Source organism: Giraffa tippelskirchi, chromosome 1, assembly GCF_054371585.1.
Source record: "Giraffa tippelskirchi isolate mGirTip1 chromosome 1, T2T-mGirTip1v1.2.pri, whole genome shotgun sequence".
Lineage (NCBI taxonomy): Eukaryota > Metazoa > Chordata > Mammalia > Artiodactyla > Giraffidae > Giraffa > Giraffa tippelskirchi.
This window is the reverse complement of record NC_137275.1, coordinates 108346654-108841267: the sequence shown is the minus strand read 5'-3', so window position 1 is coordinate 108841267 and position 494614 is coordinate 108346654. Positions and strand designations below refer to the sequence as shown.

The following is a 494614-nucleotide window of genomic DNA, read 5'->3' as shown; positions in this document are numbered from 1 at the left end:
TGGGATGTAAATATGTGTTTATGCATTCATCAAACATTCATTATAACCTTGCTTTGCACCAAATTTGTCCAGGGAGTCAAGAGTACAAGAACCTCTGCCATCAGAGACTGTCAGTCCAGACGAGAAAACAGACATAACTACAGGCAATTTAAATGCTCCATACAGATAATTACACAATGTTAGAAGGTTGAGAGGGGGCACCTAATGTAACTTGGCTATTTAGAACAACAAATCTGTGGTTCTCTTAATCTACTCTCTCTACATCTCTTTATAAAAATCCTGACTCTCATCTAAGAAACTCACATTTTTAAATTACCTTCGAGAAGATACTTTGAATCATTTTGCTGAAAGACATTCTCGGATTGTCTCATAACTAAGAGCTGGGTAGTTTGGCTTTGGCCTAGAGCGGAGGTCAGCCAATGACTGTGGTCCACGCACCAAATACTTCTGCCACTTATCTTTGACCAAGGCTCAAGAATGATTCCTGTAGTGTATTTTTTTTTTTTTTTTTTTTTAGTGGTCGAAAGATAAGCAAAGGAAGTTTCCTGAACACAATGTAAAGAGGAATGGATGACCCTCTTTTCAGGGCAAAGACTAACATGAGAGAAGAGAAATACAAGCTCAGACACAAAATCTAAGGGTGGAAGACAATGCCAAAGCATTCAGTTATCCAGGTACATCACATTATAATGTAGTATTTTTCAATCAAAATTAACACCAAAACATCCATGATAAACAAAATATTTTTAATGCACAATTACTATTATTAATTCCTTTAACTAATGGCTCACCCTAACACTACTCTTGACCCGATCTTTCTTTAAAATTTTGATTTTTCATTCATCATGGGTTTCTTTTGTTTTTTGTTTTTTTTGCACTGGGTCTTCACGGCTGCCTGAGCTTTCTCTAGCTGCAGCAAGTGGGGCTGCTCTGTGTTCCAGCACGTGGGCTTCTCATTGCAGTGGCTTCTCGCTGCTGAGCACTGGGCCTGTGGGCTTCTGCAGTTTGGCTCATGCACTTAGTTGTCCCAGAGCATGTAGGATCCTCCTGGGCCAGGGAGCCAACCCGTGTCCCTGGCATTGGCAGGTGAATTCTTAGCCACTGTACCATCAGGAAGTCCCATCATGGGATTTTAAATTATTTTTGACTTTTAAAACTATTGCATTAAAATATCATTTATCTGGGGACTTCCCTTGTGGTCCAGTGGCTAAGATTCTATGCTCCCAAGGCAGGGGGCCTAGGTTCAACCCCTGGTCGGGGAACCAGATCCCACATGCCACAAGTAGGAATTCACGTGCTGCAACCAAGACCCAGTGCAAATAAATAAATAAAAATATTTTATAAAATAAAGTATGGTTTATCTGGATTACTAGGTTTTTTGGTGGCCTCTTGGGTTTTGCACCTAAGGCCAGTGTCACATTCCCTTTACCCTAGCTGCCTTCGTCCATTCTGGGTGCTGTAATAGAACACTGTAGGCTGGATGACTATAACAACAAACGTTTGTTTCTGTGCATTCCAGAGGCTGGGAAGTCCAAGATCAAGGCATGGGCAGGTGTGGAGTCTCCTGGGTGCCCACTTCCTGGTTCACAGGCTACCATCTGTTTGTAATGTCCTCACATGGTAGAGGGGGAAGGGGAGCTCTCCAGCATCTCTTTGGTAAATGGCACTAATCTCATTGATGGGGTGCTCCACCCTTCTGAAACCAGAAGGGGTTAGACTTCAACATATGAATTTTGAGGGTGCACAAAACAGTCTATAGCTCCAGTGTTGGCCTGCTGCAGAGTCACATTTGAAATTGCCCTAAGTATGAATGTACTTGTTCTGGGAAGGGAGAGAGCAGCCCTTAGCATTTGAAGGATATGACAGAGCTCTTTCAATTTAGGGAAAACTGAAGCCCACAACACTTATCATTTCTATAACAGAAAGGTAAAATCGTCCCAGGGTTAAAAAGTCCATATATTTGTGGTGGATGGGAAGACTGGGGCCTTCATTTGTTGCCTTTTAATGGGAACCCTGAGCACCCCTCTCTCAAGGTATGGACGAAGTGGAATGACTGTGCTGTGAAGCTCTGCGGGGGTAACTTCCGGAATGTGTGGGCGGAACCACCGCAGAGCCGCAAATGACAGACTGGGAAAATGCTCCACCGTACCTGGCGGAGCCAGGCAATGCCAGATTCAGTATGATTTCAGAAATTCATTAAAAATCCGGATCTCTGAAAGACTGGAGACAATGTTTTACAGCAAGCCCCGGCAATAGGAAACGTGAGTTTGGAGAAACGGCCAGGATGGAAGTGACCTTATTCAGGTCATTGAGTTTTGAATGCATGTCCCCCACATGCTGGGAACTAGGGATGCACATAGCAAGTCAAGGGCTCCCCTGGGGGTCCAGTGGTTGAGAATCCACCTGCCAACACAGGGAATACACGTTTGATCCCTAGTCCAAGAAGATCCCACATGCCACGGGGCAACTAAGCCTGTGCGCCCCAGCTACTGCAGTTCGTGCGCCTGGAGCCTGAGCGCCGCCGCAAGAGTAGCCTCCGCTCCCGCAGCTGGAGAAAGCCCGCGCAGCGGCGAAGGCCCAGCACAGCCAAAAATAATAAATAAATAAATTCTTTAAAATTTTTTTAAATAGTTTTTTTTTTTTAAAAAGTCAAATGGTGCTGAGTCCTACCATATGCTGGGGATGATGGTGACCAGCTAATATGTTCACAGGTATTTACTCCTCATAAGATCTCTATAGAAACCAATATTGTCTGTTTCACACTTGAAGAAATTGAGGCTCTGAGATGCTCAGTAACTGCCTCAAGGTCACCCAGCTACTGAGGAATCCGCCTGAGATTCAAACCCAGATGATAACGCTGCAGAGATGAGACTAACCTGAGATAAACAATGGCAGAAGAGTGATTTGAATGTGGGGGGGTCACCTCATTTCCTACTGGAAAAATCAGTCACTTTACCCATGTATTGGAAGAATATCCTTGCTATTAAATACAGGGGCATTCAGCTAGAATTAAGGTCCCTGAAACCGAAGCTCTTGGTTGGAAGGGCCATTAAAGAGTCTTGTTCAAACTTCCTTCCCTATATTATAGATGAAGAGTCTGGGGCATCCAGAAGGAATAGCTTGTTACAGTTGTAGAAAATTATTCATCTTCAGCCCTCCTGATAAACAAGGATTCGATAGCCAAGAATGTTTGGGGGAGGGGGGCAAGCTAAAAAAATGGGAAGACTAAAGAAGGAGAACCTGATCATTCAGAAAGAAACTTATTTATTACCAAGAGCTACAATTTTGCAAGAAGGATGAAGAAGGTCTTTCACTTAACTAAAGCGAAATTGTGCCCTAGATATTTGCATGCAGCTGTGTGTGCATTTCAGGTTAACATTTGCCCTCAAATCTTCCTCTAGTTTCCCCCGACAGCAAAATACCCTAAATGTACGGCTGAATAAGTCTCCTTCAAGGTCCCTTTTAGGGAGATTATGCCTTGCCTGTTAGGAGGAAATTTTCCTCATCTTGTTTGCAGTTACTTAGACCTTCCTGTAAATTTAGTACTTTCACACATAATGGGGCTAAGACATATGTAGCAAAAGAAGATTGCTTTTGCCTTTTCTCCCTTTTTTTTCCTCCCTAAATTCCACACGGAGAAAATCACACTCATAGAGCCTACATGGTCAGCAGGAAAAGCATCAGTGATTCCGCTAATATGTCTGCACGTGGGGGCACATTCATCTCACCCTGCGTCAGTTACAAAGGGCAAGAACTGAGCTCCCTTACAACCTGTGCCTTTAGGACAAAGCGCATGATGCTAACTATTGTGCTTTTGCTCAGAAGGACTGTTGGCCCCAAAGTCAGGGAAGGAACACTCCACCCAAATTCCTTTAGAGCAATGGCTGTCAGTAAAGGTAACACCATCTCCTGGAGGTGGGCATTTTGGAAATCTGGTGGGGGCACTTTTATTGTCATAATATCTAGGGGCGCTGCTAGCATTTAGTGAGTAGGTCAAGGATACTAGAAATTCTCTGAAACACTGGACAGTCCTGACCAAGAAAAGAAAAAAAAAAGGACATTTCATACCCACATGACTTTTGAAAGACTCCCACTGAATATTTGGGCTTCGGTGATGGCTCAGTGGTAAAGAATCCAGAATCCACCTGCCAATGCAGGAGATGTAGGATTGATCCCTGGGTCAGGAAGATCCCCTGGAGAAGGAAATGACAATCCATTCCAGTACTCTTGCTGGGCAATACCATGGACAGAGGAATCTGGTGCGCTACAGTCCAAAGGGTCACAAGGAGTTGGATACAACTTAGCAGCTAAACAACAACGACACTGAATATATAGAAATAATGTATGTGGGGGTAATTTTTAACAATAGTGAATTTTCCAGGAATGCAATTATCATATAAATCCAGGGCAGTGCTTTTCCTTAATTTTGTTAAGGAGGTATGTATTTTATTAAGAATTTTACTAAAAGTTATTTTCCAGTTGTTTATTTTGCTTATGTTATGGCTTATTGTGAAGTTAAAAATTAATCTCATGATGATGGTAGAAAAGGTAATCATCGATAAACCTAAATATCAACTTGTTTCTATTTTGCATGGCTTTCTCAGAACATAATACGGAACTACAAGATAATCTAGGTGCTATCAGTTGTAAATGAGGAGAGAAATAAGCAATGGTCAACCTGCTTCCTTTTTTCCTGGGAGAACAGAAAACAAAGTAGAGAAGTGAAAGATGGAAGAGAAGCCATGTAGACAGAGCATCTCAGGAAGAATAAAGCCCTGCCTTTCTGGGTGAGCGGGACTAGGTGCCCCACAGCACGTGGAATCTTAGGTCCCCGACCAGCGATCAAACCACATCCCCTGCCTTGGAAGGCAGATTCTTGGCCACTGGACCACCAGGGAAGTCCCAAGCAACGGCTCTTTAATAGGAGGCTGACTGGTATGTCATAGGATCGCAAAGAAGGACTCAGGAGGCAGGACGTTAAAACAAAAGCCAGAGGAAAATAAAGCCAAATGAATGGACCCTGAGTCCCTGTGAGGACATGGGCTTTTTCTCTTTGATGGGCAGCTATTGCTTAAGAGCTTAAAGATGACTCTACCTACTTCATAGTCAGGAAAGCAGACACATCTCTGAGAGATTAAAGGAGGAAGAACTGGGGAAAGGTTGGTGGGAAGTCAGGAAAACGTTGTTTTGACCACTTAATTGTTGCTCTATTTTTCCCCTTTTGCTTACTTTACCCAACAAAATTTCAACGCCAAAGTTTTTCAGTGAGTTTAGTCACCTCTTGTTATTTATTAGAATCAAGTTAAGTTACATATTAAGAGAATAGGAAGATAAAAGTAATAGCGAAAGAAAGTGAGTGTTGCTGGCTCAGTCCTGTCTGACTCCTTGTGACTCCATGGACTATATAGTCTGCCAGGCTCCTCTGTCCATGGGATTCTCCAGGCAAGAACACTGGAGTGGGTGGCCATATCCTTCTCCTGGCCATCTTCCTGACCCAGAGAAGGAACTCGAGTCTCCTGCATTGCAGGCAGGCTCTTTACCATCTGAGCTACCAGGGAAACCCAGAGAAAGAATGTGGGGTTTTTACAGGAAAATGTGGTTCTGTTTGGGGACCGATTCATCTTGATTATAGTTCTTTGGTGAGAAGTTAAATGCATTTGAGGAGGGAAAAGGAATATATATTTGAATAAGTATGTTGGATACAGGAGTTCAACAGAGTATTATTTCTACCTGTGGTCAACATGGGAAAGTGAAATCTCCACTCCCAGCCATCAGTGTTTTTAACCTTTCAAGGAAACTTCTTCCGTGGAAGGGAGTCATTATATATAATCAGATTTAATTATATTAAGTGGGATGAGATGTAACATCCTTGCCAATTATGCCAGCAAGTTGCTTGCCTAGCCTTTCTGAGTGTGTCAGCAAGAATTCCTCCAGCACCGGAGAAGATTCCTGTTTGAGGCCACTTCTCAGAAAAAGGAAGATATAATAGTCTTTCATGTTGAAGACTAATTGCACAAAGAATCTCCCTTAAACTTCTGTCAGTTGTCCTCCTTCCAGATTAGAGAAAAGCCAGGGAAATGACCCTCATGATGTTACATCTAAATTCCAGTGCTAGGAATACCTTCTTGGAATTCATTGGGAAACACTCTACCTAATGCAACAGCAACTAGAATAAGAATTTGAATTGCTCTGATTTCTCAAAAAACTCAGTTCACTTTTTCACTTTTTTAAGCAAATTCATGGGTGGGGTGGGAATGGATACTCTCTTTTGGAGTTAAACGTCATCATCAAGTAAAATCATAAGGAAGGTCACCTTCTATTTATCATTCTAGAATTCTAAGATTATTTACTATTGGGATTTCCCTGTTGGTGCAGTTGGTAAGAATCTGACTGCCAATGCAGAGGACACGTGTTCAATCCCTGGTCCAGGAAGATCCCACATGCCCCAGAGCAACTAAGCCTGGGAGCCACAGCTGCTGAGCCCGCGCTGTAGAGGCTGCGTCAGCTGGAGCCCACACGCCTGCAGCCTGTGCTCTGAAGCGAGAGGTGCCATCACAGCCACACCTGAGCCCTGCAATGAAGAGCCGTCCCCACTCCCCGCAAGCAGAGAAAGCCCACAGGGGAGCCAAAAATAAAGAGATAAAGTTATGTTTTTAAAAAACTGATTAAGTAAGATTATTTACTATGAAAGATTATTAAACTAAGATACGAGTAAATGGGAGATATCCTAGATGGATATTTCAAATATTCAGAATAAATAGATGACTGTGGGGAGACCACTCTGAAAAGAACAGATTCAGCATCACTAGGGTCCAGACAGAGTCTGAGTGCTCACTCAGCAGAGGGAGGGGTAGGCACCCAATGTGCACTGACAAAGCAGCTCTGTTAGACCTGCTCTAAGCCTTGGTCAGACAAAGGAGCTTGGGGCTGAGGCTGGGGTTAAGGCCACTGGGCCTGTCTTCATGGCGTTTACATTTTCTAACCCTTTCAATCTAAGATCTCACAATTCTGTATTTATAATGATAAGAAGCCTCGTCAAAAACAGCCTATAGTAGAGAGTTTTCTGGTGGCCCAGTGGTTAAGACTCCGCCTTCCAATTCAGGGAGCGTGAGTTTGATCCCCAGTCAGGGAACTAAGATCCCACATGAAAGAAAAAACATTATATAGCAAAATATAGCAAAGTAATAAAACTAAAAGGAGAATAACTATTAACTTTATTATTGAGAATCACTGTTAATAGCAATGAGCTTCCCATGTGGCCCAGTGGTAAAGAATCTGCCTGCCAATGTGAGAGATAAAGGAGACATGGATTGCATCCCTGGGTCGGGAAGGTCCCTGGAGAAGGAAATGGCAACTCACTGCAGTGTCCTTGCCTGGAGAATCCCACGGACAGAGGAGGCTGGCGGGCTACAGTCCACGGGTGCCGGGAGCCAGCTCACGAGATCCCACCCATGACAGAGTCATGAGGAGAAGACCTGATGAGCAGAGCAACTCAGGCCTCAGGGCATTCTCGGAAGGCTGCCTCAGTGCTCACCTTAAAGATGATATCTATCTTTCTAATAAACCTCTTCTTATTTTCTGCGGCTTAGGTAGAATGCCTTTCCTGATCTCTTCTCAAATAGATTAATCTGAAAACTTTACGGCCCCTGAACGGTAGTTCCCTGTAAGATTATCTAGGATATAGAGTATTTTAATTGACACTTCTCTTACTAGTATATTAGTTTGCTTGATAAAAATACCTGTGCCTTTGGAGCTAATGTGCACGACTGCTCCTTAACAATAAACAGCATTAAGAGCCTCCGCACAGAGAGCCCCAATGGGCACAGAGCCCTTCGTAGGAAAGGGCTTATTAGAAAACATAAGAAACATTGCTTTATGAAACTGTTACTTAGTCTATATTTACTTGCTATATTTTTGCTCTTAACATATTTAGCCTACATAATAAAAATATAATAGTTTAAGAATTATAAAAATAAAAGCTTAGCCTTAATACAAATAATAAGAATTGTTAATTCAGCTGGTGATTTTTGCTAAGAAATGACCTTTGCGCTACATTGTTTCAGCTTGCTGTTCTATGATTTTATGGGACCACATTCTTTTCTGTTAGGCTCAAGGCTAGGATAGATTACCGAAAACAGGTTTCACTTTGAAACTTTCTGTTGATGAATTCTTTCCTGCTGTGCCTGATACAAAAGTGTTCTGGCTGATCAACCCTTATCAATAGAGTCACAAGATGTTAGCAGGCCCCCAGGCCAGAAGATGATGTAAACAAAATGAAACTTTTTGTAACTAAGATACACAAACGGGGTCATAAGGGTCAGAACTGCTGACCCATTAAGCTGATTTGGTATGACTCTACATGTTACATTTGTTTCTATGTACCACTAAAAATATAAAAGCTGTCTTGAAAACAACAAAGTCAGGAGACACTTGGAGACTCTAAGATTCGCTGTGTCTTCTCATTTCGCATCGCTGACGCCATCCTTCCTGAAGGAACCCCTGGACCAGCTAGAGCAGAACTCTGGCAAGACCTCACCCATATATCTGCAAGAGAAGGCAGAGAATGGGGTATAGGTCAGGTCATGGAGGTCACTGCCAACCTCCACAGGACCCAGCAGGTAGAGGGGGTGGGTGACAGCCCAGGTAGGATGCAGCCAGGGAGATTCAGAGGTGAGAAGCAGGATAACACAAGTACAATACACTTTGGAGGACTTGTGCCATAAAAAACAGAGTCTGCAATAACTGGCGAAGAAAGTGGGATTGTGAAAAACTTTTCAGCACAGTAGAAGCTGTTTACAGATAAAGAAAATTTATTCACATACGAGAATATATTTCTATTTCTACCCATGGAACTTTTGCTGGTATTCAAATTTGCTCATAAATGTTATGAATACTTACACACACATATACGAATATACATATGTGTGTGTGTGTGTTTGTGTGTGTGTCTATGTGTAACCTCCTCTCTAGAAGCCATGTGCTGGGATGTTGAGAGCCAGGGCTTCTGCATTAGCTGGGTTCAAACTCTGGCACAGTTACTTAATGAAGCTGCTAATAATAGTTCACTTTCCCAGGTGTGTTTTGTGCTCCAGGTCTTCTCAGAGCTTTACCTGCCAAGTGATCCTCGAGAGACTCATCTAACACAGGTGCTGTTATGCCACCCATGTTGCTGTGCTGTGTGCTGTGCTATGTTGCTCAGTCATACCCAGCTCTTTGCGATCCCACTGCCGGCAGCCATGGGATTCTGCCCTCTGTCCACGGGATTCTCCAGGCAAGAATACTGAAGGGGGTTTCCACGGCGTCCCCCAGGGGATCTTCCTGACTCAAGGAAGGAATCCACGTCTCTTATGTCTCATCTTCATTGGCAGGTGGGTTCTTTACCACTTGCACCACCTGGGAAGCCCATATCGCCCATCTCACAGGTAGGAAAATTGAGGTGCAGAAAGCTTAAGTAAGGGCTTCCCAGGTGGTGCTCAGTGGTAAAGAACACGCCTGCCAAACCAGGAGATGCGGGTTCAATCCCTGGCTGGGGAAGATCCCCTGGAGGAGGAAATGGCAACCCACTCTAGTATTCTTGCCTGGGAAATTCCATGGACAGAGAAGCCTGGCGGGCTACAGTTCATGGGGTTGAAAAGAGTCGGACACAACTGAGTGACTAAACAACGACAAAGCTTGAGTAAATGGTCCTCAGCACAGAGCCCTGGAGGTAAAGCTGGCCCTGAGTGCTTGTGCAGTAGTGATCCTGCAGTTATGTTTGCCCTGCTCTTCCAGTAAAGCAATCCACAGCTGTTACAGAAGTTTTGAAATACTATTAGCAATAACAATAATACTTATTAGCAATATGCTTGTATATGACTACAAGGAAAACGTGCCTGCATCGAATTTTCCAGTCCAGTATGTATGAGTTCAACAGAAGCTTCAGTTGCAGTGGAGGCCCTCACCCACGAGTCATGAGTTTTGTTAAATTCCAGAGTGTCAAGTTCAGACAATGCAGTCCTGTGATAGTAAAATGCAATCGCAGTACGAACAACCTTTTCTTATTATTTGTTCAGTAAGTCATACTGTAGATAAGCAATCCAAATCACATTTCTTGCTTGGAATGTTTCTCTCAGGAATCCCTTTCTATAGGAAAAATCTGCTTTTCAAACGATTTTGCCTTTGAATCCACTGTACTCCAATAAACATGTTTTACAAAAGATCTTGCCCTTCCCAGCTTCTACCCCCAGGGGAGGGAGGCCTTCTCAGCCTGCAGACCCTCCCAGACTGAAAGCCCGGACTTGCTTCTGACTTCCTGCCTGTCTGCCTTCCTCACCGGCCATTCGCACCTGAGCAGCCATGCGTTTAATTCATGTTGTTGTTATTCGGTCCTCAGTCATGTGCGACTGTTTTTGACCCCACGGACTGTCATGCGCCAGGCTTCCCTGTCCATGGGATTTCCCAGGCAAGAATACTAGAGTGGGTTGCCATTTCCTCCTCCAGGGGATCTCCACCCAGGGATCAAACCCAAGTCTGTGCCTCCCGCCTTGGCAGGTGGGTTCTTTAATACTGAGCCTTGTTTTGTGTTCGTTGAGCTGAAATGCAGAATGCCTTGTCGCCCATTCTAGTCGTTAGCTCAGCTGCTGTTGTCAGACTGTTCTCAGGCCATTCTGGAAGCAAATCTGTGAGTAACAGCATCTCTGTGAAAATACTGCTGCTAATTTCCTCTCTCAATTGGACTGACAAAGGGTCTGCTCTTTCCTTCATAACATAACCTCGAATTATGTAGGATCATCACACTTAGGGGCTTCCCTGGTAACTCAGCTGGTAAAGAATCCACCTGCAGTGCAGGAGACCTGGGTTGGGAAGATCCCCTGGAGGAGGGCATGGCAACCCACTCCAGTATTCTTACCTGGAGAATCCCATGGACAGAGGAGTCTGGCGGGCGACAGTCCATGGGGCTGCAGAGAGTCAGACACGACTGAGGGACTAACACACAGCAGTCACACTTAGACGTGTTTACCCTCTAACTGTGTCTGTGTGATGGATACAGTTTTGGAGTTACATTCTGTTTCGCCACTTCCTGCCTTTCCATTCCTGGAAAAATTATTTAACTTCTCTAAGCCTCAGTATATTCATATGGAAACTGGTAGATTAAAATTTTCCATGAAGGTTGTGAAGCCTAAAAACAATATATTTAAAACCACCGAGCAGGATGTCTGGAGCCTCCAAGAAGAACGCAAGGACCTTTGCATGTCCAGGAGTATTCTTGTAAGAAGATTCACAGTGACTGTTCCATCAGACAACGCGCGCAAAGCTCCTGCTGTTTATCACCGACTAGGAAATTTTAATAGTGATAACTTCTCTCTGTGTAAAATAAAATGTAAATTCAGGTATGGAATGTGTGCTCGACATATTCTATTGCTGGTGATCTTCCTATGATTAACTTTTTTCAGAGTCAATAAATGTGGTAGAAATAGGAAAGTTGTCAGAAGGAAAGGAAAAGGACTATAATTTCCTTTGAGGCAAAAAGGAAGAGTGTTCCCAAGTAAAGGAGTCTATAATAAAGAAAATGCTACTGTACAAAATGATGGAGGAGGAGATGATAACCCAACCCACTATTCTTGCCTTGGAAATCCCGTGGACAGAGGGGCCTGGTGGGCTACAGTCCATGGAGTCACAGAAGAGTCAGACACGACTTAGTGACTGAGCACGCACACAAAACGGGGGAATCAGTTGATGACAAAACAGGACAAAAACAGCCAACAGTTTTGGTAGAAGAATCAGGGCGATGTATGTGGAAGAGACAGTGTTTTTCTGTGGATAAGAGCTTGAGTTACGGTGGCAGAGAGAGACCTGGTTTAGATACTGATCTGGGCAGGGTTTTGGTAATGCTCTGCAGTGAAATTTTTTCCACTCGAAGAGACATGTTGTAATACCATCTTCATGACGGGTGATTTATATCTGGCTAAATAGTAAATCAAAACAATTTGAGGCTTGCCAACGTCATTTCATTAAAGCTTGCTTTTGACAGTTTTACAGTCAAGCACACCTGTAAAATACTTACACCTGTAAAATACTTACAGGAAGGTGAATTTACCTTCTTGGTGTAATTAACCCACTTGAATTACTTTAATCCCTGAGGGTCCTCGAACTCCAAAATTCTGGAAAGGAATTTTCAAGGAGTGCATATGCTTCTTTCCTATAGAAATATAACTGCTTTTCTCTAATTCTTGCTTCCTGCTTGATTTCTGTTTAAATTTTCTATGTTTTGTAACTGACATAATGCATTATTTTGGTGGCTCTAAAGACAGTCATGTGTTTATACCAAGGGGGTGAATTCAGGTGTCATTCAATCAGAGCTGCTGAGAAGAAGGCTCAGTCGATAATTTAATTTTAATGTAAACTCAATAGTTTAACAAGCAACCCAGTCAGTAACTATCTCCCCTATGACTTGAGGACTTTTGCTTATTATGCAAAAGCCTGCCTTTTGCTGAAGGACACACACCCAGAATGGAGATTAAACAGGTGAACTTGACCTCATATATTGGCCTCTTTAATATCCAATTCTTCCCAGTTAGTCCATAAATCTTAAGGATATATATATATATATATATAACGGGATGTATAAATATATATCCTAAAGACTATAAATATGAAAATATAATCACATGATTATGTAAAACCATTTCTCATTTTCTGAGATAATTCATAAAACCTGGTATTTATCTCTGAAATAGATGATCAGAACACTTAAAATGAAAGTTTAGGTCTGCTGAAATCCAACTCTTTAATCTCTGATGTTCTTCTTTATCTACAGAAGCATGGCAAACCGTTGCATTTCTTTAAAAGCTTGTTATCATTGGTAACTTTTAGTAGTCTCTGACATGTAATGTAAATATTCTATGAATATATCTTTTGATAGATGGGCAGATAAATGTTAATATAAAACCATATGTACCACACAGAATATAGTTTTAATTACTTCCAAATAATTGTACTTGAATGAACAAAAAGGGAGAAATTTTCTATTCATCCAAGTACAATTATTTGAAAGTAATAATCGGGAGAAAACAACTTCTTTTACAAATTAAATCATTGACTGTCCTGGCCTAAATTACGTAACAACTTCTGTTTCTTTAGTAGAATGTAACTGCCTTACAATTAATAAGATGATGAAGGAAGTTTCAACTGCAAATAAGATCCTGAAATCTCAAGGTAAAATTAAGATTCATGAACCAACAGTGATGGAAAGTAGCTACATTTGAGGTCCCATTCAATATTTAATTTGAAAAACAATATAAGTAAATAAAAATTTCTAGGGATTAATACTTTGTAAATGGGTAAATAACATCATTTTTGCGCCAAAGTTTCACCAAATAATTGTTTTCTTTTCTTGCATAACATTTTTGCACTAAAAATAAAAGGCTTCTGGAAAGCATTTTTAATGATACAGATTTGTAGAAAATCCTCAACAAATGTATATAAAATTTCCAGGGCTGTGTGAAGTGGATATCTTTTCAAACGATGTACGTTTAAATAACTCAGCGTCTCTATAGGCTCTTCCAAAGTTCATGGACTATTAGAGCAATTGGATCAAAGTGACTCAGACAAGGAAAAAAATAAAATGACTAAACTAAGTCTTACATTTGTTTAAATTCAAAATAATTGTTAAAAAATAAACCGTATTTTCTGAACATACCATAGGTTTTAAATAAAAATTAGCAGTCAGGTTTACTTTTAGTTTCTTACAGAGAGACGTTAAGTATGGAGACAAAAAGAGCTTATTACACTTCAGTTAGAATTCTGAGTCAGGTAACTTTAGAAAGTAGGGATCACTGAATTGCCTCTAGAGAATAATACATTATTTCAAAATTAGCACGAATTTGATATTTAATAACACAAACTTGGTTTAATAGTGACATCGAACACCTACTCATTAAAACTTTAATGAAGATAAATTAAAACACCAGTATTTCTTGTTGAAAATGTCAAGAACCACAAATGAAATTTTGTACACGAGGTTCACATCTCGAAAAACTGTCAAGTTTTATGAAAATAGCCATTATACTCGCATAGTCTCCGCAAAACATTTTGATGATAGTGTTTAACTTCGGGGCAGATCAAAAGGTGTTTCGTGTGTGGTCAGTTGAATAGACTTGTTTCACGGTGTCCCTAGAAAGAACTGAAGTTCACAGTTCAATCCAATTTAAGTATGTCCACTCTCCGCTTTGGTTTCTCAAGCAAAAAAACACAGGGTCAGTTATGGACAAGCATTTATTAATATACTGAGCCACCAGTCACAGGCAGAATTAATGCACAAAACAAACAGAACCGGTAGCCTAACCCCTGGCTCTGTGTTGATTTAAGAAACATTAATTAGAGAACCTATGAAAGCAGTGTAATCTTTTGAGAAAGCTGGTGACTTGGGGAAAGTGGGTTGATTAACACATGGTTAATGATTTATTTTCTGCTTTGTTGTTTTTAACACTCAGACTTTTTCTGCTCCTCCAGCCTCTAGCTTCATGCTTCACGTGGCTAGGTTTCATATGCATCTATACCATTCACTTGGAGAAGGAAATGGCAACCCACTCCAGTATTCTTCCCTGGAAAATCCTGTGGATGGAGGAGCCTGGCAGGCTACGGTCAGTGGGGTTGCAAAGAGTTCCACACGACTGAGCGACTAACACACATACTATTCACTAAATATATTAAACTGTTATGTGTCTTATGTTAAAAAATAGTTTATTTACGAAAGAAATGATTACCCAACAGGGACGTTTTGGAGAAATCATATATGTGCACCATCATTGGTACACTTGGGCTTCCCTCATAGCTCGGTTGGTAAAGAACCTGCCTGCAATGCAGGAGACCCCGGTTTGATTCCTGGGTTGGGAAGATCTGCTGGAGAAGGGATAGGCTACCCAATCTGGTGTTCTTGGGCTTCCTTTGTGTCTCAGCTGGTAAAGAATCTGCCTGCAATGTGGGAGACCTGGGTTCGATCCCTGGAGAAGAGAAAGGCTACCCACTACAGTATTCCGGCCTGGAGAATTCCATGTATAATCCATGGGGTTGCAAAGAGTCACACACGACTGAGTGACTTTCATTTGTACACTTTTGTATGTATATACATTATCTTAGGATTTAGCCTTATTACATTTTGAGGAAACATTTTAAAAACAGCTTCAAAGTCCAATATATTTGTAAGCATAGGTTTCATACATTATTTCCCCCAAATCACAAATTAAATGTGTATTATAGCATTTTACTGCTACTTGGCACTTAGTGAACAATCCAGTGTTCATTTGTTGTTGCTGTGGGTCAGTCACCAAGTCCTGTCTGACTCTTCGAGACCCCATGGACTGCAGCATGCCAGGCTTCCCTGTCCCCTGCCATCTCCTGGAGTTTACCCAAGTTCATGTCCATTGCATTGGTGATGCCATCCAACCAACCATCTCATCCTCTGTTGCCCCCTTCTCCTTCTGCCTTCAATCTTTCCTAGCATCAGGATCTTTTCCAGTGAGTCGGCTCTTCCCATCAGGTGGCACACGTGTTGGAGCTTCAGTATCAGCATTTCCAATGAATATTCAGGCTTGATTTCCTTGAAGATTAACTAGTTTGATCTCCTTGCTGTCAAAGGGACTCTCAAGAGTCCTCTCCAGCACCGCAGTTCAAAAGCATCGATTCTTCAGTCCTTAGCCTTCTTTATGGTCCAACTCTCACATCTGTACATGACCACTGGAAAAACTACAGCTTTGACTAGTCGTACCTTTGTCGGCAAAGTGATGCCTTTGCTCTTTAACACACTGTCTAGGTTTGTTACAGCTTTCCTGCCAAGAAGCAATTGTCTTCTAATTTCTTGGCCGCAGTTACCATCAGCAGTGATTTTAGAACCTAGGAAGAGGAAATCTGTCCCTGTTCCCACCTTTCCCCCTTCTATTTGCCATGAAGTGATGGGACCAGATGCCATGATCTTATTTTTTTTAATAATGAGTTTTAAGCTGGCTCTTTCACTCTCCTCCACCCTCATCAAGAGGCTCTTTAGTTCGTCTTCACTTTCTGCCGTTAGAGTGGTATCATCCACATATCTGAGGTGGTTGATGTTTCTCCTGGCAGTCTTGATTCCAGCTTGTAACTCATCCAGCCTGGCATTTCATATGATGTACTTAACATCTAAGTTAAGTAAACAGGGTGACAATAAACATCTTTAGTATACTCCTTTCTCAATTCTGAACTAGTCACTTGTTCCATACAAGGTTCTAACTATTGTTTATTGACCTGCATACAGGTTTCTCAGGAGACAGGTAAGATGGTCTGGTATTCCCATCTCTTGAAGAATTTTCCACAGTTGGTTGTGATCCATGCAGTCAAAGGCTTTAGTGTAGTCAGTGAAGCAGAGGTAGATGTTTTTCTGGAATTCCCTTGCTGTCCCTTGATACCATAGTTTTCTTCTGCTGATCTGCATCATTGTAGCTATGGGGGTTGAGAAGATCAGGAATCAAAAATCCACAAATTCAGGTCTGAAAGCCTCAAATTCACTTTTTTTTTTTTTTTCCTGGTGGAAATTGCTTTACAACGTTTTGTTGGTTTTAGAACAATGCAAATCACTGATAATTATATATATGTATCCTCTCTCTCTCTTGAGCCTCCCTCCCAGCCCCACATCCCACCCTGCTAGGTCATCACAGAGCATGGAGCTGAGCTCCCTGTGCTACACAGCAGCTTCCCACGTGCTGTTTTACACACGGCAGTGTGTGTATGTCAGGGCTCCTCTCCCAATGGGTCCCACCCTCTCCTTCCTCCCCTGTATCGACAAGTCTGTTCTCTACGAGGTTCATCGGTGCCATTTTTCCAGATTCTCTATATATGCTGTCATATTCCTGGGTGGCTCAGAATCTGCCTGCCAGTGTAAGAGACACAAGCGTGATTCCTGGGTCAGGAAGATACCCTTGAGCAGGATATGGCAACCCACTCCAGTATTCCGGCTGGAGAAATCCCATGGACAGAGGAGCCTGGCAGGCTACATACAGACCATGGGGTCGCAAAGGGTCAGACACAACTGATTGACACACACATATACAATACTTCTTTTGACTTGCTTCACTCTGTATAACAAACTCTGTGTTCATCCACTTCACTATAACTGACTCAAATTCATTCCTTTTCATGACTGAGTAATATTCCATTGTATATATGTAACACATCTTCTTTATCCATTCAGCTGTTGATGGACATCTAGGTTGCTTCTATGTCCAGCATTATTGTAAATAATGCTGCAGTGAACATTGAGGTACATGTGTATTTTTGAATTGTGCTTTTCTCAGGGTATATGCCCAGGGATTGCTGGGTCATGTTGTCGATTTATTCCAATTTTTTTTTTTTTTTGTATTTTCTTTAAAGGATTACTTTATTAATTCTAAGTACATAACATAAAGTATACTAATTTTAAATGCACAATTTTTCAAAACATGTATACATCAGTAAAACTACCACTCATAGGAAGGTATTGAACATTTATTTTACAATGAATGCCATGTTATCTACCGCATAAATCATCTTAAATGTTACAACCTGTACTGTATGTCTTATAAATATGCTGTAGCTTGAGTTGTCTAATAAAAATATTGCTCCCTACTTGCATTTCTATGACTCTTTGTTTTCACTATCTTTATACTCTTTTATGGTTTGTTTTCTACAAATATGAGTATCCAGGGTTACAGAGCCATACTGTTCTTCATAGTGGCTCTATCAATTTACATTCCCACCAACAGTGCAAAAGGGCTCCCTTTTCTCCACATCCTCTCCAGCATTTATTGTTTGTAGATTTTTTTTGATGATGGCCATTCTAACCGAGGGCTTCCCTGATAGCTCAGTTGGTAAGAACCTGCCTGCAATGCAGAAGACCCCAGTTCGATTCCTGGATCGGGAAGATCCACTGGAGAAGGGACAGGCTACCCACTCCAGTATTCTTGGGCTTCCCTTGTGGCTCAGCTGGTAAAGAATCCGCCTGCAATGTAGGAGACCTGGGTTTGATCCCTGGGTTGGGAAGATCCCTTGGAGAAGGAAATGGCAACCCACTCCAGTATTCTTGCCTGGAGAATCCCATGGACAGAGAAACCTGGTGGGTTAGGGGTCCATGGGGTCGCAGTTGGACCTGACTGAGTGACTAAAACTTTGATTGTAACCATATGAAGTGATACCTCATACAGTTTTAATTGCTCTAATAATGAGTGATGTTGAGCATCTTTTCACGTGTTCATTGGTCATCTGTACGTCTTCCTTGGACAAATGTCTGTTTAGGTCTCCTGCCCAGTTTTTGGTTGGGTTTGTTTTTCCGATGTTGAGCTGCATGAGCTGCTGGTATATTTTGGAGATTAATCCTTTGTCAGTTGCTTCATTTGCAATTATTTTCTCTCATTCTGAGGGTTCCCTTTTCATCTTGTTTGTAGTTTCCCTTGCTGTGCAAAAGTTTTTAAGTTTTATTAGGCTCCATATGTTTATTTTTGTTTTTATTTCCATTACTCTGGGAGGTGGGTCATAGAGGATCTTACTGTGATGTATGTCACACAGCGTTCTACCTATGTTTCACTCTAAGAGTTTTATTGTTTCTGGTCTTACATTCAGATCTTTAATCCGTTTTGAGTTTATTTTTGTATATGGTGTTAGGAAGTGGTCTAATTTCATTCTTTTACATATAGCTGTCCAGTTTTCTCAGCACCACTTATCGAAGAGGCTGTCCTTTCTTCATTGTATATTCTTTCCTCCTTCGTCAAAGATAAGGTGCCAATATGTGCATGAGTTTATCTCTGGGCTTTCTACCTTCTTCCATTGATCTGTATGTGTTTTTGTGCCAGTACCATCCTGTTTCAATGACTGTAGCTTTGTAGTATATCTGAAGCCAGGAAGGTTGATCCCTCCAGCTCTGTTTTTCTTTCTTAAGATTGCTTTGGCTATTTGGGGTCTTTTGTGCTTCCAAACAAATTGTAAAATTATTTGTTCTAGGTCTGTGAAAAACAATGCCTTCGGTAATTTATAAGGATTGCATTGAATCTGTAGTTTGCTTTAGGTAGTTTAGTCATTTTCACAATATTTATTCTTCCAGTCCAGGAACATGGTATATCTTTCTATCTGTTTGTGTAGTCTTTGATTTCTTTCCTCAGTGTCTTACCATTTTCTGCATACAGGTCTTATGTGTCTTTAGGTAGGCTTATTCCTAGGTATTTTATTCTTTTTGTTGCAAACACATTTCTTACTCTTAAGAACTGTTTTTTTTTCAAGAGAAAAATTTCCTGTAGCCTCTATCTGATTTTGGATAATTTCTACTGCTGTTACATTTTCGACTTTTTATTTCATCTGGCTCTATAATTGTTATCTAGTATAATTTTTTATCTACACTGGTTGAGTCTACACAGCCATTTTACTTGGACAACATTTCTGGACATTCTCTCTCTCTCTCTCTCTGTTAAAAACTAACATCTATTTATTTATGTTTGGCTGTTCTGGGTCTTTGTTCCTGCATCGGCTTTTCTCTAAGGGTGGTGAGCAGGGTCTATTCTGAAGTTGTGGTGTGTGAGTTTCTCATTTCAGTGGCTTCTCTTGTTGTGGCTCCTGAGCACAGGCTTAGTAGTTGTGGCTCCAGGCTTAGTTGCTCTGAAGCATGTGGAATCCTTCCAGACCAGGGATTGAACCTGTGTCGCCTGCATTGGCAGGTGGATTCTTAACCACTGGACCACCAGGGAAGTCCCGGATGTTCTCTCTTTATGCATAAAATGTAATTAGTAAAAATCCTGTGAACATAATCTTCTAAGTATTAAAACTTTTCTTTCTTTAAAGAGATTTCCTTAGAGTATTAGTGCACAACTGGTCAAAAACATAAACATTTTTCAGATATATTGTATTATGATGAGATAAATAAATGATTTTTCTCAAATCCCTGTGGGTGAATGTTGCTGGTAGCTGGAATGGGAGAGTAATAGTAAACCAGCAAGCATTCCAGTGTTTTAAAAGAGGGTAAGCTTTGCAAAGCATATTCAGATCAGTATTGTGGTAGGAACAAGAGAAGTTTGTTTGTTTGTTTGTTTGTTTGTTTACAAGAACATAATTCACTTCTGTGAAGCTCTGAGTAATATGAACATTGTGAATGTCTCATTGAAACATTTACCAGTTTACAAGTTGACAAATTTGGTTCAGAAAGATTTTCTCTTCAATCATTATTATCATCATCTCAGTTTCTAATAAAAACACTGAAAAGCACAACCTCCCTAATGACTATTAATTTTGCTCTTCTTACTTTCTTAGATACATCGTGTTGTCAGAGTTAAAATCGAACATAACTGGGGAAACACGATGCTACAAATAGGAAAAGTGGGAAAGTTTTTACTCAAATTGTCACTTGGTATCAAAGACCTATATAATAACAATGCTTAATTTTCTTGGTTCTCTTTAAATCCCTTGAAAGTACTTGAAAATTGAACAGAAATCAGACGCTGTGGAAATACTAGATGTATTAGTAGCTAAATACAGTGTTTGAAAACAATTCAGTGTACAATTCAGACTTTTGCAGAATTTGAACAGCAGTGAACATCTGCAAGAATGTAATTAATCTTAACCCAACGAAGCTGGTTTTCCTAAATCCTAGGCATGACTCCCTGACTGCAGTGAGGGGTCCTTTGCCTTACTCTGACTGCACAGGTCACACTGTCTCAGTCTCCTGCTCTGTGAACGCTTTCTCTTCCCCACCTCCCTATTTGGAAATGTCCCCTGATTCGTATTAGGTCCTTTTCTGTTTCTGTGTAAACACTTGTCCTAATTTATCTCATTTAATTCCTGAACTTTGAAACCGTCTATCAACTTAGGAGTCCCAATTTTTGGATTGGCCCCGAGCTCCAAAATGTTTATTCAACACCCTCACTTGAATGTCTACAAAGAGAAAAACAAATATCATGTGTTAATGCATATATATGGAATCTGAAAAAATGGATATAGGTTATCTTATTTACAAAGCAGAAATATACATTCAGACATAGGGAACACATGAACAAATGTATAGACACCAAGGAGAGGGAGAGAGGATGAATTGAGAGAACGGGATTGACACACATGTATTATTGACACTATGTATGAAGTAGGTAACTGATGAGAAGGTACTGTATAGCTCAGGGACCTCTACTCAGTGCTCTGTGACCTCGTAAGAGTGTTAGTCATGCAATCGTGTCCGACTCTTTGCAACCCCATGGACTGTAGCCCCCCAGGCTCCTCTGTACATGGAATTCTACAGGCAAGCATACTCGAGTGGGTTGCCATTCCCTTCTCCAGGGATCTTCCCGACACAGGATTTAACCCAGGTCTCCCGCATTGCAGGCAGATTCTTTACTGTCAGAGCCACCAGGGAAGCCCATGGTGACCTAAAGGGGGAGGAAATTCAAAAAACAGGGGATATGTGTATACGTATAGCTGATTCATTTTGCTGTATAGCAAAAACTAGCACAACATTGTAAAGCAACTAGACGCCAAGAAAAATTTTTTTAATGTATCAAGAAGGACCAGACATTTTTATTCACCTCAATGCAGCCCACCCTCCCATGTGAGTCAAAGCCACCACATTCCTCCCACGACCCAACCAGCTGCTCAAACCAGGAATCTGGGTCTCACCCCTCAGAGCCTTTGTGTACCCTGAACCACCAGAAGGTCCTGTGACACTGCCTTGCGGTGTGTCCTGACCTGGGTCAGCGTCTCCTCTCACGCCAGCTAGTCCTCTGCTCCCTCGTCCTCACAGAGCAGCTTTGATGACCTGCTCTGCTCTGCAGTGTCCGGTCTGCAGGCTGAACCAGAGAGAGTTGGATCTGTCTCTCACCCCTCTAACATCCTTCACTGACAGACAGTTCAGATAAAACCCATCTTCTGCCCCAGTCTCGCCAGGCTGTGCTCAGGCCTTGGCCTTGCCCTGAGCCTTTCTGCCTGCTCACCTGCCTTTCCTTCCAGACCAAAGGCCGTCTCCTTGAGGGCTTGTGGACAGCAAACTCGGCTCCTGCTCAGAACCTTAACGTGACATGTAAACCTGCTCTTCATTTATGTGGACCCCTGTGCCCATATTTGGCAAGCGTGGCTCTTTCTTCTTATTGAGACCTCTGCTTGAACATTGCTTCCTTATAATATCTTAACCTGGCCAACCTGTTCTTTTTTTTTAATTTGATTTTTTAAAACTGAAGTAGTATAATAATGAGTACAATTCAGACAGTAAAGAATCCGCCTGCAATGCAAGATACCCAGGTTCGATCCCTGGGTTAGGAAGATCCCCTGGAGAAAGAAATGGCTACCCACTCCAGTCTTCTCGTCTGAAAAATCCCATGGAACAGTGGAGTCTGGCAGGCTATAGTCCATGGGATCCCAAAGAGTCAGCCACGACTGAATGACTAACACTTTCACTTTTCTGTGTTGATTCATAGTGTGCTAATTACTTCTGTACAGAAAAGTGATTGCTATATATACATATATATACACACACACATACATATACCTTTTATTTATATTCTTTTCCATTATGGCTTATCACAGGATAGTCAATGTAATTCCCTTTGCTGTACAGTAGGACTTTGTTGTTTACCCATCCTCTATATAAAGCTTGTGCTGTGCTGTGCTTAGTGGCTCCGTCGTGTCTGACTCTTTGTGACCACATGAATTGTAGCCCTCCAGGCTCCTCTGTCCATGGGGATTCTCCAGGTGAGAATGCTGGATTCGATTGCCATGCCCTCCTCCAGGGAATCTTCCCAACTCAGGGATCAAACCCGGGTCTCCTGCATTGCAAGCAGACTCTTTACCATCTGAGCCACAAGGGAAGCTCATATATAGTTATATATGATATATACAAAGCACCCAAAATAGTTTGAATGAATGAATCGGTTTTTCTAAGGATTTGGAACCGAGGGCAAGGCAGGCGGTCATGTTGGTGGGCCCCTGGACGTCCCCGTGTGGCCGTGCTCTCACCCTGTATGGCATATTCGGGTCACCTGTTAGTGTAACAACCAAAGTTACCAGTCACCCAAATTCATTTACTTTTCAGAAATATTCTTTTCCAAGACTTCAAAAATGTTATCACTGGTCATCCTAGCCAGCAATCCCTGAAACCTCCATCTTTGAAAACCTCAAGACTCTCTCCAAAGCAAAATAGGAAATGTTAGCTTTCCTGAATTGTGTTGCTTATCAATTATAACAATAGATTTTCCTTGTATAAGCCACATTTCTCCAACTCTAAATGTGACTGTCAATTTCATATATCGACAGAGTATTGCTCTTCAATCTAAAGCAATTTTTTGAGAGAATTCACATAGAATATACAATAGCTATCTATGTCATGCATAAATGAAAAAATATGATTTTAAAAATTATCTTTATCTCTGCACTTTGGACATAGACTGATATTCAAAAGCCCATTTAAGGCTGCCTCTAATTGGAAATTTGCATTCACCCTTTCCATTTTGTAGCAACAGAATTCATGAATTAAAATAACCTGTTTTAAATTATTTTTCAAATCAGAGACTCCAAACCTTACAAGAAATTTAGTTAAAACTCCAAGAAAAAAGTAACATACTACAAAATTATTTTCACCACTTTTAAAGTTAGATTCTAGTACATTAGTTATATATGTTAATTTGAAACAAAGTTCATATTTCTGGAATAGTAATTTTCATATATTTCAGAGAGATTAGAAGTCAGAGAATCATTCTCATTAAAGAAGGAGAAATGCTTATGATGGTAAATGGGTCTCATATGACATTAAAAGCAATGTGTATTGAAAAGAGGTATCAGGTGTTTCTGGAGGATATTTTCCTTTGGGTTTGTCAATACCATTTTAAAAATTGTTTTTTATTTATCTGACTGTGCTGGGTCTCGTTGCTGCACAGGCTTTTCTCGAGCTGTGCAGAGCGGGGGCTCCTCTCCGTTGCAGAGTGCAGACTTCGCTTTACAGGGGCTTCTCTTGTTGCAGCCCGGGCTCTGGAGCACAGGCTCAGTAGTTGGGGCACACGGGCTTAGTTGTTCTGGGGCAGGCGGGATCTTCCCGGACCAGGGACTGAACCCTCGTCTCCTGCATTGGCAGGCGAATTTATTTGTTTTGAAATGGAAACACAAGATGCGTCTGACTCCCATGTGAAGGCTGGAGCCGGTCCTAGGAAGGAGCATCAGTTCTCACGGAGCAGATGTGAACAAAGCAGAGCCATAACCATGACTTAACTTTTCTTGAAATCAGTAAATAAAGTTCATGTCATCATATAAAAATCCTTCCCTGGTGGCTCAAGCAGTCAAGAATCCACCTGCAGTGCAGGAGACATTGATTGGATTCCTGGGTCAGGAAGATCCCCTGGTGTAGGAAATGGCAACCCACTCCAGCATTCTTACCTGGGAAATCCCATGGACAAAGGAGCCTGGTGGGCTGCAGTCCATGGGGTTGCAGAGTCGGACACGACTGAGCGACTGAGCACACACACTAGTCTTACCCATTGAAATAGCAAATATAGTTTTTGCAAAATAATATTTCATTTTGATGTGTGACTGTGAAGTATTTAAGAAATAGACAAGCTGGAATTTACATATCCAGGCATGTATTGTTGTTTGCCTTGGGAGATTATTAATGATGGCAGTGATGCCCTTGTTTCAGTGATAAAAGTGAGTATTTTTCAGCACCAAATGTGCCAGCTTTGTTCTAAACACTTTAAATAGTTTTAATTTGTCCCTGTAAACAAGCCTATGAAGTAGGCTTTATTATTTCTCCATAATATAGTTGAGGTTGAATATATGGAAAATGAGATTCAGATGGTTGATGCTCTGTGGAGCATCCTTGTGTGAGGTTTTAGTGAAGATAAGGACCTGGAGCGGCAGGCAGGAGAGTCCAGGCAAACCATGGGCTTGCCATCGAGGCCCCCCACATGGGAGGATGCGACACCCACAGATGGGACCATCACCTGTGGATGTGTGTTGCTTTGGGAGACTTTGCTAGAAGCTTCCGGTGAGATCTGTCTCTGGTTATGCAGCCAAGCCAGGCTGACTCACCTGCACCAGCAGTTCCTGGTTGCTCTGGGAGTTGTCTGGGGTTAGTCTGAAACTGCTGCAGTGGGACACCCGCCCGCGATGCAGTAAGGAGTTTCATGATGCAGCCCCCACTTTGGGCTTCTTTTCCCTTCGGGTGTCTCAGGCCCATTTTCCAGACCGCATCAGAGGCCCACTGGCTCATCCCCAACAATGGGCAAAAGCCACTTCTGCTGTTGGCGATTTCCTCTGACGGTGAAAGGAACAGTGCTTACCTCTGCCCACAGCGGGCTTTTCTTTGACCTCTTCAGTTAGTGTAATGCCATCAGCATGTCAGCAGAGCACTGTTTTCTAGATGGAACACAGGCTGGTCATCTTGATCAGCGGTTCCCAACCTTTCTGGCATCAGAGACCAATTTTGTGGAAGACAATTCTTCCCCCAGCCGGCGATGAGGGGTGTTTTCAGGATGATTCAAGCTTTCCATTTACTGTGCACTTTATTTGTAATCTAACCCCACTACTGATGATGACAGGAGGTACTGAACCACAGCCTGGAGACTGGGGACCCCTCCTCTAGATGGTCAAGGACCGTCTACCATCCATGCCATGTGGCACCCTCTGATAAGTGTCACAGGAAAGGGACCCCTCAGTGACATCCTTTCAAGAGTCCACAGGGAAATGGAGGACCCGGGGGAACACCAGCCTCCTGAACATCCTCCTGATGAGGTCCCATAATACGCTTCCGCCCCCAACCCCCATGATGCTGTGAAAGTGCTGCACTCAATATGCCAGCAAATTTGGAAAACTCAGCAGTGGCCACAGGACCGGAAAACGTCAGTTTTCATTCCAATCCCAAAGAAAGGCAATGCCAAAGAATGCTCAAACTACTGCACAACTGCACTCATCTCACACGCTAGTAAATGCTCAAAATTCTCCAAGCCAGGCTCCAGTGATAGGTGAACCGTGAACTTCCAGATGTTCAAGCCGGTTTTAGAAAAGGCAGAGGAACCAGAGACCAAATTGCCGCTGGACCACTGAAAAAGCAAGAAGAGTTCCAAAAGACATCTATTTCTGCTTTATTGATTATGCCAAACCCTTTGACTGTGTGGATCACAATAAACTGTGGAAAAGTCACCAAGAGATGGGAATACCAGACCACCTGACCTGACTCTTGAGAAACCTGTATGCAGGTCAAGAAGGAACAGTTAGAACTGGACATGGAACAACAGACTGGCTCCAAATAGGAAAAGGAGTACGTCAAGGCTGGATGTTGTCACCCTGCTTATTTAACTTCTATGCAGAGTACATCATGAGAAACGCTGGGCTGGAGGAAGCACAAGCTGGAATTAAGATTTCCGGGAGAAATATCAATAACCTCACATATGCAGATGACACCACCCTTATGGCAGAAAAGTGAAGAGGATCTAAAAAGTCTTTTGATGAAAGTGAAAGAGGAGAGTGAAAAAGTAGACTTAAAGCTCATCAGTCAGAAAACTGAGATCATGGCATCTGGTCCCATCACTTCATGGCAAATAGGTAAGGAAAGAGTGGAAACAGTGTCAGACTTTATTTTTGGGGGCTCCAAAATCACTGCAGATGGTGATTGCAGCCATGAAATTAAAAGACACCTACTCCTTGGAAGGAAAGTTATGACCAACTTAGATGGCATATTTAAAAGCAGAGACATTACTGTGCTAACAAAGGTCCGTCTAGTCCAGGCTATGGTTTTTCGAGTAGTCATGTATGGATGTGCGAGTTGGACAGTGAAGAAAGCTGAGTGCCAAAGAATTGATGCTTTTGAACTGTGGTGTTGGAGAAGACTCTTGAGAGTCCCTTGGACTGCAAGAAGATCCATCCAGTCTATCCCAAAGGAGATCAGTCCTGGGTGTTCATTGGAAGGATTGATGTTGAAGCTCAAACTCCAATACTTTGGCTACCTCATGCGAAGAGTTGACTCATTGGAAAAGCCCCTGATGTTGGGAAGAATTGGGGGCAAGAGGAGAAGGGGACGACAGAGGATGAGATGGCTGGATGGCATCACCGACTCGATGGACATGGGTTTGGGTGGACTCCGGGAGTTGGTGATGGACAGGGAGGCCTGGCGTGCTGCAATTCATGGGGTTGCAAAGATTCGGACACGACTGAGCGACTGAACTGAAAAGAAGTCTTCACTAAGAGATAATCTTGTATCAACCTAGAGGGGTGGGATGGGAAGTGAGATGGAAGGGAGGTTCAAAAGGGAGGGTCTATATGTGTACCTGTGGCTGATTCATGTTGCGGTTTGACAGAAAAGAACAAAATTCTGTAAAGCAATTATCCTTCAATTAAGAAATAAACTCATTAAAAAAAAAAAATAGATGATCTCTCCTGGACTCCCAGCTTTTCCGCTGGTCCTGGGTCTGAGGACAGGAAACAGTGGTGGCAACAGTGTGGGGAACAGCTAACCCCTTCAGGGTCCAGACGGGTCTCACTTATACCTTTGCGCGAGTGGTTCAGCCAGGGGAGGTTTTAGGAAGCATGCACGGCGAAGTATTTTTATAAACAATGAGTGCGCTGTTTTAACCAACTAACCTGTGCCTTTTTAATGAGATTCTGTAAAGAATACTGATCCACTGCAGCCCCACAGGAGCTTGGTGACAACAAAGTGACTTAGTGCAAAATACAGCTGAACTCATTTAACAGCAGTTGGATAAACTGTGCACCCTCCCCTGATCTGTAACAACCACCCTCAGACAACAGAAGGCTAAAAGGCTAGAAATTATCCACATGGAACTGAACAGGGATCAATCTCAAATTCAAGTTAAAAGAAGCATTTATAAAAATCAGAAAACAACAAAGAACAGACGAAGGAAGTGACACCCCTGGGTTGACTATAGACTCCATGGAGAAAAACACCTGCCTCAAAGTCAGGGACCACGGCCAGGCCCTTCCCCCGGGCCTCCTCCTAAGGCAGGCCTCTGGGTCCCCAGCCTGGCCGCCCTCCCCCAGGATGGGAGCCCGCCCCACGGGTGCCCACGTGACTAGGACGGGCAGTACCGTGTCCTCACTTAACAAGAGGGCAAAGCAGGCCACAAAACGGGCGAGCCGTACACCCAGGTCACAAACCCCAGGGTGACGGTGCTGCTCTGCTGTGCCCGGCAGAAGGGTTCCTGGGCACTGCGCTGCCTGAACTGGAGCGCAGCTGCCCGAGTCCTGCGGAAAGCCCCAGGAGTGCTCGATTAGCAGGCTGGAAGCGAGAGAGGGACAAGGCAGGCCAGCCCTCGGGGCACTGGACTCCAACAACAGGGGCTCATCCAAGTGACCCGAGCGGAGAGGCACCGAGCTCCCTCCTGATGCTCCCTCCATCAGGGATGCCATGATGGACACGAGAGCCTCTGGAGGAAAGCGGGCTGGACGGCACCACAGCTAAGTGTCCAGGCTCTGATCAGACCAGTCCCCACCGCACTGCTGGGTGTGCAAGCCTGGGCATGGTGCCCAGCCTCTCTAAGCCTCAGTGTCCATGTCTGCTGAATGGGGATAACAGCAGCCTGGACCTCACCTGGGTGTCTGTGGGATTAGATGACAGGCTCGGAAAGCACTCTTCGGGGTGCCTGGTGCACAGAGTCTCCTGCACACTGCTACCCACCGTCATTAAATTGGTTTCCCCCAATTCTAACATCTATGGTTCTGATTCGGTCATTTCTTTTAAAAAACCACTAAGTGGAAATTCCATGGTGGTCCAGAGGTTAGGTCCAGAGGCACTTTCACTGCCCGGACACAAGTCTGATCCCTGGTTGGGAAACTAAGATCCCGTAAGCTGTGCAGCATGGCCAAAATAAATAAGTAAATAAAATTTTAAAAATAATAAATAATACTACGTCCATTATAAATAAGCATGAGATGATTAGAAGGCAAACAAGTGGGAGAAAGGCAAACTGTTACAATTTCCCCAAGGAATGACCCATTTGCAACAAAATCATCAGCATATTTTAAGTGGTGGGTGAGTTTCATCACTTCCATTAAAATGTCAAGTATTCACCGGTACATAACCACATAGCGTTCATTCATGTAAAACGATAAAGACTCTTTAATACTTCATCGAGAAACAAAGGCATGCTAAATTACTAAATAGTTTACCTTTCGACGATGCTTCCTTAAATCACTAGGCTGATAGATGCATGCAAAGAAATGAAGAGAAACCAGATTTATTGCGACTTTGAAGCTAAAAATCCAAGAATCCGTATAGGCAAAGACAGTAAAGCAAAAATGACAGCAAACATATAAGTGAGATGAAGATTTAGAGAACATGTAACTGGAAACAGAACATTTTCTTGGACCACAGAAGTTAAATAAGCTATTCAGGATTTACTAGAGAAACACTATACATTATTCCTCAGCAAGATACAATTCTATTCCAACATCATGATTTGTTAAAGCACAGCATTCTGTACAACGAAGGGCCTTAACAAAGGGCCTGAGTTTTCTATTCTCAGCCAAACTTCCCTATAACTTAGTTTCTCTTAATAAATAACATGTTATACTTCAAAATAGTAATTTAACAGATGAGGAAGTTACCATAATACCTTTTTTAACACTGAACAAATCTAACCACCTATTGGACGTTAATGTAATATCTTTACGTAGAATCTGATTTCAAACTTCTCAAAATAAATTCATTAAAGCAGGTACCCTGTGAAAATATATAAGAATGAAAGCTAGAATAATAGCAGGTGGAGTCTTTACATTTTATGAACCATAGAAGATACATTTTAAGAGAGTCTAGTAGAGACATTAACCGTGCAAAAGCTGATGAGATTTACAGTCTTAAGTACAAGCACCAACACAGAAAGGATATTGTGTCAAAAGTCCATTAATTCTACACTTAGAGGATCATTTCTTTATGTAAGCATAATCTCATTTAAGAATCACACATGTTACGTAGTGTACTATCCATCTACATTCTGCTTGTAACTGCATAGTGATACAATAATTCAAACTTCCTGCTGTGGGAGAAGAACATCATTTAATGAGACATGACGACAAAGCACAAACCCGACGAAAAGGGACACACGCTGTGGACCACAGCACTGCTATGACCAGAGCAAGTGGGAGGGCGAGGGAGGGGAGACGGATGGGTAAACTACAGCCTCCGGGTGGGGGGATGGGAGGCTGGGGTCTGGACTGACGACGACTAAGCAGACAACAGTATGAGACAGGAAATCAAAACCAATGATGAAAGCAGACACACCGTCAGAGAGCTCCAACAACAAGGAAAAAATATACAGAACTGTTCTTTTACAAATACTCGGAAAGAAATCAAGCATGAAACCACAGAGAAATTTCAAAGAATTTTAAATACCAACTAATTAGCCAGTGATGCAAATTATAAAAACAGTGTGTCAAGAGACCACAAAATGGACTAGTTACCACTTCATCTGCAGCTAAAATGATTCACCGATAATTTAATTATATGCTAACTAACAATGCAGCTACAATGAAATGGGTGGTAACAAAAAATAGTGATAGTACAAGTGCAGTTACAAAGCAGAGTGTTGCAGACATGATTTCATGGGGTAAACAGCAATGCACTCACAAAACCTAAGCTAAACACGCAAGAAAGCTGGAACATGTGCTTTAGAGCCGCACACTCTGTCACCAAAAGCCCTAGGTCGTCATCCCATTTTTAGACTCGGAAGAGCGAGGAAGCCCAACTTCTTCCCTGGGGCCCTGGGCTTTTAACCTGGTTTCACACGCAGAGCTGGCCTGAGCGTGCGGCCAGGTCCAGCAGCAAGCAGACCAGTTTAGCTTCTTGGTTTTGTTCCCACCGCATGCCCTGCACCCTGCAGCCAGGCATCCCCAATGGAAAACGTGCTGCACGGTTTTCACACACCATGAGACCTGCCTATGGTTACTTTCACGAAGCTGTCTGCTCCCTGAGAACAGAAAACTTCCCTGCAGCTGCTGTGCCCAGCACAGGCCAGGCCCAACGTTACAGAGGCAGGCTCTGGCTGAGTTCATGATGATGTGGCTAAGCCGGCGGTCCAAACATCAAGACTCACTTGTCGCTGTGTGATTACGGAATGATTAAAGACTAGCCAGTTTTAAAAATCTTACACCTCTGAGCGTAGCAAATGTATATCTGATTTTATTCTGGGTAAAAAGAGAAAAAAACAAAAAAGAAACAAATAAAACACAAAACCAGTGTGCTGGGGGAGGGACGCAGCAGGGAGGCCAGAGTCTTGATGTCCAGCTTGTCTACCTCTTGCTCCGGGCTGTGCAGCCTCCTTTGGGGCTTGGAGCGCCCACTGCTGGGCAGGCAGGAGTCGGCAAGCGAGGAGGTGGGACACAGGTTGAGGGAGCTCACAGATTCACGACGACGAAGGTTGCCTAAGCTCCCCCTGCACACTCTGCTCTCAATCTCCTCGACCCGCTGCTCCGTGTTCTCCTTCTCTTCTTGGATCAACCTAAAATAGAATAAAACTCTTCACCTGCCTTTGTCAGCAGAGGAACGTGTCTGGACAACAAATGTGGGCTTGCATTCTGTGTCACGATTAGCAAATTCCAGGAACAGTTGCTCAACTAACATCTCAGCAAAAAGGTAGGACTTTCCCTCTTTTCAACAGTCTCAAACTTAGAATAATTATCATTGAGTCTTACAAAGTGGCCCCTGATCGTTCACGTTTGATTTGACTGATTTACTCTAACATTCTGACGGGGCCTGGGTGGCGCCTCTCTCCCTGTGAGGAGATAACCTGAAGTTGACAACCTTCACCTTCCCCGCTCTCAGGGCAGAGATGCACGGCAGTGCCTCAAGTCTTTTCCACTGGGAATCGGGAACTCTGTATAATCAAACAGCAATTCACGAACAAGCTGGAGTTTCTAAACACAAGTCTCCAGACCAGATGAAGTGCTGAGTTGATTTTTTTTTTTTAAGGTTCTATACATACAAACGCATCACTTGATGCAGTTCTCCACCAGCTTTGTGTGAGTTTCTGGATTCATGTCAATGTGCTGCATTAACCTGTAATTCATGGTTACTGCTTTTCTCCCCTAATGTGTGGTGGATGATTTTATACAGCAGTTTAAATACTCGATTATGCAAATAAAATGATTTTCAAATTTAACTACAAGATTCTTACAGGTCGTAACCTCTCCAGTTTCACTTCTGCTTATACATACTGGAAGTTTTTCACCGTTGATAACAAGTTGATGGACAGCATTTGCCATTTACATCAAGTTAACTTGTGGCATAAGGAAAAATCACCTTTACCTGACAACGTGCTGTAAAAATAAAAATATTAATATATAACCGTTCCAGATTACCTGCGGGGACGGGGAAAGACAATCTTTCTGAGCTGTCTGTGCTCAAAGCCGGCCCACAGAGCAGTCTGTCTACGGCGTCAGAAGTGCAGGCGGCACCACCTGCGTTTGCTGGTTGGCCGTCACCCCCGCCTTTCCCCCGGGCCCCCCGTGCTCGGCCGACAGGAACGGGCACCTCGGCCTGGGCTGACGTGACAAGAACAATCTGAGCAGCGGCTCTGCCAGGTCCTGTGCAGGGTCACCGGCCTGCGACCAACTCTGAACGTGGACTCGGGACAGGAGGCATGGCTGTGCGGGTGTGGTACCAGGCAGATCTCGGGGCCCCCAGCCACCCGGCTGCACCCAGACCCAAGGCCCCCTGTTCACCACGAGGCCGGCCTTTGGATTCTAGCCCGTTTTGTAAATTGTTATAACTGCCAAGACGGTGTCTAAGGAAAACATCTTCAATATACTGATGAGATGAGAAAAACTCAAACACATGTCCTTGGACCACTGTCTTACTTACAACAAGCCAATCTTCACACTGTATTAACTTTAAAAGGAAAATGCAGATCTGAGTGGGAATTTGCCAACCCCAAAACCCCAGCTTTTCTGTTCTAGGTGGCTTTTCACCAGAACGTGGGCGGCTCCGAAGGACACACGAGGGCGAACCCTCAGTGCCGGAGGGTGCACGGGCCACAGGGGGACACCGCCTTGGCACCTCACCCACCTTGGGGCTCAGAGCTGAGAGGGGAACACCCCACAGCGCCTCCCCACAGAGTGCTGACAACACACTGTGGACCGAATGCCCTGGCTGACTGAGCTCTATAATCAAGGGCCATCTCGGAACTGAAAATTCTTGAAGCAGACCTGAAGTCAGTTTTCTTACTAGGGAACACTCAAGACTTGTCTAAGGAGAACAGCTCCTCAGAGAAACCAAGTTTCCAGGAAGCTGGGCTCGGGCGCACCCACCGGATCTCTTCGTTGATGCCGTCCAGCTGCTCCTGAAGCATCGCAGTCAGAGTCTCGGCATCGCCCTGCCCTCTGGGCGACAGCAGAGCGGCCGAGCTGCAGAGGATGGCCCTGTCGTCCTCGCCGTCAGACACGTCCACGTCACTCTCGAACGCCTGGGCCACGCTGGCCGGCACGCTGGCTTCCTTGGCGCGCTCGCAGTCCTGTTTCTTCGGGGTCTGCACCTGGGCACGAGAGGACCACGTCTCGTCAGTGACCACGATTTTACATGGGAGCCCTGACTTTGGATAAATGGGCCATGCTTATGAGACACTGTCATCTCTTAAGCGAGCAGTACTGAAGAAATGGGCAGGAGGAGAATCCAGTTCCTAGATGGCCTGGTGACATTCAGGTCTTAGCGTGGACGGAAGGCAATCCTATGAGGTTTTTCATAAGGGTGGGCTGATGGAGTCAGAGACAAAAACCGAAAATTAAAAAAAAATACATCCATGCTTCCTTCAGCCAGGCGGAAGGAAAAGAAAAAAAAAATCCTTCAGCTCCGCAGCAGCTGGGTCCACCTCAGCCGTCATCACTTGTACTAGTTCACCGAGGAGTACAGTCCTCACAGGTTCCCAGCCCTCCGTTTTCCAGGCTGGTCTGAACACCTCAGACAGGAGCGAGCAGGGGCAGCCAGGGGACCGGAAGGCCAGCCCCCCGCGGCTCTCCTCTCGGGGCACAGGCACTCGGGCTGTTCTGGGGGACGGCCCCTCACACCCCAGGGGTGGCTCTGTCATCAGAGATGCCCGGGAGAGTGCCTGCTGGGCCCCATCCTGCTCTTCCACTCTCACACCTCACACCCTTCTCTCTGCAAATCTCCCCCCTGCCCCACTCTCAACCCAGGTCCTGCCTTCTTTTCCCAGACATGACCTCAAAGCAACCAAGGGGCAGCCTTGAGGGGCTGGTTTGCCGGCTCCCTGTCCCCCGTTGCCTGTGCCCTCACCCTCTGTCTTCGTCACAATCCCTCCCCAGGGCTGGGCCACCCCCTTCGCTGGCTCCAGCACCTCCTGCCATCATTCCTGCTCCGCTCCAGCGAACCAGCTGCCTATGGGTTCACCCCCATCAGCCCGGTCAGCACATCCTCTCCCTTTTCTCACCTTAAAATCGCACAATGGGAACCAGCAGATTCCTCCTCCAGGGCTCCCTGCAGCACCCACTGCAGGTCTCTGAAAGCTCCCTGGGAGCGGCCTCTACTGTCCCCTGCCCCACCCGGTCTCCAGCTCTCTGCAAGCAGGTGGTGTGCCCCACCCCGCAGGGCAGTTCCCCGGGGGCGCCAAGGAACCCATGTTATCAAGCCCCCTCCCCTCCTTGCCCCCGCAGCATGTCTCTCCCTGGGCTCCAGGCCCCTCCCTCTCTGGGGTTATTCCTCAGTCCCTCGCGCCCCTTCTCAACCTTGGAATGTGGGGCACCCCACGGCTCTACTCTTGCACCCCATCTCTCTCCACCAGCACATGCCTGGTGACTTTACCATGCTCGTGCCTTTAAATGCCATCTGTATGCCCACGACCCTGAGTCCTCTCCCGGATCCAGGCCGGAACACTCAGCTGCTGACGGGCTCGTCCACTTGAACAGGGCTGAGGCCGGCTCTTAGCTCCCCACCCCAGTGCCCTCCTCACTTCAGGAAACAGGCTCCGGCCTCGAGCTGCTCAGGCCTGAGCCCGGGGTCCTCCCTGATGTGGCCCTCTCTCTCCGTTATCCCAGCTTGTTGACACGACCCTTGATCTATCTCCGAGTGGCTCCTTCTCTTCCTGCCTCTGGGGCTCTGTTCAAGGTCACCCTCCTGGTGTCACCTCGTTGGCCACCCTGTTCACACTCAATCGTCCCCCCTTCCTTGGACAACTCGGGCACTCTGGTCTCCTTTCCCTGCTCGTTACTGTCCAACGGGCTGCGCGGGCTTAAAAATGGATCCACAAATTCTTCCATCCTCCTCCCTTCAAGAGGCAGAGGGGGCAACTCCTGCTCAGCCCCTGAGCGAGGCAGGACTTTGCAGCTCACTCTCGCAAACACAAGTCAAGGTGTGCGGTTTCTGAGACCGGGGCGCGAAAGGCCCCGGGATACACCCCGCACTCTCGCTCTCAGAGGGTGTTCCGAGGAAAGCCAGGCCATGAAGAGGTCCACACGGCAGGGACCTGGGCCTGTCCCCACCAGCCAGGTGAGTCTGAAAGCCTGCCATCCAGCCCTGGGGGGCCTTCCCATGTTTGCGTCCTCAGGAGGCCCTGAACCAGGCCCACCTGCTGCAAAGCACAGAAACTGGACTGTGACCTGCTCACTGGGAAGTCACTAAGCTTTGCAGTGATTTGTTACATGGCAGTGGATAAAGAACGCACACCGTTTTTAATTCACTGCTGGAGTCCTAGTTCTGACGATGTCTGGCCCAAACTAGCTGCTCACTGAACATGGCAGCTCAAAACACAGACATGTATGAAAAAATACATGCCATAAATGAGGCGAAAATACAAAGGTACTTAAACTTCCAATGAGAATTCTTCTCACTATAAAATGATGGGTATGTGTATCCATTTACTCGCAGGATGATTTCAATCAAAACGGTGCTAATTAGTACTGTGCTGGGCCTCACAGTAGGCCACAAGTTATCAAAATTGGTTCTTTTAAGAAAAAAAAGCATGCCTTAAAAGGAAACTCGTAGCCAGAAAAAGGAAAATGGGAAGACATAAAGCGATCTATCAACGCTTTGTTCCAAAACCATTTCAGGACCACAGTGTGAGGGGGCAGGTGCCTTACAACGTGGGAGTCACATGAAAAGGTGTTTACCTTCCTTCCTCAGGAATTCACCACTATAAAAGTCAGACACAGTTCAGTAAAAGCCGTTACCTGTCGATGCATAGAATCCTTATCTGCGATTTCATTTTCAAGTTTATCATTGAGGTCGTCGTGCACAGAGGTGGCTTCGCGCTGGGCGGCAAGGTAGCATCTCTCAAGGGTAGTGATTCGCACCTCCGCGTCCGTGTTCTGGACCATGGCCTACACCGGGCATTGCAGAGTAGAAAAGGTAAGTCATTATCATGGAACATTCCGATACACGTACGCGTAAAAAAGTTGGACTAAATCCTAAGTTTCAACTCAAAAATAAAGTTAGCGTCCTCAAAATTAAAGTCCTAGACACGGCAGTTTCCTCGGACGTGAGCAAAAACGTGCCTACTTAAAATGTCACATTTGCCACGATTGGCACCCATATGTCTGTATTAACGTTCTGTCTGGCCACTCGGTTTCCCAAGCTTCTCTTCAACATAATAAACCCAAACAGCAAAGAGTATACTAAACTACCCTGTTATTGCATGAATTCCAGGAGGAATGGTATCTGGCATGAAGTCACGACCTCTGTCTGCTACACCACACAGGCGGACTGGATCCACAAGAGGGAGGGACCTTCAACAGATCCAACAGGGACCTCTGAGGCTCGTTTCCTCGGGTAAAAGTCGGAAAACTCTCATGCAATTTCCTCAGAATTCAAGTAATAGTAATGAGTGGAAACAGAAGTCAAAGTTTAACACAACTGGAAGCAGCCTTCTCAAGCCTAATTCTTCTAAAGCAGACTTACACCACATGTATGAAAGGGTCAAACCAGGACCAGAACTTGCTGCTGGTGCAACTCCCGTCCGCCAGGTCAAAATCCACTGCAGGTCCCTCCGTAGTCGACTACTAAGTAACCAATGTGGGCAAAGGCCTGACATTAAAAGTGAAAGGTCTCAAGGCCGCTTTTCCCAGAATTCTCTACATATTGAACTCTGCCACCTAATCTCCTCCTGTTGCCAAAGAATAGTGGGAAAAGGTTATACAAGCGTGCAAATATTCTGTTTTGAGTTCTCACCTTGAGCTCTCACAGAGAATTACTCACACCAAGCTACTAAACAAGGACACCTGCTGTAGCACATGTCGGAGGGGTTCTGTCTGAGACGGTCTCACGGGGCAGGGGTGGGGCAGGGTGGGCGCTGTCTGTCTGCCTACAAAGGAGAGGTGAGGCTCACAGGAGGAGGCCCGAACCCTCAGCACTCTTCTCTTTTCACAATGACCGTTAGGCAGTTTCTCATCAATCATGACAGCCGCAGACACGACCACCAGAAACATCATGACTCTACATGGTCACACAGCACGGGCCTGAGGCTCTGAGGGTGAGCAAACGCCACTCGACCTGTCTGACCGCCGGTATCAATGTCACACATCCCTTCAAGGAGCAGAACCTCAGAAAACTAGAGAAGACGGCCAGGCAAGCTGCCTCAGCTGGGCCCACACAGCGGGCTCCCATCTCTCCGAGAGAACGGGCTCCACAGACGTCACCAGACTCGCCTGAGTGAACCCGAAGGAAATTTCAGCATCATCAGGTATACATTCGACAGGCAGGTGGGGGAGATGAACTGGGAGACTGGGGTTGACGTATGTACACTACTGAGACTATGCGTAAAGTCAACAACGAGTAAGGACCTACTGTACAGCACAGGGCAGTCTACTCAGGGCTCTGTGGTAAAGTAAATGGGTAGGAAATCTAAAAAGAGGGATATATGTAGACACACACACACACACACACACATATATATATATATATATATATAAATATATATATAAATATAAATATATATATATATATATATATATGACGGATTCACTTTGCTGTACAGCAGACATTGACACAGCAGTGTAAAGCAACTGCTAACTGCTAAGTCGCTTCAGTCATGTCCGACTCTGTGCGACCCCACAGACGGTAGCCCACCAGGCTCCCCTGTCCCTGGGATTCTCCAGGCAAGAATACTGGAGTGGGTTGCCATTTCCTTCTCCAGTGTATCAAAGGGAAAAGTGAAAGTGAAGTCGCTCAGTTGTGTCCGACTCTTAGCCACCCCATGGACTGTAGCCTACCAGGCTCCTCCATCCATGGGATTTTCCAGGGAAGCGTACTGGAGTGGGGTACCACTGCCTTCTCCAATACAAAGTAAAGCAACTAGACTCCAATAAATGAATGAATGGATGAATGAATTTTTCAAAGAGGAACACACTGGGCACCCTAGAACTTGTAGAAATGAGGAGTCCACACCCAGGGTGAGCACAGCGCTAGGGATGCCCTCATGTTGCTCCACTGCCAATGGACCGCCTGGACCAGGCCTCTTCTACCGCAGAGATCTCGACGCAGAGGCGGGGAGGCCGCCAGTCGCGGTCTCGCCAGCGCTCTGCTCCTACTCACGCAGCCATCCCAAAGCTCAGATCACCGGGAGAACAAGGGACCCACATTCCACCTCAGGACAACAGACACGTCCGCTGTCACTCACTGCGCGGACATCCCGCTGTAGCTGTCTTTTCGCTTCCTCGGACGTGAGGAGCTCCTTCCTGGCCGTGTCCAGGTCCTCCTCCAGCTCTCTCACGTAGGCAGAGAGGTTTGCCAGGCACTCCTTCAACTGGCTCTGCTCACCTGACTGCCTCTCGATGACTTCCTGGAGCTCGATCACCTTAGCCAGGTCTTCCTCGTGGCTTGGGGAGCCGTCGGAGGATCTCTAAGGGAGAAAGGAAGCCTTAGACAGCCTTGTTTTGGGAGGCAGGGAACACAGCATTTCCGGGCAATCGGTGAGGTCAAAACTTTCTTCTGCACTCTGGGAGCTCACACGACCCTCACAGCCACTCAGATCTACATGGTGCATTGCTGACAGGTCCCAACAGCCCCGCACAGACTGGACGGTAAGGCGAGAACCAGACAGAGAGCGAGACCGAGGACTTGCCTTTCCATCAAGCACCCCGTCCGTTAGTAGCTTTCCCCAGTTATTCTGCTCTTTAAGAATCATCTGCTAAACGTGAAGTCCACCGGACTTTAGGAAGCATCACTACGAACAAAGCTAGTGGAGCTGATGGAATTCCCGTTCAGCTATCTCAAATCCTGAAAGATGATGCTGTGAAAGTGCTATATTCAATATGCCAGCAAATATGGAAAACTCAGCGGTGGCCACAGGACTGGAAATGGTCAGTTTTCATCCCAATCCCAAAGAAAGGCAATGCCAAAGAATGCTCAAACTACCGCACAATTGCACTCATCTCACGTGCTAGTAAAGTAATGCTTAAAATTCTCTAAGCCAGGCTTCAGCGATACGTGAACCGTGAACTTCCAGATGTTCAAGCTGATTTTAGAAAAGGCAGAGGAACCAGAGATCAAATTGCCAATATCTGCTGGATCATCGAAAAAGCAAGAGAGTTCCAGAAAAACATCAATTTCTGCTTTATGGACTATGCCAAACAAAGCCTTTGACTGTGTGGATCACAATCACCTGTGGAAAATTCTGAAAGAGATGGGAATACCAGACCATCTGACCTGTCTCTTGGGAAACCTGTACGCAGGTCAGGAAGCAACAGTTAGAACTGGACATGGAACAACAGACTGGTTCCAAATAGGAAAAGGAGGACGTCAAGTCTGTGTCCTTGTCACCCTGCTTATTTAACTTATATGCCGAGTACATCATGAGAAACGCTGGGCTGGAAGAAACACAAGCTGGAATCGAGACTGCCGGGAGAAACATCAATAACCTCAGATATGCAGATGACACCACCCTTACGGCAGAAAGTGGAAAAGAACTAAAGAGCCTCTTGATGAAAGTGAAAGAGGAGAGTGAAAAAGTTGGCTTAAAGCTCAACGTTCAGAAAACTAAGATCATGGCATCCGGTCCCATCACTTCATGGGAAATAGATGGGGAAACTGTGGAAACAGTGTCAGACTTTATGTTTTTGGGCCCCAAAATCACTGCTGATCGTGATTGTAGCCATGAAATTGAAAGACGCTTACTCCTTGGAAGGAAGGTTATGGCCAACTTAGATGGCATATTTAAAGGCAGAGACACTACTTTGCCAACAAAAGTCCGTCTAGTCAAGGCTATGGTTTTTCCAGTGGTCATGTATGGATGTGAGAGTCGGACGGTGAAGAAAGCTGAGTGCCGCAGAATTGATGCCTTTGAACTGTGGTGTGGGAGAAGACTCTTGAGAGCCCCTTGAACTGCAAGGAGAGCCAATCAGTTCATCGTAAAGGAGATCTGTCTTGGGTGTTCATTGGAAGGACTGATGTTGAAGCTGAAACTCCAATACTCTGGCCACCTGATGCAAAGAGCTGACTCATTGGAAAAAACCCTGATGCTGGGAAAGATGGAGGATGAGATCAATCGATGGCAATCATCGACTCGATGGACATGGGTTTGGGTGAACTCTGGGAGTTTGTGATGGACAGGGAGGCCTGGTGTGCTGTGACTCATGGGGTCGCAAAGAGTCAGACACGACTGAGTGACTGAACTGAACTGAAAGAAGTAAGTAAAGACAGCAAAACTCCACTTCGAAAAACTCAACTCTAAACTGAAAACAGAATATAAAAAGAAAATTCACGGTGATGCTATCCATCCCGAATACAACCAGGTGATTAGAGTCAGAATTTGTCTTCTACTGGACAAATGGGTACTTAAGAGATTCTGTAGCTCTGAACCACAAGTCTAGTTTACTAGTCATTAAAATAACCCAGGTGGGCAGGTCCTCAATCAGAAAGATAAATAACCTCTGATGTCCACCACTACAGCCTTCATACTTTTTTAAAATGAAAGGATGCAAATTACAAACCCTTAACTGAAATTACACGATGACTGATCAAACTTACCCCGTTACATGTGGCACCTAATCCTTCTTCTAACAAACTCCACCTTTCGCGTGCTACTCATAATCGCTCTCTCAACTCAAATAAAAGGGGCCGAGTCACTGTGTGTTGATGTGTGCATATACCTTAGTGCACTTCTTATTGTATACTCACCCTAATACATGGCTACTGTAATAGAATACCTTTAATGTCTCTCATTGATCTTAACGTTAAGAAAATCTCCTTCTTAACAGCTTTAAATTCTAAGTTTGAGACAACAAAACGTTATCCTAAATTAATTCTATTACCCAGTTTTTAAATGCAAATTGATATACAGAATATAATCAATCTTGAGTCATTTATGCCAACTAATACTTTTTAACTGCGGGCTTCCCAAGTGGCTCAGTGGTAAAGAATTTGCCTGCCAATGAAGAGGGCAGGTTCAATCCCTGGGTCAAGAAGATCCACTGGAGTAGAAGATGGCCACCCAGTCCAGTATTCTAGCCTGAGAAGTCCCATGAAGAGAGGAGCGCGGTGGGCTACAGTCCACAGGGTCGTAAAGACTCGGACATGACTGAGCATGTATGCAGGCAACGCTTTTTAACCATATAAAACTCTGTCTTCTTACAGAAAGAATCTATTTACAAAAATTCAAGAAGCTCAAAAGTCAACTAGTTACATAAATACGTGCAGCATCCACCTAACAAGGCAGCAAGTGTACAAATTCAAGACGGCCAGGTGGCTGGTACCTTCTCGTCCAGGGCCTTGTGGTGCTCGAACAGCGATTTCAGCGCCCTGAGCACCTCCACCTCACTGGTCATGCCGGCTGGGGACTGCGCCTGTTGCTCATCCGCCGTCATCCGGAGGGACGGCATGTACTGGGAAACCAGGCGCTCCAGACGCTCCAGCAGCAGCTGCAGGGCGGGGCCAAAAGAGCACCTTCAACCTCATGCTTGAATTCAGGGCCGATAACTCCTCTCAGCCTCATGCTAAAGCCGAAACCATGCTAAGGCAAGTCGGAATCCTGCCAGTTCAGCCTAAAGTTAGAGTGGACTTCCACAGTGGCCCAGTAGTTAAGACTCCACACTTCTGCAGGGGACATAGGTTTTAATCCCTGGTCAGGGAACTAAGATCCCACACAAAGTGGAGCATGGACAAAAATGTAAGTTAAGAGAACTCCCCCCTCAAATGTACTAAAATTACATTAGCTCTCATCATAAATTTGAAGCAAGGTATGAGAACCCCAAAGTGATCCACCTCGGTCTGCTCAGAGGGAAGATGTGAAAAATAACTTGAAAACAGACAGAGTTTAAAGACAGCAACACGGAGCCCGGTGGTGACCCCCGCAAGGCAAATGTCAACCCGTGACAATCCCCCTACTGACCCCGGTGTTGTTCCTTTCGGCTTTCAGCTCAGCGATTTCTTCTTCTCTTTCAAGAAGCTGCTGCCTGCATGCATTTAGTCCTTTGGTAAGCGTAGCAAAATCCTAGAAAACAGTGAAATGAGTAAGTAACTAAATGCAAACACAAATTAAAAAGAGAGCAAGATGCTGAAGACTGACCCTGCCAAGTCTTTCCAAGATCCACACAAAGGATCTCCTTGCCCCTCCAGAGAAGAGGGGTCTGCTGACCCCAAGACCACACAGACCACCACAACTCAGACCGGCCTGCAGCCTCCACCTCGACCTGACAGGCACGTGGCAGGGGAGAACCCGGAATCCAAGCCTGCCTTCTCAAGACCCAGGGACGTCTGAGAAACTTTCCTAAACATAAATCCAACAACAAAGTGCATAAAGAGATTCTTAAACAACACACAGACAAGTGACCTAGAATCACTGGGGAGAGTGAAGAAAAAAGGAAAGGTCTACAAGGCCACCAGGCTTTGGAGTGTTCCCCTGGGAAAAAGGCTGATGGCACCCCAGGGCCATCCGTTAGCCTGACTCCACTGAAGTCACCCAGTCATTCAGTAAACAGTGCCCAACACTTGCAAGAGGCATGTAGTAGACATGTGAAGCTATGAGGGTGTATGTTATACACGTAAGCAGTAGGTACCCGTCATTAAGATACTGGACACACTGTCCTGTGCTTTGTAAGATGAGAGACGTTAAGAGGCTTAGCATTTCTGCTTCAAGGACGGACTCTCTAGCTCGATCCACATGCCCCAGAGACTCATCCAGCCAGTGTTTCCCTTCTTGTGGGGCCTCCGCCCATCCTCCAAGCAGCACCTGCACAACCTCTTACAAGGTAAACCTGCTGGGGTCGATCCTGCCCACTAAGGCCGAAATGCCCTGGCCGGCAGGGCCCACAACCGTGCTAACAAGAAACACGACCCCAGTGCTTCACCGCGTGAGGGCCGATCCGACGAGCCCAGCCTCCATCTGCTCTCACCTCAAGCAGCTCTGCATCCAGGACTTGGGCCGCGTCCAAATTCTTCCTCGTCTTGGCCTTTGCCTTGGGGTAGCAGCACTGAAAAAGCGCCCAGACGCGGGCCTTTCTGCGACCCATCCTCACGGATGGGGGCAGCCCCCCACTCGGGGGCAACTGCTGGTTCACTACCAGATACCTGAGCACCGGAGCTATCACCACCACTATTCACACTACGACCATGGCTATTCACACCATGAACATCACTCTCACACACCCCACTCTCACACCCCACTCTCACACCCTCCTCTCACACCCCGCTCTCACACACACTACTCTCACACACACAGCTCTCACACTATGACCACCGCTCTCACACTATGTCCACCAGCACCGGTGTCTCAAGAAGAAATGGCACGAAGGCTCTGCCTCCAGCACGTCTCCCAGGAGCCCGGAACCCGGAACCCACTCAGTCACAAGGGGCTCCGTGGTAACAGGGGGGCTGGGCTCAGGCCCACCATCAAGGGCGCCGAGAAGGGGGAGGGGCTGCCAAAAAGACGGCAGGTGAGTGTGGGGTGCGGGAGAAGGAAGGCCGTGCCCACAGCTCAGGCCCACCGTCAAACATGACCCTGCAAGGTACTGGTTCACAGTTGAACCGAACAGTATGAACTGCTTCAGAAACCACCACCACTAGGAATGAGCATGTCTTCTAAGTGGACTTCTGCCCCTCCACCCCCTAAACAAGCCTCCAGTGAGGCTAGTGAAAGGGCACCCCTGAACTCAAGGGCGTCCCCAGAACCCACCCAGCTGAGGAGGACTCACCACACTAGCTGCCCCTCACTCTCACCCTGAGCTCGGTCCTCCCTGACTGACTCTCTCAATCGAGCTCAGCAAGGGCTTGACCAACCTCGCTCCAGGCACTTAACATGAACCCACAGTGGGTACAGGGGTTCACTCAACCTGTTGCGAACTCGCTCTCTTAACTTCAACCCTGGGCGGCCAGACAACTCTGCCCCGTGGGGGCTGCACGGTGGAGGTTCAGGGGTGTCCCTGCCTCGAGCCCCGACAGCCAGCGCCTCCCAGACCCCCCTAGGTGCTGCCCCTCCCTCCGCCCCCGAGTCCCCCACCCCCTCTCCCGGCTCCACTCCCACCCTCGCGGCTCTCCACTCACTGGGGCACAGGCCACACTGCTCCTGGCTCAGCCGGGACCTCTGCTGTCACTTGAGGACCTCAGTCCTGAGGGTGCTTGGGGTTCTATATCCACCCATCTCAGCCATTACAGACTCCGGGAGAGACACAGGACAGTTTGGGGTCCCGCCCGCAGTTCACCCGGAACACATTCTGTTTTTTTGGCTTTATCTACTGGAGTTTTCTGAGATGTCTTTTGAAAACCTCAACTGTTGCTTTCAGAAAGACTGTAAAATCACTGTACTCAAATTTAAGAATAAAATCTTCATTTTCAACCTTAACGTGAAACTGGAGGGAAGACTAAAAGCAGTCATTTTTTTCAAACTGAAAAAGTAAACTCGCATGTGACCACGTCACAGAATACACGTCACCGAACCCCTTCCCCCTCAGCCTTCACCTCCACCACCAGCCGGTCATCACGAGGCCTGCCCTGGGCCAGCAGGGGCAGAGGAAGAGGGGAGACCGGCAGGGGCAGAGGAAGAGGGGAGACCGGCAGGGGCTGAGGAAGAGGGGAGACCGGCTGCTCTGCCCCCAGGCCGAGTGGGCTGCTTGCTCTACCTCCTTCCCAAGTTCAAGTGGCACTGAAACAGCCCGGCAACCTGGGGATTCTGATCAGAAACACAACCGTGGGTACTAAGCAAGGACTCCTGGTTCATGTTTTCCCTGGTATCAAATAAAGATGATCAGTAGAATTACTGTGACTTTTACATGTGGCTTCAGATGAGAGAAGGCACCCAGGGCTTCCCCACTTCCAGTTACAGACACAAGCAGCCTGTAGGTCAGCCTGCCAAAAGCTAGAAAAGCTAAATACATTTGAAAAGAGGTCCTTAGGCAGCCACAATCCAAGATTTCAAACAAAAGGGAAGCCCAGGGAGGGAGCCAGAGGCTGAGAGGGCTGCTCCTTCCCTTGGGGCATTTGAACAAAGCTGACTCTGGGAAGAAAAGGCAGGCAAAAAGTCAAGCAGAGGGGACTGGCTAACACAGCTCTGGATGGTTCCTTGGGCTGGGAAGACAAAAATTCAAGCACAGGCCTGACAACTCAGTCCGGATGTTAGAGACCAAGCTCCCCAAGAAAAGGGAGGCACAGAAAACGGACCCAACACTCTGCCCAAACCGGCTGAGCGCTGAGTATCAATCACCTCGTGGCGCTCAGGAGACAGACGGTGGGCTTCAGGACCTGCCGAGAAGGAGGGGCCCTGGGAGGGACCCCAGGCTTGCAGACGGAGACGCTGGAGGGCTCCTCCCTGGGGTTGGGGGGGAAAGTGGGTGAAGGCTGCTGAGACTGAGCTTACAAGGAGCCCCCAGTCAAGTCACTCAGGCCCGAGTGAACAGACAGCTCTGTCCCCACTGGAGGTCTGCGTCAGAGGAAACTCTGGAGAAGACAGCATCACTCAGAACCTCTAGGGTTTTCCATACATCATGTCCAACATGCAACCAAAAAAGCAAAAAGGGGTGTAACCACAAACAGGACCAAGAGAAAAAGAACTGAAACAGCTCCACAGGTGTCAGATGTATATCAGCATATCAGAGGTACGCTAGAGGTATCAGATGCAAACTTCACCTGCTCAAAAAGATACTTGACAAAAGGAAAAATTTCTGAGAATCACAACCGATTCTAGAACTTTACAATAACAGTGACTCAATTTAAAAACTCAGTCTCTGGGCTTAACATCAAATTGGACGTAGCTGAAGACAGGATCAGTGAACTGAAGAATGGATCGGTTAAAAATACATATATAAGAGGGCGGAAAGTATAGAATATACTGAAGGAGCCCGTTGTTAAACTACGTTGTTAAAATCTATAAAGGGGGCCCCTCACAGTGGGGAAAAGACAGAAAGGGGAATAAGAAATGTCTACAGGGGTTGAAACTAAAGAGCCTCTTAATGAAAGTGAAAGAGGAGAGTGAAAAAGCTGGCATAACACTCAACATTCAAAAAAGGAAGATCACGGCATCCGGCCCCATCACTTCATGGCAAATAAATGGGGAAACAATGGAAACAGCGACAGACTTTATTTTCTTGGGCTCCAAAATTAAGGCAGATGGTGAAATTAAAAGACGCTTGCTCCTTGGAAGGAAAGCTATGACAACCCTAGACAGCATATTAAAAAGCAGAGACGTTACTTTGCCGACAAAGGTTCATTTAGTCAAAGCTATGTTTTTTCAGGTAGTCATGTATGGACTTGAGAGTTGGCCCATGAAGAAGGCTGAACGCCGAAGAATCGATGCTTCTGAACTGTGGTGTTGGAGAAGACTCTTGACAGCCCCGTGGACTGCAAGGAGATGCAACCAGTCAATCCTAAAGCAAATCGGTCCTGAATATTCACTGGAAAGACTGATGTTGAAGCTCCAATACTTTGGCCACCTGATGCGAAGAACTGACTCATTGGAAAAGAACCTGATGCTGGGGAAGACTGAAGGCAGGAGGAGATGGAGACGACAGAGGATGAGATGGTTGGACGACATCACTGACTCGATGGACATGAGCTTGAGCAAGCTCCGGGAGTGGTGATGGACAGAGAAGCCTGGCATGCTGCAGCCCATGGGGTCACAACGGGTCAGACACTGAGCGACTGAACTGACGGACAGGGACAGTGGCAAGAGTTGGATCAAGAATCAGACCATTGACTCAAAAATGCAAACCGCACATTGGTTTCAGCAGCTCTGCGGGTGCCTAAGGCAAGAAGAAAATGTTCAAGCGCTCAGAGGCTTTTAATGGCACAGCAAGACTGAGAGCTGACTTCAAGAACAAGGAAGTCAGAAGATGATGGACTGGCATCTGTAAAATGCTGAAAAACAAATAACCACCAACCTGGAATTCTATACCCAACAAAAACACGTTTCGAAAGTGAAAGCAAAATAAAGACTTTTAGGGCAAATGGAAATGAGACAACTCATCAGCCACAGACGTGAACTAAAAAAACATGAAGGCAGTTCTTTGGGAAAAGGAAAAGTAGTCTCTGACGGAAACAGACAAAACAAGTAAAGACCAACAATGAGGTAACTCTGAGGGTAAATATTAACTCTACAAAACAATGATGATCATGCCAAAAATGTATCTAAAATTTTCAAGTATAACAGTGACAAGGAGGAAACAATCGTGTCAGGGAGGCAGTAAAAGTACTAAGTTAGACTTAAATGTGAAACACACGCTGTATCTGCCAATGTACGCCCAACAACCTGACAGAGGAGTACAGAACTAGAGAAACACTTCATACTTCTAAAAGAAGGCAAGAGAAAAAGAACACAGAATAGGTGGGACAAACAGTAACATGGTATCTACACACTGAAATATCAAAATAATAAATAGAGCAAATACTCTCATTAACAGGTACAGTGTCAAACTGATTATAATTAAACCTATACACTATTCACAGAGGTACATGTTAAGATAGAAGATCTTTTAGACAGGTGAAAGTAAAAGATACCCAGGCAAACAAGGACAGAAAACTCATGTGGCAATATCACTGTCAAACAGTGCCTAAATTAAGAAGCATTACTAGCGATAAAAAGGAGCATCTCATACTGATACAAGTTCAGTCTAGCAAGAAGATGAGGATTCTAAATTTGAATGTACCTAATAACATAACCTCAAAATATCAATCCATAAAAACTGACAGAAATAGAAAAGGAGTAACAGCCAAGTTCATCATCGCAGTGGGAGACGTTAAAGACACGTCTCTCCTGGAACTGGGCTCCCTGGTGCGGAGTCACCTGCAGCCACGAAGTACCTGAAATGCGGCTGGCTCGACAATGAGACGCGCTGCAAGCATGAAACACACACTGGATTTTCAAGACTCAGCATGAAAAACAGAATGTGAAATATTTCACTAGGCTTTATCATGTTGATCACACACTGAAATGATAATATTTTGGGTGTGTTAAATAAAATATATTACAGGTAATTTCACCGACTTCTACTTTATTCAGCATGGCTACCGGAATCTGAATTATACGAGTGACAAGCCTGCTCTAACTGATACATACGGAACACTGCACTCCCACTGACCCATATTATTTTCAAGAGCCCAAGGAACATAGAACAAAATGAATATATATTGGGCCATTAGGAAAGCTCAAATTATTTCCAAGGACTGAAATAATTCAGGGTATACTTACGGATTGCAATGGGCTGACGGTTTATGTGCCCTCAAGCTTCACCTCGCACGTGGTGATGATACTAGAAGGCAGGGACTCTGGGAGGGGTCAGGTCAGGAGGGAATGGGCTCCCGTGCTGCGAGGACAGAGAGAAGAAGCAGGCAGCCTAGGAGCCAGGAAACAGGCCTCACCAGATGTGGCACCTGCGGGTGATCTTAGGACTTCCCAGCCTCCGGGACTATAAGAAACAACTTTCTGTTGTTTACCAGCTAGTCTATGGTATTTATAACAGTAGCGCAAAATGACTAAGACGGGGCTCTTCATGGAATTAAGTGAGAAATCAAAAAAGGGTCACTAGAAAAACCTCCCCAAACACTGGGAAGTTCAATGACATGCTTCTTGAAGAATTTCTTCAATAAAATTTTAAAAACCACATGAAGATTAGGAAAAACTTTTACATAAAAGATAGTGAAAATCGGGCTTATTCAAACTTGTGGCACGCAGCGAACTGTGTTTAGAGGGTAACTTAAAGCCCGAAACACATATACTGGAAAAGAAGGAAGGCTAAAAATCAACTAAGCCTCTAGCCCAAGAAACCAGAAAAAGAGCAAAGCAAACGAAACACAAGGCAGATGGGGAAAAAAGGAGCAGAAAATAAGGCAACAGAAAGCAAATATGAACATTTTTAAAAACAAAGCCAAAAGTTGGCTCTTTGAAAGGACCGATACAACTCATAAACCCCTAGAGACACTGATTAAGAAAAAGAGACAAAGCACAAATCACCAGTATCAAGGATTTTTGAAAGGGGAGACAACACATCTTGCAGATAGGAAACATACTATAAACCACAGTTCACTTACTAATTGGAGAATCTGCTGGCCTCAATAAATTCCTAGCAGGGGGAATATGCTTTACTTAAATAGACCCAAGAAGACATACAAAATCAGAACATTTTATTTGCATGAAAAAAATTAAATCTGAAATTAAAAGCCTCCCCACAATGAAACCAACTGGTTTTGCCAATCAATTCTTTCCAAAATCTAGGGAAGAAAACAGTAATCTCACAGGAACTCTCGGGGTAAACAAGGAACACTCTGCAACCTTGTTTTAGAAGACTAGCATAACCTTGATACTAAAACCAACAAGGAAGAAGTACAAGAAAGCAAAATTACAGACTCTGAGTATAGATGGAATAATCCTAAATAAAACCCCAACAAATAAAGTCCAACCAAAGGAGAATACATCGAGATCAGGTTGGGGTCGTTTTAGAATCACAAAATTTTTTAAAAGTTAAATCGCCACATTAAAGAAAAATCACCTGTTTCAAAACCTGCAGAAAATAAACTTAACAAAATTTAATGTAATAATCTTAGTTCATGACTAAGAAAAAACTCTTGGTCAACTAACAGAGAAGAATTTATATATTTTGATAAAAATGTCTCCAAAAAAGCTAATATCATATGTGATGGTGAAATACTGAAAGCTTTTCCTCTGATTATGGAAAAGAGACACGGATACTTATTCTCACTACTTCTGTTCACCACTGTACTCTGTACTGGAGATCCCAGTCCGAAAAATAAGGCAAGAAAAAGAAAAGGGTTATCACAGTTGCAAAGGGGAAAGAAAGCACTTATTTGAAGACATAATTATGTATACATAAAAAAATACAATTAGAATTATTTGAAATAAATGGAATTAGGAAGTGAATATAGAAAAGTCAGTTCTATCTCTATCTATGAGGAATTTATAATGCCACTGAAAATATCAAGATATCTAACTAAACATGTGCAAGACATACAGCAAACTATAAACTTCTAAGATAAATTAAAGAAGATCTAAAAAAATGGAGAGCTATATATATTGTGTTCATGGATTCTAGAACAACATTAAAGAGACAAACACACACACACACACACACACACAGATTTAACTGTGTGAGGCGATGCGTATGTTGGGCAATCATTCCATGAGGCCTATGGGCATCAAGTCATCACAAGGTAGACTTGAAATACACACAAACTGTATCTGTCAAGGACTCCTTAGTGAAGCTGGGGGTCTAAAATCAGGGCCTGGCACCTGGTAGCTGGCAGGTGTGGGAATCCGGGTTCACATGCAGGCTGTACACACTCTTAATCACAGGTGAGACCTGAAGCAACCCAGCAAGTCTCTGTTTTTCTTTTTCTGTTTTTCTCTGTTCCCCTTGCCATTTGTGTTTAACAGATTCCCAGGATCGAGTGAGCAGCGCCAAGGCAGCAATCATGTTTCCCCATCTAAGGCGGGAGCATGTAACAACAACAGACTTCCCAACCGCCCGGAGATAAGTGGGGTGTCCCATCACAACAAAAAGCAAAGAAACAAGACATTCCCCGAGACAGAGCTGCCCGACGGCAGTGGAGACTATGGTCCACCAGACTTCCCAAGGGGACCCCCAGGGGCTTGGAGCCCACGCTGGGCCCCTCAGCTTGAGGCCACACTCGCCTTTCCACCATCCTGGGGGTCCTGGCAGAAGAAAGCCAGGCCACAGAAGGGGGATGGTGTGGCCGGCCCGTGGGACTCAGGGCAGGACCGACTTGGGTCTGTGCTGGGCTCCACGTCCAGTCACCACCCTTGGAGTGTACAAAGTTCTTGGGATCATTGTAGGTTTTTGGCAAAAACCAATGGAGCCAAAGTCACTTAGGATGGTTTTTAAGGAAAAAACCTCACTGAGGATTCACTTGGTGCCAGCCTCGGCCCCTAGCGAGATGCAGACTCCTGGTCATCCATGGCTGTGCCCGCAGCCCACCAGGGCAAGGGGAGGCTCCCGGACACCGGCTGCCACGTGGGGTTCTTCCCCCACTTTGAGTGAAGGGCTGCACCCCCTGGATGGACCCGGCTCACCCCTCCACCTCTGATGCTGAGACCCCGAGCCTCCCACGACCAGAGGTTCCAGCCTCTCCCAGGGCCTCCGTGTCACTGCACAGGCCTTGTCCATGCGGCCCCAGCAGGCAGGGTGAGTCCTGTGTGGAGCCTCCCAGCTCGTTGGCCTCGTTCCCCACATCAGGGCCGTGCAAGAGCACCGCGTGTCCACTGAACGAGTGGATGAGGACCCCTAATGATGGTGATGATGACAAGGAGGAGGAGGTGAAGGGGGCTGAGACCCAAGTGGCAGTCCCTGATTCAGGCATCTCATCTGTGCATATTCATTCCTTTAACCTTATGACAAGATCGTGGCGGGGGGCGGGGGGGCAGGGGTCGCGGGTCCTGCCACTGTTTTCACCTTGGAGCCAGCAAGTTCACTCTCGGTGTCCAGGGGCGGCTGCAGCCACTGGCCACACACTGGACAGCTTTAACACAAATTCATTCTCCCCCAGTTCTGGAGTTAGAAACCTGTGACCAAGGTGTGGGCAGGGCTGAGCTCCCTCCAGAGGCTCCAGGGGAGTCCCCCTGGCCTGCTCCAGCCCTTGGGGAACCCCAGGCCTCCCTGGGCTTGTGGCCACATCACCCCGACCTCTGCATACATCTGCACAAACCTTCTCCCCTAGGTGGCTCTGTGCTTCAGATCACCCCCTCTTCTCTTCCAAGGACACCCTTCATTGGATTTAGGATCCACATGCATCCCGGGTGATCTGGTACAGAGGTCAGTAACTTACTTCCATCTGCCGAGACCTTTCATCGGAATAAGGTCACCTTTACCGGCTGCAGAAGGATGGACAGCTTTCGGGGCCACCATTCAGCCCACCATACCTGTCAGGACACACACAGAGACCCTGGGGTCACTCTGCCGACACCTCAGGACACACACAGAGACCCTGGGGTCACTCTGCCGACACCTCAGGACACACACAGAGACCCTGGGGTCACTCTGCCGACACCTCAGGACACACACAGAGACCCTGGGGTCACTCTGCCGACACCTCAGGACACACACATACAGACCCTGGGGTCACTCTGCCGACACCTCAGGACACACACATACAGACCCTGGGGTCACTCTGCCGACACCTCAGGACACACACAGAGACCCTGGGGTCACTCTGCCGACACCTCAGGACACACACATACAGACCCTGGGGTCACTCTGCCGACACCTCAGGACACACACAGAGACCCTGGGGTCACTCTGCCGACACCTCAGGACACACACAGAGACCCTGGGGTCACTCTGCCGACACCTCAGGACACACACACAGACCCTGGGGTCACTCTGCCGACACCTCAGGACACACACACAGACCCTGGGGTCACTCTGCCGACACCTCAGGACACACACACAGACCCTGGGGTCACTCTGCCGACACCTCAGGACACACACACAGACCCTGGGGTCACTCTGCCGACACCTCAGGACACACACAGAGACCCTGGGGTCACTCTGCCGACACCTCAGGACACACACATACAGACCCTGGGGTCACTCTGCTGACCCCCAGGCTGCTCTCCCAGGAGACGCATCTCCAGGCTGTAGTCTAGCTGGTGGCGTCTTCTGTTCAGTAGAAATGTGCCGCAGACCACTCTTCCACTGAAATCTTAGCCGGATGCTTTTGCATCTCTAGCTTAGTTTGCTTTCTGAGTATAAAAGACCATGGTTTTAAAAGCCTCAAGTCATTGAGCCCGATCTCCTTGTCTGAATGGAATTGAATGTTTCACTAATAAAACAACTGGATGGAAAATGCAGTGTGCAGACCCCACAGTCAAGAAGATATTGTCTGTAAGGGGGTTTCACATTTCCAGGGAACTCCGACAACATTGTTCTGCATGTGGTTTAAAACGGAAACAAACTATTGAAACTCAAGAGATGCATTAGCAGAGAGAAACAAAGAAAAAGCTTCTTACCAGGTTCAGCTGTGGATCGAGGTTCTGTTCCCCACATGAGAAAAAAAGACATCAAAACAGAGCATTCGAGTCAGTTTCCGTTCATACGAAACCTGCCCATCCTTTCCTGTGGCCTTGTCTAGGACATGTCTGCAGAAACACTGGAGATAAGCCCCATCGCAAAAGAGAGAGGGACGGTAGATCAATTTACATTCCCATAAATAAACTAAGACTCCCTTAACAGCTCACACTAGCAAGGTTTTCAATTGCAGTTCATAGAAGGCTCAGAGCCTCCTAGGATGACTGGCCCAACTTTGAATTCAAATGTGGATGTGTGATTTTTGCGGAAGAAGAAAACAAAACTTCAGTCAGGGCTTGTGAGGGCCCATAGCCAGCAGGATGGCTTTCATGTGCTGGAGCCCATGTCCCCTCACTCTGAGACCACAAATCTACACACCTCACACCACTGTCCATAAACAGATAAACAACCAGGTTTCCTGTACAGCACAGGGTCCTCTACTCCATACTCTGTAGTGACCTGTATGGAGCAAGACTCCAAAAAAGGATGGATTCATGTATGCTGTGCTTAGTCACTCAGTCGTGTCCGACTCTTTGCGACCCCATGGACTGTAGCCTGCCAGGCTCCTCTGTCCTTGGGATTCTCCAGGCAAGTGTACTGGAGTGGGTAGCCTACCCCTTCTCCAGGGGATCTTCCCAACCCAGGAATCAAACTGAGGTCTGCTGCATGGCAGGCAAATTCTTTGCCACCTGAGCCACCAGGGAAGCTTGGATGCATGTAGATGTATAGCTAAATCACTTTGCTGTACACTTGAAACTAACTCAATATTGTTAATAAAAATAAAAATTAAAAAATATCTAGAGGGTTGGGATGGGGTGGGAAGTTCAAGAGGGAGGAAGAAAAAAATAGTTAAAAATAATAAAATGCCAAAAAAAAAAGGAAACAAAGAAGAAATCCATGCATCTTAGTGACTGAACCCTTCCTGGTTCTCCTGGGCAGAGACAGGGCCTGGTCAGCCCCGGGGTGGTGCTGTGGGCAGCACTGTGAGGGGGCCCCTCTCCTTACTTTTCTGCAAGATCCAGAAGTCCGGTGAGTCCTGGATCTCGCTGCCTTGCCGGAACCAGCAGACCTACAGCGGGGGCGTGCCGCGCACACGGCACTCCAGCATGACCACCTGGCCCTCAGACGCACGGATGTTCTGCAGCTCCTGAAACACCGGGACACACCCATCAGGTCTGGGCTCACACAGCCACACGACACGGTCTCATGACACAGAGGAACACTTCCTAAGCTCAGAGGAGCACTTACGGGGTGGGCACCGTGCACACGAACCCCTCCTCAGGTCAGGAGAGCACTGGATCCCAGGTGATGAAGTGAGGGAGGTCCCGGGGCCCGCCCTGCAGTGCACGGGCTCCATTACCCATGGAACGTCTCAGTGTCGGCATGACCTGTCTTTATCAACACCAGGATGCGCTGGTGCAATCCACCCCTGTTCCATCTGGGGGTAGAGTCCTAGGGGACCAGACAGGAGGGGAAGGAGATGCCACTTGTCCACCAGAGGAGCCCGCCAGGCTCCTCTGTCCATGGGATTCTCCAGACAAGAATACTGGAGTGGGTCGCCACGCTCTTCTCCAGGGGATCTCCCCGACCCAGAGGCTGAACCTGGGTCTCCCATCTGTGCCCCAAGCTCCGACCTTCCCCCAGGACCTTCATGTGTCCACCAGCGTCCTGGGGCAGCTGCACCAGAAGGAGGGCTGGCATTTCCTCATCTGCAGGTTCTTTTGTTTTTTTTTAATAATTAAATTTATTTTTAATTGAAGGATAATTGCTTTACAATATTGTGTTGGTTTCTGCCAAATATCAACAAGAGTCATCCACAAGCATAGATATGCCCCCTCTCTCTTAAACCTCCCTCCCACCCCGCTAGGTTGTCACAGAGCACTGGTTTGCGTTCCCTGAGTCACACAGCAAATCTCCAACTGGCCATCTCTTTTACCTATGGTCGTGTATATGTGTCTACACTACTCTCTCCATTCATCTGACCCTCTCCTCTCTCCCAGCCCCCCTCCCCGGGTCCACAAGTCTGTTCTCTATGTCCGTGTCTCCACTGCTGCCCCACAGATAGGTGCACCAGTACCTCTTTCCAGATCCCATTCACCTGCAGGGTCTGAGCGAAATAAAACGGGAGCACTTCCCCCACCTGACCTTCCTCGCCTCCTCCCCCTGACCAGCACTGTCACCCTGGTGCTCCAGCCACTCTAGCTCCAGACCAATCAACTCTGACAGCCCAACAGACCAGAAAGGAGTGTGGCTTCATAGATGCAAAGAGCTGAAACTTGTCAAGCGGCTACTCAAAACCAAAGGAATGACTGACCCTTCCAGGTGCCTCCCTTGCCTTCTTCCCCTGGCAACAGGCCCACTGAAACTTTCTACTATCTATGTATGTGCCTACAGGGTATCGCATCCAATAAAGGACAAGTACGGCTCTTGAAGTAAGTCAGATGCAATAATTGATTATGCATAGAACCAAAGCAAACAAATTCACATTAGGCAGGATGCTTTTTTTTTTTTCTGTTTCCATTTTTGCTTTTTACATTTTTCTCAAAAGACGGCCAAAGGTGTGCTGGGGAAAAACAGATCCTGTAACAACTGGCCTGCAGTGCATGTGCTCTGGCCCTGTGAAACCTTGGAAGTCCACAATGTGGGCAGAAGCAGGAAAGTCTAATGTACCTGCTGAGAATTTTGGTGCCAAAGGCCTTTTTTGATAAATGAAAAGGTGAATATTATTACCTACTTCTGAGTCCATTCTCTCTTCATTCTTACTTGTAAATGTAGAAAAGTCTCTGGTTTTAAATTGACTTCCACTTTCTGATTAGTCCAGAGGGCAGTATTTCGCAGATCAGCAGGGAAGATGTTGCCCTCGGGGTCCAGCTAGTGAGGATGGAGTCATCGATGTCCCCGGTGTGTTCAGGGAGCATTCACAGCGCGTTACAGACGCTGCACTAATACTCTCCACGTGTGAGCTTCCAGACACCCAGGGGCCTCTGGTTTGCTCCTAGGACTGCGCATACTCTTCACACTGGAGAGTCACAAAGGTAGGACCTGGGTAGAAACCAAGCACGTCACACACACAGGTCTCCGTAGTTTTCCAAGGTCTGCCACGTGGCTCCTCCTGAGTGAGCTTCTCCTGAGCAAAGCCACGTTCGCACGGCTGACCTTGGGAGGCTGGTCTGTGGCCCTGGGGGTTTGAGGTCCACAGGAGGGCATCTCCTGCTCTCAGGTCCACCTGGTACCAAGACTCCCTGCAAGGTCCACGGCTCCAGGGAGAAACGCCACACGGGGTGGCCGCTCTCCGGGCCCCGAGTGTGTCCCTGGGACCCGTGAGCTGCTGTCCCCACCAGGTTGGTGGCCCCGGCTTCAGCCCCAGGGAACCCCACCAGGGGCGTGGGGGGACACGGATGGAGGTGCCCAAGGACTGGCAGAGCCCAGGCCCTGAAGGACGGGGCAGGGCAGGGAGGGACAGCGCCCCCAGGGGAAGGGTGCTGCAGGCACCAGCGAGGAGGAAGAGGCCGGCACAGCAGGCGAGGACAGTCACTCTACTGTTTGCGACTTACGAACTCAAGCTTTAGAAAAATGTGGAATCCTGGTTTCCTTTTCTATCAGGCTCAGAGCATGCCTCATGGCTCCCTTTGGGTTGAAGGGGACAGTGTGCTGGGGTCTCTGCCCCAGGAGCTGGACTGCACTGTGCGGACACGGATGGGCTGTGGCTGGCCCGAAGGAGTTTCGCAGCCCTGAGGGAGACAGGAGTGTCTCAGGTCTCTCTCCGCTGGGTACCCCAGGACGGTGTGACACCTCAGCCCGGAGGTGCGTGGGGCCCTGGCTCCAAAACCAACAGCGTTCCGACAACAACTCAGCAGCTCCCACAGACTTCACGGATGGGGCTGCTTGTCAACAGCTCCTGCGCTCCATGCAATAGTCACGCCGGCCGCTCTGTGAACGACTCCTGCTCTGAGCACGGATAGATGCCCCGTGGGCTGTTATCCCGACATCGCTGTTCATAGGCAGGACGTGACTTCTTCCTTCTTTGGGTATTTTATCCTGGGTAGGGGGAGGTGGACCCTCACTGTTGTTGTCAACAGCCCTCATTCATTGACTGTGTCCTCCGTAAACACTCTGTAGGAAGAGGTCTTTAACCAAGCTGGCTGCAGGCTGGCTTAGGAGGAAGCATCACTCCCTGGATGAAGACAGACAGAGGCTCTTCGCGGCTGCCTTGTGGAAGATTCACAGATTTCAGAGAATGGACTACAGAAGCCACTGTCACATTCGTCCTGTTACTTGGGGTTGATCCTGTGAGATGGGTGAGGCCGGGGCCCACCTCTGAAGAACCCACCCTGCCCAGGGACCCTCGGGTTGCTGGGGCATCTTGTGGGCGCTCTCGGGGCCTCGTCCTGCTGTTTGGCCAGGTTTGAGCCAGCCCTGCCCTCCTGGCGCTCTGGTCTAGGGAGTCCTGACATCTCACATCCTAACACCATCTCAGCCTGCCCCTGCAGGAGGACCCCAGCTGCTCTCAGCCACTTTTGAAACCACAAAAGGTTCAGAATCAGCCTGCCAAGCTCAACAACAAACAGAGATAAAAACGAGGATCTGTTGCAATTTGAGGAATACTACACTCAACTTAGCTGGGCTGGGGGCATGACTTCCGACAGTACGCTGGTACACAGGCATGGGGCACCTCTTCAACTGTGCCTTTTAAATATCTTTCCATCAAAAAATGATACACGTGAACTTACGTTCAAAACAGAAATAGACTCACACACTCAGAAAACAAATTCTACCATTAGCAAAGGGGAAAGGGGGGGATAAATTAGGAGACGGGACTGACGTGTACACATTATAGTCTATATACAGTAGATAACCAACAAGATCCTACTGTATTACACAGGGAACTCTACTCAATGTATTTTAAAACTCGATAAGGAAAAAGAATCTGAAAAAAACTACATCTATAACTGAATCACTTTGCTGTACACCTGAAACTAACACAACACTATAAATCAACTCAACTCCAATTAGAACATTTACAATTTTCTCGGAAAGAGGTGGGGAGGAGACAGAGGAGAAACACCCCACGGGACCATTTCTGAGCTGAGCTGATCAGCTGACCAATGTCATCATGCCTGGTGATGCAAAACACCCCCTGAGACAAACTGAAAATCTGTCAGTTGGTTTTGAAACCATCTACAAACCTTGCTGCTTTCCCAGGTTCCCATCCATCATTCTGTCTCCTCCCATGCACTGTTTGGTGTTCCCAGTCTGTTCTGAGCTCTATCAGGCCCACCTTTCGCAGACCTTTATATGATCATGGTCACACAGCAGCTGTGCACCGAGTATCTGTTTAGCCCCACAGGTAACCTTGAGATGAACCCGTTCATCACTCGTTTTCATGTTTAAAGACTATACATGAAGCCACAGGAGAATGGAATCAAAGGCCCAGAGCAAACTCAGAGGATGAGACATGCAGCTGCCTGACCTTGGTGAAGACAGGCGGGAGGCAGGCGGCAGCAGGTCCATCCGGCCGGCAGAGGAACAAGGTGGGGCTGGGGGCCTGGAGGGCAGAGGCACGTGGGTCAGACTCGGAACACGCAAACCACGGAAACATGGACCCACGTGGGTGACAGCATGGCCACTGACAGGGCTAAGCATTCATCGCACACCTACCAGTGCTTACATAGCAAACACGAAACAAGTCCACTGGTGCACAGAATGGTTTCTGTAAAGTCCACTCTGCTTTGGGGGTTGACAGGGAGTTTCTACTATACATGCCACCTCTGAATGACTTCTACTGCTTGGCTCTTTCCTAGTGTCTCATCTCAGATGTGCTTTCTCGATGGTTTGCATACCCAACATACCACAGAGTAAGTAAGAGCTAGTCGCTCAGTCGTGTCCACCTCTTTTGCGACCCCATGGACTGTAGCCCGCCAGGCTCCTCTGTCCATGGAATTCTCCAGGCAAGAATACTGGAGTGGGTTGCCATTCCCTTCTCCAGGGGATCTTCTCCAACACAGAGATCGAACCCGGGTCTCCCTGCACTGCAGGCGGATTCGTTACCACTGAGCCACCAGGGGAGCCCTGTCATTTCTAAAACACCCATGGGCGCTCAGTGGCTGGAGGGCACACTTATGACTCAAGAATGTGCTCATGTTGCAAGAGGCTTGGGTTTACAGATGTCCACCACAGCACCAAGGCAAAGTATCACATCTCATTTAGAGACATCTAGATTCTAATTTTTTACTTAAAAAAAGCTTCAGGTTTCCTGTGTTTGCAAAGTGAATTCACTACAATGACCCAGTTGTGGATACTGTTGTTCTTGGATAAAGCAGTTTTACAATGAAACGAAAGCAGGATGAAAATGCACAGTGACGTGAAGGAATCTGAATATTCCCATATTATCTGTTAAGCTCGCAGAGGATAGGTGGACTTCTGAGCTCTATCGGGTGGACTTTGTGGATAAGGGGGACTTTTCTCCTTTTCTGCTTTCTTTTAAATGAGCTAACGAATTTGGCTACGTGGAAGATGGCACATATGTGAGGGAGAATCAAGCAGTAACAGCCAACACAGATACCACTTTATCAGAGTATTAGCTGTGAGAAAAAGGAATTCTCAAAGGAAATGCAGATGTTGATTCATCAGTGGTGTGTCTCGGATTAAAAATTATTTTTAGTGCATTAAAAGGAAGAACTTAACTTATCATTTTCTTTCCTCCCAGTTGTGTGTCCACTGAGGAGATATTTCAGGGGAGGACTAACTGGGGTCTTTATGCTAAAGAGTCTGACTCCTCTCGGACTGTGGATAGGGCTCACCTGCTCAACAGGGACTGACAGAGGCTGGATCACAGCTGTGGTCACTCTTGTCTTTGGAGATGATGATCCAGTGGTCAAGGACATAGAAGTGGTTTTCTTCTGAGCTCTGCAAAGTAAGGAGTGAAGTCTTGGGTCAGAATTTCTTAAGCAGGAATTATTCTTTGAAATACTGCCACAGAACAGGCCAGTTTCTTTATGTTTGCTCAATCTGCTTCAACTGGAACTGCTTCAGAAATGGGGACCCACAACCTACAGTTAGAACAGTGGTGCTCAGTATATATTCAGAGGGGCCCACAGACAGCAGCAAAATAAACACACAGATGAAAGTACTAACTATGTATCTCAGCTCTTATTAGAAAGCAGAAAGTATTGAACTGGAAAATCCTAAGACAAAAGATAATACTTAGAAAAGCCCAGTCTGGAGCAGTAAGCAGATATGTTTAGGAAATGTTTAGGAACAGGCTTCGATATTTAATTCAAAGTTCTGGTGGTTGCTTTTCAGTCCAGCAACTGCTCTTTATTCCAGTTTCCCATTGTGTAAAGTTGAGCATGTCTTGGACTGTGGTCTTTTCTTAGTGCATAAAAGTTAAGAGCTGTTTCTAGGTCCAATTTTGCTAAGTCACAGGCTGTGTAATCTCAAGCGAGTCATGGAACTTCACTAAACTTGAGATCCTTGTCGGAATGCACAGGTAGCAGAGTATGTGATCTTATTAAGAGCCCTTTAACACATATGCTCAGTTAGCACTCAGTCATGTCTCTTTGCCACCCCATGGACCGCAGTCTACCAGGTTCCTCTGCCCATAGGATTCTCCAGGCAAGAATACTGGAGTGGGTTACCATGCCCCCCTACAGGGGATCTCCCCAACCCAGGGATCAAACCCATGTCTCCTGCATTGGCAGGCACATTCTTTACCACTCAGCCACCAGGGAAGCCCCCTTTAACATGAATGCTCAGTGATAATTTGAGGCTGAATGGCTATGATTGTTATGTATATACTAGTAAATCAAACAAATTTCTTAGCACAGTCTCAATATTCATGGAGTTTTCTACAAACTCTTGGTAGATTTTATCTTTGCAAAATAATTAAGATCCTAACATATTACTAATAATCCCTATGTCTTTGTAGGGACAATGACATTTTGAGATTTTCATGACATGATCTAACTGGAGATACACTTGATCCAAATGGAAACCCATTTCTAGCCTAATTAGATATTTTCTAATTTATGTGACAAGTTGTTTGTCATTTACATTTTAGTACTGATGTCAGTCATTTTCTCTCATTGTGACTGCTCCTTCTACATATTTATAAGCAGTCAGTTGGCACTGGAACAAACATTGTGGATGGTTAGATTTGGGGACACTGAGGATGAAATGCGGATTTCAAAGTTCAAAAGTCAAAGACTCTGTTCCAGGCTCAAGCATCTGATCTCTCACTGACATCAGCTGACCTCTTCCTTCAGCGCACAACACCAGCGGCGTCACTGAGCACAAGTCTGCTGACATTTTCTACTTAAACGGACGGAATCATACACACTTACTGTGGCATGGCTCCAGGCTTCAATTTGCAAGCTAAACTTTCACTGTCAGAATCTGTTGAACTGGCACCTGAGTGAAAAAAAAAAACACAACAAAGATGTAGGTGGTATCTATATCTGCTTCCATTAGCATATTGGGCACCTACTGACCTGGGGAGTTCATCTTTCAGTGTCCTATCTTTTTGCCTTTTCATGCTGTTGATGGGGTTCTCAAGGCAAGAATACTGAAGTGGTTTGCCATGCCCTTCTCCAGTGGACCACATTCTGTCAGACCTCTCCACCATGACCCATCCGTCTTGGGTGGCCCCACACGGCATGGCTTAGTTTCATTGAGAGAGACAAGGCTGTGGTCCGTGTGATCAGATTAGTTAGTTTTCTGTAATTTTAGTTTCAGTGTCTGCCCTCTGATGCCCTCTCGCAACACTTACCATCTTACTTGGGTTTCTCTTACCTTGGGCCTAGGGTAATTCCTCTCGCGGCCGACGCCGGCCCCCAGTCCCCGGCCCAGCCTAGCCCCTGTCGGCCGCCGCCCCCGGCCCCCGGCCCGGCCTAGCCCCTGTCGGCCACCGACCCCGGCCCCCGGCCCGGCCTAGCCCCCTGTCGGCCGCCGCCCCCGGCCCCCGGCCCGGCCTAGTCCCTGTTGGCCACCTCCCCTGGCCACCGGCCCCCAGCACGGCCTAGCCCCTGTCGGCCACCGACCCCGGCCCCCGGCCCGGCCTAGCCCCCTGTCGGCCGCCACCCCCGGCCCGCGGCCAGGCCTAGGCCCTGTCGGCCGCCGCCCCCGGGCAGGCCTAGTCCCTGTCGGCCACCTCCCCTGGCCACCGGCGCCCAGCCCGGCCTAGCCCGTCGGCCACCGCCCCCGGCCCCCGGCCCGGCCTAGCCCACTGTCGGCCGCCGCCCCCGGCCCGCGGCCAGGCCTAGGCCCTGTCAGCCGCCGCCCTCGGCCCCCGGACCGGCCTAGCCCCTGTCGGCCACCGACCCCGGTCCCAGGCCCCCGGCCCGGCCTAGCCCCCTGTCGGCCGCCGCCCCAGGCCCCCGGCCCGGCCTAGTCCCTGTCGGCCACCTCCCCTGGCCACCGGACCCCAGCCCGGCCTAGCCCCCTGTCGGCCGCCGCCCCCGGCCCGCGGCCAGGCCTAGGCCCTGTCGGCCGCCGCCCCCGGCCCCCGGCCCGGCCTAGCCCCTGTCGGCCACCGACCCCGGCCCCCGGACCCCGGCCCGGCCTAGCCCCCTGTCAGCCGCCGCCCCAGGCCCCCGGCCCGGCCTAGGCCCTGTCGACCGCCGCCCCCGGCCCTCGGCCCGGCCTAGTCCCTGTCGGCCACCTCCCCTGGCCACCGGACCCCAGCCCGGCCTAGCCCCTGTCGGCCACCGACCCCGGCCCCCGGCCCGGCCTAGCCCCCTGTCGGCCGCCGCCCCAGGCCCCCGGCCCGGCCTAGGCCCTGTTGGCCACCGCCCCCGGCCCCCGGCCCCCGGCCCGGCCTAGTCCCTGTCGGCCGCCTCCCCTGGCCACCGGACCCCAGCCCGGCCTAGCCCCTGTCGGCCACCGACCCCGGCCCCCGGCCCGGCCTAGTCCCTGTCGGCCGCCTCCCCTGGCCACCGGACCCCAGCCCGGCCTAGCCCCTGTCGGCCACTGACCCCGGCCCCCGGCCCGGCCTAGCCCCATGTCGGCCGCCGCCCCAGGCCCCCGGCCCGGCCTAGGCCCTGTCGGCCGCCGCCCCAGGCCCCCGGCCCGGCCTAGCCCCTGTCGGCCACCTCCCCCGGCCCCCGGCCCCCGGCCCGGCCTAGCCCCCTGTCGGCCGCCGCCCCAGGCCCCCGGCCCGGCCTAGCCCCTGTCGGCCACCTCCCCCGGCCCCCGGCCCCCGGCCCGGCCTAGCCCCCTGTTGGCCGCCGCCCCAGGCCCCCGGCCCGGCCTAGCCCCCTGTCGGCCGCCGCCCCAGGCCCCCGGCCCGGCCTAGGCCCTGTCGGCCGCCGCCCCCGGCCCCCGGCCCCCGGCCTCCGGCCCCCGGCCCCCGGCCCCGCCTAGCCCCTGTCGGCCGCCGCCCCGGTCCCCGGCCCGGCCTAGCCCCTGTCGGCCGCCGCCCCCGGCCCCCGGCCCCCGGCCCCTGGCCTCCGGCTCCCGGCCCCCGGCCCCGCCTAGCCCGTCGGCCGCTGCCCCCGGTCCCCGGCCCGGCCTAGACCCTGTCGGCCGCCGCCCCCGGCCCCCGGCCCCCGGCCCCCGGCCCCCGGCCCCGCCTAGACCCTTGTCGGCCGCCGCCCCCGGCCCCCGGCCCGGCCTAGCCCCTGTCGGCCGCCGCCCCCGGCCCCCGGCCCCCGGCCCCTGGCCTCCGGCTCCCGGCCCCCGGCCCCGCCTAGCCCGTCGGCCGCTGCCCCCGGTCCCCGGCCCGGCCTAGACCCTGTCGGCCGCCGCCCCCGGCCCCCGGCCCCCGGCCCCCGGCCCCCGGCCCCCGGCCCCGCCTAGACCCTTGTCGGCCGCCGCCCCCGGCCCCCGGCCCGGCCTAGCCCCTGTCGGCCGCCGCCCCCGGCCCCCGGCCCCTGGCCTCCGACTCCCGGCCCCCGGCCCCGCCTAGCCCCTGTCGGCCGCTGCCCCCGGCCCCCGGCCCGGCCTAGACCCTTGTCGGCCGCCGCCCCCGTTCCCCGGCCGGGCCTAGCCCCCTGTCGGCCGCCGCCCTTGGCCCGCGGCCGGGCCTAGGCCCTGTCGGACGCAGCACCTGGCCCCCGGCCGGGACTAGCCCCTGTCGGCCGTCTCCCCTGGCCACCGGCCCACGGCCCCGCCTCGCCCTAGTCAGCCGCCGCCCCCGGTCCCCGGCCCGGCCTAGCCCCCTGCCCGGCCTAGCTCCTCTCGGCCACGCTTCTGCGCCGAGGCGTCACAGCCGCCTCGCTTCTGCGTGCTTCTACTACCCAAGTTAAATATTCCAGAGAGTTCCAGAAAAACATCTATTTCTGCTTTATTGACTATGCCAAAGCCTTTGACTGTGTGGATCACAATCAACGGTGGAAAATTCTGAAAGAGATGGCAATGCCAGACCATCTGACCTGCCTCCTGAGAAATCTGTATGCAGGTCAGGAAGCAACAGTTAGAACTGGACATGGAACAACAGACTGGTTCCAAATAGGGAAAGGAGTACGTCAAGGCTGTATATTGTCACCCTGCTCATTTAACTTATATGCAGAGTACACCATGAGAAACGCTGGGCTGGAGGAAGCACAAGCGGGAATCAAGATTGCCGGGAGAAATATCAATAACCTCAGATATGCAGATGACATCCCCCTTATGGCAGAAAGAAAAGAAGAACTAAAGAGCCTCTTGAAAGTGAATGAGGAGAGTGAAAAAGTTGGCTTAAAACTCAACATTCAGAAAAGTAAGATCATGGCATCCGGTCCCATCACTTCATGGCAAATAGATGGGCAACAGTGAGAACAGTGGCTGGCTTTATTTTTCTGGGCTCCAAAATCACGGCAGATGATGACTGCAGCCATGAAATTAAAAGACGCTTACTGCTTGGAAGAAAAGTTATGACCAACCTTGACAGCTTATTAAAAAGCAGAGATATCACTTTGCCAACAAAGGCCCGTCTCATCAAGGCTGTGGTTTTTCCAGTAGTCATGTATGGATGTGAGAGTTGGACGATAAAGAAAGCTGAGTGCTGAAGAATTGATGCATTTGAACTGTGGTGTTGGAGAAGACTCTCAAGAGTCCCTTGGACTGCAAGGAGATCCAATGAGTCAATCCTAAAGGAAATCAGTCCTGAATAGTTATTGGAAGGACTGATGCTGATGCTGAAACTCCAATGCTTTGGCCACCTGATGTGAAGAACTGACTCATTTGAAAAACCCTGATGCTGGGAAAGATTGAAGGCAGGAGAAGGGGACGACAGAGGATGAGATGGTTAGATGGTATCACTGACTCAATGGACATGAGTTTGAGTAGACTCTGGGAGTTGGTGATGGATAGGGAAGCCTGGCGTGCAGCAGTCCACGGAGTCACAAAGAGCTGGACACAGCTGAGCAACTCAACCTCAGCCTCTTGCCTCTCTCCCCTCCCCCAACGCTGCTCTAACCATGGAGAAGTCTAGGGCACAGGACCCCCTCCCCGACCCCAGAGCCAACGGAGGAGGAAGGACAGGCGGGAACACTCCCTGCCCCGGCCCCGCTGACCTGCCGGAAGTCGGCCGGGACTCCGCGCGCCCCCTGGCCCCGCGCGTCCACCACCCCGGCCCCGCACGACCCGCGCTCCGCGCCGCCCGCACTAACCGGCCTCGCCGCAGACACCTCCTGCCCGGAAACAGCTCGTCTCGGGCCTCAGGACTCAGTCCTGCTCGGCTCGCAGCGCCGGCCTCAGAATTCGGTCTCGTTGGCGGAGCGCCAGGGACGGAGAGCGCGCAACCGGCGGCCAGGAGCCGGGGCGAGGGCGGCGGAAAGACTTCTCCGTTCAGTCGGCCTGTGGCGGAGGGGGCCTGAGCTTCGGGTTCACGGAGGGGAGCGGAAGGGTGTGTCCTCGGGCGGCTGGGGAGGGGGAGGGGTGTGTCTTGGGGGCTGAGGAGGGTGTACCCTGGGGCTGGGGAGGGGTGTGTCCTGGGACTGCGGAGAGGGGAGGGGGTGTGTCCCGGGTTTGCAGCTGAGGGGCAGGAGGTGTCTCACTGGGGGTGCTGGGGAGGGGGAAGGGGTGTGTCCTGGCGGGGTGGGGGGTGTTGCTGGGAGGAGAAGGGCTGTGCCTGGGTCTGGTGGGGGAAGGAGGTGTGGTATATCCTAGGGTTATGGAAGTCAACAAAACGGATGACAATTTCTGCCCCATGGCATCGATATCTTGGGGGAGGCGCATAAAGCAGACAATAAACATATAAGTTATATGTTGTGTTAGAATATAATAAGAGTAATTGAAAACATAGAGCTAGATAATGGAGACTGGAAATGGCAGGTGGGGACTTAGATTTTAGATGGAGTGGTCAGAGGTGGCCTTGTGGAGAACGTGACATTTAAGCAGAGTTAACGGTGGTGAGGGGGTGAGCGCTGGGATTCTCTGGGGAGGCTAAGGGAATGGCTTGTACAAAGGCCTTGAGGTGGGAGGCTGACCCGCATGATTGAGGTACAGGGAAAAGCCATGCGACTGGAGAAAAGCAAGGTGGACTGTCAAAGGAGGGGAGGGAAATCAGGGGGCCACAGTCAGCCGTCAGAGGGTCTCAGGCAGAGGAGAGGTGTGATACGGATCGCTCTCATGTGTCACATCTCATGGCATTGTCCTGGACAGATGCCACACAACTGAAGCAGGACCCGAACGATAGACCCTGTGCTTCCAGTATTTGGCTATTAAAGCGTTGCAAGCTTCCACATGCGACATTCTACCTGCTGTGTCTAAGGTATTCATCACGGCAAGTGAGATCACTGGGCTGTACATTCCTAATTCTGGTGGACACAGCCCTGTTGCCTCTCAAAGGGCTTCGCCAGCCCAGATGCCCACCAGCAATGCTGACCACTGCCTGTTCACCACGGCCTTGCCTGCAGACCACTTCGGCAAACGTCCGAGTGTCCACTAGTCTGATGGGTGAAGAGTGACGTCTCAAGCAGATTCATAGGGACTTCCCTGGGCGTCCAGTGGCTAGGACTCTGTGCTCCCAATGCAGGGGGCCCAGGTTCAATCCCTGATCAGGGGACTAGATCGCACAGGCCGCAACTAAGATGCTAAAGATTCCACTTGCCTCAACAAAGACCCTGTGTGCCACAGCTAAGACTTAGCACAGCCAATAAATAAACACAGAAAAATTAAAAAGGCATACTCACAGATCTTAAAATCAAACTTTACAGTGACCAAAGGGGAAGCGTGGGGGGAAGTAATAAATTGAGAGATTGTGGTTGACATATACACACTACTATATATAAAATAGGGAACTCATGAGAGCCTACTGGATAGCACAGGAAACTCGGCTCAATATTCTGTAATGACTTCCATGGGAAAAGAATCTAGTGTATAGGTATAACTGATTCAGTTTGCTCTACAGCATAAAGTAACACAACATTGTACATCAACAATAATAAATATTAAACATAATAAAAATTAAACAATTAAAAAAAAGGACAATTCTGACTGCCTTTCTGTGATATTCAAGTAGCTAGTTGGCTACCTGTGTCAGGATACATTTAACAGGAGGCTTCCTGTGTGCTGTTTTCAGTCTTGCATGAATTCTATGTTCTTTGGCACCCCACTCCAGTACTCTTGCCTGGAAAATCCCATGGACGGAGGAGCCTGGTGGGCTGCAGTCCATGGGGTCGCTAAGAGTCGGACACGACTGAGCGACTTCACTTTCACTTTTCCCTTTCATGCAATGGAGAAGGAAATGGCAACCCACTCCAGTGTTCTTGCCTGGAGAATCCCAGGGACGGGGGGGCCTGGTGGGCTGCCGTCTGTGGGGTCGCACAGAGTCGGACACGGCTGAAGTGACTTAGCAGCAGCAGCAGCAGCATGAGAGTTCAATAATTTTTCTGGACACAAGGTCCACATAAAATTCAGTCTCATCTGTTTCATTAAGGAATTATTCTGTTAAGACCAAAATAAAAATAATATAACTTGAAATATTGATAGAAAGACAAATATGAATAATTGGAACCAAATAAAGTTTCTTGTAATTGGCAAAAACTATACAAATGTTTACTAAATCTTTCAGGAAAGAAAAACACAAAAATAATTCAACAGATATGTCCTGTTAGTGACTTCTCTAAATTGATTGCTAAGTTTACAGTTATTTTAATTGATATTTGAATAACATTTTTTGAGATCCATGTGAAAATATTTTGAAATACTTCTAGAAAACAAATGAGCCAGGATTGCTATGAACTTTGAAACACGGAGAAAAATTCAGAGAGGTGTATTGTGGATAATATCCCAACAGAATAACAACAAAAATCACATTATAATAATTATGTATGATGATAGCAAAATCAATATGTATATATAACTGAAAAACCTTATTTGTTGTTCTTCAGTTGCTTAGTTGTCTCTGATTCTTTGCCACCCTATGGAGGGCTGCACACCAGGCTTCACTGTCCATGACCATCTCCTGGGGCTTGCTCAAACCCATGTCCATCGAATCGGTGATGTCATCCAACCATCTCATCCTCTGTCATCCCCTTCTCCTCCTGCTTTCAATCTTTCCCAGTATCAGGATATTTTCCAATGAGTCTGCTCTTCACATCAGGTGGCCAAAGTATTGGAGCTTCCGCATCAACACTTCCAATGAATATTCAGGACTGATTTCCTTTAGGATGGACTGGATTGATCTCCTTCCAGTCCAAGGGACTCTCAAGAGTCTTCTCCAACACCACAGCTCAAAAGCATCAATTCTTCAGTGCTCAGCCTTCTTCATAGTCCAACTCTCACATCCATACATGACGACTGGAAAAATCCATACTTTGACGAGATGAACCTCTGCTGACAAAGTCATGTCTCTGCTTTTTCACATGCTGTCTAGGTTTGTCATAGCTTGTCTTCCAAGGAGCAAAAGTCTTTGAATTTCATGGCTGCAGTCACCATCCGCAGTGATTTTGGAACCCAAGAAAGTAAAGTCTGTCACTGTTTCCACTGTTTCCCCATCTATTTGCCATGAAGTGATGGGACCAGATGACATGATCTTAGTTTTTTGAATGTTGAGTTTTAAGCCAGCTTTTTCACTCTCCTCTTTCATCTTCATCAAGAGGCTCTTTAGTTCCTCTTCCATTTTCACCCTAAGGGTGGTATCATCTGCATATCTGCCGTTTTTGATATTTCTCCCAGCAGTCTTGATTTCAGCTTGTGCTTCATGTGCCCTGACATTGTGCGTGATGTACTATGTCTAAAGGAAATCAGTTCTGAATGTTCATTGGAAGGACTGATGCTGAAGCTGAAGCTCCAATACTTTGGCCACCGGATGCGAAGAGACGACTTATTGGAAAAGATCCTGATGCTGGGAAAGATTAAAGGCAGGTGGAGAAGGGGTCGCAAAGAGTCAGACACGACTGAGGACTGAACTGAACTCTGCATATAAGTTAAATAAGCAGGGTGACAATATTCAGCTTTGATGTACTCCTTTCCCAATTTGGAACCAGTCTGTTCTATGTCCATTTCTAACTGTTGCTTCTTGACCTGCATTCAGGTTTCTCAGGAGGCAGGTAAAGAGATCTGGTATTCTCATCTCTTTCAGAATTTTCCACAGTTTGTTGTGATCCACACAGGCAAAGGCTTTAGCATAGTCAATGAAGCAGAAATAGATGTTTTTCTGGAACTCTCTTGCTTTTCTATGATCCAGTGGATGTTGGCAATTTGATCTCTGGTTCCTCCGCCTTTTCTAAATCCAGCTGGAATATCTGGGAGTTCTAGGGTCACTATGTGAAGCCTAGCTTGAAGGATTTTGAGTATAACCTTGTTAGCACGTGAAATAAGTGCAATTGTGTGGTAGTCTGAACACTCTTTGGCATCGACCTTCTTTGGGATTGGAATGAAAACTGACCTTTTCCAGTCCTGTGGCCACTGCTGGGTTTCCAAATTTGCTGGCATATTGAGTACAACACTTTCACAGCATCATCTTTTAGGATTTGAAATAGCTCAGCTGGAATTCCAACACCTCCGCTAGCTTTGTTCCTAGTAATGCTTCATAAGGCCCAACGTCGATATTTTAGGAATCAGTGAACTAAAACAGACTGGAATGCGTGAATTTCATTCAGATAATGATCATTTTACTACTGTGGACAAGAATCCCTTAGAAGAAATGGAGTAGCCTTCACAGTCATCAAATGAGTCCAAAATGCAGTACTTGGGTGCAATCTCAAAAACTACAGAATGATCTCTGTTCGTTTCCAAGGTAAACAATTCAATATCACAGTAATCCAAGTCTATGCCCAAACACTAATGCCAAAGAGGCTGAAGTCTATGAAGACCTACAAGACCTTCTAGAACGAACACCAAAAAAAAAAAAAAAAAAAATGATGTCCTTTTCATCATAGGGGACTAGAATGCCAAAGTAGGAAGTCAAGAGATACTTGCAGTAACAGGCAAGTTTGGCCTTGGAGTACAGAATGAAACTAACAGAGTTTTGCCAAGAGAACACACCGGTCACGGCAATCACCCTCTTCCAACAACACTAGAGACAACCCTACACATGGACATCACCAGATGGTCAATATCAAAAAACCTTCTACCTATTATTAAAACTACATTTATTTTGGATCACGCAGTCAACAGACTCCTCTAAAAGCATCTCATGTCCCTCGGGTCCAGGACTTAACCCGGGAGCCTGGGCACCCTGCTGCTCAGTGCCACTTCACTGCATGCCACCTTTTTGTCACCAGTCTGAAATTCCAGTCTTTGGAGAAGAGTCTCTGCCTTCCCACCTCCACTCTGCAGCTGCCAGACCATCTCTCTGACGTGAATAGACACCCTGCCCCACACTGGGTCTCCAGAGATACACTCACCCACCTTGATCCAATCCTCACCCTCACTCACTGCCTGTTTCCACACCCGACTCATTACCTTCCTATGATCCCCACACTTCCACGATGGCTTTAAACCCCCAAAATATGATCTGCTTAACATCCTAGCGCTTCAACTCGCTTTTCTCCACATCTCCATAATTCGTCAGAGAAAAACTGTACCACACACAACTCAACAGGCCAGGATGCCCTTGCAAAAGGAGAGAGACTGCCCCCAGCTCCTCTGGGATAAAGGCAGGCGAGGTCTGAGCCCTGGGCTGAGCTAGTGAGTAGTTCAGAGGACACAGGGTGGGGGCCCGGTCACGCCATGAGGACTCCCGAGTCTGCCTACTGGCACTGAGGGTTCTGCCTGCCACAGAGCCCGGGGCCAGCAACTGTCTCACTCAGTGACTGTGGCTGAAAGGGGCGGATTCTAAGCCCTTGAGGAAGGCATTTCTAGCCATCCAGCAAGTGGTTGGGAGAAGATTTACATCTCAAATGAGTAAAGAAAGAATTTACAACCACAAGTTTTCCAAAGTAAATGCTCTCAGAAAAAAGAAAAGATGGAAGGCTTATGATAAGGAGAAGTTTATCTAAATACTGGTCAAGCTGAGGGGCTGCTGAGGTCTTCCTGGTCACTACTGTGACTGCATGTATGCATGCTAAACTGCCCAGTGTCCGACTCTTTGCGACTCCATGAACTATAGCCTGCCAGGCTCCTCTGTCCATGGGATTCTCCAGGCAAGAAAACTGGAGTGCGTTACCATTTCCTTCTCTAGAAGATCTTTCTAACCTGGGGATTGAACCTGCGTCTTTTTTGTCTCCTGCACTGGCAGGTGGTTCTTTATGACCACAATCTCCCCGCAGCGATTGTACATCCAGGCATTTTACCAGGTTGATGGGTTGGTGGAGGAGGAAGGGCAGGCCTCAGAGCCTAGGAGCAGAGCCCCTGTTAAAAGCAGGGGCCGGATTCCCTCCTCTCACAGCTCCCTCCCTCAAGACTCTTCCTTCTCTGGAGAGTCTGCACTGAGTAAGGGGCAGATGGGCCCCTGAGTAGAGCAGCTGGAGTTTGTCAGGTGGATTCAACGGGAGCTGTGTCTTCCCTGATACTCCAAGGACGGAGTCAGTGGCAGGAGCCGAGCTCTGCGGGAGTGAGAGAGAGGATGAGCACACCTGTCCCTCCTGAGGGCGGGGAGACGAGGCCCCGCCCCACCAGGCACCAGTGTGCAAGCGGCTCCTCAGGGGTCTCAGAGGGAGGGGGCGCCATCCTATAAGTTGTTGTTGTTCAGTCGCTCAGTCACGTTTGACTCTTTGCGACCCCATGGACTACAGCAGGCCAGGCTTCCTTGTCCTTCACCAACTCCTGGAGCTTGCTCAACCTCATGTCCATCGAGTTGCTGATGCCATCCAACCATCGCATCCTCTGTCGTCCCCTTCTCCTCCTGCTTTCAATCTTTCCCAGCATCAGGGTCTTTTTCAATATGTTGACTCTTTGCATCAGGTGGCCAAAGTATTGGAGCTTCAGCTTCAGCATCAGCCCTTCCAATGAATATTCAAGGTTGATTTCCTTTAGGATTGACTAGTTTGATCTCCATGCTGTCCAAGGGACTCTTGAGAGTCTTCTCCAGCACCACAGTTCAAAAGCATCAATTCTTCAGTACTCAGCCTTCTTTATGGTCCAGCTCTCACATCATAATAAATGTTGTCAAACCTCCCACAATCTTCTGTGCTAGAATCCATCTTGGCTAAAAGATGAGCATGTATATGGGGAGGGCGCTGGGACAGGTCACATGTGGGGAAAGAGGCGAGATACCTGGCCAGAGTGGAACACAGCCCTGGAAGAAGTGTCCCACATTAGTGATTTAAATCCCGTCTCTGGCACACTCCTCACTAGGGACGTTGCCTGCTGTCTTCTCTGGGTCTGTGTGTCCGCTTTGCTCCTGCTCTACATGAACTGCTTCTTTGTTCCCTTTGCGTGAACTGTGCTGCCAATAACTTCTGTGCCTGCTTCACTCCATTTCTGCAGGGAATTCTTTCTCCAAAACAGAGAGGGACCCTGGTGGTCTCACCTGCTGTCAGCAGGACCAGAGCAGTGACTTTCCTCTCAACGCACATTGTAAATCATTCAGAGCCGTGTGGTGAGAAGGACATGGGGTCTGTTCAAACTGGATCCGTGTGGAGTTCAGGGAAGCCTTTTGCTGGTGGGGTAGGAGGGGGATGGAAGAAAGGCCACATTCTCTCCTCCCCTCTATTTGTATTGAATCTTTTAAAAGAAAAGTCTGTAGCAGCAGGAGAGGGGGAGACGGAAGGCACCTCGGCCACGGCAGGGGTACCCTGAAACTTCCACTCACGTTGGGCCTTCTCCCTCCACTGGGAGCACCAGGGGACGAGCTGGCCCACTGGCCTTGGCCCCTGCACCGTGGGCTCTCCCTACCTGCAGTGTGGCACCCACAGCACTCACTCACTCTCCAACACAACTCTCTTCCAGGCTGTGACAAGGACCTGCTGATCGACATCCTGACCCAGCGCTGCAACGCCCAGAGGCTGCTCATCGCTGAGGCTTACCTGGGTGCCTTCGGCCGGGTGAGTCCCCCCAACCCCTCCCGTTTCCAGGCAAACTTCTGAGACACCTCCGCACAGGGTCTGGGCTCTCCAGTCTCTGATCACAAAGGTGTCCGACTTCACTGAACATTCGAGACAGTTCCTCTACCTCAAACGTGTTGCACAGGATGTGGGAAAGAGACACATCAGAAGTGCCGGCACGTGATGTGTGACCCCACCAGCCCTTTCTTAGAAATCATTCAGCTTCATAAAGTACAAGCTCTCACAGCCCAACACTACCAGCTGGTCCAATTAGGCACTGCCTGGGAACACCCCGTGTTCAGCTCCAGGGAAGGCACATAGAGCTAATGATCCAGGCCCAGAAATAAGATCTTTTCCTGCAGTTCTCCTGAGGTCCTCACCCGCATCTCTATCCAAGTGGCTTCCCCACTAGCTTTTCCTCCCAAAGCTGCAGTTAGAGACCATTAGAAAAGAATGGTGCTCAAAAATAATTTCAGGCAATAGAACCGTCTAGAGTACTTTATGGAATCATGCACTGGTTTCAAAGCAGGTGCCATTAAGGATTTCTCTCCTCTTTTGTGCACTTAAACCACAGATTAAGAATGAAAACTCTTCAGTCCAAAAGGACCTGGAATAGCAATTACTTTTTGTCACCTGACCATTATCGATGAAATACCACCATAACTCTTTCTCTGTAAGACTAGTTCTTAAAGATTTACTCCATCTCCAAACCTCAGGCTCTGAACAATCACAGTACACAAAACAAAGGTGTTCTCTGCTTTGGAATGAATGACATCCAGAAGGCCACCACTGCTCATGAAATTAGCTGAATTAAACTGTAGTAGGAAACCAGTTGTTGTTTTTCTTCCAGGTAAAACTGCTCCTTTTCTTATGTTCCTGTGACACCCGGAGTAGTTTTCCTTTGAAAGAGAACATAAAAGCTACACAAGCAGCACTGTGTACAATAGCCAGGACATGGAAGCAACCTAGATGTCCATCAGCAGACGAACAGATAAGGAAGCTGTGCTACACATACACAATGGAATATTACTCAGCCATTAAAAAGAATGCCTTTGATCAGTTCTATTGAGATGGATGAAACTGGAGCCCATTATACAGAGTGAAGTGAGCCACAAAGAGAAACACCAATACAGTATACTAATGCATATATATGGAATTTGAAAGATGGTAACGATAACCCTATATGCAAGACAGAATAAGAGACACAGATGCATAGAACAGTCTTATGGACTCTGAGGGAGAAGGTGAGGGTGGGACGTTCTGAGAGAATAGCATTGAAACATGTATATTATCATATGTGAAACAGAACACCATTCCAGGTTCAATGCATGAGACAAATGCTCAGGGCTGGGGCAATGGGATGACCCAGAGGGATGGGATGGGGAGGGAGGTGGGAAGGGGGTTCAGGATGGGGAACACATGTAAACCCATGGCTGATTCATGTCAATGTATGGCAAAAACCACTACAATATTGTAAAGTAATTAGCCCCCAACTAAAATAAATAAATTTATTAAAAAAAAAAAAAGCTATACAAGTTGCAGCATCAGTCACCCAATATTGCTGCAATATGCATACTGCCGTAAGAGAGGTCATTTTCAGTAAGTTCATATCCCAAAAGTTTACATACATCTGTGCCTTTCATAGATGAGGTTAACTTGGGTAAAAGCAATACTTTATCACTTTCTACAAAATGGCCCTAAAACAGACCAAGAAAAAAACTAAGAAACGAGGTGTTTGCACCTTCTCAGACACCGGATCCTCCAGGGAAGAGGCCTTACCACACGCCCAAGGTCTCAGAGTGGTCAGACCCCCTGTGCTAGCGCCCCAGGCATCCAGAGAGCTTGAGGACCCTCAGAGGAGCCTAGTGGGGCCCCTCGGCTCTCAGATCCCATCAGGTCAGTTAGTCAGTCTCCTAGTCACTTTTACTGCCACGGGTCCCTGGCTCACACGGTTCTGATTTGGGCATCGCCACGTGGTATCCAGATGGATGTGGAAATGGTGCCCCCCCCCCAAGCTGCTGCCCCAGGACCTTACCCTGGCTATCCCTAAACTGAAGGCAGGAGGAGTCCAAACCTAAAACTCTACTGTCCCGCTTTAATACCAGAGCATTAATCTCGATCCCCCCGCAAAATACCCATCTGTGCACCGAATTCAATCCATCCTCCCACCCCTCTCACCAAGTCCACAGCATCTGCACTCTGACCCTCAAGCTGGGCTGGCCACCTCCCGCTCTGCCCACTGCATCAAGAGGAGGCCCTGCAGGTCTGCAAACTGAGCGGCCAGGGCTCCGTGCACTCTCCCCGGGACCTACACACTCAGGCCACCCCAGACACACACCCCCGAGACTGCTACACCACATCCTCTGCTGCCGGCACACAGGCCTGGCTCTCTGCCCCTCCCTCCGCGCCAGGTGTGCGGACTGACCTTACCTCCCGCCCCTCAGCCTTCACCTCCTGGAGTCAGGGACCGGGTCCAGCCAGGGTCTGATACAGAACAGGAACTGCATTCACAGAAGTCCACTCTGCCTGTAAATAAAAAGGAGGGAAAAAAATCCCATTAGGGTACACTTAACAGGGAAAAAAAAAACACCGACAAACTGTCTAAATTTCCCTTTTCCTTCATTTCTTCCTCTGGCTGCCCCCCAGTCAGCTTGCTGGACCTTGGGGATGGCTTCCTGACCCCCACTGCTCACGTTCAGAATGACTTCTTCCACCTGGACAAGGCCAGCTTTCCCTTCCTGTGGGAGAGCTGATAGATTTCCTGTATGCTAACCATTGATTTTTATGAACATGAATAAGAAAGATGAGAGGAAATTACTCTCTTAGCTGCTGAATAAGGTACAGTTCTGGGCACATTCCACAAATACTTCTTACTATTTGATACTTTACGTTAGACGAGCTGCTGACACTAGTCCCGAGACACACGAGAGGAGCCTTGGAACACCGCTGACACACTGGTCAGCGTAAGGGATGCGGTCACTCCAGACCTTGACCCAGAGCAGTTCTCCCCAGTGCAGTGGAACCTGGGACCCAAGATGCCCCTGGGCTGGGGAGGTCTGTCCCAGCTGAAGGGCTGGGCAATCTGACAGTGGTTCCTAGAGGAGGCAAATTCACCTGAAGTAATATTCTGGAATACAAACTGGCGCAGCCACTATGCAGAGCAGTATGGAGATTCCTTAAACAAACAGTTATCATATGATCCAGTAATCCCACTCCTGGGCATACATCTGGAGAAAACTCTAATTTGAAAAGCTACATGCATCCCAGTGTCCATAGCAGCATACAATAGACAAGACGTGACTTTTATATCTAAGACAACCTAAATGTCCAATGGCAGAAGGATGGATAAAGAAGATGTGATATGTACATATGTACAATGGAATATTGCTCAGCCATAAAAAAAATGAAATAAAGCCATTTGGAGCAACATGGATGGACTTAGAGATATTATCATACCAAAAGAAGTAACAGAGAAAGAGAAATACCATATGATATCACTTAAACATAGAATCCTTAAAAGTAATCCAGATGAATCTACATAGAAAACAGAAACAGACTCACAGACATAGAAAACAAACATATGGTATCAAAGGGGAAAGGTGCGGGGGATAAATTAGGAGTCTGGGATTAACAGATAGATCCCACTGTAAATAAAACCGATAAACAACACCGGTTTACTGTATAGCACAGGGAACTCTATTGAATATCTTGCAGCAACCTATAACGGATCACCCTGCTTTATACCTGAAACTAATACAACATTGTAAATCAACTACATGTCAATATAAGTAAATACGTTTTTTAAACATTTACTTACCACTGCACAGTGACAAAGCAGTTTGCACAAGTGTTTTTCTAATGTAACATAAAATTTCCCGAGGGTTTACACGATGACTATTGGGGTGGGCAGAGTTAAGACAACTTCTAAGTCACACTTGGTACAGGTCTACAACATGGCTTCAAGAGCAAGTATTTTTTTTACAACAGCAGGAAAAGTGATAGAAGTTAAAAACATATTCCAACAAGCAGAGTGCTGGCCATCCTGTGTCTTGCCCTGAGCGCACACAGTTAGGTAAAGGTGAAAGGAAGAAAGAAAAGGGAACCACCATGTCACTTTTAGTTGAAGTGGAGCTGTCGGAGCTGCTGCGACACGGCCCACCTGCAGCTCCAACAGATCCACTTGAAGGGCATCCACTCATCAGCCTAGTTTAGGCCCAGGCTGTGAGGCCCAAGGAGTCCCTTTGGGGCGAGTCTTTGGCAAACAGGAAAGAGCAGCAGGCAGGCTGCGGAAAGGCACCCTGCGAAGACTGCATCTGCAAAGCTGTGTCTGTCCCTCCGGAGAGCATTTAAAACACTGACTAGACAACGCAGGTGAAGGCTCCGCTCTGAACTTGAGAAGTTTGGCTACTTCAACATGTTACTCAATATCTGTTTTCCCTAATGAAAGGACTGTCTTCTGATGTCCTGAAAAACAAGCCACCACTACAGCGAGCTTCCCAGGTGGTGCTAGAGGCAAAGAACCCGCCTGCCAATGCAGCAGACTTCAGAGATGCGGGTTCAATCCCTGGGTCAGGAAGATCCCCTGGAGAAGGAAAGGGCAACCCCCTCCAGTATTCTTGCCTGGGAAATGCCAAGGACAAGGAAGCCTGGCGGGCTACAGTCCATAGGTCACAAAGAGTCAGACAGGACTGAAGCAACACACACACACGCACGCGTATCATGTTAGAATGAACTAGTGCTCTGGAAAAAAGATCAAGCCGGGCGAGAAAAAGTACTGGGGCCGGGGCATACTGTCAACGGTGATGAGAGCAGGCTCTATGAAGTAGGCAGCCAGCACAGACAGCAAAAGAACATGCAGGTAACAGGACCAAGTCAGGTCCCCACAGTACCCAGTGTGGGCTGGGCGCCTTAGCCCCTGTCACATGGACAAGCCACACCTTATGGCTTCCCTGAGTTCTAACAGCAGGACCTGGGGGATTTGTCTAGGTACACACTTCCTTGCTGTAGCTCTGTTACCTCCTTTGAGCCCCGCTTTTGTCCTCTAGAAAAAGGACATTGATTGCTACCTTAGCAGGTTGCTACCTTAATCCTGTGAAGACTAATTAGGGGAACCCTACAATGAGTAGCTTGCCTTAAGACATATCAATGACTAGCTGGCCTTAAGAGATGCTGGGCTTCCCTGATAGATCAGCTGGTAAAGAACCCTCCTGCCATGCAGGAGACCCCGGTTTGATTTCTGGGTCGCGAATCCTGATCCGCTGCAGAAGGGACAGGCTACCCACTCCAGTCTTCTCGGGCTTCTCTTGTGGCTCAGCTGGTAAAGAATCTGCCTGCAATGCGGGAGACCTGGGTTCAATCCTTGGACTGGGAAGATCCCCTGGGGAAGGGAAAGGCTACCCACTCCAGCAGTCTGGCCTGGAGAATTCCATGGACTGTAGAGCCCATAGGGTCGCAAGAGTCGGACACGACTGAGGAACTTCACTTCACTTTCAAGAGATATGACCTGAATCCAGATTAAACTGGAGGCTCCCAGTGTCCTCTGGCATTTCTTCCCTGAAGCCAGCCAAAACCCACACACGTGCATTTCCAGGGTCTCCACTTAGCCAGCTGGACAGAAAACCCAGCATGGTGCAAACAAGCTGACAGACAAGCAGGAGAGGACTCACCGGCAGACGGCTTCGCTCAGGTCTCAGGTGGATCTCCGGGACCACAGCAGGAACCGGCGCTCTCAGCCCCTGGGCTCAGCAGCGCCCTCATTCTCAGGCGGGCGGCTCTGCCCTGACGGGCGCGGGAAAGCCACCAACTTCCCCAGGCTGACCTCACGCCGCTTCCACCGCTGTAGCCTGACCTCACCCGGCCACACCCCTTTTGGCGGAACTTCCTCTTCCTCCCTTGATTCCAGCCTGAGGTCCGGCCCTGGGCCCCGATTGGTCACAGCCCCATCCCTGAGCCAATCACGGTGGCCAGGGAGGATGGAGCACACCGATTGGCCAGGTCCAGGTCATGGGATCATATTCCAGGTCCCGTGACCATACTCCAGGTCACGTGTGAGCTGCTCACCCTGTGTCAGCGGTGGAGAGAGTGCGGTACCCCAAGAGCAGGGCTGAGAGTCCAGTCACTGTGTCCGTGTGCTCAGGGTCCTGGGACCTGCCTGCGCGTCCTCTCTACACACTGCTTTGTCCTCTGCAGACAGAAGATTCACGATAAACCTCTTCGCTTCGCAAGCGCTGTTGCACGCATCCACATTCAAGGGAGCAAGGCCTCCGGTTTGAAGGTAAGTTTGGAGATCCTCTCTTAACCTCCGGGCTTGTTTCTTGTATCCTGTTAGAATAATTTATTCAGTCTGAAAACCCCCAGGAGGACCACCACATGCTGCTTTGCGTATTCAGGATTCTTAGCTGTTCTGAGTAGAGGGCATGGCCCAGGGGCCTCCCAAAGGCAATGAATTTTGTCCAAGGAAGCACCTGAGAGGCTGAATCTGAGTCACTTTGCTGTACACCTTAGACAAACAAATTATGGTAAATCAGCAATACCTCAATTTAAAGAAAAGATATTTCCTCATCAAAAATTGTTCGAATTTTGTCAAGTTTTTCTTTCAATTGTTGGTTCTTAGTATGCAGTCTAATTGGTTTGGTGGTGTTTTGTGAGGTAGGGATCCAACTTACCTTCTCCTATGGATACAATATTGTCCCAATGGGACGATTCCTTTGTCCTTTCTCCTGGAAATGTCCTTTCTGCGTTTACATATTAAGAAGCTTTTTTCAAAATGCCAAGTATCGAGAACTTCAGGTCTTTGGTAATTTGTACCCCAGAGGCTTGTTTCCACTTCTGTGTCTTCTCTTCGCATTTTACCATTGCCCGTTTGTCGTATACACAAGTGCCCTCAGAGGGCTCTCTGAAGTGAACCGTGTGTGTTTCTGTGAGGACAGAGGATGTGAGCACAGAGGAGAGGCTGAGTCCATAGTGACCATGTGACCATGCTCAGCAAGCCCAATATTAAGTCTGGCTGAGACTTTCTCAGGCAAGGTCTGTGTTTCTTCCTCTTGGTGTCTGGATATGCAAAACGATGTTGGTGGATTGGGACGTGGGTCCCTGGGTCCAGCAGTGTAGAGATATACCCATGGCCTGCTTTTCCATGATACTTTCCTCCTGCGGGCTCCGCTGAGCTGGTGTGGAGAGATTTCTGATAAAGGCTTGAGAGGTAGTCAATCCTTCTGCTTTTCATGCCCTGCCTCGTCCATACTTCTGTCATTTTTTTTAATGTAGCTAATTTTCAATGGTGTTAGCCCTTGTTTCATTCTGACACTCAGGCACCTGTGGTTTAACAGACCTCCAAGTCCCGGGAGCTCTTTGCCTGGTGGAGACATGGAGCACTCAGGGAGCAGTACCACATCACCCTGGAGCCTGGACCAGAGAGAAGGTTCTTGCCAGGAAGGCTCCATCCCTTCTGTGGGGGGTTCGGAGTTATCACTTCCGATTGTGCATCCCCCGGGCCCTCGGTGCAGGCCCCACTCTGAGATCTGGAAAGGAGGTGGCTTCCCTCCCTGACACAGAACTAGTCTTTTCTGTCCTCGTCCTTGTCGCGTCCCATCTGGCTCCCAGGCTCTACCCTTGAGCCTCACGCACAGGATCAGGAGAGCCCAGTTCTAGAGGAGTGTCATACAAGGAGAGTCTCCTGGAGACACTCCATCCCTGGGCCTAAATAAGCACTTCTTCGGAGTTTCACAGCCCTGGGTGTAGATCCTGGGTTTGTGTCCATTTTACAGTTGAATATGTTGAGCCTCAGATCATTGTGTGATTTGCCCTGGGTCACTGTGCGGGTCAGCGGGTGAGCTGAGATTTGAACCCAGACTGTATGTCTTGGAGGCCGTGACGATACAGGTGTTTCCGCTCCTCGGTTAAATTTATTTCAAGTTTTTTTTTTTTTTTTGATGCATTTGTATATGGGACTTTTCTGTTTTCTTATGCTTCCTATCCTGCTATATTGCTGAGTTTATTAGTTGTAATACTTCTTACTTGGTGGCGTTTTTAGGGTTTCATATAAATCCTGTCATAATCAAATAGTGACAGTGTAACTTCATCTGTTCCAATGGGGATGCCGTTTATTTCCTTTTCTGGCCTAGTTCCTCTGGGTAGGACACTTCCGCCACTATGTTGAACAAGATTGGTGAGAACAGGCATCCTTGTACTATTCCTGATCTTTTAGGAAAATCTTTCAGCTCTTTATCACTGAGTTGGATGTTAGCTGTGGGTTTGTCTTAACGTGCCCTTTAGGATGTTCCATGGATAACCACTGTATTGAGAGATGGTATCAGAATTGATGTTACACTTTGTTGAAAGCTTTTTCTGCAATTATTGAGAAGATCACATGATTTTAGTCTTCATTTTGCTCATATTGTGTATCACAGTAATTGATGTACAGACAATAAATCATGCTTGCAGGCCCAGAATAAATCCATTTGATCCTAGTGTATGATTCTTTTAATGTATGCTTCAGTTTGGCTTGGTAATATTTTTTTGAGGATTTTTACATCCAGGTACACCAGGGTCAGGGTTCTCTAGTGGTTCATATGGTAAAGAATCTGCCTGCAATGTGGGAGGCCTGGGTTTGACCCCTGGGTCAGGAGGATCCTCTCGAGAAAGGAATGGCTACCGCACTCCAGTATTCTTGCCTGGGAAATTCTGTGGACAGGGACCTGGTGGGTTGTAGTCCATGGGTCACAAATAACTGGACATGACTGAGTGGCTCACACTTACAAGAGTGCTTCTTGACATTTTTAATATCTACATTGAAGATTTTATCTCAGTCAAAAATTGCAGTCAAAGGCAAACATGTCAAAAGTCCAAGAGTCCTTAGAATTAAATGACAATAAGACATAACAGATGAAAGCAAGAAGGACTCCACATATTTACTTTTCATAAGAATTTTAGCTCTTCAGAGGAATTCTCATTAAGCTGAATTAAAATGCAAGCTTTAGTTTAAAATCTTAACCTTTTTCGGTATTATGTTTCTATTTTGAGACTGAAAGTTCATTATTTATGTACGAGATATTAAGCAATGCTATGTAGCTATTAAAATCATATTTTCAAAAACTCTAATGACATTTACAAGCACTTATACTGGAAAAATAGCTAGGAATAGAAGATGATCCCGTATAGCTTTAAATGAAAGTACATATGTGTTGAATGATAGTTTTCAGATTGTATTTATTGATTTTTATTTGGAGAATAACTGCTTTACAATGTTTGGTTGGTTTTCCTCATGCAACACCACGAATAAGTATATTACCACTCTTTGGTTAGACTGCCTCCCAGTTCCTGGCCTCCCACCCTCTAGGTCGTCCCAGAGCACCATGCTGGGCTCCCTATGTTATCCAGCAACTTCCCATTAGCTAGCTATTTTGCATATGGTAGTGGCTATGTTTCATTGCTACTCTCTCCATTTGTCCCACTCTCTCCTTCGCCAGCTGAGTTCACAAGTCCTTCCTCTACATCTGTGTATTTATTTCTGCCCTTCAAATATTCACCAGTACCATTTTACAAGATCGCATGCGTATGCATTAATATACTACATTTGTTTTTCTCTTTCCGACTGACGTCACTCTGTATCCCAGTTTCTAGGTTCATCCACCTCAGTTCAACGGATTCGTATTTGTTCCTTTTCATGGCTGAGTCGTGTTCCATTGCATGTATGTCCCACAACTTCTTTTTCCATTGTTCTCTTGAGAGACATTAGGTTGCTTCCATGCCCTGCCTATGTTAAATAGTGCTGCAATGGACATTGGGTACGAATGTCTTTTTAGAGTTATGGTTTTCTCAGGGTGTATGGCCAGTAGGGGATTGTTGTGTCATATTGTAGTTTTAGTCCTACTTTTTAAGGAAACCTATGTTCCTTCTCCATAGTGGCTGTATCCATTTACATGCCTACTAACATTGCAAGAGGGTTCCCTTTCTTCCATGTCCTGTCCAGCGATTATTATGTGTAGAATTGTTGATGATGGCCATTGTGACTGGTGTGAGGTGATACCTCATGTAGTTTTGATTAGCATTTCCTGAATAATGAGCGATGTGGAGCATCTTTTCATGTGTTTGGTGGCCTTCTTCCTGTCTTCTTTGGAGAAATTTGTTCAGGTCTTCTGCTCATTTTTCAATTGGTTGCTTTTTTTCCAGTATTAGTCTCGATCATCTACTTGTGTACTTTGTAGATAATCCTTTCCCAGGATTCCATAACGTACATAATTCCTCAGAACATACCTTAGTCTTTTTGGACGGAAGAACATCAAGTGCCTTCTTTGGTGTGTATGTATGTACATGGCATGGGTTTATTTTCATTGTGCAGATCTTGCCCTTATTCCATTAGATTTATCCCTGAGGAGTTCATAGGTTTTGATGACATTATAATCAAGGGTATTCTTTAAAATGTCAATTTCTGGTCTCGTTTAGTATGCTGAAGTACGGAGCATTTTTATATGTTGACCTTGTATCCTGCAACGTTGCTGAACTCACTTTCATGCTTGTACCTCTTTTGTTGATTCATTTTCCACGTTAATCATCAGGTCGTCAGCAAGTACAGTTATATTGTTTTTTCAGTTCATATGATTTCGATTTCTTTTTTCTTGTCTTGTTACAGTGGCTAGGAGTTCCAGTACAGAGTTGAATAAAAGCCAAGAGAGCAGACATCCTTGCTTTGTTCCTGATCTTCAGGAGAAACACCATATGATGTCAGCTCTACATTTTTTGTAGATGCCGTTTATGAGGTTGGGGCAGTTTTCTTCCATTCCTAGATTGCTAAGATTTCCATATATAAATGATAAATATTGTCAGATGCCTTTTCTCTCTCTTTTGAGGTGAGACTGTGGTTTTTATTTTCAGTCCATTGATATGGTGAATTTCACTGATTTCTTCAAATGTTGGCCCAAACTTATGTTCTTGGGATAAACCCTACTTGTCATGATACCTTGTACTTTTAATTGATTACTGATTTCCTGATGTGTCATTAAGGAATTTTGCATCTGTGTCTCTGAGGGATATTGATATTCTTGTAATATGTTTGTCTGGTTTGGGTATCAAGAGAATTCTGGCCTCAGAATGAGTTAGGTGTTTCTTTCTTCACTATTTTGGAATAGTTTGTGTATAACCAGGATTTTCTTCATAACTGTTTGTTAGGATTCACTACTAAGGCCATTTAGGATAGAGATTTTGTGCCTGTGGGTGTATGGGTGGGTAAGATTTCTAACTACGGATTTGAGTTTCAATAGATTGAGGTTATCTGTTTCTTACTGAGTGGCTTTCATAGGTTGTGTCTTTCAACAAAGTAGGGTATTTTATCTAAGTTGCCTGAAGTTGTTCACAGTTTACCCTTTCCTTTCAGTGTCTATAGGATCTGTACTGATGTTCCCTCTTTGATTCTTGATATTGGTAGTTTATGTCTTCTCTTTTTTCTTCGTCACTCGGCTTAGTCAGTTTTATTGATAGTTTGAAGAACCTGATTTTAGTTTTTTCATTTCATTTTGTTTCTCTGGTCTCTGTTTCATTGATTTTTACTCTTTCATTTTGTTCTTTCTGCTTGCTGTGGATTTCATTTGTTCTTTTATAAGTTGTTTAAGATAGAGTCTTAGAGTATCGATTCAGAATCTTTATTCATTTGTGTAAGTATTTAATCCTATCAGTTTCCCTCCAGGTAGTGATCTAGCCATGTCCCGTAGCTTTTTAATATATTGTATATTCACTTTTATTCACTTCAACATATTTCCTGTTTCATTTGTGATTTCTTCTTTGACACATGAATTCTTTAGAAATATGCTACTTTGCTGATGTTTGGGAGACTCCTGGATATCAGGGGTTTTTTAATTTCTAATTTAAATCTGTTGAGATCAGAAAACATGCTTTGTATGATTTGAGTCACTTTAAGTATGCTGAGATTTGTCTGTCTTTTGAAGAATGTCCCGTATCCCCTTGAGAAGAGTTTTATCGTGCTTCTTGTTGGATAGAGTGTTCTATCAAATGTCAGTTAGATCAAGTTGGTTGATAGTGCTGTTTAAGAGGGTTCTCTGGTAGCTCAGATGGTACAGAACCTGCCTGGAATGCGGGAGACCTGGGTTTGATCCTTGGGTTGAGAATATCCCCGGGAGGAGGGCTTGGCAACCCACTCCAGTACTCTTGCCTGGAGAATTGTTTAAAGGCTTCAACATCCTTACTGACCTTGGTTGGTTGTCTGTTTTGGCTTCCTTGTTCAATCAGTTATTGAGTCACGGAGAGGAAGACTGAGGTTCCTGACTGTAATCGTGGGTGTGTCTATTTCTTCTTTCAGTCTATTTCGTTGTTGGTTTCCTTATCTCTTCTTTTTAAAGCTATTTTTTAATACACTTAACTGACTTTGAAATTAGCAGATGTGTTGCTAAAGAAATTTAGAACACAAAGCATTGAAACTAAAATTCAAGCTAGCCAGAGATATTTTTAGTGAGTCGAGTTAGGTCGATCCTTCAAACTTGTTCATGAGTCGTGCTCATTCTTTGTTGACATATTATGATGTATGAAAGCTATTTCAGAGAAGTAATGTGTAGTCATGACAATTTTATCATGGTTTGGTAGATAGGTTAAATTTATTGCCACAGATGAGTCATAGACTTTTAATGGTATAATTTCTTTGTATAAAATTTTGCCAGCAAATTTAAAAGGTAGCAAAGAAAAGATCAAGTAATTTTGAAGTTATGCTCAATACTGTTGTCTTTGGCTTAGCCTTTGAGATTATGTAATTGTTTAAAAATCCATTTTCAAGATGATGTAAATGGCCCTTGTGACTGCTTCCGTGGGTTTTTTTCCTCAATTGCTGCTGCTGCTGCTAAGTCGCTTCAGTCGTGTCCGACTCTGTGCGACCCCATAGACGGCAGGCCACCAGGCCCCCACGTCCCTGGGATTCTCCAGGCAAGAACACTGGAGTGGGTTGCCATTTCCTTCTCCAATGCATGCAAGTGAAAAGTGAAAGTGAAGTCACTCAGTTGTGTCCTACTCTTCACGACCCCATGGACTGTAGCCTACCAGGCTCCTCCGTCCATGGGATTTTCCAGGCAAGAGTACTGGAGTGGGTTGCCATTGCCTCCTCCATTTTTTCCTCAATTAACCATCCTTAATTACTGAATGCAGACCCGCGCGTACAGGAACGTGAAACATGAGTGGATCGGCAACAAGTGGCTGCCCAGTCTCGGCCTCCCGCACAACCGTAGCTATTTCGTGGAGTGCCTTGTGCACGTGCGGATGCTGGACCACTTGACCAAGAAAGCCCTTCGTGGGCAACTGAAAATGGTTGATAGTTTTCACAGGTCAGTCGGTGCAAGAAGTTCTCACAAGCCTGCTGAGAGATGTTTGCCTGCGGCCAGGTCTAAATTTTTTTTTTCTCTTGGAAACAGAAACAGTTTCCAGTGTGGAATTGTGTGCCTGCAAAGGTTGAACTATGACCAAAAAGAACTGGAAAGGAAAAGAGAAGAAAGCCAGCATGACCTGAAAGGCTAGTACAGTCCTATTTCTTGCTTCCCAGTGTATAAGCAGCCTCAGTAATTTCCTATTTGAAAGAAAACTTCAGGAAATGCTTTCCTTGGAGAAAACACACCTCGCATCATGACAGAGGAGGGAGGGATGGAAAGGACTGTTTTTGAGGTCGTCCTCTGTGGCCAGAGAACTTGTGCTCCGTCCTTGGGCTCACGTCGGTGAGCTCAGTCGTGTCTGACTTGTTGCGACCCCGTGAACTGTAGCCTACCAGGATCCTCCGTCCATGGGATTTTTTAGGCAAGAGTACTGGAGTGGGTTGCCATTTCCTTGTCCAGAGGATCTTCCCGACCTAGGGATTGAACCCAGGTCTCCTGCATTGCAGGCAGATTCTTTACCATCTGAGCCACCAAAGGTGCTGAGTACTCTGCAGATTGTAGATGCCACTGATTAATTCACAGAAATTCCTTGCTTAGGACTTTGCAGATGAAGTTACTGCTTAAAGATTACTTTTGTCATTTAAAAAAAGCAAAGTTAATATCTGATTTGAATGTGATGACTGTTTTAATTAATTTCCATTTATATGCACTATCAATTAATTCAATTAAAACATTGGGCTTTTAAAAAATTGAGTATCTTATACTGAAGTGAGTTTCTCTTTGTGCACGTGCTAACAAACTTCATGCATCTATCTGTGCGTCATGAATTGTTTTTTTTTCCCCTCCCTTCCTTTCTGCCTTCCTCATCTTTCTTTTTTGTAAAGTGTAGTTGATTTACAATGTTACATTAGTTTCAAGTGTGTAACAGTGATTCAGAATTTTTTCTTTTTCTTTTTTTTTTTTTACTGGCTGTGCTGAGTCTTTGCTGCTGCACAGGCTTTTCCCTTGCTGCGGCAGGCGGGGATACTCTCTAGCGGTGGTTCCTCAGCTTCTCACTGCAGTGGCTTCTCTTGCTGTGGCTCCCGGGCTCTAGAGCACTGGCTCAATGGTTGTGGGGCATGGACTTGGTTGCTTCTTGGCATGTGGGATCTTCCTGGATCACGGATTGAACCCGTGTCTCCTGCATCAGCAGGTGATTCTGTGTCACTGAGCAACCAGGGAAGCCCTGATTCAGCAGTTTTACAGATTACACTCCATTTAAAGCTATTACAAAATAATGACTATATTTCCCTGTGCTGTACAATATATCTCTGTTGCTTAGCTATGTCATACATAGTCGCTTGTATGTCTTAATCCCATACCCCAATTTTGTCCCTCCCCAATTGTCCCTGAGATAAAGTTGTGAGATATATACATATACAGTGGACTATTACTCAGCCATAAAAGGAGAAAACTCTGCTATACACAACAATGCGATCGACCTAGAGAGTCTTCTGTTCAGTGAAATAAGCCAGGGAAAGACAAATACTCTCTGCTGTCACTGACATATGGGATTTTTAAAGTGAAATAAACAAACATACCAATCACAGTTATAGACAAATGTCCTAGCAGCTCCCTGCCTCTCTTCATCCCGCTTCCCTTCCCGACTCTTTCCTTTGCTTTCCTCCCCGCTTCCTTCTGTGCTCTTCCTTCCCTTTCTCTCTCTGCTTTTCCTTTTTCTCCTCCTCTCTCTCCTTTCCATGCTCACTCTCCTTTCTCCCTCCACCCCATGCCTTTCAGTGACCATGTTGAGCCAAGGGGGTGTTGTTGTTGTTTTTCAGTCACTAAGTTGTGCCCAACTCTTTGTGACCTCATGGACTGCAGCTGTCAGGATGCTCTGTCCTCCACTATCTTCTGGAATTTGCTCAGATTTATGTCCATTGAGTCAGTGATGCCATCTAACCATCCCATCCTCTGCTACCCCCTTCTCTTGTGGCCTTCAATCTTTCCCAGCATCAGGGTTTTTTCCAGTGAGTTGGCTCTTCCCATCAGGTGGCCAAGGGGTAAATTAAGCTTATTTCTTTCTTTAGCACATTCACTGGAGTAACACATAGAACAGGCTCAGCATCACTAAGTTGGTCTGTTTCCTGAGCTGACTATCGTATTAACAGATCCCTACCAGAAAATGTGCTGTGTCCAGGAATCACTCAACTTTTTAACTTTCTAATCGCAAAGTGAATTCTTCCTTTTATATCTTAGAGGTCGGAGAAAATTACATCTTTGGGCTACTTTCCTTTTTCCAATTCACCTGCTTTCACATTTTAAGTATTTGATTTTACAGTTTTAAGCAAATCATGGGGCCGTGTGTGTGTGTTCATAATCTGAAATACATCACAACTTATCTTTGTTTCATGAAATGCCAGTTGAACACCAGATACTGTCATTTGGTCAATTTGTGATATATACAAGCTGTGCTTGTATCTATTTGCATTCATCAGGACAAGTATTTAAACTAAATTGGTGTGCTAGTTCAATATGACTAAGTTCCGTCAATTTTATCAGTTGATTACCTCATTTAGTGGGTGTTTACATTTTTCTAAATAACTAACCTCAACATTTAAAACTAGCCTTGTCATTGGGAATCCAAAATTAATTTAATTTCTAACAAGAGCATGAGAAAGGGTGCAATTAGGATACTTGATAAAGTAAGTTTTAAATCAAAAAGATCAAATTTAAAACATAGAATGATAATCTGACAAACTGGGTTTAATAATTACTGTGAATTTTGACCCAATACAGATGTAAATATCGTGAAATATCTACACTTACACATGTCCACATCAATAAGGTTTATTGGCAGAAGTCTTTTGCAAGGTAATTTGATAATACATATTATAATAACTAGAGAAATGTGTATAAACTTCATGACTACCACAGGGAAGTAAACATTCCATCTTAAAAAACTGGGAAAATATCTGGGCATGAATACGTCCCTTATGGTGTTACCTATAATAGTAATATATTAAAATCAACATAAACATCCAGCAATAGGAAAATGACCAAATAAATAAGAGTATCATGAAATTGATAGAATTTTGTATAGCCATTAAAGAAGTAAAAATCATGGAGGCTCTGTAGGAACATAGAACATTCCATACTAAAATGTTATATGCTGTCTGTGCTATCATTTAATTTATGTGAGAACCACAGAACTAGAACTATTTATCCAATGTGTGCTTAGGGAGAATATGTCAGACTCTGTGCTAAAAACAACAGGCAGAAGCTGGCATGTAAAACCTTTGAGTATTTAATAAGTGTTTATGTGTAGTTTGTTTAATGCAGTGCTTGCTGTGTTAGTTTGCTGGGGCAACAATATCGAAGCCCTAGAGACACCTACTGCCTCACACTTCTGGAAGCCAGAAGTCCACAACCAAGGTTCAGGCAGAGCTGACCCCTCCTGAGGGTCAGGATGGCATCTCCCCCACGCCTCGCCCGTCAGTGCTGGTGGTTTGGCGATAATCACGGGCGCGCCTGGGCTGCGGGAAGCACCACCCCCATCTCTGCCTTCGCCTTTATATGGTGTTCTCCCCGTGTGCTGGTCCGTCTCCGGATTTTTGCTTTTTTAAGGATACCACTCACAATGGATTGGGCCCACCCAAGCTTAGTGGTGAAGAAGTGCCTGCCAATGCAGGAGACTTAGGGTCAATCCCTGGGTCAGGAAGATCCCCTGGAGAGGAAAATGGCAACCCACTCCAGTATTCTTGCCTGGGAAATCCCATGGACAGAAGAGCCTGGTGCGCTACAGTTCATGGAGTTGCAAAGAGTTGGACATGACTAAGCAACTAAACAACAACGTGTGTGTGTGCTTGCTAAGTCACTTCAGTCATGTCTGACTCTGTGCAACCCTATGGACTAAAGCCCGCCAGGCTCCTCTGTCCATGGGATTCTCCAGGCAAGCATACTGGAGTGGGTTGCCATGCCCTCTTTCAGGGGAGCTTCTCGACCCAAGGATCAAACCCATGACTCTTATGTCTCCTACATTGCAGGCAGGTTTTTATCACTTTAATAGTAGGACTCAGTACCCCCTGGGGAACCCTAGCAACAACAATGACCTCTAATTAAATCCATCCCCTCGGTAAAGATGCGCTCTCTAAATAAGGTCAGCCTCTGAGGCGCTGGCGGTTAAGCACTCCAGTAAATGAATTTATTGTGGATGGGGGTGAATTCAACCCATTACATTTAGGATACTATAACGTTTTAATAAATATTGGCTAATATTGTTATTATTCTTGCCAATAGTATTAAGAGCAGTAGTCAGAATATCATGAGATTGTGTGTTGTGAAACCAATCGCATTAACAAAATAGGATGAAAACCGTTGATTTTCTAGGGTGATAAGTTTCTAAGTAATCAGGAATTTTTTGTTTCCTTCTTCTGTTTTTCTCACCCTTATTTTAAAATTTTTATCATGCCTATCCTTCTCTAGATTTCGCACTATTTAAAAAGGGGGGAAATCTAAAACATCTCTTAAATATTAATATAAGCAGTTGCCATTCAACCATAAATACAAATTCCCAGGCTTTCCTCTCTTTCCCATCTTCAAACAGTGTCTTTTTCGTCTCCAATAGAAACACACCTGTGAAAAGTCCAGCTCCCTGATGGAGGAAGACAGAGGCTCTTTTCTTTCATTCTGTCTTTAACTATTACTTGAAACAGCAGCCTTCTCAGCTGCCTTCGTGTCCATTCCGAGGACTCTCTTTACTTTCCGGCCACACCGTGCGGCATGTAGGAGCTCAGCTCACCAACCAAGGGTCGAACCCTTGCCCCCTGCACTGGAGGCGCGGTGTCTTAACCACTGGACCTCCAGGAAAGTCCCAGTTCTTAGAATGTTACTTCACCATCTCTGCTTTTCCTGGCAGGAAAAACAAGGCATAATGTTTAAATTTCTCTCATCTCTGCTGGTGACTGTGTAGTGATTACAACGTACGTGTTACTGCCTGTGGACTGTTTGTAGGAAAAAGGCCCTCAGGCCAGGTGACAAAATCTTTGCCTGTTTTAAAGTTATTCTTTTCTGTCATGATCTTTTTAAATATTTGTTTTCCTCCAGGTATCTGGTCTGTTGGATTTCTGTCTTCCTTGTGTGTCACCATCCTTGAGTTAGGACCCAGTGTTTTGTTTTCAGGAAACAAAATCTTGGATTGTGTAGCTTTCAGATTAAGAAGAAATGAATGATAAAGGTAACCATCATTTTGGAGTATTGATGGGCCACTTTTAAAAATATATATATATAACTCATAGATTATTCAGCTAAAATTTTTATAACTTATTTTATTTTATTTGACCATGCTGGTCTCCGTTGCTATGCGGGCTTTTCTTGTTGCAGAGAGAGGGCGCTCCCCTCTGACTGCAGAGCCGGGCCCTGGGCTCGCCGCTCAGTGTTCGGGCCCCAGGGTCCAGAGCACAGGCTCAGTACCGTGGTGTACGGACTGTTGCTCCAGACGTATGGGATCTTCCTGGACCAGTGATCGAACCCGAGTCTCCCGCACTGGCAGGCAGATTCTTTACCCCTGAGACATCTGGGAAGCCCCCAGGAAAGAAATTTTAAATTAAAAATGTATTGTTTTCACCTCATAAGATACAAACTGTCTTATTAAAATAGTAAGACTCAGTATTAACACGAGGGTGAGGCAGAAGCCACAGTCCCTGGGACCGTAGTCATGAGCCCTTCTGTCTGGCCCTGCTCCTGATATCTCAGGGTCCCTACAGTTTTAGAAAGACATTTCATGTGCAAGAAAACAGAGGATCCGTTAAATGAATTATTATTCATCCAAATGATGGGATGCCTGATGATCATTAAACACTGCGTTAAGGACAATATTTCATGGAAAATGTTCACGATATATCAAGTGAAAGAGTAAGCTAATAAATATAATACAGATTCGATTTTCTGCAATAATGATTAAAAAGTGTGGAAGTGTATACATCAAACTTAAACCATCATTGTTTCTAGGCAATGGCACGATGGAAAAAGCTTTGTGATTTTAGCATTTTATAGTTTCTTTAGATGAACATGCACTGATTATGAAATTGGGTGGACTGAAGTTGGGGTCTGTTATAATGTTGAGGGGTGAGGTAAAGCCATTATATAAAGAATCTTGAATATATAACACACTGGAGTATTAACACCCATTCATTTGTTTAATCACTTAACCATTAATTCATTTAACAAATACTTTCTACCCTTTTACTCTATGATAATCACTGAGGAAGGGCTTCCCAGGTGGCTCAGTGGTAAAGAATTCTCCTGCCAATGCAGAATCCCCTGGGTCAGGAAGATCCCCTGGAGTAGGAAATGGTAACCGTCTCCAGTATTCTTGCCTGGAGAATGCCATGGACACGGAGCCTGGCGGACTACAGTCCATGGGGTCTCCTATGAGTCGGACAGGGCTTAGCGAATACACAACAACAAAAAGTCATGGTGGAGGCCACCACGGATATACAACAGTGAGCAAAACAAACTCTCCCTGCCCTTAAGGAGCTTAGTGGGGAAAAGGAGAAGTAATAAGAATCACCCAAGTACATGTATAATTATATCCATGATAAGTGCAGTGAAGGAAAGGAATAGTGCTATGAGGGTCCATGGCAGGAATGCAATATCCATATTAAATTTTTAAATTATTATCTAATCAAAATATATAGTGCCTCCTTGTGTGTGTGTGTGTGTGTGTGTGTGTGTGCGCGCGCGCGCTGTGTATTGTACGTTGTCACCAGCAGCAGCATCTCAAGTGAATACTCCAAAACTAGGAAAAGGAAATTCTAGCGAAAACATCTAGAAATACCAAAAGAGTCTGAAAATTCTTCAAAAGTAATATTGAAAAAAAAATACTGAACCTTTGCATGATGAATCCTGGATAATTGCCTGAAGCTCTTAGTGGTGGACCCCTGAAGATTTAGTTTTCCACCATGCTCTTATCATGCATGCATTTTCCCTCAGAAGCTGAAAGATAAATCTGACAAGCTCTGGATAAACACTGGCTAAGACTCTACACTTGCTGGTATGGGAAGGCGACATGACTTAGTCCCTGTTATCATCAGGTCTCCTATTAGGCAGCCTCGGCAAGGAGTCTGGATAGATCAACGTGTCAGGCTGCGTGCTTGGTGATGATTCAGACTGGGGTTGAGTTGAAGTCGCCACTCAAACAACTGGGAATGTACAGCCGTGCACAATTCCATTTAAACTGCAGGAAAAGTGAGAAGAGGGATAGGGTTTTGAACCCTGGCCCCGGTGGCATTGTGGTCAAGAATCCACCTGGCAATGCGAGCGACACAAGGGACCCGGGTTTGATCCCTGGGTCAGGAAGATCCCCTGGAGGAAGAAATGGCAGCCTGCTCTACTATTCTTGCCTGGAGAATCCCATGGACAGAGGAGCCTCATAGGCTATAATCCATAGGTTCTCAAAGAGAAGGACACAACTGAAGTGACTTAGCACAACAAGAAAATCTTACTTGTCACTAACCCAATTGTTTTGCATTTTTACTGATTTGTTCTTTATACACTCTAGCTTTTCTAACTTTCTATATTGCTTTTACAGTGAAAAATAAGACTTCATTATATTTTGCTATATGATATGTAAAACATAAGGTCCTAAGATACTGGAAGGAAATGTGCAAAATATAACCACAATTATCTTGGAGTGATGGGGCTTTATGCAATTCAACTGCGAGGGCCCTCTGAATTCTACTTCTGCATTTTAGGAATTTATTATAAGGACAAATAAATATGCTTTTTTAAAAAGAGTTAATTGCCACCTGGACAACAAAGTGGTGCAACACTGTAAACATCTAAAGTGAAACAGCAGATAAACCTCCACAGGTCCTAGAGTCAGTAGACTCTTCACCTTCCATGGGACCTTCACTAAGTCACTGACCTGTTCCAAACCTCTTCTGTAAAACTGGAACAGTAATGCACCTACCTCACAGGAAATTAAAATAGGAAAATACTGTTTTCTGGATGACTAAACTGAAGATGTAACTGCCTACATAAAAATGAAAGTTCTTTGGAAAAAATCTACAAGTTTATGATAACACAATTTAACAGTGTTTTGCTACTGACACAATCAGTTCAATCTTCAGTGAATTAAAGTTTGAGAAACCTTGAGGGAAATTATAAAGAATTAAAATTCTAAAATAATCGGCAGCAGCTCTGATGAGACAATGGATGTCCAGCCTGCCTTTTGTTGATGTTTATCTGCATTTTACATAGATCAACATTCTATCAAGGTAGAGGTTCTATTGCGTGTGTTCACTGAGACAAAGCCTCCTATTGCTTTACTCTAGTTCAAAGATGCAAATACACTTTTGGGATTTTGATTCTGAAAATTATCCTATCTGTTTCTACACCATTTTGACATCAATGTAATTGTTGATTTTCCACCACAAGGAGTATAAAAGGAAAGAGTGGCCTAGAGGCAGCAATGTATTTTAGATCAAGGGTGGCTATGAATCCCATTTTCTCACACTGGTCCACGGAGTGAAATACTTCATTGTGTACTGGTGGGACAGAATGAAGCACACTGCTTTGAAACTTTTATCTTTAACTGGTTTTTACTATAGTATTTTCTTTCTTTTCAATTTAGAAAGATAATAAGAGAAAGAATTACAGGGGAAACTATGTTTCTATCTCAGTGTTTTGGACAAAGCAATATATTGAATCTTTGACATTTTTAGAAACCACCCACATGATTTAAAAAAAAAAGTTTGCTTCTTCTTGAGGCTCATTTAAAGAAACTTCAAATACAAGGAAATACATGACAATTATCTTTTGATTCCTGCAATTCAGTGGGACTCATTTAATGTTAGAATGCCAGTAAAAATTTTTGCTGCCCAGCAGAAACACAGAATCCAGATCAGATGGTCCTGATTACCTGTAACACTGACAATAGATGTAAGAACAGGCACTGTATTTTGGAGCATATTGCTCTTATTGTGAAGCTTTGGACAACTTTTTTTTTAACTTTCTATGTTGTACTGGGGCATAGCCGATTAACAACGTTGTGATACTTTCAGGTAAACAGTCAGGGGACTCAGCCATCCATATACACGTATCCATGGGCTTTGCCAATGGCTCAGTTGTAAAGACTCTACCTGCAATGTAGGAGACAAAGGAGACATGGGTTCAATCCCTGGGTGGGGAAGACCCCCTGGAGGAGGAAATGGCAACCCACTCCAGTATTCTTGCCTGAAAAAATCCCATGGACAGAGGAGCCTGGTGGGCTACAGTCCAAAGGGTGGCATTGAGTCGGACACGACTGAGCAGGTTCTCCCCCAAACTCCCCTTCCATCCAGGCTGCCACATAACATCGAGCAGAGTTCCCTGTGCCATACAGTAGGACCTTGTTGGTTATCATTTTAAATATAGCAGTGTGTACATGTCTATCCCAAGCTCCTTAACTATCCCTTCCCTCCATCCTGCCCCCTGGCAACCATAAGTTTGTTCTCTTAAGTCTGTGAGTCTAGGACAACGTTTAAGTTCCTCGATAATCTTCTTTCTGAAAGAGATTCAAACTCCCTTGATCTAAGTTCAGATTTCACCCTGGGGCCACTGGTTGCTGGCTGAGGATGGCCAGCAGCAGATGCAAGGGAGAGACATAGCGCAAAGGCGAAGGCGGGCTGGGGCTGGGTGCAGAGGAAGAGAGACACAGGTAAGTGATCAGTGCACAACAAGGCACGTTTGTTCATACATCAGATTTGTGTTATTGAGGGAGTACTGCTTCTTAGTACTTCTTCTTAGAAGAAAACTACCACTATTAGTCAGGATCCAATCAGGAAAACAGGGTCCACGCCATGTGGTTCAATAGGAGGAATTTAATATAGGAGCCTGTCACAAAGGTCATGAAATCTGGGGCCACCATGACTTTCTGCCCAGAGTGTCTTTACCATCAGGCTGTTTCTTTCACTTAGGGAAGAATTAAGTAAAAACAGATATTTTCCGGTCGTTTCTTTCTTAGGAGTATTATTTTCCCCACTCATTCTTTAAAATATGTTTTAACAGTTATACTAAAACCCTTTCCTTATTTGCTTTTCCTCATATGCAAATCAGACTCTGAAAAATACCTTCAAAAATGCAAAAATCAACAATGCAGATCATAGAAATAAAAAATGCAAAAAAAAAAAAAAATCTTGAAAATACCAATCACTCTACACCCAGAGATAATAATTTCAAATTTTTAGTTGAAAATTTTATAGAAAAATCTTACAGTATTATACAGTCTTGTTACTAGCTTTTATCCTCCAATGAACATTTATTTATTTTTTTCTACCTCATTGAATATTCTTCAGAAACTTTCTTTTTGGTGTATTCAATATATATCAAGTCTAAATTTCTTTACCATTTTCCTACTGTTGGACATTGAGTTTATTTCCAACCATGTAATTTTAAATAAAGCTAAAATATAATATTCTTATAAGTAGGCTTTTTTTTTTTTTGCCTCTTTGATTATTTCCAAAACTAAGAGAAGTCCTACCCTTTTTTTGTCTCTTCTTAATTTGTGAGAGGGGGGAAAAAGTCAGGTCTAATTATGACTTAAATATGAGTAGTGCTTAATGACATGGTTTCTTAGAAGTTAAAGAAAATTATAACTTTAAAATACAATTATATATAAAAAATAACCAATTCCAGAAACCTCTAAAGTTTTCATGCACTTTAGTCCCCTCAATGTTCTCTTCATGTTCTCTCTATTTTCCTCTTAATGAACATAATTTTCTACAGTGTCATCCTTCAAGAAAAAGGATCAGATTCTCTTATATAGATTTTCTACTTTATTCAGTTACTGTAATTGGAGGCAATATTATTTTCTACTATTTCAATAAACTGTCCTTCAGCTGAATAACAGGCTTGGATATATATCTTTATACTTAATATTGTTTCTATGGGAAAATGTATTCAGAGATTCAAATACATATTTAAAAATAAACTTTAACAACACAATTTGCTTACAGGTAAAGGACATTCAGTATTTCAAAAAGTAAACCATATTTGGTTAACCTTGTTCCATTATTCACATATTACCAAATACCATTGTACTTTGATATATAGTTCATCAGGTCAAATATGAAAAACTTTTCTAAGAAATGTGTGTGTGCGCATTAAATATTAGATATGGTAGATTCTTTGAAGGATTTAGGCACTGGAATTACTAGCTGACCCTTAAGTTATGTTGATTTCCAGAAGGAGACTATAAACTGTGTCAATGAAGATTCTGAGCAAATTTTGCACAATAGCATAGTCATCACTGTTGTTATTGTCTTGCTTTATTTTCTTTTCATAACATTTCTCATTCGGTTTATAATATATTTAGATGTTTTTATTTTAAATTCCATCCTTCATTAGAGTATTAGCACCACGAGAGCAGGTCATTTCTTTCCTTCTCTGCTTTATTTACTGTCTTGTATATAGTAGGTACGCAATAAATGCCTTATTTGAATGAATGACTATTGTGTGAATAAAATGTGATGATTGTTTCAGATCTGATACAACAGAAATAACATATAAAATATTGAAAATTTTGTAAATAAGCCCAATTTAAAAAATTGCAAGTGTCATATTTTTATTATCATACAAAGTATTTGTGAGCTGTTTTGTTTTATAGATATATTCATTTGTGTCATATTTTAGATTACATATATAAATGATATCTTGAAATACTGAGTGTGTCAAATCTTGAGCTGTGTCTGTACAGAAAAGAAGTGTGAATCTCAAAGCCTACATTACAAAACATGTATCTTTTTCTTTCCAAGTAAATTAAAAAGTTTTGTCTTAAAAAAATGTGAAATAGACCTAACTCTTTAAACCAAGCAGCATTGCTGATGATTTTAGAATGTGGTTGCCCTGACCTTCATGGAAAGTCACAAATATTTTCTTCATTTAATACAGACTTCATTTGCTTTACTCTTAATAAGTAAGTTAAACGTCCCACACCATAAAAATTACCCTTAGACAAAGGGTACTTTGTCTTCTGAAAGTAAGAATTCTGAAAGAATTCTCAACAATTCAAAGATAAACATTAGTCTTTTTGGAGAGGCAAGGCTACAAAGAAATAATAAGATGACCAGCGTCAAATTTAGTCTGGCTTTTTTCCCCCAGCAACTCTTAGGCATTTGTCATGGTGTTTAACAGAAGTTCCCAAAGTTAAATGAGGGAATGGAATTAGAATAGATTTAAAAAAAATGTTTATTAAGATCCACAACTGTATTCACTATTGGTAAGTGGAACTTCAAAGCAGAGTAATGAATTTAAATACATAATAACAGAAAAAATCTTTTTAAAATTTATAGAAGGAACAAGTTAGGTTGGAAAGAATTATTACCATCAATCAGTCTTAGAATTGAAGCCTTTACTTTATGCATGCCTGAGAGGTAAACTGGTTAATATATCTATGGCCTGCACATTTCCACTATATCTCTTTTCTCTCTCTTTCCCACTCTACCCTTCATTTTTCAGACCCTTTCCACCTCTCCCAACCCAGTCAGCCCACACATTCATGCACATGCACAAGTCTGTCTTTGGTATGAAGCTAACATCTTAGGTTTATAATGACCTCATTAGAAAAGTTAAAACAATAGTGCCTATTACCACATAAATGCGTGCAAATGATTAAAAAAATAATTCCTTTTTCTTGTTCTAAATTACATAGACTGTAATGAAAGCAATTACTGTTGCCATTTCCTGCGTTATCAGAATGTTCATATCACTGCAGAAGTAAGAAAAGTTTTTCTATTTAGTTTGGCCTCTGCAATCACAACAAAAGGTATTTATATAAAAGGCCAGAAAACCGTCAAGAAATTGTACTCAATAATCCCAATGCTATCAAATCTATCCTAAGAAAATATTCTAAAATTCTGAAAATTATGAATACAAATATTGCTGCAAGCAACAAAATGAATTCAAGGTAAATTAAGCAAGTAGGAGAATTTGTTGAAAAGATAAGTCATAAATTTAATGACACATTTGTAAAACAGCTTCAGGAACAGATAGGAGCTAAAACAGAATTCCTAGAATTTCTTATCATTGTGCTACCACTGGAATTAGTTAGCTCCAACTACATTTTCCTTCTTGATTTTTACATGCTTAAGATTCAAAAAGTAAAGAAAAAAGAGGACTAACTAAAATCAGAAATGAAAGGGAGATATTACAACTGATACCACAGAAATATGAAGGATCATAGAGACTACTATAAACAATTACATGCCAACAAATTGGACAACCTAGAAGAAAGGAAAGAATTTCTAAAAACATACAACCTATCAAGACTGAATCATGGTGGAAGAGAAAATCTAAACAGACCAATTAACTGGTAATGAAACTGAATCAGTAATTAAAAATCTCCCAGCAAACAAAAGTTAAAAACTTCACTGATGAATTTTACCAAACATTCAAAAGAGAATTAAACCAATCCCTCTCAAACTCTTCAAAAATAGAAGAGGAGAAAACTCTTTTAAACTCATTTAAAGAGGTCAGCATTACCTGATACCAACATCAGACAGGATACCAAAGGAAAGAAAATTATAGGCCAATATTATTGATGGATGTAGATGCAAAAATCCTCAACAAAATATTATCAAACTGATTTCAACAACACATTTTAAGGATCATACAACATGATCAAGTAGGATTTTTTCCAGGGGTGTAAGTATCATTCAATATCTGCAATGAAGTCAATGTGATACAACACATTAAAACAAAATGAATGATAAAAATTATGATTATCTCAACCGAAACAAAAAAAAAGCATTTGACAAAAGTCAACATCCATGTACAAAAAAATCTCTAAATAAAATGAGAATAGAGGGACTGTGCCTCAACATAATAAAGGCTGTACATGACAAACCCACAGCTAACATCATACTCAATGGTGAAAAGCTGAAAGTCTTTCCTCTAAGATGAGAAACAAGACAAAGATGTTCACTGTCACCAGTTATTTTCAACACAGTATTGGAAATCCTACACAGAGTAATTAGGTGAGAAAAAGAAATAAAAGACATCCAAATTGGAAAGGAAGAAGTAAACCTGTCACTTGCAGATGACAAGATATTATGCCATTAAAAACTGTTAGAGCTAATAAACAAAATCAGTAAAGTTGCAAGATATAAAATCAATATGCAAAAATTTGGTGTGTTCCTATACACAAATAAACTAACATAAAGAGAAATAAAGAAAACAATCTCATTTATAGTTATATCAAAAAGAATAAAATTCTCAGGAATAAATTTAACCAAGAAGGTGAAAAGCTTACATATTGAAAACTAGGGAATTCCCTGGCGGTCAAGTGGTTAAGACTCAGCACTTTCAATTTGGGGGCCTGTGTTTGATTGAAATAGATGAAAACAACAGAATGGGAAAGACTAGAGATCTCTTCAAGAAAATTAGAAATACCAAGGGAACTTTTCATGCAAAGATGGGCACAATAAAGGACAGAAATGATATGGACCTAACAGAAGCAGAAGACATTAAGAAGATGTGGCAAGAATACACGGAAGAACAATACAAAAAAGATCTTCATGACCCAGATAACCATGATGGTGTGATCACTCACCTAGAGCCAGACATCCTAGAATGCGAAGTCAGGTGGGCCTTGGGAAGCATCACTATGAACAAAGCTAGTGGAGGTGATGGAATTCCACAGAAAGTTATAAGACACTGATGAAAGAAATCAAAGATGACATAAACAAATGGAGAGATATTCCATGTTTCTGGGTAGGAAGAATCAATATTGTGAAAATGACCATACTACCAAATGCAATCTACAGATTCAATGCGATCCCTATCAAATTACCAATGGCTTTTTCACAGAACTAGAACAAAAAATTTCACAATTCATATGGAAACACAAAAGACCCCGAATAGCCAAAGCAGTTGAGAAAGAAGAATGGACCTGGAGGAATCAACCTTCCTGACTTCAGATGATACTACAAAGCTACAGCCATCAGGACAGTGTGGTACTGGCACAAAACAGAAATATAGACCAATGGAACAAGATAGAAAGCCCAGAAATAAACCCATGCACCTATGGGTACCTTATTTTTGACAAAGGAGGCAAGAATATACAATGGGGCAAAGACAGCCTATTCAATAAATGGTGCTGGGAAAACTGGACAGTTACATATAAAAGAATGAAATTAGAACACTTCCTAACACCACACACAAAGCTAAACTCAAAATGGATTCAAGACCTAAATGTAAGACCAGAAACTATAAAACTCTTAGAGGAAAACAGGCAGAACACTCAATGACACAAATCAAAGCAAGACGCTCTATGACCCACCTCCTACAGTAATGGAAATAAAAACAAAAGTAAACAAATGGGACCTGATTAAACTGAAAAGCTTTTGCACAGCAAAGGAAACTAAAAACAAGGTGAAAAGACAACTCTCAGAACGGGAGAAAATAATAGCAAATGAAACAACCTGAAAAGGATTAATTTCCAAAATATACAAGCAGCTCATATAACTCAATACCAGAAAAACAACCAACCCAATCCAAAAGTGGGAAAAAGACCTTGACAGACTTTTCTTCAAAGGAGACAGATGGCTAACAAACACATGAAAAGATGCTCAACATCACTCATTATTAGAAAAATGAAAATCAAAACTACAATGAGATATCACCTCACACTGGTCAGAATGACCATCATCAAAAAGTCTACAAACAATAAATGCTGGAGAAGGTGTGGAGAAAAGGGAACACTCTTACACTGTTGGTGGGAATGTAAATTGATATAGCCTCTGTGGAAGACAGTATGGTGATTCCATAAAATCTAGGAATAAAAGCAACATAGCCAGTGCAGTGCAGTTGCTCAGTCGTGTCTGACTCTTTGCAATTCCATGGACTGTAGCCTACCAGGCTCCTCCATCCATGGAATTTTCCAGGCAAGAGTACTGGCGTGGGTTGCCATTTCCTTCTCCAGGGGATCTTCCCAACCTGGGGATTGAACCCAGGTCTCCCAATTGCAGGCAGATGCTTTACCATCTGAGCTACCAGAGAAGCCCTATAAGCAACATATGACCCAGCAATCCCACTCCTAGGCATATAACCTAAGGAAACTAAAATTGAAAAGACACAGGTATCCCACTGTTCATTGCAGCACTGTTTACAATAGCTAGAACATGGAAGCAACTTAGGTATCCATCAACAGATGAATGGAGAAAGAAATTGTGGTATATATATACAATGAAATACTACTCAGCCATAAAAAGGAACACATTTGAGTCAGTTCTAATGAGGTGGATGAACCTAGAGCCTATTATACAGAGTAAAGTAAGTCAGAAAGAGAAAGATAGATATCGTATACTAGCACATATATATGGAATCTAGAAAAATGGTACTGAAGAATTTATTTGCAGGGCAGCAATGGAGAAACAGACACAGAGAATAGACTTATAGACATGGGGAGAGGGGAGGAGAGGGTGAGATGAATGGAGAGAGTAACATGGAAACTTACATTACCATATGTAAAATAGATAGCCAACGGGAATTTGCTGTTTGCCTCAGAAAACCCCAACAGCAGCCCTGTATCAACCCAGAGGGATGGGATTGGGAGGAAGATGGTAGGGAGGTTCAAAAGGGAGGGGATATATGTATACCTATGGCTGATCCATGTTGAGGTTTGACAGAAAACAACAAAATTCTGTAAAGCAATTATCCTTCAATTAAAAAATAAATTAATTAAAAAAAAAAGCTGAAGGCATCGTGCTCCCTGATTTCAAACTGCAATATAAAGCATTATAAAACAAAACATGGTACTGGGAAAAAAACAGATACATAGATCAGTGGGACAAGACAGAGGTCGCAGAAACAGACCAACACACAGGGGCCATTGATTTATGATAAAGGACCAAGAATATATAATGAAGAAAGGGCAGTCTCTACAACAAATGTTGTTGGGAAAATTGGACAGCCAAATACTAAAGAATGAAACTGGATTACTATCTTATACTACACACAAAAATTAACTCAAAATGGATTGAGGATTTGAACATAAGACCTGAAGCCATAACATTTCTAGAAGAAAATATAAGTGCTAAGCTCCTTGATATAGGTCTTGGCTACAATTTTTTTAATGACACCTAAAGCAAAAGTGACAAAAGCAAAAATAAATAAATAGAACAACATGGTACTAAAAAGCTTCTACACAGTAAATGAAACCATAAACAAAATGAATAGGCAACCTATGGACTGAGGGAAAATATTTCCAAATCACCTGATAAAGAATTAATATTCAGGAAATGTAAAGAGCTCACACAACTCAATAACAAAAACAAAAACAATGTGATTAAATAATGGACAGAATATCTAAAGAGAGATTTTGCCAAAGAAGACATACAGATGGCTAACAGGTGCAAGAAAAGATATTCAACATCCTCAATCATCAGGGAAGTGCAAATCAAAACCACAGTAGGATATCTCCTCACATCTCCTAGAATGACTGTTATCAAAAGACAAGAAATAACAAGTGTTGGCAAGGATGTGGAGCAAAGGGAACCCTTCTGAACTGTCAGTGGGAATGCCAATTGGTGCAGTCGTTTTGAAAAACAGTATGGAGTTTTCTCAAAAACTAAAAATATAACTACCATACCGTTCAGCAGTTCCACCTCTAGGTATTATCAGAAGAAAATGAAAGTACTAATTCAGAAAGATACACAACTCCATGTTCAATGTCACATTATTTACAGCACCAAGATATGGGAACAACCTAACTGTACACTGATGGATGAATGGGTAAAGAAGATGCAGTGTATATATACAAACAAATATGTGTGTCAAGTATGTCGAGATTGCTTAACAAATTTAAAAATGAAAAAAAAACTTGCCATTTTCAAAACATGGATGGACCTTTAGGGCATTATGCTAAGTGAAATAAGTCAGAGACAAATATTCTACGATCTCTTTTATATGTGGAATCTAAAAAATAAACGTAACAGTTCATAGATATAGAGAACAAATTGGTGATTGTCAGAAGTGGGGGTGGGTGCGGAAAGAATAGGTGTTAGAGGTCAAAAGGTAAAAAAAAAATAAAAAAGAATGACTTGTGAAATAGCCAATAGATTCTTATTATCTTATTCTTAAAATTTCCTATTTCTATCAACAGAAGCATCATTAATTCAAACCTGCTGGAGGCATTTAGACATAGTGAAAACATCTGATTTACAGTCTAATTCTCCACAACATACTTTTATAACTAAAGTACAAGATTGGGTAGAGGATTATAGAAGATCCACTGCTTCATTAATAGATTAAGCTGCTCTGTGACTACAAGATAAAATGTTTATTCTTTCAGCAAACGATTATTGAATACTTACTGTGGCCAGCTTCAGAGGTAACTGCCAACATATAACTGTTTGTACAGAGGTGGTTACTGCACAGTTGCACTCATCTCACATGCTAGCAAAATAATGCTCAAAATTCTCCAAGCTAGCCATCAATAGTACGTGAACTGAGAATTTCCAGATGTTCAAGCTGGATTTAGAAAAGGCAGAGGAACCAGAGATCAAATTGCCAACATCCGCTGGATCATCAAAAAAGCAAGAGAGTTCCAGAAAAAACATCTACTTCTGCTTCATTGACTATGCTAACCTTTGACTGTATGGATCACAACAAACTGTGGAAAATTCTTAGAGAGATGGGAATACCAGACCACCTCACCTATCTCCTTAGAAATCTGCATGCAGGTCAAGAAGCAACAGTTAGAACCGGATATGGAACAATGGACTGGTTCCAAATTGGAAAAGGAGTACATCAAGGTCGTATATTGTCACCCTGCTTATTATACTTATATGCAGAGTACATCATGCAAAATGCCAGCTGAATGAAGTACAAGTTAGAATCAAGATTGCTGGGAGAAATACCAATAACCTCAGATAGGCAGATGCTACCACCCTTATGGCAGAAAGAGAAGAGGAACTAAAGAGCCTCTTGATGAAGGAGAGTGAAAAGGTGGCTTAAAACTCAACATTCAAAAAACGAAGATCATGGCATCCGGTCTCATCCCTTCATGGCAAATAGATGGGAAACAATGGAAACAGTGACAGACTTCATTTTCTTGGGCTCCAAAATCACTGCAGATGGTGACTGCAGTCATGAAATAAAAGACTCTTGATCCTTGGAAGAAAAGCTATGTCAAACTTAGACAGCATATTAAAAAGCAGAGACATTACTTTACTGACCAAGGTCTGTCTAGTCAAAGCTATGGTTTTTCCAGTAGTCATGTATGGATGTGAGTTTGACCATAAAGAAGGCTGAGCGCCAAACAATTGATGCTTTGAAATGTGGTGCTGGAGAAGACTCTTGAGAGTCCCTTGGACTTCAAGGAGATCAAACCAGTCAATCCTAAAGGAAATCAATCCTGAATATTCATTGGAAGGACTGATGCTTAAGTTGAAAGTCCAATACTTTGGCCACCTGATGTGAAGAGCTGACTTATTAGAAAAGACCCTGATGCTGGGTAAGACTGAAGGCAGGAGGAGAAGGGGTCGACAGAGGATGAGATGGTTGGATGGCATCACTGACTCAATGGACATGAGTTTGAGCAGGCTCCAGGAGATGGTGAAGGAAGGCATGCTGCAGTCCATGGGGTTGCAAAGAGTTGGACACGACTGAGTGCTGAACAACATAGAGGTGGTTGTAAAGATAAATATTTTATAATGCTCTTTGGAGCCAGGTTTATATGTTTAGTTTCTAAAGTATTTTCTTTTGTAAAAAATATGTTCAGTTCAGTTCAGTTGCTCATTCGTGACCTGGCATGGACGGCAGCATGCCAGGCATCCCTGTCCATCACCAACTCCTGGAGTGTACTCAAACTCATTACCCAAAGAAAGGCAATGCCAAGGAATGCCAAAAAGTGTGTAATATCAATGTAAATTTAATTTCAGTGTATGAATTATGATGTTACTGTTGTCTAAATTAGTAAAATCTCACTATGTTCTCAAAAGTGTTAATGAGGTTATTCTTGGTACACACATACCTTGTTTCATTGCACTTTGCTTTATTGTTTCAAAGATACTGTGGCATAGTCAGACAAAACTATAATTCAAAAAGATAGCAGGGTTATTCATAGTAGCCAAAACATGAAAGCAACCAAAATGCCCAATGACAGATGAATGGATAAAGAAGATGTGGTACATACATACAACTACTCAGCCATAAAAAGGAAGAAAATAATGCTATTTGCAACAACATGGATTCAACTAGAGATTATCATACTAAGTGAAGTAAGCCAGAAAGAGAAAGACAAATACCATATGATATCACTTATAAGTGGAACCTAAAATATGGCACAAATTAACCTGGCTACAAAACAGAAACAGACTCACAAGCATAGAGATCAGACTTGTGGTTGTCAAGGGAGAGGAGAAAGATGGTCTGGGAATTTGGGGTTGACAGATGCAAACTATTACATTTAGAATGGCTAAACAACAAGGTCCTACGGTATAGCACAGGGAACTATATCTAATCTCCTGGGATAATCCATAATGGAAAAGAATGTTTTAGAAAGAGAACGTAGGCCATTTCGTGGACGTCCGGTGTGCGAGCGCATCTGGGAACGCCGGGCGGGAGGGGACCGGGAAGACCTCTGTGGATTTGAACCTCCGCATCTCTAACCTAAGATCTCGAAAAGCATCGTGATTCCTATCCACTGGACTGTAAATTTTATGTCGATAATCTTGGAAACAATGGCAACAAGACTGAATTGGAAGGAGCTTTTGGCTATTAGGGACCACTCCGAAGTGTGTAGGTTGCTAGAAACCGTCCTGGCTTTGCTTTTGTTCCGTCCGAAGATCCCCGAGATGCAGCTGATGCTGTCCGAGAGCTAGACGGGAGAGAACATCGTGTGGCTGCCGAGTAAGAGGGGACTATCCAATGATGAAAAGGGAAGTCGAAATCGCCGCCCACCTCCTTCTTGGGGTCGTCGCCCTTGAGATGGTTATCGGAGGAGGAGTCCTCCACTTCCACGCAGATCTCCAAGACGGAGAAGCTTCTCCCGCCGCCGGAGCAGGTCCCTTTCTAGAGATTGGAGAAGAGAGAGATCACTGTCCCCGGGAGACAAATCACAAGCCATCCTGATCTTTCTCTAGGTCTCATAGCAGATCTAGGTCAAATGAAAGGAAATGGAAGATCAGTTTGCAAGAGGAGTGGTGTACAGGAAATAACTTCGTTTGACAGGAGTATGTACAGAAAATTCAAGTTCTGTTTGAGACTTCATAAGCTTGGTGCATTTTTAAAATGTTTTAGCTGTTCACATTTGTTTGTCTGTTGGAACAGTGACACACAAAGGTGTAATTCTCTGTGGTTTGAAATGGATCATATGAGGCATGTAATATCAAGAATTGTTACTTTACAATGTTCCCTTAAACAAAATTTAATTTGCTTTGAATTTTAGTCTTGCATAGGCTGATAATAAACCTCTAACTCCTGCCCAGGTAAAGTCAATGTTTAACATTATGGAAACAAAAACTGGCAAAAATTGGAAGATTTTTTTCAACATAGCTGGGATATGATATGTAGCTGTAGTTAAGCAGTTTTTAAAAGCTGCTGTGAACTCAAAAGCCAGCTGGAAAAATTAAAGCTGCACCCTTAAACTAGATTAGAGGTTTAAAAATTCCACTACTCTTCACATTGGACAAAAGGTTGTCCAGTTGGTGTAGAATCTAAGAAGTTTCAAGGAAGTTAGTTTACCTTTTCTTTAGGTTGTAAGTTCCTTCTGTGATTGCTTTATAAGAATACACAGCTCTTTGTAACATTCTTTATTCGGAAATTTGAGACTACTCAAGATACCAAATATCCTGCCAGTTTAAGGGTACATTGTACAGCTGAACTGAGTTACTGTGTAAGATTCTTTTTTCATGCTGTCATTTGTAATATGTTTTGTAAGAATCCTTGGGATTAAAGTTTTGGTTACAAAAAAAAAGAAAAAGAGAGAATGTATATATGTGTAAAACGGAGTCACTCTGCTGAATTTTGTACAATGTTGCAAATCAACTATGTGTCAATAAAAAAGGGGGGAAAAGATAAGGTGGTTCCACTGTGAACCTGTAAGATTAACAGAGAAGAAAAGTCTGGCAATACCAAGAATGTCAAGCACATAGGAAAACAAACTCTCAAGTATAGCTGGTGGTAGTATAACTTTGTATAATCATTTTGGAGAGCATCTGGCAATGTTTAGTATAATTAAAGATGCACATATACTACTTCCCAGAAATTTCACTTCTAGATATATACTCTGAAGAAATTATCACCAATGGGTACAAGGAGACATGTTCAGGATGTATACAAGATTATTTTCTGTAATAGCAAAAAAAATGGTACTAAATGTAGAAGGAATGAATGATATATGTGTATATATGTGTGTATAATAAAATATATATCATCTTTAAACACAAATAGAACACTAAAAAATAAATCAAAGGATTTCCCTAATGATCCAGTGATTAAGAATCTGCCTTCCAATGCAGGAGACACAGGTTTGATCCCTGGTCCGAGAATTAAGAGCCCACATACTTCAAGGCAACTAAGTCTGACTGCTGGAACTAGAGAGAAGCTTGCACCCCAATGAAAAGTCCTGCATGCCACAACTAAGACCTGATGCAGATAAATAAATAAATGTTAAAAATAAAATAAAAGCTAGAAATGATTAAGTGTAGTATGAAGGCACGTAGAAAGCCAAGATAGGCCAAAAGTGAGGCCTCTTGCAATGACCAGTTAGCCAAGCTGTGAATGCAAAGGAAAAGTTCTTGAAGGAAATTAATCACGTGTGGGTTTTTTTTCCCCCCTTCACTCTGTTAAAGAGGTATATGGGCATGTGTCTGTGATACGCTACTTCAGTCGTGTCTGACTCTTTACAACCCTATAGACCGTAGCCCGCCAGGCTCTTCTGTCCATTGGATTCTCCAGGCAAGAATGCTGGAGTGGGTTTACTATGTCCTCCTCCAGAGGATCTTCCTGACCCAAGAATGAAACCTGCGTCTTATGTCTCCTGTGTTGGCAGGTGGGTTCTTTACCACTAGCGCCACCTGGGAAGCCCAATGTGGTGCATTACATTGATTGATTATTAATTGATTTTCGTATGTTGAACTATTCTTACATTCTAGGAATAAATCCCACTTGGTCATCGTGTTTAATATTTATCATATGCTGCTGAATTCTATTTGCTCGTATCTTGTTGAGGATTTCTGCATCAATGCTCATAAAGGATATTGATCTGTAGTTTCCTGTCTTGCTGGTCTTTGGCTTTGGTAATTCTGACCTCACAGATTGAGTCAGAAAGTGTTCCATCCCCTTCAGTTTTTTGGAAGAGTTTGAGAAGGAGTGGTGTTAGTTCATCTTTAAATGTTTGGCAGTGAAGCCATGGTCCAGGGCTTGCCTTGTCAGATTTTTTATTACTGATTCAATCTCATTACTAGTTAGTTCTTAGGTTTCAACCTTGGTAGCTTTTGTGTTTCTAGGAGTTTATCCATTTCATCTAAGTCATCTAATTTGTTGGTATATAATTGTTCATAGTACTCTCATAATGCTTTTTATTTCTATATAATTGTTAATACTGATCCCATTTTTATTTATATTGGTTATGAATTTTCTGTGTCTTTTTTTCCTTTGTCAACCTAGCTTAAGATTTGTCAATTTGTTCTTTTTGAAGATCCACCTTTTGGCTTTGTTTGTTTTCTCTATTGTTTTTCTGGCCTCTATTTTATCTCTGCTCTTATATTTATTATTTTCCTTCTTTTACGGTTTCTTTAGTGTGCCAACCTTATCTCCAATTTAAATCCTTTACAATAGTTTCTGGTTTTGTGGCTTGGGATACTCTTCACCAGTATTTCCCGACTCCCCCTTTATTTTCTTTAGGACTCAGTTCCTCTGGACACCTTCACTGACCTTCCAATCTAAAGCAGCCTATAGCTGTTTTCTATCACAGCATCATGTGTTCTTCACAGCCCTTATCACTCTATGATATTTTCGTTTTTGTTTTTTTGTCTGCCCCCCACCACACATGCTTGCACATGCGTGTATGCATATGTGCATGCATGTGCATGCACATTCCTTAGAATATAAACTCTATAAGAACAGACATTTTCATTGTCTTGTTTAACCACTGCATCCGCGTGGCCTAGAATAGTCTCTGGCCCAACAGTAAAAAATGTTCAGTAAGTATTATTGACTGCTCTAATGTCTTGCGAAGGCTATCAAGTGATTGGTTAAAAAACTTCTTACCTCTTGCTCCTAGAAGATTACTGAAAGACAAGAAATTTATAAAGTAGTTTTAAATTTTAAGATGGCCATAACCTAAATCATTGCTGTCTAATATACTTTATTAACACAGTTGGTTTAACATAGTTATTAGGTAAATAACCATGTTTTACATGCTATTTTTATAATATATCAGCATCTACTTACTTATGTATTATTTCTTACTCTATTTGTTTTTTGAGGTTAAAGTTTTGGGGGGGATATAAATTGTACACTACTCATATCAGGTGGTCAGTTCAGTTCAGTTCAGTCGAGTCCGACTCTTTGCCACCCCATGAGCCACAGCACGCCAGGCCTCCCTGTCCATCACCAACTCCCAGAGTCTACCCAAACCCATGTCCATTGAGTTGGTGATGCCATCCAACCATCTCATCCTCTGTCATCCCCTTCTTCTCCTGCCCTCAATCCTTCCCAGCATCAGGGTCTTTTCCAATGAGTCAACTCTTCACATCAGGTGGCCAAAGGATTGGAGTTTCAGCTTCAACATCAGTCCTTCCAATGAACACCCAGGACTGATCTCCCCCAGGATGGACTGGTTGGATCTCCTTGCAGTCCAAGGGATTCTCAAGAGTCTTCTCCAACACCACAGTTCAAAAGCATCAATTTTTCGGCACTCAGCTTTCTTTAGAGTCCAACTCTCACATCCATACATGACCACTGGAAAAACCATGGCCTTGACTAGACAGACCTTTGTTGGCAAAGTAATGTCTCTGTTTTTTAATATGCTATCTAGGTTGGTCATAACTTTCTTCCCAAGGAGTAAGCATCTTTTAATTTCATGGCTGCAATCACCATCTGCAGTGATTTTGGAGCCCAGAAAAATAAAGTCTGATACTGTTTCCACTGTTTCCCCATCTATTTGCCACAAAGTGATGGGACTGGATGCCATGATCTTAGTTTCCTGAATGTTGAGCTTTAAGCCAACTTTTTCACTCTCCTCTTTCACTTTCATCAAGAGGCTCTTTAGTTCTTCTTCACTTTCTGCCATCAGGGTGGTGTCATCTACATATCTGAGGTTATTGATATTTCTCCCGGCAATCTTGATTCCAGCTTGTGCTTCCTCCAGCCCAGCATTTCTCATGATGTACTCTGCAGATAAGTTAAATAAGCAGGGTGACAATATACAGCCTTGACATACTCCTTTTCCTATTTGGAACCAGTATGTTGTTCCATGTCCAGTTCTAACTGTCGCTTCCTGACCTGCATACAGGTTTCTCAAGAGGCAGGTCAGGTGGTCTGGTATTCCCATCTCTTTAAGAATTTTCCACAGTTGATTGTGATGCACACAGTCAAAGGCTTTGGCATAGTCAAAAAGCAGAAACAGATGTTTTTCTGGAACTCTCTTGCTTTTTTAATGATCCAGCGGATATTGGCAATTTGATCTCTGGTTCCTCTGCCTTTTCTAAGAGAACCTTGACTATCTGGAAGTTCACGGTTCACGTATTGCTGAGGCCTGGCTTGGATAATTTTAAGCATTACTTTACTAGTGTGTGAGATGAGTGCAATTGTGCGGCAGTTTGAGCATTCTTTGGCATTGCCTTTCTTTGGGATTGGACGTGGCACTAAACTGGAAGTCTTAGTTTCTAGCTTCATCTTTGCTACTATATAATATGTATAGCTTTGGGAAGAAGGGCTTCCCTGCTGGCTCAGCTGGTGGTAAAGAATCCACCTGCAATGTGGGAGACCTGGGTTCGATCCCTGGGTTGGGAAGATCCTCTGGAGAAGGGAAGGGCTACCCTCTCCAGTATTCGGGCCTGGAGAATTGCATGGGCTGTATAGCCCATGGGGCCACAAAGAGTCGGACACACCTGAGCAACTTTCACTTTGTAAAGAATTGTTTCACTTGTTTGTACCTCAGTTTTTTCATTTTCAAAATAAGGGGATTAAATTAGATAAACTGATAAAGTCCCTTCCAACAATCAAATCTATAATTCCATAATTTAGAGTTCAATTTTACTAGTTTAACATGTTTATAATTGTTGGATGTTCATAACATATTTTTCTTTACTTTTTAAAATGTTAAGTTCTTTAATATTACTTAAGTTATAAAATTGTAACCCTCTGTTTGAGCATGGAGATTCCTTTACAGATTTCCACTTTATTTTTCTTAGGAAAAGATATATCTTTTTTTTGTTTCTACAGTATATTTTTATTTATTTTAATTAATTTAAAAATTTTGGCTGTGCTGGGACTTTGTTGCAGAAAAAGCTCTAGGGCTTTCTCTAGCTGCAGCTCTTGGGCTCAGTTGCCCAATGACGTGTGGGATCCTAGTTCCCTGACCAGGGATGGAACTGTGTCCCGTGCGTTGGAAGCTGAATGTCTAACCACTGGACCACCAGGGAAGTCCCTAAGTTATTTTTAATTGGAGGATAATTGCTTTACAATGTTGTGTTGGTTTCTGCCATACAACAAAGTGAATCAGCTGTAAGTATACACGTATCTTCTCCCTCATGAGCCTGCCTTTCATCCCACTTCATCCCACCCCTCCAGGTCATCACAGAGGAATTTCCACTTTATAGAGGGGTTTCTAGAACTGAACTACGTGAAGCTGTCCCTACTCTAGGCAAGATGAGTAGCTGGCTGTCAATAAATTTTGTTGAATTTTTAAGTTGAGTCTGCTAAAGGAAAAGGAAAGATAATATAGCAATGATTGACTTCTAAGAAAAATATTATACTCCAAAAGTATGTAACACTTTACATCAAGGAATTTGATTTAAAAATAACAACTACAATTATAAATTAAAATACATAATAATTTAATGAGAAGATGAAATGCTTTCAGACACTATGGTATCTATAAAATAAATTTCATCTAACTTGGCAATTGGATTTAAACATAAGAGACATGAATCTTGATATAAAAAGTAACATCAAAAGGACAATGTTGATTTCTTCTCGTAAACTTTAGGATTTTGAACATAAACAACCATCATATGTTAGAGGAAACAGACCTTAGAAGTTGAGGTAAGTTTACTTTTCCAATTTCCTGGCCCACTCCTGGACTGTCACAATTTTCCTCTTTCTCTCTCTCTCTCTCTCTCACACACACACACACACACATATGTAATATTTTGGATATATTTAAGGTAAAAATTTTAGGAAGTGTAGCAGGTAACTGTTGTTGTTTAATCGCTGGTTATGTCTGACTCTTTGTGATCCCATGGGCTATATAGCTTGCCTGGTTCTTCTGCCCATGAGATTTTCCAGGCAAGAATACTGGAGTGGGTTGCCATTCCCTTCTCCAGGGGATCTTCCCGACCTAGGGATCAAACCTGTGTCTCCTGCACTGGCAGGTGGATAGTTTACCACTGAGCCACCAGGGAAGCCCAGGAAATTGTTAGCAGGCTAAAATACACATTTCATGTCTTCAGAGATTCAAAATGGGAGGACTAGCTGAAAATATCCAATAGAAAGTCCTGCTCATTAAGAAAATAGTGAGTTGTGACTCTGTGAGGTAAAAAGCTTTGATTTACTTCACCTAAGGACACTTACATGATTATAAATGTGTTCTGTGAATGTAGCTAGTCAATTTGATTTGTTACCATTTCTCTACAGGACTCAAGATAACATAAAGGGAGTCTCTCAAGAGGATTAGAGACTTCAGTACTGGCCAGCCACTTGGTATCTTGTTAATTATCTTTTTTCTCTTCTCTGTATTTAGATCATTTAATTAATTTAGAATCCCCATTGAAACTCTAGCACCTCCTCCACCATGAACCATTTATGGAAAGACTTCCTCCATACAATCCATTTTGCACGATATAATGAAAGGGCTGAGCAGAAGGGATTTGTTAAGCATAATTTACATCTACTGCATAGTCAACCTTAATTATTTAGTGACTGATTGTCCTTTTAGGGGATTATGCAAGCATTTTGTTTCTACTATGTCTCACTGCTGCTAACTATTTAGCCATTTCACTAATCAGCATGTCTATTAAGAGCAGTTTGGGGCTAGAGTAAAGCAGAAGATCACACTGTGATCCATCATTTTGCCATTTCTTAGAAGATTTAGTAAAATCTTTAATGATGTGGGGAACCGAAGCTTGTGTGTAAATCAGTGGAATTTAATGTTTTCATTATCCATTTATTCTTTGCCTCCTGAGGACAATTAAAAGTTTGCTGTATGCATTTTGAAAATCTTAAGAATAAGAACATGTATCTTACTTTGTTCAGGATGCTATAATAAAATACTACAGACTGGGTGGCTTATAAACAGCAGAAATTTATTACAGTTCTGGAGGCTAGAAGTCCAAGATCAGCGTGACAACTCTCTCTGACTGCAGAACTCACTGTATCCTGCTGTAGCACAAGGGGCTGGGAGCTCAGTGAGATTTCTTTTTTATGGAAAAAACTCGAACGAATTTCTTGGCCAACTCGATATAAACACACTTATTCTGTCCAGGAGGGCTCCATTTTCACAACCTCACCAACCCCGAAAGACCCCCCCCTACTAATAACATCACCTTTGAGGGTTAGGGTTTCAGTATATAAATGATTGAAGATAAACTTTCAGCCCACAGCAACAAGGCTATTGTTGTTGTTGTTCAGTTGCCAAGTCCTGTCTGAATATCTGTGACCCCACAGACTGTAGACCGCCAGGCTCCTCTGTCAATGGGATTTTCCAGGCAAGAATACTGGAGTGGACTGCCAATCCCTTCTCCAGGGGATCTTCCTGACCCAGGGACCAAACCTGTGACTCTTGCCACATCTGCATTGACAGGTGGATTCTTTACCCATGAGCCACCGGGGAAGCTCCAGCAACATGATTATACATATTTAAATTTTTAATGGGTATTGCTATATCATCCTATAAGAAAGTTTCTTCTGTTGTTACTCCCCGTGAATGGTGCATAAGCGTGGCTTCCCTCTCTAAACTTTTCCAAACAACACTACATCTTTTTCCCAAAAGGATGGGTGAATTTACCTTTAACTGTTAAATCTTTCAGGTAGTTTATTTTTCAAATAAGCTTACATAAATCCACAAGACATTTTCATTTAAATGGATAAAACCCATAGTAGAGAAGTTTGAGGGGTAAAGGTTAGAGGGAGAAAATTTTTAAATGCAGCAAATTATTTTTAATAATACAAAATGTTTCCCTTGAAATGCATTGTTACATTAAAATTTCCTTTTGGGAGTTGAAAAATCAAGTGGAGAACTATATTTTTTAACAAATATTTCATGTTAATATGTAAAAAGATAAAAATGTTAGTCGCTCACTTGTGTTCCCTCTTTGTGACCCCATGGACTGTGGCCTGCCAGGCTCCTGTCCATGGAATTCTTCAGGCACGAGTAGTGCAGTGGGTTGCCATTTCCTTCTTCAGGGGATCTTCCTGATCCAGAGAGCCTCCCACATTACAGGCAGATTCCTCACTGTTTAAGCCACCAGGGAAACCCCAATATTAATATATAAGCTTACATAAGTTACATTGTTATTTCAGTATAAAATGCCACTAGTAGATAATATAGGGGAAATAATGGAAACAGTGACTTTAATTTTGAGGGCTTCAAAATCACTGCATACGGTGACTGCAGCCATGAAATTAAAAGATGCTTGCTCCTTGGAAGAAAAGTTATGACCAACCTAGACAGCATATTAAAAAGCAGAGACATTACTTTGCCAACAAAAGTCCATCTAGTCAAAAGCTTTGGTTTTTCCAGTAGTCATGTATGGATGTGAGAGTTGGACTATAAAGAAAGCTGAGTGCTGAAGAATTGATGCTTTTGAACTGTGGTGTTGGAGAAGGTGCTTGAGAGTCCCTTGCACTGCAAGGAGATCCAACCAGTCCATCCTAAAGGAAATCAGTCCTGAATATTCATTGGAAGGACTGGTGCTGAAGCTGAAGGTCCAATACTTTGGCCACCTGATGCAAAGAACTGACTCATTGGAAAAGACCCTGATGCTGGGAAAGATTGAAGGCAGGAGGAGAAGGGGATGACAGAGGATAAGATGGTTGGGTGGCGTCACCAACTCAATGGACATGAGTTTGAGCAAGCTCCAGGATTTGGTGATGGACAGGGAGGTCTGGCGTGCTGCAGTCCGTGGGGTTGCAAAGAGTCGGACACAACTGAGCGACTGAACTGAAATGAATATAGCAGTATTATAAACTAGAAAATTAGATAAGGATTATAAACTGGAAAATTAGATAAGGGTTACATGCTACATTATAAATGAAAGGAGTATATAAAAATTTACCCATTTTCGGGAACCCCCTTACACTGTTGGTGGGAATGCAAACTAGTACAGCCACTATGGAGAACAGTGTGGAGATTCCTTAAAAAACTGGGAATAGAACTGCCATATGACCCAGCAATCCCACCGCTGGGCATACACACTGAGGAAACCAGAATTGAAAGGGACGCGTGTACCCCAATGTTCATCGCAGCACTGTTTACAATAGCCAGGACATGGAAGCAACCTAGATGTCCATCAGCAGACGAATGGATAAGGAAGCTGTGGTACATATACACAATGGAGTATTACTCAGCTATTAAAAAGAATACATTTGAATCAGTTCTACTGAGATGGATAAAACTGGAGCCCATTATACAGAGTGAAGTAAGCCAGAAAAAAAACCACCAATACAGTATACTAATGCATATATACGGAATTTGAAAGATGGTAATGATAACCCTATATTCGAGACAGAATAAGAGACACAGATGCATAGAACAGTCTTATGGACTCTGAGGGAGAAGGTGAGGGTGGGATGTTCTGGGAGAATAGCATTGAAACATGTATATTATCATATGTGAAACAGAACACCATTCCAGGTTCGATGCATGAGACAAATGCCCAGGGCTGGGGCAATGGGATGACCCAGAGGGATGGGATGGGGAGGGAGGTGGGAGGGGGGTTCAGGATGGGGAACACATGTAAACCCATGGCTGATTCATGTCAATGTAGAGCAAAAACCACTACAATAATGTAAAGTAATTAGCCCCCAACTAAAATAAATAAATTTATTTTTTTAAAAAATTACCCATTTTCAAACTAACAGTAGCATTTTCCTTTGACATTTAGACACTTTTTCTCTGAATCATTTCCTAATTATAACTATTTACAATAGACAATATTTGGAAATGGTCAAAATCTTCAACAATGTAATTGAATACTGTGAAGCCATTAAAATGGACATTTCAAAAAAATATAATGTCATGGAAAAGATTCTACAATGATATAGTGAGTGGAGGAGTCAGAGAACAAAACTGAAAATACAATGTGACTTCAATTTAGTATTTCCATTCTCCACTGGAAAGAGAGAGCGTGAGAGTGACAGTGAGAAAGAAGAACGGGAAATGCACAGTAAGAGCATTGAAAGGAAATCAATCAGCAAAATGTTGACAAAATTATCTCTGGGTGATGCCATAGAAGAATTTAATTTTCTAAGTTTTTCTTTATTTTTGAGCTTTTATAGCAATAATAACTTTTGTTAACAAAATTTCCTCCTTATTTTGTGTATTTCTTTTTTAGCATCTATACTATCAGCAGGTACTGCAGCAATGATCATGTTAACTCTTCCACAAAACTAGGATTTCTTGGGGAAGAGAGCCTTGTTTATTTATCTTTATGCTCTCAGCACATAGAGCTTAACAAATGTTTGTTAAATTTTAAAGCTTGAGATAATGAGAAAATAAAAAACAATAAAAACAATAAAAACCTCACAATATAACTAACACTCAACTCTTAGGGCTTTGGACCATCCCTTGTGGCTCAGACGGTAAAGAATCTGCCTGCAACGAGACCTGGGTTTGATCCCTGGGTTGGGAAGATCCCCTGGAGGAGGGCGTGGCCACCCACTCCAGTATTCTTGCCTGTAGAATCCCATGGACAGAGGAGCCTGGTGGGCTAGTCTATGGGGTTGCAAAGAGTCAGACATGACTGAACAACTAAGCACAGCACAGCACATCAGGGCTTCCCAGGTGGTTCAGTGGTAACGAATTCACCTGCGGTGCAGGAGATGAAGGTTCGATTCCTGAGCCTGGAAGATCCCCTGGAGAAGGAAATGGCAACCAACTTCAGTATTCTTGCCTGGAAAATCCCATGGACAGAGGAGCCTTGTGGGCTATAATCTATGGGGTCGCAAGAGTCAGGCATGACTAAGCCACTAAAGAAACAAAAAAATCAGAGTACTCCTCCTCTAGTCCAAGTGCTAACATCTGTCACACTGTTCTATCATCTTTCTATCTATATCATTGCTCATGTCATATGTCACCCTTACAGAATAAAAATACTCTTCCACACAAACATAATACCATTATCACAATCAAGAAATTTAATACTATGTAGTAATATTATATTCAAATTTCCCCAGTTGTCTGAATAACGTTTATAGCTTTTTGTTTGTTTAATTCAAGACCCAAACAAGGATCAAGCATTGCATTTAGGTGATAGGTTACCCTAGCCTCTTTTACTCTAGGTAAAAAAAGGTGTTGTTTCTTTTTTTTAACCTAAAAGTGGGTTCTGGGTTTTTTTCTTTGACTTTCATGACCACCATTTTTAAGCATCTAGCCCAGGTGTTTTGTAGAATGTCCACAATTTCAGTTTGTCTGACTGCTTCCTCACAATTAGAAGCAGTTGAAATATTTTTGACAAAAATACTAAAAAGATGATATAATGTCTTTCTTAAATGCATCACATTTGGAGGTACATAATATCCACTTGTCCCATTATATTTATGCTATTTTTAACATAAGTTTTAAAAGTTTTGTAATTCCTTCCAACTGCCATCATGGCTGTATCCCACAGATTTAGATAAGTAAATTCCTTTCATTCAATTCTAAATATCAACTTCCACTATAAATTCTTTAACCCATAAATTACATAGATATGTGTTTTGACATTCCAAACAAAATTTCCTCATTGTTTTTACTATTTTTTTAGACTTCATATTTTGAAATAATTGAAATTACTGGAAATTTACCTGAAAGTTTCAGAAATGTACACAAAGCTCCTGCATATCCAGTTTTTGAGCACATCCTTACTGGTATATCAAAATATTTCAGATTTGTACTTTCCTAATCCTGAAGTGGAGGTAGACAATATTCTAAGATTCTTGGTCCCTTTTATGTGTGTGTGTCAGTCAGTTAGTTGTGTCCGACTCTTTGTGGCCCAATGGACTGTAGCCCATGGGGCTCCTTTGTCCATGGAATTTTCCAGCCAAGAATACTGGAGTGGGTTGTCATTTTCTTCTCCAGGGGATCTCGCCAACACAGGGATTGAACCCATGTCTCCTACATCTCCTGCATTGGCAGGCAGATTGTTTATCATTAGTGCCATCTGGGAAGCGCTGGTACCTTTTATAAGGTGCGTGTTTGGGTGATCAGTCACTTCAGTCATGTGGACTATAGCCCACCAGCCTACTCTGTCCATGGGATTCTCCAGGCAAGGATACTGGATACAAGGTAATGGAATTTAAAAACAGGATCTGTGCAGTACATGCTTTCTTTTTGTGTGTTTTTAAATGACTATAATGAGGCATCATGAGATGGAGATGAGTGCATGAATTTGTAAGTCAAAGCGCAAGGTTCCTGCTTTGACCAGCCAAGCTGCCAGCTTTGTAACCTAGGGGCATTATCCTCCCTGATATTTGGTTTCCTCATCTTTAAAAAAGTTACTTAAAAAAATAGTAACAACAAAAACAATAATGATAACAAAGAAGGGAAGGGTAATGATATGTGATTATAGTAATCTGATGGGTATTATTCTAAGTTCTTATATAAATACTTAATTTTCACAACAATATTGTTATTATGCCCATTTTACAGATGAAATAAATGAAGATCATAATAAAATATTTGTATCATTCGAATAAAATGAAGTATGCAGATGTGATATGGATTCAAATTGTTTGAGTCCACTTATATGTGAATTTTTTTCAACAGTTAATACTACAGTATTACACTATCTAAGGCTGGTTGAATGAGGGGATGTGGGACCTCAGATTCAGCGGAATAGCAAGCATATTTGGAGAGTCAAGTATAAAATACACACAGATTTTGGACTTAACCTCCTAGTTGTTCAAGGGTCAATTGTATATGTATACATATAATCACTCAATTATTTATTGATTCAATCAGTGAGTATCTATTAAGTATTTACTAAGTACCATATGCAATTTTTATGCTAAGTATAAAATAAAACAATGTATACATGTTAAAGTTTATCATTATATATGCATATCTGCATGTTTATAGCTCCACAGAAAGTTTATTTGAAAGTACCATACAACAAAAATATAATGTAAGTCACATATGTAATTTAAAATTTCCTAGTAGCTGTGGTAAAATGGCTTTATTAAAGGTGAAATAAATTTTAATTATATATTTTATTTTACATAGTATATCCAAGATATTGTCATTCTAACATGTAAATGTAAAACAATTATTAATGATATATTTTGCACTTTTTTAGTCTTCAAAATCCATCACAAATTTTATACTTAGCACATCTCAGTTAGAACAAGTCACAGCTTAAGTTCACAACAATCACGAGTTAGTGGCATCTGTTGGATATTTCAGGTCTAGAATGATATACAAAAAACTGACTGGGAGATGGAAGAGGGAGAGGAATTTACCTTTTATTATATATCCTTTCATACTTTAGATTCTTGTATGCTGTGTACTTGTTGCCTAATCAAAGAAATTTGAAAAAATATATTAATACATTAAAAGCATCATGTTTCTATCTGTGCATGTGTGTGCATTCTTGTCTGTCAGTGGTTTTCAATTGCGGGTGATTCCTCGTCCCCCTCAGGAGACATATGGAAACTTTTGGAGATATTTTGGGTAGGTGGGTGGGGACCACTGGCATCCAGTGAGTAGATGTGAGGAGTGCAGTTATAGATCCTACAATGTATGTTACAGCACCCACCCCCCCAATAAGAATTATATGACCCAAAGTATCAACAGTGCTGAGGTTGAAAAACTCTTCTATGTTATGTGCTTCAAAAAGTAAAAATTTCAGTGTCTACTTGTTACCAGGCATTATCAAGACCTGGATATACAAAGAAGGTTTACACACAGCGCCTGCACTTCAATGGCTCACAGTCTAGTGAGGGAGGGAGACAATAGGCAAATTATTGCAGAAATGTGATAAATTTGAGAACAGAGTAGAAAGAAGGTATTAAGAAAGAATTAAAATATCTGTAAACATATTCATTAACTAGAAAGCCACTTGTTAGAAGCATCAATTTGAATAGAATAATTGAAATTGAGGGCTTCCCAGGTGGTGCTAGTAGTCAAGATCCTGCCTGCCAATGCAGGAGATTTAAGAGACCTGGGTTCCATCCCTGGGTTGGGAAGATCCCCTGGAGAGGGTCATGGCAACCCACTCCAATATTCTTGCCTGGAGGATCCCACGTATAGGGGAGCCTGATGGCCTCAGTCCATGGGGTTGCAAAGAGTCGGACACAGCTGAAGCAATTCAGCCCCTACACAAGCAGTTGAAATTGAAACATCAATTTCAGAAGTTATTTTCTACCAAATCCTCAGGTTGAGAGTGTAGCACTTTATTCAAAGGCTTTAGTGTGCCTCTGTACCACTCTAATGTCAATAAAAGATGTCTGGGAAGAACCCTTAATTTGGTTATAACATCTGTTACTCTATTTCTGTGCTGAGTATTACATTTTGGAACTTTAAAAGGACTCTGATATATCTTAAGAAGAATGTGTAAGTCATGACTAATTGTTGTTGCTGTCTGAAAGAGACTGCTATATTTTATAAGAACGACAGTCCAAAGGATTATTGTGTTTTGCATATTTCTTCCCAAGAATGTCTCCACTTTTCTGAGAGGCTCCCAAGTTCAACCGTATTTCATTACCTATCAAAAAAATGAGACAAAAACTCAGACTGTGAATTCCACTGGCTTTGTTTAGGTTTTCTTAAACCTTAATGCTCTCGTATTTTTGCTTTGGTTTAGTTTTTCACAAGTGAGCTCACAAAAGTGTTGTACACATCTGTTTGCAGGTTGAAAAAAATCTTGTGTCCTTCTCACTGCCTGCAAACTGCCAATACAAGGGGCAGCACAGGGCAGTAGTGATGGGCAAGTGCTCTGGCATCTGGTAAGACCTAGGTTTGAGTCCTGGTTTCACCTCCTAAGCTGCAGCACAGCTTACTTAACTTCACTAAACTTCTGTATCCTCATGTAAAATGTCTGTCATTCAACAAGATCAAATAAGATAGCATATTAAATTCACTATCATTGCTAGGAATGAAGTAATGGGAGCTGTTATTATCCGAATGGCACGAAACGAAAAGCAGCCTTTTAAGCTACAAGTCAGAATAGAGCTCATGGGTTTTTCTCCACCAGAAATTATTTATGTTTTCATAGTCATTATGTTTCCAAAAAATAAGTGATTCCCCACCTTTTTATTTGAACCTTAATTAGAGAAATCTGAGTACTGCTCTGGGCTGAATTGGTTCACATTTGCATTCACTATTCATTTCTTGCTACCTTTCACCACTGTGCTGTTAGAACACTGTACTAGCTCCTGTTTTTTTATGTCTATGCTTCTTTCCAGCTAAGTTCACGTTGTGTATTTAAAACTCAACTGTCTTGGAAAATTCCCCCTTGGATCCTCATTATCACACTAACTAAACCTCACTAAATAGTAACCTGTATCTGTTTAGCAACGAGCCCATCTTCAATAGCTTGAAAAAATATAGTGCCATTCCACAGACTTCACATCTATATGCAGAGACAAGAGGCTTCTTCTTGACTTGTAATTTCAACAGACCAAGTGATTGTAATGTTACTGTGGTAAAAAATGCAGCTGCATTTTTTCATGCTTTCTAGAAAAGTTGAGATGCCATCTTACAATCACACCACACATAGTTTATTATTCAAACCTCAAAGAGGTTTGAATTTTTCATTTTCAATCTTCAATTTTTTCATTCAAAAAGCTGAAATTACACATTTCATTTCATTTGTGTGAAAAGTTATACTTGAATCAATTAATTTTATACAAAATCTTCTATTTCTCTTTGTCAAAATACCCACTGAATGCCTAATTAAAAGATGCAATAGCTTTCTTCATCTTTTAATATATTGATATTTTACACTACCCTTTTTCATGATAGCAAAAAGTTAATGACCTAATTAAAGATTAGAGGAGGTTATAATAACAAAGAATATAGGTAATTTCATTGTTTTTCTTATGGTTGATATTAATAGAGAAGAGCATAAATAAAAGGTACACTAACAATCTAGTAGCCTAATGACTTGAGACAGACAATTAGGCTCCAATCCATCAAGGAAGATGAGCAGACCTCCAGGGTGAGTAGGTTTTTTGTAGAGAGGGAGAGCCTGGACTCTGTCCTTCTCTTTGCCACACAAGCGAAGATGAGAAACAGATCCAAGCTTCTTTGAACATTTTTCCTCCTGTTTTTCCCTCTATTCTATTCCTGAAGGGAATATTTTTGAGGTGGTATGTCCATTATACACATAACAGATTCCAAAAGAGGGATCTTTTTTTTTTTTTTTTTTTTTAATGGTAGAGCAGGTAAGGGAATGAGGAAAACACAAACGGGGCAGGGAGAGAGCAACTGCATGCAGATTGAGTAAGCCGTGGAGAGAAACTATCACTGAAACGGGTGTGGGAAGAGACAAAGAGAGCCTTCCGGGGGGGAAAATGGCTGAAAAGCTGAGAGAACAATCGGGAATGTAGACGTTTAGAAATCACCATAGGAAATCTAAAGCCTCAAGTGGATCATTTTACTTTTTTGCCCCCAAAACGGTGCTCAAGTCGCTTTTTCATTCAGTTCTCGAGAGCTGGGAGAAGTCCTTGGCCACAGACCCAGCAGAATGTGAGCTGCTCAACAAGCTCCTCATCAGAAGCACCAGTCTCAACCTGTTGACTCTCCTTCACCTCTTACCTGGTCTAGAATTTTAACCTCTCCTCTCATTCCTGTGGGTGACACACCGAAGTGGATGGTTATCTTAAAAAGCTATTATAATTAAGACTCCTGGAGGTGGAGAAGAGGCCCTGAGGGTTCTTTTAGTCCAGCACAAAGGAATGTATCAAATCAATGGCTGGCAAACACTCAGGATCTGATACTGTCCATAACCCTGGAGAAAGGCATGGCAACCTACTCAGTATTCTTGCCTGGAGAATCCCATGGACAGAGGTGCCTGGTGGGCTACAGTCCATGGGGTCACAAAGAGTCAGACACTACTGAAGTGATTTAGGGGGCGCACACCGTCCATAAGGCAGTGTTTGTGATAGGAGACTTGCAGAGAGAGGAGAGCCTGCAGTCTTAAGGCTGTATTCCCAAAGCCACCTTCTGGGTATGAAGGTATGAACAGCTGGAAAGTGCCAGATCTAGGAAAGCAGGTCCTGGAATCCCACTCAGGAGGTACACTGCTACAGACGGTGCTCAAAATGAAGAATATGGGAAAGCAAGAAGTACCAAATTTATTTATTTATTTTTATCTATTGCATATAGGGTTTAACTTGGTTTGATATCAGTTAACAACCATTCTGGAATGGGTCTGGGTTGGACTCCTCACTGTCTGGAGCAGGCTGGTATGAAAAGGGGGGGATTACACTAGAATGTATTGTCTCGAAGAGGCTGGTGGCACTCTTGAGAATACTGAGCAATATTTTGGGGCTAATGCCTGAGCTCCAGATGGCCCAGTGATAAAGAATCATCTGCCGATGCAGGAGACGCAAGATATACAGATTCAATCCCTGGGTTGGGGAGATGCCCTGGGGTGGAAATGGCAACCCACTCCAGTATTCTTGCTTGGAAAATCCCATGGACATAGGAGCCTGGGTGGCTACATCCATGGCATTGCAAAGAGTCGAACATGGCTAAGGGACTAAGCATGCGCACGAACACACACACACACACACACACACACACACACACTCACTCACTTATTCACCAAAATGTCTCTCAGAACTGAATGAGGTCAAAACTGATTGATTCTAACCTAAATCCAGGTTAATCATTCAGAGGAGTGGACTAGCCACTGAAACTTAGGGCAGAGTCGTGAGGAATTCTATTAATAACAAGTAGCCTCGTACTTTTAAAATGAGGACTGCTGTTTTAAACGACATTGTGGACTAGAGTTGTCTCGAAGGATATTTATAGGAGAAATAAACGGACCTTGATTAATTGGTGAGATTAAATAGGTGGCTCCAAATAGGAAAAGGAGTACGTCAAGGCTGTATATTGTCACCCTGCTTATTTAACTTATATGCAGAGTACATCATGAGAAACACTGGGCTGGAAGAAACACAAGCTGGAATCAAGATTGCCGGGAGAAATATCAATTAACCTCAGATATACGGATGACACCACCCTTATGGCAGAAAGGGAAGAAGAACTAAAGAGCCTCTTGATGAAAGTGAAAGAGGAGAGTGAAAAAGTTGGCTTAAAGCTCAACGTTCAGAAAACTAAGATCATGGCATGTGGTCCCATCACTTCATGGGAAATAGATGGGGAAACAGTGGAAACAGTGGCAGACTTTTTTGGGGGGGCTCCAAAATCACTGCTGATGGTGATTGCAGCCATGAAATTAAAAGACGCTTACTCCTTGGAAGGAAGGTTATGGCCAACCTTGATAGCATATTTAAAAGCAGAGACATTACTTTGCCAACAAAAGTCTGTCTAGTCAAGGCTATGGTTTTTCCAGTGGTCATGTATGGATGTGAGAGTTGGACGGTGAAGAAAGCTGAGCACCGCAGAATTGATGCTTTTGAACTGTGGTGTTGGAGAAGACTCTTGAGAGTCCCTTGGACTGCAAGGAGATCCAATCAATCCATCCTAAAGGAGATCAGTCCTGGGTGTTCATTGGAAGGACTGATGTTGAAGCTGAAACTCCAATACTTTGGCCACCTCATGCGAAGAGTTGACTCATTGGAAAAGACCGTAATGCTGGGTAGGATTGGGGGCAGGAGGAGAAGGGGACGACAGAGGATGAGATGGTTGGATGGCATCACCGACTCGATGGACATAGGTTTGGGTAGACTCTGGGAGTTGGTGATGGACAGAGGCCTGGTGTGCTGCACTTCATGGGGTCGCAAAGAGTCAGACACGACTGAGCGACTGAACTGAACTGAACTGAAGTAGATGGAGAAGAGGATGAAGACAGTCATTGATTCATTCACTTATTTCTTCAAGAAATTATTCATGAAGCCTCTATGGGAACTGTGCTACACACCAGGGATTTTGTGGAGAGCAGAAGTGACAGGTTCCTGCCCTAATGGCGCTTACCTTCCTGAGTGTGGAGTCAGACAACAAACACGGTTAAAGACAAAGATCACTTCAGACAGCAGTAGGTGCTGTCAAGGAAGGAGAACAGTTCAATGGGATGGCGAGTGACCTGGGGGAAGGGTGATGATGAGTTTTTAGCTAGAGGGTGCAGATTTGGAGACTACCTGGAAAGGTGGTATCTGATTGAGACCCAAGAGTTGAAGTGTGGCTCTGTGAAGACCCAGAGAAGGGCATTCTTTGAAGAGGGAGTAGCAAGTATGAGAGGCCTGAAATATCAGTGAACTTGATACAGTGGGGGAAGAAATCAGCAACAACAAAAGCAATGAAAAGGAATGTGGCCAAAGAAAGTAAACAAAGCACAAAAAGTCCAAGACAAAGTTCGCAGGCTAGGCCACATGGAGTTTCTTTAACTGTAAAGAGAATTTAAAGGGAAGATTAAAGTAGAAGCTAATTCTGATCCAGAGAAGATTCAGGAAGATCAGACAGAATCCATTAAAACAGCGTTTTTGAGGATGTAGAGAAAAGAGGGCAACCCTGCGTGTAGCGCCCCTATAATAGTGAAGACAAGAGCTAAAACCTGGGTGATACTCAATGTCAGCAAGCTTTGGTTTACAAACATGTGCTCCAGAAAGAAAGGTAAAAAAAAACCCTTGCTGTGGCTACAGCAGTAGGTAAGGAACCCCAGGGATCAACCCAGACTACAGTGTTACAGTCACCACAGCTGGTATTCTAATTCAAGAGGAAGAGGGAAATGACTACCACTGATACCTTCATTAAACAAGAACAACAAACTTACATAGATAAAATTTAATGGCCTAAATATCTTAGATTTTTAATAAAGTAAAAAAAGTTAAAATTCCTGTGTGAGAACCCAAAAGAGTATCAGTGCATAATTTAGTCCTTAGAGGTAATATCTTACTTGTTTTATGTTTCAAAGGCTTACCAACACTTTAATTTGGTCTGAACTCCTTTGTCTACCAATTTAAAAGGCAAAGGAAGTTCAGTTCTTTCCCAAAGAAGCTGAGGTTTTAATTAACGACACATTATTTACCAGATTTCAGAGCCACAAATGCACACTGGGTAAGGGTTTTGGTTTTTTTTTGAAAGGTTAGCATGTTCTCAAGGATGTGTAGCAGCCTTCCCTGACTGTTCTGTTTTAGTCTGGATTGTAAAACTGCATCTTGACTCAACATGCTTTGGTAGGAAAAAACTGTTAGTTCTTCAATAATATTGAACAAAGGATGAGGTTAGAAAAAGGGGGAAAAAACAAAACAGAAAACGTACCATCTGTTCAGTGGTCATGAAGTAGCCAGCACAGCATTTTTCTTATTCCTGCACAACATCACTCTGAGGTGGTGCTGACACCTCCAGATGCAACTCGAAGAGAAACTAGCAAAGATCTGAGTTGTTAAACGGCTGGGGAGAATTTGATATAACGCCCTATGGTTGACAGTCTGTGTGCTATCCACCAGGCTACACAGCATCCCCTTATTTAGAGATTTGTAACAGAGATGATAAAAGTTTGTTTACTGACATTAAGAAAAATTAATAAATGCAACTGAATGATCACGTTAATTGTAATACCACCCTTTTCTGATGGAAAAGTCACCTATTAAAAATTGGCTAAGGATACAGGTACCTTGGCAAAAGGAAAACAGGGCAGCAGAGCATGAGATGGTTAGATAGCATCACTGACTCAATGAACATGAACTTGAACAAATGCTGGGGGACAGTGGAGGACAGGGGAGCCTGGTATGCTGCAGTCCATGGGGGTCAAAAAGTCAGACACAACTTAGCAACTGAACAACAACACAGGTACCTTTGGGCTTCCCTGATGGCTAAGTGGAAAAGAATCTGCTTGCCAGTGCAGGAGATGGAGGTTTGATCCCTTGGTAGGAAAGACCCGGAAAGGAGAAAATGGCAACCCACTCCAGTATTCTTGCCTAGACAAGCCCATGATGGAGGAGTCCATGGGGCTCACAAAAGAGTCAGGCACAACTTAGCGACTAAATAACAACAACAGATACCTCTCATGGAGTCGCTATGATGCAGAAGGCCTGGAGAAAGGAGGGAGAAGGTAAGAACAGCCTGCATGGGAGCCTAGGAAGATTATCCACCAGAGTTTGAGGAAAGGGAATTCTTTCAATTTCTTTCAGTCAGTTAGTTCAGTCACTCAGCTGTGTCTGACTCTTTGCCACCCCATGGACGCACCCCATGGACACCACGGCATGCAACATGCCAGGCCTCTCTGTCCATCACCAACACCTGGAGCTTGCTCAAACTTATGTCCACTGAGTCAGTGATCCCATCCAACCATCTCGTCCTCTGTCGTCCCTGTCTCCTCCTGCCTTCAATCTTTCCCAGCAACAGAGTCTTTTCAAATGAGTCCGTTCTTCACATCAGGTGACCAAAATATTGGAGTTTCAGCTTCAGCATCAGTCCTTCCAATGAATACTAAGGACTGATTTCCTTTAGGATGGACTGGTTGGATCTCCTTACAGTCCAGGGGACTCTCAAGAGTCTTCTCCAACACCATAGTTCAAAGGCATCAATTCTTTGGTGCTCAGCTTTCTTTAGAGTCCAACTCTCACATCCATACATGACTACTGGAAAAACCATAGCTTTGATGAGAAGGACATTTGTTGGTAAAGTAATGTCTCTGCTTTTTAATACGCTCTCTAGGTTGGACAAAGCTTTTCTTCCAAGAAGAAAGCGTCTTTTTATTTCATGGCTGCAGTCACCATCTGCAGTGATTTTGGAGCCCCCCAAAATAAAATCTCTCACTGTTTCCATTGTTTCCCCATCTATGTGCCATGAAGTGATGGGCCTGGATGCCATGAACTTAGTTTTCTGAATGTTGAGTTTTAAGCCAAAGTTTTCACTCTCCTTTTCACTTTCATCAAGAGGTTCTTTAGTTCTTCACTTTCTACCACAAGGGTGGTATCGTCTGTGTATCTGAGGTTGTTGATACTTATCCTGGCAATCTTGATTCCAGCTTGTGCTTCATCCAGCCCAGCATTTCTCATGATGTACTCTGCATATAAGTTAAATAAGCAGGGTGACGAAATACAGCCTTGACATACTCCTTTCCCAATTTGGAACCAGTCTGTTGTCCCACGTCAATTCTAACTGTTGCTTCCTGACCTGCATACAGATTTCTCAGGAGGCAGGTAAGATGTTCTGGTATTCCCATCTCTTGTAGAATTTTCCACAGTTTGCTGTGTTCCACACAACCAAAGGCTTTGATGTAGTCAATAAAGCAGAAGTAGATGTTTTTCTGGAACTCTCTTGCTTTTTCCGTATCCAGTGGATGTTGGCGATTTGATCTCTGGTTCCTCTGCCTTTTCTAAATCCAGTTTGAACATCTGGAAGTTCATGGTTCGTGTACTGTTGAAGCCTGGCTTGGAGAATTTTGAGCATTACTTTGCTAGCATGTGAGATGAGTGCAATTATGTGGTAGTTTGAACATTCTTTGGCATTGCCTTTCTTTGGGATTGGAAAAAAAACTGACATTTTCCAGTCCTGTGGCCACTGCTGAGTTTTCCAAGTTTGTTGGCATATTGAGTGCAGCACTTTCACAGCATCATCTTTTAGGATTTGAAATAGCTCAACTGGAATTCTATCACCTCCACCAGCTTTGTTCGTAGTGATGCTTCCTAAGGCCCACTTGACTTCGCATTCCAGGATGTCTGGCTCTAGGTGAGTGATCACACCCTAGTGGTTATCTGGGTCATGTGTATAATTTTATGTGTAATTCTTCTGTGTATTGTTGCCACCTCTTCTTAATATTTTCTGCTTCTGTTAGGTCCATACCATTTCTGTCCTTTATTGTGCCCATCTTTGCATGAAATTTTCCCTTGGTATCCCTAATTTTCTTGAAGAGATCTCTAGTCTTTCCCATCTATTGTTTTCCTCTATTTCTTTGCATTGATCACTGAGGAAGGCTTTCTTATCTCTTCTTACTACTCTTTGGAACTCTGCATTCAAATGAGTATATATTTCCCTTTTCTCCTTTGCCTTTAGCTTCTCTTCTTTTCACAGCTATTTGTAAGGCCTCCTCAGACAACCATTTTGCCTTTTTCCATTTCTTTTCCTTGGGGATGGTCTTGATCCCTGCCTCCTGTATAATGTTATGAACCTCTGTCCATAGTTCTTTAGGCACTCGACCAGATCTAATCTCTTGAATCTGTTTCTCACTTCCACTGTATAATCATAAGGCATTTGATTTAGGTCATACCTGAATGGCCCAGCGGTTTTCCCTACTTTCTTCATTTTACGTCTGAATTTTGCAATAAGGGGTTCATGATCTGAGCCACAGTCAGCTTCCAGTCTTGTTTTTGCTGACTGTATAGAGCTTCTCCTTCTTCAGCTGCAAAAGAATATAATCCATCTGATTTCGGTCTTGACCATGTGGTGATGTCCACGTGTAGAGTCTTCTCTTGTGTTGTTGGAAGAGGGTGCTTGCTATGACCAGTGCATTCTCTTGGCAAAAGTCTATTAGCCTTTGCCCTTCTTCAATTTGTACTCCAAGGCCAAATTTGCCTGTTACTCCAGGTATCTCTTGACTTCCTACTTTTGTATTCCAGTCCCCTATAATGATAAGGACATCTCTTTTGGGTGTTAGCTCTAGAAGGTCTTGTAAGTCTTCATAGAACCGTTCAACTTCGGCTTCTTCAGCGTTACTGGTCGGGGCATAGACTTAGATTACTGTGATATTGAATGGTTTGCCTTGGAAACGAACAGAAATCATTCTGTCGTTTTTGAGATTGCATCCAAGTACTGCATTTCGGACTCTTGTTGACTATGAGGGCTACTCCATTTCTTCTAAGGGATTCTTGTCCACAGTAGTAGATATAACGGTTATCTGAGTTAAATTCACCCATTCCAGTCCATTTTAGTTTGCTGATTCCTAAAATGCTGATGTTCACTCTTGCCATCTCCTGTTTGACCACCTCCAATTTACCTTGATTCATGAACCTAACATTCCAGGTTCTTACGCAATATTGTTCTTTACAGCATCGGACCTTGCTTCCATCACCAGTCACATCCACAACTGGGTGGTGTTGTTGTTTTGGCTCCATCTCTTCATTCTTTCTGGAGTTATTTCTCCACTGACCTCCAGTAGCATATTGGGCACCTACCAACCTGGAGAGTTCATCTTTCAGTGTCCTATCTTTTTGCCTTTTCATACCGTTCATGGGGTTCTCAAGGCAAGAATACTGAAGTGGTTTGCCATTCCCTTCTCCAATGGACCAGATTTTGTCAGAACTCTCCACCATGACCCATCCATCTTGAATGGCCCTACCCGGCAAGGCTCATAGTTTCATTGAATTAGACAAGGCTGTGGTCCGTGAGGTCAGATTGGTTAGTTTTCTTTGATTGTGGTTTTCATTCTGTCTGCCCTCTGATGGTTAAGGATAAGAGGCTTATAGAAGCTTCCTGATGGGAGAGACTGACTGAGGCAGAAACTGGGTCTTGTTTTGATGGGCGGGACCATGTTCAGTAAATCTTTAATCCAATATTCTGTTGATGGGTGGGGCTGTGTTCCCTCCCTCTTGTTTGACTTGAGGCCAAACTATGGTGGAGGTAATGAAGATATTGGTGACCTCCTGCAAAAAGTCCCCTGCAAGCACTGCTTCAGTCAGTGCCCCTGACCCTGCAGCAGGCCACTGCTGACCCATATCTCTGCCAGAGACTCCTGGACACTCACAGGCAAGTCTGGGTCAGTCTCCTGTGGGGTCACTGCTCCTTTCTTCTGGGTCTTGGTGCATACAAGTTTCTGTTTGTGCCCTCCAAGAGCCTGTGTCCCCAGTCCTGTGTAAGTTCTAGTAGTTCTATGGTGGGATTAATGGTGACCTCCTTCATGAGGGCTTATGCCATACCCAGGTCTGCTGCATCCAGAGCCCCTGCCCCTGCGGCAGGCCACTGCTGACCTGTACCTTTGCAGGAGACACTCAAACACTCATAGGCAGGTCTGACTCAGTCTCTGTGGGGTCTCCTGGTGCACACAAGGTTTTGTTTGAGCCCTCCGGGCGTCTCTGGTAGGTATGGCATTTGATTCTAAATGCAATTTCGCCTTTCCTATTGTCTTGTTGGTGCTTCTCCTTTGCCCTTGGATGTGGGGTATCTTTTTTTGGCGGGATCCAACATTCTCCTGTCGACAGTTGTTCAGCAGCGAGGTGTAAGTTTGGAGTTCTCACAGGAGAAGATGAGCGCACGTTCTTCTACTCCGCCACCTTTCAGAAACCAATTCCTTTGGCCTGTTATTATACTAGTCAAGAAATCACGCAGAAGCCTAGGGTGAGCTCCTTAAAATTTCCAGAAACCAGCAATCTGTTTTGTCTTTCTTTACAGCAAAATAAATAGAGAAGTGTAGGAGTTCTTTCAGGTAACATTTAGGTTTATGGATCAGTATTTTTGCTTGGAAGAAGACTACTGTGCTTGCTCTTAAGCATTGACCACTTGAAACCAGAGTGCCTAATGTTAACCTGGCTCCTGGGCAGGCTGAGTCTAACTGTTAGTGAACCCGTGACTTCTGTAAACCACGTCCAAACTTCCTTCTTACCTCGATCTCAGAAGACAGTCTGATGGCCTGATCTGGGGCCAAAGTCAACAAAGTAGTACAGAAAAGCCCTGTTCTTTTTCATTGCACCTCCCCTGATCCTAAGATGTCCTATTCTGTACTTATTTTTTAATACCAATAATTTTGGCAATAATATTAATAGCCATCATTTATCCAGAACCTACTGTATGCCAGGTATTATGTTGTTATTGCATTAATTTAATCATCACCAAGGAGTGTCCTTGAAGTAAGTATTAGTGTTGTCAGTCACTCAGTCATGTCCAACTCTTTGTGACCCCATGGACCATAACCCACCAGGCTCCTCCGTCCATGGAATTTTCCAGGCAAGAATACTGGAGTGCGTTGCCATTTTCTTCTCCAGGGGATCTTCCCAACCCAGTGATCGAACCTGAGTCTCCTGCATAGGTAGGCGGATTCTTTACCACTGAGCCACCAGGGAAGCCCTGTTTTTAAAGTAAGCAACCATAAAAATTCTCAACTCCTACGGAATCACTTAGATTTAGGAATAGTCAAGTTTATAGAATAAGAGTTTATCTTTGAAATACAGATATTCCTCGACTGCCAACAGAGATTCCTCGACTTACCATGGGGTTATATCCCGATAAATGTAAGTTGAATATATTGTGTGTTGAAAATGCATTGAATACACCTAACCTACTGAACATCAGAGCTTCGCCTCATTCACCTTAAACATGGTCAGAACAGTTACATTAGCCCACAGTTGGGCAAAACCATCTACACAAAGTTTAATTTATAATAAAGTGTTGACTAGCTCATGTATATGAATATTGTACTGAAAGTCAAAAACAGAATGGCTATGTGGAGACAGAATGGTTATTAACGTATGTTGGTTGTTTACTGTCGTGATCGTGAAGGCAGCTGCTCCTACTAAGTATCATGAGATTATACCATGTAACGCTAGCCTGAAAAAAAGATCAAGCTTCAAAATCTGAAGTATGATTTCTACTGAATGCATATCGCACTACCATTAAGTTAAAAAATCATTAAGTTGAATCACTATAAGTCAGGGACCATCTACAGCAGCATCGTTAATACCATATCTTTCTTCTTTAAATACAGCAATGTTATTAATAACATTTCTTTTTTAACTTTATAACTTCCTGAAATATTGGATCCATTTACTTGTTTTTCCTGAACATTGTATATGTTCATTTTTGCTGATTTATATAGAACAACTTCTTTTTCATTCAGTATCATTCTTAAGATTGTTTAATATCCTGCAACTTCATGAGACCTGTGGACTAGAGTGAAGTTTATAAAAACTGAAATCGCAGCATTCTCCAGTATTTGCAAAATAGGAGGAGGGATACAGTGTGGTTGTGTGAGTTCCATGATTGATTTTGCACTTGTATGATGGGCTTCCCTGGTGGCTCAGATGGTAAAGAATCTGCCTACAATGTGGGAGACCTAGGTTCGATCCCTGGGTTGGAAAGATCCCCTGGAGGAGGGCATGGCAACTGACTCCAGTATTCTTCCTGGAGAATCCCCATGGACAGAGGAGCCTGGCGGGCTACAGTCCATGGAGTTGCAAAGAGTCGGACACAACTGAGCAACAAAGCACATGATTTACTCTGATCACCAAAAACATTTAAAAAAATTGTCATTGCTTCAAATTCATCTCCAGATGCTTAAAAATTATTTGGTCACAGTCCCTCTAGAATTGCTAATCCAATCTATCATCTAAGGGCATGAAAAAGAAAATATAATGGGAAGATACATATTTGTAGCAAAATAAAATGTTCTAAATAAAGTCAGTTTCTTTGTTTTTATTAACATTTTCCATAAAAACTCTTTTAACTTGCAGGGAAAAAACTCTGCATTTCACTGCCTTCTGTGCATTTAACTGTAGGCAACCATCTCACAAAGGTAAACAACTAACCATCAAGAGAACTAGATAAGAGACTAGGGTCAGTGAAAATATTTATTGAGAAGCTTATACTAAGTAACGAGGATCCAGAAATGAATAAGATCCAGTACCTCACTCAGTAGCTTATATAAGCCCAGCACAAATCCATCCAACAACTTGAGAAAAATTCATTATGAAAAATAATGTATTTTTAAGTGCTCACTTGGATACCACTAAATGTGCCCTCTGTGCTTTCTTTGTAAATCTTTATCAAAAATATTTTGAAAATAAAAGAATATAGAAAATTATGAAGTATAAAATCAGAACTTTCAAACACTATTATGTATCACAATCAAGAACCAAAATTATGTCATTATTTATATTCTTAAAACTAATGCTATTGCTCAGATTTTTGTGTTGATTTCCAGCGTTGGAGCATTTTAAAACTCTTCAAGAGATTGATTTCTTAACAGATTTCTTCTTTCTGCCTTCATTATTTTATGCCCTGTTGAGCTAGTTAAGTTCCAAAGGTTAATATTATTCAAAGTTATTGTTGAGTCTCTGAAATAATTTACCTAAAACATTTCTGAAGACAAACAGTCCACAAGACATAAGCATTACATTAATAGCTGTTCTTTTACAGAACAAAACCTTGTTAGTTAACATTTCTTATTTCAGGTTCCTAGATGGAACCCAGAAACATCCATGAAGTTGCCTTTGCTCGGGCCCAGGAGTCAGCTCCAACACAACTGATACTGTGTGCCTAGTATTGTTTTTCTTGTTGACTGACTGACTGTATTTCATTTTCCTAATGACCATGGGATAGCAAAGAACATTTCGTCATATGTAGAGACTTTTAACACTGGATAGAGGTTTTCTAAGCCTTCTAAAAATAAAGACTAGTCTAGAGTAGCGTCATATTTTTAATGCCCCGAGTTTATTACACAACTCAGTTATAAATACTGCCAATGAATCTCTGTTTCAAAACTGTTATCTTTCAGTCTCCAAATGAGGGCAAACTGTACTTCACAATGTAACTGTTTTATGGAAGGGGGAGAAAAGAAATTCTTTCTGATTTCAGCTCCACGAGCATATTTTGTCTCTAGTTCTTATAGCAGTGTTATGCAAGAGTGTGAGCCTTTTTAATGCTTTGGGGTTTTTGGTTTGAGGGTGTGTAGGAAGGCAACAGCAATGTGTGAAGCTTAAATTTCTTGGACAAGAAACTTCACTGTATTACAAAATTCTGGGAGTTGTGGCGAATACAATTTAACTGAGAAGTTTTGTGATCTCCTCATCAAATTGTTATTGCTGTTGTTGATCAGTCACTAAGTTGTGTTTGCCTCTTTGCAACTCCATGGACTGTAGCCCACCAGGCCCCTCTGTCCATGGATTTCCCAGGCAAGAATACTGGAGTGGATTGTTATTTTCTTCTCCAGGGGAGCTTCCCAACCCAGGGATCAAATCTGTTGTGGTCTCCTGCTTGGCAGGCATAGTCTTCACCACTGAGGCAACTGAGAAGTGCTCTCATCAAATTAAACCAGGGTTTTTTTCGTTTCATGTTTCTTTTTCTTTATCAGTATCTTAGGGACAGCCTTACATGTGGTACAATTGCAGGAGGCTTCCTCCTTATCCAAATTCCTGCTCTCCTGGGACTCAGTTCAGGGGATGCCTGAAAGCCCATAATCCTTTGTCCATTCCATGCATTCTTTTGTCCCTGTTACAATGTTAATATCTCCACACTGGTTGATACATTAAGTCTTATCAGGCAGCTGGTACACTTTGGGAGTCTTTTACTAGGAGTTTGGAGCCCTGAATTCATTGATAAAATCTTTTGGTTTTTTTCCCCTTGCAGACAGATAAAAAACAAGACTGAGTTAGCTTATAATGTAGAGTGGAAGATGTAATTCTAGGGATATTAAGACACCTTTGCTTACAGCTGACCCTATGTTTCACTGAAGTGATTGTTTAATTGACAATGCACTTCCAAGATATTTAGCATTGGGAAAATTCATGTAGTCACACAGCAAGTAAGTATCTGTCTAAATTCCCTGTCTGGGACTTCTCTGGTGGTCCAGTGGTTAGGAATCTGCCTTGCAATGCAGGGTACACGGGTTCGAACCCTGGTTGGGTAATGAAGATCTTACATGCTGCAGGACCACCCGGCCTGTGGGCACAACTAGACAGTCCAGGCTCTGCAACAATCTGGCACAATGTAACAAAGATCCCGTCTGTGTGCCGCACCTAGGATGTGATGCAGCCAAATAAATAAGTACTTTATAAATTCCAAAATATATATATAAATTTCCTGCATAGAACAGTTTTGCAGAATGCAACTATAGTAGCCAGTCTCAAAGAGTGCCCCCCTGCAGTCCCCACCCCCTGGAACTCACATCCCTCCTGCACCGTAGCACAGTTAGTTTACTCTGTGAGCAATAGGATATGGCAGAATTGACAGTGTATCAGTTGTAAGATTAGGTCATAAGAATCTTCGTGATTTCTGTCTCGGTCACGCTCTTGCTCTTTTGGATCACTGGCCCCGGTGGAAGCCAATGCCTTATTGTGAATGGCCTGATGAGAATTCCATGTGCTGAGGAACTAAGCCCTTCAGCCAACAGCCTGTGAGTGATCTGGGAAGCAATTTCTCTAGTGCAGCCAGGCCTTCAGATAACTGCAGTCCCATCACCAATTGGACTGCAGCTTCGTAAGACGTCTTAAGCCGGAAACACCCAGTTCGGCCACTCGCAAGTTCGTGACTCCCAGAAACTCTGTGAGATAATAAATGCTTATTGTTTTAAACCACTAAATTGTGGGACAAAACACTATCATGTCACTGTAGACATTTATCATGTGTCTCCAGAATCCATAGGCTAAAATATCTGTGAAATATCATAATTTAGCATGAAGCTGCTGCCAGATAAAAAAGTATAAACCAGGTATAGTAAACTCAAATGCTTACAAAGTCCAGGCAGGTAGGACCCATGGTGAATTGAGGACCGTTCCCTAAGTCTAAGGATGGAAATAGCCATAGACATTTGTCACTGTGTGGGAACTAGGGTTGTGATAGTGCCAGAGCTCTTGATTTTTTCAACTTGTAGTATACATTAGCTGATCTCTTCCCAAGTTCCCACATAATTAGTCCAAGCTAATCACAGCTCAGTCTATCCTTTCAGTCAATGATTGTTGCAGCAACAGGTGTGCATGCATGCTCAGTTGTGTCTGACTCTATGTGACCACATGGACTGCAGCCTTCCTGCCACCTCTGTCCATGGGATTCTCCAGGCAAGAATACTGGAGTGGGTTGCCATTTCCTTCTCCAGGGGATCTTCCTGACCCAGGGATCAAACTCGTGCCTCCTGCATCTCTTGCACTGGCAGGTGGATTCTTTACCACTGAGCCACCAGGGAAGCCACAGGTGCAGGCATGTGGCCCAGGAATGGCCTACAAAGTGTCAGGGGAAATCCTTGGAAGCCTCTGGGGAAAGATTATTTTGCTCCTGAAAAGGGGCACAGAAAGAACAAATCTCTTTTCTTCTTCTGGACATGACCTCTATCTAGATGTAATGTTTTGTTCCTTGTTGGCAGTCTGAAGATGAAGCCAACACTCAGATAGCCAAACAGAGAGATAAAGAGCCTGCCACCTCAAAGGTGTGGTTAGGCACCGAAACAATCAACCTGGATTGCTTGGTACTTCCTACTGAATGGGATCATATAATCCTTGAAAATACCTGACTTTAAGCCAATTTGAGTTGAAGTGTCTTTTACTTGCAGTCAAAAGCTTTCTAACATGCACACATACAAGGCTGGTAATCCATAATTTCATGGATGAGCTACTGATTTTAAATAATACATAAAGTTCAATTATTAAAATAACATTTCACTAAACAAAATATATCTAGATGGCATGTCCATTTTGGTGGTGGCTAGTTTGTGGTCTCTGTTGTAGACACTACACTATCATATTATAAAAAAGCATTAAAAGCTCATTTGCATTTTATTTGAGGATCTCATTTGCTCACTGTTCATTGGGTGACATTTTTAAAAACTTGACTTAAAATTTTTAGAGCAGTTTTAGGTTTACAGCAAAACTGAGGGGGAAGGTACACAGATTTTCATATATCCTCTTCATCACTCATGCATAGCTTCCTCCATTATCAACATCCCCCACCAGAGTGACATATTTGCTACAACTGATGAACCTACACTGATACATGATAATCGTCCGAAGTCCATGGTTTATATTACAGTTTACTCTTGGTGGTATACATTCCATGTGTTTGGACAAATGTATAATGACGTGGATGCATTATTATAGTACCGTATGAAGTATTTTTGCTGCTCTAAAAATTCTCCATGCTCTGCCTGTTCATTGCTGCCCCAACACCTCAACCACTAGCAGCCACTAATCTTTTTACTGTCTCAACAGTTTTGTCTTTTCCAGAATGTCAAATAGTTGAACTCGTATAGTATATAGTCTTTTCAGATTGGCTTCTTTCACTTAGTAATATGCTTTTAAGATCCTTCCACATCTTTCATGCTGAGTAATTCTTTTCAGTGCCGAATAATACTCCATCGCCTATTGGCTTCATGTAAGGACCAATCACTATAGAATGCATAATTCTTTGCATTGGGGATTTTACAATGAAAACAAGTCTGGAACAATGTGATTGTGACTGTAGAAATTCTGTGTGTACGGCATGCCAGGCTAACCCATATTTCAACAGCAGAATTTGATTAGGGAAGATTTCATAGTTTGAACAGGGTTTTAATGGCTATGGGGAATTCTGTCAGACAGACAAAAGTTTAAGAGTAAACTCAAAACAAACAAACAAACAAAAAAGAGTAAACTCAAATACAAGAGTGACTGTGTTTATTGTGTAACAACCACATATTATGCAGCTATGGAAAAGTTAATGTAATCATAGTGTGGTATGTGGAATAAGAGTGACCTTTTTCCATTGAAATCTGCAATGGGTAAATAATATCTGAGGTATTGTTTTTAATTCTATGAGTTGCCATTTACTGCCATATTTGTCCTGATAATTGTCTTTACATACTTAAATGATAGTCATGTGCTCACTGTCCAGACCTTAATATACTGTTTCTAATTCTTGCAGCTTCGTAAAATAGAGTTATCTCCATATTACAAACAGGGAAACTCTATTTCCGAAGAGGTTAGCAGTGATTGATGGATGAGTGGGGAGCCAGGACCCTTAAATCCTATCTCCACTCCCACCCTCTCCCATCCTCAGGCAATGAGTTCCCCGGAGGACGTTTATGCATAGGATACAAGCCGGGCAAATGCAGACTTTTACAATTAGCTGAGGCTTTGATCCCAAACCCCAAAGTAGTTTCCTAGTAGTAGTGGAAGTGTTGGTCACTTAGTCGTATCCAACTCTTCATGACTTCAACTCTTTGTGGCTCCTCTGTCCATGGAATTATCCACGCAGGAATACTGGAGTGGGTTGCCATTCCCTTCTCCAGGAGATCTTCCTGACCCAGAGATAGAACCCAGGTACCCTGCATTGCAGGCAGATTGTTTACCATCTGAGCCACCAGGTAGGCAAACAACTAAACAGCTAAACTGCTTCTCTCCCTCTCTTTCAACCTCAACCCAGGTCCAAATCTCAACTTTATGGTCCCTAAGATTCCAGTGATGAAGTAGGGAAAACAGTAAGCAAAAGGAGGGAAAATAGGACATTGAACATTTATTCTTACACAGACTCATACCTCCCACAATAATACTATTAAGGGAGTCCAGTAATGCGAATCAATTGCCGTTCTTGGATCTGCACACTCCAAATGGGGAGATCTCTTTCTTGAACGTGAAAGAAGTTGGGGAGAAAAGATTCTTTAATACCACTGCCCCCCCCGGAGGCCAGGAAACTAATAAATTTAATAGGGATTTGAACCCAGGTCTGCTGGACTCTAAATCAGTAGGAGTATAACCAGCATCATAGCTGGATAAAGTAGGTTTCCACCTGGAGGCAACTTGTGGCTTAGTAGATGGGAAGATTTTCCTAACAATTTGGATTTTCTAGAGACAGAGTGAGCTAGCTTCCAAGTAGAAATTTCCCCCACCCATAGTTTTTAAAAAATACCTGGAAGTCTACTTGTTAGGAAATTCTAGAAAGGTTTCCTGCATTTGACAGAGTTGGGGCTCTAAGTCCTTTTCAACACGGAGATTCTGTGCTTCCCAGATCACCGGCAAACAGTTCTAGCCAGGTTTTTCTTTCTATCTGTTTACTCCTTTTACAAGTGACCACAGCTCACTTGCAACTGAGAGATTTGAAAACTACTCATTATCCTCAGGCAGACGGCTCAGGAAAAGAGTTTTAACTCAAAATATCTAGTGATGGGTTGACCAGAAAGTTCATTCGGGTTTGTCCGGAGTGCCTTGGCTTTCAGGGACCAAACCTGTGGGGATGAGGAGACAGAAAACCCATCAGACAGGACTAGTGTTCAGGGGAGTGAAGCTAGGGTGGCTGCATATTTGTCTTCCATCTTAGAGGGGAGATGCTGGGGGGCAGCAAGGGACAGGGGCGTGGTAGGGAGGGGATTTTCTGCTTTGTGGAGGCAGGTTTTCACAGAGTGACTTACTCTGAGGAGTTAAAACTCAAAGGCAGTTACTGAGGCTAATCTACCGCATTATAGTTGGCACTTTCTGAGTGCTCTGCTCATCAGTTTATAGGCATTATCTCAGTTACCTCCCCCCATCAGATCTATCTTGGAAACATGATTACTATCCCTTTTTTGAAGATGCTGAGCCTTTGACTTAGGAAACTAAGGGAACTTGCTTAAGATATTTCAAGGCCAAAATAACATTTTTTCTTTTGGGGGGGCGCAGGGGTAAAGAAACCTCCTGCCAATGTAGGAGATGCTGGTTTGACCCCTGGTTCGGGAAGATCTCCTGGAGAGAGAAATGGCAACCCACTCCAGTATTCTTGCCTGGGAAATCCTATGGACAGAGGAGCCTGGCAGGCTACAGTCCATAGGGTCACAAAAGAGTCAGACATGACTTAGCAACAAAACAACAATGAAAATCTATATATTTACATCTATATTCTTCATATACCCTATGTATAATTTGAGTAAGCCTGAAAATGAACCTACAGAATTAATTTCCAGGTAGGGATTACACCAAGGTTAGATGAACTTTCTAAAATAAATGGAAACAAAAAAGTATTCTGTTTTATAAAATTCTATTTAAAACAATAAGGAAAATAGAGATCAAATGCCTCTTAAAAGCATTATGAATACAATGAGTCAAGCAGAGCCCCTTTGGCCAAACCACTGTGCCATTCATTTAGCAATTCATTACTTGTTTTCTGGACCTTTCTTTTATTTTCCAGAACTTTTAACTAAATACTATATGTTCTTTTGTTGTATCCACCCCCCCTTGACCAAAGGCCTGATAATGTCTTATAATTTTAAATCTTCCACAGTCCCTAGACATGGACTTATGTTATTGATATTATTTAATATATTTTTGCTTTTATGTGAAAGAACAATGCCCAGTGTTTCTTTTTTAACAATATTTTTGCACTTGGAATTGTTCAAGTAAATACTGCATTTTGCTTTTCCAAATACAGGCAGTACCCAAACTGTACATGGAACTTATCCAAGTTATTTGGTGTATTGGCTTTAGAACTCTGTATATTCAGTCCATTATGTAGGTAAAGCATAATGATCCCCTAAACGACCATAAAACCAAATGTCCCTATATAACACAGTTGCCACAGTAAAGTGCAGGTATGCACATGTATTCAATACTCGCGCCCGGCTCCACCCCCAAGGCTGCACCTCCTCCCTGCTGTGAGGTGGGCAGGGAGACACCCCTCTTCACTTCCCTTTTTAGGTTTTTGGCTGGGAGGCTGGGGATAGTTGAGCTCTTGAGCCTTTGTCACCCAGGTTGCTTGATGGAACTGGAGGTTACAGAGGTGACAAGAGAGACTGGGGGACCTCATGGGGCTTTTGAAGGGTTGTGCTGGGAAATGCCTGCCAAGTGTCATCTGTTTCATTCTGTTCCTTCTCCTGGCTCCTTTAGCGCTGCTGAAGGGATTGGAAAGCAGAGAAAGCATCCACAGTGGGCTTCTTGCAGCTGTAACACGATGGAGCTGCCGCCCCCTTTCCTTTGGCTTTGCTGTGTGTGACCGGGTGAGGAGCGGCTGAGGAGCGGTGGCTAGGTGGTGGTTCTCCGGGGTGGAGGGAGGCTTCTCCCCCAGCCCCCAACACAGGCAGTGTAATGTGACAGAGGCAGGAGGGAGAAACGCAAATCAGGGAAGGGGAATCCATTCCATCGGATGGGGAATTGGAAATCCTAAACATCTGCATGTTGGTAGCAGCCAGGAGGAATGAAGGAAGAGAGGGAAGGAAGAGATTAGCAGGAGGGCGGAGTAATACATAAAGAGCAGGTCTGTTTAAGTCATACTTTCCCTGTAAAATAGAGGACAAAACCCAAATCGAGGCCCTTGACTTCACAGTCCAATTACAGACGTGCTGTTTTATCATCTCGGAAAGGGTACGCTTTAAAATGGAGGCGATTACATCCAGATGTGGAATTTTCTGTGGATAACTCCACTTCGTATGAATCAGCTTCATAACTTGTTAACTGTTAAGTAGACCTTGGAAAATTGTCAGTTCCTCTTAGGTGTAAAACGGGCTGGAGAAGAGGCCACACCAGGGTCCCTATTCTTGGGAGCTCAGTTCCAACCATCTTCTCTTCTACTCACTTCTTTCTTGTTATTTTCCTCTCTCCAAGGTGCATAGGTACACTGGGACCAGGTCTGCCTCCAGACTCTCAGCAAGTGTGAAAGCCCTGGGTGTAGGAGCCATGCAGAGAAAGGAGAGAAGCAGGGCTAAGCGGGCCGATCAGAATCCCAGGGCGAGCCTTTCTTGGACCATCATGTGAGTGGCAGAAGGTGGAGACTCAGTTTTGAAGAAAAGGGGTGATTCCTTTTAGAACTGTCACCTATAATAGACAAAGAATCTATGATTTGTCGGAATCTACTTTGGCCACCTCATGCGAAGTGTTGACTCATTGGAAAAGACCCTGATGCTGGGAAGGATTGGGGGCAGGAGGAGAAGGGGACGACAGAGGATGAGATGGCTGGATGGCATCACTGACTCGATGGACATGAGTTTGGGTAAACTCTGGGAGTTGGTGATGGACAGGGAGGCCTGGCGTGCTGCGGTTCATGGGGTTGCAAAGAGTCGGACACGACTGAGCGACTGAACTGACTAAACTGTGATTCTTCCCTGATGGTCCAGTGGCTCAGACTCCGTGCTCCCACTGTAGGGGCCTGGGTTCAATCCCTGGTCAGGGAACTAGAGCCCATGTGCTACAACCAAGACCCAGCACAGACAAATAAATAAAAATAAAGAAGTAATTAAAAAAATAAAGTGTACAAATCAATGGTTAAGTAAAAAAAAAAAAGAAAAAATCTGTGATTGGTGAATTCTGCTGACCTCTACTAAAATAAGTAAATCAACTTCCCCCAAATATGTATTTTAACTTTACTCTTCTTCGCCAAGTACAGTTTTAACTATGCTTTTGGAATCAGAAAAGTGTAAGTTTAAAAAAAATGAAACAGTGGGTAAAAGCATCTGGAGCAAAAACATCTTGAATAAAGATTTAATAAACACATTCCTGGATGCCTAATATTGTTCATTTGTCCACTTCTCTAAGTAAAAATCAGATATTTCATTAACAGGGGTGAAAAATTAAGAAAACAGTAATATGATTCAGAATGGTTAAATTAAGATTATTTGAGTTGGGGGTAGGAAATTAATTCAGTTTCTAACTGAAACTAGGTTTTAACAATAAACATTTAATGTTCAAGTTTTCTTCAGAGGAGTGTACGATGGGATTCCCAGGTGGCTCCGCACTAAAGAATCTGCCTGCGATGCACGAGACTCCGGTTGGATCCCTGGGTCAGGAAGATCCCCTGCAGAAGAAAACGGCAACCCACTCCAGGGTTCTAGCCTGAGAAAACCCATGGGCAGAGGAGCCTGGTGGGCTACAAAAGAGTCATGGGGTCATAAAAGAGTAGCGACTAAACAACAGTATACTGTGGGGCAGCCGGTCTCCCCTACACTTCAACACGATTATGCCAGGATGTAAAACATTACCTTTTTTATTGGCCTTCCTTGTTTCTTGTTTAACTTCCGTGGCATAGTCAGGAACAACTGAAGGGGGAAATCCCTAAAACATCCAGCTTCAGGGATTTTTAAAAAGATTCTAAACCAACTTTTTTTTTTTTCTGGCCGGGGAAGTGGGGCAGTGCAAATCGGGGGAGCTGTTGAAAAGGCTTTCCTAAGGTCGAGCCAACAGCTATAGAGTTGCCGGTGGACAGAGTCCACTGTGGAGAGGCAAATGAGTAGGCTTAACTCAAGTCCCATGCTCGGCCAAAACGAGGCAGGTGTTAGAGGGATGGGCTTTTTGGATAGGATGGAGACCCGGACGGATGAAGTCGTCTCTGGCTAGAAAGGAAATTTGGTATTAAGAGGGCTTCACTGAATCCCAATAATAACCAAACAACTGGTGTTGTTCAGGGCACCGGGTGGAGAGTGGGTGGCAGGAAGTAGAAAGGCTCGACCTGCTTTCCCTGGGTCGGTTCAGGAATTTAATTTCAGCAAATGTTTATTGGAGCCTAATAAGTGTGGCCCGCGGTTTTAAGTTTTAAGCACTGGGAGATAAAGGAAACGAAATGTGGTCTTGTCCTTGAGGAGCTCACAGCTCAGGAAAATGGCTTCGGCATTCCAAGTGGGCTTTGATAGCTTTTACCCCGGGACTTCAAGGGACTAAACCCATCCACACTTATAAATATTTCAAAACATAGGAAATGAAGCGCGGCAAAGGGGTGGAGGAGAGGTGGGCTGCAGGGGCTGGTGGCAGGTTTGGCAGCCGCCAGACGGAAAGGCTGTGGTGGTGTCGGCTGCTGGCAAAGAGCAGCCAAGACCGTCCCCCGCGTGGGCACCCTCGGACTTGGCTCAGGCACCCCGAGGCCGCCGGGGTGCCAGCGAGCTGATCTGGCCCGGCCCGGCGCGCTGACAGCGGGAGCCCGGCAAGGACAGCGCGGAGCCCGGCTCCGGGGCGAGACCGCGCGCCTGTGCCCGCCGCCAGAGGGCAGAGTCCCCGGGTCGGCGCCTTCTCTCGGCCGGTCCTCTCTACGAGCCAGGGCTCCGCGGAGCGCACGCCTTCCCCGCCCGGGACCGCTCCCGAGCGCAGCGAGCAGGGGCGCGGCAGCGGGCCCCGCGGCGGGAGGCGGTCCGCGCGCGGGAGGGCGGGAGGGGGCTGGAGCGGGGGTTCCGGGGACGCGCAGCGCCTCCCCCGCCTCCCCTTCAGAAACGGCGGAGCCGGGGAGCATGGAACAGACGCCGCGGCTCCGGCACCATGAAGCTCCCCCACTTCGCGGTGGCTCTGATTCTCGGGGCGCTCCCCGGCGTGGTCAGCTTTGATTCGGTCCTCGGTTATCCGCTCCACCACCGCTATCACCATGCGCCCTCTCGGGGTCCCCAGGACCCTTATTACCTTGCCACTCAGCGGCGGCCACAGAAGACGCCCCCGCCGCCCCCTCTCCCGCGCGTCCTGCACCCCCCTCCGGCGCTCCGCGCTTCGCGCGCGCACGGCCTCCGCATGACCCGGCCGCCTCCCGGGGACTGCCCCGCCGGGGCGCCCGGGGCCAACGTGACAGACTCCGGCGCCCCTTGTCTGCGCTGGGCAGACGTGCCACCGTTCCTCGCGCGGTCGCCCCCGGCGGGCTGGGCGCAACTGCGAGGGCAGCGCCACAACTTTTGCCGGAGTCCGGACGGCGCGGGCAGACCCTGGTGCTTCTACGGGGACGCCCGCGGCAAGGTGGACTGGGGCTACTGCGACTGCAGCCGGGGTGAGTGGCCGCGGAGCGGCGGCGACCGGGGCCCGGCGGGGAGCCCGCCTGGGTGGGCGAGCGCGTTAGGTGCTCCTGGAGGAGAAAGTGAGAGCGGGTGGGGTTGCGGGTTTGCCTCGCTCTGTGTGAAGGTGGACGGCCACGGACTTACCGTCCAAGTACCTTGGCACCGTGACTGTGAACTAGCGAGGCGCGCTTTGTGTGCGGTTACCTGGGGTGACAGTCTCAATGGAGGGTGGTGCACTCTCGGGGCTCCTGGGTGACGGCTTGTCTCCGGGCTGCGGGCTTGTCTCCAGCCACTGTGATGTGTGTGGGGGGAGGGGAAGGGGATGTGTGCGCGCGCGCTTGGCGTGGATGTGTGTTTTCTGCATCAGCTTTGCCTTGAGAATGGTGCCGTATTTACGTAGAAGTGGCAAAGTAAAAGAGAAGATAGTTTCTAATTACCTGTTTTGGAAAGGGAAATATTAAATCTAATATGACAATCAATTACCACACCCCCCCCGCTCAATTTCTGCCCGCAGTTGACATGTATTTGAAAAGGTTTTTGCAAACTTTCTGGGCCCAAATGTGACTTGTCAAATGATGTTCATGTTCTGGGGCACAGCGTGGTAAATATCAGTGAGTGGAGAAGAAAGAAAGGCAAAAGATAGGAATAGTAACTATTCTAGGGAAGAAGCAACTTGATATAGTCAAGTGCTGTTTTCAAGAATGCCAGTATTCAACTGTATATGTTATTTGTGGAAAACCGGAATTAGTTGGTAAAGAGATAAAGTTGGTAAGATGTTTCACATTAATTAATGTGAAAGATCACATTAGTAGATTTAATGTAAGTGAATCATCTGCCTTTGAACAGTGCTTTGTTTTGAGTTGGTGGCGTTTTGTTTACCATTAGGGCTTTTTTTTTTTTTCTTTAATAGTTGTGGAAAAAAACCCTAAAGTTCTTCAAAGTTTAGATTTTCCTTAAAAAAAATTTTTGGCAGCTCTCCATCCAAGCTTTGTGGCAGGGGCTTTGTTAATTGTGATTCTGAGATATATTGTACTTTGTACCTTTTGGTGATTTGGAGGTTAAACTTTCACAGGGCCATTCTTTCCCTTCATAAAATTTTATTTATATGTACCTTCAGTTGCATTAGTGCTTTGAGTTAAAGGGAAGTGATAGGAAGGTTAAGATCCATTATCCTTCATCCTAGAGAATGAAGTCATCGCTACACTTGTTACACAGACAGAATGCCAATGTGGCTATAAAAAATTTGAGGTGATATCAGGCAGACAGCCCTAGTGCTGTTTCACTCTTTATTTGTAGTAAAAGCTCATGGTTAGCAAACACTGACACTTTTTTCATTTTTCTATTATTATATTTCATATTTCCTATTGTGTATACATATATATATAAATAAGTAGAATTCAAAGTTAAAACACTGTAGTGATCTATTGTTCTCGGTTTAACACATAATTTTTTAAATTTTACATTCGGAATGAGGAGAATAGCTTGGCGGTTCATTCTCCCCACCCTCTTGTGTTGAAAAGAAAATTAAACCTAACATCAGTACAGACTCTTTGGGATAGATACCTTTATGCTGATAGCTAATTCTCACTAGACAAAACTCTAAGCACTGCATAATAGTGTGTACTTCCTGAAATAAAGTGCCTGACTGAACACAAGAGAAGCAAAAGAAACCCCCCAAGATGGGAGATAAATACACTCCCCCCCCCCACCCAAAAAAAAAAAAAAAGAACCAGGAAAACAGTCTGCTGGCTCTGTAATGATTTAATTACTTTCCAGGCTCAGTCTGTCATTCACTCCTCACTTTCTGACGGGGCATAGTCATGCCTTAAAATGACTGACATGTTCTGAAACTATGGCTGTCCTGGTTCTACATTCGGTTAGGAGTGTAAACAAAGCTATCATGGTGTGGTGAAAAGAATATGGAATTGTGCTCTGGAGAGCACTGGTGTCCACTTTGGCTCAGCCAGTAGCTATACAGTGTTGAGTAGGACTCTTAACCCCCAAGCTTTGATTTCCTTATCTGGAAGAAGGCAGTTTGGGGATAGATGTATTCAAAGGACTTTCCTAGCACTGAGCACGTACCAGAACAGCCCAGCCTGATAGTTAACAGGTAGGATTTATTGAGGATTCATTCTGTGTTGGATGCTGAGCTAAGCATTTTATATATTAGTTTTCTCATTTAATTCTTTTTTTTTTTTCTGAAATATCAGTTTTACTGTAACCCAGGAACTGATAAGGATTGTCTTACATGTTCTAGGTGGTCTCCCCATCTGGCACAGTGAGAAAACCCACTTTGTGTCTATACCATGTTTCTTTTCCTCACAGAATATTTAATTTAAAAATGCGAAGTCTTCATGGAATTGATTCTGTTGGTTCCTACCAAGAGGAAGTGTGGTCTTCCTTGAGGCCCTAGGTTTACATTTGACTCTAGAAGTAACCTAGAACTGGAGATATCAATGGGAGATGCTCCCATTTAGTGATTCCATCATCCTCTGCTGCTGCTGCTGCTGCTAAGTCTCTTCAGTCATGTCCGACTCTGTGCGACCCCATAGACTGCAGCCCACCAGGCTCTGCCGTCCTTGGGATTCTCCAGGCAAGAATACTGGAGTGGGTTGCCATTTCCTTCTCCAGTGTCTCATTTAATTCTTATAGGAACATTATAAGATAGTGCACATTTCACTCCATAGCTCATTTTCCTCTTTAATTATATAAACATGTAGAAAGTCTGTGTGCTCAATTGCTCAATTGTGTCCAACTCTTTTTGACCTCATGGACTGTAGCCTGCCAGGCTCCTCAGTCAGTGGGATTCTCCAGGCAAGAATACTGACTGGAGGTGGTTGCCATTTCCTCCTCCAGGGGATCTTCCCCACCCAGGGAACGAACTCGAACTCGAATTTCCTGTGTCCCCTGCATTGCTGGTGGATTCTTTACCACTGAGCCACCTGGGAAGCCTGTAGAAAAGCCTAATGATTCTATTTTTGTAGCTTGAAGACTAGTTTAAAAGGAAAGAGAAAGGAAGCTATGTTTGGCCCAATGCATGTGATTTCCAGTCTCTTATGGCTTGAAAATATCCAGGGTTTTCGTTCTCTTTCTTTTTTAAACAAAAAATAGCTTGAACAAAAGGAAAGAAGATTAATTGTAACGGAATCCCTCCTTTGAAAAATATACTGGAGGCTAGATTTTCATGTACCTGGCTGCGTGGAGACAAATGAGGAAGCTGGTGTCTCCAAGGTGGAAAGTTGATTGAAACCTAGTTGAAGGGGTGGCAGGGGGATCTCAGGTGAGTGGGGCAGGGCGTGGACACTCCAATGGCTCAAATGTCTCAGAACAAGGAAGATTATGCCTGGGCCCTGGGTGTGTGAAACTTGCAAATCAGTGATAAAAGAATCGTTGGGGGATTGGAATACCCTGAATCAGCCTGGAGAGTTAGTTCTTACAATAAGCATTAGAATCATGGCACGGGGGTGGTGGTTGGGGGGGCTTATTAAAATACAGATACCTGGGCTCTAGCCTTGAGACCCTGTTTAAGTAATCTCCGGAATCTGGCTGAGGAATGTGCATTTCTAATGAGCAGTCAAGGTCATTTGGAAACTGAAAACTCATTGCCACAGTCAGGGAAAACCAGGGGAGGGCATCAGAACCCACCTAAGCTGTGTAGCGGTGGGTGGTCACGTCAGCTGAATCTGCCATTCTGTGACTTAATCCTACTAGATTTAGGTGACACTAGTGGTAAAGAACCCTCCTGCCAATGCAGGAGACATAAGAGATGCAGGTTCAATCCCTGGGTTGGATCCCTGGGTCAGGATGCCCTTGGAGGAGGGCATGGCAACCCACTCCAGTATCCTTGCCTGGAGAATCCCATGGACAGCGGAGCCTGGCGGGCTACAGGCAGTAGGATCGCAAGGAGAAACAACTTAGCATGCATGCACATACGGCAGGCCTATGGTAACTTTTTGTGTGGTTTTAGAAAATGGTACCACACTTGTTATTTGACCAGTGTGGGGTAATACCAACTTAGCTCACCAGAATATGATTTATTAACTGAATGTGAGCCAGGTTAGTTTTGACATTTCTACAGGAAGAATTAACAGGTGACTGATGACCTCCAGGAATGTGCTCAGTCGCTCAGTTGGATCTGTCTCTCGGTGACCCCGTGGACTGTAGCCCACCAGGCTCCTCTGTCCATGGAATTTTTCAGGCCCGAATACTTGGAGCGGGTTGCCATTTCCGCCTCCAAGGAATCGTCTAGATCGAACCCCCATCTCTTGTGTCTTCTGCATTGGCTGCTGCTGCTGCTGCTGAGTCGCTTCAATTGTGTCCGACTCTGTGCGATCCCATAGACGGCAGCCCACCAGGCTCCCCCATCCCTGGGACTCTCCGGGCAAGAACACTGGAGTGGGTTGCCATTTCCTTCTGCAGTGCTTGAAAGTCAGAGTCTTTACCACTGTGCTACCTGGGGAGCCCCAGTAATTTACGACTTCCTGACTGGAAAGGGAAATCCCTTCTCTAGTCTCAGGTTGGCCCCTCAGGTGGGGCAACTTGCTTGCACTGTGCTGGGAACTCCTCTTTGTTACAAGCAGCTGAGTGGAACTCAACCTTAAGTGACTGATAGGTAAAATAGATAGAAGAATCAATAGTGCTCTAATAACTGAGATTTTACCAGAAAGAATGATTCATAGATCTGACTTTTTGTCATGTCCTGCTAATCTGTTCACCCAAATCTGATTCAAATAGAGATAGTGGTCTTGTGGGATAAATGCTGCTGTTTACAGGCTGTATTCTTTGAAGTCCATCTGGTGTTTGAAGTGAAGGTTAATTAAAAAGTTGGCTGAAAGCTGTCCCTTTTTAAATTTTTTTAATGCTGCATCTTGATTCTATGTAGCAGATGCTAAAATCATTTATTAGCAACAACAGATTTGATACATTTCCTGGCTGGATTTTAGATATTGAGCTCAATCTCCTTTTCAGGCTAAGGCAGATATAAAATACTTTTGATTTGGAGGCATTATCAGACTCTTCAGTAATGTGAAAAAAATTTTAAGAAGAAAATTAGATGTTCAGTTACTATTGCCTTTTATGAGTGATTATCCTGGACACACACTGTACACAGACACACATACACACACTCTCTTACTGCATATATATTTATTAAATATATATATTTATTCATATATAAATATGGATATATTTATGAAGCATATATACTTATATATTTATATTTATGCAGTGTGTGTGTGTGTGTGTGTGTGTGAAGGTAACCTTTGTAAAAGTAATTGGTTTTTTAACTGTGAAGGCAAACCTAAGTGCGCAGCAATAATGTATTATTCAGAGATCCCTTTATTTGATGTATACTGTGCAGGTCCTAAGGGCTTCCCAGGTGGCACTAATGGTAAAGAACCCACCTGCCAGTGCAGGAGACATAAGAGACGTGGGTTCAATCCCTGGGTCGGGAAGATCCTCTGAGGAGGGCATGGCAACCCACTCCAGTATTCTTGCCTGGAGAATCCCATGGGTAGAGGAACATGGCAGGCTACAGTCCATAGGGTCTCAAAGAGTCAGTGTGTGGTGCAGCTCCTAAGTGATAATTGTGAAGATTGTCTATAGAAGATGGAAAAATGCTCATGATAAGGTTGAAGGGAAAAGATTGGAACAAAATGTATATATGTTTTTACTAACTGAAAATAAAGATGGCTGTGAAGTTTGGGAAGGAAAACAGGTGATGATTATGAACTTGGATATGAATGTGGCTTGGATCAGTTCACGCAATTTTGATGGCAAAGAATAGAAAACCTAATTCAAAATGACTGAATAAATAAGGAGGTTTGTTGTTCATATTACAAGAAGTCGGGCTCCAACATAGTACATCTCTATCTCTCTGCTACTCTCTTGATTCTATTATTTTCAAAGTGTGGTTTTATCCTTAGACTGATGGTTATTCCAGATTTTATATTGAGATAGAATAACTTGAAGAAGCAAGATAGGGTATCCTCTTTATGTATGTCCCATTGAAAGAGCAAGGAGACCTTCCCAGAACTTCTGCACAGATTCCCTCCTGTGTTTCATTGCTCAGACCTTCCTGGCACTCTCTGGGAAGGAAAATGCAGTTACCATGCTTTGCCTGTATTAGTCAGGATTGACCTCTGAACACGTGGGGCCTCGCCTGGCAGGGAGAAGCAGGTAGTTATTCAAGAGAACCAACAGAGTCTGTCAAAAAATGTGACTGAGGTTTGTCCTCTTGGGCTGCACACCACAAACTTGCAAGCCCTGGTGCCTGCCCAGCCTCCTACGTCCATGGTTTAATGGATGCGGGGGCCTTACATGTCTGCAGCCAGCTCCTGAAGCAGCATCTCACCAGGTGTGGCAGGCGGTGAGCAGGACATGGCAGTAGTCTTTGCTGTGTGTGTGTGTGTGTGTGTGTGTGTGTGTGTGTGTGTAGGGAGTGTGAGGTAGGAGGAATAGAGGTGAGAGCTGGGGCTGGGAGGTGGAGAGGGAGGTTACCAGTTATAGAGGAAATTGACTTGTCAGGTTGGCTCACTGGTTACCAGGGAAACCAGCAGAGGAGCACACCTCTCACCACCCCTTTGATAAGCTGTCATAGTGGAGATGCTCTGTTCTAAGAATTCACACAGTCCCTAGCTGGAGTTGGGGCAGGTATGTAGGAGTTGACTGATTAGGCTCTATGATTAAGAGGGAAGGTCAGTCACCTGAGTAGGGTGTAACGCAGGGACTGATGGAACAGAGGGATGTACTGAGAGCAAGGGGACGGCCATCTGGGATGGCCTGACCATACAATCCTTATACAGGTATCCCCCACTTTTTGAAAGTTTGCTTTATGCCGCTTCACTTTTAAGAAAGACCTACATCAGTACTTGTTTTCGCTAACCAAAGGAAATCCAATTTTCACTTTTATGAAAAATGGTGAAAATTTACAAGTGCTCTCAGTGTTTGTTTTGCTGGGAGCCGTTATAAACTCAGGGCGATAGCGGAGGACAGAGGAGCCTGGCCTGCTGCAGTCCCTGTTGTAGCAGAGCTGAACACGACTTAGCAACTGAACATTATAGCGGCGGCGCACACCCCCCTCAGCAGCGAGAGTGCTGCCCCCAAGCGCCTTCTCCAGGAACTGCACTCAGTATATCAGCATCCGGCTGCCGCCAGTCTTTGAGCTGTGTCTGGGAGCATCTGCACTTTTCCTGTTTATTTTGTGCATTTCTTAGCAAGATGTTTCCTAAGATTAGTTGCTTCTTTTTTGTTTGTTGTTGTTGTAAGGTGTAGGTGTTGTTTTTTGACAAGTTGTGTCTGACTCTTGCAGCCCCATGGACTGTAGCCCGCTAGGCTCCTCTGTCCATGGAATTTTCCAGGCAAGAATACTGAAGTAGGTTGCCATTTCCTTCTCCAGGGGCTCATCCCGACCCAGGGATCGAACCCGTGCCTCCTGCATTGGCAGGCGAATTCTTCACTGCTTAGCCACCAGAGAAGCCCAGGAACAGAACTTACAAAGATGAATAAGAAATCACCTAAGTCCTCTGGTTAAGGATGCCCACTCTCTGGTTGAAATGTCAAAATAATACTAGGCATTTTTTATTACCTTTCCTGTGATATGTACGCTGGGAGACAGATAAACTTACTATTAAGTGTAGTTTAATTTCATCACTTAGAGTTGTACAATAAAATGTTAATACCCACACTATGTGTTTATGTGTGGACTTAGCTACTGAACAGTATAAACACAATTTGTAAAATTTTCTGCTAAAGTTATTTAAATGCATATATTGTCTTATTCTTTTGCATTATATTGTATAATGTTTTAAATGCATGAATAATTGGTGGTGGTGGTGTTCAGTCACTCAGTCGTATCCGGCTCTTTGCGACCCCCTGGACTGCAGCACTCCAGGCTTCCCTGTCCCTCACCATCTCCCGGATGGGCTTATAGATTTATGTAAGCCCAATGTAAATGGGTAGAATTGCTTATTCAAAAGATATGCTTTCATTTTGAACCTGACAAGTTCATATTTTTCTCAGTATGAAAGGTATCTACATAAATAATAAATGAACAATTAATATGAATTATAGATGAGGACTAATGGGGGTGAGTATAGTTCAGTTGGATATTTAAGGGGATGCTTCCTATGTTAAAAGATGATTTCATTTTGACATGGCATGATTTGAGTAAAATCTATTATTTCACAATGCTAAAGTGATTTCAGTTATGGGTAAGTGTAATCATTGACAAAATAGAATTCAGTTCAGTTCAGTCGCTCAGTCGTGTCCGACTCTTTGCGACCCCATGAATCGCAGCACGCCAGGCCTCTCTGTCCATCACCAACTCCTGGAGTTTACCCAAACCCATGTCCATCGAGTCAGTGATGCCATCCGACCATCTCATCCTCTGTTGTCCCCTTCTCCTCCCGCCCCCAATCCTTCCCAGCATTAGGGTCTTTTCCAGTGAGTCAACTCTTCGCATGAGGTGGCCAAAGTATTGGAGTTTCAGCTTCAACATCAGTCCTTCCAATGAACACCCAGGATTGATCTCCTTTAGGATGGAGTGATTAGATCTCCTTGCAGTCCAAGGGACTCTCAAGAGTCTTCTCCAACACCACAGTTCAAAAGCATCAGTTCTTTGGCGCTCAGCTTTCTTCACCATCCAACTCTCACATCCATACATGACCACTGGAAAAACCATAGCCTTGACTAGACGGACCTTTGTTGGCAAAGTAATGTCTCTGCTTTTAAATATGCTATCAAGGTTGGCCATAACCTTCCTTCCAAGGAGTAAGCGTCTTTTAATTTCATGGCTGCAATCACCATCAGCAGTGATTTTGGAGCCCAAAAAAATAAAGTCTGACACTGTTTCCACTGTTTCCCCAATCTATTTGCCATGAAGTGATGGAACCAGATGCCATGATCTTAGTTTTCTGAACATTGAGCTTTAAGCCAACTTTTTCACTCTCCTCTTTCACTTTCATCAAGAGGCTCTTTAGTTCTTCTTCCCTTTCTGCCATAAGGGTGGTGTCATCTACATATCTGAGGTTATTGATATTCTCCCGGCAAAATAGAATACCTGAATACTATCAAATAAGCTGTAGGGAAAAAAACAAAACATAAAAATTAATGTAGCCTCCCCAACTGTACTTGAAAAATTCAACTAACTAATCCTCTATTCAGTTGTTTTTAGGCAATGTGATTATTTGGTGTATGTTTTATAATTAAGACAGAAAATGATCACTTAATATATTTTTCCAATTTTGCCTTTAGTAGAAGGCATAAGATTATATTTAATTCATTGTCAAATATGTGTACTAAATTGTCCAATATGTAATGGACTTTTGTTCTGTTTTTTTAATAGTTCATAAACTGAAATTTCTACATCACTTTCAGCTTTAAGTATACTTTTTGTCAAAGATCTGAATAATAGCTTGATGTCACCAGCATGAATTTCTGGTTCCACCAGAACAATAGAGCTGACTAAAATTAAGTATTTTGTGCCTCTGTGAAGTTCAGTAATGGATGAGAAAGGATTCGGGCGATAACATTAATTTTCTATTCCTCATTTATCAAACTGTGATTTTTACAAGATTTCAGAAATATTTATTTTTAATTCTGTTCAGAATACTGGGATGGATCTTTGTTTTTGCTGTTTTTTCTGTCACATGAGTGAGTGCTATTGTATAAGTATATTTTAAGGAGTTAACTAAATAGGCATACCTTTTCATTTCACTAATTTTGAAATGAGCTGGATTTAGAGAACAAAGATAACTGACATGTTTGGTTCCTTTCCTGATATTTCTTTTAGGTCTTCTTGAAGTATGGATGGTTTTGCCAGCTGTCCATGGAGAGATAATACCAGAATGGGTCTATTAGTTTGCTAGAGCTGCTGTAATGAGTACACAGACTGAGTGGCTTAAATAAAGAAACTTGTTATTTCACAGTTCTGGGGACTGGAAGTCCAAGATCAGTGTCAGCAGAGCCATACTTCCTCTCAAGACAGTAGGAAAGGATCTGGTCCAGGGCTCTCTCCTAGCTTCTGATAGTTCCTTGGCTTGTGGAAATGTAACTGCAACCTCCGGATGGCATTCTCCCTATGGGTGTCTGTCCAAATCTCTCCTTTTTATGAGATCATAGTCATACTGGATTGGAGCCCACCCTAATGATCTCATTTATCTTGATCCTCTGCAAAGACCCTATTTCCAAATAAATTCACACATTCATAGGCACCGGAGGTCAATGCTTAAGCATATTTTGGGGGGAAAAGAATTCAGCCCATCACCATCTTTCAACGATAACCCTGTATGCGAGACAGAATAAGAGACACAGATGCATAGAACAATTTTATGGACTCTGAGGGAGAAGGTGAGGGTGGGACGTTCTGGGAGAATAGCATTGAAACATGTATATTATCATATGTGAAACAGAACACCATTCCATGTTCGATGCATGAGACAAGGGCTCGGGGCCGGGGCAATGGGATGACCCGGAGGGATGGGATGGGGAGGGAGGTGGGTGGGGGGTCCAGGAGGGGGAACACATGTGAACCCATGGCTGATTCATGTCAATGTATGGCAAGGACTATTACAATATTGTAAAGTAATTGGCCCCCAACTAAAATAAATAAATTTATTAAAAAAAAAAAAAAAAGAATTCAGCCCACTGCAATAGCCTTGAGAACCGATGAAACTTGTGAAGAGAATTTTAATCTAGTTAACTCTCTTTCTCTAGATTACCTTGTATTGAGTGAGACTGATAACATGGCAGAAGAGAACCCCTCTGGAATGTCTCTTTGTTTTAGGAATCCCTATTTTTTTTTTTTTTGTAGCTAAGTTATCCATAAAGCAAATTTCTGTAACAAAAATCTTTTATGTTCCTTTTCCTTTATAAAAACTGGAGATGTGTTTACATAATAAAAAATAGTAGTAAACTAAAATGACAGTGATTTCAACATCTTTTAAAAATGTACTCATTTTTAATTGGAGGATAATTGCTTTACAATATTGTGTTGGTTTCTGCCATATGTCAACATGAATCAGCCAGAGGTATATGTATGTCCCCTTCTTTTTGAACCTCCTTCCCACCTCCCACTCCATCCTACCCCAAGTTCAACATTTTTGGCAGAGAATTAAGGTAGTAGAATTCTGACCATTGTTGTGTATTGGCACATTTTGCCTTTAAGTAGTTGTTTATACCAACAGGCTGGTACGACTGACAGTTTTCTTTGTTTTTTTGCAATAATTCTTTTCATGAACTCTAGGGGCTCCTCTCCATGACATGCCATCATGCATAGCTTTATAGTTCCAGACTTTTTTCTATTACTGGTTTAGTCTGTAAATTAGTAATGACTACTATAGTTGATCTAAAACCTCTGTCTGAGACTTCAAATTTTAGATTATTGTTATTAACACTTTTTAAAAAATAGGAATATTTAGAATAGAATATTTTTCCATCAAATTGGCACATGAGAGACTTTAAGACCATGCAACCCTGGATTCACTGAGGTGTTGCTGAGAGACATGAGCTGAGACTACGAGGAACATCGCAAAGTGCTGGGCAGAAGTAGGAAAGTATGAACCAAGGAAGACAGATCAATTTTTGGTAATAAGAGGCTGTGACAACGGAGCAATATTTACCAAAGAATCTGGTCTAGAATTTGTCTGAAGAATTTTATTGTTAGTAAGATAGTAATAAAAATGAGTTTACCAGGCTCTGGCCTTTGTGGATTGCTTTATTGTTTTATCCTCTCTCTCTCTGGTTTTTTTTTTTTTTATTTCCTCTTGTAATTGCGTATCTATAAATTTGTGCAAATGTATAGTCCTAGAAATTTGTACAGTCCTAGAAATTTGTACAGCCCATGGGACAAATCAGCCTCCACTGGAGGATTAGCCTCAAATATAGATCACCAGAAAGCCACTTCTCTTGTGTTCTGTAGTATAGAGAAACTCTTAAGACTGTCTTATGGATCTGCCTGGCTAGTGTATCCCCATGTAATGTTTGGTAGATTTGTTGTAGTATTTCACCATCCTGGTGAATGCCAACATGGCAGAATGCATAAAGTGGTACCTGAACTATTGAAAAGTGCTTATTGCATCCCAAGTCTTTGCTCAGGTTTGGAGGCAAGGGACTGGTAGCAAGGGAGGGAATCTGGGAGGCAGTTTGTCATGGCTCTGCAACTGCTCAGTTGGTTGGCTCCGTAGCTTCCTCATCCATAAATTAAGGGAAACCAATTACAGTTCTACCGTCTTAAGCATTCTAAGAGAGCTAAGTGAAGCAAGAACGAAGTAAAACCAAAACCAAACAAAAACTACCTCCTGTCTCAAATGTATGTAGTATGAATTGTGTGTTCATGCTTTTCTTATCTTAGGCATATTATCGTGCTGATATTTTTTTTTTAAAGTTCTTTCAAAAAATTATTAGAAGTGTAAACCTCATAGAATTACATACCAGTAAGAAATACTCACTGAGTTCAAGGTAGATGATTACTCAGATATTTTGGAAATTTTTATGGCGTAAGGAAAGGATAAACTATGTGGAGGGGCACTGCTAGGCAGGTGTGTGTTTTGGGGATGTTGGTGTTGAGAATGGATTCTTCCAGAGAATTCGCTAGTCATTGACATGCAAACTGCCTTTCCAGAATTGCAAATATTTGTATCCATTTGTTAAAGGAAAATTGGATGAGCACTCCACATTTCTTGCCATATAACAAATACAGATAAACAAATCCAGGTTTTCACAGCATGTTTGGTGCATGTGAGAAATGATGGTAGAACTGATAATTGACCTGGAAATTATTCCCAGTGCTATCATTTTTGTTATAATGATGTTATGGTAACAATTACATATTATGCAGAGTTTTCTCCTCCTCATTTGTAGATAGGTGCCTTAATCATTTAGATAATATGCCTGCATCATTTCTTCTTTGAAAGCTTTTTAGTGATTTGGGCAATATTTTACATTTTATTGTGATTATTTAACATGCATGAGTAGAGTTCCAGTTTGTTTTCATTACTAGAACTTCTGTCCAACCCTTTGACATGAAGAATTTGATGGCGGTGGTATTTGTGGTGGTGGTGAATTAATAAACAGATAATAGATTAAACGGTTTCTCTGGTGGCTCAGCTGGTAAAGAATCCGCCTGCAATGTGGGAGACCTGAGTTCGCTCCCTGGGTTGAGATGATCCCCCTGGAGAAGGAGACGGCTACCCACTCCAGTATTCTGGCCTGGATAATTCCATGGACTGTATAGTCATGGGGCCACAAAGAGTTGGACACGACTGAGTGACTTTCACTTTCGGATTAAACATCATTTCAAATAACATGTGTTTGAGGTGAACAAATGAATTCTTTGATTTGAAAAAAATCAAAAGACATTTTTACTGTGCATGATATTAGTATTATGTGGGTCTCTATAGAAGACATTTTGTGATTATAAGAAATCATTAAAGTTCAGTTAAACTCTTTGGACATATTTCTTTAAAAATATTCTACAGCTCACACTTTTTGTTGTAGAAAGGGGGACCTCTTCTAAGGCCCAAGAGTAGGCTCTTGTCTGACAGTGAGAAAGGAATTATCTGAGGAGGCACATGTGCTGACAAAGCAAGAGATTTTATTGGTAAAGGGGCGCCTGGGTGGAGAGCAGTACTGTAAGGAAACCCAGGAGAATTGCTCTGCCCCATGGCTCACAGTCTTGGGACCTATGGTGATGAGATTAGTTTCCGGGTTGTCTCTGGCCAGTCATTCTGACTCAGGTCCTTCCTGTTGGTCCAGGCATTGCTCAGTCAAGATGGATTCCAGCGAGGAGGATTCTGGGAAGTTGGTAGGACATAGGGATTGGTGTCTCCTTTGGAGCTTTCCCAAATTCTTCTGGTTGGTGGTGGCTTGTTAGTTTCATGTTCTTTACCAGGACCTCCTGTCATAAAATAAATCATGAGATGGTTACTGTGGTGCCTGGCCAGGGTGAGCGGTTTCAGTTGGTGTTTCCCCCTAACATTTTCACTGAGCTAGACAGGGCTTCCTCTTGCTTGGTCTGAATTAAAGAAAGTTAGAATATATATGAATCAGTTTTAGATTATCTGCCATATGAATGATGCACGCTCACCTTCTCTCCTGAGTAATCAGGATTTGGCAGTGCAACTTTGTCTCCATTTGTTCTTGCCTCTTGTTTAAATTAAATGACACTTTGTATTTATCATGAGAGATAGGATATGTGTTTCTTAAATAGTTATATTTTTAAAGGATGATTGGGTGGAAAATAATAGTGATAGATGACTAGGCTAATGCAAATGAAATGAATGGATGATTTAGAATCTATTATTTTTGAAAAATAATTATAAAGCCATAGATTACTTTGAAATATGTAAAATGTGCCAGAAATTTTTAATAAAATTTAATTTCTTAACTTCTTTTACCTATGAAACAAAGGTCATCTTAAGTGACTTTTCACAGACTTTTATGAAATTTTTAAGTTGTCTGAGTTTGCTTCTACCTCTGCACATGTCTCAACTGCAGCCTCAGGACCGACTCTAAGAATAAATGCCAGTGAGAAGAGAAATGTAGTCCTTTGATGCACACTTAAAAAAAACTTGAAATATATTTGATATACGCTATTATGTTGGTTTCAGATGTACTGCATAGTGATTGCAATTTGCATATGTTATGAAATAATCACCACAGTAAGCCTAGTAACCACTTTGATCCACAGTTAAGGGATAAGACTTAAAATAGTATCTTCCCAGGGATGCTCTAATTTAAATTTTGACTCTTTTAAGACTGAGAAGAATGACTCAAATTATGGACTGTGGAGCAGCTGAGTGGGGATGATATGTAAAGAGAAGTGAAGTTCAAGGGCCATTCAGTTACACCACACCAGTCTCCCTAGGGGCAGTTTCCCTAAGACTAACATTAGACAGTATTTCTGACACTTAACACCTTTCTGAAATTTTAGACATTGTCTTTAGACTTCTCACAACTACTGGTAGAGGCTAAAAGGGGAAAAACATTTTATTCTTCTTTAGTGGAAGAACAGATAGAAGGAAGATACAACAGCCAATAACAGGTAACTTATAAACAGCATTGTATTTGTTTCTGTTTTTCTTTTTTTAAAATCTGTGATGTCTCGTGAAGATGGAAAGTGATACATAAGTGATAAGAACTTCCTATGTGATGTAATCAAACATGTGGGATGCAGTATCTGCCATTAGTCACAGTCTTCCACTTTTTCCCTTTGGACTTCTGTTTGCCTGGATAAAGAAAGAAAGTATCCTTAGCATTGACATCAGGATGTTAATTTAAAAAAAAGTGCCTGCTAAATCCTCTTTTAAAGATAGAAGGACTTGCTGTGAACAGTGAAAGCCTGGCTCTCTCAGCATGTTACCCGAGGACTCGTTCAGTATGTTCAGTGTGTTCAAACGGTTATGTTCTATTCAAGGATCTGGGGATTCTTTTCCATTTAGGGTCAGTCCGGCTTCGTGGTGGCAAAAGCGCCTTTGAAGGCACAGTAGGAGTGTATGAGAATGGAGCCTGGGGCGTCGTTTGTAGCAGCCACTGGGACGACGCTGATGCTTCAGCTGTTTGTCACCAGCTGCAGCTGGGGTGAGTTTGTTCATCCTTGACCGAATCTGTCTGCTGATACCTGAAGGGAGTGCTGGCCTCCCGCTGTTACCTTGGAGAGGTTACCTCCTCCTTCTCCTTCTCTCACGTTCCTCACTCACTTCTCTCAGGAGACTTTTAAAGAAAGGGTCCCCAATGGAAGGAGTGAGTTCCTTTACATACAAATGCATTTCACTTGTTACTACCCCTGCTGACTAGGAAATGCCTGCCAGAGACGCTCAGAGGGCTCAAACAAACCAAGTGCACACCAGGACCCAGGGACCCCACAGAGACTGAGGCAGAACTATGTTTGAGCCTCACTTGTGGAGGTGAGGGTCAGCAGTGGCCTGCCGCTGGGGCAGGGGCTCTGGGTGTAGCAGACCTGGCTATGGCATAAGCCCTTTTGGAGGAGGTCGGCATTAACCCCACCATAGAGCTGCCAGAACTTACACAGGACTGGGAAATAGACTCTGGGAGGGCACAAACAGAACCTTGTGTGCACCAGGACCCAGGAGAAAGGAGCAGTGACCTCACAAGAGACTGACCCAGACTTGCCGGGGAGTGTCCAGGAGTCTCCAGCGGAGGCATGGGTCGGTGGTGGCCTGCTGCAGGGCTGGGGGCACTGAGTGTAGCAGTGCATGCACGGGACCTTTTGAAGGTCACCATTATCTTCATTACCTCCACGATAGTTTGGCCTCAGGTAAACAGCAAGGAGGGAACACAGCCCCGCCCATCAACAGAAAATTGGATTAAAGATTTACTGAGCATGGCCCCGCCCATCAGAACAAGACCCAGTTTCCCCCTCAGTCAGTCTCTCCCATCAGGAAGCTTCCATAACCTCTTATCCTTCTCCATCAGAGGGCAGACAGACTGAAAACCACAATCACAGAAAACTAACCAATCTGATCACATGGACCACAGTCTTGTCTAATTCATTGAAACTATGAGTCATGCCGTGTAGGGCCACTCAAGACAGATAGGTCATGGTGGAGAGTTCTGACAAAACGTGGTCCACTGGAGAAGGGAGTGGCAAACCACTTCAGTATTTTTGCCTTGAGAACCCCATGAACAATATGAAAAGGCAAAAAATATGACACTGAAAGATGAACTCCCCAGGTGCTCAATATACTACTGGAGATCAGTGGGGAAATAACTCCAGAGAGAATGAAGAGATGGAGCCAAAGCAACAACACCACCCAGTTGTGGATGTGACTGGTGATGGAAGTAAAGTCTGATGCTGTAAAGAGCAATATTGCAAAGGAACCTGGAATGTTAGGTCCATGAATCAAGGCACATTTTAAGTGTTCAAACAGGAGATGGCAAGAGTGAACGTCGACATTCTAGGAATCAGCGAACTAAAATGGACTGGAATGGGTGAATTTAACTCAGATGACCATTATATCTACTACTGTGGACAAGAATCCCTTAGAAGAAACGGAGTAGCCCTCATAGTCAACAAAAGAGTCCAAAATGCAGTACTTGGATGCAATCTCAAAAACGACAGAATGATCTCTGTTCATTTCCAAGGCAAACCATTCAATATCACAGTAATCCAAGTCTATGCCCTGACCAGTAATGCTGAAGAAGCTGAAGTTGAACGATTCTCTGAAGCCCTACAAGACCTTTTAGAGCTAACACCCAAAGAAGATGTCCTTTTCATTATAGGGGACTGGAATGCAAAAGTAGGGAGTCGAGAAATACCTGGAGTAACAGGCAAATTTGACCTTGGAGTACAGAATGAAGCAGGCCAAAGGCTAATAGACTTGTGCCAAGAGAATGCACTGGTCATAGCAAACACCCTCTTCCAACAACATGAGAGAAGACTACACATGGACATCACCAGATGGTCAACACTGAAATCAGATTGATTATATTCTCTGCAGCCAAAGATGGAGAAGCTCTATACAGTCAACAAAAACAAAACCGGCAGCTGACTATGGCTCAGACCATGAACTCCTTATTGCCAGAGTCAGACTTAAATTGAAGAAAGTAGGGAAAACCACTAGACCATTCAGGTATGACCTAAATCAAATCCTGTACGATTATACACTGGAAGTGAGAAATAGATTGAAGGGATTAGATCTGTAGACAGAGTGCCTGAAGAACTGTGGATGGAGGTTCGTGACATTGTACAGGAGGCAGTGATCAAGACCATCCACAAGGAAAAGAAATGTAAAAAGGCAAAATGGTTATCTGAGGAGGCCTTACAAGTAGCTGTGAATAGAAGAGAAGCAAAAGGCAAAGGAGAAAAGGAAAGATATACCCATTTGAATGCAGAGTTTCAAAGAATAGCAAGAGCGACAAGAAAGCCTTTCTCAGTGAACAGTGCAAAGAAATAAGGAGAATAGAATGGGAAAGCCTAGAGATCTCTTCAAGAAAATTAGAGATACCAAGGGAACATTTCATGCAAAGATGGGCTCAATAAAGGACATAAATGGTATGGATCTAACAGAAGCAGAAGATGTTAAGAAGACATGGCAAGAATACACTGAAGAACTATACAAAAAAGATCTTCATGACCCAGATAATCACGATGGTGTGATCACTCACCTAGAGCCAGACATCCTGGAATGCAAAGTCAAGTGGGCCTTAGGAAGCATCACTACGAACAAAGTTAGTGGAGGTGATGGAATTCCAGTTGAGCTATTTCAAATCCTGAAAGATGATGCTGTGAAATTGCTGCATTCAATATGCCAGCAAATTTGAAAATCTCAGCAGTGGCCACAAGACTGGAAAAGGTTAGTTTTTATTCCACTCCCAAAGAAAGGCAATGCCAATGAATGCTCAAAGTACCGCACAGTTGCACTCATCTCACATGCTAGTAAAGTAATGCTCAAAATTCTCCAAGCCACGCTTCAACCGTGAACTTCCAGATGTTCAGGCTGGATTTAACAAAGGCAGCAGAACCAGAGATCAAATTGCCAACATCCATTGGATCATCGAAAAAGCAAGAGAGTTCCGGAAAAACATCTGCTTTATTGATTATGCCAAAGCCATCGACTGTGAGGATCACAATCAACTGTGGAAAACTCTGAAAGAGATGGAAATACCAGACCACCTGACCTGCCTCTTGAGAAACCTGTATGCAGATCAGGAAGCAACAGTTAGAACTGGACCTGGAACAACAGACTGGTTCCAAATATGGAAAGGCGTACATCAAGGCTGTATATTGTCACCTCTGCTTATATGCAGAGTACATCATGAGAAATGCTAGGCTGGATCACGCACAAGCTGGAATCAAGATTGCCGGGAGAAATATCAGTAACCTCAGATACGCAGATGACACGACCCTTATGGCAGAAAGTGAAGAACTAAAGAGCCTCTTAATGAAAGTGAAAGAGGAAAGCGAAAAAGCTGTTTTAAAACTCAACATTCAGAAAACTAAGATCATGGCATCTGGTCCCATCACTTCATGGCAAATAGATGGGGAAACAGTGGAAACAGTGGCTGACTTCATTTTTTCGGTCTCCAAAATCACTGCAGATGGCGACTGCAGCCATGAAATTAAAAGATGCTTCCTCTTTGGAAGAAAACTTATGACCAATATAGACAGCATGTTAAAAAGCAGAGACATTACTTTGCCAACAAAGGTCTGTCTCATCAAAGCTGTGGTTTTTCCAGTAGTCATGTATGGATGTAGAGTTGGATTCTAAAGAAAGCTGAATGCCAAAGAATTGATGCTTTTGAACTATGGTGTTGGAGAAGACTCTTGGGAGTCCCTTGGACTGCAAGGAGATCCAACCAGTCCTACCTAAAGAAAATCAGTCCTGAATATTCATTGGAAGGACTGATGCTGAAGCTGAAACTCCAGTACTTTGGCCACCTGATGTGAAGAACTGACTCATTTGAAAAGACTCTGATGCTGGGAAAGATTGAAGGCAGGAGGAGAAGGGGACAACAGAGGATGAGAAGGTTGGTTGGATGGCATCACCGACTCAATGGACATGAGTTTGAGTAAACTCTGGGAGTTGGCGATGCACAGGGAGGCCTGGCGTGCTGTGGTTCGTGGGTTCGCAAAGAGTTTGACAGAACTGAGCAACTGAACTGAACTGAATTGACTAGGAAATGGGCAGAAGCTGAATGGTCCAAAAATAAAAGCATCTTTTGGTCTTTGATCTAACAAATGGATTCTTCAGTGCCAGGAAACAAAGAATTGGGTCCTAAGAGTTTTATTTTCCCAGTAGCCTCTACAGCCTGTGGTTGCTGTCATTCGCTTTTACCTTGAGCCAGCCACAGATTCCCCTGTTGTATGTGTGTGTGTAGGAGGTGAAGTTCATTTGTAGTTTCATCCCATGCTGAGTAAGGTGTGATATCCTGGGACATAGGTTTCTGCACTGAGGAGATTCTGTAAGAGATGGCAATTTCCCTCAGCCCAGCAGCACCTGTCATCCTGAGAAGTTGCTGGCCGTTCCTACCACCCTCAGTTCCGTTCAGTTCAGTCACTCAGTCGTGTCCGACTCTTTGCTACTCCATGGACTGCAGCACACTAGGCCTCCCTATCCATCCCCAAATCCCGGAGTTACTCAAACTCATGTCCATTGAGTCAGTGATGCCATCCAACCATCTCATCCTCTCTCACCCTCTTCTCCTCATGCTTTCAGCCTGACCCTAGGCACTCTCCTTAAAATGGACTGGTGTACACTGACTCCCACCATGCCCAGTACCTTTATGCTTTGTCTCAAGGGGTTTCCCAGGAGCAGAAGTTTCCATTTTGGAATTAATGGTTTTTTTTTGTTGTTGTTATTGTTCTGCTTTTCTGTATCATTTATTTTTTCCAAGTATACATGCCCTATATTTTTCTTGACCTTTATCACCAAGGATCTTTAAAAAGCTTGGAAAATATCTTGTTATGAAAAAAATAAAGGTTAAAAGGCCTGAAAGAAAAGCTTTCTATTTGCAAATATTTTAGATTAATAATCAATGAGTGGTAATATCTAATGTGATGACACAAATGAAAAGGTTAGTCAAGTGCAGTCAAATCAGTAAGAATTTTAATTTGCCCGTTTCCTGTCTTCTCACTCGGAAGGTGGGAAATTAGTATTTAGTACAGGCGAACCTTGCAGGCTTAAGTTTTATTCAGACTTTTGATTCTATTAGAGTAGCAAATAGGGTTAATGTAATACTTAATTGATGCTTTCCAACTGTGGTGTTGGAGAATACTCTTGAGAGTCCCTTATACTCAAGGAGATCAAACCAGGCAATCCTAAAGGAAATCAACCCTGAATATTCATTGGAAGGACTGATGCTGAAGCTGAAGCTCCAGTACTTTGGCTACCTGATGTGAAGAGCTGACTGATTGGAAAAGACCCTGATTCTGGGAAAGATGGAAGGCAGAAGGAGAAGGGGATAATGAGATGGTTGGATGGCATCACCGACTCAATGGACATGAATTTGAGCAAGCTACTGGAGATGGTGAAGGAAAGGGAAGCCTGGTGTGCTGCAGTCCTTAAGGTCTCAAAGAATTGGACACGACTGAGCGACTGAACAACAACAACAATACTTAATTAGGCTTCCTTGGTGGCTTATCGGTAAAGAATCCACCTGCCAGTGCAAGAGATGCAAGTTCTATCTCTAGGTCAGGAAGAGCCCCTAGAGAAGGAAGTGGCAACCTGCTCCGGTTGTCTTGCTGGGAAATCCCATGGACAGAGGAACCTGGCGGGCTACAGTAAATGGGATTGCAAAGAGTCAGACACAACTTAGCAACTAAACAACGATTAGTTAAGTTAGTTAACTAAACAATTAGTTAAGTTCAGCTACAACTCACTAATTTTTTACAATGAGGGTTGAAATAAATCAGGATAAAAGCAAGAGGAGAGAGCCTACAAAGAGTTATGGTGTTAGCATGTTAATTACTGATTTTATCCCCAGTGGTTTGTTTGGCAAACAGTCCTTGGCTGGTTGGGCAAGTCACAAAGAATGTTGGCTTGATGCTTTTTCTTTGACAGCCTGAAGGTGTAACAATTTGTAGGTTGATGTCAGTGTCTTCCTTCATGGACCTTTCTACCTGTGCTTTTATTATCCCTGAAAAGCAGGGAAGAATGAAATTTTCTATGAGACTGACATAAGAAAACAAAAATGGTACAAATGAACTTATTTACAAAATAGAAATAGAATTACAGATGTAGAAAACAATCTTATGATTACTAAGGGGGGACAGTAGGGAGGGATAAATTGGGAGATTGGGATTGATATATACACACTACTATATATAAAATAAATAATTAATAAGTACCTATTTTATAGCACAGGGAACTCTACTCAGTGCTCTGTGATGACCTATATGGGAAAATAATCTAAAAAAGAATGGATATATGTATATGCATAGCTGATTCACTTTTTTGTACAGCAGAAAGAATGGATATGTGTATATGCATAACTGATTCACTTTTTTGTACAGCAGATACAACACTGTAAATCAACTATATGCCAATAAAATTTTCTAAAAAATTTTAAAACAAAACAAGCTCTGTAGCGGAGATGTGAATTACAGAGATCCTCTTGATTGATAAGGGACTTCCCTGGTGGCTCAGAGGTTAAAGCGTCTGCCTCCAATGCGGGAGACCTGGGTTCGATCCCTGGGTCGGGAAGATCCCCTGGAGAAGGAAATGGCAAACCACTCCAGTATTCTTGCCTGGAGAATCCCATGGACGAAGGAGCCTGGTAGGCTAGAGTCCACGGGGTCGCAAAGAGTCGGACACGACTGAGCGACTTCCCTCCCTTGATTGATAAAAGAATGTAAACTATCTTTATGCAAACATAAACTTCAGATAAGCTGATCTGATTCCTTCTGTCATCTCTTAGTAGTCCATTAATAAAAAAGAATTTCAAATAAGAGCAGAGCAACCTGGCTTTATTGCTGTCAAGACAGATTCATATTTTAGATACACCCCAAATATTTATTGTTGGGTTAATGGAAGCTGTAGCATGGAGACAGTTCTAGAGATCATCATGTTATTCAGATAAGCATTTAATCTTTTAAAAATTTAATTTAAGCTTTGTACATATTAGAGGTTAAAAGTATGTAGACTAGATGAGTTTTCTCAATTGATTTCAAAAGTTCATTAGCAAATACTATTATATATATATAAATTTTTTAAAAATGGGAATGGATTGCCTCTCTTGATATTACCTTGCTTAGATGTGGCAATAATAATTGTTTTGAAAATGACAGCCTAAAATATTGGAATAGGAAAGAATCTTCAAGCATCCAGACTTCTTTCATGTATCAGAAGGAAGGACTTAGAGACGTGTTAGAGTAATTTGCAGCTGAGTGCAGACTAGAATCCAAGTCCCACTAGATCACATGACAGACACACTTCTTCCATATAACCATCCAGACTCCTGTTTTATGTCTGTAGTATTTGCCCATTTTCTTCTAAAATCAGCTGTAGATAAAGGCACATGCCTAGCATTATTCAAGGTTAATTAGAAAGATTGCCATAGATAATCACCCTGTTCTGATCTAATATTTTGATTTCCTTGAAATTTACATAATCCATTATGTTTGTCTTTTTCTTCCACATCCACCTTTTTTGACTTTTTCAATTTTTTTAAAACCCTTGTGCTTTGATAAAAGTTAGCCTACATTTGATAAACCTAACCTTGAGCATTGTACTTCCAGAGGAAAAGGAGTCGCAAAACAAACCCCGTTTTCTGAACTGGGCCTTATTCCCGTTTATTGGAGCAATGTCCGTTGCAGAGGAGATGAAGAAAATATACTGCTTTGTGAAAAAGACATCTGGCAGGGCAGGGCATGTTCTGAGAAGATGGCAGCTGCTGACCTGTGTAGCTTTTCCCATGGTGAAAAAAAAAAATTTTTATTCCCTTGCTTTACTTTTATTCTGTTTTCAGCATTCCAGATGAAAAACATGTCTTAGTTGAATGTTTTCCTAAGCGTTGAAATACAGACCTGAGTCTGAATCATCATAGTCTATCAACAATCTAATTAGTCTTCAAAGGAATTCATGTAACAGTCGGATTTCCATTTGAACTCAGTTGTTTTTTTTTTTTTTAATTAAAAATTTTTTTGATTGCACCGAGTCTTGACTGCTGTGCACGGGCTCTCTCTAGTTGCAGTAAGTGGGGGCTACTCTCTAGTTGCAGTGCACGGGCTTCTCATTGATTGAGGTGGCTTTTCTTGCTGTGGAGCACAGGCTCTAGATCATGCAGGCTTTAGTAGATGTGATGCTTGCACCTAACTGCCCCCTAGCATGTGGGATCTTCCTAGACCAGGGTTTGAACTGGTGTCCCCTGCATTGCAAGGCAAACTCTTAACCACTGGACCGCCTGAGAAGCCCTGACCTCACTTCACATATTTTCTGTTTTAATATAATTTGTTTATAGGATTATTATATACTGTATATGAAACACTTATTTGGGTAATGAAAAATTGTGATGGAATCAAGTTAAAAGTCATCTTGAAACCAAATATAAAATACAGAAACTATAATAAAATGTTTTCACTTTATAAAATAGAATAGAATCATAGTTATTAGCATTATTCTTTGAAGATAGCACATTCCATAAAACAAATCGCTACCTTGGATAAGGGCTCCTATGCATGATGTCCTAGGCATTCAGTTCAGTTCAGTCGCTCAGTCGTGTCTGACTGTTCGCGATCCAATGGACCGCAGCATGCCAGGTTTCCCTGTCCATCACCAACTCCCGGAGTTTACTCAAACTCATCTCCACTGACTCAGTGATGCCATCCAACCATCTCATCCTCTGTTGTCCCCTTCTCGTCCTGCCTTCAGTCTTTCCCAGCATCAGGGTCTTTTCAAATGAGTCAGCTCTTCTCATCAGGTGGCCAAAGGATTGGACCTTCAGCTTCAACATCAGTCCTTCCAATGAACACCCAGGACTGATCTCCTTTAGGAAGGACTGGTTGGATCTCCTTGCAGCCCAAGGGACTCTCAAGAGTCTTCTCCAACACCACAGTTCAAAAGCATCAATTCTTCGGCGCTCAGCTTTCTTTATAGTCCAACTCTCATATCCATACATGACTACTGGATAAACCTTAGCCTTGACGAGATGGACCTTTGTTGGCAAAGTAATGTCGCTATTTTTTAATATGCTGCCTGGGTTGGTCATAACTTTCCTTCCAAGGAGGAAGCATCTTTTAATTTTATGACTGCAGTCACCATCTGCAGCATTGGTGATTAGTATGTGGTTTTGGTATACAGATGTGTGTATGATCATGTGAACGGAAGCAGCGGGAGAAGCTCCCTTTGCTAGTTATTTTTCCTTGTTTGGGATATTCTTTCTAGGCTTTTAGTTTCACAATTGTGGGTGGGTTTTCTGGGGTCCGTGATTGTTTTAACGTGTGACCACAACCTGTGGCTATCACACCTTTTTGGATTTTCTTGGCGATAGTAGCGTGATCAGATGTCCCAGGTCTTAGAATGCCAGCAGACAGCCGAGGGCAATGGTTTCTGATTGAGTACAAGTATCAGGGAAGGAATTGACACACTCCCTCTGCAAAACATAGGAAGATCCAAGCTAGGGTCATTCCTGTGAACTGACTGGAAGAACCAATGGAAATGGTGCAAGATATCACACAAGTGTGTGCTTGGAGAGCTACAGTCCTTTTGTGGATGCAAGGTGCATTCTAAGTCTTTATGTCTTGTAAGTTTTTCCTTTTCTTCCTTTGCCTCTCCACCTCTTGGTAATCCTACTTGTGGCAAACACATGTTTACACATTGCTACATCAGGGATGCTGTGCATCGGGCTCAACAGTGCACTGCTTTTTGTAGACATTGCTTGTATTCTGTGTTCAACTGAACTGATAAAGTATGTTAACATTTTTCAAGTAGTGAAGTAAGTAAATTTTTGAAAACAATCCTTTTTTTTTTTCAGGGTTTCATAGTACTTTATTTTATTTTTAATTTGATTTACGGTGTTGTGCCAGTCTCTGGTGTACAGCAAAATGACTCAGTTATACACACATACAGTTTGTAGTACTCTAAAAGCCTGCATTTAATTCTAACAACAATGGGAAGTCAGTATATTTTTTTCAGGCTCTCTGTCTACTCTTTTTTTAAAAAAGCTCTCCATTCTCTATAATCTATCCACTTGTTTATGCTCTGGCTGCAAAGATAAATTTAAGGTTGATGTAAGCATATATAAAATATCGAAGGTTGAGATAAATTAGAAGTGAGAATGAAAAAATATGCTTTTATGGTAAATTAAATGAGAATATGAAAACAAATAGCTCAAATCAGCAAACACTGAGTCTATCTTAAGGCACAGCAGCAGACCTTTAACATTAATACTTTCTTTTAGTTTGGAATTTACATTTAGCATCTTGGCATTTAGTACTTTTCCAACACTTACAAAGTAGAAGATCGTATCTTTGTATTGGACATAGGAAATATCAGTATAAATGAAAATGTCTGGGAGTTTTATTTATCCATAAGTTAAATACGAGTCAACTACTTCACTGAAATTTCTTTCAAGTGATTTTTTTTTTGTGCGTGTATTTATTGGGAAGATGTGAGATGGTGACTAAATTTTGTCTTTGAGCTTCTCTATATTTTCACAAATACTTATACAACCAGTGTAAAAACTACATTTAAAAATAAAGCACAACGTTTAAAAAAATGTAAGGTAATTATGCCATAATGTTTCTAGGTTGTAGATAATTTTAAATTTCCTTTTAAATTTTTTTTTTTTTTTCTGTTTTCTCCAAGCTTACTATGGAGGTGGGGAGAGGAGAAGCAGAGAAGGATATAATAGTTTAAGAAATTTATGCTGTTTCTATTGGTTTGTTTCTATATTTTCCAAGCTTCTTAAAAGAAAAACATAGTAACATGTAAATTTAGGTTTCTTGTCATAATTCAGCAGTCATTAATTATAAGAAGCTGCTATATACTGTTGAGAACAGTTATGTTTATTAAACCTACCTTTATCCTTTTCCAAATTACAAGTGCTAGTTGACTTATGTAAGAAAACTGTGTTACAAATATCAGAGTATGAGTATATGTACATGTTTGCTAATCTAAATCCCTTCTCTGGTGTGATATTTGAATATAAATATGAATGTCCAAGTACCATTTATTGATAGCTGCTTATACTGTGGAGGAATTAGAAGCATATTTCATGTGGATAAATGATGAGTATTTGGCAAAAGATAACACTAAATTTCCTAATAGGGACCCAGCCTGTTCTGAACCTTTGACCATCTCACATTCTTTATTCCAGAAAAATTAGAGGGCCGTTCTGTTTCCCAAACACATACAGCTTTGTGTTTCTATGCTTGTGTTCATTCGGTTCATTTTGTCTGAAGTGCACATCCCCCATGTAGAACTTATGAAGTCCCATCCATCATCTTGGCCCTCTCAGCTACAGCTCCTTTAGAAGAGATTCCCTAATTTCCTCCGGGGGTGGGCGAGCACCTTTTGCATCTGAACCCCTGCAGGGCCTTCTCAATGGTCTCCCATCTGTACTCATGTTGTCCATATCCCGAGGCAATATACTTCTTAAGGGTAGCATTTGTGCAGTGCCTCTCTGCCTAACAGCTGTTTAAGAAACAGAATTGAAGGAGTGGATATCAATAGTTATTTTTCGTTGTTTGGGATATTCTTTCTAGGCTTTTAGTCATCGTTTGCCAATCCAGTCAGTCAACAAATATTTATTACATGCCTTCTACATAGCTGGGTATCTGAAGTACTTGAGTGAAAGGGAAAGGCGTTCCCTGTGTCCTCAATTCTAGACTAAGAAAAAGAGAGAAAAATTAAAAAACTGATGAAGCTAGATAAGGGCATTGTAGACTATAATAAGGAATTTGCATGGGGAAGCCTCTGGTATTCTTCACAGAGAATGAATTGATTCATACACAAATGATGAACTGATTCATACACAAATGAATCTTCAATATTGTTTTTTGAAGGTACTGGCTGTGATGTCCACCAGCTTCTTATAATGTGATAATGTTAACTTTGACTTGATCTCTACAAATGTAGAAATATTTCTATGCTGAAAGCAAGTATGTCATAGATATAAGTGCCATTCTTAATAATTACATGTTGGTAATTCTCAAGTTACTGTAAATAAAAAATCAATGCTATCCCCCACAATACCATAAAAATCAAATGGATTTCCAATAACTGCAGTTTTGAGTGTGTCTTTTCTGGTTTCTGAGGTCCTCGGGAAAAAGTGAATTTAGACTGCTTCCTCTTGACAGCTATTTGTATGAATGTAATTCAAGTTGGAGGATTTTAATCAGTTGAGATTATCATAAAATATATTAGACATGCGTGGGTATGTCCATATTGCTGAAGTGGCTTATTAAATATAACTTTATGATTGAGAATGGCAAAGAAATAGAATATACCTGATCTTCTATAGCTCAGTATGAATGTGTAGGTTTAATTTGTTGTTAATTTCATATCGCAGGCCCTGCGTTCCCCATCCTGCGCCTTGCTGGGGGGAGCAGTGTGCGTGAGGGCCGAGTGGAGGTCTACCATGCCGGTCAGTGGGGGACAGTCTGTGACGACCAGTGGGATGATGCAGATGCAGAAGTGGTCTGCAGGCAGCTGGGTCTGAGGTTGGTTCTTCTTCTTTTGTTTTGCTTACATTTCTAAGTTTATTACTTCCATACCCAAAGATAGGTGTGTTTAAATTGCACATTTCTTTGAACAAGTAGAAAAAGCCACCTTTTTGATCATTGTATTCGGCGGTAGTCTCCTTGAAGAGAATGTCTATGTACCTATAGATCTAACCTGTTTGTATCTGAATTCAACTGATTTTGTATCCTTAAGAACCTTAAGCCTTTTACCACTTTTTATCGGGAGCCTTTATAGGACTCCCAGGTAGTAACTAGCACGGTCAACTGCAGTAACTTACCAAAGTCATATGATGAAACTAGTTGTGAGGCTTTAACTGAAGTTCAACTTCTTTCCCCCAAATATCGTCTAAACTTTTGCCCTTTGCTCCTTATTTGTTAGGTATGTGCTTAGAACAAAGAATGTTTATTAATGTTCAAAGGAAATAATTCCTATGCAGGATATGGCAATGAAGCTTGTGGAATAAAGACAGAAAACCAATATTATATGTTGCTTTAGTTATGGTTACTTTGGAATAGTATGGTATAATTGTGTATCCTCTGATCCTTGTCTTTAGTGATTTTGAACATTGGTATAGCAGGCCTAAAAGTTTCTCTGAAATTATACTGGCAGATCTTCTGAAGTTGATATTTTACTTTAAATTGGAAAAAAATTATTTAGCATGTTGTGGCAGGTAGGGGTGGGTTGATGTGGAGACCTCTCAAAATTAAGTCTTCTCAGTTCTTGTTTCACTTTGTCCAGTTAAGCATAGTCTTTGACACTGGAGCATGATTTTTGAACCTTGAACCGTAATTTTTTTGCAATTGTTTTTGCAACTGACCCCTCCCCTCCCACTTTTTCAAAACTGTAGGTTAATATTAAAGTATTTTAAAACAAAATAAAGGTGTTTCAACATTTTACCTCTAAATACTTCAGTGTATACTTCACCTTTTAAAAATAAGAACATTGTCCTACATAGCCAAATTATCATCACAACTAATGTCAGTGGTAATCATTCTTACATTGTTTAATATCCTGTAATATTCAGATTTCCATAGGTGTTCCCACCATGTCCTTGACGGATGGTTTCTCTGTAGCAGAATTTAGCCCAGGGCCTTGTGGTGCATCTGGACGTTATACCCCCAAAGTCTTTTAATCCAGAACAGTTTCTTGTTTTTCCTAACACTGACTTGTTGCAGAGACCAAAGACCACACCAGTTGGTTTGTAGAATATCCTCCCTTCTGAATTTGTCTCATTCTGGTTCTTGTAACTTCTGAAATGGGAGGCTAGATCCAAAAGTTTGATTAGATAAACATCACTCAAGTATTTGCTTCCCAGGTGGCGCTACTGGTAAAGAACCCACTTGCTAATGCAGGATACTCAAGAGACCTGGGTTCGATCCCTGGGTTGGGAAGATCCCCTGGAGGAGGAAATGATAACCCACTCCAGTATTCTTGCCTGGAGAATTCCATAGACAGTGGAGCCTGGCGGGCTATAGTCTGTGGGGTCTCAAAGAGTTGAATACCACTGAGCAACTAACACTTTCACTTTCATAGTTTTAAAAGTGAGTCTAAAAATTCATGTTGTAATGTAGAGTTCTTTCTTGAGAGCCAAGATTTTTTTTTTTTTTTCACTTACATAAACAGTTCTCAAACAAAGACTGTGTTGACAAACAATAGTCTACTGCATGGAAAGAATGTAGAGATAGAATCACAAGGAAGACTGTATTAATGTTGAACATATGTATGGGTTGAGTAAAGTGTTTACATCTTTCTCAAGCATTTGCTCGCTGCCATCTTTTGTATGAGGAGATTTGTGTTTGGAGAAGTGATGAAAAGGAAAAATATCTTCAAATATTCAAGACAGCAAAGATCTTCCACAAGCCTGTGTAATAACCAACAATCTAGCTTGGTGGAGATTTTTTTTTTATTATTAAGTACCCTAGGATCTGAGCTGATGCTGTTCTTTTGCTTTGTTTTTCTTTACTTTGATTTTCTACTTCTCTCATAACCTTGCAGTACAGCAGTATTCTGCAAGTGCTCTTCCCCTAGAATTTGTTTTGCTCACTTAAAGGCACAGTACTTTCAGATGCAATAATTTTTAATGTTGCATGTTTCATCTCAGTGGTACTTGCTTTGTTGAATTCCCAAAGGGAAACTATATCATGCCTCCCTGGAGTGCTGGTTACAATTTCTTTGTGAGATGCTGTCTTTGTTGACCCTCATCTTTTAATGGTGGCTGTAGATTTTGGTAGCTGGCAAGCGTCCTAAAACACAAAAGGAATAACTGTACTTAAGATATTTAAATTTGATTAATCCAGAACTCAGAGAAACATGAGGATTAGGAAAGGAAGAAGCCAAGTGTTAGAAAATTGAACTTGAGAATGCATACATATGCAGTGAAGTTTCAGATAGAGACATTTTAATTGGAGTTCCTTTTGTGCACTTAACATTAAAGCATTTCCTATGTCTTTCAGAACTCTTAAAAGCATAGCTGCTCATGGAACTGTGACATCATATTTTATTTTGTGGATATGCCATAATTTACATAAGAATTTTAAATTTTTGAGCGCTTTTTTCTTCTTAGGTTTTTTTTTTGGCTATAAAATTATCTTAAAGAAAGAACCATATTATTCCGTGGTCAAAATAAAAATTCTTCTCATGCTCTTTTTAAATATTTATTTGTTCTCTTATTTTATTGTTTATTAATTTTTAAAATACTTTATAAACATTATTAGTATGTCCAATTATTGAGCAGAAAGGAGGCCTTATTTAACAGATGAGAAAGTTAGGCTCTCTGAGATTACTCAAAGTCCCCAAATTATACTGTGAATGAAGACTGGAATCTTGAGATTTGTGGCTCCCAAGGTAGGATTTTTCATTTCATGTTACACTGTTTGCAAAATAGGCAGGTATTAATAAGAATAAATATGAATACAAGCTGAAAGAAATAGGGAAGTCAAGGGAGAAAAGTTTATTGTAGGAGGAAATTGATGATGAGCATGTTTTAGACAGACTATATATTAATGTGCCACAGACACATCACTGAAAATGCCCCAAGAGACTGAAAGAAAGTAAAGTGTTTCAGAGTCTGCTCTAAAGCCAGACAAATTTTACTATCTAATGCTGGGCAAATTGTTTAACTTCTGCAACTCAGTTTCCTCATCTGTAAACAGTGGGTAATAACATCATGGGGTTGTAGGGAGGATTGAAAAAGTTAATACATTTGAAGCTGTTAGACCAGTGTCTGGGATACAGTAATCATTCAGTATACTTCAAAATATCATTATTGGAGATAGAGGGGATTGTTTTCCAGAAAGAAATATGGACTATTGACCAGTAAAAATGAGTTTTTCATCCAAATGTTATGTGTCACAAAATGATATTTGCTGTCAAAGAACCAATCTTTTATAACCTAGCAAGTAATTCTTTTTACACAATAGAATTGCCTAACTCCATTCTGTGTCTAGTCAAAGTAGTAGCTAAATCCAGGGATTGAGTTAGTCAGGTGGTATTTTTTATTTGCTCTTTTTCTATGAAAAACAGACAAATTTTATATGAATACAATCAGATTAGCTAAATAGGTTTAGGAATGTTTTGGATACGGATCAGACATAGGATCAGTTCGGTGTCTATTGGGGATTGCTGCTGTGTAGGTCAAACAGCTTTGCATAAAATAACCTAATAAATCGATGCATTATATCAGAAAACCCCTATTCCACAAATTTATTCTGTGGTCAGATGGTGAGAAAGTAGTAAAACTGGGACTGTTACTACAAATGAACTGCCAGGGCTGATGTGGACATACTTTTCATAATGGAAGGGAAGAGAACACACAACTTTATCAAATTTACATAGTACTTATTAGCCTTTAACAAACCATGAGTCTCATGTTGCTTTCCCTGGTATTAGACAATGTCTTAAACGGCAGAGTCATCCATTTCTTTGGTATTCCCCTGAAAGCTAATACAGTCCAGGACACCAGGAAATAGGCTGAAGGACTGTGTGAATTTATAAATATCATCTTAATTTTTAATGAACTCCAAAATTAGCTGGGAAACCTAGTTTGCTTTACATCATGATTTCTTCGTGTTTTTTTTGTTTTGTTTGGTTCTTGAATTTATTGCATTAATTTTTCTGATTAGTTTATTTTAATTAAACATTTTTGTGATCATTAAAATAATGGTTGTAAACAATGGAAAATATGGAGATGCATAAGGAAGAAAATAAAACACCCAAATGATGTTTTAAGGCTGCATTATAACATAGGTGATTTTCCCCAGAGTCACTATCCGGGGCTTCTGATCTCCCATCTAGTGTTCTCCCTTAAGGAAGGAACACAGTTTAGAGGCTGTTAATCAGGGCTTTTGCTTTTTCCTAGAACCTCTACCACATCTTTGACATATTTGAAATGCAAAGTATTTCAGTTACTCTGTCCAGCCTGTCTCAAGTCACTCCCAAGTAATGAGTATTTTAGGTTTGTTATTTTTTTCTTGGGAATAGAAAGCCTTTAGTTTTTAATCTTTTAGCCTAGATTTTTAGTGCAAAGGATTTTAAGGATATGTAAAAATGCATTCTAACTGTTTTAATTTGATCACTGTAAGTTGAGCATCTTACAATATGCTCAGTGGCCATGGGTATTTCTTCTTCTGTACATAGCTTGTTTGTCTCCATTACCCTATTTTTGATGTTGGTCGTTTTTTCTTTTATTATGATAATAATAAATTATGATTATTTACTTCTAGGAATTTTTTTTATTTGATTGCTGTTATATTTTACAAATATATCTTTCACCTTCTTTGCCTTTTGATCTGGTTGTGGTGTATTTTGCCATACAATAGTTCAAATTTATGTGTTTGGTTTATTTATTACATAGTTCAAATTTATAAGTTTAACTTTTTTTAGTCTTTGTTTTCTGATTTCTTGGTTTTTCATCTTGCTCAGGAAATTCCCTTATTACCAAGGTTATAAGAACTATGTTATTATTATTTCATTGCATTGTATTAACTTTTTAGTCATCTTGTCTTCCTCTTTCCCTCCTTCCTCCCTTTCTTTCCTTCTTTCTATTTAAATTTTGAAACCATCTGGAGTTTATTTTTTGTTTCTGAGTTTGGGATCAAATTTTATTTTCTCTCATATTGGTCCCTGGTTTTATTTTAGCACCTAGTCTTGCCTCAAGGAATTATACTCACTGAAATTTTCTTTGACAGGTCTTTTTCTTTTCTAGCAATTGTCACAGGGCAGAGACCCAAGAGACGGTCAATCTGCCTTTCTCTAAAACTCTGCTCCTATCTGGCTTCCCCATGGCCTGCATTAGTCATCCTGTCTCTTCTGCTTCTACTCTCCAGCTTTCAGTGTTCTCTAAATCAGTTTCCATATTTGCTTTCATTAATCTCTTTCCTCTCGAGCAAGGGTCAGCAAACATTTTCCGTAAAGGGACAGATAGTGAATATTTTAGACTTTCCAATTACTCCACTGAGCTTTTGTGTAGTGCAAAAGCAGCCACAGACAATAACTTGGGAATGAGTGTGGCTTTGTTCTGATAAAACCTTATTTCTGGATAGTAAAATTTGAATTACATATATCAAAATTGCATTCCTGTTTTGGTTTTAAATTCTCAAGATAGTTATAATGTAAGGAGAAAAAGGCAACTTAAATAATGGGGAATAGATGCAGTATCGTTGAAAAGCAAACTAAAAATATAAATTCTCTAGTCTAAGAATTAAATGGCTGAAAAAGGCTGAAGATACAATTTCTGAAGTCATTTATCATTTTGACAGGCAATCATGATCTTCTTCATTGAAATCTGGGGTTCTAGAGAATATGGTGTCACTTTGAATTGTGAGAGAAGTAAATTTAGTCAAATAAATTTGAGTGAAGAGATGTTTGACCATGAGTAACAGAGAACTGAAAATAACCATGGCTTAAACAAGACATGAGAAATGCCAGGCTGGATGAGTTACAAGCTGGAATCAAAACAGTCAGGAGAAACATCAACAACCTCAGATATGCTGATAATACCACTCTAATGGCAGAAAGCAAAGAGGAATTAAAGAGCCTCTTGATGAGGGCAAAGGAGGAGGGTGAAAGAGCTGGCTTAAAACTAAATATTAAAAAAGCTAAGATGATGGCATCCAGCCCCATTCCTTCATGGCAAAGAGAGGGGGAAAAGGTGGAAGCAGTGGCAGATCTCTTCTTCTTGGGCTCCAAAATCACTGTGGACGGTGACTGCAGCCATGAAATCAGTAGATATTTGCTTCTTGGCAGGGAAGCTGTGACAAACCTAGACCATGTGTTAAAAAGCAGAGACATTACTCTGCCGACAAAGGTCCGTATCGTCAAGGATATGGTCTTGCCAGTGGTCATGTCCGGTTGTGAGAACTGGACTGTAAAGAAGGCGGAGCACCGAAGAATTGATGCCTTCAAACTGTGGTGCTGGAGAAGACTCCTAAAAGTCACTTGGACAGCAAGGAGATCAAACCAGTCAATCTTAAGGGAAATCGACACTGAATATTTGTTGGCAGGACTGATGCTGCAGCTGAAACTCCAGTCTTTTGGTCATCTGATGTGAACAGCTGACTCACTGGAAAAATCCCTGATGCTGGTAAAGATTGAGGGCAGAAGGAGAAGAGGTCATCAGAGGATGAGATGGCTGTCCAGCATCATTGATGCAATGGACATGAACCTGGGCACACTTTGGGAGATGGTGAGGGACAAGGAGGCCTGGTGTGCTGCAGTCCATGGGGTTGCAAAGGGTCAGACGTGACCGCGTGGCTGAACAACAACAACAAAGACAAGAGTCTATTTCTCTCTCTGGAGACCGGAGATAGTTAATTCAAGGTTGGTACGGTGGTTCCACAGTCATCAGGGCCCCAGACTCTAGCTTGTAGCTCTTTCATTCTTAGTTTGGTACTTTATGGACCAAGATAGATACAGTGGAGTGAATTGATACGGAAAATTATAAATTAATCATAAGTTTACCTTTGCCAGAGGCAAAAGAAGAAACAGGTCAGACTAACCTTCAATCTGACTTATGTTCTTATGTTTGTTCAGTGGCATTGCCAAAGCGTGGAAACAGGCGTATTTTGGGGAAGGGTCTGGCCCAGTAATGTTGGATGAAGTACGCTGCACTGGGAATGAGCTTTCTATTGAGCAGTGTCCAAAGAGTTCCTGGGGAGAGCATAACTGTGACCATGAAGAAGATGCTGGAGTGTCCTGTACCCCTCTAACAGGTAGGAACTTCACCCTGTCAACCTAGCCACTCTTGCCTTCGCCCGTATTTGGGCTTAACTTCCCTTCTCAATTTAGCTGATATTACTAAATGAACTTACAAATAAATCCCCCAAATAAGACATAAAAAGAATATACACTGTATATTATAATGCTATCTCTTTATTTATAGATATTTCTGAATTTTTCAGTTGAAAGCTACACAATCCTATAAAGTAATTAAGAATATATGATCTTGTTGCAATATATAGTACCTAGTAGTCAGAATCAGTGTACAATGCTACATTTAGGATGTTAGATTTTATAATTATACATTTAGTCCATTCATTTATTAGCCTGTCTTGACTCTCAGAATGTGTTTATAGCTGGTAAAACTATTTTGATGGGATTGTTGATTAAAGCACACTATTAAAGAACCAGGTTAACCTTTGCTGTGCTGAATATTCAGACTGTTCCAAATCACAGCATGCTTGTCAAGCTATGTCTTGTGTTGCAAGAAGGACATGTCTGAGTGCAAATGAGTGTATGTGTATGTACTTAAATGTTTGAGGGGAAGAAGAGAGAAATGGATGGGCAAGAGAAGTTGGGTCAACACAAATCTGTTGTTTCTATAGCAAAAAGAGCTTGAAGAAAAAAATTAAGGCTTTAATATTTCTTTAAAAAAGTCAAATGAAATACTTCTGACAGACTGTGAAATGCTGAAGGTCTACTTTTTTATTTACATAGCTCTGTATACACTGTTGTTTTATTAGAATAACCCATTTATACACAAAACAAATAGAAAATTTATACCAGATTGTAAGCCAGAGCACTTCATCTTCTTGAGCCTCCATTTCCTCCTCTTTCAAATGAGGATAGTCTTGTACTGTTGCTGGGATGGTCAAATGAGGTAACAGGTGTAACAATGCTTTGCAAACAGTGAAATTTTACATTAATAATGATTCTGTTGCTAGGAGACCTTAATTTACTTTGAATGATCCCAGAGATTCATGAAAAGTATGACTTTCTCCCAAGATTATTTATATATTTCATTTGGGAAGAGGGACAGTGTTTGGATTATTTTGGATGGAAATGGCCTCTTATACTTTTTGGGGAATGAATTTATTATATTGTGTATCTGCTTAGAAGCTTTTTACAGGATTTTCTGGGAATTAAGTATTCATTTAATTTCAGAAGACTGAAATTTAGATTTGTATTATCGATAAAAGAACACAGGCAAAACATGCACCCTAGTTTTTATTCCCTTCTCCAGGGGATCTTCCCAACTCAGGAATTGAACCTGGGTCTCCTGCATTGCAGGTGGATTCTTTACCATCTGAGCCACCAGGAAATCCTTTATGAATGCCTAAGGAATAGTAATAAATATTTTGACATGATAGATCACTCTTTAACCAGAGTAGCTTTTTCTGTCTTCATATTTCAGTATTTTTTCATTCACAGTTAAATTTTTCAGCTATTTCCAAGTTACTGTGTTTTTATACTTTTTAAATTAAAGTGACAAATATTGCTCATACTTTTAAGGAGATTAAAACCATAAGAAATTTCCCAAGTATTATTTAATCTGAAGAAATCTAAATAGTTACTTTGGAATTATATCAGAGTATATTTTTCTAGTTAGACACAAGAGTAGAAATAAAAGGGAAGTAGTTTGTTAGGACCGATATGTGTTATGACTTTGTTCAAGAACAATCCCGTTAATGATCTCAGATCACTGAGCACAGTTCTATGCTTGTGTGCTTAGTTGCTTCAGCTGTGAATGACTCTTTGCCACCCCATGGACCGTAGTCCTCCAGGCTCTTCGGTTCATGGGAAGAATCCTGGAGTGGGGTGCCATTTTCTTCTCCAGGGTATCTTCCCGATCCAGGGATTGAACTCAGGTCTCCAGCATTGCAGACAGGCTCTTTACTGTCCGAGCTACCAAGGACAATTCTAATAGGAGTTTAAAAAAAGGCCTCGAGAGAGATCTGGGTAGGATGATATTTCTCATGAAATTACAATGTTGCTCTGCCTTTTTCTGATCATTATTTGCTCAGTCTCCGTGTCTTCTTCTTGTCGCAGATGGCGTCATCAGACTTGCAGGTGGTAAAGGCAGCCATGAGCGTCGCCTGGAAGTGTATTACAGGGGACAGTGGGGGACTGTCTGTAATGATGGCTGGACTGATCTTAATACCTATGTGGTTTGCTGACAGCTGGGATTTAAGTAAGATCTATTGATATGAGATAGCTAAATGCCAAGCTATATTTTTAAAAGTCTTATTTTGTCACCCTTGCTTGTAATGTCTATAATACTAACAGTATATATTCTCAATTATTATCTACCTGTCTATTCTACCTACCTTCCTACCCCTCTTATCTACCTATCTATATATGGAAGTTCAGCAATTAAAAAACAATAACATTTCTTTGATGATAAATAACCATATCTTGCTATTTATCTCATTTGCCTTTCCTGCCATGACCCCTCTTCTTGAATAACTGGTTGGAGCCATGGATGACTTCTAAGTCCCGTTTTGTCTATTTAAGTAAGACTGTATGCTGTGAATGATCAGTTTTATTCTGATGCATTGCTACTATTGGATGTTGTTAGTGATAACATCACTGTATTTAAAATTTCAGAGAAGTCCAATGTCAAATTCTTTGGTATTACATTATTTCCTTTCTCATAATGTGATGATAATTATCACTTTTATTTGAGAAAAACAGCTTTCTTGTCATGAGATGACCTTTTGAACTCACCCTTGACCTCATTCTCTTAAAAACTGAGTATCACACTTTGAGCAATATATTTCATGTCACACACATAATGCATTCCAGAGTAAAGACCTAAGTTGCTTGAAGTAATTGCAAATGATGCCTTTGAGCTAATATCTGAATGAAGCCCATGGATGCCCATTCTTTCTTATTTTCCATATTGCTATGTCATACTTGAAGTAATTGTCTCTTGTTTAAAAGAAATAAGCAAAATTATATTATTTCAGCTTGAGATAGAATTAATTGCAAATATTTATTAAAACTTAAAATATGCTTTCATTCAAGCTATGTTTAAACATATATTTTTAAAGTTGTAAAAGTAATATAAAATTTTAGCGATTTGGAAAAAAGAGAAAATAAAAAACTACTCCTAATTTTTCCATTATTAAAACTTGTGTATAACTTTGTAGCAGCTCTAGTAGTAGATATATAATTTTACTATTCACTTTTTTACTTTATATTACTGTAGTCATAGTTTTAATAACATAACTGATGATGTTCATACTATAATTTACTTAATATATCAATTAGTTTAAATTTTCCTGTTGTAAATAATGACATCACAAAGGTATAGATGTATGCGATTGACAAATATTTTGAATTTTCATGGGCAGTGCAGTTAATTATAATTATGAGGTCAAGGGCTATGACATGCTAGCCAAATAAATATTGATATTTAATTAATAAGAATTACTTTAAAATGCCGTTTCATCCAAGTAAATCTCTGTTAGTCTGAGAACTGTATCCCATTTTCACAAGTTTAGAAAAATTCAAAAATATTATTGTTTACTGTTCTCATATTTTTCCTTATTAGTGAAAACAACTGAATAAATGCTGATTTTTTCTCCATTTTTTATTTTATTTTATTGTTTCACAGATACATTCAGTTTTTCTTGCATATACAGAGTATCAGAACTTAATGGTTCTGAAAGTGTTCTCAATATTTGTTAAAATTCTAAATGATTACGTTAGAAGGTAGAATAGGCACCTGCTACATTTACATTTTAGTTTACAGAGGAATTTCTGAAAGAGAATGCACTTTTGGAATGAAAAAGACGGTGAACTCTGGGTTTCTTCATACAAACGAAATCCCAAAGTAAAATGACCTCTTGCTGTCTCTTACATAATCGATATGAATGGATGTAATCCGATTGCTGCATTTTGTGGAAACCTGGTGTAAGTTGAGCGTGATAGCAGTATGGAATTTAGGATAATTACTTTTTTAGCTAAGAATCGATAAGTCAGCAAAATAGAAGTCTTAGAATGACATTGAAAGTTGCATTGTTTTAATTAATTGAAATGTTTATCATGTTAAATAAATTTAATAAGTAAGTGCATAGGAAAAGATTAGGAAAATTCATTTTTCAGAGAGAAAGATCTCTTCATACTCTTAGTACAGAAATAATAAATTGGGATGGAAGTGACTAACATAAAATTTATGAGTTAGAGTTTAATTATTTATATAGACCAATTGAAAGACACTTCAGATATCTTTTAGCCCAGGGATTTCTGGAGGCTTGTTTGGATTTTACAGAACAAAAGAACTAAACTGGGGAGAAGATGAACGAAGGTAGAGATTGACTTATTTGCTAATTTTTGACTTTGTGGATCTTTCCTATTTCTACAGTGTGTATATATATATATATATATATATTATAATATACTTCGGGTTTTTCAGTAAGGCAGTGTTACAAATAAAGTCAGTTGAAACACAAATATAATTCATGAAAGTTTAAAAAATCAGATTATGTAACCTTATAAAAAGGTAGAAACACTGTTATTACTCTGATTTTGATGGGTTAAAATCCACGTTTCATCATGGATGGGAATGATGCTTGAGAAATCATTGAACCAATACATACATTTTGTTTTTATTTTTTGTTTACTTGTTTTCTTTGACTGTGCCATGTAGCTTTCAATATCTTAGTTCCACTACCAGGAATTGAACCTGCAACCCTTGGCAGTGAGTGTGGAATCCTAACCACTGAACCTCCAGGAAATTCCTCACATGGTTTATTTTGGAAGACAGGATAGGAAAGGGTCTTAGAGAACTAATGAAATCACATGCACTCAGAAGGCTTTCAGAGGCTGACGCAAGTGTTTTCACTTCCTGGTGCACTGTGTTATTTCCACGGTCAGGAATTTGACATTTATCTGTCTGCATTCTCTCTGGATGGTGGCTTAAATTGTAGACAAAACACAAGAATGGTTGGGGGAATAGGATTAATTATCCACTCGTTACCCATTCAGTCAATCAAACATTGTTAAGATCATCAAAATATGTGATGTAGTGAACACTACTGTTAGAAGTGAGTTCTCAGGATAGGAGAAAGAACAAGTACTTACCCTCTGAAGTCATGATGCTTAATGAAGTTGCTTGTTTTATGTTTTGTGGTTCCTTGAAACAAGAGACAGCAGTTCTGTGCATGATGTTTATTTTATTGCCACAGATATGGCAAACAAGCCTCTGCAAACCACTTTGAAGAGAGCACGGGACCCATATGGTTGGAAGGTGTCAGTTGCTCAGGAAAGGAAGCCAGTTTCCTTCAGTGTTCGCGGAGACCCTGGGGAGGTCATGACTGCAGCCATTGGGAAGATGTTGGCATCTCCTGCTACCCTGGCGGGAATGGATTCAGATTCTCCCTGGGTGAGGTCCTGCCACAGCTCTTGAGTATTCATAATCCAGTAGCCACTGCACATCTAGCCACTGGTCCGGAATGTGAGAGGCTTCTAATCTCTGGCTTTTCAAAAAGTCTATTTCCCCAAATGCTCTAATTTTTAATAATTTGATTTCATATAAAAATAGTCTTTTGAGTCTTTCCACCAATGTCACAAAATTTTACTCCTAGTTTTTCTCTACCTATGAGCCCACGTTTCTCATGTATCTGAAAGATGGAAGAAAGAAACTGCAGTGTCCATTCCCCAACTGATTTCGTCACCTATTCTGCCTCTCATTTACCTAGACTTCTAATGAACTATTTGAGAAAGGGTTGAAAATAAACCAGAACAAAACAATAGGTCTCTTTCCCACCCTCCATGATTCATTTGTCTTTAGTCCTGAGGCCTTGTCAATCATTGCTTGCCAGCCAGCCATTGCTGTGTCCTAACCTAGATCTTTCAAGTTTCTCACTGGATTCCAAGGTGGATTCATTGGAGTAAACAGCCCACTTATCTTTCTAAGATATCTTGTTACTAAAAACCCATTAGCATCACTTATTATCCCCTCATTCCAAATTTCTTCAGACTTATAGTCAGATAAAAGGTACTTAGCTCATCTAACAGTCTAAAATATTCGTGTGTAGTCTTAATCACTCAGTCGTGTCCAACTTGTTTGATGGCATGGACTGTAGCCTGCCAGGCTCCTCTGTCTCTGGGATTTCCCAGGCAAGAATACTGGAGTGGGTTTCCATTTCCTTTTCCAGGGGATCTTCCCGACCCAGTGGTCCAACCTGGGTCTCCTGCATTGCAGGCAGATTCTTTACCATTTGAGCTACAAGGAAGACCTTAAATATTGTTAGATAAAGGTCCTTTTGTGAGCAGAGAGGAACTACTATATATCCTTGACAGACTTAACATCTGATGAGGAGGCCAGAATAAATATGAATGAAAAGTGTAGAGGGAGATATTCAGAAGACTTGCCAGGACTCTACCATAGCTCTGTTTGTATCTATACATGTATTTTTTGGTACATAAATGTTGAAATAACAACTGGTGGTCCTTAAGTCTCACCTCAGGCTTGAGTCAGCCCCTTTTATATCCTCCTGTTTTGAGACTCTGAAGCTGGAATCTTCATATTATAAAATAATGGGATGTGTTGAATCCCACAGTATTAACTATTCTCTGGTGGCACAGTGGTTAAAGAATCTGCCTGCCAATGCAGGAGACGTGGGCTTGATCCCTGGGTTGGGAAGATCCCCTGGAGAAGGAAATGGCAACCCACTCCAGTATTCTTGCCTGGAAAAGTCCACAGATAGAGGAGCCTGGTGGACTACAATCCACGGGGTCACAAAAAGTGGGACATGACTGAGCATGCAGTTAAGCACACATACTTTAATTTGTCAAAGTGTATGTTGATTCCTCATTGTACTCTGACCTGTGAGATCATAGTGACGTACTCCACTAATCTAGCACTGATGATACCAGGTAGAAATACAGCATTTTACCCTGTCCCTCATAGGTCATAGTTTAAATTGTTTCTGTTTGGTCTCCTTCCTTGCTACTTTCTTCCTATAAAGGATTTATGATCCTCCTAGGATTATGTGATGAATGATTGCATGTGGTTGGGAGAGATAGAGCCTGTTTGCTAGAAATGGAACCTCTTAGCCCCAGATAGCAGGTATTTGGATCATGGAGTGATCTATTCAGGCATATTCCATCAGTACTCCATGTGATGAAGTGTTATAAATACTATGCATGTGTTCTCAGCCACTTAAGTTGTGTCTGACTTTTTGCAACCCTTTGGACTATAGCCCGACAGGCTTCTCTGTCCATGGGACTCTCCAAGCAAGAATACTGGAGTGGGTTGCCATGTCCTCCTCCAGGGGATCTTCCCAACCCAGGGATGGATCACCCCCCAACCCCCCGCCCTGTCTCTTTTCTCTCCTGCATTGGCAGGTGGGTTCTTTATTACTAGTGCCACCTGGGAAGCATACCAAATACCACAATCTCAGTTCTCTGAAGACCTGTGTGGTTAAATATACACATACAGTTAGGAAAACTAATCCTTTCAATTTCCTAAAAATTTTTAATTTTCTAGGATTATATTGATAGATATATTTTTAAAAAATTTAAAAGTTGAGGGTGATAATTATTAATAAAATATGAGATTATTATTATGAATTCTTTGGTACTAATTTTGGTAATATATTAACTACTTATTTGTCCAAAGAACATTATATCTGAGCCAAATTATTCTTTTGCAGTAGAATCAGATTACCATTTATTCATCCAAAGAGATCATTACTTATCCACTTATCAAAAAGGACTGCATAATTAAAAGAGAAGTTTAGGGAAAGAGACCATGTAATGGTGCAGTTTAAAAACAATTGAGTTTTTTCACTTCTTTGGCGCTATGATAAGAGCTGTTAGACTACTAAGAGTATTCAACTATTTGAAGGCAACTCATTGACCTTAACTTTAATTGTGAATGAAACTTTTCTCAAAATTAGTAGTAGTTCAGTAGACACTTCCTAATTTTAGGTGTGTGGTAGATGGAATGCTCAAAAACAATATTCTAGGTCAGTAAAGGTGATTTAGTACAAGTGTAGTTAATGCCTATGTTAGTTGGGGGAAATTTGTAGGATGGTAAATATGTAGATTTCTTATTTTAATACTGCATTCTTTTTTAAAAATTTAAATAAATTTATTAATTACTGAATTTTCCACATCCTATCTCAAACTTACTTGCCCTGATTGCCCTAAGACTACTCTCCACCAATACTGCATTAATTCTAAAGTTCAGAGTATTAAATCTTAACAGAGATATCTTTCACACCTTCATTGTCTCTCAATTTTACGGTATAAAGTTCAACTTTTACTTTTATGCTAGATTTTATCGTTCTTTTAGGAAAAATATTATTTCTTAAAAATAATGTATTAAATCAGTTTTAGAGGAAAATTGAAATAAAGAAAACTCTGTTGTAATCAGAGTTTGAGATATATAATGAAAGGTACTATATACTCTGTTTAGTTTTCCCAAGCATTTTAAGATTTTAGAAATAAATCATGTATGTTATTATTGCTATAACAAAAAGAACTTAGTGAGGTGGTATTAATAGAATGGCTTCTGTCATTCAGTTTCTCTTCAAGCATCGAAAATCCAATGATTTAATAAAATGAATGGCTAAAATTAGGTTCAGAAATATTGTATATATTATTTTTACAAAATATGCAACTTAGGCTTTAAAACTACTTTATCATTTTTATTTTTATGGAATGTGAAAAACTGCCTATAAAACAACTAGGATGAAATGTGGAGATCGAATTCCATGTGTATATGATTTCTTAATTTTCTTAATTTCTTAATTTTACACTAAAAAGTGTAAAAATCAAAAACTTGAAGAATTTCATCTCTTTAAATTTTTTCATTGAAAATCACTTTTCCCCTTGCTCCTCTTGCAAAGAATCCCTAAATTTCAGATATAATAATAAAAAATGTAAAGTTTTAAATATATTGCATTTTGTAACATGCCTATTACAAAAATTTTTAGCTAATGTAAACAACACATAGAGAAGGTTGTTAATTTTGACTTTGCTGTATTGATTCCACTATGATGCCTGTTACATGAAGTGGGTATGATCAGAGATTAGAGAGCCAGCAACTCTGGGGCAACAAAGAAGAATTCGAGGAATCAAAGTTGGATGTGTCTATCTTGCCAACTGTGTTTTCTTTCAGTTAAAAAATGTCATCTAGTGATTACATACATGGGGTTGAACACATATTGAGTGATACTTGGTTTGTTAGCTGCTTACTTCACCTCCTTAGGTTCTGATAATTTCACCATGTTGGGTGGTATTCTTTGAGTCCTTATCAATCTTAGAGGCGCAAGCTGGAGACCCTTCTAGTAACTAGATAATGTAAAGAAGGTGTATTAGTTTGCATGGACTACTGTAACAAATCACACACTGGGTGGCTTAAACAACAGGTATTTATTGTCTCACACTTCTGGAATCTGGAAGTCCAAAATCAAGGTGTGCACACTGGTTGGGTACTTCTGAGGACTGGGAGAGAAAGATCTGTTCCAGGCCTCTCTCTTCAGCTTGTAGGTGGCTGTTTTCTCCCTCTGTCTCTTCACAACATCTTCCTTCTGTGAGTCTCTGTGTACAGATTGGATTAGAACCCATTCTAATGGCTTCACAACTCAGCCCCAGGCAGTATGCAAGCCATAATGAGGGCTTTTAATTAAACGAAACCATATTTATTGGTGTCAATAGAGATGTGTGAAAAACTCTACAGATCATTTCTTTTGCATAATTCAGATAAACCCCCAGTTTGCTAGAGATCAGTATCTCAACTTTTACATCTTTAATGATTTTTATGACTTAAGCCCTTCCTTGGGAATCAAGAATAAATAGGAAGCCTGAGATGGAAATTGTCCTTATTAGTTGCTTGCGTTTTTTTTTTTTTTTCTTCTCTTCCATCATTCAAGTTACTCATGCATCCTAAAGTATATCTAAAAATTCTTCTTAAAAATCCTAGCTTTGGAATGTAATCAGTGCAGATCCTGGCCGTATGATAATTTTCAGTATTTGGCCACCTTGGACAATTTGAGCAGTTAAATATATATAGAAACAAATTATAATCATTGAATAAAACAGAAAGCCATGAATACATGCCAATATAAATAAACAGATGGATAAAATAATGCAGAATAGGATAGGTACTCTTATGGTTACAAATTATCTCCTGATATAACACCTATTACAAAAATGGAAAAATAGTAAGTTTAGAATGGTCAGTAGCATTTTAATCAACTTATCAAAGGTAAACACTATCAGTAATAGAACAAAGGAAAACATGTGCATCTGATAGGATGGGCATATAATGAGAACACAACACTATTTCTGAAATACTTCAGCCAATGATGCATTAACTTTAAACTAACAGGAACACCCCAAATTAACAGATGTTCTATGAAATAACTGATTTATAGTTCTGTAACTGTCAAGGTATGAAATACAAAGAAAAAATGAGGAACTGTTCCGAATTGAAGGAAAATGCAAAGACACAACTAATAAATGTTACATGTCAAACTCACTGGAATCCCTTGGCCAACTGAAGAAGCTTGAATGAGGACAACTATCAGATCTGCTAATTTCCAGACTTTGTTTTCAGGAAATATAGTCATAATATAATCTGAAAATAATAATGTTTTCCTCTTATCAAATCTTTCATGTCTTATTCACTAGTTGGAACTTTCATTAACTTTTTTCCCTTAAATATTCATGAAATAGAAGATATTCTTGTACCATTTATGACTTTAAAAGACCATCTCTGATGTTTAACTGTGAAAAACATCAGAGTATGTATGCTGTTTGTGGCATACTGAGAATATACTTTTCCATTTCTAGATTAATATTTTTCTATCATAAAAAGAGACCAACTGTTTCTCTGTCTCTATTAAGATTAATGCATGATTTCTCGGCTTTGGGCTATGTGATGTGATTAGGTATATTAACATATTTCCGTATAGTAAATAATTTATACACCCTGGAATAAATTTTCACTTGGCTGCAGGTAATTAATAGTTAAACATCTGCTGAATTAGATTTAATAATATTTACTTTCAATATTTCACCTGTATGTGAGAAACGTATCTATTTTTTTCATTATGCTTTTCATTCAATGTTTTAGTATGCGAGGATGCTAACAAAATAGCATAACATTACATGGTTTTCTATGCATGTTAGAACATGTTAAAAACAACTGACATATCACAGATTAATTTTAAAATCATTATTTTATAATTTTATTTTTAATAATCCTTTTCTTTACATGCCCTAGATTAAGGTTACAGTAAGTACAGTAAAGGGCTGGAAAAGAACAGAAAAGATCAGTTTTCATTTCAATCCCAAAGAAAGGCAATGCCAAAGAGTGCTCAAACTACTGCACAATTGCACTCATCTCACACGCTAGCAAAATAATGCTCAAAATTCTCCAAGGCAGGCTTCAGCAATTCGTGAACCATGAACTTCCAGATGTTCAAGCTGGTTTTGGAAAAGGCAGAGGAACCAGAGATCAAATTGCCAACATCTGCTGGATCATTGAAAAAGCAAGAGAGTTTCAGAAAAACATCTACTTCTGCTTTATTGACTATGCCAAAGCTTTTGACTGTGTGGATCAGAATCAACTGTGGAAAATTCTGAAAGAGATGGGAATACCAGACCACCTGACCTGCCTCTTGAGAAACCTGTATGCAGGTCAGGAAGCAACAGTTAGAACTGGACATGGAACAACAGACTGGTTCCAAATAGGAAAAGGAGTACGTCAAGGCTGTATATTGTCACTCTGCTTGTTTAACTTATATGCAGAGTACATCATGAGAAACGCTGCACTGGAGGAAGCACAAGCTGGAATCAAGATTGCTGGGAGAAATATCCATAAGCTCAGATATTTAGATGACACCACCCTTATGGCAGAATGTGAAGAGAACCTAAAAAGCCTCTTGAGGAAAGTGAGAGAGGAGAGTGAAAAAGTTGGCTTAAAGCTCAACATTCAGAAAACTAAGATCATAGCATCTGGCCCCATCACTTAATGGGAAATAGATGGGGAAACGGTGGAAACAGTGTCATACTTTATTTTTCTGGGCTCCAAAATCACTGCAGATGGTGACTGCAGCCACGAAATTAAAAGACACTTACTCCTTGGAAGGAAAGTTATGATCAACCTAGATAGCATATTGAAAAGCAGAGACATTACTTTGCCAACAAAGGTCCGTCTAGTCAAGGCTATGGTTCTTCCAGTAGTCACGTATGGATGTGAGAGTTGGACTGTGAAGAAAGCTGAGCGCCGAAGAATTGATGCTTTTGAACTGTGGTGTTGGAGGAGACCCTTGAGAGTCCCTTGGATTGCAAGAGATCCAACTAGTCCATCCTAAAGGAGATCAGTCCTGGGTGTTCATTGGAAGGACTGATGTTGAAGCTGAAGTTCCAATACTTTGGCCACCTGATGCGAAGAGTTGACTCATTGGAAGAGACCCTGATGCTGGGAAGGATTGAGGGCAGGAGGAGAAGGGGACGACAGAGGATGAGATGGCTGGATGGAATCACTGACTCGATGGATATGAGTTTGAGTGGACTCCGGGGGCTGGTGATGGACAGGGAGGTCTGGCGTGCTGCGATTCATGGGGTCGCAAAGAGTCTGACATGACAGAGCGACTGAACTCAACTGAACTGAAAGGGCTGTATGACTTTGAAGCTGAATAGTCCCTGTCACAATGACTCAACACTACCCTTGTAGCACAAAAGCAGCCACTGACAATTTAAAAGTCAATGAGCATAGCTATGTTTCAATAAAATGTTATTCACCAAAACAGGTAGTGGGCTAAAAGTGACCTATGGACTAGAGTTTGCCAACGTGTGCTTTATTTTAGATATTCTTTTTTAAAAATCTTCAATGAAATTTAAAACTTAAAAAAATTCCTTGTTTATTCTTTAGTATTTAAAGCATATAGAGACATTTATTTTCTTCTGAGTGCAACTTTGAAAATCTCTCATAAATGTTGATATATAATATTCTTACCACTGACCTTTTTATACATTATATAATTTACATTTATATTTTCTTTTGGTCTAAGAACCAGTTAGGAAGATTACCAGTTTAATTTTTACCTGTCAAAAAATGAAAAGGACTTTGAAAATAGGGATATGTATAAGAATAAGTAAAGGAACACAATTAAGTGGCATTTTAGTACTGATAATGGCACATTGTATTCAATGCAAGTGTGAAAGGCTCAGATTTTAACCCACTGGTTTGTGTTACCAGAACTAGAGCTATTTGGAAAGAATTATAGTACATAGATTATTAACCACAAGAGAAAAGTACTAAATGATGTCACTTTGATGGCCATAGTATGTCTTTAGATTAAGAAGTTCTCTGAAAACAAATTAAAAAAAAAAAAAAAAAACTTCTACAGAAAGAGAGTCATAACACAGTCCTGTGAAATTTGGGAGATGGTCAAGTTATTGAGTATTATTCATTTTGTTTTATTATTTCCCTCTTGTATTATGGTCAGACAATATTTTCTCTTAAATGACTGCATTTTGCAATACACTGATGCTTACATTATAGCTGAAAATGCAACCAAATTTTTCTAGTGTTTTATAAGAGATGAGGGAAAGAATCCTACTCTGAAGGGCATTGGCTTACTTACTAGCTTATTTGTAGATTACTGATATCCCCAGGACTGTAAAAATACTCACTCTATTAGTATTGGGTTCCTTTTCACTTTTCTTGTGTGTGTGTGTGTGTGTGCGCGCGCGCACGTGCATGCTTAGTCACTCAATAGTATCTGACTCTTCACAACCCCATGGACTGTATCCCACTGGGCTTCCCTGTCCATGAGATTCTCCAGGCAAGAATATTAGAGTTGGTAGCCATTCCCTTCTCCAGGGGATCTTCCTGACCGAGGGATTGAAACTGGGTCTTCTGCAGACAGACACTTTACCATCTGAACCACCAGGGAAGCTCTTTCAACTTCTCTTAGATTTCCACAGATGTGTATTTTGATTATTTTATGTATTTTTATGTTGGTTATTTTAATGCAAGGAATAACGGTATTTATATTTTCTTGGACGATTGTGTCCATCAATAATGCAGTAGTATTGGTACATTTAATATGTTGGGCATTTATTTCTACCTGTTTGGCATTAATATTATGATTCCTTTATTTAAATGAGTTTGCATCTCTTTGTTCATTCTTTGCTTTCAACTTCTGTGAATACTTTTTTTGCAACAGTGTATACTTCTATTTTTCTTTTCCATGGTGTAGTCACATAATCTTTTCTGTTAGTAAGAAGCACTGATGTGAATTTTTCCTTATTATTAAATGTATTTGGTTATTCGAATCACTTTGGCCACCTCATGTGAAGAGTTGACTCATTGGAAAAGACCCTAATGCTGGGAAGGATTGGGGGCAGGAGGAGAAGGGGACAACAGAGGATGAGATGGTTGGATGGCATCACCGACTCGATGGACATGGGTTTGGGTAAACTCCGGGAGTTGGTGATAGACAGGGAGGCCTGGCATGCTGCAATTCATGGAGTCGCAAAGAGTTGGACACGACTGAGCGACTGAACTGATCTGAATCAGGATCTGAGAGGGAGAGAGAGAGACACTAGCATTCATATAACCATGTTACTTTGAAGTTAATTGATAATCTCTTTTACGCCATAAAATCACACAGATTTTATGGACTAATTTTTTAATGTCTGAATGGAATTTTTAGTCTGAATGGCTAATTGCCAATGAGTCAAATTTATATATTGTGTTATTTTTAGCATCTTTTCTGGGTAGATAATCAGTAACAGGGCTGAGGGTGGCCTAAAAGCACTGGATATGACTAAGCCCAAAAGCTTCACTGTTCTGGACTCCTGTAGACTCCATCAAATGTACACATGCTTCTATTATCAAGAGCATGCAAAGGGTTGAGAGAGTTAATCAGATCTGTGATGGAAAGCAAATGCTTTTCTTGATGACATACTTTAAAAATACAAATCATCAAGACCCCAGGAGACACTAGGATAAAAAAAAAAAGAAAGAAATCCTTTTTTCCCCTCATTCGAATAAAACTAAAAGGAAGCTACTGGCTTCTTCTCATGATACATATTTTCACTTACTCAGTTACTTTCCATAACAATGATCCAGACTCAGCCATCCTTTGGGGACTGTCCTTCTGATTGAAAATTCACAAAGCAGTCGCCAAGAAGGTTAGTTGTTACAAGTTTTATGGATAAGAACTGAGACTGTCTCTGGTTGTAAACTCTATGGACATATCATTGATTTAGTGGCTCTATTCTCAAATTCTGTAGTAGCTGAATTATGGGGACTGAAGTCGTTCTGCCTCTGTCAGACCATATACCTCTAACCTTTCTGAACATGAAGATGTCTAGTTCCCACATTACAATCTCAAGAGACTGTGTTTTTTTTCCTAAGTGTGTACCTAATTCTTATAGGAGCTCAAAAAATAAGAAATATATATATATATATATATATATGTGCTTCCCTTGTGGCTCAGCTGGTAAAGAATCCGCCTGCAATGCGGGAAACCTGGGTTTGATCCCTGGGTTGGGAAGATCCCCTGGAGAAGGGAAATGCTACCCATTCCAGTATTCTGGCCTGGAGAATTCCATGGAGAGTCCATGGGGTCGCAAAGAGTCGGACACAATATGAGCAGAAAGAGAATAATTCATACTTACCGCCACAACTCAAAATAGAGAAAATCGGAAGGTTGTAGATTTACTATATTCTTTTACGACTTTCTGCTATCAGGCTATTTCTATCAAAAACAAAAACCCAGATGCATAAGCTGAATGTCACTAAGGCACACTCTCACAAGGTACTATAGCACGGAAGAGCTATGGAATTTTTGAAGAGAGAGGCTTTCAACAAAGGAATTGCATTGAGGGAGGCAACAAACTATAAAGTCCTGTTTTCCCTTTTGGAAAGTTCATTGTAGTGAACTCTTCCTCCTTCGTGTTAGGAAGAGGAAATCAAAAGGAAGATTCCTAGACACTAACACTACAATCCTACTGCCATCATTAGCTTTCCCAGTCAGTCTGGGGGTGGGGGTGGGGGGTGATGATCCACAAGTCCAAGATATGTTATATATAATAAACAGTAATGCAACAGCAGTATCAAATCTTTCCTCAGGCAATTAAACTTTATGCCAAGCTAATTCAATTTTGTTGCTGTTTTATTAACTCCTATGGAAAAAAATCTGCTTTCTCTGGTAAATCACAAGTTTCACAACACATTTCTTAATACAAGCTCCTTGTTCTGCTATTTTGATATATTAAATATCCACCAACGAATTTCTAGGGTCATAAATCTACAGTGATAAAATTAATCCTACTGCTGAAGACAAATAAATATTTTATTGCAGTTTTATGAGCTTTTGTTTCCTCTTCACTTGCAAGTAGATGTTGTTTAGTGGTATGAAGATATTTTGCTCCCATAAAATGTATTGGAAACAATACAGTAGCAGTAGAATTCAGATCTATAAAACTGTTGTGAACCCTAAGACTGAGAACTCAAGCACATCTCGACCCCCAAAATTATAAAGACTAATTTGTCAACAGAAAATACCCAATCACTATATTCAACTCAATTTATATCCTGAGGTCTTTTGCATTTCCAGTTGTAGACACCAATTCTATTTGTGACACTGTTTGTGTGTGAGCAAAAAATTTGAGTTGCAGGAGGGAAGAAAGAGCAACAAACCAAATTCCTAAATGTAGTTCTTTCAATTCTCCAGAGGGCACAAACCTTGGAGGTTACCAGGAATTGCAAAAGTTTGGACAGGGGAAAGAAAGTTCAGGTATAAAGAGGCTCTGTGATGTATATAGAAAGTTTAATTTAGTCCACTTAAACCAGAAAACCTTTCATAAAAAATAGAAATTTAGTATGTAAAGATCAAGTAGCAGAGGATGGATGTAAGTTTGAGCAAACTCCGGGAGATAGGAAAGGACAGGGAAGCCTGGTGTGCTGTAGTCCATGGGGTCACAAAGATTCAGACACAACTCAAGTGACTGGACAACAACAAAAAAGATCTAGTAGTATATTCCCTTCCCTACCATACGCAAGAAAAGGAAACTGAAGTTTAGAGATGGGAGATTACCTACCCTGAAAACATTTTATGCTAGAAAATGGAGTCATTTTCTAAAACCAGACCTGAATTATCTCTCAGTCCCTTAAATTAGGTGTCATCCCTATCATAACACATTAACTGCTAAACATACACACACACACAAATTGCAAATTTGAATCAGGCTAAAGTCCACAGGAGTGTTATCCAAGAAGTATTCCAACTTAATCTGTTCTTCATACACCCTGGCCTTCAGTCATTTCTACAAAGGTCTGTTCAGGGTGTTGCTTACTGCTTTCTGGGTCCACACCATTTCACTCCAGACACATTCTCTTCTTGAACTAATTCCCATCCCCTCAGGCTCAAATTCTATGGGCAGAGAGGCCTAATTAGTAAGTAGAGACAGGACTACTCATAAGCACTTTTATCTCTGACAGGAAGTAAAGTGCATATGCTAACTTCACTTACACTTTGGCAAATTACAACGAATACCAAAGTAATCTGCAAAGAACTCACCAAGCAGATGAGAGGTATGAGTATAATAATAAATAGGAGGAAAAAGTGAATAGAGGAGGGAACTTCCACTCACAGCCAGGACAAAATAACAGGGACCCCATTAACCCTTCCTACTTAAAACACACAAAAAAGAAACAACGGTTTTTAAGACAATGAAGGCAATGGAGGAAAAGTGATCCTTCATGATGAGAAACAAACAAAATGAAACCCATCATAGACCTAACTTATCAACTTGAGAAAACGTCAAAGTTGTAATGCAGGCAGGGAGAATCCGAGTGGAGCCCAGGATAGTCTGAGTTGAGAAGATGGAGTTAAGAGCCTAGGGAGAAGATGACTAGAGTTTCCAAGATAAAGTATCGGAGTCCCACAGGAACAGCATTCTTTAATATAAGCCCTTAATAAAAAGCCTAATTTTAATCAACCAAACACATCGTCATCCCAATCAACAGTGTTTTCTAGCCTATTTTTCAGTTAGTATGCTATACAGGTGGTAAAGAATCTGTCTGCCAATGGAGGACCAAAGAGACTTGGGTTCGATCCCTGGGTCAGCAAGATACCCTGTAATAGGAAATGGTGCCCCACTCCAGCATTCTTACCTGGGAAACTCGATGGGCAGAGGAGCCTGGTGGGCTACAGTCCATGGGGTTGCAAAGAGTCAGACACGACTGAGCAAATAAGCACACATGGCTATATAGCTATTTTGGCCAATGAGATGTAAGAAAATATTGTATGAGAAACTTGATAGAAAAGGAATCCCTTTTACCTACTGATAGAAAGCAAGTGTGACAGCTCAAGTTTGAGCAGTCTTATTGGACAATAAAGAAAAGCTATAGGCATCTGGGCCTTTGTGTCTTTTGTCCACACAGCTAATTCCTAGTCCTGTTTGGGTCTCTGTCATTAGTCCACACAGATTACGAAGGTTATATAACTTAATTTCATATACATGGTTCATTCATGTCTGACAGCTCTCTTCTTTCAACACTTCCTTGATTTGAAGTCTTGGACATAGGGAGATTATTCTGTCACTCATACAACATAATGGTAGGTTATGGGAATTTTGAAGGAGAGGAAGAAGGCTGAGATAAAAACAGAGCTTCTTTATACTTGGAACCTGCTATCTGTGTAGGATCAACCTGGGCATGGAGCAAAAACCTGTTTGGGATTTTCTGCCTCTCCATTCTACCTCTCCAGGAGTCAGTCCATGAAGATAGCACAGGGATTCTCTCTATGGGATCCACCACTGTTGAATTATTCTCTATCTGTCCTTTTTCATAAGGTGGGGAGCAGAAAAGTTTTGTTCTGACTACAGTACTCCGCAAAATAATTTGTCTACGCTTCAAATCCTTCCTATCTCATTAAGGATCCAGATTTTTGAAAAACAAGTCAGGAAAAGGCAACCCCTCAATCAGTATCCGGAGAAGGCAATGGCACCCCACTCCAGTACTCTTGCCTGGAAAGTCCCATGGACGGAGGAGCCTGGTAGGCTGCAGTCCATGGGGTCGCGAAGAGTCGGACACGACTGAGCGACTTCACTTTCACTTTTCCCTTTCATGCACTGGAGAAGGAAATGGCAACCCACTCCAGTGTTCTTGCCTGGAGAATCCCAGGGACGGCAGAGCCTGGTGGGCTGCCGTCTATGGGGTAGCACAGAGTCGGACACTACTGAAGCGACTTAGCAGTAGCAGCAACAATCAGTATCTATTGTTAAATCCATTCCTTGACTCACTGACCAGTGACAGGGCTGAATGACTAAATTAAAAGAAAAAAGTTGGGCCCTTCAGGAAAGACTAACCAGTAAAAATATTATTCTAACATACCAGATTTAATGATCCTCAAAATTTTCTCCTGGCTTTCGACCCGATGGGTGTTCTGATCTGGGGAAATAATGATTAACAATTTTGGTAGCTTTCTCATTTTATTACTTTTTAGAAAACATTCCCATTTGTTTCCTAGTAAAAACTACTTATAATGAATTCTTTGCCTCTTTTAGAGGGAAAATTTGCCCTTATTGCTTGGGTGGTGCTGACTTTCAGACACATTAAAAAAAATGTGGCATGAAACAATCAAGTAGAACTCACATAAAAAACAGAGAATGACAATGTTCAGCTGAAGTCTATGCAAACAGGGCGAAACCACAACATTCTATAAATGCAAAAAAGATGAACATGGCGTGTCAGAGACTTAGGGCACTCTGGACTCTTCATACAGGAATGGAAACTCCGAAAAGAGCTAAGAGAAAACAGGTTTTAGGAATCATAATTTTAAAAGAAACCATATGAAAGTAAGTAACTCACTTCTTTATTCTTCTTTCTCTTCTAAATTATATTTGGTTTTTACAGAAGAAAGGAACCAACTGAGCTTTTACTAGCAGCCACCCTTACCATTCCACAGACCCCCTCCTCCAAATAAAAACACCATGTGATTTGCCGAGTAATTCTAAAGCAATAGCAGGATAATACTGTGAAATGTTAATTGACATTTTTGGTCCAAGTTTCCTTGTGCTCACTGCCCTTTCTACTCCTAACAGTTGGACAGAGGTGATAGCTTTCCATTTCCCTTGCCCTTAAGGGTAGGCAGGAATAAACAGCAACATTCTGTTTTGGTTATTGAAAACTTATTGAAAAGACAATTTATTGAAAGTAAAAACACTTGTGATTTATAACAGTTTTGACTTTTGAAAGAGAAAGGCATTGTAAAATGATTTAAAATTTAAGATACAGAGCTTGTAGATTTAACACATAGCTTTTATTTTAATACCAAACAAACATAGTGTGGAGGATACAGGCAGATGACATAAGAGTTGACTTCCTATCAAAGACCCAAAAGATAGATAGAAACATTTCCAATACTCAAGCAATGAGCTAGGAGAAGACTAGAAAATAGGACTAGAAATAAAAAGTCTCTATTCTCTTCCTATGCCCACAGTTACTCCTTGACAATACTGTGGCTGAAACCTCAATTAAGGATGGAAATAAGGAAGCAGAAAAGGCTTTCATGTCTCAGTTTACAATTAGAACTCCCAACATGAAGTGACCACAATAGGTTATAAAGGATGATGTATATTCTGTCACAATACAATTTTTTGAGAAGTTACCAGAGATGGGAAAAGTATTTAGATATACAGATGTTATAAACAGTGAAACATCCCAGAAAAGTCAAGTCAGAAGCACTTCTAGAATAGTGATGTGAGGAACTCTGTGGATCCTCTTCCTAACAAAAAACTAATGATCGAAGTATGGAAAACAATTTAAAGATCTCTGGAAGTCATCCTAAGGTCATATAATAAATGGAGAAACACTTATTCAAGAAAATCTACTAACTTTTAGAAGAATAGAGTCAGTGCCATTTGAACTATGACTTGCCCCCTTCCCTCCCCAGGTAAAGTGACAGGCATGTGAAGTTAAGAAGATGGAATAAGTCTTTCATGACAGTCCAAGCCTAGGGTTATGGTATCTGTCAAAGAGGAGCAGATGACCTGTTTCTCACCCTTTCCTCTCCCAGCTTCATGTGCCAAAAGCTCTATTTCAGGCAAAAATGACAGAGAAGTTAGAGGCCCTCTTCCTCTACCTAGGCCTTGTCATAGGACCAAAGTTCTATATCAGGCATGACAGGCTGAGAATACTGGACCTTAAGCATCCTTGTCTTAGTTCACGAGTATAGCTAAGGTTCCATGTTAGGAGAAGAAAGCCAAGAAGACACAGAGTATCCTTGCCTAGAACTCTGCTCATAGAACATGAGTGTCTCTGCAAGAGAAATAGGGTGCTGTCCTCACCTTAAACTCTGAAGCAGTAGCAGATACATTCTGCCTGGGAAGAAGAGGAAGGCTAAAAGAACAAAGCACTCCATACATCTCCTTAAGAGGACTCATCTTATATGGAACGGAGTGTGGGGAAGTTCAAGCCTAAGGACACTGGAATCAACAGTGGTCATTTTGGTGATGAGTAAATTAGTTGGGGGCTTACAGCTCTGTAACAGCAATAAGAGAAAAGACAGAACAGCTAGAAGGTTAGTAGAAATAACTAAGGAAAGAAGCAGCAAAGAAGAGCCCTCCTGGGGGTGGAGGAAGCCTTAAAGTGTGGCCTCAAAGACAACTCCTAGAAACTGGAATCAGATTGTTTCTGTTCAAGCAGAATCAGATCAGACTTCAGAGTAATTTATTTACCAGGGCGTTGTCAAAACAATAGAGCAATCAGCTAGAAATTAGCATAGGCTAACTGCAGCATCCGATACCAATGCAGATGATATTTCATCTGCAACTAAAGCAGTACCTTAAAAAGGAGTTCACAGAAAGAGATAGTCAAAGAGGACAGAGATAAAATCATTTTAACCCAGTGGGGTAGGAGGAGTCATACTCAAGCCTGAACTCTCTGAGCGCAACATCAAGGGTTGCACATTTGGGGAAAAACTAATTTCACTCAACTAAAGCAAGCAACTAACTAGAAAATAAATGCAAACAAACAAGTAGACTAGCAAACAATGATAGTCTTAGAAATAGGGTGTTAGTATCAGAGCTGCTATAATATATTATCAAATATCCAGTTTGGAACCAAAAAAATAACCATGAGAAAGGCAAATAAATAAGAAAGCATATTTTTAGGATTTAAAAGAACAGGCAAAAGAAACTGCATTTTAGAGAGTCCAAATGTTGTACTTTGAGGACAGAAACTTTAAAGTAGCTATTACAAATACATTCAAAGAACTAAAGGAAGTCATACTTACAGAATTAAAGGAAGATATGATGATAATGTCTCACGTATTATAAAAGATCAATGAAAAATAGAAATTATAAATTGAACCAAAAGGAAATTCTGGAGTTTAAAAAGCCCAATAACCAAACAAAAATTTTGCTTCAGGGGTCAACAGGAAATGGGAGTTAGGAGAAGAATAAACCAGTAAACACGAAGACAGTTGGATAGAAATCATAGAATCTGAGAGCAGAAAAAAAGTAAGAATGAGGAACAATGAAAAGAGCCTTGGAGAAATGTAGGACACTATTGAGCATACTAATGTACAATTGCTTCTCATGACTCATGGATTCTGCATTTGTAAATCTGACTACTTGCAAAATGTGTTTGTAACCCCCCAAATGGATACTCAGGGCAAGTTCACAGTCATTTACAAACTTATATAAAGTAATGAATCATCTGAATCACCCAATACATGTTCTAAGCTGAGGTCAAATCAGGCAACACATTGCCCTGTCACGTCAGCTCTCACACGTAACAAGTTTCTTTTCTGACACATATTTAGTGTCAAGTTTTTCATGTTTTTATGCTTTTTGTTGGTGATTTTGCTATTTTAAATGGCCTCAAGTGTAATGAAGTGCTGTCTACAGGCACAAGAAGGCTGTGATGTGCTTTTTAGGAAAAAACGTGTGTTAGATAAGCTTCATTCAAGCATGACTTGCAGTGCTGCTCACCATGAGTTCAATGTTAACAAATTAACAATACTTTACATTCAGGAAAAAGAAGAGGGCATCTGTTTTGTATGTGACACTGCTCCATAAAGTGCTAAGATAATATCCATAGTACATGATGAAGCTACAGAAAGGTAGAGTTTTATGGGTAAACTTTTCAGATACACTTGTAGATTTGTGAGTTGATGAACAATTAAAAAAAAAAATGTAGTGTACAGATTGCTTTGAGGCTGAATTCCAAAGAATTTTATGGTCAAACAGTTAATGAAAACATGACCAATTCCTTAAAAAGTCTTCTAAAAAATAGAAGAGGATAGAATACTTCTCAACTCATTCTATTATTTCAATTTACCCTGATGCCAAAACTGGACAAATACAAGAAATACCCATATATAATTTGAGATAATGTGGGTGTGGGATTTGATCTGTTCCCAAAAATGAGGACTATTTCTGGCTTAGAAGTGAACCATAGTTCTGATGATAATAATTCATATTAGTATATATCTGTGTTGTAGTGCTCAATTGTGTAATCTTCAGTCTTAAATGTTGTTTCATGGCTGCAATTCCATCAAACAATATTTATATAATAAATTATCTCCCCCGCATAGAGAAGAAAATCTTAAACAGCTGCAGTGATTATTATCAGAAACTTTATATGCAACCATAACATCAAACGGTGTTGCTGTTGTTCAGCCGCTAAAGCGTGTCCGACTCTTTGTGACCTAAAGGACCGCAGTATAGTATGCCAGGCTTCCCTGTTCTTCACTATCTCCCAGTTTACTCAAACTCATGTCCATTGAATCGGTGATGCCATTCAACTGTCTCATCCTCTGTGGCCTCCTACTCCTCCTGTACTCAATCTTTCCCAGCATCAAGGTCTTTTCCAATGAGTTGGCTAGCTCAAACAGTGATGCATATGTAAATTTATCATGTGATCAGATGATAATAGTCTTCTTCAGCCAAAGCTGACAAATCACAAAAACGAAGGACTGAAACCTGATACCAAAATAATTTTCTCTTCCTGTGTTAAACAACACAGAGACTGAGCATACTTCCTCTGACTATGTTAAACAATACTGAGAACAAGCAAAGTAAAATCGGGTTTTTGCTCCAGGGAATACTCACTTCTGGAAGATAAGACTGAGCAAATGAGAGCAGCTTACTTATGGAGACTAAGCTTACTTGTCATACCTTACTTCAAAACCCTCACTTCTCTGTACATGCCAATCCAAATCAGTTATGTCATGAACTCTGCCCGGTCCCAGCTAGTTTCCCTTCTTGCAAGATTCACCTGAAAATTACTCTTTAAAATTCTAAAATCATGCAAATATTCCCCACCTCCCCAGTTTTCCCCTTCAGAGATGTTACCAAGAGTGTGACAGTTATAGTTTATTTTCCCTTATTGCAATATGTCAAATAAATTTAGCTTTACTGAATTCAGGATTTTCTGTTGGTCTTTTGGGGCAGTTGTCACACCCCTTAAGATTTTTGTATCCTATTGGACAGTGAGTTTTTAAAGACAGGCTCTTATACTCTACTCTCCATGTATATGTCAGAAAGTACCCCCCAAAATAATGACTGCATTCACCAGGCAGTTAGAGAAACCTATGAAACTGAAACACTGCCTTTTATTTTACCAATAGCTTTAGTGGAGGAACAAATGCATTATAGTATCATGCTTTGCTGCTAAGTCACTTCAGTCGTGTCCGACTCTGTGTGACCCTATAGACGGCAGCCCACCACGCTCCGCCGTCCCTGGGATTCTCCAGGCAAGAATACTGGAGTGGGTTGCCGTTTCCTTCTCCAGTGCATGAAAGGGAAAAGTGAAAGTGAAGTCGCTCAGTCGTCCAACTCTTAGCGACCCCATGGACCTTAGCCTACCAGGCTCCTCCATCCATGGGATTTTCCAGGCAAGAGTACTGGAGTGGGGTGCCATTGCCTTCTCCGGTATCATGCTTTAGAGACTAACAATAATAATATTTTGTTTCATTGCTTTCTAATTAACGTGGAAATTATCTAAAACGGAAAAATGAAACTCTGAGGATCATATCAGCCTAGAGAAGCAGTAAAATTTGCTGTTTTATAAAGACGGCATTTTACAGAGAAAAACAGAGGAACATGTAGAAGGGCTTTAACTAAATCATTCATAATATGATAAGTAATCTATTCCTAAGATAGATTTAAAGGTATTTGACAGTATGGGAATGTACTTATTTATTCAATAAATATGTTTTAATAACTACTATAGGCTGAGTCAAGTTTTTAGAATTGGTGCATAATGGTTAATAAAGCGAATGTTCTCCAAATACATGGGACTTGTATTCTAGTTGTAAGAAGGCAAATCTTTCAGAAGTTAACACATACATAAATATAGAATTACCAATTGTGGTAAGTACTATGAAGTGTAGTGAAAGAGACTAAAAACAGACGCAATGGGTACAAGGAGATTAAGTAGACTTCGCAGAAGACCAGGCATAAGATTAAATTGGAATGTACTGATATTTTTCTCTACCTTGACCTCAAGGATTAGGCTAAAGCTCCCAGCAAGTTAGAAATGTACAATTTTCCCAAGATAGAGGAGGAAAAACAAAAGTGAAATTTCAATTATCTTACATAATGGGAATAATAGATGACAGGAATGAGATATGTTTCATCAATCTTAAATAAAACAACACACTAGATTTGAGGAGGAAGGATTGAGATCATGTAAAACTCAGCACTCCATGCAGCCGCAAACAGTTGGACAAAACTTAGCACATGACACACAGGACACACAACTCAGCGCTAGAAATTCTATTTCCACACAGCATTTCCAAAACCTTTAGACAAAGTTATTCTGAAAGAAGTTGGAATTGGGACTTGTTATGAAACCCTAAAGAAACCAAAGTTACTGACAGGATACAGCATTCTAACTTACTTACTGAACTATGCATTTTCAGTAAATACACATCACATTGCTTACCTAGAATGTACAGGACATAACCTGTTCTATATTAATGCATTTGGGTGTCTAAACTCCTAAAGAACATACAAATGGGATAAAAATCACTTAAGCATGAAACATACATATTTACCCAATCATAATTTAGTACTAAATAAAGAGTTTAAATTGTTTCTAAATGAAGTCTTATATGCATACTAAATGGCAGGTACTTCATAAGATTTTCAGTAAATTTCACAATTCAGTAATTCTATTTACAGAAGAGAAAACTAAAGCTCACAGAAACTAAATAAATTACCAAAGGTCCACCACAAAGAAATTGTGTAAATGGGTTTTTAAAACAGGTTTCCACACTTTCTTTTCTTGTACACTTGTTCTTCCAAAGTGACCCTGAACTTATTATTTGTCAACAATTTTTAGGTATGTTCCAATAAAATGTTAGAAGTAGGAGAAACTAAGATCCAACCTATTACACCTTTAGTCAGATATAAAGCCTACGAAAACATATGAGTTTTCACTATCACATCAGTGAAAATAAAGTTTAAGAACACATTGTTTTGATTTGTAAATCTAGGGCATAGAGGTAGTTTCATACATTGTGGATAGATGTGTGAATACATGAAATATCTAAGGATGTAAAACTGGCAAAATCTATCAAAATTACAAATACACAAATGCTTCATTCCAATAATTCTAAATTTATTGTTATTATTATTATTTTTTTTTTTTGGCAGCCACTCAGCATGTAGGATCTTAGCTCCCTGACCAGGGATCAAACTTGTACCCCCTGCGTTGGAAGCATGGAGTTTTAACCACTGAACTGCCAGGGTATTCCCTCAATAATTCTAAATTTGAGTTTGACATGCCTCTGTCCTTCTGGTAAAGAAACCCTCTGGTGACGGTCTGCCCAACTCTCACAATCCTGCACAGTATTTTCACCAGTTTCTCAACCACTGGCTCATTTCTCTTCTGAATACACTGATTACCCGGAACCATACTCTTAATAGTCGTGACCTTGATTATTGCTTGGAATCCCTGTCTACCCTGCCCAGTTCACTTGATGAGACTCCCTTATGTATAAACATTCACCTGAATGAAGTCTGCATTCATCACAACCTTTCTACAATTAGCATTAGCAACTGGTTACCACTGCTCCTCAACAGTCAAATTTACAATCCTCCCACCATCTCCGTTTTCCCAGTGCTGTTGGGAGGTCATAGCATACTCGCCAACTCAGCCTGTCCAATATATAATACCTTTAAAAATTAATTGTATTACACCCCATTGTGCATAGCACTAAACCACCAAGGACAAGGAAAGGGAATTTTTGAAACACTTTTCAGAAACTGTCCTCGGCTAGCAACTTCAACATATTCTACCTGATTCAATCTTCATTGCAGACCTTTAGTGTAGATATTATTTTCTTCATTTTCTCTTGAGTAAACCAAGACCTAGAGAAAGTACCTTTCTTCAGGTCATGTATTTAAGACTGAGCTGTGATTATAGCCAGCTCTCTTGACTTTCAATCTAGTACCATTTTTAATTAAACTGCTTGGCCTTTAAACCACCTCCCTTTTAATCAGAAAGGGATATTCAATCAGAAGTCTATTTCCATTTCAGCAGCTTCAATGAATCTAGAAGAATTAATGGTTTTTTTTTCCATATGCCATTTTTTTTTATTTCTCAGGTACTGTATAAATTCATTGTCAAATGGCTTTAACATCCTTTAAATATTCCTTCATATTTTGTTACACTGGCCCTTTTTGTTTGTTTTTGTTATCTACCATATACAATCTAGATCAAAGTCATAACATGATACTTTCTTCATTTATGGAAACTTGTAGACTATTTTTCCTTGTAAATCAGCTATATGCTATGTCTTTTCTAGGTGTGAAACATACACAATCTCTATTTTGGCAGCACGTGACTTATGAAGCCTTACAAATGGAACGTGCCATCTGTTTGATATCTAAGGATTTCAAGCTATGTTTGTCATAAAATATATTTAATCTGAATTGATAATTACATATGTTTGATCAATTTTAATTTTCATGAGTTTAGAGGCTATCTCTGAATGTGACTTTGCTCTTCATCTTTTTTTTTAATTTAAATTGCTATTGGCTCTTAATTCCAATTGGTATGGACTACTTCATCAAGTATATGTACCTGATTTGAGGCACTTTAAAATGCCCCATCTCTGCTTTAAATTTTCTCATTAGCTGGGAAGGAAGGATTGGCGGCAGGAGGAGAAGGGGACGATAGAGGATGAGATGGTTGGATGGCATCACAGACTCGATGGACATGGGTTTGGATAGACTCCGGGAGTTGGTGATGGACCGGGAGGCCTGGCGTGCTGTGTTTCATGGGGTCGCAAAGAGTCAGACATGGCTGAGTGACTGAACTGAACTGAACGCTGTGTGTTCTTGCCACCTCTTCTTAATATCTTCTGTTTCTGTTAGATCCATACTATTTCTGTACTATATTGATCCCATCTTTGCATGAAATGTTCCCTTGGTATCTCTAATTTTTTGAATAGATCTCTAGTCTTTCCCATTATATTATTTTCCTCTATTTCTTTGCACTGATCTCTGAGGATGGTTTTCTTATCTCTCTTTGCTATTCTTTGGAGCTCTGCATTCAAATGGGTATATCTTTCCTTTTCTCTTTTGTTTGTTGCTTCTCTTCTTTTCATAGCTATTTGTAAGGCCTCCTCAGACAGCCATTTTGCTTTTTTTGCATTTCTTTTTCTTGGGGATGGTCTTGATCCCTGTTTCCTGTATAATGTCACGAGCTTTCATCCATAGTTCATCAGGCATTCTGTATATCAGATCTAGTCCCTTAAATCTATTTCTCATTTCCACTGTGTAATCATAAGAGATTTGATTTAGGTCATACCTGAATGATCTAGTGGTTTTCCCTACTTTCTTCACTTTAAGTCTGAATTTGGCAATAAGGAGTTCATGATCTCCTCATGAGCCACAGTAGAATATATGCATACACACACACACACACACACACACACACATATAATCAAATCACTTTGCTGTGCATCTGAACACTAACACTGCATTGCAAATTAACTAATTTTCAATAAAAGAAAATTTAAAAAAATGTTTAAAAAACTAACGAATCTTAGTAAGATAGATTTCTTTTTGGGGGGAAAACAAAGTCCCTTTTCGATTTATTTTTTTCATAAGTGAAACAATTACCAGTGTTTGTATTCATAAATGTCAGGTGGCTAAGGTAAACTTTCAGAAAGTGGGGGACACCCACAATGTTTTTGTAAAGTCATTCTACATTATTAATAAGAAAGTAAGTGTTATTCACTCAGTCATGTCCCAGTCTTTGCAACCCCATGGAGTGTAGTCCACCCGGCTCCTTTGTCCTTGGGAATATTAGAGTGGGTAGTCATTGTCTTCTCCAGGGGATCTTCCTGGCCCATGGATTGAACCCGTGTCTCCCGAATTTCAGGCAGATTCTTTACTATCTGAGCCAGGTGGGCCATAAAGAAGGCTGAGCATGAAAGAATTGATGCTTTCAGTTTTCGGTGCTGGATAACACTCTCAAGTTCCCCTTGGACAGCAAGGAGAACAAACAAGTCAATGCTAAAAGAAATCAACCCTGAATATTCATTGGAAGCACTGATGCTGCAGCTGAAGCTCCAGTACTTTTGCCACTTGATGTGAAGAGTCAGTTCATTGGAAAAGACCTTGATGCTGGGGAAGATTAAGGATAGGAAGAAAAGGGTGTGACAGAGAATAAGATGGTTGGATGGCATGGTCAGCTCAATGGAGATGAGTTTGATCAAACTCCAGGAGACAGTGAAGGTCAGGGAAGCCCTACATACTGCAATCCATGGTGTCACAGAGTCGGACATGACTTAGTGACTGAGCAACTACAACTCTTTTAATACTGTTCACGGGGTTCTCAAGCAAGAATACTGAAGTTCTTTGCTATCCCTTCTCCAGTGGACCACGTTTTGTCAGAACTCTCCACCATGACCTGCCCATCTTTGGTAGCCCTGCATGGCATGGCTCATAGCTTCACTGAGTTGCACAAGGCTGTGATCCATATGATCATTTTGGTTAACTTTCTGTGATTGTGGTTTTTGTTCTGGAGGCTGTGAAATTACAGTTTTTATTTCTTCTGTCTGACCTTGGATGGATGATCATAAGAGGATTATTCAGGCTTCCTTATGGGAGGGACTGGCTGTGGGGAAACTGGATATTGCTCTGTTGGGCAGGACCATACTCAGTCTTTAAACTAACTGACTGCTTGTGAATGGGGTCGAAGCTCCAATACTTTGGCCACCTGGTGTGAAAAGCCAACTCATTGGAAAAGACCCTGACACTGGGAAAGATTGAAGCCAAGGGGAGAAAGGGGCAGAGGAGGATGAGGTGGTTAGACAGCATCACTGACTCAGTGAGTTTGAGCAAACTCCAGGAGATAGTGAAGGACAGGAAGGCCTGGCTTGCTGCAGTCCATGGGGTCACAAAGAGTCAGATACTAGTTAGTGACTGAATAAAAACAACAGCAAATCTTTTTATAGTTTCAAACTGTTTCTTTTCAGTTGAGTCAAAAGAAGTATTGCATATCTTTTTTACAATAGCATAGTTCTCAGGCAGAGCACTAAATAAGCTTCAGTCAACACTTCCACACAAATAACCAACCAAGACCTACTGTACAGCAAAGGGAACACTGGTCACTGTAAGGTAACAACCTAAATTGATAAAGAATCTGAACAAATAATAGATACATGTATATGTATAATTGAATCACTTTGCTGTACACCTGGAACTATCACAATATTATTGATCAACTGTTCTTCAAAATGGGCTACCCAGGTGGCTCAGTGTAAAGAATCTGCCTGTCAATGTGGGAGATACAGTTTTGATCGCTGAGTTGAGAAGATCCCCTGGAGCAGGAAATGGCAACTCGCTCCAGTATTCTTGCCTGGAGAATCCCAAAGACAGAGGAACCTGCTGGGCTACAGTCCATGGGGTTGCAAAGAGACAAACATGATTGTGGAACTGAGCATAATAGCAGTAGGATTTCCTGGTATAACTCCAGGAATCCACTTTTGAATAATTCTTTACACAAAAACCTTCACTGATTTAGAGCTAACTACACTCTCTCCTTTTTATGCTACTCTAGGGTTTGAGGAGCTAGACTAGACAAGTGTAGGGGTTCTAAAGCAATCTCTCTAACCAGAACCATAGCTATTTAAGTAGAGGCTGGATGACCACTCAATGGATCATTCTGAACGGATTTCAAACTTTTATGAGCTGTAGGAGTGATGATTTTGCCCATACATGCTAATTCTCTGATCTGACTCTGCTTTTCATACCCGAGTTGAAAGACAAGTTCAAGATATTTTAATGATGACACTTCAGCAAAATCCTTATCACACAGAGTTCTTTAGATAGTTTAAAATCTGCATTCAGGCTTTTACATCTGCTATCACAAATATTATTATAGCACTATAATATTGGAGTGTCCTTTCAAACTAGGTTTGGTCATGGGGTTTCAGTTTTATTAAACTCTTTTTTTTCATAACACATGTTGCTCACAGTGACACATTCTCTGGAGCCAATGAGAATTATGTACAAATTATTTTCTTCTTATTAATGCAATTATATTTGAAAATTGTAAGTATTTTTCTACATAAGAATATTTCTGAGTTTAATTGATTTAAATATATTTACAAAATAATTTCATACATCGATGTTTCTGTTCATGGATGTTTGTAATGGGCTTACAGTTGGTGATATCAAACATTTCATTCTGCTTTAGTTATAAAACAATAATTTTTTTTTCTTTATTTTTTTTTAATAAATTTATTTATTTTAGTTGGGGGCTAATTACTTTACAATATTGTAGTGGTTTTTGCCATACATTGACATGAATCAGCCATGGGTTTACATATGTTCCCCATCCTAAACCCCCCTCCCACCTCCCTCCCCATCCCATCCCTCTGGGTCATCCCATTGCACCAGCCCTGAGCATTTGTCTCATGCATCGAACCTGGAGTGGTGTTCTGTTTCACATATGATAACATACATGTTTCAAAACTATTGTCCCAGAACGTCCCACCCTCACCTTCTCCCTCAGAGTCCATAAGACTGTTCTATGCATCTGTGTCTCTTATTCTGTCTCGCATATAGGGTTATCGTTACCATCTTTCAAATTCCATATATATGCATTAGTATACTGTATTGGTGTTTTTCTTTCTTGCTTACTTAACAATAATTTAATATAAGGATTCTGATCCAGGATTTAGTGCTCTGGTTTCTAAATTCCCCTTGGCAAATGGCATTCTTATTCTTTGTCTTATATTTCTTTGCTATGAATTGTAAATATCATTGCTTATTTCTCTATACCATATGGATTTATAAATTAAATTTAAATGAGTGAAATAGATGCTTTAATCATCTTTAAATATAATTGAATAAGGGAACTATTTTCATTAATATCTTGTTAATCTAATTCCAGAATTGTCAAAAAAACAACTATTTTGAGAAGTACTGGTGTGAAAACTTCACCTGGTGTGAAGTTCCAGTAGTACAATAGGATTCATAATTATCAATTAGTGTACGTCTGAAAACAATATTTAAAAATTATGATTTGCATAAGCGTAGATCAATCAATACAAATTATTATAATAAAAATTAAAAATCAGATGATTTTCTACCTGAATGCTTATTTTATATAATATTAAATATTAAGGCTTCATAATAAACTCAACTGTTTTCCAATACCAAATTTCACAAGTGGTCAACTTTTTATTTTCTCTAGTCTTAGTGTTTTGTCTACATAGAGACTTTATGTAGAAGTTAAAAATTAAAGATAAGAGACATACAAGTTCTCTACTGTTCAGTTAACTTATATGAAATAATTGGGTTATTGGCAAGATCTACTAATGATGATGCAATACCTCTGAGGTCCTGTTAGTCGTAGCTGAGAAACTTTATATAATTCACCTGTATACAGGACATGTGGTAGTACTTTTAAGGCTATCCAAAGGCACCATTTTTAAGTCAACAAAGATACTTATTGTAGTTGAGCTAGTTGGAATTTTGAAATCTTACTATTTTGCTTCTTTCTTGGTGTACTAACAACTGCTTGGGGCCCTGGCCATGAACCTATGTCAGGCAAGTTCATAGGTAAGTTCCCCCCCCCCCCACAAGAAATCTCATAATTAGAGACTCTCAGGTTTAAATTAACCTTAAAATCATATAATCACCACTCATCCACAATGATATGACATTTAAATTGCTTTTTCAGCTTACAAAACATCAAGAAAGATAGACTCAAATAATACTATCAATTTATAAGTAAAAATATTTTGAGTCCTTATTTCTTATGACATATTTACATTAGAATAATAATAAAGTTAGCATTAAATTAGAATAATTATGCAATTCAAATTTGCATCAAAATTTTTCTCCATTTATGTTACAACTCACATATGTTTCAATGACACTGCACAAGTTTTAAAAACATCTTTTAAAAACTACATATTACTCAAAGAGACACATTATGTTTTAATTATCCATTTCTCCACTGTTGAACATTCTATTTCATTCTCAAGTTTCCCATAGCTCTGAAAAATTGTGTAGAATATAACTGTAAATAACAATTTTTCTCTGTTAAAAAATATTTTCCATTAGCGTGTCTTCCTAGAAAGAGTATTGTTGAACAAATTAAAAGTGAAAAATTTATTTCTTCATCATTATTTCTAAACCTTATTAATAAGATCTAACTCTTACTTCTTGACAACTTTTTTTGCTCTGTTGTGGGGTCTCACTTTAGAATAAGGAAATAAAATGAGGCCATTGCACTTTGTTTCCACTCAGGTATAAAATCTTCATCTTGGAGAACTAAAACATGAAGATATTCATCCACTTGTTTTTGGAAAACAATATATTTTTCACAGAATATATTTCATTACATTTATGTTTTCTCTTGTCTTTTCTTTGCAAAATTTCTGGCAAGTTTCCCATCCCATTAGTCATCCAGTAGCCTGTAACCAGGAAGGATGGATGACTGATCCTATAGTAAGATGGGAGGAGGCATAGGAATCATATAGCAGAAACATAAAGGAGTGAGAAGGTTATGCATATCATGGATGTATGAACTGCTGCTATTTGGTACTGAAATGTCAGATAGTAAGTGTAATTAGCAGGGAAACACCTCGTGACATTGTGTGGAAAAATATATGTTTATATACACAGTTTTGGTCCAAGAAATATTTATTGAACGTGTGAGCTTATAATAGGTACTCCCTGATATCTCAGTTGGTAAAGAATCTGCCTGGAATGCAGGAGACCACGGTTGGATTCCTGGGTCAGGAAGGTCCGCTGGAGAAGAGATATGTTACCCACTCCAGTATTCTTGGGCTTCCCTTGTGGCTCAGATGGTAAAGAATCCACCTGCAATGCAGGAGACCTGGGTTCAATCCCAGGGTTGGGAAGATTCCCTGGAAAAGGGAAAGGCTACCCACTCCAGTATTCTGGCCTAGCGAATTCAATGAACTGTATAGTCCATGGGGTCGCAAAGAGTCGGACATCACTGAGCAACTTTCACTTTCACTTTTTTTTTCCACTTCTTAAGTAAATACTTTATATGTTTGTGTTAGTCTCTGTATACAACGATATATGTGTAGTTCTTTATCTATCTTACCTAGCAATCTATTATTTCTTTCTCTTCCATACTTATTATTCCATATTATTTTTTTTAGAACTTTGAAAATAAGGATTTCCTTTGCTTGAAAGATCCTTGTGTACTGAACACCCATGCAAGAGCTTCTATACCCAAGTCTATAAAAGCTGTAAATGTACTGAAAATGACTATATTAAATCATATCGTAATAGAATTTTGAAAAAATAGAAGTATCAAATAATGAACACACTATCTTAAAAATAAATTAATCCAGAAAATACTATTTCCTATAGGCAATTAAAAATATTCATATTAACATGATACAGTGTATCAGAAACTAAATTTTAGGAGTTCACCTTCCTTTCAAATGTTTATTTCTGTTTCTCATCAGTTCAGTTCAGTTCAGTTGCTCAATCGTGTCTGACTTTTTGCAACCTCATGAACTGCGGCACACAGGGCCTCCTTGTCCATCACCAACTCCCGGAATTTCCCCAAACTCATGTCCATTGAGTCGGTGATGCCGTCCAACCAACTCATCCTCTGTCGTCCCCTTCTACTCCTGTCCTCAATTTTTCCCATCATCAGGGTCTTTTCAAATGAGTCAGCTCTTCACATCAGGTGGCCAAAGTATTGGAGCTTCAGCTTCAGCATCAGTCGTTCCAATGAACACCCAGGACTGATTTCCTTCAGGATGGACTGGTTGGATCTCCTTGCAGTCCAAGGGACTCTCAAGAGTCTTCTCCAACACCACAGGTCAAAAGCATCAATTCTTCGGCACTCAGCTTTCTTTGTAGTCCAGTTCTCACATCCATATATGACTACTGGAAAAAACATAGCCTTGACTAGATGGACCTTTGTTGGCAAAGTAATGTCTCTGCTTTTTAATATACTGTCTAGGTTGGTCATAACTTTCCTTCCAAGGCGTAAGCATCTTTTAATTTCATGGCTTCAGTCACAATCTGCAGTGATTTTGGAGCCCCCCAAAATAAAGTCAGCCACTGTTTCCACTGTTTCCCCATCTATTTGCCATGAAGTGATGGAACCGGATGCCATGATCTTAGCTTTCTGAATGTTGAGCTTTAAGCCAACTTTTTCACTCTTCAGCAGGAAAAAAAAAAAGAGCACTTGAAATCCTTCTAGGTTTATGGTCAGGGGACGCAGTCATGATTTACCTATCCATGTTAGTCTATCAGTCGTGTCCCACTCTTTGCAATCCCATGACTATAGACTGCCAAGCTCTTCTGTCCATGGAATTCTCCAGGCAAGAATGCTAGAGGGGTTGCCATTTTCTCCTCTAGGGGATCCTCCTGACCCAGGGATTGAACCCAGTTCTTCTGCATTTCATGCAGATTCTTTACCAGCTGAGCCACCAAGGAAGCCCTATTTGCACATGGTGAATGGAAATTTATCAAACATTTGCTCATCACCTAATAGGTTTCAGGCACTGAAGCCATAGTGGCAGATTCTATGGTAAGAGCCCCAAGTGGTGCTAGTGATAAAGAACCCGCCTGCCAATTCAGGACACATAAGAGATGTGGGTTCAGTCCCTGGGTTGGGAAGATCTCCTGGAGAAGGGCATGTCAACTCACTCTAGTATTCTTGTCTGGAGAATCCCATGGACAGAGGAGCCTGGCAAGCTATAGTCCATACAGTCACAAAGAGTTAGACACGACTGAAGTGACTTAGTATGCAGGCACCCATGCTAAGAGTGGAAACAGAGCTGAAAAACTTTAGTGTTCTGGATGGTTCCAATTGTAGTGTGTCATCAGTGCAATACATATTTCCTTATATTCAATGCTTGTGATAGATACTTGTCGATGTTATATTTCTTTCCACAGTTAGAGCTGAGGGTTCAAATGTAAATTCACATGGAATAGAAAATAACTCCTACCTGTGTGTAGCAATTCTCAACTTACAAGATACATCTGAAAATTATAGTTTGTAAGCTGATGGACAGAGCGAAGGGCTCATGAGGCACTGAGATGACTTTGCAGAATCACTTTGAGCTGAACTAAGAGAAGAATCCAGCTCTTACGTAGACAGAACACTGATTTCTCAATAAATTACACACCAGACATTGCTCTAAAGGTGTTTAACAGGTGACAGGTGCTAGGGGTCTGTAGAAATGGAAATCATCTTGGAAAAATTTTAAAAAGGCTTGAAACAAGAACTGAGACAAAAGTGACAAGGAGATGGTTCATAGTAAAATAATCATTCTTCCTTTGTTGTAAGAAATTCAGATCAAATTTCTTTCATGGTTAATCAGTATCGTTTTTTGGGGGTTTTTTTGTGTGTTTTTTTTTTTTTTTTTTTTTTTACTTATTTGTAGATAATTCAGGACGTAGGAAGGTATTACTTCCTAAATGGATGTCCTCACACCTCCCAACAACGTGACTGAATTTGTTCTCTTGGGACTCACACAGAATCCACACTTGCAGAAAATTCTCTTCATTGTCTTTTTGCTCATTTTCCTGTTTACTGTGTTGGCCAACCTGCTCATTGTCATCACCATCTCTCTCAGCCCCATGCTTTCTGTTCCCATGTACTTCTTTCTCACTCACTTGTCCTTCTTAGATGGCATCTTCACCTCTGTCACCACCTCCAAACTGATCACTGACCTGCTGTACCAGAGGAGAACCATCTCCTGGAGTGGCTGCCTGATTCAGATCTTTCTGGAACACACAGTGGGAGGTTCAGAGATCATCCTTCTCATTTCCATGTCCTATGACCGCTACGTGGCCATCTGCAAGCCTCTGAGCTACACGACCATCATGCGACAGGGGCTCTGCCAGCTCCTGGTGGTGGTGGCCTGGATTGAGGGGGTCCTACATGCCACCGTGCAGATTATTTTCTTTGTCAACTCGACCTTCTGTGGTCCTGACATCATTGATCACTTCATGTGTAATTTCTTCTCACTGCTGGAACTCGCCTGCAGTGACACCTACAAGCTTGGCATCATGGTGGCAGGTAACACTGCAGAAATGTGTTTAGTTTTTTTTTTATCATGCTCTTCATCTCCTACACAGTTATCCTGCACTCTCTGAAATCCCATGGCTCTGAAGCATGACACAAAGCCCTCTCTACACGTGGCTCCCATTTCACAGTAGTGGTGCCTTTTTTGGTCCCTGTATATTCACCTATATGCGTCCTGTGGTCACCTACCCTGTGGACAAATTCGTGGCTATGTTCTTTGCAATCCTCACTCCCATGTGAAATCCTATCATTTACACAGTGAGAAACACAGAGGTGAAAAATGTCATGAGGAGTTTGTTGAAGAGGAGAGTGACTTAGGCTGTTCATGGTGCCAAGAAAGCGATTGTTTATATGCATTCAGAGGGCTATACCTGTTGTAAAGTGTGAAATAAAAGTAAGAAATTTTGTAGATCATTTAAAAAGAGAGAGAGAGAGATCCAGGAACTAATACTTGTCGGGTTTTTTTTTTTTTTTTTTAATTTTGGCTAGGCATTATTGTAGGCATACTGATATTTTAATGTACACTGCCAAGGTTTCAGTATTCATAGGTTCAGAATAGGCAATGAAAAGAACATTAAATCCACAGTTTGATAATTGTAGAGTAAGAAGTTTTTCTCCAGAGTCTTACTGCTGCTTTTTCAGATTTCTCATATATGTTACTTTGATGAAATTGGCTTTTCCATAGGATTTTAATCTCATTTTTTTTTCCATTTTTACTTACCCTATGGTAAAGCAAACATTGGATAGAAATATTGGGTAAATACATAGTGAAGAGGGAGTTGAATGAGGGAATAATAGCTAATTTTTCCCTGTACTATGGATTTATCAAAAGCAAAATGAGTGTCACTGACAAAAGGAGGAAAGAATATTTTACAATCTATCTCTGATTCTCTTTTTAATAGAGAAGATAGAGCACAAACTTTGAAATTACTCTTAATTTGCTCTCTTTTTCTTAAATATCACTATGGATCACATTTTTTATTGAATATAAAGAAAACATTTTCATTTTTTATACCAAGACTTGAGGAACCATTTGAAACAAGAGTACACATCTCTTTCAAGTATCAACTGAAAAGCATATGGTCAATTTCCAAAGCTGTTGCTCTGTAGATCTGATTCATATAAGTACATTATGTGAACCCTTTATTATCTACCAGGCACACTCACTTCAGTTGATTTATCCTCAAACAAAACTGGTAGTTTCATTATCTTTGTTCCTAATTTACAGGGAAGCAAATTGAAGCCAAGACAGTTTTACTGATTTGCTTGCCTCACATCACACATGCTTCTCCCATAAAGTATGTCCAGGACCTATAACTCTAGAATGAAGTTCCCTTACAAACTTTCAACCTAGGGCTTCTAACTCAGTTTCTTTCAAATGCTTTGTCTGTGGTATGTGTTTTCATGTAGATAAGAAAATTATCTGTGATCTTAATGATTTACCTCTTTTGTGAAGATGGTGTTAATGTGTTGTAGCTTTGTCTCACATTTTATGATATACTTCGGCAGTACAAGTTTATTCATTTTTTGAAAGTTCAAGTTATACTACTTCACTTTTACAAAGAAACATTAGTATGGTAATGGTAATCTAAAATGGAAAAGAATCTCAAATAGACTATATATATATATATATATGCATGATACAGGGTGCTCGGGGCTGGTGCACCGGGATGACCCGGAGGGATGGGATGGGGAGAGAGGTGGAAGGGGGGTTCTGGAAGGGGAAAACATGTACACCCATGGTGGATTCATGTCAATGTATGGCAAAACAAATACAATATTGTAAAGTTAAAAAATAGAAAATAAACTAATCTAAAACAAAAGAAAAAAAGAATATATATATATTATACATATATATATAGATATATATATTTGTAAATAAATCACCTTGCTGTGCACTTGAAACTTACCCAACATTGCAAACTAACTGTGCTTCAATAAAAAAAAGAAATATTTAAAACCTCCTCAACATTTGTATGATTGTGGAGTCTTGTGTTGGCTTTTGTAAAAACAAAAATCCCATTTTTTTTAATTGGTAAAATCAAGTATTGATGTTGTTCTTCATAAAAACCAAATGCTTAAAGTTAACTTCAGAAAGCTGGGAATACCGGTAATGCTCCTCTATATACATGGCAAATACCAGGTCATCCTACATTATTAATAACTGTAAATCTAAGCTTCTCTGACTACAACACAGAAACCCATGTTACTTATCACAGATGTCACTTTCTTAGACTCAATGATGAAGTGGAGCTATTTATTCCATAATTTGAACATAGAGTAATGCTTGAACATGGTACTGGGACGATGGTGTTTAGTAAATTGTGCATAATTATCTCAAATTCATAGGAAACAGCAATTTTTCTCACAATGTCTAGGCCTGGAAAATGATAGAATCAGCATTTAATCTATTAAAATTGTCGTTTGAAATTTCTGGTGAGAATTAAACCTTTCAACAAATCAAGACTAAATGATATATGGTTTATTCTGATGAGAAGGTAAGAGGAAATGAGAGTAATCCAAGGGCAGTGAATAGAAAAGTCTTAAGTAAATGTTGTTTCTACTCTAAGACCAAAGGGAAGATTTGAAGACAGAAAATAAGACCAATGATTGTGTTTTAGGGGGCTATATCAGAGGCTCAATGGAGGAATGAGAAAATTAATGCTGCATGAACTATAAATTTCCAACAGAAAACTTGGAAGGTATCAGAACTGAAGAAGGATGTGTAGGCTGTATGGAATCTCAGTGGGTGAAGTATTGCAGGTTGTAAGTTTAGAGATTTCTTTTCTCTCATTCCCAATAATCTCTTCTGAGGAGCAACTACCATGTGACTTCTTTTGATTCATTAATATATATATAAATATATATATAAATATATATATATCAGGCATAGTTACATTTCTCCTAAAAAGTTAATGAGATAGAATGTCTGGATCTGGTGTATAAGGATATTTTGTTTTAACATGAAATTTTCATTTGGTGAAAATTTTAGGCATTAAGAGACTGAAGTGAGTTCACTAGTGTTGAAAGCCAACGTGAGACATACATTTTGACAGGTTCTTTTCAAACTTTAACTCTCTTATCGTAGGGACAGGTATTAGTTGATCGAGTTTCACTCCATTGTATGCAAGAGGGAAATGAAACTCAATAAAGTAAAAAAGAATATGAAGTCTGTTAGAGTTGGATTTCTATATTCATCTCACTTCACAGAACTCCTCCTGTCATGACGTGAAAACATCAAAACAATGATCTGACCACTGGCCACATTGTGAAGATTGTCACGGAGGCATTCAGTTCAGTTCAGTTCAGTCGCTCAGTCGTGTCCGACTCTTTGCGACCCCATGAACTGCAGCACGCCAGGCCTCTCTGTCCATCACCAACTCCAGGAGTCTACCCAAACCCATGTCCATCGAGTCGGTTATGCCATCCAACCATCTCATCCTCTGTCGTCCCCTTCTCCCCCTGCCCCCAATCCTACCCAGCATTAGGGTCTTTTCCAATGAGTCAACTCTTCACATGAGGTGGCCAAAGTATTGGAGTTTCAGCTGCAACATCAGTCTTTCCAATGAACACCCAGGACTGATCTCCTTTAGGATGGATTGATTGGATCTCCTTGCAGTCCAAGGGACTCTCAAGAGTCTTCTCCAACACCACAGTTCAAAAGCATCAATTCTGCGGCGCTCCGCTTTCCTCACCATCCAACTCTCACATCCATACATGACCACTGGAAAATCCATAGCCTTGACTAGATGGACTTTTGTTGGCAAAGTAATGTCTCTGCTTTTAAATATGCTATCTAGGTTGGCAATAACCTTCCTTCCAAGGAGTAAGCATCTTTTAATTTCATGGCTGCAATCACCATCAGCAGTGATTTTGGAGCCCCCCAAAATCAAGTCTGACACTGTTTCCACTGTTTCCCCATCTATTTCCCATGAAGTGATGGGACTAGATGCCAGGATCTTAGTTTTCTGAACATTGAGCTTTAAGCCAACTTTTTCACTCTCCTCTTTCACTTTCATCAAGAGGCTCTTTAGTTCTTCTTCCCTTTCTGCCATAAGGGTGGTGTCATCTGCATATCTGAGGTTATTGATATTTCTCTCGGCAATCTTGATTCCAGCTTGTGTTTCTTCCAGCCCAGCGTTTCTCATGATGTACTCTGCATATAAGTTAAATCAGCAGAGTGACAATATACAGCCTTGACGTACTCCTTTTCCTATTTGGAACCAGTTTGGTGTTTCATGTCCAGTTCTAACTGTTGCTTCCTGACCTGCATACAGGTTTCTCAAGAGACAGGTCAGATGGTCTGGTATTCCCATCTCTTTCAGAATTTTCCACAGTTTATTGTGATCCACACAGTCAAAGGCTTTGGCATAGTCAATAAAGCAGAAATAGGTGTTTTTCTGGAACTCTCTTGCTTTTTCGATGATCCAGCGGATATTGGCAATTTGATCTCTGGTTCCTCTGCCTTTTCTAAAACCAGCTTGAACATCTGGAAGTTCATGGTTCACGTATTGCTGAAGCCTGGCTTGGAGAATTTTGAGCACTCCTTTACTAGCATGTGAGATGAGTGCAATTGTGCAGTAGTTTGAGCATCCTTTGGCATTGCCTTTCTTTGGGATTGGAACAAAAACTGACCTTTTCCAGTCCTGTGGTCACTGCTGAGTTTTCCCAATTTGCTGGCATATTGAGTGTAGCACTTTCACAGCATCATCTTTCAGGATTTGAAATAGCTCAACTGGAATTCCATCACCTCCACTAGCTTTGTTCGTAGTGATACTTTCTAAGGCCCACTTGACTTCACATTCCAGGATGTCTGGCTCTAGGTGAGTGATCACACCATCGTGATTATCTGGGTTGTGAAGATCTTACATCACTTTATTTCACTCTTAGAATAATTTTTAGTGTTGGGGTTACTTGTATAAAAAATATAGTCATTTTTATGACTCTAAAAGTATTTGCTAAAACATTTCCCAATTAGATAATATGAATGAAGCTGTTTCATTGCAATTTAGAAGACACCGTTTTTTTAAAAACCTGACTTAGAAATCTGTTTTATTCTTATGATAGATCCTTCAGTGCACTTTGTATGTATAAACACTATTAAAAAAATAAAGTTTACATCAATATTCCACATCTTCCTTTTGAACTATACATTACAAAGCAATTCATAGTAACTGTCTTATTTGACTCTCACAGGTCAACAGCTTGAACAAATGGTACTCTATTTTATCGGAGAGGACTCAGAAGCTTCTGGTTTCTTCAGTGACACATGACTATAAATCTGTAGCTTCTAGATTTTTATATTGGAAACTGAACAATTATTATATTATTTTAATTAACTTTTCATTTTGGAATAATTTTGGATTAATAGAAAAGTTGCCAAGATAATACGGAGCTTCTGTCTACTCCTCAATTATTTCCCCTAATAAATATCATTTAACATTACTAATAGTATATTTGTCAAGACTGTGGAATGAACATTGATTATATTACTCTTAAAGAAGCACAAGATTTTAATCACGTTTCACTAACTTTTCCACTTCTATCACTTTTCTGTTCTAGGGGTCAATCCAGGACAACACAGTATGTTTAATTACCTTTTAAATACTTTCTAATCATAAACCTTGTGATCATAAACTCTGAGGACACTGTCCTCTCTATTGCCTAAGTTTTAACAGGAATTTTGGAAATTCCTTTTATCTAAAAAAAAGAGCATTTTGATTTGTTCGTATTTAATGAGCATTTGATTCTAAAATAGTATTTCTTAGAAACTTCTCAGATTAGGGAAGTACAGAGCCTGAGAATTACTTGTTAGATTAATACAGAGCCTTGCTCTTTCTCTCCACTGTTTGTATTATTTGATTTCCTTTGTACAGTGACACTACCTGTAAAAGAAGTGGACAGCTGAGGATTTGGGCTTCCTAGGTGATGCTAATGGTAAAGAATCTGCCTGCAAATCCAGGAGATAGAAGGGATGAAAGTTTGATCCCTGGGTCGGCAAGATCCCTTGGAGAAGGGCACAACAATCCATTCCAAAATTCTTGCCTGGAGAATCCCATGGACAGAGGGGCCTGGCAGGTTACAGTCCATAAGGCCACAAAAAGTTGGACACAACTGAAGCAACTTAGCACCCACACACGCACACATGAGGGTCTGAAGACTATAAAATTGTATTCAGGGATTATTAAAGACTTAAAATTGTTGCAAATTTAAATGATACCTTATCTCCATTGTGGTAACCAATAAAACTATTTTATATTTGTGAATATGTAAAAGGATGAGTAAAGATATTTGTAAGCCTAGATCATGGTAAAGCAGAAATTAGGAGTTAAAGGATTGTCATTTCTGCTCTGCGTCAAAGGCTCTGGAAGCTTTTTCTCACTGATGGCAATTTTCTCCAGTGCATCTAACTGCATTAATGGTTTTATGAATATCAATATTGCCTTATCTGATTCTTCTAAGAATCTTATCAATAGGTATTGTTATTATACATCATTACAGAATAGAATCTGAGCTCTTGAGAATTTTAAGTAACTTTTCTCACCACATAATATAACTTAGTACAAGAGCTTGGATTTGAACCTAGGTCTCTATGAATCTGGACCTGGTGTCTTTATTTCATTTCAGTGTCTCTGCATATATTGATAGTTTTTACTCTTTAATATATAGTCATTAACTGATCCAATGATCTTATAAGGTTTTTCTCATGCTCTTGTTTGCTTGATGACATACCTGAATATGGAGTTCAGAGTACAGACGCTGTTTAGGAATGCCTAGTACCCTGGAAACAATTTGTTTTAAAGTAAGTAAAAAGACGTGTTGTATATACGTCTGTATATTTGCTAGTTTTATTCATATTTTCAATCATTTTTGTTAGCTGTCAGTGTCATTCATAAAAATCAACTCATTTTTAATTCTTTCAGAAAGCCCAATTATTCTTTTACTTCCCTATATAACAAGCATAGATAGTATGTGTATGTACACACACACACACACACACACACACACACTCACTTGCCACTTGACTCATGAATTTCTCATATATACAGGGAAGGACACAATCATATTTCCCTGGTTGTTTATCAGTAAAGAATCCACCTGCCAATGCAGGAGATACGGGTTCAATCCCTGCATAGGGAAGATCCCCTGGAGAAGGAAATGACAACCCACTCCGAGGTTCTTGTCTGGGAAATCCTATGAACAGAGGAGCCTGACAGGCTACAGTCCATGGGATCACAAAGAGTCAGACATAACTGAACAACTAAACAGCAACAAAGGACAGTCATTCTTCAAAGCTGTGTCTTGCTATAAGAAATGAAGTCAAAAGTTGGAGTAATATCTGGATGAGTAATGGAAAAGCTTTATGTGGGTAACCTGTTTGCTTTTTTAAGTGAGAGAAGAGTCACTAAAATCAGTAAGAGCATTTTATCATAAGCAGCAATTTCACATTTTCCAATTTGACCCTCATTATAATCGTATGAAATGGGTAGGGATGTTATATGTGAATATCCCTACACTACAGTAAGTCATACTGTAAGTAAGTCAACAGACACACACTTGTGAGTACTGCTTGATCTGATTGAGTCACCTTGAATAAATACTTAGCAATTAATAAAGCCTCAGGCTCTGGCTATAGTCAGCATTCTGTTTCTATTCCTTACCTCTGTGGTTACTGTCAGTTTGTATCTGTAAATAATCTGGTCATTACCTTCTGATTCTACATCACTGGCTCTGTGTCATTCATCAAGAAGCATCAGTCAAACATGAACAGAGGAATCAGGTTATAACCTCTACAGTGAATGGAGACTCGAGAGAAGCCCCTCCTGCTCTTGCTAGAAAAATTTTTGCTTCTTTCCCTATAGAGTCAGTCACTTCCATGCTGAAGTCAAAGTTTCTGGGTTAAAACTCCAGAGCCAGTATCTGTTATTTCTTTAATTTTATCTGTTTAAGCATGGGCTTCCTACCAGTAAAACTGGGTAATAAGATCTAACGTGGACTGTTTCCTAGCCACTTAACTCTGAACAACTGCTTCCTTACATTATTTAACTTAGTCATCATAACAGTACATATTAGTAGGTATTACTTATTTTTGTCAGCTTCTATTCTTGTTTTCGGAGAAGGCAGTGGCACCCCACTTCAGTACTCTTGCCTGGAAAATCCCAAGGACAGAGGAGCCTGGTAGGCTGCAGTCCATGGGGTCGCGAAGAGTCGGACACGACTGAGCGACTTCACTTTCACTTTTCACTTTCGTGCATTGGAGAAGGAAATGGCAACCCACTTCAGTATTCTTGCCTGGAGAATCCCAGGGACGGGGGAGTCTGGTGGGCTGCCATCTATGGGGTCGCACAGAGTTGGACATGACTGAAGCGACTTAGCAGCAGCAGCCGCAGCCGCAGCAGCATTCTTGTTTTAAAATAATGAGTGAAAAGAAAGCCAACTTAACACACGCATATTTATTATGTATTGGTCTACAGCAAGGTGATATTTCTTTTTTTTTTTTTTCTGAATAATGAATTTGTTGACTTTAAAGTCTCATTTTTTTTTTTAGACTTTAAGGAAATAATTTGGAGTATAGCCATGATCCAAGCACTACTCCAGTTTTGTCTAATTTTTCCTTCTACCTAGAGATAAGGAAGTCACCTGATCATGGATGGCATGCAACTTCCCCTTCTCCCATCCATGCACATGGCAGGCATGACCAATAAACTGCTCTTTTCCTTTCCTCAGATCATGGATGTAGCTTCAGAACTCTTCTCACAGTTCACTCCAGGAAACCACTACTATTAACATATGACCAGAGTTAGCAGTTGATATAATAACGATTTCTTATCCCCACCCCAGATGGATCCCTACCCTTCTCCTACATTGAAGCTCTGTCTTAAAACATTTAACAATTTATCTAAACTTCAATTCTTCCTGATATCCTCCTACCACCTTCAACACATTTCTAGCTTTGTGTTCTCAATGAAAAAGCAAGCACAAGAACATAAGTCAATTTTTCACATGGATGCACCAATTTGTTGATGACTATGATGACTCCCAAAACCGGTCTGACATTTGTCTTTTTCTCTAACTAGATTCTACATGCTCACTGTGGTACCTTTCACCTTTTCCTTGGAAATTATGCAAAACCAAAGCTTCGTAACTGAGTTTGTCCTCCTGGGGCTTTCACAGAATCCAACCATGCAGAAAATAATATTTGTTGTTTTTTTGTTCATTTACAGTGCAACTGTCGGGGACAACTTGCTAATTGTGATGACCATCAGTAGCAGCCCAGCACTCTGTGGCTCCCCCATGTACTTCTTCCTGGCTTTTCTGTCCTTCCTGGATGCATGCTTCTCCTCTGTCATTGTCCCAAAGATGATTGTGGACTCTCTCCTTTGGAGGAAAACCACTTCTTTCGAAGGCTTCATGACCCAGCTCTTTGCTGAACACTTCTTTGCTGGGGTGGAGGTGATTGTCCTCAGCGCCATGCCTATGACCGCTATGTGGCTATCTGCAAACCCTTGCACTATTCTTCTATCATGAACCGTAGACTCTGTGTCCTTCTGATGGCGGTAGTCTGGACAGGGGTCTTCCTGCATTCCATGATACAGATTTTCTTCACTTTCCAGCTGCTCTTCTGTGGCCCCAACGTCATCGATCACTTCATGTGTGACTTGTACCCACTGCTGGAGCTTGCCTGCGCTGACACTCACATCTTTGGCCTTTTGGTAGTCACCAACAGTGGGTTTTTTGGCATCTTAATCTTCTCCTTGTTGCTTGTCTCCTATGGGGTCATCCTGCTGTCTCTGAGAATACATAGCTCTGAAGGGCAGAAGAAAGCCCTCTCCAACTGAGGATCTCACATTGCTGTTGTGGTTTTGTTCTTTATCCCGTGCATATTTATGTATGTATGACCTTCATATTCTTTACCCTTTGACAAAATGGTAGCCATATTTTACACCATCCTAACTCCCTTGATAAACCCTTTGATTTACACTTTCAGGAATCTTTATTCACTTCTTTAAGTGAAAAGTGCCATGAGGAAAGTGTGGAATAGGATAATGGTAGTTTCTAATGAAAAATAAAACATTTAAAGTTGAGTAAAAAATTCAAATTATCTAATCAGACAAAAATCTTATATGGATGAACATTGTTTGACCGGGTGTAAAGTAATGCAATATTATAAAAAATAGCATAAGTTCCAGGAAATAATTTAGTTTTCATTCTTAGATCACTTATGAACTCTGATTTGGCAATTCAATAGCCTCAAATGAAAATTAAGAAGACTTGAATTTTACGCTCACTTAGAATTTAGAAGTCAAAAAAGAATGAAAAAATTATTCTCACTTATTGCTGCTGCTGCTGCTGCTGCTGTTAAGTCACATCAGTCGTGTCCGACTCTGTGCAACCCCATAGACGGCAGCACACCAGGTTCCCCTGTCCCCGAGATTCTCCAGGCAAAAACACTGGAGTGGGGTGCCATTTCCTTCTCCACTCACTTCTTGCAACTCATTTGATATTTTGGAAAATATTTCTGGAGGGAAGAAAAAATTGTCTTAGAGATTAGATTTTGCATACATAAATATGTATGTGTGTGTGTGTGTGTGTGTGTGTGTGTGTGTGTGTATGTGTGTATATATATATATATATCAATGAAGATTTTGTCCAACCTAATGTATCTGCTAAACCACTAGACAATTCAAGCATGACCTAAATCAAATATCTTATGATTATACAGTTGAAGTGAGAAATAGATTTAATGGCCTAGATCTCATAGACAGAGTGCCTGATGAACTATCAATGGAGGTTCACAACATTGTACAGGAGACAGGAATCAAGACCATCCCCAAGAAAAAGAAATGCAAAAAAGCAAAATGGCTGTCTGAAGAGGCCTTACAAATAGCTTTGAAAATAAGGGAAGCAAAAAGCAAAGGAGAAAATGAACGATATACCCATTTAAATGCAGAGTTCCAAACAATAGCATGGAGAGATAAGAAAGCCTTCTTCAGTGATCAGTGCAAAGAAATAGAGGAAAACGATAGAATGGGAAAGACTAGAGATCTCTTCAAGAAAATTAGAGATACCAAGGGAACATTTCATGCAAAGATGGGCTCAATAAAGGACAGAAATTGTATGGACCTAACAGAAGCAGAAGATATTAAGAAGAGGTGGCAAGAATACACAGAAGACCTGTACAAAAAAGATCTTCATGACCCAAATAATTATAATGGTGTGATCACTCACCTAGAGCCAGACATCCTAGAATCTGAAGTCAAGTGGGCCTTAGGAACCATCACTACGAACAAAGCTAGGGGAGGTGATGGAATTCCAGTTGAGCTGTTTCAAATCCTGAAAGATGATGCTGTGAAAGTGCTGCACTCAATATGCCAGAACCAGCCCCGAGAGCCCGGTATCATGCATTGAACCTGGACTGGAGATTCATTTCCCATATGCTAATTTACATACTTCAATGCCATTCTCCCATATCACCCCGCCCTCACTCTCTCCCATAGAGTCCATAATACTGTTCTATTTGTCTGTGTCTCTTTTGATGTCTCGCATACAGGGTTATCTTTACCAGTTAACTAAATACCACATATATGTGTTAGTATACTGTATTGGTGTTTTTCTTTCTGGCTTACTTCACTCTGTATAATAGGCTCCAGTTTCATCCATCTCATTAGAACTGATTCAAATGTATTCTTTTTAATGGCTGAATAATATTCCATTGTGTATATGTACCACAGCTTCCTTATCCATTCATCTGCTGATGGGCATCTAGGCTGCTTCCATGTCCCGGCTATTATAAACAGTGCTGCAATGAACACTGGGGTACACGTGTCTCTTTCAATTCTAGTTTCCTCAGTGTGTATGCCCAGCAGTGGGATTGTTGGGTCATATGGCAGTTCTATTTCCAGTTTTTTGAGGACGACCCGGAGGGATGGGATGGGGAGGGATGTGGGAGGTGGGTTCTGGAAGGGAAAAACATGTACACCCATGGTGGATTCATGACAATGTATAGCAAAACAAATACAATATTGTAAAGTTAAAAAATATTAAAAAAAAATATATATATATATAATAATAAAATGTGAAAAAAAATGCCAGCAAATTTGCAAAACTCAGCAGTGGCCACAGGACTGGAAAAGGTCAGTTTTCATTTCAATTCCAAGAAAGGCAATGCCAAAAATGTTCAAACTACCGCATAATTGCACTCATCTCACACGCTAGTAAATAATGCTTAAAATTCTCCAAGCCAGGCTTCAGCAATACGTGAACCATGAACTTCCAGATGTTCAAGCTGGTTTCAGAAAAGGCGGATGAACCAGAGATCAAATTGCCAACATCCGATGGATCATTGAAAAAGCAAGAGAGTTCCAAAAGAATATCTGCTTCTGCTTTATTGACTATGCCAAAGCCTTTGATTGTGTGGATCACAATAAACTGTGGAAAATCCTGAAAGAGATGGGAACACCAGACCACCTGACCTGCCTCTTGAGAAACCTGTATGCAAGTCAGGAAGCAACAGTTAGAACAGGACATGGAACAACAGACTGGTTCCAAACAGGAAAAGGAGGACGTCAAGGCTGTATACTGTCACTCTGCTTATTTAACTTATATTCAGAGTACATCATGAGAAATGCTGGGCTGCAGGAAGCACAAGCTGGAATCAAGATTGCCAGGAGAAATATCAATAACCTCAGGTATACAGATGACACCATCCTTATGGCAGAAAATGAAGAACTAAAGAGCCTCTTGATGAAAGTGAGAGAGGAGAGTGAAAAAGTTGGCTTAAAGCTCAACATTCAGAAAACTAAGATCATGGCATCCGATCCCATCACTTCATGGGAAATAGATGGGGAAACAGTGGAAACAGTGTCAGACTTATTTTTCTGGGCTCCAAAATCACTGCAGAAGGTGATTGCAGCCATGAAATTAAAAGACGCTTACTCTCTGGAAGGAAAGTTATGACCAAACGAATATCACCAATGACCAATATGACCAAACCAGAATATGACCAAACCAGACAGCATATCAAAAAGCAGAGACATTACTTTGTCTGCAAAGGTCTGTCTAGTCAAGGCTATGGTTTTTCCAGTAGTCATGTATGGATGTGAGAGTTGGACTCTAAAGAAAGCTGAGCGCCAAAGAGATAGATGATGCTTTTGAAGTGTGATGTTGGAGAAGACTTTCGAGAGTCCCTTGGACTGCAAGGAGATCTAACCAGTCCATCCTAAAGGAGATCGGTCCTGGGTGTTCACTGGTAGGCCGATGTTGAAGCTGAAACTCCAATACTTTGGTCACCTGATGTGAAGAGCTGACTCATTTGAAAAGACCTTGATGTTGGGAAGGATTGAGGGCAAGAGAAGAATGGGACGATAGAGGATGAGATGGTTGGATGGCATCACCGACTCAATGGACATGTGTTTGGGGGAACTCATAAGTTGGTGGTGGACAGGGAGGCCTGGCGTGCTGTGGTTCGTGGGGCCGCAAAGAGTCAGACACGACTGATCATCTGAACTGAATTGAATGTATCTGCTGTACAACTGAAAATTACAAAACATTGTAAATCAACTCTATTTAAAACATAAATAAATAAACAATAGAAAGAAAAACATTCACATATTAATATTTCAGATTTGTCAAAGAACTGTAATTATTGCTGACTTTAGCTCTTTGATAGTGATGATAAATATAATTCACAGTTTGAAAGTGAAAGTGATGTCTCTCGGTCATGTCCACTCTTTTGTGACCTCATGGACTGTAGCCTACCTGGCTCCTCTGTCCATGGGATTTTCCAGGCAAGGGTACTGCAGTGGCTTGCCATTTCCTTCTCCAGAGGATCTTCCAGACCCAGGGATCGAACCCTGCTCTCCCACATTTCAGGCAGGTGCTTTACCATCTGAGCCACCAGGGAAACCAGTTCACACTTTGATATAACACAAATAAGAGTAGCTAACCACACATATTTCATCTATGGGCTTTCAACTGCCTTCAAAGACTTCCAGGCCTCTAGAAGAGATGGACTTAAGGAAAGTTTATGGGGAAGAGAATAGAATTGCCTCATATCAAGTCATATGAGTTGAAGTTTAACCAATTGTCCCCAAGGCTTGATTTTGCCCTTGGACTGTTTGAGCTAGGTAGCTTGTTGCATATCACTTGGGACTGGTTTCGAAGAAATAGTTTCCTTGGAGCTCCTGAGGCTTAAAGCCTACCTTAAGCATTTGCAAACTTTTGTGTGAATTTCTATAAATATCAAGTACAGTAAAAATAAAACAGTTAGCCTCATGATTTTTCAAAAAAAAAAAAAAAGAGAGAGATACAGTGGGAAGGAAGCTGGCTGCAGAGGCATTTATTTCTCAGACTGTAAGAAAATTTACTCCAATTAAGTTTCCAAGAGCCGAATTAAGAAATTCACTCCATTTTCAGAGCATTCTCTCTGCTCCAATACAGACGTTGCTGTTCTGTCTGACCCAGTGTTTCCAGGAAGGAGCTGTCTGAATTATAGCTACATGAAGAGTTCCCTTCTCCATAAACTCTTTATATCCCATCATCACTTGTGATAGAAGGCAATGATAAATCTCATTGAAGTATCATTTGTGTGTTTTATTCAAGCTTCACACAATTCACCTTCTAAGTAAATGAAAGTTGAAGATATGAAAAATACACTCTGTTGGAAGTCATCTGTTTGGTTGTAAGAAAAGAGGCAATTTTCTCAATCTGTCTGAAATATTTTCTTCTGTGCTGTGCTTAGTCTCTCAGTCATGTCTGACTCTTTGTGACCCCATGGACTGTAGCCTGCCAGGCTCCTCTGTCCATGAGATTCTCCAGGCAACAATACTGGAGAGGGTTGCACTCTTCCAAGATATCTTCCCAATCCAGGGATTGCACCCAGGTCTCCTGTATTGCAGGCGGATTCTTTACCATCTGAGCCCTAAACACTGATCTAAGTTTCTGTCTTGGGGAGCTCCTGGTCCAAAGTCTATGGTCAGTGCTGATGCTTCTGGGACAGAGTATTAAATCGGGCTCCACTTTCTACACACCTGGGTTTTCAAGATCCTTGACAATCCTTGTTTTAACACACAACAACAATCTCTCTTTAATGGGGGTAAGTGATGGCGTGGTTGTTCAGGAAGAAAGAAGCTGAACTGTGGGATGAAATCTTAGATAAAACTACTTTCTCTAAGATGTTTGCTCTCCTTCCCACTCTATCTCTTTCTATATCCCATCTCCGACTATTCTTCCCCTGGTACCTGATCACTCCTCTCTCCTGTTCTGACTACACTAGTCTGCTTCTTTCCTCCTCTTCACTATTATCCAGTTAGATCTTTATTTATTTATTTTTTACTTTAATATTAGCCTCAGCATGCAGTTTAATGCACTTGATTTTGGAGTCAGGACAGAAATTTAAGAGATCAATTGCTATCCTTCTCTCATGACTCATGATTTCTCTTTTCTAAGATGCAATCCATGTGATGATTAGAATTTGGTATTTTATATGAGATGTAGGGTGAATGCTGAGAGAGAGGCTACATAGTAACATCCCTTTCTAGTTCTAGCCTCAGTGTCTTAATTAAAACACTCTGTATCACAGGTCATGCTTTGTAACTAGAAATGGATGAATCACATGGTCAGTCCAGTTACCTTGCAAAAAAATGTGTATGTCACATGAAATTGCACAAGCAAAAATTGTTTGAATGATAAGATTATGGAAAAATAATAATATTTAATATTGAATTGCCTTATTCAATCATACATACATACATACGTTATATATATGGAACATAGGAGATAGAGGCAGGTGATTATTTAACTTAGGAAGAATGGAAAAATTTTGGCACCAAATATATTTGAATCAGTTAACAATTCAGTAGGTAAAAGTAAAATGTAAGGCTCAAGGAAGGAAAAAGACCTTCTACCACCATGATGCCCTCCCAAATCAAAGAGGCAGGGTGGTCCAGAAAAGTTTGGAGATAATGGCTGAATTCAATAATAAAATTCTTAGGTAGTATTGATTTAAACTAATGCATACATCCTGTCAATGATGCTTTCCTGTTTTTATGTCCCTAAACCTTCTCTTTGCTTACTTAAAATAAAATAGAATTAGTTGAACTGGATGTCATGGTTGTCTGTTACCTACCCAAAATTTGTCTCTTAAAATGTTTGAAATTTAATGAGAGTGTAGTTTTTAATGATGGGAGCATTTATTTTTTTCCTGAAGCAATGCATGTTCCCTTTTTAAAAATATTTAATCACTCTTCAATCTTAACTCCTCCTCTTCTCACAGCAAAGGGCTCCCCTTCTTTTGTTTTTATCCCCTACTGGAAACCTAATGTATTAAAATTAAATAATAATTGATTTCCTTTTTTTTTAATAATCAGCAGAGAAAATTGCAACTTCCAATCAGAGTTTGTAATTATTGTGATATTTCTAATTTCTCAGAGTGAACTAATATTATTTTAGCTCAACTGCAAGGAAAATCTAATTGTATTTAGATGCGTAACTTTACTAGAGTTAAATAGCTTGATTTACTGATATTGATATATTTATCTTACTTAGGGAAACCCTTTACAAACTTTTTGAATATTTAATTTTCAGAGAACTTTGTTGGAAATTGCAGTTTAACTCAATTAAAGCCATAATTTCACTTATTTCCCATGTTTAAACCTTTAACGACCAATCAGCTTATTTTCTAGGATCTTTCTGATATGGAGTTAAAATTTACTTAGCATTATCACAGAGTTGTGTGTAGTTTTTCAATGATTAAGAATCTTACATAGAGAAATGTTATCCCTCCAACGTGGTTGTGAGGAGGTTGAGGACATCTTTTCATGCTCTATAAGTTGACTCCAGATATGAGTAGGTTCTCAGTACACATTTGATGACTGAGTTGATGGTGTTATTGAATCACTAAAGAATTGATGATTAATCAGAAAGAGGAAGTGTACGTCAAAATTCATGTTAAAATGTGTTTCATTTGACATTAAATTTTAAAAACATGATTGACTAAAACGGAAACAGGAGTGTAAAATTGATAGAGTTTATTGTATAATGTTGAAAAAAAAAGAGCTCAAAATTTAAAGATATCAAAAATTAAACAAATATAACATACAAAATTCAAAACAAATGAAATATAATAAATTAAAATATACAAAAATGTTATACTCTATTACTAATCAAAATATATATTCATAATTTTAATTCTGTTAACTAAACAAGTATAATAATGCCTGAAGTTAATTTTTTATTTGCAATTTGTGCCATATTGTTATAGTTTTAGAAACAATGGGAAATGACCTAATTTGTGCATAAAAATATTTCACATATATGTGTGAGTATATACATACATATATATCTATATATAGGTAGATGTAGGTATATAGATATATATCTGAAAACCCAGCAGAATGTGTAAGGAACTAACTTTTACTTCTGGTTTATGGGCTCCCCTGGTGTCTAAGATTGTAAAGAATCTGCCTGCAGTGCAGGAGACATGGGTTTGATCCCTGGGTCTTAAAGATACCCTGGCAAAGGGAATGACAGCCCATTTGCCTGGAGAATCCCATGGACAGAGGAGCCCGGTTGGGTTCATGGGGTCACAAAGAGTCTGGCAGGACTGAGTGACTAACACCACCCTTGGACTGGTTAAGTATGAATTTCTGAAGGGCGCTTTTCTTACCCTGTAATACATTGCAAGCTTTGGAAATTTTATTATGCAGATACACCCATACCATAATTAATTTTCTAATAAATATTGAAGCAACCAAACTGAAAGATTATTTGAGAATAATGTCAATAATTATGGGCTTCCCTGGTGGCTCAGTGGTAGAACATGCTTGTAATGCAGGAGATGTGGGCTCGATTCCTGGGTCAGAAAGATCCCCCGGAGAAGGAAATGGCCAATCATTCCAGTATTCTTGCCTAGAAAATCCCATGGACAGAGGTGCCTGGTGGGCTACAGTCCATGTGACTTAAAATAGTGATATTTATATTAACAATTCCCTGGGCATATATTTGATTAAACTATTAAAATAAGCACAAGCTATATGAGAAGCGTTTATTAAAAATATTTTAATTAAGATGAAAATTTGGAAAAACAAAAAATAAATGGTGGAATTTGTATTTTCAGATTTTGATAGGTTAATTTTGGGCTCCCCTGGTGGCTCAGTTGGTAGAGTCTGTCTGCAATGAAGTAGACCTGGATTTGATCCCTGGGTTGGGAAGATCCCCTGGAGGAAGGAATGGCAACACACTCCAGTATTCTTGCCTGGAGAATACTATGGACAGAGGAGCCTGGTGGAGTCCATGGTGTCACAAAGAGTCAAACATGACTGAGTGACTAACATCATGTTTATTTTTAATTGCTAAGTAGATAATTACACTACAAATACAGTGTAGCTAACATAGAAAAGGCTTTTAAATTAAAAAAGGAAATTCAGAAAATATAATACGATGATTGAAATTATATAGGTATAGTATATAAGGAAAAAGTAAAGGAGAGCAAGGAGATGCATTTTATGTTGAGTTTCTGAAATACATTTTTAAACTTACATTTTAAAGAGATACAAATTGAAAGAATGCAATCTTCTAGATGATAGTGGTAGGAGAATCAGATATGAAGGAAGATAGTACACAGGTTACAGAAACATAGAAAGTGAAATAATAGGCTGAGTCCACAGAATGTGAAATTTACTAGCATGCATCTGACATATGTAATGGTTTATATCAAATATATAGCAATTTTCCAAAATACTGCTAGCCTCATTGATTGGCTCAAATATCTCATGTGCCCTAACTGGCAATGAAGGTAAAGTTATAGCTGCAATGAATCTAAAGACGGAAAAATAAGCTTTTTTCTTAAGTATAACCCAACAAAGATACTGAAGAGACCAGGAATAATGGCTACAAACTGTTGTTCAAATCAAGAAATGTATTCACTCAGGAGATAATCTCCAAATATATTATTTTTAAATTATATAAGGATATTATTGTCAGTAATTGATGTGCATACACATCATATGAACATATATGTATCATATGCATATGCATATCCTTAATAATGTATCTGTCAGATTCTCTGTCATATAAAGAAAGAGTGTCAAGGCATTAAAATGATCTGACCAAGATCATAAAGCAAATTCACTAGTTTTCAGACCATGGCAGAGTGCACAATCACTTGAGCGCTTTCCCCCCACACACACACACATAAAATTTGGCAACCCAGCTGCTGTCTATGGGGTCGCACAGAAGCGGACACAACTGAAGCGACTTGGCAGCAGCAGCAGCAACAAGAAGACCTTGAATCAATGCCAATGTTTAAAGCATGCCAACATTAAAAAAAAAAAATTCCTGAGTGAGTATAGTGTATGAAAACTTTGAGAAACACTAAGTTATATGTTTGACGAAATTAGAACTCTAAAACTTGCAATTCTGCATCCAAATGCACCACAATTGCCAAGCCACCATTTCTCCAACTTTTCTTTAGAAGATGAACCACTTTTCAGCTGTGTCTGTTCTATATTTATCATAACCATAGAGGTGAACAGCAGTGTGAACGAATTCATTCTACTCAGAATGAATGTGTTCATTCAACACAGAATCTACTAAAGGAGAAAGTAGTATCTGTTATCTTCCTATTTCTATACTTTGGAACTCTGTTGGCAAACTTCCTAATTGTGATGACCATACGATATAGCCAGACACTTCAGAGCCCCATGTACTTCTTCCTTTTCTACTTATCCTTTGCTGATGCCTGTTTTTCAACAACCATTGCCCCTAGGTTGATTATAGATTCTGTATCTGAGAAGAAAGCCATCTCCTTCAACTAGTGCATGACCCAGATCTTTGCATTTCACTTCTTTGGGTGCATGGAGATCTTGGTACTTGTCCTCATGTCTTTCGATTGCTATGTGGCCATTTGCAAGCCCCTGCGGTACACATCCATCACGAGCCAATGTGTCTGTGGCACACTGGTAAAACTGGCCTGGTTAGGGGCCTGTATCCATTCTTCAGCACAGATTCTCTTGACTTTGGAATTACCCTTCCGTGGCCCCAATGTTATTGATCACTATTTCTGTGATATGTAACCGTTGTTGAAACTTGCCTGTGTGGATACTTATGTCATCAACCTACTCACAGTGTTTAACAGTGGGACCATATGCATGGTGAGTTTCCTGTTGCTGCTGATCTCATATGTTTTCATCTTAGGTTGTCTGAGTAACTGTAGCACAGAAGGAAGAAGGAAGGCCCTTTCCACATGCACCTCCCACATTATCGTTATTGGCTTATTCTTTGTACCGTGTATATACATATATGCTCGCCCTCTAACTGTATTTCCAGTGGACAAGACGGTGGCTCTGTTTTACAGTATTGTAACAACCTTGCTCAACCCTCTGATTTACACTCTGAGGAATGCAGAAGCCAAACAGGCCATGAGAAATTTATGGTGCAACAAAGTCTAACTTGAGACGGCAAAGAGTGGAAGATGCCAAATGCTAATTCTGCCCGAGTTTAAGTATAATTGGATTGATGGAAAAGAGAAAATGTTCTCATTCTATTATGGACAGTATAGATGTGTTCCAGTGGGGCATTTAGGGGAACAGGCAGAATGAGCACCCAGCAAAATCTGTATTGTTTTAACCAACGCCTCAGAAAGAGAACCTGAAGTTCCATCATCTTTGTGGGGACACAAGCCCATTCCTCGTGTCTGCTGTCTGCTTTGATGTTTCTGGTTGTGAGCCACATCCTGTTCTTTCTATAGGTTTATCTTCTGGTTTTGTACATTATTGTTTTTGTTTTTTTTTCTTACCCATGTTTAATAGTTTGTCCCTGATTTCTATCATCCATTTTGTTGGTAAACCAGCTCTGGAACTACTGGATCTGTATCATATACTTTCTGGCTCAAGAGTCAATAGCATAATATCACACCCAGAAACCTATGATCCCCAAGGAGCATAAATATCAACTAGTTAAGCCTCTATTTGGTGCTTGTTTCCCCTCTATAATACTCTTAAAAATTAGCTTTTCCTTTGCCTATGTACAGGGAAATAATGCCTTACTTCCTATTCAAATCAGATAATTCTAGTTATAACAAAGATATTCACTGCATTGATAGATAATTTCTCTCTATATACATTAATATGTTTTGTTCATCATGTTGATTATTATTTTCATATTTCTTAGTTTTTTTATACATATCTTTTTTTTTTTTATTTTAAGTTCATGGACACTTCCCTAATCTTTGGTTACTTCTGAATGGATGACCATTTTATAAAGCTGTTAGTTAAATTATAAAAATTAACATCTCAAGGATGAGGTCATACATATGAAAAAGGCAATAATTGACAAATAAAATAGAACTAATGCCATGATGTGGGTGTGTGCGCTCAGTCGCTCAGTCCTGTCGGACTGTTTTGAGACCCCGTGGACTGCACCCTGCCAGGCTCTTCTGTCCATGTGATTCTCCAGGGAAGAATACTGGAGTGAGTTGCCATTTCCTTATCCAGGAGGTGTTCCTGACCCAGTGATGAAACTTGCATTTCTTGCATCTCCTGTAATGGCAGGTAGATTCTGTGTCACCTGGGAAGCTCATATTTTTCATGCATCTCACTAAATTTGCATTTTATTTGAGTACTGTTAACTAATGAGTATCAACAGTAGGAGCCAGTCCACAAGGGAACAGACATTGAGTCTACCTCTGAGAATAAATATAATTAAGACTATTTTGCTACTGTTGAAACGCCAATACTTTGGCCACCTGATGTGAAGAACTGACTCATTGGAAAAGACCCTGATGCTGGGAAAGATTGAAGGCAGGAGAAGAAGGGGATGACAGAGGATGAGATGGTTGGATGGCATCACCGACTCGATGGGCACGAGTTTGAGTCCGCCCCCGCGCCCCCGCCCCCGCGCCCCTCCGCCCCTCGGCCCCCGCGCCCCCGCCCCTCCGCCCCCGCGCCCCTCCGCCCCCGCGCCCCTCCGCCCCCCTCCGCCCCCCTCCGCGCCCCTCCGCCCCCCTCCGCCCCCCTCCGCCCCCCTCCGCGCCCCTCCGCGCCCCTCCGCCCCTCCGCGCCCCTCCGCGCGCCCCCGCCCCTCCGCGCCCCCCCGCCCCCCCGGCCCCCCGCCCCTACGACCCTCCGCCCCCGCCCCTACGACCCTCCGCCCCCGCCGGCCCCGCCGCCCCCGCCGCCCCGCCGCGACGCGCCCCGCCCCTCTGCGACGCGCCCCGCCCCGCCCCGCCCCGCCCGGCCCCGCCCCGCCCCGCCCGGCCCCGCCCCGCCCCGCCCCGCCGTCTCGACCCCCCACGTCCGCACGGCCCACCTCGTTTTTTCCTGGGAGGAGCGCGCTGATGTCTGTGGCCTCGGCGGCTCCAGGAGGCGAGACGGCGGACGCGTAGAGCCGGGCGGGCGCCGCGTCTGGCCTTTTGCTGAGGCCGCCGCCTCCGGCTGTCAATCCCGCCGGCCTGGCCCCGCCCCGCCCAACGGCGGAGCGTCGCGGGGCGTATGGCCGAGGTGGCTGCCGGGACGGACCCAAGATGGCCGCGCGCCTGTGTTCCGTTCCTGCCGTCGGCCCCGAGCCTGATTCATTGCCGCGCTGCTGAGCGGAGCCGCAAGCCAGCTCGAGGGCTCCGGGCGCTGTCCCCGCGGGGCCGCAGGCCGCCATGGCGACCCTGGAAAAGCTGATGAAGGCCTTCGAGTCCCTTAAGTCCTTCCAGCAGCAGCCGCCGCCGCCGCCGCCGCTTCAGCCGCCTCAGCCCCCGCAGCCGCCGCCGCAGGCGCAGCCGCCGCCTCAGCCGCCGCCGCCTCAGCCGCCGCCGCCGCCGCCGCTATGCCCGGCCGTGGCCGAGGAGCCGCTGCACCGACCGTGAGTACTGACCCGCCGCAGCTCGGCCCCAGCCCTCCCCGGCCTTCGCCAGCTTCCCGCGGAGGCACGGAGGCGGCCCCGGCCCTCTGCCCTCCCGGCTGCCCAGTTTGGGGAGGAACCGGGGTTGCGTTGTGAGCAGGACTCGGCCGAGCCGAGGCCGCGTCCAGCCCCCACTCTTCTGCTCTGAGGGGAGCAGGGCCGCGCGGGCGCTGGCCGCTCCCCGAGGAGCCGGGAATTGGGAGCCCGAGTGATGCAGGGACAGTGGTGACCTCATGCCCGGGGACGTCGGGCTGGAGGGCGGGGGAGCGCGCGCGTTCCAATGGGGAGCCTCTGGCGGGGCCCCCTTTAAACAGGCTGGGAGTCAGTCGGGCCTGTCTTCCCGTAGCCTCAGGGCTTTTCGTTTAGTTCGGGGGTCGCAGCAGAAGACTGAAGTGTTGGAAAGAGACCGGCTTGTCTCAGTTCAAGGCGGTCTGCAGGCCCCTTAAATGAGCGGTGGTCGCCCCGTAAGTGTGAACTTAGCCTAGATGGTTGTTATTAACACACAAGAAACAATAAAACGGCCTTCCATAGTGGGACGAGTGGACTGAAGTTTATTACTTGTCTGCAGTTGGAAATAAATCACATCTTGCTGAGGGAGAGGTTAATCGTCGGGGCGAGTGATGTCCATTTCACGGGCATCGCAGTCACGCTGGCCAGAACCTGGATGGGTGTCTGCGGACAGTCTCCTGTGGCAGACATCCTGGTACTGTTCGGAAGTAGGGGGTCTCGGTTGCTTGTGCTAGGGAACTTTTCGAAACAGAAGAAGAGAGACCATTTGATGTCACCTTCTTACAGAGCCCAAGTACTTTTCCTTGAAGTCTTGGGTGTTCCGCAGAGGTCAGGGCGTGCTCTGCTACAGTTCAGGCCTTTCTTTCATGTGCGGGCGTTCTGTTTCTCATCTGGATTTGTACAAGACGGCATTTAATGAGGACAGTTTTTGGGAAGCAGCCCCTTTAAGAAGTTCACCTTAATGTTAAGATGGATTCATTTTCAGGAATGTTTTCATCTTTGTTTCTGATACGATTCCTTGCTGTGTCCTGAGGTTTCATCAGGAAATGAGTATTTGGGGAGTCATTTTGGCTTATCTGTTAAAATGTAGCAGGAAATTGCTTTTTCTGCTAAAAGGTGAAAAACTTGTTTGGATACTTTGAGAAAAAAAGAATCTTTTTTTAACAACTTGACATTTCTCCGCGGCAAATAACTTGTAACCATGACCCATTCCAGACTTAGCATAGTGCTTCTCCGTGGAGGTAGAAGTCAGAGAAGTTCACGCATCTCAGCGTCTCTTGGATCTTGTGTACAAACAGGAAGCACCAGGCAGGCTCTGGGTGGGAAGGAACGTCTTACTGCCGTCCCTGTCTGTTGTCCAGCACTTGGTCTGTCATCTTTGCATAAACAATACATTGCTGCTGCTACTGCTAAGTCGCTTCAGTCGTGTCCGACTCTGTGCGACCCCAGAGACGGCCGCCCACCAGGCTCCCCCGTCCCTGGGACTCTCCAGGCAAGAGTACTGGAGTGGGTTGCCATTTCCCTCTCCAAGGCATGAAAGTGAAAAGTGAAAGGGAAGTCGCTCAGTCGTGTCCGACTCCTAGCGACCCCATGGACTGCAGCCCACCAGGCTCCTCCGTCCATGGGATTTTCCAGGCATGAGGACTGGAGTGGGTTGCCATTGCCTTCTCCAATACAATACATTAACATGATACAAACGCCAAAATTGCAGACAAGTAATTAAAATGTCTCTCTCCCCTTCCTTTCTCCTGAGTACCTAACTCCGTTCCCAGAGGCAGGCACTGTTACACTTCTTCCTTGTGTATCCTACCTGGTATAACTTGTGTATATATATGGATAGACTTTAAATTTTTTAAAAACAAAAATACTTCAGAATAGCAGCTTTGAAAGGTTCTTTAGCATGCTCTGAACTCAATTGCATTTGGCTTAATTATAGTTATAAAATGCATAAATATATTTTTATGTACTTTGCTGTTGAGAAAGCAGATACTCATTGATTTTGAGTAACAAACTCCCTGCCTACAAATTTGGATCTTAGCATTTCTGTTCATACACTTCAGCTGAAAAAGCCCTTCCCCACAAGATTGGCCAAAAGCAATGAGAAAGTAACTGTTCTGTTGTTATGGTTCTTGCTGTCTATGGAACTATAGTGGCACCAGCTGAGCGTGGACTCTGATTAAGGACCTGAGTGCCTACTATGGGCTCAGTGTATGGTATGCAGGGCTTCCGCGTGGTGCTGGCTACAGTCTCTAGAAGGCTGGCGTGCAGGGGAGTACCAGAGCTTGGCAGGGTCCTCACTGCAATTATGAGGCAGTTGGCATTGGCCTTTGGCACTTTCTCACTTTCCTTCGTATCCCCTCCTAGTTTTTCCCTGACTTTAAGTATTTGCTGAACGAACATCGAACGAGTGCCAGCCAGTATCCTAAATAGGTGCAGCGCTATGGCCTTGAACAGATAAAGCTCTGCCCTCGTGAAGCTTACGTTTTAGTGAGGGACATAGACTGTAAACAGGGTACATAGGTAAAATACACAGTATGTTAGATAGCGATAAATGGAGGAGGAATAACAGCAAACAGGGACGAGTAAAGACCAGGCCCAGGGAGCAGGTCCGGACTTTGCAGAGAGGACTAGCGAGGTGGTAGGTGTGGCCTGTTGAATTCCGGAGAGGAGACTCTCAGTGGGAGCGGAGGTCCCAGAGGTAGAGGAGTGCCTCGCCGCATCAGTAATCCCTTCCAGGTGGATTAAAGACAGTGGCACTTACTCTAAGTGAGGTGGGAAGTCATTGGAGGGTTTGCTCAGAGGAGTGGAAGGATTTGAGTTCTGTTTTAAAATGAATACTGGCTGAGAACTGAGTTGACGGACAGCCTGGGCAGCAGCAGGAAGCCAGTTAGGAAGTTAGTGAAGTGATCAGGTGCGAGATGATGGTGAATTCTGTCAGGCTGTTGGCAGTGGCAAGGTGGGAAATGGCTGAATTTTGAAGGTAAACCCAACAGGACTTGTTCTTCTCTGCTGAGTATAATTTAGCCGTAGTGGGTATTATCGTTTAGGGTTACGTTCAACTGCAAATAGCAGAAACTCTTCTGCAGTAAGTTAAACAGATAAGAATGTGAGGAAGTTCCACAATGACTGGGGGTGCCCAGCTTTGTTTTTTGTACTTAACTTGTAAGTCCCTGTCCTCCTTCTTTCCCATTTTTTAAGTTGAGTTATTGTCTTTTTGTTGGAGTGTAACAGTTCTTCATAATATTCTTGATGCTAGACCCTTATCAGATAGGTGATTTGTGAAATGATACTCCCTCTCTTGGGTTGTCTCTTCACTTTTTTTTCCGTGCACTGCCTGGCTGTGGGGTCTCAGTTCCCTGACCAGGGACAGAACCCAGGCCCTCGATGGTGCAAGAGTGGAGTCCAACCACTGGACCACCAGGGGAGTCCCCTCCACACAGTCTTTTTTTAAAAATGTTTTTAAGATGGATTTATTTTTGGCTGTGGGGAGTCTTTGTTGCTGCACCCAGGCTTTCCTCCAGTTGCAGTGAGTGGGGACGACTCTTCCTTGCGGTGTGTGGGCTTTAGTCGTTGTGGTCCACGGGCTTAGTTGCTCCGAGGCACGTGGGATCTTCCCAAACCAGGGATTGAACTGGTGTCCTTTGCGTTACAAGGCGAATTTTTAACCACTGGACCTCCAGGGAAGGGCCCCCCGCCTGCCCCCCTCTGCCCCATACAATCTGGATTTCTGTTAATTTTGTATCACAATTTCAAGTGAAATGTGAGTCCTCCAACTTGATTCCTTTTCAAGATAGTTTTGGCTACTCTGGGCCCCTTGCGTTTCCATTTAAACTATAAGAACAGATGGTCTGTTTCAGTGAGGAAGCCAGCCGGGATTCTCTGATGGGGATTGCATTGAATCTGTGGATCAACTCGGAGAGTATTGGCGTCTCATCCACATGAAGTCTTCTGGTTCTTGAACACTGACCCACTCTTTATGCGCATGGTCAGACAGTGTTCCAGGCTTTGTGAGCACATCTCTAGCTGCCGTTCAGCTCTGCCATGTGGATTAGAGCAGCCGGAAGCTCCAGCTAGATGAACAAGTGTGCCTCTGTTCCAATAAGATTTTGTTAGTGATGTGAAACTTTGAATTTTGTGTGTAACTTTCCCATGTCACAAAATACTATTCTTTGATGTTTTATTTTGTGTTTTGGTTAACCATTTAAAAATGTAAGAACACTTCTTAGACTGTCTAGGACAGGCAGGCTCTGGTTTGCCTCCCACCCCGGATTAGATATGCTGAGACCACTTTGGGGAAGCAGTTTTTCTTAACTAGCTTAAAAAATTATAAAAATTACGCACATACATTGTAACAGCATCTTCAGCTAGCACAGAAGATGACAAGCAAGACTTCCTCCCTGGCTGTCCTAGCCTTATTCTCTAAAAATAACAATTAAGTTTCTTTTGTTTTCTCTGACGTTTGAGTGCACGTGCAAGTCTTTTTTTTTTTTTTTTTGCTCACACTATATTTTTTCACTTAGCACTATATCTCAAAGATGTTATTTCATAGCAGTGCATGTAATTCTTACTGGTTGGCTATGTAATGCTGTAGAATTTCTTTGTAAAAGAGGACTCACAGAGGTGTAAAGGCAGAGGTCTTTCCAGTGCTGTCCACATTCAGAGGCCCCACCCCATTACCTCTGGTCCCAGCAAGTGAGCCCGCCACTCAGTAAACCACAGACAAGACTTGCCGCGGATCCTTGCTGCTCAGTGTGGTTTCAGGGCCAGCAGTTTGGTATCACTTGGGAGCGTATAAGAAGTACAGAATCTCTGCCCGACCTTAGACCTACGGAGTCAAGAGTCTGCATTTTAACAAGGTTTGTGAGCAATTTGCGTGCACATAAATCTTGAGAAGCTCCGCTGTAGATGATCAGGCCGTATCTTTCTGATGTTATAGTATAATATGAAATATAATTAATCCAATAATGCCATCTGCATTTGGGAGGGAAGACTTAAGGCGCTCACGGTGCAGCTGTAGCTGAGGCGGTATCGTCTCCCTGTCCTAGGCTGTGGGGCGTTTGTGTGGCTGTAAAGTAGGTTGTAACACTGCCAAAGGAGCTGTGGTGGCATTAAGAGCCCCGGCCACTGGGAGCGGGGACTTCAGTGGGGACTGGACGAGATGACCCGGAAGGACTCCTTTCAGCCAGGTGCCTCTCACGTGCCAGGGCCTGTTCTGGGCCCTTGGGTTACAGGTGAACAAGGGCTGGTGATCAATCCTCTGGAGAAAAACGAAACCGAATTCGGGGGAGCGGTGCTGTGGGGCGTGGTTGAGGGTGTGAAGTGCACTGAGAAGGTGCCTCTGAAGCGGAGGGAGGGAGCGGGCCGCGTGGGTGTCTGAAGGCGGGGCCGTGAGGAGACCGGGAAGGGAGGTGAGGGGCAGCCCCGGACGGCCTCGTACCCCAGTCTGAGGACTTCGGATATTCCCCTGCCCAGATGCACACTTGTGTCGTCAAACAAGTGATGCAATTTATGCCGCTCAGCCAGCGCCAGATGCTGGTGCGAAAGAAACTGGGTCACTTCATCGTCGCTGGTGGGACTTCGGAAGGGGAGAGCTACTCTGGAAAACAGCTCACGGCAGTTTCTTACAGAACTGAACTTTTGACTACTCTATGATCTGGCTGTAGCACTCCTGGGGGTTTATCCCAGAGAAGTGAAAACGTATGTTTACATAAATCTGTGCACAAGTGTTTGTGGCAGCTTTATCATAGTAGCTCCAAACTAGAATCCACTTAGGTGTCTTTCAACAGGGGATTGATTAGACTACTGAGCAGTAGAAAAAGGAACAGGCTCAGGCTCCTGATAACACACGCAACAGCTAAGGCAAATGTTAAGGAGATTGTGCTAGTGAAAACAGCCAATCCCCAAAGGTGACACACTGTTTGAGAAGTGAAGTGAAAGGCACTCAGTCGTGTCTGACTCTTTGCGACCCCATGGACTAGACAGTCCCTGGAATTCTCCAGACCAGAATACTGGAGTGGGTAGCCTTTCCCTTCTCCAGGGGATCTTCCCAACCCAGGGATCGAACGCAGGTCTCCCCCACTGCAGGTGGAGTCTTTACCAGCTGAGCCACCAGGGAAGCCCTACATACTGTCTGATTCTACTTATATAACATCTTTGAAATGACACAGTTGTAGGAGCGGAGAATAAATGAGTGGTTGCCAGGGTTAGGGGCAGGGTGGAGGGTGAGGGAGTGGGTGTGGTTCTGAAGGGCAGCTGAGGGATCCCCATGGTGATGGGAGTGTCCCCTCTCGTGACTGGTGGCAGATACACAAAGCATATACATCTGAGAAATTGTGTGGAGCCACATAGAGGCACACAGACGAGTAAGCCTGGAAATCTGAAGATCAGTGTCACTATTCTGTAGCACTGTTCTGGTGTGATTGTTTTGTAAAATGTTCCCCTTGGGGAAAACTGGGGAAACTGTACCCTGAATTTTGTATATTTCTTATGGTAGCACATGAATCTGCAATTGCCTCATTAGAAACTTGAACAATAGAGGCCACCCTGGTGGACAAGGGAGTAGGAGTGAAAGAGGCTATTGAAGTAATGGAAGCAGATTGGAAGTAATCAGGTCAGCTGAGGGGCTGTTATGGGACTCAAAGCTGGAGCTGGGGTGGCTGGTGCCCGCGGGGTGGTCCCCTCAGGAGGGAGGGCTGCTGGGACTGCAGCCAGATTTTTAAGAGACATTAAGGTTATGATTTACATATCATAAGATCCACCGTTTCAAAGTGTACAATTTAGTGGTTTTTAGTACGATCATAAGGTTCTGCAACCATCACTCCTATCTAATTTCTGGGACATTGCATCACTCACAAAGAAAGCCCCTCTCTGCAGCAGTCCGTCCCCGTCCCCTCTGCCTCCCCCCAGCCCCTGGCAACCCCTGATCTGTTTCTGTCTCTGTGGAGCTGGCAGTTCTGGATGTTTCTTATGAACGGAATCATTCACATGGGGCCTTTGTGTCAGATTTTATTCACTTAGCGTAACAGATTGGAGTTTGAACTGCACTTTCTTCTATAGTATTCAGTTAAATCACCAGTAAGAAAGGCATTAATAGCTTTTTTCTATGCTATAGACTGGTAGCGGGGAACTATTAGGTCTTGCTTTCCCTAGCCAAACGACTTTTTTTTTGGCCACACCGCACAGCCTGAGGAATCTTAGTTCCCCGACTAGGGACTGAACCCGGGCCCTTGCCGTTTGTGAAAACGCCGAATGCTAACCACTGGGCTACCAGAGAATCCCCTCAACCAGTACTTTTATTTTAAAATTATGTCTGAAACATAATTCCAAAGTGACTTAGGTGTTGTATTCCTTCTTTGAAAAAAGAGGATCTTTCCAAAGGAGTTCTAATCTTCTAGGAACACTCTCACATTAGTCTAGTACTTGGCTAAAGTTAAAGAGCCACTGATGAGGAACCAGAAGACCTGGCTCTCTGCCTGGCCCTTTACTGCCGTGCTCCTGCACCGGGCCGCCTCTGGACCTCAGTTGTGCCTCCTGTGTGGGGCGTGTAGGCCCTGACTCGGGGTGTGTGTATGAAAGGACCCGTGAGCATGAACAGCAAGACAAGTGCAGGGTGAGTGGTGTCTTCAGTCCCTGAGGGGGTCCAGGTCTTCTCTTGCACACCCTCAACCCGGAATCAAATTTTTCATGCTTCATCTTAAAATAACCTAATTCTAAAAATGTGAATTTAGATGAGAGGGCTTCAATTCCTGTTTTCAGAATTCTTTCTTCAATGATCAGTTTGATTGTTCTGTGCTATACCAGGGCTTCCCTGGTAGCTCAGGCGGTAAAGAATCTGCCTGTAATGTGGGAGACCCAGGTTCGATCCCTGAGTTGGGAAGATCCCCTGGAGAAGGGAATGGGAACCCACTCGAGTATTCTTGCCTGGAGAATTCCCATGGACGGAGGAGCCTGGCTGACCACAGTCCATGGGGTCGCAGAGAGTTAGATACGACTGAGTGACTAACATTGTCACTTACTACGATGTAGAGACCTTGATTTTCATAGGTCCCTCCTTACAGATGACAACCACAATGGTGTGGTCATTCACCTAAAGTTAGACATCCTGGAGTGTGAAGTCAAGTGGGCCTTGGGAGGCATTACTACAAACAAAGCTAGTGGAGGTGATGGAATTCCAGCTGAGCTATTTCAAATCCTAAATGATGATGCTGTTAAAGTGCTGCACTCAGTATGCCAGCAAATTTGGAAAACTCAGCAGTGGCCACAGGATTGGAAAAGGTCGGTTTTCATTCCAATCCCAAAGAAAGGCAATGCCAGAGAATGTTCAACCTACCGTACAATTGCGCTCATTTCACATGACAGCAAAGCAATGCTCAAAATCCTTCAAGCTGGGCTTCAGCAGTACATAACTGAGAACTTCCAGGTGTACAAGATGGATTTAGAAAAGGCAGAGGAAGCAGAGATCAAATTGTCAACATTCATTGGATCATAGAAAAAGCAAGGGAATTCCAAAAACAAATCTGCTTCGTTGGCTACACTAAAGCCTTTGATTGTGTGGATCACAACAAACTGTGGAAAATCCTTGAAGAGATAGGAATACCAGACCACCTTACCTGCCTCCTGAGAAATCTGTGTGCAGGTCAAGAAGCAACAGTTAGAACTGGACATGTAACAACGGACTGGTTTAAAATTGGGAAGGGAGTACGTCAAGGCTGTATATTGTCACTCTGCTTATTTAACCTATATGCAGAGTACATCATGCGAAATGCTGGGCTGGATGAATCACAAACTGGAATCAAGATTGTCAGGAGAAATAACAATAACCTCAGATATGCAGATTGATACCACCCTAAGGGCTTCCCTGGTGTCTCAGCTGGTTAAGAATCCGCCTGCAATGCGGGAGACCTGGGTTCCATCCCTGGGTTGGGAAGATCCCCTGGAGAAGGGAAAGGCTACCCACTCCAGTATTCTGGCCTGGAGAATTCCATGGACTATATAGTCCATGGGGTCATAAAAAGTCGGACACGAGTGAGCGACTTTCACTCACCACCCTAATGGCAGAAAGTGAAGAGGAACTAAAGACCCTTGATGAAAGTGAAAGAGGAGAGTGACAAAGCTGGCTTAAAACTCAACATTCAGAAAACTAAGATCATGGCATCTGGTCCCGTCACTTTTTGGCAAATAGATGGGGAAACAATGGAAACAGTGACAGACTTTATTTTCCTGGGCTCCAAAATCACTGCAGATGGTGACTGCAGCCACAAAGTTAAACGATGTTTGTTCCTTGGAAGAAAAGCTATGAAAAACCTAGACAGTGTATTAAAAAGCAGAGACATTACTTTGCTGACAAACGTCCATCCAGTCAAAGCTGTGGTTTTTCCAGTAGTTGTACGGATGTGAGAGCTGGACCATAAAGAAGGCTGAGAGTGGAAGAATTGATGCTTTTGAACTGTGGTGTTGGCGAAGACTCTTGAGAGTCCCTTGGACTGCAAGGAGATCCCACCAGTCCATCCTAAAGGAAATCAGTCCTGAATATTCATTGGGAAGGACTGATGCTGAAGCTGAGGCTCCAATCCTTTGGCCACCTGAGTTGAAGAACTGACTCATTGGAAAAGACCCTGATGCTGGGAAAGATTGAAGGCAGGAGAAGAAGGGGATGACAGAGGATGAGATGGTTGGATGGCATCACCGACTCGATGGGCACGAGTTTGAGCAAGCTCTTGGAGTGGTTGATGGACAGGGAAGCCTGGCGTGCTGAAGTCCATGGGGTCACAAAGAGTCGGACAGGACTGAGTGACTGCACTGACTGATTTCCCTATAGATCTGAAAGCTGGACTGTAAACTGTGGCAGATGAACTCATATGATGCCACTTTGAGATGTTTTGCATGAGCATGTCTCTTTGGGAATCTCAGCACTCATGGACCTTCAGTCTCTGACAGTCAAAGTGTGGAAGATTTGATTATATTCTCTTCTGTAACACCTTTTTATGGTTAAAGATGGGAACTGATCTTATGGCTGTGATCATTTCTAAGAATCTTTGCAAGCCTGCCTGTTTTCTGTCTCTCAATTATTCTTCATCTGGATATATTCATAGCTTATCCCCTCAATACTTTTGATTTATTGTTAAAATGTATCTTCTCAATAATGACTTTTCAGACTGCTTCATAAAATTGCAACACCCACCCAGTAACCTTCCGTATCTCCTGATCCTCCATCTCTGCTTAATTTTCCTCCTTAGCACTTATCATTCTCTAACCTGTCATACAGTTTATTCATTTTATTTTCTGGTATATATACTACAATATACTTTTATGATGGTAGGAATTTGTGTCTTAAAAATACCATTACATCTCCAGTGCCTAGAATAGCACCTAGCATAGTGTAAATGGTCAAGTACCTGTTGAGCTAATAAATAAATAATTGTATAAACATATATAAACCACCAGAGAGAGAGTGGCATGGAATGGATTGTCTGTCTTACTTCATAAGGAACCATATTATAATACCAACTAATAAAGAACAGAAGGAAAAATAAAGAATATAATTATGAAGAGAAGACACACAGAAAGCCATACTCTGGTCCTTTGACTAGAAGAACAAAATTAATAATCTCCTATCACGTGGTGGTATTTACATGGGTGTGTATATTTGTCATAAGTTATTTACCGTATGTTTAAAATGGTGCCGTCTATTGTATGTAAATCATACTGTAAGAAGTTCATTTAAATACAAAAATATATAAAAACATTTTTCTTTCCATTTTTCTCTTCTCCCTTCCTTTATCTAGTGACTAATTTCAAAATGCTATAGGAATTATAGAAATTTTAATTATTAGCTTTCATTGTCATTATATTTCACTAGTATCATCAGGATTTATATAATAATTAATATATCTAACAGTAATAGTTTCTAGAACATGAAACCAGGAGAAGTCAAGAAACTTGCTTAAAGCCACAGAAACACAAGTCATGAAGCTAGAATTCTATTACATCACATCTATTTGAACCTTTACCTACACTCAGAGCTTCTTCTGTCATTAGGAAAGATTTGACTTAAAGGACAGAGTCTTTGGTAACTTTTCATAGTCTATACCTCCACGTGACTTTGAACATGTGATTTTTCCTTGGAGTAGGGTACATGAGTGTAGCTCCTGGTCACTGAAATGTTAGATGTCCCATTAGGACAGAGTAGGAGGAGAAGAGGGCTCTGTGGGCAGAATATTCCATTTGACAATCTTGTCTGGGATGAATTAGCCTCATGGTTTGCTGTGATTCTGGATTAACTGAACTAAATAGCTCATTTAGCAAATCCTTCAGGGTTGGGTGGGAAGGGTGAGGACATTTTTCCTTCAGATCCTCGGCAAAGAACTTTTTATGAAGTCCCTATAAATATCTGTTGGAGGAAGAGAAAATGTTTAATTTGCATGCTCTGCCAGGGGATGATTTGGGGTAATGGGTATGGCTATTTAGAGAGAGTTTTATCACAGAAGAGTGAGAATATGTCTTATTTATTCTAGAAATTTCTAAGAGCAGAGTAAGAAACTTTCTGCCAGTATTACACATCCTTTTGAAGAGTCTAACTCAGGCCTTCTAGGAAGGGTTGGTATCTATGGAGTATCTTCTCTCCCCATAGGCCCTCTCCCCATAGCAAGGGGGCCGTTGCTGTTCCCGTGGGGACACGGTTTCCTGTGGCGGTGCTGGGTTTCCACTCACCTGGCTGCTTTGGGAAAACAGGCTCTGGAATCAGGTGGAGATGTGGCTTGTGGCCCAGAACTGGGGACTTCTCCTGGGGGCCACCCACGTGCCGCCCCTCGGCTTGCTCAGGGCCCCCCTCCAGGTGCTGAGGCTCTGGAGCCCCGGGCCCGCCCACGCAGCCGGCCTCGGTCAAGGGGGGGGACACCCTTGGGTCAAGCGGTCATGCGGGTGAGGGACCTCTGGGGCCAAAGCTGCTGCTCGCTATACCAGCCACGGCCTCTCGCGACAGCAGGCGCAGACCAGGCAGGTTCTGACCAGCCGTGCCAGCCCCAAGCCCCTCGGTTCTTCTCGGGCTGCGCAGTGACCCTCCAGGGATGTGCTCGACTCGGGGACCCCACCTGGGCTCCACCTGAGAGTGCCCTGGCTCCGCCTGAGGCGCACCACTCCCCGCTCCCTTCTCTGCAGGGCTGTCCCGTGAGCTCTCCCTCCGCCCGGGACGCTGAGTGGGCAGGCTCCCCCGCGGGGTCTCAGGCTCCGAGCCCGTGGCCGGCCCGCCCTTCCACCCGCGGGCGTCACTCGGGGGCTCCTCTCCTAGTGGATCGTTCGCCAGCTAGCCGGAGGCTCACTGCCGCCACGCCGCGCGCCGCCGCGCCCCGCGCCGCCGCGCCCCGCCCCGCCGCGCCGCGCGCCGCCGCGCCGCGCCCCGCCGCGCCCCGCCCCGCCGCGCCGCGCGCCGCCGCGCCGCGCCCCGCCCCGCCGCGCCGCGCCGCGCCCCGCCGCGCCGCGCCGCGCCCCGCCCCGCCCCGCCCCGCCCCGCCCCGCCCCGCCCCGCACCTCCGCCCCGCCCCGCCCCTCCGCCCCGCCCCGCCCCTCCGCCCCGCCCCGCCCCGCCCCTTCTCGCCCCGCCCCGCCTCGCCGTCGCGACCCCTCACGTCCGCACGGCCCACCTCGTTTTTTCCTGGGAGGAGCGCGCTGATGTCTGTGGCCTCGGCGGCTCCAGGAGGCGAGACGGCGGACGCGTAGAGCCGGGCGGGCGCCGCTTCTGGCCTTTTGCGGAGGCCACCGCCTCCGGCTGTCAATCCCGCCGGCCTGGCCCCGCCCCGCCCAACGGCGGAGCGTCGCGGGGCGTTTGGCCGAGGTGGCTGCCGGGACGGACCCAAGATGGCCGGGCGCCTGTGTTCCGTTCCTGCCGTCGGCCCCGAGCCTGATTCATTGCCGCGCTGCTGAGCAGAGCCGCAAGCCAGCTCGAGGGCTCCGGGCGCTGTCCCCGCGGGGCCGCAGGCCGCCATGGCGACCCTGGAAAAGCTGATGAAGGCCTTCGAGTCCCTTAAGTCCTTCCAGCAGCAGCAGCAGCCGCCGCCGCCGCTTCAGCCGCCTCAGCCCCCGCAGCCGCCGCCGCAGGCGCAGCCGCCGCCTCAGCCGCCGCCGCCTCAGCCGCCGCCGCCGCCGCCGCTATGCCCGGCCGTGGCCGAGGAGCCGCTGCACCGACCGTGAGTACTGACCCGCCGCAGCTCGGCCCCAGCCCTCCCCGGCCTTCGCCAGCCTCCCGCGGAGGCACGGAGGCGGCCCCGGCCCTCTGCCCTCCCGGCTGCCCAGTTTGGGGAGGAACCGGGGTTGCGTTATGAGCAGGACTCGGCCGAGCCGAGGCCGCGTCCAGCCCCCACTCTTCTGCTCTGAGGGGAGCAGGGCCGCGCGGGCGCTGGCCGCTCCCCGAGGAGCCGGGAATTGGGAGCCCGAGTGATGCAGGGACAGTGGTGACCTCATGCCCGGGGACGTCGGGCTGGAGGGCGGGGGAGCGCGCGCGTTCCAATGGGGAGCCTCTGGCGGGGCCCCCTTTAAACAGGCTGGGAGTCAGTCGGGCCTGTCTTCCCGTAGCCTCAGGGCTTTTCGTTTAGTTCGGGGGTCGCAGCAGAAGACTGAAGTGTTGGAAAGAGACCGGCTTGTCTCAGTTCAAGGCGGTCTGCAGGCCCCTTAAATGAGCGGTGGTCGCCCCGTAAGTGTGAACTTAGCCTAGATGGTTGTTATTAACACACAAGAAACAATAAAACGGCCTTCCATAGTGGGACGAGTGGACTGAAGTTTATTACTTGTCTGCAGTTGGAAATAAATCACATCTTGCTGAGGGAGAGGTTAATCGTCGGGGCGAGTGATGTCCATTTCACGGGCATCGCAGTCACGCTGGCCAGAACCTGGATGGGTGTCTGCGGACAGTCTCCTGTGGCAGACACATTTCACATGATAGCAAAGTAATGCTCAAAATCCTTCAAGCTGGGCTTCAGCAGTACATAACTGAGAACTTCCAGGTGTACAAGATGGATTTAGAAAAGGCAGAGGAAGCAGAGATCAAATTGTCAACATTCATTGGATCATAGAAAAAGCAAGGGAATTCCAAAAACAAATCTGCTTCGTTGGCTACACTAAAGCCTTTGATTGTGTGGATCACAACAAACTGTGGAAAATCCTTGAAGAGATAGGAATACCAGACCACCTTACCTGCCTCCTGAGAAATCTGTGTGCAGGTCAAGAAGCAACAGTTAGAACTGGACATGTAACAACGGACTGGCTTAAAATTGGGAAGGGAGTACGTCAAGGCTGTATATTGTCACTCTGCTTCTTTAACTTATATGCAGAGTGCATCATGAGAAACGCTGGGCTGGAAGAAGCACAAGCTGAAATCAAGATTGCTGGGAGAAATATCAATAACTTCAGATATGCAGATGACACCACCCTTATGGCAGAAAGTGAAGAAGAACTAAAGAGCCTCTTGATGAAAGTGAAAGAGGAGAGTGAAAAAGTTGGCTTAAAGCTCAACATTGAGAAAACTAAGATCATGGCATCTACTCCTATCACTTCATGGGAAATAGATGGGGAAACAGTGTCAGACTTGATTTTTGGGGGCTCCAAAATCACTGCAGATGGTGATTGCAGCCGTGAAGTTAAAAGACGCTTACTCCTTGGAAGGAAGGTTATGACCAACCTAGATAGCATATTTAAAAGCAGAGGCATTACTTTGTCAACAAAGGTTCATCTAGTCAAGGCTGTGGTTTTTCCACTGGTCATGTACGGATGTGAGAGTTGTATGGTGAAGAAAGCTGAGTGCCGAAGAATTGATGCTTTTGAACTGTGGTGTTGGAGAAGACTCTTGAGAGTCCCTTGGACTGCAAGAAGATTCAACCAGTCCAACCTTAAAGAGGTCAGTCCTGGGTGTTCATTGGAAGGACTGATGTTGAAGCTGAAACTCCAATACTTTGGCCACCTCATGCGAAGAGTTGACTCATTGGAAAAGACCCTGATGCTGGGAAGGATTAGGGGCAGGAGGAGAAGGGGACGACAGAGGATGCGATGGCTGGATGGCATCACCCACTCGATGGACATGGGTTTGGGTAGACTCTGGGAGTTGGTGATGGACGGGGAGGCCTTGCGTGCTGAGATGCATGGGGTCGCAAAGAGTCGGACACGACTGAGCGACTGAGCTGAACTGAACTGATTCTTCAGTGTGATAAAAGCGGAGATTTTGTCATAATTATTTAGGTAGCAATCAGGTAGTTTGTTTTTATGCTCCTCACTCAAAATAGGTGCGTGCATGCGTACTCAGTCGTGTCCAACTCTTCGTGACCCCATGGACTGTGTAGCCTGCCAGGCTCCTCTGTCCATGGAGTTATCCAGGCAAGAATCCTGGAGTGGTTGCCATTTCCTTCTCCAGGGGATCTTCTCTCCCCAGAGATGAAACCACAGCTGTTGCTTCTCCTGCGTTAACAGGCGGATTCTTTACCACTAGCGCCACCTAGTCATTATTGTTTGAATTTTAATATAAGATCAGTCACCACTGAAGACCATCCATCTACCTGAAGAATTTTATGATTTTAGAGCTACCTATTGAGTGCAGAAAAGAGTAAAATTTAATCAGGGCAGATGTTTTCCCCCTCAAATCGGTGTGGATTGCTGGGAAGTGACTTTGGATGAGTTAGAAGAGAGATCTGAAACATGCGCTTTCTTCGTAGCTGACCGTGATGGGACGTGTACTCACCCTTTCTGGCAGTAAAGCTGTGACAGTCAGGGTCACAGACGGGCCGTCACTGACGTCTTGGTCACACCTGAGGGCTGCAGCTGGGACTCCACAAGCTGCTTGAGCTCAGTCGCGTGGGACTGCTCTTCAGGGTCTCTCTTTTTTTAAGCTCTGCTGTTTCTACTTCTCTTTCCATCTCTTGGTTTTAGAAACTCAAGGTTAACATAATTATCATTTATCTTCCGAAACCTGTTGGTAAGATTGACTCAAGACTTTTGAGTCAGTTTTACTGTGTATTTAACCTACTCCTTTGGTCTTCCCTTGTGGCTCAGCCAGTAGACTCTGCCTGCAGTGCGGGAGACCTGGGTTTGATCCCTGGGTTGGGCAGATCCCCAGGAGAAGGGAAAGGGTACCCACTCCAGTATTCTGGCCTGGAGAATTCCATGGACTAAGTCCATGGGGTTGCAAAGAGTCAGACACGACTGAGTGACTTTCATTTTCTTTCACTTTCAACCTACTCTTGTACGGCAAGCACTTGCCCACTCCTTTGTTGTCTGTGAAACACCTGTCCAGTGTAGGTGCTGGGCTGAGTGCCCGTGAGAGGCACGCGCTTGTTCTCAGTGAGTCTGTCATCCCTGGAGAGGTAACCGTGGGAAGCGTTCCTTCCAGAGTGTGGTGCTGGCTCATGGCAGGGCCTGGGGCAGGAGCCCTGGGGGAATAGGGCAGGCTTCCCCGATGGCTCAGCAGTGAAGAATCTGCCTGCAATGCAAGAGAGGGAGATACAGGTTTGATCCCTGGGTCAGGAAGTTCCCCTGGAGACGGGATGGCTGTCCGCTCCAGTATTCTTGTCTGGAAAACCCCGTGGGCAAAGGAACCTGGTGAGCTACAGTCCATGGGGTGGTAAAGAGTCGGACACCACACACACACACACACACATATCTTTCTCTCTATCCACACACACACACACACACACACACACACACACATCTTTCTCTCTATCCCCACAGGGAGCTCAGAGGAGGAGCTAGACCCAAGCAGACAACACAGGAGTGTACTTTTATTTTGATGGGTGAAATTGGTATTCGGTCTTTGCTTTTTTGCTTGTCTCATAAATTTTGCTCAAATTCTAGCATGGGGCCGCGGGTGCAGCACATGTGAGTCTTAAGGAAATCAGGCAGCAGGTTCAGAAAGTGGTATCATTTTTTGTTACCTGTATTCTTGTGGCCTAGTCCACATGCGAGGAGAGAGACACAGTTCTTTTTAAAGCTTATATTTGTATTGATCACTTTTCTGTTGTGACCATCTTAGATAGTGAGGTGCACTCAATTTAGTGTTTGTCAGCTTTTTCTGATGGCCATCCCCCCAGGAGTTGTTTTAGACCCTAGGGTAAGAGGCTGCCCACAGAGGGGTCATTGCCAGTCGAGCTGGGAGACCGGGTGTGTGAATGCAGCTCATTTAAGGCCTTTGTGGGTTTTCACTTTGGAAGGGAGCCATACAGAAGAGAGTTCGTTTGCCTCCTAACTTGTTGGGAGAGGTCAGTGTTCTTTAATTTTCTTGATGACTTAAGGTCTTCAACTAGGTGAGCTGCTGTAATCGAGACTTTAATGTGGTGGCTCAAAGAAGAGAGCATTTAAACTCTCATAGTACTTTCTTTTTCAAACTGAGGTCTGATGTACACATACATACACACACACACACACACACACACATATCTATATAGTTGCTGTTGTTCACTCCCTCAGTCATGTCTGACTCATTGCAACCCCATGGACTGCAGCACCCCGGGCTTCCCTGTCCTTCACAATCTCCCAGAGTTTGTTTGCTCAAACTCATGTCCATTGAGTCAGTGGTGCAATCCAACCATCTCATCCTCTGTCACCCCCTTCTCCTCCTGCCTTCAATCTTTCTCAGCATCAGGGTCTTTTCTTAAGAGTCGGCTCTTCACATCATGTGGCCAAAGTATTGGAGCTTCAGCATCAGTTCAGTTCAGTTGCTCAGTTGTATCCCACCCTTTGCAACCCCATGGACTGCAGCATGCCAGGCCTCCCTGTCCATCACCAACTCGCAGTTTACTCGGACTCATGTCCATTGAGTATGTGATGCCATCCAAACATCTCAGCCTCTGTTGTCCCCTTCTCCTCCTGCCGTCAGCCTTCCCCAGTCTTTCCTGAGTCTCTCCCTTCAGGAAGCTTCCATAAGCCTCTTATCCTTCTCCATCAGAGGGCAGACAGAATGAAAACCACAGTCACAGAAGACTAACCAGTCTGATCCCATGGACCAGAGCCGTGTCTAACTCAGTGAGCTATGCGTCGTGCTGTGTAGGGCCACCCAGGACAGACGGGTCATGGTGGAGAGCTCTGACAAAACGTGGTCCTCTGGAGAAGGGAAGGGCAAACCACTTCAGTGTTCTTGCCTTGAGAACCCATGAACAGTATGAAAAGGCAGCTTTAGCGTCGGTCCTTCCAATGAATATTCAGAGTTGATTTCCTTTAGGATTGACTGGTTGGATCTCCTTGAGGTCCAAGGGACTCTCAAGAGTCTTTTCCAGCACCACAGCTGAGAAGCATCAGTTCTTTGGCGCTCATCCTTCTTCACAGTCCAACTCTCACATCCATACCTGCCTACTGGAAAAACCATAGCCTTGACTAGATGGACGGACCTTTGTCAGGAAAGTAATGTCTCTGCTTTTTAATACGCTGTCTAGGTTTTTCATAGCTTTTCTTCCAAGGAGCAAGCGTCTTTTAATTTCATGGCTGCAGTCACCATCTGCAGTGATTTTGGAGCCCAAGAAAATAAAGTCTGTCACTGTTTCCACTGGTTTCCCATCTATTTGCCATGAAGTGATGGGACCGGATGCCGTGATCTTAGTTTTTTGAAAGTTGAGTTTTAAGCCAGCTTTTCACTCTCCTCTTTAACCTTCATCACGAGGCTCTTTAGTTCCTCTTCACTTTCTGCCATTAGGTTGGTGTCACCTACATATCTGAGGTTATTTATATTTTTCCTGGCAATCTTGATTCCAGTTTGTGCTTCATCCAGCCTGGCATTTCGGATGATGTACTCTACATAGACGTTAAATAACCAGGGTGACAATATATAGTCTTGACGTACTCCTTTCCCAGTTTGGAATCCAGTTCACTCATCGGTACCTTTTTTAGTGTACTCCTCCCCTGCCAGGACCCTGTAAATTTCAGACCACTTTACATTCCCTTAAAGGTAAAGACTGTGGCATAAATTGAATCATCCCTGTGTACCTTGAAGCAGATGCATTGAGATTCATCCTTGTGTGTGTCAGTCGTTTGCTTCTTTCACTGCCAAGCAGTATTCCGTTACTCCGTGGCAGCTGTTTATCCATCCACTGAGACATTTGGATTGTTTCCATCCCAGCACTTTTGAAGTGAGTGACTCAGGTGGGCGGGAGGTGAAAGGCCTCTGCCTCCTCCTGCCACTCAGGACCCAGGCTCCTTCCATCCTGTCACCCTGCAGCCTTTTTGTTGTCTTTGTCTGTACGTTCAGAAACTGGGTGTTAGAAGTGTCTGTTCCAGTTGGGGGAAGCTAAAAGGAGGGGGTGGTGCCCTGGGCAAGCCACAGGCAGAAGCTCCACTCGCTGCTGTGTTCCCGTTTCATCTGTGTGAACAGTCACTTGTGTGTGCCTGGCTGCAGGGAAGCCGGGCTGTGGGACTTGTCAGCAGGAAGCTCGTGTCTGAGAAGGGAAGCACGGTGTTTTGGTGGGTGCCTAGCAGCCCACAGCACAGCTCATCAGCGAGTCTCTTTTAGGAAGGAGACCAGTGGGGGACATGGTCACCTGTCCATGTGGTGAGAGACTTACTGGCTGCTGACTGGGAGCCCCTCTCTGCACACCATGGACTTGGCCTCTCATCCAGGCCTGTCTTTCCTTCTCCTGGGCCCTGACTTTCCGCTCGGGAGACTCTTCCTTGTCCATGTTCTTCCCTGGCCACGTCTGAACTGCCTTTTGAGGGTGTGTCTTTCTTGGTTTGCACAATTGGAAGAGTCTGTTCCTTCACGTGTAGTTTTTTGGAGCCTGCAGTTGCTGCTGCTGCTACTGCTGCTAAGTCGCTTCAGTCGTGTCTGACTCTGTGCGACCCCATAGACGGCAGCCCACCAGGCTCCGCCGTCCCTGGGATTCTCCAGGCAAGAATACTGGAGTGGGTTGCCATTTCCTTCTCTAGTGCGTGAACGTGAAGTCGCTCAGTCGTGTCTGACTCTTAGCGACCCCATGGACTGGAGCCTACCAGGCTCCTCCGTCCATGGGATTTTCCAAGCAAGAGTACTGGAGTGGGGTGCCGTTGCCTTCTCCGGCCTGCAGTTGCATTAGGGATTAAACGGAGGTGTTGGTCAATTAGTATTTTAATCTCTTTGGTACTCTTTATAGAATTGCCTCAAAAACGTAGGAGTCTTCTGGTCTCACTGTTGCTAGTTAGTACCATGTCCTGGTAGCTGTCAGACACTCGGATCCTTTTTTGGATGTAATCATCAAGCCTGATTTCTTTTTCGCTTCCTCTTTGGATCATCCCTGTCTTCTGTATTTCTCCGGTGCCTGCTTAAGAGACCTCTGAAGTCATAGGTTTGGGTGAGAAGCAGGCACCTTTTATCTCATCTTCTTGGCCAGTCTGTCTCCTTTTTAAAATTTTGACTGAACAGTCTCACTAGGAGGCTTTTGAGAAAGGCTCTGGGCAGGGTACTTGTTTGTAGCCATTCAGAGATATAGGAGCACTTAGCCATTGTGTTAATACATTCTCTCATACTTCATCGTGTGAGGCCTGTGTGGGGCTGACTCGTCCGTCCGTGTGGTTTTGCGAGGGGGCTGCTGTGTAGAGTAGGTGTTATACTATTGCGCTGAATTGAAGCTCCCTCTGTCCACGTGATCCTGGGCCAGCCCTGTTGGCGCTGCAGTTTCTTCTCTCTGCAGCAGAGAAGGCAGGCGTGTTAGTGACGCCCCCTGAGTTTTCTGTGGAGCCCAGTCCTGGAGGGAACCCGGGGTTCGGCCCACCCCACCTCTCTGACCTCAGAGCACCCTGCCCCCGCACGGTTTTACTCCTTGGAGTCAAAGAAGCTGTGTTGAATGAATGAATGAATGCCACGTAGAAATAGATGGAGTGGACAACACTAACTTCCTTTACTCTTTTTTTCCCCCTTTTAGAAAGAAAGAACTCTCAGCCACCAAGACCGTGTGAATCATTGTCTGACAATACGTGAAAACATAGTGGCACGGTCTCTCAGGTAACTGCACTTTGAACTTTCTAGTGAAAATAGAACACTTCTGTGTTTTCATCCTTAATGGGCTAGAATGTTCTTCGTCGCCCCAGTTGTTTTGAAACCTTGACGGGACCCCTCCCCCTTCTGGCGGTGGATATGGAGGATTTCCAGACACCGTAATGAGTAATGCTTCCTTCTTGTAATCTTACACCGTGTCGTTGTAACCATTTGGATAACTGAACAGCATGTTTGTATTTTACTTATTGCGGTGTGGGAACAAGAGCCTGCCCGATTACTGGGATCTCGTGGTTGCTTTTCTTCTGCGCTCTGCCCTGTCCGCCCTGTGGGGGTGCTCCCTGCTCATCACAGCTTTGGGATGGTGGGATCATGGGCGTTAACCGGAGGCCCACCTCCCTGGCTCAGGCTTTCCTGTGGGGTGAGCAGGCAGCACCTTCTTGTATCGCTTTTTTGCTGATTCTCCTCCTTCTCCTTGCTTTTTACTGTCTGTCTCTCTTTCTGAGTACTGTTCCTTGTATCTGTGGGTGGTAGTTATTTTAAGCCTGTCTCTAAATGAGTGAGTAGGAAACAGATGTGCTTATGGTTTCTGAACTCCGTTACTCGGATGGGACGTGTGAAATACTTCTCTTGGAGTAAGTACTTTCTCTTGGAGTAAATCATCCATGTTCTTCTCCTGTTGGGAAGGGCTCTTTGTAATCTATTAGAAAAACCTCTAAGAATAATCACCTTGGTTTTCGTACTGACAGAAATTTGGTGATTCATTTATTTTTAGTGGCACATTGCCACTTGTATTTTATACTTGCCACTTGTATTTTATGCTTTCAAAGTGATTTCATGTAGGCTATTTCATTTTAGTTGAACTCAATGCCATTTTGAAAGACAGTGTATGATTACTGTTCTCATCTAATTTGTAGAAATATTGTGGGAAGAAATGAAGTGACAAGTGAGAATATGTGCTGAAAATAAGAATACAAAAATTCTAAGTTAGCATGCTATTGTAGACAACAGTACTAAGTAAAAGTAGGGGAGAAGGTTTGAATTCTGTCTCCGCTCCGAATAAGCCATGCAGCTTCGGACGAGGCCAACTTCTTGGAGTCCCTGTGGCCTCGTCTTTGATGTGTAAACTCAGTGTACAGAGCTCTTGTGGGAGGAGCGACACCCGTGGGACGCTGTTGAGAGCTGCGTGAAAGTGCTCATGAGCTCCTGAGAGGCAGAAATCCATCCTGTGGTGGCGCACGTTGTCCTGCAAGCCGCCATGACTCTTATGTGAATGGACGTTAGATGCCTGGCAGACCCCCGGGGCCTGCTGCTTCCTTCGCACAGCTGTGCTCATCAGCCTTCCAGCATCCAGGTCTCAGGAAGAACACCTCACATCGAAAGCTTATGGACCCAGAAAATAGACCTTTTCCATTCTGAGTGCTTCATGCCTTACGCTTACTTTGTTTCTTAATAATTCCCAGTGGACTTGATGGACTGTTGGCTTAGATTCACACCTGTGTGTGGGGGCGTGTGTGTGTGTGAGTGAGTGTGTGTTCAATTGCTCAGTCATGTTTGACTCTTTGCAGCCCCATGGACTGCGGCCCACCGGGCTCTTCTTATCCATGTAATTTTTCAGGCAGGAATACTGGAGTAGATGCCATTTCCCTCCTCCAGTGGGTCTTCCCCACCCAGGAATTGAACCTGCATCTCTTGTGTCTTCTGCATTCAGGCAGATTCTTGACCACTAGCGCCACCTGGGAAGTACGTTGAGATATGTTAAGACTGGTTTGTGGTTCACTTTGCCATCGTAAATCGTGGTAATCGCTGTTAATAGTTTCTCCATTCCTGTGTCTGTTCTGTTTTTATGGAGTAATGCTAATGGTCTTTGCGGTGCTTGTGCTACGTAGGATCAGATGAATGGGATATTTTTTGGAGGCAGAGAGGTTGTCTTTGGTCGCATCAGATCAAAGAACGTGTTTGTTTTAAGATGTTCTCCATACTTTTCAGAAATGTCGGGTTGTAGAGCTGCAGTGGATCTTTTATACACAGGTAATGATTTAGGAAGTCTTCGTGGCTGGCGTTTCCTGTGGTCTCTCCTCTAATGTACCTGATCTCTGGTACGTTCTTCAGCTTCTGTCAGGTACTGATGTTATCTCTCGGGGCTTATTTCAGGCAGCTTCTCGAGTCCTTGAGGTGTGTTGTGACTCAGCCTACTTCAGCTCTCAATTTGGTGGTCTGTCCTGCTTCCTACATACGCACGAACATCAGAATCACCCGGAAAATTTGTTAGAAATACAGAAACGAAGATAACCTCACTGCCCTCTTTCCCCAGCACTCGGATGTTTTCTGTCCAGTGGAGGGTGAGGATTCATTTTTAACTTGTTTCCTTTTGGGAGGACCTCGACACCCTCGTCTAAGCAAGTGGCCTTGATGAGGTGATTGGGTAAAAATAAGTGTACAGGAATCTATAGATTTCCCATTCCCATATATTAGCTTAAATCTGTTAGAAAATATAATGCTTCAAGATCCAATTCATAGTAGCACCAACATATAATATTTGAAGAAATTGACAAGAGATATGCAGAAACTATGGAAGGACTGTATGGACTTCCCTGAAAGGGACAGATGACTACTGCTTTTTCAACGTGGGAACAGTTCCTTATCATAAAGTTAAACTTTCTCTAAATTAATCCATAAATTTAAAATGAGCTTGATCAGAATTCTAGTAGAGATATTTTTGAACTTGTTCATCTGCAAGAATAAATACATCAGTTTTAACAAACAAAATCTGAAACCATCAGTAATTGGTGAGACCTGGTGTTCATGACATTAAAATAGCTCTTAGACATTAAAGAAGGTACAGAATAGGAAGTGGGAAAGTGTATGTGCGTATGTGCAGATACGAATTTCCGATAAAGGTAACATCTTGTATTAGTGTGGAAATGATGGATTATTGAACCAGTTGAGTATTTAGGGGAATATTCTTCATATTGCAGGCAAACGTAAATGCCAGATTAATTACCTAAATGTAAGAGAGTGAAATCATTACTACAAAAAGGACATTTAATCTTAGTCTGTGGAATGCTTACAATATAAAGGAAAAAAGTGTTTTATCTAGAATATAGTTCAGTATGTCAAAATCTACTTTAAACTGAAACTTAAATGCAACTTGGGGAAAGTATTGATGGTATATGTATCAAAGGTTTACTAGCTTCTTTAGAGAGAAATTGTAAACCATTAAGAAAAAGGCTGTCTTTCTAATAGGAAAACAGGCAAAACTATGAATGGGCAGTTTGGAAAAGAAGAAATGTAACTGAGCCAGTAGACGTAATAGCTAACACTTATTTCATGCTTCCTGTGGAGAAATGTTCAGATTTACTAGTAATCACTGGAATGAGACGAAAACAAAAATCAGAACGTTTCTTTTTTACCTGTCAACTTTACAGACATTAAACAATCCTCAGGATTTTGTCAGAGATGATGCAACTTTTTTAAAAGGCAACTTGGGGAATTTCACGGTCCAGGGGCTAAGACTTTGTGCTGCCGATGCAGGGGGCCCAGGTTCGATTCCTGGTCAGGGAACTAGATCCCGTGTGCGGCAACTAAGACCCGGCGCAGCCAAATAAATAAATATTTAAAAAAATGAAAGGCAGTTTGGCCTGTTTGATTTGGCCATGTCGCTTCAGGAGTTTATCCTTAGGAAAGTGTCCGGTGATCCTGGTGCAATGCTAGTCATCCCGTTAAAGAATGAAAAATAATCTTGATGACTTACCTACAGGGGAATTGAACTTGATACATTTATGGAAAGGAATATTAGTTAACTTTATTAAAGATGATTTCTACATCTGTGACTAGGTGATATAATAATAATATGATAAAGATTAAATTAGAAAATTATGAAGGATTTTTGCTTCTGACTCAGATGGTTAGATAGCATCACCGACTCAACGGACATGAGTTTGAGCAAACTCTGGGAGACAGTGGAGGACAGGGGAGCCTGGCGTGCTGCAGTCCATGGGGGTCACAGAGTCAGACATGACTGAGCGACTGAACAACAAGATAAGTGACAAGGACAGGGTTTGCCTTCCTGCCCAAAGCAGTTGATAATGGATACAGTGCATTCACTGTGGTTTTCAAGGCATCAGGTATTAGGCATCTCTGGAAAAATGGAAAGCTAATGCTATGAGCCTCAGGATTTCCCCAGATGACTGCCTGGAGGGGGTTTTCCAGTGAGGACGGGAGGAGGGGAAACCCGGGAGAGCCCATGGTTGCTGAGGCAGAGTTGATGGCCTCAGGAGGCAGGGTGGCTGGGACCATGGGGGGAAGATCAGAGAGGGACAAGCTGCACAGAGAGACCTGGAGACCCGTGAGGGCTCTCAGGTCTCAGCTGAGTCTTGCTGCAGACAGTGGCCTGGAGCTGCGGGTAGAGTCACCTGAAGGGGCTGGAGGGAGCAGGTGCTGAAACTCCAAGTGCGGGAAGAGCTCCTGCTCTCACCAGCCAGAGGGGGAACCTCATCCTTCTGGCGCTTTGGGTCAGCTGCTCAGAAGGGTTTGCCTTCACAGCAGGGGTGACTCACTTCAGCCCTAGATGAGATGCTGTTCTGATCCTGCCTGCAGGCGGAGCCCAGGGCGGCCCTAGTCCTTCAGAATAACACAGTTGCATTCCAGGGCAAACTTCAAGAACGTCGGAATTCAGAAGTGTATAGCGCCCAACAAGATAGAAGGTATAAGGTCTGGCATCTGATCCGAAATGGTCAGGAATGCCAAGAAGCAAGAAAACATGAGCAACGGTGAGGAAAATAACTGAAGCTGACCCAAACAATATTTAACCCAGAAGAAGGCAGGGAAGAGGGCCAATAAAGAGCATATGGACCAAATAGGGAAGTCGCAGTACAGTGGCAGATTCAAACCTAGTTTTAGGGACTTTTCTGGTGGTCTGGTGATTAAGAACCCGCCTTCTAATGCAGGGGACATGGGTTCAATCCCTGGTCAAGAAGCTGGGATCCCACATGTTGCAGGACAGCTGAGCCCGAGTGCCACAGTGAAGAGCCTGGGCGTTGCAGCTGAGAGCCGTTGAGGCCAAAAAATAAAAAATAAACCTAGTTGTATCAATAATGACATGAAATGCAAAAGATTTTTCAGATCAAACGAGAAGCAAGACCCAGTCTCTGCTGCCTAGAAGAAATACATTTTAAATATAAAGATTCATATAGGTTAACAGTAAGACAATGGAAAGAGGTTCACCATGTTGGCCCTGAACAGATGGAAGCTGATATTACCATCAAGTGGAAGTGAAAGTCACTCAGTTGTGTCTGACTCTTTGTGGCCCCATGGACTATACAGTCCATGGGATTCTCCAGGCCAGAATATTGGAGTGGGTAGCCTTTCCCTTCTCCAGGGGATCTTCCCAACGCAGGGATCAAACCTAGGTCTCCCACATTGCAGGTGGATTCTTTACCAGCTGAGCCACCAGGGGAGCCCTGTTATCATCGAAGTGGGTCTCTAATCCAAGGCCATGACCTGGAATAGGATCATCATTTCATAACAACAGTAAAGGCATCAGTTCATCAAGTGGGCGTGACAGCCCTAAATGTGTATGTACTGAAGTCCGGAGCTTCAGAAACACACGAAGCAAAACCTGATGGAATTGCAAGGAGAAATAGACAAACCCACAGTTACAGGCAGATGTCAGTGGCCTCTCAGAAATTCTTAAAATCTGGATCTCGAAAACTGAAAACACTGTCCCACCGTGTCCTGATCGACATTTACAGAAGCTCCATGCAGGAGAGCAGAAGACCCCTTTCGAGTGCCCACAGGACACGTGCCAAGGAAGACTGGCAGGGCCATAAGCAGGTCTGTGGACGTAAATCAGTAACGTCACACAAAGCATGCTCTCCGACCTCAGTGTAGGTGTCTGGGACTCTTCTGTTGAAAGGCGGTCTTGAAAAGCCCCCACTATGTGGAAAACAAATAGCACATTTCCACATGATCCATGGGTCAAAGAGGAAGTCAAAAGGGAAATTTGAAAATATTTTGAATTGAGTGAAAATAAAAAGGAAGGATTAAAAAACTTGTAATATGCTGCTATAGCATTTTAAAGGGGCATTTATGGCATTAAACGTCTATTTTATAAAAGAAGAAAGGTCTCAGACCTTCAGTAACCTCAGTATACCTTAGAAAACTAAAAAGCAAATGAGACCCAAATTTAGCAGAAGGATGGCCATACTAAAAATAACAAAAGTCAGTAAAATTCAAAACAGAAGTGTATAGAAAAGTCAATAAAACGAAAAGTGTGTTCTTTGAGAATGTCAGTAAGAGTAATAAGACTGATCAGGAAAAAGTGAAGTCACAAATTTCTAATGTCTGGAAAAGGGAAATGGTGTCAGTGTAGGTTGTACAGATAGTAAAAGGATAACAAGGAAATACGAACTTGATGCCAGTAAATTCAACCACTTAGATGATGGGCACGTTTCTTTTTCGAAAAGCACTGTTTATTCTGTTTGGCGGTGCTGGGTCTTCGTTGCTGCCCACAGGCTTTCTGTAGTTGCGGCCAGCGGGGGCTGCTCTCCGTTGCGATCGGTAGGCCTCGCATTGCAGTGGCTTCTCTTGCTGTGGAGCACAGGCTGTAGGCCCACGGGCTTCAGTGGTTTCGGCTGTCAGGCTCTAGAGCACAGGCTCAACGTCTGTGGGGTACGGGTTTAGTTGCTCCGTGGCACGTGAGGTCTTTGTGGACCAGGGATCAAACCCATGTCCGCTGCACTGGCAGACGGATTCCTGTCCGCTGTAGCATCAGGCAAGTGCGATGGACAAGTTTCTTGAAAGACCAACTTGTAAAGCTCTCTCAAGCAGAAATAGATAGCCTGACTAGCCCTGTGTCTCGTTGTTGTTGTGTTTTTGGGGCGTGCTGTGCAGCTCGCAGAATGTGTTCCCCCGCCAGGGGTCGAACCTGGGGCCACAGCAGCAAGAGCTCAAGAGTGCTAACCACTAGGCACCAGGGACTCCCTAAGTCCTCTATCTATTTTATTAAATTAAAATTTAAAAACAGTATTTGATTTAGTTATTGGAGAGCTTCTTAAAAGCATGGTTAGAAGTAGTATGTAAACCTACTTTTTGTCTTTTTTAAAAATTGAGAGAGAATGGGCCCACAACACTGGTGGTTTGATTCCCTTGTATAATGCACTGCGGCAACCTGGTGTTAGCCAGCACCTCTGTCGTATCATTGTTATTCCTTTTTGTGTGTTGAGAGCACTAAAGAGCTAGTCTCTTAGCAACTTTGAAGTTTAAAATGCAGTATTGCTAGCAATAGACTGCAATCACTAGGCTGTGCTTCCGAGTTCCAGGTTATCTGCTAATTACAAGTCAGCCTGCTTTTTCAGCTGTGAATTGTATGGAATCTCTACACACGTATTTCTGTCTCCCCCCCCCCCCCCTCTCTCTTTTAAAGGTTTATCTAATTACTTCTTTTGGGCTGTGCTGGGTCTTCGCTCCTTCTCGGGCTTCCTCTAGTTGCAGCAGGCGGGGGGTGCTGTGATCGCGGTGTGCGGGCTCAGTATTGTGCCCGGACTTAGCTGTCCCCACAGCACGTGGGAGCCTGCCAGTCTTCGCAGACCAGGGAGCGAGCCCGTGTCCCACCACTGGACCACCACGGAAGCCCCCAAATGAAATAGTTCTGATGAAAATTTTGTGTCTGAATTCAGATGTGCTGTAAAAAAGATTGTTCTATAGCACAGTAATTTCTTCATGTTGATTACATGTTGAAGTAATATTTTGGATACATTGGGTTAAATGAAATATATTATTAAGATGAATTTTACCTGTAAGGTAAATGTAACGTCCTTTTTCTCTTCCAGAATCCCACACAGGATACCAGAAACCTAACTGCGTTTCATCGTCGTGTGTTCTCTTGGCTGTGACAGTCTCTCTTCTCTTTTCATTTAGAAATTCTCCAGAATTCCAGAAACTTCTGGGCATCGCTATGGAACTTTTTCTGCTGTGCAGTGATGACGCGGAGTCAGATGTCAGGATGGTGGCTGACGAATGCCTCAACAAAGTCATAAAAGTAAGAACCCTCTGGACGGTGTTCTCTGAGATGCGATCACTGTAGCTAAGGGAAGAAGCCGTGACTTGGTGTTCTTTTGTTTTGAGTAGCCAAGTCCTTTAGGTCGTCTGCACTTTTTTAATCGAATAGTGTGTGGTTTGGAGGGACTCTAGTGTCTGCCAGGGTACTGGCTGTACCTGCCCAGTCAGAGGGAACAGGTTTCCCCTCATGCCTGCGCGGGGCGTAGGTCAGGGATGGGCGCTGGCAGTGGCCTCTGGGGGCTCTTGGACCGAGTGTCACTCTGTCGAGAAACCAAGACGCCCCGAGAAGGCAAGGGGACGGGCGGTGGAATCCGCCGTTGATGTCTTCGTCTCCCGAGTCCTGGGTCAGGCAGGACTGTTCACAGGTAAGGACGTGCCTTCTCTGGTAGCTTGGCTGGAGTTCTGGCTGGAGTTGGTGTGACGTGACTGGGGAGATAGGAGTTCCCAGAAAAGGTTGGTGAAGCCAGAGCCACCTGGGTGGGAGGTGAGGTGAGGAGCGCGGGGGACACAGGTCCTCTTTGCTCAGGCTTTCCCAGTGCAGAGTTTGTACCCAAGATCAGTGTAGCTTTAATCCACTTTTCCCTTTTCCTGTTTTCTGCTGCCATTGAAGATGAAGTTCTTTCATAATTGTTACTATCTTGGAAAACTGCCTTTGTTTTTCGCATTCTGCCCTTCTCCTTGTTTGTATCCCCAGCCATCCTGGGGTTTCAGCTGACAGTGTGCTCCTGCCTTCAGATAATGTACAGTCTCAGACGGGGAGCATGTTTGTTCAGAAATGCCTGAACGCATGGTGTAAGTTCTGAGTTCTGGGAGATGTTGGCAGCTCATCATTGCAGTCTGGAGGTGGAGGTGATTTCTGTGTGGGGAGGCAGAGCAGGCTCCCCGGAGGTGGTGGCAGTTAGGTGAATGAGAAGATTTAGGACCTTCTCTTTTTTTGGCTCACTGTGTGGCATGTGGGATCTGGGTTTCCCCCACCAGGGATCGAACCCGGGCCCCACTGCAGTGGAAGCAAGGAGTGCTCTAGGGACGTCCCTTAGGACCTTCTTAACGCTTGCAGACTCACGGAGGAGGGGGACTCTACCAGAGAACGGGAGATGTTGAGGATCAGTTCAAGGGGTTTGCACTTTATTTGGTAGAGAATGAAGAAAGGGAAGAGCTCTCGAGGATTTGTAACCTGGTAGTTGAAGTAGCCTGGTGGTGCCTTGTAGCTTGCCTTGGACAGAAGAGAGACTTTGTGCCCAGAATCCATGAGGGAGGCTAAGTGTCCAGGGAAGAGAGGCGGGGCCCTGAGCCAGGAGGAGGTGCTGGGGTGCCAGTGAGGAGCAGAGGTTGGGCTGTCACGGACTGGACGTGGCGGCTGTGTGTCCACCCCGGTGTGGAGGTGGAGGCGGGAGCAGGGAGGGCTCAGGTGGCGCATTAGCATCGCCTGTGGCTGTGAGCGCCCATTCAGTGCTATTTCTCGGCTTTGAAGTTTACTTTTCTCCTGTAATAAAATACATTTGACATTAGTTTATAAAACATTTATGAAGTGAAACAAAACTTGGATATGCCTTCTAGTTTTACTGGCCAAGCCGTGTTTTACTATATACTTGTCCGTTTTGATGTGCTTGTTTGAGGGACTGTAGTCCAAACTGAAATAGTAGAATTAGAATTTTAAAATATCCTAGGCATGATTCAGAACCTCCCAGAATGTGACCCTGGTTTGATTTTCAAGCTCGCTGAGCCTCTGTGGGTTTGCTAAGACCAGCTTGGTTTATAGCTGTCACATGCTTATATCACAGGAAAGGAAGACGTCTTTTCTGTGGAGGCTTGGTTATATCTTCTCTCTCTTCTTGTGGACAAGCCATTGGCAGTACCGTTCGGAGGAGAGGGTTCTCACGGCTGAGAGCGGGGCCCAGAGATCTTTCCGTCTTGGGAAGCCATCTCCAGCGTGGACTTTGTGTCCTTGCTGGTGGTTGCCATCAGCCATTATTCCTGGGTTGAAGTTGCCCGTGTGGCCATTTCGGTTTGACTTGTAGTCGAGCAACAGGGTCAGGGCTCTGAGGAGCCTGTGGTTCCAGCAGGTTCGTGTGTCGCTGGGGCCCTGAGGTGGGGAGCACGTGTGCCTCACGGGCGGACCAGACCTTTGGGAAGGGTGCGGCTTCTGCGTGGAGCGGCGTGTTCCCATGCCGGAATCAGGGCTCTGCCCTTGGGTGTCCACCTCCTGTCCCACTTGCTCTGCAGACTCCAGGGAATTGCTGATGTTGGATCATCATTAAAAACGATGGTTAAAGAATGTGCTTTAATGACTAAAAATGATTAAAGTATGTACTTTAATTGAATATAAGAGCTTTAGAGTGAATTTGAACTATCTACCATTTAATTTTGATATTATGTAGTGTTTGATTGTAATGAATATTCTTTTCCTTCCTTTTTTAAATATTATGGTGAATGACCTGTATCTAGTTGGTAACTTCCTGCATACATATACTTCTTTCTTAATGAACAGGTTTTCAGTTTAGTTGCTATTATATTCTCCTTTGCATCAACATTGAAGTTTTAGTTGTCCTTTATTTAGATTTCTTTAGAACTGCTTCGTGGTTGTTGTTCAGTCGCTCAGTCGTGTCCAACTCTTTGCGGCCCCGTGGACTGCAGCACGCCAGGCTTCCCTGTCCTTCATCACTCTTAGAACTGCTAGTAAGTAGAATGTATCTTCTCTGAACAAATCTCTTGTGTTTTGTTGTAGGCTTTGATGGATTCCAATCTTCCGAGGTTGCAGCTAGAACTCTATAAGGAAGTGAAAAAGGTGGGTTTTTATTTTTCCTTATTGAAACAAGTCTATTGATCCACTGTATTGAGTAATGTATGAAATTTTCTTTTATTTGATAAGTAAAAATGTTAGAAGGAAACAAATGCTGTTGGATGAAGTAGACTCTATTGTTGTACTTCTTTTCAGAATGTTGTTCTTCATTATTTATTGGATGAGATGGGAATTAAAATGGGAGTTTTTTAAAAAATTCTTTATAATTTCGTCCCATTAAACCTTAAAATTTCAAAAGTAGTTGCACACTTAAATGGCCTTTTCTCTAAAATTAGAAATTAGTGAAAAGAGCTCTTTTGTTTATCTGAAGTCCTGTTGATGACCGGTGTCTGTGACTCCTCCGGGTAACACACCGCTCCTTCACTCCCTCAGAACGGCGCTCCTCGGAGCCTGCGCGCTGCCCTGTGGAGGTTTGCCGAGCTGGCTCACCTGGTTCGGCCTCAGAAATGCAGGTGAAGTGGGTGCTGTGGGTCGTCACTGTTGCTGTTATTTTGGTCGGGAGGCCAGCTCCTGTGGACTCTTTCTGTCTCAGCTCAAAAGTCGTTTGTCTGAAGGTCTCCCCTCCCCCCCATCTGAAGCCAGCCACCTCCTCCCGTCCCACTGCAGTCCGTGCCGTCCGCTTCCTCTCCCTCACAGCAGCCGTGGCTCAGAAACGCTCTCACACACCTGTTCGCTTTCTGCCCCCCCCCGCCCCCCAAGGCACGTGCGTCCCAGGACAGGGGGCGTCCCTGTCGGCCTGCTGTAGCCCAGCACCGCGGACGGTGTCTGCCCGGGGGCTTGCCAAGGAGATGCTTGTCAGGTGGTCAAAGACTGCGTGCCACCTCGCTGTTGCTCACCGTAGGGATTATAGAAAACGCTGTCTGTCTGTTACATGGGTTAAAAGTACGAAGTGTGAGGAAAGTTTTGACTGATTGAAACGGTTGTATCTTTTTACTTTATTTTAATTGGAGGATAATTTCCTTATGGTGTGGTGGTGGTTTTTGCCATGAATCACCCATGGGTGCACGTGTGTCCCCCATCCTGAAGCCCCCTCCCGCCTCCCTCCCCACCCCATCCCTTGGGTTGTCCCAGAGCACCGGCTTTGAGTGCCCCGCTTCATGCATCGAACTTGCACTGGTCATCTCTTTTACATATGGTGATAGACATGTTTCCGTGCTGTTCTCTCAAATCATCCTGTCACCAGGATTTTCCAGGCAAGAGTACTGGAGTGGGTTGCCGTTGCCTCCTCCATTTTTTCCCCAATTAACCATCCTTAATTATTGAATGCAGACCCTTGCATACAGGAACGTGAAACATGAGTGGATCGGCAACAAGTGGCTGCCCAGTCTGGGCCTCCCGCAGAACTGTAGCTGTTTCATGGAGTGCCTTGTGCACGCGCGGATGCTGGACCACTTGACCAAGAAAGCCCTTCGTGGGCAACTGAAAATGGTTGATAGTTTTCACAGGTCAGTCGGTGCAAGAAGTTCTCACTAGCCTGCTGAGAGATGTTTGCCTGCGGCCAGGTCTAAATTTTTTCTTTTTCTCTTGGAAACAGAAACAGTTTGCAGTGTGGAATTGTGTGCCTGCGAAGGTTGAACTATGACCGAAAAGGACTGGAAAGGAAAAGAGAAGAACGCCAGAATGACCTGAAAGGCTAGTACAGTCCTATTTCTTGCTTCCCAGTGTATAAGCAGCCTCAGTGATTTCCTATTTGAAAGAAAACTTCAGGAAATGCTTTCCTTGGAGAAAACACACCTCGCATCATGACAGAGGAGGGAGGGATGGAAAGGACTGTTTTTGAGGTCGTCCTCTGTGGCCAGAGAACCTGTGCTCTGTCCTGGGGCTCACATGCGTGAGCTCAGCCGTGTCCGACTCTTTGCGACCCCATGAACTGTAGCCTACCAGGATCCTCCGTCCATGGGATTTTTTAGGCAAGAGTACTGGAGTGGGTTGCCATTTCCTTCTCCAGGGGATCTTCCCGACCCAGGGATCGAACCCGGGTCTCCCGCCTGGTAGGCAGATGCTTTACCGCCTGAGCCACCAGGGAAGTTCCAAACACCCATGAAAAACACTAATTCTTTCATTGAAACAGCAACAAACAGCAAAACCTTATCTTTGGTCTCTAGGAGAAGAAGAAAAAAACCGCTGCACCTCCACCAAGGACAGTGAGTGTCAATGCACACCTGGCACTTTCCGTGGAGAAGATGCAGCTGAATTCTGTCAGAAATGCAGCACCGGGTGAGACACAGGAGCCTAGGGGGCTTCCAACCCACAGGAGACCCCAGTTTCCTTGTACCCATGTCTCTCTTCTGCTTCCGTGAAGCCCCTCCCACCTCTCAGAGCTCCCCTGTGCCTGTGGGGTCTCCTGAGCCTGCAGCAGCGCTCCCCACCACCCCCGTTTGTCCTGCACGGCTTTCCCAGTGGCCCCTTCCCACGTCTCCTCAGGAGGGGCCTAGAAAGACCGAAGTGCTGACAGCAGACAGAAGTCATCATGAGGCCACGTGTGTGCTCCTTCAAGGTTCCTATAAAACCGGAGCCAACTCGACAGGCCTCACACCCAGCCCTTGCTCGCCAGTAGCACCTGAATCTTTCCTACTGGGGGGCTCGGTGGCCAGTAGTAATTCACTGTCCTCTGACGCTCCAGTGTTGGCTGAGATTGGTAGGAAGAGTCAACAGGTGGATGAAAGGGCCTGGTATTTAAGTTTGACTGGAAGATGAGTCAGAATTGTGCCCATACCCTTCTGACCCTTGACCTGGATGAGGCCCCCCTCACAGAGCTCTTGAAGAACAGCTCTGAACACTCAGCAGGAGCCTGGGGGCCACAATACACAATCCTGGATCCTTCTCCTGCCCAGTGAGGGGGAGTGAGGGGACCCTGCCCTGCAGACAGCAGGAGCCTGTCCCCCCTCCAGTCTTGTCAGGGGACCCAGGACAGGAGGCTACCCCCTCTTTCTCCTCATCCAGCTAGCTGTCCCTGATGAGTCCCCCTGTATCTGTACCCAGGTGCCCTGATGGGAAGGTCATGGTCATGGACTGTACGCCCTGGAGCAACATGAAGTGTGTGGACCAAGAATCAAGTACCCTGGCCCATGGGGAGGTCCTGGTTCCTGGAGAGCGAGCAGCCATGAGCCAGAGACTACCCATCACTCCCTCTCCCTCCTCATGCACTTCACTGGTGATGAAAATGGTAACTGGACTTGGAGTCACCACTGTCCTCATCCTAATCGGATGTGCTGTATGCTGGTACTTTAAAGGTGAGGTTCTAGAAGGGAGGGAGGAGGTGCTGGCTCCCTCCTCCATCTCCCCAATCCTCCTGTTCCTCCTGGTTTGTCTCTGATCTTGTTACCCAGGAAACTCCTCCTCCTCCCACCTCACCAGGTCCTACCAAACCATGATCACATCGGTCCCCCCAACTCAGCTGACGGTCCCCTCTTCCCCCTGGCCGAGTCTGGTGGGAGGAGGCAGGAGAAGAAGGTGGTTCAGGAGCGCTGCACAGAGATTTTCCACGGTTTCATTTTATTTCCTTTTCTCCCTTCTCTTCTCCTCCCTGAGGGTTGTCCAGACTCGGAATGTCCCGCTTGCCGTCACAGGCCCGGGACTCTGTTCAGTGTCTGAGCCCCCAGCCTGCACCCTGTCCCTAGGGAGGGAGGTGTGGCAAGAGGGCTGTCCCCACCACTCAGCGGATGTCTCTTCTCTTGTAGGTCGCTTGAGTGAGTGTTGCCACAAGGTGAGTCGGTTTCTCCAGCATCTGGCGGCATCAGACCCTCAGTCACTGCTTTCCCCCCACAACAAAGCCCAGGGTGGACACGGTCCCTGGTTTGTCCTCTACTGTTGTCCCTGACTCTCTCAGCTGGCCTGGGGGCTCTAGGCTGAATGTAGGAGGGAGACGGGCCTGTTGAGAGCTGTCCTAAGGCCGGTTGGCAGCGCTGGCCCTGTCCTTACTGTTTGAGACACCCTCACTCTGTAACCCTGGACCCGGAGGCATGGGGGGTGTCAGGCAGGGGTGCTCAGATCCCCTTAGCATCACACCAGAGTCTGGGTGCCATCAGCAGAGCCCAGATGTGATGAGTCTGTGCCCACTTGGAGGGCAAAGCATAGGAGTAGGTGGGAAGGCAGAACCCACTGTGTCCCCCCAGATACTGTAGGGGTTTGTGGGTTTGTGACTCCTGGGTCAGCGCCTTGCTTTCTCAAGGCCCTTTTCTGGTGCTTATGTGTCCCCCAAGAGGGTCTGGGACTCTGGACCATGCCCACAACAATACGCTGACCAATGGAGATTCACTTTCTCTTCTGGTCCCTTGGCAGGAAAAGCTGACAGAAGACAACGCCCAGTCCCAAGATGAAGCAAGCAGTCTGTCTGTTGGTGAGTGTGGGGCTCTGGCCCTTCTGCTTGCTCGGACTGTGGTAGAGACAGGGAGAGGCCATGCTGGTCAGGTCTCCTCTCCTCTGGGGAGGTGGTGATGGAGGGAGACCAGGGCATGGAGGGAAGGGAGCCCCACTCCCTGCTCTGGAGAGAGACCAGGGCATGGAGGGGAAGGGAGCCCAAGCCCTGTTCTGGTCCACTGGCAGCTCTGATGCTGTTGATCCTCTGTCTTGTTCTCACCACATCCGTGGTCTAGAACAGGGCAGCCGAAGGGTGATCACTCCTCCCATGGCTGACCGAGTGATGGAGTCAGAGCTACCTAATATTTGTCTGTGTGATTGTTACTCACTTTTAAGCCATTCCTCATCATAGTAGGAATTTCACATTTATTTCAAAAGTATGATTAAGTTGAATCTACTTGAAGTAAAATTTCTTTGTCAACATATAGAAGTATTTTCACTGTGTATATGTGTGTGTATGGGGCATGGCAACCCACTCCAGTATTCTTGCCTGGAGAATCCCCATGGACAGAGGAGCCCAGCAGGCTACAGTCCACGGGGTTGCAAAGAATCAGATATGACTGAGTGACTGAAGACATATATATAATATATATGTACACACACACACACACACACACACACACACACACACACACACACACACACACACACACACACACACACACACACACACACACAGAGTTTGGGGTCCTATCACTTCAATAGCTTTGAGGTTTTTGAGTATTACCTTAATTTATAAATTAATCTAGGAGGAATTGAGATCTTTCAGGTGTTCTATATTTTTCTTATGAAAAGATTTAGCATTTTAAGAGTTTTATAATCCCTCAACTCCATGTGTGTTTTTCTTTGGTCAATTTCTCATTTCTTGTTGAGGCTGTATCTTTGTATTACAGTGTTCTGTAACCTTATGAGTTTATCCAACTCATAATTCATTATAGAATTTATTGCCTGTTATAATTTTTAACATTCATCCATCCATACATTCACATTTAGGTATTAGTGTTGAACCATTCGAGTTTGATAAGAATACAACCATATATCCAATAACGACTCTTTTGTCCACTCCCTTCAAAGATCCTGCATTGGTTTTGTTTTGCTTATGGCTGCATCTGCCAGAATTTCAGAACAATGTTTACTAGGCTCAGTTGTGTAATCTTGGATCCTCGATGAAGACCAAGGCTGCTCTCCATTGTGTTTTACAGAAACCAGCAGCCCCTGAAGGATCTCAGAGGAGAAGATGGCTGCTGGTTCCAACAGACGCCACTGAAAGTGAGTGTTTTTCTCCTGGGCAGTGGAGATCAGGAGTGGGATCAGGAGTGGAGGGATGAGCGACAGAATTAGTGTCCTAATTTCTGTCTCCATAGCTGTTAGGGCAACTCAGAGAGGGGACGGCTTGTCCCTGGACCATCAGGACTCGAATTCCCTCCCTGCCCCCCCCTCTTTTTCCCACCCTGCACCCCTCTGTCCTCTACCAGTGGCCCCTAACACCTCCCTGTCCTTCCCTCCTCCACCATCCTCTCTCGTCCCTGGTTGCTCAGGGCCAGGTTGACCCACCCTGAGACATCTGAGAGGTTGTGCTGCCTAGCAGGGCACCCACTGGCCCAGGGAGGCTGTGGAGCACCTGTCCATGCATGCTCAGTGGCTTGAATCATGTCCAACTCTTTGCAACCCCATGGCCTGAGGAGCCTGCCAGGCTCCTCAGTCCGTGGGAATCTCCAGGCAAGAATACTGGAGTGGGTTACCATGCCCTCCTCTAGGGATCATTCCAACCCAGGGATCGAACCCACATCTCTTACATCTCCTGCACTAGCAGAGCCCCAACTGCCCCAGGCTGACCTCACGCCGCTCCCACTGCTGTAGCCTGACTGGCTGGTGGTGGAGGAGAAGGCTGAGGAGGAAGGGGTTCGGTGACGTGTATTCTGTGACGTGGTCACGTGCGGGTTTGCTTTTTCAGTTTGAAAACATGACTGCTTTTAGTCTTCCCTCCAGTTTCACGTTAAGGTTGAAAATGAAGATTTTATTCTTAAACTTGAGCACAGTGATTTTACAGTCTTTTTGAAAGCAACAGTTGAGGTTTTCAAAAGACATCTCAGAAAACTCCAGTAGGTAAAGCCGAAAAAACAGAATGTGTTCAGGGTGAACTGCGGGCGGCACCCCAAACTGTCCTGTGTCTCTCCCAGAGTCTGTAATTGCTGAGATGGGTGGATATAGGACCCCAAGCACCCTCGGGACTGAGGTCTTCAAGTGACAGCAGAGGTCCCGGCTGAGCCAGGAGCCGTGTGGCCTGTGTGGCCTGTGCCCCGGTGAGTGGGGAGCCGCGAGGGTGGGAGTGGAGCCGGGAGAGGGGGTGGGGGACTCGGGGTCGGAGGAAGGGGCAGCACCTGGCGGGGTCTGGGAGGCGCTGGCTGTTGGGGCTCGAGGCAGGGACACCCCTGAACCTCCACCGTGCAGCCCTCACAGGGCAGAGTTGTCTGACCGCCCAGGGTCGAAGTTAAGAGAGCGAGTTCGCAGCAGGTTGAGTGAACCCCTGTACCCACTGTGGGTTCATTTTAAGTGCCTGGAGCGAGGTTGGCCCAGCCCTTGCTGAGCTCGATTGAGAGAGTCAGTCAGGGAGGACCGAGCTCAGGGTGAGAGTGAGGGGCAGCTAGTGTGGTGAGTCCTCCTCACCTGGGTGGGTTCTGGGGACGCCCTTGAGTTCAGGGGTGCCCTTTCACTAGCCTCCCTGGAGGCTTGTTTAGTGGGTGGAGGGGGAGAAGTCCACTTAGAAGATACGCTTATTCCTAGTGGTGGTGGTTTCTGAAGCAGTTCATCCTGTTGGGTTCGACTGTGAACCAGTACCTTGCAGGGTCATGTTTGACGGTGGGCCTGAGCTGTGGGCACGGCCTTCCTTCTCCCACACCCCACACTCACCTGCCGTCTTTCTGGCAGCCCCTCCCCCTTCTCTGCGCCCTTGATGGTGGGCCTGAGCCCAGCCCCCCTGTTACCATGGAGCCCCTTGTGACTGAGTGGGTTCCGGGTTCCGGGCTCCTGGGAGACGTGCTGGAGGCAGAGCCTTCGTGCCATTTCTTCTTGAGACACCGGTGCTGGTGGACATAGTGTGAGAGCGGTGGTCATAGTGTGAGAGCTGTGTGTGTGAGAGTAGTGTGTGTGAGAGTGGGGTGGTCGTAGTGTGAATAGCGGTGGTCATTGTGTGAGATCGGTGGTGATAGCTCGGGTGCTGAGGCATCTGATTGTGAATCAGCAGTTGCCCCCTAGTGGGGGGCTGCCCCCATCCGCGAGGATGGGTCGCAGAAAGACCCGCCTTTGGGGGCTTTTCCAGTGCTGCAAGCCCAAGGCAAAGGCCAAGAGGAGGAAGAACTTGGCCTCGGCCCAAGTCCTGGAAGCAGAGTGGCCTGAGGTGAGAGCAGCCGGGGTCTGGGCCCATTAGATTGGCCCTCAGCCGGCAAAGCGTTGGCTTTGTGTTTCATTTTGTTAGCACGGTTGTGGGCCTTGCCGGCCAGGGCGTTTGGCCTTAGTGGGCAGGACGGACCCCAGCAGGTGGACCTTGTAAGAGGTTGTGCAGGTGCTGCGTGGAGGATGGGCGGGGGCCCCACAAGAAGGGCAACACTGGCTGGAGGAGTCACTGGGGCACGTGGACTGAGCTATAGAGTCAGTCCTTGAAGCAGAAAGGCGAAGCCCCTTATTATCGCCCCTCTTCCAAAGAAGGGATATACTGGCTGGAGGAGTCTCTGGGGCCTGTGGATCGAGCTAGAGAGTCAGTCCTTGAAGCAGAAATGCTAAGCCCCTTAACGTCTCCCATCTTAACAGAGCACAGGCCAGTGGGTCCAGTATTTTAATGACTGGTACCTACTGCTTTACGTGTATAACGTACACCCTCATAGCTTCACATGTCTACTACATGCCTCTCACAAGAGTTGGGCACTGTTCTGGGTGCTGAATACTCAGTATGTAGTAGGGGATACGTAGCCCAGGATTTTTGTATTTCTGCAAAGAAAAACAGAAGAATGAAAGGCTCCGTGTGGTTTAGTTTGAGGGAGTTCACCACGTGGATGGCCCCATGTGCACGCAAATGGTGGTAAAATACATATAACGTGAATTTAACATTTTAACCAGTTTATTGAATGACTGTGTGACTTCAGTGGAGTCAGGCTAACGGATGGCCTTGGGGTGCCATCAGCCTTTTTCCCAGAGGAACACTCCAAAGCCTGGTGGCCTTGTAGACCTTACCTTTGTTCTTCGCTCTGCCCAGTGGTTCTAGGTCACTTGTCTGGGTGTCATTTAAGAATCTCTTTATCCACTTTGTTGTTAGGATTTCTGTTTAGGAAAGTTTCTCAGACGTCCCTGGGTCTTGAGAAGGCAGGCTTGGATTCCGGGTTCTCCCCTGCCGCGTGCCTGCCAGGTCGAGGTGGAGGCTGCAGGCCGGTCTGAGTTGTGGTGGTCTGTGTGGTCTGTGGGTCAGGGGGACCCCCTCTTCTCTGGAGGGACAAGGAGATCCTTTGTGTGGAGCCTAGAGAGACTTGACAGGGTCAGTCTTCAGCAGCTCGCTCTCTTTTTAATTTGTGTTTGCATGTAGTTACTTACTCATTTCACTGTCTTCTAGGAGTTTATAGAACTTACGAAAGAACTAAAGGTATGCAGGGAGCAGCTTCTTGAACGAGAAGAAGAAATTGCTGAGCTGAAAGCGGAAAGGAGCAACACCAGGGTCAGTAGGGGGATTCTCACGTGTTGCCCTTTGCCCCGTGGGGGTCACCACTGGGCTCTCTGTTGCTGTCTTTAAACTCGGTCTGGTTTTCAAGTCATTTTTCACATCTTCCCACTGAGCAGACCAAGGTGGATCAGTTCGGGGTTCTCATACCTTGCTTCAAATTTATGATGAGAGCTAATGTAATTTTAGTACATTTGAGGGGAGAGTTCTCTTAACTTACATTTTTGTCCATGCTCCACTTTGTGTGGGATCTTAGTTCCCCGACCAGGGATTAAAACCTATGTCCCCTGCTGAAGTGCGGAGTCTTAACTACCGGGCCACTGGGGAAGTCCACTCTAACTTGAGACTGAACTGGCGGGATTCCGACTTGCCTTAGCGTGGTTTCAGCTTTAGCGTGTGGCTGAGAGGAGTTATTGGGCCTGAGTTCAAGAATGAGGTTGACGGCGCTCCTTTGGCCCTGCCCTGCAGCTGCTGCTGGAGCGCCTGGAGCGCCTGGTTTCCCGGTACGTGCCATCCCTCCGCACGTCCCCAGCCGGCATGACCAGCGAGGTGGAGGTGCTCAGGGCACTGAAGTCACTCTTCGAGCACCACAAGGCCCTGGGCGAGAAGGTACCAGCCACCCGGCCGTCCTGAATTTGTACACTTGCTGCCTTGTTAGGTGGATGATGCACGTATTTATGTAACTAGTTGACTTTTGAGCTTCTTGAATTTTTGTAAATACATTTTTTCTGTACGAAGTCAGAGTTTTATATGGTTAAAAAGTGTTGCCTGCGTACGTGCTCAGTCATGTCCAAGTCCTTGCGACCCTGTGGACTGTAGCCCACCACACTCCTGACTCCTGAGGTCCTGACTTCATGCCAGATACCTTTCCTCCTGGAATTCTTGCAATAACAGGGTAGTTTAGTATACTTTTTGTTTGCTGTTGGGGTTTATTATATAGAAAAGAAGCTTGATAAACCGAGTGGCCAGACAGAACGTTAAGACAGATGGGTGCCAGTCGTGGCAAATGTGACATTTGAAGTAGGCACGTTTTTGCTCACGTCCGAGGAAACTGCCGTGTCTAGGACTTTAATTTTGAGGACGCTAACTTTATTTTTGAGTTGAAACTTAGGATTTAGTCCAACTTTTTTACGCGTACGTGTATCGGAATGTTCCATGATAATGACTTACCTTTTCTACTCTGCAATGCCCGGTGTAGGCCATGGTCCAGAACACGGACGTGGAGGTGCGAATCACTACCCTTGAGAGATGCTACCTTGCCGCCCAGCGCGAAGCCACCTCTGTGCACGACGACCTCAATGATAAACTTGAAAATGAAATCGCAGATAAGGATTCTATGCATCGACAGGTAACGGCTTTTACTGAACTGTGTCTGACTTTTATAGTGGTGAATTCCTGAGGAAGGAAGGTAAACACCTTTTCATGTGACTCCCACGTTGTAAGGCACCTGCCCCCTCACACTGTGGTCCTGAAATGGTTTTGGAACAAAGCGTTGATAGATCGCTTTATGTCTTCCCATTTTCCTTTTTCTGGCTACGAGTTTCCTTTTAAGGCATGCTTTTTTTTCTTAAAAGAACCAATTTTGATAACTTGTGGCCTACTGTGAGGCCCAGCACAGTACTAATTAGCACCGTTTTGATTGAAATCATCCTGCGAGTAAATGGATACACATACCCATCATTTTATAGTGAGAAGAATTCTCATTGGAAGTTTAAGTACCTTTGTATTTTCGCCTCATTTATGGCATGTAATTTTTCATACATGTCTGTGTTTTGAGCTGCCATGTTCAGTGAGCAGCTAGTTTGGGCCAGACATCGTCAGAACTAGGACTCCAGCAGTGAATTAAAAACCGTGTGCGTTCTTTATCCACTGCCATGTAACAAATCACTGCAAAGCTTAGTGACTTCCCAGTGAGCAGGTCACAGTCCAGTTTCTGTGCTTTGCAGCAGGTGGGCCTGGTTCAGGGCCTCCTGAGGACGCAAACATGGGAAGGCCCCCCAGGGCTGGATGGCAGGCTTTCAGACTCACCTGGCTGGTGGGGACAGGCCCAGGTCCCTGCCGTGTGGACCTCTTCATGGCCTGGCTTTCCTCAGAACACCCTCTGAGAGCGAGAGCGCGGGATGTAGCCCGGGGCCTTTCGCGCCCCGGTCTCGGAAGCCGCACACCTTCAGTTCTGTTTGCGAGAGTGAGCTGCGAAGTCCTGCCTCGCTCAGGGGCTGAGCAGGAGTTGCCCCCTCTGCCTCTTGAAGGGAGGAGGATGGAAGAATTTGTGGACCCGTTTTTAAACCCACGCAGCCTGTCGGACAGTAATGAGCAGGGGAAGGAGACCAGAGTGCCCGAGTTGTCTAAGAGGAGGGGGGACGATCGTGTGTGAACAGGGTGGCCAGCGAGGTGACACCAGGAGGGTGACCTGGAACAGAGACCCGGAGGCCGGAAGAGAAGTAGCCACTCGGAGATAGATCAAGGGTCGTGTCAACAAGCGGAGATAAGGGAGAGAGAGGGCCGCATCAGGGAGGACCCCGGGCTCAGGCCTGAGCAGCTCGAGGCCAGAGCCTGTTTCCTGAGCTGAGGAGGGCTGTCAGGGCAGGGAGCTAAGAGACGGGCCTCAGCCCTGTTGAGGTGGATGAGCCCATGGGGTGTCCAGGGGACCTGTGAGGTCAGCAGCTGAGTGTTCCGGCCTGGATCCAGGAGAGGCCTCACTCAGCTCAAGGTGGACTTGGGTCGTGGGCATACAGATGGTGTTTAAAGGCACAGACAAGGTAAAGTCACCAGGCAGGTGCCCGTGGAGAGATAGGGGGTGCAAGGGTAGAGCTGTGGGGTGCCTCGCATTCCAAGGTTGAGAAGGGGCGCAAGGGACTGACTAGTAACCCCAGGGAGGGCGGGGCCTGGTGCCCAGGGAGAGACATGCTTGGGGTTGGGGGAGGGCAAGGAGAGGAGGGGGCTTGGTAACATGGGTTCCTCAGAGCTCCCTGGGAGCTGCCCTGCGAGCGGGGCACACCGCCTGCTTGCAGAGAGCTGGAGACTGGGCGGGGAGGGGGACAGTAGAGGCCTCTCCCAGGGAGCTCTCAGAGACCCTCAGTGGGCGCTGCAGGGAGCCCTGGAGGAGGAATCTGCTGGTTCCCTTTGTGCAATTTTAAGGTGAGAGAAGGGAGAGGACGTGCTGGCTGAGCTGATGGGGGTGAAGCCATATGCAGCTGGTTCGCTGGAGAGGAGCAGGAATGATGGCAGGTGGTCCTGGAGCCAGTGCAGGGGGTGGCCCAGCCCTGGGGAGGGGTCGTGACGAAGACAGGGGCGAGGGCGCTGGCCACGGGGGACAGGGAGCCAGCAAGCCAGCACCTCGAGGCTGCCCCTCGGCTGCTTTGAGGTCACGTCTGGGAAAGAAGGCAGGACCTGGGTGAGAGTGGGCCGGGGGGAGATGTGCCAGAGAGAAGGGTGTGAGGTGTGAGAGCTGGAGGGCGGCTCGGAGCCCAGCAGGCCCTCTCCCGCACGTCTCTGGTGACAGAGCCGCCTTGCGGTGTGAGGGGCCGTCCCCCAGAACAGCCCGCGGGCCTGCGCCCCGGGAGGAGCCCCGCGGGGGGCTGGCCCTCCCAGCCCTGCTGGCCCTGCTTGCGCCTGTCTGTGCGTGTTCAGACCAGCCTGGAAAACGGAGGGCTGGGGACCTGCGAGGATGGCGCTCCTCGGTGAGTAACACAAGTGGTGACCGCTGAGGTGGACCCAGAGGCTGCGGAGCTGAAGGATTTCTTTTTCTTATTTTCCTTCAGCCTGGCTGATGGAGGCACAGATGTATTGTTGTAATTTTCGGACTTTGTCTCTGACTCCATCGGCCCACCCTTGTGAATAACCTCATAGGATTGCCTCCCATCCACGCTAAGACCTGAATGTCACCAGGCCATCTAGGAAGTGGATTCTCCTCCTGCCTGTTTCTTCAGTACTGCTCGCTTAAGAGATGGCAGTGTCTCATAAGCATGGCCCGTTTATCCACAGTTGGGGCTTCCATGTAAACTTGTGTTCAGTTCCTGATAGACTTGAGCTGCCCTGAATGTCGCTGACGAGACGTGGTCCTCTCGTGCCCAGGTGCAGACCCTGAAGGAAAAGGACTGGGAGCGCGCGCAGCAAGCCAGCGTGCCGGCCAACGTGGCCCAGGCGTTCGAGAGTGACGCAGACTTGTCTGACGGCGGGGGCGACAGGGCCACCCTCTTCAGCTCGGCCGCTCTGCTGTCGCCCAGCGGGCAGGGCGATGCCGAGACTCTGACTGTGATGCTTCAGGAGCAGCTGGACACCATCAACGAAGAGATCCGGTGGGTGAGCCCGAGCCGAGCTCCCCAGAAACTCGGCTTCTCTGAGGAGCTGTCTTCTCCTTAGAGAAGGCTGAGTGTTCCATAGTAAGGAAACTGACTTCAAGTCTGCTTCAAGAATTTTCAGTTCTGAGATTGCCCTTGATTATAGAGCTCAGTCAGCCAGGGCTGTGGGGGGCGTTGTGGGGTGTCCCCCCACCAGCTCTGAGCCCCAAGGTGGGTGAGGTGCCGTGACAGTGTCCCCTGCGGCCCGTGCACCCTCCAGCACTGAAGGTTCGCCCTCGTGTGTCCCTCGGAGCCTCCCACATTCTGGTGAAAAGCCACCTGAAACAGAAAAGCTGGGGTTTTGGGGTGGCAAATTCCCCCTCAGATCTGCATTTTCCTTTTGAACTTAATACAGTGTGAAGATTGGCTTGTTGTACGACAGTGGTCCAAGGACATGTGTTTGAGTTCTTCTCAACTCATCAGTGTCTGTGAGATGTTTTCTGTAGACACCGTCTGGGCTGTTATAACAGTTTACAAACGGGATAGAATCCAAAGGCCCGCCTCATGGCGAGCAGGGGCCTTGGGTCTGGGTGCGGCCAGGTGGCTGGGGGCCCCGAGGCCAGCCTGGTGCCGCACCCGCACAGCTCTGCCTCCTGTCCCTTGTCCACGTTCAGAGTGGCCACAGGCCGGTGACCCTGCACAGGACCTGGCAGAGCTGCTGCTCAGACTGTTCTTGTCACGTCAGCCCAGGCCGAGGTGCCCGTTCCTGTCAGCCGAGTGCGGGGGGCCCGGGGGAAAGGCAGGGGTGAAGGGCACAACCAGCAAACGCAGGTGGTGCCGCCTGCACGTTTGACGCTGAGACAGACTGCTTTGTGGGCCGTGTTTGAGCACAGACAGCTCAGAAAGATTGTCTTTCCCCCTCCCCCAGGAAATACGGAACGGTTACATATTAATATGTTTATTTTTACAGCATGTTGTCAGGTAAAAGTGATTTTTCCTTAGGTAACATGTTGACTTGAGGTAAATGGTAAATTCTTTCCATCAACTTGTTATCAACAGTGAAAAACTTTCAGGGTGTATAAGGAGAAGTGAAACTGGAGAGGTGACGACCTGCGAGAATCTTGTATTTTATTTTGAAAATCATGTTATATGCATAATCGAATATTTAAACTGCTATATAACATCATCCGCGAGACATTAGGGGAGAAGAGCAGTAACTGTGAATTCTAGGTTAATGCAGCACATTGACATGAGTCCAGAAACTCACACAAAGCTGGTGGAGAACTTCATCAAGTGATGCATTTGTACATAGACAACCTAAAAAATAAAAAAATCAATTCAGCACTTCATCTGGTCTAGAGACTTGTGTTTAGAAACTCCAGCTTGTTCGTGGCTCACTGTTTTGATTGTACAGAGTTCCTGATTCCCAGCGGAATAGACTTGAGGCACTGCCGTGCATCTCTGCCCTGAGAGCAGGGAAGGTAAAGGTTGTCAACTTCAGGTTATCTCCTCACAGGGAGAGAGGCGCCACCCAGGCCCCGTCAGAATGTTAGAGTAAACCAGTCAAATCAAACGAGAATGATCAGGGGCCACTTTGTAAGACTCAAGGATAAGTTATTCTAAGTTTGAGAATATTGAAAAGAGGGAAAGTTGAACCTTTTTGCTGAGATGTTAATTGAGCAACTGTTCCTGGAATATGCTAATCGTGACACAGAATGCAAGCCCACATTTGTTGTCCAGACACGTTCCTCTGCTGACAAAGGCAGGTGACGGGTTTTATTCTATTTTAGGTTGATCGAAGAAGAGAAGGAGAACACGGAGCAGCGGGCCGAGGATACTGAGAGCAGGGTGGGCAAGGGGAGCTTAGGCAACCTTCGTTGTTGTAAATCCTCGAGCTCCCTCAACCTGTGTCCCGCCTCCTCGCTCGCCAGCTCCTGCCCGCCCAGCAGTGGGCGCGCCAAGCCCCCAAGGAGGCGGCACAGCTCGGCGCGGAAAGTAGACCAGCGGGACATCAAGACTCTGGTATGTGTCTGCCTCCTCCCTGCCACGTCCCTCCCCCAGCACACTGGCTTTCTTTTTTGTTTGTTTGTTTTTTGTTTTTTCTGTTTTTACCCAGAAGAAACTCAGGTACATTTGCTACGCTTAGAGGTCTAAGATTTTTAAAAACTGCCTAGTCTTTAATCATTCCATACTCGCACAGCAACAAATTAGTCTTGATATTTGGACCACCGGCTTAGCACGTCATCATGAACTCAGCCAGGGCCTGCCTCTGTAACGTTGGGCCCGGCCTGTGCTGGACACAGCAGGTGCAGGGAAGTTGCTGTTGTCACCGAGTAGACAGCCTTGTGAAAGTAACCATAGGCAGCTCTCCTGGCGTGTGAGACCCACGCAGCACATTTTTCATTGGGGATACCTGGCTGCAGGCTGCAGGCCATGCGGTGGGAACAAAACCAAGAATCTAAACTGGTCTGCTTGCTGCTGGACCTGGCTGCACGCTCAGGCCAGCTCTGGGTGTGAAACCAGGTTAAAAGCCTGGTGCCCCAGGGCCCCAGGGAAGAAGTTGGGCTTCCTCACTCTTCTGAGTCTAAAAATGGGATGACGACCTAGGGCTTTTGGTGACAGAGTGTGCAGCTCTGAAGCGCATGTTCCTGCTTTCTTCCATGTTTAGCTTAGGTTTCCTGAGCGCATTGCTGTTTACCCTGTGAAATCATGTCTACAACACTCTGCTTTGTAACTGCACTTGTATTATCACTTTTTTTGTTACCACCCATTTCATGTTAGCTGCATTGTTAGTCAGCATATAATTAAATTAACTGTGAATCATTTTAGCAGCATGTGAAGTGATAACTGGTCTATTTTGTGGTCTTTTGACACATTGGTTTTATAATATGCATCACTGGCCAATTAGTTGATAGTGTGTATTCTTTGACGATTTCTCTGTGGTTTCATGCTTGATTTCTTTCCGAGTATTTGTAAAAGAACAGTTCTGTATATTTTTTCTTGTTGCTGGAGTTCTCTGACGGTGTGTCTGCTTTCATCGTTGGTTTTGATTTCCTGTCTCATCCTGTTGTCTGCTTCGTTGTCATCAATCCAGACCCCAGCTTCCCACAACCGCACCCCCCCGAGGCTGTAGTTTACCCATCCATCTCCCCTCCCCCGTCCTCCCACTTGCTCTGGTCATAGCAGTCTGGGGTCCACAGCGTGTGTCCCCTTAGTCGGGTTTCTGCTTTGTCTTCATGTCTCATTAAATGGTGTTTTTCCCCCATAGCACTAAGTTTGAATTATTGTTATCACTGTGCAGTTACAAGCATAATGTAGATGGATGATACACTACAGAACCTGTGTAATTCATAACTGAGATTATGCTTACCTGAAGAAATGATCCTCTTATGTGTAGAATTAATGGACTTTTGACACAACATCCTTTCTGTGTTGGTGCTTGTATTTGAGACTGTAAATCTCATCAGCTTTTGCATGCTTAATGTCTCTACGAGACTCTTTTACAAAGTATCTTCTATGGTTCATAAAATGTGAAGACTCCACCTGCTGTTACGCTAGCTTTCATTCTTACATATTTTCATAGGGTACCTGCTTTAATGAATTTATTTTCAGAAGTTTGAAATCAAATTCTAGGTAACGATTTTACATTAATGTCCAACAGGTGGTTAGATCTGTTCAGTGTTAAAATAGGTATTACGGCAACTTCCTCGTCAGTTAAATTACTATTTTAAAGTATAACATGTTTTTTTTATTAAGAGAAACTAACTTATAGAGAGGTTTGGCTGAGAACAGACAACTGTTAAGGCCCTTTGTTGTACACAGTGCTGTGCTTTAACAAATCATGATGTTGTAATAGAATTGTATCTTCCTGAGGAATAATGTATAGTGTTTCTCTAGTAAATCTTGAATAGCTTATTTAACTAATGTGGTCCAACAAATTGTTCTGTTTCCAGTTACATGTTCTCTAAATCTACATCTCACTTATATGTTTGCCGTCATTTTTGCTTTACTGTCTTTGCCTATATTGATTCTTGAATTTTTAGCTTCAAAGTCGCAATAAATCTGGTTTCTCTTCATTTCTTTGCATGCATCTATCAGTCTAGTGAGTTAAGGAAGCATCGTCGAAAGGTAAACTATTTAGTAATTTAGCATGCCTTTGTTTCTCTGTGAAGTATTAGAGTCCTTATCGTGTTAGTGAATGAACACTATGTGGTTACGTACTGGTGGATGATTGACATTTTAATAGAAGTAATGAAACTCGCCCACCACTTAAAATATGCTGATGATGCAATCAATCCATCCTAAAGGAGATCAATCCTGGGTGTTCATTGGAAGGACTGATTTTGAAGCTGAAACTCCAGTACTTTGGCCACCTCACGCGAAGAGTTGACTCATTGGAAAAGACCCTAATGCTGGGTAGGATTGGGGGCAGGAGGAGAAGGGGACAATAGAGGATGAGATGGCTGGATGGCATCACTGACTCGATGGACATGGGTTTGGGTGGACTCCGGGAGTTAGTGATGGACAGGGAGGCCTGGCGTGCTACAATTCATGGGGTCGCAAAGAGTCAGACACGACTGAGCGACTGAACGGAACGGAACTGAACTGAACTGAACTGAACTGATGGTTCTGTTGGAAATAGGTCATTGGTTGGGACAATTGTAACAGTTTGCCTTTCTCCCACTTGTTTGCCTTCTAATCATCTCATGCTTATTTATAATAGACATAGTAGTATTTATTATTTTTAAAATTTTCTTTACTTATTTTTTTGGCCATACTGCACAGCTAATGGGATGTTAGTTCCCCAACCAGGGATCAGACCGGTGTGAAAGTGAAAGTGCCAAGTCCTCACCTCTGGACCACCATGGAATTTCCACGTAGTGTTTTCTTAAAAGAAATGACTGAATCAGAGCCATAGATATTAGATTTGGGGGAAGCCAATTTAATGACGGTGGGTAGCAGTGTGCAGGAGACTCTGTGTGCCAGGCACCGTGTCCAGTGCTTTCTGAGCCCGTCATCTAATCCCGCAGACACCCAGGTGAGGTCCAGGCTGCTGTTATCCCCATTCAGCAGATATGGACACTGAGGCTTAGAGAGGCCGGGCACCGTGCCCAGGCTCGCATACCCAGCGGTGCGGTGCAGACTGGTCTGATCAGAGCCTGGACACTTAACCGTGGTGCCGTCCATCCCGCTTTCCTCCAGAGGCCCTCCTGTCCATCACAGCAACCCTGATGGAGGGAGCCTCAGGAGGGAGCTCGCTGCCTCTCCCCTCGGGTCACTTGGATGAGCCCCTGTTGTTGGAGTCCAGTGGCCTGAGGGCTGGCCTTCCTTGTCCCTCTCCTGCTCCCAGCCCGCTGATGGAGCACTCCTGGGGCCTTCCCACAGGACTTGGGCAGCCGCGCTCCGGTTCAGGCAGCTCAGTGCCCAGGAACCCTTCTGCCGGGCACAGCAGAGTAGCTCCGTCACCCTGAGGTTGGTGACCTGGGTGTGCCGCTTGCCCGCTTTGTGGCCTGCTTTGCCCTCCTGTTAAATGAGGACACGGTACTGCCCATCCGACTCACGTGGGCACCCGTGGGGCGGGCTCCCATCCTGGCGGAGGGTGCCAGGCTGGGGACCCAGAGGCCTTTCTCAGGACAAGGCCCGGGGGAAGGGCCTGGCCGTGGTCCCTGACTTTGAGGCAGGTGTTTGTCTGCATTCAGTCCTAGTCAGCCCAGGTGTGTCACTTCCCTGCTCTGTTCTTTGTTGTTTTCTGATTTTTATAAATGCTTCTTTTAACTTGAATTTGAGATTGATCCCTCTTCAGTTCCATGTGGATAATTTCTAGCTTTTGTAGCCTTCTGTTGTCTGAGGGTGGTTGTTAGAGATCAGGGGAGAGTGCACAGTTTATCCAGCTGCTGTTAAACGAGTTCAGCTGTATTTTGCAGTAAGTCACTTTGTTGTCACCAAGCTCCTGTGGAGCTGCAGTGGATCAGTATTCTTTACAGAATCCCATTACAAAGCCACAGGTTAGTTGGTTAAAACGACGCACTCATTGTTTATAAAAATACTTTCCATGCATGCTTCCTAAAACCTCCCCTGGCTGAACCACACGCCCACATGTATAAGTGAGACCTGTCTGGACCCTGAAGGGGTTTATCTGTTCCCCACACTGTTGCCACCACTGTTTCCTGTCCTCAGACCCAGGACCAGCGGAAAAGCTGGGCGTCCAGGAGAGATCTTTTTTTTTTTTTTCAATTAGCTTATTTTTTAATTGAAGGATAATTGCTTTACAGAATTTTGTTCTTGTCTGTCAAATCGCAGGAAAAATCAGGCATAGGTACACATATATCCCCTCCCTTTTGAACCTCCCTCCCATCTCCCTCCCCTCGAGATTGATAGAAGAGTATCTCTTAGTGAAGACTTCAGTTGAGTTCAGTCGCTCAGTCGTGTCCGAATCTTTGCAACCCCATGAATCGCAGCACGCCAGGCCTCCCTGTCCGTCACCAGCTCCCGGAGTCCACCCAAACCCATGTCCATCGAGTCAGTGATGCCATCCAGCCATCTCATCCTCTGTCGTCCCCTTCTCCTCCTGCCCTCAATCCTTCCCAGCATTAGGGTCTTTTCCAATGAGTCAGCTCTTCGCATGAGGTGGCCAAAGTGTTGGAGTTTCAGCTTCAACATCAGTCCTTCCAATGAACACCCAGGATTGATCCCCTTTAGGATGGACTGTTCGGATCTCCTTGCACTCCAAGGGACTCTCAAGAGTCTTCTCCCACACCACAGTTCAAAGGCATCAGTTCTGTGGCGCTCAGCTTTCTTCACCGTCCGACTCTCACATCCATACACGACCACTGGAAAAACCATAGCCTTGACTAGACGGACTTTTGTTGGCAAAGTAGTGTCTCTGCTTTTAAATATGCCATCTAAGTTGGCCAAAACCTTCCTTCCAAGGCGTAAGCGTCTTTCAGTTTCGTGGCTGCAGTCACCATCAGCAGTGATTTTGGAGCCCCCAAACATAAAGTCTGACACTGTTTCCACAGTTTCCCCATCTATTTCCCATGAGGTGATGGGACCTGATGCCATGATCTTAGTTTTCTGAACGTTGAGCTTTAAGCCAACTTTTTCACTCTCCTCTTTCACTTTCATCAAGAGGCTCTTTAGTTCTTTTCCACTTTCTGCCGTAAGGGTGGTGTCATCTGCATATCTGAGGTTATTGATGTTTCTCCCGGCAGTCTCGATTCCAGCTTGTGTTTCTTCCAGCCCAGCGTCTCTCATGATGTACCCTGCGTCTAAGTTAAATAAGCAGGGTGACAAGGACACACAGCCTTGACGTCCTCCTTTTCCTATTTGGAACCAGTCTGTTGTTCCATGTCCAGTTCTAACTGTTGCTTCCTGACCTGCGTACAGGTTTCCCAAGAGACAGGTCAGATGGTCTGGTATTCCCATCTCTCTCAGAATTTTCCACAGTTGATTGTGATCCACACAGTCAAAGGCTTTGTTTGGCATAGTCCATAAAGCAGAAATCGATGTTTTTCGGGAACTCTCTTGCTTTTTCGATGATCCAGCAGATATTGGCAATTTGATCTCTGGTTCCTCTGCCTTTTCTAAAATCAGCTTGAACATCTGGAAGTTCACGGTTCACCTATCGCTGAAGCCTGGCTTAGAGAATTTTAAGCATTACTTTACTAGCACGTGAGATGAGTGCCATTGTGCGGTAGTTTGAGCATTCTTTGGCATTGCCTTTCTTTGGGATTGGGATGAAAACTGACCATTTCCAGTCCTGTGGCCACCGCTGAGTTTTCCATATTTGCTGGCATATTGAATATAGCACTTTCACAGCATCATCTTTCAGGATTTGAGATAGCTCAGCTGGAATTCCATCAGCTCCACTAGCTTTGTTCGTAGTGATGCTTCCTAAAGTCCGGTGGACTTCACGTTTAGCAGATGATTCTTAAAGAGCAGAATAACTGGGGAAAGCTACTAACGGACGGGGTGCTTGATGTAAATCCCGAGCAAGTAAACATGCCAAGCACCAATGGAAAGGCAAGTCCTCGGTCTCGCTCTCTGTCTGGTTCTCGCCTTACCATCCAGTCTGTGCGGGGCTGTTGGGACCTGTCAGCAATGCACCATGTAGATCTGAGTGGCCGTGAGGGTCGTGTGAGCTCCCAGAGTGCAGAAGAAAGTTTTGACCTCACCGATTGCCCGGAAATGCTGTGTTCCCTCCCTCCCAAAACAAGGCTGTCTGTCTAAGGCTTCCTTTCCCCCTTAGAGATCCTCCGACGGCTCCCCAAGCCACGAGGAAGACCTGGCTAAGGTGATCGAGCTCCAGGAGGTCATCGAGAGGCAGTCAGGGGAGCAGAGCCAGTCGAAGGAGTGCCTGGCAAACCTCTCTGCCTACGTGAGAGAGCCGGAGGAGGACCCGGACACGGCCAGGAAGGAGCTCCTCGCGTCCGAGGAAGCGAACAGACAACCACAGCGGGATGTCCGCGAAGTGAGTGACAGCGGACGTGTCTGTTGTCCTGAGGTGGAATGTGGGTCCCTTGTTCTCCGGCTGATCTGAGCTTTGGGATGGCTGCGTGAGTAGGAGCACAGAGCGCTGGCGAGACCGCGACTGGCGGCCTCCCCGCCTCTGCGTCGAGATCTCTGGGGTAGAAGAGGCCTGGTCCAGGCGGTCCATTGGCAGTGGAGCAACACGAGGGCATCCCTAGCGCTGTGCTCACCCTGGGTGTGGACTCCTCATTTCTACAAGTTCTAGGGTGCCCAGTGTGTTCCTCTTTGAAAAATTCATTCATCCATTCATTCATTTATTGGAGTCTAGTTGCTTTCCTTTTTCTTGGAGAAGGCAATGGTACCCCACTCCAGTACTCTTGCCTGGAAAATCCCATGGATGGAGGAGCCTGGTAGGCTACAGTCCATGGGGTCGCTAAGAGTCGGACACAACTGAGCGACTTCACTTTCACTTTTCCCTTTGATACACTGGAGAAGGAAATGGCAACCCACTCCAGTATTCTTGCCTGGAGAATCCCAGGGACAGGGGAGCCTGGTGGGCTACCGTCTGTGGGGTCGCACAGAGTCGGACACGACCGAAGCGACTTAGCAGTTAGCAGTTGCTTTACACTGCTGTGTCAATGTCTGCTGTACAGCAAAGTGAATCCGTCATATATATATATATATTTATATTTATATTTATATTTATATATATATATATATATATATATATATATATATATATATATATACACGTGTGTGTGTGTCTACATATATCCCTCTTTTTAGATTTCCTACCCATTTACTTCACCACAGAGCCCTGAGTAGACTGCCCTGTGCTGTAGAGTAGGTCCTTACTCGTTGTTGACTTTACGCATAGTCTCAGTAGTGTACATACGTCAACCCCAGTCTCCCAGTTCATCCCCCCCACCTGCCTGTCGAATGTATACCTGATGATGCTGAAATTTCCTTCGGGTTCACTCAGGCGAGTCTGGTGACGTCTGTGGAGCCCGTTCTCTCGGAGAGATGGGAGCCCGCTGTGTGGCCCCTGCTGAGGCAGCTTGCCTGGCCGTCTTCTCTAGTTTTCTGAGGTTCTGCTCCTTGAGGGGATGTGTGACATTGATACCGGCGGTCAGACAGGTCGAGTGGCGTTTGCTCACCCTCAGAGCCTCAGGCCCGTGCTGTGTAACCATGTAGAGTCATGATGTTTCTGGTGGTCGTGTCTGCGGCTGTCATGATTGATGAGAAACTGCCTAACGGTCATTGTGAAAAGAGAAGAGTGCTGAGGGTTCGGGCCTCCTCCTGTGAGCCTCACCTCTCCTTTGTAGGCAGGCAGACAGCGCCCACCCTGCCCCACCCCTCCCCCGTGAGACCGTCTCAGACAGAACCCCTCCGACATGTGCTACAGCAGGTGTCCTTGTTTAGTAGCTTGGTGTGAGTAATTCTCTGTGAGAGCTCAAGGTGAGAACTCAAAACAGAATATTTGCACGCTTGTATAACCTTTTCCCACTACTCTTTGGCAACAGGAGGAGATTAGGTGGCAGAGTTCAATATGTAGAGAATTCTGGGAAAAGCGGCCTTGAGACCTTTCACTTTTAATGTCAGGCCTTTGCCCACATTGGTTACTTAGTAGTCGACTACGGAGGGACCTGCAGTGGATTTTGACCTGGCGGACGGGAGTTGCACCAGCAGCAAGTTCTGGTCCTGGTTTGACCCTTTCATACATGTGGTGTAAGTCTGCTTTAGAAGAATTAGGCTTGAGAAGGCTGCTTCCAGTTGTGTTAAACTTTGACTTCTGTTTCCACTCATTACTATTACTTGAATTCTGAGGAAATTGCATGAGAGTTTTCCGACTTTTACCCGAGGAAACGAGCCTCAGAGGTCCCTGTTGGATCTGTCGAAGGTCCCTCCCTCTTGTGGATCCAGTCCGCCTGTGTGGTGTAGCAGACAGAGGTCGTGACTTCATGCCAGATACCATTCCTCCTGGAATTCATGCAATAACAGGGTAGTTTAGTATACTCTTTGCTGTTTGGGTTGATTATGTTGAAGAGAAGCTTGGGAAACCGAGTGGCCAGACAGAACGTTAATACAGACATATGGGTGCCAATCGTGGCAAATGTGACATTTTAAGTAGGCACGTTTTTGCTCACGTCCGAGGAAACTGCCGTGTCTAGGACTTTAATTTTGAGGACGCTAACTTTATTTTTGAGTTGAAACTTAGGATTTAGTCCAACTTTTTCACGCGTACGTGTATCGGAATGTTCCATGATAATGACTTACCTTTTCTACTCTGCAATGCCCGGTGTAGGCCATGGTCCAGAACACGGACGTGGAGGTGCGAATCACTACCCTTGAGAGATGCTACCTTGCCGCCCAGCGCGAAGCCACCTCTGTGCACGACGACCTCAATGATAAACTTGAAAATGAAATCGCAGATAAGGATTCTATGCATCGACAGGTAACGGCTTTTACTGAACTGTGTCTGACTTTTATAGTGGTGAATTCCTGAGGAAGGAAGGTAAACACCTTTTCATGTGACTCCCACGTTGTAAGGCACCTGCCCCCTCACACTGTGGTCCTGAAATGGTTTTGGAACAAAGCGTTGATAGATCGCTTTATGTCTTCCCATTTTCCTTTTTCTGGCTACGAGTTTCCTTTTAAGGCATGCTTTTTTTTCTTAAAAGAACCAATTTTGATAACTTGTGGCCTACTGTGAGGCCCAGCACAGTACTAATTAGCACCGTTTTGATTGAAATCATCCTGCGAGTAAATGGATACACATACCCATCATTTTATAGTGAGAAGAATTCTCATTGGAAGTTTAAGTACCTTTGTATTTTCGCCTCATTTATGGCATGTAATTTTTCATACATGTCTGTGTTTTGAGCTGCCATGTTCAGTGAGCAGCTAGTTTGGGCCAGACATCGTCAGAACTAGGACTCCAGCAGTGAATTAAAAACCGTGTGCGTTCTTTATCCACTGCCATGTAACAAATCACTGCAAAGCTTAGTGACTTCCCAGTGAGCAGGTCACAGTCCAGTTTCTGTGCTTTGCAGCAGGTGGGCCTGGTTCAGGGCCTCCTGAGGACGCAAACATGGGAAGGCCCCCCAGGGCTGGATGGCAGGCTTTCAGACTCACCTGGCTGGTGGGGACAGGCCCAGGTCCCTGCCGTGTGGACCTCTTCATGGCCTGGCTTTCCTCAGAACACCCTCTGAGAGCGAGAGCGCGGGATGTAGCCCGGGGCCTTTCGCGCCCCGGTCTCGGAAGCCGCACACCTTCAGTTCTGTTTGCGAGAGTGAGCTGCGAAGTCCTGCCTCGCTCAGGGGCTGAGCAGGAGTTGCCCCCTCTGCCTCTTGAAGGGAGGAGGATGGAAGAATTTGTGGACCCGTTTTTAAACCCACGCAGCCTGTCGGACAGTAATGAGCAGGGGAAGGAGACCAGAGTGCCCGAGTTGTCTAAGAGGAGGGGGGACGATCGTGTGTGAACAGGGTGGCCAGCGAGGTGACACCAGGAGGGTGACCTGGAACAGAGACCCGGAGGCCGGAAGAGAAGTAGCCACTCGGAGATAGATCAAGGGTCGTGTCAACAAGCGGAGATAAGGGAGAGAGAGGGCCGCATCAGGGAGGACCCCGGGCTCAGGCCTGAGCAGCTCGAGGCCAGAGCCTGTTTCCTGAGCTGAGGAGGGCTGTCAGGGCAGGGAGCTAAGAGACGGGCCTCAGCCCTGTTGAGGTGGATGAGCCCATGGGGTGTCCAGGGGACCTGTGAGGTCAGCAGCTGAGTGTTCCGGCCTGGATCCAGGAGAGGCCTCACTCAGCTCAAGGTGGACTTGGGTCGTGGGCATACAGATGGTGTTTAAAGGCACAGACAAGGTAAAGTCACCAGGCAGGTGCCCGTGGAGAGATAGGGGGTGCAAGGGTAGAGCTGTGGGGTGCCTCGCATTCCAAGGTTGAGAAGGGGCGCAAGGGACTGACTAGTAACCCCAGGGAGGGCGGGGCCTGGTGCCCAGGGAGAGACATGCTTGGGGTGGGGGGAGGGCAAGGAGAGGAGGGGGCTTGGTAACATGGGTTCCTCAGAGCTCCCTGGGAGCTGCCCTGCGAGCGGGGCACACCGCCTGCTTGCAGAGAGCTGGAGACTGGGCGGGGAGGGGGACAGTAGAGGCCTCTCCCAGGGAGCTCTCAGAGACCCTCAGTGGGCGCTGCAGGGAGCCCTGGAGGAGGAATCTGCTGGTTCCCTTTGTGCGATTTTAAGGTGAGAGAAGGGAGAGGACGTGCTGGCTGAGCTGATGGGGGTGAAGCCATATGCAGCTGGTTCGCTGGAGAGGAGCAGGAATGATGGCAGGTGGTCCTGGAGCCAGTGCAGGGGGTGGCCCAGCCCTGGGGAGGGGTCGTGACGAAGACAGGGGCGAGGGCGCTGGCCACGGGGGACAGGGAGCCAGCAAGCCAGCACCTCGAGGCTGCCCCTCGGCTGCTTTGAGGTCACGTCTGGGAAAGAAGGCAGGACCTGGGTGAGAGTGGGCCGGGGGGAGATGTGCCAGAGAGAAGGGTGTGAGGTGTGAGAGCTGGAGGGCGGCTCGGAGCCCAGCAGGCCCTCTCCCGCACGTCTCTGGTGACAGAGCCGCCTTGCGGTGTGAGGGGCCGTCCCCCAGAACAGCCCGCGGGCCTGCGCCCCGGGAGGAGCCCCGCGGGGGGCTGGCCCTCCCAGCCCTGCTGGCCCTGCTTGCGCCTGTCTGTGCGTGTTCAGACCAGCCTGGAAAACGGAGGGCTGGGGACCTGCGAGGATGGCGCTCCTCGGTGAGTAACACAAGTGGTGACCGCTGAGGTGGACCCAGAGGCTGCGGAGCTGAAGGATTTCTTTTTCTTATTTTCCTTCAGCCTGGCTGATGGAGGCACAGATGTATTGTTGTAATTTTCGGACTTTGTCTCTGACTCCATCGGCCCACCCTTGTGAATAACCTCATAGGATTGCCTCCCATCCACGCTAAGACCTGAATGTCACCAGGCCATCTAGGAAGTGGATTCTCCTCCTGCCTGTTTCTTCAGTACTGCTCGCTTAAGAGATGGCAGTGTCTCATAAGCATGGCCCGTTTATCCACAGTTGGGGCTTCCATGTAAACTTGTGTTCAGTTCCTGATAGACTTGAGCTGCCCTGAATGTCGCTGACGAGACGTGGTCCTCTCGTGCCCAGGTGCAGACCCTGAAGGAAAAGGACTGGGAGCGCGCGCAGCAAGCCAGCGTGCCGGCCAACGTGGCCCAGGCGTTCGAGAGTGACGCAGACTTGTCTGACGGCGGGGGCGACAGGGCCACCCTCTTCAGCTCGGCCGCTCTGCTGTCGCCCAGCGGGCAGGGCGATGCCGAGACTCTGACTGTGATGCTTCAGGAGCAGCTGGACACCATCAACGAAGAGATCCGGTGGGTGAGCCCGAGCCGAGCTCCCCAGAAACTCGGCTTCTCTGAGGAGCTGTCTTCTCCTTAGAGAAGGCTGAGTGTTCCATAGTAAGGAAACTGACTTCAAGTCTGCTTCAAGAATTTTCAGTTCTGAGATTGCCCTTGATTATAGAGCTCAGTCAGCCAGGGCTGTGGGGGGCGTTGTGGGGTGTCCCCCCACCAGCTCTGAGCCCCAAGGTGGGTGAGGTGCCGTGACAGTGTCCCCTGCGGCCCGTGCACCCTCCAGCACTGAAGGTTCGCCCTCGTGTGTCCCTCGGAGCCTCCCACATTCTGGTGAAAAGCCACCTGAAACAGAAAAGCTGGGGTTTTGGGGTGGCAAATTCCCCCTCAGATCTGCATTTTCCTTTTGAACTTAATACAGTGTGAAGATTGGCTTGTTGTACGACAGTGGTCCAAGGACATGTGTTTGAGTTCTTCTCAACTCATCAGTGTCTGTGAGATGTTTTCTGTAGACACCGTCTGGGCTGTTATAACAGTTTACAAACGGGATAGAATCCAAAGGCCCGCCTCATGGCGAGCAGGGGCCTTGGGTCTGGGTGCGGCCAGGTGGCTGGGGGCCCCGAGGCCAGCCTGGTGCCGCACCCGCACAGCTCTGCCTCCTGTCCCTTGTCCACGTTCAGAGTGGCCACAGGCCGGTGACCCTGCACAGGACCTGGCAGAGCTGCTGCTCAGACTGTTCTTGTCACGTCAGCCCAGGCCGAGGTGCCCGTTCCTGTCAGCCGAGTGCGGGGGGCCCGGGGGAAAGGCAGGGGTGAAGGGCACAACCAGCAAACGCAGGTGGTGCCGCCTGCACGTTTGACGCTGAGACAGACTGCTTTGTGGGCCGTGTTTGAGCACAGACAGCTCAGAAAGATTGTCTTTCCCCCTCCCCCAGGAAATACGGAACGGTTACATATTAATATGTTTATTTTTACAGCATGTTGTCAGGTAAAAGTGATTTTTCCTTAGGTAACATGTTGACTTGAGGTAAATGGTAAATTCTTTCCATCAACTTGTTATCAACAGTGAAAAACTTTCAGGGTGTATAAGGAGAAGTGAAACTGGAGAGGTGACGACCTGCGAGAATCTTGTATTTTATTTTGAAAATCATGTTATATGCATAATCGAATATTTAAACTGCTATATAACATCATCCGCGAGACATTAGGGGAGAAGAGCAGTAACTGTGAATTCTAGGTTAATGCAGCACATTGACATGAGTCCAGAAACTCACACAAAGCTGGTGGAGAACTTCATCAAGTGATGCATTTGTACATAGACAACCTAAAAAATAAAAAAATCAATTCAGCACTTCATCTGGTCTAGAGACTTGTGTTTAGAAACTCCAGCTTGTTCGTGGCTCACTGTTTTGATTGTACAGAGTTCCTGATTCCCAGCGGAATAGACTTGAGGCACTGCCGTGCATCTCTGCCCTGAGAGCAGGGAAGGTAAAGGTTGTCAACTTCAGGTTATCTCCTCACAGGGAGAGAGGCGCCACCCAGGCCCCGTCAGAATGTTAGAGTAAACCAGTCAAATCAAACGAGAATGATCAGGGGCCACTTTGTAAGACTCAAGGATAAGTTATTCTAAGTTTGAGAATATTGAAAAGAGGGAAAGTTGAACCTTTTTGCTGAGATGTTAATTGAGCAACTGTTCCTGGAATATGCTAATCGTGACACAGAATGCAAGCCCACATTTGTTGTCCAGACACGTTCCTCTGCTGACAAAGGCAGGTGACGGGTTTTATTCTATTTTAGGTTGATCGAAGAAGAGAAGGAGAACACGGAGCAGCGGGCCGAGGATACTGAGAGCAGGGTGGGCAAGGGGAGCTTAGGCAACCTTCGTTGTTGTAAATCCTCGAGCTCCCTCAACCTGTGTCCCGCCTCCTCGCTCGCCAGCTCCTGCCCGCCCAGCAGTGGGCGCGCCAAGCCCCCAAGGAGGCGGCACAGCTCGGCGCGGAAAGTAGACCAGCGGGACATCAAGACTCTGGTATGTGTCTGCCTCCTCCCTGCCACGTCCCTCCCCCAGCACACTGGCTTTCTTTTTTGTTTGTTTGTTTTTTGTTTTTTCTGTTTTTACCCAGAAGAAACTCAGGTACATTTGCTACGCTTAGAGGTCTAAGATTTTTAAAAACTGCCTAGTCTTTAATCATTCCATACTCGCACAGCAACAAATTAGTCTTGATATTTGGACCACCGGCTTAGCACGTCATCATGAACTCAGCCAGGGCCTGCCTCTGTAACGTTGGGCCCGGCCTGTGCTGGACACAGCAGGTGCAGGGAAGTTGCTGTTGTCACCGAGTAGACAGCCTTGTGAAAGTAACCATAGGCAGCTCTCCTGGCGTGTGAGACCCACGCAGCACATTTTTCATTGGGGATACCTGGCTGCAGGCTGCAGGCCATGCGGTGGGAACAAAACCAAGAATCTAAACTGGTCTGCTTGCTGCTGGACCTGGCTGCACGCTCAGGCCAGCTCTGGGTGTGAAACCAGGTTAAAAGCCTGGTGCCCCAGGGCCCCAGGGAAGAAGTTGGGCTTCCTCACTCTTCTGAGTCTAAAAATGGGATGACGACCTAGGGCTTTTGGTGACAGAGTGTGCAGCTCTGAAGCGCATGTTCCTGCTTTCTTCCATGTTTAGCTTAGGTTTCCTGAGCGCATTGCTGTTTACCCTGTGAAATCATGTCTACAACACTCTGCTTTGTAACTGCACTTGTATTATCACTTTTTTTGTTACCACCCATTTCATGTTAGCTGCATTGTTAGTCAGCATATAATTAAATTAACTGTGAATCATTTTAGCAGCATGTGAAGTGATAACTGGTCTATTTTGTGGTCTTTTGACACATTGGTTTTATAATATGCATCACTGGCCAATTAGTTGATAGTGTGTATTCTTTGACGATTTCTCTGTGGTTTCATGCTTGATTTCTTTCCGAGTATTTGTAAAAGAACAGTTCTGTATATTTTTTCTTGTTGCTGGAGTTCTCTGACGGTGTGTCTGCTTTCATCGTTGGTTTTGATTTCCTGTCTCATCCTGTTGTCTGCTTCGTTGTCATCAATCCAGACCCCAGCTTCCCACAACCGCACCCCCCCGAGGCTGTAGTTTACCCATCCATCTCCCCTCCCCCGTCCTCCCACTTGCTCTGGTCATAGCAGTCTGGGGTCCACAGCGTGTGTCCCCTTAGTCGGGTTTCTGCTTTGTCTTCATGTCTCATTAAATGGTGTTTTTCCCCCATAGCACTAAGTTTGAATTATTGTTATCACTGTGCAGTTACAAGCATAATGTAGATGGATGATACACTACAGAACCTGTGTAATTCATAACTGAGATTATGCTTACCTGAAGAAATGATCCTCTTATGTGTAGAATTAATGGACTTTTGACACAACATCCTTTCTGTGTTGGTGCTTGTATTTGAGACTGTAAATCTCATCAGCTTTTGCATGCTTAATGTCTCTACGAGACTCTTTTACAAAGTATCTTCTATGGTTCATAAAATGTGAAGACTCCACCTGCTGTTACGCTAGCTTTCATTCTTACATATTTTCATAGGGTACCTGCTTTAATGAATTTATTTTCAGAAGTTTGGAATCAAATTCTAGGTAACGATTTTACATTAATGTCCAACAGGTGGTTAGATCTGTTCAGTGTTAAAATAGGTATTACGGCAACTTCCTCGTCAGTTAAATTACTATTTTAAAGTATAACATGTTTTTTTTATTAAGAGAAACTAACTTATAGAGAGGTTTGGCTGAGAACAGACAACTGTTAAGGCCCTTTGTTGTACACAGTGCTGTGCTTTAACAAATCATGATGTTGTAATAGAATTGTATCTTCCTGAGGAATAATGTATAGTGTTTCTCTAGTAAATCTTGAATAGCTTATTTAACTAATGTGGTCCAACAAATTGTTCTGTTTCCAGTTACATGTTCTCTAAATCTACATCTCACTTATATGTTTGCCGTCATTTTTGCTTTACTGTCTTTGCCTATATTGATTCTTGAATTTTTAGCTTCAAAGTCGCAATAAATCTGGTTTCTCTTCATTTCTTTGCATGCATCTATCAGTCTAGTGAGTTAAGGAAGCATCGTCGAAAGGTAAACTATTTAGTAATTTAGCATGCCTTTGTTTCTCTGTGAAGTATTAGAGTCCTTATCGTGTTAGTGAATGAACACTATGTGGTTACGTACTGGTGGATGATTGACATTTTAATAGAAGTAATGAAACTCGCCCACCACTTAAAATATGCTGATGATGCAATCAATCCATCCTAAAGGAGATCAATCCTGGGTGTTCATTGGAAGGACTGATTTTGAAGCTGAAACTCCAGTACTTTGGCCACCTCACGCGAAGAGTTGACTCATTGGAAAAGACCCTAATGCTGGGTAGGATTGGGGGCAGGAGGAGAAGGGGACAATAGAGGATGAGATGGCTGGATGGCATCACTGACTCGATGGACATGGGTTTGGGTGGACTCCGGGAGTTAGTGATGGACAGGGAGGCCTGGCGTGCTACAATTCATGGGGTCGCAAAGAGTCAGACACGACTGAGCGACTGAACGGAACGGAACTGAACTGAACTGAACTGAACTGATGGTTCTGTTGGAAATAGGTCATTGGTTGGGACAATTGTAACAGTTTGCCTTTCTCCCACTTGTTTGCCTTCTAATCATCTCATGCTTATTTATAATAGACATAGTAGTATTTATTATTTTTAAAATTTTCTTTACTTATTTTTTTGGCCATACTGCACAGCTAATGGGATGTTAGTTCCCCAACCAGGGATCAGACCGGTGTGAAAGTGAAAGTGCCAAGTCCTCACCTCTGGACCACCATGGAATTTCCACGTAGTGTTTTCTTAAAAGAAATGACTGAATCAGAGCCATAGATATTAGATTTGGGGGAAGCCAATTTAATGACGGTGGGTAGCAGTGTGCAGGAGACTCTGTGTGCCAGGCACCGTGTCCAGTGCTTTCTGAGCCCGTCATCTAATCCCGCAGACACCCAGGTGAGGTCCAGGCTGCTGTTATCCCCATTCAGCAGATATGGACACTGAGGCTTAGAGAGGCCGGGCACCGTGCCCAGGCTCGCATACCCAGCGGTGCGGTGCAGACTGGTCTGATCAGAGCCTGGACACTTAACCGTGGTGCCGTCCATCCCGCTTTCCTCCAGAGGCCCTCCTGTCCATCACAGCAACCCTGATGGAGGGAGCCTCAGGAGGGAGCTCGCTGCCTCTCCCCTCGGGTCACTTGGATGAGCCCCTGTTGTTGGAGTCCAGTGGCCCGAGGGCTGGCCTTCCTTGTCCCTCTCCTGCTCCCAGCCCGCTGATGGAGCACTCCTGGGGCCTTCCCACAGGACTTGGGCAGCCGCGCTCCGGTTCAGGCAGCTCAGTGCCCAGGAACCCTTCTGCCGGGCACAGCAGAGTAGCTCCGTCACCCTGAGGTTGGTGACCTGGGTGTGCCGCTTGCCCGCTTTGTGGCCTGCTTTGCCCTCCTGTTAAATGAGGACACGGTACTGCCCATCCGACTCACGTGGGCACCCGTGGGGCGGGCTCCCATCCTGGCGGAGGGTGCCAGGCTGGGGACCCAGAGGCCTTTCTCAGGACAAGGCCCGGGGGAAGGGCCTGGCCGTGGTCCCTGACTTTGAGGCAGGTGTTTGTCTGCATTCAGTCCTAGTCAGCCCAGGTGTGTCACTTCCCTGCTCTGTTCTTTGTTGTTTTCTGATTTTTATAAATGCTTCTTTTAACTTGAATTTGAGATTGATCCCTCTTCAGTTCCATGTGGATAATTTCTAGCTTTTGTAGCCTTCTGTTGTCTGAGGGTAGTTGTTAGAGATCAGGGGAGAGTGCACAGTTTATCCAGCTGCTGTTAAACGAGTTCAGCTGTATTTTGCAGTAAGTCACTTTGTTGTCACCAAGCTCCTGTGGAGCTGCAGTGGATCAGTATTCTTTACAGAATCCCATTACAAAGCCACAGGTTAGTTGGTTAAAACGACGCACTCATTGTTTATAAAAATACTTTCCATGCATGCTTCCTAAAACCTCCCCTGGCTGAACCACACGCCCACATGTATAAGTGAGACCTGTCTGGACCCTGAAGGGGTTTATCTGTTCCCCACACTGTTGCCACCACTGTTTCCTGTCCTCAGACCCAGGACCAGCGGAAAAGCTGGGCGTCCAGGAGAGATCTTTTTTTTTTTTTTCAATTAGCTTATTTTTTAATTGAAGGATAATTGCTTTACAGAATTTTGTTCTTGTCTGTCAAATCGCAGGAAAAATCAGGCATAGGTACACATATATCCCCTCCCTTTTGAACCTCCCTCCCATCTCCCTCCCCTCGAGATTGATAGAAGAGTATCTCTTAGTGAAGACTTCAGTTGAGTTCAGTCGCTCAGTCGTGTCCGAATCTTTGCAACCCCATGAATCGCAGCACGCCAGGCCTCCCTGTCCGTCACCAGCTCCCGGAGTCCACCCAAACCCATGTCCATCGAGTCAGTGATGCCATCCAGCCATCTCATCCTCTGTCGTCCCCTTCTCCTCCTGCCCTCAATCCTTCCCAGCATTAGGGTCTTTTCCAATGAGTCAGCTCTTCGCATGAGGTGGCCAAAGTGTTGGAGTTTCAGCTTCAACATCAGTCCTTCCAATGAACACCCAGGATTGATCCCCTTTAGGATGGACTGTTCGGATCTCCTTGCACTCCAAGGGACTCTCAAGAGTCTTCTCCCACACCACAGTTCAAAGGCATCAGTTCTGTGGCGCTCAGCTTTCTTCACCGTCCGACTCTCACATCCATACACGACCACTGGAAAAACCATAGCCTTGACTAGACGGACTTTTGTTGGCAAAGTAGTGTCTCTGCTTTTAAATATGCCATCTAAGTTGGCCAAAACCTTCCTTCCAAGGCGTAAGCGTCTTTCAGTTTCGTGGCTGCAGTCACCATCAGCAGTGATTTTGGAGCCCCCAAACATAAAGTCTGACACTGTTTCCACAGTTTCCCCATCTATTTCCCATGAGGTGATGGGACCTGATGCCATGATCTTAGTTTTCTGAACGTTGAGCTTTAAGCCAACTTTTTCACTCTCCTCTTTCACTTTCATCAAGAGGCTCTTTAGTTCTTTTCCACTTTCTGCCGTAAGGGTGGTGTCATCTGCATATCTGAGGTTATTGATGTTTCTCCCGGCAGTCTCGATTCCAGCTTGTGTTTCTTCCAGCCCAGCGTCTCTCATGATGTACCCTGCGTCTAAGTTAAATAAGCAGGGTGACAAGGACACACAGCCTTGACGTCCTCCTTTTCCTATTTGGAACCAGTCTGTTGTTCCATGTCCAGTTCTAACTGTTGCTTCCTGACCTGCGTACAGGTTTCCCAAGAGACAGGTCAGATGGTCTGGTATTCCCATCTCTCTCAGAATTTTCCACAGTTGATTGTGATCCACACAGTCAAAGGCTTTGTTTGGCATAGTCCATAAAGCAGAAATCGATGTTTTTCGGGAACTCTCTTGCTTTTTCGATGATCCAGCAGATATTGGCAATTTGATCTCTGGTTCCTCTGCCTTTTCTAAAATCAGCTTGAACATCTGGAAGTTCACGGTTCACCTATCGCTGAAGCCTGGCTTAGAGAATTTTAAGCATTACTTTACTAGCACGTGAGATGAGTGCCATTGTGCGGTAGTTTGAGCATTCTTTGGCATTGCCTTTCTTTGGGATTGGGATGAAAACTGACCATTTCCAGTCCTGTGGCCACCGCTGAGTTTTCCATATTTGCTGGCATATTGAATATAGCACTTTCACAGCATCATCTTTCAGGATTTGAGATAGCTCAGCTGGAATTCCATCAGCTCCACTAGCTTTGTTCGTAGTGATGCTTCCTAAAGTCCGGTGGACTTCACGTTTAGCAGATGATTCTTAAAGAGCAGAATAACTGGGGAAAGCTACTAACGGACGGGGTGCTTGATGTAAATCCCGAGCAAGTAAACATGCCAAGCACCAATGGAAAGGCAAGTCCTCGGTCTCGCTCTCTGTCTGGTTCTCGCCTTACCATCCAGTCTGTGCGGGGCTGTTGGGACCTGTCAGCAATGCACCATGTAGATCTGAGTGGCCGTGAGGGTCGTGTGAGCTCCCAGAGTGCAGAAGAAAGTTTTGACCTCACCGATTGCCCGGAAATGCTGTGTTCCCTCCCTCCCAAAACAAGGCTGTCTGTCTAAGGCTTCCTTTCCCCCTTAGAGATCCTCCGACGGCTCCCCAAGCCACGAGGAAGACCTGGCTAAGGTGATCGAGCTCCAGGAGGTCATCGAGAGGCAGTCAGGGGAGCAGAGCCAGTCGAAGGAGTGCCTGGCAAACCTCTCTGCCTACGTGAGAGAGCCGGAGGAGGACCCGGACACGGCCAGGAAGGAGCTCCTCGCGTCCGAGGAAGCGAACAGACAACCACAGCGGGATGTCCGCGAAGTGAGTGACAGCGGACGTGTCTGTTGTCCTGAGGTGGAATGTGGGTCCCTTGTTCTCCGGCTGATCTGAGCTTTGGGATGGCTGCGTGAGTAGGAGCACAGAGCGCTGGCGAGACCGCGACTGGCGGCCTCCCCGCCTCTGCGTCGAGATCTCTGGGGTAGAAGAGGCCTGGTCCAGGCGGTCCATTGGCAGTGGAGCAACACGAGGGCATCCCTAGCGCTGTGCTCACCCTGGGTGTGGACTCCTCATTTCTACAAGTTCTAGGGTGCCCAGTGTGTTCCTCTTTGAAAAATTCATTCATCCATTCATTCATTTATTGGAGTCTAGTTGCTTTCCTTTTTCTTGGAGAAGGCAATGGTACCCCACTCCAGTACTCTTGCCTGGAAAATCCCATGGATGGAGGAGCCTGGTAGGCTACAGTCCATGGGGTCGCTAAGAGTCGGACACAACTGAGCGACTTCACTTTCACTTTTCCCTTTGATACACTGGAGAAGGAAATGGCAACCCACTCCAGTATTCTTGCCTGGAGAATCCCAGGGACAGGGGAGCCTGGTGGGCTACCGTCTGTGGGGTCGCACAGAGTCGGACACGACCGAAGCGACTTAGCAGTTAGCAGTTGCTTTACACTGCTGTGTCAATGTCTGCTGTACAGCAAAGTGAATCCGTCATATATATATATATATTTATATTTATATTTATATTTATATTTATATATATATATATATATATATATATATATATATATATATACGTGTGTGTGTGTCTACATATATCCCTCTTTTTAGATTTCCTACCCATTTACTTCACCACAGAGCCCTGAGTAGACTGCCCTGTGCTGTAGAGTAGGTCCTTACTCGTTGTTGACTTTACGCATAGTCTCAGTAGTGTACATACGTCAACCCCAGTCTCCCAGTTCATCCCCCCCACCTGCCTGTCGAATGTATACCTGATGATGCTGAAATTTCCTTCGGGTTCACTCAGGCGAGTCTGGTGACGTCTGTGGAGCCCGTTCTCTCGGAGAGATGGGAGCCCGCTGTGTGGCCCCTGCTGAGGCAGCTTGCCTGGCCGTCTTCTCTAGTTTTCTGAGGTTCTGCTCCTTGAGGGGATGTGTGACATTGATACCGGCGGTCAGACAGGTCGAGTGGCGTTTGCTCACCCTCAGAGCCTCAGGCCCGTGCTGTGTAACCATGTAGAGTCATGATGTTTCTGGTGGTCGTGTCTGCGGCTGTCATGATTGATGAGAAACTGCCTAACGGTCATTGTGAAAAGAGAAGAGTGCTGAGGGTTCGGGCCTCCTCCTGTGAGCCTCACCTCTCCTTTGTAGGCAGGCAGACAGCGCCCACCCTGCCCCACCCCTCCCCCGTGAGACCGTCTCAGACAGAACCCCTCCGACATGTGCTACAGCAGGTGTCCTTGTTTAGTAGCTTGGTGTGAGTAATTCTCTGTGAGAGCTCAAGGTGAGAACTCAAAACAGAATATTTGCACGCTTGTATAACCTTTTCCCACTACTCTTTGGCAACAGGAGGAGATTAGGTGGCAGAGTTCAATATGTAGAGAATTCTGGGAAAAGCGGCCTTGAGACCTTTCACTTTTAATGTCAGGCCTTTGCCCACATTGGTTACTTAGTAGTCGACTACGGAGGGACCTGCAGTGGATTTTGACCTGGCGGACGGGAGTTGCACCAGCAGCAAGTTCTGGTCCTGGTTTGACCCTTTCATACATGTGGTGTAAGTCTGCTTTAGAAGAATTAGGCTTGAGAAGGCTGCTTCCAGTTGTGTTAAACTTTGACTTCTGTTTCCACTCATTACTATTACTTGAATTCTGAGGAAATTGCATGAGAGTTTTCCGACTTTTACCCGAGGAAACGAGCCTCAGAGGTCCCTGTTGGATCTGTCGAAGGTCCCTCCCTCTTGTGGATCCAGTCCGCCTGTGTGGTGTAGCAGACAGAGGTCGTGACTTCATGCCAGATACCATTCCTCCTGGAATTCATGCAATAACAGGGTAGTTTAGTATACTCTTTGCTGTTTGGGTTGATTATGTTGAAGAGAAGCTTGGGAAACCGAGTGGCCAGACAGAACGTTAATACAGACATATGGGTGCCAATCGTGGCAAATGTGACATTTTAAGTAGGCACGTTTTTGCTCACGTCCGAGGAAACTGCCGTGTCTAGGACTTTAATTTTGAGGACGCTAACTTTATTTTTGAGTTGAAACTTAGGATTTAGTCCAACTTTTTCACGCGTACGTGTATCGGAATGTTCCATGATAATGACTTACCTTTTCTACTCTGCAATGCCCGGTGTAGGCCATGGTCCAGAACACGGACGTGGAGGTGCGAATCACTACCCTTGAGAGATGCTACCTTGCCGCCCAGCGCGAAGCCACCTCTGTGCACGACGACCTCAATGATAAACTTGAAAATGAAATCGCAGATAAGGATTCTATGCATCGACAGGTAACGGCTTTTACTGAACTGTGTCTGACTTTTATAGTGGTGAATTCCTGAGGAAGGAAGGTAAACACCTTTTCATGTGACTCCCACGTTGTAAGGCACCTGCCCCCTCACACTGTGGTCCTGAAATGGTTTTGGAACAAAGCGTTGATAGATCGCTTTATGTCTTCCCATTTTCCTTTTTCTGGCTACGAGTTTCCTTTTAAGGCATGCTTTTTTTTCTTAAAAGAACCAATTTTGATAACTTGTGGCCTACTGTGAGGCCCAGCACAGTACTAATTAGCACCGTTTTGATTGAAATCATCCTGCGAGTAAATGGATACACATACCCATCATTTTATAGTGAGAAGAATTCTTATTGGAAGTTTAAGTACCTTTGTATTTTCGCCTCATTTATGGCATGTAATTTTTCATACATGTCTGTGTTTTGAGCTGCCATGTTCAGTGAGCAGCTAGTTTGGGCCAGACATCGTCAGAACTAGGACTCCAGCAGTGAATTAAAAACCGTGTGCGTTCTTTATCCACTGCCATGTAACAAATCACTGCAAAGCTTAGTGACTTCCCAGTGAGCAGGTCACAGTCCAGTTTCTGTGCTTTGCAGCAGGTGGGCCTGGTTCAGGGCCTCCTGAGGACGCAAACATGGGAAGGCCCCCCAGGGCTGGATGGCAGGCTTTCAGACTCACCTGGCTGGTGGGGACAGGCCCAGGTCCCTGCCGTGTGGACCTCTTCATGGCCTGGCTTTCCTCAGAACACCCTCTGAGAGCGAGAGCGCGGGATGTAGCCCGGGGCCTTTCGCGCCCCGGTCTCGGAAGCCGCACACCTTCAGTTCTGTTTGCGAGAGTGAGCTGCGAAGTCCTGCCTCGCTCAGGGGCTGAGCAGGAGTTGCCCCCTCTGCCTCTTGAAGGGAGGAGGATGGAAGAATTTGTGGACCCGTTTTTAAACCCACGCAGCCTGTCGGACAGTAATGAGCAGGGGAAGGAGACCAGAGTGCCCGAGTTGTCTAAGAGGAGGGGGGACGATCGTGTGTGAACAGGGTGGCCAGCGAGGTGACACCAGGAGGGTGACCTGGAACAGAGACCCGGAGGCCGGAAGAGAAGTAGCCACTCGGAGATAGATCAAGGGTCGTGTCAACAAGCGGAGATAAGGGAGAGAGAGGGCCGCATCAGGGAGGACCCCGGGCTCAGGCCTGAGCAGCTCGAGGCCAGAGCCTGTTTCCTGAGCTGAGGAGGGCTGTCAGGGCAGGGAGCTAAGAGACGGGCCTCAGCCCTGTTGAGGTGGATGAGCCCATGGGGTGTCCAGGGGACCTGTGAGGTCAGCAGCTGAGTGTTCCGGCCTGGATCCAGGAGAGGCCTCACTCAGCTCAAGGTGGACTTGGGTCGTGGGCATACAGATGGTGTTTAAAGGCACAGACAAGGTAAAGTCACCAGGCAGGTGCCCGTGGAGAGATAGGGGGTGCAAGGGTAGAGCTGTGGGGTGCCTCGCATTCCAAGGTTGAGAAGGGGCGCAAGGGACTGACTAGTAACCCCAGGGAGGGCGGGGCCTGGTGCCCAGGGAGAGACATGCTTGGGGTGGGGGGAGGGCAAGGAGAGGAGGGGGCTTGGTAACATGGGTTCCTCAGAGCTCCCTGGGAGCTGCCCTGCGAGCGGGGCACACCGCCTGCTTGCAGAGAGCTGGAGACTGGGCGGGGAGGGGGACAGTAGAGGCCTCTCCCAGGGAGCTCTCAGAGACCCTCAGTGGGCGCTGCAGGGAGCCCTGGAGGAGGAATCTGCTGGTTCCCTTTGTGCGATTTTAAGGTGAGAGAAGGGAGAGGACGTGCTGGCTGAGCTGATGGGGGTGAAGCCATATGCAGCTGGTTCGCTGGAGAGGAGCAGGAATGATGGCAGGTGGTCCTGGAGCCAGTGCAGGGGGTGGCCCAGCCCTGGGGAGGGGTCGTGACGAAGACAGGGGCGAGGGCGCTGGCCACGGGGGACAGGGAGCCAGCAAGCCAGCACCTCGAGGCTGCCCCTCGGCTGCTTTGAGGTCACGTCTGGGAAAGAAGGCAGGACCTGGGTGAGAGTGGGCCGGGGGGAGATGTGCCAGAGAGAAGGGTGTGAGGTGTGAGAGCTGGAGGGCGGCTCGGAGCCCAGCAGGCCCTCTCCCGCACGTCTCTGGTGACAGAGCCGCCTTGCGGTGTGAGGGGCCGTCCCCCAGAACAGCCCGCGGGCCTGCGCCCCGGGAGGAGCCCCGCGGGGGGCTGGCCCTCCCAGCCCTGCTGGCCCTGCTTGCGCCTGTCTGTGCGTGTTCAGACCAGCCTGGAAAACGGAGGGCTGGGGACCTGCGAGGATGGCGCTCCTCGGTGAGTAACACAAGTGGTGACCGCTGAGGTGGACCCAGAGGCTGCGGAGCTGAAGGATTTCTTTTTCTTATTTTCCTTCAGCCTGGCTGATGGAGGCACAGATGTATTGTTGTAATTTTCGGACTTTGTCTCTGACTCCATCGGCCCACCCTTGTGAATAACCTCATAGGATTGCCTCCCATCCACGCTAAGACCTGAATGTCACCAGGCCATCTAGGAAGTGGATTCTCCTCCTGCCTGTTTCTTCAGTACTGCTCGCTTAAGAGATGGCAGTGTCTCATAAGCATGGCCCGTTTATCCACAGTTGGGGCTTCCATGTAAACTTGTGTTCAGTTCCTGATAGACTTGAGCTGCCCTGAATGTCGCTGACGAGACGTGGTCCTCTCGTGCCCAGGTGCAGACCCTGAAGGAAAAGGACTGGGAGCGCGCGCAGCAAGCCAGCGTGCCGGCCAACGTGGCCCAGGCGTTCGAGAGTGACGCAGACTTGTCTGACGGCGGGGGCGACAGGGCCACCCTCTTCAGCTCGGCCGCTCTGCTGTCGCCCAGCGGGCAGGGCGATGCCGAGACTCTGACTGTGATGCTTCAGGAGCAGCTGGACACCATCAACGAAGAGATCCGGTGGGTGAGCCCGAGCCGAGCTCCCCAGAAACTCGGCTTCTCTGAGGAGCTGTCTTCTCCTTAGAGAAGGCTGAGTGTTCCATAGTAAGGAAACTGACTTCAAGTCTGCTTCAAGAATTTTCAGTTCTGAGATTGCCCTTGATTATAGAGCTCAGTCAGCCAGGGCTGTGGGGGGCGTTGTGGGGTGTCCCCCCACCAGCTCTGAGCCCCAAGGTGGGTGAGGTGCCGTGACAGTGTCCCCTGCGGCCCGTGCACCCTCCAGCACTGAAGGTTCGCCCTCGTGTGTCCCTCGGAGCCTCCCACATTCTGGTGAAAAGCCACCTGAAACAGAAAAGCTGGGGTTTTGGGGTGGCAAATTCCCCCTCAGATCTGCATTTTCCTTTTGAACTTAATACAGTGTGAAGATTGGCTTGTTGTACGACAGTGGTCCAAGGACATGTGTTTGAGTTCTTCTCAACTCATCAGTGTCTGTGAGATGTTTTCTGTAGACACCGTCTGGGCTGTTATAACAGTTTACAAACGGGATAGAATCCAAAGGCCCGCCTCATGGCGAGCAGGGGCCTTGGGTCTGGGTGCGGCCAGGTGGCTGGGGGCCCCGAGGCCAGCCTGGTGCCGCACCCGCACAGCTCTGCCTCCTGTCCCTTGTCCACGTTCAGAGTGGCCACAGGCCGGTGACCCTGCACAGGACCTGGCAGAGCTGCTGCTCAGACTGTTCTTGTCACGTCAGCCCAGGCCGAGGTGCCCGTTCCTGTCAGCCGAGTGCGGGGGGCCCGGGGGAAAGGCAGGGGTGAAGGGCACAACCAGCAAACACAGGTGGTGCCGCCTGCACGTTTGACGCTGAGACAGACTGCTTTGTGGGCCGTGTTTGAGCACAGACAGCTCAGAAAGATTGTCTTTCCCCCTCCCCCAGGAAATACGGAACGGTTACATATTAATATGTTTATTTTTACAGCATGTTGTCAGGTAAAAGTGATTTTTCCTTAGGTAACATGTTGACTTGAGGTAAATGGTAAATTCTTTCCATCAACTTGTTATCAACAGTGAAAAACTTTCAGGGTGTATAAGGAGAAGTGAAACTGGAGAGGTGACGACCTGCGAGAATCTTGTATTTTATTTTGAAAATCATGTTATATGCATAATCGAATATTTAAACTGCTATATAACATCATCCGCGAGACATTAGGGGAGAAGAGCAGTAACTGTGAATTCTAGGTTAATGCAGCACATTGACATGAGTCCAGAAACTCACACAAAGCTGGTGGAGAACTTCATCAAGTGATGCATTTGTACATAGACAACCTAAAAAATAAAAAAATCAATTCAGCACTTCATCTGGTCTAGAGACTTGTGTTTAGAAACTCCAGCTTGTTCGTGGCTCACTGTTTTGATTGTACAGAGTTCCTGATTCCCAGCGGAATAGACTTGAGGCACTGCCGTGCATCTCTGCCCTGAGAGCAGGGAAGGTAAAGGTTGTCAACTTCAGGTTATCTCCTCACAGGGAGAGAGGCGCCACCCAGGCCCCGTCAGAATGTTAGAGTAAACCAGTCAAATCAAACGAGAATGATCAGGGGCCACTTTGTAAGACTCAAGGATAAGTTATTCTAAGTTTGAGAATATTGAAAAGAGGGAAAGTTGAACCTTTTTGCTGAGATGTTAATTGAGCAACTGTTCCTGGAATATGCTAATCGTGACACAGAATGCAAGCCCACATTTGTTGTCCAGACACGTTCCTCTGCTGACAAAGGCAGGTGACGGGTTTTATTCTATTTTAGGTTGATCGAAGAAGAGAAGGAGAACACGGAGCAGCGGGCCGAGGATACTGAGAGCAGGGTGGGCAAGGGGAGCTTAGGCAACCTTCGTTGTTGTAAATCCTCGAGCTCCCTCAACCTGTGTCCCGCCTCCTCGCTCGCCAGCTCCTGCCCGCCCAGCAGTGGGCGCGCCAAGCCCCCAAGGAGGCGGCACAGCTCGGCGCGGAAAGTAGACCAGCGGGACATCAAGACTCTGGTATGTGTCTGCCTCCTCCCTGCCACGTCCCTCCCCCAGCACACTGGCTTTCTTTTTTGTTTGTTTGTTTTTTGTTTTTTCTGTTTTTACCCAGAAGAAACTCAGGTACATTTGCTACGCTTAGAGGTCTAAGATTTTTAAAAACTGCCTAGTCTTTAATCATTCCATACTCGCACAGCAACAAATTAGTCTTGATATTTGGACCACCGGCTTAGCACGTCATCATGAACTCAGCCAGGGCCTGCCTCTGTAACGTTGGGCCCGGCCTGTGCTGGACACAGCAGGTGCAGGGAAGTTGCTGTTGTCACCGAGTAGACAGCCTTGTGAAAGTAACCATAGGCAGCTCTCCTGGCGTGTGAGACCCACGCAGCACATTTTTCATTGGGGATACCTGGCTGCAGGCTGCAGGCCATGCGGTGGGAACAAAACCAAGAATCTAAACTGGTCTGCTTGCTGCTGGACCTGGCTGCACGCTCAGGCCAGCTCTGGGTGTGAAACCAGGTTAAAAGCCTGGTGCCCCAGGGCCCCAGGGAAGAAGTTGGGCTTCCTCACTCTTCTGAGTCTAAAAATGGGATGACGACCTAGGGCTTTTGGTGACAGAGTGTGCAGCTCTGAAGCGCATGTTCCTGCTTTCTTCCATGTTTAGCTTAGGTTTCCTGAGCGCATTGCTGTTTACCCTGTGAAATCATGTCTACAACACTCTGCTTTGTAACTGCACTTGTATTATCACTTTTTTTGTTACCACCCATTTCATGTTAGCTGCATTGTTAGTCAGCATATAATTAAATTAACTGTGAATCATTTTAGCAGCATGTGAAGTGATAACTGGTCTATTTTGTGGTCTTTTGACACATTGGTTTTATAATATGCATCACTGGCCAATTAGTTGATAGTGTGTATTCTTTGACGATTTCTCTGTGGTTTCATGCTTGATTTCTTTCCGAGTATTTGTAAAAGAACAGTTCTGTATATTTTTTCTTGTTGCTGGAGTTCTCTGACGGTGTGTCTGCTTTCATCGTTGGTTTTGATTTCCTGTCTCATCCTGTTGTCTGCTTCGTTGTCATCAATCCAGACCCCAGCTTCCCACAACCGCACCCCCCCGAGGCTGTAGTTTACCCATCCATCTCCCCTCCCCCGTCCTCCCACTTGCTCTGGTCATAGCAGTCTGGGGTCCACAGCGTGTGTCCCCTTAGTCGGGTTTCTGCTTTGTCTTCATGTCTCATTAAATGGTGTTTTTCCCCCATAGCACTAAGTTTGAATTATTGTTATCACTGTGCAGTTACAAGCATAATGTAGATGGATGATACACTACAGAACCTGTGTAATTCATAACTGAGATTATGCTTACCTGAAGAAATGATCCTCTTATGTGTAGAATTAATGGACTTTTGACACAACATCCTTTCTGTGTTGGTGCTTGTATTTGAGACTGTAAATCTCATCAGCTTTTGCATGCTTAATGTCTCTACGAGACTCTTTTACAAAGTATCTTCTATGGTTCATAAAATGTGAAGACTCCACCTGCTGTTACGCTAGCTTTCATTCTTACATATTTTCATAGGGTACCTGCTTTAATGAATTTATTTTCAGAAGTTTGGAATCAAATTCTAGGTAACGATTTTACATTAATGTCCAACAGGTGGTTAGATCTGTTCAGTGTTAAAATAGGTATTACGGCAACTTCCTCGTCAGTTAAATTACTATTTTAAAGTATAACATGTTTTTTTTATTAAGAGAAACTAACTTATAGAGAGGTTTGGCTGAGAACAGACAACTGTTAAGGCCCTTTGTTGTACACAGTGCTGTGCTTTAACAAATCATGATGTTGTAATAGAATTGTATCTTCCTGAGGAATAATGTATAGTGTTTCTCTAGTAAATCTTGAATAGCTTATTTAACTAATGTGGTCCAACAAATTGTTCTGTTTCCAGTTACATGTTCTCTAAATCTACATCTCACTTATATGTTTGCCGTCATTTTTGCTTTACTGTCTTTGCCTATATTGATTCTTGAATTTTTAGCTTCAAAGTCGCAATAAATCTGGTTTCTCTTCATTTCTTTGCATGCATCTATCAGTCTAGTGAGTTAAGGAAGCATCGTCGAAAGGTAAACTATTTAGTAATTTAGCATGCCTTTGTTTCTCTGTGAAGTATTAGAGTCCTTATCGTGTTAGTGAATGAACACTATGTGGTTACGTACTGGTGGATGATTGACATTTTAATAGAAGTAATGAAACTCGCCCACCACTTAAAATATGCTGATGATGCAATCAATCCATCCTAAAGGAGATCAATCCTGGGTGTTCATTGGAAGGACTGATTTTGAAGCTGAAACTCCAGTACTTTGGCCACCTCACGCGAAGAGTTGACTCATTGGAAAAGACCCTAATGCTGGGTAGGATTGGGGGCAGGAGGAGAAGGGGACAATAGAGGATGAGATGGCTGGATGGCATCACTGACTCGATGGACATGGGTTTGGGTGGACTCCGGGAGTTAGTGATGGACAGGGAGGCCTGGCGTGCTACAATTCATGGGGTCGCAAAGAGTCAGACACGACTGAGCGACTGAACGGAACGGAACTGAACTGAACTGAACTGAACTGATGGTTCTGTTGGAAATAGGTCATTGGTTGGGACAATTGTAACAGTTTGCCTTTCTCCCACTTGTTTGCCTTCTAATCATCTCATGCTTATTTATAATAGACATAGTAGTATTTATTATTTTTAAAATTTTCTTTACTTATTTTTTTGGCCATACTGCACAGCTAATGGGATGTTAGTTCCCCAACCAGGGATCAGACCGGTGTGAAAGTGAAAGTGCCAAGTCCTCACCTCTGGACCACCATGGAATTTCCACGTAGTGTTTTCTTAAAAGAAATGACTGAATCAGAGCCATAGATATTAGATTTGGGGGAAGCCAATTTAATGACGGTGGGTAGCAGTGTGCAGGAGACTCTGTGTGCCAGGCACCGTGTCCAGTGCTTTCTGAGCCCGTCATCTAATCCCGCAGACACCCAGGTGAGGTCCAGGCTGCTGTTATCCCCATTCAGCAGATATGGACACTGAGGCTTAGAGAGGCCGGGCACCGTGCCCAGGCTCGCATACCCAGCGGTGCGGTGCAGACTGGTCTGATCAGAGCCTGGACACTTAACCGTGGTGCCGTCCATCCCGCTTTCCTCCAGAGGCCCTCCTGTCCATCACAGCAACCCTGATGGAGGGAGCCTCAGGAGGGAGCTCGCTGCCTCTCCCCTCGGGTCACTTGGATGAGCCCCTGTTGTTGGAGTCCAGTGGCCCGAGGGCTGGCCTTCCTTGTCCCTCTCCTGCTCCCAGCCCGCTGATGGAGCACTCCTGGGGCCTTCCCACAGGACTTGGGCAGCCGCGCTCCGGTTCAGGCAGCTCAGTGCCCAGGAACCCTTCTGCCGGGCACAGCAGAGTAGCTCCGTCACCCTGAGGTTGGTGACCTGGGTGTGCCGCTTGCCCGCTTTGTGGCCTGCTTTGCCCTCCTGTTAAATGAGGACACGGTACTGCCCATCCGACTCACGTGGGCACCCGTGGGGCGGGCTCCCATCCTGGCGGAGGGTGCCAGGCTGGGGACCCAGAGGCCTTTCTCAGGACAAGGCCCGGGGGAAGGGCCTGGCCGTGGTCCCTGACTTTGAGGCAGGTGTTTGTCTGCATTCAGTCCTAGTCAGCCCAGGTGTGTCACTTCCCTGCTCTGTTCTTTGTTGTTTTCTGATTTTTATAAATGCTTCTTTTAACTTGAATTTGAGATTGATCCCTCTTCAGTTCCATGTGGATAATTTCTAGCTTTTGTAGCCTTCTGTTGTCTGAGGGTGGTTGTTAGAGATCAGGGGAGAGTGCACAGTTTATCCAGCTGCTGTTAAACGAGTTCAGCTGTATTTTGCAGTAAGTCACTTTGTTGTCACCAAGCTCCTGTGGAGCTGCAGTGGATCAGTATTCTTTACAGAATCCCATTACAAAGCCACAGGTTAGTTGGTTAAAACGACGCACTCATTGTTTATAAAAATACTTTCCATGCATGCTTCCTAAAACCTCCCCTGGCTGAACCACACGCCCACATGTATAAGTGAGACCTGTCTGGACCCTGAAGGGGTTTATCTGTTCCCCACACTGTTGCCACCACTGTTTCCTGTCCTCAGACCCAGGACCAGCGGAAAAGCTGGGCGTCCAGGAGAGATCTTTTTTTTTTTTTTTAATTAGCTTATTTTTTAATTGAAGGATAATTGCTTTACAGAATTTTGTTCTTGTCTGTCAAATCGCAGGAAAAATCAGGCATAGGTACACATATATCCCCTCCCTTTTGAACCTCCCTCCCATCTCCCTCCCCTCGAGATTGATAGAAGAGTATCTCTTAGTGAAGACTTCAGTTGAGTTCAGTCGCTCAGTCGTGTCCGAATCTTTGCAACCCCATGAATCGCAGCACGCCAGGCCTCCCTGTCCGTCACCAGCTCCCGGAGTCCACCCAAACCCATGTCCATCGAGTCAGTGATGCCATCCAGCCATCTCATCCTCTGTCGTCCCCTTCTCCTCCTGCCCTCAATCCTTCCCAGCATTAGGGTCTTTTCCAATGAGTCAGCTCTTCGCATGAGGTGGCCAAAGTGTTGGAGTTTCAGCTTCAACATCAGTCCTTCCAATGAACACCCAGGATTGATCCCCTTTAGGATGGACTGTTCGGATCTCCTTGCACTCCAAGGGACTCTCAAGAGTCTTCTCCCACACCACAGTTCAAAGGCATCAGTTCTGTGGCGCTCAGCTTTCTTCACCGTCCGACTCTCACATCCATACACGACCACTGGAAAAACCATAGCCTTGACTAGACGGACTTTTGTTGGCAAAGTAGTGTCTCTGCTTTTAAATATGCCATCTAAGTTGGCCAAAACCTTCCTTCCAAGGCGTAAGCGTCTTTCAGTTTCGTGGCTGCAGTCACCATCAGCAGTGATTTTGGAGCCCCCAAACATAAAGTCTGACACTGTTTCCACAGTTTCCCCATCTATTTCCCATGAGGTGATGGGACCTGATGCCATGATCTTAGTTTTCTGAACGTTGAGCTTTAAGCCAACTTTTTCACTCTCCTCTTTCACTTTCATCAAGAGGCTCTTTAGTTCTTTTCCACTTTCTGCCGTAAGGGTGGTGTCATCTGCATATCTGAGGTTATTGATGTTTCTCCCGGCAGTCTCGATTCCAGCTTGTGTTTCTTCCAGCCCAGCGTCTCTCATGATGTACCCTGCGTCTAAGTTAAATAAGCAGGGTGACAAGGACACACAGCCTTGACGTCCTCGTTTTCCTATTTGGAACCAGTCTGTTGTTCCATGTCCAGTTCTAACTGTTGCTTCCTGACCTGCGTACAGGTTTCCCAAGAGACAGGTCAGATGGTCTGGTATTCCCATCTCTCTCAGAATTTTCCACAGTTGATTGTGATCCACACAGTCAAAGGCTTTGTTTGGCATAGTCCATAAAGCAGAAATCGATGTTTTTCGGGAACTCTCTTGCTTTTTCGATGATCCAGCAGATATTGGCAATTTGATCTCTGGTTCCTCTGCCTTTTCTAAAATCAGCTTGAACATCTGGAAGTTCACGGTTCACCTATCGCTGAAGCCTGGCTTAGAGAATTTTAAGCATTACTTTACTAGCACGTGAGATGAGTGCCATTGTGCGGTAGTTTGAGCATTCTTTGGCATTGCCTTTCTTTGGGATTGGGATGAAAACTGACCATTTCCAGTCCTGTGGCCACCGCTGAGTTTTCCATATTTGCTGGCATATTGAATATAGCACTTTCACAGCATCATCTTTCAGGATTTGAGATAGCTCAGCTGGAATTCCATCAGCTCCACTAGCTTTGTTCGTAGTGATGCTTCCTAAAGTCCGGTGGACTTCACGTTTAGCAGATGATTCTTAAAGAGCAGAATAACTGGGGAAAGCTACTAACGGACGGGGTGCTTGATGTAAATCCCGAGCAAGTAAACATGCCAAGCACCAATGGAAAGGCAAGTCCTCGGTCTCGCTCTCTGTCTGGTTCTCGCCTTACCATCCAGTCTGTGCGGGGCTGTTGGGACCTGTCAGCAATGCACCATGTAGATCTGAGTGGCCGTGAGGGTCGTGTGAGCTCCCAGAGTGCAGAAGAAAGTTTTGACCTCACCGATTGCCCGGAAATGCTGTGTTCCCTCCCTCCCAAAACAAGGCTGTCTGTCTAAGGCTTCCTTTCCCCCTTAGAGATCCTCCGACGGCTCCCCAAGCCACGAGGAAGACCTGGCTAAGGTGATCGAGCTCCAGGAGGTCATCGAGAGGCAGTCAGGGGAGCAGAGCCAGTCGAAGGAGTGCCTGGCAAACCTCTCTGCCTACGTGAGAGAGCCGGAGGAGGACCCGGACACGGCCAGGAAGGAGCTCCTCGCGTCCGAGGAAGCGAACAGACAACCACAGCGGGATGTCCGCGAAGTGAGTGACAGCGGACGTGTCTGTTGTCCTGAGGTGGAATGTGGGTCCCTTGTTCTCCGGCTGATCTGAGCTTTGGGATGGCTGCGTGAGTAGGAGCACAGAGCGCTGGCGAGACCGCGACTGGCGGCCTCCCCGCCTCTGCGTCGAGATCTCTGGGGTAGAAGAGGCCTGGTCCAGGCGGTCCATTGGCAGTGGAGCAACACGAGGGCATCCCTAGCGCTGTGCTCACCCTGGGTGTGGACTCCTCATTTCTACAAGTTCTAGGGTGCCCAGTGTGTTCCTCTTTGAAAAATTCATTCATCCATTCATTCATTTATTGGAGTCTAGTTGCTTTCCTTTTTCTTGGAGAAGGCAATGGTACCCCACTCCAGTACTCTTGCCTGGAAAATCCCATGGATGGAGGAGCCTGGTAGGCTACAGTCCATGGGGTCGCTAAGAGTCGGACACAACTGAGCGACTTCACTTTCACTTTTCCCTTTGATACACTGGAGAAGGAAATGGCAACCCACTCCAGTATTCTTGCCTGGAGAATCCCAGGGACAGGGGAGCCTGGTGGGCTACCGTCTGTGGGGTCGCACAGAGTCGGACACGACCGAAGCGACTTAGCAGTTAGCAGTTGCTTTACACTGCTGTGTCAATGTCTGCTGTACAGCAAAGTGAATCCGTCATATATATATATATTTATATTTATATTTATATTTATATATATATATATATATACGTGTGTGTGTGTCTACATATATCCCTCTTTTTAGATTTCCTACCCATTTACTTCACCACAGAGCCCTGAGTAGACTGCCCTGTGCTGTAGAGTAGGTCCTTACTCGTTGTTGAGTTTACGCATAGTCTCAGTAGTGTACATACGTCAACCCCAGTCTCCCAGTTCATCCCCCCCACCTGCCTGTCGAATGTATACCTGATGATGCTGAAATTTCCTTCGGGTTCACTCAGGCGAGTCTGGTGACGTCTGTGGAGCCCGTTCTCTCGGAGAGATGGGAGCCCGCTGTGTGGCCCCTGCTGAGGCAGCTTGCCTGGCCGTCTTCTCTAGTTTTCTGAGGTTCTGCTCCTTGAGGGGATGTGTGACATTGATACCGGCGGTCAGACAGGTCGAGTGGCGTTTGCTCACCCTCAGAGCCTCAGGCCCGTGCTGTGTAACCATGTAGAGTCATGATGTTTCTGGTGGTCGTGTCTGCGGCTGTCATGATTGATGAGAAACTGCCTAACGGTCATTGTGAAAAGAGAAGAGTGCTGAGGGTTCGGGCCTCCTCCTGTGAGCCTCACCTCTCCTTTGTAGGCAGGCAGACAGCGCCCACCCTGCCCCACCCCTCCCCCGTGAGACCGTCTCAGACAGAACCCCTCCGACATGTGCTACAGCAGGTGTCCTTGTTTAGTAGCTTGGTGTGAGTAATTCTCTGAGAGCTCAAGGTGAGAACTCAAAACAGAATATTTGCACGCTTGTATAACCTTTTCCCACTACTCTTTGGCAACAGGAGGAGATTAGGTGGCAGAGTTCAATATGTAGAGAATTCTGGGAAAAGCGGCCTTGAGACCTTTCACTTTTAATGTCAGGCCTTTGCCCACATTGGTTACTTAGTAGTCGACTACGGAGGGACCTGCAGTGGATTTTGACCTGGCGGACGGGAGTTGCACCAGCAGCAAGTTCTGGTCCTGGTTTGACCCTTTCATACATGTGGTGTAAGTCTGCTTTAGAAGAATTAGGCTTGAGAAGGCTGCTTCCAGTTGTGTTAAACTTTGACTTCTGTTTCCACTCATTACTATTACTTGAATTCTGAGGAAATTGCATGAGAGTTTTCCGACTTTTACCCGAGGAAACGAGCCTCAGAGGTCCCTGTTGGATCTGTCGAAGGTCCCTCCCTCTTGTGGATCCAGTCCGCCTGTGTGGTGTAGCAGACAGAGGTCGTGACTTCATGCCAGATACCATTCCTCCTGGAATTCATGCAATAACAGGGTAGTTTAGTATACTCTTTGCTGTTTGGGTTGATTATGTTGAAGAGAAGCTTGGGAAACCGAGTGGCCAGACAGAACGTTAATACAGACATATGGGTGCCAATCGTGGCAAATGTGACATTTTAAGTAGGCACGTTTTTGCTCACGTCCGAGGAAACTGCCGTGTCTAGGACTTTAATTTTGAGGACGCTAACTTTATTTTTGAGTTGAAACTTAGGATTTAGTCCAACTTTTTTACGCGTACGTGTATCGGAATGTTCCATGATAATGACTTACCTTTTCTACTCTGCAATGCCCGGTGTAGGCCATGGTCCAGAACACGGACGTGGAGGTGCGAATCACTACCCTTGAGAGATGCTACCTTGCCGCCCAGCGCGAAGCCACCTCTGTGCACGACGACCTCAATGATAAACTTGAAAATGAAATCGCAGATAAGGATTCTATGCATCGACAGGTAACGGCTTTTACTGAACTGTGTCTGACTTTTATAGTGGTGAATTCCTGAGGAAGGAAGGTAAACACCTTTTCATGTGACTCCCACGTTGTAAGGCACCTGCCCCCTCACACTGTGGTCCTGAAATGGTTTTGGAACAAAGCGTTGATAGATCGCTTTATGTCTTCCCATTTTCCTTTTTCTGGCTACGAGTTTCCTTTTAAGGCATGCTTTTTTTTCTTAAAAGAACCAATTTTGATAACTTGTGGCCTACTGTGAGGCCCAGCACAGTACTAATTAGCACCGTTTTGATTGAAATCATCCTGCGAGTAAATGGATACACATACCCATCATTTTATAGTGAGAAGAATTCTCATTGGAAGTTTAAGTACCTTTGTATTTTCGCCTCATTTATGGCATGTAATTTTTCATACATGTCTGTGTTTTGAGCTGCCATGTTCAGTGAGCAGCTAGTTTGGGCCAGACATCGTCAGAACTAGGACTCCAGCAGTGAATTAAAAACCGTGTGCGTTCTTTATCCACTGCCATGTAACAAATCACTGCAAAGCTTAGTGACTTCCCAGTGAGCAGGTCACAGTCCAGTTTCTGTGCTTTGCAGCAGGTGGGCCTGGTTCAGGGCCTCCTGAGGACGCAAACATGGGAAGGCCCCCCAGGGCTGGATGGCAGGCTTTCAGACTCACCTGGCTGGTGGGGACAGGCCCAGGTCCCTGCCGTGTGGACCTCTTCATGGCCTGGCTTTCCTCAGAACACCCTCTGAGAGCGAGAGCGCGGGATGTAGCCCGGGGCCTTTCGCGCCCCGGTCTCGGAAGCCGCACACCTTCAGTTCTGTTTGCGAGAGTGAGCTGCGAAGTCCTGCCTCGCTCAGGGGCTGAGCAGGAGTTGCCCCCTCTGCCTCTTGAAGGGAGGAGGATGGAAGAATTTGTGGACCCGTTTTTAAACCCACGCAGCCTGTCGGACAGTAATGAGCAGGGGAAGGAGACCAGAGTGCCCGAGTTGTCTAAGAGGAGGGGGGACGATCGTGTGTGAACAGGGTGGCCAGCGAGGTGACACCAGGAGGGTGACCTGGAACAGAGACCCGGAGGCCGGAAGAGAAGTAGCCACTCGGAGATAGATCAAGGGTCGTGTCAACAAGCGGAGATAAGGGAGAGAGAGGGCCGCATCAGGGAGGACCCCGGGCTCAGGCCTGAGCAGCTCGAGGCCAGAGCCTGTTTCCTGAGCTGAGGAGGGCTGTCAGGGCAGGGAGCTAAGAGACGGGCCTCAGCCCTGTTGAGGTGGATGAGCCCATGGGGTGTCCAGGGGACCTGTGAGGTCAGCAGCTGAGTGTTCCGGCCTGGATCCAGGAGAGGCCTCACTCAGCTCAAGGTGGACTTGGGTCGTGGGCATACAGATGGTGTTTAAAGGCACAGACAAGGTAAAGTCACCAGGCAGGTGCCCGTGGAGAGATAGGGGGTGCAAGGGTAGAGCTGTGGGGTGCCTCGCATTCCAAGGTTGAGAAGGGGCGCAAGGGACTGACTAGTAACCCCAGGGAGGGCGGGGCCTGGTGCCCAGGGAGAGACATGCTTGGGGTGGGGGGAGGGCAAGGAGAGGAGGGGGCTTGGTAACATGGGTTCCTCAGAGCTCCCTGGGAGCTGCCCTGCGAGCGGGGCACACCGCCTGCTTGCAGAGAGCTGGAGACTGGGCGGGGAGGGGGACAGTAGAGGCCTCTCCCAGGGAGCTCTCAGAGACCCTCAGTGGGCGCTGCAGGGAGCCCTGGAGGAGGAATCTGCTGGTTCCCTTTGTGCGATTTTAAGGTGAGAGAAGGGAGAGGACGTGCTGGCTGAGCTGATGGGGGTGAAGCCATATGCAGCTGGTTCGCTGGAGAGGAGCAGGAATGATGGCAGGTGGTCCTGGAGCCAGTGCAGGGGGTGGCCCAGCCCTGGGGAGGGGTCGTGACGAAGACAGGGGCGAGGGCGCTGGCCACGGGGGACAGGGAGCCAGCAAGCCAGCACCTCGAGGCTGCCCCTCGGCTGCTTTGAGGTCACGTCTGGGAAAGAAGGCAGGACCTGGGTGAGAGTGGGCCGGGGGGAGATGTGCCAGAGAGAAGGGTGTGAGGTGTGAGAGCTGGAGGGCGGCTCGGAGCCCAGCAGGCCCTCTCCCGCACGTCTCTGGTGACAGAGCCGCCTTGCGGTGTGAGGGGCCGTCCCCCAGAACAGCCCGCGGGCCTGCGCCCCGGGAGGAGCCCCGCGGGGGGCTGGCCCTCCCAGCCCTGCTGGCCCTGCTTGCGCCTGTCTGTGCGTGTTCAGACCAGCCTGGAAAACGGAGGGCTGGGGACCTGCGAGGATGGCGCTCCTCGGTGAGTAACACAAGTGGTGACCGCTGAGGTGGACCCAGAGGCTGCGGAGCTGAAGGATTTCTTTTTCTTATTTTCCTTCAGCCTGGCTGATGGAGGCACAGATGTATTGTTGTAATTTTCGGACTTTGTCTCTGACTCCATCGGCCCACCCTTGTGAATAACCTCATAGGATTGCCTCCCATCCACGCTAAGACCTGAATGTCACCAGGCCATCTAGGAAGTGGATTCTCCTCCTGCCTGTTTCTTCAGTACTGCTCGCTTAAGAGATGGCAGTGTCTCATAAGCATGGCCCGTTTATCCACAGTTGGGGCTTCCATGTAAACTTGTGTTCAGTTCCTGATAGACTTGAGCTGCCCTGAATGTCGCTGACGAGACGTGGTCCTCTCGTGCCCAGGTGCAGACCCTGAAGGAAAAGGACTGGGAGCGCGCGCAGCAAGCCAGCGTGCCGGCCAACGTGGCCCAGGCGTTCGAGAGTGACGCAGACTTGTCTGACGGCGGGGGCGACAGGGCCACCCTCTTCAGCTCGGCCGCTCTGCTGTCGCCCAGCGGGCAGGGCGATGCCGAGACTCTGACTGTGATGCTTCAGGAGCAGCTGGACACCATCAACGAAGAGATCCGGTGGGTGAGCCCGAGCCGAGCTCCCCAGAAACTCGGCTTCTCTGAGGAGCTGTCTTCTCCTTAGAGAAGGCTGAGTGTTCCATAGTAAGGAAACTGACTTCAAGTCTGCTTCAAGAATTTTCAGTTCTGAGATTGCCCTTGATTATAGAGCTCAGTCAGCCAGGGCTGTGGGGGGCGTTGTGGGGTGTCCCCCCACCAGCTCTGAGCCCCAAGGTGGGTGAGGTGCCGTGACAGTGTCCCCTGCGGCCCGTGCACCCTCCAGCACTGAAGGTTCGCCCTCGTGTGTCCCTCGGAGCCTCCCACATTCTGGTGAAAAGCCACCTGAAACAGAAAAGCTGGGGTTTTGGGGTGGCAAATTCCCCCTCAGATCTGCATTTTCCTTTTGAACTTAATACAGTGTGAAGATTGGCTTGTTGTACGACAGTGGTCCAAGGACATGTGTTTGAGTTCTTCTCAACTCATCAGTGTCTGTGAGATGTTTTCTGTAGACACCGTCTGGGCTGTTATAACAGTTTACAAACGGGATAGAATCCAAAGGCCCGCCTCATGGCGAGCAGGGGCCTTGGGTCTGGGTGCGGCCAGGTGGCTGGGGGCCCCGAGGCCAGCCTGGTGCCGCACCCGCACAGCTCTGCCTCCTGTCCCTTGTCCACGTTCAGAGTGGCCACAGGCCGGTGACCCTGCACAGGACCTGGCAGAGCTGCTGCTCAGACTGTTCTTGTCACGTCAGCCCAGGCCGAGGTGCCCGTTCCTGTCAGCCGAGTGCGGGGGGCCCGGGGGAAAGGCAGGGGTGAAGGGCACAACCAGCAAACGCAGGTGGTGCCGCCTGCACGTTTGACGCTGAGACAGACTGCTTTGTGGGCCGTGTTTGAGCACAGACAGCTCAGAAAGATTGTCTTTCCCCCTCCCCCAGGAAATACGGAACGGTTACATATTAATATGTTTATTTTTACAGCATGTTGTCAGGTAAAAGTGATTTTTCCTTAGGTAACATGTTGACTTGAGGTAAATGGTAAATTCTTTCCATCAACTTGTTATCAACAGTGAAAAACTTTCAGGGTGTATAAGGAGAAGTGAAACTGGAGAGGTGACGACCTGCGAGAATCTTGTATTTTATTTTGAAAATCATGTTATATGCATAATCGAATATTTAAACTGCTATATAACATCATCCGCGAGACATTAGGGGAGAAGAGCAGTAACTGTGAATTCTAGGTTAATGCAGCACATTGACATGAGTCCAGAAACTCACACAAAGCTGGTGGAGAACTTCATCAAGTGATGCATTTGTACATAGACAACCTAAAAAATAAAAAAATCAATTCAGCACTTCATCTGGTCTAGAGACTTGTGTTTAGAAACTCCAGCTTGTTCGTGGCTCACTGTTTTGATTGTACAGAGTTCCTGATTCCCAGCGGAATAGACTTGAGGCACTGCCGTGCATCTCTGCCCTGAGAGCAGGGAAGGTAAAGGTTGTCAACTTCAGGTTATCTCCTCACAGGGAGAGAGGCGCCACCCAGGCCCCGTCAGAATGTTAGAGTAAACCAGTCAAATCAAACGAGAATGATCAGGGGCCACTTTGTAAGACTCAAGGATAAGTTATTCTAAGTTTGAGAATATTGAAAAGAGGGAAAGTTGAACCTTTTTGCTGAGATGTTAATTGAGCAACTGTTCCTGGAATATGCTAATCGTGACACAGAATGCAAGCCCACATTTGTTGTCCAGACACGTTCCTCTGCTGACAAAGGCAGGTGACGGGTTTTATTCTATTTTAGGTTGATCGAAGAAGAGAAGGAGAACACGGAGCAGCGGGCCGAGGATACTGAGAGCAGGGTGGGCAAGGGGAGCTTAGGCAACCTTCGTTGTTGTAAATCCTCGAGCTCCCTCAACCTGTGTCCCGCCTCCTCGCTCGCCAGCTCCTGCCCGCCCAGCAGTGGGCGCGCCAAGCCCCCAAGGAGGCGGCACAGCTCGGCGCGGAAAGTAGACCAGCGGGACATCAAGACTCTGGTATGTGTCTGCCTCCTCCCTGCCACGTCCCTCCCCCAGCACACTGGCTTTCTTTTTTGTTTGTTTGTTTTTTGTTTTTTCTGTTTTTACCCAGAAGAAACTCAGGTACATTTGCTACGCTTAGAGGTCTAAGATTTTTAAAAACTGCCTAGTCTTTAATCATTCCATACTCGCACAGCAACAAATTAGTCTTGATATTTGGACCACCGGCTTAGCACGTCATCATGAACTCAGCCAGGGCCTGCCTCTGTAACGTTGGGCCCGGCCTGTGCTGGACACAGCAGGTGCAGGGAAGTTGCTGTTGTCACCGAGTAGACAGCCTTGTGAAAGTAACCATAGGCAGCTCTCCTGGCGTGTGAGACCCACGCAGCACATTTTTCATTGGGGATACCTGGCTGCAGGCTGCAGGCCATGCGGTGGGAACAAAACCAAGAATCTAAACTGGTCTGCTTGCTGCTGGACCTGGCTGCACGCTCAGGCCAGCTCTGGGTGTGAAACCAGGTTAAAAGCCTGGTGCCCCAGGGCCCCAGGGAAGAAGTTGGGCTTCCTCACTCTTCTGAGTCTAAAAATGGGATGACGACCTAGGGCTTTTGGTGACAGAGTGTGCAGCTCTGAAGCGCATGTTCCTGCTTTCTTCCATGTTTAGCTTAGGTTTCCTGAGCGCATTGCTGTTTACCCTGTGAAATCATGTCTACAACACTCTGCTTTGTAACTGCACTTGTATTATCACTTTTTTTGTTACCACCCATTTCATGTTAGCTGCATTGTTAGTCAGCATATAATTAAATTAACTGTGAATCATTTTAGCAGCATGTGAAGTGATAACTGGTCTATTTTGTGGTCTTTTGACACATTGGTTTTATAATATGCATCACTGGCCAATTAGTTGATAGTGTGTATTCTTTGACGATTTCTCTGTGGTTTCATGCTTGATTTCTTTCCGAGTATTTGTAAAAGAACAGTTCTGTATATTTTTTCTTGTTGCTGGAGTTCTCTGACGGTGTGTCTGCTTTCATCGTTGGTTTTGATTTCCTGTCTCATCCTGTTGTCTGCTTCGTTGTCATCAATCCAGACCCCAGCTTCCCACAACCGCACCCCCCCGAGGCTGTAGTTTACCCATCCATCTCCCCTCCCCCGTCCTCCCACTTGCTCTGGTCATAGCAGTCTGGGGTCCACAGCGTGTGTCCCCTTAGTCGGGTTTCTGCTTTGTCTTCATGTCTCATTAAATGGTGTTTTTCCCCCATAGCACTAAGTTTGAATTATTGTTATCACTGTGCAGTTACAAGCATAATGTAGATGGATGATACACTACAGAACCTGTGTAATTCATAACTGAGATTATGCTTACCTGAAGAAATGATCCTCTTATGTGTAGAATTAATGGACTTTTGACACAACATCCTTTCTGTGTTGGTGCTTGTATTTGAGACTGTAAATCTCATCAGCTTTTGCATGCTTAATGTCTCTACGAGACTCTTTTACAAAGTATCTTCTATGGTTCATAAAATGTGAAGACTCCACCTGCTGTTACGCTAGCTTTCATTCTTACATATTTTCATAGGGTACCTGCTTTAATGAATTTATTTTCAGAAGTTTGAAATCAAATTCTAGGTAACGATTTTACATTAATGTCCAACAGGTGGTTAGATCTGTTCAGTGTTAAAATAGGTATTACGGCAACTTCCTCGTCAGTTAAATTACTATTTTAAAGTATAACATGTTTTTTTTATTAAGAGAAACTAACTTATAGAGAGGTTTGGCTGAGAACAGACAACTGTTAAGGCCCTTTGTTGTACACAGTGCTGTGCTTTAACAAATCATGATGTTGTAATAGAATTGTATCTTCCTGAGGAATAATGTATAGTGTTTCTCTAGTAAATCTTGAATAGCTTATTTAACTAATGTGGTCCAACAAATTGTTCTGTTTCCAGTTACATGTTCTCTAAATCTACATCTCACTTATATGTTTGCCGTCATTTTTGCTTTACTGTCTTTGCCTATATTGATTCTTGAATTTTTAGCTTCAAAGTCGCAATAAATCTGGTTTCTCTTCATTTCTTTGCATGCATCTATCAGTCTAGTGAGTTAAGGAAGCATCGTCGAAAGGTAAACTATTTAGTAATTTAGCATGCCTTTGTTTCTCTGTGAAGTATTAGAGTCCTTATCGTGTTAGTGAATGAACACTATGTGGTTACGTACTGGTGGATGATTGACATTTTAATAGAAGTAATGAAACTCGCCCACCACTTAAAATATGCTGATGATGCAATCAATCCATCCTAAAGGAGATCAATCCTGGGTGTTCATTGGAAGGACTGATTTTGAAGCTGAAACTCCAGTACTTTGGCCACCTCACGCGAAGAGTTGACTCATTGGAAAAGACCCTAATGCTGGGTAGGATTGGGGGCAGGAGGAGAAGGGGACAATAGAGGATGAGATGGCTGGATGGCATCACTGACTCGATGGACATGGGTTTGGGTGGACTCCGGGAGTTAGTGATGGACAGGGAGGCCTGGCGTGCTACAATTCATGGGGTCGCAAAGAGTCAGACACGACTGAGCGACTGAACGGAACGGAACTGAACTGAACTGAACTGAACTGATGGTTCTGTTGGAAATAGGTCATTGGTTGGGACAATTGTAACAGTTTGCCTTTCTCCCACTTGTTTGCCTTCTAATCATCTCATGCTTATTTATAATAGACATAGTAGTATTTATTATTTTTAAAATTTTCTTTACTTATTTTTTTGGCCATACTGCACAGCTAATGGGATGTTAGTTCCCCAACCAGGGATCAGACCGGTGTGAAAGTGAAAGTGCCAAGTCCTCACCTCTGGACCACCATGGAATTTCCACGTAGTGTTTTCTTAAAAGAAATGACTGAATCAGAGCCATAGATATTAGATTTGGGGGAAGCCAATTTAATGACGGTGGGTAGCAGTGTGCAGGAGACTCTGTGTGCCAGGCACCGTGTCCAGTGCTTTCTGAGCCCGTCATCTAATCCCGCAGACACCCAGGTGAGGTCCAGGCTGCTGTTATCCCCATTCAGCAGATATGGACACTGAGGCTTAGAGAGGCCGGGCACCGTGCCCAGGCTCGCATACCCAGCGGTGCGGTGCAGACTGGTCTGATCAGAGCCTGGACACTTAACCGTGGTGCCGTCCATCCCGCTTTCCTCCAGAGGCCCTCCTGTCCATCACAGCAACCCTGATGGAGGGAGCCTCAGGAGGGAGCTCGCTGCCTCTCCCCTCGGGTCACTTGGATGAGCCCCTGTTGTTGGAGTCCAGTGGCCCGAGGGCTGGCCTTCCTTGTCCCTCTCCTGCTCCCAGCCCGCTGATGGAGCACTCCTGGGGCCTTCCCACAGGACTTGGGCAGCCGCGCTCCGGTTCAGGCAGCTCAGTGCCCAGGAACCCTTCTGCCGGGCACAGCAGAGTAGCTCCGTCACCCTGAGGTTGGTGACCTGGGTGTGCCGCTTGCCCGCTTTGTGGCCTGCTTTGCCCTCCTGTTAAATGAGGACACGGTACTGCCCATCCGACTCACGTGGGCACCCGTGGGGCGGGCTCCCATCCTGGCGGAGGGTGCCAGGCTGGGGACCCAGAGGCCTTTCTCAGGACAAGGCCCGGGGGAAGGGCCTGGCCGTGGTCCCTGACTTTGAGGCAGGTGTTTGTCTGCATTCAGTCCTAGTCAGCCCAGGTGTGTCACTTCCCTGCTCTGTTCTTTGTTGTTTTCTGATTTTTATAAATGCTTCTTTTAACTTGAATTTGAGATTGATCCCTCTTCAGTTCCATGTGGATAATTTCTAGCTTTTGTAGCCTTCTGTTGTCTGAGGGTAGTTGTTAGAGATCAGGGGAGAGTGCACAGTTTATCCAGCTGCTGTTAAACGAGTTCAGCTGTATTTTGCAGTAAGTCACTTTGTTGTCACCAAGCTCCTGTGGAGCTGCAGTGGATCAGTATTCTTTACAGAATCCCATTACAAAGCCACAGGTTAGTTGGTTAAAACGACGCACTCATTGTTTATAAAAATACTTTCCATGCATGCTTCCTAAAACCTCCCCTGGCTGAACCACACGCCCACATGTATAAGTGAGACCTGTCTGGACCCTGAAGGGGTTTATCTGTTCCCCACACTGTTGCCACCACTGTTTCCTGTCCTCAGACCCAGGACCAGCGGAAAAGCTGGGCGTCCAGGAGAGATCTTTTTTTTTTTTTTCAATTAGCTTATTTTTTAATTGAAGGATAATTGCTTTACAGAATTTTGTTCTTGTCTGTCAAATCGCAGGAAAAATCAGGCATAGGTACACATATATCCCCTCCCTTTCGAACCTCCCTCCCATCTCCCTCCCCTCGAGATTGATAGAAGAGTATCTCTTAGTGAAGACTTCAGTTGAGTTCAGTCGCTCAGTCGTGTCCGAATCTTTGCAACCCCATGAATCGCAGCACGCCAGGCCTCCCTGTCCGTCACCAGCTCCCGGAGTCCACCCAAACCCATGTCCATCGAGTCAGTGATGCCATCCAGCCATCTCATCCTCTGTCGTCCCCTTCTCCTCCTGCCCTCAATCCTTCCCAGCATTAGGGTCTTTTCCAATGAGTCAGCTCTTCGCATGAGGTGGCCAAAGTGTTGGAGTTTCAGCTTCAACATCAGTCCTTCCAATGAACACCCAGGATTGATCCCCTTTAGGATGGACTGTTCGGATCTCCTTGCACTCCAAGGGACTCTCAAGAGTCTTCTCCCACACCACAGTTCAAAGGCATCAGTTCTGTGGCGCTCAGCTTTCTTCACCGTCCGACTCTCACATCCATACACGACCACTGGAAAAACCATAGCCTTGACTAGACGGACTTTTGTTGGCAAAGTAGTGTCTCTGCTTTTAAATATGCCATCTAAGTTGGCCAAAACCTTCCTTCCAAGGCGTAAGCGTCTTTCAGTTTCGTGGCTGCAGTCACCATCAGCAGTGATTTTGGAGCCCCCAAACATAAAGTCTGACACTGTTTCCACAGTTTCCCCATCTATTTCCCATGAGGTGATGGGACCTGATGCCATGATCTTAGTTTTCTGAACGTTGAGCTTTAAGCCAACTTTTTCACTCTCCTCTTTCACTTTCATCAAGAGGCTCTTTAGTTCTTTTCCACTTTCTGCCGTAAGGGTGGTGTCATCTGCATATCTGAGGTTATTGATGTTTCTCCCGGCAGTCTCGATTCCAGCTTGTGTTTCTTCCAGCCCAGCGTCTCTCATGATGTACCCTGCGTCTAAGTTAAATAAGCAGGGTGACAAGGACACACAGCCTTGACGTCCTCGTTTTCCTATTTGGAACCAGTCTGTTGTTCCATGTCCAGTTCTAACTGTTGCTTCCTGACCTGCGTACAGGTTTCCCAAGAGACAGGTCAGATGGTCTGGTATTCCCATCTCTCTCAGAATTTTCCACAGTTGATTGTGATCCACACAGTCAAAGGCTTTGTTTGGCATAGTCCATAAAGCAGAAATCGATGTTTTTCGGGAACTCTCTTGCTTTTTCGATGATCCAGCAGATATTGGCAATTTGATCTCTGGTTCCTCTGCCTTTTCTAAAATCAGCTTGAACATCTGGAAGTTCACGGTTCACCTATCGCTGAAGCCTGGCTTAGAGAATTTTAAGCATTACTTTACTAGCACGTGAGATGAGTGCCATTGTGCGGTAGTTTGAGCATTCTTTGGCATTGCCTTTCTTTGGGATTGGGATGAAAACTGACCATTTCCAGTCCTGTGGCCACCGCTGAGTTTTCCATATTTGCTGGCATATTGAATATAGCACTTTCACAGCATCATCTTTCAGGATTTGAGATAGCTCAGCTGGAATTCCATCAGCTCCACTAGCTTTGTTCGTAGTGATGCTTCCTAAAGTCCGGTGGACTTCACGTTTAGCAGATGATTCTTAAAGAGCAGAATAACTGGGGAAAGCTACTAACGGACGGGGTGCTTGATGTAAATCCCGAGCAAGTAAACATGCCAAGCACCAATGGAAAGGCAAGTCCTCGGTCTCGCTCTCTGTCTGGTTCTCGCCTTACCATCCAGTCTGTGCGGGGCTGTTGGGACCTGTCAGCAATGCACCATGTAGATCTGAGTGGCCGTGAGGGTCGTGTGAGCTCCCAGAGTGCAGAAGAAAGTTTTGACCTCACCGATTGCCCGGAAATGCTGTGTTCCCTCCCTCCCAAAACAAGGCTGTCTGTCTAAGGCTTCCTTTCCCCCTTAGAGATCCTCCGACGGCTCCCCAAGCCACGAGGAAGACCTGGCTAAGGTGATCGAGCTCCAGGAGGTCATCGAGAGGCAGTCAGGGGAGCAGAGCCAGTCGAAGGAGTGCCTGGCAAACCTCTCTGCCTACGTGAGAGAGCCGGAGGAGGACCCGGACACGGCCAGGAAGGAGCTCCTCGCGTCCGAGGAAGCGAACAGACAACCACAGCGGGATGTCCGCGAAGTGAGTGACAGCGGACGTGTCTGTTGTCCTGAGGTGGAATGTGGGTCCCTTGTTCTCCGGCTGATCTGAGCTTTGGGATGGCTGCGTGAGTAGGAGCACAGAGCGCTGGCGAGACCGCGACTGGCGGCCTCCCCGCCTCTGCGTCGAGATCTCTGGGGTAGAAGAGGCCTGGTCCAGGCGGTCCATTGGCAGTGGAGCAACACGAGGGCATCCCTAGCGCTGTGCTCACCCTGGGTGTGGACTCCTCATTTCTACAAGTTCTAGGGTGCCCAGTGTGTTCCTCTTTGAAAAATTCATTCATCCATTCATTCATTTATTGGAGTCTAGTTGCTTTCCTTTTTCTTGGAGAAGGCAATGGTACCCCACTCCAGTACTCTTGCCTGGAAAATCCCATGGATGGAGGAGCCTGGTAGGCTACAGTCCATGGGGTCGCTAAGAGTCGGACACAACTGAGCGACTTCACTTTCACTTTTCCCTTTGATACACTGGAGAAGGAAATGGCAACCCACTCCAGTATTCTTGCCTGGAGAATCCCAGGGACAGGGGAGCCTGGTGGGCTACCGTCTGTGGGGTCGCACAGAGTCGGACACGACCGAAGCGACTTAGCAGTTAGCAGTTGCTTTACACTGCTGTGTCAATGTCTGCTGTACAGCAAAGTGAATCCGTCATATATATATATATATTTATATTTATATTTATATTTATATTTATATATATATATATATATATATATATATATATATATATACGTGTGTGTGTGTCTACATATATCCCTCTTTTTAGATTTCCTACCCATTTACTTCACCACAGAGCCCTGAGTAGACTGCCCTGTGCTGTAGAGTAGGTCCTTACTCGTTGTTGACTTTACGCATAGTCTCAGTAGTGTACATACGTCAACCCCAGTCTCCCAGTTCATCCCCCCCACCTGCCTGTCGAATGTATACCTGATGATGCTGAAATTTCCTTCGGGTTCACTCAGGCGAGTCTGGTGACGTCTGTGGAGCCCGTTCTCTCGGAGAGATGGGAGCCCGCTGTGTGGCCCCTGCTGAGGCAGCTTGCCTGGCCGTCTTCTCTAGTTTTCTGAGGTTCTGCTCCTTGAGGGGATGTGTGACATTGATACCGGCGGTCAGACAGGTCGAGTGGCGTTTGCTCACCCTCAGAGCCTCAGGCCCGTGCTGTGTAACCATGTAGAGTCATGATGTTTCTGGTGGTCGTGTCTGCGGCTGTCATGATTGATGAGAAACTGCCTAACGGTCATTGTGAAAAGAGAAGAGTGCTGAGGGTTCGGGCCTCCTCCTGTGAGCCTCACCTCTCCTTTGTAGGCAGGCAGACAGCGCCCACCCTGCCCCACCCCTCCCCCGTGAGACCGTCTCAGACAGAACCCCTCCGACATGTGCTACAGCAGGTGTCCTTGTTTAGTAGCTTGGTGTGAGTAATTCTCTGTGAGAGCTCAAGGTGAGAACTCAAAACAGAATATTTGCACGCTTGTATAACCTTTTCCCACTACTCTTTGGCAACAGGAGGAGATTAGGTGGCAGAGTTCAATATGTAGAGAATTCTGGGAAAAGCGGCCTTGAGACCTTTCACTTTTAATGTCAGGCCTTTGCCCACATTGGTTACTTAGTAGTCGACTACGGAGGGACCTGCAGTGGATTTTGACCTGGCGGACGGGAGTTGCACCAGCAGCAAGTTCTGGTCCTGGTTTGACCCTTTCATACATGTGGTGTAAGTCTGCTTTAGAAGAATTAGGCTTGAGAAGGCTGCTTCCAGTTGTGTTAAACTTTGACTTCTGTTTCCACTCATTACTATTACTTGAATTCTGAGGAAATTGCATGAGAGTTTTCCGACTTTTACCCGAGGAAACGAGCCTCAGAGGTCCCTGTTGGATCTGTCGAAGGTCCCTCCCTCTTGTGGATCCAGTCCGCCTGTGTGGTGTAGCAGACAGAGGTCGTGACTTCATGCCAGATACCATTCCTCCTGGAATTCATGCAATAACAGGGTAGTTTAGTATACTCTTTGCTGTTTGGGTTGATTATGTTGAAGAGAAGCTTGGGAAACCGAGTGGCCAGACAGAACGTTAATACAGACATATGGGTGCCAATCGTGGCAAATGTGACATTTTAAGTAGGCACGTTTTTGCTCACGTCCGAGGAAACTGCCGTGTCTAGGACTTTAATTTTGAGGACGCTAACTTTATTTTTGAGTTGAAACTTAGGATTTAGTCCAACTTTTTCACGCGTACGTGTATCGGAATGTTCCATGATAATGACTTACCTTTTCTACTCTGCAATGCCCGGTGTAGGCCATGGTCCAGAACACGGACGTGGAGGTGCGAATCACTACCCTTGAGAGATGCTACCTTGCCGCCCAGCGCGAAGCCACCTCTGTGCACGACGACCTCAATGATAAACTTGAAAATGAAATCGCAGATAAGGATTCTATGCATCGACAGGTAACGGCTTTTACTGAACTGTGTCTGACTTTTATAGTGGTGAATTCCTGAGGAAGGAAGGTAAACACCTTTTCATGTGACTCCCACGTTGTAAGGCACCTGCCCCCTCACACTGTGGTCCTGAAATGGTTTTGGAACAAAGCGTTGATAGATCGCTTTATGTCTTCCCATTTTCCTTTTTCTGGCTACGAGTTTCCTTTTAAGGCATGCTTTTTTTTCTTAAAAGAACCAATTTTGATAACTTGTGGCCTACTGTGAGGCCCAGCACAGTACTAATTAGCACCGTTTTGATTGAAATCATCCTGCGAGTAAATGGATACACATACCCATCATTTTATAGTGAGAAGAATTCTCATTGGAAGTTTAAGTACCTTTGTATTTTCGCCTCATTTATGGCATGTAATTTTTCATACATGTCTGTGTTTTGAGCTGCCATGTTCAGTGAGCAGCTAGTTTGGGCCAGACATCGTCAGAACTAGGACTCCAGCAGTGAATTAAAAACCGTGTGCGTTCTTTATCCACTGCCATGTAACAAATCACTGCAAAGCTTAGTGACTTCCCAGTGAGCAGGTCACAGTCCAGTTTCTGTGCTTTGCAGCAGGTGGGCCTGGTTCAGGGCCTCCTGAGGACGCAAACATGGGAAGGCCCCCCAGGGCTGGATGGCAGGCTTTCAGACTCACCTGGCTGGTGGGGACAGGCCCAGGTCCCTGCCGTGTGGACCTCTTCATGGCCTGGCTTTCCTCAGAACACCCTCTGAGAGCGAGAGCGCGGGATGTAGCCCGGGGCCTTTCGCGCCCCGGTCTCGGAAGCCGCACACCTTCAGTTCTGTTTGCGAGAGTGAGCTGCGAAGTCCTGCCTCGCTCAGGGGCTGAGCAGGAGTTGCCCCCTCTGCCTCTTGAAGGGAGGAGGATGGAAGAATTTGTGGACCCGTTTTTAAACCCACGCAGCCTGTCGGACAGTAATGAGCAGGGGAAGGAGACCAGAGTGCCCGAGTTGTCTAAGAGGAGGGGGGACGATCGTGTGTGAACAGGGTGGCCAGCGAGGTGACACCAGGAGGGTGACCTGGAACAGAGACCCGGAGGCCGGAAGAGAAGTAGCCACTCGGAGATAGATCAAGGGTCGTGTCAACAAGCGGAGATAAGGGAGAGAGAGGGCCGCATCAGGGAGGACCCCGGGCTCAGGCCTGAGCAGCTCGAGGCCAGAGCCTGTTTCCTGAGCTGAGGAGGGCTGTCAGGGCAGGGAGCTAAGAGACGGGCCTCAGCCCTGTTGAGGTGGATGAGCCCATGGGGTGTCCAGGGGACCTGTGAGGTCAGCAGCTGAGTGTTCCGGCCTGGATCCAGGAGAGGCCTCACTCAGCTCAAGGTGGACTTGGGTCGTGGGCATACAGATGGTGTTTAAAGGCACAGACAAGGTAAAGTCACCAGGCAGGTGCCCGTGGAGAGATAGGGGGTGCAAGGGTAGAGCTGTGGGGTGCCTCGCATTCCAAGGTTGAGAAGGGGCGCAAGGGACTGACTAGTAACCCCAGGGAGGGCGGGGCCTGGTGCCCAGGGAGAGACATGCTTGGGGTGGGGGGAGGGCAAGGAGAGGAGGGGGCTTGGTAACATGGGTTCCTCAGAGCTCCCTGGGAGCTGCCCTGCGAGCGGGGCACACCGCCTGCTTGCAGAGAGCTGGAGACTGGGCGGGGAGGGGGACAGTAGAGGCCTCTCCCAGGGAGCTCTCAGAGACCCTCAGTGGGCGCTGCAGGGAGCCCTGGAGGAGGAATCTGCTGGTTCCCTTTGTGCGATTTTAAGGTGAGAGAAGGGAGAGGACGTGCTGGCTGAGCTGATGGGGGTGAAGCCATATGCAGCTGGTTCGCTGGAGAGGAGCAGGAATGATGGCAGGTGGTCCTGGAGCCAGTGCAGGGGGTGGCCCAGCCCTGGGGAGGGGTCGTGACGAAGACAGGGGCGAGGGCGCTGGCCACGGGGGACAGGGAGCCAGCAAGCCAGCACCTCGAGGCTGCCCCTCGGCTGCTTTGAGGTCACGTCTGGGAAAGAAGGCAGGACCTGGGTGAGAGTGGGCCGGGGGGAGATGTGCCAGAGAGAAGGGTGTGAGGTGTGAGAGCTGGAGGGCGGCTCGGAGCCCAGCAGGCCCTCTCCCGCACGTCTCTGGTGACAGAGCCGCCTTGCGGTGTGAGGGGCCGTCCCCCAGAACAGCCCGCGGGCCTGCGCCCCGGGAGGAGCCCCGCGGGGGGCTGGCCCTCCCAGCCCTGCTGGCCCTGCTTGCGCCTGTCTGTGCGTGTTCAGACCAGCCTGGAAAACGGAGGGCTGGGGACCTGCGAGGATGGCGCTCCTCGGTGAGTAACACAAGTGGTGACCGCTGAGGTGGACCCAGAGGCTGCGGAGCTGAAGGATTTCTTTTTCTTATTTTCCTTCAGCCTGGCTGATGGAGGCACAGATGTATTGTTGTAATTTTCGGACTTTGTCTCTGACTCCATCGGCCCACCCTTGTGAATAACCTCATAGGATTGCCTCCCATCCACGCTAAGACCTGAATGTCACCAGGCCATCTAGGAAGTGGATTCTCCTCCTGCCTGTTTCTTCAGTACTGCTCGCTTAAGAGATGGCAGTGTCTCATAAGCATGGCCCGTTTATCCACAGTTGGGGCTTCCATGTAAACTTGTGTTCAGTTCCTGATAGACTTGAGCTGCCCTGAATGTCGCTGACGAGACGTGGTCCTCTCGTGCCCAGGTGCAGACCCTGAAGGAAAAGGACTGGGAGCGCGCGCAGCAAGCCAGCGTGCCGGCCAACGTGGCCCAGGCGTTCGAGAGTGACGCAGACTTGTCTGACGGCGGGGGCGACAGGGCCACCCTCTTCAGCTCGGCCGCTCTGCTGTCGCCCAGCGGGCAGGGCGATGCCGAGACTCTGACTGTGATGCTTCAGGAGCAGCTGGACACCATCAACGAAGAGATCCGGTGGGTGAGCCCGAGCCGAGCTCCCCAGAAACTCGGCTTCTCTGAGGAGCTGTCTTCTCCTTAGAGAAGGCTGAGTGTTCCATAGTAAGGAAACTGACTTCAAGTCTGCTTCAAGAATTTTCAGTTCTGAGATTGCCCTTGATTATAGAGCTCAGTCAGCCAGGGCTGTGGGGGGCGTTGTGGGGTGTCCCCCCACCAGCTCTGAGCCCCAAGGTGGGTGAGGTGCCGTGACAGTGTCCCCTGCGGCCCGTGCACCCTCCAGCACTGAAGGTTCGCCCTCGTGTGTCCCTCGGAGCCTCCCACATTCTGGTGAAAAGCCACCTGAAACAGAAAAGCTGGGGTTTTGGGGTGGCAAATTCCCCCTCAGATCTGCATTTTCCTTTTGAACTTAATACAGTGTGAAGATTGGCTTGTTGTACGACAGTGGTCCAAGGACATGTGTTTGAGTTCTTCTCAACTCATCAGTGTCTGTGAGATGTTTTCTGTAGACACCGTCTGGGCTGTTATAACAGTTTACAAACGGGATAGAATCCAAAGGCCCGCCTCATGGCGAGCAGGGGCCTTGGGTCTGGGTGCGGCCAGGTGGCTGGGGGCCCCGAGGCCAGCCTGGTGCCGCACCCGCACAGCTCTGCCTCCTGTCCCTTGTCCACGTTCAGAGTGGCCACAGGCCGGTGACCCTGCACAGGACCTGGCAGAGCTGCTGCTCAGACTGTTCTTGTCACGTCAGCCCAGGCCGAGGTGCCCGTTCCTGTCAGCCGAGTGCGGGGGGCCCGGGGGAAAGGCAGGGGTGAAGGGCACAACCAGCAAACGCAGGTGGTGCCGCCTGCACGTTTGACGCTGAGACAGACTGCTTTGTGGGCCGTGTTTGAGCACAGACAGCTCAGAAAGATTGTCTTTCCCCCTCCCCCAGGAAATACGGAACGGTTACATATTAATATGTTTATTTTTACAGCATGTTGTCAGGTAAAAGTGATTTTTCCTTAGGTAACATGTTGACTTGAGGTAAATGGTAAATTCTTTCCATCAACTTGTTATCAACAGTGAAAAACTTTCAGGGTGTATAAGGAGAAGTGAAACTGGAGAGGTGACGACCTGCGAGAATCTTGTATTTTATTTTGAAAATCATGTTATATGCATAATCGAATATTTAAACTGCTATATAACATCATCCGCGAGACATTAGGGGAGAAGAGCAGTAACTGTGAATTCTAGGTTAATGCAGCACATTGACATGAGTCCAGAAACTCACACAAAGCTGGTGGAGAACTTCATCAAGTGATGCATTTGTACATAGACAACCTAAAAAATAAAAAAATCAATTCAGCACTTCATCTGGTCTAGAGACTTGTGTTTAGAAACTCCAGCTTGTTCGTGGCTCACTGTTTTGATTGTACAGAGTTCCTGATTCCCAGCGGAATAGACTTGAGGCACTGCCGTGCATCTCTGCCCTGAGAGCAGGGAAGGTAAAGGTTGTCAACTTCAGGTTATCTCCTCACAGGGAGAGAGGCGCCACCCAGGCCCCGTCAGAATGTTAGAGTAAACCAGTCAAATCAAACGAGAATGATCAGGGGCCACTTTGTAAGACTCAAGGATAAGTTATTCTAAGTTTGAGAATATTGAAAAGAGGGAAAGTTGAACCTTTTTGCTGAGATGTTAATTGAGCAACTGTTCCTGGAATATGCTAATCGTGACACAGAATGCAAGCCCACATTTGTTGTCCAGACACGTTCCTCTGCTGACAAAGGCAGGTGACGGGTTTTATTCTATTTTAGGTTGATCGAAGAAGAGAAGGAGAACACGGAGCAGCGGGCCGAGGATACTGAGAGCAGGGTGGGCAAGGGGAGCTTAGGCAACCTTCGTTGTTGTAAATCCTCGAGCTCCCTCAACCTGTGTCCCGCCTCCTCGCTCGCCAGCTCCTGCCCGCCCAGCAGTGGGCGCGCCAAGCCCCCAAGGAGGCGGCACAGCTCGGCGCGGAAAGTAGACCAGCGGGACATCAAGACTCTGGTATGTGTCTGCCTCCTCCCTGCCACGTCCCTCCCCCAGCACACTGGCTTTCTTTTTTGTTTGTTTGTTTTTTGTTTTTTCTGTTTTTACCCAGAAGAAACTCAGGTACATTTGCTACGCTTAGAGGTCTAAGATTTTTAAAAACTGCCTAGTCTTTAATCATTCCATACTCGCACAGCAACAAATTAGTCTTGATATTTGGACCACCGGCTTAGCACGTCATCATGAACTCAGCCAGGGCCTGCCTCTGTAACGTTGGGCCCGGCCTGTGCTGGACACAGCAGGTGCAGGGAAGTTGCTGTTGTCACCGAGTAGACAGCCTTGTGAAAGTAACCATAGGCAGCTCTCCTGGCGTGTGAGACCCACGCAGCACATTTTTCATTGGGGATACCTGGCTGCAGGCTGCAGGCCATGCGGTGGGAACAAAACCAAGAATCTAAACTGGTCTGCTTGCTGCTGGACCTGGCTGCACGCTCAGGCCAGCTCTGGGTGTGAAACCAGGTTAAAAGCCTGGTGCCCCAGGGCCCCAGGGAAGAAGTTGGGCTTCCTCACTCTTCTGAGTCTAAAAATGGGATGACGACCTAGGGCTTTTGGTGACAGAGTGTGCAGCTCTGAAGCGCATGTTCCTGCTTTCTTCCATGTTTAGCTTAGGTTTCCTGAGCGCATTGCTGTTTACCCTGTGAAATCATGTCTACAACACTCTGCTTTGTAACTGCACTTGTATTATCACTTTTTTTGTTACCACCCATTTCATGTTAGCTGCATTGTTAGTCAGCATATAATTAAATTAACTGTGAATCATTTTAGCAGCATGTGAAGTGATAACTGGTCTATTTTGTGGTCTTTTGACACATTGGTTTTATAATATGCATCACTGGCCAATTAGTTGATAGTGTGTATTCTTTGACGATTTCTCTGTGGTTTCATGCTTGATTTCTTTCCGAGTATTTGTAAAAGAACAGTTCTGTATATTTTTTCTTGTTGCTGGAGTTCTCTGACGGTGTGTCTGCTTTCATCGTTGGTTTTGATTTCCTGTCTCATCCTGTTGTCTGCTTCGTTGTCATCAATCCAGACCCCAGCTTCCCACAACCGCACCCCCCCGAGGCTGTAGTTTACCCATCCATCTCCCCTCCCCCGTCCTCCCACTTGCTCTGGTCATAGCAGTCTGGGGTCCACAGCGTGTGTCCCCTTAGTCGGGTTTCTGCTTTGTCTTCATGTCTCATTAAATGGTGTTTTTCCCCCATAGCACTAAGTTTGAATTATTGTTATCACTGTGCAGTTACAAGCATAATGTAGATGGATGATACACTACAGAACCTGTGTAATTCATAACTGAGATTATGCTTACCTGAAGAAATGATCCTCTTATGTGTAGAATTAATGGACTTTTGACACAACATCCTTTCTGTGTTGGTGCTTGTATTTGAGACTGTAAATCTCATCAGCTTTTGCATGCTTAATGTCTCTACGAGACTCTTTTACAAAGTATCTTCTATGGTTCATAAAATGTGAAGACTCCACCTGCTGTTACGCTAGCTTTCATTCTTACATATTTTCATAGGGTACCTGCTTTAATGAATTTATTTTCAGAAGTTTGGAATCAAATTCTAGGTAACGATTTTACATTAATGTCCAACAGGTGGTTAGATCTGTTCAGTGTTAAAATAGGTATTACGGCAACTTCCTCGTCAGTTAAATTACTATTTTAAAGTATAACATGTTTTTTTTATTAAGAGAAACTAACTTATAGAGAGGTTTGGCTGAGAACAGACAACTGTTAAGGCCCTTTGTTGTACACAGTGCTGTGCTTTAACAAATCATGATGTTGTAATAGAATTGTATCTTCCTGAGGAATAATGTATAGTGTTTCTCTAGTAAATCTTGAATAGCTTATTTAACTAATGTGGTCCAACAAATTGTTCTGTTTCCAGTTACATGTTCTCTAAATCTACATCTCACTTATATGTTTGCCGTCATTTTTGCTTTACTGTCTTTGCCTATATTGATTCTTGAATTTTTAGCTTCAAAGTCGCAATAAATCTGGTTTCTCTTCATTTCTTTGCATGCATCTATCAGTCTAGTGAGTTAAGGAAGCATCGTCGAAAGGTAAACTATTTAGTAATTTAGCATGCCTTTGTTTCTCTGTGAAGTATTAGAGTCCTTATCGTGTTAGTGAATGAACACTATGTGGTTACGTACTGGTGGATGATTGACATTTTAATAGAAGTAATGAAACTCGCCCACCACTTAAAATATGCTGATGATGCAATCAATCCATCCTAAAGGAGATCAATCCTGGGTGTTCATTGGAAGGACTGATTTTGAAGCTGAAACTCCAGTACTTTGGCCACCTCACGCGAAGAGTTGACTCATTGGAAAAGACCCTAATGCTGGGTAGGATTGGGGGCAGGAGGAGAAGGGGACAATAGAGGATGAGATGGCTGGATGGCATCACTGACTCGATGGACATGGGTTTGGGTGGACTCCGGGAGTTAGTGATGGACAGGGAGGCCTGGCGTGCTACAATTCATGGGGTCGCAAAGAGTCAGACACGACTGAGCGACTGAACGGAACGGAACTGAACTGAACTGAACTGAACTGATGGTTCTGTTGGAAATAGGTCATTGGTTGGGACAATTGTAACAGTTTGCCTTTCTCCCACTTGTTTGCCTTCTAATCATCTCATGCTTATTTATAATAGACATAGTAGTATTTATTATTTTTAAAATTTTCTTTACTTATTTTTTTGGCCATACTGCACAGCTAATGGGATGTTAGTTCCCCAACCAGGGATCAGACCGGTGTGAAAGTGAAAGTGCCAAGTCCTCACCTCTGGACCACCATGGAATTTCCACGTAGTGTTTTCTTAAAAGAAATGACTGAATCAGAGCCATAGATATTAGATTTGGGGGAAGCCAATTTAATGACGGTGGGTAGCAGTGTGCAGGAGACTCTGTGTGCCAGGCACCGTGTCCAGTGCTTTCTGAGCCCGTCATCTAATCCCGCAGACACCCAGGTGAGGTCCAGGCTGCTGTTATCCCCATTCAGCAGATATGGACACTGAGGCTTAGAGAGGCCGGGCACCGTGCCCAGGCTCGCATACCCAGCGGTGCGGTGCAGACTGGTCTGATCAGAGCCTGGACACTTAACCGTGGTGCCGTCCATCCCGCTTTCCTCCAGAGGCCCTCCTGTCCATCACAGCAACCCTGATGGAGGGAGCCTCAGGAGGGAGCTCGCTGCCTCTCCCCTCGGGTCACTTGGATGAGCCCCTGTTGTTGGAGTCCAGTGGCCCGAGGGCTGGCCTTCCTTGTCCCTCTCCTGCTCCCAGCCCGCTGATGGAGCACTCCTGGGGCCTTCCCACAGGACTTGGGCAGCCGCGCTCCGGTTCAGGCAGCTCAGTGCCCAGGAACCCTTCTGCCGGGCACAGCAGAGTAGCTCCGTCACCCTGAGGTTGGTGACCTGGGTGTGCCGCTTGCCCGCTTTGTGGCCTGCTTTGCCCTCCTGTTAAATGAGGACACGGTACTGCCCATCCGACTCACGTGGGCACCCGTGGGGCGGGCTCCCATCCTGGCGGAGGGTGCCAGGCTGGGGACCCAGAGGCCTTTCTCAGGACAAGGCCCGGGGGAAGGGCCTGGCCGTGGTCCCTGACTTTGAGGCAGGTGTTTGTCTGCATTCAGTCCTAGTCAGCCCAGGTGTGTCACTTCCCTGCTCTGTTCTTTGTTGTTTTCTGATTTTTATAAATGCTTCTTTTAACTTGAATTTGAGATTGATCCCTCTTCAGTTCCATGTGGATAATTTCTAGCTTTTGTAGCCTTCTGTTGTCTGAGGGTGGTTGTTAGAGATCAGGGGAGAGTGCACAGTTTATCCAGCTGCTGTTAAACGAGTTCAGCTGTATTTTGCAGTAAGTCACTTTGTTGTCACCAAGCTCCTGTGGAGCTGCAGTGGATCAGTATTCTTTACAGAATCCCATTACAAAGCCACAGGTTAGTTGGTTAAAACGACGCACTCATTGTTTATAAAAATACTTTCCATGCATGCTTCCTAAAACCTCCCCTGGCTGAACCACACGCCCACATGTATAAGTGAGACCTGTCTGGACCCTGAAGGGGTTTATCTGTTCCCCACACTGTTGCCACCACTGTTTCCTGTCCTCAGACCCAGGACCAGCGGAAAAGCTGGGCGTCCAGGAGAGATCTTTTTTTTTTTTTTAATTAGCTTATTTTTTAATTGAAGGATAATTGCTTTACAGAATTTTGTTCTTGTCTGTCAAATCGCAGGAAAAATCAGGCATAGGTACACATATATCCCCTCCCTTTTGAACCTCCCTCCCATCTCCCTCCCCTCGAGATTGATAGAAGAGTATCTCTTAGTGAAGACTTCAGTTGAGTTCAGTCGCTCAGTCGTGTCCGAATCTTTGCAACCCCATGAATCGCAGCACGCCAGGCCTCCCTGTCCGTCACCAGCTCCCGGAGTCCACCCAAACCCATGTCCATCGAGTCAGTGATGCCATCCAGCCATCTCATCCTCTGTCGTCCCCTTCTCCTCCTGCCCTCAATCCTTCCCAGCATTAGGGTCTTTTCCAATGAGTCAGCTCTTCGCATGAGGTGGCCAAAGTGTTGGAGTTTCAGCTTCAACATCAGTCCTTCCAATGAACACCCAGGATTGATCCCCTTTAGGATGGACTGTTCGGATCTCCTTGCACTCCAAGGGACTCTCAAGAGTCTTCTCCCACACCACAGTTCAAAGGCATCAGTTCTGTGGCGCTCAGCTTTCTTCACCGTCCGACTCTCACATCCATACACGACCACTGGAAAAACCATAGCCTTGACTAGACGGACTTTTGTTGGCAAAGTAGTGTCTCTGCTTTTAAATATGCCATCTAAGTTGGCCAAAACCTTCCTTCCAAGGCGTAAGCGTCTTTCAGTTTCGTGGCTGCAGTCACCATCAGCAGTGATTTTGGAGCCCCCAAACATAAAGTCTGACACTGTTTCCACAGTTTCCCCATCTATTTCCCATGAGGTGATGGGACCTGATGCCATGATCTTAGTTTTCTGAACGTTGAGCTTTAAGCCAACTTTTTCACTCTCCTCTTTCACTTTCATCAAGAGGCTCTTTAGTTCTTTTCCACTTTCTGCCGTAAGGGTGGTGTCATCTGCATATCTGAGGTTATTGATGTTTCTCCCGGCAGTCTCGATTCCAGCTTGTGTTTCTTCCAGCCCAGCGTCTCTCATGATGTACCCTGCGTCTAAGTTAAATAAGCAGGGTGACAAGGACACACAGCCTTGACGTCCTCGTTTTCCTATTTGGAACCAGTCTGTTGTTCCATGTCCAGTTCTAACTGTTGCTTCCTGACCTGCGTACAGGTTTCCCAAGAGACAGGTCAGATGGTCTGGTATTCCCATCTCTCTCAGAATTTTCCACAGTTGATTGTGATCCACACAGTCAAAGGCTTTGTTTGGCATAGTCCATAAAGCAGAAATCGATGTTTTTCGGGAACTCTCTTGCTTTTTCGATGATCCAGCAGATATTGGCAATTTGATCTCTGGTTCCTCTGCCTTTTCTAAAATCAGCTTGAACATCTGGAAGTTCACGGTTCACCTATCGCTGAAGCCTGGCTTAGAGAATTTTAAGCATTACTTTACTAGCACGTGAGATGAGTGCCATTGTGCGGTAGTTTGAGCATTCTTTGGCATTGCCTTTCTTTGGGATTGGGATGAAAACTGACCATTTCCAGTCCTGTGGCCACCGCTGAGTTTTCCATATTTGCTGGCATATTGAATATAGCACTTTCACAGCATCATCTTTCAGGATTTGAGATAGCTCAGCTGGAATTCCATCAGCTCCACTAGCTTTGTTCGTAGTGATGCTTCCTAAAGTCCGGTGGACTTCACGTTTAGCAGATGATTCTTAAAGAGCAGAATAACTGGGGAAAGCTACTAACGGACGGGGTGCTTGATGTAAATCCCGAGCAAGTAAACATGCCAAGCACCAATGGAAAGGCAAGTCCTCGGTCTCGCTCTCTGTCTGGTTCTCGCCTTACCATCCAGTCTGTGCGGGGCTGTTGGGACCTGTCAGCAATGCACCATGTAGATCTGAGTGGCCGTGAGGGTCGTGTGAGCTCCCAGAGTGCAGAAGAAAGTTTTGACCTCACCGATTGCCCGGAAATGCTGTGTTCCCTCCCTCCCAAAACAAGGCTGTCTGTCTAAGGCTTCCTTTCCCCCTTAGAGATCCTCCGACGGCTCCCCAAGCCACGAGGAAGACCTGGCTAAGGTGATCGAGCTCCAGGAGGTCATCGAGAGGCAGTCAGGGGAGCAGAGCCAGTCGAAGGAGTGCCTGGCAAACCTCTCTGCCTACGTGAGAGAGCCGGAGGAGGACCCGGACACGGCCAGGAAGGAGCTCCTCGCGTCCGAGGAAGCGAACAGACAACCACAGCGGGATGTCCGCGAAGTGAGTGACAGCGGACGTGTCTGTTGTCCTGAGGTGGAATGTGGGTCCCTTGTTCTCCGGCTGATCTGAGCTTTGGGATGGCTGCGTGAGTAGGAGCACAGAGCGCTGGCGAGACCGCGACTGGCGGCCTCCCCGCCTCTGCGTCGAGATCTCTGGGGTAGAAGAGGCCTGGTCCAGGCGGTCCATTGGCAGTGGAGCAACACGAGGGCATCCCTAGCGCTGTGCTCACCCTGGGTGTGGACTCCTCATTTCTACAAGTTCTAGGGTGCCCAGTGTGTTCCTCTTTGAAAAATTCATTCATCCATTCATTCATTTATTGGAGTCTAGTTGCTTTCCTTTTTCTTGGAGAAGGCAATGGTACCCCACTCCAGTACTCTTGCCTGGAAAATCCCATGGATGGAGGAGCCTGGTAGGCTACAGTCCATGGGGTCGCTAAGAGTCGGACACAACTGAGCGACTTCACTTTCACTTTTCCCTTTGATACACTGGAGAAGGAAATGGCAACCCACTCCAGTATTCTTGCCTGGAGAATCCCAGGGACAGGGGAGCCTGGTGGGCTACCGTCTGTGGGGTCGCACAGAGTCGGACACGACCGAAGCGACTTAGCAGTTAGCAGTTGCTTTACACTGCTGTGTCAATGTCTGCTGTACAGCAAAGTGAATCCGTCATATATATATATATTTATATTTATATTTATATTTATATTTATATATATATATATATATATACGTGTGTGTGTGTCTACATATATCCCTCTTTTTAGATTTCCTACCCATTTACTTCACCACAGAGCCCTGAGTAGACTGCCCTGTGCTGTAGAGTAGGTCCTTACTCGTTGTTGAGTTTACGCATAGTCTCAGTAGTGTACATACGTCAACCCCAGTCTCCCAGTTCATCCCCCCCACCTGCCTGTCGAATGTATACCTGATGATGCTGAAATTTCCTTCGGGTTCACTCAGGCGAGTCTGGTGACGTCTGTGGAGCCCGTTCTCTCGGAGAGATGGGAGCCCGCTGTGTGGCCCCTGCTGAGGCAGCTTGCCTGGCCGTCTTCTCTAGTTTTCTGAGGTTCTGCTCCTTGAGGGGATGTGTGACATTGATACCGGCGGTCAGACAGGTCGAGTGGCGTTTGCTCACCCTCAGAGCCTCAGGCCCGTGCTGTGTAACCATGTAGAGTCATGATGTTTCTGGTGGTCGTGTCTGCGGCTGTCATGATTGATGAGAAACTGCCTAACGGTCATTGTGAAAAGAGAAGAGTGCTGAGGGTTCGGGCCTCCTCCTGTGAGCCTCACCTCTCCTTTGTAGGCAGGCAGACAGCGCCCACCCTGCCCCACCCCTCCCCCGTGAGACCGTCTCAGACAGAACCCCTCCGACATGTGCTACAGCAGGTGTCCTTGTTTAGTAGCTTGGTGTGAGTAATTCTCTGAGAGCTCAAGGTGAGAACTCAAAACAGAATATTTGCACGCTTGTATAACCTTTTCCCACTACTCTTTGGCAACAGGAGGAGATTAGGTGGCAGAGTTCAATATGTAGAGAATTCTGGGAAAAGCGGCCTTGAGACCTTTCACTTTTAATGTCAGGCCTTTGCCCACATTGGTTACTTAGTAGTCGACTACGGAGGGACCTGCAGTGGATTTTGACCTGGCGGACGGGAGTTGCACCAGCAGCAAGTTCTGGTCCTGGTTTGACCCTTTCATACATGTGGTGTAAGTCTGCTTTAGAAGAATTAGGCTTGAGAAGGCTGCTTCCAGTTGTGTTAAACTTTGACTTCTGTTTCCACTCATTACTATTACTTGAATTCTGAGGAAATTGCATGAGAGTTTTCCGACTTTTACCCGAGGAAACGAGCCTCAGAGGTCCCTGTTGGATCTGTCGAAGGTCCCTCCCTCTTGTGGATCCAGTCCGCCTGTGTGGTGTAGCAGACAGAGGTCGTGACTTCATGCCAGATACCATTCCTCCTGGAATTCATGCAATAACAGGGTAGTTTAGTATACTCTTTGCTGTTTGGGTTGATTATGTTGAAGAGAAGCTTGGGAAACCGAGTGGCCAGACAGAACGTTAATACAGACATATGGGTGCCAATCGTGGCAAATGTGACATTTTAAGTAGGCACGTTTTTGCTCACGTCCGAGGAAACTGCCGTGTCTAGGACTTTAATTTTGAGGACGCTAACTTTATTTTTGAGTTGAAACTTAGGATTTAGTCCAACTTTTTTACGCGTACGTGTATCGGAATGTTCCATGATAATGACTTACCTTTTCTACTCTGCAATGCCCGGTGTAGGCCATGGTCCAGAACACGGACGTGGAGGTGCGAATCACTACCCTTGAGAGATGCTACCTTGCCGCCCAGCGCGAAGCCACCTCTGTGCACGACGACCTCAATGATAAACTTGAAAATGAAATCGCAGATAAGGATTCTATGCATCGACAGGTAACGGCTTTTACTGAACTGTGTCTGACTTTTATAGTGGTGAATTCCTGAGGAAGGAAGGTAAACACCTTTTCATGTGACTCCCACGTTGTAAGGCACCTGCCCCCTCACACTGTGGTCCTGAAATGGTTTTGGAACAAAGCGTTGATAGATCGCTTTATGTCTTCCCATTTTCCTTTTTCTGGCTACGAGTTTCCTTTTAAGGCATGCTTTTTTTTCTTAAAAGAACCAATTTTGATAACTTGTGGCCTACTGTGAGGCCCAGCACAGTACTAATTAGCACCGTTTTGATTGAAATCATCCTGCGAGTAAATGGATACACATACCCATCATTTTATAGTGAGAAGAATTCTCATTGGAAGTTTAAGTACCTTTGTATTTTCGCCTCATTTATGGCATGTAATTTTTCATACATGTCTGTGTTTTGAGCTGCCATGTTCAGTGAGCAGCTAGTTTGGGCCAGACATCGTCAGAACTAGGACTCCAGCAGTGAATTAAAAACCGTGTGCGTTCTTTATCCACTGCCATGTAACAAATCACTGCAAAGCTTAGTGACTTCCCAGTGAGCAGGTCACAGTCCAGTTTCTGTGCTTTGCAGCAGGTGGGCCTGGTTCAGGGCCTCCTGAGGACGCAAACATGGGAAGGCCCCCCAGGGCTGGATGGCAGGCTTTCAGACTCACCTGGCTGGTGGGGACAGGCCCAGGTCCCTGCCGTGTGGACCTCTTCATGGCCTGGCTTTCCTCAGAACACCCTCTGAGAGCGAGAGCGCGGGATGTAGCCCGGGGCCTTTCGCGCCCCGGTCTCGGAAGCCGCACACCTTCAGTTCTGTTTGCGAGAGTGAGCTGCGAAGTCCTGCCTCGCTCAGGGGCTGAGCAGGAGTTGCCCCCTCTGCCTCTTGAAGGGAGGAGGATGGAAGAATTTGTGGACCCGTTTTTAAACCCACGCAGCCTGTCGGACAGTAATGAGCAGGGGAAGGAGACCAGAGTGCCCGAGTTGTCTAAGAGGAGGGGGGACGATCGTGTGTGAACAGGGTGGCCAGCGAGGTGACACCAGGAGGGTGACCTGGAACAGAGACCCGGAGGCCGGAAGAGAAGTAGCCACTCGGAGATAGATCAAGGGTCGTGTCAACAAGCGGAGATAAGGGAGAGAGAGGGCCGCATCAGGGAGGACCCCGGGCTCAGGCCTGAGCAGCTCGAGGCCAGAGCCTGTTTCCTGAGCTGAGGAGGGCTGTCAGGGCAGGGAGCTAAGAGACGGGCCTCAGCCCTGTTGAGGTGGATGAGCCCATGGGGTGTCCAGGGGACCTGTGAGGTCAGCAGCTGAGTGTTCCGGCCTGGATCCAGGAGAGGCCTCACTCAGCTCAAGGTGGACTTGGGTCGTGGGCATACAGATGGTGTTTAAAGGCACAGACAAGGTAAAGTCACCAGGCAGGTGCCCGTGGAGAGATAGGGGGTGCAAGGGTAGAGCTGTGGGGTGCCTCGCATTCCAAGGTTGAGAAGGGGCGCAAGGGACTGACTAGTAACCCCAGGGAGGGCGGGGCCTGGTGCCCAGGGAGAGACATGCTTGGGGTGGGGGGAGGGCAAGGAGAGGAGGGGGCTTGGTAACATGGGTTCCTCAGAGCTCCCTGGGAGCTGCCCTGCGAGCGGGGCACACCGCCTGCTTGCAGAGAGCTGGAGACTGGGCGGGGAGGGGGACAGTAGAGGCCTCTCCCAGGGAGCTCTCAGAGACCCTCAGTGGGCGCTGCAGGGAGCCCTGGAGGAGGAATCTGCTGGTTCCCTTTGTGCGATTTTAAGGTGAGAGAAGGGAGAGGACGTGCTGGCTGAGCTGATGGGGGTGAAGCCATATGCAGCTGGTTCGCTGGAGAGGAGCAGGAATGATGGCAGGTGGTCCTGGAGCCAGTGCAGGGGGTGGCCCAGCCCTGGGGAGGGGTCGTGACGAAGACAGGGGCGAGGGCGCTGGCCACGGGGGACAGGGAGCCAGCAAGCCAGCACCTCGAGGCTGCCCCTCGGCTGCTTTGAGGTCACGTCTGGGAAAGAAGGCAGGACCTGGGTGAGAGTGGGCCGGGGGGAGATGTGCCAGAGAGAAGGGTGTGAGGTGTGAGAGCTGGAGGGCGGCTCGGAGCCCAGCAGGCCCTCTCCCGCACGTCTCTGGTGACAGAGCCGCCTTGCGGTGTGAGGGGCCGTCCCCCAGAACAGCCCGCGGGCCTGCGCCCCGGGAGGAGCCCCGCGGGGGGCTGGCCCTCCCAGCCCTGCTGGCCCTGCTTGCGCCTGTCTGTGCGTGTTCAGACCAGCCTGGAAAACGGAGGGCTGGGGACCTGCGAGGATGGCGCTCCTCGGTGAGTAACACAAGTGGTGACCGCTGAGGTGGACCCAGAGGCTGCGGAGCTGAAGGATTTCTTTTTCTTATTTTCCTTCAGCCTGGCTGATGGAGGCACAGATGTATTGTTGTAATTTTCGGACTTTGTCTCTGACTCCATCGGCCCACCCTTGTGAATAACCTCATAGGATTGCCTCCCATCCACGCTAAGACCTGAATGTCACCAGGCCATCTAGGAAGTGGATTCTCCTCCTGCCTGTTTCTTCAGTACTGCTCGCTTAAGAGATGGCAGTGTCTCATAAGCATGGCCCGTTTATCCACAGTTGGGGCTTCCATGTAAACTTGTGTTCAGTTCCTGATAGACTTGAGCTGCCCTGAATGTCGCTGACGAGACGTGGTCCTCTCGTGCCCAGGTGCAGACCCTGAAGGAAAAGGACTGGGAGCGCGCGCAGCAAGCCAGCGTGCCGGCCAACGTGGCCCAGGCGTTCGAGAGTGACGCAGACTTGTCTGACGGCGGGGGCGACAGGGCCACCCTCTTCAGCTCGGCCGCTCTGCTGTCGCCCAGCGGGCAGGGCGATGCCGAGACTCTGACTGTGATGCTTCAGGAGCAGCTGGACACCATCAACGAAGAGATCCGGTGGGTGAGCCCGAGCCGAGCTCCCCAGAAACTCGGCTTCTCTGAGGAGCTGTCTTCTCCTTAGAGAAGGCTGAGTGTTCCATAGTAAGGAAACTGACTTCAAGTCTGCTTCAAGAATTTTCAGTTCTGAGATTGCCCTTGATTATAGAGCTCAGTCAGCCAGGGCTGTGGGGGGCGTTGTGGGGTGTCCCCCCACCAGCTCTGAGCCCCAAGGTGGGTGAGGTGCCGTGACAGTGTCCCCTGCGGCCCGTGCACCCTCCAGCACTGAAGGTTCGCCCTCGTGTGTCCCTCGGAGCCTCCCACATTCTGGTGAAAAGCCACCTGAAACAGAAAAGCTGGGGTTTTGGGGTGGCAAATTCCCCCTCAGATCTGCATTTTCCTTTTGAACTTAATACAGTGTGAAGATTGGCTTGTTGTACGACAGTGGTCCAAGGACATGTGTTTGAGTTCTTCTCAACTCATCAGTGTCTGTGAGATGTTTTCTGTAGACACCGTCTGGGCTGTTATAACAGTTTACAAACGGGATAGAATCCAAAGGCCCGCCTCATGGCGAGCAGGGGCCTTGGGTCTGGGTGCGGCCAGGTGGCTGGGGGCCCCGAGGCCAGCCTGGTGCCGCACCCGCACAGCTCTGCCTCCTGTCCCTTGTCCACGTTCAGAGTGGCCACAGGCCGGTGACCCTGCACAGGACCTGGCAGAGCTGCTGCTCAGACTGTTCTTGTCACGTCAGCCCAGGCCGAGGTGCCCGTTCCTGTCAGCCGAGTGCGGGGGGCCCGGGGGAAAGGCAGGGGTGAAGGGCACAACCAGCAAACGCAGGTGGTGCCGCCTGCACGTTTGACGCTGAGACAGACTGCTTTGTGGGCCGTGTTTGAGCACAGACAGCTCAGAAAGATTGTCTTTCCCCCTCCCCCAGGAAATACGGAACGGTTACATATTAATATGTTTATTTTTACAGCATGTTGTCAGGTAAAAGTGATTTTTCCTTAGGTAACATGTTGACTTGAGGTAAATGGTAAATTCTTTCCATCAACTTGTTATCAACAGTGAAAAACTTTCAGGGTGTATAAGGAGAAGTGAAACTGGAGAGGTGACGACCTGCGAGAATCTTGTATTTTATTTTGAAAATCATGTTATATGCATAATCGAATATTTAAACTGCTATATAACATCATCCGCGAGACATTAGGGGAGAAGAGCAGTAACTGTGAATTCTAGGTTAATGCAGCACATTGACATGAGTCCAGAAACTCACACAAAGCTGGTGGAGAACTTCATCAAGTGATGCATTTGTACATAGACAACCTAAAAAATAAAAAAATCAATTCAGCACTTCATCTGGTCTAGAGACTTGTGTTTAGAAACTCCAGCTTGTTCGTGGCTCACTGTTTTGATTGTACAGAGTTCCTGATTCCCAGCGGAATAGACTTGAGGCACTGCCGTGCATCTCTGCCCTGAGAGCAGGGAAGGTAAAGGTTGTCAACTTCAGGTTATCTCCTCACAGGGAGAGAGGCGCCACCCAGGCCCCGTCAGAATGTTAGAGTAAACCAGTCAAATCAAACGAGAATGATCAGGGGCCACTTTGTAAGACTCAAGGATAAGTTATTCTAAGTTTGAGAATATTGAAAAGAGGGAAAGTTGAACCTTTTTGCTGAGATGTTAATTGAGCAACTGTTCCTGGAATATGCTAATCGTGACACAGAATGCAAGCCCACATTTGTTGTCCAGACACGTTCCTCTGCTGACAAAGGCAGGTGACGGGTTTTATTCTATTTTAGGTTGATCGAAGAAGAGAAGGAGAACACGGAGCAGCGGGCCGAGGATACTGAGAGCAGGGTGGGCAAGGGGAGCTTAGGCAACCTTCGTTGTTGTAAATCCTCGAGCTCCCTCAACCTGTGTCCCGCCTCCTCGCTCGCCAGCTCCTGCCCGCCCAGCAGTGGGCGCGCCAAGCCCCCAAGGAGGCGGCACAGCTCGGCGCGGAAAGTAGACCAGCGGGACATCAAGACTCTGGTATGTGTCTGCCTCCTCCCTGCCACGTCCCTCCCCCAGCACACTGGCTTTCTTTTTTGTTTGTTTGTTTTTTGTTTTTTCTGTTTTTACCCAGAAGAAACTCAGGTACATTTGCTACGCTTAGAGGTCTAAGATTTTTAAAAACTGCCTAGTCTTTAATCATTCCATACTCGCACAGCAACAAATTAGTCTTGATATTTGGACCACCGGCTTAGCACGTCATCATGAACTCAGCCAGGGCCTGCCTCTGTAACGTTGGGCCCGGCCTGTGCTGGACACAGCAGGTGCAGGGAAGTTGCTGTTGTCACCGAGTAGACAGCCTTGTGAAAGTAACCATAGGCAGCTCTCCTGGCGTGTGAGACCCACGCAGCACATTTTTCATTGGGGATACCTGGCTGCAGGCTGCAGGCCATGCGGTGGGAACAAAACCAAGAATCTAAACTGGTCTGCTTGCTGCTGGACCTGGCTGCACGCTCAGGCCAGCTCTGGGTGTGAAACCAGGTTAAAAGCCTGGTGCCCCAGGGCCCCAGGGAAGAAGTTGGGCTTCCTCACTCTTCTGAGTCTAAAAATGGGATGACGACCTAGGGCTTTTGGTGACAGAGTGTGCAGCTCTGAAGCGCATGTTCCTGCTTTCTTCCATGTTTAGCTTAGGTTTCCTGAGCGCATTGCTGTTTACCCTGTGAAATCATGTCTACAACACTCTGCTTTGTAACTGCACTTGTATTATCACTTTTTTTGTTACCACCCATTTCATGTTAGCTGCATTGTTAGTCAGCATATAATTAAATTAACTGTGAATCATTTTAGCAGCATGTGAAGTGATAACTGGTCTATTTTGTGGTCTTTTGACACATTGGTTTTATAATATGCATCACTGGCCAATTAGTTGATAGTGTGTATTCTTTGACGATTTCTCTGTGGTTTCATGCTTGATTTCTTTCCGAGTATTTGTAAAAGAACAGTTCTGTATATTTTTTCTTGTTGCTGGAGTTCTCTGACGGTGTGTCTGCTTTCATCGTTGGTTTTGATTTCCTGTCTCATCCTGTTGTCTGCTTCGTTGTCATCAATCCAGACCCCAGCTTCCCACAACCGCACCCCCCCGAGGCTGTAGTTTACCCATCCATCTCCCCTCCCCCGTCCTCCCACTTGCTCTGGTCATAGCAGTCTGGGGTCCACAGCGTGTGTCCCCTTAGTCGGGTTTCTGCTTTGTCTTCATGTCTCATTAAATGGTGTTTTTCCCCCATAGCACTAAGTTTGAATTATTGTTATCACTGTGCAGTTACAAGCATAATGTAGATGGATGATACACTACAGAACCTGTGTAATTCATAACTGAGATTATGCTTACCTGAAGAAATGATCCTCTTATGTGTAGAATTAATGGACTTTTGACACAACATCCTTTCTGTGTTGGTGCTTGTATTTGAGACTGTAAATCTCATCAGCTTTTGCATGCTTAATGTCTCTACGAGACTCTTTTACAAAGTATCTTCTATGGTTCATAAAATGTGAAGACTCCACCTGCTGTTACGCTAGCTTTCATTCTTACATATTTTCATAGGGTACCTGCTTTAATGAATTTATTTTCAGAAGTTTGGAATCAAATTCTAGGTAACGATTTTACATTAATGTCCAACAGGTGGTTAGATCTGTTCAGTGTTAAAATAGGTATTACGGCAACTTCCTCGTCAGTTAAATTACTATTTTAAAGTATAACATGTTTTTTTTATTAAGAGAAACTAACTTATAGAGAGGTTTGGCTGAGAACAGACAACTGTTAAGGCCCTTTGTTGTACACAGTGCTGTGCTTTAACAAATCATGATGTTGTAATAGAATTGTATCTTCCTGAGGAATAATGTATAGTGTTTCTCTAGTAAATCTTGAATAGCTTATTTAACTAATGTGGTCCAACAAATTGTTCTGTTTCCAGTTACATGTTCTCTAAATCTACATCTCACTTATATGTTTGCCGTCATTTTTGCTTTACTGTCTTTGCCTATATTGATTCTTGAATTTTTAGCTTCAAAGTCGCAATAAATCTGGTTTCTCTTCATTTCTTTGCATGCATCTATCAGTCTAGTGAGTTAAGGAAGCATCGTCGAAAGGTAAACTATTTAGTAATTTAGCATGCCTTTGTTTCTCTGTGAAGTATTAGAGTCCTTATCGTGTTAGTGAATGAACACTATGTGGTTACGTACTGGTGGATGATTGACATTTTAATAGAAGTAATGAAACTCGCCCACCACTTAAAATATGCTGATGATGCAATCAATCCATCCTAAAGGAGATCAATCCTGGGTGTTCATTGGAAGGACTGATTTTGAAGCTGAAACTCCAGTACTTTGGCCACCTCACGCGAAGAGTTGACTCATTGGAAAAGACCCTAATGCTGGGTAGGATTGGGGGCAGGAGGAGAAGGGGACAATAGAGGATGAGATGGCTGGATGGCATCACTGACTCGATGGACATGGGTTTGGGTGGACTCCGGGAGTTAGTGATGGACAGGGAGGCCTGGCGTGCTACAATTCATGGGGTCGCAAAGAGTCAGACACGACTGAGCGACTGAACGGAACGGAACTGAACTGAACTGAACTGAACTGATGGTTCTGTTGGAAATAGGTCATTGGTTGGGACAATTGTAACAGTTTGCCTTTCTCCCACTTGTTTGCCTTCTAATCATCTCATGCTTATTTATAATAGACATAGTAGTATTTATTATTTTTAAAATTTTCTTTACTTATTTTTTTGGCCATACTGCACAGCTAATGGGATGTTAGTTCCCCAACCAGGGATCAGACCGGTGTGAAAGTGAAAGTGCCAAGTCCTCACCTCTGGACCACCATGGAATTTCCACGTAGTGTTTTCTTAAAAGAAATGACTGAATCAGAGCCATAGATATTAGATTTGGGGGAAGCCAATTTAATGACGGTGGGTAGCAGTGTGCAGGAGACTCTGTGTGCCAGGCACCGTGTCCAGTGCTTTCTGAGCCCGTCATCTAATCCCGCAGACACCCAGGTGAGGTCCAGGCTGCTGTTATCCCCATTCAGCAGATATGGACACTGAGGCTTAGAGAGGCCGGGCACCGTGCCCAGGCTCGCATACCCAGCGGTGCGGTGCAGACTGGTCTGATCAGAGCCTGGACACTTAACCGTGGTGCCGTCCATCCCGCTTTCCTCCAGAGGCCCTCCTGTCCATCACAGCAACCCTGATGGAGGGAGCCTCAGGAGGGAGCTCGCTGCCTCTCCCCTCGGGTCACTTGGATGAGCCCCTGTTGTTGGAGTCCAGTGGCCCGAGGGCTGGCCTTCCTTGTCCCTCTCCTGCTCCCAGCCCGCTGATGGAGCACTCCTGGGGCCTTCCCACAGGACTTGGGCAGCCGCGCTCCGGTTCAGGCAGCTCAGTGCCCAGGAACCCTTCTGCCGGGCACAGCAGAGTAGCTCCGTCACCCTGAGGTTGGTGACCTGGGTGTGCCGCTTGCCCGCTTTGTGGCCTGCTTTGCCCTCCTGTTAAATGAGGACACGGTACTGCCCATCCGACTCACGTGGGCACCCGTGGGGCGGGCTCCCATCCTGGCGGAGGGTGCCAGGCTGGGGACCCAGAGGCCTTTCTCAGGACAAGGCCCGGGGGAAGGGCCTGGCCGTGGTCCCTGACTTTGAGGCAGGTGTTTGTCTGCATTCAGTCCTAGTCAGCCCAGGTGTGTCACTTCCCTGCTCTGTTCTTTGTTGTTTTCTGATTTTTATAAATGCTTCTTTTAACTTGAATTTGAGATTGATCCCTCTTCAGTTCCATGTGGATAATTTCTAGCTTTTGTAGCCTTCTGTTGTCTGAGGGTGGTTGTTAGAGATCAGGGGAGAGTGCACAGTTTATCCAGCTGCTGTTAAACGAGTTCAGCTGTATTTTGCAGTAAGTCACTTTGTTGTCACCAAGCTCCTGTGGAGCTGCAGTGGATCAGTATTCTTTACAGAATCCCATTACAAAGCCACAGGTTAGTTGGTTAAAACGACGCACTCATTGTTTATAAAAATACTTTCCATGCATGCTTCCTAAAACCTCCCCTGGCTGAACCACACGCCCACATGTATAAGTGAGACCTGTCTGGACCCTGAAGGGGTTTATCTGTTCCCCACACTGTTGCCACCACTGTTTCCTGTCCTCAGACCCAGGACCAGCGGAAAAGCTGGGCGTCCAGGAGAGATCTTTTTTTTTTTTTTCAATTAGCTTATTTTTTAATTGAAGGATAATTGCTTTACAGAATTTTGTTCTTGTCTGTCAAATCGCAGGAAAAATCAGGCATAGGTACACATATATCCCCTCCCTTTTGAACCTCCCTCCCATCTCCCTCCCCTCGAGATTGATAGAAGAGTATCTCTTAGTGAAGACTTCAGTTGAGTTCAGTCGCTCAGTCGTGTCCGAATCTTTGCAACCCCATGAATCGCAGCACGCCAGGCCTCCCTGTCCGTCACCAGCTCCCGGAGTCCACCCAAACCCATGTCCATCGAGTCAGTGATGCCATCCAGCCATCTCATCCTCTGTCGTCCCCTTCTCCTCCTGCCCTCAATCCTTCCCAGCATTAGGGTCTTTTCCAATGAGTCAGCTCTTCGCATGAGGTGGCCAAAGTGTTGGAGTTTCAGCTTCAACATCAGTCCTTCCAATGAACACCCAGGATTGATCCCCTTTAGGATGGACTGTTCGGATCTCCTTGCACTCCAAGGGACTCTCAAGAGTCTTCTCCCACACCACAGTTCAAAGGCATCAGTTCTGTGGCGCTCAGCTTTCTTCACCGTCCGACTCTCACATCCATACACGACCACTGGAAAAACCATAGCCTTGACTAGACGGACTTTTGTTGGCAAAGTAGTGTCTCTGCTTTTAAATATGCCATCTAAGTTGGCCAAAACCTTCCTTCCAAGGCGTAAGCGTCTTTCAGTTTCGTGGCTGCAGTCACCATCAGCAGTGATTTTGGAGCCCCCAAACATAAAGTCTGACACTGTTTCCACAGTTTCCCCATCTATTTCCCATGAGGTGATGGGACCTGATGCCATGATCTTAGTTTTCTGAACGTTGAGCTTTAAGCCAACTTTTTCACTCTCCTCTTTCACTTTCATCAAGAGGCTCTTTAGTTCTTTTCCACTTTCTGCCGTAAGGGTGGTGTCATCTGCATATCTGAGGTTATTGATGTTTCTCCCGGCAGTCTCGATTCCAGCTTGTGTTTCTTCCAGCCCAGCGTCTCTCATGATGTACCCTGCGTCTAAGTTAAATAAGCAGGGTGACAAGGACACACAGCCTTGACGTCCTCGTTTTCCTATTTGGAACCAGTCTGTTGTTCCATGTCCAGTTCTAACTGTTGCTTCCTGACCTGCGTACAGGTTTCCCAAGAGACAGGTCAGATGGTCTGGTATTCCCATCTCTCTCAGAATTTTCCACAGTTGATTGTGATCCACACAGTCAAAGGCTTTGTTTGGCATAGTCCATAAAGCAGAAATCGATGTTTTTCGGGAACTCTCTTGCTTTTTCGATGATCCAGCAGATATTGGCAATTTGATCTCTGGTTCCTCTGCCTTTTCTAAAATCAGCTTGAACATCTGGAAGTTCACGGTTCACCTATCGCTGAAGCCTGGCTTAGAGAATTTTAAGCATTACTTTACTAGCACGTGAGATGAGTGCCATTGTGCGGTAGTTTGAGCATTCTTTGGCATTGCCTTTCTTTGGGATTGGGATGAAAACTGACCATTTCCAGTCCTGTGGCCACCGCTGAGTTTTCCATATTTGCTGGCATATTGAATATAGCACTTTCACAGCATCATCTTTCAGGATTTGAGATAGCTCAGCTGGAATTCCATCAGCTCCACTAGCTTTGTTCGTAGTGATGCTTCCTAAAGTCCGGTGGACTTCACGTTTAGCAGATGATTCTTAAAGAGCAGAATAACTGGGGAAAGCTACTAACGGACGGGGTGCTTGATGTAAATCCCGAGCAAGTAAACATGCCAAGCACCAATGGAAAGGCAAGTCCTCGGTCTCGCTCTCTGTCTGGTTCTCGCCTTACCATCCAGTCTGTGCGGGGCTGTTGGGACCTGTCAGCAATGCACCATGTAGATCTGAGTGGCCGTGAGGGTCGTGTGAGCTCCCAGAGTGCAGAAGAAAGTTTTGACCTCACCGATTGCCCGGAAATGCTGTGTTCCCTCCCTCCCAAAACAAGGCTGTCTGTCTAAGGCTTCCTTTCCCCCTTAGAGATCCTCCGACGGCTCCCCAAGCCACGAGGAAGACCTGGCTAAGGTGATCGAGCTCCAGGAGGTCATCGAGAGGCAGTCAGGGGAGCAGAGCCAGTCGAAGGAGTGCCTGGCAAACCTCTCTGCCTACGTGAGAGAGCCGGAGGAGGACCCGGACACGGCCAGGAAGGAGCTCCTCGCGTCCGAGGAAGCGAACAGACAACCACAGCGGGATGTCCGCGAAGTGAGTGACAGCGGACGTGTCTGTTGTCCTGAGGTGGAATGTGGGTCCCTTGTTCTCCGGCTGATCTGAGCTTTGGGATGGCTGCGTGAGTAGGAGCACAGAGCGCTGGCGAGACCGCGACTGGCGGCCTCCCCGCCTCTGCGTCGAGATCTCTGGGGTAGAAGAGGCCTGGTCCAGGCGGTCCATTGGCAGTGGAGCAACACGAGGGCATCCCTAGCGCTGTGCTCACCCTGGGTGTGGACTCCTCATTTCTACAAGTTCTAGGGTGCCCAGTGTGTTCCTCTTTGAAAAATTCATTCATCCATTCATTCATTTATTGGAGTCTAGTTGCTTTCCTTTTTCTTGGAGAAGGCAATGGTACCCCACTCCAGTACTCTTGCCTGGAAAATCCCATGGATGGAGGAGCCTGGTAGGCTACAGTCCATGGGGTCGCTAAGAGTCGGACACAACTGAGCGACTTCACTTTCACTTTTCCCTTTGATACACTGGAGAAGGAAATGGCAACCCACTCCAGTATTCTTGCCTGGAGAATCCCAGGGACAGGGGAGCCTGGTGGGCTACCGTCTGTGGGGTCGCACAGAGTCGGACACGACCGAAGCGACTTAGCAGTTAGCAGTTGCTTTACACTGCTGTGTCAATGTCTGCTGTACAGCAAAGTGAATCCGTCATATATATATATATATTTATATTTATATTTATATTTATATTTATATTTATATATATATATATATATATATATATATATATATATATATATACGTGTGTGTGTGTCTACATATATCCCTCTTTTTAGATTTCCTACCCATTTACTTCACCACAGAGCCCTGAGTAGACTGCCCTGTGCTGTAGAGTAGGTCCTTACTCGTTGTTGACTTTACGCATAGTCTCAGTAGTGTACATACGTCAACCCCAGTCTCCCAGTTCATCCCCCCCACCTGCCTGTCGAATGTATACCTGATGATGCTGAAATTTCCTTCGGGTTCACTCAGGCGAGTCTGGTGACGTCTGTGGAGCCCGTTCTCTCGGAGAGATGGGAGCCCGCTGTGTGGCCCCTGCTGAGGCAGCTTGCCTGGCCGTCTTCTCTAGTTTTCTGAGGTTCTGCTCCTTGAGGGGATGTGTGACATTGATACCGGCGGTCAGACAGGTCGAGTGGCGTTTGCTCACCCTCAGAGCCTCAGGCCCGTGCTGTGTAACCATGTAGAGTCATGATGTTTCTGGTGGTCGTGTCTGCGGCTGTCATGATTGATGAGAAACTGCCTAACGGTCATTGTGAAAAGAGAAGAGTGCTGAGGGTTCGGGCCTCCTCCTGTGAGCCTCACCTCTCCTTTGTAGGCAGGCAGACAGCGCCCACCCTGCCCCACCCCTCCCCCGTGAGACCGTCTCAGACAGAACCCCTCCGACATGTGCTACAGCAGGTGTCCTTGTTTAGTAGCTTGGTGTGAGTAATTCTCTGTGAGAGCTCAAGGTGAGAACTCAAAACAGAATATTTGCACGCTTGTATAACCTTTTCCCACTACTCTTTGGCAACAGGAGGAGATTAGGTGGCAGAGTTCAATATGTAGAGAATTCTGGGAAAAGCGGCCTTGAGACCTTTCACTTTTAATGTCAGGCCTTTGCCCACATTGGTTACTTAGTAGTCGACTACGGAGGGACCTGCAGTGGATTTTGACCTGGCGGACGGGAGTTGCACCAGCAGCAAGTTCTGGTCCTGGTTTGACCCTTTCATACATGTGGTGTAAGTCTGCTTTAGAAGAATTAGGCTTGAGAAGGCTGCTTCCAGTTGTGTTAAACTTTGACTTCTGTTTCCACTCATTACTATTACTTGAATTCTGAGGAAATTGCATGAGAGTTTTCCGACTTTTACCCGAGGAAACGAGCCTCAGAGGTCCCTGTTGGATCTGTCGAAGGTCCCTCCCTCTTGTGGATCCAGTCCGCCTGTGTGGTGTAGCAGACAGAGGTCGTGACTTCATGCCAGATACCATTCCTCCTGGAATTCATGCAATAACAGGGTAGTTTAGTATACTCTTTGCTGTTTGGGTTGATTATGTTGAAGAGAAGCTTGGGAAACCGAGTGGCCAGACAGAACGTTAATACAGACATATGGGTGCCAATCGTGGCAAATGTGACATTTTAAGTAGGCACGTTTTTGCTCACGTCCGAGGAAACTGCCGTGTCTAGGACTTTAATTTTGAGGACGCTAACTTTATTTTTGAGTTGAAACTTAGGATTTAGTCCAACTTTTTCACGCGTACGTGTATCGGAATGTTCCATGATAATGACTTACCTTTTCTACTCTGCAATGCCCGGTGTAGGCCATGGTCCAGAACACGGACGTGGAGGTGCGAATCACTACCCTTGAGAGATGCTACCTTGCCGCCCAGCGCGAAGCCACCTCTGTGCACGACGACCTCAATGATAAACTTGAAAATGAAATCGCAGATAAGGATTCTATGCATCGACAGGTAACGGCTTTTACTGAACTGTGTCTGACTTTTATAGTGGTGAATTCCTGAGGAAGGAAGGTAAACACCTTTTCATGTGACTCCCACGTTGTAAGGCACCTGCCCCCTCACACTGTGGTCCTGAAATGGTTTTGGAACAAAGCGTTGATAGATCGCTTTATGTCTTCCCATTTTCCTTTTTCTGGCTACGAGTTTCCTTTTAAGGCATGCTTTTTTTTCTTAAAAGAACCAATTTTGATAACTTGTGGCCTACTGTGAGGCCCAGCACAGTACTAATTAGCACCGTTTTGATTGAAATCATCCTGCGAGTAAATGGATACACATACCCATCATTTTATAGTGAGAAGAATTCTCATTGGAAGTTTAAGTACCTTTGTATTTTCGCCTCATTTATGGCATGTAATTTTTCATACATGTCTGTGTTTTGAGCTGCCATGTTCAGTGAGCAGCTAGTTTGGGCCAGACATCGTCAGAACTAGGACTCCAGCAGTGAATTAAAAACCGTGTGCGTTCTTTATCCACTGCCATGTAACAAATCACTGCAAAGCTTAGTGACTTCCCAGTGAGCAGGTCACAGTCCAGTTTCTGTGCTTTGCAGCAGGTGGGCCTGGTTCAGGGCCTCCTGAGGACGCAAACATGGGAAGGCCCCCCAGGGCTGGATGGCAGGCTTTCAGACTCACCTGGCTGGTGGGGACAGGCCCAGGTCCCTGCCGTGTGGACCTCTTCATGGCCTGGCTTTCCTCAGAACACCCTCTGAGAGCGAGAGCGCGGGATGTAGCCCGGGGCCTTTCGCGCCCCGGTCTCGGAAGCCGCACACCTTCAGTTCTGTTTGCGAGAGTGAGCTGCGAAGTCCTGCCTCGCTCAGGGGCTGAGCAGGAGTTGCCCCCTCTGCCTCTTGAAGGGAGGAGGATGGAAGAATTTGTGGACCCGTTTTTAAACCCACGCAGCCTGTCGGACAGTAATGAGCAGGGGAAGGAGACCAGAGTGCCCGAGTTGTCTAAGAGGAGGGGGGACGATCGTGTGTGAACAGGGTGGCCAGCGAGGTGACACCAGGAGGGTGACCTGGAACAGAGACCCGGAGGCCGGAAGAGAAGTAGCCACTCGGAGATAGATCAAGGGTCGTGTCAACAAGCGGAGATAAGGGAGAGAGAGGGCCGCATCAGGGAGGACCCCGGGCTCAGGCCTGAGCAGCTCGAGGCCAGAGCCTGTTTCCTGAGCTGAGGAGGGCTGTCAGGGCAGGGAGCTAAGAGACGGGCCTCAGCCCTGTTGAGGTGGATGAGCCCATGGGGTGTCCAGGGGACCTGTGAGGTCAGCAGCTGAGTGTTCCGGCCTGGATCCAGGAGAGGCCTCACTCAGCTCAAGGTGGACTTGGGTCGTGGGCATACAGATGGTGTTTAAAGGCACAGACAAGGTAAAGTCACCAGGCAGGTGCCCGTGGAGAGATAGGGGGTGCAAGGGTAGAGCTGTGGGGTGCCTCGCATTCCAAGGTTGAGAAGGGGCGCAAGGGACTGACTAGTAACCCCAGGGAGGGCGGGGCCTGGTGCCCAGGGAGAGACATGCTTGGGGTGGGGGGAGGGCAAGGAGAGGAGGGGGCTTGGTAACATGGGTTCCTCAGAGCTCCCTGGGAGCTGCCCTGCGAGCGGGGCACACCGCCTGCTTGCAGAGAGCTGGAGACTGGGCGGGGAGGGGGACAGTAGAGGCCTCTCCCAGGGAGCTCTCAGAGACCCTCAGTGGGCGCTGCAGGGAGCCCTGGAGGAGGAATCTGCTGGTTCCCTTTGTGCGATTTTAAGGTGAGAGAAGGGAGAGGACGTGCTGGCTGAGCTGATGGGGGTGAAGCCATATGCAGCTGGTTCGCTGGAGAGGAGCAGGAATGATGGCAGGTGGTCCTGGAGCCAGTGCAGGGGGTGGCCCAGCCCTGGGGAGGGGTCGTGACGAAGACAGGGGCGAGGGCGCTGGCCACGGGGGACAGGGAGCCAGCAAGCCAGCACCTCGAGGCTGCCCCTCGGCTGCTTTGAGGTCACGTCTGGGAAAGAAGGCAGGACCTGGGTGAGAGTGGGCCGGGGGGAGATGTGCCAGAGAGAAGGGTGTGAGGTGTGAGAGCTGGAGGGCGGCTCGGAGCCCAGCAGGCCCTCTCCCGCACGTCTCTGGTGACAGAGCCGCCTTGCGGTGTGAGGGGCCGTCCCCCAGAACAGCCCGCGGGCCTGCGCCCCGGGAGGAGCCCCGCGGGGGGCTGGCCCTCCCAGCCCTGCTGGCCCTGCTTGCGCCTGTCTGTGCGTGTTCAGACCAGCCTGGAAAACGGAGGGCTGGGGACCTGCGAGGATGGCGCTCCTCGGTGAGTAACACAAGTGGTGACCGCTGAGGTGGACCCAGAGGCTGCGGAGCTGAAGGATTTCTTTTTCTTATTTTCCTTCAGCCTGGCTGATGGAGGCACAGATGTATTGTTGTAATTTTCGGACTTTGTCTCTGACTCCATCGGCCCACCCTTGTGAATAACCTCATAGGATTGCCTCCCATCCACGCTAAGACCTGAATGTCACCAGGCCATCTAGGAAGTGGATTCTCCTCCTGCCTGTTTCTTCAGTACTGCTCGCTTAAGAGATGGCAGTGTCTCATAAGCATGGCCCGTTTATCCACAGTTGGGGCTTCCATGTAAACTTGTGTTCAGTTCCTGATAGACTTGAGCTGCCCTGAATGTCGCTGACGAGACGTGGTCCTCTCGTGCCCAGGTGCAGACCCTGAAGGAAAAGGACTGGGAGCGCGCGCAGCAAGCCAGCGTGCCGGCCAACGTGGCCCAGGCGTTCGAGAGTGACGCAGACTTGTCTGACGGCGGGGGCGACAGGGCCACCCTCTTCAGCTCGGCCGCTCTGCTGTCGCCCAGCGGGCAGGGCGATGCCGAGACTCTGACTGTGATGCTTCAGGAGCAGCTGGACACCATCAACGAAGAGATCCGGTGGGTGAGCCCGAGCCGAGCTCCCCAGAAACTCGGCTTCTCTGAGGAGCTGTCTTCTCCTTAGAGAAGGCTGAGTGTTCCATAGTAAGGAAACTGACTTCAAGTCTGCTTCAAGAATTTTCAGTTCTGAGATTGCCCTTGATTATAGAGCTCAGTCAGCCAGGGCTGTGGGGGGCGTTGTGGGGTGTCCCCCCACCAGCTCTGAGCCCCAAGGTGGGTGAGGTGCCGTGACAGTGTCCCCTGCGGCCCGTGCACCCTCCAGCACTGAAGGTTCGCCCTCGTGTGTCCCTCGGAGCCTCCCACATTCTGGTGAAAAGCCACCTGAAACAGAAAAGCTGGGGTTTTGGGGTGGCAAATTCCCCCTCAGATCTGCATTTTCCTTTTGAACTTAATACAGTGTGAAGATTGGCTTGTTGTACGACAGTGGTCCAAGGACATGTGTTTGAGTTCTTCTCAACTCATCAGTGTCTGTGAGATGTTTTCTGTAGACACCGTCTGGGCTGTTATAACAGTTTACAAACGGGATAGAATCCAAAGGCCCGCCTCATGGCGAGCAGGGGCCTTGGGTCTGGGTGCGGCCAGGTGGCTGGGGGCCCCGAGGCCAGCCTGGTGCCGCACCCGCACAGCTCTGCCTCCTGTCCCTTGTCCACGTTCAGAGTGGCCACAGGCCGGTGACCCTGCACAGGACCTGGCAGAGCTGCTGCTCAGACTGTTCTTGTCACGTCAGCCCAGGCCGAGGTGCCCGTTCCTGTCAGCCGAGTGCGGGGGGCCCGGGGGAAAGGCAGGGGTGAAGGGCACAACCAGCAAACGCAGGTGGTGCCGCCTGCACGTTTGACGCTGAGACAGACTGCTTTGTGGGCCGTGTTTGAGCACAGACAGCTCAGAAAGATTGTCTTTCCCCCTCCCCCAGGAAATACGGAACGGTTACATATTAATATGTTTATTTTTACAGCATGTTGTCAGGTAAAAGTGATTTTTCCTTAGGTAACATGTTGACTTGAGGTAAATGGTAAATTCTTTCCATCAACTTGTTATCAACAGTGAAAAACTTTCAGGGTGTATAAGGAGAAGTGAAACTGGAGAGGTGACGACCTGCGAGAATCTTGTATTTTATTTTGAAAATCATGTTATATGCATAATCGAATATTTAAACTGCTATATAACATCATCCGCGAGACATTAGGGGAGAAGAGCAGTAACTGTGAATTCTAGGTTAATGCAGCACATTGACATGAGTCCAGAAACTCACACAAAGCTGGTGGAGAACTTCATCAAGTGATGCATTTGTACATAGACAACCTAAAAAATAAAAAAATCAATTCAGCACTTCATCTGGTCTAGAGACTTGTGTTTAGAAACTCCAGCTTGTTCGTGGCTCACTGTTTTGATTGTACAGAGTTCCTGATTCCCAGCGGAATAGACTTGAGGCACTGCCGTGCATCTCTGCCCTGAGAGCAGGGAAGGTAAAGGTTGTCAACTTCAGGTTATCTCCTCACAGGGAGAGAGGCGCCACCCAGGCCCCGTCAGAATGTTAGAGTAAACCAGTCAAATCAAACGAGAATGATCAGGGGCCACTTTGTAAGACTCAAGGATAAGTTATTCTAAGTTTGAGAATATTGAAAAGAGGGAAAGTTGAACCTTTTTGCTGAGATGTTAATTGAGCAACTGTTCCTGGAATATGCTAATCGTGACACAGAATGCAAGCCCACATTTGTTGTCCAGACACGTTCCTCTGCTGACAAAGGCAGGTGACGGGTTTTATTCTATTTTAGGTTGATCGAAGAAGAGAAGGAGAACACGGAGCAGCGGGCCGAGGATACTGAGAGCAGGGTGGGCAAGGGGAGCTTAGGCAACCTTCGTTGTTGTAAATCCTCGAGCTCCCTCAACCTGTGTCCCGCCTCCTCGCTCGCCAGCTCCTGCCCGCCCAGCAGTGGGCGCGCCAAGCCCCCAAGGAGGCGGCACAGCTCGGCGCGGAAAGTAGACCAGCGGGACATCAAGACTCTGGTATGTGTCTGCCTCCTCCCTGCCACGTCCCTCCCCCAGCACACTGGCTTTCTTTTTTGTTTGTTTGTTTTTTGTTTTTTCTGTTTTTACCCAGAAGAAACTCAGGTACATTTGCTACGCTTAGAGGTCTAAGATTTTTAAAAACTGCCTAGTCTTTAATCATTCCATACTCGCACAGCAACAAATTAGTCTTGATATTTGGACCACCGGCTTAGCACGTCATCATGAACTCAGCCAGGGCCTGCCTCTGTAACGTTGGGCCCGGCCTGTGCTGGACACAGCAGGTGCAGGGAAGTTGCTGTTGTCACCGAGTAGACAGCCTTGTGAAAGTAACCATAGGCAGCTCTCCTGGCGTGTGAGACCCACGCAGCACATTTTTCATTGGGGATACCTGGCTGCAGGCTGCAGGCCATGCGGTGGGAACAAAACCAAGAATCTAAACTGGTCTGCTTGCTGCTGGACCTGGCTGCACGCTCAGGCCAGCTCTGGGTGTGAAACCAGGTTAAAAGCCTGGTGCCCCAGGGCCCCAGGGAAGAAGTTGGGCTTCCTCACTCTTCTGAGTCTAAAAATGGGATGACGACCTAGGGCTTTTGGTGACAGAGTGTGCAGCTCTGAAGCGCATGTTCCTGCTTTCTTCCATGTTTAGCTTAGGTTTCCTGAGCGCATTGCTGTTTACCCTGTGAAATCATGTCTACAACACTCTGCTTTGTAACTGCACTTGTATTATCACTTTTTTTGTTACCACCCATTTCATGTTAGCTGCATTGTTAGTCAGCATATAATTAAATTAACTGTGAATCATTTTAGCAGCATGTGAAGTGATAACTGGTCTATTTTGTGGTCTTTTGACACATTGGTTTTATAATATGCATCACTGGCCAATTAGTTGATAGTGTGTATTCTTTGACGATTTCTCTGTGGTTTCATGCTTGATTTCTTTCCGAGTATTTGTAAAAGAACAGTTCTGTATATTTTTTCTTGTTGCTGGAGTTCTCTGACGGTGTGTCTGCTTTCATCGTTGGTTTTGATTTCCTGTCTCATCCTGTTGTCTGCTTCGTTGTCATCAATCCAGACCCCAGCTTCCCACAACCGCACCCCCCCGAGGCTGTAGTTTACCCATCCATCTCCCCTCCCCCGTCCTCCCACTTGCTCTGGTCATAGCAGTCTGGGGTCCACAGCGTGTGTCCCCTTAGTCGGGTTTCTGCTTTGTCTTCATGTCTCATTAAATGGTGTTTTTCCCCCATAGCACTAAGTTTGAATTATTGTTATCACTGTGCAGTTACAAGCATAATGTAGATGGATGATACACTACAGAACCTGTGTAATTCATAACTGAGATTATGCTTACCTGAAGAAATGATCCTCTTATGTGTAGAATTAATGGACTTTTGACACAACATCCTTTCTGTGTTGGTGCTTGTATTTGAGACTGTAAATCTCATCAGCTTTTGCATGCTTAATGTCTCTACGAGACTCTTTTACAAAGTATCTTCTATGGTTCATAAAATGTGAAGACTCCACCTGCTGTTACGCTAGCTTTCATTCTTACATATTTTCATAGGGTACCTGCTTTAATGAATTTATTTTCAGAAGTTTGGAATCAAATTCTAGGTAACGATTTTACATTAATGTCCAACAGGTGGTTAGATCTGTTCAGTGTTAAAATAGGTATTACGGCAACTTCCTCGTCAGTTAAATTACTATTTTAAAGTATAACATGTTTTTTTTATTAAGAGAAACTAACTTATAGAGAGGTTTGGCTGAGAACAGACAACTGTTAAGGCCCTTTGTTGTACACAGTGCTGTGCTTTAACAAATCATGATGTTGTAATAGAATTGTATCTTCCTGAGGAATAATGTATAGTGTTTCTCTAGTAAATCTTGAATAGCTTATTTAACTAATGTGGTCCAACAAATTGTTCTGTTTCCAGTTACATGTTCTCTAAATCTACATCTCACTTATATGTTTGCCGTCATTTTTGCTTTACTGTCTTTGCCTATATTGATTCTTGAATTTTTAGCTTCAAAGTCGCAATAAATCTGGTTTCTCTTCATTTCTTTGCATGCATCTATCAGTCTAGTGAGTTAAGGAAGCATCGTCGAAAGGTAAACTATTTAGTAATTTAGCATGCCTTTGTTTCTCTGTGAAGTATTAGAGTCCTTATCGTGTTAGTGAATGAACACTATGTGGTTACGTACTGGTGGATGATTGACATTTTAATAGAAGTAATGAAACTCGCCCACCACTTAAAATATGCTGATGATGCAATCAATCCATCCTAAAGGAGATCAATCCTGGGTGTTCATTGGAAGGACTGATTTTGAAGCTGAAACTCCAGTACTTTGGCCACCTCACGCGAAGAGTTGACTCATTGGAAAAGACCCTAATGCTGGGTAGGATTGGGGGCAGGAGGAGAAGGGGACAATAGAGGATGAGATGGCTGGATGGCATCACTGACTCGATGGACATGGGTTTGGGTGGACTCCGGGAGTTAGTGATGGACAGGGAGGCCTGGCGTGCTACAATTCATGGGGTCGCAAAGAGTCAGACACGACTGAGCGACTGAACGGAACGGAACTGAACTGAACTGAACTGAACTGATGGTTCTGTTGGAAATAGGTCATTGGTTGGGACAATTGTAACAGTTTGCCTTTCTCCCACTTGTTTGCCTTCTAATCATCTCATGCTTATTTATAATAGACATAGTAGTATTTATTATTTTTAAAATTTTCTTTACTTATTTTTTTGGCCATACTGCACAGCTAATGGGATGTTAGTTCCCCAACCAGGGATCAGACCGGTGTGAAAGTGAAAGTGCCAAGTCCTCACCTCTGGACCACCATGGAATTTCCACGTAGTGTTTTCTTAAAAGAAATGACTGAATCAGAGCCATAGATATTAGATTTGGGGGAAGCCAATTTAATGACGGTGGGTAGCAGTGTGCAGGAGACTCTGTGTGCCAGGCACCGTGTCCAGTGCTTTCTGAGCCCGTCATCTAATCCCGCAGACACCCAGGTGAGGTCCAGGCTGCTGTTATCCCCATTCAGCAGATATGGACACTGAGGCTTAGAGAGGCCGGGCACCGTGCCCAGGCTCGCATACCCAGCGGTGCGGTGCAGACTGGTCTGATCAGAGCCTGGACACTTAACCGTGGTGCCGTCCATCCCGCTTTCCTCCAGAGGCCCTCCTGTCCATCACAGCAACCCTGATGGAGGGAGCCTCAGGAGGGAGCTCGCTGCCTCTCCCCTCGGGTCACTTGGATGAGCCCCTGTTGTTGGAGTCCAGTGGCCCGAGGGCTGGCCTTCCTTGTCCCTCTCCTGCTCCCAGCCCGCTGATGGAGCACTCCTGGGGCCTTCCCACAGGACTTGGGCAGCCGCGCTCCGGTTCAGGCAGCTCAGTGCCCAGGAACCCTTCTGCCGGGCACAGCAGAGTAGCTCCGTCACCCTGAGGTTGGTGACCTGGGTGTGCCGCTTGCCCGCTTTGTGGCCTGCTTTGCCCTCCTGTTAAATGAGGACACGGTACTGCCCATCCGACTCACGTGGGCACCCGTGGGGCGGGCTCCCATCCTGGCGGAGGGTGCCAGGCTGGGGACCCAGAGGCCTTTCTCAGGACAAGGCCCGGGGGAAGGGCCTGGCCGTGGTCCCTGACTTTGAGGCAGGTGTTTGTCTGCATTCAGTCCTAGTCAGCCCAGGTGTGTCACTTCCCTGCTCTGTTCTTTGTTGTTTTCTGATTTTTATAAATGCTTCTTTTAACTTGAATTTGAGATTGATCCCTCTTCAGTTCCATGTGGATAATTTCTAGCTTTTGTAGCCTTCTGTTGTCTGAGGGTGGTTGTTAGAGATCAGGGGAGAGTGCACAGTTTATCCAGCTGCTGTTAAACGAGTTCAGCTGTATTTTGCAGTAAGTCACTTTGTTGTCACCAAGCTCCTGTGGAGCTGCAGTGGATCAGTATTCTTTACAGAATCCCATTACAAAGCCACAGGTTAGTTGGTTAAAACGACGCACTCATTGTTTATAAAAATACTTTCCATGCATGCTTCCTAAAACCTCCCCTGGCTGAACCACACGCCCACATGTATAAGTGAGACCTGTCTGGACCCTGAAGGGGTTTATCTGTTCCCCACACTGTTGCCACCACTGTTTCCTGTCCTCAGACCCAGGACCAGCGGAAAAGCTGGGCGTCCAGGAGAGATCTTTTTTTTTTTTTTTAATTAGCTTATTTTTTAATTGAAGGATAATTGCTTTACAGAATTTTGTTCTTGTCTGTCAAATCGCAGGAAAAATCAGGCATAGGTACACATATATCCCCTCCCTTTTGAACCTCCCTCCCATCTCCCTCCCCTCGAGATTGATAGAAGAGTATCTCTTAGTGAAGACTTCAGTTGAGTTCAGTCGCTCAGTCGTGTCCGAATCTTTGCAACCCCATGAATCGCAGCACGCCAGGCCTCCCTGTCCGTCACCAGCTCCCGGAGTCCACCCAAACCCATGTCCATCGAGTCAGTGATGCCATCCAGCCATCTCATCCTCTGTCGTCCCCTTCTCCTCCTGCCCTCAATCCTTCCCAGCATTAGGGTCTTTTCCAATGAGTCAGCTCTTCGCATGAGGTGGCCAAAGTGTTGGAGTTTCAGCTTCAACATCAGTCCTTCCAATGAACACCCAGGATTGATCCCCTTTAGGATGGACTGTTCGGATCTCCTTGCACTCCAAGGGACTCTCAAGAGTCTTCTCCCACACCACAGTTCAAAGGCATCAGTTCTGTGGCGCTCAGCTTTCTTCACCGTCCGACTCTCACATCCATACACGACCACTGGAAAAACCATAGCCTTGACTAGACGGACTTTTGTTGGCAAAGTAGTGTCTCTGCTTTTAAATATGCCATCTAAGTTGGCCAAAACCTTCCTTCCAAGGCGTAAGCGTCTTTCAGTTTCGTGGCTGCAGTCACCATCAGCAGTGATTTTGGAGCCCCCAAACATAAAGTCTGACACTGTTTCCACAGTTTCCCCATCTATTTCCCATGAGGTGATGGGACCTGATGCCATGATCTTAGTTTTCTGAACGTTGAGCTTTAAGCCAACTTTTTCACTCTCCTCTTTCACTTTCATCAAGAGGCTCTTTAGTTCTTTTCCACTTTCTGCCGTAAGGGTGGTGTCATCTGCATATCTGAGGTTATTGATGTTTCTCCCGGCAGTCTCGATTCCAGCTTGTGTTTCTTCCAGCCCAGCGTCTCTCATGATGTACCCTGCGTCTAAGTTAAATAAGCAGGGTGACAAGGACACACAGCCTTGACGTCCTCGTTTTCCTATTTGGAACCAGTCTGTTGTTCCATGTCCAGTTCTAACTGTTGCTTCCTGACCTGCGTACAGGTTTCCCAAGAGACAGGTCAGATGGTCTGGTATTCCCATCTCTCTCAGAATTTTCCACAGTTGATTGTGATCCACACAGTCAAAGGCTTTGTTTGGCATAGTCCATAAAGCAGAAATCGATGTTTTTCGGGAACTCTCTTGCTTTTTCGATGATCCAGCAGATATTGGCAATTTGATCTCTGGTTCCTCTGCCTTTTCTAAAATCAGCTTGAACATCTGGAAGTTCACGGTTCACCTATCGCTGAAGCCTGGCTTAGAGAATTTTAAGCATTACTTTACTAGCACGTGAGATGAGTGCCATTGTGCGGTAGTTTGAGCATTCTTTGGCATTGCCTTTCTTTGGGATTGGGATGAAAACTGACCATTTCCAGTCCTGTGGCCACCGCTGAGTTTTCCATATTTGCTGGCATATTGAATATAGCACTTTCACAGCATCATCTTTCAGGATTTGAGATAGCTCAGCTGGAATTCCATCAGCTCCACTAGCTTTGTTCGTAGTGATGCTTCCTAAAGTCCGGTGGACTTCACGTTTAGCAGATGATTCTTAAAGAGCAGAATAACTGGGGAAAGCTACTAACGGACGGGGTGCTTGATGTAAATCCCGAGCAAGTAAACATGCCAAGCACCAATGGAAAGGCAAGTCCTCGGTCTCGCTCTCTGTCTGGTTCTCGCCTTACCATCCAGTCTGTGCGGGGCTGTTGGGACCTGTCAGCAATGCACCATGTAGATCTGAGTGGCCGTGAGGGTCGTGTGAGCTCCCAGAGTGCAGAAGAAAGTTTTGACCTCACCGATTGCCCGGAAATGCTGTGTTCCCTCCCTCCCAAAACAAGGCTGTCTGTCTAAGGCTTCCTTTCCCCCTTAGAGATCCTCCGACGGCTCCCCAAGCCACGAGGAAGACCTGGCTAAGGTGATCGAGCTCCAGGAGGTCATCGAGAGGCAGTCAGGGGAGCAGAGCCAGTCGAAGGAGTGCCTGGCAAACCTCTCTGCCTACGTGAGAGAGCCGGAGGAGGACCCGGACACGGCCAGGAAGGAGCTCCTCGCGTCCGAGGAAGCGAACAGACAACCACAGCGGGATGTCCGCGAAGTGAGTGACAGCGGACGTGTCTGTTGTCCTGAGGTGGAATGTGGGTCCCTTGTTCTCCGGCTGATCTGAGCTTTGGGATGGCTGCGTGAGTAGGAGCACAGAGCGCTGGCGAGACCGCGACTGGCGGCCTCCCCGCCTCTGCGTCGAGATCTCTGGGGTAGAAGAGGCCTGGTCCAGGCGGTCCATTGGCAGTGGAGCAACACGAGGGCATCCCTAGCGCTGTGCTCACCCTGGGTGTGGACTCCTCATTTCTACAAGTTCTAGGGTGCCCAGTGTGTTCCTCTTTGAAAAATTCATTCATCCATTCATTCATTTATTGGAGTCTAGTTGCTTTCCTTTTTCTTGGAGAAGGCAATGGTACCCCACTCCAGTACTCTTGCCTGGAAAATCCCATGGATGGAGGAGCCTGGTAGGCTACAGTCCATGGGGTCGCTAAGAGTCGGACACAACTGAGCGACTTCACTTTCACTTTTCCCTTTGATACACTGGAGAAGGAAATGGCAACCCACTCCAGTATTCTTGCCTGGAGAATCCCAGGGACAGGGGAGCCTGGTGGGCTACCGTCTGTGGGGTCGCACAGAGTCGGACACGACCGAAGCGACTTAGCAGTTAGCAGTTGCTTTACACTGCTGTGTCAATGTCTGCTGTACAGCAAAGTGAATCCGTCATATATATATATATATTTATATTTATATTTATATTTATATTTATATTTATATATATATATATATATATATATATATATATATATATATACGTGTGTGTGTGTCTACATATATCCCTCTTTTTAGATTTCCTACCCATTTACTTCACCACAGAGCCCTGAGTAGACTGCCCTGTGCTGTAGAGTAGGTCCTTACTCGTTGTTGACTTTACGCATAGTCTCAGTAGTGTACATACGTCAACCCCAGTCTCCCAGTTCATCCCCCCCACCTGCCTGTCGAATGTATACCTGATGATGCTGAAATTTCCTTCGGGTTCACTCAGGCGAGTCTGGTGACGTCTGTGGAGCCCGTTCTCTCGGAGAGATGGGAGCCCGCTGTGTGGCCCCTGCTGAGGCAGCTTGCCTGGCCGTCTTCTCTAGTTTTCTGAGGTTCTGCTCCTTGAGGGGATGTGTGACATTGATACCGGCGGTCAGACAGGTCGAGTGGCGTTTGCTCACCCTCAGAGCCTCAGGCCCGTGCTGTGTAACCATGTAGAGTCATGATGTTTCTGGTGGTCGTGTCTGCGGCTGTCATGATTGATGAGAAACTGCCTAACGGTCATTGTGAAAAGAGAAGAGTGCTGAGGGTTCGGGCCTCCTCCTGTGAGCCTCACCTCTCCTTTGTAGGCAGGCAGACAGCGCCCACCCTGCCCCACCCCTCCCCCGTGAGACCGTCTCAGACAGAACCCCTCCGACATGTGCTACAGCAGGTGTCCTTGTTTAGTAGCTTGGTGTGAGTAATTCTCTGTGAGAGCTCAAGGTGAGAACTCAAAACAGAATATTTGCACGCTTGTATAACCTTTTCCCACTACTCTTTGGCAACAGGAGGAGATTAGGTGGCAGAGTTCAATATGTAGAGAATTCTGGGAAAAGCGGCCTTGAGACCTTTCACTTTTAATGTCAGGCCTTTGCCCACATTGGTTACTTAGTAGTCGACTACGGAGGGACCTGCAGTGGATTTTGACCTGGCGGACGGGAGTTGCACCAGCAGCAAGTTCTGGTCCTGGTTTGACCCTTTCATACATGTGGTGTAAGTCTGCTTTAGAAGAATTAGGCTTGAGAAGGCTGCTTCCAGTTGTGTTAAACTTTGACTTCTGTTTCCACTCATTACTATTACTTGAATTCTGAGGAAATTGCATGAGAGTTTTCCGACTTTTACCCGAGGAAACGAGCCTCAGAGGTCCCTGTTGGATCTGTCGAAGGTCCCTCCCTCTTGTGGATCCAGTCCGCCTGTGTGGTGTAGCAGACAGAGGTCGTGACTTCATGCCAGATACCATTCCTCCTGGAATTCATGCAATAACAGGGTAGTTTAGTATACTCTTTGCTGTTTGGGTTGATTATGTTGAAGAGAAGCTTGGGAAACCGAGTGGCCAGACAGAACGTTAATACAGACATATGGGTGCCAATCGTGGCAAATGTGACATTTTAAGTAGGCACGTTTTTGCTCACGTCCGAGGAAACTGCCGTGTCTAGGACTTTAATTTTGAGGACGCTAACTTTATTTTTGAGTTGAAACTTAGGATTTAGTCCAACTTTTTCACGCGTACGTGTATCGGAATGTTCCATGATAATGACTTACCTTTTCTACTCTGCAATGCCCGGTGTAGGCCATGGTCCAGAACACGGACGTGGAGGTGCGAATCACTACCCTTGAGAGATGCTACCTTGCCGCCCAGCGCGAAGCCACCTCTGTGCACGACGACCTCAATGATAAACTTGAAAATGAAATCGCAGATAAGGATTCTATGCATCGACAGGTAACGGCTTTTACTGAACTGTGTCTGACTTTTATAGTGGTGAATTCCTGAGGAAGGAAGGTAAACACCTTTTCATGTGACTCCCACGTTGTAAGGCACCTGCCCCCTCACACTGTGGTCCTGAAATGGTTTTGGAACAAAGCGTTGATAGATCGCTTTATGTCTTCCCATTTTCCTTTTTCTGGCTACGAGTTTCCTTTTAAGGCATGCTTTTTTTTCTTAAAAGAACCAATTTTGATAACTTGTGGCCTACTGTGAGGCCCAGCACAGTACTAATTAGCACCGTTTTGATTGAAATCATCCTGCGAGTAAATGGATACACATACCCATCATTTTATAGTGAGAAGAATTCTCATTGGAAGTTTAAGTACCTTTGTATTTTCGCCTCATTTATGGCATGTAATTTTTCATACATGTCTGTGTTTTGAGCTGCCATGTTCAGTGAGCAGCTAGTTTGGGCCAGACATCGTCAGAACTAGGACTCCAGCAGTGAATTAAAAACCGTGTGCGTTCTTTATCCACTGCCATGTAACAAATCACTGCAAAGCTTAGTGACTTCCCAGTGAGCAGGTCACAGTCCAGTTTCTGTGCTTTGCAGCAGGTGGGCCTGGTTCAGGGCCTCCTGAGGACGCAAACATGGGAAGGCCCCCCAGGGCTGGATGGCAGGCTTTCAGACTCACCTGGCTGGTGGGGACAGGCCCAGGTCCCTGCCGTGTGGACCTCTTCATGGCCTGGCTTTCCTCAGAACACCCTCTGAGAGCGAGAGCGCGGGATGTAGCCCGGGGCCTTTCGCGCCCCGGTCTCGGAAGCCGCACACCTTCAGTTCTGTTTGCGAGAGTGAGCTGCGAAGTCCTGCCTCGCTCAGGGGCTGAGCAGGAGTTGCCCCCTCTGCCTCTTGAAGGGAGGAGGATGGAAGAATTTGTGGACCCGTTTTTAAACCCACGCAGCCTGTCGGACAGTAATGAGCAGGGGAAGGAGACCAGAGTGCCCGAGTTGTCTAAGAGGAGGGGGGACGATCGTGTGTGAACAGGGTGGCCAGCGAGGTGACACCAGGAGGGTGACCTGGAACAGAGACCCGGAGGCCGGAAGAGAAGTAGCCACTCGGAGATAGATCAAGGGTCGTGTCAACAAGCGGAGATAAGGGAGAGAGAGGGCCGCATCAGGGAGGACCCCGGGCTCAGGCCTGAGCAGCTCGAGGCCAGAGCCTGTTTCCTGAGCTGAGGAGGGCTGTCAGGGCAGGGAGCTAAGAGACGGGCCTCAGCCCTGTTGAGGTGGATGAGCCCATGGGGTGTCCAGGGGACCTGTGAGGTCAGCAGCTGAGTGTTCCGGCCTGGATCCAGGAGAGGCCTCACTCAGCTCAAGGTGGACTTGGGTCGTGGGCATACAGATGGTGTTTAAAGGCACAGACAAGGTAAAGTCACCAGGCAGGTGCCCGTGGAGAGATAGGGGGTGCAAGGGTAGAGCTGTGGGGTGCCTCGCATTCCAAGGTTGAGAAGGGGCGCAAGGGACTGACTAGTAACCCCAGGGAGGGCGGGGCCTGGTGCCCAGGGAGAGACATGCTTGGGGTGGGGGGAGGGCAAGGAGAGGAGGGGGCTTGGTAACATGGGTTCCTCAGAGCTCCCTGGGAGCTGCCCTGCGAGCGGGGCACACCGCCTGCTTGCAGAGAGCTGGAGACTGGGCGGGGAGGGGGACAGTAGAGGCCTCTCCCAGGGAGCTCTCAGAGACCCTCAGTGGGCGCTGCAGGGAGCCCTGGAGGAGGAATCTGCTGGTTCCCTTTGTGCGATTTTAAGGTGAGAGAAGGGAGAGGACGTGCTGGCTGAGCTGATGGGGGTGAAGCCATATGCAGCTGGTTCGCTGGAGAGGAGCAGGAATGATGGCAGGTGGTCCTGGAGCCAGTGCAGGGGGTGGCCCAGCCCTGGGGAGGGGTCGTGACGAAGACAGGGGCGAGGGCGCTGGCCACGGGGGACAGGGAGCCAGCAAGCCAGCACCTCGAGGCTGCCCCTCGGCTGCTTTGAGGTCACGTCTGGGAAAGAAGGCAGGACCTGGGTGAGAGTGGGCCGGGGGGAGATGTGCCAGAGAGAAGGGTGTGAGGTGTGAGAGCTGGAGGGCGGCTCGGAGCCCAGCAGGCCCTCTCCCGCACGTCTCTGGTGACAGAGCCGCCTTGCGGTGTGAGGGGCCGTCCCCCAGAACAGCCCGCGGGCCTGCGCCCCGGGAGGAGCCCCGCGGGGGGCTGGCCCTCCCAGCCCTGCTGGCCCTGCTTGCGCCTGTCTGTGCGTGTTCAGACCAGCCTGGAAAACGGAGGGCTGGGGACCTGCGAGGATGGCGCTCCTCGGTGAGTAACACAAGTGGTGACCGCTGAGGTGGACCCAGAGGCTGCGGAGCTGAAGGATTTCTTTTTCTTATTTTCCTTCAGCCTGGCTGATGGAGGCACAGATGTATTGTTGTAATTTTCGGACTTTGTCTCTGACTCCATCGGCCCACCCTTGTGAATAACCTCATAGGATTGCCTCCCATCCACGCTAAGACCTGAATGTCACCAGGCCATCTAGGAAGTGGATTCTCCTCCTGCCTGTTTCTTCAGTACTGCTCGCTTAAGAGATGGCAGTGTCTCATAAGCATGGCCCGTTTATCCACAGTTGGGGCTTCCATGTAAACTTGTGTTCAGTTCCTGATAGACTTGAGCTGCCCTGAATGTCGCTGACGAGACGTGGTCCTCTCGTGCCCAGGTGCAGACCCTGAAGGAAAAGGACTGGGAGCGCGCGCAGCAAGCCAGCGTGCCGGCCAACGTGGCCCAGGCGTTCGAGAGTGACGCAGACTTGTCTGACGGCGGGGGCGACAGGGCCACCCTCTTCAGCTCGGCCGCTCTGCTGTCGCCCAGCGGGCAGGGCGATGCCGAGACTCTGACTGTGATGCTTCAGGAGCAGCTGGACACCATCAACGAAGAGATCCGGTGGGTGAGCCCGAGCCGAGCTCCCCAGAAACTCGGCTTCTCTGAGGAGCTGTCTTCTCCTTAGAGAAGGCTGAGTGTTCCATAGTAAGGAAACTGACTTCAAGTCTGCTTCAAGAATTTTCAGTTCTGAGATTGCCCTTGATTATAGAGCTCAGTCAGCCAGGGCTGTGGGGGGCGTTGTGGGGTGTCCCCCCACCAGCTCTGAGCCCCAAGGTGGGTGAGGTGCCGTGACAGTGTCCCCTGCGGCCCGTGCACCCTCCAGCACTGAAGGTTCGCCCTCGTGTGTCCCTCGGAGCCTCCCACATTCTGGTGAAAAGCCACCTGAAACAGAAAAGCTGGGGTTTTGGGGTGGCAAATTCCCCCTCAGATCTGCATTTTCCTTTTGAACTTAATACAGTGTGAAGATTGGCTTGTTGTACGACAGTGGTCCAAGGACATGTGTTTGAGTTCTTCTCAACTCATCAGTGTCTGTGAGATGTTTTCTGTAGACACCGTCTGGGCTGTTATAACAGTTTACAAACGGGATAGAATCCAAAGGCCCGCCTCATGGCGAGCAGGGGCCTTGGGTCTGGGTGCGGCCAGGTGGCTGGGGGCCCCGAGGCCAGCCTGGTGCCGCACCCGCACAGCTCTGCCTCCTGTCCCTTGTCCACGTTCAGAGTGGCCACAGGCCGGTGACCCTGCACAGGACCTGGCAGAGCTGCTGCTCAGACTGTTCTTGTCACGTCAGCCCAGGCCGAGGTGCCCGTTCCTGTCAGCCGAGTGCGGGGGGCCCGGGGGAAAGGCAGGGGTGAAGGGCACAACCAGCAAACGCAGGTGGTGCCGCCTGCACGTTTGACGCTGAGACAGACTGCTTTGTGGGCCGTGTTTGAGCACAGACAGCTCAGAAAGATTGTCTTTCCCCCTCCCCCAGGAAATACGGAACGGTTACATATTAATATGTTTATTTTTACAGCATGTTGTCAGGTAAAAGTGATTTTTCCTTAGGTAACATGTTGACTTGAGGTAAATGGTAAATTCTTTCCATCAACTTGTTATCAACAGTGAAAAACTTTCAGGGTGTATAAGGAGAAGTGAAACTGGAGAGGTGACGACCTGCGAGAATCTTGTATTTTATTTTGAAAATCATGTTATATGCATAATCGAATATTTAAACTGCTATATAACATCATCCGCGAGACATTAGGGGAGAAGAGCAGTAACTGTGAATTCTAGGTTAATGCAGCACATTGACATGAGTCCAGAAACTCACACAAAGCTGGTGGAGAACTTCATCAAGTGATGCATTTGTACATAGACAACCTAAAAAATAAAAAAATCAATTCAGCACTTCATCTGGTCTAGAGACTTGTGTTTAGAAACTCCAGCTTGTTCGTGGCTCACTGTTTTGATTGTACAGAGTTCCTGATTCCCAGCGGAATAGACTTGAGGCACTGCCGTGCATCTCTGCCCTGAGAGCAGGGAAGGTAAAGGTTGTCAACTTCAGGTTATCTCCTCACAGGGAGAGAGGCGCCACCCAGGCCCCGTCAGAATGTTAGAGTAAACCAGTCAAATCAAACGAGAATGATCAGGGGCCACTTTGTAAGACTCAAGGATAAGTTATTCTAAGTTTGAGAATATTGAAAAGAGGGAAAGTTGAACCTTTTTGCTGAGATGTTAATTGAGCAACTGTTCCTGGAATATGCTAATCGTGACACAGAATGCAAGCCCACATTTGTTGTCCAGACACGTTCCTCTGCTGACAAAGGCAGGTGACGGGTTTTATTCTATTTTAGGTTGATCGAAGAAGAGAAGGAGAACACGGAGCAGCGGGCCGAGGATACTGAGAGCAGGGTGGGCAAGGGGAGCTTAGGCAACCTTCGTTGTTGTAAATCCTCGAGCTCCCTCAACCTGTGTCCCGCCTCCTCGCTCGCCAGCTCCTGCCCGCCCAGCAGTGGGCGCGCCAAGCCCCCAAGGAGGCGGCACAGCTCGGCGCGGAAAGTAGACCAGCGGGACATCAAGACTCTGGTATGTGTCTGCCTCCTCCCTGCCACGTCCCTCCCCCAGCACACTGGCTTTCTTTTTTGTTTGTTTGTTTTTTGTTTTTTCTGTTTTTACCCAGAAGAAACTCAGGTACATTTGCTACGCTTAGAGGTCTAAGATTTTTAAAAACTGCCTAGTCTTTAATCATTCCATACTCGCACAGCAACAAATTAGTCTTGATATTTGGACCACCGGCTTAGCACGTCATCATGAACTCAGCCAGGGCCTGCCTCTGTAACGTTGGGCCCGGCCTGTGCTGGACACAGCAGGTGCAGGGAAGTTGCTGTTGTCACCGAGTAGACAGCCTTGTGAAAGTAACCATAGGCAGCTCTCCTGGCGTGTGAGACCCACGCAGCACATTTTTCATTGGGGATACCTGGCTGCAGGCTGCAGGCCATGCGGTGGGAACAAAACCAAGAATCTAAACTGGTCTGCTTGCTGCTGGACCTGGCTGCACGCTCAGGCCAGCTCTGGGTGTGAAACCAGGTTAAAAGCCTGGTGCCCCAGGGCCCCAGGGAAGAAGTTGGGCTTCCTCACTCTTCTGAGTCTAAAAATGGGATGACGACCTAGGGCTTTTGGTGACAGAGTGTGCAGCTCTGAAGCGCATGTTCCTGCTTTCTTCCATGTTTAGCTTAGGTTTCCTGAGCGCATTGCTGTTTACCCTGTGAAATCATGTCTACAACACTCTGCTTTGTAACTGCACTTGTATTATCACTTTTTTTGTTACCACCCATTTCATGTTAGCTGCATTGTTAGTCAGCATATAATTAAATTAACTGTGAATCATTTTAGCAGCATGTGAAGTGATAACTGGTCTATTTTGTGGTCTTTTGACACATTGGTTTTATAATATGCATCACTGGCCAATTAGTTGATAGTGTGTATTCTTTGACGATTTCTCTGTGGTTTCATGCTTGATTTCTTTCCGAGTATTTGTAAAAGAACAGTTCTGTATATTTTTTCTTGTTGCTGGAGTTCTCTGACGGTGTGTCTGCTTTCATCGTTGGTTTTGATTTCCTGTCTCATCCTGTTGTCTGCTTCGTTGTCATCAATCCAGACCCCAGCTTCCCACAACCGCACCCCCCCGAGGCTGTAGTTTACCCATCCATCTCCCCTCCCCCGTCCTCCCACTTGCTCTGGTCATAGCAGTCTGGGGTCCACAGCGTGTGTCCCCTTAGTCGGGTTTCTGCTTTGTCTTCATGTCTCATTAAATGGTGTTTTTCCCCCATAGCACTAAGTTTGAATTATTGTTATCACTGTGCAGTTACAAGCATAATGTAGATGGATGATACACTACAGAACCTGTGTAATTCATAACTGAGATTATGCTTACCTGAAGAAATGATCCTCTTATGTGTAGAATTAATGGACTTTTGACACAACATCCTTTCTGTGTTGGTGCTTGTATTTGAGACTGTAAATCTCATCAGCTTTTGCATGCTTAATGTCTCTACGAGACTCTTTTACAAAGTATCTTCTATGGTTCATAAAATGTGAAGACTCCACCTGCTGTTACGCTAGCTTTCATTCTTACATATTTTCATAGGGTACCTGCTTTAATGAATTTATTTTCAGAAGTTTGGAATCAAATTCTAGGTAACGATTTTACATTAATGTCCAACAGGTGGTTAGATCTGTTCAGTGTTAAAATAGGTATTACGGCAACTTCCTCGTCAGTTAAATTACTATTTTAAAGTATAACATGTTTTTTTTATTAAGAGAAACTAACTTATAGAGAGGTTTGGCTGAGAACAGACAACTGTTAAGGCCCTTTGTTGTACACAGTGCTGTGCTTTAACAAATCATGATGTTGTAATAGAATTGTATCTTCCTGAGGAATAATGTATAGTGTTTCTCTAGTAAATCTTGAATAGCTTATTTAACTAATGTGGTCCAACAAATTGTTCTGTTTCCAGTTACATGTTCTCTAAATCTACATCTCACTTATATGTTTGCCGTCATTTTTGCTTTACTGTCTTTGCCTATATTGATTCTTGAATTTTTAGCTTCAAAGTCGCAATAAATCTGGTTTCTCTTCATTTCTTTGCATGCATCTATCAGTCTAGTGAGTTAAGGAAGCATCGTCGAAAGGTAAACTATTTAGTAATTTAGCATGCCTTTGTTTCTCTGTGAAGTATTAGAGTCCTTATCGTGTTAGTGAATGAACACTATGTGGTTACGTACTGGTGGATGATTGACATTTTAATAGAAGTAATGAAACTCGCCCACCACTTAAAATATGCTGATGATGCAATCAATCCATCCTAAAGGAGATCAATCCTGGGTGTTCATTGGAAGGACTGATTTTGAAGCTGAAACTCCAGTACTTTGGCCACCTCACGCGAAGAGTTGACTCATTGGAAAAGACCCTAATGCTGGGTAGGATTGGGGGCAGGAGGAGAAGGGGACAATAGAGGATGAGATGGCTGGATGGCATCACTGACTCGATGGACATGGGTTTGGGTGGACTCCGGGAGTTAGTGATGGACAGGGAGGCCTGGCGTGCTACAATTCATGGGGTCGCAAAGAGTCAGACACGACTGAGCGACTGAACGGAACGGAACTGAACTGAACTGAACTGAACTGATGGTTCTGTTGGAAATAGGTCATTGGTTGGGACAATTGTAACAGTTTGCCTTTCTCCCACTTGTTTGCCTTCTAATCATCTCATGCTTATTTATAATAGACATAGTAGTATTTATTATTTTTAAAATTTTCTTTACTTATTTTTTTGGCCATACTGCACAGCTAATGGGATGTTAGTTCCCCAACCAGGGATCAGACCGGTGTGAAAGTGAAAGTGCCAAGTCCTCACCTCTGGACCACCATGGAATTTCCACGTAGTGTTTTCTTAAAAGAAATGACTGAATCAGAGCCATAGATATTAGATTTGGGGGAAGCCAATTTAATGACGGTGGGTAGCAGTGTGCAGGAGACTCTGTGTGCCAGGCACCGTGTCCAGTGCTTTCTGAGCCCGTCATCTAATCCCGCAGACACCCAGGTGAGGTCCAGGCTGCTGTTATCCCCATTCAGCAGATATGGACACTGAGGCTTAGAGAGGCCGGGCACCGTGCCCAGGCTCGCATACCCAGCGGTGCGGTGCAGACTGGTCTGATCAGAGCCTGGACACTTAACCGTGGTGCCGTCCATCCCGCTTTCCTCCAGAGGCCCTCCTGTCCATCACAGCAACCCTGATGGAGGGAGCCTCAGGAGGGAGCTCGCTGCCTCTCCCCTCGGGTCACTTGGATGAGCCCCTGTTGTTGGAGTCCAGTGGCCCGAGGGCTGGCCTTCCTTGTCCCTCTCCTGCTCCCAGCCCGCTGATGGAGCACTCCTGGGGCCTTCCCACAGGACTTGGGCAGCCGCGCTCCGGTTCAGGCAGCTCAGTGCCCAGGAACCCTTCTGCCGGGCACAGCAGAGTAGCTCCGTCACCCTGAGGTTGGTGACCTGGGTGTGCCGCTTGCCCGCTTTGTGGCCTGCTTTGCCCTCCTGTTAAATGAGGACACGGTACTGCCCATCCGACTCACGTGGGCACCCGTGGGGCGGGCTCCCATCCTGGCGGAGGGTGCCAGGCTGGGGACCCAGAGGCCTTTCTCAGGACAAGGCCCGGGGGAAGGGCCTGGCCGTGGTCCCTGACTTTGAGGCAGGTGTTTGTCTGCATTCAGTCCTAGTCAGCCCAGGTGTGTCACTTCCCTGCTCTGTTCTTTGTTGTTTTCTGATTTTTATAAATGCTTCTTTTAACTTGAATTTGAGATTGATCCCTCTTCAGTTCCATGTGGATAATTTCTAGCTTTTGTAGCCTTCTGTTGTCTGAGGGTAGTTGTTAGAGATCAGGGGAGAGTGCACAGTTTATCCAGCTGCTGTTAAACGAGTTCAGCTGTATTTTGCAGTAAGTCACTTTGTTGTCACCAAGCTCCTGTGGAGCTGCAGTGGATCAGTATTCTTTACAGAATCCCATTACAAAGCCACAGGTTAGTTGGTTAAAACGACGCACTCATTGTTTATAAAAATACTTTCCATGCATGCTTCCTAAAACCTCCCCTGGCTGAACCACACGCCCACATGTATAAGTGAGACCTGTCTGGACCCTGAAGGGGTTTATCTGTTCCCCACACTGTTGCCACCACTGTTTCCTGTCCTCAGACCCAGGACCAGCGGAAAAGCTGGGCGTCCAGGAGAGATCTTTTTTTTTTTTTTTAATTAGCTTATTTTTTAATTGAAGGATAATTGCTTTACAGAATTTTGTTCTTGTCTGTCAAATCGCAGGAAAAATCAGGCATAGGTACACATATATCCCCTCCCTTTTGAACCTCCCTCCCATCTCCCTCCCCTCGAGATTGATAGAAGAGTATCTCTTAGTGAAGACTTCAGTTGAGTTCAGTCGCTCAGTCGTGTCCGAATCTTTGCAACCCCATGAATCGCAGCACGCCAGGCCTCCCTGTCCGTCACCAGCTCCCGGAGTCCACCCAAACCCATGTCCATCGAGTCAGTGATGCCATCCAGCCATCTCATCCTCTGTCGTCCCCTTCTCCTCCTGCCCTCAATCCTTCCCAGCATTAGGGTCTTTTCCAATGAGTCAGCTCTTCGCATGAGGTGGCCAAAGTGTTGGAGTTTCAGCTTCAACATCAGTCCTTCCAATGAACACCCAGGATTGATCCCCTTTAGGATGGACTGTTCGGATCTCCTTGCACTCCAAGGGACTCTCAAGAGTCTTCTCCCACACCACAGTTCAAAGGCATCAGTTCTGTGGCGCTCAGCTTTCTTCACCGTCCGACTCTCACATCCATACACGACCACTGGAAAAACCATAGCCTTGACTAGACGGACTTTTGTTGGCAAAGTAGTGTCTCTGCTTTTAAATATGCCATCTAAGTTGGCCAAAACCTTCCTTCCAAGGCGTAAGCGTCTTTCAGTTTCGTGGCTGCAGTCACCATCAGCAGTGATTTTGGAGCCCCCAAACATAAAGTCTGACACTGTTTCCACAGTTTCCCCATCTATTTCCCATGAGGTGATGGGACCTGATGCCATGATCTTAGTTTTCTGAACGTTGAGCTTTAAGCCAACTTTTTCACTCTCCTCTTTCACTTTCATCAAGAGGCTCTTTAGTTCTTTTCCACTTTCTGCCGTAAGGGTGGTGTCATCTGCATATCTGAGGTTATTGATGTTTCTCCCGGCAGTCTCGATTCCAGCTTGTGTTTCTTCCAGCCCAGCGTCTCTCATGATGTACCCTGCGTCTAAGTTAAATAAGCAGGGTGACAAGGACACACAGCCTTGACGTCCTCGTTTTCCTATTTGGAACCAGTCTGTTGTTCCATGTCCAGTTCTAACTGTTGCTTCCTGACCTGCGTACAGGTTTCCCAAGAGACAGGTCAGATGGTCTGGTATTCCCATCTCTCTCAGAATTTTCCACAGTTGATTGTGATCCACACAGTCAAAGGCTTTGTTTGGCATAGTCCATAAAGCAGAAATCGATGTTTTTCGGGAACTCTCTTGCTTTTTCGATGATCCAGCAGATATTGGCAATTTGATCTCTGGTTCCTCTGCCTTTTCTAAAATCAGCTTGAACATCTGGAAGTTCACGGTTCACCTATCGCTGAAGCCTGGCTTAGAGAATTTTAAGCATTACTTTACTAGCACGTGAGATGAGTGCCATTGTGCGGTAGTTTGAGCATTCTTTGGCATTGCCTTTCTTTGGGATTGGGATGAAAACTGACCATTTCCAGTCCTGTGGCCACCGCTGAGTTTTCCATATTTGCTGGCATATTGAATATAGCACTTTCACAGCATCATCTTTCAGGATTTGAGATAGCTCAGCTGGAATTCCATCAGCTCCACTAGCTTTGTTCGTAGTGATGCTTCCTAAAGTCCGGTGGACTTCACGTTTAGCAGATGATTCTTAAAGAGCAGAATAACTGGGGAAAGCTACTAACGGACGGGGTGCTTGATGTAAATCCCGAGCAAGTAAACATGCCAAGCACCAATGGAAAGGCAAGTCCTCGGTCTCGCTCTCTGTCTGGTTCTCGCCTTACCATCCAGTCTGTGCGGGGCTGTTGGGACCTGTCAGCAATGCACCATGTAGATCTGAGTGGCCGTGAGGGTCGTGTGAGCTCCCAGAGTGCAGAAGAAAGTTTTGACCTCACCGATTGCCCGGAAATGCTGTGTTCCCTCCCTCCCAAAACAAGGCTGTCTGTCTAAGGCTTCCTTTCCCCCTTAGAGATCCTCCGACGGCTCCCCAAGCCACGAGGAAGACCTGGCTAAGGTGATCGAGCTCCAGGAGGTCATCGAGAGGCAGTCAGGGGAGCAGAGCCAGTCGAAGGAGTGCCTGGCAAACCTCTCTGCCTACGTGAGAGAGCCGGAGGAGGACCCGGACACGGCCAGGAAGGAGCTCCTCGCGTCCGAGGAAGCGAACAGACAACCACAGCGGGATGTCCGCGAAGTGAGTGACAGCGGACGTGTCTGTTGTCCTGAGGTGGAATGTGGGTCCCTTGTTCTCCGGCTGATCTGAGCTTTGGGATGGCTGCGTGAGTAGGAGCACAGAGCGCTGGCGAGACCGCGACTGGCGGCCTCCCCGCCTCTGCGTCGAGATCTCTGGGGTAGAAGAGGCCTGGTCCAGGCGGTCCATTGGCAGTGGAGCAACACGAGGGCATCCCTAGCGCTGTGCTCACCCTGGGTGTGGACTCCTCATTTCTACAAGTTCTAGGGTGCCCAGTGTGTTCCTCTTTGAAAAATTCATTCATCCATTCATTCATTTATTGGAGTCTAGTTGCTTTCCTTTTTCTTGGAGAAGGCAATGGTACCCCACTCCAGTACTCTTGCCTGGAAAATCCCATGGATGGAGGAGCCTGGTAGGCTACAGTCCATGGGGTCGCTAAGAGTCGGACACAACTGAGCGACTTCACTTTCACTTTTCCCTTTGATACACTGGAGAAGGAAATGGCAACCCACTCCAGTATTCTTGCCTGGAGAATCCCAGGGACAGGGGAGCCTGGTGGGCTACCGTCTGTGGGGTCGCACAGAGTCGGACACGACCGAAGCGACTTAGCAGTTAGCAGTTGCTTTACACTGCTGTGTCAATGTCTGCTGTACAGCAAAGTGAATCCGTCATATATATATATATATTTATATTTATATTTATATTTATATTTATATATATATATATATATATATATATATATATATATATATACGTGTGTGTGTGTCTACATATATCCCTCTTTTTAGATTTCCTACCCATTTACTTCACCACAGAGCCCTGAGTAGACTGCCCTGTGCTGTAGAGTAGGTCCTTACTCGTTGTTGACTTTACGCATAGTCTCAGTAGTGTACATACGTCAACCCCAGTCTCCCAGTTCATCCCCCCCACCTGCCTGTCGAATGTATACCTGATGATGCTGAAATTTCCTTCGGGTTCACTCAGGCGAGTCTGGTGACGTCTGTGGAGCCCGTTCTCTCGGAGAGATGGGAGCCCGCTGTGTGGCCCCTGCTGAGGCAGCTTGCCTGGCCGTCTTCTCTAGTTTTCTGAGGTTCTGCTCCTTGAGGGGATGTGTGACATTGATACCGGCGGTCAGACAGGTCGAGTGGCGTTTGCTCACCCTCAGAGCCTCAGGCCCGTGCTGTGTAACCATGTAGAGTCATGATGTTTCTGGTGGTCGTGTCTGCGGCTGTCATGATTGATGAGAAACTGCCTAACGGTCATTGTGAAAAGAGAAGAGTGCTGAGGGTTCGGGCCTCCTCCTGTGAGCCTCACCTCTCCTTTGTAGGCAGGCAGACAGCGCCCACCCTGCCCCACCCCTCCCCCGTGAGACCGTCTCAGACAGAACCCCTCCGACATGTGCTACAGCAGGTGTCCTTGTTTAGTAGCTTGGTGTGAGTAATTCTCTGTGAGAGCTCAAGGTGAGAACTCAAAACAGAATATTTGCACGCTTGTATAACCTTTTCCCACTACTCTTTGGCAACAGGAGGAGATTAGGTGGCAGAGTTCAATATGTAGAGAATTCTGGGAAAAGCGGCCTTGAGACCTTTCACTTTTAATGTCAGGCCTTTGCCCACATTGGTTACTTAGTAGTCGACTACGGAGGGACCTGCAGTGGATTTTGACCTGGCGGACGGGAGTTGCACCAGCAGCAAGTTCTGGTCCTGGTTTGACCCTTTCATACATGTGGTGTAAGTCTGCTTTAGAAGAATTAGGCTTGAGAAGGCTGCTTCCAGTTGTGTTAAACTTTGACTTCTGTTTCCACTCATTACTATTACTTGAATTCTGAGGAAATTGCATGAGAGTTTTCCGACTTTTACCCGAGGAAACGAGCCTCAGAGGTCCCTGTTGGATCTGTCGAAGGTCCCTCCCTCTTGTGGATCCAGTCCGCCTGTGTGGTGTAGCAGACAGAGGTCGTGACTTCATGCCAGATACCATTCCTCCTGGAATTCATGCAATAACAGGGTAGTTTAGTATACTCTTTGCTGTTTGGGTTGATTATGTTGAAGAGAAGCTTGGGAAACCGAGTGGCCAGACAGAACGTTAATACAGACATATGGGTGCCAATCGTGGCAAATGTGACATTTTAAGTAGGCACGTTTTTGCTCACGTCCGAGGAAACTGCCGTGTCTAGGACTTTAATTTTGAGGACGCTAACTTTATTTTTGAGTTGAAACTTAGGATTTAGTCCAACTTTTTCACGCGTACGTGTATCGGAATGTTCCATGATAATGACTTACCTTTTCTACTCTGCAATGCCCGGTGTAGGCCATGGTCCAGAACACGGACGTGGAGGTGCGAATCACTACCCTTGAGAGATGCTACCTTGCCGCCCAGCGCGAAGCCACCTCTGTGCACGACGACCTCAATGATAAACTTGAAAATGAAATCGCAGATAAGGATTCTATGCATCGACAGGTAACGGCTTTTACTGAACTGTGTCTGACTTTTATAGTGGTGAATTCCTGAGGAAGGAAGGTAAACACCTTTTCATGTGACTCCCACGTTGTAAGGCACCTGCCCCCTCACACTGTGGTCCTGAAATGGTTTTGGAACAAAGCGTTGATAGATCGCTTTATGTCTTCCCATTTTCCTTTTTCTGGCTACGAGTTTCCTTTTAAGGCATGCTTTTTTTTCTTAAAAGAACCAATTTTGATAACTTGTGGCCTACTGTGAGGCCCAGCACAGTACTAATTAGCACCGTTTTGATTGAAATCATCCTGCGAGTAAATGGATACACATACCCATCATTTTATAGTGAGAAGAATTCTCATTGGAAGTTTAAGTACCTTTGTATTTTCGCCTCATTTATGGCATGTAATTTTTCATACATGTCTGTGTTTTGAGCTGCCATGTTCAGTGAGCAGCTAGTTTGGGCCAGACATCGTCAGAACTAGGACTCCAGCAGTGAATTAAAAACCGTGTGCGTTCTTTATCCACTGCCATGTAACAAATCACTGCAAAGCTTAGTGACTTCCCAGTGAGCAGGTCACAGTCCAGTTTCTGTGCTTTGCAGCAGGTGGGCCTGGTTCAGGGCCTCCTGAGGACGCAAACATGGGAAGGCCCCCCAGGGCTGGATGGCAGGCTTTCAGACTCACCTGGCTGGTGGGGACAGGCCCAGGTCCCTGCCGTGTGGACCTCTTCATGGCCTGGCTTTCCTCAGAACACCCTCTGAGAGCGAGAGCGCGGGATGTAGCCCGGGGCCTTTCGCGCCCCGGTCTCGGAAGCCGCACACCTTCAGTTCTGTTTGCGAGAGTGAGCTGCGAAGTCCTGCCTCGCTCAGGGGCTGAGCAGGAGTTGCCCCCTCTGCCTCTTGAAGGGAGGAGGATGGAAGAATTTGTGGACCCGTTTTTAAACCCACGCAGCCTGTCGGACAGTAATGAGCAGGGGAAGGAGACCAGAGTGCCCGAGTTGTCTAAGAGGAGGGGGGACGATCGTGTGTGAACAGGGTGGCCAGCGAGGTGACACCAGGAGGGTGACCTGGAACAGAGACCCGGAGGCCGGAAGAGAAGTAGCCACTCGGAGATAGATCAAGGGTCGTGTCAACAAGCGGAGATAAGGGAGAGAGAGGGCCGCATCAGGGAGGACCCCGGGCTCAGGCCTGAGCAGCTCGAGGCCAGAGCCTGTTTCCTGAGCTGAGGAGGGCTGTCAGGGCAGGGAGCTAAGAGACGGGCCTCAGCCCTGTTGAGGTGGATGAGCCCATGGGGTGTCCAGGGGACCTGTGAGGTCAGCAGCTGAGTGTTCCGGCCTGGATCCAGGAGAGGCCTCACTCAGCTCAAGGTGGACTTGGGTCGTGGGCATACAGATGGTGTTTAAAGGCACAGACAAGGTAAAGTCACCAGGCAGGTGCCCGTGGAGAGATAGGGGGTGCAAGGGTAGAGCTGTGGGGTGCCTCGCATTCCAAGGTTGAGAAGGGGCGCAAGGGACTGACTAGTAACCCCAGGGAGGGCGGGGCCTGGTGCCCAGGGAGAGACATGCTTGGGGTGGGGGGAGGGCAAGGAGAGGAGGGGGCTTGGTAACATGGGTTCCTCAGAGCTCCCTGGGAGCTGCCCTGCGAGCGGGGCACACCGCCTGCTTGCAGAGAGCTGGAGACTGGGCGGGGAGGGGGACAGTAGAGGCCTCTCCCAGGGAGCTCTCAGAGACCCTCAGTGGGCGCTGCAGGGAGCCCTGGAGGAGGAATCTGCTGGTTCCCTTTGTGCGATTTTAAGGTGAGAGAAGGGAGAGGACGTGCTGGCTGAGCTGATGGGGGTGAAGCCATATGCAGCTGGTTCGCTGGAGAGGAGCAGGAATGATGGCAGGTGGTCCTGGAGCCAGTGCAGGGGGTGGCCCAGCCCTGGGGAGGGGTCGTGACGAAGACAGGGGCGAGGGCGCTGGCCACGGGGGACAGGGAGCCAGCAAGCCAGCACCTCGAGGCTGCCCCTCGGCTGCTTTGAGGTCACGTCTGGGAAAGAAGGCAGGACCTGGGTGAGAGTGGGCCGGGGGGAGATGTGCCAGAGAGAAGGGTGTGAGGTGTGAGAGCTGGAGGGCGGCTCGGAGCCCAGCAGGCCCTCTCCCGCACGTCTCTGGTGACAGAGCCGCCTTGCGGTGTGAGGGGCCGTCCCCCAGAACAGCCCGCGGGCCTGCGCCCCGGGAGGAGCCCCGCGGGGGGCTGGCCCTCCCAGCCCTGCTGGCCCTGCTTGCGCCTGTCTGTGCGTGTTCAGACCAGCCTGGAAAACGGAGGGCTGGGGACCTGCGAGGATGGCGCTCCTCGGTGAGTAACACAAGTGGTGACCGCTGAGGTGGACCCAGAGGCTGCGGAGCTGAAGGATTTCTTTTTCTTATTTTCCTTCAGCCTGGCTGATGGAGGCACAGATGTATTGTTGTAATTTTCGGACTTTGTCTCTGACTCCATCGGCCCACCCTTGTGAATAACCTCATAGGATTGCCTCCCATCCACGCTAAGACCTGAATGTCACCAGGCCATCTAGGAAGTGGATTCTCCTCCTGCCTGTTTCTTCAGTACTGCTCGCTTAAGAGATGGCAGTGTCTCATAAGCATGGCCCGTTTATCCACAGTTGGGGCTTCCATGTAAACTTGTGTTCAGTTCCTGATAGACTTGAGCTGCCCTGAATGTCGCTGACGAGACGTGGTCCTCTCGTGCCCAGGTGCAGACCCTGAAGGAAAAGGACTGGGAGCGCGCGCAGCAAGCCAGCGTGCCGGCCAACGTGGCCCAGGCGTTCGAGAGTGACGCAGACTTGTCTGACGGCGGGGGCGACAGGGCCACCCTCTTCAGCTCGGCCGCTCTGCTGTCGCCCAGCGGGCAGGGCGATGCCGAGACTCTGACTGTGATGCTTCAGGAGCAGCTGGACACCATCAACGAAGAGATCCGGTGGGTGAGCCCGAGCCGAGCTCCCCAGAAACTCGGCTTCTCTGAGGAGCTGTCTTCTCCTTAGAGAAGGCTGAGTGTTCCATAGTAAGGAAACTGACTTCAAGTCTGCTTCAAGAATTTTCAGTTCTGAGATTGCCCTTGATTATAGAGCTCAGTCAGCCAGGGCTGTGGGGGGCGTTGTGGGGTGTCCCCCCACCAGCTCTGAGCCCCAAGGTGGGTGAGGTGCCGTGACAGTGTCCCCTGCGGCCCGTGCACCCTCCAGCACTGAAGGTTCGCCCTCGTGTGTCCCTCGGAGCCTCCCACATTCTGGTGAAAAGCCACCTGAAACAGAAAAGCTGGGGTTTTGGGGTGGCAAATTCCCCCTCAGATCTGCATTTTCCTTTTGAACTTAATACAGTGTGAAGATTGGCTTGTTGTACGACAGTGGTCCAAGGACATGTGTTTGAGTTCTTCTCAACTCATCAGTGTCTGTGAGATGTTTTCTGTAGACACCGTCTGGGCTGTTATAACAGTTTACAAACGGGATAGAATCCAAAGGCCCGCCTCATGGCGAGCAGGGGCCTTGGGTCTGGGTGCGGCCAGGTGGCTGGGGGCCCCGAGGCCAGCCTGGTGCCGCACCCGCACAGCTCTGCCTCCTGTCCCTTGTCCACGTTCAGAGTGGCCACAGGCCGGTGACCCTGCACAGGACCTGGCAGAGCTGCTGCTCAGACTGTTCTTGTCACGTCAGCCCAGGCCGAGGTGCCCGTTCCTGTCAGCCGAGTGCGGGGGGCCCGGGGGAAAGGCAGGGGTGAAGGGCACAACCAGCAAACACAGGTGGTGCCGCCTGCACGTTTGACGCTGAGACAGACTGCTTTGTGGGCCGTGTTTGAGCACAGACAGCTCAGAAAGATTGTCTTTCCCCCTCCCCCAGGAAATACGGAACGGTTACATATTAATATGTTTATTTTTACAGCATGTTGTCAGGTAAAAGTGATTTTTCCTTAGGTAACATGTTGACTTGAGGTAAATGGTAAATTCTTTCCATCAACTTGTTATCAACAGTGAAAAACTTTCAGGGTGTATAAGGAGAAGTGAAACTGGAGAGGTGACGACCTGCGAGAATCTTGTATTTTATTTTGAAAATCATGTTATATGCATAATCGAATATTTAAACTGCTATATAACATCATCCGCGAGACATTAGGGGAGAAGAGCAGTAACTGTGAATTCTAGGTTAATGCAGCACATTGACATGAGTCCAGAAACTCACACAAAGCTGGTGGAGAACTTCATCAAGTGATGCATTTGTACATAGACAACCTAAAAAATAAAAAAATCAATTCAGCACTTCATCTGGTCTAGAGACTTGTGTTTAGAAACTCCAGCTTGTTCGTGGCTCACTGTTTTGATTGTACAGAGTTCCTGATTCCCAGCGGAATAGACTTGAGGCACTGCCGTGCATCTCTGCCCTGAGAGCAGGGAAGGTAAAGGTTGTCAACTTCAGGTTATCTCCTCACAGGGAGAGAGGCGCCACCCAGGCCCCGTCAGAATGTTAGAGTAAACCAGTCAAATCAAACGAGAATGATCAGGGGCCACTTTGTAAGACTCAAGGATAAGTTATTCTAAGTTTGAGAATATTGAAAAGAGGGAAAGTTGAACCTTTTTGCTGAGATGTTAATTGAGCAACTGTTCCTGGAATATGCTAATCGTGACACAGAATGCAAGCCCACATTTGTTGTCCAGACACGTTCCTCTGCTGACAAAGGCAGGTGACGGGTTTTATTCTATTTTAGGTTGATCGAAGAAGAGAAGGAGAACACGGAGCAGCGGGCCGAGGATACTGAGAGCAGGGTGGGCAAGGGGAGCTTAGGCAACCTTCGTTGTTGTAAATCCTCGAGCTCCCTCAACCTGTGTCCCGCCTCCTCGCTCGCCAGCTCCTGCCCGCCCAGCAGTGGGCGCGCCAAGCCCCCAAGGAGGCGGCACAGCTCGGCGCGGAAAGTAGACCAGCGGGACATCAAGACTCTGGTATGTGTCTGCCTCCTCCCTGCCACGTCCCTCCCCCAGCACACTGGCTTTCTTTTTTGTTTGTTTGTTTTTTGTTTTTTCTGTTTTTACCCAGAAGAAACTCAGGTACATTTGCTACGCTTAGAGGTCTAAGATTTTTAAAAACTGCCTAGTCTTTAATCATTCCATACTCGCACAGCAACAAATTAGTCTTGATATTTGGACCACCGGCTTAGCACGTCATCATGAACTCAGCCAGGGCCTGCCTCTGTAACGTTGGGCCCGGCCTGTGCTGGACACAGCAGGTGCAGGGAAGTTGCTGTTGTCACCGAGTAGACAGCCTTGTGAAAGTAACCATAGGCAGCTCTCCTGGCGTGTGAGACCCACGCAGCACATTTTTCATTGGGGATACCTGGCTGCAGGCTGCAGGCCATGCGGTGGGAACAAAACCAAGAATCTAAACTGGTCTGCTTGCTGCTGGACCTGGCTGCACGCTCAGGCCAGCTCTGGGTGTGAAACCAGGTTAAAAGCCTGGTGCCCCAGGGCCCCAGGGAAGAAGTTGGGCTTCCTCACTCTTCTGAGTCTAAAAATGGGATGACGACCTAGGGCTTTTGGTGACAGAGTGTGCAGCTCTGAAGCGCATGTTCCTGCTTTCTTCCATGTTTAGCTTAGGTTTCCTGAGCGCATTGCTGTTTACCCTGTGAAATCATGTCTACAACACTCTGCTTTGTAACTGCACTTGTATTATCACTTTTTTTGTTACCACCCATTTCATGTTAGCTGCATTGTTAGTCAGCATATAATTAAATTAACTGTGAATCATTTTAGCAGCATGTGAAGTGATAACTGGTCTATTTTGTGGTCTTTTGACACATTGGTTTTATAATATGCATCACTGGCCAATTAGTTGATAGTGTGTATTCTTTGACGATTTCTCTGTGGTTTCATGCTTGATTTCTTTCCGAGTATTTGTAAAAGAACAGTTCTGTATATTTTTTCTTGTTGCTGGAGTTCTCTGACGGTGTGTCTGCTTTCATCGTTGGTTTTGATTTCCTGTCTCATCCTGTTGTCTGCTTCGTTGTCATCAATCCAGACCCCAGCTTCCCACAACCGCACCCCCCCGAGGCTGTAGTTTACCCATCCATCTCCCCTCCCCCGTCCTCCCACTTGCTCTGGTCATAGCAGTCTGGGGTCCACAGCGTGTGTCCCCTTAGTCGGGTTTCTGCTTTGTCTTCATGTCTCATTAAATGGTGTTTTTCCCCCATAGCACTAAGTTTGAATTATTGTTATCACTGTGCAGTTACAAGCATAATGTAGATGGATGATACACTACAGAACCTGTGTAATTCATAACTGAGATTATGCTTACCTGAAGAAATGATCCTCTTATGTGTAGAATTAATGGACTTTTGACACAACATCCTTTCTGTGTTGGTGCTTGTATTTGAGACTGTAAATCTCATCAGCTTTTGCATGCTTAATGTCTCTACGAGACTCTTTTACAAAGTATCTTCTATGGTTCATAAAATGTGAAGACTCCACCTGCTGTTACGCTAGCTTTCATTCTTACATATTTTCATAGGGTACCTGCTTTAATGAATTTATTTTCAGAAGTTTGGAATCAAATTCTAGGTAACGATTTTACATTAATGTCCAACAGGTGGTTAGATCTGTTCAGTGTTAAAATAGGTATTACGGCAACTTCCTCGTCAGTTAAATTACTATTTTAAAGTATAACATGTTTTTTTTATTAAGAGAAACTAACTTATAGAGAGGTTTGGCTGAGAACAGACAACTGTTAAGGCCCTTTGTTGTACACAGTGCTGTGCTTTAACAAATCATGATGTTGTAATAGAATTGTATCTTCCTGAGGAATAATGTATAGTGTTTCTCTAGTAAATCTTGAATAGCTTATTTAACTAATGTGGTCCAACAAATTGTTCTGTTTCCAGTTACATGTTCTCTAAATCTACATCTCACTTATATGTTTGCCGTCATTTTTGCTTTACTGTCTTTGCCTATATTGATTCTTGAATTTTTAGCTTCAAAGTCGCAATAAATCTGGTTTCTCTTCATTTCTTTGCATGCATCTATCAGTCTAGTGAGTTAAGGAAGCATCGTCGAAAGGTAAACTATTTAGTAATTTAGCATGCCTTTGTTTCTCTGTGAAGTATTAGAGTCCTTATCGTGTTAGTGAATGAACACTATGTGGTTACGTACTGGTGGATGATTGACATTTTAATAGAAGTAATGAAACTCGCCCACCACTTAAAATATGCTGATGATGCAATCAATCCATCCTAAAGGAGATCAATCCTGGGTGTTCATTGGAAGGACTGATTTTGAAGCTGAAACTCCAGTACTTTGGCCACCTCACGCGAAGAGTTGACTCATTGGAAAAGACCCTAATGCTGGGTAGGATTGGGGGCAGGAGGAGAAGGGGACAATAGAGGATGAGATGGCTGGATGGCATCACTGACTCGATGGACATGGGTTTGGGTGGACTCCGGGAGTTAGTGATGGACAGGGAGGCCTGGCGTGCTACAATTCATGGGGTCGCAAAGAGTCAGACACGACTGAGCGACTGAACGGAACGGAACTGAACTGAACTGAACTGAACTGATGGTTCTGTTGGAAATAGGTCATTGGTTGGGACAATTGTAACAGTTTGCCTTTCTCCCACTTGTTTGCCTTCTAATCATCTCATGCTTATTTATAATAGACATAGTAGTATTTATTATTTTTAAAATTTTCTTTACTTATTTTTTTGGCCATACTGCACAGCTAATGGGATGTTAGTTCCCCAACCAGGGATCAGACCGGTGTGAAAGTGAAAGTGCCAAGTCCTCACCTCTGGACCACCATGGAATTTCCACGTAGTGTTTTCTTAAAAGAAATGACTGAATCAGAGCCATAGATATTAGATTTGGGGGAAGCCAATTTAATGACGGTGGGTAGCAGTGTGCAGGAGACTCTGTGTGCCAGGCACCGTGTCCAGTGCTTTCTGAGCCCGTCATCTAATCCCGCAGACACCCAGGTGAGGTCCAGGCTGCTGTTATCCCCATTCAGCAGATATGGACACTGAGGCTTAGAGAGGCCGGGCACCGTGCCCAGGCTCGCATACCCAGCGGTGCGGTGCAGACTGGTCTGATCAGAGCCTGGACACTTAACCGTGGTGCCGTCCATCCCGCTTTCCTCCAGAGGCCCTCCTGTCCATCACAGCAACCCTGATGGAGGGAGCCTCAGGAGGGAGCTCGCTGCCTCTCCCCTCGGGTCACTTGGATGAGCCCCTGTTGTTGGAGTCCAGTGGCCCGAGGGCTGGCCTTCCTTGTCCCTCTCCTGCTCCCAGCCCGCTGATGGAGCACTCCTGGGGCCTTCCCACAGGACTTGGGCAGCCGCGCTCCGGTTCAGGCAGCTCAGTGCCCAGGAACCCTTCTGCCGGGCACAGCAGAGTAGCTCCGTCACCCTGAGGTTGGTGACCTGGGTGTGCCGCTTGCCCGCTTTGTGGCCTGCTTTGCCCTCCTGTTAAATGAGGACACGGTACTGCCCATCCGACTCACGTGGGCACCCGTGGGGCGGGCTCCCATCCTGGCGGAGGGTGCCAGGCTGGGGACCCAGAGGCCTTTCTCAGGACAAGGCCCGGGGGAAGGGCCTGGCCGTGGTCCCTGACTTTGAGGCAGGTGTTTGTCTGCATTCAGTCCTAGTCAGCCCAGGTGTGTCACTTCCCTGCTCTGTTCTTTGTTGTTTTCTGATTTTTATAAATGCTTCTTTTAACTTGAATTTGAGATTGATCCCTCTTCAGTTCCATGTGGATAATTTCTAGCTTTTGTAGCCTTCTGTTGTCTGAGGGTAGTTGTTAGAGATCAGGGGAGAGTGCACAGTTTATCCAGCTGCTGTTAAACGAGTTCAGCTGTATTTTGCAGTAAGTCACTTTGTTGTCACCAAGCTCCTGTGGAGCTGCAGTGGATCAGTATTCTTTACAGAATCCCATTACAAAGCCACAGGTTAGTTGGTTAAAACGACGCACTCATTGTTTATAAAAATACTTTCCATGCATGCTTCCTAAAACCTCCCCTGGCTGAACCACACGCCCACATGTATAAGTGAGACCTGTCTGGACCCTGAAGGGGTTTATCTGTTCCCCACACTGTTGCCACCACTGTTTCCTGTCCTCAGACCCAGGACCAGCGGAAAAGCTGGGCGTCCAGGAGAGATCTTTTTTTTTTTTTTTAATTAGCTTATTTTTTAATTGAAGGATAATTGCTTTACAGAATTTTGTTCTTGTCTGTCAAATCGCAGGAAAAATCAGGCATAGGTACACATATATCCCCTCCCTTTTGAACCTCCCTCCCATCTCCCTCCCCTCGAGATTGATAGAAGAGTATCTCTTAGTGAAGACTTCAGTTGAGTTCAGTCGCTCAGTCGTGTCCGAATCTTTGCAACCCCATGAATCGCAGCACGCCAGGCCTCCCTGTCCGTCACCAGCTCCCGGAGTCCACCCAAACCCATGTCCATCGAGTCAGTGATGCCATCCAGCCATCTCATCCTCTGTCGTCCCCTTCTCCTCCTGCCCTCAATCCTTCCCAGCATTAGGGTCTTTTCCAATGAGTCAGCTCTTCGCATGAGGTGGCCAAAGTGTTGGAGTTTCAGCTTCAACATCAGTCCTTCCAATGAACACCCAGGATTGATCCCCTTTAGGATGGACTGTTCGGATCTCCTTGCACTCCAAGGGACTCTCAAGAGTCTTCTCCCACACCACAGTTCAAAGGCATCAGTTCTGTGGCGCTCAGCTTTCTTCACCGTCCGACTCTCACATCCATACACGACCACTGGAAAAACCATAGCCTTGACTAGACGGACTTTTGTTGGCAAAGTAGTGTCTCTGCTTTTAAATATGCCATCTAAGTTGGCCAAAACCTTCCTTCCAAGGCGTAAGCGTCTTTCAGTTTCGTGGCTGCAGTCACCATCAGCAGTGATTTTGGAGCCCCCAAACATAAAGTCTGACACTGTTTCCACAGTTTCCCCATCTATTTCCCATGAGGTGATGGGACCTGATGCCATGATCTTAGTTTTCTGAACGTTGAGCTTTAAGCCAACTTTTTCACTCTCCTCTTTCACTTTCATCAAGAGGCTCTTTAGTTCTTTTCCACTTTCTGCCGTAAGGGTGGTGTCATCTGCATATCTGAGGTTATTGATGTTTCTCCCGGCAGTCTCGATTCCAGCTTGTGTTTCTTCCAGCCCAGCGTCTCTCATGATGTACCCTGCGTCTAAGTTAAATAAGCAGGGTGACAAGGACACACAGCCTTGACGTCCTCGTTTTCCTATTTGGAACCAGTCTGTTGTTCCATGTCCAGTTCTAACTGTTGCTTCCTGACCTGCGTACAGGTTTCCCAAGAGACAGGTCAGATGGTCTGGTATTCCCATCTCTCTCAGAATTTTCCACAGTTGATTGTGATCCACACAGTCAAAGGCTTTGTTTGGCATAGTCCATAAAGCAGAAATCGATGTTTTTCGGGAACTCTCTTGCTTTTTCGATGATCCAGCAGATATTGGCAATTTGATCTCTGGTTCCTCTGCCTTTTCTAAAATCAGCTTGAACATCTGGAAGTTCACGGTTCACCTATCGCTGAAGCCTGGCTTAGAGAATTTTAAGCATTACTTTACTAGCACGTGAGATGAGTGCCATTGTGCGGTAGTTTGAGCATTCTTTGGCATTGCCTTTCTTTGGGATTGGGATGAAAACTGACCATTTCCAGTCCTGTGGCCACCGCTGAGTTTTCCATATTTGCTGGCATATTGAATATAGCACTTTCACAGCATCATCTTTCAGGATTTGAGATAGCTCAGCTGGAATTCCATCAGCTCCACTAGCTTTGTTCGTAGTGATGCTTCCTAAAGTCCGGTGGACTTCACGTTTAGCAGATGATTCTTAAAGAGCAGAATAACTGGGGAAAGCTACTAACGGACGGGGTGCTTGATGTAAATCCCGAGCAAGTAAACATGCCAAGCACCAATGGAAAGGCAAGTCCTCGGTCTCGCTCTCTGTCTGGTTCTCGCCTTACCATCCAGTCTGTGCGGGGCTGTTGGGACCTGTCAGCAATGCACCATGTAGATCTGAGTGGCCGTGAGGGTCGTGTGAGCTCCCAGAGTGCAGAAGAAAGTTTTGACCTCACCGATTGCCCGGAAATGCTGTGTTCCCTCCCTCCCAAAACAAGGCTGTCTGTCTAAGGCTTCCTTTCCCCCTTAGAGATCCTCCGACGGCTCCCCAAGCCACGAGGAAGACCTGGCTAAGGTGATCGAGCTCCAGGAGGTCATCGAGAGGCAGTCAGGGGAGCAGAGCCAGTCGAAGGAGTGCCTGGCAAACCTCTCTGCCTACGTGAGAGAGCCGGAGGAGGACCCGGACACGGCCAGGAAGGAGCTCCTCGCGTCCGAGGAAGCGAACAGACAACCACAGCGGGATGTCCGCGAAGTGAGTGACAGCGGACGTGTCTGTTGTCCTGAGGTGGAATGTGGGTCCCTTGTTCTCCGGCTGATCTGAGCTTTGGGATGGCTGCGTGAGTAGGAGCACAGAGCGCTGGCGAGACCGCGACTGGCGGCCTCCCCGCCTCTGCGTCGAGATCTCTGGGGTAGAAGAGGCCTGGTCCAGGCGGTCCATTGGCAGTGGAGCAACACGAGGGCATCCCTAGCGCTGTGCTCACCCTGGGTGTGGACTCCTCATTTCTACAAGTTCTAGGGTGCCCAGTGTGTTCCTCTTTGAAAAATTCATTCATCCATTCATTCATTTATTGGAGTCTAGTTGCTTTCCTTTTTCTTGGAGAAGGCAATGGTACCCCACTCCAGTACTCTTGCCTGGAAAATCCCATGGATGGAGGAGCCTGGTAGGCTACAGTCCATGGGGTCGCTAAGAGTCGGACACAACTGAGCGACTTCACTTTCACTTTTCCCTTTGATACACTGGAGAAGGAAATGGCAACCCACTCCAGTATTCTTGCCTGGAGAATCCCAGGGACAGGGGAGCCTGGTGGGCTACCGTCTGTGGGGTCGCACAGAGTCGGACACGACCGAAGCGACTTAGCAGTTAGCAGTTGCTTTACACTGCTGTGTCAATGTCTGCTGTACAGCAAAGTGAATCCGTCATATATATATATATTTATATTTATATTTATATTTATATTTATATATATATATATATATATACGTGTGTGTGTGTCTACATATATCCCTCTTTTTAGATTTCCTACCCATTTACTTCACCACAGAGCCCTGAGTAGACTGCCCTGTGCTGTAGAGTAGGTCCTTACTCGTTGTTGAGTTTACGCATAGTCTCAGTAGTGTACATACGTCAACCCCAGTCTCCCAGTTCATCCCCCCCACCTGCCTGTCGAATGTATACCTGATGATGCTGAAATTTCCTTCGGGTTCACTCAGGCGAGTCTGGTGACGTCTGTGGAGCCCGTTCTCTCGGAGAGATGGGAGCCCGCTGTGTGGCCCCTGCTGAGGCAGCTTGCCTGGCCGTCTTCTCTAGTTTTCTGAGGTTCTGCTCCTTGAGGGGATGTGTGACATTGATACCGGCGGTCAGACAGGTCGAGTGGCGTTTGCTCACCCTCAGAGCCTCAGGCCCGTGCTGTGTAACCATGTAGAGTCATGATGTTTCTGGTGGTCGTGTCTGCGGCTGTCATGATTGATGAGAAACTGCCTAACGGTCATTGTGAAAAGAGAAGAGTGCTGAGGGTTCGGGCCTCCTCCTGTGAGCCTCACCTCTCCTTTGTAGGCAGGCAGACAGCGCCCACCCTGCCCCACCCCTCCCCCGTGAGACCGTCTCAGACAGAACCCCTCCGACATGTGCTACAGCAGGTGTCCTTGTTTAGTAGCTTGGTGTGAGTAATTCTCTGAGAGCTCAAGGTGAGAACTCAAAACAGAATATTTGCACGCTTGTATAACCTTTTCCCACTACTCTTTGGCAACAGGAGGAGATTAGGTGGCAGAGTTCAATATGTAGAGAATTCTGGGAAAAGCGGCCTTGAGACCTTTCACTTTTAATGTCAGGCCTTTGCCCACATTGGTTACTTAGTAGTCGACTACGGAGGGACCTGCAGTGGATTTTGACCTGGCGGACGGGAGTTGCACCAGCAGCAAGTTCTGGTCCTGGTTTGACCCTTTCATACATGTGGTGTAAGTCTGCTTTAGAAGAATTAGGCTTGAGAAGGCTGCTTCCAGTTGTGTTAAACTTTGACTTCTGTTTCCACTCATTACTATTACTTGAATTCTGAGGAAATTGCATGAGAGTTTTCCGACTTTTACCCGAGGAAACGAGCCTCAGAGGTCCCTGTTGGATCTGTCGAAGGTCCCTCCCTCTTGTGGATCCAGTCCGCCTGTGTGGTGTAGCAGACAGAGGTCGTGACTTCATGCCAGATACCATTCCTCCTGGAATTCATGCAATAACAGGGTAGTTTAGTATACTCTTTGCTGTTTGGGTTGATTATGTTGAAGAGAAGCTTGGGAAACCGAGTGGCCAGACAGAACGTTAATACAGACATATGGGTGCCAATCGTGGCAAATGTGACATTTTAAGTAGGCACGTTTTTGCTCACGTCCGAGGAAACTGCCGTGTCTAGGACTTTAATTTTGAGGACGCTAACTTTATTTTTGAGTTGAAACTTAGGATTTAGTCCAACTTTTTTATGCGTACGTGTATCGGAATGTTCCATGATAATGACTTACCTTTTCTACTCTGCAATGCCCGGTGTAGGCCATGGTCCAGAACACGGACGTGGAGGTGCGAATCACTACCCTTGAGAGATGCTACCTTGCCGCCCAGCGCGAAGCCACCTCTGTGCACGACGACCTCAATGATAAACTTGAAAATGAAATCGCAGATAAGGATTCTATGCATCGACAGGTAACGGCTTTTACTGAACTGTGTCTGACTTTTATAGTGGTGAATTCCTGAGGAAGGAAGGTAAACACCTTTTCATGTGACTCCCACGTTGTAAGGCACCTGCCCCCTCACACTGTGGTCCTGAAATGGTTTTGGAACAAAGCGTTGATAGATCGCTTTATGTCTTCCCATTTTCCTTTTTCTGGCTACGAGTTTCCTTTTAAGGCATGCTTTTTTTTCTTAAAAGAACCAATTTTGATAACTTGTGGCCTACTGTGAGGCCCAGCACAGTACTAATTAGCACCGTTTTGATTGAAATCATCCTGCGAGTAAATGGATACACATACCCATCATTTTATAGTGAGAAGAATTCTCATTGGAAGTTTAAGTACCTTTGTATTTTCGCCTCATTTATGGCATGTAATTTTTCATACATGTCTGTGTTTTGAGCTGCCATGTTCAGTGAGCAGCTAGTTTGGGCCAGACATCGTCAGAACTAGGACTCCAGCAGTGAATTAAAAACCGTGTGCGTTCTTTATCCACTGCCATGTAACAAATCACTGCAAAGCTTAGTGACTTCCCAGTGAGCAGGTCACAGTCCAGTTTCTGTGCTTTGCAGCAGGTGGGCCTGGTTCAGGGCCTCCTGAGGACGCAAACATGGGAAGGCCCCCCAGGGCTGGATGGCAGGCTTTCAGACTCACCTGGCTGGTGGGGACAGGCCCAGGTCCCTGCCGTGTGGACCTCTTCATGGCCTGGCTTTCCTCAGAACACCCTCTGAGAGCGAGAGCGCGGGATGTAGCCCGGGGCCTTTCGCGCCCCGGTCTCGGAAGCCGCACACCTTCAGTTCTGTTTGCGAGAGTGAGCTGCGAAGTCCTGCCTCGCTCAGGGGCTGAGCAGGAGTTGCCCCCTCTGCCTCTTGAAGGGAGGAGGATGGAAGAATTTGTGGACCCGTTTTTAAACCCACGCAGCCTGTCGGACAGTAATGAGCAGGGGAAGGAGACCAGAGTGCCCGAGTTGTCTAAGAGGAGGGGGGACGATCGTGTGTGAACAGGGTGGCCAGCGAGGTGACACCAGGAGGGTGACCTGGAACAGAGACCCGGAGGCCGGAAGAGAAGTAGCCACTCGGAGATAGATCAAGGGTCGTGTCAACAAGCGGAGATAAGGGAGAGAGAGGGCCGCATCAGGGAGGACCCCGGGCTCAGGCCTGAGCAGCTCGAGGCCAGAGCCTGTTTCCTGAGCTGAGGAGGGCTGTCAGGGCAGGGAGCTAAGAGACGGGCCTCAGCCCTGTTGAGGTGGATGAGCCCATGGGGTGTCCAGGGGACCTGTGAGGTCAGCAGCTGAGTGTTCCGGCCTGGATCCAGGAGAGGCCTCACTCAGCTCAAGGTGGACTTGGGTCGTGGGCATACAGATGGTGTTTAAAGGCACAGACAAGGTAAAGTCACCAGGCAGGTGCCCGTGGAGAGATAGGGGGTGCAAGGGTAGAGCTGTGGGGTGCCTCGCATTCCAAGGTTGAGAAGGGGCGCAAGGGACTGACTAGTAACCCCAGGGAGGGCGGGGCCTGGTGCCCAGGGAGAGACATGCTTGGGGTGGGGGGAGGGCAAGGAGAGGAGGGGGCTTGGTAACATGGGTTCCTCAGAGCTCCCTGGGAGCTGCCCTGCGAGCGGGGCACACCGCCTGCTTGCAGAGAGCTGGAGACTGGGCGGGGAGGGGGACAGTAGAGGCCTCTCCCAGGGAGCTCTCAGAGACCCTCAGTGGGCGCTGCAGGGAGCCCTGGAGGAGGAATCTGCTGGTTCCCTTTGTGCGATTTTAAGGTGAGAGAAGGGAGAGGACGTGCTGGCTGAGCTGATGGGGGTGAAGCCATATGCAGCTGGTTCGCTGGAGAGGAGCAGGAATGATGGCAGGTGGTCCTGGAGCCAGTGCAGGGGGTGGCCCAGCCCTGGGGAGGGGTCGTGACGAAGACAGGGGCGAGGGCGCTGGCCACGGGGGACAGGGAGCCAGCAAGCCAGCACCTCGAGGCTGCCCCTCGGCTGCTTTGAGGTCACGTCTGGGAAAGAAGGCAGGACCTGGGTGAGAGTGGGCCGGGGGGAGATGTGCCAGAGAGAAGGGTGTGAGGTGTGAGAGCTGGAGGGCGGCTCGGAGCCCAGCAGGCCCTCTCCCGCACGTCTCTGGTGACAGAGCCGCCTTGCGGTGTGAGGGGCCGTCCCCCAGAACAGCCCGCGGGCCTGCGCCCCGGGAGGAGCCCCGCGGGGGGCTGGCCCTCCCAGCCCTGCTGGCCCTGCTTGCGCCTGTCTGTGCGTGTTCAGACCAGCCTGGAAAACGGAGGGCTGGGGACCTGCGAGGATGGCGCTCCTCGGTGAGTAACACAAGTGGTGACCGCTGAGGTGGACCCAGAGGCTGCGGAGCTGAAGGATTTCTTTTTCTTATTTTCCTTCAGCCTGGCTGATGGAGGCACAGATGTATTGTTGTAATTTTCGGACTTTGTCTCTGACTCCATCGGCCCACCCTTGTGAATAACCTCATAGGATTGCCTCCCATCCACGCTAAGACCTGAATGTCACCAGGCCATCTAGGAAGTGGATTCTCCTCCTGCCTGTTTCTTCAGTACTGCTCGCTTAAGAGATGGCAGTGTCTCATAAGCATGGCCCGTTTATCCACAGTTGGGGCTTCCATGTAAACTTGTGTTCAGTTCCTGATAGACTTGAGCTGCCCTGAATGTCGCTGACGAGACGTGGTCCTCTCGTGCCCAGGTGCAGACCCTGAAGGAAAAGGACTGGGAGCGCGCGCAGCAAGCCAGCGTGCCGGCCAACGTGGCCCAGGCGTTCGAGAGTGACGCAGACTTGTCTGACGGCGGGGGCGACAGGGCCACCCTCTTCAGCTCGGCCGCTCTGCTGTCGCCCAGCGGGCAGGGCGATGCCGAGACTCTGACTGTGATGCTTCAGGAGCAGCTGGACACCATCAACGAAGAGATCCGGTGGGTGAGCCCGAGCCGAGCTCCCCAGAAACTCGGCTTCTCTGAGGAGCTGTCTTCTCCTTAGAGAAGGCTGAGTGTTCCATAGTAAGGAAACTGACTTCAAGTCTGCTTCAAGAATTTTCAGTTCTGAGATTGCCCTTGATTATAGAGCTCAGTCAGCCAGGGCTGTGGGGGGCGTTGTGGGGTGTCCCCCCACCAGCTCTGAGCCCCAAGGTGGGTGAGGTGCCGTGACAGTGTCCCCTGCGGCCCGTGCACCCTCCAGCACTGAAGGTTCGCCCTCGTGTGTCCCTCGGAGCCTCCCACATTCTGGTGAAAAGCCACCTGAAACAGAAAAGCTGGGGTTTTGGGGTGGCAAATTCCCCCTCAGATCTGCATTTTCCTTTTGAACTTAATACAGTGTGAAGATTGGCTTGTTGTACGACAGTGGTCCAAGGACATGTGTTTGAGTTCTTCTCAACTCATCAGTGTCTGTGAGATGTTTTCTGTAGACACCGTCTGGGCTGTTATAACAGTTTACAAACGGGATAGAATCCAAAGGCCCGCCTCATGGCGAGCAGGGGCCTTGGGTCTGGGTGCGGCCAGGTGGCTGGGGGCCCCGAGGCCAGCCTGGTGCCGCACCCGCACAGCTCTGCCTCCTGTCCCTTGTCCACGTTCAGAGTGGCCACAGGCCGGTGACCCTGCACAGGACCTGGCAGAGCTGCTGCTCAGACTGTTCTTGTCACGTCAGCCCAGGCCGAGGTGCCCGTTCCTGTCAGCCGAGTGCGGGGGGCCCGGGGGAAAGGCAGGGGTGAAGGGCACAACCAGCAAACGCAGGTGGTGCCGCCTGCACGTTTGACGCTGAGACAGACTGCTTTGTGGGCCGTGTTTGAGCACAGACAGCTCAGAAAGATTGTCTTTCCCCCTCCCCCAGGAAATACGGAACGGTTACATATTAATATGTTTATTTTTACAGCATGTTGTCAGGTAAAAGTGATTTTTCCTTAGGTAACATGTTGACTTGAGGTAAATGGTAAATTCTTTCCATCAACTTGTTATCAACAGTGAAAAACTTTCAGGGTGTATAAGGAGAAGTGAAACTGGAGAGGTGACGACCTGCGAGAATCTTGTATTTTATTTTGAAAATCATGTTATATGCATAATCGAATATTTAAACTGCTATATAACATCATCCGCGAGACATTAGGGGAGAAGAGCAGTAACTGTGAATTCTAGGTTAATGCAGCACATTGACATGAGTCCAGAAACTCACACAAAGCTGGTGGAGAACTTCATCAAGTGATGCATTTGTACATAGACAACCTAAAAAATAAAAAAATCAATTCAGCACTTCATCTGGTCTAGAGACTTGTGTTTAGAAACTCCAGCTTGTTCGTGGCTCACTGTTTTGATTGTACAGAGTTCCTGATTCCCAGCGGAATAGACTTGAGGCACTGCCGTGCATCTCTGCCCTGAGAGCAGGGAAGGTAAAGGTTGTCAACTTCAGGTTATCTCCTCACAGGGAGAGAGGCGCCACCCAGGCCCCGTCAGAATGTTAGAGTAAACCAGTCAAATCAAACGAGAATGATCAGGGGCCACTTTGTAAGACTCAAGGATAAGTTATTCTAAGTTTGAGAATATTGAAAAGAGGGAAAGTTGAACCTTTTTGCTGAGATGTTAATTGAGCAACTGTTCCTGGAATATGCTAATCGTGACACAGAATGCAAGCCCACATTTGTTGTCCAGACACGTTCCTCTGCTGACAAAGGCAGGTGACGGGTTTTATTCTATTTTAGGTTGATCGAAGAAGAGAAGGAGAACACGGAGCAGCGGGCCGAGGATACTGAGAGCAGGGTGGGCAAGGGGAGCTTAGGCAACCTTCGTTGTTGTAAATCCTCGAGCTCCCTCAACCTGTGTCCCGCCTCCTCGCTCGCCAGCTCCTGCCCGCCCAGCAGTGGGCGCGCCAAGCCCCCAAGGAGGCGGCACAGCTCGGCGCGGAAAGTAGACCAGCGGGACATCAAGACTCTGGTATGTGTCTGCCTCCTCCCTGCCACGTCCCTCCCCCAGCACACTGGCTTTCTTTTTTGTTTGTTTGTTTTTTGTTTTTTCTGTTTTTACCCAGAAGAAACTCAGGTACATTTGCTACGCTTAGAGGTCTAAGATTTTTAAAAACTGCCTAGTCTTTAATCATTCCATACTCGCACAGCAACAAATTAGTCTTGATATTTGGACCACCGGCTTAGCACGTCATCATGAACTCAGCCAGGGCCTGCCTCTGTAACGTTGGGCCCGGCCTGTGCTGGACACAGCAGGTGCAGGGAAGTTGCTGTTGTCACCGAGTAGACAGCCTTGTGAAAGTAACCATAGGCAGCTCTCCTGGCGTGTGAGACCCACGCAGCACATTTTTCATTGGGGATACCTGGCTGCAGGCTGCAGGCCATGCGGTGGGAACAAAACCAAGAATCTAAACTGGTCTGCTTGCTGCTGGACCTGGCTGCACGCTCAGGCCAGCTCTGGGTGTGAAACCAGGTTAAAAGCCTGGTGCCCCAGGGCCCCAGGGAAGAAGTTGGGCTTCCTCACTCTTCTGAGTCTAAAAATGGGATGACGACCTAGGGCTTTTGGTGACAGAGTGTGCAGCTCTGAAGCGCATGTTCCTGCTTTCTTCCATGTTTAGCTTAGGTTTCCTGAGCGCATTGCTGTTTACCCTGTGAAATCATGTCTACAACACTCTGCTTTGTAACTGCACTTGTATTATCACTTTTTTTGTTACCACCCATTTCATGTTAGCTGCATTGTTAGTCAGCATATAATTAAATTAACTGTGAATCATTTTAGCAGCATGTGAAGTGATAACTGGTCTATTTTGTGGTCTTTTGACACATTGGTTTTATAATATGCATCACTGGCCAATTAGTTGATAGTGTGTATTCTTTGACGATTTCTCTGTGGTTTCATGCTTGATTTCTTTCCGAGTATTTGTAAAAGAACAGTTCTGTATATTTTTTCTTGTTGCTGGAGTTCTCTGACGGTGTGTCTGCTTTCATCGTTGGTTTTGATTTCCTGTCTCATCCTGTTGTCTGCTTCGTTGTCATCAATCCAGACCCCAGCTTCCCACAACCGCACCCCCCCGAGGCTGTAGTTTACCCATCCATCTCCCCTCCCCCGTCCTCCCACTTGCTCTGGTCATAGCAGTCTGGGGTCCACAGCGTGTGTCCCCTTAGTCGGGTTTCTGCTTTGTCTTCATGTCTCATTAAATGGTGTTTTTCCCCCATAGCACTAAGTTTGAATTATTGTTATCACTGTGCAGTTACAAGCATAATGTAGATGGATGATACACTACAGAACCTGTGTAATTCATAACTGAGATTATGCTTACCTGAAGAAATGATCCTCTTATGTGTAGAATTAATGGACTTTTGACACAACATCCTTTCTGTGTTGGTGCTTGTATTTGAGACTGTAAATCTCATCAGCTTTTGCATGCTTAATGTCTCTACGAGACTCTTTTACAAAGTATCTTCTATGGTTCATAAAATGTGAAGACTCCACCTGCTGTTACGCTAGCTTTCATTCTTACATATTTTCATAGGGTACCTGCTTTAATGAATTTATTTTCAGAAGTTTGAAATCAAATTCTAGGTAACGATTTTACATTAATGTCCAACAGGTGGTTAGATCTGTTCAGTGTTAAAATAGGTATTACGGCAACTTCCTCGTCAGTTAAATTACTATTTTAAAGTATAACATGTTTTTTTTATTAAGAGAAACTAACTTATAGAGAGGTTTGGCTGAGAACAGACAACTGTTAAGGCCCTTTGTTGTACACAGTGCTGTGCTTTAACAAATCATGATGTTGTAATAGAATTGTATCTTCCTGAGGAATAATGTATAGTGTTTCTCTAGTAAATCTTGAATAGCTTATTTAACTAATGTGGTCCAACAAATTGTTCTGTTTCCAGTTACATGTTCTCTAAATCTACATCTCACTTATATGTTTGCCGTCATTTTTGCTTTACTGTCTTTGCCTATATTGATTCTTGAATTTTTAGCTTCAAAGTCGCAATAAATCTGGTTTCTCTTCATTTCTTTGCATGCATCTATCAGTCTAGTGAGTTAAGGAAGCATCGTCGAAAGGTAAACTATTTAGTAATTTAGCATGCCTTTGTTTCTCTGTGAAGTATTAGAGTCCTTATCGTGTTAGTGAATGAACACTATGTGGTTACGTACTGGTGGATGATTGACATTTTAATAGAAGTAATGAAACTCGCCCACCACTTAAAATATGCTGATGATGCAATCAATCCATCCTAAAGGAGATCAATCCTGGGTGTTCATTGGAAGGACTGATTTTGAAGCTGAAACTCCAGTACTTTGGCCACCTCACGCGAAGAGTTGACTCATTGGAAAAGACCCTAATGCTGGGTAGGATTGGGGGCAGGAGGAGAAGGGGACAATAGAGGATGAGATGGCTGGATGGCATCACTGACTCGATGGACATGGGTTTGGGTGGACTCCGGGAGTTAGTGATGGACAGGGAGGCCTGGCGTGCTACAATTCATGGGGTCGCAAAGAGTCAGACACGACTGAGCGACTGAACGGAACGGAACTGAACTGAACTGAACTGAACTGATGGTTCTGTTGGAAATAGGTCATTGGTTGGGACAATTGTAACAGTTTGCCTTTCTCCCACTTGTTTGCCTTCTAATCATCTCATGCTTATTTATAATAGACATAGTAGTATTTATTATTTTTAAAATTTTCTTTACTTATTTTTTTGGCCATACTGCACAGCTAATGGGATGTTAGTTCCCCAACCAGGGATCAGACCGGTGTGAAAGTGAAAGTGCCAAGTCCTCACCTCTGGACCATCATGGAATTTCCACGTAGTGTTTTCTTAAAAGAAATGACTGAATCAGAGCCATAGATATTAGATTTGGGGGAAGCCAATTTAATGACGGTGGGTAGCAGTGTGCAGGAGACTCTGTGTGCCAGGCACCGTGTCCAGTGCTTTCTGAGCCCGTCATCTAATCCCGCAGACACCCAGGTGAGGTCCAGGCTGCTGTTATCCCCATTCAGCAGATATGGACACTGAGGCTTAGAGAGGCCGGGCACCGTGCCCAGGCTCGCATACCCAGCGGTGCGGTGCAGACTGGTCTGATCAGAGCCTGGACACTTAACCGTGGTGCCGTCCATCCCGCTTTCCTCCAGAGGCCCTCCTGTCCATCACAGCAACCCTGATGGAGGGAGCCTCAGGAGGGAGCTCGCTGCCTCTCCCCTCGGGTCACTTGGATGAGCCCCTGTTGTTGGAGTCCAGTGGCCCGAGGGCTGGCCTTCCTTGTCCCTCTCCTGCTCCCAGCCCGCTGATGGAGCACTCCTGGGGCCTTCCCACAGGACTTGGGCAGCCGCGCTCCGGTTCAGGCAGCTCAGTGCCCAGGAACCCTTCTGCCGGGCACAGCAGAGTAGCTCCGTCACCCTGAGGTTGGTGACCTGGGTGTGCCGCTTGCCCGCTTTGTGGCCTGCTTTGCCCTCCTGTTAAATGAGGACACGGTACTGCCCATCCGACTCACGTGGGCACCCGTGGGGCGGGCTCCCATCCTGGCGGAGGGTGCCAGGCTGGGGACCCAGAGGCCTTTCTCAGGACAAGGCCCGGGGGAAGGGCCTGGCCGTGGTCCCTGACTTTGAGGCAGGTGTTTGTCTGCATTCAGTCCTAGTCAGCCCAGGTGTGTCACTTCCCTGCTCTGTTCTTTGTTGTTTTCTGATTTTTATAAATGCTTCTTTTAACTTGAATTTGAGATTGATCCCTCTTCAGTTCCATGTGGATAATTTCTAGCTTTTGTAGCCTTCTGTTGTCTGAGGGTGGTTGTTAGAGATCAGGGGAGAGTGCACAGTTTATCCAGCTGCTGTTAAACGAGTTCAGCTGTATTTTGCAGTAAGTCACTTTGTTGTCACCAAGCTCCTGTGGAGCTGCAGTGGATCAGTATTCTTTACAGAATCCCATTACAAAGCCACAGGTTAGTTGGTTAAAACGACGCACTCATTGTTTATAAAAATACTTTCCATGCATGCTTCCTAAAACCTCCCCTGGCTGAACCACACGCCCACATGTATAAGTGAGACCTGTCTGGACCCTGAAGGGGTTTATCTGTTCCCCACACTGTTGCCACCACTGTTTCCTGTCCTCAGACCCAGGACCAGCGGAAAAGCTGGGCGTCCAGGAGAGATCTTTTTTTTTTTTTTCAATTAGCTTATTTTTTAATTGAAGGATAATTGCTTTACAGAATTTTGTTCTTGTCTGTCAAATCGCAGGAAAAATCAGGCATAGGTACACATATATCCCCTCCCTTTTGAACCTCCCTCCCATCTCCCTCCCCTCGAGATTGATAGAAGAGTATCTCTTAGTGAAGACTTCAGTTGAGTTCAGTCGCTCAGTCGTGTCCGAATCTTTGCAACCCCATGAATCGCAGCACGCCAGGCCTCCCTGTCCGTCACCAGCTCCCGGAGTCCACCCAAACCCATGTCCATCGAGTCAGTGATGCCATCCAGCCATCTCATCCTCTGTCGTCCCCTTCTCCTCCTGCCCTCAATCCTTCCCAGCATTAGGGTCTTTTCCAATGAGTCAGCTCTTCGCATGAGGTGGCCAAAGTGTTGGAGTTTCAGCTTCAACATCAGTCCTTCCAATGAACACCCAGGATTGATCCCCTTTAGGATGGACTGTTCGGATCTCCTTGCACTCCAAGGGACTCTCAAGAGTCTTCTCCCACACCACAGTTCAAAGGCATCAGTTCTGTGGCGCTCAGCTTTCTTCACCGTCCGACTCTCACATCCATACACGACCACTGGAAAAACCATAGCCTTGACTAGACGGACTTTTGTTGGCAAAGTAGTGTCTCTGCTTTTAAATATGCCATCTAAGTTGGCCAAAACCTTCCTTCCAAGGCGTAAGCGTCTTTCAGTTTCGTGGCTGCAGTCACCATCAGCAGTGATTTTGGAGCCCCCAAACATAAAGTCTGACACTGTTTCCACAGTTTCCCCATCTATTTCCCATGAGGTGATGGGACCTGATGCCATGATCTTAGTTTTCTGAACGTTGAGCTTTAAGCCAACTTTTTCACTCTCCTCTTTCACTTTCATCAAGAGGCTCTTTAGTTCTTTTCCACTTTCTGCCGTAAGGGTGGTGTCATCTGCATATCTGAGGTTATTGATGTTTCTCCCGGCAGTCTCGATTCCAGCTTGTGTTTCTTCCAGCCCAGCGTCTCTCATGATGTACCCTGCGTCTAAGTTAAATAAGCAGGGTGACAAGGACACACAGCCTTGACGTCCTCGTTTTCCTATTTGGAACCAGTCTGTTGTTCCATGTCCAGTTCTAACTGTTGCTTCCTGACCTGCGTACAGGTTTCCCAAGAGACAGGTCAGATGGTCTGGTATTCCCATCTCTCTCAGAATTTTCCACAGTTGATTGTGATCCACACAGTCAAAGGCTTTGTTTGGCATAGTCCATAAAGCAGAAATCGATGTTTTTCGGGAACTCTCTTGCTTTTTCGATGATCCAGCAGATATTGGCAATTTGATCTCTGGTTCCTCTGCCTTTTCTAAAATCAGCTTGAACATCTGGAAGTTCACGGTTCACCTATCGCTGAAGCCTGGCTTAGAGAATTTTAAGCATTACTTTACTAGCACGTGAGATGAGTGCCATTGTGCGGTAGTTTGAGCATTCTTTGGCATTGCCTTTCTTTGGGATTGGGATGAAAACTGACCATTTCCAGTCCTGTGGCCACCGCTGAGTTTTCCATATTTGCTGGCATATTGAATATAGCACTTTCACAGCATCATCTTTCAGGATTTGAGATAGCTCAGCTGGAATTCCATCAGCTCCACTAGCTTTGTTCGTAGTGATGCTTCCTAAAGTCCGGTGGACTTCACGTTTAGCAGATGATTCTTAAAGAGCAGAATAACTGGGGAAAGCTACTAACGGACGGGGTGCTTGATGTAAATCCCGAGCAAGTAAACATGCCAAGCACCAATGGAAAGGCAAGTCCTCGGTCTCGCTCTCTGTCTGGTTCTCGCCTTACCATCCAGTCTGTGCGGGGCTGTTGGGACCTGTCAGCAATGCACCATGTAGATCTGAGTGGCCGTGAGGGTCGTGTGAGCTCCCAGAGTGCAGAAGAAAGTTTTGACCTCACCGATTGCCCGGAAATGCTGTGTTCCCTCCCTCCCAAAACAAGGCTGTCTGTCTAAGGCTTCCTTTCCCCCTTAGAGATCCTCCGACGGCTCCCCAAGCCACGAGGAAGACCTGGCTAAGGTGATCGAGCTCCAGGAGGTCATCGAGAGGCAGTCAGGGGAGCAGAGCCAGTCGAAGGAGTGCCTGGCAAACCTCTCTGCCTACGTGAGAGAGCCGGAGGAGGACCCGGACACGGCCAGGAAGGAGCTCCTCGCGTCCGAGGAAGCGAACAGACAACCACAGCGGGATGTCCGCGAAGTGAGTGACAGCGGACGTGTCTGTTGTCCTGAGGTGGAATGTGGGTCCCTTGTTCTCCGGCTGATCTGAGCTTTGGGATGGCTGCGTGAGTAGGAGCACAGAGCGCTGGCGAGACCGCGACTGGCGGCCTCCCCGCCTCTGCGTCGAGATCTCTGGGGTAGAAGAGGCCTGGTCCAGGCGGTCCATTGGCAGTGGAGCAACACGAGGGCATCCCTAGCGCTGTGCTCACCCTGGGTGTGGACTCCTCATTTCTACAAGTTCTAGGGTGCCCAGTGTGTTCCTCTTTGAAAAATTCATTCATCCATTCATTCATTTATTGGAGTCTAGTTGCTTTCCTTTTTCTTGGAGAAGGCAATGGTACCCCACTCCAGTACTCTTGCCTGGAAAATCCCATGGATGGAGGAGCCTGGTAGGCTACAGTCCATGGGGTCGCTAAGAGTCGGACACAACTGAGCGACTTCACTTTCACTTTTCCCTTTGATACACTGGAGAAGGAAATGGCAACCCACTCCAGTATTCTTGCCTGGAGAATCCCAGGGACAGGGGAGCCTGGTGGGCTACCGTCTGTGGGGTCGCACAGAGTCGGACACGACCGAAGCGACTTAGCAGTTAGCAGTTGCTTTACACTGCTGTGTCAATGTCTGCTGTACAGCAAAGTGAATCCGTCATATATATATATATTTATATTTATATTTATATTTATATTTATATTTATATTTATATATATATATATATATATACGTGTGTGTGTGTCTACATATATCCCTCTTTTTAGATTTCCTACCCATTTACTTCACCACAGAGCCCTGAGTAGACTGCCCTGTGCTGTAGAGTAGGTCCTTACTCGTTGTTGAGTTTACGCATAGTCTCAGTAGTGTACATACGTCAACCCCAGTCTCCCAGTTCATCCCCCCCACCTGCCTGTCGAATGTATACCTGATGATGCTGAAATTTCCTTCGGGTTCACTCAGGCGAGTCTGGTGACGTCTGTGGAGCCCGTTCTCTCGGAGAGATGGGAGCCCGCTGTGTGGCCCCTGCTGAGGCAGCTTGCCTGGCCGTCTTCTCTAGTTTTCTGAGGTTCTGCTCCTTGAGGGGATGTGTGACATTGATACCGGCGGTCAGACAGGTCGAGTGGCGTTTGCTCACCCTCAGAGCCTCAGGCCCGTGCTGTGTAACCATGTAGAGTCATGATGTTTCTGGTGGTCGTGTCTGCGGCTGTCATGATTGATGAGAAACTGCCTAACGGTCATTGTGAAAAGAGAAGAGTGCTGAGGGTTCGGGCCTCCTCCTGTGAGCCTCACCTCTCCTTTGTAGGCAGGCAGACAGCGCCCACCCTGCCCCACCCCTCCCCCGTGAGACCGTCTCAGACAGAACCCCTCCGACATGTGCTACAGCAGGTGTCCTTGTTTAGTAGCTTGGTGTGAGTAATTCTCTGTGAGAGCTCAAGGTGAGAACTCAAAACAGAATATTTGCACGCTTGTATAACCTTTTCCCACTACTCTTTGGCAACAGGAGGAGATTAGGTGGCAGAGTTCAATATGTAGAGAATTCTGGGAAAAGCGGCCTTGAGACCTTTCACTTTTAATGTCAGGCCTTTGCCCACATTGGTTACTTAGTAGTCGACTACGGAGGGACCTGCAGTGGATTTTGACCTGGCGGACGGGAGTTGCACCAGCAGCAAGTTCTGGTCCTGGTTTGACCCTTTCATACATGTGGTGTAAGTCTGCTTTAGAAGAATTAGGCTTGAGAAGGCTGCTTCCAGTTGTGTTAAACTTTGACTTCTGTTTCCACTCATTACTATTACTTGAATTCTGAGGAAATTGCATGAGAGTTTTCCGACTTTTACCCGAGGAAACGAGCCTCAGAGGTCCCTGTTGGATCTGTCGAAGGTCCCTCCCTCTTGTGGATCCAGTCCGCCTGTGTGGTGTAGCAGACAGAGGTCGTGACTTCATGCCAGATACCATTCCTCCTGGAATTCATGCAATAACAGGGTAGTTTAGTATACTCTTTGCTGTTTGGGTTGATTATGTTGAAGAGAAGCTTGGGAAACCGAGTGGCCAGACAGAACGTTAATACAGACATATGGGTGCCAATCGTGGCAAATGTGACATTTTAAGTAGGCACGTTTTTGCTCACGTCCGAGGAAACTGCCGTGTCTAGGACTTTAATTTTGAGGACGCTAACTTTATTTTTGAGTTGAAACTTAGGATTTAGTCCAACTTTTTTACGCGTACGTGTATCGGAATGTTCCATGATAATGACTTACCTTTTCTACTCTGCAATGCCCGGTGTAGGCCATGGTCCAGAACACGGACGTGGAGGTGCGAATCACTACCCTTGAGAGATGCTACCTTGCCGCCCAGCGCGAAGCCACCTCTGTGCACGACGACCTCAATGATAAACTTGAAAATGAAATCGCAGATAAGGATTCTATGCATCGACAGGTAACGGCTTTTACTGAACTGTGTCTGACTTTTATAGTGGTGAATTCCTGAGGAAGGAAGGTAAACACCTTTTCATGTGACTCCCACGTTGTAAGGCACCTGCCCCCTCACACTGTGGTCCTGAAATGGTTTTGGAACAAAGCGTTGATAGATCGCTTTATGTCTTCCCATTTTCCTTTTTCTGGCTACGAGTTTCCTTTTAAGGCATGCTTTTTTTTCTTAAAAGAACCAATTTTGATAACTTGTGGCCTACTGTGAGGCCCAGCACAGTACTAATTAGCACCGTTTTGATTGAAATCATCCTGCGAGTAAATGGATACACATACCCATCATTTTATAGTGAGAAGAATTCTCATTGGAAGTTTAAGTACCTTTGTATTTTCGCCTCATTTATGGCATGTAATTTTTCATACATGTCTGTGTTTTGAGCTGCCATGTTCAGTGAGCAGCTAGTTTGGGCCAGACATCGTCAGAACTAGGACTCCAGCAGTGAATTAAAAACCGTGTGCGTTCTTTATCCACTGCCATGTAACAAATCACTGCAAAGCTTAGTGACTTCCCAGTGAGCAGGTCACAGTCCAGTTTCTGTGCTTTGCAGCAGGTGGGCCTGGTTCAGGGCCTCCTGAGGACGCAAACATGGGAAGGCCCCCCAGGGCTGGATGGCAGGCTTTCAGACTCACCTGGCTGGTGGGGACAGGCCCAGGTCCCTGCCGTGTGGACCTCTTCATGGCCTGGCTTTCCTCAGAACACCCTCTGAGAGCGAGAGCGCGGGATGTAGCCCGGGGCCTTTCGCGCCCCGGTCTCGGAAGCCGCACACCTTCAGTTCTGTTTGCGAGAGTGAGCTGCGAAGTCCTGCCTCGCTCAGGGGCTGAGCAGGAGTTGCCCCCTCTGCCTCTTGAAGGGAGGAGGATGGAAGAATTTGTGGACCCGTTTTTAAACCCACGCAGCCTGTCGGACAGTAATGAGCAGGGGAAGGAGACCAGAGTGCCCGAGTTGTCTAAGAGGAGGGGGGACGATCGTGTGTGAACAGGGTGGCCAGCGAGGTGACACCAGGAGGGTGACCTGGAACAGAGACCCGGAGGCCGGAAGAGAAGTAGCCACTCGGAGATAGATCAAGGGTCGTGTCAACAAGCGGAGATAAGGGAGAGAGAGGGCCGCATCAGGGAGGACCCCGGGCTCAGGCCTGAGCAGCTCGAGGCCAGAGCCTGTTTCCTGAGCTGAGGAGGGCTGTCAGGGCAGGGAGCTAAGAGACGGGCCTCAGCCCTGTTGAGGTGGATGAGCCCATGGGGTGTCCAGGGGACCTGTGAGGTCAGCAGCTGAGTGTTCCGGCCTGGATCCAGGAGAGGCCTCACTCAGCTCAAGGTGGACTTGGGTCGTGGGCATACAGATGGTGTTTAAAGGCACAGACAAGGTAAAGTCACCAGGCAGGTGCCCGTGGAGAGATAGGGGGTGCAAGGGTAGAGCTGTGGGGTGCCTCGCATTCCAAGGTTGAGAAGGGGCGCAAGGGACTGACTAGTAACCCCAGGGAGGACGGGGCCTGGTGCCCAGGGAGAGACATGCTTGGGGTGGGGGGAGGGCAAGGAGAGGAGGGGGCTTGGTAACATGGGTTCCTCAGAGCTCCCTGGGAGCTGCCCTGCGAGCGGGGCACACCGCCTGCTTGCAGAGAGCTGGAGACTGGGCGGGGAGGGGGACAGTAGAGGCCTCTCCCAGGGAGCTCTCAGAGACCCTCAGTGGGCGCTGCAGGGAGCCCTGGAGGAGGAATCTGCTGGTTCCCTTTGTGCGATTTTAAGGTGAGAGAAGGGAGAGGACGTGCTGGCTGAGCTGATGGGGGTGAAGCCATATGCAGCTGGTTCGCTGGAGAGGAGCAGGAATGATGGCAGGTGGTCCTGGAGCCAGTGCAGGGGGTGGCCCAGCCCTGGGGAGGGGTCGTGACGAAGACAGGGGCGAGGGCGCTGGCCACGGGGGACAGGGAGCCAGCAAGCCAGCACCTCGAGGCTGCCCCTCGGCTGCTTTGAGGTCACGTCTGGGAAAGAAGGCAGGACCTGGGTGAGAGTGGGCCGGGGGGAGATGTGCCAGAGAGAAGGGTGTGAGGTGTGAGAGCTGGAGGGCGGCTCGGAGCCCAGCAGGCCCTCTCCCGCACGTCTCTGGTGACAGAGCCGCCTTGCGGTGTGAGGGGCCGTCCCCCAGAACAGCCCGCGGGCCTGCGCCCCGGGAGGAGCCCCGCGGGGGGCTGGCCCTCCCAGCCCTGCTGGCCCTGCTTGCGCCTGTCTGTGCGTGTTCAGACCAGCCTGGAAAACGGAGGGCTGGGGACCTGCGAGGATGGCGCTCCTCGGTGAGTAACACAAGTGGTGACCGCTGAGGTGGACCCAGAGGCTGCGGAGCTGAAGGATTTCTTTTTCTTATTTTCCTTCAGCCTGGCTGATGGAGGCACAGATGTATTGTTGTAATTTTCGGACTTTGTCTCTGACTCCATCGGCCCACCCTTGTGAATAACCTCATAGGATTGCCTCCCATCCACGCTAAGACCTGAATGTCACCAGGCCATCTAGGAAGTGGATTCTCCTCCTGCCTGTTTCTTCAGTACTGCTCGCTTAAGAGATGGCAGTGTCTCATAAGCATGGCCCGTTTATCCACAGTTGGGGCTTCCATGTAAACTTGTGTTCAGTTCCTGATAGACTTGAGCTGCCCTGAATGTCGCTGACGAGACGTGGTCCTCTCGTGCCCAGGTGCAGACCCTGAAGGAAAAGGACTGGGAGCGCGCGCAGCAAGCCAGCGTGCCGGCCAACGTGGCCCAGGCGTTCGAGAGTGACGCAGACTTGTCTGACGGCGGGGGCGACAGGGCCACCCTCTTCAGCTCGGCCGCTCTGCTGTCGCCCAGCGGGCAGGGCGATGCCGAGACTCTGACTGTGATGCTTCAGGAGCAGCTGGACACCATCAACGAAGAGATCCGGTGGGTGAGCCCGAGCCGAGCTCCCCAGAAACTCGGCTTCTCTGAGGAGCTGTCTTCTCCTTAGAGAAGGCTGAGTGTTCCATAGTAAGGAAACTGACTTCAAGTCTGCTTCAAGAATTTTCAGTTCTGAGATTGCCCTTGATTATAGAGCTCAGTCAGCCAGGGCTGTGGGGGGCGTTGTGGGGTGTCCCCCCACCAGCTCTGAGCCCCAAGGTGGGTGAGGTGCCGTGACAGTGTCCCCTGCGGCCCGTGCACCCTCCAGCACTGAAGGTTCGCCCTCGTGTGTCCCTCGGAGCCTCCCACATTCTGGTGAAAAGCCACCTGAAACAGAAAAGCTGGGGTTTTGGGGTGGCAAATTCCCCCTCAGATCTGCATTTTCCTTTTGAACTTAATACAGTGTGAAGATTGGCTTGTTGTACGACAGTGGTCCAAGGACATGTGTTTGAGTTCTTCTCAACTCATCAGTGTCTGTGAGATGTTTTCTGTAGACACCGTCTGGGCTGTTATAACAGTTTACAAACGGGATAGAATCCAAAGGCCCGCCTCATGGCGAGCAGGGGCCTTGGGTCTGGGTGCGGCCAGGTGGCTGGGGGCCCCGAGGCCAGCCTGGTGCCGCACCCGCACAGCTCTGCCTCCTGTCCCTTGTCCACGTTCAGAGTGGCCACAGGCCGGTGACCCTGCACAGGACCTGGCAGAGCTGCTGCTCAGACTGTTCTTGTCACGTCAGCCCAGGCCGAGGTGCCCGTTCCTGTCAGCCGAGTGCGGGGGGCCCGGGGGAAAGGCAGGGGTGAAGGGCACAACCAGCAAACGCAGGTGGTGCCGCCTGCACGTTTGACGCTGAGACAGACTGCTTTGTGGGCCGTGTTTGAGCACAGACAGCTCAGAAAGATTGTCTTTCCCCCTCCCCCAGGAAATACGGAACGGTTACATATTAATATGTTTATTTTTACAGCATGTTGTCAGGTAAAAGTGATTTTTCCTTAGGTAACATGTTGACTTGAGGTAAATGGTAAATTCTTTCCATCAACTTGTTATCAACAGTGAAAAACTTTCAGGGTGTATAAGGAGAAGTGAAACTGGAGAGGTGACGACCTGCGAGAATCTTGTATTTTATTTTGAAAATCATGTTATATGCATAATCGAATATTTAAACTGCTATATAACATCATCCGCGAGACATTAGGGGAGAAGAGCAGTAACTGTGAATTCTAGGTTAATGCAGCACATTGACATGAGTCCAGAAACTCACACAAAGCTGGTGGAGAACTTCATCAAGTGATGCATTTGTACATAGACAACCTAAAAAATAAAAAAATCAATTCAGCACTTCATCTGGTCTAGAGACTTGTGTTTAGAAACTCCAGCTTGTTCGTGGCTCACTGTTTTGATTGTACAGAGTTCCTGATTCCCAGCGGAATAGACTTGAGGCACTGCCGTGCATCTCTGCCCTGAGAGCAGGGAAGGTAAAGGTTGTCAACTTCAGGTTATCTCCTCACAGGGAGAGAGGCGCCACCCAGGCCCCGTCAGAATGTTAGAGTAAACCAGTCAAATCAAACGAGAATGATCAGGGGCCACTTTGTAAGACTCAAGGATAAGTTATTCTAAGTTTGAGAATATTGAAAAGAGGGAAAGTTGAACCTTTTTGCTGAGATGTTAATTGAGCAACTGTTCCTGGAATATGCTAATCGTGACACAGAATGCAAGCCCACATTTGTTGTCCAGACACGTTCCTCTGCTGACAAAGGCAGGTGACGGGTTTTATTCTATTTTAGGTTGATCGAAGAAGAGAAGGAGAACACGGAGCAGCGGGCCGAGGATACTGAGAGCAGGGTGGGCAAGGGGAGCTTAGGCAACCTTCGTTGTTGTAAATCCTCGAGCTCCCTCAACCTGTGTCCCGCCTCCTCGCTCGCCAGCTCCTGCCCGCCCAGCAGTGGGCGCGCCAAGCCCCCAAGGAGGCGGCACAGCTCGGCGCGGAAAGTAGACCAGCGGGACATCAAGACTCTGGTATGTGTCTGCCTCCTCCCTGCCACGTCCCTCCCCCAGCACACTGGCTTTCTTTTTTGTTTGTTTGTTTTTTGTTTTTTCTGTTTTTACCCAGAAGAAACTCAGGTACATTTGCTACGCTTAGAGGTCTAAGATTTTTAAAAACTGCCTAGTCTTTAATCATTCCATACTCGCACAGCAACAAATTAGTCTTGATATTTGGACCACCGGCTTAGCACATCATCATGAACTCAGCCAGGGCCTGCCTCTGTAACGTTGGGCCCGGCCTGTGCTGGACACAGCAGGTGCAGGGAAGTTGCTGTTGTCACCGAGTAGACAGCCTTGTGAAAGTAACCATAGGCAGCTCTCCTGGCGTGTGAGACCCACGCAGCACATTTTTCATTGGGGATACCTGGCTGCAGGCTGCAGGCCATGCGGTGGGAACAAAACCAAGAATCTAAACTGGTCTGCTTGCTGCTGGACCTGGCTGCACGCTCAGGCCAGCTCTGGGTGTGAAACCAGGTTAAAAGCCTGGTGCCCCAGGGCCCCAGGGAAGAAGTTGGGCTTCCTCACTCTTCTGAGTCTAAAAATGGGATGACGACCTAGGGCTTTTGGTGACAGAGTGTGCAGCTCTGAAGCGCATGTTCCTGCTTTCTTCCATGTTTAGCTTAGGTTTCCTGAGCGCATTGCTGTTTACCCTGTGAAATCATGTCTACAACACTCTGCTTTGTAACTGCACTTGTATTATCACTTTTTTTGTTACCACCCATTTCATGTTAGCTGCATTGTTAGTCAGCATATAATTAAATTAACTGTGAATCATTTTAGCAGCATGTGAAGTGATAACTGGTCTATTTTGTGGTCTTTTGACACATTGGTTTTATAATATGCATCACTGGCCAATTAGTTGATAGTGTGTATTCTTTGACGATTTCTCTGTGGTTTCATGCTTGATTTCTTTCCGAGTATTTGTAAAAGAACAGTTCTGTATATTTTTTCTTGTTGCTGGAGTTCTCTGACGGTGTGTCTGCTTTCATCGTTGGTTTTGATTTCCTGTCTCATCCTGTTGTCTGCTTCGTTGTCATCAATCCAGACCCCAGCTTCCCACAACCGCACCCCCCCGAGGCTGTAGTTTACCCATCCATCTCCCCTCCCCCGTCCTCCCACTTGCTCTGGTCATAGCAGTCTGGGGTCCACAGCGTGTGTCCCCTTAGTCGGGTTTCTGCTTTGTCTTCATGTCTCATTAAATGGTGTTTTTCCCCCATAGCACTAAGTTTGAATTATTGTTATCACTGTGCAGTTACAAGCATAATGTAGATGGATGATACACTACAGAACCTGTGTAATTCATAACTGAGATTATGCTTACCTGAAGAAATGATCCTCTTATGTGTAGAATTAATGGACTTTTGACACAACATCCTTTCTGTGTTGGTGCTTGTATTTGAGACTGTAAATCTCATCAGCTTTTGCATGCTTAATGTCTCTACGAGACTCTTTTACAAAGTATCTTCTATGGTTCATAAAATGTGAAGACTCCACCTGCTGTTACGCTAGCTTTCATTCTTACATATTTTCATAGGGTACCTGCTTTAATGAATTTATTTTCAGAAGTTTGAAATCAAATTCTAGGTAACGATTTTACATTAATGTCCAACAGGTGGTTAGATCTGTTCAGTGTTAAAATAGGTATTACGGCAACTTCCTCGTCAGTTAAATTACTATTTTAAAGTATAACATGTTTTTTTTATTAAGAGAAACTAACTTATAGAGAGGTTTGGCTGAGAACAGACAACTGTTAAGGCCCTTTGTTGTACACAGTGCTGTGCTTTAACAAATCATGATGTTGTAATAGAATTGTATCTTCCTGAGGAATAATGTATAGTGTTTCTCTAGTAAATCTTGAATAGCTTATTTAACTAATGTGGTCCAACAAATTGTTCTGTTTCCAGTTACATGTTCTCTAAATCTACATCTCACTTATATGTTTGCCGTCATTTTTGCTTTACTGTCTTTGCCTATATTGATTCTTGAATTTTTAGCTTCAAAGTCGCAATAAATCTGGTTTCTCTTCATTTCTTTGCATGCATCTATCAGTCTAGTGAGTTAAGGAAGCATCGTCGAAAGGTAAACTATTTAGTAATTTAGCATGCCTTTGTTTCTCTGTGAAGTATTAGAGTCCTTATCGTGTTAGTGAATGAACACTATGTGGTTACGTACTGGTGGATGATTGACATTTTAATAGAAGTAATGAAACTCGCCCACCACTTAAAATATGCTGATGATGCAATCAATCCATCCTAAAGGAGATCAATCCTGGGTGTTCATTGGAAGGACTGATTTTGAAGCTGAAACTCCAGTACTTTGGCCACCTCACGCGAAGAGTTGACTCATTGGAAAAGACCCTAATGCTGGGTAGGATTGGGGGCAGGAGGAGAAGGGGACAATAGAGGATGAGATGGCTGGATGGCATCACTGACTCGATGGACATGGGTTTGGGTGGACTCCGGGAGTTAGTGATGGACAGGGAGGCCTGGCGTGCTACAATTCATGGGGTCGCAAAGAGTCAGACACGACTGAGCGACTGAACGGAACGGAACTGAACTGAACTGAACTGAACTGATGGTTCTGTTGGAAATAGGTCATTGGTTGGGACAATTGTAACAGTTTGCCTTTCTCCCACTTGTTTGCCTTCTAATCATCTCATGCTTATTTATAATAGACATAGTAGTATTTATTATTTTTAAAATTTTCTTTACTTATTTTTTTGGCCATACTGCACAGCTAATGGGATGTTAGTTCCCCAACCAGGGATCAGACCGGTGTGAAAGTGAAAGTGCCAAGTCCTCACCTCTGGACCATCATGGAATTTCCACGTAGTGTTTTCTTAAAAGAAATGACTGAATCAGAGCCATAGATATTAGATTTGGGGGAAGCCAATTTAATGACGGTGGGTAGCAGTGTGCAGGAGACTCTGTGTGCCAGGCACCGTGTCCAGTGCTTTCTGAGCCCGTCATCTAATCCCGCAGACACCCAGGTGAGGTCCAGGCTGCTGTTATCCCCATTCAGCAGATATGGACACTGAGGCTTAGAGAGGCCGGGCACCGTGCCCAGGCTCGCATACCCAGCGGTGCGGTGCAGACTGGTCTGATCAGAGCCTGGACACTTAACCGTGGTGCCGTCCATCCCGCTTTCCTCCAGAGGCCCTCCTGTCCATCACAGCAACCCTGATGGAGGGAGCCTCAGGAGGGAGCTCGCTGCCTCTCCCCTCGGGTCACTTGGATGAGCCCCTGTTGTTGGAGTCCAGTGGCCCGAGGGCTGGCCTTCCTTGTCCCTCTCCTGCTCCCAGCCCGCTGATGGAGCACTCCTGGGGCCTTCCCACAGGACTTGGGCAGCCGCGCTCCGGTTCAGGCAGCTCAGTGCCCAGGAACCCTTCTGCCGGGCACAGCAGAGTAGCTCCGTCACCCTGAGGTTGGTGACCTGGGTGTGCCGCTTGCCCGCTTTGTGGCCTGCTTTGCCCTCCTGTTAAATGAGGACACGGTACTGCCCATCCGACTCACGTGGGCACCCGTGGGGCGGGCTCCCATCCTGGCGGAGGGTGCCAGGCTGGGGACCCAGAGGCCTTTCTCAGGACAAGGCCCGGGGGAAGGGCCTGGCCGTGGTCCCTGACTTTGAGGCAGGTGTTTGTCTGCATTCAGTCCTAGTCAGCCCAGGTGTGTCACTTCCCTGCTCTGTTCTTTGTTGTTTTCTGATTTTTATAAATGCTTCTTTTAACTTGAATTTGAGATTGATCCCTCTTCAGTTCCATGTGGATAATTTCTAGCTTTTGTAGCCTTCTGTTGTCTGAGGGTGGTTGTTAGAGATCAGGGGAGAGTGCACAGTTTATCCAGCTGCTGTTAAACGAGTTCAGCTGTATTTTGCAGTAAGTCACTTTGTTGTCACCAAGCTCCTGTGGAGCTGCAGTGGATCAGTATTCTTTACAGAATCCCATTACAAAGCCACAGGTTAGTTGGTTAAAACGACGCACTCATTGTTTATAAAAATACTTTCCATGCATGCTTCCTAAAACCTCCCCTGGCTGAACCACACGCCCACATGTATAAGTGAGACCTGTCTGGACCCTGAAGGGGTTTATCTGTTCCCCACACTGTTGCCACCACTGTTTCCTGTCCTCAGACCCAGGACCAGCGGAAAAGCTGGGCGTCCAGGAGAGATCTTTTTTTTTTTTTTTCAATTAGCTTATTTTTTAATTGAAGGATAATTGCTTTACAGAATTTTGTTCTTGTCTGTCAAATCGCAGGAAAAATCAGGCATAGGTACACATATATCCCCTCCCTTTTGAACCTCCCTCCCATCTCCCTCCCCTCGAGATTGATAGAAGAGTATCTCTTAGTGAAGACTTCAGTTGAGTTCAGTCGCTCAGTCGTGTCCGAATCTTTGCAACCCCATGAATCGCAGCACGCCAGGCCTCCCTGTCCGTCACCAGCTCCCGGAGTCCACCCAAACCCATGTCCATCGAGTCAGTGATGCCATCCAGCCATCTCATCCTCTGTCGTCCCCTTCTCCTCCTGCCCTCAATCCTTCCCAGCATTAGGGTCTTTTCCAATGAGTCAGCTCTTCGCATGAGGTGGCCAAAGTGTTGGAGTTTCAGCTTCAACATCAGTCCTTCCAATGAACACCCAGGATTGATCCCCTTTAGGATGGACTGTTCGGATCTCCTTGCACTCCAAGGGACTCTCAAGAGTCTTCTCCCACACCACAGTTCAAAGGCATCAGTTCTGTGGCGCTCAGCTTTCTTCACCGTCCGACTCTCACATCCATACACGACCACTGGAAAAACCATAGCCTTGACTAGACGGACTTTTGTTGGCAAAGTAGTGTCTCTGCTTTTAAATATGCCATCTAAGTTGGCCAAAACCTTCCTTCCAAGGCGTAAGCGTCTTTCAGTTTCGTGGCTGCAGTCACCATCAGCAGTGATTTTGGAGCCCCCAAACATAAAGTCTGACACTGTTTCCACAGTTTCCCCATCTATTTCCCATGAGGTGATGGGACCTGATGCCATGATCTTAGTTTTCTGAACGTTGAGCTTTAAGCCAACTTTTTCACTCTCCTCTTTCACTTTCATCAAGAGGCTCTTTAGTTCTTTTCCACTTTCTGCCGTAAGGGTGGTGTCATCTGCATATCTGAGGTTATTGATGTTTCTCCCGGCAGTCTCGATTCCAGCTTGTGTTTCTTCCAGCCCAGCGTCTCTCATGATGTACCCTGCGTCTAAGTTAAATAAGCAGGGTGACAAGGACACACAGCCTTGACGTCCTCGTTTTCCTATTTGGAACCAGTCTGTTGTTCCATGTCCAGTTCTAACTGTTGCTTCCTGACCTGCGTACAGGTTTCCCAAGAGACAGGTCAGATGGTCTGGTATTCCCATCTCTCTCAGAATTTTCCACAGTTGATTGTGATCCACACAGTCAAAGGCTTTGTTTGGCATAGTCCATAAAGCAGAAATCGATGTTTTTCGGGAACTCTCTTGCTTTTTCGATGATCCAGCAGATATTGGCAATTTGATCTCTGGTTCCTCTGCCTTTTCTAAAATCAGCTTGAACATCTGGAAGTTCACGGTTCACCTATCGCTGAAGCCTGGCTTAGAGAATTTTAAGCATTACTTTACTAGCACGTGAGATGAGTGCCATTGTGCGGTAGTTTGAGCATTCTTTGGCATTGCCTTTCTTTGGGATTGGGATGAAAACTGACCATTTCCAGTCCTGTGGCCACCGCTGAGTTTTCCATATTTGCTGGCATATTGAATATAGCACTTTCACAGCATCATCTTTCAGGATTTGAGATAGCTCAGCTGGAATTCCATCAGCTCCACTAGCTTTGTTCGTAGTGATGCTTCCTAAAGTCCGGTGGACTTCACGTTTAGCAGATGATTCTTAAAGAGCAGAATAACTGGGGAAAGCTACTAACGGACGGGGTGCTTGATGTAAATCCCGAGCAAGTAAACATGCCAAGCACCAATGGAAAGGCAAGTCCTCGGTCTCGCTCTCTGTCTGGTTCTCGCCTTACCATCCAGTCTGTGCGGGGCTGTTGGGACCTGTCAGCAATGCACCATGTAGATCTGAGTGGCCGTGAGGGTCGTGTGAGCTCCCAGAGTGCAGAAGAAAGTTTTGACCTCACCGATTGCCCGGAAATGCTGTGTTCCCTCCCTCCCAAAACAAGGCTGTCTGTCTAAGGCTTCCTTTCCCCCTTAGAGATCCTCCGACGGCTCCCCAAGCCACGAGGAAGACCTGGCTAAGGTGATCGAGCTCCAGGAGGTCATCGAGAGGCAGTCAGGGGAGCAGAGCCAGTCGAAGGAGTGCCTGGCAAACCTCTCTGCCTACGTGAGAGAGCCGGAGGAGGACCCGGACACGGCCAGGAAGGAGCTCCTCGCGTCCGAGGAAGCGAACAGACAACCACAGCGGGATGTCCGCGAAGTGAGTGACAGCGGACGTGTCTGTTGTCCTGAGGTGGAATGTGGGTCCCTTGTTCTCCGGCTGATCTGAGCTTTGGGATGGCTGCGTGAGTAGGAGCACAGAGCGCTGGCGAGACCGCGACTGGCGGCCTCCCCGCCTCTGCGTCGAGATCTCTGGGGTAGAAGAGGCCTGGTCCAGGCGGTCCATTGGCAGTGGAGCAACACGAGGGCATCCCTAGCGCTGTGCTCACCCTGGGTGTGGACTCCTCATTTCTACAAGTTCTAGGGTGCCCAGTGTGTTCCTCTTTGAAAAATTCATTCATCCATTCATTCATTTATTGGAGTCTAGTTGCTTTCCTTTTTCTTGGAGAAGGCAATGGTACCCCACTCCAGTACTCTTGCCTGGAAAATCCCATGGATGGAGGAGCCTGGTAGGCTACAGTCCATGGGGTCGCTAAGAGTCGGACACAACTGAGCGACTTCACTTTCACTTTTCCCTTTGATACACTGGAGAAGGAAATGGCAACCCACTCCAGTATTCTTGCCTGGAGAATCCCAGGGACAGGGGAGCCTGGTGGGCTACCGTCTGTGGGGTCGCACAGAGTCGGACACGACCGAAGCGACTTAGCAGTTAGCAGTTGCTTTACACTGCTGTGTCAATGTCTGCTGTACAGCAAAGTGAATCCGTCATATATATATATATATTTATATTTATATTTATATTTATATTTATATATATATATATATATATATATATATATATATACGTGTGTGTGTGTCTACATATATCCCTCTTTTTAGATTTCCTACCCATTTACTTCACCACAGAGCCCTGAGTAGACTGCCCTGTGCTGTAGAGTAGGTCCTTACTCGTTGTTGAGTTTACGCATAGTCTCAGTAGTGTACATACGTCAACCCCAGTCTCCCAGTTCATCCCCCCCACCTGCCTGTCGAATGTATACCTGATGATGCTGAAATTTCCTTCGGGTTCACTCAGGCGAGTCTGGTGACGTCTGTGGAGCCCGTTCTCTCGGAGAGATGGGAGCCCGCTGTGTGGCCCCTGCTGAGGCAGCTTGCCTGGCCGTCTTCTCTAGTTTTCTGAGGTTCTGCTCCTTGAGGGGATGTGTGACATTGATACCGGCGGTCAGACAGGTCGAGTGGCGTTTGCTCACCCTCAGAGCCTCAGGCCCGTGCTGTGTAACCATGTAGAGTCATGATGTTTCTGGTGGTCGTGTCTGCGGCTGTCATGATTGATGAGAAACTGCCTAACGGTCATTGTGAAAAGAGAAGAGTGCTGAGGGTTCGGGCCTCCTCCTGTGAGCCTCACCTCTCCTTTGTAGGCAGGCAGACAGCGCCCACCCTGCCCCACCCCTCCCCCGTGAGACCGTCTCAGACAGAACCCCTCCGACATGTGCTACAGCAGGTGTCCTTGTTTAGTAGCTTGGTGTGAGTAATTCTCTGTGAGAGCTCAAGGTGAGAACTCAAAACAGAATATTTGCACGCTTGTATAACCTTTTCCCACTACTCTTTGGCAACAGGAGGAGATTAGGTGGCAGAGTTCAATATGTAGAGAATTCTGGGAAAAGCGGCCTTGAGACCTTTCACTTTTAATGTCAGGCCTTTGCCCACATTGGTTACTTAGTAGTCGACTACGGAGGGACCTGCAGTGGATTTTGACCTGGCGGACGGGAGTTGCACCAGCAGCAAGTTCTGGTCCTGGTTTGACCCTTTCATACATGTGGTGTAAGTCTGCTTTAGAAGAATTAGGCTTGAGAAGGCTGCTTCCAGTTGTGTTAAACTTTGACTTCTGTTTCCACTCATTACTATTACTTGAATTCTGAGGAAATTGCATGAGAGTTTTCCGACTTTTACCCGAGGAAACGAGCCTCAGAGGTCCCTGTTGGATCTGTCGAAGGTCCCTCCCTCTTGTGGATCCAGTCCGCCTGTGTGGTGTAGCAGACAGAGGTCGTGACTTCATGCCAGATACCATTCCTCCTGGAATTCATGCAATAACAGGGTAGTTTAGTATACTCTTTGCTGTTTGGGTTGATTATGTTGAAGAGAAGCTTGGGAAACCGAGTGGCCAGACAGAACGTTAATACAGACATATGGGTGCCAATCGTGGCAAATGTGACATTTTAAGTAGGCACGTTTTTGCTCACGTCCGAGGAAACTGCCGTGTCTAGGACTTTAATTTTGAGGACGCTAACTTTATTTTTGAGTTGAAACTTAGGATTTAGTCCAACTTTTTTACGCGTACGTGTATCGGAATGTTCCATGATAATGACTTACCTTTTCTACTCTGCAATGCCCGGTGTAGGCCATGGTCCAGAACACGGACGTGGAGGTGCGAATCACTACCCTTGAGAGATGCTACCTTGCCGCCCAGCGCGAAGCCACCTCTGTGCACGACGACCTCAATGATAAACTTGAAAATGAAATCGCAGATAAGGATTCTATGCATCGACAGGTAACGGCTTTTACTGAACTGTGTCTGACTTTTATAGTGGTGAATTCCTGAGGAAGGAAGGTAAACACCTTTTCATGTGACTCCCACGTTGTAAGGCACCTGCCCCCTCACACTGTGGTCCTGAAATGGTTTTGGAACAAAGCGTTGATAGATCGCTTTATGTCTTCCCATTTTCCTTTTTCTGGCTACGAGTTTCCTTTTAAGGCATGCTTTTTTTTCTTAAAAGAACCAATTTTGATAACTTGTGGCCTACTGTGAGGCCCAGCACAGTACTAATTAGCACCGTTTTGATTGAAATCATCCTGCGAGTAAATGGATACACATACCCATCATTTTATAGTGAGAAGAATTCTCATTGGAAGTTTAAGTACCTTTGTATTTTCGCCTCATTTATGGCATGTAATTTTTCATACATGTCTGTGTTTTGAGCTGCCATGTTCAGTGAGCAGCTAGTTTGGGCCAGACATCGTCAGAACTAGGACTCCAGCAGTGAATTAAAAACCGTGTGCGTTCTTTATCCACTGCCATGTAACAAATCACTGCAAAGCTTAGTGACTTCCCAGTGAGCAGGTCACAGTCCAGTTTCTGTGCTTTGCAGCAGGTGGGCCTGGTTCAGGGCCTCCTGAGGACGCAAACATGGGAAGGCCCCCCAGGGCTGGATGGCAGGCTTTCAGACTCACCTGGCTGGTGGGGACAGGCCCAGGTCCCTGCCGTGTGGACCTCTTCATGGCCTGGCTTTCCTCAGAACACCCTCTGAGAGCGAGAGCGCGGGATGTAGCCCGGGGCCTTTCGCGCCCCGGTCTCGGAAGCCGCACACCTTCAGTTCTGTTTGCGAGAGTGAGCTGCGAAGTCCTGCCTCGCTCAGGGGCTGAGCAGGAGTTGCCCCCTCTGCCTCTTGAAGGGAGGAGGATGGAAGAATTTGTGGACCCGTTTTTAAACCCACGCAGCCTGTCGGACAGTAATGAGCAGGGGAAGGAGACCAGAGTGCCCGAGTTGTCTAAGAGGAGGGGGGACGATCGTGTGTGAACAGGGTGGCCAGCGAGGTGACACCAGGAGGGTGACCTGGAACAGAGACCCGGAGGCCGGAAGAGAAGTAGCCACTCGGAGATAGATCAAGGGTCGTGTCAACAAGCGGAGATAAGGGAGAGAGAGGGCCGCATCAGGGAGGACCCCGGGCTCAGGCCTGAGCAGCTCGAGGCCAGAGCCTGTTTCCTGAGCTGAGGAGGGCTGTCAGGGCAGGGAGCTAAGAGACGGGCCTCAGCCCTGTTGAGGTGGATGAGCCCATGGGGTGTCCAGGGGACCTGTGAGGTCAGCAGCTGAGTGTTCCGGCCTGGATCCAGGAGAGGCCTCACTCAGCTCAAGGTGGACTTGGGTCGTGGGCATACAGATGGTGTTTAAAGGCACAGACAAGGTAAAGTCACCAGGCAGGTGCCCGTGGAGAGATAGGGGGTGCAAGGGTAGAGCTGTGGGGTGCCTCGCATTCCAAGGTTGAGAAGGGGCGCAAGGGACTGACTAGTAACCCCAGGGAGGACGGGGCCTGGTGCCCAGGGAGAGACATGCTTGGGGTGGGGGGAGGGCAAGGAGAGGAGGGGGCTTGGTAACATGGGTTCCTCAGAGCTCCCTGGGAGCTGCCCTGCGAGCGGGGCACACCGCCTGCTTGCAGAGAGCTGGAGACTGGGCGGGGAGGGGGACAGTAGAGGCCTCTCCCAGGGAGCTCTCAGAGACCCTCAGTGGGCGCTGCAGGGAGCCCTGGAGGAGGAATCTGCTGGTTCCCTTTGTGCGATTTTAAGGTGAGAGAAGGGAGAGGACGTGCTGGCTGAGCTGATGGGGGTGAAGCCATATGCAGCTGGTTCGCTGGAGAGGAGCAGGAATGATGGCAGGTGGTCCTGGAGCCAGTGCAGGGGGTGGCCCAGCCCTGGGGAGGGGTCGTGACGAAGACAGGGGCGAGGGCGCTGGCCACGGGGGACAGGGAGCCAGCAAGCCAGCACCTCGAGGCTGCCCCTCGGCTGCTTTGAGGTCACGTCTGGGAAAGAAGGCAGGACCTGGGTGAGAGTGGGCCGGGGGGAGATGTGCCAGAGAGAAGGGTGTGAGGTGTGAGAGCTGGAGGGCGGCTCGGAGCCCAGCAGGCCCTCTCCCGCACGTCTCTGGTGACAGAGCCGCCTTGCGGTGTGAGGGGCCGTCCCCCAGAACAGCCCGCGGGCCTGCGCCCCGGGAGGAGCCCCGCGGGGGGCTGGCCCTCCCAGCCCTGCTGGCCCTGCTTGCGCCTGTCTGTGCGTGTTCAGACCAGCCTGGAAAACGGAGGGCTGGGGACCTGCGAGGATGGCGCTCCTCGGTGAGTAACACAAGTGGTGACCGCTGAGGTGGACCCAGAGGCTGCGGAGCTGAAGGATTTCTTTTTCTTATTTTCCTTCAGCCTGGCTGATGGAGGCACAGATGTATTGTTGTAATTTTCGGACTTTGTCTCTGACTCCATCGGCCCACCCTTGTGAATAACCTCATAGGATTGCCTCCCATCCACGCTAAGACCTGAATGTCACCAGGCCATCTAGGAAGTGGATTCTCCTCCTGCCTGTTTCTTCAGTACTGCTCGCTTAAGAGATGGCAGTGTCTCATAAGCATGGCCCGTTTATCCACAGTTGGGGCTTCCATGTAAACTTGTGTTCAGTTCCTGATAGACTTGAGCTGCCCTGAATGTCGCTGACGAGACGTGGTCCTCTCGTGCCCAGGTGCAGACCCTGAAGGAAAAGGACTGGGAGCGCGCGCAGCAAGCCAGCGTGCCGGCCAACGTGGCCCAGGCGTTCGAGAGTGACGCAGACTTGTCTGACGGCGGGGGCGACAGGGCCACCCTCTTCAGCTCGGCCGCTCTGCTGTCGCCCAGCGGGCAGGGCGATGCCGAGACTCTGACTGTGATGCTTCAGGAGCAGCTGGACACCATCAACGAAGAGATCCGGTGGGTGAGCCCGAGCCGAGCTCCCCAGAAACTCGGCTTCTCTGAGGAGCTGTCTTCTCCTTAGAGAAGGCTGAGTGTTCCATAGTAAGGAAACTGACTTCAAGTCTGCTTCAAGAATTTTCAGTTCTGAGATTGCCCTTGATTATAGAGCTCAGTCAGCCAGGGCTGTGGGGGGCGTTGTGGGGTGTCCCCCCACCAGCTCTGAGCCCCAAGGTGGGTGAGGTGCCGTGACAGTGTCCCCTGCGGCCCGTGCACCCTCCAGCACTGAAGGTTCGCCCTCGTGTGTCCCTCGGAGCCTCCCACATTCTGGTGAAAAGCCACCTGAAACAGAAAAGCTGGGGTTTTGGGGTGGCAAATTCCCCCTCAGATCTGCATTTTCCTTTTGAACTTAATACAGTGTGAAGATTGGCTTGTTGTACGACAGTGGTCCAAGGACATGTGTTTGAGTTCTTCTCAACTCATCAGTGTCTGTGAGATGTTTTCTGTAGACACCGTCTGGGCTGTTATAACAGTTTACAAACGGGATAGAATCCAAAGGCCCGCCTCATGGCGAGCAGGGGCCTTGGGTCTGGGTGCGGCCAGGTGGCTGGGGGCCCCGAGGCCAGCCTGGTGCCGCACCCGCACAGCTCTGCCTCCTGTCCCTTGTCCACGTTCAGAGTGGCCACAGGCCGGTGACCCTGCACAGGACCTGGCAGAGCTGCTGCTCAGACTGTTCTTGTCACGTCAGCCCAGGCCGAGGTGCCCGTTCCTGTCAGCCGAGTGCGGGGGGCCCGGGGGAAAGGCAGGGGTGAAGGGCACAACCAGCAAACGCAGGTGGTGCCGCCTGCACGTTTGACGCTGAGACAGACTGCTTTGTGGGCCGTGTTTGAGCACAGACAGCTCAGAAAGATTGTCTTTCCCCCTCCCCCAGGAAATACGGAACGGTTACATATTAATATGTTTATTTTTACAGCATGTTGTCAGGTAAAAGTGATTTTTCCTTAGGTAACATGTTGACTTGAGGTAAATGGTAAATTCTTTCCATCAACTTGTTATCAACAGTGAAAAACTTTCAGGGTGTATAAGGAGAAGTGAAACTGGAGAGGTGACGACCTGCGAGAATCTTGTATTTTATTTTGAAAATCATGTTATATGCATAATCGAATATTTAAACTGCTATATAACATCATCCGCGAGACATTAGGGGAGAAGAGCAGTAACTGTGAATTCTAGGTTAATGCAGCACATTGACATGAGTCCAGAAACTCACACAAAGCTGGTGGAGAACTTCATCAAGTGATGCATTTGTACATAGACAACCTAAAAAATAAAAAAATCAATTCAGCACTTCATCTGGTCTAGAGACTTGTGTTTAGAAACTCCAGCTTGTTCGTGGCTCACTGTTTTGATTGTACAGAGTTCCTGATTCCCAGCGGAATAGACTTGAGGCACTGCCGTGCATCTCTGCCCTGAGAGCAGGGAAGGTAAAGGTTGTCAACTTCAGGTTATCTCCTCACAGGGAGAGAGGCGCCACCCAGGCCCCGTCAGAATGTTAGAGTAAACCAGTCAAATCAAACGAGAATGATCAGGGGCCACTTTGTAAGACTCAAGGATAAGTTATTCTAAGTTTGAGAATATTGAAAAGAGGGAAAGTTGAACCTTTTTGCTGAGATGTTAATTGAGCAACTGTTCCTGGAATATGCTAATCGTGACACAGAATGCAAGCCCACATTTGTTGTCCAGACACGTTCCTCTGCTGACAAAGGCAGGTGACGGGTTTTATTCTATTTTAGGTTGATCGAAGAAGAGAAGGAGAACACGGAGCAGCGGGCCGAGGATACTGAGAGCAGGGTGGGCAAGGGGAGCTTAGGCAACCTTCGTTGTTGTAAATCCTCGAGCTCCCTCAACCTGTGTCCCGCCTCCTCGCTCGCCAGCTCCTGCCCGCCCAGCAGTGGGCGCGCCAAGCCCCCAAGGAGGCGGCACAGCTCGGCGCGGAAAGTAGACCAGCGGGACATCAAGACTCTGGTATGTGTCTGCCTCCTCCCTGCCACGTCCCTCCCCCAGCACACTGGCTTTCTTTTTTGTTTGTTTGTTTTTTGTTTTTTCTGTTTTTACCCAGAAGAAACTCAGGTACATTTGCTACGCTTAGAGGTCTAAGATTTTTAAAAACTGCCTAGTCTTTAATCATTCCATACTCGCACAGCAACAAATTAGTCTTGATATTTGGACCACCGGCTTAGCACGTCATCATGAACTCAGCCAGGGCCTGCCTCTGTAACGTTGGGCCCGGCCTGTGCTGGACACAGCAGGTGCAGGGAAGTTGCTGTTGTCACCGAGTAGACAGCCTTGTGAAAGTAACCATAGGCAGCTCTCCTGGCGTGTGAGACCCACGCAGCACATTTTTCATTGGGGATACCTGGCTGCAGGCTGCAGGCCATGCGGTGGGAACAAAACCAAGAATCTAAACTGGTCTGCTTGCTGCTGGACCTGGCTGCACGCTCAGGCCAGCTCTGGGTGTGAAACCAGGTTAAAAGCCTGGTGCCCCAGGGCCCCAGGGAAGAAGTTGGGCTTCCTCACTCTTCTGAGTCTAAAAATGGGATGACGACCTAGGGCTTTTGGTGACAGAGTGTGCAGCTCTGAAGCGCATGTTCCTGCTTTCTTCCATGTTTAGCTTAGGTTTCCTGAGCGCATTGCTGTTTACCCTGTGAAATCATGTCTACAACACTCTGCTTTGTAACTGCACTTGTATTATCACTTTTTTTGTTACCACCCATTTCATGTTAGCTGCATTGTTAGTCAGCATATAATTAAATTAACTGTGAATCATTTTAGCAGCATGTGAAGTGATAACTGGTCTATTTTGTGGTCTTTTGACACATTGGTTTTATAATATGCATCACTGGCCAATTAGTTGATAGTGTGTATTCTTTGACGATTTCTCTGTGGTTTCATGCTTGATTTCTTTCCGAGTATTTGTAAAAGAACAGTTCTGTATATTTTTTCTTGTTGCTGGAGTTCTCTGACGGTGTGTCTGCTTTCATCGTTGGTTTTGATTTCCTGTCTCATCCTGTTGTCTGCTTCGTTGTCATCAATCCAGACCCCAGCTTCCCACAACCGCACCCCCCCGAGGCTGTAGTTTACCCATCCATCTCCCCTCCCCCGTCCTCCCACTTGCTCTGGTCATAGCAGTCTGGGGTCCACAGCGTGTGTCCCCTTAGTCGGGTTTCTGCTTTGTCTTCATGTCTCATTAAATGGTGTTTTTCCCCCATAGCACTAAGTTTGAATTATTGTTATCACTGTGCAGTTACAAGCATAATGTAGATGGATGATACACTACAGAACCTGTGTAATTCATAACTGAGATTATGCTTACCTGAAGAAATGATCCTCTTATGTGTAGAATTAATGGACTTTTGACACAACATCCTTTCTGTGTTGGTGCTTGTATTTGAGACTGTAAATCTCATCAGCTTTTGCATGCTTAATGTCTCTACGAGACTCTTTTACAAAGTATCTTCTATGGTTCATAAAATGTGAAGACTCCACCTGCTGTTACGCTAGCTTTCATTCTTACATATTTTCATAGGGTACCTGCTTTAATGAATTTATTTTCAGAAGTTTGAAATCAAATTCTAGGTAACGATTTTACATTAATGTCCAACAGGTGGTTAGATCTGTTCAGTGTTAAAATAGGTATTACGGCAACTTCCTCGTCAGTTAAATTACTATTTTAAAGTATAACATGTTTTTTTTATTAAGAGAAACTAACTTATAGAGAGGTTTGGCTGAGAACAGACAACTGTTAAGGCCCTTTGTTGTACACAGTGCTGTGCTTTAACAAATCATGATGTTGTAATAGAATTGTATCTTCCTGAGGAATAATGTATAGTGTTTCTCTAGTAAATCTTGAATAGCTTATTTAACTAATGTGGTCCAACAAATTGTTCTGTTTCCAGTTACATGTTCTCTAAATCTACATCTCACTTATATGTTTGCCGTCATTTTTGCTTTACTGTCTTTGCCTATATTGATTCTTGAATTTTTAGCTTCAAAGTCGCAATAAATCTGGTTTCTCTTCATTTCTTTGCATGCATCTATCAGTCTAGTGAGTTAAGGAAGCATCGTCGAAAGGTAAACTATTTAGTAATTTAGCATGCCTTTGTTTCTCTGTGAAGTATTAGAGTCCTTATCGTGTTAGTGAATGAACACTATGTGGTTACGTACTGGTGGATGATTGACATTTTAATAGAAGTAATGAAACTCGCCCACCACTTAAAATATGCTGATGATGCAATCAATCCATCCTAAAGGAGATCAATCCTGGGTGTTCATTGGAAGGACTGATTTTGAAGCTGAAACTCCAGTACTTTGGCCACCTCACGCGAAGAGTTGACTCATTGGAAAAGACCCTAATGCTGGGTAGGATTGGGGGCAGGAGGAGAAGGGGACAATAGAGGATGAGATGGCTGGATGGCATCACTGACTCGATGGACATGGGTTTGGGTGGACTCCGGGAGTTAGTGATGGACAGGGAGGCCTGGCGTGCTACAATTCATGGGGTCGCAAAGAGTCAGACACGACTGAGCGACTGAACGGAACGGAACTGAACTGAACTGAACTGAACTGATGGTTCTGTTGGAAATAGGTCATTGGTTGGGACAATTGTAACAGTTTGCCTTTCTCCCACTTGTTTGCCTTCTAATCATCTCATGCTTATTTATAATAGACATAGTAGTATTTATTATTTTTAAAATTTTCTTTACTTATTTTTTTGGCCATACTGCACAGCTAATGGGATGTTAGTTCCCCAACCAGGGATCAGACCGGTGTGAAAGTGAAAGTGCCAAGTCCTCACCTCTGGACCACCATGGAATTTCCACGTAGTGTTTTCTTAAAAGAAATGACTGAATCAGAGCCATAGATATTAGATTTGGGGGAAGCCAATTTAATGACGGTGGGTAGCAGTGTGCAGGAGACTCTGTGTGCCAGGCACCGTGTCCAGTGCTTTCTGAGCCCGTCATCTAATCCCGCAGACACCCAGGTGAGGTCCAGGCTGCTGTTATCCCCATTCAGCAGATATGGACACTGAGGCTTAGAGAGGCCGGGCACCGTGCCCAGGCTCGCATACCCAGCGGTGCGGTGCAGACTGGTCTGATCAGAGCCTGGACACTTAACCGTGGTGCCGTCCATCCCGCTTTCCTCCAGAGGCCCTCCTGTCCATCACAGCAACCCTGATGGAGGGAGCCTCAGGAGGGAGCTCGCTGCCTCTCCCCTCGGGTCACTTGGATGAGCCCCTGTTGTTGGAGTCCAGTGGCCCGAGGGCTGGCCTTCCTTGTCCCTCTCCTGCTCCCAGCCCGCTGATGGAGCACTCCTGGGGCCTTCCCACAGGACTTGGGCAGCCGCGCTCCGGTTCAGGCAGCTCAGTGCCCAGGAACCCTTCTGCCGGGCACAGCAGAGTAGCTCCGTCACCCTGAGGTTGGTGACCTGGGTGTGCCGCTTGCCCGCTTTGTGGCCTGCTTTGCCCTCCTGTTAAATGAGGACACGGTACTGCCCATCCGACTCACGTGGGCACCCGTGGGGCGGGCTCCCATCCTGGCGGAGGGTGCCAGGCTGGGGACCCAGAGGCCTTTCTCAGGACAAGGCCCGGGGGAAGGGCCTGGCCGTGGTCCCTGACTTTGAGGCAGGTGTTTGTCTGCATTCAGTCCTAGTCAGCCCAGGTGTGTCACTTCCCTGCTCTGTTCTTTGTTGTTTTCTGATTTTTATAAATGCTTCTTTTAACTTGAATTTGAGATTGATCCCTCTTCAGTTCCATGTGGATAATTTCTAGCTTTTGTAGCCTTCTGTTGTCTGAGGGTGGTTGTTAGAGATCAGGGGAGAGTGCACAGTTTATCCAGCTGCTGTTAAACGAGTTCAGCTGTATTTTGCAGTAAGTCACTTTGTTGTCACCAAGCTCCTGTGGAGCTGCAGTGGATCAGTATTCTTTACAGAATCCCATTACAAAGCCACAGGTTAGTTGGTTAAAACGACGCACTCATTGTTTATAAAAATACTTTCCATGCATGCTTCCTAAAACCTCCCCTGGCTGAACCACACGCCCACATGTATAAGTGAGACCTGTCTGGACCCTGAAGGGGTTTATCTGTTCCCCACACTGTTGCCACCACTGTTTCCTGTCCTCAGACCCAGGACCAGCGGAAAAGCTGGGCGTCCAGGAGAGATCTTTTTTTTTTTTTTCAATTAGCTTATTTTTTAATTGAAGGATAATTGCTTTACAGAATTTTGTTCTTGTCTGTCAAATCGCAGGAAAAATCAGGCATAGGTACACATATATCCCCTCCCTTTTGAACCTCCCTCCCATCTCCCTCCCCTCGAGATTGATAGAAGAGTATCTCTTAGTGAAGACTTCAGTTGAGTTCAGTCGCTCAGTCGTGTCCGAATCTTTGCAACCCCATGAATCGCAGCACGCCAGGCCTCCCTGTCCGTCACCAGCTCCCGGAGTCCACCCAAACCCATGTCCATCGAGTCAGTGATGCCATCCAGCCATCTCATCCTCTGTCGTCCCCTTCTCCTCCTGCCCTCAATCCTTCCCAGCATTAGGGTCTTTTCCAATGAGTCAGCTCTTCGCATGAGGTGGCCAAAGTGTTGGAGTTTCAGCTTCAACATCAGTCCTTCCAATGAACACCCAGGATTGATCCCCTTTAGGATGGACTGTTCGGATCTCCTTGCACTCCAAGGGACTCTCAAGAGTCTTCTCCCACACCACAGTTCAAAGGCATCAGTTCTGTGGCGCTCAGCTTTCTTCACCGTCCGACTCTCACATCCATACACGACCACTGGAAAAACCATAGCCTTGACTAGACGGACTTTTGTTGGCAAAGTAGTGTCTCTGCTTTTAAATATGCCATCTAAGTTGGCCAAAACCTTCCTTCCAAGGCGTAAGCGTCTTTCAGTTTCGTGGCTGCAGTCACCATCAGCAGTGATTTTGGAGCCCCCAAACATAAAGTCTGACACTGTTTCCACAGTTTCCCCATCTATTTCCCATGAGGTGATGGGACCTGATGCCATGATCTTAGTTTTCTGAACGTTGAGCTTTAAGCCAACTTTTTCACTCTCCTCTTTCACTTTCATCAAGAGGCTCTTTAGTTCTTTTCCACTTTCTGCCGTAAGGGTGGTGTCATCTGCATATCTGAGGTTATTGATGTTTCTCCCGGCAGTCTCGATTCCAGCTTGTGTTTCTTCCAGCCCAGCGTCTCTCATGATGTACCCTGCGTCTAAGTTAAATAAGCAGGGTGACAAGGACACACAGCCTTGACGTCCTCCTTTTCCTATTTGGAACCAGTCTGTTGTTCCATGTCCAGTTCTAACTGTTGCTTCCTGACCTGCGTACAGGTTTCCCAAGAGACAGGTCAGATGGTCTGGTATTCCCATCTCTCTCAGAATTTTCCACAGTTGATTGTGATCCACACAGTCAAAGGCTTTGTTTGGCATAGTCCATAAAGCAGAAATCGATGTTTTTCGGGAACTCTCTTGCTTTTTCGATGATCCAGCAGATATTGGCAATTTGATCTCTGGTTCCTCTGCCTTTTCTAAAATCAGCTTGAACATCTGGAAGTTCACGGTTCACCTATCGCTGAAGCCTGGCTTAGAGAATTTTAAGCATTACTTTACTAGCACGTGAGATGAGTGCCATTGTGCGGTAGTTTGAGCATTCTTTGGCATTGCCTTTCTTTGGGATTGGGATGAAAACTGACCATTTCCAGTCCTGTGGCCACCGCTGAGTTTTCCATATTTGCTGGCATATTGAATATAGCACTTTCACAGCATCATCTTTCAGGATTTGAGATAGCTCAGCTGGAATTCCATCAGCTCCACTAGCTTTGTTCGTAGTGATGCTTCCTAAAGTCCGGTGGACTTCACGTTTAGCAGATGATTCTTAAAGAGCAGAATAACTGGGGAAAGCTACTAACGGACGGGGTGCTTGATGTAAATCCCGAGCAAGTAAACATGCCAAGCACCAATGGAAAGGCAAGTCCTCGGTCTCGCTCTCTGTCTGGTTCTCGCCTTACCATCCAGTCTGTGCGGGGCTGTTGGGACCTGTCAGCAATGCACCATGTAGATCTGAGTGGCCGTGAGGGTCGTGTGAGCTCCCAGAGTGCAGAAGAAAGTTTTGACCTCACCGATTGCCCGGAAATGCTGTGTTCCCTCCCTCCCAAAACAAGGCTGTCTGTCTAAGGCTTCCTTTCCCCCTTAGAGATCCTCCGACGGCTCCCCAAGCCACGAGGAAGACCTGGCTAAGGTGATCGAGCTCCAGGAGGTCATCGAGAGGCAGTCAGGGGAGCAGAGCCAGTCGAAGGAGTGCCTGGCAAACCTCTCTGCCTACGTGAGAGAGCCGGAGGAGGACCCGGACACGGCCAGGAAGGAGCTCCTCGCGTCCGAGGAAGCGAACAGACAACCACAGCGGGATGTCCGCGAAGTGAGTGACAGCGGACGTGTCTGTTGTCCTGAGGTGGAATGTGGGTCCCTTGTTCTCCGGCTGATCTGAGCTTTGGGATGGCTGCGTGAGTAGGAGCACAGAGCGCTGGCGAGACCGCGACTGGCGGCCTCCCCGCCTCTGCGTCGAGATCTCTGGGGTAGAAGAGGCCTGGTCCAGGCGGTCCATTGGCAGTGGAGCAACACGAGGGCATCCCTAGCGCTGTGCTCACCCTGGGTGTGGACTCCTCATTTCTACAAGTTCTAGGGTGCCCAGTGTGTTCCTCTTTGAAAAATTCATTCATCCATTCATTCATTTATTGGAGTCTAGTTGCTTTCCTTTTTCTTGGAGAAGGCAATGGTACCCCACTCCAGTACTCTTGCCTGGAAAATCCCATGGATGGAGGAGCCTGGTAGGCTACAGTCCATGGGGTCGCTAAGAGTCGGACACAACTGAGCGACTTCACTTTCACTTTTCCCTTTGATACACTGGAGAAGGAAATGGCAACCCACTCCAGTATTCTTGCCTGGAGAATCCCAGGGACAGGGGAGCCTGGTGGGCTACCGTCTGTGGGGTCGCACAGAGTCGGACACGACCGAAGCGACTTAGCAGTTAGCAGTTGCTTTACACTGCTGTGTCAATGTCTGCTGTACAGCAAAGTGAATCCGTCATATATATATATATATATTTATATTTATATTTATATTTATATTTATATTTATATATATATATATATATATATATATATACGTGTGTGTGTGTCTACATATATCCCTCTTTTTAGATTTCCTACCCATTTACTTCACCACAGAGCCCTGAGTAGACTGCCCTGTGCTGTAGAGTAGGTCCTTACTCGTTGTTGACTTTACGCATAGTCTCAGTAGTGTACATACGTCAACCCCAGTCTCCCAGTTCATCCCCCCCACCTGCCTGTCGAATGTATACCTGATGATGCTGAAATTTCCTTCGGGTTCACTCAGGCGAGTCTGGTGACGTCTGTGGAGCCCGTTCTCTCGGAGAGATGGGAGCCCGCTGTGTGGCCCCTGCTGAGGCAGCTTGCCTGGCCGTCTTCTCTAGTTTTCTGAGGTTCTGCTCCTTGAGGGGATGTGTGACATTGATACCGGCGGTCAGACAGGTCGAGTGGCGTTTGCTCACCCTCAGAGCCTCAGGCCCGTGCTGTGTAACCATGTAGAGTCATGATGTTTCTGGTGGTCGTGTCTGCGGCTGTCATGATTGATGAGAAACTGCCTAACGGTCATTGTGAAAAGAGAAGAGTGCTGAGGGTTCGGGCCTCCTCCTGTGAGCCTCACCTCTCCTTTGTAGGCAGGCAGACAGCGCCCACCCTGCCCCACCCCTCCCCCGTGAGACCGTCTCAGACAGAACCCCTCCGACATGTGCTACAGCAGGTGTCCTTGTTTAGTAGCTTGGTGTGAGTAATTCTCTGTGAGAGCTCAAGGTGAGAACTCAAAACAGAATATTTGCACGCTTGTATAACCTTTTCCCACTACTCTTTGGCAACAGGAGGAGATTAGGTGGCAGAGTTCAATATGTAGAGAATTCTGGGAAAAGCGGCCTTGAGACCTTTCACTTTTAATGTCAGGCCTTTGCCCACATTGGTTACTTAGTAGTCGACTACGGAGGGACCTGCAGTGGATTTTGACCTGGCGGACGGGAGTTGCACCAGCAGCAAGTTCTGGTCCTGGTTTGACCCTTTCATACATGTGGTGTAAGTCTGCTTTAGAAGAATTAGGCTTGAGAAGGCTGCTTCCAGTTGTGTTAAACTTTGACTTCTGTTTCCACTCATTACTATTACTTGAATTCTGAGGAAATTGCATGAGAGTTTTCCGACTTTTACCCGAGGAAACGAGCCTCAGAGGTCCCTGTTGGATCTGTCGAAGGTCCCTCCCTCTTGTGGATCCAGTCCGCCTGTGTGGTGTAGCAGACAGAGGTCGTGACTTCATGCCAGATACCATTCCTCCTGGAATTCATGCAATAACAGGGTAGTTTAGTATACTCTTTGCTGTTTGGGTTGATTATGTTGAAGAGAAGCTTGGGAAACCGAGTGGCCAGACAGAACGTTAATACAGACATATGGGTGCCAATCGTGGCAAATGTGACATTTTAAGTAGGCACGTTTTTGCTCACGTCCGAGGAAACTGCCGTGTCTAGGACTTTAATTTTGAGGACGCTAACTTTATTTTTGAGTTGAAACTTAGGATTTAGTCCAACTTTTTTACGCGTACGTGTATCGGAATGTTCCATGATAATGACTTACCTTTTCTACTCTGCAATGCCCGGTGTAGGCCATGGTCCAGAACACGGACGTGGAGGTGCGAATCACTACCCTTGAGAGATGCTACCTTGCCGCCCAGCGCGAAGCCACCTCTGTGCACGACGACCTCAATGATAAACTTGAAAATGAAATCGCAGATAAGGATTCTATGCATCGACAGGTAACGGCTTTTACTGAACTGTGTCTGACTTTTATAGTGGTGAATTCCTGAGGAAGGAAGGTAAACACCTTTTCATGTGACTCCCACGTTGTAAGGCACCTGCCCCCTCACACTGTGGTCCTGAAATGGTTTTGGAACAAAGCGTTGATAGATCGCTTTATGTCTTCCCATTTTCCTTTTTCTGGCTACGAGTTTCCTTTTAAGGCATGCTTTTTTTTCTTAAAAGAACCAATTTTGATAACTTGTGGCCTACTGTGAGGCCCAGCACAGTACTAATTAGCACCGTTTTGATTGAAATCATCCTGCGAGTAAATGGATACACATACCCATCATTTTATAGTGAGAAGAATTCTCATTGGAAGTTTAAGTACCTTTGTATTTTCGCCTCATTTATGGCATGTAATTTTTCATACATGTCTGTGTTTTGAGCTGCCATGTTCAGTGAGCAGCTAGTTTGGGCCAGACATCGTCAGAACTAGGACTCCAGCAGTGAATTAAAAACCGTGTGCGTTCTTTATCCACTGCCATGTAACAAATCACTGCAAAGCTTAGTGACTTCCCAGTGAGCAGGTCACAGTCCAGTTTCTGTGCTTTGCAGCAGGTGGGCCTGGTTCAGGGCCTCCTGAGGACGCAAACATGGGAAGGCCCCCCAGGGCTGGATGGCAGGCTTTCAGACTCACCTGGCTGGTGGGGACAGGCCCAGGTCCCTGCCGTGTGGACCTCTTCATGGCCTGGCTTTCCTCAGAACACCCTCTGAGAGCGAGAGCGCGGGATGTAGCCCGGGGCCTTTCGCGCCCCGGTCTCGGAAGCCGCACACCTTCAGTTCTGTTTGCGAGAGTGAGCTGCGAAGTCCTGCCTCGCTCAGGGGCTGAGCAGGAGTTGCCCCCTCTGCCTCTTGAAGGGAGGAGGATGGAAGAATTTGTGGACCCGTTTTTAAACCCACGCAGCCTGTCGGACAGTAATGAGCAGGGGAAGGAGACCAGAGTGCCCGAGTTGTCTAAGAGGAGGGGGGACGATCGTGTGTGAACAGGGTGGCCAGCGAGGTGACACCAGGAGGGTGACCTGGAACAGAGACCCGGAGGCCGGAAGAGAAGTAGCCACTCGGAGATAGATCAAGGGTCGTGTCAACAAGCGGAGATAAGGGAGAGAGAGGGCCGCATCAGGGAGGACCCCGGGCTCAGGCCTGAGCAGCTCGAGGCCAGAGCCTGTTTCCTGAGCTGAGGAGGGCTGTCAGGGCAGGGAGCTAAGAGACGGGCCTCAGCCCTGTTGAGGTGGATGAGCCCATGGGGTGTCCAGGGGACCTGTGAGGTCAGCAGCTGAGTGTTCCGGCCTGGATCCAGGAGAGGCCTCACTCAGCTCAAGGTGGACTTGGGTCGTGGGCATACAGATGGTGTTTAAAGGCACAGACAAGGTAAAGTCACCAGGCAGGTGCCCGTGGAGAGATAGGGGGTGCAAGGGTAGAGCTGTGGGGTGCCTCGCATTCCAAGGTTGAGAAGGGGCGCAAGGGACTGACTAGTAACCCCAGGGAGGACGGGGCCTGGTGCCCAGGGAGAGACATGCTTGGGGTGGGGGGAGGGCAAGGAGAGGAGGGGGCTTGGTAACATGGGTTCCTCAGAGCTCCCTGGGAGCTGCCCTGCGAGCGGGGCACACCGCCTGCTTGCAGAGAGCTGGAGACTGGGCGGGGAGGGGGACAGTAGAGGCCTCTCCCAGGGAGCTCTCAGAGACCCTCAGTGGGCGCTGCAGGGAGCCCTGGAGGAGGAATCTGCTGGTTCCCTTTGTGCGATTTTAAGGTGAGAGAAGGGAGAGGACGTGCTGGCTGAGCTGATGGGGGTGAAGCCATATGCAGCTGGTTCGCTGGAGAGGAGCAGGAATGATGGCAGGTGGTCCTGGAGCCAGTGCAGGGGGTGGCCCAGCCCTGGGGAGGGGTCGTGACGAAGACAGGGGCGAGGGCGCTGGCCACGGGGGACAGGGAGCCAGCAAGCCAGCACCTCGAGGCTGCCCCTCGGCTGCTTTGAGGTCACGTCTGGGAAAGAAGGCAGGACCTGGGTGAGAGTGGGCCGGGGGGAGATGTGCCAGAGAGAAGGGTGTGAGGTGTGAGAGCTGGAGGGCGGCTCGGAGCCCAGCAGGCCCTCTCCCGCACGTCTCTGGTGACAGAGCCGCCTTGCGGTGTGAGGGGCCGTCCCCCAGAACAGCCCGCGGGCCTGCGCCCCGGGAGGAGCCCCGCGGGGGGCTGGCCCTCCCAGCCCTGCTGGCCCTGCTTGCGCCTGTCTGTGCGTGTTCAGACCAGCCTGGAAAACGGAGGGCTGGGGACCTGCGAGGATGGCGCTCCTCGGTGAGTAACACAAGTGGTGACCGCTGAGGTGGACCCAGAGGCTGCGGAGCTGAAGGATTTCTTTTTCTTATTTTCCTTCAGCCTGGCTGATGGAGGCACAGATGTATTGTTGTAATTTTCGGACTTTGTCTCTGACTCCATCGGCCCACCCTTGTGAATAACCTCATAGGATTGCCTCCCATCCACGCTAAGACCTGAATGTCACCAGGCCATCTAGGAAGTGGATTCTCCTCCTGCCTGTTTCTTCAGTACTGCTCGCTTAAGAGATGGCAGTGTCTCATAAGCATGGCCCGTTTATCCACAGTTGGGGCTTCCATGTAAACTTGTGTTCAGTTCCTGATAGACTTGAGCTGCCCTGAATGTCGCTGACGAGACGTGGTCCTCTCGTGCCCAGGTGCAGACCCTGAAGGAAAAGGACTGGGAGCGCGCGCAGCAAGCCAGCGTGCCGGCCAACGTGGCCCAGGCGTTCGAGAGTGACGCAGACTTGTCTGACGGCGGGGGCGACAGGGCCACCCTCTTCAGCTCGGCCGCTCTGCTGTCGCCCAGCGGGCAGGGCGATGCCGAGACTCTGACTGTGATGCTTCAGGAGCAGCTGGACACCATCAACGAAGAGATCCGGTGGGTGAGCCCGAGCCGAGCTCCCCAGAAACTCGGCTTCTCTGAGGAGCTGTCTTCTCCTTAGAGAAGGCTGAGTGTTCCATAGTAAGGAAACTGACTTCAAGTCTGCTTCAAGAATTTTCAGTTCTGAGATTGCCCTTGATTATAGAGCTCAGTCAGCCAGGGCTGTGGGGGGCGTTGTGGGGTGTCCCCCCACCAGCTCTGAGCCCCAAGGTGGGTGAGGTGCCGTGACAGTGTCCCCTGCGGCCCGTGCACCCTCCAGCACTGAAGGTTCGCCCTCGTGTGTCCCTCGGAGCCTCCCACATTCTGGTGAAAAGCCACCTGAAACAGAAAAGCTGGGGTTTTGGGGTGGCAAATTCCCCCTCAGATCTGCATTTTCCTTTTGAACTTAATACAGTGTGAAGATTGGCTTGTTGTACGACAGTGGTCCAAGGACATGTGTTTGAGTTCTTCTCAACTCATCAGTGTCTGTGAGATGTTTTCTGTAGACACCGTCTGGGCTGTTATAACAGTTTACAAACGGGATAGAATCCAAAGGCCCGCCTCATGGCGAGCAGGGGCCTTGGGTCTGGGTGCGGCCAGGTGGCTGGGGGCCCCGAGGCCAGCCTGGTGCCGCACCCGCACAGCTCTGCCTCCTGTCCCTTGTCCACGTTCAGAGTGGCCACAGGCCGGTGACCCTGCACAGGACCTGGCAGAGCTGCTGCTCAGACTGTTCTTGTCACGTCAGCCCAGGCCGAGGTGCCCGTTCCTGTCAGCCGAGTGCGGGGGGCCCGGGGGAAAGGCAGGGGTGAAGGGCACAACCAGCAAACGCAGGTGGTGCCGCCTGCACGTTTGACGCTGAGACAGACTGCTTTGTGGGCCGTGTTTGAGCACAGACAGCTCAGAAAGATTGTCTTTCCCCCTCCCCCAGGAAATACGGAACGGTTACATATTAATATGTTTATTTTTACAGCATGTTGTCAGGTAAAAGTGATTTTTCCTTAGGTAACATGTTGACTTGAGGTAAATGGTAAATTCTTTCCATCAACTTGTTATCAACAGTGAAAAACTTTCAGGGTGTATAAGGAGAAGTGAAACTGGAGAGGTGACGACCTGCGAGAATCTTGTATTTTATTTTGAAAATCATGTTATATGCATAATCGAATATTTAAACTGCTATATAACATCATCCGCGAGACATTAGGGGAGAAGAGCAGTAACTGTGAATTCTAGGTTAATGCAGCACATTGACATGAGTCCAGAAACTCACACAAAGCTGGTGGAGAACTTCATCAAGTGATGCATTTGTACATAGACAACCTAAAAAATAAAAAAATCAATTCAGCACTTCATCTGGTCTAGAGACTTGTGTTTAGAAACTCCAGCTTGTTCGTGGCTCACTGTTTTGATTGTACAGAGTTCCTGATTCCCAGCGGAATAGACTTGAGGCACTGCCGTGCATCTCTGCCCTGAGAGCAGGGAAGGTAAAGGTTGTCAACTTCAGGTTATCTCCTCACAGGGAGAGAGGCGCCACCCAGGCCCCGTCAGAATGTTAGAGTAAACCAGTCAAATCAAACGAGAATGATCAGGGGCCACTTTGTAAGACTCAAGGATAAGTTATTCTAAGTTTGAGAATATTGAAAAGAGGGAAAGTTGAACCTTTTTGCTGAGATGTTAATTGAGCAACTGTTCCTGGAATATGCTAATCGTGACACAGAATGCAAGCCCACATTTGTTGTCCAGACACGTTCCTCTGCTGACAAAGGCAGGTGACGGGTTTTATTCTATTTTAGGTTGATCGAAGAAGAGAAGGAGAACACGGAGCAGCGGGCCGAGGATACTGAGAGCAGGGTGGGCAAGGGGAGCTTAGGCAACCTTCGTTGTTGTAAATCCTCGAGCTCCCTCAACCTGTGTCCCGCCTCCTCGCTCGCCAGCTCCTGCCCGCCCAGCAGTGGGCGCGCCAAGCCCCCAAGGAGGCGGCACAGCTCGGCGCGGAAAGTAGACCAGCGGGACATCAAGACTCTGGTATGTGTCTGCCTCCTCCCTGCCACGTCCCTCCCCCAGCACACTGGCTTTCTTTTTTGTTTGTTTGTTTTTTGTTTTTTCTGTTTTTACCCAGAAGAAACTCAGGTACATTTGCTACGCTTAGAGGTCTAAGATTTTTAAAAACTGCCTAGTCTTTAATCATTCCATACTCGCACAGCAACAAATTAGTCTTGATATTTGGACCACCGGCTTAGCACGTCATCATGAACTCAGCCAGGGCCTGCCTCTGTAACGTTGGGCCCGGCCTGTGCTGGACACAGCAGGTGCAGGGAAGTTGCTGTTGTCACCGAGTAGACAGCCTTGTGAAAGTAACCATAGGCAGCTCTCCTGGCGTGTGAGACCCACGCAGCACATTTTTCATTGGGGATACCTGGCTGCAGGCTGCAGGCCATGCGGTGGGAACAAAACCAAGAATCTAAACTGGTCTGCTTGCTGCTGGACCTGGCTGCACGCTCAGGCCAGCTCTGGGTGTGAAACCAGGTTAAAAGCCTGGTGCCCCAGGGCCCCAGGGAAGAAGTTGGGCTTCCTCACTCTTCTGAGTCTAAAAATGGGATGACGACCTAGGGCTTTTGGTGACAGAGTGTGCAGCTCTGAAGCGCATGTTCCTGCTTTCTTCCATGTTTAGCTTAGGTTTCCTGAGCGCATTGCTGTTTACCCTGTGAAATCATGTCTACAACACTCTGCTTTGTAACTGCACTTGTATTATCACTTTTTTTGTTACCACCCATTTCATGTTAGCTGCATTGTTAGTCAGCATATAATTAAATTAACTGTGAATCATTTTAGCAGCATGTGAAGTGATAACTGGTCTATTTTGTGGTCTTTTGACACATTGGTTTTATAATATGCATCACTGGCCAATTAGTTGATAGTGTGTATTCTTTGACGATTTCTCTGTGGTTTCATGCTTGATTTCTTTCCGAGTATTTGTAAAAGAACAGTTCTGTATATTTTTTCTTGTTGCTGGAGTTCTCTGACGGTGTGTCTGCTTTCATCGTTGGTTTTGATTTCCTGTCTCATCCTGTTGTCTGCTTCGTTGTCATCAATCCAGACCCCAGCTTCCCACAACCGCACCCCCCCGAGGCTGTAGTTTACCCATCCATCTCCCCTCCCCCGTCCTCCCACTTGCTCTGGTCATAGCAGTCTGGGGTCCACAGCGTGTGTCCCCTTAGTCGGGTTTCTGCTTTGTCTTCATGTCTCATTAAATGGTGTTTTTCCCCCATAGCACTAAGTTTGAATTATTGTTATCACTGTGCAGTTACAAGCATAATGTAGATGGATGATACACTACAGAACCTGTGTAATTCATAACTGAGATTATGCTTACCTGAAGAAATGATCCTCTTATGTGTAGAATTAATGGACTTTTGACACAACATCCTTTCTGTGTTGGTGCTTGTATTTGAGACTGTAAATCTCATCAGCTTTTGCATGCTTAATGTCTCTACGAGACTCTTTTACAAAGTATCTTCTATGGTTCATAAAATGTGAAGACTCCACCTGCTGTTACGCTAGCTTTCATTCTTACATATTTTCATAGGGTACCTGCTTTAATGAATTTATTTTCAGAAGTTTGAAATCAAATTCTAGGTAACGATTTTACATTAATGTCCAACAGGTGGTTAGATCTGTTCAGTGTTAAAATAGGTATTACGGCAACTTCCTCGTCAGTTAAATTACTATTTTAAAGTATAACATGTTTTTTTTATTAAGAGAAACTAACTTATAGAGAGGTTTGGCTGAGAACAGACAACTGTTAAGGCCCTTTGTTGTACACAGTGCTGTGCTTTAACAAATCATGATGTTGTAATAGAATTGTATCTTCCTGAGGAATAATGTATAGTGTTTCTCTAGTAAATCTTGAATAGCTTATTTAACTAATGTGGTCCAACAAATTGTTCTGTTTCCAGTTACATGTTCTCTAAATCTACATCTCACTTATATGTTTGCCGTCATTTTTGCTTTACTGTCTTTGCCTATATTGATTCTTGAATTTTTAGCTTCAAAGTCGCAATAAATCTGGTTTCTCTTCATTTCTTTGCATGCATCTATCAGTCTAGTGAGTTAAGGAAGCATCGTCGAAAGGTAAACTATTTAGTAATTTAGCATGCCTTTGTTTCTCTGTGAAGTATTAGAGTCCTTATCGTGTTAGTGAATGAACACTATGTGGTTACGTACTGGTGGATGATTGACATTTTAATAGAAGTAATGAAACTCGCCCACCACTTAAAATATGCTGATGATGCAATCAATCCATCCTAAAGGAGATCAATCCTGGGTGTTCATTGGAAGGACTGATTTTGAAGCTGAAACTCCAGTACTTTGGCCACCTCACGCGAAGAGTTGACTCATTGGAAAAGACCCTAATGCTGGGTAGGATTGGGGGCAGGAGGAGAAGGGGACAATAGAGGATGAGATGGCTGGATGGCATCACTGACTCGATGGACATGGGTTTGGGTGGACTCCGGGAGTTAGTGATGGACAGGGAGGCCTGGCGTGCTACAATTCATGGGGTCGCAAAGAGTCAGACACGACTGAGCGACTGAACGGAACGGAACTGAACTGAACTGAACTGAACTGATGGTTCTGTTGGAAATAGGTCATTGGTTGGGACAATTGTAACAGTTTGCCTTTCTCCCACTTGTTTGCCTTCTAATCATCTCATGCTTATTTATAATAGACATAGTAGTATTTATTATTTTTAAAATTTTCTTTACTTATTTTTTTGGCCATACTGCACAGCTAATGGGATGTTAGTTCCCCAACCAGGGATCAGACCGGTGTGAAAGTGAAAGTGCCAAGTCCTCACCTCTGGACCACCATGGAATTTCCACGTAGTGTTTTCTTAAAAGAAATGACTGAATCAGAGCCATAGATATTAGATTTGGGGGAAGCCAATTTAATGACGGTGGGTAGCAGTGTGCAGGAGACTCTGTGTGCCAGGCACCGTGTCCAGTGCTTTCTGAGCCCGTCATCTAATCCCGCAGACACCCAGGTGAGGTCCAGGCTGCTGTTATCCCCATTCAGCAGATATGGACACTGAGGCTTAGAGAGGCCGGGCACCGTGCCCAGGCTCGCATACCCAGCGGTGCGGTGCAGACTGGTCTGATCAGAGCCTGGACACTTAACCGTGGTGCCGTCCATCCCGCTTTCCTCCAGAGGCCCTCCTGTCCATCACAGCAACCCTGATGGAGGGAGCCTCAGGAGGGAGCTCGCTGCCTCTCCCCTCGGGTCACTTGGATGAGCCCCTGTTGTTGGAGTCCAGTGGCCCGAGGGCTGGCCTTCCTTGTCCCTCTCCTGCTCCCAGCCCGCTGATGGAGCACTCCTGGGGCCTTCCCACAGGACTTGGGCAGCCGCGCTCCGGTTCAGGCAGCTCAGTGCCCAGGAACCCTTCTGCCGGGCACAGCAGAGTAGCTCCGTCACCCTGAGGTTGGTGACCTGGGTGTGCCGCTTGCCCGCTTTGTGGCCTGCTTTGCCCTCCTGTTAAATGAGGACACGGTACTGCCCATCCGACTCACGTGGGCACCCGTGGGGCGGGCTCCCATCCTGGCGGAGGGTGCCAGGCTGGGGACCCAGAGGCCTTTCTCAGGACAAGGCCCGGGGGAAGGGCCTGGCCGTGGTCCCTGACTTTGAGGCAGGTGTTTGTCTGCATTCAGTCCTAGTCAGCCCAGGTGTGTCACTTCCCTGCTCTGTTCTTTGTTGTTTTCTGATTTTTATAAATGCTTCTTTTAACTTGAATTTGAGATTGATCCCTCTTCAGTTCCATGTGGATAATTTCTAGCTTTTGTAGCCTTCTGTTGTCTGAGGGTGGTTGTTAGAGATCAGGGGAGAGTGCACAGTTTATCCAGCTGCTGTTAAACGAGTTCAGCTGTATTTTGCAGTAAGTCACTTTGTTGTCACCAAGCTCCTGTGGAGCTGCAGTGGATCAGTATTCTTTACAGAATCCCATTACAAAGCCACAGGTTAGTTGGTTAAAACGACGCACTCATTGTTTATAAAAATACTTTCCATGCATGCTTCCTAAAACCTCCCCTGGCTGAACCACACGCCCACATGTATAAGTGAGACCTGTCTGGACCCTGAAGGGGTTTATCTGTTCCCCACACTGTTGCCACCACTGTTTCCTGTCCTCAGACCCAGGACCAGCGGAAAAGCTGGGCGTCCAGGAGAGATCTTTTTTTTTTTTTTTCAATTAGCTTATTTTTTAATTGAAGGATAATTGCTTTACAGAATTTTGTTCTTGTCTGTCAAATCGCAGGAAAAATCAGGCATAGGTACACATATATCCCCTCCCTTTTGAACCTCCCTCCCATCTCCCTCCCCTCGAGATTGATAGAAGAGTATCTCTTAGTGAAGACTTCAGTTGAGTTCAGTCGCTCAGTCGTGTCCGAATCTTTGCAACCCCATGAATCGCAGCACGCCAGGCCTCCCTGTCCGTCACCAGCTCCCGGAGTCCACCCAAACCCATGTCCATCGAGTCAGTGATGCCATCCAGCCATCTCATCCTCTGTCGTCCCCTTCTCCTCCTGCCCTCAATCCTTCCCAGCATTAGGGTCTTTTCCAATGAGTCAGCTCTTCGCATGAGGTGGCCAAAGTGTTGGAGTTTCAGCTTCAACATCAGTCCTTCCAATGAACACCCAGGATTGATCCCCTTTAGGATGGACTGTTCGGATCTCCTTGCACTCCAAGGGACTCTCAAGAGTCTTCTCCCACACCACAGTTCAAAGGCATCAGTTCTGTGGCGCTCAGCTTTCTTCACCGTCCGACTCTCACATCCATACACGACCACTGGAAAAACCATAGCCTTGACTAGACGGACTTTTGTTGGCAAAGTAGTGTCTCTGCTTTTAAATATGCCATCTAAGTTGGCCAAAACCTTCCTTCCAAGGCGTAAGCGTCTTTCAGTTTCGTGGCTGCAGTCACCATCAGCAGTGATTTTGGAGCCCCCAAACATAAAGTCTGACACTGTTTCCACAGTTTCCCCATCTATTTCCCATGAGGTGATGGGACCTGATGCCATGATCTTAGTTTTCTGAACGTTGAGCTTTAAGCCAACTTTTTCACTCTCCTCTTTCACTTTCATCAAGAGGCTCTTTAGTTCTTTTCCACTTTCTGCCGTAAGGGTGGTGTCATCTGCATATCTGAGGTTATTGATGTTTCTCCCGGCAGTCTCGATTCCAGCTTGTGTTTCTTCCAGCCCAGCGTCTCTCATGATGTACCCTGCGTCTAAGTTAAATAAGCAGGGTGACAAGGACACACAGCCTTGACGTCCTCGTTTTCCTATTTGGAACCAGTCTGTTGTTCCATGTCCAGTTCTAACTGTTGCTTCCTGACCTGCGTACAGGTTTCCCAAGAGACAGGTCAGATGGTCTGGTATTCCCATCTCTCTCAGAATTTTCCACAGTTGATTGTGATCCACACAGTCAAAGGCTTTGTTTGGCATAGTCCATAAAGCAGAAATCGATGTTTTTCGGGAACTCTCTTGCTTTTTCGATGATCCAGCAGATATTGGCAATTTGATCTCTGGTTCCTCTGCCTTTTCTAAAATCAGCTTGAACATCTGGAAGTTCACGGTTCACCTATCGCTGAAGCCTGGCTTAGAGAATTTTAAGCATTACTTTACTAGCACGTGAGATGAGTGCCATTGTGCGGTAGTTTGAGCATTCTTTGGCATTGCCTTTCTTTGGGATTGGGATGAAAACTGACCATTTCCAGTCCTGTGGCCACCGCTGAGTTTTCCATATTTGCTGGCATATTGAATATAGCACTTTCACAGCATCATCTTTCAGGATTTGAGATAGCTCAGCTGGAATTCCATCAGCTCCACTAGCTTTGTTCGTAGTGATGCTTCCTAAAGTCCGGTGGACTTCACGTTTAGCAGATGATTCTTAAAGAGCAGAATAACTGGGGAAAGCTACTAACGGACGGGGTGCTTGATGTAAATCCCGAGCAAGTAAACATGCCAAGCACCAATGGAAAGGCAAGTCCTCGGTCTCGCTCTCTGTCTGGTTCTCGCCTTACCATCCAGTCTGTGCGGGGCTGTTGGGACCTGTCAGCAATGCACCATGTAGATCTGAGTGGCCGTGAGGGTCGTGTGAGCTCCCAGAGTGCAGAAGAAAGTTTTGACCTCACCGATTGCCCGGAAATGCTGTGTTCCCTCCCTCCCAAAACAAGGCTGTCTGTCTAAGGCTTCCTTTCCCCCTTAGAGATCCTCCGACGGCTCCCCAAGCCACGAGGAAGACCTGGCTAAGGTGATCGAGCTCCAGGAGGTCATCGAGAGGCAGTCAGGGGAGCAGAGCCAGTCGAAGGAGTGCCTGGCAAACCTCTCTGCCTACGTGAGAGAGCCGGAGGAGGACCCGGACACGGCCAGGAAGGAGCTCCTCGCGTCCGAGGAAGCGAACAGACAACCACAGCGGGATGTCCGCGAAGTGAGTGACAGCGGACGTGTCTGTTGTCCTGAGGTGGAATGTGGGTCCCTTGTTCTCCGGCTGATCTGAGCTTTGGGATGGCTGCGTGAGTAGGAGCACAGAGCGCTGGCGAGACCGCGACTGGCGGCCTCCCCGCCTCTGCGTCGAGATCTCTGGGGTAGAAGAGGCCTGGTCCAGGCGGTCCATTGGCAGTGGAGCAACACGAGGGCATCCCTAGCGCTGTGCTCACCCTGGGTGTGGACTCCTCATTTCTACAAGTTCTAGGGTGCCCAGTGTGTTCCTCTTTGAAAAATTCATTCATCCATTCATTCATTTATTGGAGTCTAGTTGCTTTCCTTTTTCTTGGAGAAGGCAATGGTACCCCACTCCAGTACTCTTGCCTGGAAAATCCCATGGATGGAGGAGCCTGGTAGGCTACAGTCCATGGGGTCGCTAAGAGTCGGACACAACTGAGCGACTTCACTTTCACTTTTCCCTTTGATACACTGGAGAAGGAAATGGCAACCCACTCCAGTATTCTTGCCTGGAGAATCCCAGGGACAGGGGAGCCTGGTGGGCTACCGTCTGTGGGGTCGCACAGAGTCGGACACGACCGAAGCGACTTAGCAGTTAGCAGTTGCTTTACACTGCTGTGTCAATGTCTGCTGTACAGCAAAGTGAATCCGTCATATATATATATATATTTATATTTATATTTATATTTATATTTATATTTATATATATATATATATATATATATATATATATACGTGTGTGTGTGTCTACATATATCCCTCTTTTTAGATTTCCTACCCATTTACTTCACCACAGAGCCCTGAGTAGACTGCCCTGTGCTGTAGAGTAGGTCCTTACTCGTTGTTGACTTTACGCATAGTCTCAGTAGTGTACATACGTCAACCCCAGTCTCCCAGTTCATCCCCCCCACCTGCCTGTCGAATGTATACCTGATGATGCTGAAATTTCCTTCGGGTTCACTCAGGCGAGTCTGGTGACGTCTGTGGAGCCCGTTCTCTCGGAGAGATGGGAGCCCGCTGTGTGGCCCCTGCTGAGGCAGCTTGCCTGGCCGTCTTCTCTAGTTTTCTGAGGTTCTGCTCCTTGAGGGGATGTGTGACATTGATACCGGCGGTCAGACAGGTCGAGTGGCGTTTGCTCACCCTCAGAGCCTCAGGCCCGTGCTGTGTAACCATGTAGAGTCATGATGTTTCTGGTGGTCGTGTCTGCGGCTGTCATGATTGATGAGAAACTGCCTAACGGTCATTGTGAAAAGAGAAGAGTGCTGAGGGTTCGGGCCTCCTCCTGTGAGCCTCACCTCTCCTTTGTAGGCAGGCAGACAGCGCCCACCCTGCCCCACCCCTCCCCCGTGAGACCGTCTCAGACAGAACCCCTCCGACATGTGCTACAGCAGGTGTCCTTGTTTAGTAGCTTGGTGTGAGTAATTCTCTGTGAGAGCTCAAGGTGAGAACTCAAAACAGAATATTTGCACGCTTGTATAACCTTTTCCCACTACTCTTTGGCAACAGGAGGAGATTAGGTGGCAGAGTTCAATATGTAGAGAATTCTGGGAAAAGCGGCCTTGAGACCTTTCACTTTTAATGTCAGGCCTTTGCCCACATTGGTTACTTAGTAGTCGACTACGGAGGGACCTGCAGTGGATTTTGACCTGGCGGACGGGAGTTGCACCAGCAGCAAGTTCTGGTCCTGGTTTGACCCTTTCATACATGTGGTGTAAGTCTGCTTTAGAAGAATTAGGCTTGAGAAGGCTGCTTCCAGTTGTGTTAAACTTTGACTTCTGTTTCCACTCATTACTATTACTTGAATTCTGAGGAAATTGCATGAGAGTTTTCCGACTTTTACCCGAGGAAACGAGCCTCAGAGGTCCCTGTTGGATCTGTCGAAGGTCCCTCCCTCTTGTGGATCCAGTCCGCCTGTGTGGTGTAGCAGACAGAGGTCGTGACTTCATGCCAGATACCATTCCTCCTGGAATTCATGCAATAACAGGGTAGTTTAGTATACTCTTTGCTGTTTGGGTTGATTATGTTGAAGAGAAGCTTGGGAAACCGAGTGGCCAGACAGAACGTTAATACAGACATATGGGTGCCAATCGTGGCAAATGTGACATTTTAAGTAGGCACGTTTTTGCTCACGTCCGAGGAAACTGCCGTGTCTAGGACTTTAATTTTGAGGACGCTAACTTTATTTTTGAGTTGAAACTTAGGATTTAGTCCAACTTTTTTACGCGTACGTGTATCGGAATGTTCCATGATAATGACTTACCTTTTCTACTCTGCAATGCCCGGTGTAGGCCATGGTCCAGAACACGGACGTGGAGGTGCGAATCACTACCCTTGAGAGATGCTACCTTGCCGCCCAGCGCGAAGCCACCTCTGTGCACGACGACCTCAATGATAAACTTGAAAATGAAATCGCAGATAAGGATTCTATGCATCGACAGGTAACGGCTTTTACTGAACTGTGTCTGACTTTTATAGTGGTGAATTCCTGAGGAAGGAAGGTAAACACCTTTTCATGTGACTCCCACGTTGTAAGGCACCTGCCCCCTCACACTGTGGTCCTGAAATGGTTTTGGAACAAAGCGTTGATAGATCGCTTTATGTCTTCCCATTTTCCTTTTTCTGGCTACGAGTTTCCTTTTAAGGCATGCTTTTTTTTCTTAAAAGAACCAATTTTGATAACTTGTGGCCTACTGTGAGGCCCAGCACAGTACTAATTAGCACCGTTTTGATTGAAATCATCCTGCGAGTAAATGGATACACATACCCATCATTTTATAGTGAGAAGAATTCTCATTGGAAGTTTAAGTACCTTTGTATTTTCGCCTCATTTATGGCATGTAATTTTTCATACATGTCTGTGTTTTGAGCTGCCATGTTCAGTGAGCAGCTAGTTTGGGCCAGACATCGTCAGAACTAGGACTCCAGCAGTGAATTAAAAACCGTGTGCGTTCTTTATCCACTGCCATGTAACAAATCACTGCAAAGCTTAGTGGCTTCCCAGTGAGCAGGTCACAGTCCAGTTTCTGTGCTTTGCAGCAGGTGGGCCTGGTTCAGGGCCTCCTGAGGACGCAAACATGGGAAGGCCCCCCAGGGCTGGATGGCAGGCTTTCAGACTCACCTGGCTGGTGGGGACAGGCCCAGGTCCCTGCCGTGTGGATCTCTTCATGGCCTGGCTTTCCTCGGAACACCCTCTGAGAGCGAGAGTGCGGGGTGTATCCCGGGGCCTTTCGCGCCCCGGTCTCGGAAGCCGCACACCTTCAGTTCTGTTTGCGAGAGTGAGCTGCGAAGTCCTGCCTCGCTCAGGGGCTGAGCAGGAGTTGCCCCCTCTGCCTCTTGAAGGGAGGAGGATGGAAGAATTTGTGGATCCATTTTTAAGCCCGCGCAGCCTGTTGACAGTAACGAGCAGGGAAAGGAGACCAGAGTGCCCGAGTTGTCCAAGGAAGGGGGGACGATTGAGTGTGAACAGGGTGGCCAACGAGGTGACACCAGGAGGGTGACCTTGAACAGAGCCCCAGAGGCAGGAAGAGAAGGAGCCACTCGGAGATAGATCAAGGGTCGTGTCAACAAGCTGGGATAACGGAGAGAGAGGGCCACATCAGGGAGGACCCCGGGCTCAGGCCTGAGCAGCTCGAGGCCGGAGCCTGTTTCCTGAAGTGAGGAGGGCACTGGGGTGGGGAGCTAAGAGCCGGCCTCAGCCCTGTTCAAGTGGACGAGCCCGTCAGCAGCTGAGTGTTCCGGCCTGGATCCGGGAGAGGACTCAGGGTCGTGGGCATACAGATGGCATTTAAAGGCACGAGCATGGTAAAGTCACCAGGCATGTGCTGGTGGAGAGAGATGGGGTGCAAGAGTAGAGCCGTGGGGTGCCCCACATTCCAAGGTTGAGAAGGGGCGCGAGGGACTGAGGAATAACCCCAGAGAGGGAGGGGCCTGGAGCCCAGGGAGAGACATGCTGCGGGGGCAAGGAGGGGAGGGGGCTTGATAACATGGGTTCCTTGGCGCCCCCGGGGAACTGCCCTGCGGGGTGGGGCACACCACCTGCTTGCAGAGAGCTGGAGACCGGGTGGGGCAGGGGACAGTAGAGGCCGCTCCCAGGGAGCTTTCAGAGACCTGCAGTGGGTGCTGCAGGGAGCCCTGGAGGAGGAATCTGCTGGTTCCCATTGTGCGATTTTAAGGTGAGAAAAGGGAGAGGATGTGCTGACCGGGCTGATGGGGGTGAACCCATAGGCAGCTGGTTCGCTGGAGCGGAGCAGGAATGATGGCAGGAGGTGCTGGAGCCAGCGAAGGGGGTGGCCCAGCCCTGGGGAGGGATTGTGACGAAGACAGAGGGTGAGGGCACAGGCAACGGGGGACAGGGAGCCGGCAAACCAGCCCCTCAAGGCTGCCCCTTGGTTGCTTTGAGGTCATGTCTGGGAAAAGAAGGCAGGACCTGGGTTGAGAGTGGGGCAGGGGGGAGATTTGCAGAGAGAAGGGTGTGAGGTGTGAGAGTGGAAGAGCAGGATGGGGCCCAGCAGGCACTCTCCCGGGCATCTCTGATGACAGAGCCACCCCTGGGGTGTGAGGGGCCGTCCCCCAGAACAGCCCGAGTGCCTGTGCCCGGAGAGGAGAGCCGCGGGGGGCTGGCCTTCCGGTCCCCTGGCTGCCCCTGCTCGCTCCTGTCTGAGGTGTTCAGACCAGCCTGGAAAACGGAGGGCTGGGAACCTGTGAGGACTGTACTCCTCGGTGAACTAGTACAAGTGATGACGGCTGAGGTGGACCCAGCTGCTGCGGAGCTGAAGGATTTTTTTTTTCTTTTCCTTCCGCCTGGCTGAAGGAAGCATGGATGTATTTTTTTTTAATTTTCGGTTTTTGTCTCTGACTCCATCAGCCCACCCTTATGAAAAACCTCATAGGATTGCCTTCCGTCCACGCTAAGACCTGAATGTCACCAGGCCATCTAGGAACTGGATTCTCCTCCTGCCCGTTTCTTCAGTACTGCTCGCTTAAGAGATGGCAGTGTCTCATAAGCATGGCCCATTTATCCAAAGTCAGGGCTCCCATGTAAAATCGTGGTCACTGACGAGACGTGGTCCTCTCGTGCCCAGGTGCAGACCCCGAAGAAACAGGACTGCGAGCGCGCCAAGGAAGCCAGCGTGCCGGCCAGCGTGGCCCAGGCGTTCGAGAGTGACGTGGACGTGTCTGACGGCGAGGACGACAGGGCCACCCTCTGCAGCTCGGCCGCTCTGCTGTCGCCCAGAGGGCAGGGCGATGCCGAGACTCTGACTGCGATGCTTCAGGAGCAGCTGGACGGCATCAACGAAGAGATCCGGTGGGTGCGCCCGAGCCCAGCTTCCTGGAAACTTGGTTTCTCTGAGGAGCTGTTCTCCTTAGACAAGTCTTGAGTGTTCCCTAGTAAGAAAACTGACTTCAGGTCTGCTTCAAGAATTTTCAGTTCCGAGATGGCCCTTGATTATAGAGCTCAGTCAGCCAGGGCGTTCGGTCCACAGTGTGTTGTCAGCACTCTGTGGGGAGGCGCTGTGGGGTGTTCCCCTCTCAGCTCTGAGCCCCAAGGTGGGTGAGGTGCCAAGGCGGTGTCCCCCTGTGGCCCGTGCACCCTCCGGCACTGAGGGTTCGCCCTCGTGTGTCCTTCGGAGCCGCCCACGTTCTGGTGAAAAGCCACCTAGAACAGAAAAGCTGGGGTTTTGGGGTTGGCAAATTCCCACTCAGATCTGCATTTTCCTTTTAAAGTTAATACAGTGTGAAGATTGGCTTGTTGTAAGTAAGACAGTGGTCCAAGGACATGTGTTTGAGTTTTTCTCATCTCATCAGTATATTGAAGATGTTTTCCTTAGACACCGTCTTGGCAGTTATAACAATTTACAAAACGGGCTAGAATCCAAAGGCCGGCCTCGTGGTGAACAGGGGGCCTTGGGTCTGGGTGCAGCCGGGTGGCTGGGGGCCCCGAGATCTGCCTGGTACCACACCCGCACAGCCATGCCTCCTGTCCCGAGTCCACGTTCAGAGTTGGTCGCAGGCCGGTGACCCTGCACAGGACCTGGCAGAGCCGCTGCTCAGATTGTTCTTGTCACGTCAGCCCAGGCCGAGGTGCCCGTTCCTGTCGGCCGAGCACGGGGGGCCCGGGGGAAAGGCGGGGGTGACGGCCAACCAGCAAACGCAGGTGGTGCCGCCTGCACTTCTGACGCCGTAGACAGACTGCTCTGTGGGCCGGCTTTGAGCACAGACAGCTCAGAAAGATTGTCTTTCCCCGTCCCCGCAGGTAATCTGGAACGGTTATATATTAATATTTTTATTTTTACAGCACGTTGTCAGGTAAAGGTGATTTTTCCTTATGCCACAAGTTAACTTGATGTAAATGGCAAATGCTGTCCATCAACTTGTTATCAACGGTGAAAAACTTCCAGTATGTATAAGCAGAAGTGAAACTGGAGAGGTTACGACCTGTAAGAATCTTGTAGTTAAATTTGAAAATCATTTTATTTGCATAATCGAGTATTTAAACTGCTGTATAAAATCATCCACCACACATTAGGGGAGAAAAGCAGTAACCATGAATTACAGGTTAATGCAGCACATTGACATGAATCCAGAAACTCACACAAAGCTGGTGGAGAACTGCATCAAGTGATGCGTTTGTATGTATAGAACCTTAAAAAAAAAAAATCAACTCAGCACTTCATCTGGTCTGGAGACTTGTGTTTAGAAACTCCAGCTTGTTCGTGAATTGCTGTTTGATTATACAGAGTTCCCGATTCCCAGTGGAAAAGACTTGAGGCACTGCCGTGCATCTCTGCCCTGAGAGCGGGGAAGGTGAAGGTTGTCAACTTCAGGTTATCTCTTCACAGGGAGAGAGGCGCCACCCAGGCCCCGTCAGAATGTTAGAGTAAATCAGTCAAATCAAACGTGAACGATCAGGGGCCACTTTGTAAGACTCAATGATAATTATTCTAAGTTTGAGACTGTTGAAAAGAGGGAAAGTCCTACCTTTTTGCTGAGATGTTAGTTGAGCAACTGTTCCTGGAATTTGCTAATCGTGACACAGAATGCAAGCCCACATTTGTTGTCCAGACACGTTCCTCTGCTGACAAAGGCAGGTGAAGAGTTTTATTCTATTTTAGGTTGATCCAAGAAGAGAAGGAGAACACGGAGCAGCGGGTCGAGGAGATTGAGAGCAGAGTGTGCAGGGGGAGCTTAGGCAACCTTCGTCGTCGTGAATCTGTGAGCTCCCTCAACCTGTGTCCCACCTCCTCGCTTGCCGACTCCTGCCTGCCCAGCAGTGGGCGCTCCAAGCCCCAAAGGAGGCTGCACAGCCCGGAGCAAGAGGTAGACAAGCTGGACATCAAGACTCTGGCCTCCCTGCTGCGTCCCTCCCCCAGCACACTGGTTTTGTGTTTTATTTGTTTCTTTTTTGTTTTTTTCTCTTTTTACCCAGAATAAAATCAGATATACATTTGCTACGCTCAGAGGTGTAAGATTTTTAAAACTGGCTAGTCTTTAATCATTCCGTAATCACACAGCGACAAGTGAGTCTTGATGTTTGGACCGCCGGCTTAGCCACATCATCATGAACTCAGCCAGAGCCTGCCTCTGTAACGTTGGGCCTGGCCTGTGCTGGGCACAGCAGCTGCAGGGAAGTTTTCTGTTCTCAGGGAGCAGACAGCTTCGTGAAAGTAACCATAGGCAGGTCTCATGGTGTGTGAAAACCGTGCAGCACGTTTTCCATTGGGGATGCCTGGCTGCAGGGTGCAGGGCATGCGGTGGGAACAAAACCAAGAAGCTAAACTGGTCTGCTTGCTGCTGGACCTGGCCGCATGCTCAGGCCAGCTCTGCGTGTGAAACCAGGTTAAAAGCCCAGGGCCCCAGGGAAGAAGTTGGGCTTCCTCGCTCTTCCGAGTCTAAAAATGGGATGACGACCTAGGGCTTTTGGTGACAGAGTGTGCGGCTCTAAAGCACATGTTCCAGCTTTCTTGCGTGTTTAGCTTAGGTTTTGTGAGTGCATTGCTGTTTACCCCATGAAATCATGTCTGCAACACTCTGCTTTGTAACTGCACTTGTACTATCACTATTTTTTGTTACCACCCATTTCATTGTAGCTGCATTGTTAGTTAGCATATAATTAAATTATCGGTGAATCATTTTAGCTGCAGATGAAGTGGTAACTAGTCCATTTTGTGGTCTCTTGACACACTGTTTTTATAATTTGCATCACTGGCTAATTAGTTGGTATTTAAAATTCTTTGAAATTTCTCTGTGGTTTCATGCTTGATTTCTTTCCGAGTATTTGTAAAAGAACAGTTCTGTATATTTTTTCCTTGTTGTTGGAGCTCTCTGACGGTGTGTCTGCTTTCATCATTGGTTTTGATTTCCTGTCTCATACTGTTGTCTGCTTAGTCGTCGTCAGTCCAGACCCCAGCCTCCCATCCCCCCACCCGGAGGCTGTAGTTTACCCATCCGTCTCCCCTCCCTCGCCCTCCCACTTGCTCTGGTCATAGCAGTGCTGTGGTCCACAGCGTGTGTCCCTTTTCGTCGGGTTTGTGCTTTGTCGTCATGTCTCATTAAATGATGTTCTTCTCCCACAGCAGGAAGTTTGAATTATTGTATCACTATGCAGTTACAAGCAGAATGTAGATGGATAGTACACTACGTAACATGTGTGATTCATAAATGAGATTATGCTTACATAAAGAAATGATCCTCTAAGTGTAGAATTAATGGACTTTTGACACAATATCCTTTCTGTGTTGGTGCTTGTACTTAAGACTGTAAATCTCATCAGCTTTTGCACGGTTAATGTCTCTACTAGACTCTCTTAAAATGTATCTTCTATGGTTCATAAAATGTAAAGACTCCACCTGCTATTATTCTAGCTTTCATTCTTATATATTTTCACAGGGTACCTGCTTTAATGAATTTATTTTGAGAAGTTTGAAATCAGATTCTACGTAAAGATATTACATTAACGTCCAATAGGTGGTTAGATTTGTTCAGTGTTAAAAAAGGTATTATGGTAACTTCCTCATCTGTTAAATTACTATTTTGAAGTATAACATGTTATTTATTAAGAGAAACTAAGTTATAGGGAAGTTTGGCTGAGAATAGAAAACTCAGGCCCTTTGTTAAGGCCCTTCGTTGTACAGAATGCTGTGCTTTAACAAATCATGATGTTGGAATAGAATTGTATCTTGCTGAGGAATAATGTATAGTGTTTCTCTAGTAAATCCTGAATAGCTTATTTAACTTCTGTGGTCCAAGAAAATGTTCTGTTTCCAGTTACATGTTCTCTAAATCTTCATCTCACTTATATGTTTGCTGTCATTTTTGCTTTACTGTCTTTGCCTATACGGATTCTTGGATTTTTAGCTTCAAAGTCGCAATAAATCTGGTTTCTCTTCATTTCTTTGCATGCATCTATCAGCCTAGTGATTTAAGGAAGCATCGTCGAAAGGTAAACTATTTAGTAATTTAGCATGCCTTTGTTTCTCGATGAAGTATTAAAGAGTCTTTATCGTTTTACATGAATGAACGCTATGTGGTTATGTACTGGTGAATACTTGACATTTTAATGGAAGTGATGAAACTCACCCACCACTTAAAATATGCTGATGATTTTGTTGCAAATGGGTCATTCCTTGGGGAAATTGTAACAGTTTGCCTTTCTCCCACTTGTTTGCCTTCTAATCATCTCATGCTTATTTATAATGGACGTAGTATTATTTATTATTTTTAAAATTTTATTTACTTATTTATTTTGGCCATGCTGCACAGCTTACGGGATCTTAGTTTCCCAACCAGGGATCAGACTTGTGTCCGGGCAGTGAAAGTGCCTCTGGACCTAACCTCTGGACCACCATGGAATTTCCACTTAGTGGTTTTTTAAAAGAAATGACCGAATCAGAACCATAGATGTTAGAATTGGGGGAAACCAATTTAATGACGGTGGGTAGCAGTGTGCAGGAGACTCTGTGCACCAGGCACCCCGAAGAGTGCTTTCCGAGCCTGTCATCTAATCCCACAGACACCCAGGTGAGGTCCAGGCTGCTGTTATCCCCATTCAGCAGACATGGACACTGAGGCTTAGAGAGGCTGGGCACCATGCCCAGGCTTGCACACCCAGCAGTGCGGTGGGGACTGGTCTGATCAGAGCCTGGACACTTAGCTGTGGTGCCGTCCAGCCCGCTTTCCTCCAGAGGCTCTCGTGTCCATCATGGCATCCCTGATGGAGGGAGCATCAGGAGGGAGCTCGGTGCCTCTCCGCTCGGGTCACTTGGATGAGCCCCTGTTGTTGGAGTCCAGTGCCCCGAGGGCTGGCCTTCCTTGTCCCTCTCTCGCTTCCAGCCTGCTAATCGAGCACTCCTGGGGCTTTCCGCAGGACTCGGGCAGCCGCGCTCCAGTTCAGGCAGCGCAGTGCCCAGGAACGCTTCTGCCGGGCACAGCAGAGCAGCACCGTCACCCTGGGGTTTGTGACCTGGGTGTACGGCTCGCCCGTTTTGTGGCCTGCTTTGCCCTCTTGTTAAGTGAGGACACGGTACTGCCCGTCCTAGTCACGTGGGCACCCGTGGGGCGGGCTCCCATCCTGGGGGAGGGCGGCCAGGCTGGGGACCCAGAGGCCTGCCTTAGGAGGAGGCCCGGGGGAAGGGCCTGGCCGTGGTCCCTGACTTTGAGGCAGGTGTTTTTCTCCATGGAGTCTATAGTCAACCCAGGGGTGTCACTTCCTTGGTCTGTTCTTTGTTGTTTTCTGATTTTTATAAATGCTTCTTTTAACTTGAATTTGAGATTGATCCCTGTTCAGTTCCATGTGGATAATTTCTAGCCTTTTAGCCTTCTGTTGTCTGAGGGTGGTTGTTAGAGATCAGGGGAGGGTGCACAGTTTATCCAACTGCTGTTAAATGAGTTCAGCTGTATTTTGCACTAAGTCACTTTGTTGTCACCAAGCTCCTGTGGGGCTGCAGTGGATCAGTATTCTTTACAGAAATCTCATTAAAAAGGCACAGGTTAGTTGGTTAAAACAGCGCACTCATTGTTTATAAAAATACTTGGCCGTGCATGCTTCCTAAAACCTCCCCTGGCTGAACCACTCGCGCAAAGGTATAAGTGAGACCCGTCTGGACCCTGAAGTGGTTAGCTGTTCCCCACACTGTTGCCACCACTGTTTCCTGTCCTCAGACCCAGGACCAGCGGAAAAGCTGGGAGTCCAGGAGAGATCATCTATTTTTTTTTTTAATTAGTTTATTTCTTAATTGAAGGATAATTGCTTTACAGAATTTTGTTCTTTTCTGTCAAACCGCAACATGAATCAGCCACAGGTACACATATAGACCCTCCCTTTTGAACCTCCCTCCCATCTCACTTCCCATCCCACCCCTCTAGGTTGATACAAGATTCTCTCTTAGTGAAGACTTCTTTTCAGTTCAGTCGCTCAGTCGTGTCCGAATCTTTGCACCCCATGAATTGCAGCACGCCAGGCCTCCCTGTCCATCACCAACTCCCGGAGTCCACCCAAACCCATGTCCATCGAGTCGGTGATGCCATCCAGCCATCTCATCCTCTGTCGTCCCCTTCTCCTCTTGCCCCCAATTCTTCCCAACATCAGGGGCTTTTCCAATGAGTCAACTCTTCGCATGAGGTAGCCAAAGTATTGGAGTTTGAGCTTCAACATCAATCCTTCCAATGAACACCCAGGACTGATCTCCTTTGGGATAGACTGGATGGATCTTCTTGCAGTCCAAGGGACTCTCAAGAGTCTTCTCCAACACCACAGTTCAAAAGCATCAATTCTTTGGCACTCAGCTTTCTTCACTGTCCAACTCGCACATCCATACATGACTACTCGAAAAACCATAGCCTGGACTAGACGGACCTTTGTTAGCACAGTAATGTCTCTGCTTTTAAATATGCCATCTAAGTTGGTCATAACTTTCCTTCCAAGGAGTAGGTGTCTTTTAATTTCATGGCTGCAATCACCATCTGCAGTGATTTTGGAGCCCCCAAAAATAAAGTCTGACACTGTTTCCACTCTTTCCTTACCTATTTGCCATGAAGTGATGGGACCAGATGCCATGATCTCAGTTTTCTGACTGATGAGCTTTAAGTCTACTTTTTCGCTCTCCTCTTTCACTTTCATCAAGAGACTTTTTAGATCCTCTTCACGTTTCTGCCATAAGGGTGGTGTCATCTGCATATGTGAGGTTACTGATATTTCTCCCGGAAATCTTAATTCCAGCTTGTGCTTCCTCCAGCCCAGCGTTTCTCATGATGTACTCTGCATAGAAGTTAAATAAGCAGGGTGACAACATCCAGCCTTGACGTACTCCTTTTCCTATTTGGAGCCAGTCTGTTGTTCCATGTCCAGTTCTAACTGTTCCTTCTTGACCTGCATACAGGTTTCTCAAGAGTCAGGTCAGGTGGTCTGGTATTCCCATCTCTTGGTGACTTTTCCACAGTTTATTGTGATCCACACAGTCAAAGGGTTTGGCATAATCAATAAAGCAGAAATAGATGTCTTTTGGAACTCTTCTTGCTTTTTCAGTGGTCCAGTGGCAATTTGATCTCTCGTTCCTCTGCCTTTTCTAAAACCGGCTTGAACATCTGGAAGTTCACGGTTCACCTATCACTGGAGCCTGGCTTAGAGAATTTTGAGCATTTACTAGCGTGTGAGATGAGTGCAGTTGTGCAGTAGTTTGAGCATTCTTTGGCATTGCCTTTCTTTGGGATTGGAATGAAAACTGACGTTTTCCGGTCCTGTGGCCACTGCTGAGTTTTCCAAATTTGCTGGCATATTGAGTGCAGCACTTTCACAGCATCATGGGGGTTGGGGGCGGAAGCGTATTATGGGACCTCATCAGGAGGATGTTCAGGAGGCTGGTGTTCCCCCGGGTCCTCCATTTCCCTGTGGACTCTTGAAAGGATGTCACTGAGGGGTCCCTTTCCTGTGACACTTATCAGAGGGTGCCACATGGCATGGATGGTAGACGGTCCTTGACCATCTAGAGGAGGGGTCCCCAGTCTCCAGGCTGTGGTTCAGTACCTCCTGTCATCATCAGTAGTGGGGTTAGATTACAAATAAAGTGCACAGTAAATGGAAAGCTTGAATCATCCTGAAAACACCCCTCATCGCCGGCTGGGGGAAGAATTGTCTTCCACAAAATTGGTCTCTGATGCCAGAAAGGTTGGGAACCGCTGATCAAGATGACCAGCCTGTGTTCCATCTAGAAAACAGTGCTCTGCTGACATGCTGATGGCATTACACTAACTGAAGAGGTCAAAGAAAAGCCCGCTGTGGGCAGAGGTAAGCACTGTTCCTTTCACCGTCAGAGGAAATCGCCAACAGCAGAAGTGGCTTTTGCCCATTGTTGGGGATGAGCCAGTGGGCCTCTGATGCGGTCTGGAAAATGGGCCTGAGACACCCGAAGGGAAAAGAAGCCCAAAGTGAGGGCTGCATCATGAAACTCCTTACTGCATCGCGGGCGGGTGTCCCACTGCAGCAGTTTCAGACTAACCCCAGACAACTCCCAGAGCAACCAGGAACTGCTGGTGCAGGTGAGTCAGCCTGGCTTGGCTGCATAACCAGAGACAGATCTCACCGGAAGCTTCTAGCAAAGTCTCCCAAAGCAACACACATCCACAGGTGATGGTCCCATCTGTGGGTGTCGCATCCTCCCATGTGGGGGGCCTCGATGGCAAGCCCATGGTTTGCCTGGACTCTCCTGCCTGCCGCTCCAGGTCCTTATCTTCACTAAAACCTCACACAAGGATGCTCCACAGAGCATCTGAATCTCATTTTCCATATATTCAACCTCAACTATATTATGGAGAAATAATAAAGCCTACTTCATAGGCTTGTTTACAGGGACAAATTAAAACTATTTAAAGTGTTTAGAACAAAGCTGGCACATTTGGTGCTGAAAAATACTCACTTTTATCACTGAAACAAGGGCATCACTGCCATCATTAATAATCTCCCAAGGCAAACAACAATACATGCCTGGATATGTAAATTCCAGCTTGTCTATTTCTTAAATACTTCACAGTCACACATCAAAATGAAATATTATTTTGCAAAAACTATATTTGCTATTTCAATGGGTAAGACTAGTGTGTGTGCTCAGTCGCTCAGTCGTGTCCGACTCTTTGCAACCCCATGGACTGCAGCCCACCAGGCTCCTTCGTCCATGGGATTTCCCAGGTAAGAATGCTGGAGTGGGTTGCCATTTCCTACACCAGGGGATCTTCCTGACCCAGGAATCCAATCAATGTCTCCTGCACTGCAGGTGGATTCTTGACTGCTTGAGCCACCAGGGAAGGATTTTTATATGATGACATGAACTTTATTTACTGATTTCAAGAAAAGTTAAGTCATGGTTATGGCTCTGCTTTGTTCACATCTGCTCCGTGAGAACTGATGCTCCTTCCTAGGACCGGCTCCAGCCTTCACATGGGAGTCAGACGCATCTTGTGTTTCCATTTCAAAACAAATAAATTCGCCTGCCAATGCAGGAGACGAGGGTTCAGTCCCTGGTCCGGGAAGATCCCGCCTGCCCCAGAACAACTAAGCCCGTGTGCCCCAACTACTGAGCCTGTGCTCCAGAGCCCGGGCTGCAACAAGAGAAGCCCCTGTAAAGCGAAGTCTGCACTCTGCAACGGAGAGGAGCCCCCGCTCTGCACAGCTCGAGAAAAGCCTGTGCAGCAACGAGACCCAGCACAGTCAGATAAATAAAAAACAATTTTTAAAATGGTATTGACAAACCCAAAGGAAAATATCCTCCAGAAACACCTGATACCTCTTTTCAATACACATTGCTTTTAATGTCATATGAGACCCATTTACCATCATAAGTATTTCTCCTTCTTTAATGAGAATGATTCTCTGACTTCTAATCTCTCTGAAATATATGAAAATTACTATTCCAGAAATATGAACTTTGTTTCAAATGAACATATATAACTAATGTACTAGAATCTAACTTTAAAAGTGGTGAAAATAATTTTGTAGTATGTTACTTTTTTCTTGGAGTTTTAACTAAATTTCTTGTAAGGTTTGGAGTCTCTGATTTGAAAAATAATTTAAAACAGGTTATTTTAATTCATGAATTCTGTTGCTACAAAATGGAAAGGGTGAATGCAAATTTCCAATTAGAGGCAGCCTTAAATGGGCTTTTGAATATCAGTCTATGTCCAAAGTGCAGAGATAAAGATAATTTTTAAAATCATATTTTTTCATTTATGCATGACATAGATAGCTATTGTATATTCTATGTGAATTCTCTCAAAAAATTGCTTTAGATTGAAGAGCAATACTCTGTCGATATATGAAATTGACAGTCACATTTAGAGTTGGAGAAATGTGGCTTATACAAGGCAAATCTATTGTTATAATTGATAAGCAACACAATTCAGGAAAGCTAACATTTCCTATTTTGCTTTGGAGAGAGTCTTGAGGTTTTCAAAGATGGAGGTTTCAGGGATTGCTGGCTAGGATGACCAGTGATAACATTTTTGAAGTCTTGGAAAAGAATATTTCTGAAAAGTAAATGAATTTGGGTGACTGGTAACTTTGGTTGTTACACTAACAGGTGACCCGAATATGCCATACAGGGTGAGAGCACGGCCACACGGGGACGTCCAGGGGCCCACCAACATGACCGCCTGCCTTGCCCTCGGTTCCAAATCCTTAGAAAAACCAATTCATTCATTCAAACTATTTTGGGTGCTTTGTATATATCATATATAACTATATATGAGCTTCCCTTGTGGCTCAGATGGTAAAGAGTCTGCTTGCAATGCAGGAGACCCGGGTTTGATCCCTGAGTTGGGAAGATTCCCTGGAGGAGGGCATGGCAATCGAATCCAGCATTCTCACCTGGAGAATCCCCATGGACAGAGGAGCCTGGAGGGCTACAATTCATGTGGTCACAAAGAGTCAGACACGACGGAGCGACTAAGCACAGCACAGCACAAGCTTTATATAGAGGATGGGTAAACAACAAAGTCCTACTGTACAGCAAAGGGAATTACATTGACTATCCTGTGATAAGCCATAATGGAAAAGAATATAAATAAAAGGTATATGTATGTGTGTGTATATATATATGTATATATAGCAATCACTTTTCTGTACAGAAGTAATTAGCACACTATGAATCAACACAGAAAAGTGAAAGTGTTAGTCATTCAGTCGTGGCTGACTCTTTGGGATCCCATGGACTATAGCCTGCCAGACTCCACTGTTCCATGGGATTTTTCAGACGAGAAGACTGGAGTGGGTAGCCATTTCTTTCTCCAGGGGATCTTCCCAACCCAGGGATCGAACCTGGGTATCTTGCATTGCAGGCGGATTCTTTACTGTCTGAATTGTACTCATTATTATACTACTTCAGTTTTAAAAAATCAAATTAAAAAAAAAGAACAGGTTGGCCAGGTTAAGATATTATAAGGAAGCAATGTTTAAGCAGAGGTCTCAATAAGAAGAAAGAGCCACGCTTGCCAAATATGGGCACAGGGGTCCACATAAATGAAGAGCAGGTTTACATGTCACGTTAAGGTTCTGAGCAGGAGCCGAGTTTGCTGTCCACAAGCCCTCAAGGAGACGGCCTTTGGTCTGGAAGGAAAGGCAGGTGAGCAGGCAGAAAGGCTCAGGGCAAGGCCAAGGCCTGAGCACAGCCTGGCGAGACTGGGGCAGAAGATGGGTTTTATCTGAACTGTCTGTCAGTGAAGGATGTTAGAGGGGTGAGAGACAGATCCAACTCTCTCTGGTTCAGCCTGCAGACCGGACACTGCAGAGCAGAGCAGGTCATCAAAGCTGCTCTGTGAGGACGAGGGAGCAGAGGACTAGCTGGCGTGAGAGGAGACGCTGACCCAGGTCAGGACACACCGCAAGGCAGTGTCACAGGACCTTCTGGTGGTTCAGGGTACACAAAGGCTCTGAGGGGTGAGACCCAGATTCCTGGTTTGAGCAGCTGGTTGGGTCGTGGGAGGAATGTGGTGGCTTTGACTCACATGGGAGGGTGGGCTGCATTGAGGTGAATAAAAATGCCTGGTCCTTCTTGATACATTAAAAAAATTTTTCTTGGCGTCTAGTTGCTTTACAATGTTGTGCTAGTTTTTGCTATACAGCAAAATGAATCAGCTATACGTATACACATATCCCCTCTTTTTTGAATTTCCTCCCCCTTTAGGTCACCATGGGCTTCCCTGGTGGCTCTGACAGTAAAGAATCTGCCTGCAATGCGGGAGACCTGGGTTAAATCCTGTGTCGGGAAGATCCCTGGAGAAGGGAATGGCAACCCACTCGAGTATGCTTGCCTGTAGAATTCCATGTACAGAGGAGCCTGGGGGGCTACAGTCCATGGGGTTGCAAAGAGTCGGACACGATTGCATGACTAACACTCTTACGAGGTCACAGAGCACTGAGTAGAGGTCCCTGAGCTATACAGTACCTTCTCATCAGTTACCTACTTCATACATAGTGTCAATAATACATGTGTGTCAATCCCGTTCTCTCAATTCATCCTCTCTCCCTCTCCTTGGTGTCTATACATTTGTTCATTTGTTCCCTATGTCTGAATGTATATTTCTGCTTTGTAAATAAGATAACCTATATCCATTTTTTCAGATTCCATATATATGCATTAACACATGATATTTGTTTTTCTCTTTGTAGACATTCAAGTGAGGGTGTTGAATAAACATTTTGGAGCTCGGGGCCAATCCAAAAATTGGGACTCCTAAGTTGATAGACGGTTTCAAAGTTCAGGAATTAAATGAGATAAATTAGGACAAGTGTTTACACAGAAACAGAAAAGGACCTAATACGAATCAGGGGACATTTCCAAATAGGGAGGTGGGGAAGAGAAAGCGTTCACAGAGCAGGAGACTGAGACAGTGTGACCTGTGCAGTCAGAGTAAGGCAAAGGACCCCTCACTGCAGTCAGGGAGTCATGCCTAGGATTTAGGAAAACCAGCTTCGTTGGGTTAAGATTAATTACATTCTTGCAGATGTTCACTGCTGTTCAAATTCTGCAAAAGTCTGAATTGTACACTGAATTGTTTTCAAACACTGTATTTAGCTACTAATACATCTAGTATTTCCACAGCGTCTGATTTCTGTTCAATTTTCAAGTACTTTCAAGGGATTTAAAGAGAACCAAGAAAATTAAGCATTGTTATTATATAGGTCTTTGATACCAAGTGACAATTTGAGTAAAAACTTTCCCACTTTTCCTATTTGTAGCATCGTGTTTCCCCAGTTATGTTCGATTTTAACTCTGACAACACGATGTATCTAAGAAAGTAAGAAGAGCAAAATTAATAGTCATTAGGGAGGTTGTGCTTTTCAGTGTTTTTATTAGAAACTGAGATGATGATAATAATGATTGAAGAGAAAATCTTTCTGAACCAAATTTGTCAACTTGTAAACTGGTAAATGTTTCAATGAGACATTCACAATGTTCATATTACTCAGAGCTTCACAGAAGTGAATTATGTTCTTGTAAACAAACAAACAAACAAACAAACTTCTCTTGTTCCTACCACAATACTGATCTGAATATGCTTTGCAAAGCTTACCCTCTTTTAAAACACTGGAATGCTTGCTGGTTTACTATTACTCTCCCATTCCAGCTACCAGCAACATTCACCCACAGGGATTTGAGAAAAATCATTTATTTATCTCATCATAATACAATATATCTGAAAAATGTTTATGTTTTTGACCAATTGTGCACTAATACTCTAAGGAAATCTCTTTAAAGAAAGAAAAGTTTTAATACTTAGAAGATTATGTTCACAGGATTTTTACTAATTACATTTTATGCATAAAGAGAGAACATCCGGGACTTCCCTGGTGGTCCAGTGGTTAAGAATCCACCTGCCAATGCAGGCGACACAGGTTCAATCCCTGGTCTGGAAGGATTCCACATGCTTCAGAGCAACTAAGCCTGGAGCCACAACTACTAAGCCTGTGCTCTAGAGCCCAGGAGCCACAACAAGAGAAGCCAATGAAATGAGAAACTCACACACCACAACTTCAGAATAGACCCTGCTCACCACCATTAGAGAAAAGCCGATGCAGGAACAAAGACCCAGAACAGCCAAACATAAATAAATAGATGTCAGCTTTTAACAGAGAGGGAGAGAGAGAGAATGTCCAGAAATGTTGTCCAAGTAAAATGGCTGTGTAGACTCAACCAGTGTAGATAAAAAATTATACTAGATAACAATTATAGAGCCAGATGAAATAAAAAGTCGAAAATGTAACAGCAGTAGAAATTATCCAAAATCAGATAGAGGCTACAGGAAATTTTTCTCTTGGAAAAAAAACAGTTCTTAAGAGTAAGAAATGTGTTTGCAACAAAAAGAATAAAATACCTAGGAATAAGCCTACCTAAAGACACATAAGACCTGTATGCAGAAAATGGTAAGACACTGAGGAAAGAAATCAAAGACTACACAAACAGATAGAAAGATATACCATGTTCCTGGACTGGAAGAATAAATATTGTGAAAATGACTAAACTACCTAAAGCAAACTACAGATTCAATGCAATCCTTATAAATTACCGAAGGCATTGTTTTTCACAGACCTAGAACAAATAATTTTACAATTTGTTTGGAAGCACAAAAGACCCCAAATAGCCAAAGCAATCTTAAGAAAGAAAAACAGAGCTGGAGGGATCAACCTTCCTGGCTTCAGATATACTACAAAGCTACAGTCATTGAAACAGGATGGTACTGGCACAAAAACACATACAGATCAATGGAAGAAGGTAGAAAGCCCAGAGATAAACTCATGCACATATTGGCACCTTATCTTTGACGAAGGAGGGAAGAATATACAATGAAGAAAGGACAGCCTCTTCGATAAGTGGTGCTGAGAAAACTGGACAGCTATATGTAAAAGAATGAAATTAGACCACTTCCTAACACCATATACAAAAATAAACTCAAAACGGATTAAAGATCTGAATGTAAGACCAGAAACAATAAAACTCTTAGAGTGAAACATAGGTAGAACGCTGTGTGACATACATCACAGTAAGATCCTCTATGACCCACCTCCCAGAGTAATGGAAATAAAAACAAAAATAAACATATGGAGCCTAATAAAACTTAAAAACTTTTGCACAGCAAGGGAAACTACAAACAAGATGAAAAGGGAACCCTCAGAATGAGAGAAAATAATTGCAAATGAAGCAACTGACAAAGGATTAATCTCCAAAATATACCAGCAGCTCATGCAGCTCAACATCGGAAAAACAAACCCAACCAAAAACTGGGCAGAAGACCTAAACAGACATTTGTCCAAGGAAGACGTACAGATGACCAATGAACACGTGAAAAGATGCTCAACATCACTCATTATTAGAGCAATTAAAACTGTATGAGGTATCACTTCACATGGTTACAGTCAAAGTTTTAGTCACTCAGTCAGGTCCAACTGCGACCCCATGGACCCCTAACCCACCAGGTTTCTCTGTCCATGGGATTCTCCAGGCAAGAATACTGGAGTGGGTTGCCATTTCCTTCTCCAAGGGATCTTCCCAACCCAGGGATCAAACCCAGGTCTCCTACATTGCAGGCGGATTCTTTACCAGCTGAGCCACAAGGGAAGCCCAAGAATACTGGAGTGGGTAGCCTGTCCCTTCTCCAGTGGATCTTCCCGATCCAGGAATCGAACTGGGGTCTTCTGCATTGCAGGCAGGTTCTTACCAACTGAGCTATCAGGGAAGCCCTCGGTTAGAATGGCCATCATCAAAAAAAATCTACAAACAATAAATGCTGGAGAGGATGTGGAGAAAAGGGAGCCCTTTTGCACTGTTGGTGGGAATGTAAATTGATAGAGCCACTATGAAGAACAGTATGGCTCTGTAACCCTGGATACTCATATTTGTAGAAAACAAACCATAAAAGAGTATAAAGATAGTGAAAACAAAGAGTCATAGAAATGCAAGTAGGGAGCAATATTTTTATTAGACAACTCAAGCTACAGCATATTTATAAGACATACAGTACAGGTTGTAACATTTAAGCTGATTTATGCGGTAGATAACATGGCATTCATTGTAAAATAAATGTTCAATACCTTCCTATGAGTGGTAGTTTTACTGATGTATACATGTTTTGAAAAATTGTGCATTTAAAATTAGTATACTTTATGTTATGTACTTAGAATTAATAAAGTAATCCTTTAAAGAAAATACAAAAAAAAAAAAAACAATTGGAATAAATCGACAACATGACCCAGCAATCCCTGGGCATATACCCTGAGAAAAGCACAATTCAAAAATACACATGTACCTCAATGTTCACTGCAGCATTATTTACAATAATGCTGGACATAGAAGCAACCTAGATGTCCATCAACAGCTGAATGGATAAAGAAGATGTGTTACATATATACAATGGAATATTACTCAGTCATGAAAAGGAATGAATTTGAGTCAGTTATAGTGAAGTGGATGAACACAGAGTTTGTTATACAGAGTGAAGCAAGTCAAAAGAAGTATTGTATATGTGTGTGTCAATCAGTTGTGTCTGACCCTTTGCGACCCCATGGTCTGTATGTAGCCTGCCAGGCTCCTCTGTCCATGGGATTTCTCCAGCCGGAATACTGGAGTGGGTTGCCATATCCTACTCAAGGGTATCTTCCTGACCCAGGAATCACGCTTGTGTCTCTTACACTGGCAGGCAGATTCTGAGCCACCCAGGAATATGACAGCATATATAGAGAATCTGGAAAAATGGCACCGATGAACCTCGTAGAGAACAGACTTGCCGATACAGGGGAGGAAGGAGAGGGTGGGACCCATTGGGAGAGGAGCCCTGACATACACACACTGCCGTGTGTAAAACAGCACGTGGGAAGCTGCTGTGTAGCACAGGGAGCTCAGCTCCATGCTCTGTGATGACCTAGCAGGGTGGGATGTGGGGCTGGGAGGGAGGCTCAAGAGAGAGAGAGGATATATATATATAATTATCAGTGATTTGCATTGTTCTAAAACCAACAAAACGTTGTAAAGCAATTTCCACCAGGAAAAAAAAAAAAAAAAGTGAATTTGAGGCTTTCAGACCTGAATTTGTGGATTTTTGATTCCTGATCTTCTCAACCCCCATAGCTACAATGATGCAGATCAGCAGAAGAAAACTATGGTATCAAGGGACAGCAAGGGAATTCCAGAAAAACATCTACCTCTGCTTCACTGACTACACTAAAGCCTTTGACTGCATGGATCACAACCAACTGTGGAAAATTCTTCAAGAGATGGGAATACCAGACCATCTTACCTGTCTCCTGAGAAACCTGTATGCAGGTCAATAAACAATAGTTAGAACCTTGTATGGAACAACTGACTAGTTCAGAATTGAGAAAGGAGTATACTAAAGATGTTTATTGTCACCCTGTTTACTTAACTTAGATGTTAAGTACATCATATGAAATGCCAGGCTGGATGAGTTACAAGCTGGAATCAAGACTGCCAGGAGAAACATCAACCACCTCAGATATGTGGATGATACCACTCTAACGGCAGAAAGTGAAGACGAACTAAAGAGCCTCTTGATGAGGGTGGAGGAGAGTGAAAGAGCCAGCTTAAAACTCATTATTAAAAAAAATAAGATCATGGCATCTGGTCCCATCACTTCATGGCAAATAGAAGGGGGAAAGGTGGGAACAGGGACAGATTTCCTCTTCCTAGGTTCTAAAATCACTGCTGATGGTAACTGCGGCCAAGAAATTAGAAGACAATTGCTTCTTGGCAGGAAAGCTGTAACAAACCTAGACAGTGTGTTAAAGAGCAAAGGCATCACTTTGCCGACAAAGGTACGACTAGTCAAAGCTGTAGTTTTTCCAGTGGTCATGTACAGATGTGAGAGTTGGACCATAAAGAAGGCTAAGGACTGAAGAATCGATGCTTTTGAACTGCGGTGCTGGAGAGGACTCTTGAGAGTCCCTTTGACAGCAAGGAGATCAAACTAGTTAATCTTCAAGGAAATCAAGCCTGAATATTCATTGGAAATGCTGATACTGAAGCTCCAACACGTGTGCCACCTGATGGGAAGAGCCGACTCACTGGAAAAGATCCTGATGCTAGGAAAGATTGAAGGCAGAAGGAGAAGGGGGCAACAGAGGATGAGATGGTTGGTTGGATGGCATCACCAATGCAATGGACATGAACTTGGGTAAACTCCAGGAGATGGCAGGGGACAGGGAAGCCTGGCATGCTGCAGTCCATGGGGTCTCAAAGAGTCAGACAGGACTTGGTGACTGACCCACAGCAACAACAAATGAACACTGGATTGTTCACTAAGTGACAAGTAGCAGTAAAATGCTATAATACGCATTTAATTTGTGATTTGGGGGAAATAATGTATGAAACCTATGCTCACAAATATATTGGACTTTGAAGCTGTTTTTAAAATGTTTCCTCAAAATGTAATAAGGCTAAATCCTAAGATAATGTATATACATACAAAAGTGTACAAATGAAAGTCACTCAGTCGTGTGTGACTCTTTGCAACCCCATGGATTATACATGGAATTCTCCAGGCCGGAATACTGTAGTGGGTAGCCTTTCTCTTCTCCAGGGATCGAACCCAGGTCTCCCACATTGCAGGCAGATTCTTTACCAGCTGAGACACAAAGGAAGCCCAAGAACACCAGATTGGGTAGCCTATCCCTTCTCCAGCAGATCTTCCCAACCCAGGAATCAAACCGGGGTCTCCTGCATTGCAGGCAGGTTCTTTACCAACCGAGCTATGAGGGAAGCCCAAGTGTACCAATGATGGTGCACATATATGATTTCTCCAAAACGTCCCTGTTGGGTAATCATTTCTTTCGTAAATAAACTATTTTTTAACATAAGACACATAACAGTTTAATATATTTAGTGAATAGTATGTGTGTTAGTCGCTCAGTCGTGTGGAACTCTTTGCAACCCCACTGACCGTAGCCTGCCAGGCTCCTCCATCCACAGGATTTTCCAGGGAAGAATACTGGAGTGGGTTGCCATTTCCTTCTCCAAGTGAATGGTATAGATGCATATGAAACCTAGCCACGTGAAGCATGAAGCTAGAGGCTGGAGGAGCAGAAAAAGTCTGAGTGTTAAAAACAACAAAGCAGAAAATAAATCATTAACCATGTGTTAATCAACCCACTTTCCCCAAGTCACCAGCTTTCTCAAAAGATTACACTGCTTTCATAGGTTCTCTAATTAATGTTTCTTGAATCAACACAGAGCCAGGGGTTAGGCTACCGGTTCTGTTTGTTTTGTGCATTAATTCTGCCTGTGACTGGTGGCTCAGTATATTAATAAATGCTTGTCCATAACTGACCCTGTGTTTTTTTGCTTGAGAAACCAAAGCGGAGAGTGGACATACTTAAATTGGATTGAACTGTGAACTTCAGTTCTTTCTAGGGACACCGTGAAACAAGTCTATTCAACTGACCACACACGAAACACCTTTTGATCTGCCCAGAAGTTAAACACTATCATCAAAATGTTTTGCGGAGACTATGCGAGTATAATGGCTATTTTCATAAAACTTGACAGTTTTTCGAGATGTGAACCTCGTGTACAAAATTTCATTTGTGGTTCTTGACATTTTCAACAAGAAATACTGGTGTTTTAATTTATCTTCATTAAAGTTTTAATGAGTAGGTGTTCGATGTCACTATTAAACCAAGTTTGTGTTATTAAATATCAAATTCGTGCTAATTTTGAAATAATGTATTATTCTCTAGAGGCAATTCAGTGATCCCTACTTTCTAAAGTTACCTGACTCAGAATTCTAACTGAAGTGTAATAAGCTCTTTTTGTCTCCATACTTACGTCTCTCTGTAAGAAACTAAAAGTAAACCTGACTGCTAATTTTTATTTAAAACCTATGGTATGTTCAGAAAATACGGTTTATTTTTTAACAATTATTTTGAATTTAAACAAATGTAAGACTTAGTTTAGTCATTTTATTTTTTTCCTTGTCTGAGTCACTTTGATCCAATTGCTCTAATAGTCCATGAACTTTGGAAGAGCCTATAGAGACGCTGAGTTATTTAAACGTACATCGTTTGAAAAGATATCCACTTCACACAGCCCTGGAAATTTTATATACATTTGTTGAGGATTTTCTACAAATCTGTATCATTAAAAATGCTTTCCAGAAGCCTTTTATTTTTAGTGCAAAAATGTTATGCAAGAAAAGAAAACAATTATTTGGTGAAACTTTGGCGCAAAAATGATGTTATTTACCCATTTACAAAGTATTAATCCCTAGAAATTTTTATTTACTTATATTGTTTTTCAAATTAAATATTGAATGGGACCTCAAATGTAGCTACTTTCCATCACTGTTGGTTCATGAATCTTAATTTTACCTTGAGATTTCAGGATCTTATTTGCAGTTGAAACTTCCTTCATCATCTTATTAATTGTAAGGCAGTTACATTCTACTAAAGAAACAGAAGTTGTTACGTAATTTAGGCCAGGACAGTCAATGATTTAATTTGTAAAAGAAGTTGTTTTCTCCCGATTATTACTTTCAAATAATTGTACTTGGATGAATAGAAAATTTCTCCCTTTTTGTTCATTCAAGTACAATTATTTGGAAGTAATTAAAACTATATTCTGTGTGGTACATATGGTTTTATATTAACATTTATATGCCCATCTATCAAAAGATATATTCATAGAATATTTACATTACATGTCAGAGACTACTAAAAGTTACCAATGATAACAAGCTTTTAAAGAAATGCAATGGTTTGCCATGCTTCTGTAGATAAAGAAGAACATCAGAGATTAAAGAGTTGGATTTCAGCAGACCTAAACTTTCATTTTAAGTGTTCTGATCATCTATTTCAGAGATAAATATCAGGTTTTATGAATTATCTCAGAAAATGAGAAATGGTTTTACATAATCATGTGATTATATTTTCATATTTATAGTCTTTAGGATATATATTTATACATCCCGTTATATATATATATATATCTACCTCCTTAAGATTTATGGACTAACTGGGAAGAATTGGATATTAAAGAGGCCAATATATGAGGTCAAGTTCACCTGTTTAATCTCCATTCTGGGTTTGTGTCCTTCAGCAAAAGGCAGGCTTTTGCATAATAAGCAAAAGTCCTCAAGTCATAGGGGAGATAGTTACTGACTGGGTTGCTTGTTAAACTATTGAGTTTACATTAAAATTAAATTATCGACTGAGCCTTCTTCTCAGCAGCTCTGATTGAATGACACCTGAATTCACCCCCTTGGTATAAACACATGACTGTCTTTAGAGCCACCAAAATAATGCATTATGTCAGTTACAAAACATAGAAAATTTAAACAGAAATCAAGCAGGAAGCAAGAATTAGAGAAAAGCAGTTATATTTCTATAGGAAAGAAGCATATGCACTCCTTGAAAATTCCTTTCCAGAATTTTGGAGTTCGAGGACCCTCAGGGATTAAAGTAATTCAAGTGGGTTAATTACACCAAGAAGGTAAATTCACCTTCCTGTAAGTATTTTACAGGTGTAAGTATTTTACAGGTGTGCTTGACTGTAAAACTGTCAAAAGCAAGCTTTAATGAAATGACGTTGGCAAGCCTCAAATCTCCCTGGCTGCATCCTACCTGGGCTGTCACCCACCCCCTCTACCTGCTGGGTCCTGTGGAGGTTGGCAGTGACCTCCATGACCTGACCTATACCCCATTCTCTGCCTTCTCTTGCAGATATATGGGTGAGGTCTTGCCAGAGTTCTGCTCCAGCTGGTCCAGGGGTTCCTTGAGGAAGGATGGCGTCAGCGATGCGAAATGAGAAGACACAGCGAATCTTAGAGTCTCCAAGTGTCTCCTGACTTTGTTGTTTTCAAGACAGCTTTTATATTTTTAGTGGTACATAGAAACAAATGTAACATGTAGAGTCATACCGAATCAGCTTAATGGGTCAGCAGTTCTGACCCTTATCGACGCCGTTTGCGTATCTTAGTTACAAAAAGTTTCATTTTGTTTACATCATCTTCTGGCCTGGGGGCCTGCTAACATCTTGTGACTCTATTGATAAGGGTTGATCAGCCAGAACACTTTTGTATCAGGCACAGCAGGAAAGAATTCATCAACAGAAAGTTTCAAAGTAAAACCTGTTTTCGGTAATCTATCCTAGCCTTGAGCCTAACAGAAAAGAATGTGGTCCCATAAAATCATAGAACAGCAAGCTGAAACAATGTAGCGCAAAGGTCATTTCTTAGCAAAAATCACCAGCTGAATTAACAATTCTTATTATTTGTATTAAGGCTAAGCTTTTATTTTTATAATTCTTAAACTATTATATTTTTATTATGTAGGCTAAATATGTTAAGAGCAAAAATATAGCAAGTAAATATAGACTAAGTAACAGTTTCATAAAGCAATGTTTCTTATGTTTTCTAATAAGCCCTTTCCTACGAAGGGCTCTGTGCCCATTGGGGCTCTCTGTGCGGAGGCTCTTAATGCTGTTTATTGTTAAGGAGCAGTCGTGCACATTAGCTCCAAAGGCACAGGTATTTTTATCAAGCAAACTAATATACTAGTAAGAGAAGTGTCAATTAAAATACTCTATATCCTAGATAATCTTACAGGGAACTACCGTTCAGGGGCCGTAAAGTTTTCAGATTAATCTATTTGAGAAGAGATCAGGAAAGGCCTTCTACCTAAGCCGCAGAAAATAAGAAGAGGTTTATTAGAAAGATAGATATCATCTTTAAGGTGAGCACTGAGGCAGCCTTCCGAGAATGCCCTGAGGCCTGAGTTGCTCTGCTCATCAGGCCTTCTCCTCATGACTCTGTCATGGGTGGGATCTCGTGAGCTGGCTCCCGGCACCCGTGGACTGTAGCCCGCCAGCCTCCTCTGTCCGTGGGATTCTCCAGGCAAGGACACTGCAGTGAGTTGCCATTTCCTTCTCCAGGGATCTTCCCGACCCAGGGATGCAATCCATGTCTCCTTTGTCTCTCACATTGGCAGGCAGATTCTTTACCACTGGGCCACATGGGAAGCTCATTGCTATTAACAGTGATTCTCAATAATAAAGTTAATAGTTATTCTCTTTTTAGTTTTATTACTTTGCTATATTTTGCTATGTAATGTTTTTTCTTTCATGTGGGATCTTAGTTCCCTGACTGGGGATCAAACTCACGCTCCCTGAATTGGAAGGCGGAGTCTTAACCACTGGGCCACCAGAAAACTCTCTACTATAGGCTGTTTTTGACGAGGCTTCTTATCATTATAAATACAGAATTGTGAGATCTTAGATTGAAAGGGTTAGAAAATGTAAACGCCATGAAGACAGGCCCAGTGGCCTTAACCCCAGCCTCAGCCCCAAGCTCCTTTGTCTGACCAAGGCTTAGAGCAGGTCTAACAGAGCTGCTTTGTCAGTGCACATTGGGTGCCTACCCCTCCCTCTGCTGAGTGAGCACTCAGACTCTGTCTGGACCCTAGTGATGCTGAATCTGTTCTTTTCAGAGTGGTCTCCCCACAGTCATCTATTTATTCTGAATATTTGAAATATCCATCTAGGATATCTCCCATTTACTCGTATCTTAGTTTAATAATCTTTCATAGTAAATAATCTTACTTAATCAGTTTTTTAAAAACATAACTTTATCTCTTTATTTTTGGCTCCCCTGTGGGCTTTCTCTGCTTGCGGGGAGTGGGGACGGCTCTTCATTGCAGGGCTCAGGTGTGGCTGTGATGGCACCTCTCGCTTCAGAGCACAGGCTGCAGGCGTGTGGGCTCCAGCTGACGCAGCCTCTACAGCGCGGGCTCAGCAGCTGTGGCTCCCAGGCTTAGTTGCTCTGGGGCATGTGGGATCTTCCTGGACCAGGGATTGAACACGTGTCCTCTGCATTGGCAGTCAGATTCTTACCAACTGCACCAACAGGGAAATCCCAATAGTAAATAATCTTAGAATTCTAGAATGATAAATAGAAGGTGACCTTCCTTATGATTTTACTTGATGATGACGTTTAACTCCAAAAGAGAGTATCCATTCCCACCCCACCCATGAATTTGCTTAAAAAAGTGAAAAAGTGAACTGAGTTTTTTGAGAAATCAGAGCAATTCAAATTCTTATTCTAGTTGCTGTTGCATTAGGTAGAGTGTTTCCCAATGAATTCCAAGAAGGTATTCCTAGCACTGGAATTTAGATGTAACATCATGAGGGTCATTTCCCTGGCTTTTCTCTAATCTGGAAGGAGGACAACTGACAGAAGTTTAAGGGAGATTCTTTGTGCAATTAGTCTTCAACATGAAAGACTATTATATCTTCCTTTTTCTGAGAAGTGGCCTCAAACAGGAATCTTCTCCGGTGCTGGAGGAATTCTTGCTGACACACTCAGAAAGGCTAGGCAAGCAACTTGCTGGCATAATTGGCAAGGATGTTACATCTCATCCCACTTAATATAATTAAATCTGATTATATATAATGACTCCCTTCCACGGAACAAGTTTCCTTGAAAGGTTAAAAACACTGATGGCTGGGAGTGGAGATTTCACTTTCCCATGTTGACCACAGGTAGAACTAATACTCTGTTGAACTCCTGTATCCAACATACTTATTCAAATATATATTCCTTTTCCCTCCTCAAATGCATTTAACTTCTCACCAAAGAACTATAATCAAGATGAATCGGTCCCCAAACAGAACCACATTTTCCTGTAAAAACCCCACATTCTTTCTCTGGGTTTCCCTGGTAGCTCAGATGGTAAAGAGCCTGCCTGCAATGCAGGAGACTCGAGTTCCTTCTCTGGGTCAGGAAGATGGCCAGGAGAAGGATATGGCCACCCACTCCAGTGTTCTTGCCTGGAGAATCCCATGGACAGAGGAGCCTGGCAGACTATATAGTCCATGGAGTCACAAGGAGTCAGACAGGACTGAGCCAGCAACACTCACTTTCTTTCGCTATTACTTTTATCTTCCTATTCTCTTAATATGTAACTTAACTTGATTCTAATAAATAACAAGAGGTGACTAAACTCACTGAAAAACTTTGGCGTTGAAATTTTGTTGGGTAAAGTAAGCAAAAGGGGAAAAATAGAGCAACAATTAAGTGGTCAAAACAACGTTTTCCTGACTTCCCACCAACCTTTCCCCAGTTCTTCCTCCTTTAATCTCTCAGAGATGTGTCTGCTTTCCTGACTATGAAGTAGGTAGAGTCATCTTTAAGCTCTTAAGCAATAGCTGCCCATCAAAGAGAAAAAGCCCATGTCCTCACAGGGACTCAGGGTCCATTCATTTGGCTTTATTTTCCTCTGGCTTTTGTTTTAACGTCCTGCCTCCTGAGTCCTTCTTTGCGATCCTATGACATACCAGTCAGCCTCCTATTAAAGAGCCGTTGCTTGGGACTTCCCTGGTGGTCCAGTGGCCAAGAATCTGCCTTCCAAGGCAGGGGATGTGGTTTGATCGCTGGTCGGGGACCTAAGATTCCACGTGCTGTGGGGCACCTAGTCCCGCTCACCCAGAAAGGCAGGGCTTTATTCTTCCTGAGATGCTCTGTCTACATGGCTTCTCTTCCATCTTTCACTTCTCTACTTTGTTTTCTGTTCTCCCAGGAAAAAAGGAAGCAGGTTGACCATTGCTTATTTCTCTCCTCATTTACAACTGATAGCACCTAGATTATCTTGTAGTTCCGTATTATGTTCTGAGAAAGCCATGCAAAATAGAAACAAGTTGATATTTAGGTTTATCGATGATTACCTTTTCTACCATCATCATGAGATTAATTTTTAACTTCACAATAAGCCATAACATAAGCAAAATAAACAACTGGAAAATAACTTTTAGTAAAATTCTTAATAAAATACATACCTCCTTAACAAAATTAAGGAAAAGCACTGCCCTGGATTTATATGATAATTGCATTCCTGGAAAATTCACTATTGTTAAAAATTACCCCCACATACATTATTTCTATATATTCAGTGTCGTTGTTGTTTAGCTGCTAAGTTGTATCCAACTCCTTGTGACCCTTTGGACTGTAGCGCACCAGATTCCTCTGTCCATGGTATTGCCCAGCAAGAGTACTGGAATGGATTGTCATTTCCTTCTCCAGGGGATCTTCCT

At 45.8% G+C, this 494614-nt stretch overlaps 7 protein-coding genes, 11 long non-coding RNA genes and 2 pseudogenes across 35 annotated transcripts; 6 read left to right on the top strand and 14 right to left on the bottom strand.

Annotated features, from left to right (window-relative positions):
- Positions 1 to 31102: 31102 nt before the first annotated feature.
- Positions 31103 to 148238, bottom strand: LOC145506080 (liprin-alpha-1-like). Of its 9 annotated transcripts, XM_081489857.1 has the most exons (14): positions 62191 to 62318; positions 61743 to 61809; positions 60201 to 60306; positions 58871 to 58945; positions 56131 to 57574; positions 54406 to 54547; positions 53343 to 53482; positions 52160 to 52253; positions 42267 to 42368; positions 41632 to 41796; positions 38559 to 38780; positions 36115 to 36264; positions 33247 to 33470; positions 31103 to 31439 (listed from the first exon to the last, which is right to left on the bottom strand). In XM_081489857.1, exons 8-14 carry the CDS (start codon positions 52163 to 52165, stop codon positions 31121 to 31123), a joined length of 1188 nt encoding a protein of 395 aa, XP_081345983.1. In that variant the 5' UTR covers positions 52166 to 52253; positions 53343 to 53482; positions 54406 to 54547; positions 56131 to 57574; positions 58871 to 58945; positions 60201 to 60306; positions 61743 to 61809; positions 62191 to 62318; the 3' UTR covers positions 31103 to 31120. The 9 variants fall into 9 exon arrangements, with proteins under 9 accessions (XP_081345983.1, XP_081345938.1, XP_081345965.1 ...); XM_081489812.1 differs by lacking the exons at positions 52160 to 52253; positions 56131 to 57574; positions 62191 to 62318 and adding exons at positions 76182 to 76277; positions 148147 to 148238 and having other exon boundaries at positions 53343 to 53366; XM_081489839.1 differs by lacking the exons at positions 56131 to 57574; positions 62191 to 62318 and adding an exon at positions 65988 to 66181.
- Positions 58998 to 115595, top strand: LOC145515753 (uncharacterized). Its single transcript, XM_081517103.1, has 5 exons — positions 58998 to 59007; positions 65837 to 66223; positions 73657 to 73751; positions 79941 to 80025; positions 114938 to 115595. The coding sequence occupies exons 1-4, from the start codon at positions 58998 to 59000 to the stop codon at positions 79956 to 79958; spliced, it is 510 nt and encodes a 169-aa protein (XP_081373229.1). The 3' UTR covers positions 79959 to 80025; positions 114938 to 115595.
- Positions 147393 to 222079, top strand: LOC145505944 (neurotrypsin-like). The gene is given in 8 exon segments (XM_081489322.1): positions 147393 to 147935; positions 163380 to 163518; positions 171137 to 171315; positions 175909 to 176059; positions 183111 to 183289; positions 185346 to 185487; positions 188489 to 188685; positions 220450 to 222079. Coding segments are annotated over 8 exon segments (1950 nt in total). The 5' UTR covers positions 147393 to 147442; the 3' UTR covers positions 220920 to 222079.
- On the bottom strand, positions 161514 to 243881 carry LOC145506740 (uncharacterized). Of its 5 annotated transcripts, XM_081492072.1 has the most exons (5): positions 243154 to 243881; positions 178141 to 178324; positions 177080 to 177344; positions 174909 to 175031; positions 161514 to 161836 (listed from the first exon to the last, which is right to left on the bottom strand). In XM_081492072.1, exons 1-2 carry the CDS (start codon positions 243493 to 243495, stop codon positions 178280 to 178282), a joined length of 387 nt encoding a protein of 128 aa, XP_081348198.1. In that variant the 5' UTR covers positions 243496 to 243881; the 3' UTR covers positions 161514 to 161836; positions 174909 to 175031; positions 177080 to 177344; positions 178141 to 178279. The 5 variants fall into 5 exon arrangements, 3 of the variants coding, with proteins under 3 accessions (XP_081348198.1, XP_081348206.1, XP_081348189.1); XM_081492080.1 differs by lacking the exons at positions 174909 to 175031; positions 177080 to 177344 and adding an exon at positions 162026 to 163166 and having other exon boundaries at positions 178193 to 178324; XM_081492063.1 differs by lacking the exons at positions 174909 to 175031; positions 177080 to 177344.
- LOC145506240 (olfactory receptor 4C15-like) lies at positions 229972 to 230918 on the top strand (annotated as a pseudogene).
- Positions 236449 to 241344, top strand: LOC145538922 (olfactory receptor 4C11-like; annotated as a pseudogene).
- LOC145506068 (kazrin-A-like) lies at positions 243347 to 282193 on the top strand. 3 transcript variants are annotated; one of them, XM_081489742.1, is made up of 13 exons: positions 243347 to 243696; positions 264600 to 264679; positions 272591 to 272711; positions 275457 to 275516; positions 275904 to 275983; positions 276815 to 276976; positions 277066 to 277163; positions 277637 to 277748; positions 278514 to 278764; positions 279212 to 279237; positions 279813 to 279870; positions 281093 to 281159; positions 282071 to 282193. In XM_081489742.1, the coding sequence occupies exons 1-12, from the start codon at positions 243661 to 243663 to the stop codon at positions 281107 to 281109; spliced, it is 1101 nt and encodes a 366-aa protein (XP_081345868.1). In that variant the 5' UTR covers positions 243347 to 243660; the 3' UTR covers positions 281110 to 281159; positions 282071 to 282193. The 3 variants fall into 3 exon arrangements, with proteins under 3 accessions (XP_081345868.1, XP_081345858.1, XP_081345849.1); XM_081489732.1 differs by lacking the exon at positions 243347 to 243696 and adding an exon at positions 256580 to 256925; XM_081489723.1 differs by lacking the exons at positions 243347 to 243696; positions 279212 to 279237 and adding an exon at positions 256580 to 256925 and having other exon boundaries at positions 278514 to 278790.
- On the bottom strand, positions 244264 to 257179 carry LOC145506551 (uncharacterized). Of its 4 annotated transcripts, XM_081491477.1 has the most exons (3): positions 256383 to 256724; positions 255834 to 256026; positions 255435 to 255457 (listed from the first exon to the last, which is right to left on the bottom strand). In XM_081491477.1, the coding sequence occupies exons 1-3, from the start codon at positions 256722 to 256724 to the stop codon at positions 255450 to 255452; spliced, it is 543 nt and encodes a 180-aa protein (XP_081347603.1). In that variant the 3' UTR covers positions 255435 to 255449. The 4 variants fall into 4 exon arrangements, 2 of the variants coding, with proteins under 2 accessions (XP_081347610.1, XP_081347603.1); XR_014054037.1 differs by lacking the exons at positions 255435 to 255457; positions 255834 to 256026 and adding an exon at positions 244264 to 245059 and having other exon boundaries at positions 256383 to 256547; XR_014054035.1 differs by lacking the exons at positions 255435 to 255457; positions 255834 to 256026 and adding an exon at positions 252943 to 255133 and having other exon boundaries at positions 256383 to 256547.
- On the bottom strand, positions 257496 to 272588 carry LOC145506869 (uncharacterized). The gene is made up of 4 exons (XR_014054405.1): positions 272467 to 272588; positions 262693 to 264362; positions 259463 to 260200; positions 257496 to 257650 (listed from the first exon to the last, which is right to left on the bottom strand). It is a non-coding gene; the product is annotated as an uncharacterized LOC145506869 (long non-coding RNA).
- On the bottom strand, positions 280961 to 281757 carry LOC145506850 (uncharacterized). Its single transcript, XR_014054388.1, has 2 exons — positions 281687 to 281757; positions 280961 to 281174 (listed from the first exon to the last, which is right to left on the bottom strand). It is a non-coding gene; the product is annotated as an uncharacterized LOC145506850 (long non-coding RNA).
- A 34-nt stretch (positions 282194 to 282227) lies between the features above and the next one.
- LOC145505797 (uncharacterized) lies at positions 282228 to 470991 on the top strand. The gene is made up of 58 exons (XM_081488700.1): positions 282228 to 283287; positions 284491 to 284592; positions 285064 to 285204; positions 285794 to 285943; positions 288670 to 288893; positions 290666 to 290897; positions 297124 to 297345; positions 299650 to 299799; positions 302526 to 302749; positions 304522 to 304753; positions 310980 to 311201; positions 313506 to 313655; positions 316382 to 316605; positions 318378 to 318609; positions 324836 to 325057; positions 327330 to 327479; positions 330206 to 330429; positions 332202 to 332433; positions 338660 to 338881; positions 341184 to 341333; positions 344060 to 344283; positions 346056 to 346287; positions 352513 to 352734; positions 355015 to 355164; positions 357891 to 358114; positions 359887 to 360118; positions 366345 to 366566; positions 368879 to 369028; positions 371755 to 371978; positions 373751 to 373982; positions 380209 to 380430; positions 382741 to 382890; positions 385617 to 385840; positions 387613 to 387844; positions 394071 to 394292; positions 396597 to 396746; positions 399473 to 399696; positions 401469 to 401700; positions 407927 to 408148; positions 410429 to 410578; positions 413305 to 413528; positions 415301 to 415532; positions 421759 to 421980; positions 424275 to 424424; positions 427151 to 427374; positions 429147 to 429378; positions 435606 to 435827; positions 438126 to 438275; positions 441002 to 441225; positions 442998 to 443229; positions 449456 to 449677; positions 451978 to 452127; positions 454854 to 455077; positions 456850 to 457081; positions 463309 to 463530; positions 465833 to 465982; positions 468626 to 468849; positions 470657 to 470991. Exons 1-58 carry the CDS (start codon positions 283171 to 283173, stop codon positions 470973 to 470975), a joined length of 11817 nt encoding a protein of 3938 aa, XP_081344826.1. The 5' UTR covers positions 282228 to 283170; the 3' UTR covers positions 470976 to 470991.
- LOC145507055 (uncharacterized) lies at positions 290101 to 296125 on the bottom strand. The gene is made up of 2 exons (XR_014054527.1): positions 295555 to 296125; positions 290101 to 293176 (listed from the first exon to the last, which is right to left on the bottom strand). It is a non-coding gene; the product is annotated as an uncharacterized LOC145507055 (long non-coding RNA).
- LOC145506932 (uncharacterized) lies at positions 303957 to 310978 on the bottom strand. Its single transcript, XR_014054452.1, has 2 exons — positions 309411 to 310978; positions 303957 to 307032 (listed from the first exon to the last, which is right to left on the bottom strand). It is a non-coding gene; the product is annotated as an uncharacterized LOC145506932 (long non-coding RNA).
- On the bottom strand, positions 331637 to 337665 carry LOC145507022 (uncharacterized). Its single transcript, XR_014054507.1, has 2 exons — positions 337091 to 337665; positions 331637 to 334712 (listed from the first exon to the last, which is right to left on the bottom strand). It is a non-coding gene; the product is annotated as an uncharacterized LOC145507022 (long non-coding RNA).
- On the bottom strand, positions 345491 to 351518 carry LOC145506956 (uncharacterized). Its single transcript, XR_014054468.1, has 2 exons — positions 350944 to 351518; positions 345491 to 348566 (listed from the first exon to the last, which is right to left on the bottom strand). It is a non-coding gene; the product is annotated as an uncharacterized LOC145506956 (long non-coding RNA).
- On the bottom strand, positions 359322 to 365350 carry LOC145506953 (uncharacterized). The gene is made up of 2 exons (XR_014054467.1): positions 364776 to 365350; positions 359322 to 362397 (listed from the first exon to the last, which is right to left on the bottom strand). It is a non-coding gene; the product is annotated as an uncharacterized LOC145506953 (long non-coding RNA).
- LOC145506969 (uncharacterized) lies at positions 400904 to 406932 on the bottom strand. Its single transcript, XR_014054477.1, has 2 exons — positions 406358 to 406932; positions 400904 to 403979 (listed from the first exon to the last, which is right to left on the bottom strand). It is a non-coding gene; the product is annotated as an uncharacterized LOC145506969 (long non-coding RNA).
- LOC145507102 (uncharacterized) lies at positions 414903 to 420748 on the bottom strand. The gene is made up of 2 exons (XR_014054566.1): positions 420190 to 420748; positions 414903 to 417811 (listed from the first exon to the last, which is right to left on the bottom strand). It is a non-coding gene; the product is annotated as an uncharacterized LOC145507102 (long non-coding RNA).
- Positions 442600 to 448461, bottom strand: LOC145507049 (uncharacterized). The gene is made up of 2 exons (XR_014054525.1): positions 447887 to 448461; positions 442600 to 445508 (listed from the first exon to the last, which is right to left on the bottom strand). It is a non-coding gene; the product is annotated as an uncharacterized LOC145507049 (long non-coding RNA).
- LOC145507105 (uncharacterized) lies at positions 469226 to 470750 on the bottom strand. Its single transcript, XR_014054580.1, has 2 exons — positions 470523 to 470750; positions 469226 to 469979 (listed from the first exon to the last, which is right to left on the bottom strand). It is a non-coding gene; the product is annotated as an uncharacterized LOC145507105 (long non-coding RNA).
- Positions 470992 to 494614: the final 23623 nt, after the last annotated feature.

Excerpts from the sequence above, each read along its gene's own strand:
- LOC145506080 (XM_081489812.1), bottom strand. The coding sequence starts at position 58,911 with ATGGACCTGCTGCCGCCTGCCTCCCGCCTGTCTTCACCAAG. Across the intron at positions 38,781-41,631 it reads ACAAGGCCCTGGACGAGAAG|AGATCCTCCGACGGCTCCCC; the intron begins GTACCAGCCACC and ends TTTCTCCCTTAG. Across the intron at positions 31,440-33,246 it reads GGCATCAACGAAGAGATCCG|GTTGATCCAAGAAGAGAAGG; the intron begins GTGGGTGCGCCC and ends ATTCTATTTTAG.
- LOC145515753 (XM_081517103.1), top strand. Across the intron at positions 66,224-73,656 it reads TCACGGAGGGGAGCGGAAGG|GCTGTGACAAGGACCTGCTG; the intron begins GTGTGTCCTCGG and ends ACTCTCTTCCAG.
- LOC145506740 (XM_081492072.1), bottom strand. The coding sequence starts at position 243,495 with ATGGCGGCCTGCGGCCCCGCGGGGACAGCGCCCGGAGCCCTCGAGCTG. Across the intron at positions 178,325-243,153 it reads TCCTCCCAGGAAAAAACGAG|GACGCTTGCCAGCTACCAAA; the intron begins GTGGGCCGTGCG and ends TTTGTGTTTTAG.
- LOC145506068 (XM_081489742.1), top strand. The coding sequence starts at position 243,661 with ATGCCCGGCCGTGGCCGAGGAGCCGCTGCACCGACC. Across the intron at positions 277,749-278,513 it reads TGTCAGAAATGCAGCACCGG|GTGCCCTGATGGGAAGGTCA; the intron begins GTGAGACACAGG and ends ATCTGTACCCAG. Across the intron at positions 279,238-279,812 it reads TGAGTGAGTGTTGCCACAAG|GAAAAGCTGACAGAAGACAA; the intron begins GTGAGTCGGTTT and ends GTCCCTTGGCAG.
- LOC145506551 (XM_081491477.1), bottom strand. The coding sequence starts at position 256,724 with ATGGCGGCCTGCGGCCCCGCGGGGACAGCGCCCGGAGCCCTCGAGCTG. Across the intron at positions 256,027-256,382 it reads TCCTCCCAGGAAAAAACGAG|GAGAGGAGCCCCCGAGTGAC; the intron begins GTGGGCCGTGCG and ends ACGATCCACTAG.
- LOC145505797 (XM_081488700.1), top strand. The coding sequence starts at position 283,171 with ATGGGTCGCAGAAAGACCCGCCTTTGGGGGCTTTTCCAGTGCTGCAAG. Across the intron at positions 318,610-324,835 it reads AGCGGGACATCAAGACTCTG|AGATCCTCCGACGGCTCCCC; the intron begins GTATGTGTCTGC and ends TTTCCCCCTTAG. Across the intron at positions 455,078-456,849 it reads ACCATCAACGAAGAGATCCG|GTTGATCGAAGAAGAGAAGG; the intron begins GTGGGTGAGCCC and ends ATTCTATTTTAG.